Consider the following 576,716-nt stretch of genomic DNA (forward strand, 5'->3'; position numbering starts at 1 on the left):
AGAATTTAGAATTCCATCCATTTATCTATTATAAACTTTATGGCTACCATGATAAGATGACACAAATCTTCTAATTTCTAGTACATTGAAGTGCAAGTCCAAGAAGTCAAGAGATGACACTGCATCGCTGTTCTGAAAAACAGTGGAGCTTCTCAAAGGCTTCCATGCTTCTGCTAGTGCACATGAAGTGTTGTCAGATTTACTGGAGAGTCATGGGAGAACAGGAATTTCCACTGGAAAAAGAAATCCTGTAAGGACAGTCAGGACAAGAAGGAATTATATGTATAGCCTTAGCCAAGTGCAAACAAGAAATTGCTTCTGAATTCTATAGCATTTATAAACACATTGATAACATTATGGAGGAATGCCCCGTTCCTGAGAGCATAAACAGTGAGTTTACCAGTCAAGACAGTATGTAAAATGCATGAACAGTTGAAGGAAAACAGATAGGATACATTCTGTCAATTGAAGAAGGTATGGGTTGTGGAAGAGGAAATATATAACTGCTCAGATTTGTTCAGTATACCAGTATCCATTGTGGCTGGACAAAAGACTATTTAAATTCTGAAAAATTATGTCTACCTGAAATTGACTGGATGACCAAGAAGACATTCTTCTGTCTCTAGTTTGTATGGTACTGGAAATACAGTTTATTGTCTGTAAATCTTGAATTAGAAACTTGCCAGTTTGGAAGATTTGAGTACATCATGCTTCTGTTCAGATATACAAGAAAGTAGTGTCTATGCTGACATTGTAAAAGGCACTGACAGATTAGAAATTTTGTATATTTCCATATATATTTATGCATTTTTCAGTTATTTTTCATTCAAGTCATGGAAATAATGCTTTGAACACGGAAGTTAGCTAATACTAAAAAAATATTGACTGGGATGAAATTTGAAAGTATAGAAAGTAATTTTGGAAATATCATTTCTATTCTTTCAGGCATTGCCTGTTTGTCCTGAAAAAAATCATGGAAGCAGTTTGCCTTGAAGCAATAGGTCAAACATACTTATTTACACTGAATGAAAATTGTCTATAATATATCACAGTTGGAATGCAATGGAGGGACAAGACGGGAAATGTAGCTTTAGACCATATTATGAGAATCTCTACTTTGTTATAATTGAGCTGAAATAAATTACCTGTGGAATACTTTAAAATTATTAGATACTTCTTCATAGAGGCTGACTGTACAGAAATGTTAGTTTCAATTAATATTTTTTTCAAGTGATTACTTCTCAATTTATGTGTATCCTTATAATAAAATTAAATGAACTCTTAACTCACAACTTCAAAATAGGAGATTTATTTTCGGTTTTTCTTCCCCCCAAGGATCAGATTGTAATTTAAAATGTGGTTTATTTATAGAAATATAATCACTAAAAAAACCTAGTTATTTATTAATTGTCCAGTATAATCTCTTGGATATTCACAGGATTTTCTAAGAAGCTATGGACCATTCATTTATCAGAGACTCTCACTCTGTATTTCAGCAAAACAAATTTCATTGGATAAGACAGGTGCAACTTCATGTTAAGTGTAGAAGATATTTGCTCTTGATAATGACACAGACCTCCTGTGTTGTCTTAAATTGATAACTTATTGCTATTCCAATGAGTAGAGAATGGCTTTTGACAATGGCTGACAAAGAAATACCAGTCTGGTTAAACTGAAAGACATAATGTTACAAACACACTGATACTAAATATGTAAGATCTTTTTTTTTTTTTCTCTTTGGAGGTGGGACGAAGTGGGCAGTTCTCATTAGTTACAAAAAAAATCCACCAAAAATCAAAACTACCACCACTACCAAAATAAATAAATAGGTAAAAAAAAAATAGCTTTTAAGATCTAAGTTAAGGAAGGACAAGATAGGTGAATTTATCCTTGAAAAGATACACTTGAACTTCTCTGAATCCTCAGACTGAATACTGTAGTTGCACTTAACCACAACTGACCACTACAATTATATATTGCTTTTATTTTCTTGTTTTGAATTAAAAAATTATTTCACTGTGTAACATACTCAATATTTTTGAAGATTCTGTTCCTTCCATTACAACAGCTTTAAAGGAATCTTTTTGAAACATTCTCAGCTCATGAAAATAAACAAAAGAATAACCCAAATTTTAGTTGGTGATTGCTGTTTAATACAATATTTAGATTTATGGTATGGTCTTTAATAAAATAGCATAGCTGGCTGATGAAAGGTGTGCAGGTCAAGATCTTTGCAGTGACTCAGATACGCTGAATTTGGGGTGTTTGGGGATTTTTTTAATTCTTCATCTTCTATGTGGTGACCTTAAATGGGTTGAACTTTTTTGATAAGAAAATCGGAGCTGCTACCATTTGAAAATAAGCTTATTTAAGTGTTCCAAGTTTTTAATTTAAACCTTTATTTGTATTTTTTTCCATCTACATTCTATCATTTTATTCTATTTTGTTTTACTAGGCTCTCTGTCTTGCTATTCTTTCCACCTATTCCCTTCCTGATCATTCATCCTTTAACCTCATTGATCTTGTGTTGTTCAAATTCTTTGATGGGCTTTCATGATCACCTCTTATACTGGATCATGCTAACCTCAAACACTTCTTTCATTATTAATCTGTTTTAGTTTCTTTTCATGTTAAGCTTCAGTATTGCTTCAGGATAATTTTGCATTCTGATGAAGAAATGGAATCAAAAGTATCTGACAATACCTGAGATATTAAACTACTCAGAAAGTTGGTCTTTGTATCCATTGTGAGTGACTTATGTATTTAAAAATGTAATTTCCTTTCTAAGTTTTACATGCCTGGCTGCCAGACAAAGATGAGGCAGAACTGAAAGTCTACCAGTGGGATACTTAAGAAAAAGTAAGTGCTACCTGATCATTTAAAGTTTTATGAGCACTTTAAACTGTGAAATGTGGAACTCCTTTTTCATATCATTATTAAAAATATAAAACATTGTCTCATTAAGAGTGAGAAATATGATTATGGAAAGTTCTCCTGGAGGTTGATGCCAAGGAACCATGAACTGGGCTTTCATGGCACTTAAACATCTCAGTCCAACAAATGCTCATTTTTCTATTTCAAGCTTAGCAGGCATTCTCATGCAGCTTCATAATTTCTGTAAATGATTGCCATGACATAGGACAAAAAAATAAAGAAAGCAAGCACATGAAAACAACAAATCCAATATACTTTTCAGAATGCCTTTTTATTTTTGAGAAGCAGATTGGTTGTCCTCATGTCTTTAGGAGGCAGTCTCATTTGGAATCTTGTGCTTCAGTAGCAAACAGCAATATGTTGCAGGGATGGGAACTTATGCTCCAAACTGACCTGCATGCAGTAAAACCTAATGTATGATAAAGTCTTTCTGTTCAGTAAAGTTCTATACAGTATTTTTATTGTAGCTCAACAGGCTAGTGACATGTCTTCCTTAAACTTCCAGCTTTCAAAGGAACAGAAAGAATGACTTGCCTAGAAAAATTTCCTCAGGGCCTCCGGTTACTGGCTGAACTGGTGTTGCTGGCAGTTACATTTCATGATCTGCTTCTCAACGTGCAACTTCCCTCTTGAAATACTTACTTTCCCCTTAGAAGTGTTATGTTCATATGCACTGCTTCTGGCTTCGCGTCATCCTCATCTTTTCTCCTGTATCCCTGTATTCACCTGACTGAACCTTCGAGATTCAGTTGCGGACTTTTTTGTGATTTTGTTCAGCATTTAGGACAATCATGAGCTAAACTGTTATTGCAGTGCTCAGAGCACAAATTCCTTCTGACTGAAGACACTTGGATAAGTAGGAAGGAGTGCAAAAGTTTCCATAAATAGGATACACTTTTCCATCTCACACTCGTTGCCACCTTTCATTAGTATCTATGATTGAGTAGATTTCATGATTTATAAATAGCTACAGAGAAAATTTAAAAGGAGCACATTCATGGCAGAATAACAGATCACCATAAAGTGATATCTTAGAATTTCACATAAAAAAATTTACTGCACCCAGTTGGAATGGAGTTAACTTTCTTCATACCAGCCTTTATGGTGTTGTTCTTCATATTTGTGACTAAAGCAGTATCAATAATGCATCTATGTTTTCATTATTTCTGAACAGTGTTTGCAAAACATCAAGTCATTTTCTCTTTTCTCTCTGCACTACCCCCTTGTATGGTTTTTGTATGACATCATGGTCAGAAATAAAAGCTGGGGGAAGGAATAAGGGGAGGACATTTGAAGCTATAGTGTTTGTCTTCCCAAGTAACTATTACTAAAAACAATGCCCACTTCCCTAGACAGGCAGAACACCTGTTTGCCCATAGGAAGTGGCAAACGAATTCCCTACTTTGCTTTGCTTGCATGCATAGCTTTTACTGTACCTATCAAACTACCTTTATCTCAACACATGAATTTTCTTGCTTTTACCCTTCTTATTTCCTTCTCCATCCCACTTGAGGGGGATCAGCTGTGTGGGTCTGAGCTGTCTACTGGGGCTAACCTACCCCACCACCCTTCCCCACAGCAAAAAGTCTGGGGGTGGGTAAGAGGCTGGGATGGAACACAGTCAGGACAACAGATCCAAAATGAACAAAGGAAAATTCCATACCACAAAAAATTAAAATCTCAGGGAAAGGAGGAGGAAGAGGAAACTCTTTTGGTTATGGAATTTAGCTTCCCAAGCAACCACTACCTTTGCTGAGGCTCTGCCTTCTAGGAAGAGTTAAACATCTACCTGCTAATGAGAAGTGGTGAACAAATTCCTCTTTCTCCTTTGCTTCCATTAGCATAATTTTCTTTCCCTGTTAAACTGTCATTGTCTTGATTCACAGGTCTTTTTGCCTTCCCTCACTTTTTCCCTGTCCCATGGCTGAGAAGTGAATAAACAGCTGTATAGGTGTTGGCTATTGGCTGTTGGCCAGGTAGGACCACCACAAATATAGAACACAAATAGGAGTGAATAAGCTTTCTCTTCTGTAAATTCTTTCCTTCCAACTCTCACAGAATAAACCACAATTAAACTTTGTGCTGTATTCTTGAATTGTATTGTTTGTTGCAAATTTACAGCTATGGGTACACTATATTCCTTTGCGGTTTTTTCCATATGTCACATATAGAGGCTGCTTCATTAAGTCCTTCTTTTTCTTTTTCTCAGGAGATTTACAGCAGATCAGAGTATACAGAGAATATTGTGAAACAGTCCAGGAACATTTTATTTGTTCATAATTAAACAGGAGGAAGGCCTGCCTCCTAAAGGGAAAAAATATTGATTTCTAGAACATTTTTTCTCCATAAAACAAAAGGTATACATAGAAATATGGGATAGAATTATTCATGTTTAAAATTCTCATACAGCATTACCCATGTTTACCACTGTAAGTGACCTTAAATGTAGTGGTCTAATCTATAAATTTACTTATAAAGTTTGAGAGAAATACTCTGAAGTTAGCTTAAAATCCTTATTTTGATTTAGATAAACCATAGGCATAAATATGCCGACAGCCACTTTTCAGAAGTAAGACTGATGAGAAACTGAGCTTTTATCTGAAATCACCACTCACTTTTTCCTGTCTGCCTGCTCTTTTCTTTCTGATGATGAGTTGATTGGAAATATTTATTTCCTTGTACTGACTTTATTACACTTCTAAAGTATAGATATACCTGGTTTGAGTCAACTAAGTTCATTTTAATAGGAGAAAAATAGTTCTATTTTCTTTGGGGGGAAATGTAATAAAGTAAAAGCAGAATTTTTTTCAGTTACTTTTAATTTTTACTCAATCTAATTTATAATATTTTCTCTTTTTGTGCTTTTTCTTTTCGTTCTTATTTTGTTCTGTTACTTAATGTCTGTATTATGACTAATAAAGAAATATCTACTTGAATTTTATTACAGTTTGTGATTGAGTGGGCAATTGAAATTCTTAGACATTGCTGTTCAATTCAAAATTTCAAAAATTATTCATGACTTTGAAGAGAACTTGGTTTAAGAAGTTGGATTAGCAGTGTTAACTTGTCTGATGTATCTCAAAAGGGATGTAAAATAACCCCATTTATTCACATTCCTCCAGATGGTGGGCCTCCCATATTATCTATATATGTCTTCTATCTGTTTCTCACTCTTTCTCTCACATGGTAACTGTGTAAAAGGTTTAATATTTCTCTGCTTTTAGAGGGCTTCATATTTAAGATAGTTACCCCTTTATCCATTTACTCTACCAGAAAAATTGCCACTTTTTTCAGGTGGTCTGTCGCTCTAGTGCAAACTAGATTTGTACCAGCTACACAATTGTGAGAGACTGAATTATGTGAAAATGGATTCTTTATTTTTCTCAACAGTTTATTGATCTTCAAGGACAACCAATTTGTGCCAGCTGTCATCTTTTCCTGTTAAAATTATTAGTTTTCACCCTACCTTCAGAACTTCTTTTTGGGTTGTCAAAATTTGTCTGTCACCTCCTGTGACCATCTCAAATCTAATTTAGGTGAGAAGAAAGTCTAGAGTCCCATAATTCACTCTGCTTTAACATACAAAGAATGTAGAAGAAGCTTTGTTTCCATTACGAAAAGAAATTATCTCCTGTGGAGTACAGAGAGGTTAGAGACATGTGACAGTGTCCCTGCTAGGATAAATACAACAGGAGGTTGTTGGTATAGTGACTCACTATCTTATGTAAGTTAAATTGTTTTAAAAAGGCAATGGGAAGATGGCAAATGGGATTGCTTACAGCCTAATTCACCAGCACAGTACTTTCACCTACCAAATTTTTTAATGTTAACTCTAATGGTACAGTCAATACAGAGAGAAATACCTCATGCAATACTGAACAATTTTCTTTGCCAAAACAGAAATCTCAGCCTAATATTGGCTGGGCAGAAATAGAGGGCAGAGCACAATAATCACAAAAATATTTAAAAGGACTGCCAGCATCTCCATTGTGCCTGAAATTAGACACCTCCAGATATCCGTTTCAAAACAAGATTTAAGAATTAAAATCCTTGTTACAACAAATTCTTACCACGTTTAACTGCTTGAAGAGGTAAGCATTTTTTGAACTGTTGTTCGAAAAACAAGTGTTTATCCCAAACACTGTGAAAAGCAATTTGTTCTGGAAAGGAACCCTGCATCAAGAGAGTTAACATTGTTTTTCCTCAAGGGTTTTTACAATGGTAATGAGACCAGTAATTCATTTGTCTAAGAATAAAAAAGATTCATTTAATCAGAGTGTCCGGACTACAGTACTCCTAGGACTAGAAATTTGCTTTGCTAAATACTCTTCAGCATAGAAAAATCTATTTCATCCCTCTCTTCTTGTCAGGATTTTCTGAGGTTCGAAGAATTTGGATGGGACTATATTCTTATCTTTACTCTTCCCTGGAGCCTAATATTTCATGGGAATAATTGTTTAATCATGTATTTTTAAGGTTAGATCAACTGTCTGGACAACTACTCAATGGACCAGCATTCATTCCTAGGTTGTTTTTCTTCCTTTTTTATACACAGAGATCAGAGGCAACAATTACATTATGCAACACATCCCATCTTGTAAATACATTTTTCTTTTAGAATCCTTCTGTAGTTAAGTTACTTCTGTTGCCTTTCCTCCCTCCCTCCACTCTTCAATTTTTTTGTGTGACTTTCCTGTCTTTGTACCTGATACATTGTTCTCGAATCTGCCTCATTTTAGAGTATGACATTTCTTCCTATGCTGTCAGACAACCTGTAGATTTTTCCATTAAAGTATTACTTTTTCCCTTTTCAGACTCTTGAAACTGACAGTACTTTTTGTTCTCAAAATGGCAACTGTATTAAGCAATAAATACAAAATTTATATCTGTAAGAAAACCCTCAAACCTCAAAACAACAAAAAAACAAGTGTCCCAAAAGTGCATTATACTTTAGTAGCACAAAAGATGGCAAATGTGGAGGGAAACCATTTACAGGTGAGATAAAGATATTTCCAACAACTCAAGTCCTCAGAAGGTGCTTCATGTTGTTTGCATACTGCAATTTTACACTGGAGACACATGTAATTTCTCTTCCTCCCTTCCTTCCTCCCTTCCTCCCTCCCTCCCTCCCTTCCTCCCTTCCTTCCCTTTCTTCCCTCTGGAAATGATGGCAATCAACTTAGGATACTAGCTATTTAGTTTTCCTTCCTCAGCACGCCCTGGTGAGTTCTTTAGTTCTATTCTCCTTCTCCTTTTTACAGTTGTCCAGCCTGTCTACACAAAGATAGTAAGCAAGTCCAGATGAAACCTCTGTATATGTTGCTTCTCCTCAGCCAAGGTGACACAACTAATTATGTACTTAACTCTATGACATGTTCTAGGTGATGAGGATAACACAGGGTAATACGAATGAGTAGGGCCTCCCTCACGCCCCCTTAACTTTTTTTAATTAACGATTCTTTCGTCTTCTTGCCTGCCTGGTTTGTCCTATGGAAATCTTCTGAAAACATAAGACTAGAAATTTTTAAATTACGTGTTACAGTGAACACTTTTTTTATAATGACCTAATTAAATTTTAAAAATTCACTAACTGGGAACTTCCTATAAACCAAATGGTCCACAAAAGGTAATAAAGCTTGGGATGAAAAGGTACTGAGCAGTGCTTGAACTAAACACATACTGATACATTTTAAGGGATTTTTTCAAATGTGAGGTTATAGAATTTAGCACATTATCTTCAGTACAACACTTTGTATTTGGAGATGAATGCAATCAGAAGATTTGGAATAAGCATAGATATCTGTGCAAAAGAGGAAGGTTACAAAGAAACAAATGTGTATGTGCATAGAGATCTTATATATGTATTTTAAACTTCTATGCTTGAATCTCAGATCCAGGTTGTGAACTCAGGGTAGAAAGTGACATTTATTTAAACAAATCCATTTTATTATCTCATATTTTCAAAAGACAGGAGAAAGTCTTTCTAATATTATACTGATTTTTATTTGTGCCAACTTCTTATCACTTTGTGTTATTTTTGCTTTTTCCTAGTATATAGTTATCCTTTTTACTGCCAGTTCCAAAAATCACCTTCCTGGATGTTTTTAGGCTTCATAGTTGCATTCTACACCTCATAAATTTGATACGTTTTAAAACTAAGAACAAAAGAAAAGAAATCTGTCAAAAATAAAACTGCTAATGAAGAAAAGCAGGACTGTTTTCTATAACATAGAAATAGTTGCCCTTTTCCTATCAGTGGTTTGCATGAAAATCATATAATTTATATTACCTGCTCCTTCAAGTATCCTTGCTTAAGTAAAATAGGTTATTAATAAAACAATATAAAACTAGAAAGAGCTCTTAGTTCATCATTAACACTTATGATAATTATAAGTACCATTTCTGACTTTAGACATCCAAACAAAGTGTAATTCAGTGACAGAAGATGTTTTAAAAATGGTTAAATGGCTAGCCTTTCTGAAATCTTGGTAAATATTAACTTACAAAGGTCTAGCAGCACTTGCTGTTCTGTTTAGTGCCAGAAAAGAATTTGACAGACTAAGGCAGGATTAGCTATTTAATGCACTAGATAAATTTGGATCCAGAAACAAATTTTGTAAATGGATTAAATGCTTACTCCCAGAAGCATGGCTTACTGGGCTAGGTATCAGGACTGAAATCCCCACAATCCTTAAACAACAGCTCTGAATCTTTCTCACCTTCCTTTTTCTTCCTTCAAAAGGATGGGTAATTCACAGTTATTTCAGGCTAGATTTTGGTAATCGCTCTCCAGCTGAGACCTTTGTCTGCACAGAATTCAAGGTTACTGACAATATGTGATCACTGTGATTCTCTCAATTCCCTTCCTCTCCTCCCCTCCCCTCCCCTCCCCTCTCCTCTCTCCTCTCCTCTTTCTTTCCTCTTCCTATCCCTCCTGCCTCTTCCTGCTCCAAATTTTCACAATGACTTCTGCCACTCTTTTGCTAGTATGCAGTCTTCATTAGCCAAAGCTGTGGCATTTTAAATTGTTATTTAGATAATGTTAGAAGGTACCTCTGGAGATCAAGTATCTAAAATGCCATTCCGATTTAATTTTTTGTGAAAGCCATCTGTTGGACAATAGAACACACTCCCTCATCTTTACTGTAATTAACACTTTCTCGTTATTGTGATTTTTGAGTATTGGCTCGCATATCTGACAAAAAAAAAAAAAAATCATGTGATTTATTTTCCTTCATTTAAATGAGAACTCCAGAAGCTTAATACAAGTTAAATAGCAATATTAAGGATACTAGTATGCTTAACTCTAAACACTATTGAACTGTCAGGGAATATTGAAATTGTAATACATTACTGCTGCTCGGTTTTTATAGCTGAGAAGTTCTAAACTGAAAGGATTTGGGGTAGTTTTGGATCTTTGTGCAATGAAATTTTTAGTAGGATCTTTGGATTTTTTTAATCTACTTAAATCTTAATAAATGCTGTGTAGACATTTCTTCAAAAGTAGAGAAGAAGGAACTTCTAGAAAGTCAGAAATTACTTTTAAATTAAAGATAAAGAGAAAAGTCTTTATCTGTTGCCCAAGAGATTAAAATAATATTATGATTGTTCAGTATTTCAGAAAAGAAAAAAGATGTTTCCACCAAAGGAATGGTTGGTGTATTTAATCTTTCAATTTTATTTAAAAATGAAGTCATATTGAAAAAGGACTGAAAGACAGAAAAGAAGGGAGATTGCAAAGGAAAAGTGGTTAGCATAAGCTGATTTTCAAAGTTATTCAGGTTGGCAATGCAAAAGTGATAGTTTGATAATTTTTCTGTACTAATTACAAAATGCAGCCCTTGCAAAGTGAGGAATTTTTACCTATATTTTTCTTCAAATCTTTAGTTGATGGCTCCACAGATAACAGGACAGAAGAATATCATTCATGAAAAATGATGTGGCAGAAAAATCCCTGTAGACACTTGTAGTTGGTTTTGCCTACTCTGACAGACTAGAAAAAGGAGCAGTCAAGCAAATCTTGTAGCTCTAAAATAATATCATAATCTAACTAGAATATTTTTACCATCCGGCTCAGGTTATTTTGTATCTCATAACTTCTGTTACAAACAATTTTCAATTCTTTTATAAGCAACCTTAAATCAAAGGCAGAGCAGCACTACACATATTTCAGTTGTCAGTAGTAGAGTTTTGAAAGAAGTGATAGCACATGATACATATTAACAACCGAGACATGGTTTGTGGATAATTTTTTGTCTATTAATACCACAGACTATTCAGAAAGAATATAAGGTTCCTGAGTATGTCAGTGAAATTTGGGAATCACAAGATGAAATTACTCAAAAGTGGTAAAAACAAACCCTGCAATATTTGAATGACTAAATCTAACTTTTGCAATCAACAAATTATGGATTATGGCTGGATGCAAGTATGAGAATAACATTAAAAAAAATCACGATTAAATGAAGATTGGATGACAAATGACACATAATTAGTCATCTTGGTGGTTCTGAAAAATTATTATGTTCACTTATAAGTTATTCTTTTTGACATCAAATTAATTTTTCTCCTGACAAATGCTTCATTCACTTACACATCAGGGAATTACAGAAGCCAAGAAACAACACTAGCAAGGAGTTATCTTTTTGAATTTAATCTGAAGTTAAAATGAATTTATGACATGTTACTGTCTTTCCATGTCTCAACAAAATTTTCTGGTAGCATGTATCACCATCATATTATAGGTCATCCTTATCATCCCAAGACCACCATTCTGTGTTTTGTGAGGCCATGTATTGGTACAAGGCCTATTATTTTTTAAGCATTTTCAAAGAATCAGCTGGAAGTCCTGATAAAAGAATTACAACAGCAGCTGGTAGTTGCCAAGTTCACACATTCCTTCTTTTATATATATCACTTTTAATGGTACAAGATGTTTGAAAATTGTCTTAATCAAAAATAAGAGAGTGCTTACTCTCTCAGTGCCTAATATTTTTCTCTGATCTGAACTCTGAAATTGTTCCTGAGGGTTCTCTCTGATCAGCAGAGGAGCACCTTTAATGAGCATTGGAAGCAATTATCCACTGAGAATCAACACAAACATCAGTTTAAATTTCTGTTTCTTGAATGAGACTGACAGAGTCAAATAAACTTACCTCTTTGAAAAATACTAAAAATACTCTTTATTTTGATTAGCGTATACTGCAGATGCTAGTCCTTCATGTGCTTTTAAGCCAAAAAATATTAAGCTCTCTGTGACCTTTAAAAGCACACAATTAAAAAAAAAAAGAAACAGAATTGCAAACAAGAAAGAAGGATATCTGACTCATTTGCTATTCTTGAAATAGAGCGAGGTTTAGTAGTGGCAATGTTTTCCTCCTATAGCGGAGGAAAAACCCAGACTTAGTAAAAATTAGGCTAAGGGCTGTTCATGGGATATAGTTTTATCATTGAAATAAGTTATAGTAATGAAAACTAGATGGGCACCACTATCCTTACATGTTCCTTTCTACCATTCATTCTAATTTCAGTTTACCCTGCAACACTGAATCTGTTAAGCACTGTTCTCCTATCATTATAAGCCTTTCAGCAGTTACATTGCTTTCATTTCATTCTTGCACTCATCACATGCAATTTCTAAGAGCCAATGAAAAAAGTTTGATGAAATAATTATCAAAATTAGTTGTCACTTTTATATCCACAGCAAAAGTAATTTTGATGGTATGATGGTAGTAGTTGATTAACTGTGTTTCTCACTGTTATTACTATAGTGGCCAATCCATTTTTGCTCAATAATTTTTGAGATTAATCCATCTTTCTACAGAACAATTTATGTTTCTCTGAAAAAGAGATCTCGAGTTGAATGTTGTCTTCTACGAGCTAGCTGTAAAACAGTGCCTGTGTCACAAAACTCAAACCACAGCTTTCCTCACTTTTGAACCAACAGGAATATCTTTTCCAGGGAGGATCAGTTTCCCTCCAAACCAGGTATGTATCATCACTCCAGACCACTTCCTTCTTGGGCAGACAGGAATCTTGCACTGCCAAAGCCCTGAGCCTGCAAGGTGGTGGATCCTACCACTTCCTCAACCCCTTCCTAGGCTTCTTGCAGACATTGTTTTTAGAGTAATTGGCTTTTGCCAGCCCTGCCCATTCTGATGAGATCTTGATCCTGTGATTGCAACCCTCTATATTTTGGCTTTGAGTCCAGTGCTCTGCAACCCCATTACAATGCAGGTTTGTGTGATTCTTTGAAGAATCAAGACAGATTTTTAGACCTGAGGTAATGATCTTACTAAGCAGTTCAGATCTTCTTTGGGTTGATAGAATAATAGGCATATCCACAGATGATGCTCAAGAAATTTTACCCTACTACAAAGAGGCACTAGTTATTATCAGGAACTTTATTTCTCAGGTTAAAGACAAAAAGTTTCAGGTTAGCTGAACTCATCTGCTTAATCCTTAATTGCATAGAAAGTAAGAATGAACACAAAATAATGTTCTGTTTTGAAGAAGACATTTAAAGGTGTAGAAAAACATTAGAAAACTATTTTGTTATTGCTGTGATATAAGACCAACAGAGTGAAACATTCTACTGTAAAGCTTTCAGATGAAGCTTTTGGACTGTTTTGCCTATGTTGTTTGTTTGATTTTTCTTATACAACTATTCAAGTGCTTTTGGTAGTATGCAACTTTTTTCTTATGTTACATGGTAGTAACATAACCGTATAACACAACCATGTTCAGGATATAATCTATTAAAATCATAGTCTCACAGAATAATTCATATTGGCAGAAATCTCTGAAGGTTCCCTGGTGCAATCCCCTCGTCAAACCAAGATCAACTTCAAAGTTAGATTTAACTTTAAAATTAGATCAGATTTCTCAAGGCCCTTTTAAATCCTATTTTGAGTACTTCCAAGGATAGTGGTTCCACAATGCCTTTCAGTATCCTCATGCTTAGAAAAGAATTGTAATACTCAATGAAAATTTCACTTATTTCCTCCTTCTTTATTACTGATTATGCTAATTTTTAATGCCTGATTCAATGAATTACATTTATTTTGTCTCTACAGTTCCAGATACCTCTGGAATCTGGGAAAGTCCAGTGTATACACTCTATGGAGCACAATGACCACAATTCTTAATTGCTCTTTTGTGAATAGTCTTCTTGCTTTCTGCTCTCTTTACTATATAGGAGAAGAATCAGAAAGAATCAGAAAGGAAGACAACATAAACCCTACAAAACCTACTATGATAAGAAACTATGATTATATATTATATTGTCAACTTCTTATTGATCCACTTAAAGGGACATTGACCTTCAATATTAATTTGCTTAGCTACAAATGTCATTGGAAAAGACTGTAATACTTAATCTTCAGTGACATAAAATGTGCATGTCTACTATGAACAAAACCACAAACAGTAGTAAAGAAATGTAACCTTAATTGCATCATCTACTTGTCAGTAGGCTCTCAACATTTGCTATTATGAAAAATGGAGATTAAGGGTATTATCAGGCCAAAAAGATACTATTCTTCATGGAAAGACATTATTGTGAAATAAAAAATAATTAGATTTTTGCTGCAGATAGGAAAGGTGGTTAAATTATACATGTTTATTTCAAAAGATTAATATCAGTATGTTCTTGATATAAAATGAAAAGTACAGCATGATACTTTACAACAGTAAACAGAAAAGGGTTTATTGATTATTTTATCTCTGTCATTTATTTTCTTATAGGATATAAAATATAGCTTATAAGGAATAAAATATAGCTTATAAGGCATAAAATATAGCTTATAAAGCATAACCTCTATTCAGAGGAGATGTGGAACAGAAACACTGTTATCTGCGCACAATCCCACTCCAAAACCAGTTTTTTCAAGAGCTAGGGGCTTTTAAGAAGTGGGGATTTTCTGACTGTGCCGGGTGCAGGTCTCCAGATGCTGGCACCAGGGTGTTGCAGGGGTGCTTCACCGTGAGGAGAAGCCACACCTGCCCCATATCTGGTGGTTCCAACACAGCTGGTTCCAATAGACCCACCACAGGGCACAGCTGAGCCCAGCAGCCACTATGGCAGCACCTCTGGGGAAAATACTATTCAAGAAAGGGAAGAAAATGCTGGAGGGGGTACAGGGGGGTGTGCTGGTACATGCCCTCCTCCCCCTCAGGCTGCACTGTGATCTCAGAAATAGTTGTTAGGCCTTAGCCTTGATGAACAGCACCCAGGCTAAGCTCCTCTTGAGCTTATCAGAAACATGGTCTTCTCCCAGGAAATTATGCTTTATATGCTTTTATTATGCATATATATATATTTTGTATGTTTTTTAATGAACAGCCTTGGTAACTTATTTTTCTTGCCTGAATAACAACCCAAGTGGAACAACATTTTTGTAATTGAACTTTCAAAGAACGTTACCACCCCAATTGTGCCGAGGTTGGAAAATTACTAGAACCAACTCTCTTGCAACTCTATAAACGGCAGTCCTAAGTGGGAGCCTTGGAGCCCTCCTGGGTCACAGCAGGCTGTGACCAGCAATGTCCCTCTGAGTGGGGCCTCTCAGAGGCAGAGAACATGCAAGTTTGTTGTACTTGGAGGACTGCCACCAAACAATGATGATGGAGCTGGGATGATACCTCCACTCCTTGAGGCTCAGCCCTTCACTCATTGAGAAGATGCAAAGGCATCCAGCATTCCCCAAACTCAAAGGGAATTTATCACACGTTGTACATAGTCCTTTAGGTCTGTGTACATGCACGTGTGAGTATGGTACAGCAAATATACTATGAACGTTGTTCTCTTAGATTCTTAAGTATGTTAGATTTGCAAGTTAGGCCTACGAGTGAGTTACTGTTGTGCTTATGGTAAATTCTATAGAATCTTTTGTTTAACTGTCTAAATTAGGCAATTGATTAAGAGCTGTTAAGTTTAAGTGCTGCTAAAACCTTTAGGCCTAAACTATTGGTGAAGTTTGGCAAGGGGGTCTACTCTAAACTTTGTGACTCAGCGGAGGTTCTCCCTTATTTCCTTTTATCTTTACCCTTTCCTATCCTTACTCTTTTTTCATCCCATCCTCCATGTAGATCCTTTTAGGTTGACTTTAGTTTTAGATTGATTGATTTTAGGTATCAGTTTGATTTTTCTCTGTGCTTTAAACATGTAGTAAGTAGTAGAGTGAACCTTGCTAATGAACTTTGTTGAGTTTTAAATGTGCTTTTCCCAGTACATTTGCTGGTCATTCTTTGAGTGACCTAAAACACTCATTTGCAACAAGGAGAAAAAAATAAATCACAAGAGTGACAAAAACCTTGTGAGAGAAGGTGAGAAAAGAAGGAGAAAGAGAGGCATCCACTGGAGTAGGTGAAAAGTGTCAGATGGAAGGAGCAGGAGAGAGAAACTTCTGTGTACTGACTACAACCCACCTGACCCCACGCCACTCATTTGGAGGAGAGGTATAAGAGTCTGGAGTAAAACTAAGCTTTGGAGGATGGAGAGGTCTGATATTGCTTTAATGTTCTTTTCATTTGTGTCTACCTCAATCTATTTTAATTGGGAAAAAATTAATTTTTCCCAAACCAAGTATATTTTGTCCATGATAGTAACTAGTAAGCAATCTCTCTTTCTTATTCTGTTCTCTTGTCCCACAGAGGAGTGGGAGTGAGCAAGCAGCTGGTTTGGCACTTATTCAAGGCTAACTCGCCACACTGGCCAAGATGAGGTAATAAGATTTCCTTTAACTAAAATTTCTTCTATATTTTACATCAAGAAGCAATTTTTTTTAGGACTACACATGAAATACTGTGCCAGCTGATTGCTGCTTCTAACCAAGAGAGGTGAGAGGTTGTTCAAGAAGGGTATTCAAAAGACAAATGAACTTAGTGAAACAGTTCAGACTAAAAAACTGTTTGGTTTGGTTTTGATTTTTTAGGATTTTTTAACTTGCATGTAACTTTATTTTTTTCATTTTGTCCTCTTCATATCAATGGATGTGTATATGTTTTAATTGAATCTGAGGAGTCAGTAGGAAGTTAAGAATATTGCCAATGACCAACATCTTGTTTCTTATTACTGAAAGACTTAGGAAGTACTCAACTAATAGTACAGGGCAGTCATTCTGATCAAATAAAATAAAATAAAATAAAATAAAATAAAATAAGAAAGCTAAAACTGTTGAACACTGCTAGGTCAAGGTAATGAAGCAATAATGTTAAATGATAATGTGAGTTGAAATGAGGCACAGGTTATTATCAGGTGAAACCTTAGGATATTGACAGTTACTTTCTCTACTGGGCATTTTGAAAGCTGGCGTGTAAGAGTTTTTGCAGGGTATCAAGAAGAGTTGGCTGCATGTTGGGTTCCATTCAGAGCATGTTGAATAATGCAATCTGCTCAAGTTCGGTGCTGTGTAAATGTGGTATTCACAGTCTGCATATATTTCAAATTACAACATTGATCATGTGTTTCATTTTTTGAAAAGTATATTCAATGTATCTTATACTGAGAAGCCAGCAGCAGAAACATTTATGCACTTATTCTTCAGCCACTGTTCTGAACTAATATGTTGTTATGACAGATAGATCTTAGAATGTATTACAGGGAGACATCAAGTTTAAAGTAGCAAATATAATTTTCTCAAAGTAGTGTCATAAGTCATAGTCCATTATATGATACAGTGCAGAATGGAGCTGAATCTAGTGAGGGAAAGCTACACAACGTTATTAACATTATTCTAAATGTTGCTGTCATTCTTAATAAAGAAAACCATAGAAATCTACAAAAATCATTTCATGATTTAATGATACCAGAAAATCACAGCATGAGTTAATACAAATTGCTGTGGTGGTTTCATTCAGCATTTTTAAAATCTTGAATCTCTGATAAAAAGATTGTCAAATAATGCAGCCAGAATGAAAATTATGTTCATAAATATGTACAAGAACACAGTTATATTTGCTATACTGCTAATGTTAGCTATGCAAAAATTAGAATTACTTTCAGGCTGTAACAGATAAATGAGGTTGTTAGGAAGACCTATTAGACTATAAGAGAATTGTTAGAGACTATTATCCACTTGTTCAAGATGCTGTGGAAGTTTGAAGTATTCTCAAGGATAATTTCTTGTTTTCCCTAAAAGGAGGTTTTCTTCCCTGTTTTTGTAGTCACTAAACCTAGTAATTTCCACTCTAGGAATGGAAATGAGTTACACCCTAGAGCCAGCACTATACTTAAGCCATGCAATCAGTGACATTATCATTAGAGGAGCAGATGCTCAGTTTTCCCACTGAGTTCAGTGATTCCGAAAATCCATTCTGTTTCTGAAAAGCCATTCTCTTTGTTGCAGTAGATACAGTAGGCACTGAGATTCAAAACAGCTTTGAAAATTTTGGGCTAAAGTGTAACTCTTTCCTTGACAGAGGCAATAACCTTTCATATTGTATCAATGATTCCTTCCCTTTCTGTGTATCATAAGATTTTTAGGGATCAAACCATATCTGAGCTGACTGAACAACTAGAAGTGGAAAACTGTGTTTCAGTCTTGGCATCTAACCTGGAATTCAGCTGTAAGGGGAAATATCTGTGAAGTATGGGAGTAGGGGTAGGAGATTCACTTATGTTCGCTCCATTGCTTCTCAGACAGTCAGGGCTAAGACATCCCCTAGATACAAAAACAGGGCCAAAAAAAAAGTAGACATAGGTTTAAATCCATATTATTTGTACTCTACACATTTTATGCCTTCATTGAATCCACTCAGATTTCTGAACCTGGTATGGAAAGTAAATTGGTGTACTATGATTACCACTTCTCTACGACCAGATAAAGAATACTGGGAATGAGACATAGTATTACTTTTCCTCAATTTCTCTAATATCATAGTCTGTGATGTGCCCTTTTTCAGTAGGAAAATTCTGTAATGATTTGTCCACGTGAGAAGGAGCATATTCCTACTTCCTTTTCACAGCAAGGAGAAAATAGGAAAAGGACTAAAATTCTCTGAAGTTTAGTGCCTCGAATTCTTCTTGATTTAAAGACTTTCCTATCTTTCATTTTATTGATCCCTTTTCACTCCATACAACTTTTTGCATAACTGATTCCAGCTGTCATTTTTCACAGTGGCTAGCGGGGAAGAGAAACACAGTCTTAGAAAGCACACTGTGATGACACGTAAGACCCTTCTGGCAGCAGCCTGGAGAAGGTTAATGAAAAATCTAATTGTCAATCCTTGGTATGACAAAGACAATTAGAAGCAACTGTGGTAACAGACTATATCAAGAGCAGTCTCAGGAGGAACTGTTGAGATTTTAAGCTGTGGTAAAAGGGCTCAATGGCATGAAAATAGTCTTCTGAGTAATGAAGGCAGGAAGAAAATCCAGAGAATTCATGAAAGATAATAGGTAGAAATATTCTTCTGCCACTTACCTTGACCTCTATGACAAGACACTTGAAAAAGAGTATAGGCTTTGTTTTTAGCTCCAAGGGACGTAGAAAGGGTCTGGGGATAAAGGTCCTGAAACTGACAGATAGATGTCTTGCATTTGAGAAAATCCTAACTAATTCTGTTATCTGAAAGAGAAAGGTCTCTTCCTTACAAGAATGGAGAGATCACATATATATTTTGGAAAGACTATTATACCATACAGGAGATGGCTATAACTAACTGTCATATAAAAGATGAGAACAGATCAAACATTAAAACTCCTATTGGAATTGTTGTGTTATGTGAATTTAAGTTCAAAAAGACTTAAGTGCTGGCAAATATTTGCTAGCTTGCAATTAGATATATTGTCCAAAAGTGTTGTTCAGCCAAACAAGATTGAACATTTAATGTTGACTGATGGGATACCATTTTACCTGCTGTCATTAAAAAAATTGAGGTGGGTAAACATAATAATTGCTGCCTTTAAATACTGTTTAGTGGGCATATGTAAGAATTTAAAACCTTTCCTTTAAAGACAAGACTAAAACTTAGTGTCTTACACTGACACTTATTTAACTTGAAAGTGCCACTTTGGCGTCTGGTCTCCATTTGTAATGTACAGCAGCTTTTGTGTTAACAGGAAAAAATATTTTACAGAACTCTGATTTGAAACATTTTGCAAATATTTAATAAGAATGTGTAGAGAATGTGTTCCTGGATGTAGGAATCTTAAAAAGAATAGATGCAACCTTTTGTAACTATAAGTGACTGCAAATTTTCTAGGTAAATTTTCTGAATCACCTGATGCTTCTGTGAAGTGTTTTAAATTAAGCTAAATCAAGATCCAAAGAAAATGTTTTAAGATACACAGTCCTGGAATGGCAGTGTTTTTCAGCATGAAACATTGAAGTGTTCTAAATTAATCTTTATCAGCAGGATGCATAAAAATATACTTCTCCTCATACAGTCTTATGCCCAGACACAATTGTCCATATATTAGATATTCACTACGTATTATGTTTCTCTAGAAGCATGATAATAGAAAAATTTGTTTACATTCTTATTCTGACCCTCACTGTGCTTACAACTTGTCCTTTCCTATTTTTATGCTGAAATTAATCATAAATGCCAGAACCAGGCAATCCAAAATACAGTGAGGACCTGTGTCTTGTTTTTTAACCTGGCAACTTTTCTGAATCATAAAGGGAAAGGGAGGTTTTAGGTTTTATTTCCCCTGCAGAAGGCTACAGTGAATAAGATACATGTTTCCACTTTGAGCATTGCTAATTATTTCCTGAATTTGGCCTTTTCTCTCACCTGGACAAATCACTTGGTAATGAAGTCACACAATTGTAACAGAAAAAAATGTCATCATATGTAGTTCAAATATACTTGGATGTATAGTATACAAAACATCTTTCTTTTCTAAATGTAATGGGACTTATGAATACATTTTGGTTGATCTTTCATGGCAGAAAGTTAACATTAGTTCTGCTATTATTTTAGGAACAGAAGTTAATCTAACTAGTCTATGATCCAAGAAATCTTTCTCATGAATGGTACTAGGCTTGCTCAGGCTTCAGTCTTATTGCACCTCCCTGTCACACAGGGACTCCAAGGGAACTCTTAAAGATTCCACAGCTTAAGCCAATTCTCTGAGCAACCTGAGGAAAATTTCCTTAAGCTGGACTACTTTTAAAACTTTTAATATAACCTTAAGTTCATATACTCCTATTGATAGTGTTATTGTCTGATACTCCAAAACAGAATAATGACTTGCATCTAAAAATCTTAAAGACATTGGCCCTCTTGCTGTCAGTTCTGTCCCTGCCAAAAATCAGAGGACTTACCTTTTACTGGCTTTTCTTTTAAGCTATTTATAAATAATATTTTCACTATAATATTATATAATAATAATGTAAAATAATATTTTCATCTTATACTTCATTCTGAGTCTCAGATTTTCATATCATTGAACCTAAATACTTTTGTAAGCTTGTATACTTTCCTGATTGTTTTGATCTTCCTTTGTTTTCTCTACAATTACTTTTGCTTGGCATGGTAGAATTTGTGGCTTATATAATTTAGTCTTGGTGCCTTTCTCCTTAGTATGCCACTAGGGCAGTCTACATTTCAATCTTTCTTTCCCCCGCAACCCCATCCCAGCTTATTTATCTCTTGCCATATCTTAAACTCAGAATTGTGGACCGTATTTATTTCAATATTCTTCTTTCTGGTGTTCCAGAGACTGAAAAAAAAAATCACTGATTGCCTTTCACAGAAGGACAAGAAATGGCAAGGACATGAATTCCTCCTTTTTCACACTGCTACTGGCAAGAACCTCCAGTAGAGGAATGAACACATAGTGTAGAGCACCGTCTCAAGTTGCTGCATCTAGAATATCAACAGCTTCTGTGTACATACTCTCTTCTATGAAGCTCCTCAGCATTTCAGGACTGGCATTTCATTGCAGCCTTGCAGCCATTTCTAGAACCATGCTCTAAAGATCAACATATTTATTATACTTATTCTTACTTTTGCTAGCTTTTTTGATCTATTTGTTCAATATTTTACAACCCAAGGAAATTATGCACAAACATACTAGTTTTAGAAGCTGTTTGTTGATGTTATTGGAAATGGAGTTTCATTTGAAAAACATAAAAGAGTAACACTTTTGTATATTTTCAATATTTTTAATTCAGATTGAAATAATTGCAACTAACAGTCTAGAAAACACCTTCATATTTTGCAAAACCATAGCCATAGAATTAATAAAAATTAAAATCAAATAAGACCCAGTGAACAAATTTTTATTTGGCTTTAGTCAGGCTACTTGAAACATTTACAAGTTTGTCTTTGAAGCAATTACCTGATAATTCACGTAACGCATTTCTTTTCTTTGTTCCCGATTTTTCTATCTTTGGAAACATCTTTAATTAAAGCAAGCTAGCCACTGGGATCTTTATCTAAAATCACTTCTACTTATTTCATTCAGAGATGTCACACAATTCAAGATTGGATTCAATAAATACAGCCTTGAGGCAGTAACAGCTGTGTTTCTTTTACTTGTACCTACTTTTTAAAAAATATCTGATTGTGCCTAAAAGATTAGTGAATGTAGGTTAAGTCCCAAGAGTCTGACAAGTATCAAGCTGCTTGCTGAATTTTACAATTGGTTGACTCAATAAGAATACAGAGTGATCAAAATGGAGAGAAGTGCATTTATGAGCATATGTTGCTTCGTGTGATCCTAACAGGAATGCTAAAATTATTTCTCACACTCCTCCTCTTCTTCTCCTCTTGGAAAACCTGCTCCAAAATGTAATTATTAATGTCATCAACCACATAATATGTACTTACTTTAAATTAGTATTCTAAAAGATTCAAAAGAGTCAAATCTTGAAGTCTCTGAGGATATTTCGTCAAACATTATGAATGTGTCTTTTTCTGATGTTGGCATTTCCACATACCAACTGGTAAAAATAGCTAATCCCATTAGCTCTGGTTCATCGAAAATCTCTTGACAAGGCTAAGGCATATATCCTAAACTTCTGTTGTTACCAGAGCTAGTGGGATTAACTGCTAACAGTCATGCAAAGGAAGACTTCGATGTGTTTCACTTATATGGGCCCAATCAACAATGTCACTGTGCAAAACAAATAAGGATTTCTGAAATTTTACAGCTCACAAGAATTGTCCACTTATAAGGCATTTTATGGCCAAACACATTTCACTCAGAAAGTCATTGTCCTTGGAAAGTCAAGTATTCACTTTTTTCTTTCTCCTTCACAATAAGTAAAGAAATTTTAAAATAACGTAGGGTGATTCTCAAGGACAAGGAATTTAATTTGAGATGGAGCATTCTAAAATTATTTTAAATCAAACTTTCCTTCTCCAAAAGAAAAATTAATTCTGTCATAAAATCTATTTTTAGCAGAAAGTGAAGTGCTAAAGTAGAAGCAAATCTTGACTCTCTGCCAAGGACAGGTAAAACAATCTTTCTAAATACCTACTTCAAAAAGTTTTACATGTTTCAAGACTCTTCAGTAAGGTGAAAATAATGTGAAATTTCATGATGTAATAATTCAAAGGATATTTCAATTTTATTTCCTATTCCATCTTTCTCATCACTAATGATCTTGAGTTTAAGAAACAATACCTGTTAAATTTTAATATTCTGGAATCACCTGGAAACATCCCTTCTTTGATTTTTTTTTTCAAAATATGGTAGGTTTTTTCCCCAGGTGTTCACAGCAACAAAGGAGAACAAAACAAAATAAGTTACAGCAAAAAAAACATATGGGAGAACTATAAATAAATGCATACAGCACTGCTGATAATATTTCCCAATGTAAAAATTATTCATTATTTATAAAGCAATTGAGAATTAAAGCTAAAGAAGAATCAGGCACAATTCTATTTTTTGCCATTATACACCAAGGACTTACACATAAAAATATGTCGGAACACACACCCCCCCCATTTAAAATATCAATAAAATTGCATTTTTATAGATATAAATATATTATTTTTAATATCTTCAAATAAGTTCTAATGAAATATATTTTTGAGAAATTTTAATAGGAAGCTGAAGCTGTTTGTCAAGCAGAGAAAAATCTTGAAAGTCTATTGTTCCTACCTCCTTTGTCTCCAGTTACTTCACTGGGAGCTGTTATACATACTCAACATGGTGTTTGTGCCCCAAGAATACGGCTTAAGAACAAGCAGTACATACAAATTTTTGCATGAATACTCTAATTTTGAATTCTGAAATAGGATTCTCAGCTGTATGGTGGGTATGTTAGTGATTTTAATGTGATAGTAATAACATCTAATGACACTACTTGCACAACCATAATAAACTGGGACTAAAAAGGTGAAATCCGACAGGTGGAAAGTCACAAGTAGCAATTAGATATGTTCAGGTGCCAGGACTGATAAAAAAATTTTGCCCTCTTCCTTAGAAGAACTGATATGATGGTAAGAACCCTAGTAAAATAATAGTCCTTTTTACCCTACCTTATACTCTCACAGTCAGTACCACTCTTTGTAACCTCTCTGAATGCAAATCCATTCTCAATGACAGGTAGTACCCTTTTTTTTTACCTTTTTTTTTACCTTTTTTTTATTTTCCTTCTTCTGTTATTACACTTGTGAAATGTTCTTAAAGTACAGGAGGGCCAGTATGCACACAGTTCAAACAAAGCCAATGGATTTGGCATTGGCTGTAAGATTATCAGAGTGGACTGGTAAGGATAATGAAGGTTGAATTTATGTAGAGTAATGAAATTGAGGTCAGTGGAAATTGTTCTGTGATTAACATTCATGAAACATGCACTTGGGACCTTATGCTCAAATTATCCAAGCCATTATAGCTGGCTGCAATACTGACAGACTTTTTGGTGTTTCCTTCCCCCCTCCCTATTTTTGTTTGTTTGATTTTGTTTGTTTGACTGATCCCCACCTTACCATAACCTCATTACAGGTAGTTCTAGAGACTGATAAGGTCTCACCTCAGACTTCTTTTCTCCAGGCTAAACAACTCTGGTTCCCTCAGCCACTCTTCATAAGACTTGTGCTCCAGACCCTTCACGAGCTTTGTTGTCCTTCTCTGGACACACTGCAGAACCTCAATGTCTTTCTTGGAGTGAGAGGCCCAGAACTGAACACGGGATTTGAAGTGTGGCCTTGCCAGTACCTAGTACAGGGTGATGATCACTGCCCTGATCCTGTTGGCCACACTATTTCTTACACAGACCTTCTTGACCACCTGGGCACACTTCTGGCTCATGTTCAGCTGCTTGTTGAACCTTATACCATTGGCCTTGGCCCATTGATCCAGCCTGTCCCTCTGCAGAGCCTTACAGCCCTCCAGCAGATTGTCACTCCCACCCAACTTGGTGTCATCTGCAAACTGACTGAAACTTCACTCTATCCTATCATGCAGATCATTGATAACGATATTAAACAGGGCTGGACCCAATAGTGAGCCTTAAGGAACCAAATTAGTCACCAGTCACCACCTGGATGTACCTCCATTTACCACCACTCTCTGGGCTCAGCCATCCAGCCAGTTCTTTACCCAGCAAAGGGTACAGCTGCCTAAGGAATTGGTTACCAACTTCTCCAAAAGAAGTGTCAAACACTTTATTAAAGTAGGTAGACAACATCCACAGCCTTTCCCTCATCCACTGGGCAGGTCACCCTGTGGTAAAGGAGACCAAGTTTCTCAAGTAGGACCTGACTTTCATGAACCCATGGTGGCTGGGCCTGATCCCTTGGTTAACAGGGAACATGAAACAACAAGCCAGCCAAAAGTGTTGGCCTCTTCCAATCCGTGTTTCATTTCTATACTGGGTGTCATGGTTTGAGATAGTCCCAAAATCCAATTCCCTGGCTCCATCCCCCCTCCCACATCTCAACCTAATGTGAGATGGGTTTTTCCAGACAAAACACACCAGACTCAAAGTGGGGGAAAGGGAATATATTACAATGACTGTACAAATAAATACCATATCACATTATACACATGATCACAAACTATCTCTACCATGACATATAGTATTTACAGTGGATCAGGTCTCCTCTCCCCTCCAAATAAAAGTCCAGGAGGGAAAGAAGGACAGATCCCTTCCAGTCTTTATGCAGCAGCATCTTCTAAGGCAGCGGGTTCTGTCTGTCTTCTCCACATGCAGCAGCTGATAGCTGGCTTTCTGCCAGCACTCAACGAGGGAGGTATCAAACTCCCCCGGCCCCATCGCTTCAACCGAGGGGTCTTCCGTGGGCTTCGTAACCCCAGACAAGGTCGTATCACCACGTCATATCACGAAGACACAGGGGGGTCTTCATGAAGGTCTGGTATGTCTTGCAGGAGACTCAGCTCCTTGCTTGCAGGGCCTCTGTGCCCTGTCTCTCCGGCTGCCACCGCGGCAGCAGTGCAAGGGGGGGGAGCCAAGGTCAACTCCCCCTGCATTCCATCTGGCTGTCCTGGTCCAGCTCCAGGACGTCTCTGAGCTTCTCAGCTCCTCTCTCTCTCCGGTGCTGCTGTACTCCAAGGCTCCTCTAAAAATAGGAGTCCATGTCCCTCTTCTCCAAGAGGGGTCTCAAGGGAGTTTTGGGGGATCTGGTACAGTCTCTTACCCCAAACTCTGTCTCTCTGCTGCTCTCTTCTTCTCCTCCCTTCCCAGGAGTCTTCTCTCCGGTGCTGCATGTTGTTTCTGCTGCTTCTTCAGTTCAGGTCTTATCTCTGGCTCTCTGCCACCGTTTCTCTGGTCAGTCCCGGCTGCTGTTCTGTGCCCATGGAGAAAACATTCTCCCAGCATAACTACAGGCACCTAGCCCAGCTTTATGCTGTTCCAGGTCCCTGCAGCCCCCCAGCCAGGGGCTGGGAGGGGGCCAGAGGCCCCAAGGGGCACAGAGCCCCTACCTCGTGGCTCACAACATGGCCACCACTTCAACAACAACCATCAACCAAAGGCATTAAGAGATTAGATGGAAAAAAACTGCCTTTCTATGTACTTCTTTTTCCCCCAGTTACATAGGACTGTAAATTTACTTCACTGAGACACATTGCCTAGTTCTTTGTTATACAGGATAGCTAATAACTACCATTTTCACATAGAATAGATGATGAGAAGAATCATATCACATACAGAAACTGAAAGATCTCAAATATGGTCATTAAATTTCTTGTGAGAAATCCATACTACCTGCTGTGGTAGTGAACTTTCTATAAAGTTATATTGATAAACTGAATAGATCAATCCTAAGGACTGGATTCTATTCCCTTGTTATTTAACAGACTTTCACCAGTTGCTGCACAGTCACGCTGAATTCTGAAAAAAAAGTAAAATAAACAAGAACTTTTTGGTCAGATACTACCCAGACTGAGAAGACAAAAAAAATATAAGTGAACTTATCTGGTTTTCATCTGTAACACTGCTGATATGGAAAGAACTTCCACTAAGGCCAGCCTTTAGGGACAAGTTTTGAGTATATGATCTGCACACAGAACACTCAGGATCATACATATTTATCGCTGCTAATGAGAGAGTAAGTGTTCTATTAAATGACATTCATTTAAAATGTCTGAGTCTCATAGATTGCATATTTTAAAGTCATAATTAGGATCTGTGATTAGCTGACACATTTCAGAAGAGGTACTTGAGGAATCAGTAAAATACAAAAGATATATATCAAGACTTATTGAATAAAACACCTTGTTTGTATCACAACCCTTCCATAGCAGTAAGGATGGAACAGAAATGGCAATAATGAGATGAATTTGTAGCATGATTCCAAAAGTCTCAAACATTGGAGCTTTAAAAAAGTAGCTCTCTTGTCTCTTTTTATAGTAATCTCATATTTCAAATATAAAAGGAGAATCTATCATCTTCCAAGAAAGGGAGAATGGCCTGTGAGCCTTTACATTCTTTTGATATTTTAATGTAGCAAATATCTTGGCATGAAGGTCCATGCTTTAAAGTGTAGTTACTGAAATAGGAAGTGTTAAAAGCAAAACAATAAAACCAATGTTTATTTTTGCTCATCGCAAGGTATATCAGGATAAATACATTCTGTCCTCAATTAAAAGAAGTCAAACTGGACTGGGTTGAACAAGAACCAGGAATTGAACATGGTAGGAGTTTTTTTAGGAACAGCGAGAACTGATATTATCTACATTCTTAGCAACAAATTATGTTTTAGAAAATAAACACTTGAATTACAATACCAAGTTCCCAGTTTTGTTTTGTTATTATTATGGTAATCATAATTATCATTACTCCCAGGACCAAAACATAGAATTTTGTATGGACGATATTACTAACATATGAAAGAATTATTTCCTGCATGTCACTATCGAGCTAACTGGATTTGCATCCTTGATTTTGAAATTAGTTATAAAATGATTAAAATACAGATAAATATTAAGAGCAGAAAAAATTAACACAAATGTTGATGTGCTTTGATTTTTTCTTTCTCATGTGAGGAGATTTACATTTCAAAAAAATTTAGGAATCTACTTGTCCCCTTAATTATTTTTTTATTTAGTTAAAGTCAGTTTGATAAAATTTAATCAGGATTTTTAGCAGATAATTGAGAGGAAAAAATGTAAACAAATTTATTTTCAAGGCAAGTACTAATTTGTGATCATTTCTGCGTTGTTTTGTTTGAATAAATGTGAAAAAACACAGAAGAATTTGGAAAACAGGAAAAAAGTTACTGAAGACATCAAAACTGAAGATACTTATAACCATTCATCTTTATTAGTTTACATTGATTACATTGATGTACATTAATGTAGAGCTATTTAATCAGGGTTGATAGAAATAGATATAGTAGGGATATTGCTCAGTGCCCACAAAGCAGTCTATTTAACTACTGGTTGTGTATTAACTGGAAAGTGTTACGTTTTTGCTTACTGAATTTGAGAGATTCTTTAATATGCTTACAGGGTGGGGGGGTTAATATCTAAAAAAAGTCACCTTCTTTGAAACTGGCAATATGCATAGAAAAAAATCTATTAAAGTTTCTAGGAAAGAAAATGTTTAGCAAAATTTGAACAATACAACTTACTAGAGAGCATACTCATAAATCACTGAGAGTGATAAATGAGTATTTCTAGAAAGACAACCTTGCATCAGAAATGTAGTAAATGACTAGGAGAATTAGGATGAGCCTCAGCTCAGAAGGCAACAGATCGTCTTAATCCACTCATGCTAAAAATTACTACATTAGAAATCATGCCATGAACCGTATAGAAACCAATATAGAGACCACAGATAATTGCTGGTCTCCTTGACCTAAAATAAGCTTCCAACTAAGACAAATAAAGAGGACACAGACTCTGCAGATGTTATCTTTACATATCCAAATAAGTTTCAATATCTTAGTAAGTTTCACAACACACAAGGTAACCTAGCGTGCCATTAGCTCCTCTCTGAAGCCCACAGAAATCTTACTGGTTCATCTGGAACTAAACACAAAGGGAACTGTCTTTTGTTGTTTAAAAGCTTTGCCATAATGAGGGAGGATTATTCCTGACTTTGGAGGAGGACTCTTGGACATGTGAGTGTTTCAGCTCTGAATTACACTGAACTTTTTGTGCTATTTATTTTTATTTCCATGATAAATGTCCTCTGTGAGTATGCATTAAAAAAAAATATTAAAAATCGCTTTCCAAATTGTTCTGATGGGGAGAAATAATTATCCTAGCACTGTTCAAAGTTTACGTTGTAGCTCAGGAATGTCCTGCACCAGCCTTCTGTAGACAAAACTGCTTTTCTTCTGCCTCTCTTGGAAACTATGTTACCACTCTCTTAACAAATTTCCTTTGTTCTCAATGGAAGGAAAATAGATGGGACATGAAACTCGGGAAGGTGTAAGCATGTTTGGAGAAAGAAAGGACTGGAGTTTGGCTGATTTATTTGATTTAAAATAAATTTGAAGCAAAAAGACTAAAAGGTTTAATTTTAAATGATGACTGCAAACACTAAATACAAATCTGGAATAAACTCAGAGATCTTAAGTTAAGCAGGTTCTTCCATTTTTGCCTTCCTACAGAATCCCCTTTGTGGGATTTTCAGCTATGTGAATTACATCAGAGGTCAGAGAAGGAAAGGTCCAAAAATACCACATGCATGCCTTTGGGTTTGATTGTCATTCTTCCAGACTAAAATAGAAATCTCAATAGATTGCTCCAAATGTGTGGTTATGTAGTATAGCTTGGCAGAGTAGGCTAACAGCAGTAGATTGAATTAAGACCATAGAATTTACCTTGTCTCTTGAAATGAATAATGAAGTTAAGAAAAAATATTGTTCAAAACTAAGGAGCACAATGAACATCACAAAGGATATGAAAATTCAGATTCCAGCCTGTTAAACTGTGCTTCCTTTCTAGAAGTAAAAATGATAAAAAGGTGAATTATGCCAAAACATCATCTCCAAAAACTGGGATTGGCATATTCCACAAAATTAGGAATATGTTGCATAAGATTATATGTGAGCATTGCAAGAATGTGAGATGTAAATTCATTTCATATTGATATAATCTCTGAGTGACAATTAATACTGGCCACACAGGAGTTATCATAAAATTGAGTGAAGACATCTGTTGAAGCAAGCTTGTGGTACACAAATGTCCTGCTCTTTTCCAAAACAGGTGTGTGGAAGAGCTTTTCCTATTTCTCTTTTTATATTTACAACTAGAGGGTGTGTAGCTGAATTTCTTTGTTTCTGCAGAAGGTGGTTGATGTTTTGGACCATAGTAAAGTGAATTCATACAAGGTCTATGTATGTGTATATATAGTAATATATATAATAATTAATATGTATAATACAACGACCTTTGTATTCTACTATATTGTAATCTGAAAAAATGTGGATTTATTTTTCCAATTTAATGCATTCCTACACTACTGAACTTATCCCAGGTAATAAATGTCAGTGTTTTTTTGTGAACATGCTAAGATCCTCTTATTGGTTTTAACTCATAGTTCAGCAAAACAACTTTGATGTCTACACCAGATGCCTTAGTCAAAAAAAACCCCATACATACATAAAAAGAAATATTTTATGTAGTCAATGAGCTCTACTCTTTCTGTGGGATATAAGTCTGCAACAAATAGTATAGAGAATTTCTTAGTTCACTTTTTTTGCCTCTCACACTTAGGTGTCATAGTTGAGGTTGTCCTTTCCTATTTCTAGGAGGCAGGATTGATGAGACAGAGTTTGTGTAAGCAGAGATATATTTGATTTTAAGAACTTTTGCTAAACCTTTAACTGATCACATAAGTAAGTAAAGTGAAACATGCAAATAAAGAACAAAATAGTAGTGTGTGTGTTGGGGAAATAATTTGTGGAATCAAATCTAATAGAAAAAGAAGCAAAATACTAAATGCACCAAATACTCATACACTTCAATCTAAACTCTGCTTGGCTGAAATATCTTCATTGTAATTAAGTAAAAGGTAAAAAAAGATAACTGCTGACCACTTTTTTTTTAGCACACACTCCCCCAAAAACACACGCTCACACACATCTTCTATTAACAACCCCCATCTCTTGTTAAAAATACAGAAAATGATGGAATACATGAAGTGTGTTTAATTGAAGGGAAAAATGAATGAGAACTTCCTTTTTCATATTACTTGATTGTGGGTCTTAAAAAAACCCTTTATCTGCTTATTCTAATTTAATTTATATAATTCAATAAAAATTCTGAGTACAAAATTGCTAGCACTTCAGTTACAGGAAGAACACTTGAAGAACTCTTATTAATGTGTGCATCGCGTGGGCACTGTGACAATTTAACCTATTCCAAGATTTGTTCTAGATGAGTCTTCCCAGAGGAGCTATTAGAACTGAATCGTAAGCCAGAGGTCTTCTTTCAGTGGCAGGAATTTCTGCTTGTGAGAGACCTTTTTTTTTTAACGGTATTACTTGTGGGGTATCTGGAAATATTGGATATGAGTACTCATAATAATATGAGTACGCAGAATTACTCCTTGGTGCATACAGAGTAGATTTGAGCTAACAGCAAGTTATAACACAGCTCTGTTTTCTCAGTATGTAGCTTTCCTAACTAGAAAGACTGAGCATGACTTGTTTAAGATAAAAATGAGAAATTAACTAGCAATTGTTCAGCACAGATTTGGTGGGCTAACTTTTTATGTGTAAGGATGCTTTTTGGAGAGGTTCACTTGATTCATACGGAAATTATTATCTTCCCATACATGAATCACTTATTTAAGGAACATTCATAATTAGAAATATTTTGTATTTCTTGTCTTACAATATGTTATTATATTTTTGTAATGGTCGAAACCTTCTTGTCAAAAGATTAGTTCACTTTGTACACTTGCACTTAATCATCTGTGTTACTGAATCAGCATGTTATTTGATTTAGGGAAGAGAAATTATAAGCTGAATTTTAAAATTTCATTTTGTGTCTGGACAAAAAGATGAGAAGAAGCTTTATGAGAGTATTTATTTCAGGATGCTGTTTTCATCTCTAAATTATTTGACACTAAGTAATGGCATTTACTGTTTCTAAAAAGAGAAAAAATATACCTTCTGTTAGATCATACAGATAGACTTTAAAGGTCTGCAGTGAGGAGGCATTTTAGGGGTAAAAGTTGAGACTAAACTTTCCTTTTGAAAAGTGTTCAAACAATATAAGTTAAGTCAGTCATCATCCTTAGAAAAACAACAGTCAATGGCAGGATATTTTTCCATAATTAAGGCTAACTCTGCTCTTACATATATAGTAAATCGAATGAAATAAAAAGGTAGCATATGTTTATGCACATAAATCCTCAGATTGGAGTCTTTAGTTGGACTTGCATTTTGAACTGGCTTTTTTTTAAGGATGACCTAGTCAGTAGACCTCCCACATACAAGCTGTTGGCAAAGCCCTCATTAAAACTTGATGGAATTTTAAATTTTCCCCAACATTAATGCACAATAATTAACACCTTCTTGTCCACCTCAGTGAATGTTACCTTGAATTTCTCTTTTAACTGAAATGGAAATTTCTACGCCAGTGGGTAAAAAATGGCCATATGAACATGAGGCAATTTTGTGTAAGTTAGGCTGAAAAAGAGAGAAAATTAATTAAATGCATAAATATATCAAGCCATGCCTATCTTGCAGCATCCTATTTGTCTGCAAATTTCCTTTTTCCACTCTAGGTTGAAACTCCACAGGGATAAAGGCTGTATTTTTAAGAGTATAGACCCTAAAAACCTGTTAATGCTCACCAAGAAAAAAATAGCTGCTGATAGCCTGGTGGTGACTTTTTACTGAGACCAAATACTCTATACTGCAGAGCCAACATGAGCGTGACATTTGTGCCCTAATGTCTCAGTTCTAGCGCCATAACAGTGATAATTTAAATGCAATATGAAAATTTCCATACTGTTGTGATTAATTATTTCTGGAGTCATTTAATACAAGCAATGTGTGATAAAATATAATTAGGACTCAGAAGGTTAGCTTGATGGACTCTAATGGCTAGTGTTACACAGGCTTAACCTAACCTGATGATCCCTTTTCTCCCTAATGTTAGTTGATCCTGTGAATTTACTGAGCTTTCATAATTTCAACAGCCACTTAGAAAAATAGGTTCAATAACTGGATCATATCTCACTTCACCAAATACATACCTCAGGGTCCTTACTCCGATCTCATTGTGAAATAAGATAACAAAATTTAAAGCTGTTATAAAAATTAACAGAACTAACTATATTTCATCCTTTTACTTAAAATCTTAGAGCTGAGCTTTTCTGAGGAGGACAAACTGACGTAAAGCGGCACAAACTTTATTTGAGGTCAAAAAAAGATCAGGAACCTCCCATTAGGAATTAGTCATACACACACAAAAGTCATAGGGGAAAAATGTTTTAAGAATAATTAGTAGTGCAGATACAGGGCCTGTCTTCTTTCTTGCCATTTCCTCTTTCCATTAACTTATGCAACTAAAATTAACACCATTATTTTTACATGTATAAACTGTTCTTCACATGTTAATAATAGAACTTGCACAAGCAGATCATATGCAACCATAACGGTGTTAGTACTTGGTATTTCCTCCCACAACCAGAACAAACACAAGTAGAACACTGATGTCCATTATTTCTGGATCAGTGAATGAACTTTTCATTGTTTATCTTCCCTATAATAATAATCTTTTCAAACGGCCGCTGATATACCATAGGTCTTAAAATTGTTTACATGTTTTTTTCACCTGGTAAATAGCTAGTGGTAGAACAATCAGGGATACTAACTAAAGGAAACCTGAGGTATCATGTTTTCTGTTATTAAATCAATTTTGTTCCTTTTTCTCATGAAATTTTATGGTTATTTATAAATTAATTAACACATTTCATATTATATATGCATCATGATATATGCAATCTTTTTATTCAGCTTTTGTGTAATATTCTATAGTTATATATATTTCTTTTTTGTCATACTTTAAATGGGCTACCACTTTGCCATGCTGTGGTTAAAGTTGGTGCTTACACGGTGTTTCAATGGAAGAAGTACAAACACAAGTTCATGTAAAAGGCAATTTGAACAGACTGAGATCAGCAAGTAACAGCTGTTAGCACCTCCAGATATGTCTGCAGGATTAATTATTTTTCTAATGCAGTTTTAAGTCAATAGATGTAGGTTAGGTGATGGACCTTTGCAACCTTGCTGCTACACTGAACACCTTGAAATTAAGCATTTTATGATGTTTCTATCTTGTCAAAATTCTCAGTGCATTGTAAATAAGAGTTTTGTGACTGGTTTAATAAGACTTACAAATCTGTAAAACTCCGGGGTATATATATATACGTGTATATATATATATATATATACACATGTGTGTATATATATACAGTATATATAATGTGTAATATATATGTATATATGAGGCACTAAAAAGGACCTATCTGCCAAGCACATCTTCTGACCTGCATGACAGGGATCAAAAGATAGATGCAGCCCAAGTCTAAAGCTTAGAACACAGATCTTGAGGTTTGGCATTTGCAAAATGTAAGTATTATAATATCAGATGGGAAGTTTCTCAATTATTCTTTAAAGAAGCAAAATAACTTCATGATACACAAAAAGTGCAAAGTTCCCTATACTAGTACATCTTTTTAGTGCATTCTCTGATGACACTTGTCTGCTTGCCAATTAGAAAAAAAAAAGATTTTATTTTTATCTGAATAATTAATAATAAATACCGTATTATTTACAGTAATCTATACCTGTTATTATCTGCCAACGTCTTTCTACCTCTGTAGAAACATGAGCAGAGACTGCAGTAAACAACTGCCCTATCATTCTGTCAAGGTGTAAAGTAGAAATAATATTATTCAGTCCTACTTCTGATCTACTGAAAGTTCTCACTGTCCCACCAAATTTTAATCACTATCAAGGATATAGAATAGTAAAATTTGTAATGTTATGTGATCATTCTTGATTAACATAGGAACACACTGTTCTTGCAAAGGGAAACTAAAATATTGGGAAGGATGAGACGTTTTATTTCAAAACAAGGGCATGTTATGCCATGGCATCTAGTCCAGAAAAAAGTTACTATATGACAGATTGAACATATCAAACCTATGTATGTCAGGAAAGAATTTCACAAACAATTTTGAATGAAGGAAGGTCAGAACTGAGAAAGCTGCAAAATGTGAAGGACTACAACTCTGCAGTTATAAGTGAAGGGAAAGTGAAGAAATGTTTTTCGCTCTCGGAGTGGAGATTCTAATGTTTTAATTAAAAAGTAAAAATCAATTCTTCATTGACTGGAATTAGAGTCTAACTCCAGATCTAGAAACGATACAAAGAAAAGTAGACACATATTTAGATATTTTTCTGCTTTAGACAAACCATGCTTAGTGTTCAAACAAACAAAAAGAAAATAAAAGGCAATAGAAGACAAGGAAGGAAATATAGCATGATCTCCATGACAGCAGAGATCTCTACATGGTGAAATTAGTATTAACATGATCCATAGGAATTCAGGAGCTGAACGAGAAAAAAACAAAAGTGATATTGGATCATTGGACTGCTGTCACTCTGTGGAGTGTCAGGAGATATATGAAACTATAGGTTTGCTTTTTGTGGGAACAAAATAACATCAGTAATACAGATTAGCAGCAAATCTAACTCATTTTGTGTCATCAGTCTCCTCAACACAGTGTCATTACCCTAGGGGATGCTATTTTACGCTTTTCTCTGTAATTTTAAGTCATTCTTACACTGTGAAGTGCTGTGACTCCTCTCTGCCCTTTCCACTTTAGTAACCTACACTCTGCAAACCAGAACTACCTCAGTGCACAGTATGAAGGGACGAAAGGGATCTTGTGCCATTACATCCAGGCTAGCTAAAAAGAGGCTCTGAGACTATCAGTTGACAGTTCCCTGATGGACCCTTTTGACTTTATGCTTTGTTACCTTGTATGTGAAAATAGAAGACAACATTTTTGCAACAAGTCTTTTCTCAGGAACTTCGTACCATCTTTTGGGGATCTACTTTGCTTCAAAACCTGACTTTTACTGGAGATGAAGGAGAGATCAAAATGCTCTATTGTGTACAAATTTTATCTGAAAAGAACTTCACTTTCATCAGCAATCTCATTTTATATATGTTTTTGCATGTCCCCCAGATTTGCCTTTTGTTTCATTGAAACAATTTGGAAGATAATTGTGGCAAATAATAGTGTCACCCAATGACACTTTCATAAGAGTAATATATTTTTTTTCTGCTTGACTGGTAGCTAGATTCGTATTTTAAATTTTCTGTTGATTATTATTATGGTCTGAGTTTGAACCCCAAAAGCCAGATCACTTTCTTCTCTCGTATAGTTAAAAATTTGGGGGATTAGTTGCAAATTGCATAGTTAATCTTTTTAAAGTTGAATCTCATGTGAAAAACCTCCAGACTTCACTGGTGCTGATTTTCATCTTATTTGCCCTCACTGAAAACTGCTATATTCCCTCTCCTTTAGAAGCTCTGCTTCCTATTTCAAATTTCAAGTGAAAGCTTGGAGCCTAAATTTGCAGTGTACTGATGCCTCACCAGTAAATCTAGTCCCTTTGGTAGTGACTGAATGACTGATTTAAGCACTTTAAGACCTATTACAAGGCTTCGTTATATAATTATATGCTTATGTGATGTTCCAGGAACTTCTAGAGGTTTCAAAAATAATTTGTTCCTGTGCCTGATCACCTTTGCTAGGATTATTTATTATACCCTCAAGAAGAAAACATCCTAATTATTTTTTCTTATTGACTATTAAGCTGAAGGTAAATACTTCCAGACAAAGCAATACTTAAAGGTGAGCTGCTGCTTAGTTCCCCCTTTGCGTATATGATACACTTGCAGACACTTCACTGTAAAAGAAATTCATTATGATTGGAAATACCTGTTGTGAACTGTGAACTCAAAACAGCTATAAAACCATGGCTTTTTTTACTTCACGGTAGGTTTGATTTTTAATTTTTGTTGATATGCCATAAGCTTTGCCCACATTTTTTTCTTTACCAGCAGGTAATGATTTAAATCAGCCTTGTGAATAACTCGCTTGTGGTTCTTAATGCTTATTTTTGTCCACTCACATAATTACATTGTTATCTAGAGTTTAATAGAACATTGCAGCATTTAATTAAAACTGTGTAGAGTGATTATTATTTTGATTAAACCATTTTTGGAACCAGCCAGTTTGTTGACGTGAGCTCAGCGTGTCTTGCTTTCTACTGAAATCTTCATTAACGTCACATCTGCTTTCCTCAACTTTGACATCAAAAATGACCTTGTGTTCACTCTCTTTTGTGACCATAAAATTTCTCGGTGAAAGAGCCCTTCAAATCTCTTCACAATTACATCCTGTGTCTCATGAATATTTTCAAACTGGGGGCATATAAATCACTTTAAGTCAAGATACACCTCATCCCAGAGACAAAAGTCACTGTAGCTACTGGAGTTATATACCAGTCTTGTTTCTTTTGCCTGGCAAAAATAAATTTCAATTAATACTAAACTTTAAACTTTATCTTACTTTTTATGAGAACATTAGGATATAAACCACAAGGGGACTAAAACATCTTGCTGTTGTATCTCTTCTGTTACCCTTTAAAGGTTAGAAATTGCACAAAATGTAATATAAGCATCAGTGGTGTACTAATATATCCAAAAATGTGCATTAGCAGAAAACTTTGTACTCATTCAACTCAGACTTTTTTTTTTACATACTTGACTCTAGTTATTCAGAGAAATAGCTGGAAAAATCACACACATCAGCCTTAAAGCAGCTTAAAAAAACCCTGCATAATTCTGATTCTCATCATGTCCTTGTAGCAGGAAAATCATCAGGAAGTCATCTTATCTTATTCCTCCTCTAAACTATCTCCTCTGCCATCCCTGCTTTTACCAGTAACTTACAAATTATTACTTATACCAGAGAGCGTGGATGATCACTATTCTGCTATGATTTTGCACAGGTCCAAGCAGCAGTGAAATGATTCCCTTCCTAAGAGATTCATGTTATTTATTCTATCAAATTCAAAAGTTAAGAATGGGCGGACTTAGGACAATTCTCTTCTACTCCAGGTCTCACAATATAAATAGAGGTAGTAAATATCTCTGCTACCTTACTTATTACATCATTTTGTGGTTACAGGATTTTGTTAAACACCCCAGGATACTAAATTTCTGGTTTGGGTCCCACCTCATTGTTATTTTAAGTGTCCTGCCTGTCAATGCACATGCTATCAAACTTGTTGAAAAATAAAAAAGAAATACAACAAATCCAAAAACATTTGACGGAAAATTAGCCATGAGAATTCTGTATTCTCCTTGAACAGGACTGCAGACTTAGTCTGATGATCCAAAGACAATTGCCATCAATCCAAATTACACCAGAGGAAAATTTGTGTTGGTAGGTCCAGTGCTGAAAAACTATGGGTGATAAGCACCATATGCTCTTGCCCTGAGCCCAGCGTTGAGTAGTTTAAGTATTTATGTGGGTCATCAAGAATAGACAGAATTGTAAAGACGTCAGCGCTTGGTCTTACACTCAGACCATTGTTGCCTGACAGTGTGTCAATAATATCTGTGAAAGATGAAAAGTCACCTGGACTCACATATCATACCTGCTGAAAGCTGTACAGCATCTGTGTTTGTACCAGTTTTTCTCATATATAAGAGTAAGAGTAGTCTCACAATTGTAATATGAAATGATTATAATGATTATCAGGTTGCACATGGAGAAAACAGATATATCACCGTGTGGATCCCTTTTCTGGTTTTGAAAGATGAGATTGGCTGTGTTCCCCCCAAATAAATATCCAAGATTTTTGATTCCAAAGATTAAATATTATGTCCACTCAAAGCAAGAGAGATCTAGGAGCTGTTCAGTAGACTGGCTTGGTACTTTGCAACCAACTTTGGACTAACAAATAGGACAGTTATGAATTAGTACCTTGAGGACAGCGTATTACCTTTTCCAAATCCATTCATAGAACTTGAGTTCTGTTTTGAATAATTCTATCAGCGAACTTGGTGACATAGGTTCTAGAAGACTAGAATTCCCCTTGTTCAATTTATGAAAGAAATATAAAGTTGAGATGTTATCAAACTTTCCATTACATTAAAAAAAATTAAACCTTTTTATGCTTTTTTGCTATTGTACAAATGTGAAAACTGTGAAAGTTGTATTCATCAGCTGGAAGTATTCCAGCAAAGATCACAACTGAATCTATTCTGAGTTAGATGGATGCCAGATAACCAGTAACAAGTCCTGTAGTATCTGGAATGCACATCCATGAAGCCTCAGTCAGAAGAACGCGGGATTTTGTTTGGGCAGTACACTGATGACAAATATTATATCAAAGAGGACCAGGAAAGAATAAATGCAGTTGTTTAAGAAAGTATTTCAAGTACACCTTAGAGGTGTACTCGTTTTTAACACAACTTCACAGCTTCTGGGGGAGTATATTCAAAAGCTAGTCTTCTGTAGCATCAAAGCCTAGGGTGTAATAAAGAATAAATTTCCTCAGAGAGTATGAAGTTACACAGTGAAAGTATGCCAGAAGAGCACATACTGAAAAAAACCTCTTTGCTCCTATCCTGAGGAGTGCTGTGAATTCCACAATAAAAATATATACTTGTTTGTTCACCTGTGAGTAGGTCTCAGTCATCTCTTCCTTATGATACTGTGATCCTCCTCTCAAAAGTAAATTAAGGTATTTTTGTCAAGTAATACTCTGCAATCTGACAAGCCAGCACTGCTGGACTCTGACAGATCAGCCCTGTATATTCAACTAGGGCAGCATAAACATTTCACAGGTGAAAGTAACAGATATAGTTGCTAAGCTCATGGGGAATCTTGTAAATCACTGTAGTAGGCACCAATCATATGCAATTTGCTACAGATATTGTAGACCAGCAATTTCAATTGCTACTATAATTTTAAAAATAGACTCGGGGAAAATAGTAAGTACAAGACATTTCTCCTATTTCGGGGTAGCTTTCTTTGGGGTAACACTGTCTTTATTCTTGAACAGAATACATTAGAATTTGCAGGGAGACATGATTTGAAATTATGTTGGTGAGGTAATTTCCAGAACACTCTCAGAAAACAAGGATTTGTTAAACAAAAATATTGTCATGAAAATATTTTGTACTAGCAGCAGTTAGCAGAATATCAGCAAAAGGTATTTTTCAGCCTTCTTTGAAAAGTTTGGTGGAAGAAAAGGCACTTATTCAATCTTTTCTCATCAATTCACCAGGTACATCTGGATCAAAACTAATCCGGATGAGTATCTTAACTTTCACACTATAAAGAGTATACATCCACTTAAAAAGATTGGGGGTAAACAGTTTTGAAAGCTACCTTTTCTCAGAAAATCTCAGATAAAAGAAAAAAGAAAAAGCATAAAGAAACACCAAATAACAACAGCAACCACTGACAACAAAAATCCCAAACAAGCAAACAAACAAAAAAATCCCTAACAAAACCACAAAAAAACCCAAAACATAGCCTCTACTAAGATTTAGTGAGGATCACATTTTCAAGGGCAACATTTAAAATGTGCTTAATTTAGTGAAGGTATTTGATCATGGTCTTTGGGATTTTATGCTTTCTGTAAATTCTCCACAAATTTCTCTGTGCATAGCATTTTTATCTGATATTTATGCAACTTGTGTATTTAATTTGAGAATTTTTTATGAATTAACTTGAAGGAAAGTTTATTAATGGTAGAAAGGCTTACTGAGTCATATAAGAGGACTTATACTCTTTCATGAAAGAATTATTATTCTGGCTACATTAAATGAGGCACTTTCAAAGTCTTCAACTGATTCTTCGAACAAAATTCAATTAGAAAAAAACCTTAAAAATTATATTTTAAATCGCAAAATTAAATAATAATAGACTCTTAAATTGCCTGATTAACATGTTCACTTACGACCTGGACATTTCTACATGTGACTTCATAATGCATTGTGCTTTGATTAATGTTTTACTAGATCTGGAAAACCGTTGTTTATCCCTGAAAGGATACTTATCTTGCAAAGACTAATCAAGAAGAAATAAGTATTATCGGGAGTTCGTGTTGAAAAATAGTGAAACGGATCTTTTTAAGCTCTTATTTCTACTGACTAGAAATCTCTTATATGAAAATCTATTTTATTAAGGGCATTATTAACTATGTCTGGCTTAACGACCCAAATCTCATCACTGTTGCTATTTCTTTTTCTTAGGTGGTATCCAACAGAGTGAGAAAGCAGTAAGCAAGCGACAATGGCTTTATCAAGGGTAGAGGAGAGGAGATGTTGCCAGGGAGACAGAGTAGGCGGTATTGAGGATATTTGCTTGGAAGTGTTGGAGAGAGCTATACAGATACGGACGAGGTACCTTAAGCACTGTACCCAAAACTATTTGGTGAAAGTGAACGTGTAGTTTTGTCTATTTTGACAATTGCATGATTCCATAAAAGTCATATGAAGCCAAATGTGAGTAGGGCTGAAAAGCAATATGGAAATCTGCTTTTTCATAAAACAAAATTCAGTAGGACAGAAAATTTTGCATATTATTATGTATTGTTCATGTAACTACAGACTTTCATTAGCATAGTTCCATGCTGCATGTTAAAGGGTTATTCAGTTATAAAATAGAAAAGCATTGGAAATACATAAGATCAATTATTGTAAAACAATTATACAGTATAGAAATGTAAATGATTGAGGAGTTTACCAAGTTTTTATTGATTTGCTTCATGAAGCAAATTTTGGAGATAAATAACAGAAGTTATCCTTCATATAATGAAACTTGCCTCTGACCTTCAACCAAAGAGATGTTTACACATACTTAGATATATATTAAAAGAACGCACCCCTCTATTTTCTGAAGTGCCACAAGAAAAAGAATGATGAAACATCTCTATTGCTATGTGACACATAAATCTAATCTCATTTTTAAAACCATGTTAACTGTACAGAGACATCATTGTAATGATTTTCAACTGGATAATAAAGTTTGAAAACCAGATTTATTTCTTTTTGTACTGAAATAAATTTTGTAAGCTGCATTTCCACCGAGCAGATGGTGTGCACAAAAAAATTATGTTGTACAAAATGGCAGGGTTGTTTAGCCTTGACAATTTAAAGTGAATACGCACACGTTTTGATTTTGATATGCTGACCAAGATCATGCATTTGAAAATTGGCAACACTGAGATGAAATGCATAGAAAATAGTAAGTCTGTTCCTGTTCTCAGTTGTGGAGCATTTTAAACATGAATAGCTTTTTACTTTTTTTAATTTGTATTTAAATTTAGTTGGTTTTGGCACTTGCTGTTATGAAGGTAGCCTAATTTTCTTCTGTCAGATTAGACACAAATGTCATACCTATTTCCCCAACCAAATCTCCTGCACACCTTATTATGTATCACTGTCTCTCTTCTTTTGGAGGAAAACTCTGCTGGGTTTGATGGGGTCATCCATTTTGGCAGATACCTTTTTTTTTATATCCTATTTCCATCTTTTGCCCAGCATCCTAAATTAAACTAAAAGATATAGATATCTTTTGAGAACATTAAACAAAATGTTTAAATGTTGATAACTCAGGGTTATCAAATTTAGCACGGGGGACTCAAGGTTGAACACAATATTTGGGAGGTTTTTATTTCCACCCTCCTGCTCAAAGCAAGGTCTATACTGAATTCACAGTAGGTTACTTACAGTATTGTGCCTCTGTTTTCTGAAAATGCTCAAGGATGGAGATTTCCTAGCCTCTCTGTGCAACCTCCTCTAGTACTTAGCTATTTTTCTGGTGACAATTTTTTTCCTTATATCCAATCAGAACTTTAGTTCATGACAACTGTTTCTCATTTTTCTTCCCTGCATATCAGTAAAGAGTCTGGTGCTATCATCTCATAGTGCCTGGATTTCAATGGAACATAAGAGCAATGTTTTGGGATGAGAACAAAGATCTACTCAAAATCTTATAAATCTTCTTCTAGGATTTTACCTTTAAGATATGCCTAGGGAAGGACTCAGGAGCAGCTTATAGTGATATTTCCTCACGATAGTCCCCACCCCTCCAACAATTTATGGCTCAGGAATTTCTTAAAACACCAGTGATACTTCTGCATCAAATAAGCCTTCACGAACTTGATTTATTTACATTCTCCTGCTGCAAGGACCTCTACAGCTCAGCTCTAGTGCGTGTGAAGAATTTAATCTATTTGTCTTCAATTTGCCTTCTAATATTTCTTTTGATGACTTGTTTAAGAACTTGGAACTCTGAGAAGTACTGGATGACTGTTTCCCATTTCCACCCTTTACAATGTTATTAGATTGTACTCTCTATACCTTCAGTTTTCCTTCTTTCAGATGAGACTTCTTAGTCATTGCCCATTCTGAGGTAGTTTCCTTACTTTTCCTGAGTCCTTTCCTAGCCATAATAGAAATCCAAAAAGTATCTTGAGATAAGAGGATCAAAACTGCACAAACTACTTACATATTTGTGCACCAGCATAACACTGTCTTTTTTTGTTTACCTTTCCTGTCTGTAAAAAATAATCTTTCTGTTCTTTTCCCTCCCTTAAAATTTTTTTAAAAATTGACATTACAATTTTAGTCAGATCTTCTTTCTTTACGAATAAAATGATAAGGATATGAGTGTGTTTGCCCTCCTAAAAGAATTAATGTCCCTATATCTTCAGTCATTTATATTAACTGAGATTAACTGAGATCAACACATAAACAAAGATGAAAGAATAATACACTAAGCAAAGCAGATTTTTTTTCCTCATTAACAAGTGTGTTTTTAATCACTAATGATCATACTGTACAGTAGATCAATATTTTGATGAAGGACTGAAAAAAATATGGTTAATTTGTAAAAGTAAAGAGGTTTGAGTAATCTGAGATGTCACTTCATCTCTCTGTATTAAATACTTGAACAACTGAAAAGGTTCTTTTTCCTTTAGCTGCCATATTAAACAATAAAATTGTAATGTATGTTCATATTCCTATTTCCAAGTAACATCCTGAGATTTTTAGTTAAGTGTCCTAATTTTAAAAAGCTGCTAAGCAGGCCATATTTAGTGAAAAGTCAGAGTGAAATTCTGGAGATAACTAAGAGAGGATTTACATAATTTCCCAAACTGGTAACTGCATTTCTTCCTAAAACAAATTCTTGGGTTCAGATTTTTGCTGACTAGTGCTGGGAGCTTTTCCTCTGCTACAGGCCCACACAAGTTACACACGTAAAGAGGTGCATGGTTTGAGAGGCAAGAGCATCTCCTTTGAGGCTGAGGTTTTGCAGGACTGTAAAGTACCATGTCATTATCTGTGAATCCAATAAGCATACTGAGTAAGGAATGTAATTCCTTAATTCCTTTGTAATACAGAAATACAACTTTTCAGAGTTCATCTATTTTCATTATTTTGATGTCATAAAAGTCATTCTTTCTTCCATCGGAGATTCCCACAAGATGTGGATGAGGAAAAAGAGTCATCTTTCAGGTCTGTCATCACCCTAGTTCTCTGAGCAGATGCCAGTAAATTGGACTCTGAACACCTTAAACTAGAGTTCTTTGACAGCAGTTTCTTGCTTTGTGATATCTGGATGGAGAATACAATACTGCTGAGTGAAAGCAAAAATGAAATGTCTTTCTTCAGTGAAATGGAATTTTTTTTTTAAGAAATTCCCATGAGTAAGATTTTGATTATCAAGTTAGAAAAGAGTTTTCAACTCTTATGATTTTATTGAGTATTTGATTTTGCCAAGATTTATACTTCTCTATGCGCCTTAGCTGCTAAAATAGGATTATTATCTGAGAAGGTAAGTTTTCTTTCTTGAAAAATAATTGCTGGATGACTGGTTTGATTTGAGAAATAGCTTGACTAAAGCTAAGTATTCAGGCCTTATAGGAAAAAAAAGGTAACCTAAATTACTTATTCCTTATATCTCAAATCCATAAATAAATACACACTTTGTGAAAATTAATTTATTAATATTTTATAAATTTTTATCAGAGGGAGAATAAGGAGAGAAAAAATGTTCCAAATTTAAAGTTGACAACTGAATACATTTTCTCTAAAATAGCTCTAATTTAACTTGACTAACATGGAAAAGGCACAATAAATTAAAGAGGTAAATTATTTCTGTACACAGGTTTGAAACACCAGTAAATTTAACAGTGATTCCTTACCTGGAGACACACTTTCTTGTACCTTGTGCCAGACTGCATGGTTAGAAAATGCAAGCAATTTTATAAAGTGTACTTACATTTTTTAAATCTTAGTGAATTTTAGGCTGTGGTTTAAAACATGGTGAGATTATATGCTGCCCTGATGGAAGCTTTAAAAAGAAGGTTGGGGTGTCAGAAGGTGGAGGAACCCAAGCAAATACCCTGACCCAGCTCCTCCCAACCTATCCCTGGAGAACCATTGTCTCTCTCCACGTCCCCACCACAACTAGGCCTCTTCAGGGTACTTCTCAGACTGAGGTGTGACTCTTACAGGGCTTCCAGATCTATTGCGGGATGCAGGCACTCAAGGATTGTACAAGTCCTGTGAGTGGATGTTTAGGGGAGGAACCAAAGGTGGAAAGGGAGGAATCAGTGTCTTTGGGAGAAACAAGCGTGGGAAAACCAGGACTGTGTTGACAAGAGGCACAGGTCACCTGTGAGCAGGCTGCAGGTCTCTATGGATATCCAGATGTGCTCTGCCCTGTATCACTGCTGTCTGTCCTGTCTACCCATTAGTCTTATTTTGTAACTACTGGAGTTCTGTTCAGGGCACATGTGTATCCACACCACACGTGGAGTCAGACGACAGGTCACAGGAGCCTGTGGGTCTGTGGTGACAGCAAAGCAGGGGGTGAGCTTCTGCAGGTTAGGGTGTGATCACAGGGATCAACCAAATTGGACTAGCCAGCAAATAGGTGGTCTGGGAGCCATGGGGGTTTACAGATGGGTCTCTGGGAATGAGGCAACCGAAGGACCTGGCTGCCGGAGAGACCAGCTTGTCCAGGACGTGTGCCATGGGACTTGGGTATTCACTGAGAGCCCTCCGTGCCTGTGCATTTGAGAAATGGCTCTGTAACAGCATCTGGAAGTGAGTGTGGCCTCAGGGGCTCATATGATCATATGCCAGCAGTTGGGAAGACTGGAATCCAGGGGCAACTTCTGCACAGCCTGCTACAGTGTCGGAGGCCAGTGCTGGAGGCACCTACAGTGAACATATGGACTTGATCAGACAGAGAGGAAAGCAGGATGAAGCTTTTGGTGATGTGTTCATATGACTGCTATGTTTTCTGACTGTCTTGATCTGTGCTGCTGGCCATGTGTATGTATATATGCATTGTGAATACATATGCTTGTGTCTGCCTGTTTTGCATACTGGGTATACATGCTCAGCCTCACTACTGGTTGGACCTGGGGACATGAATCTGCACCAGACTCACCTCCATTAGACCACAACACTGACAACCCCTATAAGTATCCAGCTCGCTTTTTGCCCTTGAAAAATCACCCCACTATGCTGTTTGATTTGGTCAGATTTTAATCACAGAAATAAGCAGAATTGAAAAGACAGAAACAATTCCAACTTTCCAAAGATTTTGGTCACTGGTAGCATATGTATTGTGCAAGGACTCCTGAAATGTTTGAACTGGTTGTCTCTGACGTGTTGACTTGTAACTGGCTTCAGACAAACCACCACTATTTAGTCAAGAAAGGCTTTTTCTATATGAAAGCAAAAGTAGTATTTGATAATATTTCTGACTTTAGGAAAACTGCAAGCAAGGAGATAGAGAATGGTAGTAGGAGGTACTCAATTTTTCATTTGCTTTGCAAGCTGAGTAGTGTAATCATCTAATCAGGTGTGTGACCATTGTACTTTTTTAATATTTTGGTCTGTGTGACTGCCTTGAAATTAATTCAAAATATTCTAGTAAAGAGGCTCAAGTAGGGCACTTTACATTAAACTCATTTTCATAATAGACTCAAAATCTGCCTCAGTCATACAGTGAGACATCCATTAAGCTGATTAATCTAGACTGATCTGCTCCTACACAGCACTGAATTTTCCTGAGGTTATCTGTTCTTCTGGAAGTGTTGGATCATTCAAACTCAGAAAATGCAAGTAATGCACATCTTTCAAAGCAGTTTTTCTAGTACAAACCACCTGTTAAAATGGATTTTTTTACTACTAGTGAAACAGATTGATACCAGGTTGGTAATTAAGGATAGAAGTAACTAATACTTTATAGAACTTGGGAGCTGGAACAAATTCTGGGTTCTCAAATAACAGAGATGCTGAAAAACAAAATAATCCCTACTTGAAGTCCTGTTAACAACATGGTTTCAATTTGTGTACAGTAATATTGTCTGAAGCTCATGACAAATTCCATGGGTGCCTACAAAATAATTTAGAAGTCAAACAAATGGTGTCTCCTCTTGATTGGGTAAGATAATGTTGCTTAGAAATAGATTCTTTTATGACGTTTTTATTCTTAAGTGGAATTCATCAGACATGCATTTAAATAGTAATTACCTGAATGGAAAGTGAAAACAGCTGTAATCTATTTAAACTACTGCGTGACTACTACACTGGCCTGCACCAGGAGGAATTATAGGGGTAAAAGTTTGTACTGTCACATAAAAACTAGCAATCTAGGAATATATTATCGTAAAATTATCCGACTGAAAGTAAATCCCTTTATACATTACAATACAAAGTGTAGTTGCATTAATTTAGAAGTCTATACCATTGAAGATAATCTTTATCTCCCTGCCTTCCCCATTCAATCAGTGTTGCACTTGATATCGAAATAGCAACAGTGTTTTGCCTCTCTGTTTTCTGTCAGTGGTCCAAACACAGATGCTGCTAACAGATTACACAGCCTTTACACTTCCTCCTCTTCAGGCTAGTGTTTCTTCTATATTATTTAAAACTCAGAAAACAAACCTTGCATTGAATTGCACAATTAAGTCATATATCAAGGTAGGAAAAATTATGGTACTGTTTTTCAGCTCATTACATGTTAAATTACTGATGTTCATGGTTGTGGACTTCGTGCTGGCATTTGACAAGAGACTCTGGTCACAGTCCAGGTTAGATAAGAGCTAGACAGTTGGTCCATTAATCAAGTGAACAATTTCAGCTTCAGAGAATGCTAGCCTCAGATGGTCTCAATTGGCTTAGTCAGTGGACTCTGCTGCCTTACTCCAAGGCCATGACCCCCATTTTTTATCTGATTTGTTACTGAGACAGCCAATGGGTTAAGCTACATAGGGAGAATATTTTATTTTAGTGCCAGACACCTGCAGTTGACTTCAAGTGATGACACAATTTTTTACTTTGTTCACAAATGCCAGTATTCCTATGCCGAGAAAGCCAAATTTGACTTGGAATATTACATCATTTATCATATGTTTCTGGGACAGGCACAAAATGCTTTTGATTAGTGAGTGTCCTGATGATAGAGACCTGAAGGAATGGTGGTGTGACCTCATTCTTTTCACCTCTATGACATCTTCATTCAGTTATTTACAGGTTTGCAAAAATCTAGGCTCTCTGTAGTCCAAGCCTCTATACGCATAAATAAGTAGATTCTCACTCCTTTTCCTAACAATAATTCTGTCTGAAGCCAGTACCTTTAAATTAGTAGAGACATCAATAGGCAATGGAGAGATGTGTGAGAATGAAGAGACAACCAGATCTGTTCTGCACAAGCCACTGCATGTCCACATCCAGGAGCCTGCCTGCTCTCTGCCAGGTGGGTGATGAGCTCTGGCACCTGCCCCAGCACATTGCTGCACTTCTGCCTGGGCAAAGCTGCCATGCGTGGAAGGGTTCAGGCCACAGGAGGAGGTGGTAGCATATATAGAGAGGGATTTGGAAGGCTGTAAATCTCCTACAAAGGAGGAAGAATGGCCAATTGACATGTGCCAAGCAGCTGCAAGGTTTGTACATTCATTTCCTGCTGACCGTGAAGGTCAGCTGCCAAACTAGATTCTGGAACTTGAATTTACTGTATGAGAACCGTACCCACAAGGTGTCCTCACACTTTCCAAAAGTCTGGAAACATTGTTAAATCTCTTTGCCACTGTTAATTCTATAAAGAAATATAAATATTAATTTCTTCTTTGTCTAACAAAATGAAACCATAATGATGAATACTACATTTCCTATTTTCTAACACTTGGAGTGAAGAAAATAAATGTAATTCTTCCAGTGATGGACATGTCCAGTAGTCATGTTAGACTAAGTTTTTACATCAAGTATGAGAGGCCTTTTTTTTCCTTTTAAGATGAAAGGATATTGTGCTAGGATATTGTGGAAGCAGTCTGTGGCTTTTCCTCCCACAGTCACAACATGATATCTGACAAAGTAAAACAAGTATCTCCATCAGTTCATTTAATAAACATTTTTAATTGATGTTTCATTTCACATGGATAAATTGCTGACTTTAATGGAAATTAGAAAGGCTGATGTCAGTTCTATCACTATAATGGAGATCCAAAGAAATTAATGCAAGCCAATAGTCTTACCTGGGAGGTTTTCATTTCCAAAGTATGTTTCTCATAGTCACTATGATTGGGGATGTGATCATCAGAGATGGAGAAGCTGTGGTAAAATTGGATAGAAATCAGCTTTGATTTCATGGAATAAGAAATCATGCTTAGTAAATCACAAAAACAGTCTTCAGCAGTATAGCTTAGCCTAAAGGAAACATGGATAAATTTTTATATATGCTGATAGATTTTTGAATCAGTCTGTTTTCCAGTAATCTCTTACTTCCCAAAGATGATGTGCAGAATGTACAGGTTGTAAAAATGTTTTAAAAAAAATATTTGTTTGCAATTCTTCAGTGTCCTAGATGCCATTAAAATGCAGATGTCCTGTACTGATAGATTGTATTAATGGCCCATCATGGGAAATAAACAAAGTAGAAAACTGGAATAGGGAGAAAACTTGCCTGGCATTATTAGCATCCTGGTAATAAGGAAATAAACTGTGTCTCCTGGTTTCTACTCTGGTTTATAACAGAGAACACAATTATTTTCCCAACGGACTCCTGCAATTGCGATGTGTACTAGGTCAGTAAAGTACTTTAGAGAAGCCTCTCTGAAATCTGAATGAGTCACATACTGCAGCTAAGCTACAAGAGATAAGGACTCTGCTTTTACATCAGTCATAATAGCAGAAGTGATTGGACTATTATCTCACAAATCAAAAATTTTAAAATGCAGTTTTTAGTATGACGATTCTGAAACCTGAGTGCACTAATAAAGTTATTGCTTTGATCAACTTCAAGCCATGTCAACTTTTGAATGAAAAAACAAGAACATGTTTTAGCTATGCTACAGAAAAATTTTAAAAATTTCATTTATGCACCTAATTTTGTGAAATGGAGGCATACTGTTCTTCCGTGTCCAATGCCAATCCACTACAATCCTTTACATTCCAAATATATGGCTAAGAAGCCTTTACACAAAGCTCTAAACCATATTCCACTTTCCATCAATTAATGTAGATTGGTAGACTGCCATTTCCAGCAATTTGAATTGCAAATATCCATCGACTTCCATTGTTTCAGAATTTATTTATAAGTTATTACTTTTTTTCCTTGTTAGAGGTAACAGATCAAGAAAGTCTGTATTTTGTTACTTTTAATACAGAGGAATGGTGCATTTTTCTTGTATGATATGAACACTAATGTAATTACATTTTTCATACAGCATTCAGTCATATAAATGGTGGAATGAAAAATAAATTTTACATATTAAACATTGCTCATCATCAGATCTTATTAAGGATTAAATATGTGATATGGGGTGTATAATCAGAGCACAGAGCAGTTAGATTACAATAAACAATTGTAAATACTTTTTGAGATGTGAAAGGCTGTTTGATTTTAGAAGAACTAGATTCTTTACTCATTATCTAACTCTTTTTATTAGGAGTTTTCAGTTTATCCAGTAGTGATGATCTGATCATAGAACAGAGGTGTCACATGTATAGTTATGTGATTTATCTCTTTTTTTTAAAATTTTCATCAGTATGTGCCAAATTCTGAAGATTCCTTGATTAATTTATGAATTGATTAAATTTCTGTGTTTTTCTATAAAATGAGGTATTCTGAGATGTGAAAAATAATCACTTCAAATGAAACTTAAATTGTACCTGAAGAGTTAGCAGATGGCTTATGCACGTTCATCTCCAACTGAGGTTTGATATACCTATGTATTCATTAGCACAAAATGTTGGTCCAGTCACCAAAATTCCCTAAATATTGAGGTGTCTTACATATATCAATGATTTGACATATTACTGCTGACAAATCAATTAACTTAAATGTCATAGATGAGTATTTTTACTGACAAGTGCACTGAATTAGGAAGATACTCACTTAATGCTCTTCAGTAATTAAATCCATTGAAATATGAGGTTCCTGTCTACCTGTAATACTGGTCCTATTCATAAGGTACTCAGAATTAAAATTAATGATTATCACTGCTTAAATATGCATGTGTTTAAGTTCAACCATCATTGCGTTTTTCTTGATTATTTGTGTCACAAAATACACATCTGGTGATGTAAAATTTTGATCAGACACTATCTCAAGTATATTTGGAAAAAAAAATGCTTATTTTTTCTGAGTTAGTTCCATAGTCTTAAATAATAATAATTTGAATTGACCTTTTCTGATCAGAATGCCTTAACATTTTTCCTCATAAAAACAGCATGCTCAAAATTGCAGTCACCTTTTAAGACCAAAACTCTAAAAAAACCTTGACTTTGATTAGAATCAGTAGGAGTCTCATATAGAAGGTTTTGGTCTACCAGTTTTAAAGATATGGGGAAGGTTAATATCTATTTGCAGTGGTTATTACATACCAGTGTCACAGAGTGCCTTGAGAAGTGGTAAGAGAAATATCACCATAGCCAGAGGGAGTTTTTCAGGGGGACCAGGTCATAAGCCAGTTGCGCAGCTTGTGTTTGAGAGAGAAAAAAAACTTCACTATCTCAGTTTTTTATGTCCTTGCTATGTCAAGCTTCTTGATAACTGAGGAATTTTCTGTACCTTCAGGTAAGCCCTTGTATCTGTTTGGAATAGCAGAGAGCAGAAGTTACTGCTGTGAATATACTTGGAAATGTTGGTTGCCAAATGTCGTATTCTGAGACTGATGCGCTGCATCAGCTCACAGGGATGCACAGCTGTCACTTTATTTAAGTGCATGGATGACAGTGTTCCTGCCACTCATAGTAGATGGACATGGAAAGAGTGTTATCAGAAGTACTTTTATTAAGTATCCTAGGGCCTGAGTGGAAAGAAATAATTTTTTTACAAATGAAAGAAACAGAAATGCTGGGAAGAATTTCTTAGCCTTTATTTTTGCTTTTTTACTTCTTTTCAAAATAGACAATCTGCTATTAAAATATAAATAAACAAACAAAAAAAAGATGACACAGAGAAAGCAACAGAACTGAATCAATAAGACTTAAGGATTACAATGGCCTCAATTTTATAAATACATTTCCCAAAAATACCCACTTTTGCTTGAGCCTCCTCAAACCCTTGCAGATAACCCTTTCTTTCTTTCAGGATCATTTCACAGCTAAGATTTGATTTTGAAGCCATTTTACAGCCAATATCTGAAAACACAATTCTTTCTAGAGTTTGTTTTAATTTCAGTGAGAACACAATGGTATATGACACATAACCATCTGAGGTAAACTGTAAGATGGAGGGAAAGTGAAACTTCTCACAGTCTTATCTCAGCCAGGCTCCCCATATATTAGAACTAGAAAGATTCCACATTCAGAAAATTTCATAGAACGTAAAACTTCCATAAAAGTATATTTTGTTCCCTTTCTTGGATAATTTTCCCTTCTATGGAATTTGAGTTTGTGCTTGGTTCAGCTTCAGTTAGTATTCATATGCAGCAAACAGATTCCTTAGGTCATGTGGACACTCTGTAGTCTTGCTTTGACTGTCAATATATGTATGTATGTGCAAGTAGCAGCTTGAATAATTGTATTGTACATGTAGTGATAATTGCCCAAGAGTTTAGAGAGCCTTTGACAATAAGAAATATGAGAACAGGTTATACTCAGGCCAAAAATTACTTTTTCACGTACCTACTACCAGGACAGTCTTGGACCTATCCCTAAGGGAGACAGTACAGACTAGCTAAGGGCTGGCATGTTAAACTTGGGGAAGACAACTTACACAAACCATAATTGTTTATTCATTCCTCTGAGAAACCCCAGATCTACTATTTCAGGTTTTCTAAGGATTCAAGTCAGCATCAGTGTGTAAGATGACTCTGCTTCACAATTACAAATTTTTTTACACCTGATTTTAACCCAGAGTTCTATACATCAAGTTTCCACTTATCAGAGATTAAGATTTTCAATTTGGAATGTTCTCAGGAGCTCAGTATCTGGTGATCTTCTTCCAAAGAGAAAGCTGTCATTTTGGTGGAGATCTACTCTCCCTTCAGTAACAGTATTTTCTTCTTTGAAAAGTAGACCAAAATGGTTCTATTTTTGAAATTTATATCTATTTATTTAACTACAGTTATTTTATTAAAAAGATCTGTTGAAAGAGTAACTAGGTTCCTTGCAAACAGAACAAACACAGGCTATGTGAACTACATATGTATATACACATAACTCCATTTTGTACATATAAGCTATTTCTCTGTAGTATTTACCATAATAGAGTGTGTTTACAGAGCCTATATATGGTGTGCATTTTATGAAAGGGAAAGTATGAGAGAACAAATGCTCATATTCTTTTCAAATTTTTAAAACAAAGGCAAACACCCCTTAAGCAGTCTTTAGATAAGTTTTAAGGTTTCTGTGCATAGTCTTTACTTTCAAATTAAAATAGAAGTTTGTAGATTTCGGTATTCATATTTTCACTAGCAGATGCTAATGCTAGTTAAGTAAAGCAGGTATAAGTCCCTACAAAACTGTTTCTAACATGTAAAAGGTAAAATGAATGAGGTATTTTAAAATGGATGCAAACTAAGACATGTTAATAGCTAGATGCAATTCAATATTTGATATCAAATCTCAAACCATAGTCTTGAATTGAATTAGTACCATTCAATACTAATTCAATACATTAAAATGTAAACATAATGGATGGAGAAACTAAACAAACACTGCAATATAACTAGAATGTACATTGTAGTGTTTGAAATTTTCACTTCTAGAGCTAAATCCTAACAGCAGTGGGTGACAAGAACATAGTACTTTGTATCTTTCCCTTGACACTCTTCCAACACCTTAGTTTGAAATTTGTATAATAATTTTCCCTTCCCTTTCCTTCTCTTCATGCTGAGAGACTCTATCAGAACAGCTTACCTGGTGTGACCCAAAAAAGAGCTCGCTATAATGCTGTAAGATTCAAGCCTTCCCATCACAGAAGCTCTTATTCAACTTGCTGAATAACTGCCTGGGTAAATTTTTAGGATATGACTGTTGATGAAAATAAGAGCACCCAGTAGGAAAACTGTAATGTTGGGTATCCTAATCTGGCAATTGTTAAACTGTTAAAGAATATCTATTGTATAAATGAAGAATTAATCTGACTTCTGCTAAAGTAACAGTGCTATTAGCTCAGAATATTAACCACTTATCTGTGTACAGAAAATGGTATTGTCCAACACTTTATATTGCTAAAATCATTCTATTCTTGGACAATAAATTGTGTTCCTTATCTTTCACATTCTTTCTATTCACTTAAATGTTATTTTCCCCTCTTAATCCAGAAAACCTTAGTTCAGAATATGCAGAGAAGAAAAACAGAAAGTGAATTAATTTTGGTCCAAATAGAGTAACAGCAATGCCACTGGGAATAAGGTCTTACCCAAGGCAAATTCTTAGGATGACAAAACCCACAAAGATGACAAAAGAAGATAAAATCAGTATTTGAGTGAAAAAAACCCCAAAACCCAGGTAGTTAACAAAGACTCATGAATACATATTTATTATATAAAATTGTTCATTAAGTAGTTTCTCCACTGCTCCATTATTACCCTCTTCTTGCAGAAATTTTATATTTCTAAAATAAGGAGACGTTCAGATTTATGCCTCTTGCCGAAGGCAGCCTATACAACCAGGTGTTTGAAAAGGCAGAAGACAGTCATTTAGTCATTAGACCCTTCTTTCCAGTCCCAATGTAAAAGAGTAGCAATTATGAGGCATAGTAGCAAAATTCAGAAAGTAAATGCTCTTAAAATAAGACGTATTACACATTTATTCAATCCTTGTAGTCCAAACCAAATTAACTAAATTTGCCAGCTGATTCCTTGCTGACAATTTACTTATAATAATAATAATACTATCATGATATTTGCTCTTCATAGGTTGAGAACCTCTTCTCACATAGTGCTCACGTATAGACTTGCTCTGTATGATGCTGCGGTCCGAAAGGGGAGGATGGGATCATGGCACAGCACGGGTCCGGGACACGAGGGTGGGATGCAGGTAGAATGATTTATTCAGGAGTGCGCACAATTCTTATCTGTTCTGGCAGGGAAAGGACCAGAACATAGGGTGAGGTATCAGACAGACAAAAGGGGGAGCAAATCAGGATAGGGGCACAGGCGAAAGAGGGAGGAACGTGGGAGGAACCGGGGAGAGAAGGGGCGAATGGAGGCTGTTTCCTCCCTGCAGCTCCTCCAGCCAATCGGCAGAGAAACAGGGGAGCAGGGAGGTGAACAGGCTGGGATATGCCCGGAAGATACAAATTCTGGGGGAACATACAATGTGTGTGTGCATAATAACTATAAAGTCTGCATCATAAAGTCCATTCAATCACTGTACATCCTTTTCCACTTCTGAGATTTTCCCCATTCTGATTCCTGGTCCTTCACAGTATGACTGCAATAGCAAGAACATACTGCTGCTGAGGAAGTGTGCATGTAAAGTTTATTGGTTGTTACAGTTTTGTTAGGCTTCATCAAGTATGAAAGCAAAGCTAACATCTTCAGCCTGGTGCTACAGTCCTTCATAAAACCTGTATAAAGTTAATTTTTCAAAAAGTCACTAAAAGTGGTTAGATAGAAATCTTTATACTGGCACCAAAATGCTTTCAAATAACTCTGCTGACATACAATTAAATTCCTTAGATAAAAGAAAGCCCACTGGATACTCCAGTACAGTTTTTCTAAAGAAAACTTTCAAAAGCTTGCTCAAGGACATTTGTGCAATCATGAAACAGATAAGGAGCTTATTTGGTTCTGTCTCCTCTCCTCTTTGAGTCATAATCTTTTGTTTATGTTACAGCTTTTCTATAACAGCTTAAATTATGTCAGGATCACTACTGCAGGTAAAGAAAAATCAAACACTTGAAGAGATTCTAAGTAATGCTAGGAAAAGAAAAATATGAAAGAAACTTGCCACTTAAAAGTTGTTGAGTTTTCCTGGTATTGTGTGTGAGATACCTTGGAGTTTAAATACTTCTTGTTACAGTACATACATTTTCAAACATGAAAAACAGATTTGCATTATTATTTGCACAGATTTGCATATGCTTTAGTTTATATTTTTGTATGTTTTTGATATTTACTCTGGGTGACATTTATCTACACTACATTAACTTCCTTTTTAAGGTTATTAAATACTGATAGCTTCTCTGGCAACCAGCAGACATCAAAATTTGAAGCTAGAAAGAACGAGAAAGCTAGAAAGCCAGAGAAAGTAAGAAATTCTTGTTTGATACGTTTGAATCTATCAAATAGACCTGAATTCAAAAAGGGGAAATGACTGGTCTGTAGGTGAAGAAAGGTTTATAGAACTAAGCTATCATAATGTTGCAATATTTTTTTATTATTCCAGGCATACTATTTCTAAATGCGTTCATTTATCTGAAGATCTTTTTCTGGAATTGTACACGTCTTGCTGCCACAGTTTTTCTAATTTTTGTTTGGTTTTGGCCAGAAGATGGACTTTGGAATTCTTCAGTAATGTTTGTATCTTAAAAATACTGAAGTTATTTTTATTTGCTTAAAGAACACTAACCTTAGTCATATAAAACATATAAAACATAACTAGTTTGCATTTTAAGAAGAAAAATAGATGACCAGATTAATTATGATCTTTCCCATAAGCTGCAATGACACCTGGAGCATTTCCTCCGCTTCCTCCTTCACTGCTCTTGGTGTCTGCCGAGTTGTCTCACATTTTTCTCACCCCTCTCTCCCACAGCTGCTGCACAGTGCTTTTCAATAATGTTAGTAACTTAACAATACAAAATTTGTTTTTATTTGATTAAAGGACACTAACCTCAGTCACATAAAAATCGTTAAATATGCTATCATTTTTAAATATGTTATCACATATCGTTTCTTAAACATGTTATCGCAGAGGCACAACCCGTGTCAGTGATGGGCTCATCTTTAGACAGTAGTGGATCTGTTTTGGAACCAGCTGACACTGACTTTGTCTGGTATGTGGCAGCCCTGGTCTCTTCTCACAGAGGCCATCCTTGCAGCACCCTCCCTACAGAAAACTCACCATGTTAACTCAATACACCCTCCAGAGTGGTACATACAACTATGAACCTACTGAAGCAAAGGAGGGATCTGAAATACGGTGCTTCATTCTCTGGCTTCAATCTCCAGAATGTCATGTGAAAAATTGTCACTGAAAAGCAACTGCTTTGCACACATGACCCTGCCAACATGCCGTAGGTTATATAGAACAATCACCATACCTAGGACATAGTGGACTTACAAGTAGGATCCTAATTAGAGGTGTTGACTGAGCTTCATTGTGACTCTGCTTAGACTCGCCAAAGTGAGCTGGTTTTGCTCATAATCAGACCCTTTCCATGTCTGGAAAACAAGCATTATAAACTGCTAGCATGTGCAGTTTTCATTCTTGCCAAGATTATGTGACAGCGAAGAAGTGATCTTTAGGATCAGAGATTTTTACTGTGATGTTGAATTTTTCCTTCTCCTTCCTGCCCTTTTGGAACTGTTTCTTAGTCAGTAGGATTAGTTTCTTTTTGTCTGGCTTAGATCACATTGATCCCGTCCTTTAGGGAGTATATCCTATATTTAATAATTTCCTGCAGCTTTGCCTAGGATTTAGAGATGGAAGCAGCTTCTAACACTTATTCTGTGTTACGCTTGGACACAAGCAAATAAGATAATCTCATGTTTTAAATGTGAAAAGAACAGTTTATAAAATAGAAAAATGTAAAAGCAAAGGCTACACATCCTACCAGCTTGGAGGATGCTTTTGCACTTAAAAAGAAAAAAAAAAAAAAAAAAGAAAAAGAGGAAAAAGGGAGAACTATTTTTAAAACTTTTGAACTATCACTTTTTCATTATATTGGAGAAAAGAATGAACACAAATGAACAACATTTTTTGGTTTTGTTCGGTAAAGCTCACTTACTGAAGGGGCAGTACAAATGGAAATTAAATATTCAACCTGAAAATCTTTCTCTTGTGTAATGATACTCATGAACCATTACCCTTTCCTTTCCTCTCCTCTCCTTGCCTTGCCTCACTTTGCCTTGCCTCACCTCACCTTACCTTCCTGGAACATCTGCTAGTCCAAAAAAATTAAGATATAAATGGTACATTCTGTGATAATTAATGATGCAAACAAACATCTAATTGAATGTTACTGGTTAATTTTGTTCTTGTTCAAATAATTAGTGGATATCATAAATAATAGAAATTTCTTATATCCTGTGGGATAACTTGGAATTCTGACAGTATCCTGTACTCAACACAAAATCCCCTTTAGAAATATCAAATGAATCTAACCAGTCGCTCTGAAATGAGTTTAACTTATGCAAGCTTGCAGAGGGGATTAAAGAATAATGGGAAAAGAGATTATACTTGGGGGAAGTAAAAATGCAAAGGGATGGTTTTGGACCCAATTCTGATCAATGCTGGTTTATACTTCTGACATAGAACTCATACCCAGCAGCACAAACATAGGGACAGATGAGCTACTCTGAACTTCATCTATGTTCACAGAAACCACTTCACAGTTTTCCTATGAAAGAATCCTATCAGAAACACAGACTAAAGCACAGGATGATTCCTTTCTTTTTTAGAAGGTTATAAGAGAGTATAAGCCTTTAATCTGACCTCCTATAAAACACAGATCAGTGAAGTTTAAGCAGGATTCTCACACAGGATGACTGAGACACTGTTTAGTCCCAAAAGGCTAGATGTTATGACTTATAGATCTGGAGGAAAAAATGAGTCATTTTTCTGTTAGCTATACTGTTGGCTTAAAAATGAAACTTAATGGAAGCTTTAAAACAAACAGCAGTTTATTTGCAGATATATATATATACACACATATGTATATAATTTAACAGAATTAAGACTCTTAAAGAAAATGTGTTCCTTTGAGGAAGATAGTAATTATTAATTTTTAGGGGGTTTTTTGAGAGTGTGGTGGAGTTTCTGGAGAGAGTGAGACATAGAACTCAATGACTTGGACCACTGGAAATTGAGAGTAAATGGGAGAAGGATGACATGGGACACAACTGGAAAAAAAAAAGCACCTCTCCTCTAGACTAAAAATCTTCCACAAGTTCTAACCCCCATCTGACCAAAAAAGATAAATGCAGCAGTTCAGCCATTGCTTCGAAACACTCAAATTAATGAGTTAATACAATCCTTTTTCTTATATGTTGTCTGTGAACTTCAGAGGACTAAGTTTACTATTAAATCTATACTATCAGAGCATAGGTTGGGAACTTTTGGACTATGGGTAAAGATGAATGAGTCACAAATGTATGAATTCTCAAATACAGAGTTCTAAAGATACAAAATATTTTTTTTTCCCCCTAATGAAATGAATCTGTCATATGTGACTCAGGTAAGCTTACCACAAAGGACAACTTGTAAAGAATACTCTGTTATTAGTTTTACTCTTGGTGTAGAAAGAATAGGATTCCAAATTATGGCTTAGCTTGATTGTGTTTACCACAAAAGAAACAATATTTTCAAAAGTTGCTCTGCAAACTAAACTATTTCATACACCCTTTAAAGTTGGCGATTAAATCCCAAGAAGCTTTCTCTGTAGAATAGAGACTGAGAAATATTAAAATCTGTAGAATAAGCAATAGAGAACAGAGCTGGCAGACAACTTTTTTATAGCAATTATTATCAACTCCCTAGGGTTCAGTCTGACGTGTTATGTCAATTTGTACTGATGGTTGTTAGATTGCTATAATATTGCAGGAAACAAACTGGGTAAATACCAAAAAATCCACAACATTATACTGCTCGTATTACAAAATGCAGTGAAGCTCTCTTATCCTGCATAAGGAAATGGGTTATTGAAGATAAAGAATGCTAGCCAGCAGAATCACTGAAGTATGTCTTGGTATGTCTTTTCACCTAAATTCAGTTTAGTTGTGGCACATTGTCAATGCTCCTGTAGCACACCTTGCCAGACCAATGTTTTCTCTCTGCACAAAGCCAGCTTAGTGCTATATTTTCAATAATAAACCCTTGTGGAGATAAACACCCTTGAACAAAGAACAGCACTGATGTTTCAGAGTTTGCATTGCCATTAATCTGCAACACTTTAAACTTACTTCTAGGTAAACAGATGACCAGGAAAAATGTGTTCTTGAAATGAGTACGGAATAAGGGAAATATTATTTTCTGTAAGAAATTATGGGAAAAACAAAAGCATGCAATGCGGCTCATGATCATAAAAACCTCAATAGCACCCCTTATCTGGGTTCATCTCCAAATTTTAAAATAACTAAACTGGTATTTTCCTTTTCATGTCACAATTTACAGACAGTATCAGATTTGGGTGTTGAGGTATCATTCCCATAAAATTTACTTTATCCATAAATTTTGATTTAACTCACTAAAGAAGCAAAATTTGGTGAAATATCCTTTTTGTTTAGTTTGAACAAAAGATAGGTTTACATCAATCTAATTTTTATTTAAAGGACATCCATGTTTTTAAAACCAGCATTTAGGTTCTCCCAGAAAAATTACATAAGACAATAGGGAATAATGCCTATATGTATTGAAAGACCATAAATATTTCCTTATGCTTATTTAGAGGGTTTTCTGAAGCTGTTGACTTCAACTGGTAGTGGTTTATAATTGACAAAAAAATAATAGTTTGCACACAGCTGAGAACTTTCTCCTTGACTGATGCTTGAATTGCCCCATTTTGTCATTAAACTTTACTGTAGACATTAGAATTTAAAACCTGTGACCTTTCTTTCAACACATGGTGTCTATGTAAAAAGCCATTTGTATGAATGCTTTTCTTTTTCCAGATCTCTCTGGGAAAAAAATAGTATTTAAACACAGAATGAAAGAAATCCAAAGGAAGAAGTGAGAATATTTAAGATGATTAATGTTATATATAAGATTAAATATCACTCTTTTCTTGCTTGTGAGAAGTTCAGTGTTAGACAGGAAGGGGCATTTGTCCTTATAAAGTTGGGGTCCCAGAATCTATCTGACAGTTTGCTTCTTTAATCGATTTTTAGATGAAAAAACGAGGTTAGAGTACCCAGAACATTGCTTAGCTAGTACAACTTTATGAATTGTTCCTAAATATTATTTTTGTAATGTTATTGCTTACATATTGTTCACAAGCAGATCTTCAATCTCTGTCTTATACAGTAATATAATCTCTTGAAATTAAATTATTTAATTTACTATGAAACATAGTATGAAATATAACTAAACATTGGAGATGAACATTGGAGGTTTTTAAAAGATCATTTAATTTGTTACCATTCAGCAGTAAAGAGGAGAAATAAAAAAAAAGTGGAAAAATAAGTCAAACTAATTTATTTCTGTATAAGGCTCTCTACACCTCAGGCAATTAGTGACTCCACAGGAGAATCTGAAAATTCTGCAGGGAACTGAGTAATGGAGTGAGACAAAACAGAATGTCTCCAAGAAACTATTAGTTCAGCATATTGGCTTTGCAGTAGATAGTTACTACGTAAGTTTTAAAATATGATCTGAAGATATTTAATTCCCTCTCAAAGTCTGTAGTTTCTCTCTTGATTTTTAATCCTATAGATTACTACCTTTATTAGTCGTGACTCAGAAAAAGAAGCCCCTCATCAACGTGGCCATCACTATCCACTGTTTACTGTGTAGAGACACAGTCCTTGTTCAAAATGTCTGCTATAAGATTCCCTTAAGAATCTTTTCTTAATTTGCCTCATTTTCTTCTAATCAAACAAACTTTAAATCTCTCTGTTTCAAGATTCTGTCACATTTAATAATATGATCAATGTGAAGAATGGTTCAAAAATAAGAATTAAAAATCTTTTCAATAATGCATAAAAAGTGAGATTTGAAGAGAAAGAATTCTAAGCCTCAACCAAAAATTCTAATATATTGAAAGGAATTGCAGTAAAGGAGCAATGCCTGCAGTTAAAAAAATCATGACACCCTGATTCCTTCATTGCTTTTTTTTCTATAAATGGGAAATGTGCAAACCATCTTTCTCTATTAACTTTTTCTAAGAAAAAAATGCGAAACCCCCCCAAATAATTCCTCATCTTCATTGGAAACTAGTAGGGGAATTTTTTTTTTAAGGGGAATTTCAGGATGAATGAAGATACATTTATTGATGACCATATCAAACAAAAAAAAACACCCCAAAACCACAGCATATCATATCATATCATATCATATCATATTATCATATCATATCAACATATCCTCTCATATCATATATCATATTGTATCATATATGTAATACTTAGTAACATAACATTAGACTTTATGAGGATTTTCTAAGTTTTATAAAGTTTTGTAAGGGCTCAGGATTACCTAAGGAGATCTTGATGCAGTCTAACACATTTGAAGATCTGAGGGTCTGAAACTCCTAAGGCATTACAATTATTTGATTTCATCTTTTGCAGTACGAATCACACAGAACATTATCCTGTAATTTCTACATGAAAAGTTCCTGAGAAACAATGAAAATAGTTGTCTAACTGAGAATATAACACCATGACAATAGCATTTATATTCCTAAATAAAGGTATAATTTACTATCAGTCTTCATTTCATGAAGGAATTGAAATATCTCTTTGACGTTGAAAACGATGAGCAAGTTTCCACCTCACAATGCTTTTTTGTAGACAATTTTGAAATTAAATAAAAGGTTTAAATCCATGCAGCTGAGCGTCAAGGAGGATTTCAGGAGTCAAACAGAACACTATTCTGCCATAAGTTGCACATGTAATGTCAAAAGAGGTTATGTGTTCCTGATGAATGAGACAATGGACAGATTCATTCAGAGTTAACAATGCCATTACTGCCTTGAGCAAATCGCGTTTTCAGGAAGAAGAATGATGTAATTTTAACTTTTTACCAAACATTTACAGATTCCATCAATGTATTTTGTTTTTTGATTGATAGGATAAAGGGAAAAGTAGCACCACATAGGAAAGGAGATGTCTAATTCATATTATTAATGCGGTTAAATATTTTCTGGATAGTAGGTCACTTTTTTTTGCTTGCTTTTTTGTTTTTTTGGGATTTTTTTAACCACTAAAATGCTAGTCTCTTGTCATCTACCCTGCAGACTGTAGCTGGTAGTCTTGTGTGGAATAATTTTCAATTCATATTTCCTGCTGGGAAAGTGTTTATCTCAACAAATTGGTGTACTGAAGTACAACAGAATGTTAATTTAAAACCATTTGAATGATACCTGTTCAAAAAGTCTGGACTCAAACCTAAAAGGAATTTGATATGACCTTCACAGATCTTGAATTTACAACTAAGTGAAAATTAACCACAAAGTGAAATATGCATTAATAGCATACTTCAGCTAACTGTGATGTACTGCCTCTGCAAATGAGGTGCCTTCAGTGTTTCATACAGCAGAAGCTATACCACTATAATAGTATATAGTATCATTATATAGACATATAAAATAGTATTTAATAAAGTATTTAATAGCAGAAGCTATTCCAAAAAATTATGTGTTGTAGCAGTACAGCCACATGCAATGGTTAATGTGAAATATAAGTAAACCTGAAGATTTTAGATGTAGATTATGTTTCATGGTTAAAATTACTTAACACACAACATTACTAATTTAAAATTTACACCAGTATAATTATAAACAGAAAACCTCAAAGATTTAAAAGTAGTCAGACTTAAGTAATTTTCAATATCCATATATAAGTCATTAAAAGTCATTATTGTAACTATTTCTGCTATTATAGTCACATATTATTTATGAAATTTCCACTAGACACAAAAAAAATATTAGCCAGATAGTTAGACATATATTTTCTTAATTTTTTGCTCAAGTTTAGATCATACTTTGGTAAATATTGGAGGATTTTTTTTTTTTTTTTTAGGGCAGTAAATCAAATAAAGTACCTTTAAAAAAATCCCTCAGATATAATAACAATGAAAAGCAACATTATTTCATTATTCCAATTGAGCTTTTTCCATATCTCAAGATACAAATTATACAGCCCATTCTTTCCGTATTCTTTATTTAACTTTCCCTTAAACATCAAGTCTTATCAACTTGGACTAGAACAATGAACATTTCATTTCCTGTCATTGTTTGTGTAGTAGTTCAATTAACTGATAGCAGTGTGAGGTCTATTTAGATGGTAAAGAATCCATGTTTGCGTCCTGGATTGCAAGATGAAATGCTGTGCTCCTGCAATATTTAGACACCTATTTATTAAGTTCATAGCTGTACTCTAGATATGCTTAGCATCTTAGGTTTTTTACCCGAACTAGCTCAACGGTGCCTTCTCAAATCTCTTCCTTCCTAAAATGTTTCCTGTCTCTCCAGGGATTCTACTCCATTAAAAATTGACCTTTTTAATGCTTTAGACTTCTTTTCAACTACCTTGTGACATTTCAGCTTTGTCTGAGACAAATAAGTCCATAACTAAATTTCTTTTATAACAAACCCTTCCTTAGGACAATAAAAAAATATAACCTGAGTGTACTATACTAGTTTCTGCAGTTTCATCCTGGTTTTTTCAGTCAACAAACTGTGGGGGAAGGATTGGAGGGAACTTGTAATAGTAATTCCATATGACCATTTAAGAAAAATTTATTTTAAAAATAGATAACATTTTCCTGATCTCCAGAAAATCTCTATCTGTGGCCAGATTATAACCACTAGTTTCCATGTCACTTAAGTTCTTCATAAGTTATTCTTCCCACTTAAGGAAAACTGGATCCTTTCCCTCCAGCTATATGTATTGGTAGAAGTGTGTGCTGTGTTCTGCCTAAAAGTTTCTAAAAATTTGAACTGTATTTACTTCTTGATACTTCACCATCACTAGTTTTTGCATAATCCATGTACAGTTTTTTACTCTATTTATATATATGCTGTATTTACAATATTAATTTCTTTTCTGTGTTCTGATACTTGTTTTGACTAAAAGGAAATTATCTGCACAACAAAGGTATTACATTTCATGGAATCATAGAATGATTTGGATGGGAAGAGACCTTAAAAATCACTTAGTTCCAACCCCCATACCATGTGCAGGAACATTTTTCACTAGACTTAGTTGCTCAGAGCTCAATTCAACCTGTCCTTGAACACCTCAAGGGGCCTTTCAAGGGAGCAGAAAGCTAGGGAGACACTGTATGGAAATGGGCTGTCAATTTAAAGTTCTATCACACACCCCCAGAAACATTAACAGTATCTCAGTTATGACAGTGTAAAAAGAGTGAAAAAGAGTGATTTTTCTGGACAAAGCAATAAAACCAGCCCATGAGACAGAGCCCTATGGCTCTATTTTGAGGAGCACCTTCCATTACAGGAATTGACTATGTGAAATGGATCATCATCTTTTCATCTGTTCTTTCGTTCTTTCCTGTCTGTTTTCCTTAATTTCAATATTTGGTATTATCAAAGGTTAAAGATCTTAAATTGATAATTTGATACCATGTTAATTTTTATTTTCTTTGTAAAGACACTACAATTACAAAATCCAGTTACAATTTTACATTTTTCACATTTAAATTTTGCTTTACTTTTTTTTTCCTGCTTTACATTTTGCTTTTAAACAAGCAGTGAAAAATTACAGGTTACCTGTAATTCCCAGTGATTCCCAGACCCAGAGAATTTTGAATTATGCAAATGCTTCACTGCAATGCATAATCTGAGAAAGTGCAAGGGAGTGATTTTTGGTTTTATTGCTGTTAGATATTAATATGAGTGGGATAAATTTATTGAAGGTCTGGATTTTTTTTTTTTTTCTTTGAAGACCTGATTCCATAGGAGGCCCTGCAGCTTAATGCACAATGTTACTGTCTTCCTTCAATTATTTATAAGAGACTTTTCTTAGAAGTAATCTCCGTATAATCCCCAGTACATTCATTATCGAAAACCTGGAGCATAAGAAAAGATTGCTTCCATTTTTGTCATTCTGAAGCTGTCCAATGCATTCCAGTGTATACAATGCAATCAGAAGAAGAGCAACCCCTACAAAATAATTGTAAATGTAAAACTACAATCACAAGCTACTAACAAGGAAACCGCACACAGCATGCTGGAGCTGTTACTCAGTGGTCAAGCTCCACTTGCTGCACACAGACAAAAGGTCTAATTTCCATTCATCAGGCATTGAAACTTCTCCTGAATTTATCAGGATCTTTGCATGTGTAAAGACTGCAAGATGAGCAGCAGGAATCCCGAATTAAACTACACTGCAATCTCTTTACTAATGTTCTATCACTGAGAAATATCACCATATTGCCATAACAGCAGATGGAAATAATGTAAAATGGACGAATGTAGGCAAGGAGCTGAGATTAAAAGTCATCCTGATTATCATTTTTAAAAAAGAACAATTGACTCCTGTGACATTATGAAATGTCATATAAGCAGCTGTGCTGAGAGCTGTGTAGGAAAAAGATTACACATGAGATACTGCTTAGTTCATATAAACTTCTTCCCCAGCAGCACGGAAATCAATTAAAAATTCTTATGTATTTTTAGTGAAAAAACATAGACAAGTTCACATAAATACATATATTTATATAAATTCCTAATAAAATCCCTGTGACTAATGTAGATTCATGGAAATCCTGTTGTATTCCTCTGCATCTAATTTCACGGCCTTGTTTGTAAATGTCTTTTAGCATAATAAGCAGTTGCCTGTTTTTACTAGATTTTACTTCAGGCTTTCTAGTTATAACATATGATTGCAAACTCAGAGAATAATTTAAAAAAGCTTTTAACTGAAGTCATAATCTGGAATCAACAAAGCCTATTGTACGGCAGTCTTGTAATAATAAATTATTAAAAGAAATTTAGTCAGAGATGCGGATGAGGACATTAATGGGAAAGATCACTGTTGCAGCATCTTCTATACTACTAGGTCACATCTAGTCAAATGAACAGATTTTCATAGTCAGGAAAAATAAACACACTAACTCTAACATGATTTCTTTCCTATTTTAAAAAAAAAAACAACTTAATTGTATGTATGTATTTTACTTATTGTGATTAAACAGAACATATGAATTAATTTCACTTATTTCTTCATAAAATCCCTTGGTAAATAGGATAAAAACAATTTTTAAAGAATCTTAATTTCTCGTTTAGATAAAGACAGATTTTTTTTTTAATTATCAAATAAAAATATCCTTTTGATCAGCCCTAAAGCGGTTAGGCAGCTGGACTAGCTGATCATTTTATGTCCCTTCCAATTGATATATCCTCTCCTCTCCTCTTCTCCAAACTCTCCAAATCTATAGCACAGACCACATTTCTTTTGGGGCTTACACTGTGTAAATGCCTATCTTTAAATGTGAAAATTGATTAAAAAGACTCTAAAATTTAAGCTTTTGTGTAGCCAAATAATGCAAAATATTTGATAGAAATTAGTTGTAATTACATAGAACTGAACATCATACATACACATACATAAATATATAGTATAATAAGTATATATTTTATATAATATATTTGTAATTATTAACCCACCTCATTTAAATATTTGTTTCTTTTTTTCTGAGAACTGATTTGCTTTTAATATTGGGCAGAAAATTCCAATTTAACTTTAATCATTGCATATGTAACTAGTACATATGAACTAGTACTACTTACCACTTTCAGCTTTGTAGGTTAAATTAATCAGTTATTTGGATAAAGTGTCTCTAGAATTGAGGGAGCTAGGCTATTACACGCAGGGAATACTTTCCTTTGAATCTTTTTAATTTTCATGGAAAACATTAAATTTTAAGTAAAAAAGAAGTAGAGGAACACTGATGTGGTTCTCCCTCCCCACTAGCGTATAGAACAGATGCAATACGGTTCTGAAGCAATTTGTCTGGGACATGCAAACCCTATTATGGAGGGCAAAAACAGAGAAACCTGCATTCAATTTCTAGTGTCATTTTGTTTCTGTGTGTTCTGCACTTTAAGTTCTGAAATGATGCAAAAGAAATATGAAATGTAATCTTCCAGGTATGAATGCAATCATTAAATATATTCAGCCATGTGGAATATTTAATTTTTGCCTTCTTATGAATGCATTTCTTATATTCTAGAAGCACTGTCAGTGTAGGAAACACTGAAACTTGTGGCGTTGTTGTTTATCTTTTATTACTCTAGTCATAATCTCGTTTGATTTTTATCAATATTAATTGTTACCCAGATTTTCTTTTTGTGTTTATTTGCTACCCAATTTGAATGCTAGGTGAAGTGCAAAATTATGTCAGCTTTAGTCTGAATTATCAATACAGCTCCCTTAAAAGGTCATCTACCGCCACCACCTGCGTCTCTTAGAATGCTTCCGTCAACGCTGTCTCCGTACAGTCCTAAACATCCACTGGTCAGATTATGTGACCAATACATCTGTTCTAGAACAAACAGCAATCACAGGTATTGAGGCCATGTTACTGAGAGCACAGCTGCGTTGGGCAGGGCACGTCTCAAGGAGGAAGGACCACTGCCTCCCTAAGATCATGTTATGGTGAACTTACCACTGGCTGCCGCATGAGAGAAGCCCCAAAGAGAAGATACAAGGACTCCCTGAAACAACATCTCAGTCTTGGCCATATTGATCAACATAACTGGTCTACTCTGGTCCCTAATAGGGAGGCCTGGAGACACACCATCTATAACGCTGCTGCTTCCTTTGAGAACACACGCAGGATCACTCTCGAGGAGAAAAGGCAATGCAGAAAGAACCGTGTCTTGCAGAATACACCATCTAAGGAGTCTTTCTGCTGTGCCTTTTGCAACTGGACATGTCTGTCTCGTATTGGTCTTATTAGCCACCAGCGTGCTTGTAACAAATGTGGATAGAACCTTCCTAAATCTTCATTTGCGAAGCCCAGCCATGATGATGATTCCCTTAAAACACTTGTTACCACTTACCTACCCAAATATTTCTTACATATCCACAGTTGAAAAAGCATGACTTCAAAAACATTTCCCAACATTCCAATTCATTCACCCTTGAATATTGGTAAGAACTTTTTTGTGTACAATTGCATACTTTTTTATTGAGCTTTTATAATACACGATGAACAAATGTTCCCTGAGGTGTCAGAAAGAGTGGTGGATGCACAGACTGTTTGTGTTTTCAAATTATAACATGTAAGAAATGATATTATCAGATCCTTAAAAGTATTTGCTTGACTAAACAAACAAATCTCTGTTCCTTCATGTGTAACAGGAGAATGTTTTAGTACTTTTCTGTCAGCTTAATGTCAAAGATTCGCATCTGACATGCCATATCAGGATCTTCCACCTGTCTTTTCTACTGCATTTGGACCAATGAGGCTTCATTTCTAATTCTCAATAGAATTTGAATATTTTATAAAAAAACCACAGACAATTTTGCAGTGAAATTCACAGAATCAGCCTCTAAGTTGCAGGGGACTATGATCAGATGTACTGCCTTGGAAAGATTTTGAACTGCTTCTTGTCAGTAATTGAGTTAGAATTAACAGATAGGAATCTTGTGCTCCTCCACTGTACACAAACAATTAACTGGGAAGACTTTTTTGAACTTTTTCCTGTGCGCATACCATTTTGTATATTCAGACCTACTTAAGCAGTTAGAAGATATTATGTAAGCTAAATGAAACCTAAATATTGTAGAAAAGGTAACTTTTTTCTTTTTTCTTCATAGGATACAGAGATAACCTCTTAATGATAGTATTCAGATGAATTCTAATAAAAGAATACTAGGGATTCAAAAAGTCATCCACCAAATGACTTAAAGAAAACAATTTTCTCTATAAAATGAAGATTTAATAGCTTAAAAAATACCTACACATTTTACATTGTAGTTTTTACATAATAATAAAACCTAAATTCATTGCAAATAGAGGTAAAAAGTAAAGGCCTTTTGCCATATCATCTATCATTAGGTTCAAGATTCAAGGATTTACAGACAGATGGCAGTTTAATTTTAACCTTTTTTTTTAATTTTATTTTTTTTCATGGAAAATTTTTATTTTCTTCAATGTTGGGATGGAGAATCAATGTTTTCCCCATTTTACCTACACACAGACATGTTGTTTCTCTGTAGAACTGACTTTGGCTCTGAAGAAATTGAAAGAACCCCAAAGGCTAGTTCAGTAATACCACTCTTCCCCAAGGTTACATTATTCCTGAATGAGTACTTTGGATTAGACCCCTCTCACAACACAACTGGTTCAGTGTAATACTTGCTCAGCATAATACTTTCTAAAGCTTAGTATATTGAGTTATCAAACTATAGGTAACTGCAAAGTAATATTAAGTATATTCTATTTAAGTTAATCTTTATAGAGTAAAACAGATTTTCCCCTGCAATAATTATGACATTAATTCAACCAAAATGTAAGTTAAGAAGCTATTATTTAAGAACAGTATATTAATAATATATTCAGAGTATCCACTAGAATTCCTAAATTCCTATTCAGTCTTGCATTTTCTTCTTGAAGAAAGTTAAGCATATTCTTCATCTCTCCTACCCTTTTTGTTCTTGTTGTTGGGAAGAAAAAGGTAAGTTGCTATTTGGAATAAAAAAGCATGAGTATTGAATATAAAAGGTCTCAGTTTCCTGAAATTCGAAGCACAACCATAAATAATATTCTGCCTGTGGTATTGTTGCCTTTTCAGATGATTGACTGGAGTCAGTGGTAAATTATTTTCTTTGGCCTTTGATTTTGATTCCTATTTAGATTAGTTATTCAAAATGAAAAGATTTTTGTACAGAGGTTATTTACTAAGAGCTATATTCATCCAAGATTAATGAAATTTCCACTTTTGAGTAAATGAATAAGAATATCATTTTGGTCTTCATTTTTCTGTGCTTTTTAATATTGGTGTTACCAACATAATTTACATGCATTTACACTGTGTGAATAGCGAAAAAGCTGCCCTAGTATAATAGTTTATTTACCTTTTGGCAGAGTCAAATTTAGTTTTGAATGTGAAAATAACATCAAATTCAAAAGAAATATCACTTATTCACTGAAATAATGTTTTCCCATCATTTACAAGCTACTCCAGAAGTACAGAGTGAAAGATAAGGACTTTGTGCCATTTTGGAAATAAGTACATTTAACTTTGGTTGTGTGCATATGCATAGATACATATGTATGCCTCTGTGTCTGTATATCTCTATAGATGTAGAGGGAAGTCAATATCTATGCATATTGCCTTTATCTATCCATAAAGCCATATGCATACATTTTCCCTAGAGTAGATATATTGTTCTCAGTTCAACTGACCTAATTTTCTTCTTTCAGCAGAGATGAACCTCTTTGCAATTAACACTGAGGAAAAGGTTTTTCAGAGTATGAACAGACAAAACAGCCATCTAATTTGTTCTCTAAGTTCATTAAAAAAATGGTAGGGTAAATTATTTCTGTACTAAACTCTATTTGGGTTGATTTTCAGCATTGCTTTCAATAATTTTTTTTATTAACCAAGAACATGTGTCCTACTTTCTGCTGTTTACATAGGGTAATAGCATTTCCAGAAAAAATGGGATAGTACTTGTACACGGGACAAATTTTACTCTGAAATAAATTGGTAGAAATCTGTCAGTCTTTAATATTTGTGATTCCCATCCGTGTGCAGTAAAGTGTTGGCAAATAGCAGAAGGGGAAAATTAATTATTAAACTGAGCAATAAATAAAAACTGTAATTTTTTATTAGTAATCAAATTAACAGGAAGGATTAATCTTGCCATATGAACATTTGGATACCTGAGGGGAAAGAAGAATTTTCAATTAATATCACATTCCCTTGACATAACAACTTGGGACAAGAAGGGCAGGAGGGTTCTTCTAATTAATCAAATATAGCAAAACAGAATTATAAAGAAGGAGATTACTTTTCTGCTAATTTTTGCCTTGTTCTCCACAGTGGAGAGTCTCCTTTCACACACACTTCTGTTTCTATTCCATTCTGAAGAGTTCTAGTCAAAAAAATACCTTTTGTTTCTTGCAAGAGGAAAAAAAAATCTGTTATTGGCTATGACAGAGGAGGCTAATATTATTCTAAAACAGAAAAGATTTTTTGTGTTCAGTCACAGAATACACCTTAATTTTTTCAACACATATCTTTGGCTCTGACATAGAAGAAACTCAGTGGAAGAGGAAAGTTAAAAGTTCGAAACCAAAACTACACACTTGAACTCAGGCATATACTTCAAACCCAGGTGTGAACACTTACTGTAGTGTTAGGAATGCTGTCCTGTCACGTTCATTGTCTTTTATCTGTCTGCAACCATATTCAATTCAATTATTTAAATATTGACATATGTGATAACATCAGCTAACAAATATACAAGGCTATACATTTTCTTTCAGGTTTTAAGTCACAATACAGAAGGTACCAGTAATAGCGCCATATGAGACATCTGCTTTTTCCAATTAAACAACACACAATTTTTGAAAGTAAACATGAGTTCTGTAAGTCATGATATTATCAGTGGAGCAGAACAGACTCCCCTCCTCCTCAGTTAAGGTGACAAAAGAGGAAACTTAAGAATGAACTAATTTCTCTGAAAAGCAAAACACCAACTCTGTTTCATGCTTGACTGGAAGAATATAAAATATGATTAAAAACACTAAAATAGTGACAGTTATAATGATATTTATTAATGACCTTTCACCCTTATTTTTATATCTATATATTTTACGTTTACACGTGTATGTATACAAAATGTAACTTTAAAGGTGAAAAAGTGATGTTTCTATAAAACAAAATCAAGGACCTTCCATCCATTTGTCCAACCTGCTATGATATGATGTGATTATCCATTTAGTGAAAATAGTCTTAAAAAAACAGAGAGTGGGGTAAAGGATCGTTAAAAAAAAGGTAAATACTTTGTCCTTCCTGACTAGATTTTAGACATGTTTGTTTGGTTTGTTTGGTGTTTATTTTTTTTTCTTTTTCTCTGAGATTACATACAGATTTTCTCCATTTAAGCACCTTTTTACTTTATAAAATGAAATATTTTCCACACAGCATGGAACAGAGGAAAAGATCAAATGCTAAATTCTTCCTGCTGTGAGGCATTCTTGAAGGCTGAATTTCAACCTTCTGATCAGCTTCATGCAGGCATATGACAGAAGGATTGAAAAGAAGTAGCTTTGAGAGGTAAGTTTGAAGGGCAGTCTCTGAAAAAAAACACTTGAAAAAATGTGGGCTGGAGAAGTTAATGATTTTCCTTTTTGTGCTCTAAGTATGCTTGCCTTTTTTTATTGACTTTTATTGTAAACAAAAACAATAACTGTCTTCCAAGCTCCTGGAAGCTTAACCAGCTATAGGTAAGGTTTAATTTTACTATATTTGAAGAGCAGAAAGATTAAAATAGTTTTCAAAGCAACATCTCCCAGGAAAATATCTTTTTATTAGAGCAGTTGACAGTACAAGTAGAATTTAGCAAGAAGCATTATCTAAATTACTTTCAGCAGTTATTTGCACTGCACTGTTTACTACAGTGCTTAGTGACTGCAATTGATTAAGACTTAATTATGTTGCTAAACTAATTATAGTGATGACCCCAATCACAAGTATCTTGCCAATAATACGCTCATTTTCAGCATAGGCTGAAAATCAACTCCGTTGTATTTTGGCACTTCTTTATAAAGGCCAGTAAAAAGAGTTAAGAAGAAGATCAAACTGAGAAAATGCTCAAAGATTACTAGTGATAAAAAATATTAAGGTAATATCTTTTAATAATGAGTAACTGATCTCAAACAAATTAAATGTATGTTTGCGAAATAAATGATGCACACGAATCTTTCATAAGCATAAAAAATGTTAGACAGAAATAAGAATCTGAGGAGACTCACTGAAAGGCACTTTTCTTCCATTTTCTATTTGCTTTGAAATTTTCTAGAAATAAGACTAGAAAGAATCACAAGAGCAGTAACTTAATTTTGCCTTCAGAAATTTGACAAGAAACATTAATTGAGTGCATCAGGGTTTTTTATTTTCTGGGGTTTTTTGGCCTTCCTCAGTCTGAATAGGGTGTGAAAAAACAGACTTTGTATCACATTTCAGTCCTGAGAAGCAAATAGAGTCCTCAGTCATAACTGTAAATTTTTGCTTTATTTAATGAAAACAACAAAAAAAAAGGATGTTGCTGAAAATTCTTGTCTTTCTTGCCTTGCTTTTTATTGCTGGATATAGAAAATGCCATGTTCTATACAAAATGATCAGCAGCTGAATACCAGAGGCTGACTGGCTGAATTACTCATAGATCTTCTGTTTTTTCAATAGTGATACAATAAATAAAAACTATATAGTGTGTCTGCATATAACTGGAAGTCACACAGACTACCACAAAAAAAGAGAACCATTTGATTTCTTACCTCTTTTAGAGAAATATCACCACTGCAATGTGCTTTTAATGGATCTGAGATTATGGCATCAGTGTTACACAGTCTTTTTGAAGCTGCATTGCCATCAAGCAGCCTGTAATCAACTGCCATTGAAGACAGTGGGAGCTGTAGGGCTCATGAGAGGATGGAGGAAGAACAGATGGACCCAGACTGGAGGCAGTCAACAGCCAGTCACATAATGAACAGCTCTCTTGCCAGGCCATGTCCCAGTTTTTCAGCCGTTGGGCTGTAATATTCATTTCTTCTACCCTCATGAGCTACACAACTGCTTTGCCCAGTATTTACTGTATGCCTCCTGGGCAAGCTGCCTCAGTACCTTCAAAAATAAAGCATTCATGAGAAAAAGCTTCTGTTAATGCTTTTTTCCCAGCCTAAAACTGGACTTGTGATACTAACTCTTAACCCTTTTATTATGATTACACTCATTCCTTCTATGCCAGAGAATACGGGACATGGACTATGGTGACTGGTTCAGTGTCCTAGCCCCTGACAATTTTTTACAATGTCTGCAGCTAACACTGGATACCACATTGCACAAGCACTGACAAGCCACTGGCAATGGAGATGTTTGGTGCTGAGACGTGGAGTTTTCCCTGAGGTTCAATGTATTGGAAAATCAAGGTGGCACCCTACTGAAATTACATCATGGGAAGTCCTGCTCAAAGAGAATTAGAGCAAGAACTATATATGCTAAGCTGAGAAAGTCAGCCAGGAGCGCAGAAGCCCAGAAGAGAAGGTGCATACTGATAGTTGGATAGCCATGAAGCCAACCAAGGACTCTTGGTAAGAGTGTTCTTTCTAAGAACACACTGTGAGAAAGAACAGGATGTGGCTGGACAAGGAGGCCATATGGAGATAGGACAGAACTTTTCTGGGGCAAATGTCTTTGTTCTGGATCCTGGAGATAGGCACAACACCGTACAGCGCAAGTGTAGGCATGAACTGTGGACAAAAGGATAACCCAGTAGGAGGGGATCGAGACCACCAAAGGCACCCAAAGACCAACCCATTTTCAGAAGCGTCTAGAATAACAAGCTGTGCATGATAACTAACTTGCATAGAGAGCAAGAAACTTATCTCCGTGGCAGAAGAAACTTGTTTACATAAAGGTACCCCTACGAAGCCCAAGCATTGTCCCCAGGACCCTGGACACCCTATCAGCTAGATCGACATGGGATGGTGATCTTTCTTTCCTTCTTTCCTTCTTTCTTTCTTTCTTTCTTTCTTTCTTCTTTCTTTCTTTCTTTCTTTCTTTCTTTCTTTTCTTTCTTTCTTTTCTTTCTTTCTTTTCTTTCTTTCTTTTCTTTCTTTCTTTCTTTCTTTCTTTCTTTTTCTTTCTTTCTTTCTTTCTTTCTTTCTTCTTTCTTTCTTTCTTTCTTTCTTTCTTTCTTTCTTTCTTTCTTTCTTTCTTTCTTTCTCTTTCTTTCTTTCTTTTTCTTTTCTTTCTTTCTTTCTTCTTTCTTTCTTTCTTTCTTTCTTTCTTTCTTCTTTCTTTCTTTCTTTCTTTCTTTCTCTTCTTTCTTTCTTTCTTTCTTTCTTTCTTTCTTTCTTTCTTTCTTTCTTTCTTTCTTTCTTTCTTTCTTTCTTTCTTTCTCTTTCTTTCTTTCTTTCTTTCTTCCTTTCTTTCTTTCTTTCTTTTTCTTTCTTTCTTTCTCTTTCTTTCTTTCTTTCTTTCTTTCTTTCTTCTTTCTTTCTTTCTTTCTTCTTTCTTTCTTTCTTTCTTTCTTTCTTTCTTTCTTTTTCTTTCTTTCTTTCTTTCTTTCTCTTCTTCTTTCTTTCTTCCTTTCTTCTTTCTTTCTTCTTTCTTTCTTTCTTTCTTTCTTTCTTTCTTTCTTTCTTTCTTTCTTTCTTTCTTTCTTTCTTTCTTTCTTTCTCTTTCTTTCTTTCTTTCTTTCTTTCTTTCTTTCTTCTTTCTTCTTTCTTTCTTTCTTTCTTTCTTTCTTTCTTTCTTTCTTTCTTTCTTTCTTTCTTTCTTTCTTTCTTTCTTTCTTTTTCTTTCTTCTTTCTTTCTTCTCTTTCTTTCTTTCTTTCTTCTTTCTTCTTTCTTTCTTCTTTCTTTCTTTCTTTCTTTCTTTCTTTCTTTCTTTCTTTCTTTCTTTCTTTCTTTCTTTCTTCTTTCTTTCTTTCTTTTCTTTCTTTCTTCTTTCTTTCTTTCTTTCTTTCTTTCTTTCTTTCTTTCTTTTCTTTCTTTCTTTCCTTCTTCTTTCTTTCTTTCTTTCTTTTCTTTCTTTCTTTCTTTCTTTCTTTCTTTCTTTCTTTCTTTCTTTCTTTCTTTCTTTCTTTCTTTCTTCTTTCTTTCTTCTTTCTTTCTTTTCTTCTTTCTTTCTTTCTTTCTTTCTTTCTTCTTTCTTTCTTTCTTTCTTTCTTTCTTTCTTTTCTTTCTTTCTTTCTTTCTTTCTTCTTTCTTTCTTTCTTTCTTTCTCTTTCTTTCTTTCTTTCTTCCTTCCTTTCTTTCTTTCTTTCTTTTTCTTTCTTTCTTCTTTCTTTCTTTCTTTTCTTTCTTCTTTCTTTCTTTCTTTCTTTCACTTTCTTTCTTTCTTTCTTTCACTTTCTTTCTTTCTTTCTTTCTTTCTTTCCTTCTTTCTTTCTTTCTTTCTTTCTTTCTTTCTTCTTTCTTTCTTTCTTTCTTTCTTTCTTTCTTTCTTTCTTTTTCTCTCTTTCTTTCTTTCTTTCTTTCTTTCTTTTTCTCTTTCTTTCTTTCTTTCTTTCTTTTTCTCTTTCTTTCTTTCTTCCTCTCTTTGCCTCTTTCTCTCTCTCTTCTCTTTCACCCTACCCCTTATTCAAAACCCACCATCATATGCTTACACTAGGAGACAAGGAACTAACAATTTCCATACCAAGTAAAAAATTAACTAATAAAACTTTGTAAGCTTTTGCAGATCCCCTGACTTTTGTCATTTCTTTTTGACCATGAGCATCTGTGCACCTGTGTGTTCCCTTCCCTTTCAAGGTGGGATGTCATGGGGGGGGCAATATTTTCTTCTGCAATATCAAAGAAAATGTTATTTGATCCCAGTGGCACATAAAGGTATCAGGCAGTTGGCTAATCAACTACTTTAGTGCAATGCATCACAACCTCTAATAAGAAATGTTGGTCAGCATGTTTCAAAGACAGTCACTGACCTCCTCCAGGTTAATTCATTTTATTGTTTCATACTAGGACTCTTAACTATGAAAAATAGCAAAATAACCCCTACTTGACAGGATGTCTCACTGTATACTTAATCCACTTTACCTCCTGAAGAAATGTGGTCACTTCTTCTGTCTTTATTTACAATTATTTCACTGAATTTAGGAGAATAAGAGGTACAGGGAAGGGAAGGAGAAAGGTTTTGAGCCTCATGGAAGCAGAATACAAATAAAAGTCTTAAAAGCAAGTAAAAATCAATGACAAAGTTTCATGATAAGTGATGACAGGTCAGATTAGGTCCTCATTTAGAATATAGGACGAAATTCATAGTAAATTAAAAATACAAATACAAATTTAATATGTGATATTATCTACTTCCAGTGAAATAAAGGAAACTGTTCAAACCCTTTAATTTATGCTCTTCCATTTATAGTTATCTCCATAAATTTTTTATCAGGTTCTTAGGTAACTGTACACAAATTGCTGATGACAGTTACTTATTCATTAGTGTTTTGTTCAGTTTCCTACCTGAACAGCATTTTTCCTCTAAGTGAAAAAGGAATGTCTCCTGCTTAAAAAGGATTTTATTATCATTTTATGATCATTGGGGAAAAAAACAAAAAACCCGTACAAAAGATCTCTAATCCTTCACAACTTGTTTGTATATGTTCATAGATAAAAATGTTTAAGTCTTTAAAAAACAGGGAAAATATGGGTTTTTGCATGCTGTTGGATCTGTACAATCCCAGTAGTTAGATTTACTTTATTGACGATCATTTTGCAAGCAGTCAACTGAAACTGCAATTTGTACAGGCTGCCATTCGATGTCAACATGAATTATATTAGAAAGACATTTGAGGTTATTAATGTAAACAAAAGATGTATAGTAGTCAAGGTAAAATGAAAACATTGCACTTTAAATTGCCCCAGTTTAGCACAGAAATTGTCTTCTGCATTCACTCAGTGAATATGGTTGGTAGAGAGATGCATGCTGATGTTCATGGCTTTATAAGGAAATAGAAAATGAAGTAGCAAAGTAACACTTTTTTTAAATATTGGGCTGATAACACATGGTAATTATAGACTACCTTGTTAAATTTTGTTTTCATAACTGATGCAGCAGTGGTGGTAGACTATTTCAATTTAAATTGTTCCAATAAACTTGAAGAGTGCTGTTTCTCAACTGTTTCTCCAGCAAAACAAGTAATTGATTTAGATTTCATGGTAACATTCAAAGTATTAGAGCTTTGACTTGTGCGAGCAAGCTTCTTGGGGAGTATGCACTTGTAAAATGTAAATGTAAAATTAATTGTCACCTGTTTTCTAACTAAGGTTTCACATTTAACTAGCAGGTTTTTTTGCACCTTTGACTGTTCAGAATAAATTGAATATAATCTTATTTATAGAATATACTTTTTGAGAAGAGGTCTTACGAAAATTAGACCAACATAATACAAAAGCTAATAATTTTCTATTTCAATTGCAAAGACAGAGCTAAATATTTTTAATCCATATATTTTTTTCGCTACCAAAACTGTTTAGACAACTTTGTGAGAATATCACTGGAGCAATAAATATTAAATATTCAACCTGAGTGGAATATTCTTTTTTTTCATCACACTGTTCATGTTTAGCTGTCCATGTACTGCAGAATAGTTACAAGACCATTTTATAGAAGACTAATTGCAGACCAGGGGTTGCAATTGGGGGGTTGATATACCCCCACAGTATAAACTGTACTCTGTGACCTTACAGACTCAGGCTATACTTGATTACAGTAGACATTGATGACATACTCTTTTTTTTGCAGTTTGTGTCCCTATTATATTTTATGCTTTTAAATGGTAATTTATACATTGTTTTATTCACTATTTGCTTAATCCTTGCTATCTTCACTTTCCTCATTAGTCTAGTATAGATTAGTAGTGTTACTAACACAGCTATCTCAATAAAGTGTTAAATTTCTTCTTCAGCATTTTCCTTGAGCCTTTGCCTTCAACTACGAATTCAAAAAATTAGAGAAATGTTATCACCATGCCCTCTATATAGATGCCAAAATTAACTGTCAAGAAATCAGTGAACTGTTACTTGCAAAAGTATCCATTTGTAGCAACTTATGCTTGAATACCTTGTTTGAATCAGTTTGCAAACAGGTGCCCTGTGTTATGCTACCTTTTGAATAGTTTAAACCAAGGCAGCTGTGTTAAACACCATCCACCAGATGGCAGCACGATTGGCATCTCCCCCTTAGGAATATACTTCAGAGAGAAGTACCTGGTTAAGCACAATGCTCTTCTTCATCTTTATGCACCAGTAAAACATACGGGTTGCTTGTAGCTCTCTGCTTGGGATTGTTGCTGAATGACATAACTCCTGTTCACAGTAGAAGGAAGTCTTAATGCTTTTCCTTTTTTTTTTAAACATGCAATGTGAGATTGCTCTCTCAAAAAGTACCAACCCCTTGAGATCGTTTTTTAACTGTATTTTTTCTTCTTCTCTGGGGCAGAAGGATCCATAATATCTTATGCTGGATTTGGAGATTATTTTTTTCATTATTTAAAAAGAAATTAAAAAAATATCCAGAATTAATTCCATGTTATTTTCCCCCAGAATTTAATCATGTAAGAGTCCACAGAGTTCTTTTGTTGAATTTTTGCCATAAATAAGTCAGCTGTTGTGTCAGAGCTCAAAGAACCATCACAGCCTCAACTGGGTTGTCAACAGTTTAAAAGACATAAGGAATTATGAAGTGCTAAAGGAAGGTCTCCACACTTCTTATCAGCCCTAGTTCTCACCAACAGTTTTAATAAACTTGTTCACCTGGTGTTGCCAAATTTCTTTATAGAAATCAAGGATCATTGTTAATCTCTTTAGTTTTATACACTAGCTCTGTAAACTGCCTTCAGATATTATCTGGATTGTGTTTCTTCACAGCCTGTGGACAGACAATGACCCGATATTGAGTACTTCTTTAATTATTTGCTTGTTGAGTGGCTTCACTAACCTGTTGTCCTTGCAAAATGCAAATGTTAGTTAAAACTGCAACACATATTTTCTATAGTATAGAGGAGTAAATTTACTTCCCTGGAAGTAAAGGTAATCTTGAAAGATACTCATGTTTTAGTATTCTCATTTCAATTATTTGCATTGCACTGATGAAAACCACTTTTTTTTTTCCCTGTTAGACATACTTAAATACTTCCATTTTCTCTTTTATTTGTTTACCTAGGTTTTGGTAGAAGTATTATCTAGTGTTTAAAAAATGACCGTCATTGACCCTGAACAGAAGGTGGAAAGAGAGATTTTTTTCCTCTTTTCTCTTTGACAATGTGATCCTTTGGTATTGTGACTGCTCAAATAATTCCTACACTGGACAAACTGAAAAGTACCCACATCTCCGAAGAGACAGGTTGCCATTTCAGAAGTGACAGACTTACCAGGGACTTGTATTCCAGTTCTCAGAACTCAATTCCCTTTGCCTCTTCAATTATTTATTTTTGCTTGCATGACACAGCCTGTGGTGATTGACTTGAGCACAACCAATTGTCCTGAGACCCTGTGAGCAATATAAGCTTTTGAGGGATCAGAAAAGGACAGAGAGATGGAACAAAATGAACCCTCTCACACAAAAATGGACAATACCTGGCTAATGGCACATTCTGACTCACTTCAGCTGAAGTATATTGAACACTGTAAAAGCAAGAGCTTACTGCATTCACTACCACTATGCAACAGGTATGGTAAAAATACTTTCTTTCTGGCTCTGTGAGCTTTTGACCCTCTACAGAACAATTTCTATTGTACCACTTGGCCTGGCATTTAAAAGCATTACTTGGACTACAAGTAGGAAAAAATGGTGACCTTGGTTTGTTGGAAATAAGGGTAGAGATTGGGGAAAAAGAAAAAAAAAAAAGAAGGGGAAAACACTGAAGCTGCATGCTGACACTCAGCTTGGGACAGGGAGATCTAACTGATGAGCACAGGTAATCAGGACCTGAAGTCAGATCAGGCCAGACCTGGGGCAGATCAGGCCAGATCTCTTCATCCATTGACTAAAAAGACCCAGCTGAATTTTGTGACATCTGTTTCACCATCTTGTCCTAGGAGTTGGTGGAATACTGTCTCCCAAGTGAGAACATTTAATTTGTAACTCAAATAGTCTCCTTCTGCAAAATATGAAATGTTCTTTTTATATATATATGAAAAGACACTTACTGACAGCTTCCTGCTCCCCCCCTCCCCATTCAACTGTGTGCTACTCACTTTATTAAATTCTGCAGTGGAAAAACTGTCCACTTATTTTTGGTGTCTTTTTTTCCATTTAATGAGGATGGCTGCTAGATGTCATTCTTTCTTATTTGATATCATGACACTTACTGATAGGTTTCAACTGAAATGTGTATCCTACTGAGTAGAAGCATCCAGTTACAACACCCCATCCTCCTGTCATGGTTCAATGGTGCCATTTAAATAAAACTGACCTATGTGTTAACGGAGCTGTAACCTCTGCTTTAGTGAAAACTGTGGCTCAGTCAAAAAGAGAGATGGAAGAAGGGAATATACTATGCAACACAAAAGGTGAAATATTGCTGTAGAAGGTAATACTTTAGCAAAATGTTTAGAGCTTGGCGGGACATCAAAGTAGTTGCTGGAATTATAGTTTCAAATTGAGCTGGAGTTTTTCAGGGCAGCGTAAGTACGTATGTATAGGTGCCTTAGGTCAGATTAAAGATACATCTTTCCCAGCATCCTGTCTTTGAATGGGGTCAACACTGCTTAAGGAAAACTTCCTTTTAGCAGCAGAGCAATGAAAAACTCTGGCAATTTGTAGCTTAGGGACTGCCTCAGCCAAAGGATCTGTGTTTAATAGCACTTTCTAGGGTATTTTTTCCATGTATTTATCTAATCTTTTATGAACCTATTTATGCTTTTGGACTGTAAACATCTTGGCAAGAACTTCAGCTGTTGACTGCTTGCCACTTGAAAAACTGCCTTTTATGTGTTTCCAACATGCTGTCTGATCATTTTATTTGCTGTGTTCTTGTACAGTAAAAAAAAAAATATATAAAAAAATACCATTCTGTTTTCATCTTACCACTTAAAACCTTCATAATGCCTTCTTCTGGTAATTTCTGAGATGTAGTGTCAAAGTCTATTCAATGTCTCCTACTAGAGGTGTCACCTGACTCCCTTAATCAGCATTTATATCACTCTATATACCTTTTCACATTTTGAGGTAGAGTGACAGCATATAAATATTTAAGACCAGATATAATCTAAGCATATACAACAGTATAATGATGTTTTCTTTTATATTCAAGTATGAAGTAATTCCTACCATTCACACTCTTTTTACTGAAGCTGATTATTCATATCCAATGCTTTTCATCAAACTAGTCACAAGACTTGCAAGATGTTCTTTAAGTAATACTAGCTTACTTATAGTTCATTGTTTTCAGGATATGTATCTACTCTGTCCAATTTTTTTCCTACTCTATGTAGATTTGTTTAAAAATTTGCCTTTTACCACTCTGTCTCTCAGGCAGGCCACTGAACTGCAGGACCATACTAGCATTTTAGTTGGAAATATTTAAGTAAACTGGATACTTGGATAAGGTAAGACTTGTATTAAGAAACAGATTCTTTAGTTGAGTGATTGATATATTTGGAAAAATGGACAAATTCTCATAATGAGCCACACACTGGTTCTGACAGGCAGATAAATAATCATGCTGATCCAAGACCAGGTTGGGAACAATAACCTGTGAATTATGTTAATCAGTTATACACTTTGAGGTAGAAAATTAGTTAGTGATAACATGGCTTAATAGGATACAAACAAGCAAAAAGATGGCAGATTCAGCAAGGGTTTGTATAAGAGTTTTGCATTTGTGAGAGAATGAACTTCTAGCAGTGGGTGAGAAGTGGGAGTTTTGATGTCTCCAGTCTCAGCATCTTCTACATTATGTCCACGGTTTTAACATTTATTAGAATTTTACCCTCCATCTTATGTATTGGAGCTACTCTGCAGATCTCCCTTAAAGATTCAGATTTTGAAGGCTGAGGCAGAAAGAATAGTTGTTGCATGAAAACCAGTCTTTGATTGTTCCTTGTGTGCTCCTATCCTTAATAAGTTGATTTGATGAGTTTTTCTATGGCAGTGGCTGACAGGATACCCCTACTAATTTTCATGGATTCTACACAAACATATTATTTTCTTTCAGAAAGCTGAATTAACACACAGACACTGAACCAGTGAAATTGCTGTGTACCACGATAAATTCTTACAGACAATCTGTAGAAGTTAAACTACACAGTAATGAATGAAAATTTTTCACAAAAAATGCCTTTCCATCTCTGATATCTCACTCCTGGTTGTCAAGGAGATGTCAACCCCTGTCTCTGTCTTTGTTGTGCAGAGGCTGGATATTTTCCTTTCCCAAAGTTAAGGTTATTGTTCTCAACTTATACATAGCTGCTTATTTGATCTGTCTGTGCCAGACCTGTTGAAAGTTAGTGTGCCTGAAAATTTTTCCCTTTTATAGCTCTTATCAGTCTTTTCAATAGAAAGATGCTTCTTCTCCAGCTTGGTCTTTCTTACTGCAATAACACTATTAAACATTTTATTTGTCATTTGTTTGCTTATTTTGCAATCACACCATAAAAAGCACCAAATCCTATCAATTTAAAAGGAAAACCTTAAAAAAAAATTCAGACAGGTAGTCCTTGTAGAAAAAGTCTATACCTTAATTATGTTATATGTTTAAATGGAGCCCAAATACAAAAGAAAAAAATAAATCACATACTCCTTGTCTGAGGAGAAAAAAAAAGTGAGAGAGAAATTGGTAAGGCACAATTTGTTGTTCACAAAGTGATATTTATGAATATATATATTAAAAAAGCAGAACAAGGCAGAAAGCATATCCATGTAATTACTGTTTAGGGAAGAGCTTGATGAAACAGACATTATTTTGAGAACGTAGAAACTGATTTTTGGGTGGACACTAGTCTAAATGCTTCATCTCACTATATAATTTTGAAGATTTCTAAACAATTAAGAACCCTGTGGAACTGAGTTTGTTATCATGAACTCAGCCAAGGCAACTCAGCTTCACAATTCCATAAGAATAACTGTTTAACATACTAGTGATGAAATCAGTCTAACTCAAAAGAATAGAATTAAAACAAAACTATAAAAATGTTACAGACTCAATCTTTTAATCTTATTTTTATTCTCAGCAATTTAAATGGCAGATTAGAGAGCTCAGAACTGCACAGGAACAAATCTCGTAAAAGGTGGCTGCTTGTAGAGGATTTGAAATGAGGAAAAAATATGAGCTACATTAGAAGGAACATTATTCCTACAGTTTGAAATAAATTTACACTAGGGCATTAAATTAGATTAAATCTGCACTGTCTTAAAGTAATACTTGATGTACATATAGTTGCTTTCTCACTAGTTCCTACACACACTGAATCTTTGTACTTTAGTTTCTGAATTAGAAAAGGGCCTAAAATAGAGAGATTTTGCCCAGAGGTGGCAATATAAAATGTAGGCAAATAGATTACATTGATTTAAATGGTTCCATTAAAGCATTATTCATGCCCTGTCTAGATTTATGAAAGAACTTCTGTAGAAACCACTCCCCTGGATTAAGAGCTGTGTTATATGTCAGGTTGAGGACAGATGGAAGGACACAGAGACTTTTGCACTGGCTGACCAGAGCATGGTATCAGGCCCATATGAATAAACAGTCATTCACTGATTACTTTGTTTCCACTTGTCCACTGCATTGCTGATATCTGGATAGGTAGCATGATGTTACAGATTCCCAAGAGTTTCCTCTTGGTGAGAGGAAAGATACAAGGAAGATGCGATTCAAAGATGTGCCCACCAACCATAGTCTCCTAGAGCTACATTTTAGATAAAGTGTGTCATACATCATTTCTTGCTCAAGATTCTGCCTCAGGAATAGATTTTCCCTTTAAAATTAAGATGCACAGCAGAAGGTTATTTCATACAAGTCAGAGAAACTTTCCTAATAAATACAACCTCCCTGAAAATAAAGTTCTCTTGAAAATATATAACTTTATGTCACTTCCATACACACTGTTGCAAATTCATAGTGCTAGGTTTGAGCTATACTATATTGTAAAGAAGGAACTTAAAACATATGATTCTTTCCCATAAAGACAACTTCAATAATTGAAGGATGAATGCAAAATAAAAAAAAAAAAAAAAAGTTAATGTAGCAATACAAGTTTAAGAAGATGGGGGATATATATATAGATAGATAGATATATATATATATATATATATATATATATGACTATTGGGAAAGCACTCTGTATGTAATTCTTTGCAGAACAGGGCCAATAGTTGTATTGTTTTCTGTTTGACCTACAGTTTATATCTCATTTCTATCACTTAGGAACTAGAAATTATTTTTAAAAAATCAGACTAAAAGGGGTGAAAACAGTTATTCTGCTAAACAACATGTTCCTATATTTCTTGCTCATTCTAATTTAATTCTTTTGCATTGTCTTAATGTTTCCAAAGACCTTTTCTGCTTCTCAACGCTCTGTTACTCTTAGTATGATATATAGTTATCCTAGAAAATAATGGCGAAATAGAGGTCCAAAAGGTTTGAATAATTTCCATAGTTTAATGCCATGACTTAAAAAGATACCATTGTTTTCGGGTGGCAAAACTCAATGCTTAAATATATCCACTAAATATAGAGTTTCAAACTGAATTACTAATTCAGTAATAAGTAATAAGCACAGTAAAAACAAGCCAAATGTGCTGTGGGTTTGTTTTTTGTTTTGTTTTTTTTCCTTTTTTACAACAGTTTTGATGAAACAAGCAGGAAAAAACAACACACCAAGTGATACAGTATGTTTTTTGATTCTTTTCATTACATTTTTTCCAAATTTGTGTCATCTCTGTACAGAAAATTCAGAGTTACCACCCAGTTTTCAGTTTGTCTGCCCAACCTTGAGGAACATTAAATAACTTTTCTGGAGGGGAAGCAAAATATCTTTATTCCAAATAATGGGCAATAAAATTTTATGAAAGAAAGTTGGTAAAAAAAATCATCCAAATGACTCCAGCTTTCATCTGTTGTTGACAAAAATAGCTTTGCATTTGTGTCATGGTTTGAGAGCCCCAAAATCCAACTCCCTAGTCCAAACCCCCTCCCATATCTCAACCCAGTGTGAGATGGTTTTTCCAGACACCACACGAGACTCAAAATGGGGGAAAGAGATTATATATTACAATGACTGTACAAAATAAATACTACAATACATTATATACAATCTTATCTATCTCTACCATGACATAAAAGTATTACAATGGATCAAATCTCTTCTCCCCTCCAAAGAAAAGTCCAGGAGGGAAGAAGGAAAAGATCTTTTCTACTTTCAGAGCAGCAGTCTCTAAGGCAGCAGGGTCTCTTCTTCTCATGCAGCAGCTGTAGCTGGATCTCTGCCAGTACACACGAGGGGGTATCCAAGACCCTTGGCCCATCGTCTTACCCCCAAAACTCTGTCTCTGTAGAGCTTAGTCCTGCTCTCTGCTGCTGACTCTCTCTCTCTCTCTCAGACAACTCTGTGTCTCTCTTGCTCGGCTGCATGTTTGTTTCTGCTGTTTCTTCAGTTCTTATCTGTTGGCTCTCTGCCACTTTCCTCCGGCCAGTGTTGTTCTGCCGCTGCTTCTGCTGCTGCTCTGTCTGCTCACTCACGGTGGAGAAAACTTCTTTAGCTTCCTAGCTACAGATACTTAGCCTAGTTTTACACTGTTCCAAGTCCCTGCAGCAACCCAGCTGGGGGCTGGGGGGGCCCAACCCCCAGTGGGGCTGCTGCTGTTCTCCTCGTGCCTCTACAACATGGCTACTTCTTCAACAACAACTACAACTACCTTCTCTTCCGTTCTGCTTGTGATATGTTCATATTTTGCAAAAGCACTCATTGGCTAAAACCTTCAAGGGTCACCACCATTTTATAACTTTAGGGGGAAAACTGTTTCCCCCCCCACAAATTGTTTCTGATGAATTCAAAGCTGCATATGGTCTGTAGTCAGAAAATTAAATTTCTGCTGCAGTGTCAATAAGTGGCTTCTACTAAGTGTCACACAATGCTTCTGGAAAAAATGGGTTAGTCATTAACATAATAAACATAATGGTTATTTGGTATACAATGAGTGTAAGATAATTACAAACTGTTTCCAATAATTGATCAGTTTTCGAGTTCACTGAGTATCTCTGCAGCTGTGAAAGCCAACAAATAAATAGCAAATGTCAAATTATATGATTTGCACAAGCTGGTAAGAAAACTTGGTATTCTATATTTGAGGGGCCTACGAAAAAGTTTTCAAAGATGTTATCAGTTTCCATCTGTGAGCAAGGAAATGAAATCAGTCTTCATACGATAATCATCAGGGCATTCTTTTACTGACAACTGCTTGGAAAGGTACAAGACAAAGTTGTTCTGGTCTGTTTGACTGATGAAGTTGCAGAGATCTGAACAGAAAATCAATCAGCCTTCTCTTCTGGGTAAGGTACAAGTGATACAAATTTTGTTGAATAGAAAATCTAGGAAAAATGTCATGAGCAGAATCAAAACTTTATTAGAAACTTTGTGACTCACGAGAGCTTCAAGTCTACAGGTGGAGATGGTCTGCATATGATGATAATCTTATGTAAATTTGATGATCTTATGTAAATTTTTATGATCTTATGTAAATTTAGCTGCCTGAAAAGTCGTCATCTTCAAATCCAAAACACATATGTCCTCAGTCAAGAATGCTGATAAAATAAACTTGCAACACCAAGCACTTGCAACAGCACATGCACTTAAATAGGGCAATCTATTAACTGGACACTCTTTTAACATTATGTTTGCTTCACTGCTGATCTATGTCTTCAAAAACATAAATTGTGACAGCTACTTGCAATATGATTTGGTGAATCTGCATTAATCATATTGAACAAAAAATATAATTAGAACAACTGTGATGACCGAAACTGCACAGCGATGATGTGGCAGTGTAATTCAGATGATAAAAGAAATCCTGAGGATTACTGTATGGAGGAGTCTCCTGATAGATTGAGATGAAATATCATAAAAGCTATCATGGTGCTAATCATGGATCATATAACATAGCACAGCCATTTACCGAGGATCCAGGACCCATTTCGAAGGCCACAGTTCAGTTCTACAATGCTGATAAATTCTGAGGGTGCACTTGAATTCTGCACAGAGAGAGAGAAAAATAGGAAATCAGAACATTAAAAAGCAAATGTTCAGTAATAAATAGTTTTACCCATAGGTTTTTCAGCATATTTTGAAATAGATGAATTCTCTAAGTAAAACAGTCAAGGGAAACAGGTGACAGGCGCTGATTACTTCCAATGGAATTTTCTTCCACAGAGTGAACTACTGTATACACCAAGTTGCTTCTAACAAACATCAGTTGAATGCAGTTTGAGCTTTAAATCTCAATGCCAGTTATAGAATGGATTAAAATCAACGTTAGGACTAAGTTACTTCTCTACTCAAAGAGTTTGATTAACATTTTCCATTCAACTTCCAAGTATGTCAACTTTTGTATTCAAAATGCAGCATAATCTCTCTTCCTTTTTTTAGCTCCATTATTCATCCCAAAAATCTCATTACTGATGGCTGTTCTCTCAGTATAATGCATTTTGTTTTCTAGGACATCCTCATCTTTAAAATTTTCACATAGTCTTATCTTGGTTTATATCTCTGCTTTCGTTTCCTTTTGTGACTGTTACAGTCCCAATGTTCTCTAGAATCTTCCCACCTTATTGCTTTGCTCTTATTCATGTTTCCTTCTGACTTTTGAGAAGGATATGCTATCTGCCAACCATCCCTCCTTCAAATTTAGATTTAAACACTTTTTTTTCTTTTTGTGGAAGTTATTTTCATCTCTGGTAATTTTACTAAGAGCCTCATTGTATAGTAAATTGGGATGCCCAGATTCTTTGTTTAGATGTCATGTCATTATTATTTAAACCTAATGAAAGAAATAAAATAACTTTTGACTACCTGACGTCAGTTATTAGTCTTCTTTCTGTTTAATTTTTAATTTCTTTGCCGTGGAAGACCGAGTTGATTAATGGTAGAGGATTGTTTTCACTTATAACATGCTAATTTTTCTTGCTGTTAGAAATTGATGATGAATTTGAGACTGATGAATTAGTCTGATGAATACCTAATCATATTGTTCAGCACTTACACACTACTTTATAGCAATATAAGTCTTATCTTTAGAACCTGCAGGGCAAAACTAGACCAGCTGCCAGATTTTAGTTTCTAGTAGTAAGGCTGTGAATATCAGTATTTTTTAACATAACTCCTCTAATTAGCAGTGGGTTACTAAAACAAAATGCCAGTGCTAAGAAATAAATGTTTAATGACCTTGCCATGTGTACTAACGTAAAAACCAAAATTGTTACCTGTTCAATGCTAATGCAACAATTTCCTTTTTTTTTTTTTTCCCCTTGAGGTCATCAGGCGGATAAGAAACGGACTTGATAGTGGACATAACATGTCATAAGCATCAGTAACTCACAGTGTACATGAAGAAATTTCTAGTCATTTTGATGCTGTCTAGATCTAAACTGATAAAGATGAAAAGTTATGTACTCCAGAATCATCCTCAGGAACAATTCCTGCTTACACAAATAGCTTTGTAATCGTGAATTTCAGGAATATTAAATAATTCATCTTTGTGTTCATGCTGTTATTCTATTACACAACTGCAAAACCAGAGAGGTACTTTTTTGTCTTTTTTTTTTAAGTGTTTAAAAATGATTATAAAAAGCTTTTTATACACAGAATAGTCCATGTTTAAATGTGTTTTGCTTCATAGCCTGCTATCACCCAGGTGGTCAGCCACCAAGAGAATGCCAATGCCTATCCTGTTGAGTTATATGAACTTAGAGTGCTCTGTGTTAAAGATCTGCTTGATTGTTAGCCAAAAAAACTAAATAAGCAAAAGGAAGATTTTCTTTTATGATGTCTATAGGTTTATATTTTTATTTAATTTTAGTGTTTGAACTCTTTTAGTGTTTTAGTGTTTATCTCTCTTTTAGATTAGTTACTGAAGAGCACGTATTTGTTCCTTACTGTCAACACTACAGGATTTTTGTCTTTGTTTTGTTCTCTTGGAGAACACTGTCTTTTCAGATAAATAAAAGAGTATTATCTGTTCAGCTGACACTGTCAGTCTTACAGTAATATAAAGCTATGAACAGGTTTTCTAACAATAGTACTAAGATATCAAAAACTATTTCACCTGGTATTAGTAATACAATAATTGAAAAAAATGGAAAATATAGCCTTTTACATGAGATATGCAATTAAAAAAGAGTCATGTATGTACTTCCAAAATTTTGGATCAAATTGAAGCATCCTTTTAGATATATCACTTCTGAAGGAGTATTTCAAGGGATTTTTTCTTTGAAGGATAATTATCCACATTCCCTTTGTTTCCTTATTTTCCCCTCTCTAAGTCAAGCTGATAAGAAGCAGAGCAAGGATATCATTCATAAAAAGCAGGGGAATGTTATAATTAAAGAAAAAAGAAAAAGACATAGCAATTTCTCTGTTAAAAAATAAATCTCGTTTGTTTTCACTGCTAATACTCACACAATGGACACTCTGCCCTAGTACACTTGGAGGCATTTTCCTTACAAATTTATTTTTTCTTTCTTTGTTGTTTCATTTTATCTAAAATAACAGTAATCTGGCCTGTAAGTACATGTTTCCCCATTGTGAATGGAAAATACAACAGCAGCCGTTACTGCTTATTTTAGAGAAAAACTAACATTTTATAGCCATTTCCAGCAGATTGATCTTCTTTCTCCTTTAATTCAGCAGGAAAATTGGCTTCTGTTCTGTATGAAAAAGCAAATACTACTTGGGTTACCCTAGTCATATATGCAAAAGACTACTTGTAGGGTTTTTTTAATGTGTCTCTTATTTAAGAAATCTTAATTTTGAGAACCATATATTAAGGGGCAATGTTAATCAGTAAAGTATAATAGAAGGGGAGGATATAAAGATAATTTTAATAATATATATGGGAGGGAGAAATTAGACCCTAGAAAAATAACTAGTACAAAAATAATAGTGTCAATCATCAAAAACTGAACTAATTACTAAAAAGAGGTTTTTTCATATTCACACATTTTCCTTACAACTTGTTACATCCACAGTTTAATATATATGCCACATGAGCTCTGAAAGCTGAAAATACCCTATATTTAACAAAATAAGAATCAAATCCTACAAAATCCTGCTGAGTTAGGCTCTTCGCAAAACAAGATCCAAAATCTCTATAAACTTAATCAATCTGTCTGACCACTACAGACATTCAGTTAGTCAATAGCAATTTGTTTGGTGAACACATGGAAATGTCTAATAGGTCAGTAAAGTTTAATTGCAGCTATGCGTTTAGTTACAACTATTACAGAGTTTACAGTCTAACTCAGTTCACAGATCTGCCCATTTTATAATCAGAATCCATTCATGTTACTACTTACTTACTGTCTTCCTTGTTTGAAAAAACAATTTTCTAACAATAATTAGCGTATTGTAGAAGGCTTTCCATTGTGTCAGTATTGCTAACTGAATTCAGCTGTAATGGTAGCAATATACTATCGAACAGAACATGTGTTGAAAATTAAGGCAACACCTACATGGCATTATTCTTGCCAGTATTCTGTCAAAAGTCAAAGACTTTGAAATACAGATACATAAGTAAAAAAAGCTAGATTTTGAAAATTTATCACCACTGCAGAATAGGAGAATAGTTGGCGTTGGAAGGGACCTCTGGAGATCATCTAGTCTAACCCCATTGCTAAAGCAAGCTGTATAGGATCATGTCCAGAAGGCTTTTGAATATCTCCAGTGAAGGAGACTCCACAGCCTCCACCACCTCACCTCGCTGGCCTATCTTTTCTAAAATGTATGTAGCCATCCATGACAGCATTACAGACATATAAGCTGTCTCAGCAGTGTAATTACAATGGTATCATGGGCCTGTTTATTCTCTGTGTTGCATGCATTGGTGGACAGGCATTTCAGAGAGGTAATTGAGGTTTTCCAGTAGGGGTGTAAAAGGTTCCACTGGAACCATGAACACCCTTGAAGTGGTTTCTTTCTTGTTCTCCTCTTGGAAGCAGCTAAGGAACATTTTTCACTGTTACAGTTGGCCTGACTTATTCACCAGCACTTACTCTTGTCTCCTTGTAGAGAACTGCCTTAGCTGAGTTCTAAATTAATGCACCAAACTGGTTCCTGAAGTCAGGTAACTATTTTTTAAACCTGTTTCTGATATTTCTGTCAGCAGTCACTGAACTGTGTAGTTTATTATCAGTGCAACTGTTGAATATTCTTCTCTGCACTCTTTTCTTTGCACTTTTTGCAACAAACACTTCTTTTAGTGCCAGATGGAAACAACTAGGCTGCTTTTAGATGCACAGAGTTACTTAACACACACTTTTCCTCGAATGGTACATGGAAACAAATAAAATCTTGAATGTTTGTCTCTCAAAGGTAGAAATAAATTTAAATGGTGTGTGCATATGTTTGGGAACATTTGGCCATTTATGAAATTGATAGGCATTTTTGTGGCATGCTTCCAAAAGACATCTTTCAAAAACCATGCATCTTCACATACAACATGATTTAGAAACAAGGTATTCAACAAACCTGGATTGTGTCATTTGCCCTATCTCTGTTCTGAGTGAACTTAGCTAATTGGGATTTTATTATGTCTGGAATTTAATGTGAATACTTTATTCAGTTGTGACTTCACCAATGCATGTACACATCTCCTAAAGATGATAGATTTTCATGAAGCATTTTTGTTACTTGGTAGAATTTGCAGATTTCTGTTCGAAATGATTCAGCATTTGAGAAAATAAAACAAAAGTATAAGTGTACATAAACTTTTTCCCATATCTAGTCTTCTACTAGTACAGTTATAATGTTAATCTTGAAACTGAATGTTTTTCAATTCCAATCTAAGGGTTGAATCAATATTCATCCTAATGAAGCATCATTTGATGATATCAAAAGAAAGTGTCTCTTATGGGAAAAGGTAATCTATAAACACAGGGAATAATAAGAAGAGTAAAACACAACATTTATTAAAAATAATAGCAACGTTTAGAAATCAGACAGTTGATATTGTGTTGTGATCTGATGCTAACTAGGATTAAAATACCGAGTACACTACAGTACCTAAGCAGAGAAGGAAAATTATTAACGGCGGAGGGGGACAGACAGAAATGTTCACAAATTAATATGATTGGCAAAAATGTTCGCTTTATTAGAGGAAAGGCAGTTTATATGCTACTTGTGACACAGAGACATGTGACTCTTTCCCAGGTTACATTGGATACATAAGGAAAACACACTGAGCTGTACAGTATTAATTGGACCACAGCAGGTGTCCATAAAACTTGTTTTCCTGCCAAAAGAATTCCTCCTTCACCTTGGCACAAGGCCTGCAGCCATATTAGTGGCACAGTATTTTTTACTGTCTGCACCCAGCCATGCCAAGGCAAAGGTCGCAGAAATGCAATAGAAATTGTTCACACAATTTCTGTCCTCTGACAAATTATTCTTTTTTTAACATTTACTTCAAAATGTAACTTGTCCTGTGCTTATCTTTCATAATCAAGAAGAATCTCTATAATCTCTAAAATATATTTTTAAATGACTATCTCAGTCTGAGGAGACTGGAATGTTTGATAAAGAGGATGAGTTGTAAGATAGACCGAACTCCTCTCTCTCAGCAATTGTGAATTCAAAATTGAGGGGATTTAATTGAGGAAGTGTGGAAAAAAAATAGAAGAGATAACAACCCTTTATTAAAAGATATATGTATGTTGGCAAAAACAGTAACAGAACACAAAAAAAAGACTAGACAGTAGTCCTAGAAAAAAAGTCTGAATGAATACTTCTCTGTCCTTTAGCGCAGTCCTAACCGTGGCCTGCAGGGGGCGCTGTTGGACTGCTGAAAGTGTAGGGCCTGCAGTTCTCTGTCGTGGTCAGCAGGGGCGCTGTTGGGTTCTGGCAGTCACCATGCAGGGAGAGGGGTCTGGGGAGGGGGGGGTGGTCTCAGATCGCGGGAGAAGCCAAGAAGAAAATGGGGGACCCTTCCCCCAGTGGGAGGAAAAAAGGGAAAAAGGGAAGGGAAGCAGTTCACTCCCACTGGACTCACTGTTGTCTCAGGTGACGGTGTCTCAAGACTCCTCCCTTCTCTCCTGTGGGCACGCAACTCTCCAACAAAACACAGCAGATCCTGGCTGGAGACAAGAGACGGCTCCCAGGCAAGTTGAAGCCAGTAGTCCGAGCTGACGAGGATGAGAAGCCAAAACGCCAGATCCCCAGTCCTTCTCCCCAAATGCCTGCATGCAGACCCCCGTCTCCATCCGAGAATGAACTTTGCAGTCTGACCTGTCCTCTGTCCAGGCGGCCAGCTCCCCCCAGCCTCTGATGGGCCATCAGCCAGGAATTCGGCCAGATCTTTTGTAAAGCTATTTGATTCCCTTCTCCCTTCCCTATTCGAACTCTGTTTCTCCTACAGGGAAGCAGGGAAAGAAAAAATTCCTCTCTCAAATTAATAACCTATAACAATGACAGATAAAGAAGCAAGATGAAACATCTGAAAGTGATCTAAGAGCTATTTTCCATTTGTTATCCTTTGTCTCATTTTTCATTAATTTTCAAAGACATACATATAACCAAGTGCTCAAGTAATGACTGAAAATAGTTCTAAGAAATATTTTGCCAAAAAAGGGTTTAGAAACTTGACCTGTGTTTCTTAATTCTAAATTCTCTTAATCTATAAACAAATGCATTCAAATTCTTTATAATAAAATTACATCTTCTAATGGAGAAAATGAATTTGACCCCAAGAAATTATGCTGCACTTATTCCAAATATACTTCTAATAACCTTATATATGAGTTGTAGTAGATTTAGAGCTGCCTCTGGACTGGGTGGGACACATGTGACAAAGGTCATGGAATAAAAAATTACTTTTCAGGACATTTTTTTGTCTTAAAAACAAATAAGAATAATTTAAATCCCTGTATCTCAATGTTGTTTTGTATGCATAGTCCAAATAAATTGGTTTTTTTTAGTTCTGTATGAGTAAAAGCTATTTGTTTTGGATAGTCTAAACAAATACTATTTTTATAGTATAAAAGGGAGATGGGAGAAAGCATCTGTAAATATATGATAGGATTGTGCACAGTGGAATGGGAAAACTCACAAACTACTTTTGAATACATGTTGGGTAAGGGGAGAGTTAACAGGTGATCTCTCTGCTTTGCATCATTAATGCCAAATCTGGAATCCTGTGTCTCCTTCTGGTCTCTGAAGTACATGAAATTCATGGACCTACTGAACTAGTCCTGCAAAGGATCACTAAGGTGGTGAAGGGACTGCAGCCTCTTTCACATTCTGTTTATAGCCTGGATAAGAGAAAACTCAGGAGGAGCTTATCAATATGTTTATAGATCTGATGGGAGAGAGTGAAAAAGAAAACCAGACTCTACAGCACTCATTGACAGGTTAGGAGACAATGAGTACAAACTAAAAGACATGAAACTCCATCTGAACAAAGAAGAAACTTCTTTACTGTGAGAGAAATCAGATATTGGAAAAGGTTTCCCAGGGCGGTTGTACAGTCTCCGACTCTGGAGCTATTTAAAATTTAACTACACATGGTCCTGGGCAACCTGGTATAGCTGATTCTGCTCAAACATAACATGGAGACTAGCATGGAAGAGTCATGGGAAGGAAGCTAAATGTTCTCAAGATGTCTATTCCAACCTCAATGTGATTTTGTAGTTCTCTAAGAACAGTTTTCTAATATTTTTCTCTAGAGACCAAATGCCCTAATTATGATGATGTCATGAAACAGTGTCAAGATCTCTACTAAATTTGAGATAGATGACATCTACTGGTTATTCCCTGTCCATGAGGTCTGCTGACCTGTCACAGAAAGAAATTAAATTGGTTTGACATTATGTTGGTTTTGACAAATCCATTTTGTCTGCTACTCTTTCCTTGCTCCTTTCCAGGGACATGCAATTAGGTCTTTTGTCATTCATAGTAGTATTGAGTATTGGCAGGCCTATATTTCCTTCTTTTCATCTCTTCAAATTAAGAAATGTTCTTCCAGTCTCCTGGTGCCTGATCTATATGAGATCTCAAAGATAATCCATAAGGTTTATGAGAACTCAGAAGCTCTTCCTTACGTATCTTAGGAGGGAATTCTTGACTTCTTGATTTAAAAGCATCTTATCCAAGCACCCAGTATGCTTATAGTGCTCTTTACAGAAGGCTGAGCTCTTAAACTTTTACTAGGGCAATTCATTTTATAAATCATTGATTGATCATTTTATTAAGGGTTAATGTAGAAAAGATCATTAAACTTCCTTTTTATCACCTGTAGATAGTATACCATTCCCACTAACTAATAAACATGAACATCCAAGCATTTAATTTTTTCTCTATATTTCTATGATGTGGATTCACATTTGACCTTGACTGCTTGAATATGTTCTTTTGCTGAAGTCAAAGAAGTAGTCATGGTTTAGACCAGTTCATCTCCAATCCATTTTCTATTTTTCTTCTACATTGGGATGGTGTCCACTTGTGATCTCAGTATTATTCCTCTAAGAACCTGCCAGTTCTCTTTTCCCCTTCGAATAAATTTTCAACTGAGAGGCTGCCAGTTTTCAAAGTTTATGAAGTTTGTCTTCCTGAAATCTGTTGGGTTTCATTTTTCTGTTATTACTTCTTTCTTTCTTTAAAGATTACAGTCTCTATTATTTCATAATCACTTTTACTCAAGTTCCCTTTTCTGGCTCTTTGTTGTTAGTTAGAGCACACTGAGTATTTTACTTATCATTAATTATGTGCTGAACACATATATACTTATGTGTGTATCTGTGTGCACAAAGAGATAATCCCCATTTTAAAATAAGCATATTGTTATACATGTGATCAAGATACAATGTTGTCATAACACGGCTAATTATGAGGGAGGGACATTTACCTTAAAATCATTTGCCAAATTTTTGCAAATGCAATTTTTTATGCAATTAATTCCTGACCTACCTCTTTCTAGATAATTGTCACATCTGAGCCATGTGGGTTGTCAGCGTCTCACTAAAGTTTCAGTTGCACTTCTACTTTTGACTTCACCATAGTGTTGTGCAAGATCCTGCAGCAGAGCCTTAGCTAGACGCTAAAATACCTAAAATTACCAACAGTTGTAAACATGCACCAACACTCGTTATCTGTAGAGGATCATTCATATATTTTCTCCGAAGCAGCAATGCTATGCCATTATCCAGAAGACTTAATGGGAAGCTTTATCATATTCTATTTAGTTGTTGCATTGAAAACTGGCAATGTATGGTCACTGACTCATTAATAGATAGTAAGAACAGCCAAACTCTTGGCAGCTTCCCCCAGAAGAATGTAAACTTCCAGAAAAACAAGGCAAATTCCACTTCTTTAGCTGATGCCCCCCCAGGACATGTTTGGCCCTCCTGGCTGCCAGGGCACTGCTGACTCATATTCAACTTACCATTGACCAGGACTCCCAGGTCCCTTTCCATGGCACTGCTTTCCAGCATCTCCTTCCCCAGTCTGTACATACATCCAGGGTTGCTCCATGCCAGGTGAAGAATCCAGCACTTTCCCTTGTTGAATCAATCATACGGTTGGTGATTGCCTAGCCCTCTAATTTGTTGAGGCCTCTCTGCAGGGCCTTCCTGCCTTTGAGGGAGTCAACAGCTCGTTTGAGTTTTATGTCATCTGCAAACTTGCTCAGTATCCCTTCCAGTCCTGCATCCAAGTCACTTATGAAGACGTTGAAGAGCACTGGGCCTAAGATGGAGCCCTTTGGAACCCCATTAGTGACAGGTGGCCAGTCTAATGTTATCCCATTCACTATTACCCTCTGTATGACTTCACCTCTTAGACCACTGATAGATCTGATCTATAATTCTGAACAGGTTAAGCTGAAAATAGAACTGAAAAAACCAATACATTATTTGGATAATTTCCTGCTAGCCTAGAACATTTACTTGTCCAGTAAATTGTATGACCTGAATTAAGCTCCTGTGTCTGCCCAAAGAGATTGGAACTTATATCTCTAATTTCTTTAGGCAATGCCTTTTAATTTACTCTTAGATGAAAAAAGGAACATTTTCTGTTAGGCTGACATTGTGCTAAGCAAGGAAGAGTGATGTAGACACAGAGAAATAAAAAAAAAAAATCCAAGGAAGAACATGGTTACAGATTCTCTGTTAGAGTTCTTACTCAAAATGAGATACTTTCAGAACTTCTTCTGGGATTTGTTGATTGATTGTTTGCTGCCTATTGTAACTTTGTGAGACTCACTTAGGATCCAGTGAAAGGAACCTGGCTTTTCTTTCTTCCATCATGCAGTCACTTCTGCTTTTCTTCCTCTAGCCCCATGACTATTTCTACATTGGACTAGTCTTCAGCAACCGGGGAACTCAAAAGTGCATGTATGTCCAGAACAGCTACAAGCCCAGTGTAAGATAGGCACCTTGACAGTTATCACATGTAACTGTTAAATGCATATATTTCCGATTCTATTATTCCTTTGTTTCAGCTGGGAAGTGGAGCAGGGTAGGTAATTTTTCACAGGGTAGGCAATTTTTCACCAGTCTTCTCAACTCTGCTGTACAACTAAAGGTTTTTTGCCAATTAGATATATGGGATGCCATGTTCATCAGATAATTAAATTAAAATGTTGAGTTAGAAGGGATAATGATGAAAATCATTGTTTACTTTTTTTAGTATATTTGACAATGAAAAATTCTTTGAGAATAAGTAATGTAATTACTGCTAAATGCATTTCAAGGATGTGGAAAGTACTTGTCAAGGAGAACAAATTGTATTGATATAAGACATTTCTCTGATAACTTCACTTTTGTTGTTGAAGAACACAACAATGAAATAAACTGTTGTAAAATATAAATTTCCAGGGATTTTACTCTTCTGTCTCAGCTTCACTGACTGAGAATTGCATCTCATTTTCAAAGAATAGGCAATTTCTTACATGTTATACAATTTTTGCTCTTGAAAACTGTCAGTTGCAATATCAAGGATGAAAATCTATTTTTAATACTCAGAAACCATGCAAGAACATGTTTTTATATATGAAGTAAAATGAGGATGCCACCTGGAAAACAGTAAATATATAAAATATATCAATTCTATACCAAGGTATAATTTATTATGGCTGAGAAAATAGTATTTCTTCTACCAGAAAAGTCTCTAATTTCTACAAAAATTGTAGAAAGAGCTTTATGACATGTCCTCAATTAAATGTGCCCTTCTAGTCATTAACAAAATAAGCAAATTAAAGATTAGATGATCTCTTACTTGTTATTGCTCTCAAGAAGCATCCGAGGGGTTCTTATCCTTGTTTAATACTACAACAACTTGCCTGTAAATTTTTGTTGATTTTCTGCTAGAAAAAAGATTAACTGATTTCAAAAACCTAACCCACGTATACCACGTGCATGGAATTTTCCATGTGTCACACTGGAAATTATCAGACCAAGGGATAAGAGGGAAGTTAAGCGCTACTTATTCAAGTGTGAAAGTCATTTAACACACAGTAGTACTGCATAGCAGTCTCTGTTAGGAAAGCAACTTGATAGAGCAGCTAGGCTTTACCAAGAGCATAATTTTACACTAATTCTAGGAATAAAAAATCTGCCTTTGGGGAAAATTTTCAAGGTCCTTTTAAGGAATAAGTGTGGTAGAATCCAACTTTGGTCCTCATGGTGCTTATTGACATAAACTTATTTACCATGTAATTCAGGGGGATCTATCAAATTAACACTGCTCTTGCTGATCATGTGCTGCAGAAAGATATCAGATAAATGTGACACTGCTGAATCAGACACTTGACCCCTTGGATATTTTATTACGTGTTACTCTTTCCATATATTCGCTTTGCTAGCTTTCACCTGCCTGGTTGTACTGTACATTCCGAGAATTTTGGTTTCATCCACTTCAGCTCCTCTGATGATAGTGGGAGACCATGGACATCTGTGAGACCTGATGGCTGCTTGAAGGACAGCAAAGTAATGTGTAGAGGTGGAGTTGTGCATAGAGTAGTTCATGGGGAGGAGAAACTCAATAAAACTTTAGCTCTGAGACAAAACAAAATAAAAACTGGTAGGAATGAGACCTGTTCAACAAGTCACTGGTCAAAAAACAGAGTCCTGAGCTCCTGTACGAACATATTTGCCTCCTGGATTAGGAATGCAATGGAAGCAATTACATGGCATGGTACAATAATATCTCTGAATAAGTAATTCAGCCATCGACTTGTGCGCTGTAAACTTCAGCCTTAAGTTCAAAACTAAAAGGGGTGGTATTCCAAGGAGGAGACTCCAAGTTAATGATCTTCAATCAACTACAGTGAGACAGCTTTCAGGCAAACCTTCAAACTACGCTCAAAAATAATTTCATAGATCCCTCTCCTGAAACACTTTGGCAACATATTAAAAATAGCATCCTGCAGTCCTCTGAAGAGTCATTAGGGTTCTCCTTCAAGAAGAACAAGGACTGGTTTGATGAAACAATCAAGAGATTCAGGAATTGTTGAGGAAGAAGAGAATTGATCACCAAGCACACCTTGCACTGCCATCTTGTCATGTAAGAAAAGCAGCCTTTCATCTTGCATGCAAGAAGCTCCAACAGAAACTCGATGACATCCAGAACAAGTGGTGGATCAATCTATCAGAAAAAACTCAATTATGTGCAGATACAGGTGATTACAGAGGCCTTGAAAACAGCATACGGGTCTACATATCACGTCCAAAGCCCTCTACTCAGCGCAGATGGTCAGGTGCTTCACACAGATAAAACCTCCATTCTGAATCGATGGTCTGAACACTTTCAGACTCTCTTCAGTACCAGCTGTGTAGTTCAAGACTCAGTAATTAAGTACATTACACAACAACCGGTGAAGTACGAATTGGATACTGCCCCTACTATGGAAGAAACTCTTAAGGCCATATAGAAGGTGAAAACTGGCAAGGCAGCTGGGGTTGATGGAATTCCACCTGAAGTCTAGAAACATGGGGGCCTTGCACTCCATGCCAAATTCCACAAGTTTGTGGTACGCTGTTGGGAACGAGGTGAACTACCATCAGATCTTCGTGATGCAGTCATCATCACTTTGTATAAGAAGAAAGAAGATAAATCAGACTGTTCAAATTACCGAGGTATTACTTTGCTCTCCACTGCTGGCAAAATCCTGATAAGAATACTTTTGAGCAGACTAATACCTGCTATAGCAGAAGGAATTCTACCTGAAAGCCAATGTGGTTTCAGAGCCAACAGGAGTACCACAGACGTGGTATTTGTTCTCAGACAACTGCAAGAGAAGTGTAGGGAACAGAACAAAGGTCTCTATGTAACCTTTGACCTCACCAAGGCTTTCAATACTGTGAGTAGAAAAGGCCTGTGGTAGATTTTGGAATGTTTAGGATGTCCCCTCAAGTTCCTTAAAATGATCATCTCACTTCATGAGGATGAGCGCAGCCAAGTCAGATATGAAAATGCACTTTCTGATCCCTTTCTAATAACCAGTGGTGTGAAACAAGGTTGCATTCTTGCACCAACCCTATTCACAATCTTTTTCAGTATGATGCTCCAAAGGGCCACAGCAGACCTCAGTGAAGAAGATGGCATCTACATTCAATATCATACTGATGGAAGTCTATTCAATCTAAGGTGACTGAAAGCCCACACTAAGACCTTAAATCATCTTGTCCGGGAGCTACTTTATGCTGATGACGCCGCCCTCATCGCCCACACAGAAGTAGCTCTGAAGCGTCTACTTTGCAGATGCTGCTGAGCTCTTTGGGCTGGAAGTCAGCTTAAAGAAGACAGAAGTCTTCTATCAACCTGCACCTCAGGAAGTCTTTCTTCATCCCCATATCACCATTGGTGAATCAGAGCTCAAATCAGTCCAGCAGTTTAATTACCTAGATAGCGTAATCTCCTCGGACGGTAAGATTGACAGAGAGATAGACAACAGGTTAGCAAAGGCATACAGTGCTTTTGGAAAACTCCATAAAAGAGTTTGACAAAATAAGCACCTGAAGAAAAGTACAAAGATCAGTGTTTACAGAGCCATTGTGCTGTCCACTCTTTTATACGGGTCCGATTCATGGGTCATCTACCGCCACCACCTGCGTCTCTAGAAGGCTTCCATCAACACTGTCTCCATTCAACCCTAAACATCCACTGGTCAGATTATCTGACTAATACGTCTGTTCTAGAACAAGCAGCAGTTATGAGTATTGAGGCCACGTTGCTGAGAACTCAGCTGCACTGGGCAGGGTACGTCTCAAGGATGAAGGACTACCGCTTCCCTAAGATCGTGCTTTTTGGTGAACTTACCACTGGCTGCCGCAAGAAGAAAAGATACAAGAACTCCCTGAAACAACATCTCAACCTCAGCCATATTGATCACCATAACTGGTCTACTCTGGCCTCCAATCGGGAGGTCTGGAGACACACCATCTATAACGCTGCTGCTTCCTTTGAGAACACACGCAGGATCACTCTCGAGGAGAAAAGATGACGCAGAAAGAATCGTGTCCTGACAATACCACCTGAGTCTTTCTGCTGTGCCTTATGCAACCGGACTTGTCTATCTTGCATTGGCTTCTTTAGCCACCAGTGCATTTGTAGCAAATGTGGATAGAACCCTTCCCAAATCTTTGTTCGCGAAGCCCAGCCATGAAAAATAATATCTCTAAGTGAAAGTAATTCAGCTCCTGAGCTGTGACTGCGCAAGTAGGTTACATGGCAGTAAACACAACTGCAGAATAAGAGGTGATACTTTAGTCTGCACAGCTATGCAATTAAGAGTATTTTGTCTAGGTCTGGGCCGAAGTGAATGCTCACAATCACATTTGGTTTGTAGTCCTATTGTCACAATGACTTTTTCTTGCTCTCTCTAGTCAGGATTATCTTCTAAATATGAATCTGAGGTCACAATTTTCATTGCCGAACATTATAAAATTGATTCTGTACTTGCTTGAGTTTTTTCTTCTACTGGATTTACATAAATACTACATAAAAAACTTTATTCCCATCTATCAAATTTACCTGATCTTTCTACTTTCTTTTTGTTTCCATGGAAACAGAGATGATTTTTAAGGAGACAGAAAGAAATGCAGGTCATAACAAAGCCATTCTTCAAGAAAAAACATCCTGAGATATTCTAGTTTAGTTTAAGAATTCCCGGCTTGCTCTCTCCTAAAGGGTATATTTTCCAAAAAAAATTCTGGGAGGTCTTCTTTTTGTGTCCTTTTATTCATACAGAAATTAACCTGGTAGCTAAGGGAGTCACAATGTAATTAGGCAATGGTATACTATATTTACATCTGAATAAAGAAAAAAACGAAAATCTTTACTTCAGCCTTATTTATATGCTCCTACATATAAAAGAAGAGCCTGAGGAAATTCAAGCGGGTGCCAGGGCAACAGAGAATTTAGGACCTGATGACTTTTTGCTGCAAATCTCCAGGCTCAGTTTGGTCAAGGTACTCTGATGCCAAGTGGAAGGCTAAATGTGAGGTTACCAACGTGATTTCTCCACCCTAATTGTACTTAATGCTATTGTGTAAGTGTCATGTTCAATTCCTGTTCTCTTATTACTTTGAGCATGAACCTGCTAGACCATCTTTCTTTCCATGACATATCTTGATTTGCTTCCAGTGGAAACTAGGATATCAGGTAAGGAGAAGGTGGGAACAAATGGGATAAAGGTGATATGCACCTTGACCAGCCCCACTATGCAGTCTGGTTGTAATTAAGCTACACTTGAAGCCTGGGGTGCTTTCCTGGAAGTTGTGAAGCCCTGGAGAGTTTTACAGCTTAAATATATACTAAAATATACAGGATCCTGTGGCTTTCCTGAGCAGTAGGGATGCATTTGCACTCCAAATGCCCAAACCAAAATGTGTCCTAGAAGATCTGAAATAGACAATTTTGTGATGCTGAGATTCACACACTAGAAATAAGGGTACCCAACCATTTTCGTTATTCCAAGGTGTAAGAATATCAGGATTCAAGATTTGCATTCCATTCAAATCTCTATGTTCGTATTGTATACTTTGATGGTAATAATGAATGGTAGTAATTGCAGCTGCTGCTTCAGTTATTCTCCTCAATGCCCTCTCACAGTGTTCCATTTCCACACCAGCTGCTCATGAAGTGGCTGCTGACAGTTTAGAAGCTATAATAATAATGTTAGGTTCTCTTTATATAACAGCACATAATTTTCAGAGGTTCTAGAAATTCTACAAAAAAGAAAATAAAAAAAAAATAAATTAGACCTCATTAATATAACTAACATATTGCTAAGGATGGTAATTATTTTAGTTATCTTCAGGTAATTGATCCTATTTCAAAATTTAATCAGTCATTAAGAAATTAAAACTTTGGGACAAGGCAAGAGAACGATCAAGACATGGGAATGGATGTTCTAATGATATGCAGCTATAAGGGAGACCAAGGGGATCTGGGGTTTTGTGGTCAAAACCTTTGTATATATTAGCAAAGAAGAAAAAAACACCTTCTGGGTAGTAAAATTACTTGCAGGGGATTTTAAAATAGAGAATATTCTGTTTGGAAGAGTGTTTCCAAAATAATTCTTAAGGACTAGTCTTGAATATTACAGCAGACAGGCGGAAAATGCAGAATGCAGTTAAAATAATAATAATTAGAGGGAAAAAAAAGAGAAAATTTAGGAAAATGAATAGGTCAGAGAATAATACAGACAAAGCTTTAATAGAGCTAATGAACCTATGGTAAGATCTCATAACTACTTGTAACTTTTCATACAGTACTGCTACGTGAAATGAAATTCAGAGGAGGACATATTTTTCAGAAATGTAGTCAGAATAATTAATGTCAGAAAAAACAGTGCTTCTTATTAAAATATTTGTTACTCTTGTCACCCCAGGCCAGTCTCTTTGATTTTCTGTGTACCTAAAGCCAATGAACTGCTGTTACCTGGCTCACTATCACCTTCTGGTATCCTGCCCTAAGCATGTTAGATAAATGTAAAGTCACTGAGAGTTCATCTTCACTTCTCTGTTTCTTTTCTCTGAAAACCTAAATCATTAAAGCAGAGAAGATATGATCCAGCTTTTTTGGGGGAAGCCTCTCCTGTGGCAATTATCTCTGCTAACTTTTTTTTCCCAGCACTTACCAGAATCATCTAATAAGTTATAGCTGGGTAGACACAGTCAAGATGTCACTTACTGAGCAGTGCTTTCTGCTAGGCTTCACCCCATGGCAATAAAACAGTGCTGTTTAGGAAATGAAACAGTCTAGAGAGGTGATGCCTCTTTTACTGTAGCCATGGAATGAAATGCCAAAAATGAGATAACCTTGCTGTTAAAGAAAGGATGGTCTTATCTTTAAAGCAAATGAATTCTGACTGAAGAACTGGTTTCTTTCTGTCTTTGATACCATTCCTTTGAGCCCACTGAAACCTATGCAACACTTTTTTGTATTAAGAGCAACTTGTTTCCTGGGTTTCTGACATTATGTCAAAGTGGTTTGCTTTCAAATTTCCAAGTGTGCATACTTGTGACTGATGAGAGAGAGTTCTGCCTTGAGCACCTGCAGATATGAAGGCTATTAAACTGTCCTGAAAGACTGACACCAAATGAGAGTGGACAATTTTCGCTTCTAATCATTCTGCCTTTAATCTGCTCTCCTAAAATATGCAAAATTTCTAGTGGTTTTTCTTTATATTATGAAAACAGATCTGTTAGTATTTAAGCAGTATTCAGATATTATAGTGATAAGTGTCATCAGAAAACCCAGTAGATTTAATAATTCTCCCTTCAGAGTGGATTTTAAGAGCATGCAGTAAATAAGGCATTGACCAGACTTTGAATGATGAATAAAAAGAAAATATTGAATAGTTGTTCATTAAGCATTGTTCATTTCGTGTTCTGAATAAGACAGGAGACCTCTGTAAAAAAGTAGTATGTGATAATGTAATTAAATTTATCAATATCATTTATCAATATCAATACTGGTCTTTTAATTAGAGGTTTTTGTTGGGTTTTGGTGATTTTTTTTTCTTAATTTTAAGGTATGGAATCTTGTGATTACCACCTATGACCATAATGAAGAAAAAAAAAAGCTGAAAATACATAAAGTAATACCACAGAATCACAGAATCAGCTAGGTTGGAAAAGGCATCTGACATCATCAAATCCAACCTATGACCTAACATCACCTTGTCAACTAGACCACAGCACTAAATGTCACATCCAGTCTCTTCTTAAACACCTCCAGGGATGGTGACTCCACCACCTTCCTGGGCAGCCCATTCCAAAGCTTGGGAGAAGACACTGACACTTGCCTGGCTACAACTTTCTTTCAGATAGTTGTAGAGCAATGAGGTCTCCCTGATCCTCCTCCCCTTCAGGCTAAAAAACCTCAGCTCCCTTGGCCACTCCTCATAGGACTTGTGTTAGAGATGCTTCACCAGCCTTATTGCCCTAATATGCATTAGAGAAGATAAATTGGGAGAAGATAAATTGGGATTTTTTACTCTGTCTTACACTCTAAACAGATAGGAGTAATCAATAAGATTTAAATGCACCAAGTCATGTCTTCCTTTAAAAGTCCAAACAGTGAATAATTGCACAACAGGATGAACACAGTGACATTGAAACCAATGATGTACTAAGTTTCAAAGGTAAATTAGACATGGATATAGCTTCAGGAACATATAAAGTTCAATGTTTTAGTGTTAGATCCTATCTCAAAAATGGAATAAAAGTCTACTTGCCTGGTAGTTGGTTCATAAATCAGCACTAACAAAGATGTCAAAATTTTTGTGCCTCCCTTTGAAACCCATGGCCATTGACAGACACTGTCTGAACTTTTTGTGACAATTCCAGTGTGAACTGATTTTAATTTTTAATTTCTTTTGCAATTAATTAACTGTATCTTCAAATATTTGTGAAGTACATTTTCTATCTTTCTTTCCTACTCTATTATCTCCTTAAAGAGATACGATAAAGGAAAGTTCTGTGATGATTTTTTACAGGTTGTTAGGTTATTTAACTCAGTTAAAACCTTAGAACTCAAAATCCTTTAATAAGAAGAAATATTTTATTGGGAACCTCATTTGGAGCATCAAATTTATCTTTAGTCTTGACTCTCTGAACTATGCTGCTATTTTTCAGATTTATGTGAAGTATGTTCCTTTATGTGCTAAAAAGCACATAATTTATAAAAGGTGATATTTACGTGAGCATTCAAATTGACATGAATAACGTTCATTTGTTGTAAATGAATAAAGTAGGCACATTACAAAAGCTGAGCTCTTACAAGAGACATATCTTTGAACCTAGCAAGAATTTTTTATTTTCCATTAATAGTACCACCATGAATACCATTAAACAGCTTAAAAATATCAGCTAAAATCCTCACTATTGGAACTGTCATAGTACTTTTCACATATAGGCTTCAGCTCAGATATTCAGGACAAAAACAGATAAATGTTATTGTATCCTTAAGGAAGATATAAGTTTGACAATGGGAAAATACATCTATTGTTTGATTTAGAGCGTAAATCATAGTACATTGCAGAAAGTATAGAATCAAATAAATTTACTCATTTGTGTCCACCCTTGTTTTTTTCACAGATCAAGCATTTAGGATTTGCTTCCTTAACTGCTCCAAATGCAGGTACCATAAATGGAAAAGACGTGGCTTTAATTCCCAAGCAAAGGGGCTTAGAAAAAGATAGGAGAAAGAAGCAATATAAGTTAATAATGAAGAATATTAATGAATAAATGCTCCCCTGCAATAATAGCAGACAGAATCTGACTTTCCAGCTGTCAGTCATTCCAAGTGAGCTTAGACTCTATACTAACCATTATTTACTGCTTCTCAATCTTCCTTGGAAAGGTGGGGGAAGTGGATAGTGACTGGACATGTTGTGTTCCCATTACTTGGTATCTATCTACTAGTTGCAGGTAACATCAAAAGAGGATTTGAACTGCGGAGTGGCAGAAGATTATTTTGTCTGCTTCCACTTGTTGGCATTTGTGGCACAAAATGGCTCTGCCATGGAAAAGTAAAGTCTCAGTGGGCTGCCAAAAGCCATTCTCTTTTAATGCTTTCACTCTTGCTGCCACTGGGGACTGGTTACAGCCATGCCCTGTGAGAGGTGATGAAAGCTCGAGCTTGTTGTGAACACCATAAACATTTAAAAACCATCTACTGTGTAAAAGCCTAATTTCCCTAGACCATTGGTTTTATTTTTATTTTTTATGTTTATGCCTTTCCACTCCTTCAGAAAACAAGTAGAAATTAAAAGACAAAATACTGCTTTAGAGTAGCTGAGTTCATAGACTCTGAACCAAACATTTAAAGTTATGTCAGAATTACCAGTACACTCTCCACTCATAGCACACATGTGTTTATTTCTTGGTTGTACTCATTTAAAATTTCAATTATGAGGACTTTGATATTCACTTGAATAGCCGTTTCCACTCTCATTTGCTTCCAAAACAGAAAAAATAGTCAAGTTAGGATAAAAGGATAGCTTGAAGCTTCTAACTTGCTGCTCAGATTTCAAGAAACTTGACATTCTCAAATGAAAGTGGTCTGTAGCACATCATAAGACAGTGGCATTACTAGGAGCTCTAGGTACTAGCTCTCTTTCCACATTAAGCTTCTGAAAGGCTTAATGGCCTCCTTCAGGTACTGGAAGGCTACTCTAAGGTTTAGACCCTTCTCTTCTCCAGGCTTCAACTCAGTCTTTCTTCATAAGAGAGCTTCTCCATCCCTCTAATCATCTTGGTGGCCCACCTCCAGACTCACTCCAAGAGGTACTCAGTTGTCTTGCAGAAAGATGTTAAATGATTGCATGTTTTTAACAACTTAAACTAGAGAAGATTTACAGCATAGTTGGTCATAAGGACATTTTGTATTCTGAAGAAAACTATTGTGATTGAATTTTGCTTTATATGTCCAGGGAATGTACTTATCTCCCTTAGATGAGCAATTAAAATATTTAGATAATAATCCAATAGGACCAGGAAAAAAAATTTGTATATGAAGTCTACCCTGACTGAATTATTATTATATCATATTCTAAATCTGGCAAGGTAACAATTATCAGAGCCATCTGTAGTGTTATTTAGCTTCTGTTCCAGTGGGATAGCAGACTTTCTGTGAAATGCTCCTCCCAAATAGACAATGTAGGCTGCTCCATCTTCCAGAAGAGTGCAACAGGCCCTTCTAATTTGATATATCCAAATGGATATAATGTTTCATGCCCATTGATCAGCAGGAGAGACAAAACTCAAATTTATATGATTCCTTATAAAAAAGGTCTGACCTAATATTTTCATAATAAAAGACATATTGTAATCCTTGACAGTAACAGTCACATTTTAAATGCTTAACAATGTGTAAACACATTCAAATGTAAGTGGACAGGGATAAATTAAACTAATGCCTTGGTTCTAATTAAGCCCCTGATTTCTGAAGTGATTTTCAGTTAATATACAGAAAAAGGCCTCTAAGGCTACATCCATCCTACTAAATTAAACATGCCCAATATTGTTAGCTGGCATTGAGACAAGCTGGTATTGAGTAACCCTCACACTTACGAATGCGTTGTCTCACCTTCCAGAACAGGTTGAAGGCATTCTACTTTCTTGTGCAAATGGCACTGCCTGGAACTGCTTTGGAGACAGCCTGGGCCAACTATGTGCCAGGGATCATTTTAATCAATCATTGAACAACATAAGTATGAGTGTAAGACCATAACAATTGAACAGGGAAAGCAGTTCCATCCCAGTGCCCAGAAATGTTCCTCAGCATCATTTTCCTTGCATCACCAGCATCACTTTTTGCTGAGAAACCTTCTATTTGTTGGCCAAATACCCTGTCTCTATATATTTTCTATCACTTCATAATAAATGTCTAAAAAAACAGAGGCATGTATTCAAAGTACTGAAAACTTGAAGATCACTGAATTCCCTTGAAGTCATAAAAATTGACACATTCTCCTTTTACAAGAGAACATGACAGCATATGAAGTCACATCAAATGTCTAGTTTGCTTGCTTTGATATAACATGCATATATCAGATGTATTGCCATGAAATTCTATTGTATAGATATGCTGATATTTACCTTAAAAAATAAAAGAAAGAAAGAAGGAAAGAAAGAAAAAGAAAGCAAGAAAGAGAAAGAAAGAAGAAAGGAAGAAAGAAAGAAAAAAGAAGGAAAGAAAGAAAAAAAGAAAGAGAGAAAGAGACAAAGAAAGAAAAAGAAATAAGAACTTTTGCAGCACTGTCTTACCAGATTGGCAAACTCATTTTTACTATTAAAAATACAGTCCCCCAGCATTTTCTGGTAATTAATCCACTTACATATAAATGCATAATTTTTGTTCCTATGCTACCACTATGTGGTCCCATGACATACTTAGCTAATTAAATTGATTTTCTCCCAAAATAAAAACCTATTGCTTTGTGATTTATAATCCCATATACTTTTTTCAAGTTGGAGATGGCAACCTGTCTTTTGGGGTCAACTTTTGTACCCTTGGTGAAGCAGACTACAGAAATTTTATTGCTCACTTACATTGTTTGTCACTGATATGCAAAGACAAGAGTAAAAATTTACATTTGTTTTCATTCCACGTTTTTAGTATATATGCTGTTCCATATGTCCTGAAAATTGTGGAAAGATAAGATGTTATGCTAAAATACCATTTATTAGTATAATACAGTGAGTGCTCGCTTATAACATTACAGAGATTTACTTGGCAATATGCATACCATAAAGAACTCTAGGTAGCAGTAAATAACTGATTTTTACATAATAGAAGCCTTTTCTCCACAACTCTGGGAGCCTTTCTTTCTCTTTGACAAAGAAGCATCAAATTTAATATATTACTGAAATTTTAGTGGTTTCAAAATCTGTAATTGAACTTCAGGAGGAAAAAAAAGGATGTAAACCCTTCTTTCAACCAGTCCTTAATGTGGTTCCTTATATTAGAGGGTAACCCATCCTGTTTTTTTAGGGGGGTACTGCTGTGTGCTAAACAATCTTTTAGAACCTTGTCCTATAGCTACTATCCTTGTTTAACTCTCTCTGACCTCTAAAAGATTGATGAACTACTACATTTTCAAGATCAAATGTAAGACTAAAGTAACTCTTTACACATAATTTTGAATTTTGGCTCCAGTTCTAGGGTTTACAATGACAATTTATACAGATTGCTGAGCAGATGCAGAAAGCTATTGATTTCTGCAGGACTCATCAATGCATTTTTGCTGCTGTGACTCACCTAGAGCTACTCTAAAATAATTTGATAATTCTGTAGACTGACCTAGTGGTTTCTATACAAATATTTTGTCTTAAGTGCCTCTTACTTGGAATTGTCTGAAATGGGTCAAGCAGAAAATAGGAGATGACTCATGACAGCCAACAAAAGGGTCATTAAGAGATAATGCCAGAACTATTAAGTCTGATGCTTCTGCCCTCTGTAGAGGAATTGGTTTGGCCTGAGGGAATATAAAATCTTGCCAACAACAACAAAAAGAAAAAAACAACGAAGACACCTTTGTGTCTGGGGAGACATTGTCTGGGGGTATGGCTTGATATTCAGACTGGAAAGAATCTGCCCAGATACATACAGAAACATAGTAGTTTGAGTGGATTAGTTTCAGCCTCCTCATGACCTACAATACCATGCAATGAACAGGGTCATCTTCAACTACATCAGGCTGCTCCAAGTCCCATCCAACCTGACTTTGAATATTTCTGATTCCTCCTCTGAACCCACTCTAACAGGTCCATGGATTTTTTGCACAGTGGCTTAGCAACTACATCAGCCAATGCTCTCAGAATTCTGGGATGCATCACATCAGGTCCAATAGATTTATGTATGTTCAAGTTCCTTGGGTGGTGATGAACCTCATCTTCTCTTACAGTGCTCCCCCAGTCCCTGCCTTGTGGTCCATACACTCAAGAGGTGTGGAAGAGAGGTTGCCAATGAAGAATCAAGCTGTTGAGTACCTCAGCCTTCTCATCCGTTGTTACGAGTTTGATGGAGTGTTAACGGGGGCATGGCTATATTAAGATCTTCTTAATATTCTTTGCATCCCTTGCCAGGTTCAGCCTTGGTCTTCCTGACCGTATCCCTACACAACTGAACAGAGTCCCTGCAGTCTTCCCAGGATACCTTTTCCTGTTTCCACTGTCGGTGCATTTCTTTCTTGCCTTTTAGTTTGACTAGAAACCTTGAGAGTCTCTTGCCTTTCTTTTCTTGATTTCTTACACCTGGAGGTCAAGACGTCTTGTGGTGTATGAAAAGAGTTCTTAAATATCTGTCAGCTCTGTTTTGCTCCCTTGTCCCTGAGAGCAGTTTCCCTGTTAGTCCTACTGATAATTCCTTGTACATCTGGAAATTTGTCTCCCTAGATTTCAAGATCCTGACTTTACTCTTCACCTGATCCATATCTCTCCAGACTGGGTGTGATCACTGCAGCCCAGGCTGTCTCCAATCTCGATGTCCCTGATCAGTCCCATATCGTGTCCCCTCTGGTAGGGTTGTCTATTACCTCGCTCAGGAAATTATCCTTCCTGCATTCCAGTTTCCTGGATTGTCTACAGGCACCATACTGCTTTCCCAGCAGGTGATGAGGCAGTCGAAGTCCCCCAGTAGAATAAGAGCCTGTGAGTGTAATGTCTCCAGTAGCTGGAGCAAGAAGGCTTCATCAACAGGCTCCAGTTGACCAGGTAGCCTGTAGTAGACACCAACCATATGGTTCCCTTTTCTTGACTCAGTCTCTAATTCTCACCCACAAGCTTTCAACCTGCTTGTAGCTGTTCTTCAGAGACAGCATCTTCTTTCTTGATTTAAAGAGCAACCTCTCCATCTTCTCCTTCCTCACCTCTCCCTTCTGAACAGCATGTAGCCACTGATGGCCACACTCTGGTCATGGGATCTGTCACACCAAGTTTTAATGATAGCAAGGCCATAGCTTTCTAGCAGCATGGTGGCTTCCAACTCTTCCTGTTTGCTGCCCATGATGTGTGCTTTGGTGTAGAGGCATTTCATCTTCTCTTTCAACTCTGTCATCATCTCGGGGGGAACTTACCTCTTGAGCTATAAGAGTGACTAAGCCCTACCTGGGTGAACTGCCCTGCAAACTGCTGTGCCGTGCTCTGTCTTTTGTGCCATGTCCTGTTTGCTTGCTCTGGGCATCGCATTCCTGGTCACCCACAGTCCGTAGGGGCTGTTTCTGATAGGTGTGGGGTTGTCCCCAGTTTCACTGGCAATGCCCAGGCCTCATCAGCATCTCCCACAAAAGCTACCAGTTTCTAGTGGGTGTTTCCACCCTCCTGGCATTGCCCTGCCTCAGGAAAACCCCTGTGCACCACGATTTACTGCTCCAGCAGATTGGGCCAGCATTGGAGCAGATTCCTTCTGCAACTGATGACTGTAAATTGGAAAGGTATGAAATTAAAAAACTGGCATATAAATTATTTGTTAACTTACAGACCATACTTTTTATAAAGCATTTCTTTAATATCTTGGTTTAAGAGTGATGTTGGATTACCTCAGCACACACAGGATCATAACGGAAGAAATGTAAATGTTGCACAGAGCAGTAGGCTTACTCAAAATAAGAAAAGATGGTTCCAGTCCAAGAAAGTGGTCCTAATTCTGAGATTAGTGCATTTCACAACACGAGGAAAAAAACTCCACATAGTCACAAAATTATGACATAGCTATTTTGTTTTAGGCTATGCACAGAAAGAAGATGATCTATATTTGTAATGTATCTCCTGTTTGTCTCTGTAATATACTCATTGAAGCATGAGAGATATTATTCATTATTAATGTTTTCTCTGCCAACTTCAAAGACTCAGACTTCTTATAAAATTAAAAGATATGATTCCCCAATCTCTTTTCCACATTCTTCTTTACTTTAATTGCCAGTTACCTCCAACTTCTACACAAGTAAACAGAATATTTAACTGACCTTGTTCACTGTTTTTGGTGAGTAGGCTACTTGTCTGTAGATTTGCTAGTAAGCTCCCATTTTCCCCCAAACATATTAAACATTTCCCCAGCTAACACTATCTGTTTATATTCTCTCATATTTTCTATTTCCTATTTGCCTTCTAAGCATTTTTCTGCTTAATTTATCTCCTACTCCAATATAAGTTATGATACCAAGGAGTCAGCTGAGCTACCTGACAATAAAAGAATGACCATGAGGGAAAAGGTATGATAATATTTATTGCATAATATGCACCAAGCCTTTTATTGTCATTATCTGGCTATACTTCCAGCATCACATTGACAGAAACACTTTGAACATCAGCTTGGGGTACTCTTGAAAAGGATGACCTGAAAAGACCTAAATTTTGGCTCTGTGAAGTCATATATTTACAATGTGAGGAAACATTTCAGGAAATGGTCAAAAGTAAAGTAGTGATAGATGTAAAAAATAAGTCTAGAATTAGTTTGCACTTTAAAAAATTATTGTCATCAAACAAGCAGGGACAAGGACATAAAAATTCCTTTCAGGAGCATGAGAGAAACTCAATAAATTCTTTGAGTCTGGGAATTTGAGGGAGACTCCCACACCTAACATGGCACAGTAGCAGATAGGTTGCAGGAACAAAAGCAGTTTTAGAGAAACATGCAGGTGTGAAACCAAGGAGATATTACCAGCATAAGATTGCAATCACCCAAGCAACTCAGCTGTAAAACTGAAGGACTATGGCAAAGGTGGATATCATTGCTAACTGCTATCGAGACAAATATCAGCACTTATCTCTAGTTTGCCATGTTTGCATGTCTACAAAAGAGGGCACTGGAGGAGATCCTGGGAACTACAGGCCACTGAGTCTCTTTCACTGCTGAGATGGATGAATCTATAATAAAGAATGACATTACTGAGTATACACATATAATAGTATGCCAAGGAAGAGTCAAAATCTCCTGAGAAAGGAAATGCTGTCTCACAAACCTCCTGTATTTCTATGAGAGTGACACTTAGCCCATATATAAAGGAGAGACCATGGAAACTACATAAATGGGTTTTAAAACAACTTTGATTGTTGTCTTTCTAGGAAAGAAACTGATCCGTCAGCAGGATGAAGGAAAGGATGTGTTAAAGACAGGAGAGCAAACGCTAGAAGTGATTAATTATTTTCTCAACTTGAGAAGAGTCAGCACTGAATTGCTGCAATGACCAGTCTTATTCAACTTTTCAAGACATGAGAAAGGAAGTATGCAATGCATCTACGAGTTTGTAGACCATATTAACCTCATCCAAGTAGTCAAATGTCATACTAGATACAAGGTGCTGAAAAAAGACTCACCAAATAAATGTTTGGACTAAAACGCTGAGCTTTAGTGGATATAAATATATGAAGTAATTTATCTAAGTGAAAAATGGTCTAAATTTTGTCTCTATGAGGGTGAATTTGGAATTGAAATTTAAAGAAAGAGTCAAGGTAGAAAGTTCGCTAGATAATTGACTCTACCTGCAATAGCAGAAACAAAAGGTACCAGAATGGAGTATGCTTAGGATGGATACTGAGTGGGAGACAGAAGGTGTCATCTTGCTATGAAATTAAATCCTGTCACCCAGACCATAACATTGAATATAATTCTGGCCTCTACATTTCAGGAATTACATAATTATGTTAGATAAGATACAGAGATCATTTATAACACTGGGGCAGATAGAGCAGCTTCTGTCTGAGAAAAGACTGAAGAAGCTGTGACTCTTCAATTTGAAAAGGAAGAGGCTGAGTAGAGAGTATGACTAAGGTTTACAAAATCATAGAGGTGATGGAAAAGGTAATTTCAGCACGCAATCCAACTGGGTTGAAACACAGTCTTTTGATCAAACTACCATTTGATAATTCTTCATATAATGAGCTTCTGGAATTCAATATCACAAGAGTTTTGGGGACCAGACAATATTGGAAAAATTGAAAAGGGATTATGTAATAAGTCTAAAAACAGTATTAAAAAGACATGGATATGTCTTCAATTATCACCAATACAGTATTTCTGGATGGTGCAGAAATACGAAATATCTGTAAATATAATTTCCTATTTCCTATGTTTACTTTTCCTTGGGACTGGGTGTCTTACTGATAAAAATTTCAAAGCTCTCCTTGAGAAGGAGTAAAGAAACCAGCAAGAAGGGAAAAGAAATCAGGAAAAAGCCAACAATCACAGAGTACAACAAATAAAGAAAAGAAAGAGGATGAAATTAAAAAATACAGAAATTAGGAACTTCAGAGAGTCTTTTCACAAAGCACCATACCAGATCTCACCAGTTCCTGATGGCATCAAAGGAGCCAGTGGATTGAATTCATATAAATGTTATTTAACAAAATGTCAACAGTTATCAGTAGATACCGTATACTTAATGTCTCAAAATAATGTGATTGATATCTAGAGAAATCTGTGAACAAAAGGTTTATTTTTAATTGTGATGATCACAAAATTGCTTTCTTTAAAAAATGGAAAATAGTTATTTTTAATGTTTTAAAGTGAACCATGCTTTATACACAATGGCTTTTGCCACTAGGTATAAAAGAAGCCAGAAGAAAAGGTATACTTTAGTATCTTCCTTCTTGAGTGATTTTATTAATGAAAAAATGAAGGCCTTTATCTGAAATAGATCTGGAAAATCTTTTTTTCTGTTATCTCAAAGCTACTTGACAGATCAATTCTAAACATATGAGTAGGATTACGTAGAGGATTTTAGACTATAAGCTTTGACACATCACCAGCATATTAGTTATAGATACTTGTTTGTTTGTAAAGCAGGCTCTTTCCAGTGGAAATGGTTACCTGCTCTGATATCCTTGGGTATGAAAGTATTGAAAAGAGCAAGACATTAGGAAAAAAAAACAAAAACAAAAACAAAACCAAGAAACAAACAACTCAGAATTAAAAGAAGTTCATGCTCCAGATAAAGATACAGCCGAAAAAACCTTAGCAAATGATGCCATCAGTACAAACAGCTGTAGGAAAATGCTTTCATGAAAATAACGTAACTTAATTTCTGGGGCCTAGGGACCGTTTGAGAGAGCGCACACAAACCAGAGAGATTGCCTGAAGAGATTCTGAAAGTGTGAGATTTGTAGCATTTTTTTGTACTGAACTTGAGAGGTTTTCCTGGCCATTCCAGTACTGGAATTCAACAAAACACAACAAGGCACACAGTTTTTGGAATAGAGCATCTTGAATTTTCTTTTACATCCAGGATATTTTTTTTGATTTCTTGTTCACACAAAATTTAATAACTGAAACAAAGTAAGCAGTAGAAATAAAGTGAACAACAATAATTTTATGGCTTCATTTGGTCCCAAGTTGTCACACAGTCTCAGAATAATACTTCAGCATGAGTAAATTTCACATACAGGTAACTACTTCACAGGGTTGATTAAACATAAATAAATAGATAAATACATCTGTAGCCTGCAGGGAAAAAACCCCCCTATCTTAACATGTACATAAAGGATCAGAACTCATAAAAGAAAATACAGTCCCATTGACAATACTTTTAAATTTTATATAAGGTAAAAAAACCAAACAACAAACAAGAAATCTGGTTTATAATTTTACAGTCAGTAACAGTAAAGTAACAGTCAGTTTATCTGTTCTTAATAAAATGCACTGTCTTCCCAGCCCCTTTTTCAAGCATTATTCAAAATAAAACAATGTGTAACTAAAGCAATCTAAGCTGAACGTTGCATCTTTTCAAAAAAGTAGATGGAAATACTGGAACTCCAGAAGCCATCCCATAAAACCTATGGAAAAACAGAATTGGGAGCTGAAAGATATACGAGGGAAAAAGAAGAACCATGATAGCAATATAATAAATAAAATTATTATAATTAAAACATTGACACATAATAAAACAACATACTTTATTCAAGTCACAGAGACAGAAATCACATTATTAAAGCTTAGCATTTAATAGCAAAGAATTTATAAAAAGACCCTGTTATGCCTATCTCATGCATGAGTGGAATGAAGACTGACAACGTTCCTAAACACAAGGGTAAGTACTACCTATTATAAAGCAGGAGAATTCAAAAACAACTTTAAAATTAGAAAAAAATTTGATGTGATGCTTTAAATGCTCTCATTTGGGGGCATGGGAGTCCGGGAAAAATGTCCTCCTGAACTAGCCTATGACACTAAGATTGTCTCTCATCTTTACTTGTTTTTGTGAGGCCATCGGTTTTTTCACATGAAAAGGGAAGCCTTCCTCATTGAGGTTAGAAAGGATTAGATTAACACAGGCCTTTTTGTGAAAAGCAAACTAACAGGACAGCCCTCCTCTGAGCAGCTTGAACCAATGGACTGTAGACTTCTCACGAACCTGCTCGTGGGCTCAGCTGCAATACGCCTCAGCAGCCAAATGACAAGGGGTATAACAACACTTTAAACAGACATCTATCTTCTTGCAATAGAGCTGCCACACTGTATTTCATTTAAGTTTAGCCGAATTTACGTATTTACTATGATGCAGTCTGATATTTCATGTACTGGGAGTTATTTTTTTTCTATGGAAACAGCTCATAACTCGTAGTTAAAAGCTAATGCTGAATATATATATATAAAATTTAATGTTCCTGTTCATTAAAACAAATGCTGTTTTGCACAAGCTATTCATAACTTTAGATAACTCCACAGACCCCTAGTTGAGGTTAATCCTTGCAAATAATTTTTTTGTTGATTTTGTATTAATTTGCACTTCTGATTTTAAAGGTCCTTGAAACCGGTCTCACAGAAGTCAAAATAAATAGATTCATAGTAGTTCATTTATGCACAGGAAAAAAAACAAACAAAAGGAAATGGCACTGATTCATTGAGCTTCGCCCATTCATATTTAAAAAGGAAAAAGAATAGGAAAAAAAAAAAGTAATTATAACCCAGCCACTGAGGTTTTTAAAACTCTTTATAGTGTTATTTTTGTTCCAAAAACTCTGCTCAACAAAAGTGAGAACGGGCTTTGAAAAATGTGATTTCTCTAGCTCAAACAGAAAAAAAGGATACAGAATATAGTGCTGATTTTGTCATTGGAGTTCTATCCCAACCAAGGTTGCTGGAATATAATTCAACTGCAGGGGTTAAAAAAAAAAAAAAAAGAGAAAGATTAATCACTCAGAAATAAACCATCTGATTGCAAAGATGGAACAAGACTTGATAAATGCTGGAGATATTTTACCTCTGGAAGACGATAAAGAAAAGGTTTCCTATGAGCCTTTCATTCTTTCTCCTTTGCTCTTTACAGGGCTTTTTATTTTCTTCTATTCAGTCATGGCTGGAAGTCAAAAGATGTGGAAAGGGTAGAACTGGCATATAAATCCTCTAACCTGCCTTCCAGAAAAAGAATTTGCATCCAGATCTGCATTTTTATCCTGATTTCGCTTGGAGCTGTCTCATAGAAAGCCAGCTCTTAAAAGGATGGCTCATTTCTCTCTGTCTATCCTTCCCCATAATGAAGGCGGGGGGGGAGAAAAAGTCCTAGTTTATCTTCTGGGTGATAAACTGACCTGTTCCTATACCCTATCCTCACTACTGATGAGCTGAGAGCTGATCACATGATTGGAAGAGCAAGTAGCTCCATGATATACTAGCTTTGCACAGGATGCCTGTGAGTCACCAGTATGATGCAGTCACAGAAATAACTCATGCTACCAGTCACAGTCTTTGCAGACAGAGACAAATATTATGGCCATAGGGCAGGACATAAGGGAGATCATATCTGGACCATGGTATAAGGTGCAGAAGTAGTCACCATCTAGGAAAAAAGTAAAATCAGAACGGATTTAGAGTAATACTGCATCCCATTAGGATGGTATGGAAACAAGCCAGGGAGCCCGATTAGCGAATGTCTGCACTGAGCACTGAAGAGCAGTGCTGAAACCCCTGAGCTGCTGTGGTCTTTATTGCTCTAGAAGCAGTATATCACAGTGTGGTGCTGATGGGCTGCATTTATTATCTTAAAGTGCATTTAAAGTGAATGAACTGCTTCTGGCCCTGAGCTGGTCTTGCTGCAGCACAACAGGTAGACATATCAGCTGGAGTCAGCAATAGCTCAAGATTTTCTGCACCAAATTTCACTGCACTGCATAGACATCTTCTGTATGAGCTTGGTTTGTGCATTCAGGCACAATGAAAGCTGTCAGGGCATATGATTGCTTGCTATAAATACATCAAGAAGAGGAGGGGAAAGGGGGGACTGAGACTAGGGCTGGAAAAAAACCTGTTTAAATTAGATGATAATGCTGGAACAAGATCAAATAGATATAAACTAGTTACAAATAGGTTTAGGCTGGAAATTGGAAGACAGTTTAAAACCGTCAGAGCAGTCAGATTCCAGAAGGATTTCTAACAAGAGGAAAAGGGACAAAAAGCCTAATTATTTTTAAGAAGTTTAAACATTTGTGAAAGGTGTTATATGACACGACTGGCTGAGGAAACTGGGTAAGATTCAGTAGCTCAGGTTGTTCTTCCTAAATTCATATTCCTCTGAACATTTTTCTTCCATCTCACCAGCCCCTTGGTCCTTCACAGTAGATCACTACATTCCCCTAATCCCCTCAGATAGCTCAGATCTCTCTTGAACTTCACTAGCACTGGGGCCCTCAGCCTCCCTGTGTGGGAAGAGTGCTGTGCATGCCCCTGTGGACCTGCTTGCAGTCACATGAACCACCCAGACATGAGTTCCCTTTGCCTTTAGTTTCCATGTTAATCACAGTCTGAGCTCCTGATTCTTGTGAAATGATTCAAGGTATTCATGCTTCTTTCAAATATTTGTCTTCCAGTGTGAAGAAAACATAAGTTGTTTATGATGTTGCTATGATCGAAGCCTTTGCTGCTCTCCATGGTATTGCAGTGCAAAGACCACGGCCAACCACCCCACTATCCTGCTTCCTTGCTTCAGTGAAGGGGTTTGACCTTTCTGAGATCTTTTGTCTTCCCCCACTAGACTCTTGAAGCAAAATAAGAAAAGGAAAAAAGAAAAAAGAAAAAAGAAAAAAAGAAAAGACATCTAGCTAAAAGGAGAGAAAGGTTAGAATTTTGATCTGGCTGCATAAGAACTTTCACTCTTGCCTCTTCACTGAAGCTCATGGTACATGATGGAGCTTTTTTTTTTATTGTAACTTTTCTTGAAGCCTCAATTTCTAGAGAAATCTTCACATGACAATCTCAGCATCTACTAAGAAATTTTTCTACTCCTCCGGTCTGTAGCAAAAAAAAAAAAAAAGAGTCTGTAAAAGTTTCAGATTGCACCTTAGGTAATCCAGAAAAACAAAAAGCAAGTAAAACACTATTGTCTTCTATGCTCACAATTCTGCAAAGTCAAAACAGGGAGTATGGAGTGGCAGTGCTTCCACACAGCCTCTCCCAGCTGCTACTGTTTTATGCTGTGTATTTTAGGAAAAAGAATAAAATCCCTGTTTATGGTCTTGAGTTTTACATCATCTCCAGACTGGTGAAACACACTGGAGGAAGCATTTTTTGACTACTAAAATTTTGTTCACAGTGTTGAGTCCTGAGTCAGGTCTGGTTACAACCTGTACCATATATGAGATAGAAGGAAAGGATTCTGAAGATACTCTGCTCAGAGCTGTGAGAAGAGTGTGCATGCAAAGTACATAAAGCACATAGCCAACAAATGCCAACAGTGACCGTATGGTGAAACCCTCTCTTCACTTTTCTGAACAATTGCATAGTAATATTAACCATACCACTAAGGGGAATAAATTGTTTTTCTTCTGATTAGGAATTTAAAGGATGTAATTTTTCATTTGTAATGGGCATTGTGTTTGAAGAGTACTTAAAAAAATCCCAAACACTACTACTTCTGTAACAGACAGATAACATACATATGCCAAAAAATTATGTTTTGCCATTGTTTCTGTCTGTCAAAAACTTCCTACCAAAAAATTCTGTGTCAGTTTTCCACCAGAAGTTCTCACCAGAATTTCCCACTGGAGTTTTCCTGCCAAAGGATCCTGCTATTTTTTATGGTTATCATATCTCTTCGAACATATGTGCCAAGAAATCATGTACAATCTCCTTTGAACACTATAAAAGTTGAAGAGAAATTTGGAAAAAGTAGGGAAAGAAGAGTGGGAAAGAGAATTGGCTACTATAGTCGAGAGTCTCTCCCCCACCTCGCTCTCACCTTTTTCTCCTGCCACCATGTGCTGCCTGCCTGCCATCGGAGGACTGGAACTCTGCTGACCCGGAGAGGACTGAGAACCTCCATGTGACATATGTGAGTCAAATCTTATTTCTCCACCCTGACCATATTTCTGAGGGCCGAAAGGAGTGGCTGAATGGGACTCTGCATGGCCTGGGACACAGCCCAGCGTGAGTGGCGGAACCCACATCCTGGCTGCATTCCAGAGAGCTAAAGCTGTAAAGACTCTCTGCAGCTAAAGAGATAACATCGAAAAGCTGCAGAGACAGAAAAAAAAAAGGCAGAAAACTACTTCTCCTCTCCCCCCCCACCCCAGACCATCTCGGCAGAAAGGTAGCTTTCGTGGTATCTTTTCTCTGCTTTTAGAAGTAATCTTAGCATTTTCCAACCTTTTCTTATTTTTTCCTCTTTCTCTTTGCATCTCTTAGCAATTAATAAAATCAGTTTTGGTATCAACAGATAACTTGTATGAGTTTTACTTTTGCTCAAGGGAATATTCGAATCTGAAGTTCTTTCTGCAACATTTAAGCAGATTGTAACAACTTCATAGACAGAATAACTACTGTCAAAACTGAAAAAGAAGCACTAGAAAACTGTACAAATTAATCATTGGTAAGACGCAAATATTATACTGAGCTAACTTTTATTGGTCAAATGCACAGGTAAATTGATCACAATTAACTTCAAAAGTTGCAAGAATAAACTGCTGTAGGGCTTGGAGAAAAAGCATATAAGCTGTGCAACATAAGAACCATGACTTTAAGGAAAGTTATTCAAGGGCTGTATCTTAAGAAATTTTGAGTACAAGACCTTTCATTTGAGGTCAAAATCTGTGGACAAGATGTAAAAGATGCTAGATTAAAAACGATAATTCAAAATAAGACAGGTAATTCCAGAATAAATAAACCTTTCCATTCTATGAGTCCATATTCTCAATATAATACATAGTTCCTATTTAACGGCAAATGAAAATGGTAGCTACAACAGGATCTCTGTGCATTTGGATTATACTTACTTAGAAGGTATGCCTAGCCTTGTAATATTCTATGTTTCTCTTCACTTTTTTTTTTTTTTTAAAGACCTCTCTCCTCTTTTTTTTTTCCTCTTTCTGGCCTTTCACTTAAATGTGGTATAAAAACAAACTTGAAATGCAGGTAACTAACTGATGTTACAGAGTTATGTGTGTTTGCTAACCCACAAGAGCCAAATCATATCTGGGAATGAGGACTGAGGATTTTTCCGACACAAAGTGTTCATCACACTTATGATTCCAATAAACTTCATATTCTCTTCAAGATGCTGAAAGGGCTGGGATCACAAAGGAAGCTTTCCTTGGGTGCAGAACTGAGGAAGACAATACCAGCCTGAGGTCCAAAAAAGCCTCAGTGACTGCTTGTGGAGGGGCTGAGAGAGAAAGGTGACAGCAGCACTGCCATAAGGGAGCTTACCTTGCTTCTCTAAACTGGGAGCACAAGAAAGGCACTAAAAATGTGCTTGTAAGGTGTGCAGTTGACTCACCACAAATTGTTAAAAACGGTCAAAGGTGCCTAAATAAAAGAAGGGACTCCCCCTCTTTTAACATCTCCTCTCTCAGTCAGGGAAAAAAACAAAGAAAATCAAACTCATCAAAGTTGGTTTTGTTCTAGTACATGCGGCATCATTTTAAAGCTGTTTGGTTTCAAAGATATACCAAAAATGCCTTCATGCACTGCACTATTGGGCCTAAGTTAATTCCAAACAAAACTAAGAACTAAATGTCAATGGTCAAATAATCCGGCAGTGGTGTGGTAAAATAATCTGGCTGCAGGTGAGCCTCATAGCTAGCAGAGAGGCAGATATTTCCAAAATCCTAGTCAAGCTTTAAGTGGGTTATATGCCTTGATCATACAGGTAAGGAATGGTCATTATTTCTATCAAATAACCAGTTGTGCATAGTGTTGGGAAATAACTTTACTACCCCAGGGTCTCCAACTACTTCCTTGATTTCCCAGACTTGGCTTTCAATGATATAAAACTCATACACTGTATGACTGAATGCAAAAGGTTAGTTAAAAAAAGTATTTATTTTCTATTTTTTCTGTTATGTTCCATTACAAAAAGAAGCATAACAAAAACAAAACAGAAGATAGCATTTTATTAGTGATACATTAATGAGCTTAAACAACTAGGTGATTTATGCTTGTCACAAATACATATTACAAACAGTCACAAAACCTTAACTAAAAATGAAATAAATAATTTGAATAGCTTTTCTTAAATTTCTAATATTTATAAAATATATAGCACTTTCTATTACATTTTTTCAGTCATTTTTTATTCATAACAAATTAAAACTTATGATATATATTGCAAATATGCTAAAGGGATAAGAATAATTAAAAAAAAAAGTTCCTGGAGGTATGAAATAGTAAATTAGTTAGTGTTTATCAATTTATTATCATATACCCAGACTGTGCATATCCTGCAAAAATAGCCATTTCTTCAACTAATATACATATGTTTCTTTATAGTATTATAAGTTTTTAAATGTAAAGCTTCATGGATTTATGCTTCTGTTTCATAGTTGTGCCTAATATGTAACTCTCATTAATATATACTGAATATCTTCCGTTAGTATATACTAATATACACACACACACACACACGCACACATACACACACGCTGCATTATATATTAGTATATACTGAATAATAAAATAATTTCTATAATATATAACTGGGATTCCTGTGGAGAAAGTTGTTGAAAGTGGAAGCCACGTATACCGTAGTAAAACTAGGTAATGTAAATGAAAGCATTTAGTTTTAAATTGTTCAATATATTTTAATAGATTACGTAATGTACTGTAATAATATACAGAATCAGAACAGAAATTTATTTTTATTCCAGTATTCCTATGGTTTTTTTTATTATTCCAACAAGATATGAACCACTGTCTCTACCAAACTTCCTGAAAATTGAGTCAAGCAAGTAGAAATATGTTGACATTATGGAACTTATTCCAGGAAAATAGAAAAATTCCACTTAAGAACCCTCCAAGTCAGGAAAGCACTTAAGCACAGATATGACTTTGCTATAACCCGAATGTTAGTTACACTCAAGCACTCTTACTGCAACACAGATGCTCTTGCCATAATCCTTAACACTGTCCTCTGACTGTGTATAAGAGTTAGCGGCTCCGTTATGTAGGTGAGAGTACAGTTTTCCATCTGTCTGAATAACGGGGGTGAGGAAACAGGGAAGTACACTTGGGGACCTCATAGCAAATATTCAGGTATGTATTTGCATGTGATAGACCGGGAAAAAGATGCATCAGGGAGAAGGCTGACCTGCATGGGGTAGCCTGCTTGCAGCCAATACTATCCCAGGGTGGCGAGGGAAAATGATGCAGAATAACTGGCCCTTGGCAACCTCAGCCTTTTTCAGCTTCATTCTGCCCCCTGCCGCAGCACAACATCCCCCTTCAGGCACTAAGCTCTGGTGGGCTATACTGGGAAGCTCAGCTTTTTAGGGTCCTTCAAGCACCCACAGCGCACAAACAGCAGCCCCACAGACACAGAAATGCCTGGCACCAGAACCTGGCAGTCTCATTGTTAGCGTGTCAGAGGGTTTTTTTACTCTGAACTCATTTGAGTTGGGCTGCATGGTCTGAAAGCCCATTAGGAGCTGGAACTTATATAGATGTGATGCTTGTTTAGTTTCATCCTGATAAAAACGGTTCATATGCTTAAAGACCGCTCTGTGATATGAAGAATAGCACAATGAGTGGGTGCAGGCAGAGCCCATATTAAAAAAACACATTTCTGATAAAATTAAAGCACTAGGATAGGAGCACCTCTAGCTCCTGAGAGAGAGACAGAGACATACACATGCACCTTCAGATATCTGAAGCTACAGTCCTGCTTTGTGTTTCCCTTTTGAGAGCCTTGAGTGGCATCTAAGACAAGTAGTTAAATTTTGGGAGCTTGAGTGAGTCTCTCATGTTTCCCATCATACTGAACTGGTCAGAGGTGCGAGTCCAAAGCACAGACTCATAATTCCCTGATACAGAAATTTTAAAATCAGCTTAAACGTTTGTTCAGACACTATACTTTTTCAGAGACCAGATCCCATAAAGAAATGGAAACTCAATTGCAAGGATTAGTGTTTAATATTAATAAAATTTCCAAAAGCTTCCTTGGAATAGTCAAAGTGGAATGAAAACTGGTCTGACTTTCTAAGGAACACTGTTATACATTCATGAGATCTTCAACTTTTTTAACATTTTTTTCTGATTCAAAAAACATCTTAAGGCATTGAATAAACCAAATCACAATTAAAGTAGCAGGTTGCAGTGCTGAAAACTACCTACACGTTTGATTGTGCACTTTGCGGTGTTCTGAAAAGTCTACATGTCTAAAATAAATAAATATATTTTTGTAGAATCAAGGACTAATCCAGAAAATAAGATGATTTTGAGATGATTTTCATCTCAAAGTAAATTGATACTATGTATTATTGATTTGCATTCTTAAAAATTCTAGTTTGAATTGCAAAAAAACCCTTCCAGTTACTGGTTTTAAAAAATAACGCACTTACAATTAGCTTGTCTCCACAAACTTACTGCACTTAATTAAGATAATAAAATGGTGAACAGCTAAAAAATATGTTGATCTTTGTTTCAAAGATGCCTTCATGCTACTAGAACGCAAAGCTCTTTGGAAAATCTCTAACTGTATTTTTAAACAGATTTAGGAAAAGAAATGTATTCATTTACTGATGAAATCAAGAATAATATGTATTCAAACCAGTAACACTTCCCTAATAAAATTATGCTAACACTATAACTTATCATATGATTAGTTCTTTGAAGATCAGATTATCTAAAATTCCCATCACAAAGCAAAGCAAATCAAACCAAGTGTATTTTTGGTATACTGTATAACATCACTTCAGTAGGCACAGTACTATAAAGAATTTTCTTTATTAAACTAACTTGACAGTATCATGACATAAAGAAAATAAATTACATATTATGGATTGGTTGGTTTGCCCATTCTTATTAAAATATTTGCCTCCACTTGCATACTCATATTTTAGCAAAAGCTGATGGCTCATAATTGTGTTTTTTTCATTGTCTCTGGGCTGTGTGTACTTATGAAATACTTTTATTCATTTTATATTAAATATGAAATGACAGGCTGCAACATAAAGTCTGAGTTTTGACATATACATATGAAGTTCCCTATGCTTTGAATGGGAACCTCTTGTAGGTATTTAAATGAAAAATGTAGCCTTTTAATATGTTTGTAAATTTTGTTTTGGTATTTAAGGATTACTTATAACACAGAGTTTAAACTTTCCCTCTTTGGTTCAAGACTGAGTTTCCGACCAACTTGCTTTACAAGGGTCAGGTTGGATGCAGAGGCACCTCTGAATATTCTGTGACGTCACTGCACAAACCCCTGCTGCATTAAAAAATAAATGCTGACCTACAGTCAAGGCTATGACATCTTATATTCTCTCAGTATCAATTTTACCTTTCTGAAAATAAAGTATTGATTAAGTCCTGCCAGTTGACCTCTTTAGAAAAACAAAAAGAAAATCAATTTACAGGCTAACGTGTTTCTTAAATGTTATGTATTTAATGCCCACTTGCAAAAGTCTCAGTGATGAATACAGGGGTTCTACAAAAAGAACACTTGTCAGAGATCTTCAGGATACCCTAGTGTCCCAAAAGTTCCTGTCATCAGTTCCATTCTGCACAATGATAATTTTTACTATTTTGATTTTTCTTTTTAGTAGGGGGGCTGTCATACGATGGAATCCCTTCATCTACAGAAATTTCCAGTGATATACTTTGTGCTGGTTTGGGTAAATGTTATGCTCATTCAAGCACATCTCTTAAATACCTCTCAGTTTCAGTGGTACAAAAGTGCACATAACATGGATGGTTGAAGGAAAAACATTCAACTGGCAGCGACTAGTTTTAGATTCTGCCAGTGCCAGCAGAGCATGCACTGAGGTGTTAGTGTATGCCGACACTGTGATAGCTGAATGCCACAGCAATGCACTGAAAGAAGGAGATGATTTGGGAGCACTGAGGAGGAGAACTGTCATTAACAGATATCAGACTTCTGTTTTCAGCACTGTCAGCACTCTGCCAAGATCTGTGTTTCCAGTATATGCTTTCTTGACGAGGACACAACTGCTAAACCTCTTAGACTGTTGCAGCTTTGGATTCAAAGTATTTGGGGATTGTACTCTCCCAGGAGCAAACTCAAGATCCTATGGACAGCCATGGTAGTTCTATCTGTCACTCAGAGACCAGTACGTGATGCCCTTATTTAAGGACAATTCATATGAACAAATACATGATGATGCCTATGAAAATGTTGGGTTTTGATGACACTTACAGTATTTAATAGCTGGATTATGACATCATTCTACTATATTTAAAATTAAAAATAAATGTGTAGCCCTTGGAGGTGTACCAAAAGGAAGTAAATGTGTACTGAAAAACATTTGAAAGTGATAAAAGAGTCCTCAGAAAAATATATTTTTTGATTATTTGGAGCTAGTATCAAGTTAGATCAGTTATACTTCAAAGCAATGTAACTCCCACATATGTAAATCTAAATACTTCTAATGCAAAGCAAAATAAAATGGAGACATGATTTGCGCCTATATTTTGTTAATCTTTTGCCCCTGCCTTGCAGTTTGAATTGTTCCCATTTTGATAAGCTTTTCTCTGGCCTCACTTTTGAAGTTTTTAATTATCTTAATACGTAGAAAGGAATGCGAAAGAATTTGCCTGTCTGCTAAAAAAGGCAGATGGTGTCCCTAGCCCATACCTGTTATTAACAAGTCGAGGGGGGAAGAAACGAAGTTTTGATTACAATATAATAAGCAGAAAACCCACAAATACTACTGAAAATGTTTTGCCCAAACTGTAGCTCACTAACTGTTCTTCCTGTATTTTTTGGTTCTCTTTCCTGTTTATCAAAAGAAAAAATCCCTCACCTTTTCTGTTGTTTCAACTATATCACACACATCCTCACACCTTTTTCCCATGTTCACTGATGTGTGTCATAGCACAGCATTAAATTATTTTGCAAAACTGTAATTAAATAAAGTTATTAATTTTAAATTTACAAGTCCCTCATATTTCAACTTTAAATGATACTCTCGAATTAGTACGTGGTCCAGACTGATGTAATGGTCTTAACAGACAAAGAAATTATCCATTTTGTAATCTATTCATTACAGCTTATTTAAATTATTCCTGTTTTTTACTAACAATGTAGTTCTATAAAATATAAATTATTAAGAATTCAAAGAGTGAACTAATTTTCCAAGCATAATGTAAAATGTCTATTTCTTGAGAGTTTGAGTGGAGTAGACATCCTACTTATGACGTGAAATCAAAGTTAAACCGTGGAAGAAACATATTAAGTGGGTTGTCTCTGAAACAAATTCAAAATCTTGTGAACAAAGACTGACAGATTTACAGTATTCTTGACAAAAAAAAGGAGGAAGTAAATAGCTGATGATATTTTTTGTACTTGTACTTAATTTGTTATAAAATTAAATTCATATGCCATTATTTTTACTTGAAGAAGAGGGTCTTACCAATGAAAAGGTGTTTTGCTTTTTGTGGCTTGTTTTTTTTGGTTTGGTTTTAATTTATCAGTCCAGTATGGCTATATCTTTGTTGTTGTTACTGTTAGACTAAGAAAACAAAATGGAAAAAGTAGCATGATTCCATGTATGGACACAAGTATGGATTTACAGCAGTGCTTAAAGTGCTTTCTTATTTGAGGAGATACTTACACAAGTGACTTTTCATGCTTATCTCCTTTTCACCATGTATTATATGCTTGCTGCTTGCTCTCATTAATAATATAATGATAGGGCATTATATTCATACTCAAAGTTTAGTATATTGTCATTAAAAAATCTGAAAACAGGAAAATGACAATTCTTTTTGTGTATTATTACAGCAATTTGAAATTTTTATTAAATACTCAAGTGCTTCATTTCATCATTTATTCCTTTGCTTCCAGTGTTGTTTAAAGCACTATGTAAGTACAAATAGATAATACTAAAAGCATATCCATCCTATTCTGGGGTTTCGACTAGTATTATTTACTGACGTCTTGCAGAACTGAGATGAAATTATGATCCCATGTGACCATTTATCTGCTGATGCTGCAAGATGTCTTGCCTCCAGGATTGGTTTCCACGTACATGGTTCACCAAAGGTCTAAATCTTATGAATATTTATACATTGTTATGTGTCCTTGTTAAGTGGCAGTGCTGTCATATGAGATGTCAAGTAGTATACTTTAATTTGCCAGTACCAGAAGTTGTGGGAAGAGCAGAAGCTGTGGCTTGGCTGCCTACATACAAAGGGTCCAAACAAGCCACTTTGGCTGCAAAGAATGAGTGGATACAGTGAAGGACTGCAAACAGGTTGGAAAACTCCAGCTCCTGGAAGTGAAAACAAAAAAGATTAAACATGAAACAGAAGAACACCTCACAAACACATAGCCAGGAATGAACTGCTACTCAAATAGCAATCATTTTAATAACTTATTGCCATCTCGCTAGTGTGCCCTACAATTCTCCATTATAGGGACTTAAATATTGAACATGTAACAATCAGTAAATAATTGTTTGGAGGCTAAGATGGACAAATTTATGAGTTAAGTGCCTCCATACAAATACAAGATCCTGCTGGCTGAAGGAAAAGGAAAGTGATACTATGTAATCTTGCTCCAGGTTAACGCAAATCTGATACTTTTGCACGTTAATTTAGATAGAAATTTAATGGCTGCACCACAACAGTCTACACATCTTTGGACTACTACTGGATAACCAATGTACACACAAAAAAATCAATAACATTGAGTTCCACATATGTTACATTTGTTCATCATGTCACCTCACAGTGTTAGGTATTATCTTACCTGATTCTATAATTAAAAAAAAAAAAAAAAAAGAAAAGACATTTCAAAGAGTGCTACTATCATACAGTGATTTTTTGGATCAATTTTGGATGTGTTATTGGACCAAAAAAGGAACATACTCTATGTTTTAACTTCATTAGTAATATTATACAAAGTCCTTATTTTTCTACCTTAATTTACATTTCTTTACAGCCCATCAGCATACAATTAGACTAGCTGGGACTGTTTTAGACACCACTACAGAGGAAAAAAAACTACATTTTTTTACATACATAAATTTGCTCCTTTGTGTCTAATTAACTTTGTCTGATCAATTAAGGTTATCTTCAGTATGTGTTCTTGGAGTTGGTATTTAATCAATAAATACCTGTTGCATTTGAAAGCAAACACAGGTACTTCAATACATGTAGGTATAGGGATAGTGGTGCACAGTTGCTATCTTTCTGCTTTGATTCACTGCCTATACAGATTTCCTCACTGCAATAAGAAGCCAATAATAGATATCTGTGGCATATTCTATTTCTGTTTCTGTCTAGCACTAGTATTTCCAGGTTATGTAGTGCCAAGGGTATTTCTCTTTTGCTTAGAAGAATATTGATGATGTAAATTCAACAAAAATTGCTAAATCCCTCGAAATTACATCAACCTGCAATTTTCTTCCCCTTGATATTTCCTGAAAGATATTTCTTCACAGAATACATGGAGACATTCACAAATCCCCCATATGTGTGAGGGGCAACAGTGTGAAAGCAGAAAGCTGCATGTGCAGAGTGTCTAGTTATGTGCTGAATAGGTGAAGCTTTGTTCAGCTCTCTTACAACTCTGGCAGATGTCCTTCAGACATGCTCAGAAATAAATTTGTAACATCCCATGAGCTTCTTTAAACTCCCCTGACAATCATTTATCAATAAAGAAGATAACGTTTATGCTGAATTTCATAAACCTGCCATCTGTGTCCATACAAAAAAAAAATCTGTTTAAAGACATTTTCAATTTTAAACCTTGGGAGAAAGACAATTTTATCACTATGTCAAAGTGGTGCCTTTTCTGCTTCAAATTTCAAAACAAGAAAATTTATCATAGATAAGAAAACAACGGACATTGAAAGATGAGGAAACAAGGAATTATGGAAGCTAATTCAGAATAACAACTATCCTTCATTAAGTTACTTTTCAGTTAACTCAGTTTTATTAATATATTAATTTATCTAATCAGTATTATAAAAATAAAACTGAAGCTTAAAACGAGACAATAAATATTTAGTGGAAGTGCGAAATATTTGTAATATCAATTGCACGTGTTATATGTAGAAAAACTACATTTACTCCCATGTCTCAACAGAATAAGCCTATTAAAATAAATATTATAGTTTGAGAATTGTTTGAGTTAACTAGGTAACCCTACTAGCTGAAAGTTCTTACTATCATAATTATAGCTACTGGACACTGAATTTTCACAGTGCATGACTATAATAACTGCCAATAGTTATCACAGGGGTTTCTGCAACAGCAACACATCAGGAATATTCATTGCTCAATGGACCATCAAGGCGAATGGGTGAAGCAACAGAACAGCCTCTGAAGGTCCCACTGGATTACTGTTATTGATAGAAATGACACAACATGGAAATTACCTTGATTGCAAAGAATAGTGCTAAGAATTCAGCAAATGCTTGATTATTATTTGCCATGAAACATTATTCCTATTTCAATAAAGACATGCATATTTGACTGGAAATTAAAGCAATGTGAAGCAGAGTAGACTGGCTGGTATGCACTGACTACATATAGGTCTGATTAATGGCTGCAGCTCAGTTCCCAGGAGCCTGATTGATGGGAACAGGGTCTATCAGGAACAACACTTTTTTGGCAGATTAGCCTAATCACAAGAAACCTTAATGAACAGATAAGATTTCATGTAGAGCTGCTGACAGACAAAACATGCCCTCACTTCCACTGAGAACTTGCACTTTATGCTGGCCACGGGTCGGCATTACTGCCTGCAGATGGAGGGGAACTCAGAGGCTTTTGTGCATATCCAGCCACCCCTGGTTGTTTTTGAATATATTTCATCCTCAGTCATCCTCTCATTTGAATACACTTTCATTCAGGCAGGGTATTGCATATTACACACCTACTTTAGATGAAGTTTCAAGTAAACAAATAGGCAAACCCTAAGAAACCTGAAAAAATATGCAGTGAAGCCATTAAAATTGATATCAGTAGGGAAAAGAAAATTCTCTGAACCCCCAAAAAGCAAGAAATCTTAACTTGAGCCGCATCTACTTGTCCACACAAAAGTACACAATTTAGTATTATTCCAATTTCCAGAATGTCGTCTGTATGCCTTACCTAAGACCCTACTCTCCTAGGAATATCAGTGTACACTTTGGTCTTGAAACTATCTTTATAAGCTATCTGTTGATTAAACTAATCTCACCCTATATTACTGTCATTATGGCAGACACTCCCAGACTATTAACCTGAACATTCACAGCTCCTGCTGGGGACAATGTAAGTGGGCTGAAAGGTGTATGAGAAAGATGCAGTCATTGAGAAAGGATTCATTCATTCATTCCATTCAGAATTCTATGGAAATTCTAGTAGCCTTTCACAAAGAAAGTCTGGATTGAAAGAAAGAGATGGAAAGAGGAAACAAGAAAAGAGTTTACCCAAACGAAAGAAAAACCAACAAAACACAACAATCTCTTATTTCATTATATTAATGATGCAACTACATAAATGATATATCTACAAAATCAAGCAATTTTGTTTCTAAGTATCCATGATACGGTTAGGAAAAAATCTTCTCTTTCATCCATATTTAAACTGCTTATATGAGAAAATATTTGTTCTTTCATCAAATTTGGTGTTACATAGTCTCTCTATATTAGCATAGAATCTGATCTAAAAAGAGATATTAAACAAATAATTAATGTGCAAGACATGGGGAAAATAAAAATTGAAACACACAAACGAACAAAGGTCAGAAATCTGAGCTCAGAAATGCAGTCACTGCAAATGAGCAATCATTCTGTAAAAATCTTAAGGATGTACATTTAAAAGATGTACCTTTTAAGATGATATTCTAAATGTGAAGAGCACTGTGATGCTCACAGAAAAACCCTCAAGGCTAAGAGCAAAGATTAATTTAAAATTGCAATTTGGAGAATACACTTAAACAGAAATGTCAGTCTGGAAAATCGTGCAAGCACCCATCAAGTCACCTTGCAACAGTTCAAAGTGAGTATTTTGTTCTCAGTAATGTGAGCAGCAATGTCTCAGGTTATTTGTCCTATTTTACGTTAGAGTTCTATACTAGACAAATTAAAATACAAATTAATTAACATTAATTACTATTAAGGTAGTATTAATTAATTGTAAGATTAATGCTTAATCCTCGAAGTTACACTTCTTCTTTTGCTGATACCATATTTCTGCCCTCTTCAGTTCTCCATGTTAAAATAGACAAAGACAATTGACTGGACCTTCATCTTTATAAGCTTATTTTTATATTCAGTTCAATTTTGTACTGCTCAGCTTAGGAGTTCAGGTAGTCTGTGAACAAAATCTCACCTGATGCAGCACAGTTGTGTGACCTTGACTGAGTTCTTCTGACAGAACTGTTGTGCTGTGATTTGAGAGAGGTGAAAGCACAGACTGAAGTGCAGTTTTTGAGTTATACATATGTTTTGCAAGGCAGAGAGACTCTCAATTCACAGTTTGGCGTGCTTACTTAGAAATTTCAAAGGAGAAATTACATAAGGAAAAGCACTAATTTTTCTACACATTACATACTTCTATGTTTGGAAGCATTTTATCTTGAAATAGTATCTCTCATTGATTTAAGGCACTCTTCCTTTTTGTCAAAGAAATATAAAGCAGTTTCTACTGCGGTGGTCTAATATTTAGTCAGGTAAAATTGAAGATTACAACACTCTTGAGTTTATTACAGCCCTGAGATTGTGTTAGTCTCTGGAGGCTTCTGTGATACTATGGAGAAAAAATGGATCATTAAACTACACCTAAAACCCTAGATAAACAGATAGATAACTAGATAGGAAGGTACCTAAGTGAAATCCTTATAGATGCAGAGAAAGCTTTGCCCTTCTGCGCTTGGGTTTTTTTAACCCATCGCAACAATTCAGTAAGAACAAATACAGGGACACATTGGCTCCATGTTCTGCCAAGCCGACAGCTCTATTTTGTAGTTCTCACTCAGAAAAATTCTGTCTGACTGTGCAAACTCATGCAATATCTCCTGCTGAGTGACAGCTGGGAAATAACCTACAGATTGGAATGTCTAAGGGGTACTGGTGATTAATGTTGCCCTTAAGTGGTTTTCTTGTCAGAAACCACTTAGACTTTGCCTTAGAGACCATCAAACTCAGGTGTTTGTTTCCAGGCACCCTGCCACGGATCCACTGGTGTGACCTATGGTAATTATTGTTCAGATTTTTCAGTCTGGAACTGCTTAAATCTATGAGGAAACACTTCTTTTATTCTACATTATATATCTTTGTAGTAACATGATTTAACTTAGAGAGAAGCCAAACAAAAGCATCAGTACAAAGTCTCTACAGAAAATAAAAGGCAGTATTTGTAATGTTTAAATACCTAAAATTATTTTAAAACTGACGAAAAGTATACCGGGTAATAAGTTAAATTGTAACTAAATCCGTAGCACATGTATGTCTCAAAGCAAGCCATTTTGAATTTCTTTAAGTCGGTATGAAGCACACGGCAAAAAATGTTGACGGTATTATAAAAGTATTAGTAATTCAGTGTCAGTGAAGTCACTTTCACTTAGGAATATAAACTCTGGTGGCAAGTGTGTTTCTCAACAAAATAAAAAAGCTACCTGATGAATGGATGTGGTGCTGAACTTTTTCCCAAAATGTATTTTTCCTAGATTCTTCTAACATTGGCAGTGATATCTCTGTATATTCCACCAGATATCCAACCTGAAACTCCCCTGGTGTAAATTGAGGCCATTCTTGACCTATTGCTTCTTACTCATGTAAACAGACTGACCCTCACCTGGCTACAACCTCATTTCAGGTTGTAGAGTACCATATGATCCCTCCTGAGCCTCCCTTCCTCCAGGCTAAACAATCCCAGCTCCCTTTGGTGGTCCTGATAACACTTGTGTTCCAGCCCCTTTACCTGCTTTATTGCTCTTCTCTGAACTTGCTCCAGCACCTCAGTACCTTTCTTGCAGTGGGGGGCCCAAAACTGTACACAGGATTTGAGGTGCCTTGAAAGGTACCTTGCTTCCAGATTCCTGCTTGGGAATGCAGAAGTGAAGAGCCCTAATAAACTGGTGCAATAGCCCCTTAAATTTTTGGTTTTGTTCTCCACTGTGAGGTCTCATTTCACTACATTCTGATTATTCCCAATATAACATAACTGGAAAAAAACCAAAATCATAAGGAAAATGTTGCACTGTATTTCCCCTTATAACAGTGAGTCTCCAGGCCCTCTGAAAAACAGAGCTGCATTTAACAGGTGATGAAAGCTGCTGCCATGAATATTCATCACAACCTTTAACAGATGTTTTAAAAAATTCCATCATCTTATTCCAAATGAAGCCTGCATACAGTATGCATGAAATCTGGCATTATAAGCATTTCTGAAAATCTGATTAACATTTTCTAATGGCTCAACAGTTCCACAAATAGCTATACCTCTAACTTAGTAACGTAAAGTCAAAAAAATTGAGGCTAGACTGTTCCACCTCTCCTCATGCTGCATAGGGCTTTAAATCCATGAAAGGTATAAATGCTACTGAAGAATTTTAAGCTAACCAGTGAATGTTCAAAATATATGACCCAAAACCTTTGCATTCATTTTACAGCCACATTTATTTACATTTCTTAGACCAAGCAACACACTTAACAAGCAAACAAATTGGAATTGATACATGTGCTCATTATAAATGCCACAGTACCTTCCAAAGAGAATATAATCTGACATCTTTGATCATAATATAGATGATATTCTTTCATCACCAAGAAAATTAAATGAAAGTAACAAATTTTATTTCCAAATTGATTAAGGTGAAAGTTTATATTTATAGTAAAGAGAAACAACCAGGGAACATGATAATATTAATAAGCATGCTAGTAAGTCTGTGTAATATTCTGCCTTTGTAAGGTTGAAGGTAGAATTTCAACCTTAATAAAACGTAGGCAAAATTTTGCTAGAAATAAAGCTCTATTCAACTTGAGTGGGAACAACAATAGGTACAATAAAGGTACCAGACTAGGATATCTCTAAGGCTTATAAAGTGATTTACATGACAGATATAATTTAAAACAGGAAAATATTTTCATGAAAACTGTTTTCCTCTTCAAAATCTAGATTTTATACTTTTTAGAAATCTTTTAAAAAATTTAATTCAGCATTAAAAATATATTCTAGTTTTACCAATGATAAAACCAAACCAAACAAAGAAAACCAAACAAAAAACCTACCACTGTCCCACTCTTAGACTCCTATGAAGTTTCTTCAATCCTAAAATCCTGTGTTAATATGACAGCAATAGCAGACAGATATTAGAAGAAGAATAACTTGACTTTCATCCTTCAGCAGGATAATAGTGTAAAATTGTTTCCTTAAGAGAAAATCATCCTCATGACATTAAATTAGTTTGCATTTTCTTCTTATAGGTGAAAAAAAGTTCTATATTATTAAAACAATTTCTGAAGGAATCAGAAGAAAGTATTTATCTTTGAGATGCAGCAGAATGTGGATGTATTGGAAGACATGGTCACCACATTTCATTGCTGTTGATTTAATGAGAGGTTTTATATACCTTCATTGTATTGAGTAAAACATTCAAAATGAAGTAAATAGCTGCTGGGTAGAAAATAATTTACACCAAACATAAAGAGACACACAGGAAGGAAAAATAGCTGCCTAATGTAGCTATTGGCATTTAAAGTTAGAGGTGTCTATTGTCATAAAGCAATGTATTTTTTCTTTACACACTTTATTATACTGTACATATTTAGCACCTTTGTTCAATTTATTTAACTATTTCCTATTTGCTCATGGAACTGTATTATTATCACATTCAGTCAGCAATTTTCTGTCTGATGTGGTCATGAAAAATGATGTAGAAAATGCTTCATAAGCAAGGCTAAAGATGGACAAGAAAATAGTCTTTAGGTTTACACTAAAATTAGGGTTCTAGTCAAAGAGAACATTGATCCAGACTGCAAGGCAATTTCAATTATCAGAGACCCAGGGAGATCACTTCTCACACACTGGGACAGTAAATGCCCTATTCTCAAAAGACATAAACTGAAGTAAGGCTAAATCTCTCACAGCTACTGTTTCCATGAACTAACTCTTGAATCAAAAGCACAACTGAAAACACAACTTTTCTGATTTTGCATTAGAAACAGACAAAGCTTCAGCCTTGTAAGGGAATAAGGCACTCAATCTCTCAGCTAGCTTTATCAAAATGACAAAGAGGAGATTTTGCAATCATGCCTAAAACCATAAATAATGAGTCCTGTATTTTATTAATTTTTAATCTAATTACACCTTTCAAAAGACGTTAAACTAGAAAAATGTTGTTCTTTAATTTCTTTGGTTTTGTTTGCATCCTTTGTGCATTAATGTAATATTTTGGAGTAACTTAGTTTATTATACTCCTTTTCTCCCCTGGTTGCTTTGAAAATTGTACATTGCCTTTATATAAACAAGGTATTGTTTTTACCTTTGTTTCAATTTGTTTAGTATCTTGGTTTTGGAACAAAAACTTGATTTTGCTCTTCCCATCATCTGAAGAACCTTTGAGCTGGGAAAACTTGTACCTCCAAAGCACAGCCTAAAGGCAAAAAAACCCAAAACATAAAAATCATACACAAGCAAGTCAATGTAGTTATCATTGCAAATTGTATTAGAAATAGCTGATCTCATTCCAAGAGAATTTTAACCTCTCTATGATACATAATTAAATGATTGTAGTATTCTGTGATCGGATATCCCTTTGATCATATCGATGTATCATACTTTGACAGCATTTGATTCACATCTGTCAAACTAAATTTGTGAAATTTACTCTGAAATTCCTTTATCTATTATGATTAATCAAAATGGAGAAGGCTTATAAATTCATTGTCATGCCAAAAACCAAAGATTTTTTTTCCACTGACAATTCATGGGTTCCCTATCTCCATCTGAAGTGATGACCTTACATACAAATCCCCTCTTTTTCTTTCCACATTGAAAAATCTAGTATTAACATAAAGGGCAAATCAAATTAGAAACAAACTCTGTAATGAGAACATATTTAGAGTTTACTTATGAAAGTTTAATGAGGAATTTGAGCAGATCATTAATTCTAACCATATCAGTGGTCTTTCAAGTAATTATATTATGAATTACATTGTGTCTTGTTGAAAAAAAGACAGATTACTCTACAAAATAAACAATCAGTTAATAAAATTTACAGCTGTCTAGAAAAACATATTTTTAAAATATATTTAATGTGGATTTATGTAGGAAAAAAGCCATTACTTTTCTTAAAATTGGACAAGTGCTACTTTTCGTTATAAGTCTTCTCAGACTCATTTAAAGATATCCCCTCACCCTTCAGGTATTTTGGGCATTAAAATTTTTCTTTGTGATTCCAGTAGTATTTCACATAATTAGAATAAAAATTATTTCAAATAATTAGAATAAAATATCACATTGTGCAGTTACTTTGAGGAAACATTAATTTCATGGGCACCGGACAGCACAGAAACTTAAGGCAACCCTTTTGTCTAAGGGTTCATAAATTATTTCCTCTCAGGGGCATAGGATGACACTTCCATCTGTGCCCTTTGTCTATACATATGAAAGATTTAGTATCTACTGAGAATTAAAAAGAATTTGAGGGAGGTCAGATTTTTAACTGTCCTAAATCTATGCAGGCCTCTTTGCTTCAGTGTGTGTTCATCTTTTCATGTTAATGACTGGTAAAAATCTCTCACCTGCACCAAGCTAAATAAAGTTTGCTATGTTTGTCTTAGTAACCTGAAAAGGACTAAAAGGACTAAAAGGACAGCATCTTAACTGTGCACAATACACAAAGCAAATGCTAGAATTTTTCGCCAAAATTCTCTCTATGTAGTTGCCCCTTCCACATAAAAATAAACACCTAGTCTCAGCACCACTTTCATTCTCTGTGTGTATGTGACAGGTGAGCTCCCATCTGCCATAAACGGAGTTAAGGACATTGCATTTCAGACAAACTAAAGGGATTTGACAATTTAGGAGAAAATATATTTATTTCAAATGCTGTTCTCCTGAGTCCACCAATCTGTGCTACAGAAAGTAGAATAGCTTCCCTCATCTCTAGGCGTGTGCAATTCCTTTGACCTTGTTTGATAAATGATGTTTACTTATACTGTGAGTTCAAGATAAAACAAAGCAATCCAATAAATCATTCAGGTGGCTATATTCCTACCTACTTTGTAAACTTCCTTTTTTTACAGATCTATGTAAATCAACAAATCTTGTCAGAAGATCAAGACCATTGCCTTTCTTCAGGAACAGCAAATCTATTTAAGCTATGAGAAATGTAAAGGGCATTGATTGTCTCTTTATCTCAGGAGAAAACAATTGAAGAAATGAGCTATCATCTTTCTCTTCTCCGATGATATATGGAGAAGCCAGGAGAGAGATGGAGCATTAACAAGGACCCTTAGACGGGCAGGCAAAATCCCAGGGTACCTGGCCTTATTCCAAGTTAGATTAAGTTTGAATGAAGATGAAGGATCTATAGAACTGCGGTACTTTGACATTTCCATACAGTTTTACCATGCACGTCATTCCCACTCAGAGGAAAGAGAATGACAGTCACACCAAACCACAGGCATGACTCAGGAACACACTTCGATTTATGCATAACATTGGTTTTGGAGACTCCTACGTCTCCAAACGTCTCTTACTTAGCAACGTCTCTTACTTAACTACTCTGCAAAATCAGGTCTATAGTGTGGAGAGGACTAATCCCAACAAAACTTCACTTCAACCATCAAGATAGAAAAACAAGCTCCTAGAACTGACAGTTTCTTTGCAGAGATGATTAAACACTCTTCATCTAAAGTGTAAGGAGTAAAAATGCTATTGACAAGGCATGAAATTATTCCCACATGAAAGAATTATCTGTTCCTTTTGAGTGATCTTCAACAAATTTCCCCCAAAGATGTCCACATGATGGAGGGTTCTTTTTGCCAAAATTAGAGCAGGGAAATGTTGTGAGTTTTAAGTTATCAAGTCAGGAATGCAAAGTATTTCAAGCTAGTCACCCTGGCTATTTCTTTGTTTTAGACAATCTCTGAATAATGGTTCCTACATCCTTGTTTAAACTGGGAAAAACTGGTTCTCTCTAATAGACTCTGAATGTGTCCCTAATAGACTATGGATGTGTCTCTACTCCAATATATCATACTATATTGAAAGTGTAGCAACTATCTTAAACTACTTAAACTAGATGTTCAAATTCTAGATGGCAAAAACTGGGTAAATTAGTTAAGCATATGCCCATGAAGACCCATTTAATTCATGTATCCTATCAAAGAAGCTGAAGTGCTGCTCTGTGTAGCCAGAGCTGCACATTTTGCAGATAAAGTAGATGTACAAGGTGATGCAGAATGCTGGGACTGCAGTCACACTGCCCTCAAAGTACAGAGATGCTGGATTACTTCCACTTGTGGTTTCATATGTTCTAAGCATGGTTCTTTTCTTCTTTTCATTTTCATTACTGCAAAATGCATAAGCAGTGAACGGGGACCAAACCTATACTTTTTCAATGGTTGCTTCATAGTGCCAAGGCAAGAAAGGAAAGACCAGACACACTCACCTAAGCACACAGTTTCACACAGATGTACAACTGCAGCAGTGACAAAAACACACGAGACAGAGTTTCACATGTTGTTATCTTTCATATACCTGTGGGCTGACTTCAGTGTCACAGTGCTCACTATGGTGATTGTTCTGAATCCTAATTTTAAATAGGAATAGGTACCCTTGGGAACACTGATCTACTCCACTGTCACTGTAGTGTTGTCTTCATGTTTTTGAATATCACAGCTCCTTAGAACCATTTGTTGAATGCTTGCCTCAGTGAGATAGCATAAGTTGTTATAATTTTGTACAAATATATTTATGTATATATATTGACTTCTAAGCATTAAGTACATTTATAAAACATGCTGGCCTTTTCATAAATTGCCAAACACCTAAATATGTGTCATATAAATTATTCCTAAATCAGTTTTCATGAATTATAAAATATAAGCAGAAGTACTTACTTACTGATTTGAAGGTACAGTGTTACTGAGCTCAACACTCTATAATACATTCTGATAGGGCTTCTTTTAGCTGGTAAAAGCAGCCTATTTTCTTCAAGTACTTTCCTTGTATAATCCTCAGTAACTGTGCATAACGCATCACTGAGAAAATTTTATAGGACTATATATAGCATTTTTAGGAAGCAATAAATTTTGGTATACCCTAATATAGAATTGACAGGGGGACCAGGTGCCAAATCCTTTTAAAGCACAAAATGCAACCAAATTAAAAAAGTTTCTTTTGTAGCTAGTGGCATCAGCTATTCATGAGGACTCTGAGACACCTTTCAAGTTGAGGCACACAACCTTATGATGCCTTAATGTAAGACCAAGATGAGAACTCAATATGCACTATTTATTGCCTTGAAAAGTGAATTCTCATTCAATGAGTAAAAGTAGGACTTGTGAAAACAGAAAACAGTCCAATCCAGAAAGTGGGGACCAAGGCAGTAGCATATACTGAAAATACCATCTTCACAATTTCCATACTCCCAGTGTGGTTGCAGAAAATCTGACATAATTAATCCATGTTTTGGGAAATGCACTGTAAGAAGTCAATCTCTAAACAAATAAGGTATGTAACATGCATAAAATTGAAAACCACCAATAAGATATAAATCCTTTACCCAATTATTATTCATAGATTGCTTTGGCTGTTTTTTGCATTTTATATCATTTAATAAAATTAACTTCAAAGAATACCAGAATGCAGTGCAAACAAATAAACAGTGCAGACAAGATGACAAATTAGGTTTAAGACTTGACATCTCTTGAGATGCTATTAAATTATTGTAATAGGAAATCATCAAAAAAAAATCCTGTATTCACTGAAATTAATAGGATTTTTTTCCTGTGACATATCTGAGACCAAGATTCTCCACCAATACCTTTTAATGAGAAATATTTTATTTATAAGTAATCATCTAGGACTCATTTGTTCTAGTCTTTGCAACAAAATTACTACCTATTATCTTCTGCTAGTGTTATTTTGCTATAATTATCCAAGGATGCTCTCTGCTTGCATATTTTTATTTTAAAGTTGGGACATAAATGCAATACATAAATGACACATGGAAGAAAAGCTCTTGACTTCTATACCTGTAATACGTTGATGATGCTTCCTACAGTCATAGAATCATCGAATCATCTGGGTTGGAAGGGACCTCAGACATCATTAAGTCCAACCCTTCATCCACTACTGCCGTGGTTACTAGACCAAGGCACTAAGTGCCACATCCAGTCTCATCTTAAAAACCTCCAGGGATGGGGAAGCCACCCCTTCCCTGGGCAGCCCATTCCAATGCCTGATTACCCTTTCTGTAAAGAATTTCTTCCTAACATCCAACCTAAACCTCCCCTGGTGCAGTTTAAGACCATGCCCTCTTGTCTTACTGATAGTTGCCTGGGAGAAGAGACCAACCCCCACCTGGCTACAACCTCCTTTCAAGTGGTTGTAGAGAGCGATGAGGTCTTCCCTGAGCCTCCTCTTCTCCAGGCTAAACAACCCCATCTCCCTCAGCCTCTCCTCATAGGACTTGTGCTTGAGTCTGTTCACCAGCCTTGTTGTTCTTCTCTGGAACTCCTCCAGCACCTCAATATCCTTCCTGAACTGAGGGGCCCAAAACTGGACACAGTACTCCAGGTGTGGTCTCACCAGCACCGAGTCCAGGGGAAGAATCACTTCCCTGGACCTGCTGGCCACACTGTTCCTGATCCAGGCCAGGATGCCATTGGCCTTCTTGGCCACCTGGGCACACTGCTGGCTCATGTTCAGCTTCCTATCAATCCAAAGTCCCACGTCCCTTTCTGCCTGACTGGTCTCCAGCCACTCTGTACCCAGCCTGTAGCGCTGCAGGGGGTTGTTGTGGCCAAAGTGCAGGACCCGGCACTTGGCCTGGTTGAACCTCATCCTGTCGGAATTAGCCCAACTCTCCAGCCTGTTCAGGTCCCTCTGCAGAGCCCTCCTGCCTTCCAGCTGATCGACACTCCCCCCCAACTTAGTGTCATCTGGAAATTTGCTAATGGTACACTCAATGCCCTCATCCCGATCATCAATAAAGATATTAAACAGAACCACGCCCAACACTGATCCCTGGGGGACACCACCAGTGACCGGCTGCCAACTGGATGCAGCACCATTCACCAGCACTCTCTGGACCTGGCCCTCCAGCCAGTTCCTAACCCAACACAGAGTGCTCCTGTCCAAGCCGTGGGCTGCCAGCTATTCCAGAAGTGTGCTGTGGGAGATGTTGTCAAAGACTTTGCTGAAGTCCAGACAGACCATATCCACAGCCTTCCCCTCATCCACCAGGTGGGTCACCTGATGATAAAAGGAGATCAGGTTGGTCAGACAGGACCTGCCCTTCCTAAACCCATGCTAGTTGGGTCTGATCCTTTGTCCATCCTGTAGGGGCTGTGTGATTCCACTTAGGATGATCTGCTCCACAACCCTGGCAGGCACTGTGGTCCGGCTGACAGGCTTGTAATTTTCTGAGTCCTCCTTCCAGCCCTTTTTGTGGTTTGGCATGACATTCACCAACTTTCAATCATTTGGGACCTCCCCAGTGAGCCAGGACTGTTGGTAGATGATGGAGAGAGGGTTGGTGATCTCTTCCGCCAGCTCCCTCATCACCTTTGGGTGGATCCCATCTGGTCCCATAGACTTCTAGGGATCCAAGTGGCTCAGCAGGTCACTAACTGTTTCCTCCTGGATTACAGTGGGGCTATTCAGATTCTTATCTCTTTCTACCAGCTCCAGAAGCCAGCTGTCCTCAGGGCAACCTGTCTTACTGTTGAAAACTGAGGTAAAGAAGGTGTTAAATACCTCAGCCTTTTCCTCATCTTTGATAACCACATTCCTGTCCATGTCCATTAAAGAATGGAGGTTTTCCTTGCCCCTCCTTTTGCTATTGATGTATCTGTAGAAGAACTTTTAGTTATCCTTCACAGAAGTGGTGAGATTAAGTTCAAGTTGTGCCTTTGTCTCTCTAATTTTCTTTCTACATGACCTAACTATATTCCTAATCTCTTCCTGAGTAGCTAGTCCTTTTTTCCATAATCAGTAGGTTCTCTTCTTTACCCTAATTTCCTTCAAAATCTCCCTGTTTAGCCAGATCCATTGTCTTTCCCACCACCTTGCCTTTTGACACACTGGGACAGCCAGTTCCTCTTCTTTCAAGACTTCCTTCTTGAAGCATGTCCGTCCCTCCTGGACCTCTTTGTTTTCAAGGGTTGTTTCCCAGGATACACTCTGAACTAGTCTTCTGAATAGGCTGAAATCTGCCCTATGGAAGTCCAGCATAGAGGTTTAATTAATGGCCCTCCTTGCATCCCTGAGTATTGAAAACTCTATTATTTCATGGTCAGTGTGCCCCAGATGGCCTCCAATCACCACATCTCCCACCAGCCCCTTTCTGTTTGTGAACAAAATGTCTAGTGGGGCCCCATCCCTGGTAGGCTCATTTACCAGCTGGAGCAGGAAATTATCCTCTATACACTCTAGGAATCTCCTAGACTGCCTCTTCTCTATGGAGTGTGGAGTTCCCAGCAGACATCTGGCAGTTAAAGTCACTCACAAGAACAAGGGCTGGAGATTTTGAGACATCTGCCATCTGCTTGTAGAATAATTCATCACCCTCATCATCCTGGTTGGGTGGTCTGTAACAGACTCCCACCAGGATGTCAGCCTTGTTGGCCTTCTCCTTGATTCTGATCCACAGGCACTCAATTGTATTGTTACTGACTTCAAGTTCTACAGAGTCAAGAGACTCTAACATATAGAGCCACCCCTCCACCTCTCCTACCTTGTCTGTCCCTTCTGAAGAGCTTGTAGCCACCCATGGCAGCACTCCAGTCATGCAAGTCATCGCACCAAGTTTCTGTGATGGCGACTATATCATAGCTTTCCTGCTGCACGATGGCTTCCAGCTCCTCTTGTTACCCGTGCTGCCTGCATTGGTGTACATGCACTTCAGCCGGGCTGCTGATTTCACTCTTAACTCGGGCTTTCCACCCTTATGGTCCTCTCTGGAGAGCCTGATTTCAATCCCTTTCCCCTTCAAATCTAGTTTAAAGCCCTCCTGATCAGCCCTGCCAACTTATGGGCTACAGTCCTTTTGCCCTTCCTAGATAGATGAATCCCATCTGATTTGAAGAGATTAGGTACCATGGAATTTGTCCCATGGTCAAAAAAACCAAAATTCTGTTGGTAGCATGAATCCTTTAGCCACCTATTGATGAGTTTTCCGACTCTTCTCCTCATTCATCCCTGCTACTGCAGGAACTGAGGCAAACACCACCTGTGTTCCTGTCCCATTAACTAATTGACCCAGTGCCTTGAAGTCCTTTTTAATCGCCCTGGTACTTCTATTAATATCATTAATGTCATTAATGTCATCACTGCCAGCCTGGACTACCAACAGTGTATAATAATCTGAGGGCCGAATTAGCTCAGGGAGTCTCCTACTCCTCACACGGGCCCCGGGAAGGCAGCAGAACTCTGTGTGGGTTGGGTCTGGTCAACATATAGGGCACTCAGTCCCCCTCAGAAGGGAGTCACCAACTACAACTACGTGTCTTTTCTTCTTTATAGCTGTAGTTATGATCCTTCTGGCAGACAGAAGGAGACCAGGAGACCCTCCAGACAGATCTTCCTCTTGACTGTCCTCTACCTGATTCTCTGGGTCCAGGGCCTCGTACCTGTTCTTCAAGGGCACCAAGGGAGGTGATGGGGGTCGGGAGGGGATTCTTTTGCCTCTCTGGTCAGGGATCTGTTTCCACTCCCCCCCATCTACTTGGTTTGCTCCATCTGCCTTATGGCAGGAAGGGCAGGGCGTCACTGTCTCCTGCTACAAATGAAGAAAATTATATTGCTTCTATTCTTAGCACTAGTGCTAAATCCAGAACACATATTCTGCAAGGGACCTTAGAAAACACTTTCCCATTCATATTATGTCAGTTTGCTACTCATTCCCAGAATTCTGGACTAAACCACATACGATTTTGATGAGATGACATCAGGCAAAATCACTTGCCATCTAGATAATGGCATCAGAAATGTGGGAATACACATAATCAGTTTAGGCTATGACTGGGAATGTTAGTTAGGGTTTTTGTTTTGGGTCAAGGAGTTGTTTTACTCTAAACAGAATAAAAAGGCGACTATATTTTTACCTACCAAGGAATATGCATAGAAATGTGAGTGTCTGAATAGTCCATGGCTCTGCGATAGCTATATGATCTAGGAAGGATATAGTGGACATTTTGCATTGGCAATAGGAAAGAAAAGCTGTATTATGTCAACATAGGAATCTCCAACAAGAATAGATTTAACTTCTGTCCTATGGTTTCAGTGATGAACTACCTTCAATATATTATTTAACAGTCTGGCCTCTTCTGTGTTGGGTTATGCACTGTGGACCATACTTGTTCTTGCAGAAAGACTATTTACACCTAACAAACTTGTGCAATAGTGTTTGCACCACATACTGCAATGGCATCATTTCACCTGCCAGTGAAGCTGCATGAGGTCACTTGGCTGAGGTCACTTGGCTTGTTCAGGTGGAGATGAGGAGACTGAGGGGAAACCTCACAGAAGTTTACAGTTCCTTCACGAGGGGAAGAGGAGGGGAAGGCACCAATCTCTGTAGTGCCCAGTGACAGGACCCAAAGGAACAGCATGAAGCTGTATCAGGGAGGTTTAGCTTGGATATTAGGAAAAAGTTCTTCACCCAGAGGCTGAGCCAGAGGTTGGCTCATTACTGGAACAGGCTCCCCAAGCAAGGTCACAGCACCAAGTCTGACAGAGTTCAAGAAGCGTTTAGACAATGCTCTCAGGCACATGATGTGACTCTTGGGACTGTCCTGTGCAGGGCCAGCAGTCAGACTTTGATGATTTTTGTGGATCCTTTCCAATTCAGGATACTCGATGACTCTATGAAATACAGGTTTTATTTATATATTCCATTGACACGAATCATACAGATTTTATTATGTAATAGCAAAAGAAATTTGGCTTTTGGTAGGATGCTTGGAAAAAAAATATGAAAGAATCTGTCAGTGTTTTATAATGATTAGACAGCTACATCTCAGACCACATGTAAATGATGGAGTAAACAATGAAAAGGATGTCAGAGGTCTCTTTCCAAATTCTAGTTTCAGCAAATCCCTTTGCTGTCTTTTCCTTTGCATCTTCAAAAAGCTGTAGTTGTATTTTTCCAACACTGCTTCCTTTTTCTTGATACTCTGACTGATTGAATTAATCTTCCTTTTAGGTTTTTAAGGCAATTTTTATCTGATATATTACAGATTTATGCTAAGCTTCAATGGGCACCTTTCAAGCTAATGCTGTTTGTCTTCCGACTAAAATAAGCAAAACTCCTACAAGTCAAACTACATCAAGAGCAGATGCCTTGCAGGTCCTTGTTTTCAAGAATAAAAGTAATTGGGTCTTCAGGCACCTGGGATACACCTTAATTTGTCTGTCTCATAGCTAATTGAGAAGGATTGCATTCTTGCAAAGTAGCACTTTGGCCAGACTTATAGCAGCAGAAGGGAACTGAGTAGGATTAAGATCTTGTTCTTGCTCAATTCTACCGTGTTACCAATCCCTAGAGAGTGCCTTACTACAAAAGAATTATGGTCCAAGGCAATTTCCTTTGTCAACTGCTGCAGCTTTATAACTGTAAAGGGAAAGACAGGGGAGGACACAGAGAATAAAGAACAAAAATGAGACAAAGAAAAAAAGCAAGAAATTCAGCCCTTATAAAATAAGAGTTCTTGTCCATTACTGAAATTACATAAAATGTTAAAAGACTACGGTTTATTTGCTTGGTACTGACAGATGACCTACCAACTTTTGTTTCTAGCCACGGAACATAAAACTGTATGAATCATGCTTGATGGCTTATATTAAAGTTATAGTAGCTATTTGTTCAGCGTTTCAAATTCTGAGCACAGAAAAAGTATTTTTTCGCAAGAGTTACATCATTAAATCTCCATCTTGAAGTAAGTCCAGTTTCCTCTTGCCTTCTCTATTACTAAACTTTGGGTATCAAGGGGGTTTTGCATGCTGTTTTATTTCAATATGCTGTATATGTATTAGTTGAATGAAGGAACAGACCTTAAGGTATGTATCCCAAGAAAACATGGAGTTTTTTCCTAAAGAAAGCCAGAGAACTACTGCTCTGTGTGACTTAATAGTCTTTCAGCATGAAAAACAAATTAAATATATTTGCAATGCTGCTTATTGTTTACAGTGTATTCTCTTTTTTGATGAAGTGCACAAGGTTTCTGCAAGAGAACAGAGGACAGGTACACTGAGCTTTGTTGATATGAGCCCTGTGGGCCATAATAGAGCTTTTTGTTACTTTGTTCTAGCACCACCATATAATTCAGCAGCACCTTAATCTATTTTCAGTCCTACAAGGAATGATTTTTTTCTGTTCTGACAAATATATATTTTTGACTGCTGGTTTAATGAGCAGTAAATGTGATGGAGTACAGTCATAGCACTTTGCACAGGTAGGTATATTGCAATGTATATTTACACAAACATATATATTATTCGTAGAAGTTATGATGCAAATATGCACATTTTAGAAAAAAAATCTAATGAATATGCCAGTATAAACAGAAACATGCATAACATACATGTCTACGTATATTCACCCATACACTTCAAGTATAGTCAATTTTTTTTTGTTAGGAGCATGTTAAAAGTAAGTTATTGAATGCCACTCAAGTAAGTAGTTTTACATATTGGATCACTTTTGGAATAGTATTTAGATAAATTTTTGTACACATCTTGTTAATCTGTATAATCTAGCAGTTTCCATATTAATTCTTAAGGTTGGCTGCAAAACCTTATTTATAAATGCTTATCATAATATATGGGCATGTCCATACCTAATATAAATTATCCACAAGAGTTATATTTGTTCATTAAAACATTGATGTCTATTTGCTAGCTAATGTTAGACAAATTTAGGACCTGAATTGCTGTGCTGTAATTGTGCAGGACTTGGGAAAAATATTTTCTCCAGTAGAGATTGATACACAATGCTGCAAAAATTACCTAGGGTAAAATTCGGTTTATAACTTTGAAGATCAAGTTAAATCAAACTAATGTTTTGCTTATTTTTAGAATTTTCATAGTTTAAAAACAAATAAACAAGATAAGTTTCCTGTATTACAAATAAAGCAAATGACATTGCATTAAAACTGGTGGACATTTTTATGATGAAATCCCTAGTGGAAGAGATGCTGTGGGGAAATTCCCTATTGATCGGATTTAAACTTCCATGTATACCAACAAAGGAAGCAGGAGGCCTTTTGACTCCAGGTATATACCTACTGCAAATGAAGGACTACATACACAAATAAATATAATCAGACATTTGCCAATGTCTGCTTGGCCTCTATGTCACAGTTTGCTTTCATACCATACCTTGTTAGTAATAAAAAGAGATGACATCTTGCACAGAAGCCTTAGCTCTGGAAAGTGCTACAGAAGAACAAGGACACAAATATACTTGTTGCTACTTGTTAAGGTTCAGGGAGAAGAACTATTTTGTGTCCAAAATTATATTTGGTATTTTATAAACTGCTTAACTGAATTAAGAAATTATTTTCTGAAATGTTGGAAGAATCTGATTTAACTAAGCAGTTTTAAAAACTGTTTGTTCTCCTTTCAGGAAATTACAGTGGTTTGTTATAAGCAACAATAGCAATAGAGCAACATACCAAATGATGAAGTACTGTTGACTTTAAGAGCTATCAGTCAGAAAATAAATAAGAGGAAGAAAGGAATATGCAGCAGAAACAGCCATGATTTATGTTGGTGCTGTTATAATCAGATCACAGTACAGATTTGTTCTGAATAACTCAGTTTAATACTTTGTGTACTCATATTTATCATCCATCTGTACAGACAGAAACAATGTTTTTATCAAATTATGATGTGTTTAACTTGAAATACATTTAGCACAGATGACAGTTTCTAACCACTTATTTTAACTTACATAGTTAAGTATTATATAAAGATTAAATGATAATAAGCAAGGAAACAAGCCACACAGGGTTGCACGGCTTTTTTCTGGAAACCATAAGAATAATGAGAGCCATTACCCTCCATAAACTTGTTCATGAAAATTGGAAGTGAGTTTGGGGTTTAGAATGTTTGTGAAATTTTGACTGCAGTTTTTCAGTCATGTTGGACAAAGCTTATTAATCTACTTAAAACATAAGAGAAAGAAACAATTTAAATATTGTTGCATTGCTTATGTAACTGGAATACTTGAATAGCTGAATAACGGTTAATCATGAGTTAAAGAATTTGGCTTCCTTCACTTAGCTTGTTAGTGATTATGAACTTTTAAAGACAGTTCACAGTCAACTCATTAGTGATTAAGAAAGAAAACTTAAAATACCATATGCACAACGCTAAGGATAAAATTTAAATTGCCTCAAGATTTACTGAAGGCACCACTGCAACAAAATATAAGACAGGGCTTCTCAGGTGTCCCCAGAAACTACTTTGTTTCAGAAACTAGTTTGTTTTATGAAGATCTTTGTGTTCTGGAAAATCTGTAAGTGCCATAAATAAATAATAATAATAAAGCATTTAATGATATCCATTAGATCTGTTCTCCAAGTACTTGTTCAAGACCTTTGAATTCATTAAAACATTTTGAATTTGCCATGTTGTTCTGTGAGAAGTGAGAAACATACCGAATGAACAGTTCAGTTTGACACTGAACTCTGAAGTCAATAGAATATGGCTTTGAGTTAAGCTCTACCCAAAAAAGAGTGGTTGAAATTGGTATGAGCAGCGCCAAAATAACAGAAGTGAACATGTACAAGAGGAGGAGTACTAAGATGATCAAACAGCTGAAGCACCTCTCCTATGAAGACAGGCTGGGAGACCTGAGGCTATCCAGGATGGAGAAGAGAAGGCTGTAGGGAGATCTTGTTGCTGCCTTTCAACAGTTAAAGGGGGCTTATATGAAAGATGGAGAAAGAGCTTTTACCAAGGCCTACAGTGACAGGACAAGGGACAATGCTTTTAAACAAGAAGAAGGTAGAGTTTAGATTAGATATAAGACATTTTTTATTATGAGAGTGGTGAGTCAGTGGGAGAGGTTGCTCCAAAAAGCTGTGGATACCCCAATGCTGAAAGTGAAAAGATGATAGTTTGAACTGATTTCTCAAATACAAATTGTAAAAAATCATAGAACTTATAACGAATTATATGTAAGTATCTTTTTCATGAAAAGTATGAAATTTTAAATAATGAATTTGTCTTTAATACTGAGTATCTTAATTCATGGGACATTTCTTAGGATTTGTGTACAGTCTTAATCTATAAATGTAGATGTAAATATTAATAAGATATAGATAATTTAATTTAAATTTTATTCATGTTTTCCTTGTCCTGCAAACTGCTTTCCATTCTTCATTGTTTTCTCTGAATTTTCTTGGAAAATAGATTTTGATTTCCTGCTTCATATGAACTCCTTCATTATGTGAAGAAATAATACTTTTAGCCCTTGTAACTATACATGTCTAGTTTATGTCTCAGTTTATGTCAGGTTAGCAATATTGTTGAAGAGCATTTCAGCACAGACACAACTTACACCTGTTGTCATCATAATGAAGATACCTGAATAAATTTTTGGCTAAGAGAATTTCAGCTTTCATCTTTCCATAAAATGATGGAGACTAGGTAATATTTTTCCTGTTTAGGCACTCATTAAAATGTGGTTGACACACTTAGAACAGGTTTTAGACAAGTTTTCTTCCTATGGCTTGTTTGGCAATTTTAACTCTAGCAGTCACTTGGCAAAAGATTATATTTCTTTCTACTATATTGTTTCTCTTCTCTTCTAATGCAATTGCCATCCTTACCTCACACTGCCTAATGCATAATGCCTAACAAAAAAAATCTTTTTTTTTTAATTCATGATGCTATTTATACTTTATTCTAACATACAATGCAATACATACAATACAAGGAGTGATGAGTTCAAACTGAAAGAGTGGAAATTTAGGTTAGATATGCAGAAGAAATTTATTGTAAAGGTGATGAGGCACTGGAACAGATTGACCAGAGAAGTTGTGGATGTCTCATCCCTGGCAGTGTCCAAGGCCAGGTTGGATGGAGTTTTGAGCAACTTGGTCTAGTGGAAGGTGTCCTTGCCTATGGCAGGGCGGTTGAAACTAGATAATCTTTAAGATCCCTTCCAACACAAACCATTGTATATGTATAATATTGTACATTGTATATGTATAATATTATTGTATTGTATACATTTGTATACATATACATTGTATATGTATAATATTATACATATATATATACACAAACACACATTATATATTATATTATAGACATATTATATTGTATACATTGTATACATATACATTGTATATGTATAATATTATACATATATATATACACACAAACACACATTATATATTATATTATATACATATTTTATATAGGTATTATATATAAAAATATTATTGAAGGGTGAGGAAAAGTTCACTTTTTTTTACTGAGCCACTGCATTTTAATTCTGTTGCACTGATTTTTTGTGTAATACCCTCTAAACTGATAGTCCCATTTCACTGATGAATCATTCAAGGTATTTTGCATAACAAAAAGAAACATACATACATAAGTATTTGAATTCCAAATTTACCACTCTTTGTGCAAACAAACAGCAGAATGGAGTGGTAAGAATAAAAGAGTTTGGATGAGCAGAGTAATGTGGTGGGAAGGATTGACTTAAGATAGAATATAAGAGCAGATTCTGTAGTCAAAAGGGCATTTCCAGCAATTGCTGGTGGCAATATTGCAGCATCTCAAAATAAAACAGGTACTGAAGAGAAGCGGAACTTAGAAGAAAGATTTCACATTCTCACATAACAGCAGTGTCAAGTAGTAACACTAAAGCCTGCTTACATTTTAGCACTTGCCAACAATTAGTACAATTGTCAACATACTCAGGCTCTCAATGATTTTACTGAGATTTGGACTTGTAATAATGTAATCTGGAAATTGATGCCATATTTTATTTATTTACTGAATAAAGTAAACTCTTTCATCACTTGTACTGAGCTTTTTTTGAGGCTGATGGGAAAAGCTGATGGGTGAGACGTACAGACTATGGTTGATTTATACTTTTACAGACACCTGAACAAAATACATCTAAAACAGAAACTGGGAATTGCTATAATAGCACACACTCTCACTCATGAAACAAGAGAGAAGAATGGAAGGTTATTTTCAAAACTCATAGATCAGCTTGAAACCAAGAAGATTATTTCTTCTCAAAACCAAAGACACATCAGTAAAAGAAACATCAAACTCAATCAGTGTGGGCTTTCATGTGAAATTAAAGAATCAAGATCTGATGGTTGTTTCAGATTGATATTGGTATTGATTTTTCAATAACAAGCACATAAAGAAGACAACTTCTCACATAATCAGAAATCAGTCCTGAATTTAAACTAAAGCATGAGATTTGACAAGAGATGATCTATTTCTATAACAAAGAGAAGGACACTTTAAGGATACTACTTATCTCAAAATGTTAGAAAAAACAAGGAATAATAACAGTGTTATAGAAACAAGTCTTAGAACTTTACCTTTGTGGCAGCATCAAAGCAAACAAAGCCCGTGTTAAAGTCAATGGTAAGTCCCATAAGATGACTCTCCAAAACACACGCATACGTCTTGCACTATAAAAGAAAAACCAGAGAAGGTAGTCACCACAGAACACATTTCTTAAAAAACTTTCTAGAATCATTATCTTTATTCTAATGTTTATATTTCTCAATATTATTATCAGAAAAGAGTAATTTGTCTGTAAATACAACCATTTATTGTCAGTGTATTTCAAATCAAAGAATTTTGATGAGTGATGAAGTTATCTGAGTAATGTGAAAAGAGGATTTCCTGCTGTTAGGGAAAAAATTAAACTGAATCAGAATCGCCTCAGTGACTTATCAGTGCAAATTACTAAAAGCAAAGTTTTATTATTCTCAAACCCTCTTATTTATTTTTCATACCCAGAAAATTTTAACATTAACATATTCCTTTTAGCTTTTTAAGAAAAAAATAAATCATATGTAAAATATCTCTTTGGTATGCTGTTTCCTGTGGTTCTGTGCTGTCCTAAATCTCAGTGAAAAGGTAGCATTTCATACAATTTAGCAACTCATATAATCATATGAAATACCTTTTTTGCTTCAGCTAGTGGACCAATACATCTCAAATATTTCTATGATAAACCTTGAAATCCTGAAAGACTTTCTCATTCCACAATTTTTATATATATGCATCTATTTATTTACATAATATCACACTTCAACACATGCCGTGAGACATCTATTAAAATAATATTCAGGATCAAAACTATAGCTGTGCTTGGAGGCTGACTTCAGGTACAAAATGACAGACTTGTATTTTTCATCACAAAATATGTAAGAAAAAATTAAAACATTTCCAAATCTGTTGCAAGTTCTTTAAAGAAGCCATTCTTATTTTATAGACATTTTACCATCAGATTAAATTAAATACAGGTATATTCTTCAAAAATTGATGTAGCCACTAAAAATATGAAATGATAACAAAGACTTCGATGATCTATAATGTGTCAGAGTATCAAAATATAAATTGTAAATATAGTAACAATGTGAGTTACTAAACTGCTAGTATTACAAAAGTACCTATGACTATTTTTGGCATTTTGATTATCAAGGATAAATCAAATGCCTTTACTTATATATTCTTTGAGTGGGCTCTTTGGATTCTAAATGGTCTTCCCAGAACGTAAGAAGCTGAAAGGTGCATTAACAGCTTCTAACAGTTGAAATATACATTGCAATGAAGGAAAATTGAAAACTTCACAGCTAGTTTTCATATTAGCAAATAAAAGTGGATTTTTTTTTCTTAGATCAGCTACACCATAAAACTGCTATGAATATGTAAACTTTGATTGTAAATCAATGTTATTGAAAAAGAGGATATTGTCTTTGGCACCATCTCATTAGTACAAAAAAGAATACTCTATAAAGTATCATGGCTAGGCTTCGTGAATGAAGATTTGGGAAGGGCCCTACCCATATTTAATACAAGCACGCTGGTGGCTAAAAAGGCCAATACGAGATAGACAAGACTGGTTGCAAAAGGGACAGTAGAAAGACTCCTTTGGTGATATTGGCAAGACATGATTCTTTCTGCGTTGTCTATCCTCCTTCAGAATGATCTTGCGTGCGTTCTCAAAGGAAGCAGCAGAAGGTTATTAGAAAGGGCTCAGAAAGTGCGTTGCCATATCTGACTTGGCCATGCTGATCCTCATGAAGTTAGATGATCATTTTAAGGAACTTGGGGGGACATCATAAACGTTCCAAAATCTGCCATAGACCTTTTCTGCTCACAGTATCGAAAGCCTTAGTGAGATCAACAAAGGTTACACAGAGATCTTTGTTCTGTTCCCTGCACTTCTCTTGCAGTTGTCTGAGAACAAACACCATGTCTGTGGTACTCCTGTTGGCTCTAAAACCACACTGGCTTTCAGGTAGAATTCCTTCTGCTATAGCAGGTATTAGTCTGCTCAAAAGTATTCTTGCCAGGATTTTGCCAGCAATGGAGAGCAAAGTAATACCTCGGTAATTTGAACAGTCTGATTTATCTTCTTTCTTCTTATACAAAGTGATGATGACTGCGTCACAAAGGTCTGATGGTAGTTCGCTGAGCTCCCAACAGCGCACCACGAACCCGTGAAATTTGGCATGGAGTGCTTGGCCCCCATATTTCCAGACTTCAGGTGGAATTCCATCAACCCCAGCTGCCTTGCCAGTTTTCACCTGCTGTATGGTCTTAAGAGTTTCTCCCATAGTAGGGGCAGTATCCAATTCATTCTTCACCAGTTGTTGTGCAATGTACTTAATTGCTGAGTCTTGAACTACACAGCTGGTACTGAAAAGAGTCTGAAAGTGTTCAGACCAACAATTCAGAATGGAGGTTTTATCTGTCAGAAGCATTTGACCATCAGCACTGAGTAGAGGGCTTTGGACGTGATATGTAGACCCGTATGCTGTTTTCAAGGCCTCATAGAATCCTCTGTAATCACCCGTATCTGCGCATAATTGAGTTTTTTCTGATAGATTGATCCACCACTTGTTCTGAATGTCATGAAGTTTCTGTTGGAGCTTGCTGCATGCGAGACGAAAGGCTGCTTTTCTTACGTGACAGGAAGGCAGTGCAAGGTGTGCTTGGTGAGCAGTTCTCTTCCTCAACAATTCCTGGATCTCTTGACTGTTTTCATCAAACCAGTCCTTGTTCTTCTTGAAGGAGAACCCTAAGGATTCTTCAGAGGACTGCAGGATGCTATTTTTAATATGTTGCCAGTGTTTCAGGAGACGGATCTATAGAATGATTTTCGAGCCTAGTTTGAAGATTTGCTTGGAATCTGTCTCTCACTGTGACTGTTTGAAGATTGTTAATTTGGAGTCTCCTCCTTGGGATACCGCCCCTTTTAGGTTTGAACTTAAGGTTGGAGTTAAGTTTACAGCACATATATGAAGTATATATGTAAAATACACATATCAACTATATATGTAAAGTAATATATTTCAGCTATAGTTAATGAATTCACATATGCAAGAATGTTCAGGTTTTACATGTAAAAAGTAAAAAATTTACAGTTTTGGAGAATTATATTGCAAACTTCTAACGACATACAAACTACATTTTAATTTGTAAACCCCCAAGATCTGGAACAGTCTTAGAGCCTCTACCAGAAATTAAATTTTGGCAAGGAGACAGTATATCAGATTTAAAATATATATAGTCATCTAAAGTCATCTAACTGCACACCTCAACACCAGAGGTGAACCTACAGTGTGCACTGCAGCACCGTGCTGAGCTGGCACAGCTACCTTTGCTTAAGCATGGCACTGTGCCTGGTCTAATTAGCCTCATTGGGAAGTTAAGATTTATGAGAAACAGGACATAGTCTTGGTTCAAGGCTGCACTGAAAAACCAACCTGCTTCCTAGATTGAAGGTTCTTTATAGAAAAGGCAGTGTGCAGTTGTGAAGTATCATGTAGTTCAGCTCAGTGTAGTTATTTGTAGGAAGAAACTGCAGACCACCAGTAGCAGCTGATGCTTTACTTAGCATAAAGTGGCATAAGACCACTTTATGCTCTTGGATCATGTACTCCATGATGTTCAAAATAATTCAGAGAAGCAAAAATGTGAGAATAACAAAAATATCTTGGGACAGTGAGATTTCAGTTTCTTTGGGGAAAAATGTCCCTTGGTTTATGCATGTGTTTTATGCACTTGCACATATTTCTGGGTCACAGCTCAGAGCAGGAGTGTGAACTTTTAGACACTAATTACCTTTGTTAAGATTTTTCTCATCTTTATTTTCTTTAAATTGTCATTTAATTCAATCACTTGAGAAAGCAAAAAATGCAGAAGTTGTTCCCCAGATACAGGACAATTTAATATTTCTTTTATTTTAACAAATATTTTAAAACCTTAAAAGTGACTTTTATTTATATATACTGTGAATGTTTGGCTCTGGTTGCTGATTTCTCACATAGAGCTCATGAAAACTTTATCAGAACTGAAGCATCCCCCTCCCAAAAGAAGTAAAATATACCAGCATTCATTTTTTTGTTCTCTCACAGAATACAGAATCTTAAATTGGGCTTATGAATAATTCAGTGGATCAGGCAGGGGCTGAAGGAGACAAAGCAAAGTTCCTTAGATTTTATTTCCTCAATACATACAGTTTAAATTATGGAAAAAAACCAATACATTGAGAGCTTAGTTTAAGCTATCTGTGAAGCTGAAGGAAACCATACTATACATCTAAGACTTAATTCAGACTTTCAAACTCAGATTCAACTTCAATGAAGGCAAATGTTAAAGTACTGGAACACAAAACTGCTTACATAATAAACCTTATATTAGAGAACAAACAGCTACAATAAAAACAAGGAGAGCAATAAAAAAAGTCACAATGGAAGAGGTGAAAATTTTAGCTTAAAGTAGTAGGAACACAAAGGGAACGTGACAGTCATATATAATTGCATATTGTTGCGCAAGCCAGAGCATTCTTAGATTCTTCATACAACGATGCTGTGAGATAGTAAGGAAAAAGGATCTTCAATTCAACTATTTTTTTTTCTTTTAATAGTTAATAAGGAAAATGGATTAACATCACTTTTAGTTGCTACTCTGAACTTCAAGAGAGAGAAAAGAAAGCTGCAATGGTTAAGACTAATCTAAGGTTAAGATTATTAGGGAAATTATTTGGGGGAAGCATGAGAGCAATTTTGAAAAAAAGAAAAACTAGGAATGCTATAGTATAAATCAATATTAGAATAGAACAAACAAGAAGTGGCTTCTGGGCTAAAAATTATTCAAGAAAAATGCCATATATTCTTCTATTGATGGCACAGTAATGCTTCTATAAACTGTGTTGCAGTCATTTATATAAGGTAAGAAAAGTTTCTGTAAAAGGTAACACAGTGTATGAAACAAAGAGGAAAGTCGAATCTTCTCCAGCTCCTCCAACAACGGTAATACACATTAAAACTGACAGCACTGTAGTCTTTCCAAAATGAATCATTATTAGCATATACTAATTCGGTCTGTCTGCATGTGGTGCTTCATAGGTCAGAACAGGTCTAATATATAACTAACTATTTGTCTGAATGAAACTGTGTCAGTGCTTGCATTCCCAGGATGACGCAGAAAATGCATGAGCCCATACTTGCACAGGCTAATATGCTAATGTAACTCATGTAGGTGTGTATAACTCATGGTAACATCGACTAAAGCTGTTCTAACCACTTGTATATTTTATGACTAGAACATCAATATAACAACTAGGATTAGGTAAATTATAATTGTGGTGTGTGTTTTTTTTCTCCTATTTAAAGTAAATAAGTCATGACTTTTTGGTCATATGAGGGAAACAAAGTTATCTTTAAACACTCTCATAGGTTATTTTGCTATAAAAATTCACTAGTAATTGGCACTTGAATGTCATCCATCTCTGCTGTCATCTGACAATTGAGTAAATACATAAGAAACAAGAAATGTTAGAAGAAAGAATAGTGTATCTGAGGTACAATTTTGTTCTTGCTTGTATCCAGTGAGTACTTCATTCTGTGTACTCTCATTCCCAGTATTAGAAGGACAACTTAATCCTGCAAAGTTCTCTTGTGAAATCCAGTAGCAAATAGAGTAGCATGCAAGACAGTAAGGATATCTAAACAGCTGCTTTTTGTCCCTGATCTATAGATTGCTTTTCTGCATTTGTCCATGAACTTCAGTTAACAAATACGTATCACCAAGTCATAATACTCAAAGATTGTATCTGAGGTGATCTCTTCTGAACATTAGATCACAAGCTGTTTGGGAACACCAACAGGCTTCTTATGCAATTACTTACATAAACAATAATAATTTGACAACTGCAGAAGGTCAGAAAATTTCTTAAATTGCATCATTATTTCATATGCACCTAATTTGTTAATGTACCGAAAGGTGATCAGGCAGTTGTTCTCACCTGTATCCGTTCAACTTCTAAAAAAGTCGCTGTTTGGAAGGCTTTTTCCCATAGTGTTAAGTCAGACTCTAGCTCCACAGAAAAGTAAAGATCTTCTCCAGATTCAGACTGGACACTGAAGCAATGTTTCCGCCGGTCCAGTAGATCACTGTCCTGATGAAAACCTGAAGTTATATAATCTGGCATACATCAATTAATATTTTTAATTGCAAACATCTATGCCTCAAACCCAGCATTTTTAAATGGTATTTTTAATGCTAGTAGTAACTACTGAGAGCTGAGGAACTGAAAACTAGGGTTTTGGTCTAAACATTGACATTTCAATGAATTTAAAACAGGACACCTATATGCAGAATGGTACAGAAGCACACAGTATATCCCTGGCATAACTTTGAATATTTTAACAAATCACTTCTAATAATGTTATCAGCTATACACTTTTAGATTAGATAAATTCTATAAAAGGTGTCCACTTTCTATTCATATGAAGAACACAAATATCAGCTTCTCTGACCTATTTGACTTACACACTCTGCTCTGGAACTTTGGTCAAAGGAAGAAAGAGACTTAGTTTAAGTAGTGTGAAAAGTCCATCTGCCCTATTTTCCCTATAGATAAGTTCATATTTCTGATAGCTTACAAAATTCAACTTATAATTTGTCTTTAAATGGATACTGCCAGTAGAGACTACAGTGGCTGCCAGCGGTTAGGTTGCTGGTTTTGAACCTGGAGGAGAAAGTTACTTTTGGCTTTACTTTCAACATAACACCACACAATCAATATCAGGTTATAAATATTTAAGAATTATTGCTAGCATTTGTAATTGGTACTAAATAAAGGAATAAGTAAATTAATCAGGAAACCAATTCACTAAAATGTTTTCAAATATTTATTTATTCATTTATTTCGTATGGGATCCTTTATGTTAAAATTCTGCCACACAATTTGTCCTTGTGAATAATACACTTGCAGAAACAAGTTTAATTAATTTTTGTCCCTGCCATGCCAAAGAAGTTGCCACAAGTCACAGTTTCATCAGCTGTCCTTGCCAATACATCTGGAAATTTGGTTATAAGTAGCCTGTGTGCAACTTCTACAATGCTACCTCACAGCAAAAGACACAGTTAAGATCAGTAAAGGAGACTTACAGGACAGTATTGCTTTCTACTTATACACAACTTGAATAGACCAAGGGGAGCATAATCAGATGATACAAACTGGAAGAGCATCTTACATTTTTCAAGTCATCTCTCCCTGGGGCAGAGAACTAGGAGCCTAAAGCTGACTGAGAAAGGAAATACAAAAACCAGGAACCTGTCTGAAACTATTACTCTGAGGCATACAAGTAGGCAATGGTAGATCATACACTACTTTCCCCTTTCTATTCATTCAGTAGACGTGTGACAGACCTCTTCAAGAAAGCCAGTACAGCATGCATTCATGAATGGTTCTGGTTCAAGACTGCTTTACAATTTCTAGAAGAATCAGCTATGGAGGCAACATACCCTCTCTTTGCAATCACCATGACAAAAACAAGTTGCTAGGGTTTTAAAATGACCAGTCGCTGTGGAATAATCTCCTTACTTACTTCCATCAAGTCCTAAGCTTAGTAGCTCAATAGCATTAAGTCATGTGTGGAAAAATCAGCATGAACACAGGCTGTTCAATCTTACAAACAGCATTCAAAAAAAAAAATTACTATTCTCACAGATTTTTCTTCCAATGTTCAGAGGGCTGTGTAATTGAACCACTTAGATGTAGCTGATTAATAGCCTATGTTGCATGACAAATACTTATGTCTCTTTTTTCCTATCTTTTTTCTCCATTTTTTTCCCCTTCCACTCAGGCCCTTCTGCTAAAATTAAAGTGTTAATTCTGCTCACAGTATGTTCTGACCAGCACTCAAAAAGAGGTTATAATGTCTAGATTATTGTTAATGACATCTATGCTCCATTGCACACGTAGCACCAAAGTGCACAGAGCAGCAGCAGGGTGACAAATGTTTAACCTTGCAGATATGTGTAGCAACATAAAACTTAGAATCACAGAAGGGAACGTAAAACCATCTAGTTCCAACCCTCTGCTATAGGCAGTGACACCTTTCACTAGACCAGGTTGATCAAAGCCTCATCCAACCTGACTTTGAACACTTCCAGAGATGGGGAATCCACAACTTCTCTGGGAAACCTGTTGCCTTACCACCCTCACAGTAAAGGATTTTCCAATCTAAACCTACTGTCTTTGAGTTTGAAGACATTCCCCCTTGTCCTGTCACTACATGCTCTTGCAAATTCTACCTCTTCATCTTTCTTACAGGCTCCCTTCAGGTACTGAAAGGCTGCAATTAGGTCACCCTGAAGCCTTCTCTTTTCCAGGCTGAACAATCCCAATTCTGGATGACTGTTGGACTCTCACTCCTCCAGGGAAGAAAACTACTTCTTATACCATAAGAAGTATAAGAACTCTGGAAGCACTTCTTGTCTAACAGGTCTTAAGCAGGCTCTTTAATTCACTGTGTTTCCAGAGCTACACCTGATTGAATGGGCCTGTTGGTCCATAACCAAAGGGACCTATTCAGCACGGAGTCTGACAAGACTCATGTGTAAGATACATGTATTTCCTGGAGAAGGCTTTAGTTCTTCATAGCTGTAACCTCAGAAGAAACTAAAAATATTTTGAACTCTACTTATTCTTGACAATAATCTGTAAAGAACAAGTAATTATTGCTACTGCGAACTCTTAAACCTTTTTTTAAACATGACTATGGCACTAGGTGGGATCACAGGAATCACTGTCATTAAAACAACTGAAGTAACAACCCCTGCTTTTAAATGGGAGAGAGCTTAGTGCAGTGCTCTGTTCCAGAATGCATATCTCTATTTATGTGGGCACAGTTAAGGTTTTGTGCTTTTGAATTACATTGTTAGACTCTTCAATTCTTACAGGCATTTTTTTACCTATTGAGAAGAATATTCTGTCTACAAAAAAGGAAAGAGTCATTGTGTAGACTGAGAAAAACAAAATGTTAAAAGTTTTACTGAGATGGAACTCAAAAAGTGTTTGAAAAATTCAAAAATCTCAGAAGAGTCTTCAAAGTGATTAAAAAAAGCCCGTGTATTTTATTATCAACATTGATAGCAATATTGATAGTAGATTTACTAAGCATTACATCAAACCTAGATGATGAAATGAGAAAGAAGAGCTAAATGGGGTCTACAATATTTATGCAGGTTTTTGCTATTTGTATATGAAAATGAGAGCATGCTTTGATTTAGAAAAGATCTAATCAGTCCTAGGTAGCATTTCCCCTCAGTGTTTTGCATATAAATATTTCAGTATGTCAAATATTACATCGTATTGTGACAAACAACACACATAATGTACTAATTTATTTTTGGCATTTATATTCTATTTCATTCTTATTTGGAATGAAAACAGAATTCAGCATTTCCACAGGAAAAACATTTTTACAGAATAATAATTTCAATTTGTGATTAGCTCTAATGTATGTACTTGTGATTTTGATATCAATAGCTATGGTTAAGTCCACGGTAATACAAGTTTAGATCAAATACATTTAAATAATTTGCTTCAATTTTTCTAAAATTGCTGATATACATATGAGGTACTTCTTTACTTGTTAGTGGTATTCCATCCTACTTGTAAAAATATTTTTTGGGCAAGGTTCCCTTTAGTACTGCTTCTGCTTCTTTTTCTGCAAGATCTTCCTTCAGTTTTGCATTGGTTTTCAAGCATTTAAAATCTGTATTTTAAATTTATAGATCTAATCATGTTTCCATCTTTACAATTGATAACTTCAGGAAACAATATGTAGCAAGAGCTAAAAGACAGGTGTCCAAATGTCCTTATAAAGAGAGGAATTTAAAGCAAAAATATTTTTTTTTAGATATCCAAGTGAGAATTGTCCAAAAGCATCTGCAAATTTAAGATAAACTTGTCAGGAGTCTCAAAACCAGGTCTGGATTAAGCAGGAATCTTCATTAATTAACTTTTACCAAACTCTTATTTCAGCTAAAATATAAAATGTCATTCTACCCATTTAAGAATCTGCTATGACCCTGCATTTTTATATGCACTTACTAGTCAGTGACATAAACCAGTTTCGTGTTGGTTTTTTGAGGACTCTTTCATATAGTTAATGATTAGCTGTACCATTTGCCCCAATATTCTCAATGTGAATTAATAAAACTCTCCGAAGAGGAACAGGCACAAAACTTCTAGGAGTATGCTCATTCCCTACTGGAGGGAATGTAGTCCTGCTGAAGGATGGGCTGTGAGGAAAGTCACTGGCTTACACCCAGCTTCAGGGTAATCCAGCATCTCTGCTGACAGGACAGTATGACTCCTGCTTGTCTAATTAATAATGCTATCCATGTTAAGTGAGAGTAATAAATTTGTCTAAGGGAACCAAGCATGGCTCATTAGGCAGGTCCTTTCAAATTAAGGCAGAATGCTTCTTTATGACTAAGTAGTGACATTGCCCTCTCTTCTGCAGCTTTTTCTCTTTTGAAAGGCTGCTCTCTCCAGAAGCAGCACTGCTCCTCTTTTTATTACTTGTATATTTTCTTTTTAAGTATGATGATTGCATTAAATACTCATATTTTGGCTACTATTTAAATCTGCTAAGATGCATGAGACCCTCTTATGACAATAAGTAAGAGCTGAGTTGTTCTATTCTACAAAGCTCTGTGCAATAGAAAACAAAGCTAGGTCTACCACTTTCATGCTCATGGCATGACTTTTACCCATGAGGTGCTCACGTATGTATTCTGGTTTACCTGTGAAGTTATATATAGCATAATTTGGCAGTGCAACTGCAAGCAGTTTTTGACATGAACAACAATTCATGTAAAATGTTCAAGACCACCCTAATCAGAGTTGTATACCTAAACAGACAAAATAGACCTTGCCTTTCAAGATAATTTTATTTCAGCTGTTAAAATGGAGTAAATATTCATGATTTTTATATTAATTATAGTAATTCTTAATAACACACAGATAAGAAAACAAGTAAATTCTGTTTTGTTTTTTGACTAATTTAGACAGTTCTGCAGAGAGAAATCTGTCCTATCATAACCAAGATTCAAACCTAAATTCTCAGAAAATAAAAAGAATTTTGTCATCAATTCAAAAGTGCAATAACTCCAAGGCTGTAAAACCTAATCATTTTGCACTTGCTGCCATCAGTGCCCTGATTATTTTACTGTTTCTGTCTCCTTTCACTTATCAGTTCTGTCTACATAAACATACATCCTTTTTTCTAAGGGCTTCTAATGATCTATGTCTTTATCTGGAATTTTGGGAACACTTTGCTTGAGCATCACCATTAGTTGCTATAGTGATGGTTCTAATAGCATTTACAGGCATCAGGGAATAGATTCGCTCCAGAGTGAAAAAAAGACACTGTTTCCCCAACATATCCTCATTAATCAAGTGACAAAATAAGAATTACCCATGCAGGCATGCATGTGTTTGTACATAGCTCATTTTATTTGGACTCTCTGAGTTTTAGTGTTAAAAAGTGAAAAGAAAATGTTGAAATTGCATATATATATATATGCATTTAAATAAACTCAGAATTGCAGCTAAACTGAAACTGAACAGAATATTTTTGATGTCCAGATTTTATAAAAAATATTTTTTCTCAAGGGGAAAATATTTATAATTGCAGAATAAATTTTAGTTTCAATTAAATTTCCATTAGAAGGATGTGCCTGATTGCTTAAGAGAAATACAAAGGTTCATTCCCTGTAAGTTATTAGGTACAGCAGTAAGCTTGAATCACTTCCCTACTCTGCCTGAGTAGGAAAATTAATTTCCTATTCTGCCTGATTAATAGATGATGCAGTCTCAAAGACTCGCATCTGAATCAGAACAAGACTCTGAACACACGTTTCCTCTGAAACAGTGCCAAAATTGTGCCTGTTTCTTAATGAACTCTACTGAGAAACTTGTTTATTTTTATGCTATATGAGGAAAACTATCAAAATGTTCATAGACTAATCTTCTGAGGAAATAAATTATTCTAATACTTTTCAGAGAAGCATTAGCAGTTATTTTATGCTACAGAGAAATCAGAGACTAATATAACTACAAACACATATTAAAAAATGTGCTTATCATCACTTTGGAAAGTTATTGAGGTTTTGTACCTCTTCAAAGTTTGAGGCATTATTTGCTGGAAATTAAGTTTAAGAACAGATCCCATAAGAGTATATGTAATGATAATAAATTGCAATGCTAAAGAGTGATCCTATCTTTTCATTCTGCCCCCTTGATTATTACTTCCTCAAATTTTAATAAATTTTTTTCCCTGTGCTAGTTGCCTGCCTAAGGATATTTTAGTATTTTTACATTATAGTTAAAACAGTGAATCAGTTCTGTAAAATGGAATAGGAAAAGGAATGAAATTGCTTTGTCCCTGTTAAAACCAAAGAAACAAACAGACAAGCATTACCCCCCGAAACTGCTTTTTAGGCTGCTCTGGAACCTCCATTCTTTGAAATAGAAACAGCTATTAAGGGAGAGGTGAACACTTTTGCTGCCCTTGGAAAAAAAATGACTTAACATCTACCAAAAAAGGTAGTTGTTCTTGGCAAAATTTGTCTGTTACCATCTGAAGATTTTATTCTGAACGTGCTTCATCACCATGTTGTACAGGAAGAGAAAATCCCTATTTTCCTGAATATTAGGGGTTGTTATGCTACTAGCCATGGTGAGAACATGATACACTATTTCTCCTTAAAGAGGCAATACGCCTCTTCTAGAAAAGAAAAAAACATGACTCAAAACCAGAAGTGGACAATTATGTGGAAGAAAAGTCCACATAAGTCTCATTTTTATAGGTTTTTGTGAGTTTTTTTCAACTTTAGATGTATTTGTTTTAAAGGTAGGAAAAGATCTTTTAAAGGTCTTCCTCATGAAGGACACAAATATTGGAAGGATAAGAATTAAACCTCATCAAACAAAAAGTTGGAAAATTATTCACCAAACTGATTTTACATTATATTAATAGCATTGCCTACATGACTGCACATTCTTTTTTATTTATCTTCCTTTTTTTGGACAAAATTCCTTATTTACTCAAATAGCCTGTCAATACATTATGTCAGGATGAGAATACATTAAAGTAGCATAGGGAAAGCATTTGTGTTAATATCAATACGTCAGCAAATTTGTATGAGTAAAAAGATAAAAAATTATATTTTACATTACTTGTTAATAGTGCTCAGAAAAAAAAATCAGAAGGAGCTATGGAGAAGAAGATCCTATCAAACCAAACATCAACCCAAACAAGACAAAAAATTTGTTAGGAAGTTAATATTTCTGTTTTCACTGCTGGCTCTGGCTGTTGAGAGTGATTAATATGTAGACCTCCACCGTGAAGAGAATGCACCAATAGAAGTTTTGAATAGTTGTCCCTGAGACAGGAACAATTTATTTCATATAAGGAATGGGACACAGTCTCAGTGAAAAGAAATACAGAATTATCACTCTTGCATGAATGCCTGTAGTCCCAAATTCTTTGTGCAATAAAACTGCAACATCTCAAGCTAAATTTAAGTATTGCAATAGCCAGAAAAAAAGACAGTTAAAAAGCCTCAAAGGATTAAAATCTGTGACCATAAAATAAGAGCAAATTGATAAATAAGAGAAAAATGCTACACAAAAACCTACTAAAATTGATGTATCAGAATATACTAGTGAATAAAATACTGAAATACTGAATCACTCCAAGTTTTAGAAATTCCCCGATTAGACTAATTCAATTAAAGGAAACTTCTCAAGCTTCAGTTAGATCTCAAATATCTAGGATATAAGACATATGCTAGTCTTTCCCAAGTATCCTTACACAGTATTTATATTTCACACCTTATTTCTCTTCTTTTTCAACATTCATTTTGCCTTATGTTAAAAGTTAAATTAGTTTTGCCTTTCAAGGATGTTGCAACAGCACTGTTGGTCTCATAACTAGACAGGCAGCAAAAGAAATTTCTGCAACAAAGAGGTTGCAGAAGTCATTTAAACATTTATATTCTGTATCTAATATTATTTTCTTTTTCCTCTCTGTGTGTTTGTCTTGTTATTTCTTCTTTCAGGAAGAAGGATCAGACCGTGAGATTGGCAGCCCCAGCCCAACAAAACTGACTCATTTTTCACTCAAAATAAACCTATCTAAAGTTATTGGGAAATATGAAAAGCCTTCCTTGGTAACTTTATGTTTCAAATATTGTTTGTTCTTCCTTGCTGAACAAAACGAAAAGTTAATGAGCCTTTATACAATGGTAGTTGTCATTCATGTAATAACACTGCCTCTTTGCTTTCAAGAAGGTTTTTTACATGGTGCTATAGAGTTAGAGCAACATCAGCTCCTTTAACACAGAGGCCCCATTAAATTTGTCCAAATTAACACACCACGGATTAGGTCTTCTATAACTATGTATATGTTGAGGAGAAATGAACTGAAATTACATACAGAATCACAGGAAATATGTGCAATCTGACCAGAGATGTGATCATCTAGTGGCTATCTCCATGCATTGTAGTAGCAGCTACACACTGGCTTACACTTACATGGAAATCCAATGGCCTTGTCAGGAGCTCGATCTCAGTACAGGGGAAGGTTTTCTTTATCGTATAACTGAAGCCAGCTTAATGACTGTCTTAATGCAAGCGGACATGGAGATATTTAAGACTTTCACTATTTTTCTTATCACAGAAAACAATCATAATTCTAGTTAGAGGGGAAAACAAACCTCTTTTCTTTGGCAACATTAAATACTCTTAAATGTAGAACAGAAGACAGACCAAAGACTGAAAATTACTCAAACTGTTTACAACTGAAACACTCATCAGTTTAGCATTTTTTCCAGGAATTGACACCTGGCTAAACCATGGCTGAAAATCTGATATTCCATGGATGTAGCATTAACCTATCCATTACTTCTGCAGTTTAGAGTATGTGTGAAGTACTTTAGAGGAATCAATTTAGGATGCAAGCCTCAGCCATTGAGCTAACTATATTAATGATAGACCTCAAAATATGTTCTGGATTTTCATTTTATATGTTTATGTGTTATTTGCATTATTTTTAAAATTTATCTGAATATATAAACATTTCCAGTAGCTTCCCATGCTTTTTATATCACCTTTTTACTTTACTTGACTTACTGGAAATGGACAGCATAATTACAGGCAACTTAAGTGGGAAAAATTAACATAACTACATTTGAGGTTTTACACATACTAACAGCTAAATAAAGAATGAAATCACAAGTCTTCTGAGACACCAAGTTGGTCCTGATTAATATAGCAAGAAAATTATAGCTGCACTGATATGAATTATACTAGCTATAAACATCAATGATTCACTACCCTGACATATTGCCAGCATAGACTGTCTTCCACAATTATCCTCACATTTCATTTCAGAGCTGGTCTAACACTTGAATATGTTTTCTGTTTCCTGCTGAATAAAGCATGTTTTTATGGTGAATTTCCAAATATTTTTGCATGACACACTGAAGATAGAAGACAGGTGACTGAACTATAGAAAGCATTTTCTCACAACCAAAGGCAGATGCTTGAATGAGCTCAAGAAGTAAGTAACTCAAGCAAAAGGGGCAGAGAACTGCAACCTTTTATGTTATTGTCCAAAATTTACCTGAAAAATGTAATAAACCTTTTTCTAAACCCCATATAGAAAAATTGTTTAAATATTTAAACTGTTTACCAATTTATCTAAGATACTTAAATGTTTTTAAATTATACACATTTGTGCATGCATGCACATGCACACACACTCAAAATACACATGCTAAAACTGCATATCAAAAATATAAGAGGTAACAAAAAAACAGATACAAAAAACCAGTTAAACCAGCTTTGAAGTACCAAAGAGGACAAGGCCATCTGTCCATTTCTGAAGCTAGAACGGAGAGAAGTACCTGCTCTTCTGGAGTATTGAATATTTGTTCAATTGTAACACTAAAATTAGTTGACTATTAACAGGGCTTTACTCCTCAAAATAAAGGATTGGGTGAAAAAAGCTTCTTGCACAAAAAATTAGAAATATTTATTCATAGTAAATTCTAACAGCGATTCTGTTGAAAATTACTCATAAATTTTAATCACAGATTTACAGAATATGTTGAGTTGGAAGGGACCCATAAGGCTCATCAAGTCCAACTCTTAGCCCTACACAGGACCATTCCCAAGAGTCACACCATGTGCCTGAGAGCATTGTCCAAATGCTTCTTGAACTCTGTCAGGCTTGGTGCTGTGACCACTTCCCTGGGGAGTCTGTTCCAGTGCCCAACCACTCTATGGGTGAAGAACTTTTTTCTAATATCCAACCTAAACCTCCCCTGACACAACTTCAGGCCCTTCAAGTCCTGGTGACAGAAATGGTATCATTAGATTATCCTGCCTAACAAATTGCTTAATATGGATTACAGATTTTCTTCCACATGCTAGTGTCACTGTTCCCCTAGCATCAGTCTGACAAAAAATCGTGGTAAAAAAAAAAGTGGTTTGAACATCATGAACTTCTCTTAATGGCACCTTTCACTTACTAATCATCAGAACTTTTACAGTTCCTAACTTCTTCCCCATTTTAAATTGCCTGAGTTTGATTTCTACTCTCTTTTTACCTGTTCAGCACCTTATATTCTCTCTCTGCTTCCACCCCTTAATCAACAGACCTACTGAATTTTTAATAAATTACTTCATATGTTTATCAATTTATGCATTTACCCCCCCCAGGTTCTTAAGTTATTTGCATGTCCATAATGTTCCTTTTACATCAAATATATCCCACTTCTGTTTGCCATTATTTCACAATGAATAACTTAAGTTAATTTAATTAAAATGTGATTTTTGTATTTAGCCTGTTTTACCTATGCTTCATGTCAAAAATTATTATTTCAACCCCAAAATCTTGAGAATGAAGAGGCTTATATTTATGAGATATGTATTTTTATATGGTATTTTGAAAACTTTATACAGAACCTTTTCTTATAATCCACTATTGTTATGGTAGTGTATGAAAGTGATTATCAGGGTTTGGGATTTTGTTTTTTATACTTTTTTACTATATAAAACTCTAATTAATTAGGGGATCAATGATCCTTTGCTGAATTTGGCTCAATAAAACTGTTTTTCATACAGTCAAAAGACATCTTTTTAAAATCTACTTTTCTGTTTCAAATTTTAATGGTCTTTGTGATTACTTAAAAGGTCCTAATCACATTAAGAATAGTGACTTATTTCCTTGCTCCCTCTTTCTTTTTCTTGAAATCTGATGGGGAAAAAAGAAAAAAAAATATAATAACAACAAAACAGTGATTTATTAAATTGCTGTTATAAATATGAATCCACTAACTAAAAATCACACAATAATCTCTGACATCTCTGATTAAGGTGCAGAACATCCTGCCTTTTAGCTGCTTGAGGCTGAGAGAACTGTAAAAATTGAAAGTGGCATACCAATGTCCTACATTGTTCATGAGAAGAGTAGAGCCTTTGGAATGGATGCTTGCTAACACATGCAAGCAACTGTGAAGAAAACATTGGCCATAGTGATAGATGCGTTCTGAGTTTTATTTAACAACTTTGGACTATATACCCTTCCTGACAATTAAATCAGTAAAGTCCTTTGCTGGGTGTAATATTTATTTACTGCTACCAGAAGTGGAATTATTCTTGCACACTAAAACATTGAAATATTAATGTGTATTCAGTAGGATCTAGCTTTTCATATTCTCCACCATAGTGCTTCTGTCATGAGTAGAAACTTAGACAAATCTCTTAAACTGAGAAAAATTACAATTCTATTTAAAAAGACAAACAGTAATAAGTCTCTCTAATCAAAACTGTTCTTGTGAAGCTCATCAGAACCTAAGTCAAAGTTAAGGAGTGGAAAAAGGGGAACAAATGCTTTCAGATAGACTTACTAAAGTCCTGTCCTTGTGCCGTGAGGAATAGTTATTGAAATTGCCAGTATATAGGAGGAGATAATACCAACTAGCTTGGGTGACAGTGCATCCTCACATCTAATGAATATGTCTAAATATGGACAAATTTCTTGAAATATCTCAGTCCATTGTAAGCAACCCATGTAAAGCTTACATTTTGATTACCACATTTTTTTACTAAATGTTGTGATAACATTTAATAATTCACTTCTACAAAGAAGACATGAGCCAAGATGCATGCTCTTTCTAGCTCTACAGAGGTTTGGCAGCATTCCCAACCAACACACTCAGTCCTGCATTCTCAGGATGCCCAATAGCCTGATCGACATGGAAGGAAACACGTTTTGGAATTTTTTAGTCCTCTAAGCACTACTTCTCACTCCTGTGCTAATTTGTACAAAGGTTAGCACAGACCACCTGAAAGTCTTTCTACTTAAAGCAAATATTAGCCACAAAAGCTGTGTTTATACTAACAAATTAAGCATGTATGGAACTGCTTGTTGACACTATAGCTAGCTGGTAAGGAACAGATTACATCCACAGCAGGAAACTTTTTATTCCTCTAAAACATATGCAACAGCTCATTACAAATGCTCCTTCACCCATGATAGCTCTCAAGCCATGACAGGAATGTTTTGGAGGGTGCTAGATGGTCCATTTGGCCCAAAATCTATGGTAGTGATCATTCTAAAATAAATAAAGAATATAGACGATTGTGTTTCACCATCTGGGAATGATCTATGATAGTGTTTTTTAAATAAAAGAGGGTAGATATAGATTAGATATAAGGAAGAATTTTTTTATAATAAGGGTGGTAAAACACTGGAACAGGTTGCCTATACAGGTGGTATAAGCCCCATCCCTGGAAACATTCAAGGTCGGGTTGGACAGGGCTCTGAGCAATCTGATCTAGTTGCAGTCATGCCTGCTCATTGCAGGGGGAGTTGGACTAGATGGCCTTTAAAGGTCTCTTCCAACCCAAACTACTCTATAATTCTATGATTCACTATTACTCCTAGTGATTATGTACACAGAAAAATTTGAGTTTAGCCAAGAATATGGAACTAAACCCTCTTCAGAGACACTGATGGATGATATTTTCCTGCAAATGGCATTACTGTCTTCTGGGGTTTATTTCTGCCCAATGACAGCTATTGTCTCTTCTGAAGTAGAAACACAGAATAATTCTATTGTCTCAATTTTCCTGAAAAGAATTACATGAATTCAGTCTTTACCATGGAAGAACAGGAAGTGCAGGAGTGGGAACATTCTGTAGTGGAATAAACCTGGTTTCTTTTCATTTTCTCATTAGGTTTCCTGAGCTATCACACTATCTATCAATCCCTGAGAATATAATTACTTCAAACCCCGTTACTTTGTCCTTTTGCCATTCAATTCATTCTCCAAGGTAAACTGATTTATAACAAAAGTAGCAAGTGAGGCAGTATAGAGAGGAAGAAGTTTGAAGGTGATCACAAAACACGAGAGTAACTTTTTTTACGATGCCTCTGCTGCAGTAATACCCATGGGGCTTGCACAAATGTGTCCTGAAACACTTATTGCTAAAATGGAGACTTTTATGGTTCTGGCATAAAAGTTGAACAAAACCTTGAGTCTCTACAGATGTTCAATGTAGTAGCAGTAATGGGAAGCTGTTTTTCTTGGTTTTATTTGCTTTTATATTTAGTGAAACCATAGTTAAGTCCTACAGTACTTGCTGTAGAAAACTAGAAAACAGTGAAGATTAATACTCCAATGTCATAAGCTGCCATTTTATTGCAATGATTTTTCTACTTCCATTTTTTATTATTTACAGGTTTTAGTCAGCCAAAGAACCTGTTTGAAACATTTCAAGACTTTAAAAGCTTGACCATATTTACAGAAAATAAAGGAATATCTGAGTATGAATAAAGTGATAAAGAAACACATAAATGATATTCTTATATCACTTAAACTGGAATTTCCTCTCTGCCTATCTGTTAATACAGACTGAGACTGGAAGATCTACACCTCTTCCCAGACAATTTGGAGAGTTGATGATAAGAAAAAACATCATCTTTGTACTCTTTTGTGTGATTCCACACAAAAGTGGCAGGAAGGGATTGGTTCAGGTTTTACTGCTTTGTGGACTGACTTTGGCTGTAATAACTTCTGCTAAATTGCTGAGAAGAGAAAAAAAAATCCATGTATTGATATGCAAGAACAGGGGACACAGGAGAAGGGGGAAAAAAGAAAAATGGCTAAAATTGAGAGTGAATGAGAAGAGCATCAACAAAGGCAAAAGGCTAGAAAAAAAGGAAAAGAAAGATCTTTAAGTTACAGAATACTATATGGCATACATTCTGTAAATTTCTATACAGGGACTATAATAAAATCCTTGGATAAGTCATAAGGAGTCATCTTCCTGGCTCCAACACACTTCTCTGACAAAGAAGAGCTGCCTTGATGCTTACCACAATAAGCCCAAGGCCTGAAGCAATTACAGACTACTGGGGGTGGCGGAGGGGTGGCAGGGGCAGGGGAAAAGTGTTTGAGATTTTTCAACTCTCTTAAAGCCTGACTGTGCTCTAAGAGCATTGTTTGTATACACCCTTAGTGCAATGTCTTCAAAGAGTGAAAAACTTTTCCTGCAAGTTCTCTCCCTACATGACCACTTCTAAGGAGTCAATATTTGCACAGACTTGGTGGTTAAAGGACATGCCACAGTGATGTGACGTTTTGCATTTGGGATGTTTTACTCCCTCATGAAGTCTCCAGGCCTCACAGCTACCATAGCAGTAAAAGAAAATCTTTCACTTTTCTGTTCAGATTGCTAGCAAAGGAGGTTTTTTTTCAGACTATAAATTTGGTTTCTTTTCTTTTTTTTGAAGTCTCAGATGTAAGAAGTTTCTGAATTTTATTAAGCCATTACATCTGTAATTTGCCTCCGTAAGGAAAACATAGTGCACCTATGAGGTCTACAATAGCTAGGAAATGTACTATTTATGTCAGTAAAAGGTCTTCCCAGTGGGAAACACTTTTAAAAAAAATATCATTTTTTCTTACTTCCTTTTGATACTAGTCTGCATCGAACTAGATAAAAGTCCAGAAAAGTCCAAATTACATTTTACACAATTTTGACCTAAAAAACCCAAAACCAACATACACCAGAAGGCACTTCAGTTTAATGGAAAGAGACAATTTCTTTTCATCCCTTTTTTTCTCATAGAAAATTTTGGGCACTTGTTTTTCACTGTTTTTAAAATAGAGAGAAGATAAGATAAATTAATTCTGATTGAATTGAGAACTAAAAATTAAAATCAATGTACAATAATGGTCTTATTCAATTTTGTACTCATAATTTTAACTTTCTAAACAATTTTCATTATCTCTTCCCATTTGTTACAGTTAGGGTAAACTGAAGAAATTAGAAAAAATAAGACAAAAGTTTTCAGAATGGTATTGTATATTTTAAAGACTGCTCTCAGGCCTAGTGAAATCTTACATTGCAGCCACTACTAGTTTCATCAACATATTTGAAAACAATCAAATTGATCACTGTTTTTTTAGGTCCTCAGTCAGAAAATGAAATGTCATGCTTATTAAATGTGACATTAAAGTAAAGTTGTAAACCCCATACAGCATTACGGAGATACAAAGCAGTTTCCTAGTCAAAATCAATTTATTTTCAATTTTGCCATGCCTTCTAGTTTGGTTCTGTATCTACTGACACCAGGACTTCTGATATTTGAATTCAAAGGGAAAAAATGAGATCTCTTTCTGCAAGGTGGGCAGCGTTACTCTCTGGATTGACAACTGGTCTGTCAAAGTGGTAATTTATTTTATACTTTCTCATCATACCTTGAGAATTTTGCACATTATCTCATAAACTGAAAATGTTTTCTCAGCTCGTGTCCAATCCCAGGTTGTGACCTTTGGGGAAAAAAACAAAACAAAAGACAAAACAAACAAACAAAAAAATAAACAGAAAAAGAAATTAAGCTATTTTCATTTATTTCAGGAAGTAAGTTTATTAACAAAAATAAAGCTATATCCCTAAGCTCTTTACATCCAGTATAATGTATACAGAAAGACCATGCACTGCCTCAGAGCAATAACTACCAGGGATCACACTGTTCCATCCAGGCAACGATTGGAAGAAGTTCTCCCTGTATTTACAGTGCAGTGTCCTTGCATGTTGGCTGCTCTGTGCTGAATGATGATGCTTCCCCAGGGAACTGGTAGGGGTTGCATTGAGATCCTGAGAGGATACAGCCCTTGAATTCATCTCACAGAGCCAGTGCCCTGACTACAAGAAGGTATGTTTCTCTTTACTTTCCTCCTTGTAACTGCATGCCACTATTTGCTCCCAGTCACCTACAGTATTTGCAAATCCATAAAATGAGTCTCCAACCTTGCAATGTCCCAGACACTTACCTCACATGCCTTGAAATCCAGAGGGAAAAAAACCAACCATGAAACAAGAGGCAAATATACATTTTCTTTTTTTTCTTATCAAGATCTACTTCTAAATTCTAACAACGAACATTTGAAGAATAGTTTATTTTTCCTCTTTGTCTAGGGATTTGACAATTGTGTTTAACTGTATTAATTTTAAGCAACTATTTTACACAAAAATGCATAGATAAAAGAATTAAATAAAATTAAATAAAAGGGTAAGTGGTAAGACTTAAATAGGACAGAAAAAGATAGATGAATATATTCAGTAAGGTAAGAGTCAAGGCAATATCACAACAATCTATAAATAACTTTTCAAAGAAACTGCAAAATGGAAACAGGAGAATATTCACAGTCTCAAAATACAGAAGGCGGCACAAAAGAGAATGAAACTGAGGTTATATATGAAAGAAAAATAATCTTAATAGTAAGATATTGGCACAGCTCCAAAGGAAGATGGTTTTATCATTAAATTTATTAGGCATGATGAAGAGGTTGATGAAACCACAAATTATTAGTTCTACAAGATTCAAGATAAAATTCTTTGAAAAATTTGTGATAAAATACTGTTCACAGGCCAGGAAGAAAAATATTGTATGAGAACAATTTCTCTCTTATCTAAAGAGAAAATAATCAATAATAGATACAACACGTCTGAGAAGCATCTGTGGGTTCGGATGCTAGGGGATAAAATTTTCTTGATCAAAATTTGTTTGCAGTTGTATGAGAAAATTCTATTCCTAACTTAATTTTTAGTTATAAACATTATTGTAATACAAACTCCTTTCAGGAAATCATAGGCAGGAGTGAAAAGTTAAAAAATACAGTGTTATAGTTCCTCTATTAGAATTTTATTTATTTGCAGTCATCCCCAAATGCAGTTTTCACCATCTTATTGAAGTATGAAGACTAAACCATAAAGCTACTCTTTATGCTATGGACAAAAGGATGAATTTCTCACCAAGAACAAAGAAATGGGGAGAGGAATCTTGCTACAGCCCCGCTGAGACCAAAACTCCAGCCACACCAGCTGAAGTCATATTCCTTCATCAGGAAAAGTAGTTACTATGGCTGCTGAAGCACAGACTCATTTGGAACTATGTTTAAAAACTTTGGTGGAAAATATAAGACCTCCCTGTTCTCCTTGCTTTTATTTGTACCTATAAAGGGACTTATTTTCAGGTCAAGCCAAAACTCTTTCTATATAATGCTGTGTGCAAAGCAAGAGCAATTGTCAAATTAAGACAGTCACAGAAATTGCTTCACCTGTTCACTTTTAATATTTTAATTTAAAAGCTTGAATAGCAAAAGAAGGTGTTAGCGGCTCTTTCTCACATCCATCCTCTCTGAGATTTCCAATTATAAATAGTAAAAAACCAATACACACCAGACTTGACACAATTAATAATTCTAAAGGAGGAAATGTACCAGAATATAACAGAAAGAAAAAAAAAAGAGTAATTTTGTGTAAAGCTTTTAAAGTGTAAATAAGTAACATTAGGAGTGCTCCTTTATCTGAGCATGCAAAGCAGAAGTACTATTGATCAAACAGCCAAAAAAAGAGGCAGGGGGAGGTTCCTGATAGACACTGTTTAACACATACTTCCCTAATGTGTTAGACTTTGGCAAAGACTGGGGAAATACTTTCATTTGATTTTCTGGTTAAAAATTTGGCAAGACATCTCTGTTCAGAAAAAAACTTCATATATTTGCAGTTTACACTGCAAATATAATTAAAACTGTTTTTCTTTTGACTACACTTTATGCATCTCATAAATAGAAGCTCTGAAACTGTGTTGTTGAAACTTTCCTTGTAATCTTTTGTGATGCCTGGAAGAAACAAACATATATACCTGCAGAAGAGCAAACATAACAGTATGCCTTTGCATGCAAAAAATAGGGTGTTAGAAGTCCTTTAGAAGGCTTTCTGCAGTCTTTGATAAGAAGAAAATTTTTCTGGGCATATAAGCGTGCAATTAATACATTATATGTTGGGGTTGGAACTAGATGATCTTTAAGGTCCCTTCCAACCCAAGCCATACGATAATATGTCTTTAAGGCAGCTCTACAGGAACTCTTCCTCTGTTTGTCCTATAAAAAGCATGTTTATCATTCTCTTTCCCTCCTACTCCATGGAGAGAAAATATCTTTCTCTATGTTTGAACTGTTTTTCTCTTTTAGAAAAGGAGCCAGAATCTGGCAAAACAAAATCATGTTGTGCTTGCAGCTCAGCTGAAACAAGACCTATAAAAACTCAAGGATGAGTTGCTTGTCTCATACAACAGCAGCTTGCCAAAATTTCCCTTATTAACATCACCATGGTTCAGAGTCTTCCTATGAACATGTTTCTTCCACAACCATTAATCACCCCCCACTACCCATTTACCTCCTAGAAACATATTACTCCTGAAAACTTATGATTCTTCAGTAAAGAGGCTTGTAGTCCCTTCGATAGTACTTACAAAAGAATAACCTTCCTATTTTATATTGAACAGGAGCTCTCAGCATTAATTCTGCTTCTATCTAGTGCCTAGAATGTAGGTGGCTTTATTTGACAGGCAGCAATTGCTCAAGTAGGTCTAGCAAAGACAGAACGGTTTTTGAATTAAGGTGCTTAGTAGCTTAATCTGATATTTTAATCTGATCCTGAAAAATATCCACCAACAAAAGCCAAATTCCCATTACCAACCATGGGAGAGTCAAACCCATACCAGTGAACTAGCATACAAACACTGAACACGTGGAGTTTTCAGTTCATACTTACTCCTCATGTCTTTCATATGTTTTTAAGCCTTTTGCTAAACAAATGGGAATAGATACTGATGAACAATGTAAATATTTGCAAGCTGGTTTTGAACCACATGAGGAACAGATTGCTCAGAGAGGTGGTATATGCTCCATCCCTGGAAACATCAGGCAGGACTAGGCTCTGAGCAACCTGTTCCAGTTGAAGGTGTCCCTGCTTACTGTAGGGGGTTTGCAGTAGATGACCTTTAAAGCTCTCTTCCAACCTGAACTATTCTGTAATTCTGTGATTCAGGCAGGAAGGAGCTACAGCCTGGATCTGGCAACACAGGGTTTAGCAGCAGTCAGCAAGGTCACTCAATAAACAGGAAAAATGAATGAACATGACTGTCCCTGCTGTAGGCATAGGATTGCTACTGGATCCTTAGCAAATAGCTTAAAAGTTAGCTAGGGGATCTTTACTGCAGCTTAGAGGTACCATCAAACTGCGAAAGTAAACTGCTGAGTATAAGACGAGAGCTAAAATTTTACCCAGTGTTCCCAGTCAGATTCCAATTAATATATTTAACTTAAACAATTTAATTTGCTTCCCTACCTTCTTTTGGAGCTCTCTAGCAGCAAAAACTTACATTCGAGATGAAATCTAAATACAGACATATTACAATTTCCACAGCATGCGAAAAGCTTTGCTATTTCCCCAAATCCCAGCAGTTTCACTAGAATAATTGTTCAGTTCAAATTTAACCATCTTACTTCAGGCCTTTTCTGTCTGCCAAAGGAAAATCAAAAGCTGCCTTTTAACATAAGTAGATTTTTCTTTTATTTTTCTAAGTGCTCAGTTTAGTGTCAGGAAAGAAATTCTTGTAAAATGCTCAGTCATCTGACGAACAGATGCTTTCTGTCACTTCTATACCACATATCCTGGAACTTTTCAGTGCTGCTATTTGCAATCCTGTTAGTGAGTGATATCTCATTGCAAAAGCCTTGTACACATCACATGAAATTATTTTCCTTAATAACATTTATTCCCACTAAGTATGAGAAAAATACTTACTGGAGGTGCTATAAATTTATAGAGGGAAGATCCTCTCAGTGCTAGAAACTTTGGTGTGTACATTCGATCCTGAAGAGAGTCCTGTTCCCGTTCTTCTGTCCAGCCCATGTAGACTATCTGACAGAAAAATCAATAGTGTTGACAAATTCCTCAGACATTTTCTTGTCTTGCAAATATTTCATATGAGTAAGCTGATATCTGTCAAATTTTACATAGCTGCATACCTTGAACTCCTGACACAATAGGGTGCATTGGCAGTTTGTACAAAGAACACCTGTTAGGACAATCCAAAAACATGAGAACCAACCCTTGCTGTGCTGGTAACAAGAAAAAAACCTAAACCACATACTCCATGGATGTTAAAGGTCTATTCTACATATTTGCTGACAGATCACATCAGTAAAATTTAATGTAAGTGAAGTGTAAGGAACCACTAGTCAGGAATATCAAATCAAGCAACTCCTATTACACAGCAATATAGATACTGTCTCCACATACAGTTTCACAGTTAGGCATTAAACAATATGATCTTACAAATTTTATTTCCAACTAATGACAATCTGCCTTTTTTTTTTTTACTGTCTGAAAATACCTGTGAGAAGTTTTGAACCTTCTTGCTTAGAAACAGCAAATTTACTGACTGTTTTCAGCCACTATCTTGAACAGACTTCATCTACAGCTAAGAATTAAGCAGAATGCTGCAGACACTTACCACTACTTGTAGATATTCTGACACAGATGTTTGAACTGGAACTTATTTCAGCTCATTTTAGGATGCAATTCTCTACCTATATCCACCTATTAAGTTTGAGTAATTTAATATCAAATCCTTAAAGAGCAGCAGAGCATGAGTCACCACTATGTTACCTTCTGGAGAACCACTGAACAGTGAGCAGACCCATCATGAAACCTTTGATTTATAACCATGCCATTAGTAATAAAATACAATTTCCAGTGTGCACTGGTATGCTACTGCTATGGAAAATAGATCAACCCATATTTCATAGAATGCTGCTAATGGGATAGATTTATTTTTAAGTATCTTTGTGAAACTGATTTCTACATTAATTAAGAAAGTATGGGGCAATCTCTGTCTTACATGTCAGTAATGATCATGTAAGGAAAACAGTTTAGGTAAAATAAAGACAATTATATAAATAGTCAACAAGTTAGTAAGTTTACCAATGGTAAAAAAAGGTCTCCAAAATGAAGGTTTGTACTGCGTGTTTTATCCATTCAGATTTTGTATGTCACGTCCTTTTAAAAAATAATATACACCATTTTATTTCATTACTTTTGGGAAGAGGATTTTCATTGATAGTTTTCCATGGAGCACACATTAAAGTAAATGGTGGGTCTGTTGTTTTTCTTTTTTCTCTCTTTTTTTTTTTTTTTTTTTTTCTGGTGGATTTTTTTGTAACACACTGGAAATTAATGACTTTTTCAAATCCCATTGTGTGAAATCAACACTACTACTCTCTCTCACAGTTTATTGGATATTTCATGGACTATAAATAGAGATAGGGAGAAGGTCCATTCCTCTAACACTACAATGAACCTCAACGTTTAATTATTTTGCCAATAGCAAACACTAAAACTGCCACGTAGTCTCAGGTTCAATGAAGAACATGTGTTGAAGTATCTGCTGGTTTGGTAACTAAACAAGCTTATAAAAGTCAAAAAGAAGACAGATATGCACCATAATATTCAAGTATCAAGAAGAGTGCTAAACACTGTACTGTCAGGCAATACCTAAAAAGACATGTTCTCTGAAATCTCATTTATTCCTGAATGAAGAAATATTCAGAAGGAAAAAAACTCTAACAAACAACTGAGAGGTACAGTAGGAGAAGTTTTAAATTATTCCAATTTGATGTTTGTTCAAATTTCTCTCATTTCTGCTGTTTCATATGTTATTCATAAGTATGGATCCCCATCCCTGGAATCTCTAGACTTCAGTGACTGAGAGGGGTTACACAGAAGAGTTAAATTAGTATAACAAAATTGTACTACTATATGCAGTACTTTGGCATATTTTCCTATCAGTAACTGAAAGAGAATGAATGATCTCTAGTTTCTGGGAACTGAGACATCTATGCTTTTAAATTAATTAAACAGGATTCATTTGGTTTCATCTTGATTTTTTTCATTAAAATTGGACACACAGTAAGATATCATCTTGCCTGATGACATTTAATAACATTGTAACACTGTATGTAATCTCTACTTAGTGAGTGTTTTTCTCTTTCATATTCCTCATTTCTACTTCTACTATTCATCAAAATAACAGGATACAGTCACTCATGCTGTGCAAATGTATTGATATTTCACATTTGATTGACCCAGCACTAAAGCAGCCATGAAATTTAAGGCCTCTGTAGATCATGAGAAAAATTTAGATTGATTTTCCAGAAAATCTGCTGTACCAAAGTTTTATCAACATAAAAGCATTTCTCTTTCAGACTCAATACCTACTATTCAACATAAAGAAGAACTGTGAAGCAAAGGCTGTATGATTATAATTAGGAATACTTACAAAATTGTTTGAATGCATGTGCATGCATATCCACCTGTGTGGATTAAAATAGCCTGGGCTAGATTCTGGAAAACAAGGCAAAACTGAACAAATAGTTGCTACCTGTTTTAATAGATAACTATGATAACTGATATGTTCCTACAGTGATCTCAGTTTTATCTAAACATACCAAACATGTGAAGTTAAATAAAATATTGTAATTTTTACACAATAAAGGTCAGAAACTGTTGAAAATTTTCACTTCTAAGATAAAATAGATGACCTCTTTGAGACATTTATGTTACTGGTAAACATTCTTACTTCTAAAAAAAAAAATCTTTATGAAAAAATTAAAGACAATTATTTATTGGAAAGGGATCTTAACTTTCCAAATTAGTAGCTCATGTGTATACATGAACTGAAATAGTGATGAATATGATATTTGAATATGATAGTGATGAATATGATATGAGGTTTGGACCCTCTCTCAGTTTTGCTGCACATGTGGATTTGGTACATATGGAATTTCATGAGATTATGAAATTTCAGAAATTTCATTTCTGAAAATAAATGCTTAGAACCACAGACACATGATGAATGGAAATAAATGTTAATCACAAATAGATGGTGCATAGCGTGCTCCTTTATAAATTCAAAAATTTGGTTAGCTTTTTAACCTTAGTAAGTTTTTTTGAGTCCCTATAAACTGTTATCACCAAAGGTGGCAGTGGTAGTGAAAAAAGATTTTATTTATGATAACATTCCACTTGAAAGATAATTTTTGCAGTCCTGGTTTCTGACTTACCTGAAGCAGCTCATTCTTCAAAATCAAATGGTGGTACAAATTAGTTAACTTAGTGGCTACTGGTTCAGTAACAAAGATTCAATAAGTCATAATGGTTTATGACTTAAATCACGTGCAGTTTAAAAAAAATCTATATTGAAATGATAAATGAAACAGGGCAATTTCTTCAGTCAAAAATCCATAATCTTGTAATTTAATATGTACTTAAATCACATAGACATCCTAATCAAGCAAGATAAATTGCCATATTTTATATCAGTCCAATATCTAGCTAAAAATGACTTAAATAGCCTTGAGTTTCAGAGAGACTTTTTCAGAGTTCTTACATAGTTTTTATTATTTTTTAGGAAGAATAGTAAGATAAAAATACGAGAAAATTTCCCCAAAATGAAATGTAAAATGTATGTGACATTATAGAAGTGAGGTGATTCAAAGATCAGAACAGATGCACTGACAGCTTTTTATCTTGGAAGTCTGATACTCATATACACACTATGTGAAAACATGCTGTAGGGCAACAGGATGGAGTCAGAAGACAAATGACTACATCAGACAACACAGGGGGAAAATTATGAGGAATGAGAAACTCAGATAACTCTCTCCACCCTGCTTTTAATATAATTTTCTCTGTACATTTTAAAATCCTTTTCCATATAGTCTAAAAATTCAGTATAGTCAATTGTTAGCAGAAAAACAACAAAAACCACACTGCAAATGTGTGAAAAAAAATTGAACAAAAAGTGTGATCGTGATGTAATCATTTGTAAAACCAGTTGTGCATATAAAAGGCTAGGGATTTTTATGCTGAGATACTTTTTTTATAAGTCAACAGAAAAACTAATCACATAAAATATTGAATGAATACTAGAAAAATTTTGCTTAATTGTAAAGGCAGTCAAAATGTCTCCTCTCCTATTTTTCAGGTTTGTGAAAAGCCTTGTTATCTTTCCATAAATATTTTAATTCCTGTGAATTATTTTCTATCTTCTTCACCAAAAAAGTCCATTAAAACAAGATAGTCTACATATGAAAAACAATCTGAAAGAAACAGAAGATAGTTGGCAGTGAAAGGCTATTTTACATAGGTTTCAGGTTAGATTTAAAGTAATTTAAAATGACATTTCTCTCAGTATAATTTGTGAGAAATAAATATCAGTGATGGTCAATATTTTCTAGAAAATTATGCCATATAATTAATAGTGAAGGAATGGCTTTGACAAACATTCTCTATGACTTCTATTTCTAAACTTCAAAAATCAGAAATGAACTATTTTTGATTTGAATTGTAGATGGATGTGGCCCTGGTAACCTGCTCTAGGTGATTGTGCCTGAACAGAGGGAATTAGGCAAGATGACCTTGAGAGGTTTCTTATGACCTGAAACATTCTGTGGTTCTGGGAAAGAAAACAAATTATGGATGTATAAAAACAGAAAACTTTTTATGTCAAGTAGCTTCCCCTTTCAGTTGTCCTCTATTATATCACCTCCTTTCTATTCTAAATGCTTTAGAGCTATCACCTACAAGGATCCCCTTCATATTTTTGAACTACCTATCTACTAACAGATTATTCAATCTAAGATCGTACATGTATTTTTTGTCACATAGATTAATTTCCTTCTGGGTAAGAACTCACATTATCATCTTGCTACCAGAACAAGGCTGAGTATAGGTTTTCCATTTGACTTTGTCCTGTTTTATTTTTTTAAATGATGACACAAAAATTACGGAAATATTCTGAGTAAATAGTACCAGAGAAAGCAGAAAATACTTTTAATTTATGGAAAACGATTTTTCCCTTACACTCTGGATAACTGAAAACTGGTATCAAAGACTGCAAACAGTATATTTGCTTTCTTAGCAAACAACATCATAATCAGAGCAAATACAGATGTGTAGGGTAACAAAACTTGCCTGGATCTCTGCAAAGATCTGTCCAGCATTAACAGTGCTGTTTGAAAAACCTTCATGACAGTTTACATTACATACAGCATGATCCCATGAGAAAACTTAGCATGTTCCCAATGAGATCTACCAGATATTGCTAGAAATAAGGACTATATTGACACGCCTTCACTCCCTTCACAGATTACACGTGGATACAGGATAGCTTTCTGAACAGGTAAAGATCTGTACCTTGTTTTTCCAGGTTTCTAACAATCTTCTTCTTGCTATAATCCACTAATCCAGAGCAACATTTTTTCTCATCCATTTAGTTTCATCCAGTGTTACATGTTAATAGCCATATTTCAAAGCACTCATTTTGCTTATTTAAGACTTCTAAGTATCTGCTTATTGAAATAAATTCCTTTAATGACAAAGTCAATTTGAACATTAATTGGGCAACTATGTGCCTTTGTCAAAATGTCAACTTTAGAAGTTAGGGGTTTCTTTCCTCCTTAAATTATTCAAGTCAATGAATGATTACATGTATTTAAAATTCATTATAATTTGAATTTGTTCATTTTAATAGAGGTGATTAGCATTCAGAAGGTACAGACTTTTTTCAAAAAAGACTTTATGCAGCTGTTATTACAAAGATGGATTTGGATGCAAATTGCAGTGTTAGGTACGAATCTATATTAATTTGGGGGGGAGGGTGAAATTATGAGTAGGAATCAGTCCAAAAATAGCTCACACTAGTCCTGTCTTTCAGGATATTGACTGGGTAATTAAAAAAAAAAAAAAAAAAAGAACTAGAATAGCTAGCCAGCATGTGGTAAACTCCCTGAAATGCATAAGGGATGTGTGCATTTTACACAGCATTGAGTTAAGCATTTTTCTGCTAAATAGGTATGGTAGCTAATGATGAAAAAAAATACCTTGTGTTATCTAGAGCAATCTCTGTGGTTGACTGAGCCTTCCTCCTTCTTGTAGCCTTGTCTTGTTTGCCCGCCACATAACTCACCTTCAGAGCAATCTAGCATATCCCTGAGCAGGTTCATTTGGTGGCTAGGTTTATCAATGAGGAGGCTCAGTCCTACTGACATCAGAGTCATTTTACAGCAGACCTGAGAGGCTCCAGATTTTCTCTCAACAGAGTAGCTCTCAGCAACTCTTTGAAAATGAGCAGTTCTCACACAGTAGAGATTAGTAGGATTCTGCTCTTTTTCCTGGAAAAAAAATCTTTGATACATGGTCATATTGGAATTCCTGCCTGTTAATTTTTCATCTCCTGAGTTTAGGAATAGGCACAAGGAAGGCTGTAAATTTTAATCCAGGATGAAATTTCTGGGGGGTTTTGAGGGTTTAAAATAGATAACAGTGCAATACAGAAAGCTCAGCACTCAGGTGACAAGAAAGTAAACATCATTTATTCTAAAGCCTAGTAACTTGACTGGGTTTAGGACTTATCTTTTGATTAATGACTTTTTTTCCCCCCTTCTAAATGTACATAGTATACATTTTTCAGTCTCTAAAATATAAATGGGTCAAACAAAAAATATTCCAGATAATCAAACTGGAGGGCATGACCTCTTCTTTTTGATGAACAACATGTCACATTCGCATTTGTCACCACAGGTTAGCCTACTAAAACATGTTGAATGAAGAAAAAGATCAGAATATTACAAGTCACTAGACAGTCTTTCAGACTTTTGAGTGACATATTTATATTTCTTAAGTACCAGGGCAAGTGAAATATTTACAGACACATTTATTACCATTCTTCTCATCCTGGGAGAACTTTTCAATTAGTTTTCAATTACTGGTTCCAGATATTTTTTTGATTTTCATTTTCCATTTCTCTGAAAAGGATTAGTATGCAGAACTTGGACAGGACTAGTGCAATTTAGACTATCTGGCTGTCTCTCTGAGATCATACTGCTCATGTAGCTGCTTTACTCACATCCTGAGCTTACAGAACTCAGTTCAAAGGAGATGGCAACAATAAGCATGAAAGAACCCCAAATGACTGAGTATATGGAAAACATAGATGATGGGTAATAGGTTAGACTTGTTTGACTTGTTTGAATAATAAAATGAATTTCATTAATAAATATTTTGAGATTTCATAACATTATTACATTTTTATAGAATTAGATGTTTACAGTTCAAAGTGCTCACAAAGCCAGGATAACACTGCAAATATTCAGTGTATACTTAAAGTTGTCTTTAAAGCCTCTGGTGTTGCTGCTTGCACAGCAAAATAAACATACCTGAGAGAAATCCCTTTTTTGGAACCAACGACTTCACAAGATCTGACTTTGAAATATTTTTATACCTTTGTGAGTTTGAAGCTTGAAATTTTCACAGAATTAAGAGTTTGGACACACATATGTATGTATACAAAAGCCCGTTTAGACTTAAAATATTATCTTTAAATACTGTATGAAAACATCATCAAAATTCAACGTAATAATGCTATTCATGGCTACTTGTTTTACTTTACATTCCCATTCATTTAAAGGACAATACTTAAAAACTGATAAAAATAGCTATTAATGCTTGAAAAATTTCTTTTACTATTTCTACTGAGGAACAATTATTTTCAGTCCTATCTGACTATCAAAAGAAAAAGACTTCTGCAAGCCTCAAATGTTCTTAAGATTTTCCCAGGGCTCTCAGAGAACACAATACTACGTATATGCTCATGGAATAATAAACATAAACAAAATCTTCAAAATATTTAAATAAATTTAGACTAGCATTGCATTGCCTTTCATGAATTCAATAATTTTTTTAAGCACTCAATGCGTGGAACTGAAAGAAGAAAAAGTCATCAAGAGGTGAAATTTTATTTTCCAGAGTATAATCATTTTTCTGCATAAATCCACCAGTTTTCTGGTTTCATAATCCATGTTCAGTTAATTAATTATTTTGAACAAAGAGAGTGAGACCAAAAAAGCCAGAGTAATGAAATGGGTTTTATTTTCTTCTTTACCAGCAACATGATTTTGCTGTGAGAAAGAAGGTCCAGGAAAGGTCTCCTGGTGGTTAGGTAACCTTTTTTTATAAAAATAAATTATATTTATAATTAATAATTTTTATAAAAAAATTATACAGGTTCAAGGAAAGTCGCTAATTTCTCAGAATTCATAGCACCAAGGGAAGAATTGCCTTTTTACAACAAGCTAACCCACCATTTGAACCCCAAGTTCACATTAACAGAAATGCACCTAATGAAGCAGTGATTAGAGTCAATTCAAAACTAATAATATCATAGAATCCTTCAATGATTAATGACTGCTGCAATCAGAAACATGATGGCAAGTGATATATGACACTGTTGAGTATGGTGCAGTCAGTATTTACAATTGTTAATGGGGACAGATGTCTCTTCTATGCAAAGTTAGTTATTTAATTTTCTTATTTAAATTTCTGGTCATCAGTATCTCCAGCAACTAACAATCAGTGTATAAAAACAAAATTTACTAAGAGAAAAGAAATAACAAAGGAGTCTATCTACAGATGAACTAGTCAGAAATAACTGAAGTCCAGAGAGCTCTCCAACAGAACATGGAAACCCTGAGAAATTTTGCTGCATCCGCATAATGTCTTTGGAGAATCAACATTACCATTGCCAGTTACTAACAGGGAAAAAAATCAATAGGTGGTATAAAATTTTAATCAAATCAATAAAGATTATCCCCTAAGGTAATTTTACAATTTATTAGCTATAGCAAATAATCATTTGGCTAATGATTTAACAGTTTTTGAGATCATTAAGCAATAAATATAATTGAGCTTAATTTCTAAAAAACCCCAATAAATATTCTTCTTGATCTATAAAAATGAACAGTGAAGTAAAACTTCAGTTTATATTTCAATTCAAATCATATCATGTAATAAGAAATTGTAAATTAATCCATAAATTTAATATATATGGATAGCTTTTTTTATTAGAATAATCAGAAAACACATTATTCTTTCTGTAAGTCAAAATGTATTTCAAATCTATGTATAAAGAAACGAAGATCACTTTTGAAAAAATAACAGTTGAATGGATATTGTTTAAATACTTAATGCCGTATTGAAACAGACTGGTCTCAGAGATCTTCCACTGTAGCTAAATAGAGATAACATTATGGGTCACTGCTTTTCTCATTCACTTGCCTTCTGAATTTGAACTTTCAATCAAAACAGTCTAAAAAATAAGTTAACTATTTTTATAAAAACAAATAAATATTCTGCAATTGAAATCCAGAAGATATGCTTTGCTAGATCTAGAGATGTCTGTCTCGTAGCATTATGGTAAAGAAATCATGTAGCAAAGACCACCGATATCTTCTAGTATTTTTAAAACAATTATTCAATTATTTCTCTTGGTGAGAGATGTTATGAAATCTCCATTCTTAAAGATAGTCAGAAGTTGACATGGTAAAGTCCTGAGCAACCTGATTTATGTAGGCCATTCTCTGAGCAGGATTTTGACCAGATGACCTACAAAAGCTCATCCAATATAAATTATTCTGCAAGTTTTTGATCTCAAAGTCTTGGAATCTGTTTTAAAGTAGTCCTGAGTTACTGATCTTAGCAAAACAGCTTCAGCATTGGTTTTATTACATTTCCACATTATTTTTGGTGGCACACACAGTATTACATACCAAATGTAGTAGTTCACATTTCATAATCCATTTGTAGCTGTCCAGGATTTTCTAAATGCATCCATTTTTTATCTACCCTAATTTTCAGAGGGGCAGTATATCAAGTTTCTCCCTGCAGATTTCATCCTTAAAATACACTCTGGAAAAGAATTTTTAGTACAGATTGCTTGCAGGTAAGGTACCCTTGAGACTGAAGACATTGCTCATAAGCAGCTATTAAGAAATGACAGATGTATCCTCTCACCCCTTCTCAGTTGTTAATGGGGGGGGGGGGAAATTTGAAGGACCCTGATATTCTATAGAGATTGAAAAGGAAAGAGAAGGTGAGAATTCAGATGAGACTAGAATAAAGTTGCTAGTAAAGGCCTAAAGTAATGATATTTAACTTGGAATCTTATACATTCTTAAAGTATATAAAAATCTTCATAATTACTAAGAAAGAAGAAGTGGGTTTACTTTGGAACCACTTTAAACATCAGTTTTCAAAACGGGGTATCCAAACACAACTGTTTTGAGAAAAAGAGCAAGAATGCAGTCCCATTTTGAAAGACAACAAGATAGAGGAAAACAAAGTCCAAAATACCTCCTTCGGAAGCTAAGAAAAACTTTAGGGGATGATTAGATGAAGATCATGATATTCAGTATGTTCTACATAATATTATTTTCATGCTTCTCTTCATAACTTACTTTTTAACAAGATGATTTCTTTTTGCTCTGTTGGAATAAAGCCTGTTGTAATTTCCCTGGTGTTTAGATTGAACCTAGGCTATCCTGGAGGTCCTATTGGTAGTCGTATGCCAATAGCCTGTAGCTGGGAGTTAGTAGTAGAGTTCACAACATTTATCGAACGCATGTTGCATTTAGTTATTTTTTGACAGTGGAGTGATGCATGTCAATAGTTGACTTGTCTCGGGCATCTTGGTATTTCCATGGATTTTGCAGTTTCATTGGAGAAGTTCAGTTTCTAAAAAGTACCAAATAATACCTATTTTTCAGATTCAGAGCTTTCTTCCACTCAGGCACTTTTTTTTAATGCAAAGTGTCCTACCATTAAGAACAATGGAGGGATGCAACCCATAAAATTAATATTGGGTCCCGAATTGAAGCTCAAATTTCAGTGTAAAATGTTGAGTCTCTATATCCACAGGGTTCTACAGAAGGACAGGCAGGCTCCTTCAACCACAGAGAAGATAACATAAAAAATCCTCTGTGGGTGACATCTGTCTGACTGAAGAAGAGATCCTGATGCAACAATTCAAGGCCCTGTGAAGAGCAGACCATAACCTATAGTACCAACTATTAAACAATTGATGGATGTAAACTCAGAATTAATATTTAGCCAGAAGTAACTCCTCTCAAAGAGAGCATTTTTTTTTAAAGCCTTTTTTGCCTAGTCTCAAAGGTCTGCATGCTATTTGCATAATAGATCTTCTTTCCCACTGTCTGGGTTTGGTTTTGAGCAGCAGCCTACTTCAGCAGGAGGGGAAGGAGAGGCTGCCGTATTATCCCACCTACTGCCATCAGGGCGGACTTGTGGGAGCAATAGGTCTGAGTGATGAATGACTATTGCTTTTACTAAGCAAGCACTGTAAACAGTAGACTGTTAAACAAATAATGGGAATCAGCAGGACTTCTGGATGTATATTTGAAGAAAGCAGCTAGAAACTGCATGCTATTATATCTTGATCCTGTTGGTCTTTGGGGGTATTCTGAGTGTGCCAGTTGGTTCAAGTAACTCTGGTCTCTGAGCACTCTCATGCTACCAGAGCCATCAGATAGAGACCTTTTTTAGAGAAAGAAGCCACATGTCTGTCTGGACCCTGGTCAGAAGTTCCCAGACACAGCACTGCCACAGCACTGCTTCAGGCACTTTCACCTCTTCAGACCCGCACCATTATCCAGAATCATTCTTCATAAGTAAAGGTAAACTTTTTATTTTGTTTTAAACCCAGCATCACTGAGAGATATTTCAAAATGGAAAATGTTTTTTATTAAATAAATAAATATTTTTTTTTTTTTTAAGTTGTCAGCTCCTGAGAACAGTTTCTCTACTTGACGCTGCTAAATCTCTATTTGCTGTGTCATATCATGGACTAAATAAGTTTTGCTTTCCAAAATAGTAAGATTGAAAACAAATATTCTCTAATATACTTAACATATAAGAGATATTTCTTACTAAACAATGTCTTCTTCCCAGGAAATACAACTCTTTGAAAAGACAAAAATGTGTCGTAATAATATGTATTTCTTGGGGATGTTTCTCCATTTGCAATTACGTACATTTTTTAACATTTTTCATCAATTTTATTGTCAGTTTTATATCACACATTTTCATTGATTAATACTTCTTCGTGGTTTTATCCTTCTTCATTTGTAGGTAACCATAATTTGTCAATTACTTTGTACTATTTTGCACATCAACTATACTATGAAATTCAGGTAGCTACTCTATCACTGGTACCATGTACTGCTACTGTGATGAAAGAGAAGAGATCAAAGACTGTCTCTGGTCCACAGAATTCTGTTTAATCACTTTTCTTAGAAATTCAAGAGACTAAATATTTTCCCTTTTCACAGAGTGTGATATGAAGCACCAATATCTGCACAGATGTAAAATAATTGAATGAGAAAAATTGAATGCTTATTGACCTCTCCTCTTGAAGTAAACTGTAATTAAAAATATTTTACTTAAGCCTTTGAGTCCCATGTGCTCTTTCAGTAGAAAATCTACAGTTAAAGTATATGCTTCATTGATTCCAATTAATTTATTTAGATGACATAATTCCCAAAGGAATAACATGTGTACAGACTTACCGAATACTTTCATCATAATATACTAAAATTAATGTTATTCTTGGGAAGTTTTACAGTTATTTGATATAATAAAAAAGACATTACAATAAAGCATTGCAACATTTTTATTTCTAGCCTCAGCCTCCAATGAAAATCCCAAAGGGGCCAGACAGAACAAATTCATATTTCGTAAGCTGCGGATATTAACAAGTCCTTATTTAAGGCAAAGTTAGAGAAAAAGAAAAGTTTCCTCCATACTTAATCTTTCTAATTATAACTGTAAAAAAAATAAAAAGATGACCTATATATTTTGTGGATATGGTGACTCTGTTTCTTACCTTTTCTTATTTTCTCTGTTACTGCTTTTCAGGAACTTGCCAGAGAACAAAGAAGTACAGGACATATGCATCATTCAAGGCATCTATTTCTAAACAAGAATGCAGAAATTTGCCTTCTGTCCTCATGCTTTGTTGGCCTGTTTGGATAGCAGCTAAAAATTCTATCCAAAAATAAAATACATGAAAAAGAGGAAAGCATTCTATAAGAATTTTAAAAAATGGCCCTTTCTTGGTTTAATGTTTGCTACTTGTGTTTCCAGTCTCAGAAATCAGAAATATCCAACTCCTGCAGAAAATCTGTTTTTTATATTGCTGGCATTCCTTTCACTGTCCTATTTATGTTACATATCCCATTTCTTGGGTAAATGGCAAAATATTAGATCCAAATAAGTTTAGAGACTTAAAATGGGATTTAATCATGTCATGCATATAAATATAACACAGGGATAAAGAGATATGATAAAAGCAATGCCTCGGATTGCTATTCAAATTCAATGGTTTCTCACTTTCTGACTTCATCATAGATACATAATTATGCTTCTGGGAAGAACTGCATACATATCATACTGTTATGACAAATCAGGAAGCAATTATTCCTCTGATTAAATCTACTGTGAGGTTCTGATTCAGAACAACTCCAGATGTACACAGGCAGGATCAGGTTTATTAAGGTTAAGATCATATTATTGCAAAAAGTAGCAGCTGAAGGGAAAGCCCTTATTATGGCAACATAGCAATTACAGCACCCACAAAGTCAGTGTGTCAAGCCTATATCTTTCATCTAACCTAACCACCAAGCTAAAAGCTGAGGTATACCACTCTTGTTGCTGCTTTGATACTACACAGAAAGACACACAAGACCTGGGGAATGAAAAAGAGCCTGATTTCACACCCAAGAGGAATGCACAAATAAGATGAAGGATCTAGTAAGAGCACTTTTATCTCAAAAGCAGTAGATCAATCTATCACTTACCAGTTGAATATATGTAAGCCATGACTGTCACCCAATATTTATAGACATAAAATATTAATTTTTAACATACATTTATTATTTATTTTCTGTGAAGGAGCAAGATTCAGGATGGGAACAGTTCCAGGCATGGAGAAAAACATACAGCAATTGGCAGGACTTTATTATATGGACCTTACAGTTATTATAGGGAGTTTACTGTTATTATGTGGTTTCATTGTATTCACACCACACAGTGCACAGCCTGGACATGCCCGGGCTTCCCACGACTTTGCCTGCTCCCTGCTTCCCCGCTCCACTCTCTGATAGGCTGAAGAAGGTGCGGAGAGGAGACAGTTACTATTTGCCCTTTCCTTCCCCGGTTCCTCCCCCTTTTCGCCTGTGCCCCTATCCTGATTTGCTCCCCCGTTTGTCTGTCTCACGCCTCATCCTATGTTCTGGCCCTTTCCCCGCCTGAGCTGATAAAGAACCCCGTGCAGGCTTCAATAAAGCATTCCATCTGCACCCTACCTGGACTCCCGAAGCCGTGCTGTGCCACAGCCCCATCCCCCCCTTTTCGGACCGCGGCATTTATCTGTTGGTTTATTCCTTTAGAACATTAACATACAATATTAGAAACTCTTCTGGCAGAATCCAAAAATAAGTAATATTTGTTTATCTATTTATCAATTTAGCATCATACTGTCTACTTGTGGGACATATATGCTTATTTCACTCACTTTCCAAGGTCTACAATAGAACAAGGCAGTTAGAATCCCCTCATTCATCTGTCCTATTTAAACCTTGAGTGCAGAATACGGTACATTCACCCTTGTATTGATTAAAATCTGAACACAGAGCTAACACAGATGTGGTCACTAAATTTGTCCAGGCAAAACTACCCTTACTGAAAGTAATTTTCAGGGAGAGATATTAATATTGGGGGGGGGAAGCTAATACTTCTTATACTAATGAGTTAGTACTAGGAAAAAAAAAAAGAGAAAATAAATGAGAAAAGTATGTAAATGAAGATGAAATCTGTACTTGAGGCAAAATTGAATTATCTGGACATGCAGAAATTATTTGATACACAGCTTGAGACTTATAGTTCGAGATTTAAATAAGAACTTGATCTAATTATTCTTTTGTATCATCTAAATTTCCAGCAGGTGTCCAAATTACTTCCATCCTTTCATGAGCTATAGGGTATGCTGCCCTAGGACATAAGCATTGCTATCCAATAACTGCATCAAGTGACTCACAACATGAATGTTATCTAGCTCATCAGGTAATAAACTAGCTTTAGGAAGTTCTCTGACCTTCCTCAGAAGTCAATGTGGTTTCCTTAGCCTAAAATCTTTAACAATCTGTGGTGTCTGTTGCCCTTCTAAAACTTTTTTATGTCCTGAAGTTCAAAAGCTACTCTGGACTAAAACGTAAAGGGAAGAAAAATCTTTTATTGGCCACAGGAAGCATCTAAAACAATGAAAGAAACTGCTCAGGGAAAAGCATTTCATGTTAACTATACAAACATATATATATATATATTCAGTTTATTTTACAGAAAGCTCAATAAAGTATCAACAAGCAACATAAGCCTTTCAAGGGTATATGTTTTGCAGCAATAATCCATGATGAGTGCCATAGATGGCTGACAATACAAAGCAGGGAATTAGCCCAACACAATTTACACCCTATTGTGCACTTCTGCTTAATTTAACAGCAAGCACTCAGCTTCCCCTGTGTGTTTCTATAAGCATTTAACAATAGAAGCTTCATTCTAGAGATTTTCCTTCAAAATAGACCTGATAAAATCCTTACTGTGACAGCAGATGGTGATAGAGCAGATGTATAACTGGACCTGAAAGTTCAGTAACTGTCAGTCAAAAGCTGCTGAATGGCTACTCCGAGGAACAACAGTAACAGCATATTGAGAAATAATTAATTCAAGTCATGCAAAATCAGGAAAAAAAAAAAAGAGAAAACAAAATATTGCTAAGGAGAGGGAATGAAAACAGTTCTTAATGTACTTCTGGAGCAGACTTGATTTTTTTTGAGGACATGTCATCTTTCAGTAGAACACTCTGTTTAATCACTGCACTTTAAAAAAAACAATACAATAGCAATGGAGGCTACTACTTAGCAATTAATAATAAAAAAAGGAAGTCATGTTGTGTTTCATACAGATGTTATACTGATCAGTCCACCTGAGCAATGGAATTCAACTTTTTAAATGCAATAGAGATGCAACACATCTGCAGCAAAGGACTCTGGTTTGATTGACAGGCGAGCCAGTCACTATGACATTTGTGTGTGCTCACCTTTATACAGCACATATAAGTTAGGTTTTATTAAATAACTCACTAAGCCAAATTTTTGGAATTGATTTTAAATGAGATTGTTCTAACTGCAGAACTTTAGTCAAGCTGAAGGACAGCCTATCAAACCAGAATATGAGGTGATATTACATAGCTGATCTAGTACAGCTGCATGTAGGTTTTTTATTAAATTATATAAAAAGCAAGAATAAATGGGCATAAACATGTATATTTGTAAACATCATCAAGAATGTAAAATTTCTGCAAAACAATGGGATTCATGGCAACTGAGTGCTGTGGAATCTGACATGCACAATTATACCCCAGTTTCTGGCCTTAGTGTGACAGTTCATTATGTCATGATGTTTTTAAATTGAGTCAAACACAGTTGTGGAGGTGAAAAACTCTTTCTCATTCTCACATAATTCTTGTTATAGACTGTTAACTTCGAATAGGACAGCTACCAATTATTTTCCATAAAAGCAGAAAAATTTTAGAGGGAAAGATTATTCTTAAAAATTAAAATGATTTAATGAAAAGTTCTTATCTTCTGCAAAGACAAGACAAATCTTTCAAAAATGCTCATGCTGCCTGTAGATAGAAGAGAAATAATGTTCAACTTAAAGTATTATAGTATTCTTGTCCACTATATTTTTTTGTGAATTTAACATTGATGAAGGGTGGAGGCTTGTAGCCTTTGAATTCATCTTAATAGAGATGAGACATACAGCATGAGGAATAAAAGTTTTAGATGCACTGCTCTGTCATAACGTTCTAATATTCATGTGAAACTTTGAGATTTGACTTTTGTCCATGTAGTAGAGAAGCAAGTCTATTTATTACATTTGTGAACATGTATGTGAACATAGCCATAATCCAATAAAATGAAAAATCAACTCTCTGAGTTTGTCAGGTAATGAATCTGCTTTGTACCACTAGCTTCTTGTGAAATAAGCTAAAACTGAAATCAGAGGGTTATGACTTCCTTGACTGCAACTTATGAACATTGTACTTGTACATGTAGGGACAGTGGGAGATTAACTGAAAGCCATACTAAGATTTAGATCTAAACCATGAATTCCACTGTGTACCTAATCCAATAGGTAACCAATTCATCCTCCTGGCATGACAACCAGTAAAAGCCAAATCCCAATGAATCCCAAACAGCAAATGAGAGTTACATGTAGTACAATCTCTGGTAGTTGGAGGCAATACATTTGGTTTCCCACCCTGAGAAGGATCAGATTTTACAAGGACTATCTAATGATGATTTCTCTACATGGTATCAAGTCAACTTTCAGCCAAGACCAGCACATTTGCAAACTTATAGTGGCTAATATAAAGACTGGAAATTGAAAAGGAATGGGCAGCACTTGTCCTTATTACACCACTACAGTTTACTGAGGTAGGGTGCGTTTTCCTATCATTTGGAAAGCGTTAGCAGGGAGTCGATGATACCTTTCTGAATCACCTGCCTAATGATGGCTCTCGCAGGAGCTGACATTTGCAGTAATCAGTGTAAGAGCTGAACAGAACTGATGAGTTCCAAGAAAAGGGAACATGCCTGTGTTTACACTCCCATCTTGGATGATCAAATAGAGAAGCCTCTGGCTGAAGCCTTAAAATATTCCATTCTTTGTGCCTCTCTGCTCTGAGGTCTGTATAATTTTTTCTCTGAAGTTATAGAAATTTTGTCTAGGACACTATATTATTTTTAGTGAATATTTAAAGTGTTCATTATATTTTGAGTAGCAAATTATTTAATTATTTTTTCTCAACTACTTGCTGGTATCCTCTTAGGTGTTATATATATAGCCCATGTGTATAGTACCAATATAGAAAACACAACCAATACTCTAATTTTACCATGTTCAAGTGTTCTTTTCATTACTGTCAGCTCAGAGAGGGGAAACTTTATTTCCATCTTCTCCCACAGTCTTCTTCAACAATACTTTGTCTGTATAGTCCTCTTCCAGCGTTTTTTGAATCATCTTTCAACCACTATCAAATTTATTAACATCTTTCTCAGAACTTCTTATTGCTTCATGCTGTCCAAATAATTGCCACTTTCTTATCAATACCCATCATCTCTGATCTTTTAATTTCAATGAATGTATCTTATCTTTTTAATAATTTTCCAGACAAACCTGCTTTCACAATTACTGCCTTAAAGGAAAGCCACCATACTATGTGCAGTCAACAAGTCATTTCTATTTACTTTTTCTTTTATCTTTTTCACTTATTGCAACATTGAGACATTTGAATAACACTATTAGTTATAGTATCTTCCACACCTATGCAGGCATTTTTTTCCCTCATTGTAATTCTAACGGCTCTGTCTGTGCCCCTATTCTCTTCTCCATATCAAGAATATTTTCATGAAGGAGTTTTAACTGGGTTGGTTGCTTGACTCTAGTTTGATAACTGCCTTCCCCTCTACCTAATAATTAAAATGCACATAGGTATATTCTAGGAGCAGAAGACCTTTGGAAAAAATAGTGAGGAATGGGAGCTTAGCAACTGTTCAAGGAAACTTTTGCCAGGGAAAAGGTTTTACATGGGAAGGAATTTATTCTCATGCAGATTGCTGTGTATGTTCTCTTTATATGTCTGTAGAGGTAACTCCCTTACTACAAGTGATAAAATTCTCACAGACACACCTGGAGGCCCCCTCAGGGCAGCCAGGCAGGCCATAAAGCACAAGGGGAGAACTCAGCCTGGGGTTTTATTGTGCATGTGAAAGGTGTTGTTATAAAAGCAGAAAACCAGATTTCTGCCTTTACATTCTCTGCCAGCTACATTGCAGCGTTCTCAACTTTAGCCACAGCCTGGTGTCTGGTGTTACCTGTGTGCATATCAAGCCTTACATACAAAAAAATTATAAGTGAAAATAATCTTGAATTACCCTGCTAGTGCTCATCAAAAAAAAAATAGGGTATTTGTTAAGTGAAATTGAATATGCACACTTTTTTTTAAAGAAAAGAATGAAAACAGCTCCTGATATGTTTGAAGAAAGAAGTTAAAACTAGTTCAACCTCTTAGACAAAAATGTGTTTTATTAAAAAAAATCAAGATGACAAATGTATTCAAGCTGATAATTTAACTTTTAGATAAATAATGATGTCTTGATGTAAGTAAAAATTCTTGTTCCTTCCCTGCATACCATATTAACCTTACATTTGTGTAGCCTTTTCTAACTCTACTCAGAAACACTATTTAACTTAAATTAGGTGATATTTCCTAGCTCCTTCTATGATAAAAACTGCAACCCTCTTTACATAAGATATGCCCAAAAGGGAGTCTAGTTTTGAATTTAATGGTCCCTAAAGATCAATAAACTTTTTTCTTCTCCAGTATTTGATGGGTATCAAGACCTTACCAGTCTCACTGTCCATCAAAATCAGCATCTCTCTTTTCAGTTTGCTCTTTTGGCTGAGCTTCTTGAAATGCTCTATGGTAATTCTTTCGGAATATAATCATTGGTGCTGATTAGAAAAGAATGAACTATATTGCAGGCTGCCCTAACAGATAATATGATCAACATGCTATTCAAGCTACTTTTGCTTTCCACTGGAATTCTAATGAAGAGGAAAATGCCTTACTGACCCCACATGCCAAGGGTTCCAAAACAGCAGAGATCCCTGAATTATATGTTAGACTGCTGGGACATTATAACTGTTGTTCATATTTCTGTTGTCTTTTTTTTTTTTTTTTTACAGTAATAAAAGCAGAGAGGTAAGTTCAGGGTAAGAGTGAAAATGGAGCTAGTTAACGGCTTTTTGTTAACTAGCCATTGTTTTCTTCCTTTTTTTGAGATAGGAGCATTTCTTTGCCACTGTCAGCAACTGATGTTATAGGAACTATTGCTGAAAATGCCCAAATGCAAGTGTTATCTTCAATTATTGTAGCTTTGTTTATATTCACCCATATTGTTATTATTAATAGTATTTGTATTATTGTTATTGTGACTAACTGTTATGATTTGTGGACCTTCTCATTAAGAAAACAGAAAACGAAATAGTAGTATCTACCTCCCTTGTGAGTTACACTCAGAACAATTCCATAGTAATAAGGTTGGACCAGAGACAGGATACTGAGAAATATGTTGACTAACTGAAGATGTGGTGTAAGGGAGGTGAAAGCACTTTTCTTCCTCTGTCTTCTTGAAGTCAGGTTTACAGCTCAGTCCTATGTAAATTTCTCTCCTTCTGCAAGGAAGTAATTTTTTCCTTCCTATGAATCAGATTTCTCTGTTTCTCCTTATTACCTTAAAATGAAATCACCATTATATAATAGCTGTGATACACAACACATGCATACTCAATTAACTTTACAGTGTACTGAACTTTACCTTGAATATTTTTACTCATATTTTATTTACATAGTTTTCTAAATGATATGTTGATCCTTTAAAGGAGGTGTGGTTGTTGTCCATTCTTACTATGGTCTCTAGCAACTAGAACCTCACAATTTCAGCCTTGAACTTCAAGCTGCCTGTAGGTTTGCTTCCTTAAAAGAAACTGTGGGAAGAACAGATTTCTCAAAACAAAAAGATCTATCCCTCCATGCCATAGATCCAATCCCCAGATACACAGCTGTAGAGAATAGCAGCAATTGTGTTCATGAGCCAATGTACAAAAAACGATCCCTATTCAAGGCAAAAAAACAACCCACTGAAAACCCATACATTTTTAGAATTTTAGAACCTTGATGGATTCTATCTAATTCTGTAAAGCATAACAATCCCACTCCTCCTTTTATAGTAAAATTGGTAAGATGAAGAAAATTGTATATATATATATATATATTCATTAAATAGATTTTGAAAAGATTAGGTGTGTTCTTACTTTGACAAAACACTCCAGTTCCCTTTTAGTTTAGAATATAAAAACAATAAAGAACTCTTTAAAGAAAATCTACTGAGAATTCTTCTCTTAGAATAATGCACAGATACCACACAATTAAATACAGTTATATAGAATTATAACTCAAACAACCCCAACCTTTCTTTTTCTTACCTGCTGGTTTACGGGAAAATTCCTGTTGATTTTTTTAATCTATAAAAATGAATAAAGAAATACATTAATACTCAGTCACTAGCAGAAAAAACAAAACCAAAACATTGGATATATCAGACACTCCCCTCCAAATTATGCATGTAAAAAAGAAAATAAAATTTCCTGCAGTGAAGGGACTGAAATTTTTTACAAGCTCATGTGAATAATGGGACATTTCTGGGGTTATTTTGTGGTTCAGTCTGATGCTCAGAACACAGGAGAGGAGACTACGTGCAAAAAAATTGCTGGATTCTACAGGAGAGGCAAATACATGCAAAATTATTTGAATTCTATAACAATGTCTTTTTCTTTTTTCTCAGATTAGAAGCTATAAAATAAACTGGAATATTTAACTGTAAATAAAAGTAATTCACAGCAACTTACTGCCAACCACTGAAGTCACCAAGCTTTAAGCAATTTTTTTTCCTTAAAGAATGATGAAAATTTGGGCTGGAACAGCCTTGCAAACATCCCTTACTCTACCATTTTATCCTATGTGCAAAATCAAGTATGCAGAAACAGTTGCAATAATTGTTCAAGTAATTTTTCTTAAACATTCAACATTCAACAACAGCCCCAAGTAAAAAGTAAAGAGAAAACCACTCTGAGATACCTGATTCATGAGAAGTTTGTATTTAGCTCTGCAGTTCATGGACTCCCTCTAAATAAACATTGCCAGCTTTCTGACAGAAAAGTGTCCAATACAAAGAAAATTATGTGTGGAACATACCCACTTCCACCATTACTAAAACAAATGTGTTCTTCTTTAATTTATGCATAAACCCTGAAAGCTTTTGACCAAACCTAGTAAATCTACAGTGTGCATTCGCGACAGATGCTTAATATCTAGAATTCATTTTTTGCTCTCTTATGGTAATTTTTAACAAATTTTTTTTTTTTTTTAGTTATGGGTAAATGACTAGAACACATATTTAAAGACATTGCCAAATAGGAATCTATATAGAATATACCTGAATCATCCAAAAAGCCCTGAAATCACAGTAAAACATTTACACTGCTTCAACCAAGGTGCAACATCTTTTTAGAAGAAAAGAAAAATCATCACTGAATTTCCTCCAGTGTTTACAATATCATCCCCAAACAACTATATGCAGAGATGTGAGTGGCACTGTGTTTTGCAGACTTCAAAACCACTCTATGTTTGCTGCAGTGGTAAGTTCTTTGCATTTCTCATGCAAATACTGAGCGAGTCTGCCACTGACATCCCACAGTTTTGCTATCAAAGGATAATTCTCACTGTCAAGAACATCCTGGCAAGCAATTGCAGTTGTTTTTCAAATGTATCCTGAATCTAAAGTGTCAGAAGTACATTTCCATCCTTCGTTCTTGCGTTTACATCAGCGTCAGCTTCCTCCTTTCTTCAGTGTTAGTTAAGGGGAAGCACTAGAGGAGATAAGACATTCAGTGGCCAAAGAAATAGCATAAAATTATAGGATACTTATAAGATACCAACTATCTTACGTGAATTTTTAAAAGAAAAGGCAAATGAAACCCCCTTTTTAATAGAAAAAACTTATTTGAAGGCTTTTGGGATTTATTCCTAAATCAAACATTAACTACTCCAGCGTGATAAATCCCTGTTTGTGTTAGTAGAAACTATTAAAATTCTTGTCAAAACTGTTTATTTTCATCTAGTTTAAGCAAATACCCTGAAAATTTTAAGTTATGAAAGAACACTGTCAAGAGATTTTACTATTCTAAACAAAATACTGAAAATATCTATTAAGTAGCAAATTACAGTTACATATTAAATAATTCAGGAGTATTTTTGTTTACCTCACACATAGAGACTAATTCTTTTAAACAGATATAAAGTACATTAGGAGCCTTGTGTACTTTGAATGTTCCCGTGAAATGCAAATGCGTAATTGGAACATCATTTTCTCATTCAAAAATTTCCAGCTAATTTTCTAAAGTACGATCTAGGCACCAACGTTATATAGTTGTCTAAACTGTTGTTACTTTGATTAATTCAAATAACTATCTTTATCTTTCAGGTAATATGGTGACGATTTCCTGAAACACATTATTGTTCATTCTGTTATAGTTTGCAAACTCCAGTATAGTTTGTTCAAGTCTACCCAGAGCTGAGTATTGTTAAGTGCAATTAGTTTTAGTACCATTTAAATGTTTGTCATTCACATGCATAAATATTGGACATTACAGGAAAAAAAGTTTTACAGTTAGGCAACACACAGAAAGAAAAACATTAGTCAACAGTGTTCTTCCCAGAATGTTACAATGAACGTTGAGTAAAATTTAATCTACAAGTGATCCAGATCTATAATCCTTAAGAATTAAAACCTAAATGTAAACATTTTTCATAAATTAAAAGAGAAAAAAAAATCTTCTATTACTCGATGGATTATCTAAAAGAGAAATGCTTCTTCAGTTAACTCATGTGCATGAAAAATATGCTTTTCATCAGAGGACATGAGTAGAATACACTTCAAACATATATGCAGGCAATATTTTAAAATAAAATACACTGACAGATACCATACTAAGAAAAAATAATTTAAAAAATAACAGGCACTCTGAGAATATTCTTAATATTCTTTAGAAATATATGTTTAGATGTGTTTCTCCAGAGTAATTAAAAATCAGGAATGGCACAAAAGGAGACAAAAGAAGAAGCTAGAAAAGAAATTCTGTTCTGAAGTAAAGATAGAGGAAGCATTATGTAAGCAGCAAGAACTATCTGCTTCTACTTCCTGCTAAAAAAACAGGTGCTGAGGGGTGATATTCTATTCTGGTTCAATTTCCATGAATGCAAATTAGGGAAAAAAATCTAAAAATACCATACAGAAAGTAATTTGGGATCTGGTGATCACCTCGACATGGAAAAAGGAAGAAGGTGTCAAAAATAAGGTCTCTGCAGTATCTTGAATCTGACTACCAAATAGGCAAGTGGTGTTGATACAATACCAATAATGAAATCATAGAATCATAGAATTGTTCAGGTTGGAAGAGACAGTAAAGATCATCTAGGCCTAAGTCTCCTACCATGGGCAGGGACACCTTTCACTAGACCAGGTTGTTCAGAGCTCCATCCAACACTTCCAGGGATGGGAAACATATATTTTAGTGAAAGATATCACAGAGGATTGGTTTGAAGCATAACTGATTGTTGGCAGTACAAAGAGATTTGACTATATATGTTTCAAAAATTCAGCTGGACAATACGTTTGGAGATCACTGACATGAAAAATTAGAATACTGGTGAGGGAGATGACAAGAAGTGGAACATAGAGAGGACCATGGCCAAATTCAGTAATTTTTGTGCACTAGACGTTGCAATCACAGATGGACAGTTTTCACAGTGATGGCTGTACTTGTTCTTCAGAAGAAATAAACGAAAACATCCCTTCTCAGCAGGTATTCAAATGAGCAGACTTTGGCTTCCTGTGAGCACAGCAATTGCAAATGTTTAGGTTTTTTAATTTTTATTATTTAAAAGCCTTTATGACAGAGAAGCGGGAATGCAGAAGAATAGTGTTCCACACTATTATCTTTCTGTGTGAATTGTAGCCTATTACTGTTGCCCTCTGCTGAAATGAAGCTGATTAAGCTCATAAAAGCTGGATTTTAAACTTCCACATTTGGTTAAAGCAGAATTGAATTGTTCATTCCTCTGAGAGATACTATATCAGACCCTCTTTGAGCAAATAGCACTGCAATAACTATTTTCAGTTTCCATAGGAGGATTTTAAAGTGTAATTTGAAAACTACTATTTATTGGGGGTTTGTTTGACCTTTTTTACCTATTTGTATTAATGAAATTTGCTATTCCAACGTAATCACAGGATTCTCATGAGATGATGAGGAAATGTGCCTTTCAATGAGCACTACGGACACTTAAGAGTAGTAAGATCAAGGGGTAAGAGCACTTATTCCAGGGTTTTCCAATCTTAAAAAACTTAAATAGAAGCAATCAGATATTTGAAAACTCTATGTATACCATGCTTACTTCAATCCTATTTCCTGATAAAGTGTATTGTTAAATGAGACTCACAGTTCTAATATGATAATGGGAAAGATGATTAATGACCATGTGAGTCTCAGGTATCACAGCTGGTCGTCTGCAAGAAACAATATAGTAGGTGTTAGTTGTTAGGACAGAGTTCCTGACAGAGACCATTCCCTTTGAGTACCTACAGGAACAGCCAAGACTGAAGGGAAAAATATGGAATGAGTGGGCACCAGCTCCTGTTCATTATTTTGCTGACTTAGGCAGTAAACAAGATTCTTCCATGTTTTCACATATGATTTGATCTATCATTTTCTTGCAGTCTGTATATATCATGTAACTTTGCAGGTCTCAGAAATTTTTCACTTAACAAAGAACCCTTTATTAATTTTTGCTAGCCAAATATAGACAGATTTCCCGAAACAATTTAGACTCCGCAGCCTTCTTCATGAATTGTTTGCATTACACAATTGCTGATTTACATTCATTAGCAGCTAATTAAAATGTAATAGCTTGACAAGAATGTAAATTCATTAGCTAGTTCTTCATCTCATGCATTAAAACAAGAATAGAGTTTGTGCCATTGGGATGTTAAGTGATCACAAACAGGAAGCAGGATCATTACAATTTGGAGCAATTTGGAAGAAAGCATAAGTCCATGTTGTGATAATCTTATGTTAATGACTAAGAAAGAGTACAAAACTAACACTGGAAATTACTCATTAGCTAGTCTTATTTTCTCTCCTTGCTAGGCTTGTTTGCTCAGTGCAATAGGTAAGTCATGATAAAGTCTTGAAATGTTATTACCCAACAGTATATGTGCATTGAAAGAAACAGGGAATCAGAGAAGAAACATGCAACAGTTCACACAAAAAGCATCATATATTGGTGAATGCATTCCAATATATGTATAATGTCCTATAGACTAAACACAGGAGTTCTTAATGCAGATTTTACAAGCTGTAGTAGGTTTTACAGTTTAGGCTAAAAACGCATGTAAGCTAGCATATGCAAAGTGATCAGTCAATGTGTTCTGGAAAATATGGGAGCATAGGAAGTATTTAATGTAATATTCATGTCTGCTTCCTGACCCATCAGATATGATGCCATTGTGTGATGTGTGTTGATCATATTTTACCAAATAAATCATTCAAAGGATAGAAAGTTTGGTTTACTTTCATAATTTCTAGTATTTTCACATCTAACTTGGAGTTTTCTCAAGACTAGACACACTGCATTGCAAATAAAGTCAGGCCGAAGGAACTCAGCAATAAGTTCCTTGACAAAAGAAAGGGGAAAAAACCAGAATATGTGAACATTTATATAGAGGAGAGGCTTGATTCAACACTGAATAATGCATAAGCACAAGCATGACCTCTGCTTTAGAGTCTGTTCCTGTAGATACCTCCAGGCTGACTCATTCTCACCATGGTTTCTAGATGGGAACAAAAGTGAGATCCAAGATGATATGTTTCAGCTTATATAATTAACATTATAAAATCTCTCTTAGGAGTCAAAAAATTACAGAAAGAGATCAAATATTTTTGAAGTTTATAGACAATTAAGACACAGTAGACATAATTCAGGAAGTCCCTAATCTGCTGAAGAAGTCCCAAAGTAGCAGATGGCTGGAAAGACAAAGGGAAATATAACTATTCTTTTGCTATCACCAGACAGATAACTAGATAGATCTTTATTCTGGTTCAGTATTAGCACTTAACATTCTCATGGATCATCTCAATCTACATGTTTCCTTTGAATCCTACATATAAGTAGAGGAAAAGAGGCCTAGGATAGTCTTGGGGTCTCATCTGGAAAGCAGTGCTATAATTCTACCAGCTTCCTTTTAAATTCTACTGACTTTTTATTAGCCAGTTGTACAAAGTACACAGAGACCTTCCATTTTTTGTTGAATTTCAATACAAGTATTTGATAAATACTTTTGGAGACAACAAAATATGTCTAGTAAAATTCAGGAATGTTCCCCCAAAAATGGAAGCAGATGAGTACAAATCATTCCTAACAGAGGTTTTGAACTGATGTACGGAAAGAAAATATTTGGATATTGAGAGTTATTATCAATTTATGGCACCTACAAGCACTATCAAAGCATAAATCTGAACTGTGATCACAAACCTGCAGACTATCAAAACTTTCCTTTCTTATTAAAAAGGATTCAGTGATGCATTGAACACTATGAGCAGAGCAGTGATGGATGGATATCAGAAAGAAATACCAGATTTGTGACTATTACATGAAAGTATAGTGGGAGTCCTCAGGACAAAAGCACAAAACTTAGTTTTCACACAACTGTGATGTTCCCATAATAGAACTGCAACTAATTTTACTCAAATTAAAAAAAAAAAAAGTGTTGTGTTTTTTCTGTTTAACAGATGAATGACTTCATTTAATCCTGCAATATTTAACATCCATTCCTAAATTTGGCTGCTACCTTGATGACAATATTGCTATTGTGCCTCTTTAAAAAAGATACATGTGCTACAAACAACACAGTTTTAAAACAGTGAATCTCGATAAATAAAATACCAACAGCAACATGCATATTATTAGAGACAATGAAAATGAATTAAAGCCAATACCTGAAAAAGCTATTATGGTCCCATCTGAAAGTAAGAAACATATGTCTCTCTACTGAAGATGTGTTAGAAGGACTGTGAACAATAAGAATTTAAAAGATGTGAAAAAAACCCAAAAGCAAAACCAAAACAAACAAACAAACACAAAAAAACCCCAAAACAACAACAAAAACCTGACCCAGAAGGAGATACTGGAATTATTGCTTCAGATAATGAAATGCAACTGGATAATTGTGGTTTATATCATAATAGTGGTCGTTCACTGAAGTATGATTACTGAAGTATCAGTCACACTAAGAGTAAAAAAGCTGGTGTAGGTAATAATAAGTAAAACATCTACTCACAAAATAGTGATATATATTCCTCTTGAGTATCTTTTCATTTGCAATTTAAAACAACTTTACCACCCACCAAAGATAAACAGTTTACAATGGAAATCCATCTGAATACTACAACATAGGTATTCAAATCCATTTTGCTTCTTGTTAAAAAACATATCCATAGATTCCTTCCTACTGTAAGTAGCAACTAACTATCCAGTCTTTCTTTCAAGATAGCAAGGACTTCCATCTGAAATATAACTTCCAGATTTTCCTAGATAATATTTTTTAAATTATAATTAGATGTTTGATTAGCAGGTCTGCAGCCCCTAGGCCCTCTGTTACCAAGTTATTACTGCAGAATAAGGAACCCCATGTTATTCTTCCAGTAGAAACAAAACCATTAAATTGTTAAAAATTGATCTAAATGTCTCTCCTGGTTTAAAACTTCAGATTTCATACTGTCTGATTTCTCAAGGAAATTAAATAATGTAGATAAGTCCAATTTCAATTTTACTTTTCACTTACAATTTCATTACAACATAAAATTTAGACAATATAATAACTAGTATATAGTATTTACTTTCAGAAGTTTTCACAGAATGCCAAAGGAACAGGGTAAAAACTTTACTCTAATGTTAGCCATGGTTTGTCTTATCATAGTATTTCTGAATTGAGTTGCAAACAGTGATATGAATTTGTTCATTTTGTGATAATACAAAAGAACAGAAACATATGGCTGAAAAGTAACTCAATAGAACAAAGCTTGTTGTCCAACCCATTTGTACAATCCTGACATGATGACATTCTTAATGCCTTATGAGTCAATCTATTAGCAAATACGGCTCTTAGCATTGGAAGTTCTCCTTTCATCAAACCAGACTCTTTCCAGTTGTAGTTTAATCCCATTATTTCTCATGTAATCCATCACAGAAACAAAGAAGAAACTGCCTGCCCTTCATGTAGCTTTGCTAAAGTTGAAACACTATTCTTTGCTTCAGGCTAAGCCAGTTCCATTTCACCATGTATTTACTTGCAAGTTCATGCTATTGTCAAAGAAGGCAAAGCCCTCTTTAGTGACACTACTTCTGCATATGAGCACTGTAGGACACATTTTTCCTGAATGACCAGAAGGACTTACTAGCACATTACAACAGCTCTGACCCCTTTAGCCTTCCTCTAAGAGTCTCATAGTCACTTTTTATCTGCTTAGAGTGACACTGAAATCAGTCATGCCTGCATGAATGAGCAGTCCCAGCTAACTGTCATTTGACTAGATGGCTTTGGCAATATCCCTCAGATTTAAGCTCCTGGGAGACAGAAGACTTCCCACAGTATTAGGTCAATACTAGACTGATGTTTTCATCACACACAAGAATGAGTCACTCATGACCAATACATCTCTTCCTTAAGGGAAGGATCATCATTAATCTCACAGCTTTTCCCGCCTGCCAGGCCTTCATTTTATATTTAATCCACTCTGTCATTAGGCTTGAAACCTCAGCTTCTGCAGGCAGCATTGTAATGCATCACTGCCTGAGAAGGGATCATTTCCCTATTTCTGTAAGTAGAAATGTCCTGTTAGCTAGGTTTTCCTCATTCACAGTAGGGGCTACTGTGGATCTTTCTGGCTTGTTGCCAAATATCTTCTCCACACCCCATGATTCCAGATTTCACTGTGTCTGAAAGCTTTCTCACGTAATATCTCTACCAGCTTCTTAAGAGATTTAACTAGCAGGTATGCTCCAGCTGAGATATCTTCCTCCCTCCTCAGCCTTCTTTGGAAGTGAACTGCAAACCGTGACTCCCACAAATTCAGTTTAAGATTTGGATTGAGACACTTCTAGCTGTGGTTCCCATCTAAAGTTTCTACTTGAACCATTAGCAGGTGGTAGAAGAAAAATACCTCATAACAGAACTTATATTTTCATCATCGGTTTGCTCTGTATATGATCTATTTGTTGAAGCTCATTACTCTCCTTGTATTCCTTCCTCCTAAAAGTACTATTCACATCTTTTGACCTGCTTCTTTACTCAGTCACATGGCGCCTTGCCTTTTAGGTCCCTGTTTCCAACCTGGTCTTTTCACTCTGGGCTGAAACAGAGTGAGGCAGGTTGTTGAAGAGTGCAGCTAAACCTACTTTGTTCCTATGCTTTCAGTCTATCAGCAGGCTTCTGACCTTGCCCATGAAGAGTTCACAGTTTGCCAAGTTTGCATTATTTCAGCACTCCTCACTTTGGTACAGATGATAACATTTGCAGTTCACACTCTGGCATTTAATATGACAAAAGGGGTAGCTAAATGGCAGAAGACATGAGGAATTTCGTACAATTATATTATATACAATTATATATGACATATGAGACAATTACCCCTCTTGATAGAACCTAATGCCCCATAGCAATGTAGAGAGTGATTTTTAAAATACATTTAATACTTACACTATAGCATACCAGTCTAAATGAATTCCTGCCGGCAAAGTTCAATAAAGTGTCCAACACCTTTACCTGAAGCAATGAATCTAAAGAGGCTTTTTGTAGTCTTTACAGGTATTATATCTTCTTCCACCCCACCATCAACCCATTTGTTTACTTTAGTCTGAGTGGATTAAAAATAAAATTATAGAAACACCTAGTCTTTATTATATTGTGTCACATTTCACTTATTCTGTCTAAAAGAATTACACACTTTTATTCTTTTGGAACTCTCAGGAAGAACAGCAATATTTATGAGACAATTTGGCTGACAGCACCAGGTAACAAACTGCTTGTAAGCTAAAAAAATCAACTGATATTACATTACTTTAATAATTTGGTTGACATAATATAAAAAGCTGTTGAGACACTAGGTTCACATGATAATGAACTAGGTATTAACACAATTGCTAAATCTGACACACTCACAAAAAGAGAAATATATTATGTCACTGTGAGATAGGATAAAAAAGATACTGAGTTTTTCAGTACCTGTTTCTGCTGAAAGCTTCCCATTCATCTATATAACTGATTATTTTAAATTTCACTTGAAACACTACAAAATTACTTTGTAATGCTTGTATATTTAAAGGTCATGTCCTCATATTTTGTAAAATACATCTGGTCCCTCCTCCTTATGCAGAATGTGTCTCAGTGTACTCTGCATTCAGATTAATCACAGACTCACTCTAGCACTGTATTCATTTATACTCTGAGCTGGTTTTCAATGAGAAATTCTTTTGCAATAAAGCTTCTACACTGCCATGAATAGGAAAGATTGGAGTCTCCTTAACCTTCTTTCTCTTAACATGCTGCTGAAAAGTCTTGAATTTCGTTCCCTTCTAAAGAATACAGTTATTTATCTCCAGTTTTACCTCATAACTAAGAATTCATTATAAAATAGTATGTAAAAGTTCTGGTAAATATGGGTTTTCTGAATATCTTCTGGCATTTCTGAAAAAAAAATCATCAAATACTGATCAATATGCAAGTGCAAAGAGCTGTGTAGCTGTGAGACCTACATTTGAGGACTATTTAAATTTTTACAATATTGTTAAAGGGACACAGTAGCAATAGATGGTATTTTTTTCTTGCTTTGGATATGACCTCATAATCCCTAAATAGGAGGAGGTTATAAGAGTTAAAAATCAACAGAATTTTCTCCAACCTCCCATAAATTGCCAATTTATTTGCATTAAGAATGGTTAAGATGGTATTGATGATATTACTAGTAAATTTAAAGATGACTCTTTCTTTTAGTATGCATTTAAGATTTACCTGTGAGACAACTATGGATTTCACTGCATTTTACCAGCCTAAACATAACATTGAAAATAATTTGAAATAATAATAATAATTTGAAAATAATTTGAAAATAATTTTTCAACAAAAAAAAGTTAAAAACAAATTTCAAATCCATTTAAAATTACATATTTTTGTATGAGAGATGTCACATAGTATATAAAGTTCAAGAAACATTTTTAAGATCTTTCATTGAAAGTGCAAAAACTCCCTGCCTAATTTAATTTCAGCAGTAAAGGAGATTGTTTAGTCAAAAGTAGAGATTTTTGCTGTAGTTCAAACGATTCAAAGAGGGTCCATAGAAGGGCCACAAAGATGATCAAGAGACTAGGAAGCCTGCCATATGAGGAAAGGCTAAAAGAACTGGGTTTGTTCAGTCTTGAAAAAAGAAGGCTTAGGGGAGGCCTTATCACCATGATACAGTGTTTAAAGGGTGACTAAAAAGAAGATGGGAGATTCCCTTTTTACAAGGAGTCACAGGAGAAAGACAGGGGTAATGGGTACAAGATACTCCTGGGGAGATTCCAATTAAAAACACGAGGAAAATTTTTCACAATGAGAACAAACAGTCACTGGAATAACCTCTCCAGGGAAGTGGTGAATTCCCTGAATTCGGACACTTTTAAGATTCAGCTGAACAAGGTTCTGGGCCATGTTGTCCAGACTATTCCTTTGCCAAGAAAGGCTGAGGTACTTTTACAACCTGGCATTCTAAGATTCTATGATGTTATGAGCTAATAAATGCAAATCATGGTATTCCATATTTTCAAGATACCATTGTTTTCTCTTATTACTCTAGTGAAGTTCTAGTTATTATTCAGGGACATTATCTTTCCTGAAAGAAAAAGGCATGCACATGCATGCTCAGAAAATTACTCCAGCACTACAGTTAAAAGAAAAATCAAGAAAGAACTTATTCAACAGAGGTATAATGATAAAGACAATGGCATGAGTAGAATAGAAAAGCCGTAATTTACAACAAGTGAAATGCATATGTCAAGTTGTAACAAAACCAGATGCTCCATAATAAGTAAAATTGTATGTGGTTTCGTTATTATATATTGCCATAATGTGGGAATTAATGGTATAAACTTGACACCATTGTGATATCACTTAAAATAGCAATATATATCAAAATGGTGTGTTAAGAAATTAAACTGAACAAAGCAACTAAGTATCTGAATAATATGCCTATTCATAGAGATGAAGGCTGCTGTGAGAGCATAAGCTCAAAGCCCTAGAAGAAGAAAATCCTGAAGATGAATGAAGGCAGTAATTCCTACATCAAATATATAATTACTCCTTCACTATGAGTACTGACTGTTCTTAGCAGTAATTAGGTGGGTATTAACACACTATTTGCAAAAGATTTAGTTTGGAGCTGGTCATGATTGAAAAAAAATAGTAATGAAATAAAGCTATATAAAGACAGTTTGTAACTTCTGCTTTACTACTATTTATGTCATTTAGAAACTTCCTGTACTCAGCAAATGGATTTACAACAGAAGCTCAATCATTTTTAGGTTATAAGTAATGTAATTAGGACGTAGTTAGAATTATAGAGAATGTGTAAATCTAAAATGCTTTGCATTGCTGTATACCTAGTACCCTCTCTGGTCTCTAACATGTTCTGACTTTATTAAAAATTGTGTCACATTTATGAATGGTGACAATCATCTGTTTTACAAATGACCTTCTGAGTAAATACTGATCTAAAAGAGTATTCAATACCTTGACTGTCGCAGTTCGAGGGGTTTCTGGGGGGTCACTGCTGGCCGTGACTTTCTTGCCATTATCTGCCAATAATTTCCTTTTCAGTATACAGTGAACCAATCCTTTTCCTGGTCTCTCTGTTATCACTGGTGTATGTCAAAACTATTTATTTTCACTCTTATAGCTTCCCAACCGAGGAAATCTCATCTAGTCCTACCACATTCTGGTTCTGCGTTGTCAAGGGATACTTCCAAAGCCCACTCTTAGTTACAAATTCTACTCTGCTATTTTTTTCCTCTGGTTTTGGATAATAAAGAGTTCATCATTTAGCCATTTCCCTTTTTGCACTTTATTTTCTTTCCAGTGGACTACTAGAGTATGCATCTTACGGAAAATATGGCTATCTATTGCTTTTTGATTATAAAAGTATTCATATATGAAAATGTAAAAGAAGCTATCCAGTAATGGTGATGCTATATTGGTAGACTCCCTTGTGCTCTCCAGGAAACACTACTGAAATAACAGTAGTAAACAAAGTAAGAGAGACAATATAAAAAACTACTAAGAAGCTGATAGCACTGATAAAAAGATTGCACTCTTGAAAGTAATCCCATTATTAATATTAACTTTCTTATCTTCTAATGCTTGGGATAGAAGACACCAACATGCAAAAAAAGTAAGATCTTTTTTAGCTGACAGGGTAATGTTTCTGGAGCTGAAGTTTTTCATCTATTCAAGTCTAAGGCAAAAAAAAGCATTCTTTAGAGTTGTAGCTTGCCAACATAAAACCAACATGGCCAGTGGAGCTACAGAGACAAGCAATGCGGCCAGCTGAATTTTTTATTATTTGCTGATCACCTAGTCAAGATGCAAACTGCCTTCTATGTCATTGTAAAGAATGTATGGTATTATAACCAGGAGCAAGTGGGAAGTTTCTGTGAGGCTGTCTATAGGGTTTAAAAATATATAAGCATAAAATGCATAAGATGTGATTTGTTGGGATTTTTTCTATGAATTTAAAAAGTGGGGTTTGAATCAGAAGATTAAATAGAAGTCAGACAGCTATAATTGTTCTAAGCCAGGCTTGGCCTGCAACCTATCCAGTTACGTAAATGGAAAATTAATTTACTGATAGAACCATCTGCAAGCCTAGATGTTCTAGAGAGTTCTAGTCACTATTTGAACAACAGGGACTATTCTTTTTTTATTCAGATTGCCTACAATATTTTCCTGAATTCTGTTTATTACATTTTTGAGAAGCATACGCTGTTTATGGTAACTGTTTGGTAAATGAATATGCTAATATTCATAGTGCTGCAGCAAGAGCAGCTAGCTTAATTAAGGTGCAGGCATACATTGCTAAATAGTCTGGAGAGGTATACTGACTATCTAATTAAGAAAATAACTTTAAAAATAATCTGTTTAAAACAGCTTGTCAACAACAGCCTCTTAGGATTTTTCTTGCGATAATATTTTAAAACTTATAGTTTATACAGCAATATAAAGGGCCGTTTATGTTAATCTGGTCAAGGAAATATTCCTGGTATCAAACATGCATAAACACTATGATTTATCAATTATTTAAGGAGGAACTGAAAAAGAATGTTAGCTCCACGACTCCATAGGGGTTATGTCAGCCTAAGGACTTATATCCTCTTGGAAACCACTCTATTTATGGTGTAAAAAAAGGAAATCCTTTAAAATTAAAATTGCTACTGTTACAAAATGAGATAAACATTTAAATAGAATGCACACACTATTAAGATATAAGTTTATGAGTAGATGCCTGTGTTTTTCTGTCTGGCAAAGAAGAAAACAAGTGGCAAAAATAATATATTCACTCTATCTAACAAATGCATCTTATAAAAATATGTAGAGGTGAAAGCACAGGCGCGTGTGTAGTCATTGGTCACTTGTACATAATTTAATAAAGCAAATGCCCTTTGAGATTTACTTCATATTTGCATTTGCATTTCCATGGCTCCTCTTACAATAATAAACTTCATTACTTTCTTGGAAGACATCTGGAGTATCTCATGAAAAGACAAAAATCTTTGCAACCCCTCAGAATAATTCATGCAAGTGACTAATAACATTAGCACAGGAAAAAGGGTATCTGAGACAGTAAAACAGGTGTCTGCATTCAATGCAATGGACACTAGGAGTTCTTCTAAATCTAAACAGCAGCCATGGGCTGGTATTCCAGTGAAGAAATATTAAGCAAATATATATAGAAATGTCCAGTAAAACTTGTATTTTCCCCATACAATAATAATGCTGTACTAAGGCTATAATTTTCCCCAGGTATATCTGCACCTGGGAAGTGAAAACAGCAGCCACAATGAATGGGAAAGCAAACACGAAGAGAAAAGCAAAAAATATTTTTATTTACACTCTTTATTCAGCAATGATTAAGTCCATCGCTAATAAAGAAAAATAAAAATTAAAAAAAACAAAAACAAACAAACAAACAAACAAACCCCCCAAAAAAACAAAACCAAAACAAAACAAAAGAAAAAAACAAAACAAAACAAAAAAAACCCACTCAAATATTTTGCATCAATCTGGCTTCCCCAAAGCAATGTGAGCTATTTTTTCACACAAATTATGTCATAAATTAAGAAGTTTCAGCACTCCAAAATGGTGCAGAACACTTCCTACGAAGTGAGAGCAGCTCAGGAAGTATGGATTTAAATTTGATCTCAAAACCTGAAAGACATTCTCATTAGTTTTTAAAACTTTTCGGAATTGCAAAGGAAGATAGAAGAAAGGAAAAGTGTAAAGAAGGCTTATCTGACTACAACATTCGCAAACATGGAAAATCCCCAGCTGCTAAGTTGAAGACATCTACATGAGGCCTGTTTTTGCTGATCTTCCTCTTTCGTGGAAAACTTGGCTGAAGAAATTTATGTTGACTTTTCTCTTCCTGCTTGTATACCCACCCTATGTTCCCTGCCTTTCAGTCATGCTAAAACAACTGTTTGTGGGATTTCACTGTTTACTAAATTAGTGAAATAAATTAGGTTAAATATCTGTAAAAAAAATAAAAGCTACACTGTAGTATGGGGAGTAGAGTGTCTGTGTCCAATTTGGTCACGGTAGGTAATACCAGAGTACCCCACCATGGTGTGGGGGATACAGTACTCAGGCTGCAGGAGATAAGCATTTATCTACTGCACTTAAGCAATACTCCAGCTGGATGAATCCTACCAGACAGTGTGACTGAGACCCCTGTCTCCTGTCAACAGCATTGGCATGAATATTACATGTAGCTGTATGGATAGCACAGAGAACAGTCTCTGGAAGGGGGAGCAGAGCCTCAGCCCTGCTCTGTCTCTGGACATCCTCTGGCCAGCGGTGAGACAGATGGTACCGGGCTGCAGGCTGACTAGCACGGAGAGATCCTGTCCCTCATGTCAGGGTGACTCTTCCAACCTGTAGGCTATTATGCTAAAGTACCCTCTTGCCATTTCCTATTAGAAGTGAGAGAGGTAGGTACTTAATTCCAGGAGATGGAATTACCCTCTGGAGATATCTGCATTCTTTATATAGTTAATGGGGTAGAAGTAACTGCCGATATTAGGAGGACTGGTTCACTTCCTTCAAGTTTTAAAGACATTTTTTTAATATCCCTTTACTACATAGGGAGTTTGGGTGGAGAGGATCTTGCTTTTTAGGGACAAACAGTTAACATTTAGTTGTTAGTTAGCTAATTTAGTTTAGCTAAATTAGATTGAATTCCTATGTTTTTGCAAGCAAGTAGGTATAAAAAGAGAAGTCAAGTTCCTTGGCAATCAGACACCAGAAAAAAAGAACTGCTGAAACTCCTCTGACAATGTTAAAGCAACTGAATTATGTGAGAAGCCTCAGCATGTTGACACACCGTAGGAAGTTTTTCATCCTTTTTATTACCTTAAAAATGGCCTTAGGAAATAAACACAGTGAAAACAATATTTTCTGAGAAGCAAGTAACAGATTTTTCCCCAGAGTAAACCACAAGTTTGCGTGATCATTCACCAACAGACTTATAAATATTTTTGGAATTTGGACATATACTATTTTATTCTGCTTTTTTATTAAGATTCCTCATCTTTACAAACAGAAAACCTATGAAACTTGCAAACTACGTAGGTTAGTTGCACACATTTAAATCTACCTCTGAAGAATTCGATCTAGAGAAAAAAATTACTTTATCTTGTTATTTGAATTGTCAGTGTATAATGGACACAATGGGCTACAAAACCACTTTTTACTGATCTTTGTGGGTTTAATGCATCGCATTGGAAGAGCAGTAGAACACCAGTAATTGGAAATATAAATAAGGTTTGCTTCATGACATTTAAAAAGTAGCCTTAAGAATAAAATTGGAATGTATTTTGTTAAAGAGCTAAATTCTGTATTTGCATTATTACATCATCTTTCTGCTACTACAGGTAAAAGTAAGCGTAAGAATTAACACACTTTAAATTTTTCCCTGGTTGCATTTTATGTTGTATTTTATGACACTGAACCATTAAGTAGTCACAGGTGAGATGAACAGGCATTCTTTAACTACCTGGTTGCCTCCTTTCCAGTGGTATTTTATGATTTCTTCATTCTCTGCATCTAAAAATTAGCAACGACCTTTACTATCACAAGAGGTCTCGTATCAAAATAGAATTCAGGATCCCGTTATGTACTGTTTAGCACATAGAGTGCTCTCTTGACAAACTACCCAAGTGTAACTGACAACTGGCTCATAAAAAAAGCAAAATTGGGGAATAAAAAATTGATTACACGCATCAAATATAAAAATGTATAGTCATTTTAATATCAATCAAATATATGTGATTAATACCTTCTGAGACATCATTTCATATAGTAAAGGATTGCAGGTTTGATTTCAGAAAGAGATGGAGCAACAAAGAATTGTTTTACAGATTTAGGCCAAAATTTTTTACAGATACAGGCCGAAAGTTCTATCAAGTGATTCCATAAATTCACCAAAGAAAGTTTTCATTTGATTTACTGTTCTAAAGTTCCTGACTGGTACAATTAGGAAAATACCTTTTTGTAGCCTGTAAAGTTGTTAAAAAGTGTTTTAAAATTAAAAAAAAAAAAAAAAAAAAAAGAAATAAAAAATAGAGAAAAGCAGAAACAGCCATTATAACCAGTTCAAAAAAGTAAGATTTCCATAGGAAATTTATAATTTCTCAGTGCAGTAAGTGAATAAGGAGTACCATGCATTGGGAAATGAGAATGAAACAGGGTGCTTCATTCTCAGTTCTTCAAGCTTGACTTCATGACCTCAATGAAATTACCTCTTTTAATCAAGTTTTGAATGTAATTATCTCATTCTCTGAAATAAACAAACTGGTGAAAAAAACCTCAACAAAACAACCCCGCAATTCTGTTGGTGCCCACACAGGTGATCAGCACAGCTATGATTTCAGACACTTCAGACTTTTCCCCCAGATGTCTGCCACTTTACCCCAGCTATTTTCAGGAGGTAAGAAAATTGTCACAGTGTTTCATACCTTTTGTTAGCAGAGAAGTGGCATGTCCAGAGTATATGGGGCTCATTTCCTCTGCAGCTTAGTGGTCATTTGTTGTTTTGCCTGTTGGGGCTTGTTTGTTCTAACCTCTTAAACCTGTCCTGGAATGACTGAAATTCCTCTCTTCTCCCCCACAACTGTGCCTCTTTCTCTGATTCCATTCTCTTCCTCAGGCAAATATAATCTGTGCACTACTTGAGTGCACTTGCTGTCTACGGCACTTTATGAAGCAAGACAACCAAATGGAAAAGTGCTTTCAACACATTAGGCTACTAATAATGTATACCCTGAGGTGTTTTATGGCTTTTTGAGTGCATTTCCATTTCTCTTAATTCTTTTCTTCTTTTAATTCTCTGGTTGTGGAAGAAAAGCAAAACTTTTGACATAGCCACCTTTTAAAAATATATTTTAAAAGTGAGTAAGAGTAAAGGGATGTCAAAACAAGACAATGCTGCTTTGAATATGAATAATTATATTTGTGTTTGTTGTGGTTTTTTTAAGAAAGCAAAGAGAAAGGATACAAAAAGAAAGGTTATTCTTGCCTGGCTTCCCACTTCCCAGTTGCTATCTTATCAACAACAGTTTGTGATTCAACAGCTACTTTTAACACACTCTCACTGAAAATAAACCAATTGTGGAATATTGAACTGCGCAACAAAAACTAGGTTACAGTAGCTGGAAGTCTCTAACCACAACAAAAAGATAGCTAAGCATTTTGGCACAAAAGGGTGACTTATGTTGATTCCTTTCTTCTTCCACGTGTTGCCTCTCTGCAAAATCCCAAATTGCTGACCTGCATTCCCAGTTAGACTGCTCTTACTTCCTTTATTCCTGTCATCATTCCTTTGCCACTTAAAATCAACCAAGAAGCTTTTTTTTAACTATTCTAAATGGCAGGCTCCTTGCTACCTTTCCCCAGGGTGGAATGTTTAGAGCAAGTATCTCATTAGTCCAAAGTGTCTTGTAACTAAACAGATTATAGTCTTTACTATAATGTCTTAATTAAGCCTTCAATAATAATAGAATGAGAGAAAGAGTCTCAGAGCTTAATATAAATCCTGCATAGATTAAAGAACATATTTAATATTGATGTTTTCTTTTATTTAAATACTACTGCAAGGCTACAAATTATTTTGACTCCATACAGAATCGGGTGAATTGAAGTGCAGGGATTCTTTACTGTGCGAGAGCATCATATATAAAATGGTGGAAATATTCTCTCTACAAGAACATTGATTTTTTTTAAAGGCTTACATTAAAAAGGTAAATTTAAAGAGAAGGGCTTTTGATTTTATTGTTTCTAAGGACATTGTTTCTCTTAAATTGTATTTTAGAGTTATATATAATGCTAATACAGATGTTAATATTTTATGAGATATTATTGACAGCTGCAAGAGTTTTGTACTTATATATAGCAAAGCAATAAAGATATTTTTAAAGATAGCACGAATAGATGTAAAATTTGGGAGAAACAGAGAAAGAAAATTTAATTTCACTTGAAAACCTATCATGGCTACTTTAAGTTTATACAGTGCATTCCAAAGCAAAACTGCAAGACTGCATGTCTTTATGATGAATGTTGTCACTATAATCAGAATGTGTCATAGCAAATAGTCCAACCATGAAGACAGAAGTTTCTTGCTACAAATTTCCCAGATAAGGTGACTATTCTGGAATAAATATTCTTGAATAAATATTTCTCAAAGAAATCTTTTCTCGCACTATTTTTCTTGCCTGCTCTATTGTCATTTAAACTCAGGTACATTATAAAAGTGCAGATGAAACACACCAGAGCAATAGCAATACAATTTGGCAATACTTAACTTTCTTTGCAGCTAAATCAGCACACTCAAGAGGATACAAAATTATCCACAATTCTTTAAACAAGGTACAAGCAAAAAGTTTGTAAAATAAGAAGTCTCAAATTTCCAAAAGTGTAAGTAAATATGAGACAAGGCCATATATAACACTTGATAAAAGTGACATAGAAACACATATATTTTTAAATATGCAGCTGTTAACAGCCTACATTTAAAAAAATAAAAGTGAGGAAAAATCTGAGATATTAAAGTTATGTAATTCTGATGTTACACTGACTTCATTTATGCATTTACATCTACATGCCCTAAGAGAATCATATATGAAAAACAAAATGCAGCAGTATATTACAAGTGTATCCACGTCTGCATTTTAAATGTTCCTAGAGAGATCTAAATATCAGTACTGGAATAACTACTTGTATAAGCTTCCCTTTATGAGGTAGAGAATGGAATGCAGAACAAAAAATTAAAGTGCCAGAGCTCTGTGAACACCTGAATGGCTAATATTGCTTAAAAAAAGTGTTGAATGTACATTTATATAATAATGTCCAATTTATCTGAGTATTTGTGTCTTGGGGAAATTAAATAATGTATATAAAATATTCCATTAGGAATACTTTGTAGACTTCTTATAAATCTCTGCTTAGTCTTCATTTTATAATTCTTTCAACTTCTAAATTACAGACAGTACTTGACTTTTCCACTACTACAAAATATACTACTATAAGAGGTTCAATAGTAATAATGCCATTTTTGCATTTGCTCCAAATATTCATAGCTGAGTAACAAGCAAGAGTTAAATACTATTGTAATACACAGATCATAGGGCATCTAAAAGTATATATATAATCTCTGAGAACTCCAAAATTACTAACATTAGAGCATTCTGATGTTTTGCCATTGTATTTTAACTACAAAAATAAAATGTGAAATCTGTGAACTTCATATGAGTGACACTCATGTAATCCAATATTCCCTAGTATGTTCTTACTGGTGGTAGCATCCACCAGAAAAATGAGACATAGACTACTATTTATTTCAATAACTTTACTAACACTGAATGTAGTCCTGTGATATTTTATTCTTTCTACAAGTGGAACAGATCATATTATTCTAATTGGGGTTTTTTTTGTACTCTTTGTTTCTCCTTCTACCTAGTGACAATTCCCGTACCCAAACTTCAGCATTGTAAAGAGAAGGTATTATTGTTTTCTTTTCTCTAGTGAAAATAAAGACAAATATATTTGTCCTCTTAGTAGCAGTATCTTTCATTAGGGGTTACATTTTAGGCATATGATTAAAGCCATGATTTCAACTGAACTTTTAAACTTTGTTCAAAACAAAGGCTTATGTTCTGAAAAACACCTACACTGTGCCAATACTCCATTGAAGACCTCCTAATCCTACTGCTTTCATGCTATTGCTATGCTTCTACCATCAATATATGCCTCATTAATTTGACAGATACACGTTATTTTACCCAGAAAAATGTACCATGATGGGATAAAGTGAAGTTACTGCGAACTGTATCTTGCAAGATCCTATGAGCATTCTTCAGATAATCTTAAAACTTTTTGCCACCTCCTGCTTAGCAATTTTACCTCAGCTGTCTGTCATTCCTGTTTGATGAAGTTCATGTTATTTCTCTGCTGTCAAGTGCTAGCTTCAAAGTAGGAAGCATAAATGTAAAACTGTTGCAGTGTTTTCCACAGAAATGATGGAAGGGGAGAGGGGAAAGAAGTATCATTGCTCTCACTGTAGAAAAACCTGCCACAGACAAAGCAATGGGCAAGAGTGACAAAGGGAGGACAAATCCTCAAAGAGTGTATAAAGCTATGAGCTAGAATATGCTAGCTCAAATGTGATTTGGGTTTTTTTTATTAATCTTTTGTTACAAAGACCTAAAATTTCTGACTTCTGCTGTACTAAAAATTTTGCATTAAGTGCCTTTAAAAATTGCAGCACATAAATTAAGGATGTATTGGCAGCTGGTGGTTCTTTACAGAACACATGATTTTGGAATATTTTCTTAAACTCTTCCAGAGCGTAATTTCTTTAAAAGCTACATGACCTTTTGGATACTGTCATCCTACAACTCTTTAACAAAATAGATGATAAAAAATAGAACTCAGTATCAATTACCACAGAAACTAATAGAGTTTAAAAGTTCATGGAAAGGCAAATAATTCATCGCTGAATTGAACAGCTGACTGAAAATTTTTGCTTGGAGCATTAGCAAGAAAAGGTAGAAGCAGCAGCTTGTTCCCTTTTCAGTTGCCTTTGGACTGCAACAAAAAGATGTAGAGCCTCATCAGTTCATAGAGGAATCAAAGTTCCCAAGCACAGGTTCAATTTAACGTATTCAGATTTCAGAACATCAACTCCAGTATAAGAGTTGCTTACCCAAAACTTAGGGGTTTAATATAACTGTTCTGGGTTTTGAGGTTATTGATAAAACTGGTAAAATTTTAACGCAGATGCAACTCAAGTAACTTGAGTTGGAGAGGCACCCATCTTTGGAAATGAATAGTCCCTATGGATTCATCACATCATCAATTACAGTGCAATATTAAGTCACTTCCATCAGTGCATGTATATAGCATGCATTTTGGTCAATGTACAAGTCAAGTCATCTTTTGTAATTTTAAAGGGATGTGTTTTATCTCATATGAGAGAGTGTTTCTTGGGAGCTAAAGAAATTAAAATTAGCAGTATTATTTTCAGTATTTTTAAAACACTGGAGGACACTAGTTCTAATCTCCTGAATACAAAGAAAGAGTTCATAACTGAAGTCTGTCTTTTGATGGAAATTTGAAATGAACTACATCAGCTGGCATACTGATTTTTCTAATCTATTCTGAATAGCCAGAATATAATTTTCTATATGTTTGCATTAAATTTGTAATATTTTGTTGCATAATGATATGAGTTTTATGTCATATTGTACAATGTAGTCTAACCACTGCAGTATAAAAGGGGTTTGCTTGCAGACACCATCTTCCAGCCTCCATTCAGTTAGCAACACTGCCTTTCAAAGACAATGATAATGTCAAGGCATTTTGATTTTGCATCTACTCCAGCATTTTTGTTATCTTCTTGCTCTCTGGTAGATACTGGCTATGCTGACAATACTGCACCTGAGTTGCATCACCTTGGTGTCAGGTGTGGACATATTAGATCATAAGACAAGAGTTTTTGACATTATTCTTACAATTGGACTAGGCTCAGACATGGTATTGGGGAGCTAGGGACCCACATTTCACAGCTGTAAGATACATATGGGAGCATAGGGCATGTCATTCACACACACACTTTCAGGGTTGGAACCATCAGATAATTTTTTTCAGCCATCTTGTGTGTGAAAAAGTAAAATAATTCAGATTTTCTGATTAAGGCTAGTATGCTTTTTTTTTTTTTTTTTTTGGGTCAAAAATATCCAGGCATTTCTTTATCAGATTTATTCAGAGAAACTTGTTTTGGCCCCTCAAAGAAAACAGTGACAGAATATACATATCTCCCTAGGTATCAAGTATGAACTCACCACCCTAGAGTCCCTTACCAGTCAAAGGAAAGACAGTCCTGTCCTGAGGGAATTAATTTCATTATAAAATAGATGTCAAAAATAAATCATAAGAATCACTCAAGATGTTCTGCTTTAAGACATGTAAAGTTAGCAAGTGAAATCCCACTAAAATCTACAGAGCCCAAACTTGACACACTAGTAAAGGAAATGCTTTCAGAAACGATGTAGTTTTTATAGACTTTTTCCTGCTTTCTTTCTGCTTCCTTCTTTTTCAAAAAGTAGATGTGAGAAAGAGAATGCTAGTTAACACTTTTATGAGCTACACAGTATTTAAATGAAACAAATTATTTTCTGTAATCCCTGTAAAACTCAGTCAACTTGTCCAAAAATTCAAATAAATTCCTTTACCTTCTTTGTTTCTTTGGCGCCGGATGCCACAATAAGGAAGAATGTGAGTAAATGCCTCTCTCAGAGGAAAAAATCAACAGTACGTATATGTCAATAACCATTTGTAAAGAAAGAAAATATAGGGACCTCTAATCTCATCTAATCATCATTCTGAGCAACAGTTTAATTTTTTCTCCTCTGTGTTCATAACGTTTCTTATATTCACTTATCACTTATGTTCTCAAATAACTATTTTTTTTCTGGCAACTGACAATTTAAAAGTATATTACAGGAAAGAGAGTCTCATTGGTTTCTATAAATTCATAAGGGCTATGAACAAGTAGGACAGTTTTAAAAGTAGATTCATGGATAATTATCATAAGCTCTAACACTCACAGTTACTTTACAGGATATTTTCGTGACAAAGTAAGTACAAAGATTGGTATAATAGTTGCATAATTTACTATTTCCCTCTTAAAAACATTAGATAAATTCTTTCTGTATTTTATGGAAACTAGTGTATAATTATAAGTGTTACTCAGAAAACAAACCATGTAATAACATTGCAATACCAAAATTCAAGTTTGCAAACATAAATGTTGAAAGCAACCATAATTATAGTCTTATCAAAGTGTTATCAGATAAAATTTAGGTGCCTCTCTCTATTGTTATAAGCAAAAAAGTATACTGATTTAGGCAGCAAGAACTGTTAATAGACTAGACTGAACCAAAGATGGCAAGAGAAAAAAACCCAGCCGCCTCAATTTTCAGGATACCGAGTAAGACAAGAAAGGCTCTATATAGCAACAGCATTTTAAGGATGAATAAATAGCCACAAAGTTCGCTGTTTCTGCATGGAAGCTTGCAGATGGTGGATGAATTCATGTCTGTCACGTTTTCATAATACAATGACTTTTACATATTGCTGCCAGATGGAACATAGTTTTGCATCTTGATTATAAATCTCCAAGAAATACAACTTCCTTCAATATGTTCCCTGTATTTGAAACAAAAGCAAATTCAGAGACAGATTTGGGAAGCCAAAGCAGATTTAAGAAAATCTGAGAGAATATAAATTAAATCCTCAAGGGCTTCCTTGTTATAACTCAATTCAAAATAATGGAGTTAACCATGTGTTCTGTACTTTCCAAGGAAAACCTCTAAAGGTATCATACAGACTTCTACAGGGAAAACTGCATGTTCACTATCAAATGCAAAATACCTCCCAGGAAGATCCAGACAATCTTTCAACCAGTCTTAATAGTAGTTTGGCAAAACTTTTGCATAACATTCTTCCTGCTTCAATAAAAAAAGATATCTATCCCACAAGGTCAGATCATAAAGCACAGTGCATAAAGCTTAAATGCATTTAATTGTTGCTGATAATGAATATCTGTATCTATATCACAGAAGCACCTTGTGTTAAATGATACCTAAACACACATAAAATCTAATTCAGATCTGTTATACCAGTCTTTATATAGATTTGATTTCTCAAACTATGAAAAAAGTACAGAATTTTTTCCTTTATATGTGTTCACCCATCACACCTGGCTTCCTCCTGTATGTCTCGTCTTTGTTTCTAATCCTAGATGGTAGTGCTAAGAAGTGAATAACTCTGATAGCAATGGAGTGAACTATGTGACCGTAGGGAAGAATATTTTCCCATTCAATGATTTCTCACAATGATTTCTCTCTGATTTGATGACAAACTTGAGTTGACTTCTCTCAGACAGCCTCAAGCATTTTTTATATGCAGATAATTCTGTGTGTGAACCCATTAGGCTTTTATGACAGTAATAATCAAATATGATTGGAAACCTTGTGGCTTACTTGGATCCATACTTACATTGTGCTTTGTGAGGTTGGAAATGTTACTTGCTATTGCTTGTAGCCAGTCAACAGAGTCTTCAGCGGAGAGACACTGAATTATTCCACTGCAAACCCCATCCACAGCAATTACTTGGAATGCATTTTGCCTATAGACATATCATAACAGATCAGGTCAGAAGAAAATTTCATCTGTTCTAGCATATCATCTTAACAATACTTGTAGAAATGCTTTTCTTTCAACTACAACGAAGGTCAGCCACTGAACACTGATATAATGCTGTTTTTCCTGTTTTAAAAATACCTGACATATTAAAAAGATCATGCTAAAAGGTCAATTCAGACTATATTAAGCTTCCATAAGGCTATAAAAAAATTCCAGAGACTAGCTCCACAGAACTTTGACCAATAGACTGTATGACTTCAGAAGCTAAACAAGCGAAAAATCTGATGCATACCAAAGACTTAATACTTTAATACAGCAGATCAAAAAGAAGAAAAGTGTGCATTGGAAACTGTAGACACCATTTGTGAATATCAGTGAATGCCAGTACATTTGTCTCAACATCTTTGTTTCATTTTTCTAATACATGCTTTAAAGACAGTAAGATTCCTGTCTGGACATCCCTTGTTGGCTGCTCTCGTTTATAGAATTTTGATCCTCTTCTAAACTACTGATTGAGAGGTTGGAGAACTCAAAATTGATCAGGTAGCATTAATGATTTTTCCAGTTGCATTTCTGAATCAAGAATCATTACCAAAACACACTGGAATGTCAAGAGACATCTAATGACAAAAGCAGTGTACACCTGGGTGCCTCTAACCCAGCACCAATCTGGGCACTTATACAATACCTGTCATGTTTTATGCACTGACTTTCCACTGCCAGGCACGGAGCAATTACAGAACAAGAGAAATTTTTCAGATGCTAAAGCAGTAGCAGACCCAATTTCTTCAGTAAATAGCCTTCTTGGCTAAAAGCCCTTGGAAGGTTCACAGGCCTCTGGCTTCAGAACCAAAAAAACCCTCAATATTAATCCACATCCCACGAAAAGAGATTACTAAACATACAGAGAATACCAAATTCCACTGCTGACATTCTATAACAAACCCAAGTGTTGATGGTTTAAGATTAAGTACATCATTCAGATTCTTTGAGAATGGCTCAAGCAAAGGATGTGTTATCTTCAAGGTAAAACTGAGTGTCACTGATGAAAGTTTCTGACATCTGAAGACATATCAAAGTTGTTTGTTTGGAGTTTTTTACCTCTTGAAATTTTATTCTAGTAGTATAGAATGTGAGGCTAATATCTGTCTCTACCATAATGTCTTTGCTGCATCCGTGTCAAGTACAGGCTTTTTCTTCAGTCAGGAGAAGCAGTAAAAATGAACTAGAGCATGCCTTTGCTTTGAGAGTCCCACCATGAGAACCAGCTTTTATAGGGGTATAAGGCTGATAAATCCTAACACAATCATGCAGGAATCAGCTAACTTATCAGTTTAGTTGTCTTTTCACACAAGTAGTGATTTTTGTTTAAATTCCCAAATATACTGGTAAAGTTTTGAGGAAGATTTATTTAAAGAACCTTCAAGTAATGTTGCTATCATTTATTTATTCTATGCTTTATTTTAATTAGCTAGAAATATAGATATTTATTTTTTCCATTTTTCCATTTTTATTATTTCTAAATCCTTACATGAAGAGCATAGCATGATGCACAAAATTGTTGATCATCTCATTCATGAAAAGTAGCGTTACTTTCAGGACTCACCTTGTTCTCAGTGTATCGTAAATCAAAGCAGAAATCCAAGAAGTCTATTAATGTGTGACACGAACACAAGCACAGAAAACCCAGTATGTTCCAGATTCAGTCCTGATGTACAAATTTCCTTTACACTACAGACACTGAATCTGATGCATTCAAGGCATCAGTCTGTTCCTACTGTTGCTAGGAATTTGATCTGTGCAGATATAAAACCACTAATCCATAATATTCTTACCCAAGAATCAATAAGCACAGACAGTAGGATATATGGTTACCTAATAAATTACTTCTGAATGGGTCTTGGGAGTAGATATCCTTAGCCTTAAATTATTGCAATAGTATATTTTGAATGACTCTACCAGCCCAAGTCCATAATACCATGCATGCAAACCTGAAAATATACTGTATTAAATGCATTTTGTACTAAATGGAACAAACAGTAGATTAATCACTTTATAATATGCACACACACAAAAAAAAGTGGAGATCGGATGAAGACTTTTTCAACTTTCCCAAATTTTTACACATTTCAGGTTCTGTGCCTTCTGGAACTCAAAAGTTATACTTGAAATGAATAAGCTTTCCAATTTTTAACCTGAATGTCTTTTAGAATTCTGTATGAATACCCTCCAGAATTCACGTGTCTCAAGCATCCCACTGGAAAAGCTAGAATATGATTATGAGGTTCAATATTATATGTGATAATGGTACATTTCCATGCCAGCCTTTTCAAACTCTGAAATATAAAAAGCCTTACATAGTGAAAACAGCTTTGTAAATACTAACTACGAAATATGTAATGAATTAGCTTCCAGTTCATGTTGCTTCCTTATATTATTGTCAATATCCTTACTTTAATGTCACTGTTTACAGCAGCATCTTTTAAAAAGTATTACCTTTCTCTTATAACCAATTCTGAGAGGTAGTCACATTTAAAAATGTTTACAGTAATTTAAAACAGTCTTGTTAACTGTCTTGCTAGCAAAATACAATGTTGGTTCTATGCTTTAAGAAAAATGTACTACTTCTCTCATATTTATCCTGCATTTTTGTTTAAGTACTCTTACTTCCTAACGTTCATTAGACAGCATAGAAAGACAGAAGGAGAAAATTATCAGAGTAGTTATTCAAGGTTTGAGTATGAGTTCAGGTATAATGTTTTGTATTAATACACTTTTAAATTTATTTTATAGAAATTTAAATTTCAGGAATATCATTACTACTTAAGAAACTTTCTCTGCAATGTACAAGTTCTATTACGTGCACTTTAAGCTTGTGTTTTATTGATGCAGAAGACTGAATTTTAAAACCTTTCATCTATGAACAGCTGAATATGTGCTAATTTTCCACGTGAGTAATTCTATTCAATTCAATATCTTATCTGAAGTATACAGTAGAATGGATCTCAGATTTGACTATTATGATTTTGGGCCCTTTATGCTTCATTGTTAAACACCGAGCTGAAGGCTTTCACAGAATTTAATAAAAACCATGCTTCCTCTGTGATGACTATATTCTGTTCCATTTCAGTTCAGCCAATAAGCCATTGTAGCTTTTGGTTTACACCTTGACTCCCTGGGCCAGCCATTGTTCCTCAATAGAACAAGGATCATGCAGACAAGTAAATATGATTCTGCTTTTACCAGTCAAAAGCTGCAGGCTGTTTTTAGCTTCACAAGGATCTACTGGTGAAACATATACTGCCTAACCTGCTTTAATTTCAGCTCCGTGAATAGGAAAAATGGCAGTCAGACCTAAGCAGTGTAATTCTAAGAAACAAAGCCCTTAGAAATGACGTGGTGAGAGGCTTTTGTGCAACTTTCAAGTGTTTATTGAGTATCCATGAGAAGGAAGCAGGCTGTGATAAGAAACACTAAAATTAACCCCACACAAACCCCAAACAGATGTTGAAGGCTTCTCTTCACACAGTTTCTAGGGGGGCTCATAAATCCACTCCTGTTGGTAGATGGTGACAGTTGACTGTAGGATCCATAGAAACACTGGAAGGGTGAGCATAACAACAGAGAAAAGATACTGGGAAGGTTTTTCACAAAACAGCCTTTGCAGAAAAATTAACATAACTTTTCTGCATTAATTTTGTAATTTTACACGTTTGAATGGAGGAACAGGAAAATTGAAACTGCTAATGCCTGATGTGCCATCAGGATACAGCATAACACACTATTCTTCCCAGACTCACATATCCAAGATGGTAGACATGAAGACTATACAGAAAAGACAGTTTATTTCAATTAGTAAGACCTCAGAGCCACAAATGATAAATCCTTCGTGCTAATCTTAAGAGTTGTTATTTCTGATTGATTAGAAAAAGAAGTTACAGAGACACATGCCCTGTACCTGTACACAGCTGTCCTCCAGTTAATGACTTAGCACTGAAGCTCACAGCATATTTCAGTATGAGAACCTCATTCTTATAAATACAGATGACAAATGAATTCATAAAATATCAAGGTATTTAAAACTTTTAACAAACATGATCTTATTTATACGTTTGCCTTATTGGATTTTGTAGCTACTTTGGTTTCTATTTCATTGCATTATACTTGTAAAACAGTAATCATTCCAGAATATTGGTTGTCTTCCTTCCTAATTTCTCCTGATTTACTAGGATAATACTAAATTAAACAATGAAAAATTGTAAGTCTATAGGACTGTATTGCGTCTGACGGAGATAAATTTAATCTTCCTCACAGCAGCACTCATAGTACTGTGCTTTGTATTGGCAGCTAGAAAGGTATTGATTACACATCAGTGTGTTGGCTACTGTTGAGCAGTGTTCTCATGGTATCAGCACTGTCTCTCCAACATTCCCTCCTCATCAGTAGGCTGGGGATACAAGGTTGTGGGAGGGAAAATAGCCAGGACAGCTGACCCAGACTGACCAAAGGGATATACCATAACATATGACATCTGCTCAGCAATGAAAGCTACAAGAAAGGAAGAGGAGTAAGGGTATTCTTTAATTACGACACTTGTCTTCCAGAGCAACCGCTACAAGTACCAAAGCCCTACTTCCCAGGAACTGGCTGAACATCACCTGCTAATGGGAAGCAGAGAATAAATGTTTTGCTTTCTTTGCTTCCAAATGTGACCTTTGCTTTATTAAATGGCAAATGACTCATGAGGGTTTTTTCCATCTTGTCTTCTCCCCCCCTCATTCTGCTGAGGAGGGCAGTGATAGAGAAGCTTGATTGACACTTGGTATCCAGCCACGGTCAACCCACCACGATGATGCCATTAATTTAAACCTAACTATGAGCTTTGGACAGCTTTCCCAGTGATTGCAAGAGAGAACGGCAATGAAATTAAATGTTAACACATGCAAAATACAACATACAGGAAAAAATAACTTTAGCTATATGGAAAGAAAAAAAAACCCTACTGTAGCTATAAAAATGAAGGAGAGAATACAAGAGCTACTACAAACATTTATCTAAATACCATCACCTTAGTGCTCAGTGACAGTTACAAAGTAATAGGTTATTACAAAGTGTGAGATAAGAACTGACAAAAAAAATATAGAACATCATTATGCCTTAACATAAATCAGGGGGTATCCTCCTTGCAGTCCTGATCACCTTGCCATTTAGGTGATATATTAGAATGATGAAAGAAACAGAGAATAACAGAGATAGTTAGAGCTACAGAAGAGTTTCCCAAAAGGAGATAACAGCTGTGATCCTTTAGGTTGGAAAACAGAAGACAGTCAGATGAAGTTATAAAAACATAAATCAAGATATTTCATATTTCCCTCAATACAAGGGTCAGGGCCCACAGTCCACCCTCTTGCCCCCCACAGCAGACTGATGGCCTGTGCATGAGACCAGCGGTGCCATGGTGAGACTGTGGGATGTGGGATCAAGCTGCTGTGGAAGAGCTTGAGTGGGAGGCCTGTCCACCCCTATACTTGAGAGCTGCTTATCTTCTCAGGCTCTTGTTTGTGGTCCTTGTCTGAGTATGGCTCCAGCTATTCCTGTGCCTGGACATGTATCCCACTGATTTGGACCTGATCTGTAGTCTGACTTCCCAGACTGACCTGAGCCCCACCTGACCGTGATGGACTCCTCTGAAGACCATCCCTAAGCCTTCTTTGTTCCTCCAGTGGGGGCAGTGGGTTGGGGTCCTTGTCTGCATGGACAATGCCACATCCAGCCTCACTGCCGTACCCTCTCTTGGCTCATCTTCCCTATGGGGCAGCCAGCCCTCGCTGCCCCCAAACAAGATTATTTCACCCAATATAGTAATCAGATGAGATATGTAACACAAACAGAAGGAAGTAGATTTTAGAAACATAATTACATTGTAGAGCTCAATGACATAATGCATTGCAAAAATCAAAGACACAAAGAAAAGCAGATTAGAAAGAAGCTTTTGAGGACAGGCACATTAGCAGTTGTTAAATACGATGACCTATGTGCAATCTCAAACTCTGAAAGGTGCTGACCATTAGGTGCAAGTAGGAAGACCATACATCTCCCCATATACTTGGTCTCGGCTGACATCAGAGCAGAAGATTAGCCAAGGTGGACCTTGACAGACCTTTATGAAAGTTCCTATGTTTCATGTCTCTAGCACCTGCAGTGGAACTAATAATGGCATTTCTCTAACAAGACAACTCCCTGATGCATGTATCTGTCAACCAAGAAGTCGAGTTCCAACCTTCTGAACTTATTTACCTGCACAAATCTGATCCCGGAAGGTACTGGGAAAATCGTGAATGTAGAAGTGGAATTAATCGAAGATCACACCACCTTTTTTCCCACCTAAGTCCTGGGGATGCTGGCCATGAGGAACATGATAATGTATCCTGAAAAACATTGAAAAGTCCTTCTCAGTTTTGGACTTCATTATAAATACTCAGCAGATTTGGAAAAAAAGAGATAGACTTCAAAGACATTATATTTCATTTGGCATTGTTCCACTTTTTCCAAATCACTTGGTGGCAGAACTTTTTCTCCTAAATAAAAAGAAATCTATATAAATCTCAACAATAACATGCTTACAGGAAGTGTGAGGAAAAGTATTCTAAAAACCTGAGGAAAACAGACTGTATCCTTTTTTTGAAATGACTGGTTATTTACCAAGTAACCCATCATTAGATAGTAGTTTTATATCTGCACCCTAAATAAAGGGGATCTCTAAATTATTCACCATAGTTGTTCCCCATGGCCCTGTACACATATGACATCACCTCAAAACCTGGTAATTGTAAATGGAATTTAACATGAGATGAAAATTGTCAAAATTGTCAGAGCTACAAGCTTGCGATTAATATTTTAATTTTATCTACTTACACAAGACATTGCTTATATAAAAACTGAACTTTATCACATCTATGAACATATCTACAAAGAATGAGTGTTTAAATACCTACAGTCTAATTTCACAAGTATTTTTAGAGTAGGGATTTGCATGAGAAATGCCTATAAAAAGCGAAATTATCAACATTTTTAAAAATACAAACCCTCTTTCTTTATAAAATGCTTCATAAAATAACACTATTGATGTTATTGTTTTGGAAAAGTACGATTCTTCAAAGTGTCTTCTCATAGTTACAAAGGATTAAGAAAAGGCTGAGGTATTTGATGCCTTCTTTACCACAGTCTTTAATAGTAAGACCAGTCATTCGCCTGCTACCAAATCACTGAGCTGGAAGGCAGGGATGGGGATCAGAGTGGAGCTGGTATAGGTGTTCATTGAGTCACTTTCCATCATTTACCAGCAGTCCTGGCTAACCAGAGAGGTCCCGGCTGACTGGGGGTTGGCAAATGTGATGCTGATCTACAAGAAGGGCCAGGAGGCGAATCTGGGGAACTACAGGCCTGTCAGTCTGACTTTGGTTCCAGGAAAGGTCATGGAGCAGATCATCTCGTGAGCCATCGCATGACAGATGCAAGACAATCAGGGGATCAGGTCCAAACATCATGAGTTTATAAAAGGCAGGTCCTGCTTGATCGACCTGATCTCCTTTTACGACCAAGTGACCTGCCAAGTGGATGGCCGTCAAACTGGATTTTAGTAAAGCTTTTGGCACTGTCTCCCACAGCCTTCTGCTGAAGAAACTGGTTGCTCATGGCTTGGATGGGTGCAGAGTTTGCTGGGTAAAAAACTGGATAGATGGCTGGGCCCAGAGAGTAGTGATGATAAATCCAGTTGGTGGCCAGTCACGAGTGGTGTTCCCCAGTGCTTAGTATTTGGGCTAGTTCTGTTTAACATTTTTATCAGTGATCTGGAAGAGGGGATTGAGTGCACTTTCAGTCAGTTTGCAGAAAATTGGACAGGATTGTCGATCTTCTGGAGAACAGGAATGTTCTGCAAAGGGATCTGGACCAAGGCCAATGGCATGAGGTTCAACGAGGTGAAGTGCCAGGTCTGCAGTTGGGTCACAACCACCGCAGGCAGCGCTGCAGGCTGGGGGAAGAGTGGTTGGAAAGCTGCCCAGCAGAAAAGGACCTGGGGGTGTTGGTCGACAGCCATCTGAACATGAGCCAGCAGTGTGCCCAGGTGGCTAAGAAAGTCAATGCCATCCTGGCTTGGATCTGGAATAGTGTGTCCAGCAGGACTACAGCAGTGATCATTCCCCTGTACTCAGCAATAGTGAGGCCACACCTCAAATACTGTGTTCAGTTTTTGGTCTTTCACTACAAAAAAGACACTGAGGTGCTGGAGCATGTTCAGAGAAGGGCAACGGAGTTGGTGAAGGGTCTGGAGCACAAGTCTGATGAAGATTGGCTGAAGGAGCTGTGGTTGTTTAACCTGGAGAGAAGGAGGTTCTGGGGGGACCTTATTTCTCTCTACAACTACCTTAAAGAAGGTTGTAGCAAGGTGGAGGTCAGTCTCTTCTCCTAGGTAACAAGTGACAGCATATCAATAAAATTGTACCTGCCAATCCTGCATAATTTACAATTTTTTTAATCTCAGACTTTATATATTTTATTACTGGTGTTGTCTATAAAATAAATATTACAAAAATGAAGTACACCTATTTTTCTAGAGTGTGACTTTTGTGTAAGATCTATGGAATTATAAAGCTTTGCGAATTTGAACTTTACTTTTGCATATATGTTCATATATATTTTATGTATATGAAACCAAATATCACTATGAATATCATGTTAGCTGAATGGCAGACTTTTCATAAGCAGTTCACTTATTTAAAACATAGACTCAATAAAAATAAATAAATGATTGGCTAGAAAGACTAAGCTAGGATGTTGTTTTGAACAATATCATGAATTTTTAATGTTTTCTGTCTGCGTTTGGGAACCTTTTTTCACCTGTGATTAAGCTTGGGGAAAAAGCTGAAATGCAGTAAAAGTTCAGATACAAACTGTAGGCCTAGATATGACTGCACCAGAAATGTTAACCCTATCTTTAGCCTGCATAACTAATAAGGAAACAGACTATGGTTGTAAGTCATAGAATCACAGAATTTCTGAGTTGGAAGGGATCCACTAGGATCATCAAAGTCCAGCTCCTGGCCCTGCACAGGACAGCCTCAACAAACCCACCACGTGCTTAAGAACATTGTCCAAATGTTTCTCGAACTCTGTCAGGCTTGGTGCTGTGATCACTTCCCTGGGGAGCCTGCTCCAGTGACCAAACAATGTCTGGGTGAAGAACCTTTTTCTAATATCTAACCTAAATCTGACACAATTTCAGGCCATTCCCTTCGTTCCTGGGACTGGTCACCAGAAAATTAAAAGTTCAGTGCCTGCCCTTTTCTACCCCTCACGAGGAAGTTGTAGATTGCAATGAGGTCTCCCCTCAGTCTCCTCTTCTCCAGGTTGAACAGATCAAGTGACATGAGCTGCTCCTCATACGTCTTCCCCTCAAGGCTCTTCACCATCTTCGCAGCTCTCCTTTGGATGCTCTCTAATAGCTTTAGATCTTTGTTATACTGAGATGCCTCAAAATTGCACCCATATTCAAGATGAGGTTTCACCAGTGCAGAGCTGAGTGGGACAATCACTTCCCTCGACCAGCTGGCAACACTTTGCCTGATGCCCCCCAGGACATGGTTGGCCCTCCTGGCTGCCAGGGCATTGCTGACTCATATTTAACTTGCCATCGACCAGGACACCCAGGTCCATTTCCATGGCACTGCTCTCCAGCCTCTCGTTTCCCAGTCTATCTATATTCAGGGTTTCCTCCCCCTAGGTGCAGAATCCAGGTCTTGCCCTTTTTAAACTTCGTATGATTGGTGATTGCCCAGTCTTCTAATTTGTCCAAGTCTCTCTGCAGGGCCTCTCTGCCTTCAAGGGAGTCAACAGCTCCTCCCAGTTTTGTATCAACTGTAAACCTGGTTAGTATCCCTTCCAATACTGCATCCAAGTCATTTATGATGATGTTGAAGTGCACTGGGCCTAAGGTGGAGCCCTGCAGAACCTCATTAATGACAGGTCACCAGCCTGATGTTACCACATTCACTATAACTCATGAGCCAGTTGCTCACCCATCACATTAGATGTGTATTCAATGGTTCTAATGCCTTTTATAGAATATCTTCAGGAAAAAGAGGAACTATGGCATAGGAGTTGTACAGAATTTAGTTCTCCTTTGGTTTTACAAGGCATTCTGTTCCCATGACAAGAAGACATCTGAGATAAGAACCACATCCTGGTCTTCAGTACAAAAATTTAATTTAGGGTGAATTACAGATTATAGATTCACAATATTTGATTGAATTATTTAAACTGAAAGAGAAAGATTTGGTTTCAATAAATTATTATCAGTTCGAATAGAAACTGCAGCTAATCTAGATCAGTTTTGACACCTGTAGAAACAGAATTCACAAATGAAATTATGTTTTTTATGAGAAAAGCAAAGTTAGAATTGAAGTGAATAATTCAGTTTAGGATCTGCTGTCATAGCCTTTTTATATATATACATACCTATATAGATTGTTGAGACAAATCTACTTTTGTTGTTGCTGCTTTAGTTACATATATTTTTACTGTTATTTGACATCAATTTTATTGGTGTTATCTTATTTTTATAAATTCCAGCTCCTGAAACTTGTATAATTCCTAGGGGCTTCCCAGATTACAGTCAGGTTCAAACCTGTCGTATTAATGTTTAAACGTCTGAGCTGCTATTTAAAACCCTTAACAGTAAAATATGAAAGTACAGTGAAACAAGCCGGAAATCAAAAACAACAAAGTCTACTCAACAAGGCTTACAGTTTTTTTAATAATTATGATGCATACTGGTCTATTTATACTGTGCTTTTTATATTTTTATCTACTACACAGACAAATACTCAGCAAAAAACCCTTAAGAACTACATAGAATAACGGAAATTTTTAATTTCTTGGCTAAGAAAATTGTTAAAAGTCCCTTGTTGCACTTCATAGGCATCTTTTAGTAAAAATCTGATTGAGCATTTGTAGCATTTTATCCTAGACACACTTTGCTCCATAACCCTATCGCTCTTCAGTAAGATTTTAAGTGTATACTACTAGAAGTAAAACACTCTCACCTTAAAAATAGGTAAAAACATGTACCTAAATCATCTTTTGCCAAAAGCTTTAAATAATGTGTGCAGTATAAGTAATGGAAAAATATTCTGAAAAAGTTTTCTTCCTTTTTTATAAATAGATATATTGTCATTTTAAGAATTTTAATTCCTATGTGGAGAAAATCATCTAGAAGAAAAAACTTTTGCAAAATCCCTACTGCCCCAGTAAAAATAGTAATCACATCTATCAAGGCACAATCTCAGCCTGTAATAATTTGTCTTAGTTTAATTCCCAGCCATAATATCTGGCAGCTCTTTTTTCCCTCTATGGAACTGTCTATCTCCAATGCTAATTAGAGCTCCTCCCATGTTGCTATCCTTTATTAGTACTTCCACTTAGCTGTTATAGTATAATTATTCTTCCATGTAATTCCATCAAGGAGATATAAGCACTTACCGTGTTGTTGGGGTGGTAGTTGAGATGCAAGCCACTGTCACATAGCGGAGAGGATGTGCCACTGCTTTGGTCACTGGGGGCACCTAATAGAAATATGAATTCACAAAAAAATCTTCATTAATCTATGATGCTGTAATTCAAATTTGTGTATGCATGTATGCATTCTCCCCATCCCATCCTCCCCCTCTTCCCCCCCCACCAAATGACTTTTATCATATATAACATTCATTTACTTTCTCCATCAGTCAGTATCTGCCTTCTGGCTTAAGTTAAATTCCTTTGAAAGCTGAATGGAGGCACAAGAAAGCCTCCTGGTGTGCTTTGCTTAAAAAAAGTGAATAGCCTGTTTAGTAAGGAAAAAAAAAAAAAAAGCAAAGGTTTTTGCAAATTTGACAATAAAAGGGAAGTGCATATTTTCTCTCTCTTTGCTTTTACTTGAAGAAACTTGAGTAACTTTGTTACTCTCAGTGGAGTTTGCAGTTCTAAATGTTCTTGTAACAGTTCAGGAGATTGCAGGGCTACACCTCAAAAGTAAGGTGATAGGATCCCTGCAATTGCACATTCCTGTGCATCACTCAGGATGCTCTGTGGTACCCTTTCATACAATGGAATACATTTTTAGTTAAGAATACAGTTTTGATATGTTTCTTGTCTCACTAGAATTTAATACATAGGAAAAAGAAAAAGACAATATTTCCTTTGTATAAAATGCTATTTCATAATTTAGTTTATTTAATTTCTATTAACTTAAAATCAAAGACTAAAAGTATTGAAATCAAAAATTTAGTGTTTTGTTGCTTAAAAATTAAGCAATCCTTTTACCCTCTTGGGAGAAAGAAGCAGAAGGAAAGCAATGGTGACAAAAGACGCAGGTTGACATATAAATATGCTTAGTATGCTGCGACTGTCTATAATTATGCATCTACACTTACAATTTAATATAATTACAGGAAGACAGCTGTCTCCATATCTCTCTCATGGGGCTAGTTGACTAAAACTCGGTTGGACTTAAACAAAATACTTATCATCCCAGAGCAATTTATTCTTAGGTAGACAGACACCTCCACCAAAGCCTCTGAATTTTAAACAGCAAAGTTAAGCCCTCTAAATATACACACACATTGCATGTTCACATTTGCAAGAAAAAAGTCTTTGAGATTAAAATGCTATCTGATGCTTTCTGAAAACCTGATTTTAAATACTCTGCATCAGGATGTGAGCTACTGCGAACTAAAATAACTCTACTGTTTTGCCTTCAACTTTGTTGATTCACACCATGCAAATGCCTGGTTATCTGTTTTTCAATCAAAGATAGCAATTTTTTGCTTGAAGTGAGTGTTAACAAAAACCCTAGCAATAGAAGCATCTTATATTCAGGCAGTAATGCTGATTGTAAAAGATGGTGTCAATCAGCCTCAATGCACAATAGTTTCAGAAGGTGCAAGCGTTCACGAGCATTGAACTGAGTTCTTTTTGGCCAAGTAATAAAGGCTTACATGCACAGTCTTCATTCAGTGGCAGTTTGAGAAAGGCAGGTGCTCTTTTCAGAAAGGACACAGTTAGGGTCACTTCTTCCCCCGCATTGCGAAGGACCTGAACCTGGAAGAGAAATACAGACAGATACCTTGAAATAAATGTATGACCAAAATGCATCAGCAAATGTAAGCACTGCCATGCAGCTTTCACATACCAGAATTTAACTTCTTAGTAAAGAAAGCAAGACGTAAACCTTTCCAAATGTTTTTCTGTTGTTTTTCTAGCCACACAGGTAGTTAATAGGGCAAAAGGGGCATTGGCCTCCTATATTAGCACTTTGACCTGTCCCATTATACAGTTTGCTCTCTGGCACTGTTCAGCCATGTACCTCCTTTTTTCAGGTCATCCAGCCTAGTATGTATGCATTAAAAAAAAAAATATTTTCTCCCTCAACCAAAAGAACAGCAGTAGTTTCCACAGCTATTACTGTAAGTCTTACTTACTATTATGAGTAAGTCTTTCTAACAGCCAGAGTTAAATTTAGCTGAAGAGGTCCAGCATGGATGAGACCTAATCTTCCTCACAGACACAGAGGAAAAGTATCTATTTTAAGCCTTGAAGCTCAGATAAGCACAAGTTTGGGTTTTGCCAAAGGGTAGCTTGCATCTTGGACATAGGAATGAGCAAATCACCTATCCAGCTGTGAATACTTTTAGCTTTCCTGTACTTTCCCACAGTTACCCCTTTGGCTCTTGTTCATGCCTTTAGGTTCTGTGTGGTACAGCTGATAGACACCCCAAACATACAGCAGAGCAAGGGAACTCCAGGCACATCCCCAGAGTGGCACAAAGGAGGCACAAAAGCAACAAAGCAAAATCCTGTATGTAACAGTGGAGGAGGAACATTTGAATCAGCTTATAATATGAGACCAAGAATCATCAAGTCGCACAGTTCTGTTTCAGAGAACAACTATTTCCTGTTCTGGCTCTAAAACTTCAAAACTCTTCAAGGGTTGATTTAATGTGGGCTTACAATGACAGAAGGTTGCACCATGCCTCTCTGTGCAGAGAGCTAGATCATTGCAGTCGTGTTCAGAGGGCTGCTACACAGCCAGATATTAGACAAACATTTTAAACTAGCACATATCTACTCCCTTTCTGCTGTGTAGCTGGATAATACACAGGTAACCCTTCTGTCAAGCTGCTGCTTGTGCGAAAGCCTTGTAAATAATTTATGAAGGATTGCTATTCTTTAATTATGTCTATCAACAACCTACCCTACAGATTTAGTTACATGCATGCATATAACTATACATAGGAATGTTTTCACCTAGAATCACTGCATTATTTTGTAACTTAAAACAATTCTTAAAAAGAAAAATGTTGATTTTGCCTTGAAATACAATACTTCCTACTCCATGCTGGTTGCCACAGAGAAGTAACAATACAATGACAGAATATTTGATTCAGTATCTGAAATTTTAGTATCTTTATTGTTTAAAATAACACAGTGGTTGTCAAGGCACATTTTGCAGTGTAGTATGTGTTTATATGTATGTGTGCAAATAAACACACATATATCACAACAAATTTAATTAACTTATACTTCACGCCCAAAACAAAATCTGTAACAAAGAATCATAGAATCATTTAGTCTGAAACATGAGCCTCTTTGATGAGCACTTCCCAATTTTGATACATTTTATATCTTAACATTCACAAGTAGCACTTATTTCATAGAAAGATGATTTGCAATATGAAGAACAGCAGATCAAGACTATGAAGTCCTGAATTCTGTCGGAGAAACCGTACTGTATCCTTAGCCTCCACAGAACATCCTTCTCCTCTCTTATGTATCAGTCACACAGCTCAGAAAGTCAAGGCAAAAGCAGGAACTTACAGATATTTATTGAAATGACAGATGTGGATAAACAAAGTGCAGGAAAATACAGCTACCCTCTGCCTTTTTAAAAAAATATTTCCTTTTACTCAGGAACAGATTAAAAATAAGTAGAGAACTTACAGCATTACCAACTTTAGTTTGTAAAGTCACCTTTTAAGATATCTAAGAATAAGTGGATATCATCTGTGAAAGAGGCTGAGACAGTAACTGCCCTGAATCTTTCTTCTTCCAGGAGTAAAACGATCCATGAGTCTACATGATTTCACTTGATAATGTATTGCTCTGTAAAGCCTGTAAGATGCCATAAGTAGTTTACTGTGACCTTTTTCTCTAACCTCTCTCTCTCAAACCTCTTTATCTCATAGGATGAAAACTGTAAGCTGGAACACATTTCACTTTAAATCAGCAATACTGTGAAGTGCATCTGGGAATGTATGAAGCACATAATCTAGAAAGATTTTGACATGAAGAATAAAGACTAAAGAGGGATAAAAGATTAAAAGAGAAAACTACTAGGTAATGATTACAACAAAGAGCAGATGAATTATCGATCCCATTTCACTTACTTTCTAGTCATTATCAAAGCATAAGGTTAGTTGAAGAAAATGGAAATTTTAATTACTTTACTTTCTTTTTCTAGCTTTCAGTTGAAAGCTTTATTGTTATTTTATATTCTTTGTCCCTACTTTACATAAGAAATGAACAATTGTAGAACCATTTAAAATCAAATATGCCTTACAGAATTCATTTATTTGTGTCCTCATTCATTATGTACAGCATGTCACACTGCCATTCTTCTGTGCAGAAAGAGAATCAGGTAAAATGGGAAACCTGCTCTTACAGAGGACTTTTTTTAGTGGTACACCAGAACAGTTTATGTTCATGAGTGGAAAACTGATAAATTATGAAAAAAAAAAGGTAACCGTCCAAAGTATTGTGACTAGTTGTTATGAGAAATATCTATGAAAAAAAACTCACTTGAAACACAGACAGTCAGTTTGTCTGGAAGAGACAATACAGTTAGGATTTCTAGAGCTTTATAAATATAAGTGGAATTCTACCAACAGTCAGACACACTGGCATACTAATTATTTTTTCTTTGTTTCTCATTACCAAACATCAGTTTAGCTCAAAAATTTACAGAGGACAATTATCAGGACAATTTTGAAAATTACAAGGAGAGTGCAAAAGGAAATGTGTTCCTTGTTTCATGTACATTCACAAAGAATGATTTTATCTGCACAGGTATATCCATGTGACCCTGAAGAACTGGCAGTATATTCCATGAACTAAGTGGTAATGAGCTTTTACCACTGAAGTCATTTCATGAACTCATTGAAGAAACCAGTTGTCAATCATGATGTAATTTTTAGATAAAGAAATGGATAGATATGTGAACAGCCATCCTGCTCTCTTACTTGGAAGAAACCTCCCTCACATTTATTTTGTATAGATTGCCAATACCTTGTCAATCAAGCACTATCACTGACAACAAAAGTGTTAGTTATTTCTGGAAGTGATAATTCTAGAAATATTTCAAGGTTACTTTCAATCATAAGAGAGATATATACTATCTAAATCCTTTATACATTCTTTCAGAGTCATAGCAGAATTTCTGATTTATAAGGAAACCTTGGAGCTAGGTTGATCAGAGGAACTAATTTCAGATTTTTTTCCTCAGCACCAACATGTATTGTTAGAATGAAAAAACTGACTCAAGACTAAAAAGCTAGGGACTACTTACCAGTTTCTGCAAATAATGAAGCTCTCTTAGGAATTTGCAGTAATTTAGAAAACTTCCAGAATTCTTCTCATTTTGCAAAGGGTACTTCCATATTTTGATACCGTTAAATTAAATTCCTTAAATTATTGATACGTTAGTCCACAAATGAGAAAAAAGTTGGGGGTTGCTTTTTGTTTTTTCCCACACAGGGGTAAGGTGTATTTAAAACAGCAAAAATAGAAAACCATGTTCTGAGAGGCATCAGGCAAAGCATCGCCAACTGGTCGAGGGAGATGATTGTCCCACTGAGCTCTGCAATGGTGCAGCCTCACCTGGAATATTGTGTGCAGTTTTGGGCACCACAATATAAGATATTAAGCTGTTAGAGAGTGTCCAAAAGAGGGGCCAAAAGGACAGTGAAGGGTCTTGAAGAGGAAGCCATATGAGGAGCGGCTGAGGTCACTTGGTCTGTTCAGCCTGGAGAAGATCAGACTGAGGGGAGTCCTCATTGCAGTTTAAAACTTCCTTGTGAGGGGAAGAGGAGGGGCAGGCACTGATCTCTTCATTCTCATGGCTAGTGACAGGACTCGAGGAATGGCATGAAACTGAGCCAGGAGAGGTTTACGTATAAGGAAAAGGTTTTCCACCCAGAGAGTGGTTGGGCACTGGAACAGGCTCCCCAGGGAAATGGTCACAGCACCAAGCCTGGCAGAGTTCAAGAAGCATTTGGACAATGCTCTCAGGTACATAGTGTAATTCTTGGGGTGTCCTGCATAGGGCCAGGAGTTGGACTTGATACTTGTGGGCCCCTTCCAACTCAGTATATTCTGTGATTCTGTGATTTTCCCTAGTATATTAAAATACGTAAATGTTCTCAACTTCTAAAAAATGAAAAAGAAACATTTTTTTTAAGGAATACTAATTTTGAATAAATATAAAAACATTATTTCAAAAATAAAAAAAAATGCAGCAACTTCTAAGATGATTTTTATCATATAAGAAGAGTTTGGAGAAGGTAAGATAAACTTACAGTGATAAATCCATGGAATATTTGTAGGACAAAAATTTAACTCAGTAGTTGACCTAACATTTTCAAAGTCTAACCATATTATATATGCTCACCATAAGCCATGGAAAATCTCCTTTCAGAAGAATTCTGTTTGCCTTTGCATTTGACCTGACAATTTCTAAAGCACTGCATATCCCAGATTGCAGAAAAGGCATGACCAGGCACCATTAAAAAGATTTGCTTATTCTCTTTATCACTCTTTATGATGTGTTTTATTTCCAGAGGCTATACTGACTATTCAAGATGCATGTGCTTTTTTATCCCTAAAGCCCTAGATTTTTAATATTTTTGAAATCTTTCACAAAGCTCTAGATTTCAGGCATAGGAATTCACAAAATTTTATCAAGTTAATTTTACTAGTTAAAAATGAATAGTAGTAACACAATGTGTTGATACAGATGTTGAGTGGATTAAATAATAAAAAGTTATTTAGTATTGCTATTACTACTTGATTGAGCTTTAATTTTTTATTTCATCTAGTGAGTAATACTAACTATTGATGTGTTGGTGTGCAGTGTCTAATGAAGTCATCTGTAACATCTCCTCATTAACATTATGGCAACATACTAAATTCCTACCGCTATTTTTAAAATCATATATATATTTAATGCAAAATGAGTTCATGTGGAAAGAGCTACGCAAACAGAAACATTGTCAATAAACTTTCTTATGCAATTTATAACCTTACTACCAGTGGGGTCAAGAATTAATTTACTTCTACCACACATAGCCCTATATAAAGTTAGGATATTCATGAATGGAGACAGGCAAAAAACCCAGTTGTGCATACATCAGTAGCTGTGTGAAATAGCAAAAATAAAAGAGTCAGTGATTCTGGAGTAACAGTGTCTATATTTCTGTGTAATTACTGTAATGACAGCGAGGGGGCCGTTTGAAGAAGCAAATTTTATGATGATATGTGATACTGCTGAATAAAATCTCTACATAATAACAACACTATTCTGAGTTCTTAATAATGTCTACAATGATATTGCCTTTTAATTTTATAAAACCTTTTAAATTCCCAGTTCACGAAAACATTTGAGCATATGCTGAAGTCTCTTTCAATATACTCAAGAAAGCACTGAAGCGTGAAGTCCCTCTGACATCAGTAAGTATTCTTTCCTCAATAAGACCATAAAACCCCTCTTAAATTACTGATGAAATTTACCCACCAATGAAGTGGTAAGGATTTAAAACAGAAGACATATAGATGTCAAGATCTGTGTTCTCCTGAACTGGAGCAAATTTCACTCTTCAGCCATTAAATAAAAATCAGTTCATTAGTGAATATTTTGAATTATAAACATCAGGAAAGAAAAAAAAAAAGGTAGAAGACACCTTTCTACTCACTCCACGGTTGTATAATGCACTACTATCAAGTCCATCAGCAGATACCACAACATGCATTTTGATACAATCATATATAGGTCAAAAGCTACAAAGCTTCATATCCACAATTGTCTTACGTTTATTTAAAAAATCAACTCCTTTATTTAGTAAAAGCCATATAGTTAATACAGAACATTAGCATTAAGAACACATCACTGCATGGTGAGTTTTTAGTTTCTATGATCTATATTTAACACAGTATTTACCAACAATGGAAGTGACTCAACCAATATAATATCAAAAAGTATCAACACTTTTTTCCTTCAGAAAAATTATTTTCCCAATATAGAGAGAAAACTAGAACACCATTTTATGACAGAAGCTCCTACTCAGGCTACATACCTCAAAGTATACTTCAGACTATAGTTTGACACTACTACAGTGGTATGTTTTAAATTTTTGCTGTCTGTTTTCAGAACCTGTGTTAGATATTTAGCGACAAACCCAAAGTGCTGCATGCCAGAACTGGGGACTATCTCAAACAAGTAAAAAGAACTGCAGGGCAGAATGGTGCGCTTGCCAAGGACACAGGAAGACGTCCTTCTATTCTGAACTCTCTTCTGCATGTATCCTGCTACTAGCACAGCTTTAAACAAGTGCAGGGGGATGCAGGAAGACAAGTACTTACAGCAAAGATACCCTACAGAGCCCATCACTCAGCAATTATTCTAAAAATTGCAGACAGAGGTTTATGGATTCACAAGATGACACAGCAGTGGAACTGAGGGAGCACTTAGTGAATGCTCTGGCTACTAAGGCACTATACCAGAGATCATTTCAGATCTCTGAAACGTACACAGAGATTCAGAGCTTGATGCTTTTCGACAAGTCCCATCAGACTGGCCAGAAAGTTATTCCTGATTCCAAGTGACAGCACATGTTTAAGCTAGACCATTAGGTGGATTCTCAAATGTACAATAGCATACTAGTCATAGCTATAATATGCAGGTTTCCTTCATGGATCCTGGCTCTACCTGTTTTCACCGGCTCATGAGCTTTAGTCACAGAGGTACCAGAACATGCAACATGCAACTGCTGTATAAAGCATTAGTAGAAAACTAAGTGATCCCCCTTTAAAAATAGATTTCATCATGTTCCAAGCCTACAAACAAAGTAGGCCCCTTATATCAGCTAACACTGAGAGACACATGCAGAGTTTCCTTTATATGAATGACTAAAATAATCAGATGTAAGCAACATGAATAGTGTAATGAGAAGGTAGGAAAAATATTAATTTAACAAACAATTTATGGGAAGCAAAATTAACTACAAAAAAAATCCATCAGGCAATAGAAGACCAAATATAGATCACAGAGAGGACACAGACTCCTGCCAGTTCTTTCTTTAATGCACTTTCAAGACAAAAAGATAACACTATTTCTTCAGTGATCTATTCACAATCAAGTTAGAAAGAAGAATTTGTTTTTAAACTTTTAAGTCTAACACTTGTGGAATGGAGTACTTACATTTTTGTCTAAAAGATCTGACAATACCTTTCTGGAAATCTTTAACCTTTCTATGCTCTATGATTAACACTAAAATGTCTATGCACATTTATCTTTTGAAAAGTAATATAGGAGTCCCTCAGCAAAAGGTATCAATGAAAACACCTGAGGAAAAAAATATTAAAGGAAAAGTCTGAGGCATTTTCCTGTTCTTCTTTCATTAATCTTAGCATTATTAATAAACATCACCCATAAAAATATTGCTGTAAGTGCTTAATTTGCATTCTTAGGTCATGTAGCCTCATTCTTAATTCTGTTCCACTAAAGACGGCACTTACTGGTCATCACAGTTCATATTAAATAATTAGAAGGCCATTACTCCAATACAGAAACCATGAAAAGCAAGGAATTAGAACTTGTTAAAACCTTATGTCTATGAAAATTGAGAACAACAAACCCTGGAGTCCCTGACTCACAGGTCACAGGGGACACCATAGGTCCTTGAACTGAAACATTTCATACCACGGTCTGAAAAATGAAAAATATGAATTCCTTAAATAGATTCCACCAATAATACATTATTTACCATGATCAACCTGTATACTTTTTGACACATCCCAGCTGAGTTTCAGACTGTTGATTCTAATGCAAATGTTCATTTTAATTCCAAACAATGGGTGTTGTTAATGATTCCCAACATATAGTCCATGGGCTACTGTATAGTCCAATGGTCTGGGACTGTGGTCCGTAGAAGAAATAGATACATGAATATGCATTTAATACCCATTCAGCTTCATGATAGGCAGCTATACATGACAAGAAAATACCTATGGAAACACACACAAAAAAAAAAACCAAAGAACTAGAAAACTCCAACCCAAACCCTTTCCAATTCTTATGAGCTTTCTCAGTGTATCTATTTGTAGTAAGTACAAGCCACTCAGAGATCAGAACTGCCTATCTTTGTTTTTACATTATCTGCTCCACATATGTCTCCACTTCTCCAGGATTATTCAGCTACACTAAACAATCTGTGTAGTTCTACAGTTTTAAGAAGTCCTCTACTTTAAACACTCACAGCTGTTCCACTTTTAGAATATTATTATGTATTCAGCTGATGGGTATCTACTCTCTTTCCAAGCTAATTCATGAAGACATATTTTTAAATTACATATTTAATGACTTCCAAAACAACTGGCTAAGAGAAGCAAGGCAAATCCCTTACCAATACTTAAAATGACAGACATACCAGTAGAACTTTTCCTAGTGTGGTTGAAATCAAACAGTATGTAATTTACAATTTTTTTAAATTAAATAGGAAACTTTAATTCTTTTGGACAACACAAAACTTTAAGATAGTTTTCTAAATGTAAATTACAACTCTATGAGACTCATAAAATCCCCTCATGTACTTAGGTAACCTACTCAACTCCACCATCAGTCAAATATTATAAATCCATAAGCCTAATTCTGGTTTCAACTCATTAGATTAACACACATGTTTCATCTTCTACCCATACTACACATTTTAATCACAACTGTACAGATTTCAGTAAATTTCTCATTGGTATAGCTCAGAAATTTACAAAGGAGACAGATTTTGTTTGGGATCAATTTAAAAGACATTGTCCAAATCAAATATTGACCAAAGCTGCTTTGGGAGAAATATGTGAACCCCTTAATAAAAAAACTCCTATAAAAATGGAAGAAGCATTTACACCACTTTTATGATAGCATCTACTGATTTCTCCACAGTTTTTCCAAAAGTTTGCAGAGCATCCTGTGTGCACTGGAGATGAATGATCTACAACTGTTCAATCTACAGAGGATTTCTTATTGAGGACACAAGGTTTTTCTGTTTCATAATAATCAGAAAGCAACTGTGATGGTAGTCTATGCTGAGATTGTATGTGTGTATGGGTTTTTCCTTTCAACTACATGTTATGGAGAATATTCAGAAAAAGCTGTCAACACCTGCAACACCTGGAACATCTGGTAAGCAACCTCCAGAGGCTTTGAATATTTACCTTCAAGGGTCCATAAAAATTAAAATAGTTTTTATTCTACGCAGGTCATATTTTAATACACAGAAAATATGTAGAAATTCCTCCTACTCATCATATCTACACGATACCCTTGTGGAATCTATCTTTATGCAAGTATTATAATTTTAGTGGGTTCTAGTCCACTATAATAGGATTTGGTAAGAATAATCTAGAACCATAATTTACTAATTCTCTGTAGGCTACCAACCAATCCTTCATATTTCTATTCCCTAATAAGAAGTTCCAAGAGCAAATGATTGACAAAACCACCTTTAAATGAAAGCAGAGAAATTTAATAAAACACATTCTCTTAGATTAAAAAAATTAAGATTAATTCCAATTATGTAATTAAATTTAATTACATTTATATAATGTACGAACTAAATATTCCATCACAGATTTCTCCAACACAACTTTGAGCAAGTTTTTGATTATCATCCAGCAATCTCCAAAAAAAGACAGACTATACTGGAATGACACTTTCTGGTGATAAGAGCTGCCACAACCAATCTCTGTGCAGTATACAAGTCAGAGCTTCAGTCATGAAATTATTAACAAATTAAATGGGAAAACCAACACAACAGGCAATAATATCAATACCTCTTACTCAGAGTATTAAGATTCTGTTTTTAGCCTGCAGGTGTTATGGAATACAGTGCATGATAAGGCAGTCACTATTCTAGAAAAAAATTATAGTGTATAGTGTATGACCCATCCAACAGTGTAAGAGAACACAACAGATTCCAGTAGATAATCATGAGCTGAATTGAAAAAAAATGCTGTAAAAAGTCTCTCAAAACCAATACCCATATATCAGCAATTAAGCAGGAAAACCTTGGAAGACAACCTAGTCACTTAGGACTCACCATCCCCTATACAAAAGTCATATAAAATACTCAGTATAGAAAAAGGCTGAAGATATTATCCATGTTACATAAAGAAAAATAATCAGCTATATTTACAAAATAAAGCAAAATGTTACATATTTTTCTGCATGATTCCTAGAGTACCTAAGTACAATCGGAATAAAAACCACTAGGAATAAAGGTCACTAAAAACCTTTTTATTAATGGATATGCATTTTTTTGTTAGAAGACTTCATGCTAAAGCAAAAAAGCCTCAGAAAGAAGCTTTTCAATAACATTTTTTTGGGGGGTGGGTTTTAAGTAAGGGTAAAAATCAAAGCAAAGTAGAAAGTGGAAATGTTTTTTCTAGTAAGCTGTAACAGAAACTGGACAATAACTTGACATTAATTTCTCCAAATTTTGCAGGTAACATGTGCTCCTCAATAGGAGGAAATAATTTTAATCAAATTATTAAATCATTCATCAAATTGTTCATAAGGATTTGGAGTTCTTTCTTTTCATAGTTGATCATACTGCACTTTTTTTTTTTTATTATTATAGCAGTGAACTTGAATGGTCCAACTTTTCTAGCCATGATTATTAACAAAACAATGAAGCTGCTTGTTAATTATTAAATATATAAGAATCTCCTGCTCCTTCAGCTGAACTGTTCCCACAATTCCAATTTACCAGAAAAAAAGTCCTCTCATGACTGAATTCTATGGGAAATTTCTAAGACTAAACACTAAACAAGTACTTTTTTATGTATGTAATTTGTGAAAGGATCATTAGTAATATGCAAAATGCACACACATTACTTAACTACATAATATGCCAGTTATTGATCCCATTCCTAATACTTGAAGGTGAAAGTCATCCCATTGACACAGCATTTTGAAGTACAGTCTTAAATTTTAAAATCTTTTATGAACAAAGATATGTCTAAGATTTTTGAAAACGTGGCTTGAATATTATTTTTGACTTCACAGAGCTTCAGTCCTGAGGGAAAAAAAAAAGAACATTCCCAGAACAAAGGTTTGTTCCCACTAATCCCATTGCAAGGCTAGGGTCATACACACAGCTATTGGCAAATTTCACATTTACATATTCAATACAAAATTTGCTGTTGGCAAATATGACCTTAGCAGTTAGTTTCCATAAATGGTCACACTAATCAAGCACAAGCCTATAAATGCTCATGAAAAATGAATAAAAAAAGGTCTTAAAGAGTTTGAAATCAAATTTTAATTGTAAATTTGAATAAATATTACTATACAAGCCTATTCCTATTAGTTCAGTTATAAATGTTATCAATGTCAATATGACATAAAAATAATTCTTGGGCAAATTTGTATTTGAAGTGATGTTTTAGATCAATATATGTGGTTAATTCTGCTAAGCTTCTTGGCAGCTCAGGATCTAATGTCTGAGAGAGTTAATTTAGTATTTCAGGAATTGTGCTCAGTGGTGAAAGTTCTCAGCTGAGAAAATGCATAAGAACATACTTTCATGCCATTTAATGCAATGGAAGCCTTTCGGCTGCAGAATAATTGTACTGTATCTAGCTGAAGTTGTGAAAACTAGAGGAAATTACTTTGTTCTTCAAAAATATTTGTAAAAAATAAAGATCCCAATTTAGTAAAATATGTAAATTCATAATTTAAGTCAAATACATACACATTTTGGTGAACAGGGACCCAGCATAACTATCTTGTAATTTGAAAATTTCACAAATAATACTGCCTCAACATTTTTAGGATAACTTTCATCTGCATCTAAATTTCAAAAGTCTTGGCAAAAGTGAGTTTGGAGGTGCTCACACTGGATTTTAATCAACAAGAGGACATTTATAGGTACTCTGGAAACAAAAGAGATTAGCACCTAATTCCAAGGAAGTAAAAAAGCTAATTTATATTTCAGCGCATAAAAATCTGCTGAATTACAGGTTTAATCAGTTTATGGCATGAGTTCTTCATGACTTTCAAAATTAAGCATAGATCTGATATATTAATCAAAACTGATTAGGCTGCTTATCCCATTGCAACCCTTTTTTAATCTTTTCTTATTTTCCTAATTAAGCAATAACACCACAGAAGTGCATTCTTGCCAGAAGTTAATTACCATTTGAGACTATAAAATCTTACAACAATAATAATTGATAGACTATTATATAAGAAGAATGTGTTTTCTGAAACAGAAAACTGCAACATCAAAGTAAAAACAGAATGCTTTGTAAAATTCTGTTACATTGCTGCTAAGTGATTATGTCAGAATACCATAAATTAAAGGACAAACTACTAAAGGCCTCACTTTTAGAAAGTCCAGGGCCCTCAAATCTTAAAAGTTATAGTTTTACAATTTTCTCAGGGCTCTCATTTGCTATAAAAATTCAGAAAAATAAGAAAAACACTGTTTTTCTTATTTTCTCAATATCTAAGGAACATTATACAGAGAGATGATTCAGCAAAGCATGCTCCCATTTAGTTAACACTTTCCTGTTGAGATTATTCCAGTAAAGGTTCCTATAAAGAAAAGCAAAAATTAAAAGGTCTTGGTATTGCCAAATTCCAACACTCAAAGTGTTTAAATTGGAAAAAAATAATACTTTGTTTCACAGACTTGTTGTTGCCATTGTTGTGCAGGTGATTCATTTTACTCTAAAACCTCACACTGATTGATGTAAAGAGGCTGTATACAGTCTGTAAAACCTTGTAAACTTTCAGGGTGATAGATATTTAAACAAAATATTTATCTGTTAGCATTCATTATGGTAAACACTAGCTCTCACCAATATTTCTCTCTGCAATCAGGGATTCACAAATAATACATTATAACCTGAAGTGCCCAGGGGATTTTGAATATGTTTTGTATTTGATTTTCCATGTAAATATGACTAAACAAAAGATGTCAAAATACCCTTAAGATGACTGAGAAGTGGTTAAGGTTTTGTGAAGCATGCCTCTCTATCCATTCAATATGTAAATACATCATACTCAAAATAGTACAAGAAGGGAAGGCATTTCAGTATTATAGAAAATCTAGAAACATCCTTGAAATATGGGAGATTTTGATGTAGAACATTGCCTTGAACTTTCCTTTTAATAGCATAATTAGAACCTTTTAAATGCTCCGAATCACTACTGGCTTAATAAGGACATGTGAAATGGAATAGAGCTATGTACATTCACTAGACCTCATCTAAAGATATATGTCATTATCCTGGTAATGCCAATTCAGCCTGAGCAGTGACTAGTTCCCATTTTCATCAGAAAAGTGGTAACAGCACAGGGAAGCAATAACTGCTGCAGGTCTCTGCACAAAAATCTAGGGAACAGGCAACTACTGTAATTTTTAATGAACCGTTTCTTCCCTCTGTAACCACACCTGCACCAACGTTCTTCTTGTGACCTGTGAGCCTTTAACCACTGCAAGCTTTCTTACTGGCCACAGCCTTGAAAAACAGCTAACAGGAAACAAGTAGTACCAAACTGAACTTGTATAAAGACACTGGTACTATCAGGGCAAAAGAAAAAATTATACATCTACAAATAGGCCCAGTGCTGACAAACAGATATCAAAACACCAGTACCATACTGTACCATACTAGTGGTTGAGAAGTATGGGATGGGCCATCTGGAAACCTCCATGTATCTGGCTGGAACAGGCCAACACTGGATACTATTGAAAAATTATATAGAGTCCATTCTCCTTTCCTCTTCCATCTCCACCGAACAAACTGTCAAAAGACAAAGACCCATTGTAGAGAAAAAAAGAAGACCTAAAAATATGTACAGGTGTTAGATTATCCTTGGATTAAAAGTTTTTTCCTGGTACTCATTTGATTTTATTATAGCCAGAGCAATGACATTTGTGAAGAGTCAAATCAGGTATTGGAACTGCTGGAAAATTGTCAGAAGATGATGTGTGTGCACATTTGCACTTCTCTGAGCACACCTCTTATTTATGACTCCTTCTGGCTAGCTAAATGAGTACACCTGCTCTATTTTATCCAGTGTGCTCTATTAGGTCCACATCAATCCATAAGAGATACACAAGTTGCCTTTTAGAGGTAAACATTTCCTATCAGTCTAAACTACATTGTTGTTACCTGTTTAAAGAAAATATAACTGCTGGGAGTTGGACAGTATTTTCTAGTACTTATGGGTAAATGAAAAATTTTTAATAGTAACCAGAGAAGATAATTTTCATACCCAGTTTTGATTTTTCCTACTTGAAGTTGGAGTGTTTTGTGTATGTTTATTTCCTCTGCCCTTTGGAGGCTTTTGGTGCTCTCTGAGACATTCTTGTCTAGTTTCAATAGATTATTATAGAGCAGTTAGTCCAAGTAAAAATAAAAACTCAAGCATCTAGCCAAAGTGGACTATGCTTTTTCAAATATAAAGCACACAGAAACATATTAAAAATAATTGGGACTCTGGTGCTCTGCCAGAGACCCAGACTCAATCTCTTATCTTTTTAATTATTGTACACCATTACATCTATGCATAGCAAGGAAAAGGGGTTGAGTCCCTTTACCAAAGACAAATTGAGATATAGCTCCACAACTGGGAGACGCTGTGCAGAATGAAATATTTCAAAAAGCCTTCTGGAGCGTAAAGCACAAACACGTACGAATAAACATGAAAACATTTCTATTTACTTCATTAGGAAGCAGAGAAACCCAAAGCTTTACAACAAAATACCAATGTAAACAAGGTCACAAACAAAGCATATCTGATAGTACACACTTTCAATCCACTGCTCAACTGTTTCTTTTCTTTGCAGCTCAGACTTCCAGCATTAATAAAGCTGCATGACAAAGGAGGAACCAAAGGCAGTTATTTGAGGGATGTTGCACCACAACTGGTGATTCAATCTTTCACTCTATCCCACTAAGCCCTAATGGATTTTTGCTTTGAGGACTGTAGCTATGTAATAAGGAAGTAACAATATTAATCATGTAAACTTGGTATTAGTCATGACAGCATAATCTACTCCTTTCTATAAAAACTCAGCAGTATAGATGAGTAGTTTTAAAAGATGAAATCTTAATAAGATGACTAATATATCTACAGGTATCATGAGAAAAAAAGAATGAAAATATTAATTAGGAAGACTAGCAATACTTTAATGTATTTTAAAAGTCTAACATTGTAGTGGTTGAATAAATTCAAGTTTTTACAGAGTTTGGCAAATAAAAAAATTATTTAAACACTAAAAAACTATAGCTAAAACCAGATCAGAAAAGCAGCCTAATACATGTTAAGAGTACTGTTCTAGGATATATCCAAATTCAAGGAATTTCCACTACACAGGAAAAAAAACAGTAGACTATTTGCAGGTTCTTTTCCACTTGATTGGCACTTATTTCAAATTGATGCTGAAATATTAAACAGATTATTATTAGCTCAAATTTCATGAACAGTAAAGATGTTCAGTAACAGATATTTTCATTAATTACACCAGGGCACCAGGGTGTAATGTCACTAAGGTGACATAATTTTTTTTTTTTTTTTAATCACTCAAGTCTCAAATAGAAAACAGCAGCTGTATGGAAAGAGTAAAAATATTGGATTACATTTCACTTTTAAATTCAGAAGTTAAAAACTTCAGATTGATTATGGTTGTCTCTCAGAAGCACCGACTATGCAGCTTCAATATTTAAAGTCGCCATTCAGTCTAGAGGGGAAAGGATTAAATGGCTGTGCTGTGAGTTATACAGTACAGGATCTCTGCAGCATGAGAAGGTGGTAATCTGTGTTCGCAGGTTGCTGTTACCACTGTCATCAAACTGCAAAATACTAATGCAGAGATCCTTTTCTACAACAGATTCAGAACTTCATATAATTCAGAGACCTAAACCTGATAACAGTCTAGGCCTCTGCTTCACAGTTAAGGAAACAAAGATAACAAAAACATAATTTACCAAAAGACACTTCTGTGATGTGAATATGAAGTGAGATTTCAGATCATTTGGTTTCCAGTCCTGTCTTAAAAAATACAATATCCTTGTTCTGCTTAAAAACACTTAGAAAAACATTGCCAAAACTATTCATAATGTGTTTTAAAAATTGGTTTGAATGAAACTACAGTTTTAAAACAGAAAAGTCAGAGTAGGAGTTTCATTAGCTGCAGACAATTTCTGTTAAGCAACTACAATCCCTATACTGTCAGATTCATATAGTATATATGACTCATGGAGGGCCAGTACAGTTATATTCCCACTGTGAATGTAGAGAAAAAGGGGAAGCAAAAGATACAATGCAGTGCACATGACATCTCATGTAAGGTCATTCTGCTGGAAAAAAAGGTGTCTTGTGCAAAATGCAACCAATGGCTGAATTGAAACATGGTGCTACATATTGTAGGTAGCTCGACATAAAATACACCAAAGCCTGAATATACCTACCTACCACTACATGACCTTTTCCTGTTACAATTAAAGGAATGCCTGACTGTCACAGTAACTGACAGGCTATCATTTTTCATTAGAAACATTTCCTGAATTTTCCCAAATACAAGAAATAAGAAATTATATCATTTCCATAGCCATTTAATTCCTTTCATTTCCTAAGAGAAAAAAACAGATGCTAAGATCGAAAGAGATATGTAATGATAGATGTTGGTACTACCTGAGATGTAGTAGATTCATTAAGAACGGAGACATAATCTCAAACATATCAGCCTTCCTTTGACTGAAATTCTTCCTTCTCCATGGACTTTAGATGATTTGGTGCACTATAACCCTGGAAACAGTTCATTCACTTCACTTCATGGCCAGTCTTCGCGAACGAAGATTTGGGAAAGGTCTTTACCCTTTGAGCCTGCGCAGTGGATTTTTTAGGTGAGACACAGTGTGCGCTGAACTGAGCCCACCCTTTAATCCTAAGATTCATCTGCCGGGGCCGAGCGAGCTTGGACAGTGGCAGCGAGGTCCTCAGGACGTAGGTTTGTTTAGAGTGACCTTCTCTTAGATGGATGGCCTTACAGGGCTGACGAGCTCCATCTGCCCAGAGGGGTTCCCTGACCGGGAATGGAACCCCAGGCTGTGGCGGTGAGAGCACTGCATCCTAACCACTAGACCACCAGGGGGCCCCACCCTGGAAACAGTAAGAGTAGTAGATCCAACACAAGGTTTTTGGTAGTATGTAAATGAGTTGACTCATACTCTCCTACTCTGAACCACTCAGTATTATCACAAGGGAAGTAGTTCACTGCACGGCCTCTCTTTCTTTCCCAAAATCTTGTCTACTGTTAGTGATGTAGTGGCTAGATCTAGAACGACCAAAAATGTCCACATAACAGCATTATGTTGGTGCTTGCCTTTATGTCTGGACAGTATATGGAGGGAAAATCTAGAGATACATTAGTTTCCAGACTACAAATAAATTAGTTTCCAGCCTTAAGAATAATTATATCCATTATAAGCCCTTAAAAGACTAGGTGTATGGATTAACATGCTATGCATTGTTGGACCTTATTCCTTAGATAGAAGCCTAAACTTTAAGATGTGTTTTTGAATAAACCTAATTTCAGCCTTTAAAGACTCTTGTTTTAAAATGTAAAGGAGAGTTTACTGGAAAAAGAATAATTAATAAATCCAGAGCAGAAAGAGCACAAAGTCATGTATTTTAACAGATATAATGGACTTTCCTAACCTCCACATTCAAGTTCATACTGCATTTTTTGGACTAAAACTGCCAGTGTGATGCTGGGAGATATTTTTTAGGAGAATTTCAAGTTTATTTTTTCCCTACAACCTCCTCCCATGCTGATACTTCACCACAGAAAGCATGTATTTACCTTACCATAGGAGAGCACTAAGACTTAAGCAACACGATGCTGCACTCAGATTGGAGTCTTTACAACCCAAGACAAAGAACAAGCTGACAGTCAGTCTTTGATAGAAACTAATCATGTGCTTTCATGGTATGAAAGTAGAAAACTAGGCTCAAGATTAAGTGATCCATCTAAAGCTAAAAAAAAAAATCAAAAAGGAACTGTGTAAAGGCTTCCAGTAAAGTACACTAAGAACTGACTAAACCCACCTATCTAGTCTTATGAGAGTAGTCTATCAGTCTGTCTATCTATCATTTGTATCAAAAGTAATCAAAGACAATAAAGACAACAGAATGTCCACAAGCATTAACTAATCACAGAATATGATGAGTTGGAAGGGGCTCACAAGGATCATTGAGAATTTTATCGGTTAAGAGATTGTCTCAGCAAACAAAAAATAAAATCATGGTGTTCTTACCAGTTTTCAATATGCATTTGAGTGTTCAAGGCTACACTTCCAGTAGTATCTTTTTCTCATGTCTTGTAATTTCAACAGCCTATTTAAATCCCATTGAGAGATTTGCCATATTAATGCATATTAAACAAACAAGCTCCAGTAAACTTATAAAATATTTAAAATCTGATCACTATTGCACAGGAAAAACCTAATATGAATATAAATATGACTATTAGTCAGTACATACAGAAGGGGGTGTGATGAAGGCTCCGAAGAAGGAAGCACGATTTGTAGTATAGATTTCCAAAAGGAAATAAGTGTGCAAAAGCATTCTGAAGAATAGTGCAGTGATCTAATCTTTCAGCCTGCACTAACTTGTTTATGAGAACTTCATCTTTATTAACTCTTGCTTTCTAAATGCAAACGACGTCTGTTCAATGAAGTGGCACGTAGTAGACTGCTGTATGAAACACAGAGTGTCCTTGAATTGGCAAAGTAAGCTTTAGAAAGGTAACCTTTCAAATATAACATTATCTTAAAAATTAAGATACAAATTCTGTGGAGCTACACAGGATTTCAAGGTAATTTCTTTGGTAATCTTCTACTTTCTGGCATTATTTTCTGAAATATAGGGTTTCCTCATTCTGAAAGTACTTAAGAAGAGTCAAAAAGTCAAGTATAACAGAAGTACATGATACATTTAGCAAAGGTGACATACCAATGGAACCAGCCTACTACAGACCTCCCAAATACACATGGCTTCTCTAGAAGAAATCTTCTTAATACACTGTTATTTTAAACCCTTATTAATAACAGCTTAACTGAATGAGGACAGCATCCCTCGTAACTAAAAGCCAGAGAACTAAAGGCAGATGAATAGTTTTGTTTAATTTTTAAAATAGGATTAAAACCAACCAAAAAACAAATCTCCAACACAGTACAAATTACAGCTTTTGAAATTAAAATGACCTCACACAGCCAGAAAGGTGTAGCACTGCTGAAATTTAACAGCTATAAGCCAGAAGAAGAAATGCTGGAATATATACAACTCAAATCTTCATAATAAAGCAATGACCTTTAATTTAGAAAAGCCTATCTGAGAAGAGCAAGTACACAAAATTAGGAAGGAGAGATTGCACTACAAACTTTGTTGTTTGTCATGTTAGAAGGTACAGTCATATTTGTTTACGAGTCACATTAACTCAAGTGACACCACCACACTGCTATCAGGGTACACTATCATCTCAGTAACTATGAATGACAAAAAGTAGACTAAAAAACAGAAACGCTCACCACTTCTTCATGCCTGCATTTTCTCACATTAATTCCATTAATCTGTTATTAAAAAGATAAAGAGAAGACTTACTCTACATTTCATAAGTATAGAATTCATATCACATTTCTAGAAAAATACAAACAAAATAATTTGCAATTTTACTCACCTGTAGAATTGCATCTCCTATAAAGAGTAAACCTGAAAGTTCAGCTGAAAACAGAAAGCATATTTTTCACTCATTTTGTACAAAACATCCTACATTTTGTGTACATGAATTCTAATTTAATTTAATGTTTTTACATAATCTTTAAAAAGTTAAAACAAAAACCTAATATAGAACCAAACAAAAAAATAAATTATTTGCATTTTCTTTTTTAAACTCAAAATACTGGCATTTCAGTATTATAATAAAAGAGACTATCCAGCCTAAGCGCAAGACTATGAAACATAGTCCATCAGTCACTAGTACCCTCAGGCCATTGTAGTGAGGTATAGTATACTATTCTGAATAGAAAATTACTACAGGACTAGGTCTTATTTGCCTGTGAGAAATAATTTCTAACAGACTGAAAAAAAGCAACATGGAGACTCCAGAGCTACCTATGAATGACTAATTTAAATTGTAGGCTTTTAGCAAAGATAAAAGATCCTTTAGATCCTGCATCTTTGATAAACTCTATAAATAACATGGAGTATTAGTTTTGAATAATATTTTATATGCTGAAGAGCTAGAAAATCAGTATATTGTGCAAAATGAACAGCCAAACTGAATTTGATTTTTAAAACAAAACTGTATCACAAAGACATTTACAAAATCTACAGTTGCAATTTTTAAATATTGTGTTGTGTTTCAGAGCTACCTGATACAACTATACTTTGTAAGCATACCGGAAGTATAACAAAGATGATTTAGGTGTCTATAAAGAAATTAATAATCCCTAACATGGGAACTAAGGAATGTTAACAGATTACATGCAATTATTTACCTATAGTATTGCATGTCATTCCAGAAGATACTGTCTGGGAAAGACTAGAATTGGGCTTGATCCAAAAACTTTACTTATTTCCATGAGGGCAGAAGAGGTGGAGGGATGGTGCTGTATGTAATAGAACGGTTAGAATGTGTAGAGTTCACAGTTGGCAATGGCACAGTTGAGAGCCTCTGGGTAAGAACCAAGGGGCAAACAAATAACAAGGATGTCACTGTGGGAGTCTGCTATAGACCTCCCAGCCAGGACAATGACACCAATGATCGTTCTTTGAGGAACTAAGGGACACTCCAAAGTCAACTGCCCTTGTTCTTATGGAGGACTTCAACTTGCTAGAAATTAACTGGGAGCATCACACAGTTGGTTCAACCTGGACCAGAAGATTCCTAAAAAACCTGGATGACAACTTTATGGAACAGATCCTAAAGGAGCTGACTTGGAAAGATGCCCTCCTTGATCTGCTGCTTGTCAGCAGAGTGGATCTCATGAGCAAAGTGGAGATTGGTGGCCATTTGGGCACAGTGACAGGAGGAAAAGTGCCAGCAAAACCTCAGCTCTGGGCATGAGGACAGCAGACTTCTGGCTGCTCAGAGAATTAGTAAGTAAGGTCCCCTGAGGAAAGGTTTTGCAGCTGCTGGGGTCCACCAGTGCTGGTCACATTTTAAACATCACATCCTAAGGATGGTGAACAGGCAACTCTGAAATGTCAGAAGTCAAGCAGGCAAGGCAGAAGGCCGGCTTTGCTGAACAGGGATTTTTTCCTGGAAAAGGGCCAAAAAGGGAAAGTTGTATGCCCAGTGGAAGCAAGGTCAAGTGACATGGGAAGAATTCAAGGATGCTCCTTGCTGCCATAGGGAGAAAATTCGTGTGGCCAAAGCTCAGCTGGAGTCGAAGCTGCCAGAAATGTGGGGGACTATAAAGTTTTTTCAAATATATTAATGGCAATAGGCAGGACAGAAATATCATTGGGCCATTACAGGATGAGAACAGTCACCTCACAAACAGGGAGAGAGACAAGGCAGAGGTGTTTAACACTTTCTTTTCCTCTGTCTTCAGATGACAGATGACAGACCAAGGGGGTCCCAGCCCAGTGTCCTGAGCTGGAGGACCATGACTGCGAGAATGATCTACTCCCAGTCGACCCTGAAATTGTGCAGGATCCACTGCTTCAGTTGGATCCCTACAAATCTATGGGGCCTGATGGAATTCATCCAAAAATCCTCAAGGAGCTGCTGATGTCATTGCACAACCTCTCTCAATGATTTTTGAGCAATCTTGGGATTCTGGAAGCTGGTCAATGTTGTCCTGATCTTCAAGAAGAGGAAGAAGGATGACCCTGGAAATTATAGGCCTGTCAGTCTCTCTTCAGTGTCTGGTAAAATTATGGAGAAGATTATTCTGGGAGATGTAGAAAAACACTTGAAAGACAACGCAGTCATTGGTCACAGCCAGCACAGTTTCATGAGAGGGAAGTTCTGTTTAATCAAATCTGACTTCCTTTTTTGACAAGGTAACCCACCCAGCTGATCAAGGAAAGTCAGTTGATGTAATACTTTTGTATTTCAGTAAAGTTTTTGATACTGTCTCTCACAAAATATCCAAATAAACCCATCATGGAGTAGGTGAGGAATTGGCTCATGGGACAGGCACAGAGGGTAAGAGTGAATGGGGTAACATCAGACTGATGACCTGTCACTAGTGGGATTCCACAGGACTCCATATTAGGCCTTGTGCTCTTCAACATCTTCATAAATGACTTGGATGAAGGAGTGGAAGGGATACTCAGCAAGTTTGCAGATGACACAAAACTGGGAGGAGCTGTTGATTCTCTTGAAGGCAGGGAGGTCCTGCAGAGAGACCTCAACAAATTAGAAGAGGCCTCACCTTGAATATTACGTGCAGTTTTGGGCACCACAATATAAAAGGAATATAAAGCTATTAGAGAGTGTCCAAAGGAGGGCAATGAAGATCATGAAGGGCCTTGAGGGAAAGACATATGAGGAGCAGCTGAGGTCACTTGGTCTGTTCAGCCTGGAGAAGATCAGGCTGAGGGGAGACCTCATGGCAGTCTACAACTTCCTCTTGAGGGTTAGAGAAGGAGCATACACTGATCTCTTCATTCTCTGATGACCAGTGACAAAACCTGAGGGAATGGCCTGAAGTTGTGTCAGGGGAGTTTAGGCTGGTTATCAGAAAGATGTTCTTCACCCAGAAGGTGGTTGGGCACTGGAACAGGCTTCCCAGGGAAGTGGTCACAGCACCAAGCCTGACAGAGTTCAAGAAGCATTTGGACAAGATTCTCAGGTACATGGTGGGACTGTGGAGGATGGTTCTGTGCAGGGCTAAGAGTTGGAGTTAATGATCCTTTTGGGTCCCTTCCAACTTGGCATATTCTGTGATTCTGTGTTGTAAAACTGGAACCAATACTGACATGAATTATGATACTCAAGTCTGTGTTTGAAGGATGCTCAAATTATTGTAGAATAGACATTCTGATTTATTCTTTTTTTTTTTCCAATAAATACATATCTCAATATTCTTCTTCAGACACTGGGCTTGCATTTGCTAACATTTCATATATGAGACCTAATGTGCTAGCCTAAGCACCTTATGTACATCACTAGTTTTAAGAATTGCACCAAATGTCAGATTCTTGTTTAGAGGTCCAAAGAAAGACCTGAAAGCAACTGGGAGGAAGGAAGAGCCAAGCCTGCAAAATTTTGAGGTATAGGCTTTGGGTCAAACAGCATTTTCTGTATCAAAGTTCCCTAGTACACTTTCCACATCACAAGACAGTCTCCTACACAAGAGATGTCCCTCAAAACTAGCTCTCTGAAAATCAGCAGTATTTTTATTGAAAGGAGTAAGGAAGATTATATCTCAGCTACGTATTGAGGCTAGAAATAATGCATCAGCAACTGCAGCAAAAAAACCACAAAAATAAACCTGTGCATTTCTGTGTGCTCAATTAAACTTAAGTCTATCTTGCTTATATTTTCGCGAAGTGCTTAACATTATTTTAATAGCCACCATAGGCAATATATGCTACATTTTTATATATTATCTACTTATATGCATACTGAAAAGAATGTAGTCACAAGTATAACTTAAAGTAAACCTTATTGCCTTCCTTAGAGGCTCATTCCATGCTATCCCATAGCCTTCCTACATGCAACTTTCACACCTGCCTTTCAGAGTTCCCTTTCAGTTCTCAATATACTGATTCTTCCATGCCTCCCTTTAGCTGTGTGGATAAATATGAGATTTTCCTAATGCTGGCACATTTTAATTGTGGGGAAGCAACATCCTAGAATTATTGCATTACAGATGGAGGGAAACACTTCTGAGTTTACATTTCTGCCTAATACAAATATACACAAATACACACAAACACGACAGAGATATTAAATACACCATATTAGTACTGATTCACAACCTTCCTCTCTCATAACTGTGCACATCTTGAGCTGTTTAACTATTACCCATGTTCCTAGTCCACATATCATCCCAATAATTTCAAAACATTGCCAGTTAAAAATACTACAGAGATTCAGCACCAGCTCTGTTTGTATTAAAAGTAATTATGGTTAAGACTTTATGCAGTACCAGTTTTGCTACATATGAGTGGCTGCAAAGTTTTACACAATTCAGTATTATTTCTATTGCTGAAATAACAAAAGGGTATTATCAAGGTTCTGCCATTAGCCACCCTTGTCCCAATATTACCCTGCTAACCAGTTTAAAAAGTCATGCATTCTCCTCCCATGTTACCGTGATTTAATAGCCAAACATTCGATCTTCTTCAGCTTCCTGAAAATAACTACCGGAAGCGAATGCCACAAAATCATTACTTTTTGTTAAATTTTTTAAACATCTTCATTCTATAAATACCTTCCTGTTTCTCTCCTTAAAAATAATGCTTTATAAGAACCTGTTTAAAAAAAATAAAGTGGAATACTTTACCGAATATTCCAAATATTAATTCTATACTTTTTCAGAGAAAAGTTCGGAGGAAGAGAGAGATCATAAAGACATGGAAGAGAAAGGGTACAACAATAGCGTACATTTAACACTGACTGAAGAATCTCAAAACTTAATACACCTTGCTTTAACAGGCACATCAAAACACAGCGTACTAAGCTGATACCCACCTCTTTGTTCTTTGGAAATCTTAGAAATGACAACTGGAATATTATGTTCAGCTCCACCCTGAAAACAGAATAAATCACAATCTTGTCAGTCACTAAAAACATTTCTTTGCTTAAAATTATATTTTGCTCTTTCATTAAATGCTGTTTTTAGAGAGATTGAGATTCTGCATTTCCTTTTTTTTTAATGAATATTTGATTGTGAATAATTCCTTATTGCCTCTCATAAAGACATTTTTGGTTGCCATCATTAACTCAGGAAATTAATTCAAACCCTACAAGACTTGAAGAAAAAGGACATCAGTTTATCTGAATTCTTGAGAGCTTAGTGTATGAAACCGTGCCCTGCAAAAGCAGAATGGCCATCCCCCTACAATGGCAACCATGCTGCGACCACTTAGTTTTCATGCTGGCAAGAAACAGGTAAACAAAAGTGCAAGAAAGAAGGTTTAGACTTTTCATCTCAAAAGCAGCCTTTATTTGTTTCCATTTCTATCCACAAGCACAAAGAATGAAGGAAGCACTGGCATAAGTAACAAGGAACAGAAAAAGAAACATTAAGAGAAGGAACAGTAGGTGTTCAATAAATGAGGAGAAATAAAGAAAAAATGGATGATAACAGTTTGACAAAAATTCAATGCTGTTGCTTCATTCAATTTATCCTGTTGGGACTGGAAACATTTATGGTTCTTAAGAATAAAGTAATAAAAATAAATTTCAAATGAAGAGGAAATTCAAAGGAAGGTAAAGGCAAATATACACAGAGAAAGAAATAGTTTTTCCTCTGCAGAGAGCATCGAAGTGTGAGCTTGAATGCAACTTCTACAAATTCTGATCATCAGAAGCTACACTCTGCCACAGTATTAATTTGTTTAGGAATCCTCGTTAAGGGTTTGCTTACTCTTCTCTTCAGCAGCCAGATTTTACTTTGGAAATAACGGCTTTTTCAGGTCCAGGTCGAGATGTAGAAAGGACTGACATGGGTGTTTTGATGGTCTAAGGAACAGCACACATCCCTTCTTTGTACAATAGCCAATTGTTTGAAAGTGAACAGTCTTGTACTCAATACCTATTTCTGTCATGGAATAAAGATTAATTTCCTGTGAAACTATAGAATCTTAAATAGGATTATTGCTCTTTCTGCTAGTGGCTATCAATGCAAATAGTCCTAAAAACATTGAGTCAAGAGGGATCTCAGTAATATTACAATAATTATACGTCTACAGGAAAAGTTCTACTGGCATTGCTTGGGATGAGTGTTGACAAGCACAGAACGTATCCATATTTGTAGCACAGACTGAGTATTCACAAAGACCAGAGGCTACCTTCTTTTCAGTCAGGCTGAGAGATGTATTCAGATTGATTAGATTGTAGCATTATGGCTTGTTGAATATCATTCAGTAGTTTTCACCAACTTTCAGCAACACTGAAAGTTTGCTTTGCTGAAGATAATCAGTTCAAACTCACCAAATTTATACGACTTTAACCTATACACTCCAGATTTTTCAGTCACATGTACAATTAAGTTCTTCCAAATTTTTCAAACAAACATTTCATTCCTAAGCTTTCATTGTTACACAGATGTTGCACTATCCAGGATATTTAAAGCCCAGTAAAGAAGTGTAGAGTTTAAAGCTCTGCATAGCTAACACAGGTCTTTTTTTTCTCAGTAAAATGGCCTCCCTCCTTAGATTCAGCTCTCCAGTAAAGAGGGAAATTACTGTTATTACTAAGCCAGCCTGCAATGCACACAACGATTACTCCTGTCTCATTTTATTATATCTACCTAAATTTGTTTACATTGCAGATTTGAAGAAGCTTTCACCAGTATCCTAACTGAAGAAAATTCTCTCTTCTCACTGCATCCCAGTCTGATCAGTATGAAGGCGTGTTTTTAAATTAGCCATAGGAGGTATTGCCCACTATTCTAAGAAATAAAAAATCAAAATGGAAAATAGAAAATAGCTAACCACCTATCTACACCCAGTCACTGTCAGCAGTTCATAGCAAGAGTTCAAGCATGTTTTGCCATCTTGTTGAATACTACTTCAGATTGACACTGCAGTCTTGCATCCTGCATTCTCCATTCTTCTCTGTCCTGAGGAGGAAAAAGTGTATGCGTGTCTAAATTCTGGTTTTATAGACTCAGGAGATACTCCTCTGAAGAAACCTCTGGGAACAGAAGAGATTTCTCAATTGCTTTAAATTTTCCCTCCCTCTAGTATGGACACGTAGTTATAACCTCAGACCAGAGGAGGGACAAAAATACATCAAGTAATGGTGTTGAAGACTTAATGGCTCAGACTTCTGTGAGAATCTAATATCAATCTTTCTCACACAGATTTTCTTGGTCATTTTTCTTTAAGCAGGAAAAGATACACCTGGAATAATGCTAACTGCCCACCTGTGGAGGTGGTCCTACTAGAAGAGGAAGAGGAAGCTCTAATCACTGGCAGCTGTTTGAAGCTTACTGTTCTGGATGTTGGCCACTACTGGTAAGAGGTCACCCACATCTCTCTTCAAAGTGTCATATAATATACTCCTAAAGATTTTTTCTTATCCCAGTTTTTATGTGTGACAGTTATTTTTCAGAAGTTTTTATCATATTAAAAATAGAACAACTGAAACTAGTAACTTTTATTGACAAAGGCTGTTTTTTTTCTGGCTCTAAGCATAAAAAGAAAATAACCTTTTTTTTTTTTTTTCCCCCTAAGCAGAGACAGAAAATCAGAGTCTAAGCAGAGCCTAAAAAAATTAGACCAGTTGTTGGACTTTATTATCATTAGAGTTAAACAATGTAGGGGATGTTTGATACTAAAAGGCAGTATTTCCACTAACAAAAATAGCTTTAAGGTCCACGGCCACTAGATTTTTTGATCAAGTCATATTGAAAAGTCAAACTAAATCTCAGCAGATCTGTGATTCTGTTCATCATTTAAAGAGAATGATCAAAACAGAGGCAGGAAAATTGCACTGTACTGAGTCCTGGTAGCCACATTGTAACAACAAACCTTCATTTTTTTAATGAACTATCAATTTTTTTGCCTATTTCTGCAAGAACACTATACTCCAGTTATTGGAAAACATGGTTTTCTTTCAAAAGTCATACACTTAGCAGCATCTTTTGTCAAAGCTTTGCATCTCAAACTAGTCAGAGATGAGATAAATTACTGAAATACCACGCTATGCTTACCAAATTCTACATCTATCTCCACGGCTATTCTTTCACATACAAATGTTTATCAAGAGGCTTCAGAAATAAGAAAATTGTTCCTTCAAAAGAGTGTAAAACAGATCTGTTCTGCTTCAAATACAAGCACAGTTTTACCATTCACTTCAGTAGAAGGAAGTAGAGCAAAACATATCTTAAAAGATTGGATTAGAAGTAATTTTTAAAGGACTGAAGTTTCCATCTTGTGCAAAAGTCAAGCTTACAAGCAGGTTTTTTTTAGCAGTTAGCTGAATCTGTGATTTTTATAAATACAGTTGGAATGCCCAGTTGTAAGAGAAGAGAGTTTCTCTCATAGACAAGCAAAAAAAAATTAGATAGTTTCATCTTGGAATTATTAAAAATTTATCCTTCTGCTCTTCAGAAAAAAAAAAAATAAAATTCCAAGGCTCCAAAAAACTTAAGGGGGAATAAGACACTTCCAAAATTTACACAAGAAAAAAGTTAAAAGGTGTCTTCATCATGTGAGATATCAGACAGAAAATGGGTGTTTAAGTTAGCAGAAAAACAGCATCATAGTGCCCTAGAACTGAATGCCAAATATAGACAAAATCGTAACAAACAAGCAAGTATTCTAAAGTGAGGGTCATTAATCGTGGTACTGCTGTAATTAACACCTCAGATAAACTGCATCCTCTAATATACACCACAGCCAGAAATTAAGTCCTCAGATAACCCCCATCTTTAATGAGCCTGAGGGTAGTAAGACAACAGAAACTACTGTAGTTCATGAGGCTGGGGGAATTACTGACACAAGGAGGAGAGGCCTCAATCCCTCTCACTCCTACAGGATGACTTGTAGACCTCTACTTTCAGGCACTATTTCAAAATAATAACATTTCTATTTAAAACTAATAACAAATACGAGTTCTTCATTGAAGTTCAGGAATCTTTCAAAACAAACCAAAACAAAGTAGCTAACTTTTATTCATATGCATTAGGAAGCATACCATTTTTGAATGACACATTTTACACAGAAAACTAGCATTTTTCAGAGTATTTGAAACTGACCCTGACACTTCATGGTATACCTAAAAAGCCCACTTCAGTGAGCCTTCATAAAGTTTGCCTACTAAACTAAAAAAAATTACTTTAAGTTCCAGTTCTATATTATTTCTTATAGCTAACTTAAAATTATATATAAATATCATCACCATCATATTATTATTATTATTATATATAATAGGTATATTAATATAATCTGTTATTACAGATTAATCTGTAATAACAGATTATATTAATTGATTGTGTTGGCTTCCAATTTTTTGTTAATCTTTCTTTGTGAGACTGTAGAATCACTAATAAAGGGATCTGGCAAAGAAGGTCCCACATTAACTGATTTTTAAAAATAATTTAACGTAATAAATCATACTGGCTAACACACATTGACAGAACATCCTGGACCATAGAATTCAACTCACCATTTTCATTATCTAATCTATGACATGCAAGTAAGTTTGAGTTTCCTTTGTTAAAAAGACATCTCTTTTCTATTTAATGACATTTTTGAAGGGATTCATCACTTGATTGTTAATTATTCAAAAAATTAAAAATTGTCTACTTGCACCTGAATTTACATATCTTCACCTTTCTACTACTTAGATTAATTTTGATCAAAATATCTATGAATCCTAGAAAATTGATATCTTGCGCTAAAAATTTAAGAGTATCTCGCTCCACTAATTTAAGAAAGACCATTGCACATTCACTATTTAATTTATATTTCTCAATTATATTTTATTTCATACAATATACATAACACTTAAAAATGTGATCTTGAAATTGTCAGCAATTTTAGTTCTAAATGGTAACAATTCAGTTCTAAATTGTAGCAATTTTAGTTCTCAATTGTCATCATCATGGTTAGGCTTCATGAACAAAGATTTAGGAAGGCTCTATCCACGTTTGCTACAGGCACGCTGGTGGCTAATGAGGCCAATACAAGATAGCCATGTCCAATTGCAAAAGGCACAGCAGAAAGACTCTTTACGTGGTATATTCAGCAAGACACGGTTCTTTCTGCGTTGTCTTTTCACCTCGAGAGTGATCCTGCGTGCGTTCTCAAAGGAGACAGCTGCGTTATAGATGGTGTGTCTCCAGGCCTCCCGATTGGAGGCCAGAGTGGACCAGTTATGATGATCAACATGGCCAAGGCTGAGATGTTGTTTCAGGGAGTCCTTTTATCTTTTCTTTGGGGTTCCTCTCTTGTGGCAGCCAGTGGCAAGTTCACCATAAAGCAAGATCTTAGGGAGGCAGTGATCTTTCATCCTGGAGACGTGCCCTGCCCAAAGCAGCTGTGTTCTCAGCAACATGGCCTCAACACTTGTGACTGTTGCTTGTTCTAGAACAGATGTATTGGTCACATAATCTGACCAGTGGATGTTTAGGATTCTTTGGAGGCAGTGTTGATGGAAGCGTTCTAGGAGACGCAGGTGGTGGCGGTAGATGACCCATGATTCGGAACCATATAAGAGAGTAGACAACACTATAGCTTTGTAAACACTGATCTTTGTACTTTTCTTCAGGTGTTTATTACGCCAAACTCTTTTATGGAGTTTTCCAAAAGCACTGTGTGCCTTTGCTAACCTGTTGTCTATCTCCCCGTCAATCTTACCATCCGAGGATATGAGGCTACCTAGGTAATTAAACTGCTGGACTGATTTAAGCTCTGATTGGCCAATGGTGACATGGGGATGATGGAAGACTTTCTGAGGTACAGGTTGATAGAGAACTTCTGTCTTCTTTAAGCTGACTTCCAGCCCAAAGAGCTCAGCAGCGTCTGCAAAGCAGGATGTTAAATGCTGCAGAGCTACTTCTGTGTGGGCGATGAGGGCGTCGTCATCAGCATAAAGCAGCTCCCAGACAATGTAGATACCGTCCTGATCATCGAGGTCTGCTGTGGCCCTTTGGAGCATCATGCTGAAAAAGACTGTGAAAAGGGTTGGAGCAAGAACGCAGCCTTGTTTCACACCATTCTTTATTAGAAAGGGCTCAGAAAGTGTGTTGCCATATCTGACTTGGCCTCACGTGCTGATCCTCGTGAAGTAAGATGATCATTTTAAGGAATTTAGGGGGACAACCTAATCGTTCCAAAATCTGCCATAGACCTTTTCTGCTCACAGTATCAAAAGCCTTGGTGAGGTCGGCAAAGGTTACATAGAGACATTTGTTCTGTTCCCTACACTTCTCTTGCAGTTGTCTGAGGACAAATACCATGTCTGTGGTACTCCTGTTGGCTCTGAAACCACATTGGCTTTCAGGTAGAATTCCTTCTGCAATAGCAGGTATCAGTCTGTTCAAGAGTATTTTTGCCAGGATTTTGCCAGCAATGGAGAGCAGAGTAATACCATGGTGCAAAAATCAGGTTTAGTGACTCTGGAGATTTGCCCTCCAAACATAAAAACTTCTTAATGTAACCCATTTTTTCTTAATACCAGCTAAGTAAAACCTCATTTACCCATGCAATTGATTTTACACTGACATGCATTACTTCATCATTATTCAGTGAACTATAACCTATAATGATAAGGGAGGTGCTGTTGACCAAACTGATGAGAAACTTTGGTGAAAAAATAGCAAGAAGGTTTCCTTGAATCGAGGTCTTCATGGGTCAACAAACTAATAGGAAGCATACCAAGACACATTTAAAAATTAATATTTCTATTCAGCAATATTCTTATCAATGACAACACAAATGCACATTAATCCTTTTTATGAGTCCCTTATAAGGCAAGTACTAGCAGATGTTCAGAAGAAAATCTATACTTTCCCTTTATATGCATAATTTAAGCCTCTGCATTCATGTGAAGTACATTTCATTTTTTCCATTGCTATCTTGAGACTGAGGACTGCTGTGCTTAGAAGATAAAATTAATCTTGTGTTGTCTACATTCAGATTCAAAGGTAAGGTATGGTTTTCAAAATCATAGATTATTACGACAAAAATTATTAACCCTTTCTCCCTCCCATCCCTCCCTATCTCAAAAAAGGGTTACCTATGCTTATATACATTCTTGAATCTTACTGAAGAAAGCAAAAAACATGGTAACATGATAAATTGCCATCTTTGCTTGATCTGCAGCAAAATAAACCATATGAGCAAGCAATAACACTTTCTGTCCTACTAATGAATTGCAGTGAATTAACGTGATATTCTTTGTAGGAGAATTGATGAAGAACTTATTGGCTGTTCCATGTGCCTGCTGCTGTAATTAAGCATTCATTAATAAGCATTCAAATTAGAGTGCTGCTGAAAAAAGTACAGTCTGTGCAGTTGAAAACACCTCTCAACTCTTATACCAAATCTTATTACAGAGTTGGTCAGCTTGCATCTTAAGGGAATGAACTTTCCATTGTCTTCCATTACATAGGGCAGCGTAGTTGCTGGTTGCCTACTGTGGCAGTATATAACATACTAGAATACGTTTGGTCTCTTGTTTCTAGTCCTTTAAAATACAGTTTGTCCTCATTAAAAGTAACATTGACTATATGAAGACAACTTTTGCGTAACATGGAATAACAGACCAAAAAAATCATCCTACCTTTATACTTAATCCAAATCCTCCTACAGTTTGTCTTCTGATCGTTACTGTTCTTTCCTGAGGAAAAAAAAAAATCAAGTTTTGTTAGATTAAATATTTTCTGCCAGAACAACTATATTCACAAATCAATAATCTGTTTCTGTGCTTCCATCAGACATTGACTTTTCTTGCTCTAATAAATTTCTGAATTTCTAAATGTGGAAATCCCATGAAACCTATGCTGCAGAGGAAAAAGACAAAATCTGGAAGAAAAGCAGAGGTCCTGTCTCAAACAAAAAATCCTTGTTTCAATTCACACCATACTAGCAAGTATTGCAATGCATTAAGAACAGAACTGTGGAGTTTGACAGTTAGGGCATAATATACGGATTTCAGAGGTCTTCACCTTGATGAGAACCAAACTGGTCCCAAATGCAGATTGAACACTACATGCTGAATTATATGCACTGCACTCCTTTAGTGCATTTTCCAATCTAGTTTCATCCAAGAGCTGCATTACTTTTTTTAAGTGAAAGAAACACATGCTTCAGAAATACTTTGCTACCATAGCTGATTACTAAATAGGCAATACTGTGGAGAAGCAAGAAAAGAAAACAGAAAAATTTCAAGAAACTGTAATTTCCCCACATAACATAATTTATCAGAGGGTTTGGTCTAGTATTTTTTCTAGTTTCTTTTCTATCGCCATTGAAATTTGATATTAAATAGTTCAGCACTAGACATTTACTGAAATGAATTTCATTTCAAAAACATACTGCAAACTAGATCCACTTGAGTGATGTGCTATGTGTAATGAAAGCATTGTATTGCATTTAACTTGGGCTAATTAAAAGCAGTTCTCAGTCTTACAATAAAGAAATAATACTTTGATGTATCATAAGTGTAAAGACTTACATATTCTTTGCAGCGTTATAGCTAACAATAACAAATATGCAACGATCTTCAAAAATACAAATCAGAATTACATACAAGTTATGTATTTCACTAGTAAAACATCAATAATCCCCTAGTCTGCAATTTCAAACCTCACACAAACCTTACAGTGAAACAGCTTTTCCAGAACTTTCAGAAGCATCAGACATTTCATGCACTAGAATTTTGGATTAGGATTAAACCCCATCTTTGATCATCTCCTCCATTAATTTTTTTTTTACCCCAGAAGTTTAGAAACAAAAATGATAGGACTCATTAAACCACAGTTATCCATCATCCAATCTAAAACTGAGCCATTGGTCAGGTCTTCTTTTGTAATCGGTAAAGAAAAATAAACACATTCAATCCAGGTGATTCAAAGCAGGTGCCCAAGTTAGGTATTAATCACCTTCATCGAGTATAGAGGTAGGATGTCAAATCTAACTTGGGAATGATGATTCCCTCCTTTTAGAGTTGCCAAGTAACTTGAAAAAGTATTTTGATGGTAGATACTGGCTTTGAAATATTTTGCCAGAAAACTCCTTTATCCAAGTAAGTTTTACTTTGTCATTTGCATATGACTTTTTTTATGTGACTCTTGAAAACCCCAAACCAAGCTTAATTTTCAGTGCCATTTTCAACCCAGGTGAACTGAATAAACCTTGTCTGCAAAGTACTATATTGTAACGTAAAATAATACTTTTATTATAATGATTAATGCGATAAAGAGGTTTGACCAGCAAACTGAAGCAAATTATTTTGTTCTGATGCCTCTAATTAGCATTTCAATTAGCAATAACAATAATAAAATGCTTTTCTCTAGTCCAATAGCTTTAAATTCTTAAAATGATCTACAATTATTCATTAATAAAATGTGGTGACAGCTTTGGAAGGTAACATATTTTGTACCAGTAAAGAAGTACTCTAAGTATCCTGATTGACCATTTATGTTGTTTCATGTTAAAGATAATAATTCTAACCAATGTTCCATTGATTAGAATTATCTGCTTATAAAAAAGTCTTACTAAAAATCCCTGTCGGCTATAGATTTCTCTATTAGTATTTCACTTAGTTTCTCTTTCCCCTCTTTTTGCATAGCATGGGTTTCTGTGATTGAATTTTCAGTGGTTTTGCAAATTCAAAAAGCAGCTTCATGTCCAAGTTTACAAAATAAAACTTCAGTCATATGAAAACCTACTTAGTTTACTATCAAGACTACACAAAACGTTTTGTGACCTTGTAATTCTATTATGACATTTTTTATCTACATTAGAGCAAACAGAGAGAAAGCTAGAGCTCCTAGGATCCTTAAAAGCAAGATTCAGAGCAGTGTTTTAGCTGTTTCCTGGAACAGAACAAAATTAGTTATCATTTTATTGAAAAACACAAAGCTGCTGCCATCCTGTCAGCATTTTCCATGCCTTTAACTCAGAAAATTCCTCATCCACACAGATGTTCATTGACTGGAAAGGACAGCTAAGAGTTTTGCCAAGAAAATAAAAATCTTCCTCTGAGCTATGCAGTGAAATAAAACCCATATCTTTTAGGTTTTCATTAAAGAGCTATTAAAATTTCTCCTTAAAATCCATATGGTCTTCTTGAGAACACAAACATCATCTTAAGAGAGATCAGAAGTGAAGAATGACCATGTAAACACACAGTTCACATGAGAAACTGTGAATAAGGAGGAAAGGAAAGCATAGAATCCTATGTAATCATTAACTATTTACATTAATCAAGAGTTAATGTTATTTTTAAGAATTAAATCTTAGAGTACAGTAAAGATTCAAATATTTGATACTGAGTGGTATGTGACGTAAAAGAAAGTTTCTAATTGCTTAACTGATTCTTAGAAATAATGATTAGTAAGTAATCCTTTGAAATTATTGTAATATAAAGCAGTCATCTAATGTGATATAATAATCTAATAATGTGTCCTTATGAAAGAAGTCAAGGAAAAGTTGAAAAGGATGAAGAAACTTTAAAAGTCTTTATAAAACTGAACTAACTGCATGTGAAACTTAAATATGCCATTACTCAACTTTTTTCCTAGAATATAAATTTTATATTTTCAGTTAGGGACACTGGTTTCCCAGTGTGCGGTTACTCATCTGGTATGTCTGGTATTGTTCTTATAAGAGTAAAGGTTTGAAGAATAAATTTGTCTAGGTCCAGACAGAAAACAAGACCTCTCTTTTCACTGTGGATAGAACAGACGACAAGGTATTACTTGTATGGAAAAAAACTGATAAAAAGCTGAATGTGTGCACAAAACAGTAGGTGAGAAAAAAGAAACAGGAGAGGAATCTACAATAGCAGAATGACACAGAAAAATGTAGGGAAAAAAAAAGGAAGAAAATGTTAGAACATAAATTTTAAAATACAGTATTATAAAGATAAAATTAACACATTGACAGCAACTTCATAGATCAACCTGTTAACATTTGATGCCATAATATCTTTAAGGCCATGCCCTTATATAGTTTATCAGTAGTAATCCCACTACATTTTGAAATCATTAGAATTTTTTTCCTTTCATTTAATTATTGCGTACATTTTCAGGATCTTATATCCTCTTTTTGGTAATGCTTTGCTCTTTCTTACTGACATTTCTTTGGATTAATTTACACGAGCAGTCAAACTTTATACTCATTCTGATTGTAAAGGACAGAGGACAGGTCAGTCACATTTCCAAGTTGAAGTGTTAACAAGGTTTGCCAGCCGACTTGCTCATCTGCTAACTTCCATCATGTGACATTTGAAGCTTGTCTCATTATTTCAGTTCCTCATGCAACTGGAGAAGGTTGGCAGTAAGGGATGACAGCAGAATGACTGGTCAACTGGAAGTCCCCCTTCCTCTGCAGCTGTGCTGAAGACTGAGGATGGTAAACACAGCGGTGTACTGGCTGGAATAACCAAAAGCACTCATCCTTTTGCTTGTTCTCACTTCAAAATATTCCCATTCCTGCAGCATATGCTTAAAAACTGAAACATTCTCCTAAATATTTACTATAAAATTTCTAGTCCTAGGACTGATTTATTTCAGAAGTGCTGCATTTCTCAAGATAGAAATAAAAGAGAAAAAAAACCCCAAAACTCAAACTATAAACCCGAAGTCAGTGTGGATCTGAACTCACACTAGGAAAAGTTATTATTCTCTTTCAAATTTGGCATTATAAAATGCAATTTGAACCTCAGTTGATTGCTATGCTTTTTACTTTTAAATAGCTGCAGAAAAATAAGCCACCTTAGGCTTTCCCTAAATAATCATATTTACATCTGTCAGGTTGTCACTTTAAAGCTGCCCAGACTGGCAGGAAAAAAAAAAAGTTACCCCCATCTGATAGATGTTTGACGACTTCTGTGAAAAAATGGATTCACTCCACTGAATAGCTGACAGATACCAACATGATAAAAAAACCCCCAAAGATTCTTACTGCTAGCTTTTTGAGGGTAACAAGAATGGAAAGTGCTTGAAAGGTGACCTATCTGTCCACATATTTGCAATTCTCTCCAAGACAGGGCGTTTCGTTTTGACATCGTTTATAATATTCAACCATACATCAGAATCAAAACTGTAAATAAAGACAATACAGTAAATAAATCAAACCCATTATTTATTATTTTAAGCTTTTCACTTTTTTCTTCTATTTCTATTCATTAAAATTGCTAATGTTAATTGAATTTGTTTTACCAACAACAAAACATATAAAAATAAAATTTATAATTCTCAAAAGATAATGATCCAATGTAACAGATAAAAAAAATTAACTCTCAAGAAGTCTCAAAAATTTAAATATGTGTCCAGTTTTTTAGGGGAGAAAAAGGTATACGAGACCTGACAGACACTAGTGTTATCTTCCATTTTTTCCACAGGTAGACTCAAGCTACTCCAATTCAGGCATACACTTCCCGTACTATAAAGCCTTTCTACAGGCAAGGATTTAATCTGGTTTTGTAATGACACTGCCTTCTAGGCTTTGAGTTTCACTAAATGTTCTCATCTCACTTTTGGTTGTTTGCACTGGAGTTTAAAACTACATCAGATGTCCACTAACAGCATAATGCTGACCTCACTATGCTTCTTTCTCTTGGAAAGTAAGTCTTTCTTGTTGCATACATAAAGAAATCTATTTAACGCTTATTGATGCAACTGATGTCCAAATTTTGATCTAATCCATGATCGTTTGAATTACCGTTGTTGCTCTACGGAATTGTTATAGGTACAATTGCTGCAGGACCCTCACTAACACCGTAATTTCATTCAGCCTACTAAAGAAAGAGATGCTTTATTTTTTTAGTGTTTAACACTGTTGCTTATAATCTTTTATGCATTTTATTTTCTTACTCCAAACTCCACACAATGAAAGAATAAACAAGGTTTTGGAAACTAGAACTGTCTTCCATCAAAAGGGAAGCGTTCTAAATTAAGAACTAGGTCCTTATCCCATGCACTCACATTAAACAGCACTTCATTCCTAAGGAGCCATTGACTTCATTTAGATTATTCCACAGGATACAAATCAGGATGCTGCTGGAACGCTAAGTGCCTGTTTAAAGTCTGTCCTACACAAAGAAGCATGCAAATTGATTCAGGCTCAACGAACAGAAGAGATACTGTTCTGAACTAGAAACACAGTAACAGCCTTTCCTTCCATACCAGTGCAGAAGTGATAAAGAAAAACCTTATAATCAAATTATTTGAAGGTTATTTATTAAAACAGATTTAAAAGAACTCTTATTGTAGCTACTTGTCTGTAAAACATAAGAATACTATAATTTCTCAGTTACAATTTTTTTTTTATGTTTTAGAGTTTATTCTCTGAGGCATTTAGTGCCAGTTGCTAATGAAAATACTTGCTTTGTAGAATTCAGGTAAAAAAAATAAATGTGGTCACTTATCTAGAATGACAGAAAGAATAAAACAAAATTAACCAAATAAAGTAAAATATAAGAAAAACAAATAAACCTAATAAATCAGGAATAAAAATGAGGAAAATCGGCAAAAAAAAAAAAAAAAAGAAGCCTGTGGGGCTTGTTTGATTATAGCATACAATCAAAGCACATGATACCAGATTATTTAAACTATCTGTGACAAAAGGAGGGCTAACTGTTTGTGACATGCCAATCATCCTTAGTTGGAATGGATTTACTGCTACAAAACCTAGTCTTAAGCCCAGAGGAAATCAGGGTGAAGGACTGAAAAGTCAGTAGTCTAACAGTGACACTTCCAGGAAAAAGAAATTTCTCATCATCACAGTAATATCAATAAGATTATGAGTTATGAATTCAATATGAAAATAATATGAGGGAATTTAATTGGTGAAGCAAATAATCCACTCTTTTCCACAGAGCCTTTGCAAAGTTAAAGAGGGCAAAACTGTAAGAGAAAGCCTTACTGTGAAAAGGAAAAAAATTAATATTCATTTCATGAAGACATCTAAATAACAAGTTCAGCAGAGTAACAGATATTACAGCAGAATAATGAAAGTTGTATTTCTGAGTGATAAAATCTTTTATTAAATAATGCCAGAATGGTGTTGGTGGAATAATGGTGCCGCAGTGTATGTTGCTAATTGAACTACTACAGCTTGAGCTTCAACTCATAACTTCTTTCTATACTGGCTGTTAGATGTCCCCTCTATTTAGGAACAGCACATTCTGATTGATAAAAGAAGCGTATATACTCCACATAAAGGACACAGACCTGTGTTAGTAAACAGTATTTGTACAGCGTGAAATGGTCAAAAGCTAATGTCAGATTTGTCATGCAAATAAACCCAGATTGTATGGAGACAGTGTAGGCAGTGTCTTCCTCTTTTTTCAGACAAAAGCTCTGAAACTTTCACCTTGAGATATTCATAATCCTGAGAGAGATTATTTGATATATTTTCCACTAATCTTCCACACTGTTAGAACTGCTAACATTCTACCAATTTATTTCTTATTTCTGCTTTGTATCTTTTTATTTTACTTGTATTTAGAGATATAGGTATGTGATAACAGCAGCAATTAAATAATAAAACAGACAGACATAATAGCATTCACATAACATTTGCATAAACAGATATTACACTACTACACCTCACAACACTGAACATAAAATCCTATGATAATCTTATTTAGCTCAAAGGAATAGCAGAATGTTTATAATAGTTTCCCATAAATCTTAAAAATATCTCTACAAAACATAATTACAGTATCTATAAAAGTCTATAGAAATGAATGCTAAATGGTTTCTATTATTTTTGTAGCTATCTCCTAATATTAAATTAAAACTTACCATTACAATAGTACTAAAACATACAATATATAAAAATTATATAAAAATTTACACATCTTCCAAATAATTGTCTACAAAGCTCAGCTTCTTATGCACAAGATTCAATATGGTGCTTAAATCAGAAATCTGACACATCATGTAAAAACAGTAATACATAAAACACACTATTACTGTTCCATCCATGATGTGCTGGTAAAACTAGTGACCCTCACAGCATGCATGAAATCTAGTGCTGTGCTACCATAGGAAGCAATCAAAGCAACAGAGGATAGAAGATAATTCCTCTACCAGCAAAGCCCTGCCACAACTATTTTATCAACCCCACAGGCAATACTCAGATATCTAAGTACATGGAGGTATCTGTACTCCCTGCAAAAACCACTGCTCGTGTCATTTCTCCTGCATTCAATTGCTCCAGTACCCAAGGGTGAGTTAAGAGAAACGATACCGTACTCACACATATAATTTATCATCTTATTGCTGCTTTAGATGAGTACTGCTAATATTTACTTGCAAAAGATGATATATTAAAACACACTTAGTGTTAACAGTATAAAGTGAAATAGCAAACCATGGGAGTAAATGCATACATATGTGTATATGCACTTGCACACATGTACACACACTATTTTTTTGTTTTGTAAAGAACATCTTAAAGAAGAAATAAAAACTACTTACACCAGAATAGAAAGGCTCACCAGACACACAGATCACATCCTGCTCCTGGATCATCAAAATATCTTTGGCTAAGTGCAGTCGCACTTTGAAAGGCTCCTGGTTACCATCCTGCAGCAAACAAACCCCTGTCTTTGTCTTCAAAGGAAGGAATAAAGAAAAAAAGTTTTTTTCAGTTAGCACTTTGCATTGCTAGAGGTGATATAGTTGAGAGATAGGTACAGTTACCATAAATACATTAACAATTATCTAAAACTATTTCCAGCAATCACTGTATTTATTATGTTTAGACTACAAGAGAACAATGGTTACAGTAGCATATAGTGAAGGCAGACTTTGCAATAATAAGGTGCTATTTCACTGATGATGAAATTATGTTGAATTGATGAAATCTGAAATTTCAAATTTCTTCAGATCAGCTGTGCTCTTACTTTCCATCTTTGTATTAAATGTTGCCACCTCACTTGAACGTGAAGTAAAAGCTAATGCTCCACATATTACACCAATTTTGACACAGAAACACATACGATGACATCTCCAAACTAGCCAGATGTGAGTACCAACAGCTACATGAACCAATTGCATAGATACAGATATATATGTATCCACATATGTTATCTCAGAAGAAAATTCACATATAAATAGTGTTTAAAATCTTGGACTCATCAGTGCCAATAAGAAAACTTTCACTGTCCTTATAGAGGTCAGATTTCAATCCACCACCTGTAAGAAACTGGCTTAAGAGGAGATCAAGGAAACAAAAGCATTTCTGTGAACTTTAAGTGCCAAGGTTGACCTGGTTGAATCTGAGGTCTCTTTCTCAGACAAGAGCTTAAAAGAGGATTTGGAAGATCTCCCCATAATGTGCTCTGATACTTTACATCCATAGCATGGAGAGAACAAACACAAATATGGAACTGACAGTAGGCAACTGGCAGAAGAGAAGTTTAAATCTGTCTCATGAGGCTTTAAAAGAGGTGGAAAGGTCGAGGACAACCTTTAAATAGGTTTATACAATGTTCTCCACTGACAAACTGTTCTGTCACTTCTACTCCATACTAAACACTCAAACTTTGGAATCGTTTTTCCTTGGATGCTGGGAGCAAATGTGTATAACTCAGCTATGACTTTGAAAGTGGCTCTGACGTTGTTTTTATTCTTTTTAAACTAAATAAGAAGAAACAAAAATTAAGAATTCTATGCATTGAAATCACACTGGGGTCAGTGAAAGCTCTGGTCAAAAGTCATCATACACCCTTTTTTTAATATTAAGGTGTCTTTTTTTTTTAGAAAAAACAGAATGAGAGAGAAACTGTTTGGCATGCACAGAAAAATAAATGGATCACAAAAGGAGTTCGGTTTTCAATACCACTGAAAAATGCCCTCTCATACATAAAAATGTTACAATATTAAAATAAAGACAGAATAGTTCTATCCTTGTAACTTCTGCTTTACAAACTAAGATGCCTCCTTGCTACACAGAGTTGTGAAGTAAGCAGTAAGTGACAATGGTAGTTGAACAATGTGGGCTGTAAATAACTATGGTCAAATAAAAGGGGCTAGTTACCACTTATATAATGTCTTCTGCAGAAGTTTGTAAACGTGTCTTTCCTTGTCTTTGGATAACTGGCAATAGAATAAATTCTGCATCTCATACACTGAGTATAGCAACTCTGACTTACTTGACTTCACATTTCTGATTTGGTCAATAACCTTATAAAATTTCCAGAGTGTTTCTACAAAAGCGAAGTGGCTTCTTTGGGAGAATTAGAGTCAGATAACCATAGCAGACAGAGTTAGCCATTAGAATAAAATTAAAATTCAAGTCAGTTTCTAAATGCATGTGGGCTGAGCTTTTTCAGTCTGAACAAGGAAATCAAGCTTGGGAACAGCAAAATATTTTGGCCCTTGGAAAGACTGATCACACACACTCAGGGACCTTATTTACATCAGACACTCTAAAATGTAATGAACCACTTCACTGTTGTTGGGCTTTATGAAAGCTGGTTTACGATACAATTCAAAATTAAATCTTACATTATACTACCTCCTTCCCTCTCCTATCTGAAAGCAGCATTAACAACCACGTAAAGGAGAAGAATGTAGTGGAGTTTCATTAGGTAGCTTCAAAAAAAGACCTTGTTAACAAAGACTGGAATTTAATTATTTGGTTTAATTTTTGTCTGCTGAAATTTACTTTTTTTTCTGCTCTCGCCCAACCCCTTCAAAGCATCCCATAAACTGAATCAAATAAAGATATCAGCTCCTGAATCCTTATCCAAAGCTGAAACTTAGGGAAGACAAACTGTATATATAATTTCATGTAAATTGCTCTGCACATCACAATTTTCATTCATGTGACCCCAGCAAAACTATTCTCATTGAAGGGACACCAACTGTCTAGCCTATACCCCTGCCCTCTCTTACTCTTGAAGAGCTTAGATGAGTGTGTGTGTGTGTGCGTGGGTGTGCGTGTGTGCGTGGTGTGGGGGTGCAGGGCTATGGCTGGTGTTAGCTTTTGTTCCTGGTACTAATTTTTAAGACACTCCCTGTGGGGGTGTGCTAAAATTCTTCCCTTCAAGCCTTCTCCATTTCACTAATAGAGGGCCCTACCCCTGGCTTGCAGCAATAAAACAGCATAGGGCACATCAGCTGAGCTACTGTCACCGTCAGTGTGAGGTCATGCAAGGCATCCCCTTGTGTTCAAGTGTGTGATACACTGCATTACCTTACAGCAGACATGGATAGAGAAGCACAGTTCAGCTGATAACAGTTTGTTAAGCTAATACAACCTGACTATCTTTAAGCCTAAATCACCAAGAACATTGCCTTATATATAGAGTTTGGCACCTGACGGGAAGAAAACAGAGTGTTTGAAGTCGCAAATTTTTATGAAATGGATGAGGTGTGTTAAGGAAGGCATAGGGAAGCAATATAAAGCAGAGGAAAAAAAAGAGTTTTCATATGGGAGAAGAGCCTGTGACTTCAAGCAAAAGCAGTGATGAAGAAAGGTAGAGGCACCTAAGTAACAGATGCAGTGAATTTTGCACCTGCACAATGCTGCCTCTGCCATCTCATTCTATATCCTTTTAAACTGAGTTAGACAAGAACACTGATGTGGCAAGAGCTGATGTTCTTGGAACTGCTTACAGTTCCTGAACTAATATAAGTACAAAAGGGGCTGAAAACTGATCCCCCTTTGCTTTGCCACACCAGTCTGTGGTGAACTTTCTGCTTAAGGTTACTATCAGAGAACAGTACAGGCTGGCAGAACCCTTAGGGTAGACTGCTTCTCTAAATAATATGGTTACACTCTGATCATTATTAGCAACAAGGCAGTGAAAAAAGGACATTTAAAAATCTTTTCCAATTATACCTTGACTTACAGCACATTGTCCACATGTGCTGTGTATAAGATCTGGCCCTAATAACTTTTCTAAAAGGAATTTAGAAATTCTTACATACTAAAGACAGCTTAGTGCAATATATATGACCTTAACAAATATTTAAGAATTAATTTCAGAGGAAACACAAATGAAAACTGCAGTTTATACATTTATGCTAGCAGCAGTCTCTACCAAACACATATCAAAATAAATACTGTAGAAAAAACATCTTTAAAGTTATCTGTTGATTTAGAAGTCAACTTCCTATATAAAAATTTTTTAAAAAATCTTTTGGCCTAAATAAGTCTGCTGGCAGATTTTCTGTTGAAGAAATTTTTTTTATTTGTTTTATTTGGTTTTTTTCTTGTACTTTATGACAAAAAAAATTCTAAAACATTTTCTGTGTGGTTCTAGAGGAGACAGTATTTCAGGCAATTTTAAATAGTCATAATTAGTTTTCAAGACATAGATGTCTTTTCATCTATACTATTTTATATGTCTTTTGCCTTACATTAATAAAACAATTTATTTAGCTTTGCTCCTTTATTTTCACAGCAGTAGGAAGACTTAAACAGATATTCCAGAATAGTTTAGTCCACGAACTAGTTGAAGAAAGGAAGATAGGAAAAAAAATCTCAGCACATTTTCTATGCAAGGTGACCTGGATTTTTAGTTTCTTTTTACTGATATGTCCTAAAATAAACTAAACCTCTTCAACTCAGTTTTAAGTCCTGAAATTTATTTCTACTATCAAAAACCTGATACCAGTAAGGAGAATGGGTTTCAGAGACTGTCTTAAAAGTGTATGTAGTTCCTTCAGATTAATATCTACCCTTTTGGATGCTTATTTGAACTGAGGCTGACCCCTGAGTATTTGGAGATATGCCTGTCACTGCTTTATAATCACAAGTATAAGAATAAAAAAAAGCAATTGAATCAGAGGCCTAAGAAAGTAATGGCAATGGATTTAAGAGGTAGGAATATGTGTCAGAACAACATAAAGGATGTTTTTTAAATGGTCCAGCTACACATTTTGTGGAGGTGTTGCTAGATTAAGTGAAAAGCACTTATATTGTCAAAAATTGGAATGTAGCCCAGACAAACTGGGATGTGTTCAGCTTGTCATTCAGAGCCTCTTCTATCAGATATCAACATTTTCCAATCCAAAGGACAGCAAGTCCATTCCTGCATATGGATTGTACACTCCAATCTGAAAGAACCACAGGAAAATTCTGAATTTGGACTTGAACTTATTTTTATTTAATTTGTGAAGTATTTGCCAGGTAAGTGTTTGGCTGTGGTATTCTTCACAAGTGATTTTCTTGAATGAATAAAGTCTCCTAGAGAAAGTCCTTGTTTCACACAGTCTGTAATTCAATGTGTAAATTAGGCATTTGGAAAAATATATATATATTTATGTAAGTATACATATATGAGTTTCTTACTGAACTAAGGTACTTTTTATTAGAGCAAAAACTTTCATTTTCTGACCCTATAAGGATGCCACTTTGATTTCTGAATTACCAATGAGCTTACTGGGACTAGAGAGTTGAGGCTAAGAGGTAAGATTACATAAAATTAAAGGCTATTATGAGAATATGCACATTTCCTCAAATTTACTTTACCCACTATATGACACTCTAACAGGCATTGTAATTACCAGTCATTTTCCATCTTGTTATTTTGGGATTAAATTATGAGTTGAAATTTCATTTTTAGAAAAATCCCAGAAACCCGAGGTTTTAAAAATCCCAGTATTGCTATCTAATAGGATTTATAAACAAAGGAAAACAGCAGCTCAGGTTGAAATGTGTAAATCATAAAATAGCATAAAGGTGACTAGACATGGACCAAAAATGTGTGTAACAGGCTTTAGGGAGGAAAGCCATGAGAAAGTCAAAATATGGCTTAAAAGTTAAAACACATTCTGTGGAAAGAAAGAAAAAACACCAAAAAACCAAGCAACTAGATGGATGTTGAAACAGAAGTCACTAAACCTCTGATTAGCAGAATGTATCAAATTATAAGGTTTGTGAAGTCCCCAAGAATATTCATAGAATTCATAAAGCAGAGGAAACACAAAAAGTTTACCAATTCAAACTAATCCTTCAAACAAACAATGGACAGTACTGTGAAAACAGATTAGTAGATTATAAGCATGAAAATTAATGGGGCATTTATTAACTTAAATAAGTTTGATGTTATATTCAGGGGGAAAAAAAAAAGCCAAGCTATTAGAAGTAAAGAATGAGATATCAAAAGTTAGAAAATTAGAAAAGTTAGAAAGCTGTTCATGCAGCTTCTTCTTAAAGTACATGGAAAATATGAACTTAAAAAAAACATTAAAAAGTATCTTGGGGAAAATGTCCTTATGCATTATAATCATCCCAAGTCTGCAATTGCATCAGAACGGTACTTTCACCGCAGAGGACAGTATTATGTCAGAGACTGAGGTTATCTTCCAAGAGATAGTTTTCAGAATATAGAATAAGGTCAAGCAAGTACAGGAGAGCATTTAAAGAACCCCGTGACTTCATGATTTATGCCCTTGTAAAGTTCAGAAAGCTCAGGATAAAGGGTAAAAGAGGAAGTGGTTGGTCTTATGGTTTAGAAATTGTTAAGTACAAGAAAAAGTAAAATTGGTACATTTGCTGATCAGTGAGGGAAAGAGCATGGAATATAGAATAATCAAATATGAAACAGTGAAAAACTTCCCACAACTAACAAGCAGAGAAACCACCAAAAAAAATATAATTTTCCCCTCCTTAGATACCAGATAGTTTTCCTTAAAAGAAAATGTGTATGTATGTAAGGCCTCCTCTTTCTGTAGTGCCTTTTAAATTGTCTAGCATAGAAGGTATGTTTTTGCAGAATAAAACTACTTTACAATGCCTTGAGAGGCAGCACAGCCTAAAGATAAGGTGCTAAGGGGAGAAAGTAATTATTAGGACCATAGGAATCATCTTTAGATTTACAAGAAACTCTATCTGTCTACATATATGTGTTTAAGCTCTGTAATAGCACTGACTGTACCATTCAGACCTGCAGAAGGAACTTGGGCACAAAGCGCACATGCAGGTACCTACAAGCACACAAGACCATTTCAGTGTCCAGATCCCACTAGTAGACACCACAAAAAATAAGGGATGCATGAAAGCATCAGTACTGTGGAAGAACTAAGATTCCCTCAGGGACACCCAATGCACTAGAGCAGCAGATATTTAGAATGAATGAAAAAAAATTGACTATGTCATGAACACTAAAAGCCGTGCTTCCGCCTCAGTGTATCTATGTGGAATATTTTGGTTTTATGCTAATCGGAACACAGCTCAAATCATTTACTGCCACTAGTAAGGATGGAAGTATCAACAAGAATCTGAGCTCCAGTTGTCATTTTGGGAGAGCGATCTCAGTTCTACAGTGGTGGAAGGGTGGGAAGGGTGATAAGATACTCAGACAAAAGGAAGCAAAAAGGGGAAGAAGAGGAATATCAAATAGTCCAGATGCTTCATGACAGCTTTTATTGCCATTATCCAAAACTGTTCAGTAACTATTTTGGCATAGAAGACCAGAGATATTTTTCCAAGATATGTAGCACGATTGAGAATTTGATACAGTAGGGGATGGATGGGATAGAAGCCTGAAAGTTTTGAATGTACCGACTAGTTAACAAATTAAACAAAATTACCTTAAGCAAAGTGTACAGCTACCTTATGTTTCATGTCAATAGTTGAAATAAATAAAACAATATCAAAATCTTTGTGGCTTGGAGTGACTAAACTATTGCCAAAGATGTGCCAAGATGGAATAGAATCACAAGTTAATTAAGGATACAGTGCCACAATGGTATTTTCCTTTGTCACTATCATCACTTTCCTAAGCTCAAGCACCAGATGAAGTTTTGGTGACAAATCTGGCAAATTTTAAGGTATTAAGGAAATTTTATTAAAAGTAATAGCTGAAAGGTACATATTGGGAATTGAAATACCTAATAGAATGGATGATTACACCTCATATTGACCTTGTGAAAAATCTCATTAAGTAATTAATTAATACTTGAATGGTGCAATTTAAAGTCCAAATAACACCCTGTCCAGTTCCATCAGCCTATTGAGAGCCCATTACCACAAGCTCAGAGGACTCCAGGAGCAGAATGGCAGGTGGGAAGCCAAATTATTGACTCAGAAAGGGACACTCAGTCTCTGTCCCCTGCCAGGGCTGTCCCAGGACAGCTTCAGCTCCAGTGTCAGAGTGTGAAACCCATTATGTTAAGAAAATGCCATAGTGCCTCTTGCAGTGAGTCGAGGTCACCGCAAGGGAGCATGGGACGCTATGGGATGTAGTTTTGGATTGCACCAGAGCTATCATGCATGTTTAAGGAAGGACGCAAAGGTAGGGAAAGGGATTCAGTGTTTTGGGGAGGAATAAGTACAGTAAAACAAAGAGTTAATGGGAAAAAAGTGGTTGGTCATATGTAGTTTTCTAGTCAGTGTCCTTGTCCGACCATGCCCTGAGACCAATCTATGCAGTCTGTCCTATTGTCTTTAAATTACTTTCCAATTTTTTTCCTGGGTGAGAGATTCTATAGTGGGTGATTCTGTGTGTGTGTGTGTGTGTGTGTGTGCGTGTGTGTATGCGAGAGAGAGAGACAGTCTGTACCAGCAGCTGCAGAGAGGGTGAGGCCTCAAGGGGCTATGAAAACTGGGATTCAGGGTTAGCTGCTGGGCACACTGTCTGGAAGGACATTTGGAGGCATCCACAATGTACGTAGACATATATTTTCAGTCCTGCTCAGCCAGAGAGAGTAACAGGATGAAGTCGTCGCTGTCTGTGCAAGTGCTCTGTGTGTTGGTACATGATCTGTGTGGCTGGTCATGTACATAAGTATATACATATATATGGATACATGTAGTGTATATGTGTGCCCTGTCTGCATATGCCTATTGGGGATACATCTTCACCCTCACTACTGTCTGAACCTGGGCATACAGAGCTGCAGCATCCTCTGCTCTCGTGGGCTTTTAGATCCAGCTCACTGTATCCTGCCCCAAGCAAAAATCAAAGTAGACCGTGCATTACAGTGATAGTGCTAAGGTTTCAGTTAAAAATTACACTGTGCAAGTATAAGGCTGCTGATAACTTATTTAGACATAGGCATTTGATGAAAGTGGGCTGAAAGTCTGTATTTTATAAACTTCAGTTTGGGAGGAAAGAGGTAGACTGTAGTCTCAGAAGTGACACCACTGACCCTGTAGCACAAAGCCCATTTTACACAAAGCATATAAACGGGTTGAATCCACCTAATTTAATTTTATCAATCTAAAAGCTACAGGAGCCTTCTTAGGACCTCCAGATTATGAAGCTTTTTTAGGATGTGTGGAATCATCCTCTCCTTCCCTTGTCTGTCATGGAAGCTCCAACAAAGTACTTGATTTTTTAAAGAGATACATTTGAAATCAATGCCTCCTTAGAAGCTAGATACAGAATGAAATAGATCTGTCAATGTACTTGCACTGTAAAAACTAAGACAGGACGCACATGCCAAGTCATCTTCCTGTGGCAGCCCGTGTCATTACTGCTGCTGGGCACAGGCTGAAGTTAATTGCCACTAAATAATCTCTACTAGCGTACAGTTTAAAGAATAACAACATAAAAAAATTCTATGAAAATTATATCTGCCTCTCTTCCTGAATAAGTGCATTCAAAAAGAAATCATAAAACCTAAACCAAAATGCCCTTAATTACATGCTTTAACTTTTAATCAGCCACAAAGTGGTCACAAAGTTGATGATCATTGCAGGTACCTTTCAACCAAAAATATTCTATTCAAAAAATCAAACCTAAAAACTAATAAGAATGCTTTCTTCCATGCAAATAATCTGGGATACATTGCTATATAATTTAGACTGTGCATGGATTTTCTGAGGTATTAAAGCCTAACATGTACCACCCTGGACAAGCATCACAGTATTCTTTCCCTAAGACAAGTTTCACTTTAATATTAGTTTTTGACCCTACTACTCCTTTCAGAATGTCATCATGATTTAATGTTCTTTAGCCTGCTTATTTTCTCTTCTCCCCTGATTTACTCCAACGGATTCTCAAATCACAGTTGGTTTTACCTGCGGTTAGTTCTTGGTTCTACTGCTGTTCCCATCCCTTCACACTTGAAGTTCTAGCCAGTTTTCTTGTTCCGAGTCCTAACTTCCTAAACACTTTGTGGTTTTCTGTGTATAGGTAATTGTCTTGATTTTTTAATTATAATAATGTATTGACATCATTACACAATTTGGTGTAAATGGTTCTCGATGTGTCTGGATTGCTGAAGTTGTTAAAACCATGTTAAAAGAACTTGTTCACAAAAAATCACTGCGTAATAAGATGCCCTTTTTAACATCTACACATACATTTCATTTGCTTTCTTTAAGGCAAAGTTAGTACGAACACAGAAAGCAAAGCTCTTCCCTCAACTCTAGTGGAGGGAGACTGACGTACTTTGCATTGACATTATGAAACTATACCTATTTTAGGCAAAAATTACTCTCTTACCTCATTAAATCTAAATGGAACTGCTTTTCATTTTGATCATCTTCACAGCTTCTTTTCTCTCCCAACCCACCTTTTTCCCATACTTTTACATTTCCCCCTTGGTTCTGCTGAGCAGCAACAGACAGATTTCTGACTTCATTGATGTTTTTCTTTGTGTACAGGCTTTCAGCTGTAAACACTTCATGAAGAGCAAAGCTCACACAAAACATAGCTACCTGCACCTATATTGTGCCTAAAGAGGTACATTGTAACAGAAAGAGGTGAGGTCTAGTAATGAATATACCTGGAAAAACTCTTTCATCTTCTACTACAAAGTCTATCTGCCACCATGAAGTGACCAGATGAATAACTTATTGTTGATTATATAATTCCTAAAATTTCAGGAAAAAAAGATTAAAAAAAAAGAATATTGCATCTAAAAAGGATTAAAAGTTCATTGAGTTTTCATTCTACTATTGTGTCAAAAGAAAAATATCTGATCCTACCTCTTCACAGGCAGTCCTGAAATCCATGTGCTATGACACAGGAAGTGATATTTGTCTAAAATGGAGAGAAAGATTTCATTAGAATGAAAAAGCAAAGCAGAAAAGTTATCTGTCTGAGCTGAGCAGTTGCAGTTCTCATTGTTAGGTCCAGTTATAGACATATCTTAAAAGGAGAAATTATCAAAGTTGCATCGGGATTAGGAAGCATAGGATGTTAGAAGTTGTTCCTGGTTCTTATATAGTACACAACCTGGTTTCCTTGAATATCAACAGCTTGCAATCAACACCTCTTCCCTTTCACAGGGTATTCAAATCTACTTTTCTTACTGCAAGTTGTAAATTTCTTTTTGTTTGTTTGTTTGTTTGTTTGTTTTCAAAAGTAAGAGTGTACTTGGAAGTAACAAAAATAGAGACAACTAAGTTTTGTTCTTCAGAACACTCTTTTTTTTAAAATGTTGTTTTTTTTTTCTTTTCTGGCCTAGTTGAAAACCACCTAGCACCAATACCTTTTGTCTCATATTTTATTAATATACCTAATCTCTCCACAGAAGCCAGTGTCATTTAACAGTGTACTTACTTTGCAGAAATATTTATGAGTTGAAAAACAAATGTTAGAAAAGTCAGGAATATGTGTGAGTGCTGGCAAAATGTCACACCAAATCCTGTGATTATTACTTTGCCTGGCCTTTACCCAAAGTATTCATCCCAATGCACACTTATGCATTCATTTATTTATGTGATAAAGCCACTGGAACAGGATGTTAGCAGAGGCTAATAACAGTGTCCTGCTACTTATTCTACAATAGAAACACTCATGCATCAGTAAATAACATTTTCAGGAAACACAAAACAGTCCTGGGCAAAACAGTAATTTCATTCAATGGCTGGAAAAAACAATCATGTTACAAAATTCTCTCCATCGAGTACTTTATTGCTGTTCTGTATTAATTATGTGCTTGCAATTATTTGTATTAGTACTCAAAGTTCCAAAACAAAATTTGTCCCATTAACCTAGGTTTAAAATAAAATTTAAAAACTATACCTGACATATTACAAAAATGTAAGTCCTAATAATTAAAACAAAGTCTCTTAATAAAATCCCGTCATCAAGTCTCTTGATTTATTTTGCTGCTCTGGATGCAGTTTTAATAAACTGAAGCATACGCACACATATGAGGTTAATGTTCTCTATTTATTGAGCTCTGCCTGGTTCACAGCCCATGCTCTAGACTAATTTCTAAGAGAGCTAGCCTAGATTGGTTAGGTTACAATTTAGAAATTTAAAAAGGACCCATTGTCATTCCTTCCTTATCAGCTTTACGAGAGCACCAAGATCCAATAAAGAACTATATCTGTAATTCTGCTCTCAAAATGCTCATAAAAAACAAGGTCACTATTACTGTCAAAGAATTTCTCTCTGGTGGGACAGTCATTGTGCAACAAAGTGTTTTCCTTGTAATCTTTATGACTCTTTTTTCAGCTGAGTAAGCTGAAGTGGGAAAGAGGCTTTACTCACCTTAGCAAAGTATTCTGAGGACTTCTTAGCCTTCTGGAACTATAAGAGCTATATATGACTATCTTTATAAACTGAAGTATTGCACAGTGCTCTCCTTTCTCAGGCCCTGATTATGTCAGGTCACTAATTCCTACTGCAGTCTAAAGTATATATTATGTTATGTTCTGCCTTATTAATAAAAGTTGTGAAAAGTTTGGGTTTGGGCAACTGGTTTCACAGTCAATGACAATTCCACTTTGGTTCTTTTTTTAGCTACTCTGATCTAAATCTTATCTAATCCAGGTCATTTCCAAAACTCAGTATTACTCCATTTTCTTCTTCTTTGTTGTTTTTACATATTATGCATTTATTTGCTTATATCAGAAATATTTGTATTATCACATAGAAGAACATTCAAGAACAGCTAGGCCTTGCAACTGATTATATATACAGTTCATAATCTAAAATAACTTCTAATTCTGCTCAGATAATAACGTAGCAATGTTACAAGTATGAAGCTTCGCAGGAATACCAAATTCTTTATTGAAAACCTATTTAAACCCTTTTTAAATCCTTTTAAAACCCTTTTAAAACACCTCAACATTTTAAACACCATTGCTATTAACTTTAGCATGCTTAAAATTATTTCTGAAAGGCAGGACCGATAGTTCTCTGTCCTATGGCACACAGAGCCCTTGGCCTTTAGAAAGACAGGTCACAAATAACAAATGTCTCTCACTACCTGTTCCTACTTGAAGAATCTACATGGTGAATCTTGGTGATACTTCTCTCTACATGCTACATTACAAATAGGTAAAATAAAATATACTACAAATACCCTCTTGACATACAATAACTTCTCTGGTACCCACAGAAAGGTCACACACAGTTTTCTCTGGGAAAGTTGGTTTAAGGCATATTTTTATGATCTGTGACAAGAACTTTTACTAATAAAATATTGTCTAAAATGTAAAGCTGGAACTAGACAATTCTCAACACAAAATCACGTTCATTGCAAAGACTGTACATGTTTCTCAGACATACCATATCTCAGTTACTAATCTTTGCTGTATAGCTGACACTGCTTCTGCTTCCCTCTGTTTCCTACCAATTCTCATCTGCAGCTGCACACAGAGAATTTAAGCCCATTATCAATGTTGTTTTTCTGACTATCAGCAATTTTATAACACTTCATATTTTACAAACACCACACAGAAGGTTTGATTACAAAGTGCAGTACCTCATAAATCACCTCAGAAATGTCATTGTTTCCAGCATTTACACTTCGAATAAACACTCAAGATAATTAAATTACAGGAATACAAATCATGCATCATGCAGAAATGTTACATCTTATGCTGGTAAAATTTCTCAATGATTAGTCATTGTCTCCTCCTACAATACATGAATAAAGGCAGAAAATACAAACCTAAGTAATTTAAAAAATAAAACAACTTTAAAATTATAAACCATGAAACCCACTGCTTACAGATATTCTTGATAAGTTTTTGGCTAATCTCTGCAACCCCATCTCCAAATCACAGCCACTTTCACCTGAGCGCCTTTCCAGCTCTCCTAGGAGCTCCCTTCAGCCTCACCTAGACAGCCCACTAGTTACCAGCCCACAGCTCCATTAAGCCTCAATGTGTGATTCTCTTTTGCCCCTCCCCACCCTCAGGTTGCTTTAGGACAAACTGCTCTGGAAGGTGAGAAAGGAGATGCCTGTGGCTTTGAAAGGAGGAGGTGCAGAGGAAACAGCTTCAGGACTAAGCAGAGTGTGCAGGCACAGAGGGAGGCATGAACAGTGCGTATTACTAAAAGAGAGAGAATGGATCCAAAAGCAGTGAGGCTCTCTGAAAGGGCTGGGAACCACTGCAATAAAAGATATGTAAACAAGCAAGCTCTGAAAAGTTTCTTGCCTTCCTTTCAACTTGATTTGCAGTCTGCATTTCTTCCACAACTGAGTTACCAAACTTACATAGCTCACCTCTTTTGATGCACAAAGGAAGCAATATGTGACAGACAGATTGGGAAGAGAATTTGACACTCCCTTTGGCAGAACAAGAGGTTACTTAATATTGAAGAAACATTTACCAAGCAGTATTATTATGGCATTTATGTTCTAAAGGGAAATCAATGGCTAAAACATAATGGTAAAAATGAAGGCTATGGCAGCCCTCAGAGACAAAGCTTAATTTAGGATAATGCACTGAGCACTTGAGCTTTGCTCTGATCTTATAATAAATCAGGTCATATTCCAGTGGTATAATAGATGTAATTTCACAAAGTACTTCCATGACTGAATACACCAGTATACTTAATGTAATAAGATAGCAAACAAAAAGAAAATTCTGTGTGCACACAACAGTAAGAAGAGACACTTTGTGAAGTGTTGGAAATAACACAAGCCAAATAAAATACTATTGAAGGAAAAGCAGGAAATGCTTAGTTCTCAAGGTTACTGGTGCAAAGTAAGAATACAATACTATATGCACAAATAACAAGTTTATGGAGAAATTATGCATTATGAAATGCATTTTAATTCAGCATATGGTATCACTGCAGCTTGTATAAGTCTTACTTGATGGAGATAAGTCACAAGAAATTCTTATTGTCTGAGAAATGTCTGAACTGCTAACTGAGAAACAGAACATGTTTCAAAGGCAGAAATACTAGATCAGCAACTACTTATGAAGTAGTTTACTACTAAATTTCATTTTTGCCTTTTCAAGTCCTTGATCTATCTCCATTCTTACTAACATCTTTTGTGCTCTACATTGCGGAGATATCTGAAGGAAATCATGTCTGTCATTTTTGTGTGTGTTAGGAAATTTAACACACATACATTTTTAACTCTGCAGAGCCTTTAGCAATAACTAAAACTAAGCCCCAAACCATCTCTATTAAAAATAGGGGAAGTAGACTTAGAAATAATCCTTAAATATAGCATAGTCCTTTGTGTATAGGAATACATATATACAAATACAAAGTATATAAAAATACAAAGTATTTTTACAAAATACAAAGTATATAAAAATATACTTTGGATAAAAAGAAACATTACTTTAAATGCAAATTCCATGAAGGCAGTCTTTCTATTCAGCTTGCCACAAAGTGCTTGGTACCGGACGAGTGGTCAGAGGCACGCAGACAGAACAGTAAATCAAAGGAGCAGTTGAGTAGCTGCAGGTTAATAAACCCCTATTCAGTTATGGTTTTCCAGCACACTTGAATTATATTTTGTTTGAACACTGATTTACTTATGTTCAGTTAACATAATGATTTTTAATAATTTACATATTGGACTAATTTGCTGAAAAATGTCCCAGCAAGTTGGGAAAAGTTTCTAGATCTGAACATATCCTCATGTTTCCCTCACAGAGTTCAATACATGAAGGGGGATCTATACATCCCATGCACAGAATTACAGCTTTACTAAATTAAGTAGAAGGATGCACATAAAGGTGGAGGACCCAAAGCTGCATGTACCCCAATCTACCTGATATGCAATGACTGAGAGGAACTTTGGAATCAGCAAACCTCTGCATTTCTTTGGCAATGAGGAAAATAATCATCTGACAAAGCTTTTTAACAAAATGTCCAGCTCTTAGCAAAGCTCATGCTTCAAAAGAATTGAAGTTGGCAATTAGTAGCTTACAAGGCTTTTAATGTTTAATTCATTTTACCTTGGTTAAAACAAGTACGGTATTTACTTGCCAGTCACAATTTATTATTTTAGTGGCAAGTATATTAAATATGCAAGCCAAATTAATGACTCACTTTATAAATATCAATTTTTCAAGAATCAGTGAGCCATTAGGAAGTATTAACTGAATGAATGTATCTTGGGCTCCTGTTTGTTTATCCAGTGCTTTTTGCATTAACAATTATCTAGTGTCCCCCAGAACAACCAACCACAAAATGGCTTAACATGTAGCCCAGACTGTTCTGGCTTGGCAAAAGAAAACTATTGGAAATGGTAAACTAAAAAAAAAAAAACAACCAAACCAAAACAACAACAACAACAACAAAAAACAACCAACCAAACAAAACCAAACAAAAACCCGCAAACAAACAAAAACAAAAAGAACCAAACCAAACCAAACCAAACCAAACCAAAACCAAAAAAAACCCTAACCAACCAAACACAAAACAAAAACTCCAGTGAAACACACAATCATTCAGAAGGAAAAAGCAGTATTACAGGAGAATAATCTGAAAACAGTGATGTTAAATGCCAGTGGGCAGCCACTGCACGTCTTTATGTGAAATGTTCTGTTGCAAACTGGAACATGAAAGTTTGACATTGGGTCAAAGCCTACAACATTGTTAGAAAAAAAAATCTTGTGTCTGGTCTCTCACTTTTCCAATGCTACCCTGGTGATTCAGTAGATGTGTTTAAAAGTAATTACATACCTGATTTCAAAGAGAGGTAGTGCACATGTCAGAGCCCAAGCTTGTACTAAATGTCTCCTTAACTGCTCTGGAGGCTGCATGAACTGTGACATGATTTAGATTATTTCTCAGTTTTGCCTAAATAACTGTGCCTTGTGTCAAAGATAAACAAAAGTTCTTCTCAGACTATCCAGCACTGCAGTCTGCATTTTCTCTCCATTATCTCTCAACACAAAATTTCCTTAAAAAAGACATACTGGCAGTCCTCTGCAAAGGCAATTTTTTCTTACTCAAATATAAATTTCATGCCACTAGCATTATGCCTAATGCTAATAATTTGCAGTGAGACTTTCAACATTATACTGCATCTTTTGCTTTCACTTAAGTTAAAAAACAAAACAAAACCATTGTACGAGGTTCGAAAATAAATTAATGGTTGTAAACCCTAAGGAAATATTTTTTTTAGATTTTCATATCCTTTATAAACAACTGATAAAGATATTTATACCAGTACATATAAACATGTGTCAGGTGCAGAATTAATTGCAGAAGCTCTTAATGAAAAAATGATCATTAACAGTGAAATTTTAAAAATATGATGACATATTGTAAAAATACTGCTTAAGAAAAATCGAAACAATAATATGCAATGAATAGTGAAAATCAAAACCAGATTAAATGAAGAAGGGACATAATATCAGACTTAGTACAGATGCCATTCACTGAATCAAAGAAATAGGAATGTTTTACGTCCAGTTTACAAGAGTATAAAGTAACACATACTTCTATTTTCTCAACTGACTAAAATTTTTCCCATGTACCAATGAAAATACAAACAAGGACTTCCCAATAGATATGAAATTATTTCTGCTCATATGATACAGTTTGAATTCCAAACTCTAGCACATGTTGATAGAACTTGAAGTAACAAGTTAAGCACAAAATCTAACCTCAGAGAAATTCAGAAATGTCATTAAATTCAATGAAAACAATATGATAAGACATTTTAAATTGCCCCAAGACAAAAAAAACCCCCAAATTTCATTTGAAATTTCATAACTAAACCAATATTTGATTATGACGTTTCCTCATTTTGATGGGATTGAAATTAGTTGAGTATGGTCAAAACATTTTTGTTCTGTTTTATCATTAGTTTTAAGAAATTATTCATATAATTAAAAGGAATATTCCTATTTTATACTCACAACAATAAAAAGCTGTTTATTTTATATTATCAAGTCATGTATCACAATGTAATACATTGGTAATGGATTTGAAATAGAGCAAGCAATGCAGTGCTTTAAGTTGGTTTCCTGTTATGTCCATAGGTGTGACTACAAGTTCTGTTCTGGATTTGTAGCAGAAGCTCCTGACTAATTCAGATAGAATTAGACACCTTGTTGGGATGAGGTGTCAAATAAAGCAGGGAAGGACACTAGACCTTATCATTCCTTCCCACTGAGACGGTAACAGAAATCAGAGCAGCCCACTGAAAAAAACTGGCATCATTTATCTTTCAGTGTGTATCTTTATACACACTATATTGATATTTGGAGCTTGCTTTCTACTTAGCAATTGCCATCATCACCAGTTTTGCAACTGCTAGTCAGTTTCTTGGCTGATAACTTGGAAATAGAATTGAGCTATCAGAGGTAAAAAGGTTTGGGGAACATCCCTGGAAGGTACCAAAGAAGACGGGCAGAGAGGCATCTTTAGAAGCTGTAAGAGAAAACTGAGTCAGTGCAAGCTGGCAAAATGGAAGAAACCAGGTACTTGTGGTAAACAAAACTCTTTGCTGAGACATTGAACTCAAATGACTACACTATGGTATTGTAAGCACCTAAGTAGAACACCGGAGAACAAAACAAATTGGCCATTATAAGACCAAGACCCCAGATTTCTTATTTAAGGTAGACTAAGGCATCTCTGTTGCACTGTTGCTGAGCAAAACTGTTGTTTACTGTGACACTGATTTTCTTCATTACTTTTTTTGTTCTTCATCCTACAAAGTATGAACTTACAGATTTCCCATAAATAAGCAAGTCAATAAGAAAAAAACATATTCATAGAAATATTTAAATCAATGTGATTAACTGACCATATGACAGCTTCAGAATAAAGTCTGAACTGCAACTTGGTTTCTACTCCCAGTTCCTGTAATCAACAGTGACCTTCCTGTCTAAGAATTCCTACGACAACAAGCGTGCACACAATTCCAGTGGTCACCTTTAAAAACTATGCAATTGTTTTCATCATCTCTGGGACAGCATAGCTGCAACACAGGAAGAGACTAATGTTTACTGCACTTGCTGTTACAGTCTTGCCTTATCTGAAAAGTCACTTATAAAGGCTACCAGTAAGCATGAGGTTTCCTTAGGTTAAAGTAAAAAAAAAAAAAAACAAACAAAAAACCCCCAAAATAAATGAAGAAACCAGTAACCTATTTCAAACAGTTGCCAGCAAAGTAAGGTGGAATAATACTGTGCATGATCTAGGAAATACTAGCCAATAGAGATATCATAATCATGGTTTGCATAGTCTTCACCACATTTCCCTTTTTTTTTTTTTTTAGAGCAGATGCTTCTATACAGAAGAATTCAGTACTTATAGAAAACAAACACCAACAAGTTGGCTCAAAATTAATCAACATAATTAGATCTTCCACTTGAATTTTTATATGATTGCAGCAAAAGCCTCTTTAACTCCTCTGGAATTCAGAAAGCAGGAATTTGTAGCAGTGCTGTTGTAATATTATCAAGTCAAGTTTATTTATTGTCAAACTGTTCCTGCAGTAGTACATTGTCAAAATGTATAAAAAGAGAACTTGAGATATGCAAAATATGCCACATAGCAAAACACAGCACTTAAAGTACTGTCAAATTAAAACAAACAAAGTTAAGTAGCCAGTGAGAAACAGTTAATTGCAAAATATCTCTGTAAGAGCAGCACCCCTCACTGAAAATCCTTTTCTATGGGGCTGGATTGGAATGGGACTGTGAAATGGTCATCCCAGATGACCACACATCCCTACCCTGCAGGTTGTTAATCCTGCCACAAGTCTATCACAGGAAGTTGCAAAAATCACCAACTACAATATGCTTCACTTTTAGAAACTGAGGTTGATTCAGATAAACACTAGCTAGTGCTAAAACGTGCTGATCCAGGAGAACTGAGTTGCCATGCAATGATACCTGTGCAGGGCAGGCATGAGTGCAAAAGTGCCATCCCTATTTAATCAGTCACCTTGTGGTAATTACTCATTTTGGTTATCACATTTTCTATATAATTAGCTACTGTTCAGTTTAGATTTTAACTAATGCATTCTTGAGCTCATTAAAAGCCAAGATGGCAAACACTGAAAGTCATAAGAATTTTTCTTTGTCTGTAAAGTTATGGACATATTCATGATGCAATGTAATTATAGCAAAGGTGGGACTAATATTACTAATTCCTTCTATGATTGTCTTTCACACTCCACTAAATATAGATGAGAGAAGATGATGAGAATGTGAACTATACAGTCAAGCAGACTGGAAGATGCTGAAGTCATGATGAAAAGGTGTTACTAGGAGTAGAGTGAATAAAATGTGAAAGGGAATCTAAAAATTGGTAGGTCACCAGAAAGGAGTTAGGGTACATCAAACTGAGGGAGCTTTTGGGCCATGGGCAAGTTGAGGGATGAGGAAGAAGAAGACAACCTTCAAGACAGTGAATATGAAGGTTTGCAACTACCACAGAGAACTTGTCTCCAGGGAAAGGTACCCAAAAATCAGATCAAAATTCCACAGGCATGGTAGTATTACACCTGTTTTTCTGTATAGAATATGAAAATTAAACAATGTCAGTAAATGTATCGACTCTATCATTAAGCTGTTAGGATGAACCATCATATGGATTCAGTCCATGACAAGTAGTACTCTCCAAAACAACAGGTTACATGACCCAGGAATTAGTAAAGGATCATTTTCAATAGCCAATTTTCTCACAGCCACCCCACCTCAGAGGAAGAGAGTTCAAAAACATGGATGTAGGTTGTTTTATGCATTTACCTAAATGGCAGGAGTCAGTTTCATTGATAATGAGAAGCATGACCCAGGAACTTCATATTTTCAAAACTGATGAAAAGTGGCAGAACATTACAGCCAGTACAGTAGCTCAAATGACAGCTCTAAAGTATTCAAGCCTAACTCTGAGAGTACCAGAAGATACCTCACTATGGGTTACTTCTTATGTGAACTTTTTTTTTTAAAGTGGGTTCCAGTGGAAAATTTAGATTGTCATTGTGTAACTGAAACTGAGTCATAGTGTCTAAACAAAGATTACTTAAGTTTGCATAGCTTTGTTTAATTCAAGTATTTTCTAGAGTTTAACTTATCTGAAAGACTTTAAACGTAAGTCTTGAAATCAAATGGGACTCAAGTTTAAAAAATTCCACTGATCTCTCCAAAACTCACAGGTATAGTAGATGAACATCTATATTGGTACACTAAAGAGTACCAAAGGACTTCTGCACTTCAGACACTGTCACTGAAGCAAAGCAGGAGCCTTGCTCTTCCTTTTTATTTTCAAAATCTTTCAGGCAAGAGAGTAGGGGAGAGGACAGTCTTCAGGTCACCATTCCTTTATTCACTTAAAATCTATTTCAGGGAATAGAGAGGTTATAGTTTAACGATTCCATCCCCTCATCCTGTGGGAATATGGAACTAGAGGAAGGTATAGGGTTCTTTTTCAGGATACTTTTTCCTCCGAGGCAATCAAAGTAGGAAGAACATTTCAGAGAGAGAAAGAGAGAGAGAGAGAGAGGAAGAGTTAATAAGAGCAACACAGTGTCAGCCCAAGAAGACTGATGAAAAATGCATTTAAAGGGGAGACAAAAACATGACAAAAGAAGGAAGAAATTGCTAATAAGAAGAGCAAGTTAAGAAAAATGTGTAGGGAAAATGGAAACATTTCTTAAAAATTATTTTCTTTTCCCCATTACACATTATTTCTTTAAACTTATATAAATAAGCTAGCTTAGTCAAATCCATTTGCACTAAGATAAATTTTGTTACTTTTATTTTTTGTCATGAATAGCATTCCTTATGCTAATTATGACTGGTAAGTTGAAGGAGAATATTTTAGGATATGGAAGAACCTAACTTTTTTTCATTTGGGGTGTTTTTATGCCCCTTCTCCTCCTTCCTCCCAACAGACCTGGAAAACAAAAGATTGAACTTGGAAAAAGTGATGTAAATCTTAGGGGTAAGTTGACTATAAGCAATAATATTGAGGAAAGAGGGTCAAAGATGCATTAAGAAATACTTTCCCTACATTTTCAGTCACACGGTTATGTTAAGTGGGCTGTATTTTAAAAATCTTTTCAGGAGATTACCAGAACTATTAAAGTTCATTGCTTGTAACATGCCTACTGAAAACAAATTACTTCAGTGTAGCTTTGTGTACCACCTAAATCACAATTGCTTAAAGGCATTCTTTATAATTTTTGAAATATTAAAGTGAGAGATATGTAAAGAGAACAAGCTCTGTACAGAAGTCCAGTGACAGGCTGAATTAAGGCAAATTAAGTCAATGTTAGCACAAGACACTGATGCAAGAAATGAATATGGGTGTTGTGGGGCTGTATAGCATGTTTGAGAATATGAGATTTGGCAAACCTGTCACAAAGGAATGATTAAGGCAAGAACCTCAGCTAAATTAAGATCATGCAGTAGAACAAAATACACTACTATTTTTAGAAACTGTTGATGACCACGTAGCCCAGGGAAAAGACTGGCCTCTTGCTTTCAGTGTAAGTGACAGCAATGCCATCAGGGTAAGCTACAAGGACATACTGAGAGTAAATGGCAGACAAGTTAAATTTGAGACATATACAGGACAATGTGAAATGATGGATTAGCAGAAGTTCTGTAAACTTAATTTCAAGGGCTCTGCTGCCCAGACTCCCCAAAATACAAGTTCTTTTGCCACATAATAAACATGCCCAAGTATAAATTAGTCTAAAAAAACCTGGTATCAAGCAGCTTTATCTGAGTTTGAAACTACATAAGAAAAAACCCAATTTGTAAGGTATAAATGCTGACTGAACCTGATTTAAAAGTAAGCAAAAAGTAGAATGCTAAAGAAGTTATTAGAGAGAGTTTCACTCTGAGAAATGTTTCTTCTTTGAAAATTAAGATTTCTTTTGTGAGCTGTTGATATTACCTCTCCTAGCAACAGCACAGCTTCCAGGTTCTTGCATTTCTTCATGGTTTTAACAATCATCATCATCAGTTTAAAGCAATGTTTCACTTCATGAGAAATCTTTAAGCTTCCTGATGTTTAAAACTAGTCAAGTTTCCTTTTTTTTCTTCATCTGAGTACTGCATGACCCTGAGATTAGCTCAGTTTGTCAGAGCATAGTGCTAACAACACCAAGGTCACAGGTTCGATCCCCATACATGCCATTCACTTAAGAGTTGGACTTGATGATCCTTGTGGGTCCCTTCCAACTCAGAATATTCTGTTATTTCTATTTCTGTAAAAATAGTAGCAGTTTTCAAGCAGCACTTTTAACAATCATTAACAGTCGAGCTATAAAATATCATGAGAATCTGGAAGTACTGCTGTGAGAATTTGTAACCCACCTCTTGAACATGAGCACGATTTGGGAAAGATCATAAGGACTGACAAGCAGTAAATATCCATCAGGGTTTTCATGCACAGTTATTTTGGATTCTTAAAATCATCTACTGTAAAAAAACTGAAGAAAAAGGGCACATCCATTAAAAACATGGGAGAAAAAACTTTCATGACTAGATTTCGATAGTTTAAAAAAAAATGTCCTTAACGTATGCAGTTGCATGGTCTCCTACTTGCTTCTCTGACTTTCAAGAGATTGTCTTGGGGAACAACCAATTGATAAACAATCTGCTGCCATAATTGCAGCATAATGTTTGGGAAAATATTACGTACTACCTTCTTGACCTTAGTGTACGCAAAGTTACTGAAAAAGAGTGTTTTTCCACTTTCAGAAACAAACCCTCATAATGGGATGGGGTCATGAAATTGATCATTCCAGTTCTTGCAGGAATTGGGATAACTGTCTTCACAAAGACTTAAACAGCCAAGAATCCAAGCTTTCCCTTTATAGACCATTATTTTAAATTCAGTTTAAAAAAAAAGTAAATCAGGAAGGAAAGTCTCTATTGTCTCTAGTTTTGAGTAAATTTCAGTTCTGTTCAGTATTCTCTATCAAAGACACCAGGAAAGCCTTAAATAACTGACTATCTGGCTTTCTTTTTAAAGAGCAAACCTTGTAATCCCACTTTATATAATCTGGGATCGGAAGTCTATGCTTCATCTAACTTTCCCTTTCTTTAGGCTGGGCATCTCCCTTTCCTGATGCACCTGGCTGATTATGTGAAGTGAGGTCATACGAACACAGAATATCTTCATATTTGAAGGAGGGTTTATCAAAGGATTTACACTACTGTTTGACAATTATTACATTCTACTACTAAGCCCTTTTATTAATAAACAAACACAACATTTAGCAACTGTTCTTCAATGAATTATTTATTATATATAGAATTGGGAGTTCTTCTTAACCACTTGTGAACAGACTAGTCCTGCTCCAGGCTTGAACGTAGTGTTATGCATAAGATTTTTAAGAGGACCCTAGAGCAGCAGTGAACCCTTCAAATATGGTTTAAGATTTGCCAATCCAATGAACTTTTGGTTTTCCTTCATAAGAACAGGGCAGAAAGACAAAGCTTGTATTTTCAGATCTTCCTCAACAGGACAGTGGAGGGTATGTGCTTTATCAGGTTCCCAAATTACGTTTAGCTAAACTATACTCCTTGTGTTCAAAAGGGACGAAGACAATGTCTGTGCCCTGGTTTTGTGGGATCTTTCTATATGGGCATGAATAATAATGCAAAAATATTACTCTAATAATAAAAAAATAATAGCGTCTGTGTATGCAGAGTCGTGCCATGTTTAGTCAAAGAGCTACTCCATCATTACAAAGTGTAAATAACAGGCTAAAAAAACCCCTGTTTTTCCAGAGTTCCAGCATAATGGGATTTTTTCAGTCTCTTCCAGTATATTTGATAACACTCAGATGCCTTTTGAGAAAGCACGTAGGATCATTCTTGAGGAGAAAAGATAATGCAGAAAGAATCGTGCCTTGCAGAATATACCATCTAAGGAGTCTTTCTGCTGTGCCTTTTGCAACGAGACATGCCTTTCTCGTATTGGCCTTTTTAGCCACCAGCGTGCCTGCAACAAATGTGGGTAGAGCCCTTCCCAAATCTTCGTTCGCGAAGCCCAGCCATGATGATGATGATGATGAGGTTTCAGGTTGTAGAGAATAAATTCATGGAGTAGTTATTCACAGAGGACTTGGACTTTGAAAAGGTTTAGATGGCAAAAGTCTTCTACTTTTTCTTCAAAACTTGTAACCAACCATTTATTTGCCCCACAAATTTGAAGTCTCTTGTTCAGAAACGTAGAGGTTGACACAACCAATAAAAGTATAATGTATCTGTTCCTTTAGGTACTTTCACAGAAGCTCTATGGTGTAGGCTCATTTCTAATTCTGCACTCTGGATTTAAAAACATCTCAGACTTCAAAGACTTACCAGACCATACCTGCAGCTTTTGCTCCCATTTTCTTTTTAACTAAATAACTCTGCCATGAGGAAAAATTTGGGTAACAGTTTGTGCAATGCCTTTTGTAAAACAGGCAGAGGTGAGAGAGACATATAGATTTTCCACATAGGTCTTCCCAGAGCTGTTATCTTCCACTTCAAAATCCTCTTTTCCACTGTAATTGACAACACTATCCCTTCAGCTGTTTAGCATAGGGGTTCATATTCTAAAACTGTCTAATAAACCATCATGACTTTAAAAAGAGTGATCTATACTTTCAGAGTAAGGGATAATTCTATATAATTGATAGAATCACAGTAGGATAAAATTGTGATGAGATCAAAATAAGGTCTCAAAATCTATACTTACAAGTCTGAAGATACAGTAATGTAAATGACTACATCTTTATGTAACCATAACTTAATATCTGGCGTAATATTTCAAGGTTTCACAATGTTATCTAAGTAAGTAGGTGAAAGGACATTTTATGATATTCTGTTCAATTTAAGACAAGAATTAGCAATGGTCCTTTCCCTTCCCTCCTTCCTTGCTTCCTTCCTTCCTTCTTTGCCAAGAAAGAGCTTTTTGAAACTAGGTCTTAGAAATTCTCATATTCAAAGTTAGAAACACATTTAAATATCTTGTTGAACTAAGGCTTCACATCTACTAAGACTGAAGATGAATTTTCTTCTCCCTATGTGTAAAAAAATTATGATGCTAAAATTATTTTGGGATTAGCTGACTTCCAGAAGTAATAGATTCAATAAGGCTTCTTAACTTGATGATAACAGTTGAATTGCAATTTTGATCATATAATAAAAAATAAATGTTGCCAATGCATAATATAAAAATATAACATCTCTGTAGAATAACAACAAATCCTTGAAATTTAAATAATCTAAAATCGTACACATGAGCAACATCAAGTAAAACCCCTGACATACAATATTATAACAATTACCGAAAAGTCTTAGGGAGGAAACTTTCATATTTACACATCTGCACAGTACAACTCAACTGGTCCTGAACCGCACTGATACAAGAGCAATAATATTTCAAAATCTAACATTTAACAGCTTTAAAATTTGTTATCTATGAACTACATCTTATACTTTCCTTTCTTCTGTTGCTGTTTTGTAGTCTTCTTTTATCCTTTGTTTTAAGGAATACAGATGAAAGAAAAATATAAAAAGGTGAATTCCAGGTCAGAGATACTTCACTAGCCCTTACTGCTGTGGTGAGATAATTTGCAGTGACTGCAGTAATTTTCATGTGTTTGTAAATGACCACATGCTTCAAAACTGTAATTCCTTTGGGCTTCAATGAAGTGAATCATGTTGCATCTCTTTTATGATCTCCTTTGCTTGGCTTCCATTTTCAGCAGAGATCACTTAAAAAAAATACACAATAAGAACAAAAAAATCAAACATACTACTTGATTATTTTTCACCTGAAATATTTGGACGATGATGAAGCTGCAAGTCTAATGTGTATAATATGTGAAAATGAACTATACTTTCCATACTAAGTCTGTCTTTAAGTTCCTTGGGTGAAGCACTCATTAATTGCATTGAATTGCATAGAGCTAAGAATACCAATTAGTTACAGAGTCACAGAATATTCTCAGTTGGAAGGGACCCATAAGTTGATAATTAATAACAAATACATAAATCCTTCACTAATTTAGTCTTTTCATTTCTAATCTTTTTTTCTTTGTGCCACCTTATCATGTCCACAACCCTAATATTTTTCTTCTTGTTGTTTTTCAATTTTTATGTCTCATTTTTTATCTTTTTATAAATTATATTTTGTCTTGGTTTTGATTTCTGTTGGAGTTCCTCCTAAACTCAGTTTCGTACTACTTATAACTGAAAGTTATGCAAAAAAGCTCAATGCGGTATACTTGATAAGGTTTAAGAGCATCCATTCTTAGATTACATAATTAGAAATATCCTAGATCACACAAATATTCAAGAACTTGGACTGAAAGAATTTTCTGTAATGCTTTAGCTTCAAGTCCTATAGCTTTCTCCTTTTTAAATTCTAACAATGAGGTATCTCATTTATCAACTTTTGGAAAATTAACAGTCATTTAATTTAGTATACCCTAAGAGCTACCTGAATATTTTTTTTCTTCTTCCCTTTAATATTCCAGATATTAAAATCATTTCCCAAATCAGAAAGTAGTTCAAAACAAGAAAAAAAAAAAGACACTGGAATAATATAGCAGAGTCTTCCAAATCATAAAGAAAAAAAAATTAATTATATTTAATTTATATACTTACAGAGCAATGTGACCTAAGTTAGACAAATTCTAGTGGGAAGAATTCTGAAAAATTCCCTGTAGCATGATGAAAAGTTCTGCTTCAGAAAAGGGAGGAAACCCCACAAAATGTAATACATTGTAGTCTGCCCTGTGTAGGCATTAAAAGAACATGTTTTTCAATACGCAGCTCACTTGGCAGATGAGCTGTGTCCAGGATGAAGCATATTGCTCATAGATTTATTTATTTTTAATATGACATCATTGCTTAAATAAATGCGCAGTTGACTTAAAATAGCTCTATTTGAATTCAGGCAATTATCCAAATTCTTTACTTTCTACAACCTTTCTTCGAAAAGGGTGCATAATAAACCTGGTAATGCTTAGCAGCTGTAAGTGTCCTTCACCTCTTATGCTGACAAATGATGCAGTAAGCTGATTGTGGTTTAAACAATGCAACAGGTTTCAGAAATCGCTGTCATGATTTTTAAGTCAGAAATAAAGGGAGTTTTTAACCCCACTATACTCTGTGCTCTGCAAACCCCCAGGTAGTTCTGTTCAGAGACACTGTTCTAAAATATGGAACAAAGCATCTTAGAAACATGTCCTACTTTGAGATTAAAATTCAGAGCACCATTAAATTAAAGCACTAATACTCCTTCCTCTTCTCTCCACCACTTCTTTCACATTTCATGAAACCATGTCAGGACTAGCCTACTGAAGCAGAATTAGAATTCCTGAGAGAAGATCTGAACTGTTGAATTGTTAAACATGTCAGCGTGTGAGAGATCCACACTTCTGCTCCACAGCAATAAGTAGTACAAGGTCTGTCTGCCTCTCCCCAATCTCCAGGTGAAAAGAACAATTGATGTCAGTCACATTCAGTGGGTACCTACTACTGTGCCTTACCCTGGCAATCCAGATGGAAATTAAGTGCTGCAATACCATACTTAGGCTCTGAAACTGCAGAGGTAGGTATGGTACACAAATTGATTAAAATATATATAGCTCTTGTATATTGAAAGCATTTTGAAAAAGTTTTTAAGAAACATCACAGAGTTTTCTTAAGAATTCTCTTGATAATACAGCCAATTATGGAAAAAAATAGAGAAAAGGTCGATATATACAGTTTTACACAGAAATAATTGTTTATTTAAAACATTTTGGCAGTTGCTGCTGTGGGGTTCAGTCAGTGATGAGCTCTAATCTCAGTTAATATGCTGCAGAACAACATCTTCCTTTTTCTGTTGCCTATTCCTTCACTAAATGAATTTTGAATCATTAAATAGAAATGCCTATTTGCATGTAACATTTAGCTTCAAAATCCCAGTGCCCAAAGGCATAAAAAGCAGGTGTAAAAGTATCTCAGGACATAGTTGCACTGAACAACCTTAGAATGAGCAACGCATTTTGATTCATAACAGAAACAGATAATTTACTGCTGCTTTCAGTGTCCTAATGTTAACTCACAGTCACCTAACCAAAAGTAAAAGGCTTTGGCACTATCAGACAAAAAGCTCATTTAAGATTAGCAATAATCTATTCACTTTCATCTGTTGTAGATAAAAGGGAATCAATAAAGAAAATTAAACACAGCAGGATTTTGTTCTGGTTCAGCCCACCTTTTCAGTTAATGAAAAGCCATTAATTCAGCTGGGTTTTAATAAAATTTTGGGGTGAAAACATAGGCACAAGACACAGATGTAGTGGCCTTCCTGTGGTTCTCACTATCCGCTAACTCCTCAGCACACAGACAACGCTGGATGTCGTGCAATCCAGAGCTTAAAAGAAAGCTGTGCACCAGCTCAACAATCACCACCTTTCCACATTCTCAAATTCATACAGAGGACGTTCAAAGTCATGAGGGTGGAAGAAGGTATTTAGACAGGGATGGCAGAGGGCCACACCAAGGAACAGGATAGGAAGACCACACATATGTGCCACCAAGGCTGTCCCTTTCCTCTTGGCTGTGAAGGACACATTAACGCTACCTAAGTTGGTGCACAACGAGCAAGCATGAGTGGGAAAGACTCAACAGATTGATCCAGTTAATTTCCGGTAGTAGGACCCAACCAGAACACATAATAATGTACGTTTGTTAAGATTTCTTGTGGAACGGATTTTTCTTTTGTAAGAAACTGTAAACAGCTAGCTACTCCTTTCTTACTCAATAAAAAAAAATAAACAGTATTTAAATTGTACTTAGTAATTACAAACTTAATTTACTTTTTTCTCCACTACGGTATACATCATACAGCTTGCTCCAAAACCATAATTTTAATAGTTCTTCTTTCCATTAAAAGTATAATGTATGCCATAACATTTAAAATATTGCTGCAGCTGGAATTATGGCTACACTTATGGAGGAAGGCTCAGTGCCTTTAGCAATAACATAATATAAATACCACATAATAATTCCATTTCCCTTCCAAATGTTCACTCAGATTAATTTACACAAGCATATTGCCCTTTTCCTCACGTGTCACAGACTCACAGTCACCCAGGAGTGATAGATAATCGCTCCTTAGACTCAGAGTTGTGCTACTGACCGGAGTGAGACTTTCTCATTGAAATGCAATGATTGTACTGACAACTGTTGCACAGGTGACTGGAAAAAAAGTTGTTTCAATGAAAAACTTGACTTCTATGACCACTGTTACAAAAACTTTGCATCAGCAACAGGAAGAAAAATGGTTTCACAAATGAAAACTTACATGTGAGGCAACTACAATACACTGACCAATTTCACTGGGTAAGGGAAAATAACGACTAAGCATAGTAGAATCAAACCTCAGTGGAATATTGTTTTGTACATATTTATACATGCTGTATATTAAGGTTTTATATCAAATACAGCATTCAGTATGAAAAAGCAACGTCTTCATAACAACGGCCTGCTTTAAAGTTTTATATCGCAGCGCAATGTCTAACACTAATTTTCAAAGGACTGGGCAGGTATTTATTATTATGTATTCAAATCTTCATAACCAATAAGATTTACTCTGAATACGGACCTGATTAGATACATCTTAAACATTATAGTCAGTTCAATGCTTTAAAAGAATATTATTTGATACTGACCACATTTCATAATTTTCTGTCCATTTTATGAAATCAGGTGAAGTTAAACAATGAAGACAAAATCTATAAACAAGCATCAGATACCCAAGATAAAACCCACATAATTTACAAGTGGAAACTGTTAACTAACTTGTATTATATATTTCATTTCATCCCAATTTTGTCATTTTATGAATTCTGCACAAATCTACCAAACTCCAAGAATCTTTTCCTATCAGTAGTTTTGCCTTAATTGTTCAGAGTTTTGTAGATGAAATTTTGTCTATGATGACTTCAGTAGAAATTTTGCCATTATCTTCAAGGACACTAAGGACTTTCAGTTTTTCACAAGATTATTCTTGATTAACAAGAAGGTGTGGAGTCTCACTATAATTTCACACATTGAAATCTTTAAAGCCATAGTCACTGACAGAACTAAGAAATCACCCACAAAGTTCTGGTTCTGTAACAGACAGATCAGCTTTTTATATAATGGTACAGTCCTAATACTGAAGCCCAAAAATTTCACTTTACAGCAACAGTTGTGAGAACATGTTACAGGGACTATTGCTGTGAGAAGAATCTTCTGCATTTGTTCTTCATTGGGAGACCAATATTCCACTAGCACCATAATCTACCTTCATAGTAAGCATATCACAGTGAATATAATTAATGTTTTCGCTCATATAATTGACAATAATGACACTACTTTTCATAGTAACTGAATGGGCACATGTTACAACCCATCTAAAGAGCCTTGCTCACCAAAATGCTTAAGCAGAAATAACAACTTCAGATTTTCAAAAGAAAATGTCATTCATTATGACTCACGTAATGATGAAATGTAACAATATTAAAAGAAAATGCTTAAAATTATCAATATTTTTAGATTAAATATCCACAAATTAAGAATATGAAATTAAGAAATAGCAGAAAAAACAATATTTTGCATTTTTATGACCACTACACTAATGAAGATTCAGCTTCACTACAATGTAGTTTATAGAGGTTTATTTTAATTTCTAGTCTCACATATGCTTCTCTTTGGAGACTGAATGATTTCCAGTTGTTTTTGAAATTCTAAAAGTCTATTCCAGTCCAAATTTAATACAAAACTGAACTCACCCCCTGTTTTGTAGAATAAATGTGAATTGAAAAAATGCTCAAGTGACCTTTGCACACTATGTTTTATCATCTGTACTACAAAGTTCATTCCAGAACCAAAACAAAGGAAATAGACATGTACGAACAATATTTATATGTTAACATTAATGAAAAGAAGGAATTCTTTCTACCTGCCTTTACATTTCAGTTTTGGAGACCAAATAGTCATTTTAATTCAAGCAAGTTTTGGATCAGTAAACAATGCTTTAAAAGTAACTCTCTTAATCCTTGTGATATTTTTGTCTTTGTCACTCTCTTTACTTTAGTAATGATTAAGCAATAAAATCATTAGTAGAGAAGTGGCATAAAAGATCAGTCTGCCTCAATCATAGCAGACCAAAAAAAATGCTGTGGAGATTGATAGGAAAAATGCTAAAAGTCTTAAAGCGAAAAGAGTAATTTTCTCAAATTCCATCAGTCATATCATCATTATCCCAAATTACATTTAGCTTATGATTATCACAATCCAAAGGCACCAAAGCAGTACTTTTTTTCACTTTTGGGCTATGATCTGCTTTATCTGGTTGCATGAGGGCCTCTCCTGTTCACCATGTTTTCAAAGACAGCCACTTTTATGACACCAGCTGCTTAATGATTTGATGGATAAAGAGTATATGTTCTGGCCCTACCTCCCTAAACAATTTCATGTTTACAGAAAAGTTCTTGTTATCTGAGGCCACGTTCTTTCCAAATTTACAAGAAAGTTTCGCCATTTTTTTCTGAGAATTATCTTTTTGAAAGCTCCCTGAGTTTTGTCTCTTATTTTGTTTTTCAGTAAGGAACAGAGTGCACTTCAGGTGTGGGTTTTTTTTTTCTTTTTCAATAAATTGTTAGGGAAGGCACAATCAACCACAGTTCCCACTTACACATAAGATGGTTATTAACTTCCTTCTGATCTCTCCAGTGGGCGTTACTTTCTCCAAGATAAGGACAAGTTCATGGTTGAACCTCTAAAGTATTTTCTAAAATTCCTAGTATGGAAGCAACACCTGACACCTCTTCACATTGCAGTTCTGGAACTTTTGATGGAGAAAGGTTTTGCCAGGACAAAGCGATCCCAAAATATGTAACCATTCACTGCATTCAAATGTTAGCAATATCATAAGATTTTATTGAGGTTTTCCTCAATGAATAAAGAAACCAACATAATAGCTGCAATATTTATTTTTTAGTCAAAATTTAATTTCCTGACAGCCTTTTGTTTTTGCAAAGTGCTTCAAACCTGATTCACACTACAAATTCGGCAGCAGCTTTTGATAAGACTTATGAAATAATAGCACTAAGCTAGTATTAATTTGTACTTTCATACAATTCCCTTCAACTTTTAAAGCTCTGAACTAAAAGTTAATGTAATTTTTTTGTTTTGTTTTATCTTTCTTATGTGTTTCAGTTCTTGAACACCTGTCACTTAATATATATTGTGTACAGTCTGCCACTGTACACAATATATATTAATGTTGTCACTACCAGGTAGAAGATGATAATTCTGTAGTATTTTGTAATACTGGCTTTAGAACAGAACATACCATATACCAGGTTATCCACTGTAACAAAAAAAAAATTCATGGCAAAAGTGTGAGAATAAGCAGGCAAATTTTAAAAGGCTGGATTAATCTTTAAGTAAGTATAGAAAAGATTCTAAAATACAACTTGTTGAACTTAAGTAATATCTCTACATCTTCTCTAATGTATTATCAAGGTAGACCTTGCCATGGGGATTGAAAACACCCTCAGCACTGATCACATACATGCTAGGCTGCTGTGTCTGCATGGTGTCACACCAAAATTAGTGCAGTATCAAACAGGAACAGCAATCTGGCAAAGTATGTAAGAAACTGCTAAATGAGTGCCTAAAAGACAGGTATGGAAGATATGGAGATTGTACAAAAAGTGAAGGAGAATGTAACTATCATTTTTTTCCAGGAGTAAGTTTTGTAAGTTTTGAGAGACACGCTGAAAAAAAATCCACAACTGAAAAAAACCACTGTGTGCATTACCTTGATTATTTGTGCCTATTTTGGAATATATTTATATAGATAAATATATATAAAAACAATCTATACTTTTCAATAAGCAGAAAATGTCCAGCAGAGTGGGGTTTGGCAGCTTAGCTTAGTGGTCTGGGTTTCTAAATTCAAAAAAATCAGAGCAACACAGAGTCAAAATTTTAATGCTGAACTTGAATTTAACTTTACTGACATTCTCATTGAGTTTTTATATTAGTTATATAATTTGTCTTTGAGAAATATTAAGAGAATATGTGAAAAAGAAGTTTGCCCTTACAGCAGAGTATATTTATCCATATGGGAAAGCCTACCCAAAAAATTAAATGTAAGGTAAAGCCAAAGGGAGATGTATTTTATCTGTTGGTTGTATCCCCAGTCACACAGTCATGTCTATGATTAAGCCATACATTCACTGAAAGGAGAATAAATATTCCTCATTGTTGTATCTATCAATATCTCAATAAATGGACAGTATCAAGCACAATGGTGAACTGATCCTAAGATATAGTAGGAAAGGTCAAGAGCTGATGACACAACTCCATTGTGTCATCATTGATCCTTCAAAAGCATCTCACTGTATTTTTCACTTATTAATTTGTAAGAACGTATGAAGAGTAGGCTTGGCCAGATTATTACAGTGGTTTTGTGAACATGCACACAATGTATTGTACAAAACCACAGCTGTCCCCGCACTGTTGTATGTTGGGGTTTTGTGGTGGGCTTTTTTTTTTGACATTGTAACCTTCAGAATGCTGTAATATCTGAAATATCATTGACAATAATATTAGTCACTATGTACAGATTATTTCAGAGAATGAAGTGTGATTCTGTTCCTCAACACAAGTTACTAGTAAAGTTTTCACTTTAATTTCAGAAACAAGGCTCTGTCAGCAGCTGAAATAATGTTTATCTAACTTACATTGGCAATGGAGGATGGCTTGAGATTACAATAACGAAGCAATTGTTCCATCTAATCTGTTCAAGCACTACAAAAGCCTCCTGTGGTCTACTGCTTATAGTTTTGGGTACAATACATCAAAGAAACAAACATGGAAAATGTGGAGACAGTTCAGGGGACAGCAATAAGAATGACCTCATATTATAAAATATGGCCTATAGACTGTGAGAATTTAAGTCCTTCTAGCCCAGAATAGAGAGAAGGCAACACATGCAGACGAATACTTTTAAATATAAACACATATATACACATATGCACACAAATATATGGAATTAGTTCAAAGGGAGGAAGATTTAAGTTACACACTAGAAAGAATTTTCTGGGAATAGGAACCATTGAGTAGTTCACAGAAATCAACTGCCTAAGGAAACTATGAATTTTTGTCACTAGAGGTGTTCTGTTCTTTTTTTTCTAAGAAACCAATTAAATAAAAATGTTCCAGGATTTGGCTCAAGTACAGCTGATCTCATGCTTTAGGGAAGGATTGTACAGGATGATCTCTCAAAGTTCATTCTGACCCTTTTTTCTAAAATATTACCATTTTTAAAAGCTAAATTTCAGGTAAATTAAACTTCAACTTATATATTTCATATCTGCAGCAACAAAAACCAAATCCAGCATTATATTATATATATAAATAATATCAGGGATACATTAATTATATGTCAAATATTAAGGCACTTTTTATACAGATTGTACATGCAGATTTAACATTTAAACCAGAATTGTATGAGAAAAACAAATCAGTTGTGTTCCCAAGTGTTCCTTTTATATAGAAAATTCAAAATAAAAACGAACAAGGGAGGTACAGAACATTTTGAAAAGCAACTTAAAAATATTAACACTGTTCATTAAAGCTACTGAAAATGGTTGCAGCACAGATACCAGCTTCGAAACAGTTTTGTTTACTATAAGCAAACACAGGGATGTGTGAAAAGGAAAAAATCAGGCTTTAATTTCTAGTCAGGTCATTTGGTCTCATTTGTTTAGGTTATTTATTGCTATTGATGTTATGGACAATATTTAAAGCTGCCACTGACCATCTTTTAAAAGAAAACACAAAATTGCTTGTATTGAATATTTGAAAGCTTCAGTATGTGCTTTTTATTTCTTTTTGACAGAGATATGATGGCTTCATTGATTTTTGGTTCCATTTGTGTCCATTTTGTGTCCATTATTCTGACAAAGAACAGGAAAGCATGGAGCAGCAATGAATGACTGTTTTGTATAATTTCTAGATGGTGATGGCTGCATCTTTGCTGTGTCATTCATATAAATAAGTTGAGATAACTACAAAACGCAAGGTTTTAAATGCATTTGTAAGGTACTGTTCACTTTGTAGGATTTTTATTTAAATTATTTTTGCACTGATAAACTATTTAACTAAACCTCTGCCTCTTGTATTTTGCTTAAGTGGTATTATAAACTGTACATTTAGCAAAAACCTTACTCTTCATAAAATTGGCAGGCTTCCATCAGTGCCATGATTCAGATGTGCAAGGGTACTCAAGTACAAGTAGTTTGCTAGCTGCAAGATGTAAATGTTATCCAAGAGACCAAAATTCACCCTTGAAACAGGACTTTCACGGGGCATAGATATTGTGCTGACAGAATTTATCAGGGCTGAACTCCAGCAGAGATAATTCTTGCTGTGATTCAGAAAAAATTCCATTACTGCAGCTGCAGAAGTTTTGCTGGTGAGTTGGCAATCATGCACTGGTTAAAAAAAAAAGCACTGAAGGGAAAATGTGCATTATGTCAGAAAAGAACCTGCTTCATGAGACATTCCAAATGTACAACTTATTTGTTTTATCATCAGTGTTCCATTAGTGATGATGATATAGCAGATTTTTTGTTTAGATATATAGGAATCTCAATTCACATTCACTGTCATAAATTTCTCTAATTTACTGATTTAGACAGAAAGTTCCCATAGCCTATAAAAGACTGAAGTGCTCAAAGGGAAAATAAATCATAACCATAAAATTACGAAACTGGTATCTCCAACTATGATCTCCTCTGAAAACATTTAACCTTCAAAGCCAGCATGCATGGATTATTTCCAGTCACAATCTTTTCTTGGAAAATTGCATCTATAGAAAAAGATAATGAAAAATAACACATTTACTCCATTAAAAAGTAAACCTTTTTTTCTAAATGAATGGCAGAAGTGCAGTCAGATAAAGTCTATAATCATTGGCCAAATGAATAAAAGTACATTAAATCTTGTACTCTGAAGAAAATGTTTTAACTGAGAAAACTGGAGTGTAGAAATGCATCGATGCTCTAAGCACCATAACATTTTTTTTAGATGTGTCAAGACAAGCATTATAATATCTTTGGCCTGTATGATGGATGGAGTGCTTCAAAGATAGAGAAGTCTAGAAGTCCCTGGAATCTGATCTTATAATGAAACAACTCTGAAGATAAGAAAGAAAAACTTATGGCTGGCAATAAAAAAGACTGAAAAGACAGGACCTATGGTGCAGAATTTTAAAGGACAACGCAGCATGATGTGTGGTTCCATCTGTACCTTTATTTATAAATTAGTCCCAGTCCTCATATGCCATGTTCAAAGTTGACTTCTTTCATTGAAAACAATGTAAATCTTTTGTAACCAGGACCAAAATTTCATGTCATTTTTTTGCACAATCCAGATCAAAATAATTTCTACTTATTCTTCTACTCCCATAAGAAAGTAATACAGTAAACACCCAGGTAAAAAGCTAAATATATCTATAATCCTGATAATGACCTAGTTTGTTATAAGTTTCCACCTCCTGGAGAAAATAATAAAAAAAAAGTTACCATTTCCTGTTTGTGTTCTATAGCAAAACAGACCATAAAACAGAAATAATTTTTTTATTGAGGAAACAATAACTGGAGATGGTATATAGTTATCTAAAAAGTTTTAGTTGATTTGAATGCAAAAAATTGCCATCTTTCCTCATGCAGAACTATATGCAAACAGACTGACTAACAACTGGATTATATACATTCTGCATTTTCTGCATTTTGTTCATGTATATGATAAATTCAATGTTTCTGTGGTATATTAAACACATCCAGCAGGTGGATGATCTGGAAGCTTCGAGCTGAGCAGCACTTATGCATACACTACTGATACCTGTTTGTTCTGCAAGTCTGTATCTCTTTGAGATGTCCAACTTGCTGCCTTGGATACTGTAACTGGGCAGTGAAAGCTTAGGAAACACAGCGCAGGAATCACTGAAATTTTCTGATACTCAGCAGTCCTTCGAATAGTACTACACAGCAGGCCTCAGGAGTTGTGACAGATCTGTAAAACTCACTCAGAGAAACTCCTTAGTTGTTGCAAGAAGGCTGAGAAATATCCCAAGAACGGCACATGTATGAACATACAAAGTATTCAGCAGATTGTATCAGATGCAAATCTTTAGGAGAGAGATGTAAGATGAAAAATAAGAATATCCTCTTCTACTCTCTCAAGTACATTGAACTGTTTATATACAGTGAGAAGCTGGTTCACTCTTAGTATCTTTGATTATCTACCTTTTTACTGAGAACATCAAAAACTGTGGTACCTATACCATATCAGTGACAGTTGGTATGCTATACTTATGTCTGTGGAATATGTTTTAAAATTATCTATCAAGTGTCTCTCAGATACCATCTGGCTTGGAGCAATGAATTCCTTGTTTATGCTTGTCAAAGGCTAACACTGGCCAGTAACATGAGCCAGTAAAGGCATATAGAAAAGTGAAAGTCTCTAAGTAACAATCCATTTTGAGAAGTCCAGATATAAAACTAAAATTCTTCTTAAAAGTCACGCTCAAACTTTTTAATAAGGTACTTTTCCAAAGTTAGCCAGACATGTATTTGTTTTCAAAGTTACAAAACACTTATTTTCTCTTTCTGTGGGAAGGCAAAATAAAACATTAGTAAACATGTTTCTCTAATGCTGTTATGTTTTTATTTTTCTGTTTAAGAAAACTTGGATGTTCTATTGGGGCATGAAACAATAAAAGAATGTTTATCCCTCCCTTGAGCATGGAAATTCTTTAAAAGCAGTTGCCCATCTCCTACTGTGAAGGATGAAAACTGCTAGAGCACATAGAGTAATAATGAGTTCTCTGAAGTTAAGCATGTCATGGTCACAGATGCAGGCTCTGCAAGTTAATAAAAAAAATTAAAAATTAATCTAGACAGTAGATTCCTGTTGAATTCCTCCACTGTCATCAGCTGTTTATTGTCATGCTACATTATGAATAATGAAAGATTTAAAAGGCTTCGGCGTTTATTAAATTCGTAATTGGAATCACAGATATTGAGATCTGAGGTTACGTCAAATCCTTTTCACTGATAAGTAAGCTCATCATAACATTCTCAAAGATGCTATTCCATAAATATGCATAGGCATTTTCTGAAGCAGAAAGATGTTTCTCTCCACTCCATAAGCGTAAAAAGTTTTGGGTAGTTTCTTTAGTCCTAATTGTAGCTAAATCAATAGAGTGAAGTAAGCTGTCTGATCTGAGGCTGTACTGGTGGGCAGAGACAGATGTAAAACAAGATAGAAATATGAAGTAGGAAAGTGCTTTGAAGTGGGCGTGTTTCACAAGCTCAAGGAAATTGAAAAGTTAGGCTATTTTCAATACAGTGTGTATAAAAATCCCTAGTATGTCCCTATCCAGCATATGCAATAATTCATACACAATAAACTGCACTGAAATTTTCTTGACAGAGAAGTATATATTCCTGACTGAGAGCTTACAAAATACAGCAGACAAAGTGATCCAGATATGCAGTCTCCACTGGATTTGTATGTATCTAGGACTCTGACCAACAGTCCTCACTACATCTTTCAAGCAAACAAGGACATATGTGCCCTACATATAATCTATATTAATATCCAGTATTATCATACCATCTGGGACAAGATTTGGGAATTCACATATATGAATATCCTTACAGCACAAAAATAATCAGTAACATTTAAAGCTATATTTTGCTTATCATTAGTGAGTCACTACCTTTTTTGTCAAGTAACACTCTAAGACTATGGAAGCAGTACCCGCTAAGTGTCATCCCACTGATGACTGCCAACTTATTTTGCTATTCTACCACTCATACACACATTTCACTTATTGAACTCAACCAACACTCCCTAATATCTCTCTTTTTAAGTACCACTCACAGAATCAAAAGCAGGCTTCAGAAAAGAAAATGGAAAAGAAAAAGAATCTGGCAGTGATTCAGAATCACCCTTTTGAGCAGCTGCTTAGATCTGAGATTCCATGTTCCGAAGGTGAAGGGTGAAGAGGATTTTTGCAGGCAAAGCAGACCAAATGGTGAGCACACTGTGAGGAGATGAGGTGAATTCATACCAATGAGGTAAAAACCAAAATGATGCAGGAAAAAGAACTGGCAAATTTGGAGTTTCTAGATCTAGACAGAAACCTAGAGGCAAGCTGGTGTGATCTGTTAGTTGAAAAAAAGAGAATATTCTACAAGGAATCTTCTTATCTTCTGTGTAATTTTCAAGCTGTCAAATTTAAGCTTATGATTTTATTGCCTTTAGAGTTGAAAATATCCGCGGGGAAAACATTAGTCTGAAAGCAAATTGAATTGCAAGCACTTTAATATTAATCTGCTTTACTCAGTATAGCTCCCCTATTCCAATGATTCTTGATTGATACAGAGCAATTCTGGCCTTAACTCTCAACAAGAATGACAGGGTACTTACTATAGATAGGTCTGAATCCCACTACCTGTCTGACCATAAAAATCTTGGGGACAGAACACAATATACCTAAATCCTACCAGTCCTCACTTCATATATACCTACTAGGGCTTTATTCTGGAATAGTAAATCCAACTACACAGTTGGATTACCTAGTTTTACTATTTACTATGTAGACTAGGTAATTTTCTGTTCTATTTCAAGGATACCCGCTTTTTTTTTTCCCTACTGCTTCCATGCAATGGGAAGCTTTAGCTCATGCTTTATAACGAGGAATTTCCATATATTTAAAAAGAGAAAAAGAAAATGTCATGTATAAGAAAATACCAGTGAATCCTCTCTCTCTCTGTTGGGTAGAATAGTACAGATATTTTAGGTAGGTGAATTTATTTATTTATTTATTTATTTATTTATTTATTTATTTATTATTACATGTGCAGAAGTCAATTCTGACTTAGAAGCCAGATCTTTTCTTTTTTTCAAACTCCTTCTTTTTTTTAATCCCTTTCTTTTTTTCAGTAAAAGAGAAGGAACTTATACAGATTTGCTTAAGAATCTTGTAGGTCCGCATTCAAAGGTAAAAAAAAAAAAATCTACATGTATGTCTATCCAGAAACATGCAAGTGTGCCAGAGGTAAAGTCTACTTTTGCCAAGCAAGTATTATTGCTTCTTTCTGTGATCCTGTTTGCATATAAAAGCAAGAGAGGAGAATCTATGAGCAGTTCCAAATTTTACATAACAGGAGGTCCCAAATGAATTAAATCACCATTAAGAGCAGACTAATGAAGTGCAACCTACAAGGCCAGACAATTGTGACTGCTGTTTTCATATACCAGGAAAAATGCACCTTTCAGGCATTTGGGCTTGCTGCTCATGAGCACTGCACGATGTCGTCACTAGATGGGACAAAGACCACCTTCTTATACTTTTGTTATCTGAAACCCTCAAAGTTCAGCCACAGAAATAAAATCAAGCAAATTCTTTGACAAATGAAAAGGAAAAAAAGTACAGAGAATTGCTCACAAAGAGAATGGCTGCACTATACTCTTTCCTCCCAATGTAAAGGAATGAAGGGAGAGGAGTGGAATAGCAGCATTTCTAAGGGATGTAGAAAAAAAAGCTATTTACTGTCTTCTTGTAAGTGAAATCTGGATAAAACAAACAGCCCATCTATATCTTCTGAAGTGGAGATGGAGAGTGAAATAGTTTTAAGAGGGACAGAGGTGCTGACAGTGAAGCTTCATTAATTTCTAAAGAACCAAGTATGCCTAAGTATATTGTGGATAAACATTGTTTCATAGCCGAATTGTGAATTGTTTACCTGGTCCAACAGATGCAGAGTGTTGCTTTTCCCTCTGATTGCTCTCTCTTTGCAGCCCTCGGTATTGTTTAGATGTTGGTGAGGCAGCTCTAACATTTACAGTCGCATCACTTTCAGTGTAGATGTATGGACCACAGCTATTCAGAAACTTTCAGTTTCTTGTTCAATACAAACTTATACTGTGCTTTAAATGAAAACATCTAGATTTAACTTTATAATGAGAGATCCAAAATCCATCTTCAGCTAATTCCAAACTCTGCCAGCAGAAGCAGGTAGAAGATGCCCAACCTTCTGTCTGGGCAGTTCTTTCAGTGACTAAATCTTTGCAAAAGTTCTCCGTTGAGGCAGCCTTATTTGAACCAGGATAAGCAAACAGACTCTGAGCTGATGTCCACAACTCTTTCAGATACAGCAAGCAGAGTTGCTTGCAAGACGCAGTCAGACAGTATTTCTCAGAAGACAGTGACCTCTGCAGACTCTGTAAATGAGGGTAATACTACCTGCACAGACAGGTTTTTATGATTCTCTACACTCTACCTTGTATTGTGCAAAGCTCTTTGTCTTTTACTCACAAAAAGCAGACTTTATTATAGAAATCAGATGTCATTTCCAAACTGTAACATATTTCTGTGGTGTAAAAAAATTATTGTTTTTCCAAATTTGGAGTTTTCATGCAAAGATTGTGAGGGGCTTTAAAACCTGGCTTATACGGAAAGAATGAGGTTTGAGAACAGATACAATTATTGCAGCTAAGCATTAATAGTCTTAGTTTTTCCTGTACTACAGAGAGCTTGTAGGAAGATCTTAAAATGACTGTTGACATTTAGAAATTGTAAAAGAAAAACATATTAGGTGTCGGTAAAAAGAGTTGATATGGAATTAAAAAAACCAGCTAGGCTAGGAAAATATTTTCAGGTGTAACCAACCGAAGGACAATGGACATTCATAAGAACAAGAATAATTTTTAAGATAAAAAAATCAGTATATAAAAATAAAGGCAGTTTTTAAGTGTAACAATAGTTGCATGGTAACGAGAGATTAAATGAGATCTGAATACTCTGGGGAACAGGTAATTTAGAAAAATCAAAAAGAACAAGACATGAAAAAATGCCTTACTGAAAAACAGAGAAAGTAATATTGATAGCAAATGTGATAGAAATACAAATATAATGGAGAATTATAATAGTTTGATAATCAAGAAAAAACATAACAGGAAACTATTATGGAAGATCCAAATAGTTAGTAAATAATTAACATAACACAGATTATGAAAGAATTCATTTCAAATTGGAATATATTTATATGTATCAAATACAAACCAGAAAATAATATCAGCTTAAGTAATAAAAATATGCAATACAAGACATTCTAAGTAATGCAACACATTAAGAAAAAGACAAAAAAAATAAAAAAAATTCTCCACGAAAAACTCCTTGAGTAACTTTGTAATGAAAAAGTCTGTAACTGGGAGCTGCGATACAGAGCTGTAAAACTAGCCATCAGGTTACATCATTACTAGGTTGTAAGAGGACATTTAAAGAAAATAAAACAATGTTATAGTACAAGTGCTAAACCAAAGCCCAAAAATTTAGGAAGTATGCACTAAATACCAATTATTACGTATGCATATGATTCTGAAGGAAAACAGAAATGTATGAATTAATTTGTGACTGTAGTTTCAATGTAAATTTTTGGCAAAAATGATTGGCTTAACTATTTCTAACTTTATATCAGATACATAATCATGGTAGGCTGAACTCCCTCTATGGTCAATAAAAAAACAGTAGTAGTATGCAGTTCCCTCAGACCCTCTGAGAAACCTTCCAGAGATGTTTCTTTCTGACATCAGAAATGCCATTCTTTATCAATGGAGGGGTATACTGAGTGAATAAAACACGTCAAATAAAATGGCTGAATAGTCAAAACAAGATAGATCAAACTACATATACTTGGTTGCATTTAGAAAAACAGAGGACAGGCAAGACTTGAAGTATCATACTGTTAAAACCATTTTCAGTTTCAAAACAGTATGTGTGAGACACTATGTATGGAGGATCTGTGCATCTCTGAAGATGTGTGGGGAATCTATGAAGGCATAAGTATGTCTGAGTGAAAGTTTCTCTTGCTTTGAAAATTATTCTGCTCCCTTTGAAGTCAGTAGCAATTTAATAGAAATTAAATAATACCTCTCTAAATAAATAACAGGAACATCAAGTAAATAATAAAATTACTTAATAGTAAACATCAATAGATATGAATTTCCAAGAGAGGTACATGTATAATGCGCGGATATGTATCCCATGAAAATACTGTAAGTATAATAATCTTTAAAACATTATAAATAGTCAGCATTTATATATTGAAAAAGTAGTAAGTACAGATAGTAAAAAATTTGGAACTGGTTATGAATAAATACATTACAAAGTGGAACTGTAGTAAAAAAAACACTATTCTGTTGAAATTCTGATTATATTCTGTCTCAGAGATAATAACAATCATACTTTAAAGAGGATTATTCAGGTTGCTTTGAAACACCACACATGATCTCCACATTTCATAGTGCAAAAGACTAATACAGGTAGGAAGTAGCAGAGATGAAGGTCATTAGCATAATGAAGAAAATTACAGGTCTTAGCTCCTAATAAAGGTTACAGAAAATATTCAAATTTCTAGCTAGGGAGATCTCTACTAACATGAAAACAATTAAGAAAGACCGAAGCTACAGAAATCTCTGATTTGTAACAAACACAAGCTTAGGTGTTTAGAAGTCAAGACTGAAACAGGAAAACATAAAAAGGGGAAGCAGGATTCTATTAGTCTGTAGCATGGGAGAAGGGATAGAGGAGAGACAATCTTAGAAAATTAACTTAATTAAACACACACCTTAAACATGTCATTCTTTCGATATATTCCAAATACATATGTCCAAAGTAATAAATACTTAAAAATATTCATGTCTCAAACTACAAGGATAGCCTAAATTATTCACAAATACCTTTTAGGAAATTGTTATCACAGTACTCTAGCAACAGCAGAATCAAAACTGAACACTTAAGAACTTAAAACTTTTAAGCAGAATAAATCTTTAGCATCAATTATCTGGTGTGAAATTTTCCATGCTTTTATTCAGGGAAGATGAATGTTTGCTTAAGTTAATTAGACCAAGAAAGACTTTTGTTTTCAGCCATCAAAAATTTCTAGTAATGGAATATTAATATGGGCTAATGTTGCAGACATGCATTTTAAAATGCTTGACACTAGAGATACATAATGTACCTACCAACCTCTTTAATATCAATGATCATCAACTTAATATTGTACCCTAATCCTAAAAAATTTTCACCTCACCTCCCCGGAGGGGAATATGGATTCTGATCACTCAGACTGTTCTTCTCCTTCTTTATAAGGCTGGTAACAAGTTTTCCTGCTTGAGATTTCATAGCTAGTGAGTGCTGTTTGAGGTGATGGGCAATCCCAGACATGCATCCTGATCAGCTTTCAGTTCCTCTATGAAGGTAGATGCTCCTCTTCCTCCCTCTTTCCCCTTTCACCCTGAACCTATTTTTCCATGCAAAGAACATTTGACTGTACGGTACTCTAGAAAGTATGCAGGGACTAGAGCAGCAAAGTACACATCAACAGAACACACATCAGAAGGCAATTTGAAAAGGAGTTTTAGATACTGACAGAACTGACAGTGGAATGTAGCTGGTTCCCTGTGCTCCAAATCCTATCCTTATATTTTAAATGGGATGGTTAACCACTGCATTCTTAAGGAATACTGAAAGAGTAAAAAAAAAAAAAGAAAAAACAAACCACCAAAAAAACCCCCAAAAGCCAGTAGGAGCTCATCACTAGGACATACTCAAACCTATGATTCACAAAGCCAAGTCCTTAGCCTTTAGATATTGAATGTGGCAGATCATGGCCAGTCTGCTAAAAAATTTCTGAATGACAAAGTCCTCAGCTAGCAGTGCTGCATATAGATAATATCCGTAACAGCAGTGATGCAACCAAATTTTCAGGAAAAAAACCCCAACAAACAAATTCTTATTCATCTGGAAAATATAGAGACAATTCCCACAATACTGAGCTGTGGGTTTAATCATCTGGAAAGAGTCCGAAGCACCCCACAAAGAATGCAATTAGTCTGCAAATGGGGTAGGTCTAACCGTTTTCGCCTGGCTGGTCCTCTCTATTTCATAAGTACCCACCTCTACAGGGTGCCCACATCACGTAGGCAGCTATGAGGTGGAATCTATGTCTACTCTTCAGTATTGGTCCAGTGACTATTTTGAATAAATGAGATTCATCAAAAATGAAACTATTTCCACAGTGGCCTATTCTTTCTTTATTTTTACCTGTTAATTCAGTTGAGGATGCCAAACCATTCTGGATGGGAGGTCTCAAATACAGCACAGTCATTATGCCCTCTGATAATATGTTAATAAAAATATCAGATTATTAAACACAGATGCAATCCAGAATTACAGAATAAGAAAAATAAAATGCTTTATTTCATCAACATAACATTTTTTCCCCCATTATAATAGAAAAAGTCCTCAGTCCCATGTTATGGAATTATTCCAATGTTGTGCAACATAGAAAAACTTCTCTGGAAGGGTATTCTCTAGCTGTTTTTTTAGTAACCACGGAAAGCTCTGCTGTCAGTTTGCTCATAGACATATGCTGCCAACAAAATTACACTCCTACACTTCGCTCATTCACAATCCACATGAATCTCTAGAAGGCAAATATATACATATAGCCAAGCAGAAGAAAAGCATCAGTTTTATTCCAGATTTATCTTCAGGTATTTTATTAGCACATTTTCATTAAATTTTTCAACTAACAAGCATAGGTAAAATTAGATGACTCTTTAGTACACTGTTTTTCTCCTGCACAAAAAAAGAAAATAATCAGGATCCATGGAAACCAGACAATGTAGCAGGAAAATGAGATGTTAAAATTAATCAGAATAAAATAACTCAAATGAGTAATAATGAACATTACAAATAAGTACTGACAGTTGTCACCCTTCTTTTAAGAACTTTTCAATGTCCAAACAAAATGTAAATAAATTTCATTGTCCTACAGGTATGATTTAAATTTTAAATTTACACCTATAGATGGTGAAAGAGATACTCCATTTACAGATCTTTTTGACAGCCATGTCATTAAGTAAATATTGATTGTCATTTTCCACATAGATGGTATTGTTGGCTTTTAAATATAGTATTTGTGCAAACAGATGTCTTAACTTCCGTCTTGCACTTGTGATGATAACTGACAAAACAATGACTCAAGCTGTATGTCTACCCTAAGTTTTACATATGCACACAGACACACACACAAATATCTGTGTCTGTATCTACAACCACACATGCACACATACACACACAGAAGCCCTGCTCACATGTCCAAAGCATGCCGTATACCAAGCTATGCAGTCACCTCAAGAGCACGGCCAACGTTTAACAAGCTGGGCACATCCCTATCTTGAATTCAGTTTAAAAAAACTTTTTAACACAGCCACATTCTCACCACAAAGCCAGATAAGCACACAGATGTACATATTAAGAAAATATACAAGCTGGAAAAACCCCATCCAAGTATAGTCTTGATACAACTTGAAGTCTGGTTTCTCTCAGAAAAACCATATTTGGTCTAATGGATCATTTTCTTTATGACTACCAATCTTGCTAAAAACTATAAAATAAGGAAACAAAAAATGAGTGTCTCTTTCAGGTCTCAGAATAGTAAGTGATATGCATTTATTTCACAATCACTTTAGCTTTAATCTAGATAAACCACAAAACAGTTTCTGGTCCTTTCAGAATTCATTTTGAAAAATACAAAATATTTTAGGGCACAAGACAGGCAAAATCATTGCAAACTTCTCAACACTGGCTTAACAGCAGGTTACAGAAATCCCCTTCATCATCTCATCCTTAGGATTTTTCTTTTACATGTGATATACTCCACTCATTATAGAGCTACACAAGGTTACCTCTAAGCTGAACAGTCCTGGACAGTCTCTGTTCTCTAAGGTATCTTTGCTATCACGGGACAGAAACAAGCTCTTTTGGACAGTTCAGATGATAAAGTTAATATAGGTGAATTATTCTCTGTAAGAGATAAAATGTGTTATTTAACCTTCATAAATTATTTTTCTTAAAACATAATTTAGTTTACAAAGGATAAACTAGTCAGAAAATAAAATCCAGATGATCATACCGGATTCAAGAAGACATTAATTCTAGAAAATCTGTAGTGGTACTGACTGATCTTATTACTAAGGCTGTTAATTAACTGCAAATATTCTGCTTGATTTAAAACTTTTAAAGTGAAGGATGTGTAAATATTTTCAGGGCTTCCTAAGTGCCTCTCTACTAGTTTATTCTAATGTAAATTACAAATGATTACAACAGAAACACTGGGTATGCACAAGGATTCATTATCTTCCCATCCAAGCAATTAAATAGCAACATAAACATATACAGCAGCATATAAAATAAAATAGGCGACTATTTCTTCTGGAATATTATGGCTACTCATACACACATTCTTTTATCAGTGTGATAAAATATGGTTTCTCAAAATTATGTTTTACATTTTTTTTATATTTACAATTTATGCAATGTCAAAGAATGATCAAACTAAAACTAAAATAATGATGAGTATAGAATCAAACCTTTGAAATACTTGGTAAAAGTAATCAAAAAAATACTCCTGTTTGCAATTGGATATTTTTTTCCTCATTACCTTATACGTTTCTTAAAATAAAGAAGACAGGCCAATTAAATCTATGCATGAGAACCTCTCAGCAACATCAGGCCTTCATAACGAACATGCCTGTTTTAATGTCCCATTTTTCACCTTACAGTTACAATCTTTAAAATGTAAACTTGCTAGAAACCCATTTCTGGGCAGGTTTTAAACCACTCAAAAATCCTTCTCATCACCTTTTATCAAACAGCTCCAGGTTTATTTTTGTCTTTCCTAGTTACCTACAATTGTCCTTAGACCTACCTTGTACACAAGGTTACCTCCCTGCTGCTCTCCCTCACTCCACAGCTGTGCAGTGGATATGTGGTAGGACAGACCACAGCCATGGGTGTGCACACAGGTCACAGGTACAGCCCATCCAGCTGAAGATCCCTTCAAGGACAAACTGCTCTGCCCTGGGTACCCCAATAGCATAGCTGCAGCTCTGCCCTCTTTCTTCTGTGATGAATTGCCGACCCCAGCAAGCAGATCTGGGGTCTCAGCAGACATATGCAACAGTCCAGAGAAGGAGGGATGTTGTGGCCTGAAAGCACCATGACTGGCATTTTAGTAACTAACTAGATCAAGATTTTCTTTCACACAGCAAGGCTGCCTTTTTCTGTAAGGTTTCTCACCCAGTGATGCATTTCTCAGTCTCTTCTACTGCTATGGGGACATGTGGTCTTCAGCTTCCTGAAGATGAAGTATTAGCAGGATCAATGGGATTAACGAGAATGAGGAGACAGGAGCAAGGGGGCAGAATATTCAAAGAAAGGCAAATCCTACAAAGAGGACAAGTGGCAGAGGCTGATTTTTTTTTTCTTTAAGCCACTTTACTACCAACTGTATTACAAAATAAATTGGCTCCATCTTAAAGATGTATCATATGTCTATACATGCATGTATCTGGGAACTGATATCCCACATTGGTTTTGTCTTACCTCAAGGTAAAACCTTGACCCTCTATGATTGGAGAGTATTTATTTAAAACAAAAACAACCAACCAAACAAAACCACAATGCCCCCCACCAACCTCTCCCACCCCAAAACCCAAAACCATAAAATTCCTTTTTATTTCACTCAAAATTCAAACATTTCAGAGGAAGATTATTACTCACTCTATGCAAATATAGTGAAGATGTCAGATTGCTAACCCAACTGCACATTTTTTAAACATGGCAGAGCAAAGCACTTCAAGCAGTCAAGAAACAACATTTGAGTTTTTGAACAGTGTGACCATTGTCTCCTGATTTACAGCCTTTCCTGCAGCTTGTGGAAGACAATGGGCATCTTTCCTATGGGATGATGTGCACAAGAACTGCAGAAATGGATCCTGTTGCAACATGCCATTGAGTACTTTTGGCTCACGTTATTTGAGTAGCCTGCACTTGAGGAAGGGGGAGAAGTTCTTGGTACACACGTTAACAGAACAGTTTCAAGAAACTCTGGTAAAGGTGAAGATAACATAAACACACTATGAAGCTCTGTAACCCAACAAAGCTTTTATATAATTATAAACTAAGTTAATTTAAGCACAGATTCTGATAAACCTCCAGCAAATATAAATCCTCTCTTACCTCTCCAGATCATTCCATTCAATAAAAAGTCCAATTTGTAGTACAGAGATGGTGCACATAGCCAGACCCACTCTTTCCCCTTACTGCAGAGAATTATTTTCTACTGTGTAATTGATTTCATTTTCACTAAATCATCATTCTTTTTAGTGAGGAAGAATTGAAGACTGGAAAAAAACCTGTGTTGTGGAAACAGAACAAAACTGGGACTCTGCAAAATGTGCAAACACATCTCTCAGTGGGATTTTGTCACCATGATCACAGCAGTTTGCAGTAAATAGCTTCTCTTTAGCTGAGTTGCACAGGCTTCAGAATGACATTATTAGTATTAAATGGAACCCTTGGAAACTAGCAATTTATGTTATAAATTCTCTGTTGTTTTGTTGAGATTTTAAATGGGAAAGTGCAGCTATGTTTAGGGTTTCTGTAAATAGGAAAAGTTTTACTGAGATTTTCAAATTACAGTCCTCAGAAGTCAAACAGAAGTGCTTGTGTCAGGCACAGTTTGAAATCTTAACAACTAAGGCAAGATATATTTTTACATTCACTTGGAATGTAAGATTTCAAAAGTTTTTAGAAAGGCTGCGAGGGTAAAAGTTCAGCGTGTATGCACAGCTGATGAAGAATCATTTGGAGACATACACATACCTGGGGCTGGCAGAAAATTTTATGTGATAAAGATGGTACATTAGGTCAGAGGTAGCTAAAAGTGAATTTCAGATTCTTCAGGGACATTCTCCTTCTAGTGAATAAAGGGCAAATGGCCATCCTCTTGCTCCATTCCTCTCTGCAGGCTTCAGTGAAGTTGACCATAAGGAAAGGTTGTACTTCATGACAGGTTCAGCCAGGTTCCTGGGAAATTGCTTAAAAGGCCTCTTATTTGTGATCTCCCTGATATGCAACTATTTTTTCATCCTTTCCAAAACTTCAAGGTTGCCTGTAGGCAGTACTGTCATAGTACAGTCTTAAGTAGTAATAACAAGCAAATAACACTCTCCTATCCATTTAATAGAACAACTATGGTGTGACCAAATTGGTCCAAGTGCTTTTAAGAAAATCAAGTCACTGGTGAAGAATAAGCATCCAGAACTTGAAAAGAAATTAATACTCCTCTTCCCTCACAAAAAACCCCAACCCATCCCATAGTAAAATCTTGAATTAAAAGATCAGCATTCAAGTGGTATTAAGGCCTTAGTTCAAATGTACCTTAGAGATTTTTGCTAGAGCTTAGCTTTTACATATTATTTTTAAAGTGATTTGTACTTCCTCTCAACTAAGAGATTTTACCCATTTATACGAATCTTAACTGTTATTCACCTCTTTATCCTCCCATAGTTCAGTTACAGAATTGTAGTAAACCTGGAGATACAGGGAGTATTTGAGTACCTATGAAAATCCCTAATAAATACGTAAAGCTACAAAATTAAATATGAAGCTTGACTAAGCTACCTTATTAAACCTAAATTCTACAGTGTATAGTTTCAAACTCAAGTTCTTTGCCGCGATCTTTATGTTGAAATCTCCACACTGGGATTCAGAACAAATGAAGTTTCCCAAAGCACCACATAAGGATGGAAATCAATTACTTCACCTTCTAAGGCAAAATAATTCTCTTTGGAGAACTGCAGTCTTTGTGTATGATGCCAAAAGAAAGTTTTTGAGAGTATCAGCATGCCTCAGAATATCGGGGAATTAAGGACAATGGGGTTTAGTCTCTTTCTGACATAAAGAAACGTAATATGTAGGTATTATAAAGAAAAGCTTCAAGCAGAAAACTCCTATTCCACTGCATGCATTTCTCCTCCTAGAGAGAAGACAGGAGAACAAACAATATATGATTTGACATACAACATAAAGGCATGTGATGCTACCATGATTCAATTAAAAAAAAAATAAAAATTAGAAAGTTTGAAAATAACCAGATTCTCTTGGTTGATTGGTTTTTTGATTGGTTGGTTTGGTTCTCCCCTTTCCCCACACCACCCCTGCTTTCAGCTATATTTCTATTTTTTCAGCTTAAAATTAAAAGGGTATTTGTATACCCAGGAATTGACCTAGTTACTTTAACTGCGGATATTACTTACCACCCTTGTCCTGGCTATGTCCTTAGTTACTGAACAAAAATATGCTTTTGCCCAAGATGCATTCATGTTGCTCTTATTACAACATAAAAGATGAAAAGGCAAGAAAGTGACTAAAAAAAATGTTCATGATCTCACTAGAAGTCAAAGAAGAAACAAGCAGTGAACTGAGAAGGTTATGTGTCTTCAGTAATTAGAAGGCAGTCTAAGAAGCTACATATAATTTCCGTAACTTGTAGTCTTACTTCAAAAGGAAATGTATTGTAATTCAGGGTTGGGTTTTGGTTTTTTTACTAAAAGATGTTCATAAAAATTTTATGAAATTCAACCAGAAATTTGGAGATACAGATACTTCAGTGCCCTCCCATGCAATGACAAATTTCACTGTTTCCAACAGGTCTGCTTTATTTGAGTATTGCTTAGAAAAACTACCATTATTAGTCTGTGACAATGTATCAACAAAAAAAAGAGCACTTCTTCCTATGTTGAAAAACAGTCTCTGAGCTGAAACAAAGATCAAGGGACCTGCAGATGCAAAAAAGTTATTACCAGGCTAATAACATGGTAGGCGGCTATGGATTAAAACAAAAGTAAAAAACCAAAAGTAATAAAGAGGAATGTTTTTTTCTGCTCAAATAACTTCTGTGGACAGAAGGTCTATCTAGTTTGGGGAGATTAGTGAGGCTAGGCTGCAGTAAGAACACCACAGCTGTCAGTAACTGTACAGATGAAGCACAAGACAGTTGATGAACAACGAAGTGTGATTTTCTGCATTCTGCATTTGGGTATCTTGCTGACACGTAAAATCTCCACTGGCTGTCATGTACACCAACCCATCACACAAGAGCTACAGTCATAGGAAAAGATATATACATTCAGGCATTATATAGGGCTATTTGCACATGACTCTACATTAGCATTTCAGATCCTAAGGTCTCTATAATTAAAATATTCCAGACATCAAAGTAAAGGACAAGAAAATAAAGTTTTAAGGACTAAGAGTTCACACAGTCTCTTGTCTACCTCTCTTCAGGCATAGAAATAGAAAGACCTTGAAGACAATCTGGTCAAAGGAGTTATAAAGAAGTAAACAGGAATTTCAAAGTCAGATGGTAAGGAATTACATCCTAGGCATCAAGGAGAAAAGAATTAAAAGTTTAGGCCACACTGTCCTAATCTATGTATGATTTAGATTGTTTATCTGAATTCAATGCAGAAGGTCCTGATCTATGAGAGCTGGATTTAGTTTGAAGGGCTGAATGCAGAATGAACTTGTTGTTTAATAAGTATCTTTGACACAATAATTCAAACCTATATGATATGAAAAGGACAATCACAGATGAATCAATGCCATTTAACCCATCCTTATTTTCACTTCCACCTCTTCTGACTGCATTTTGAAAGGAATGACAAAAATAGACACCAACATAAAGCCTGCCTTTTCTTTGGATTTTTTTTAGAAAGTTAGTTTCCTCAACAGAATGTTCTTTTGCGGATTCTGATTTTTTCTAAAGCCAGTTAGAGTCACCAGTCCTATTCTTCTTATATTTCTCCCCAGACCAAAACACTGTCTAGATGACATGCCCTACCTCCAGAGTCATCACAAAATTGATACATTTTTTCAGGGAAACATATAGGATGAAAAACAGCTCAAACATCACTCCCACAAGGAGACATTATATCATAGAATCATAGTATCATTTAAGTTAGAAAAGACCTCTAGCATCATCAAGTCCAACCACAAACCTAACAATGCAAAATCCACAACTAAACCATGTCCCTGGGTGCCACATCCATATGTCTTTTAAATACCTCCAGGGATTGTGACTCAACTGCCCTGGGTTGAGTCACTGTTTCCCTGAACAGCCTGTTTCAGTGCTTGACAACCCTTTCAGTGACGAAATTTTTCCTAATATCTATTCTTAATCTCCCCTGGAGCAACTTGAGAACATTTTCTCCTGTCCAGTCACTTGTTACCCAGGAGAAGAGATCAACCTCCACCTCGCTACAACCTCTTTTCAGGTAGTTGTGGAGAATAATAAGATCCTCCCTCCAGCTTCCTTTTCTCCAGGCTAAACATTCTCATCTCTGTCAGCCACCCCTCATCAGACTTGTGGTCCAGACCCTTCAACAGCTACCTTGCCCTTCTCTGGACACGCCCCAGCACCTCAATGTCTCTCTTGGAGTGAGGGGCCCAGAACTTAGCAAAGGATTTGAGGTGTGGCCTCACCAGTGCTGAGTACAGGGGGACAGTCACTGCCCTGGCACTGCTAGCCGTGCTGTTTCTGCTACAGGCCAGGATGCCATTGGTCTTCTTAGCCACCCGGGCACACTGCTGGCTCATGTTCAGCCAGCTGTTGACCCGTACCTCCTGGTCCTTTTCAGACAGGAAGCTTTCCAGCCACTCTTCCCCAAACCTGTAGCGCTGCATGGGGTTGTTGTGAACCAAGTGCAGGACCTGGCACTTCACAGTTAATCACATATAATTAGCCTAAGCCCACTGATCCAGCTTGTCCAGATCCTTTTCCAAAGCCTTCCTACCCTCCAGCAGATCCATTCTCCTGCCCAATTTGGTGTTGTCTGTAAAATGACTGAGGGTACACTTGATCCCCATATCCAGATCATTGATAAAGATATTAAACAGGGCTAACCCCACTACTGAGCCACGGGGAATACCACTAGTGACTGGCCACCAACTGGATGCAACTCCATTCACCACCACGATCTGGGTCTGGCCATTCAGCCAGTTTTTTACCCAGCAAAGAGTGCACCTGTCCAAGCCACAGGCAGCCAGTTTCTCCAGGGCAATGCTATGGGAAACGATGCCGAAGACTTAGTCCAATTAGAGTCCAATTAGAAAACATCCACAACCTTTCCCTCATCCACTAAGAGGGTCAGTTTGTCATAGTAGGAGATCAGGTTGGTCAAGCAGGATCTGCCTTTCCTAAACCCATGATGGCTGGGCCTGATCCCCTGGTTGTCCTCCATGTGCCACGTGATGGCACTCAAGATGATCTGCTCTATAACCTTCCTGGGCAGAGCAGGGCACAGTCCTCAGCTGGCACTGAGATGGCAGCATTTTCCCACCAGGAGCTTGGTTTGGGCAGTTGTGTCAGTTGTGGTAGGTGCAGAGCTTAAAAGAGCTTTCTTCAAGGTGGGTACTATTGCTTCCTGGTTGAGCTGGCAGAGCTTCATCACCTTTTCTGTGCCATTGTGTGCAAACTGCCATCCCACGGCCACGTCCTATTTGCCACCCTGGTTGCTGGCACATCTTAAGGGCTTCTTTTATATGTGTAAAGGGCTTGACTGCCACTGTTTCTGTCCCTACCCAGGTCCCATCAACGGCTTTGGCATTAGCTGTGAACTCCTAGTGGCCCTCTCCCTGAGGCTCTGTTGCCCAGCAAGCACGGATAGCTAGCTAGCTCACTGGGCACTGACAGACAAACATGTTTCGCTTATTTGAACAGTCAGGGTGAATGAGATTGTCCTGTAAGTCCTCTCTTTACCTAATTGCTGATGCTACTGATTTTTTTTTTGACACTAACACCTCTGTTGCTGGCACCACATTGTTTTATACACCTGTTTCAGAAGCTGAACTAACACACCTCCCACGTTGCTTGTAAGCTCTTATCATCTCCTGTAAAGTTTTTCATTCCATCTGAGGCTAATTCTCCTGAACTAGTACACCTGTTTGCCCGTGCTGTGCACAAGCTCAGGGGAAGTCACATAAACCACTAGGGTTACTGCTGCTTCTTACAAATGCCTTCACTCTCAAACACATTACTTGGCTTGCACTTGCCATAGCATGTACAGCTCCATTTAGTGACTCTTTTATTTAATTTTTATTTTGTTAGGCTCTGATTTTGAGCTCAATATTTGTTTCCAAATCAGGACTTCCCTCTTCATATTGCTTTGTGCCCTGAGTTTTGCCAGAGAGACTGGCATCAGAGATAGCTGCTGGAACCCACCTGAACACAAAGTCCCCTGGCCCAGGGGGTGGGACAACTTTAACTGCAGTCATGAGAAACTACTAAAAAAAGAATTGAAGAGAAAAATTACTTATGGATTCAAAGCAGTAAGAAGAAAACCAGAAGAATGTTGCACATGCAAGAAGAAATGGTGAATACCGCTTGTAAGGTATTTACCCAGAGACACAAAAGAATATGGTTGGCAGAGGATACAAATAACCTTGGGAATCTGTAGAGAATTCAAAGCTAAACACTCAAAGGAAAGGCCATCCATTTAAGAAAGTCTTTGATTGCTTCTTTACACCTAAGCAATGTCCTCTGTTGTCCACCATGAGTATTACAAAATTACATATCATTTTATTACATTCACTATTTTAATATAAAAGCAACTTTGTGTTTTTCTAGTATTTAGCAATTACATGTTATAGTTTCCTTGTAACACATTAATTAACAGCAACCAATTAAATTTGCTGTTAAAGTACACCTTATAGTGTTTGCTTTTTAGTGATATTTGGCCTGGTACTGGTGCAAGCACAGCAGAGAACTAAGCAGACTACAGAAGGTCTGTCAAAAGCCATATTTACTTGTAGGATTGCTCTCCAGACATAGAAATCACAATAGGTAAATGTAGATTTAACTTCTGAAATATTAAAGGTAAACAGTTTAAGGAACTAGAGACAGCCAAAACAGCATCCAGCATTAACTCAACAGCCTGTGGCCGCTCAGCTTTTACAATGCAAATGTAACACAACTTTTTTCCACCTACAGTGTACTTGGGACTACTTCGATCCACAGTAAAACTGCAATATCTGGAACAGTAATTTTACATGTGTATTTCTTAGATAGATTTTTGAACAAAATGTCCAGATTTTCCTCACCAAGCTTTCCTTGTAACACATAAAGTGAGCTTTCAAGGATCTTTCTGTCTCCTGCTGAAACACTCATGTATCAAAACTTCTCACAATGTATCTTTACCTATATCAACTTCCAAAAAAGTTGAGCATTAGTTGGCATTCATTCACAGTGAAATTCCAACATTTGCAAGATGCGTCCACACTTCTGAGACATCTCACACCATTTATCAGGTAATAATCACAGAATCAGAGAATAGTTAGGATTAGAAGGGACCTCTGGAAATCGTCTAATTCAAGACTCTGCCAAGCAGGATCACCTGGAGCAGGTTACACAGGAACACATCCAGGTGGTGTTTGAATATCTCCAGAAAGGGACACCACTTGACCTTCCTGGGCAGCCTGTTCCAGTGCTCTGCCACCCTCACTGTAAAGAATTTCTTCCTCATATTGAAGTGGAATGTCTTGTGTTTTAGTTTATGGCCATTAATTACTCCTTGTACTATCACTGGGCACCACTGAAAAGAGTCTGGCACCATCCTCTTGGCACCCTCCTTTGAGATATTTATATGCATTGATGAGATCCCCTCTTAGTATTCTCTACACTACACAGGCTTGGCTCCCACAGTCTCTCCTCATAAGGGAGATGCTCCAGACTCCTCATTATCTTTATGGCCTCTGCTGGACCCTCTCCAGTAGCTCCTTGTCTTTCTTGTACTGAGTAGCCCAGAACTGGGCAGTATAGGGCTGAGCAGAGGGAGAGGATCACCTCCCTTAACCTATTGGCCACATTCTTCCCAAGGCACCCCAGGATACCATTGGCCCTCCTGGCCACAGCTTTTCATAAAGGGGACTTATGCATTAGAGTAGCTTTCTCAAGCATGACTGTTTCAGGATAGCTACCCTTTGCTTGCCTTAAGCATCTTGAAGCTCACTCTTATAGATGGCCACATAAACATTATGCTTCAAAAGTCTTATACAACTTTTGCATTAGGTCTGTAAAGTGTAGATGGGAAAGCTACAGCTGAGAAAGAAAAAAATCTGATTTTTTGGTTCATAACATAAAGTTACAAAATGTCTGAAATACTGCAGAGAGACCAGAACATTGTATGTATCGCTGGGGCATAATTGCAAAGAATGACTGGCAGCCATAGCCAGTCTTGAGTAAAGAGCAAAATAGTTCATTAGGTATTTTCCTATGAACAGCAAGACATAAATCCTTTGGGACTGAAATACTGTCTGGGCTATGTTTGAAATGTAGTTGAGATAACCAAGACCACTGATTTTTCACGAGAATGATAACTTAATTTCGTAGAAGTGATTAAATGGAAGGAATCCTTGGAATTTTGTATTGACCCAAAATATGGATTTTTTTTTCTTCAAATAAATCACAGTGTAATTGTAGAGTTTTTAAAATCTCATCAAAACTGTTCTTAAATAAACAACCATTCTCTTTCAGCACTGAAAATTCAAACATTCACATGTAGTATTGGACTTATTAAAATTTTCTTAGCAGACATTAGAAGCTTAGGTCCTGTACTCTCATTCCACTGCACAATGTCATTTAATAATCTCAGTCTAATTGTGAAACCAACTACAGAGCCTTTCATTTATTAAAACAAATGTAAAAAATCAAACTACAAAGCAATCAGAAGAAAACTGGATTTTTGGAATCTTTTTGGTGTAAATAATCAAAAGCTATACTAGTAAAGGCAGTGCAATCATTTTCCTCACAACACTTTATATAATAACATTAAAACATGCAGATCTAATTTGTGAATGTTATAGTTTTACACATACACATTGAAGCTGCCTGAATCTGCTTAGATGCTTTGTTTTGAATGCAATCTGCTTCCATTCGGCATATTTCTACTGTCTTTCCTAAGGCAAATCATCCAGTACAAGAGATATTTCCTCATTCACTAATACCTTTCTGGATGAATAGTTCCACTGATGAAGGGTACAAATTCTATTCCTAGACAAGAACTTTAAGGTACTTTGTTTAAATAAGAGAAACAAAAGGAATAGTGCATTTGTTTCTTACTGAAAAACAGAATATGAAACAACTGAATCCCAAGTCATTACAGGCATGACCTAGACTATTTTTAAGTAGGCTTACGAAGACTTTTTCAGGCACCAAATTTCTTCCTATCTGCTTAAGCATTCAAGTTTTCATAAAGGGGACTTACATACTAAATTAGCTTTCTCATGCACGACTGTCTCAGGCTAACCACCATTCAGATGCCTGAAGCATCTTGAAGCTCACTCTGCTAGATGGTCACACAACAATTAAGTGTTAAAACTCTTACACAACCTTTTCATTAGATATGTGAAATGCAGGTGGGAAAGATATATCTGAGAGATAAATAAAAATAATCTGGTTTTTTTGCTTCATTTACATGAAAGTGTGAGATACAATTGCAGAGAGGGCAGACCATTGTATACTGTTCTACTTTTTTTTCAGTAACAGCATAATTCTCATCAACACAGTTTTATTAGATAAAAGATAAAGAACTGAAGTAAAACCCAATGAGAATTTCTACCATTCCCAATTTCCTTTTGATGTACAAGACATGTCTAAAATCTAAGCACAGTAATAAAATCAAAGCATGGATGCTTATACACAATCGGTATCTTTTGTGCATTTATCTACTACGCTTTAAAAACATCCAGACAGATAACAATGAGAGTTCTAACAACAATAATTGTAGTTCAGTGAATGAATAGAGACTCAGGAATACAGTGTATTTCCATGATGTTTTCCATGAATTTTTATCCATAATGTTTTTTAAGGAATTTACAAATACTATTGAATGCAGAAAACATTGTCTTGGGTAATAGCAATAAATAAGACATATGGATAAAAATTAAACCAGAACTTTGTCAAGACCCTTTCCCTAATGTATATAATTTTTCTCAAATTTATAATGCATTTAATCCACAGAAGACATACTGTAAATGTAGCCAACATAAAATGACTATAAGGTTTAAGAACAGCATTACCAAATGCTATGACTAAATTTGTGATTTTTGGAAGAGTAAATCTCAAATACAAAGATGAAACAACGAACTATAGCTCCAGCAGCACACTCTTAGTCCCTTTCTTTGGATACAGCTTCATTCAATGCATTTTATTATAAAATAATAAATGTGATTTTCATTTGTCCATTCAAAATGTTTATACTTTTTAAAGAACATGATAGCTTAGAGAAAAAAAAAAAAAAAAAAAACAAAAAAAACCAAAACAAACATCTTTTTTTTTTTTTTTAAGACCATCAAGACTTTATTTGCCATGAGGGTCTTTCAGATGATGGTGGAAGAGAAGATGCCTTGACATTCATCTACAATCAGTTCCAGACTCTGTGCAAAATTTCTGCTACTTGAAATGGAAAGCTTTGCACCATTTTATGACTGATGTACTCAGAGGTCCTCTTCAGTGGTACAATCACTGAAAGTCATAACAACAAAATACAGAAATTACTTTGGGGATGAGGGCGCTCTATCTCTTTATTTTACCACAGCATACGGAAGCTGTGATCTTTTTAGGTGTGTATATCACCTAGACAATGTACCTAAGAACATTGTGTAACCATTGGTTGCCACAAGAATGCCAGCACTAGAGAAACTTGAGCCAAATATTCTAGCATCCAGAAGTTTAATCACTAAGAAACTTGATGGCAAACACTGTGCTAATAACACAAATTGTATAAAGTAGGTGCGAGGCTAATTAAGCTGTACTGATTGCTACTTCAGTTCCTAAATATATATTTTTACTGGATTCCATTCTACCTGATAGGAGGCTGTTGAAGTCAATCACACAGAATAAGTTTGGCCATCTGCAAGGAAGCACCAAACAAGTATCAGGAATTCTTTGGTTCAGTTTTCATTAAGTTATGGCAGAGAATTTGGCCTGAAGTCAGTCTTTCATTTCAGCTTTAGATTTGGCCCACTGTCAACATCTTCAAACCAAACTTGCATGGCTTTTACAATACAACATTTAATAATTTAGTATTAAATTAAGGTACTTAATACTTGACAGATTGGGGCACATAAAATGAAAACTGAGGTTTTCAGAATTGTCAAAAAGACAATAGATTAAACCATGTACTACTATGGATATGACATAGTTCATCGTCTTTTTCACATGTACAGCTACTAATAATGAAAATAATTAAGAGGGAAGAGACATTCTAATCAAAACTATTCTACAGACAATGTTTATACAGACTATGTCTGGTTGTGGAATACAAGATATTTTTGAGAAAGAGTAGAAGACAGCAAAATAAACGCTATGGAAAGAAAGATCTGGGAAACACAAAACAGGATAGAGCACTGCTCTTTCTGCTATTTTATTAGGAGTAGGACATACTGATATCTGATATCTGAAATCCCCAGGAAGAATTCAATTTTTTTTAAATATAGACCTGACAAATGTGTCCAACCTAGCCCCATTACCCTTAAGATGCAGTCATCCCTTTCATTATGTTTGTCTCCACACCACTACAATCAAAAATGAAAATGAATTAGTCTGTTTTTAATAACTAAGACCTCCATTATATACCAAAAAATAAACATTATATAAACACCATACACAGAGACAGGTAAAGGAATGGTTAAAATTACCCCATCTTGTAACTTCTTTTCCTCCTTTTTTCCTAGTCAAAGAATTTATTTCTATGTCCAGCAATGTACTAATTTTAACATTATCCTTGTGAACAATACTTTACTTTCTTTTTTCTATGTGATACCAAAAACTGAGTATATTGTTGCACGGGGAACTGGAGAGGTAATATATTTACTATTTCTTGTACAAATTAGCTAGCACACAAAGTTGTGCTATACCTTTAAGTATAATAGCTCGTTACCACACTAACAGTTGATGTTCTCACATATAAGACAGACTTTTATGATCTAATATAAGATTTGGATTTGTGATTTTTTAATGAATGTGACAGAAGTTTCCTTTAAATGGTATATATAGAATGAATCTGCTCATGGGAAAAGAATGTTGTGTATCCCTGGTATTGCTTCAGTGTAGAACTGTTACAGCAACTGCCTTTGTGGATGGCTTACAGCTGCATTAGAGCTGAAAATTGTGTAATTAAAAGCCCAGCATTTAAATTTTCACAAAAAGCTGAGAATGTAAGAATTTGGGCAAAATAGCTTTAAAAAATAGAAAACAAATAGTTAGTGTACTGTTCTGATAAACATTTTTACATCTGAGCATTTTAATTGAATAAACAGATATACAAACAATGTATTGGTACGGGAATTGTTTGAGTTTAGTGATCTGAGTTGGGTGATTTTTAAGTCTGTTTCTGCTTATTTTAGCTGCATTCCTTTTCCCATTCTTTTGCTCTGAAAAAGAGTATGATACTGCTTAATTTTTAACAGAAAGTTTAACAATGGTGAGTTAGAAATATCTGAGACTAACTACTGATTGATTTTTTTTCTTTAATTGCATTCAGTTAAACTGTAATAAGTATGAAAATCAATCTTATAGGAGAAAGAAAAGTGAGCAATAAAAATAAGCAGAAAATACATCTTCTACTTATCTAATTTGTTATTATGCATTCATAAATCACTGAAAGTGTATTTTTCATCTATGTGTCTTAAAGAAATGCTCATCTTAGAGTTTTATCCATGTAGGGTTTTTTTTCCTTAACTTTACAACACCTGTTGTAAATATATCAAAATTAATTAAAATTTGAATTCATCACTTAACTACTTCTTAACATGCCTTCATTTCACAGATAGTAGTGTATCTTGGCTTTCTCTACTGCCTTACATTGAGATATTGTCTGGCTTTTAATTACAGACTATACAATAAAAAAAAATGTAGTGTGTCCTCAAGGCTAAACTGTCATTTTGGATTGAATTATCCATCTGGCATTTAATTTTCACTTCTGACACAAGTCAAAGCTTTTGTCAAAAGAATTTTTGTTTGGATTTTAGCTTTTTATACATTGCGAGAGAAAGCTGTCTGATGCATTCCCTTAACCCAACAATATAGTCAGAAGCATCCTCATTGTGAGATGACTCAAAAAATCAGCTATTTAGAGTACAGAAACATCAGAGGTTTCAGGAGTCTTTTTAAGCTCCTTTCTCCCTAACTAATCTTCTCTTCCATAGATCTCTATCACTGGATACCTAGGAAGTTGCCATGTTAGATCACTATAATGTTCCTAACAATAATTGTTAAAAGACATTTCAGAATAGACAAAAACAAAACAAATTTACAGCCTTACAGTAGGTGAGTACAAGAAGGCTCATTCTTGCTGCATATGTACATTACATTCTGATGTTCCCCAACATCAGTAAAGGTAATTATTTTGCAATTTGCAGTGCATTTCAAAAAATGTGAGTATCGAAAAAACTGTTGAAGAGCAACAAAGAAGAACATTAACCGCTCTCTGCTACTGTTTAGTGAAGATTCAGCCTTAAACACGTTTAAAAAAGAACACTGAATCCACAGAATGACTGGATATCCTACAGCATGCCTCAAGCCTGGCCATATTTAATTTTCGATAGTGTATGTGGTGTTAGGTACTCAAGAAGTAGCCCAATAAATTGTCCTCTTGTCAACCATAGGATGTGTCTCCAAGAGAGTATGGGATAAAAGGTCTTAGGCTAAGCTCCTCTACCATGGAGTCAGTGCTAAAGAGACAGGGAGAGATTTTATCAGGGCTTGTAGTGATTGGACAAGAGGTAATGGTTTTAAAATTAGTGTAGATTTGTATTACATATAGGGAAGAAATTCTTTACTATGAAGGTGGTGAGACACTGGAAAAGGTAACTCAGAGAAGCTGCGGATGCCCCATCCCTGGAAGTGTTCAAGGCTAGGCTGTATGGGGCTTTGAGCAAACAGATCTAGTGACAGATATTGCTGTCCATGGCTGGGGGTTGGAACTAGATGATCTTTAAAAGTCCCTTTCAACCCAAACCATTCTATGGCTCTATGATTCTATACTTCAGGCTGCACTAAGGAACAATGTGGACTTCACCTTTAAACTTGAACTTCTTGTTTCTACCCAGGGTTTCCACAACATCTACTGAATAGCTGAATGTAGAATGGGATTTAGTATGGAGTGATACTTGAATTTAAAATACAAAATATAAATGCACTATAAAATATAAAAATACAGAAAAATAAAGAACAAATAGATAGGCACTGTGACTTGTCTTTTCCCATACAGGAAACCTGTAGAATAAATGCCAAATTTGGATCCTAACCACTGAGCCTACTTTGCTTTTAATGAGGAGACCTAAAGCACTTCATTTTCCCATTCTGCCTTTTTAAGTTACTAACATTATATTACCAAAGTTTCTGGCATATTCAAAGGATAGAACTTCCTAATGCAAATGGACAGTCAAAAATTTGATCACAATCTCCAAAACTGAGAGCTGCTGAGAAGCCATTTCATCAGAGCTGGTTTGAGCTGGCTGCAGCCCAGGGCAGCTGGTCCTGATATGGTGCCACAAAAGAATCTTCAGGCTTTTCAGATGATAAATGAGCACATTTGACCTCACCAATAGGCTTGTGAAAGTTTTCAAGACAGAAAACTCTGATTCTTACTATAACTTTTTTGAGCGTTAATTTATATTGCTTATGCAGAGCTGAGCTATTCTATTTCAAACACTGAATAAATAGATCTTTGTCAATTGCTTTGACTTCAGTTGGCTTCAGGGGCTTTATATGAATGAGCAATAACTATTTAGTATTTATTATGATAATAATTATCATCCTCATCATGATTAGAAATCTACAGGGGATAGATGTGTTTTACTTCAGGCCTATATACCTTAAAGGAATGTTTAGATCCTAAACCAAAACCCAGTAAGTCAATGAAAATAATGTAGTTCCCACTGATCAATACACCTTAAATGGAAATAGGAAATTCTTCCTACAGTAGAGGCTAACATGAGGGAACTGAATGACAATTATTTCACAGTATGTAATCAGGATTCTAAGTGAAAATGGTAACAGATATATGACTGAGATTCTGAGTGAAAATTAAAATTATAATAGATATAATAATGCATTTTTAGTGGTACTCAATAGCAGCTCATTAATAGTGCTGATACATTAATTAAAAAAAAAAAAACAATTATGACCCTCCTAAAAAAAAAAGGAACATGACTTAACATGACTACAAGGAAAATGCATTCAAAGATACATATAGTCTTCATCATATCTGGAGAATAAGTTGAAATGGTTAGAATACGCTGATGGGAGTCAAAATGAAGAACACGAAACTTTTTTTCACAGTCATCTAACATATCTGCACAGATATTGATCATTAAAATCATAAATGTTACATTAGAGACTATATGGTACAAATGGCCCACTGACTTTGTTAAAAACAATGAAAATTGGGTAAGAAAACAGAAGCATTATTAACCTTTAAGAGAGAAAAAAAATGGTGAATGTATGCAGACAGGCAAATGAATCCCTACACATTATTTTATTTTATGAATCAATGAGTATGTGTGAGATCAAGTGTAGGTATAGGAAAGAACAGTGGCTCTTCTCTCAGCAAGTGATCCATTGTTTCTTCTTCATAAATAAAGGGTAGGATACCAAGCTGAAGCATTTATGCTAAATTAATCTTGATGGCCAACATATATTTTATAGTTAAGCAGCTTAACAAAACTAGAAAAATGCTGTTAAGATTTCAGAACCATTCCTCAAAAATGCAGAAGTATTGAAGCTGAAACTGCTTGCTTTAGCACAATGCAATCTTTTTCCAATGCTTTGTGATACAGCTTTTAATTATATAGCTACATACTTAGTTTTGCAAGAAGAGTTTCTGAGCAATAGAATCAAAGTCTAATGCAGGAAATGTCAGTCTTCCATAGCACCAATGATGTTGGTAGCCTTACTTATAAATAAAAGAGTATTCGATTCAGCAGAATGCCTAACTAGTAATGAGCAGCAAACTGGTGAAATGCAATGTATGATTTTTTTCCACTTATCTGCAAGGACTCAAAAAGACTGAATGGGCAAACAGAAAAGATCAAATTATAGTGAATGAAATACATGTAAAAAACTCCATCCAAACCTTCAACTACTGGTTGTGTCTTTTCTTCAATCAACTTCCCCCACAAAAAGTCAAGCAAACCAGTAAATTCAAGAATACATTCTGATTCTCACACGTACATATGTATTGACAGTTAAACAACTACAAATCAACTCATCTGGGAGGCAAAATAAAAAGCAGTTAAATTGCAGGAATTAACTCTCAGCAAACCCCAACTTTTCACCTGTGTTTTAATACAAGAAACGAAAGATGTTCTGGCAAGAACCCATGCTGAACAATAATTAATACACTTCTAGCAGCAGACTATCTGATGATACATAATTAATCTTTGATTAATTACTTTAATTTAGACATTGCAATTATTTTTGTAAAGGCTGTAACAAGCAGAAAGAGTTGCACAAGGAGTTTTTTTCAGTATAAATTGCAATAATTCTACTTAAATCAACCTTGGTATATACTCTATCCAACCCCAACTAATTTTTAAGTGCAGATTGAGTTTGGCTTTACTTTTATCTTTCTTATGTTGGAATTTTTATTCATGCTTCAAGTTAATTTCTGACTTCATTATTACAATTTGCTTTGTTATGGCAGTCTTGAATCTTGCTTGATTTTGCAGAATTTAAGAATCTGATGCTCCAAGCAGATTTTTAAATTGAGTCTCAGATACTATCTGAACTCTTCTGCATCATTAAAGATTTCCACAGCCCACTATACAAATTGTACAAATAACTGTATAGATGACTGCTACATAATGCAATTTATATGTCCACCTACATAGCAATGAATAAGTACAACATTTGCAGTAAAAACTTCCCTGATATTCATTTTATAAATCAGAAACCACTGAATTTACAGTAAGTCTTTTTATAGATGGCTTTGGTACTCCAAAATGTACTTTGGTACATTTTGGCTGTGGTACTTCAACAAATACATCCATTTCATTAGCAAGTATGCATCAGTACCTGAATCTTCTTCAAAATGCTTACCCTAACAGTATATGCTGCCAGAGACATTTACTATGTCTTGCCTCACAGATGACACTCCCTCACTCTCATCACTATTTCTGTCTTTTCTCTGCCACTTGCAAAGTTTTATGAAGCTTTTGAGAAGAACAGATTGCTGTTTTTCCTCTTGGAGCCACTAATTCTTTGCATCACTTTCTTGTTATTTTGCATATCCTTTTTTCTTCCTGGAAGCTGGAAAATTCAGGTCAGCTTTCTAGGACCTTAGCTGCTAGTTCAAATAGCAGCAAAATCTGCTCATTCTCTAAGCCTTGCGTGCAGGGTCCTTACAACTGTGCACTTTATTTCACTGAATTCAGACTCAAGGTTTTCTGTACAGTATGTGTGAAGGGAAAACAAAATATTCAAAATTAAAGAGTTATAGTGAATGGGGTAACATCAGGCTGGCATCCAGTCACTAATGGGGTTCCACGGGGCTCCACCTTGGGACCATTTCTCTTCAACATCTCCATAAATTACTCGGACGCACGACTTGAAGGAATACTAAGTCTGCTGATGACACTAAATTGGGAGGAGCTGTCAACTCCCTCGAGGGCAGAGAGGTCCTGCAGGGAGACCTCAACAAGTCAGAGAGATGGGCAACCGGATGAATTTTAACAAGGGCAAGTGCCAGATTCTCCATCTGGGATGCGGCAATCCTGGTTGCATGTATAGACTAGGGAACGAGAGGCTGGAGAGCAGCATTGTGGAAAGGGACCTGGGAATCCTGGTCAATGGCAAGTTGAATAGGAGTCAGCAGTGCTCTGGCAGCCAGGAGGGCCAACTGTGTCCTGGGAGGCATCAGGCAAAGCATTGCCAGCCAGTCAAGGGAGGGGATTGTCCTGCTCTGCTCTGCACTGGGGCAGCCTCACCTTAAATATTGTGTGCAGTTTCGAGCACCACAATATATAAAAACATGAAGCTCTTACAGAACGTCCAAAGGAGGGCCACAAGGATTGTGAAGGGTCTGTAGGGGAAGCCTTATGAGGAGCAGCTGAGGTCACTTTATTTGTTCAGCTTTGAGGAGAAAAGACTGAAGGGAGACCTCATCACAGTCTACAACTTTCTCACAAGGGGAAGAGGAGGGGCAGGTATTGATCTCTTCACTCTCAATACCGCTTCCAAACTTCCACTGGTTTTTCAGCATTAAAATTAACTTATGTAGAAAGTGATAACTACTGCACTGTTCTAACAACTTTCAAATTTGTAAGGGCAATGTGATAGAAGAAGGAAAGAAGACTCAAATGAAGATATTTAGTGAGTTCAAAATGCTTTCATCAATATAGCATACTCATATTACATTTTCTTAGAAGGCATACCTCCTTTCGCTAATTAAACTACTTGAATACAAGAAATAGAACCAAAATACAAAGTATTCACCTAAATGTTCAAAAAACTTGCTCCAACTATTAATGTGTGGCAAGAGAGCATCACAGATTGCATATTTATAATTGCTTGGCTTTTGAGAGTTACACAAGTATGAAAGCACTCCTGGACGAGATCTGTAAAGCCCACCAGTGTACCCAGTAGGTCAGCATTTGCTAATGCAGCTCATTTTCACTTTACATCTTGAAAAGGATTTTACTTTCTTTAACTTCTTTTTAACTGCAAATGAATTTGGGTTGGACTATAAAGTAACTGCACCTTTTCAAACATAAGCGCTCCTTCCCTTGCCAAACTTGGTGTCCTGGTCTAGACATATAGATCATCATGAAGCTAGTCATCTAGGTAACATTTTCAGTGTCTTATTTCTACCATTTTGGCAATGAATATGTCAAATTTTCAAATTAGCCACAAGAATCTTTAATTGAGTTTTCAGAAGACGTCAGATTCTCACAGGTTTCCCTGATTGCTTTACTTCAATTTTCAAATTAGTCTGTCTAATTAAAAACTGAAAAAGAACGTTTCCAACCTTTTCTACTCCAAAATGTAATTCTTCAAGCCATCTTATTTGCCTGCACCTCTCATTTTCTTATGCTTCTCATACTTTGCAGCTGTTGATAGCTCTCATTTTCCTCCTTCACTGGTTTTTAACAGTTCAGTAAGCATAATTTCTGCAGCTTGTTAATCCTGGGATTCATTTTCCTCCAACTCACTGTCTTGTTACAGTGTTATATCTTTACTTGGCTCCTGTCTTGCAATCTGAATTTCTTCCAAGGCTGCTGCCTTATGAAAATTTTTAGGTTTGTGTATTCTTTTCAGTTGGGTAGCTGCTGGAGAGTGGCAGCCATTGTCCTCCAAGCATTTTCTAGCTTATGCACTCGAGGTTCTTTTGCTCAGTCCAGTCACCTCAGGAGCTTAGCAAAAGCCCAAAAGCTGTGAGTTTTCAAGGAGATTTTAGGTGAAAATTTTAGTACATAAAAAGAGACTTCTGCTAAAGACATAAGAGGCACATCAAAAGGAATGAACTAAGTGGGAAATGCAGACAAAGACAGCAGCATTAAGGATATAAAGCAGAACAAAGCATGAGAACCCAGAGGAACAGGGAAGGACCAAGATGTCAATAGAATGATTTTCTGCTTAAATAGCTCAGAAAGGATTCTATAATCTTTGCTTCAGAACACTTTAACCTCAATGGTCTCAATTATTTCATTGATTCAAAGGAAACCATATTATCTTGTAATATGATATTTAGTTTGCAGTTTTCTGTATCAGAGTATGTGGAAAGAATCAGTTATTAGGCATTGGTAATAGTCTTTTCTAAGAGTAAAAATTAATTTTTACCTCAGGATAACTGTCATTTACTTGATTGGCATCATCAGTTGATTAAAAAAAGAAAAAGCAACAACTTTTTACTTTTTTCTCTATTCTTGTACCCCAAAAGGTCACCTTTTATTTTCATTCTTCTCTACATCCCACATGCCTACACACATCAACTACTTCAATGTATACAATTCTTTCATAGACAGAAAAGAAGTGCAAAGTCCAAGTACTTAAACAAGTCCTTTCTAATCTGAGTTAAAAAAAAACCACCCAACCACAAGAAACAAAAATCAAAGCAAACAAGACCAAATCACTCAACCAAACAAACAAGAAACCCACAAAGCAAAACTCAACAAAGAAAAAAAAACCAACAAAAAACCAACCCATAAGTAAAACACTGTATAAGCACAACATTGAGATTCCATGTCTGACAAGCAGTCACTTACTAGACTAGCCCTTTTGTCCATCTGAGCTCTATTATCACACAGCTTTCTAGTTTATTGTTTTGATTTATTTTGTTCATCCTTCCTAAGACTGAAGATAAATGGCATGGAAATAAGCATAACCATCAGGTCTTCCCACACTGACCAGTGCAGGAATGGCCTTTTTAGCTGATCACACACATCTTCCAGAACAACACAGCAAACGCTCACGTTGGCATAAAGACAAGATCTAACAGCACTGAACACTTTAGTTTCTTATAGTCTGCTCTTGGGATGTTGAAAAAATCATTATGACTAAACTTGCAACAAAACTTATGAATTTGTCACAAAATGTGTGGTTGTGATTTTCTTAGTATAGACAAATCTCTGAACGATTTGTGCAACCCAAATTATAGGTATGATATTTATTCCTCTGCCTTGGCCACTATGTCCTAACAGTTTTATATATAACCACTTCTCACACATTTTTTTCCTGCCTTGAGAAGGGAGACAGACACAGATTTTAAGCCTTTAGTTTATGAGATCCATTACAGCAGGGCAGAAACATAATGGACATGGAGTGGTTTATGTTTTCACTTTCTACAAAGCACCTTACTAACGTTCTTCCTCCTTATACTCTACCAACATAAGGCTTCCTGAAATGAGATCTATAAAACCTCCCAATAGTGTAAAAGAAATATGTCATCTTTCTTTGTTATCAATAATAATAATAGTATGCTTATTTTGACCTTTATCTGTACACTTTTACCCTTAATAATATTGTTCATTATCTGAATGCTCCCATGTCAGCCTTTGGCTTTTGCAGTATTCTCCATCAGATATTTCTGTTCACTTCCAACAGCTTTTCCTTTCACTCAAATTGTAATGCTTTAATTTGACCCATTTGCCTCACAACTAATCTTCCTGAACTTTGCGTCTCTGCTGTGATTATGGTTCCCATTCTCCTTCTATCTCCTAACAATTAACTTTAATTAAATTAATCAGAATCTGAAACTGAAAAATACAGTAGTCAGTGTTGTAGGATACTTGAGAGGAAAATGTGAATTCTTGATTTGCTTCATAGTCATCTGCTGGTCTTTTAGTCTGTTTTTTTTAAATAAAACCATGGCTTATAGTATTTCTCCTTAAAAACTTGTCTCTATCAGAACCGTAGATAATCACAACTAAAATAAACCTACTACTATATACAAAATAAAACCAATAGAAATTAGAAGACTAGTCCTGCAGTCATTTACGGCCGAAAATTTTCAAAGCTAGAGAGGAGTTAACAAACCTTTGCCTTTGCTGGAAACAACAGCAATTTGCTGGTGGAGGTGACTGGGAACTACTAAGGAAATATATTGAGTATTGAGCATAGCAAAACTTTACCATGTTTAATATTTAACAAGTAGAATGATGGTGGAATAGTCAAGTATTTTACATTTTAGTGATTAAAGTGTCTCACAGTTATTTTAAAAGACATGCTTTCAAACTTAAACTCTCCACTTTCTGTGTCAAATGCACTTAAGAAGGCACATTGGCAGTATTCTATGTTTTCTCATATGACTATTTTATAGTACTCCTTTTGTGATTTTTCTACATCTGGATTTATGATTTTTATTTTCTCCTATAATTAATATTCCTTTGCATAAAATTTAATTAATATGGTTAGAAAATGTCTTAATATTCTACTAAATATTGCACAGTATTAACCCATTTATATAATAATCCTTGGACAAAAAGAAAATAAATCAATGTCAATTTAATACCGTAATTGAATAATATATGATTGGGGCATGACTTATCAAACTACGACTCTCATGAAGACTGAAAGAAGCTCAAAAACTGAGAGGAACAGCTAAGAACACCCCATGGTTTGACTTGGAAAGCAACACTGCGTGCCTAAATGTGAGAAGTCTGACAGGAAAGACAGCTCCTACGGTGGGTGCTGCTGTAAAAATTATCCTTAAGGACTGATAACAGAACAGAAAAGAAGCCAGAAGATGTATAGCATGTATTTTCTATTAATTTTTACAACTACCTCAGGTCATAAACATGAAAACCTTTAAAATTAAAAGTTACAGGAAACAATTATAAACAAGGAAAAAGCACAAATGAACAGCAAAAAAACTGTAGCTTACAGCAAGTTGACAGTCTTAGGACCAGTCTTATATGGAAAAGATACCAAGGGGCCTTTCTATAATGATGAGAAATAGAAGAAAAACACTTTCCTAGAAAAAAGACAGTATACAATGCTATGCTGGAGTGAAAGACTCAACAGACCTCCATTTTTCTAATTAATCCTTCAACTCATGGATATAATTTCAGGCTTTCTGGATAGAAACTCAGCCAACAGACTTCCATTAATAGCCAAACCTCTTTCAGATCCTGGAGAAGCAGCACTACAGACACGACTGACATTCAAAATTTAGAACACTGTCTACAGCCATAATTAACTGCAAAAGTTGGATGATGTCCAGAGCTGCAGCCCTTAGTTTAAAAGTCTGCCTATAACAGAAGGATCTGTATTAAATCCAAGTTAACCCAGAATACAATTTTAATGCAGAGCATTCTGCACTCATTTTAAAACAGAGAATACTGCAGACAGAAAATGCAGTGGGGTTTTTTGGATATCCCTTGGGTTTTTTATCATTGAAAATTTCATCCACAAAAAATGTCATTCTAAATGAAATTAAGAAAATTATTTCCCTGATGCTAAAAACACTTTCTTAGAAATTGAGATCATGTATCATAACATCCAGGAACATGGGAAATCAAGTAGCAAATTGGCTTTTACATCAGAACTACCTCTTTAGGCATTTCCATAGAAAATGGACCAAATTAGGTATGGTCCATGCCTTCAATTTATTTTAGGAGAAATACATAGCACAGAGACTCGTAAGAATTCAACTTAGAATCACGGATTCATAGGTTGGAAAAGACCCCTAAATTCATCAAGTCCAACCATAAACCTAACACTGCCAAGTCCACCACTAAACCACATCCCCAAGTGCCACATTTACACGTATTTTAAACACCTCCACAGGTGGTGACTCACTCACTTCCCTGGGCAGCCTGTTCCAATGCTTGGCAACCCTTTCAGTGAAGAGTTTTTCCCAAAATCTAATCTTAACTTCCTCTGGTGCAACTTGAGAACATTTCCTCTTGTCTTGTCACTTGTTACCTGGGAGAAGAGACTGACCTCCTTGGATACAACCTCCTTTCAGGTAGTTGTAGAGAGTGATAATGTCCCCTCTGAGCTTCCTTTTCTTCAGGCTAAACAATCCCATCTCCCTCAGCTGCTCCTTGTAACAGTTGTGCTTCAGACTTTTCACCAGCTTCATTGCTCTTCTAATCTTTGAAGCTTTCAGCTTTATGTTGAATGGTAACTTCATTACAGGTTTTCCATGTTGATATGCTTTTTAGTACCTGAGAAGGGCATCCTATGCCTATGGAATTCGTTAGATTTGTCTCTAGAATTATTTCTTAAGACTTCTTGATCCATTATAGGATCAGTGCTACAGGGAGGGAGGGAGGGAGTGGGAGAGAGAGAGAAAGAGAAGACAGAGATTTAAATGCTCTTCCTTCTTATATTTATTCTGATGTTGCCCAAAGTGCTTGGATGAAAAGATATGATCCAGACAGGTGATGACAGGAAAAGATGGAACAAAACAGCAGCAAAGAATAGACAAAAAAAATCTGTGACCAATTGAGGATGTGCCTTGACAGGCTTAAAATCAACCAGTGTTCGGTCTTCATGGTTCTGTGCTATCTAGAAAAAAGTTGAAATAACAACTGAAAAATTATTCCTCTGTTCCTGACCAGAGCCAAGCCTCTATCAAATAAAAAACGCTTCTACCTCTTCCGCTCATACTACTTACTTCGGCCAGTGCGTTGTTCTGTGAAATATCTGACATATCTAAATGAAAATATTTAAATTAAACTGGGGATAGAAACATTTGATTCAATTTCTAATTATTTTAGCTCTTAGAAGAAAAAAAAAACCCACACTTAAACCAAAACATGCTAGAAATAAAGCACATTAAATGCACACTAAACAAACAATCAAACACGTAAAAAGCACATAAATTACTACTGCAGTTAAGTACTTCTAAGTTTTCCTGTTCAAAATAACTATGACACACTGACGCTATATGAAAAGGATATGTTGCATTACTACACTTTGTGTCAGATTTAATGAGACACTTTGGTTGTCAATAGATCATCCTGCAAGAAATTTTATCCACACAAATATGGATTAGAAACTGTATTAAGTTTGCACAGAGAATCTTACTGTTACCATTTCTTAACTTTTCAGGCCCTGGCTTTCTTATTAATATTTTAAACATATTTCTATTTCACATTATCTACATATCTAATTATTCAACCAAAAAAAGACATATTATAGAACATATTATTTAACTTATTAAACTACAGTTATTAAACTGTAATTCAGAAAAAGAAATAATATGTTCAAAAGAATACTCCTCAACAAAAGAAACCTGTCAGAAGAGAGATTTGTAATCAGAATTGAAATCCTTGAGGTCATAAAACACTATCCAAAAAGTTAGGAATTAAATGCTTCAAAATGCAAGCTAGGTGCATAAGTATTTACAAAAAAGGGGAAAATGCACCTTTAGAGAAAATTGTGGGTGTATCAAACATAAGGATTCCTTGTTCTTGTGGATTTTCTGCTCCTTTGGAAAGCATTTCTGCATACAAGATGCATCCAGAACTACCACTGTCATTCAATTACTTTTTCTATAAAGATCTTTAATTGTGCATTCATAAGATTACTGGTTTCTTTCTCAGCCCATTAGTGTATCTCTGATATTTTTTTTGTAATTAGAATAATTCAAAGGACAGTATATTAGCCAGGTAAGCAACTCATGCAGAGCCCAGACTTCTGCTGCACATCAGTATACTAGTTTTCTGTAACTTCAGGAGTGCTTGATTATGATTCTCAACAGATTCAATCAGAAGGGTTCTGAAGAGATTTTCATTTCAATTATGTATGCCTCATTATCATACCTTTAGTGGAGCAGAAAGTACATTACAAGGTGAGAGCCAAAACCGATGAGATGAAAAGCGCGAAGCATAAGTATCTTAGAAGGATTTCTAAATTTGTCTGAAATAATATTAATTTGTAATAATATTAATCATCCTTTCTACAACACTGCATTTTTAATGGCACTTTACAATCAGCTCTTCAGAGCACCTTTCACAGGATCACATATGGCATATAGCTTCAGTAAAGAAAACACAGTTATCACTGGGAAGACAAACAAATTACAAGGTATTCTGTGATTCAGTGGGGTTTAAAGAGACATGTTTTTCTGAGGTTGAAAATAGGTACTCAAAAAACAGTAAAGCCCTTGGCCAAGGGGAAATGGGGCACTATTATGAAATGCAGAATGGATGGAGACCAAACTTTAGACTAACGGAGCTAAAACAAGAGTGAGGCAACATATAATTAGAAGATATTTGGAGCGTGACACTGAGGTCCACAGATCAGAAAGTATGGTTTGAAAGGAACAGAGAAGAAAATTGCTTCTGAAGGTAAAAGACAGAACACAAAAGGATTTAAAGAGAGAAAAGGTATGGTTAGGACATGACTTTCAATAACAGTATTTTTGTTAGACTGGCACACTGAAATTCTCAGAATGGGTAGATCAGCAGAGAAGAAAGGGGGGATGGATAGGTATGAAGAGACTAACTGAAAAAGTATTTGGGGAAAAAAAAGGAGGACTACAACCAAGAGAGAAGCATAAAGTTGATAAGCTCAGGAAAGGAGAAACTGGATGAGGAATGTGAGTGATGCCCTATGACAAACATGCTTGAGACAGAAGGAAATGTATAAAGAAATAACAGACAAAACTATATTTAACACTAAAACTGCTTTTTACAGAGCAAAATACAGGGAGGCCCGATTGCAGTATCTAAGAACAGGGATGATGGAGGAGCAGTATGGACACCACTTATTTACACCAAAAAAAAAAAAAAAAGGCAAAGATTAAAGGACTGTGAAGATAAAAAGTATGGGTAACAAGAAAGAGATTAAATTAAAGGCTAGTGGAGGTAATAAAGGCAGAGGATGAGGAAAGAATCTTTCTGAGTATCAAATTTAAACTGCAACATTTTAAAAGATTATTCACCGCATTTATGTGAAGAAACCACTGGGTGGATGGGGCTTTGACAAATCTAAGTGTTCCTATCCATGGAAGACGGATTGGAACTAGATAATCTTTAAAGGTTCATTCCAACCCACACCATTCTATGGCTCTATCATTCTACCCCTAAGCTCTAAGACACTGCTAACAAACCTGATCTATCATCAGTAAATTGGTGCGCTGTTGAATAAGAGCCAAACATTAATTTAATGGGAGAGTAAAGATAGCAGAATATACATTAAAAAAGCAGTAAAAGGAAGTGCTGCAGAGAGCTTTCCTCTGCTGCACAAAGGAGAATAATTGAGAACTCTAATGCAGTATAATGCATTTGGAAAAAGGGAACTGTACAAGCTAAGCACAATGGCACACATCCACCTGTAACCTCTGTTACACGCATTAGAATATCTTCAACAGACTTAAGCATTTCTGAATTCTTCTCCTGAACAAATGATTGACCTTAAAGTATCTAGACATAGCAGATATTTTAAAATTGATCATATTAATGAATCTTTTTAAGCCTATGGGCTATCAAAGACACTCGGATGTCACAGTTTTATAGGAGTCATGATGAATCAGAACGTGCACTTAGCTCCCTCATTAAAATTAATATAGTATTATGATAACACAACTATAGAATAAGTAAGTTACTTCCACTAATAGGAAAGGGCATAAAGACTGCAGGGAAAATGGAAGGTGTTTGAAGAGCTTGTTTGCATGACAGGAAACTGTTCTTCCCTCTGTCAAAGCATGAGCAACAAAGGAAAGGCTTGTGTACCTAATTATTTGCTACATTTCTATCAAAACAAAACCTTCTATTTACCTCACTCTGTGTACTCACAGTAAAAGCATACTGAAAAAACACTAACAAAACAATAGAATAAAAAAACCCGCAATAAAATAAATCAAACCTTTAGGAATAGATGCACACGGAACAAATAACATTACTTGTGCCTATTTAGAAGAAATTACGTCAGTTCTCAAACATAACATTCGGCTTAAAAATTATAGGGAAAAAAGTAACGAATTTTCAAAAATCAGTGAAATTTGTACGTATTTAGGTGGGAATTTCAGCAATTTACAATAGCAAGCAAATTTGACACAAAATTGTCAAAATTCGCTTTTGACTCGGCAGTGAACATAATTCAGTTAATAGTTGTTAAATCTTTTTCATGGGATTCTTTATTCCAAATACTCCATTGTGTACATTGCCACTATATTTGTGTTAGAAAAAAAGAAGTGTCTAAATAAGTCCTCAGCAGCAGCCAAAATGGATTTTGTTATAAAGAAGTGAAAAGTTAGTGACTCTCTTAATTACCATTGACAGTTTAGCAAGAACAAATATAGAATCCAATTTGCTTATGTGTTCATCCATCTTTTTAAAACAGTTCTGTTCAGTCTCAATGGTGTAATGGTGGATATATTTACTATGTAAAATTATTTAGAGCAGTGGAATTTAAAAAGGGCAAAATGCTCTTCACATGGCCAGAAAGCAATTACAAGACATTAAAAAACAAAGTGAATTTTTTCTTATTCCTCTATCATAACAACATACTCTGGATTCAGCAATTACCCTCAGTTAAAACTATGACAGCATTTCAGGATCCATGGTCTTTATAACTGCTATAACTGCAAGACATGGAACTAATTTCATATGTGTCAATCTCAATATAGTTGCCCCAGTCTTGAAAATAAGCATTCTCAAAATTTTACTGATATGTAGTCAGCATTTTATCTACATTTACAAAATATTTAAAAAAAAAAATAAGGAAAAAAGCACTTGGTAGAAAGTCTAGGTAATAAATTATATTTAGACCAAGAAAATATGTCCTTATAATACTTCAGAAGTTTTATGTTTCTCATGAAAATAAGTTCCCCCAAATCTTCCTAAAATACTAAAAAGTCTCTCCAATGAGGTGTTTAACAAATCAGGGGTTTAATGTCATGGTTTAATATGGTTTATTATTATAAATAAAAAAATTATGAATGTAAGCTACACTGAGGTTCAGACTTTTCATTTTTAATAAATGAAAGTAATGAAACCTTGACAGAACTCTCTATGTGGTGAAATTTGAGATCTAGTATATTATTTTTTTCTCAACAAATCACTTGGGTTTTATACCATTTGTATCATTTCAGTACAAGCCCAGAATCCATCTTTTTGGTTAAGCTTCTGGACTATTAAGCTCCACTGCATGTCTTGTGTTATTCATATTTACACAAAATCCAATTTTACTTATCATAAGTACCCTGCTTCCTTCTATGGACCTTTAAGATGTCTAAACATTTCTCCTTATGTACAAATAGCAAACTAGCAGAGAACAAACGGTGTACATCCCACATCGGTCACACACCAAAAAGTTTTTCATATTTCATCTTCAAAGCTCTTTTTTTCTCCTGTGCCATTTATGTCTATATCTTTCTGCAGTTTGGACTGGGTCATTCTTTCAATTCTGAAAGAATACATACCTATTTCACAGGAAGGATAAATAAGCAATGAAATGCACCACAAATCAAGGCAGAACACAAGGCACATGATGCTCATGTCCTACTAGCCAGAAAACCTCTCCATGATGTAAAGTTCAAGATCTTAATCGTATAAAGAAAGAAAAAGCATGATCATTTTGAAGACCTCAGGGGAATCTTAATGCTAACTCACAACCTGTTTTCAGCCAGAGTAGTCTTAGATGTGATTTACAATACCATTAAGCAAATAATTAGCAAATGCTTTGACCTGTAAAATTTTTTCAAAGACAGCATCCTCAGATGCTGAAACTACTCATGCTAAAGAGGAGTTCTGAGAGACAGAGATGTCCAGAATCTGAACTACCTTCAGGTTCTTGGGATCCAAAGATGCTTGAATAAAAGAAAATTCTGACTCTTCATAACATAAAATTATGCTACTCCCATTGTATTTCACTTCTGGCCCAGAAGATAAGAACTTGCCCAATAAGATTTTTACATACACATATGAACCAATCACTTTTTTATGCATTTAGCACTTGTGTAAGGAAAGGGCTGGGAGGAGAAAAACAGGTATCTAGTTTTCATATCCTTTCCATGCACAATCTACCTTTGATTTTCTTATTCTGTTTCTTAATCTTAATTTCTTAATGCTGTGAGCACCAGCACACCCAAATGTGAAAAGCAAGAAAATCCAAAGAAAAACAAGGGCAATTTCAGTGGGTTTTTTGTTTGATTGTTGTTGTTTTGGGTTTTTTGGTTTGGTTTGGGTTTTTTTGGTGTTTTTTTTACTTTAGAGATGCCTGGATGATCAAGGCCGTTAAGTAATCAAAGAAACACAGCATTGTGAAATCACAAAGTGTGTTTGTTGGGTTATGAAAGGAAGTATAGAAATATAGAAGAGGAAAGAGACATTTAGGAAATGAACACATAGCAGTATATAAACTAAGGTTATATTCAGGGATTTACCTATGTCTGCCTTCATTAATACAACTACTATTAACAAAACTGCTCTATAAAGTTACGAGGAAGTCCACTAAAATGAAAATTCTGCTGATGAAATGCATTAAAAATGAACTGTCCCTTCCTTACTTTTAAAGGAGTACTTGTGTTGAGGTGTCACAAATTGTAATGAAGTACAGGTGATAAAACTTAACATCACATTCAGAAAATTTCTGAGGATAATGAGAATTCTTAGTAAACAACTTCAGGTAGTTACAGATACAGAAAATGTTGGGGTTTTATATAATTTAAAATTAAAATTTATAAAATGTGCTACTGTTTTCATATTTCTGAAACAGCACTGAGGAAATTGATTATGTGTACATGCAAGCCTCTCTTTGTATCCATTGCATATTTTATAAATAAACAAAATAATGACATGCTTGAAAGTCACTACTGAGAGAAGGTAAGGTAAGGAGAGTGATATTTAGACTTTTTGGACAATATGGAACTCCACATCATAATATGCACAGTAAATTCAACCAAAGATTTTAGCCAAAGCTTCGAATCAAACAATATAGAGATTGCAGAATCAGCCACATACCCATTTATTGATTTGTTGGCAGGTGGACCCAAGAAGGGCCAAATACCTGCGCACCAGCACTACTCTACGCAACAAAGAGAATCATTAAATAATGATCCATCTACAGAGCTTCTATATAGGTCCATTCCCCACTCACAAACTATGAAGTGCACAGAAGAGAGGTAAGTTTGCAAATATTTATGTGAAATTTGTGAACGTGTTAGTGATGAAAAACAGTTGTTTTCAAAATACAAAGGTATGAGTATTTATTTTTTATTTATTTTTTTATTTTATTAGAAGATATTAAATGACACAGCATACTGTACACTCAAAAAATAGCATATTTTTCTGCTAAACACTGTAATACTTATTATTCTGTGGGTATTCCCTTAAAGTAGGAGTAAAAAATCAGTTCTCGATTTTAAATACAAATGTCAGTTCCCATGAGAAAATGGCTCAAATCTTTTTGTTATCCACATCTATTACTTGAAATGTTAATAAAAAGACAAATGTTGCAAGCTCTCATCAGCTTACCTGACTTCCTCATGAACAGGAGCTAATAGTTGTTCTACATATAATGTATACATCAATAGCCATACTCAAGTAGTGTCTTGCAAGTCCCTCTTCTGACTTCCCCAGACCTTTCCCAATCCTTTGCCTATTTTTTTTTTTCCAACAGATCCTGAACTTAATCCAGCCTTCTAGGTTTTACTCCAAGGACTATTAATTGATCTAAGTAACTTGGCCTCTGTCAGGTCTTGCAGTAGGTAACTGCTGAAGGTAAATGCATGGAAACAGAGTCTTGAACACATGCACCATTTACTGCTGAACACAGTGCACACAGTCTGTGCTAAGAGAAATCAACAAGCAGAACATTTATCTATGTACTGACAATCCCCAGCTGTCTCCCACAAGAGACAGCCTTGTTCATTGTTGTAGGAAACATACAGAGACATCTACCATTTTTGGACCTTCATCCCCCATTTTGCCAGTAACCTGTTTTCCATGCTCTGAATATCTCAAGCTCCAGCCACTGCAAACAAAACCTGCCAATTCTAATAGTGTCTATGCATAAAATCTTCTAATAATGACCTCTTTTCCATTGTTACCTTGAGAAGAAAAACTTAATGCTTTCTTAAATCTTAGACTTCTTTTGGCTAAACAGTAAAATTGAGTGATACCTAATGCATAATCTGAGCAAGAAATAAGATATACATTCTCCCAACTTGTAATAAATGTTATACACAGCACTTTTGAACTTTACAGTTCCTAGGTCTTAACAGCTTGTGGGATAGGGAGAGGCAAACAAATTATTAGACTAGCAAGCTGTTGTGGGTTAACCCTGGTGAGCAGCTAACCACCACACAGCCATTTGCTCACTCCCACCCACAGTGGGATGAAGGAAGAGGAAAGGAAGAGTAAAAGCAAGAAAATCTGGGGATTGAGATAAAAATTGTTTAATAAGTGAAGCCGAAGTTTAAGAAGAGAGAAAGAAAACAAAGCAAATGATGCAAAGCCAATCACCACTTCTCATGGGCAGACTGATAGCCTGTCAATTCCTAGGCAAGGATGAACTAAACTCCTTTTTTTCTCTTGCTGAGCATGACTCTATATAGCATAGAATTCACTGGTTATTTTGGGTTATCTGACTGATGGTGTGCTCTCCCAATGTCTTGCCCAGCCTGTCTATTCACTGTGGGGACAGAGTGAAAAAGAGAGAAGGTGCTGATGCTGTTCTGCAATAGCCAAAACATCAGTGTCTTATCAGTAACATTTTGGTCACAAATCTAAAACACAACTCCATACCAACTGCTGCAAAGAAAATTAACTCTATCCCAGCCAGGCATGGTACACAAGAGATTACTGAGAAAATATACCCAGAGATGGAAGGAGAAAATGATATCTTGTGTCTCTGCACTCATCCCACTGCGTTCAACTTCACAGCAGAACAAATTCCCAATATATGAACATTTTTGTTTATGAGTAACACTTTTTATTTCCCAGTTTGATTTGTGATATTCTGTTATGAATTATATTGGTTTCATAAAAAAGACATGACTTTCCTTAATACATTTATTGGTCCTTTAATGTTAGGTCTGAAATCTGAGTTTGATTTAACCAGAATACTTTTATCTAAATGTTCTAGGGCAAAGGGTCTTCATGTACATTCCTCATAGAATGTAGTCTTCCTCACAGTGAAGATACCGCACTTTAAAAAGTCTTCTTATGTTCATTAACTTTCACAAACAAAATTTAAGTATCCATTTTGGTCAGTAACTGTAATCTCAAAAGAGTATTAGTTTCCTGCCATCCTGTACCCAGGGCCATGTGAACACAAGGCAACTCTACCTACACATGTCCAGTCCACTTATCAGCAGTCTATTACCAAATCAGGAGAAACAAGATTTTACCTTTGGTATTTCAGAAGAGGTTGCTAGATAATTGTTACAGAATTTTAAGTCCTACTACTAATTTAAATCTACTTTAAACAAAAATTAACAGTTAGGTAGCTATAGAATATGTGGGATATCAGAAAATTCCAAGATGTACAAATAAAGGAAGACAGCGTATAAGAGGTGTCATTTTTAAAGTTTAAGCAGGAAAGGAAGCTTGCACTGACTTTCCACTTGGATCCATATGGCAATCTAGAAGAATTTAAACTAGATACAAGACCTGTAGAGCCCAATTTAATTTCATAAAGCAATTTTTCAAACAACTATATGCCAATTACAATATACAATATGGAAATAGGGTGCTGAATCCTTCATTGTAGCAGCTACATATTAATTTGTCTGTCAAATCAGTTGCTAGTTGAAGTGTGTCAACTGTGTTTGGATCAAGTCCAATTTTCTAATCCTCTGGGCAGTTTTCACAGAGATTCCATATTTCAAAAAGAACCTCACACAACATATATTTTCTTCTGTCTTCCCATATGTGCAAGATAACTCTGGTCTAGTGCCCAAGGTTAACATGCTTCTGTCATGAACTGGTAGCACAAATAATGAATTCTTCTCGATCTACAGAGACAAAACCCACCTGATATACTCTTGTGAGCATGAATTCCCTTGTTCAGCAAGACACTCATTAAGGGAAAGAGAAAAAAAAAGTATTATTTTAAAGGTTTGTTTTACACTATTTTTAATGATTTTACAAGGCTAGCATCAATGCCTTTGTATCAATTAAAGCAGAAACTAATAAAATCAGGTTAATACATATCTACAGTAAGCATAGCATAAAGATACATTACCAATGATAAGGACTCTGTGCATGGCTAACTAGTTGAGTGCAAATCACTATTTCTGGAAGTATTTCAGATTTCATTGCCGAAATGGGATGACCATAGCTGACTCATAAGGCTAAACATGTAGTATGGTTATTCTAGCTGTCACTTTTTTCCTTTGGGCTTTTTGAATGGAACACTGTATTTTAAAGTATACTTTGTTGTTAGGAATGCAGACTATTCCACTAGACTATTGAGCCCCAGGAACACAGTACTGCTGGTCTTCATGATTAGTCTGACTGCCACAAGACAGATGTGCATTATATTATATCTGTCACCACTAACTTAATGGCACTAATACCTCTTCTGATAATGCAATAGATGATTAATGCTTGATAAAGCAATAGACTACTGATGCTATCTTGACCTAAGAACCCAGAGTCATGGATATATTAGTTATGGAAAAGGATTAGCAGCTATGTTTTGAAAACAGACTGGATTGAAGGCCACTAAAATTATGTTTTGCTGTGAATTCTGATTGCAAGAGTTATATAAGAAAAACCTACTGGGCACACAGCCTAACAGGGTAATAGGAATGATGCCTTCTCCTCCCTTTACAGTTGGTGGAGTTTCTGCACTACAGTCAAGCCCATCCAAATCCTCATCACCCCAGAGAGTGCTCTCTCCTTCCAGTGAGGGGAAGACAGGAATAATTGGCAGACACACCATGTTCAAACATCTAGCATTAGAAAGGAGTACCTTTAGCATTAGAGAGGAGTAATTCAGACCTCGGTGTTTTTCTTTCCTCGTTCATTCACTCTGGATTAGAATTCTTGTTTTATTGTGTCACAGTTAATGAGTTTACCATAATGGATGGATCTGCCCAAGAAAAGGTTCTGTAATTTTCTACACAGTGCTTAAAGGTGAAAGAAAAAGGACGCTGAATTGTTTACTTTCTGAATGGGCACATCCTAGTAAGAAAGAGATGGGGAAAACCTCTCTTTATAAAAGCAATACACTGAAATGTCATTAAACGTCACATTGTCAGCAAATAAGTCAGAAAAGCCTAGGCTCTCTCTTTATATATGAGTACAAGCATCATCAACTCAGTGCACTGAGTTTTTTCTTGTTGTGGCAGGGGCTCAAAGTAATTATCTTGACCATGGCTGTAAAGCATAGATAACTAGACCATTAAAGCTGAAAGGAAAAACAAGTAGTTAGGAGTGAATTAATAACTCAGATGAAAATACAACCGTATGCATTACTTGATAGGTAGTACAATATGGGTGGCTCCCAAAAGGAATTAATACAAACAGAATATAATCAACAGTGGTTTTGTTACTGCATTTACAGCACAGAGAGTAGATTTTCATCATAATCTATGTCAGACTCAGAAGGACACTTGATTTATCACAGAATGAAAAGACTAGTGCGCTAAGCATTTTCAGAGTATTAGAATAACCATAGTAAATGGAAATGTTGAACGATATGCTCTGGTGAGACTTAAAGAAGCTGGTTTTCTTCCCAAAAAAAGGTTAAGCAAACTCTGCTAAATTATGAAACTTTGAGATACTTTTCAAAGAACAACTGTTATCTGCATCACTGAATGATTCTATTGTATTAAATGCACCTTTTATTCATATCAAATAATTAAAATAACTAGCAAATCATTTCTAAAAGAAATAATGTCTTTACTCATCAAAAAATATTTAAATATATCAAAGATTTTGTCCAATTCTCCTCATCATTCATAGCTAAAGGGAAAGGTTCTCCAGTGACAGTTTGAAGGAGAAAAATGATCTTTTTCTACCACAAAACTTGTCTATCACAGAATATTTTATCTAACTAAAACACTAACAGAGAAGTGTTCAAAGTTTTAAAGATTTTCTTTCATGACATATTCTTTTTAGTCAAGAAAATCACGACAAATAAGTTAGAAAATGTCTCTTCTCCTCTTTAAGAGTAATTTACTACTGACAGCGGTCTGTCATTCCCATGATCTTCCACTCCTTTCTTTCAGTCAGATGAACAAAATACCCAACTGCCATCTCAGCTGTTTTACTCCTCACCAGCAGGTTCCCTTCTGAAGATTTCAGTCATTTCTGTGACACTGCTGTCTCTCCTGTTTAACAAACAAGTTAATGCTTCCTCCATGGAAGATGAAGTGATATTTTTATATTTCAGTGATCAAAACAGGCAAATGTACAATTAGTCTCTGATCAGAAAATAGTCAGCAGAATGAAGGCAAGAAAAACGATGGAGGGCATTTATGGTGGAATTGTTCATGTGTGATTCAACACCTAAAAGGTAGACATCTAGCCTTAGCTTCCCCTTTCAGAGAAAGTTCCCCTAGTCCAGAGAAAAGCATCAGCATCTTTAAGAGTGATTCATTTTACCCAGCTCAGATACCTCCTCTATAAGGAAATGAACCCCCTTTGACGTCTTCTGGGTATGAATGAGACCAATGCCATTTAAGATGCATTAGAAAGTGAGCACTGTTATACAGCACACAGCTGAACTAACCGCAAATTCTTCATATACAAATGGGTGTTAATTACTAAATAGCTGTACAGCAATTATTCTGTGTATATATATAGATAGATGTATGCATATATGCATATGCAGCTATTCACATGTACAGTCAATATATACATAAGAAAATATTTAGGTAAGTGAAATATATTTGGAGCCGGACAGAAATCCACTCTATTGTTTCAGTTTGGTTTGTGGGCTACTATTATTATGTTAATTAATAAAGTATTCTGGAAAAACATAATAATCTCAACCTAACAGCATAATATAGTCATAGTATAGTCATGGCAGTCATTTCCCATAACTCTGAAATACTTGAACATCTTGCTTTTATAGTTGGAGTTTTTTTGTTTTATTTTGCTTCTCTGTTTTTTTTCCTTTTTTTGGTTTCTTTTTCTTTCCTTTTCTATTACCCTATGACAGTAGATTCCTGGAAGGGTTTGCACAATGTTTCAGAAATATTTTATATTCAGCAGTGGAAGTTATGTCATAACATTTCCTATCTTGACAACATAAATTTTGGCTCTATCATTTTCAAGTGATCCCAAGGGCCCCAGGAATCTGACATGTTCAGTACCCTAATGAAAGCTAGACCTTCTATCTGATCCAAATAGCCACAAGTAAGGATTACATCCTTTAATACCACCTTATCGGCCACATGTATATTCAAGCCCCTGCAAGGAACTGTTGCCAGAACATGAACATAAGAGACATAAAAGATTAAGATACTGAAACAGTGTAAAAGAAGAAAAGTCTGCACATAGAAGTTGTGAATTATTTCCTGCTGCATATAACCTGTAACACTGGTACACAGTCTAGGGTTGATCAGAAATATGAGAACATGGGACTCTTCTCTGTTCAGTTCTTAATAAGCAAATAAATAAATGACAATATAATTTCATGTTTCTCAGTAATTCAAGACAAATGCTCAGAGCATTCATTTTTCTCCAGTTGGTTTTTCATATCCTGTGCTGTTTGCTTTATTGAGAAAAATGAAAAGCAAACACAGAACAAAAAGAATAAAGTATCAAGGCAAATGAGATGAGCACACCATACAAACAAAGGAGCAAAGCAAAATCAAATTAAGAATATGAAACTAACATATTGCAAAAAGAAGCATTTGGAGAACAAATTTAGTTCTCTCAACCTTTCATTAACAATGTTATGGTTTAAGAAAATAATTTTTTTTACTGTGTGCTGACATAGGCTGAAATTCATAACATTTCTTAAAATTGACAGCATTCATTCCACAATTTGAGTTTTGATTCACCAAACACAAAAATATTTTCCAGATTATTAAACCAATTTACTTAAAAATTGAGTAGAGGTTCTAACTTTACTTGTAAATTCTAAACTGAATTTAAAGAGACACAAATAAGATGTATCATCTAGATTATGACAGCACCTAACAAATAACATGTTTTAAACCTATCAAAAGGTGATTCTTAGCACAAAATATAAAGTTCTAAACATAGAGATGTGGTATAAAGAAGCACACAGAAGAATGAAAAAAAAGTTTAGAACTGTAGAAGGCCTTCTAATAGCACAGACTGATTAAATATTTGTTCATATGTTGCTTTCTCTTATTTGTTTATTTTGGCTGTGAATTATATATATCATTTTCACTTCCATCTGTCACAAAGCAACACTTGTTCCAGTTTTCATTTGTATCATTCTCTGTTTCCTTCATGCCATTAGCATTTCTTTCTCCACTAAGAACGAATGATCTCTTGCAAGAATAGTATATCCAGTAGTGATTTTGAAGTTGACACATCTTTCAGAAATGCAGTTCACATTCTCATTACAACAGTCCATGAACATTTTAAGGGAGAAAATTATTTTGTAAAAACCTTAGGGTGCCTATTGTTATAAACTGGCCTTTTCACAAGGAAGAGGAGGAAAAAAAATGCCAGCTGACATCACTGGTGAAGGGAATAAGGTTAACCAAGGCAAGAAGCAAAGGGATATTGGTCAGATGAACAAAACATATGTGTCGGAGGTTCTTTTAGATATGTATCTTATACTTCATACAAGTCAGTCAGAAATTAAAAAGTATTGGTAACACTTGAACTCCATATGAAGTAAAGAAAGCATAATTTGATTAAGGAATTTATGTACATTTATTTAATTCTAACTGTATCATGGTTTGACCCTGGCCAGGTGCCAGGGGCCTATTAAAACCACTCCACTACCCTCCCTCCTCCATTCTGCAGCTGGAGAGAGGAGAGAGGAAATAAAAAAACAGCAAAAGAATTTCCTGAGTAGAGATAAGGATTGAGAGAAGGCAGTGTTAGCAGGCAAAACAAACTCAGAGTGAGGATAAAACTTAAATTTATTACTAACAGAATAAGAGCTAAAGAGTGAAAAATAAAACAGTCTTAAAACACCTTCCCTTCCTCTCACCCCTCCTTCTTTTCAGGTCTTTCCTCTTTCCCTCAAAGATGCAGGGGGACAGGAAAGGGGGGTTTGTTGTTGTTTGAGTCCATCCCTTGGGCAGCAGCTTTTTACAATTGGCTCTTTGCAGTCCGAAGGTTCTCCATAGTTTACAGGGGGACACCGGCATTACTGTGGTCTTCACCACGGGCAACTCCAAGTCCTTCCCCTGCTTCCGTGGGGTCCCTCGCACGGGAGACAGTCCTTGATGAACCTCTCCAATGTGAGTGCATCCACCCCTTGAGCAACAGTTCTTTTCAATCTGTTGGCCCACGGATGACTGCACCCAAGGGGGTGCAGTCCTTCATGGGTTGAGCTGTACCAATGTGGGTCTCTCACGGGGGCCACAAGTCCTGTCTGGAAAAAACTGCCCTGGTGTGGGCTTCCCTCTCCATTGGCCACAGATCTCCAGCAGGACTTCGCTCTATTTTGGGCCTCCCACAGGGGTCACAGCCTCCTTCATGTATTTTCCTGCTCCAGCATGGACTCCTCCATAGGCTGCAGGAGGGTTTCTGCACCCCAATGGTTCTTTATGGGCTGCAGGGCCTTCAGCTCAAAGTCTGTGCCCTGCTTCTAGGGGAGAGGGGGGAAGCCCTCCCCCTTCGCCCCCCCCTCCGGCTGCACTGACCTTGATGACTGCTTGTTCTCCCAGACTGGAATTTCTTCTGCGCCACAACCTTCTCTTCCCCTGTTCTTAAATATGTTATCACAGAAGCGCATCTCATTGGCTCAGCCTTGGCCAAAGGCAGGAAATCCCTCCTGGAACTGGCTACCATTGGCTTTTCATAGGACAGTGAAAGCTTCTAGTAACTTCTAAGAGAACCAACCCTATACCCCACCCTCCGCTACTAAAACCCAGATACAGGTTAAACCATGACAAACTGTAAAATGAAACTCTGAATTCTTGCTAGATCGATTTAAGTAATGCCATTGAATACTATCAATTCAGAAAAATTTCCCGATATAGTCCAGATACTCTCATCAACTTCATTGTTAAATCTGGCAACATTTGTAAAGTGAAAACACTGTCTTAAACTTCATTTAACAAAGTCAGCAGTGCCAATCCTGTCATTACTTGACATATTTATCTTATAAAATTTCTAAAAGTAGCATAGTCAAGATCACATAGATGCTGGTATTTCAGAAAACAGTATTTTTTTTATAATTCCACAATCAGAAATTTCATTTCACAAGCATAAAAACTGTGGAGTATTAAAATGCTTTGAACTTAAAAAGTTCAAAATTTTCTATAGTATTTCACAAGCAACCTTCATATTTTTGAGGTCACTGATTGTTATCGTCTGGACTAGAAATATATGATTTTCCTTAAGTTCTAAGGCTTAGGCTCAAAATTCCCACAAGATGCTATTTCATTGTAAAACTAAGATTACTTTTGAAATCATCATAGGCATTAAAAAGCCACTCTAAGTGGCTAAAGTTCCACATTCCAGACTTCCATAATGCAGACATTTATGACATTTTTTTTCCTTCTGAAAGACACATGACCTCAAGCCAAATGAATCTCAAACTAAGATTAAGATGAGCCAATGTGACATGTGTATTTTCACTCAACTTCAAAAATGTAGCTGTCCACTACAAATTGTAAAATCAAGAGACAACCCTCCAGCAGATGAATTAGACTTATGCTTCATAAGATGTCCAGAGGGATTACTATTTCAAAATAGCAAAAAGCTTAGCAAGGAACTTGGACTTCAGTACGAACAGGAAGTTGCATACGCTGATTGTGATGACAGTTGATGAGTGACCAAGAAGAGCATTGTCAAGTATGTGATCAAAGTCCAAGTGCTGAAGGCACAGTGCTTCCCACAATGCCAAGTAAAAAACACAGCTGACAGAAGTTAAACATGGAAATCAGTGTGCTAGAGTCCAAATGCTCTGTTTTACACGGGAGTAAGATACACCATATATTCTCACTTGCAGAAGCTGGGCAGGCACCACCAGATAATAAAGAGCAACTGGAAGACAAAAATACCAGGAGATTCTGGACCCGCTTTTTACACAATTTGTTATTTGCGCCTTCTTTTCCTGAAGAGTTTCTGATGACTTTTTAGAATCTATAAGGGCACCTCTAGCCCCAAACTGCTACTTTCAAGTAATCCCCTTCCTATATGAAATATCAGCAGTCATAAAACCTCATTCTTCCACTTTTTCTCTGTTCTACAGAAATACAGTTTCCATGATTCATTTAGATATCTGTATTGGCCTTTATCATAGTAACCAAGACCTAATACTGGACTTTGTAAACTCAGATTATGCTCAGAGAAATAAATTCTGAAAATCCACAAAATCCAGAGGGACCCCGGCTATCGCACTGAACAACCAAATCCCAGTGGTCCATAAAGGACAACTGTATAGTTTACATCACACATTAGTTGTACTTGTCTAAGTACAACAATTGTCTTTCTCAGTAGAAAGACAATTATATGTAAATTCTAATTTATTGTGTTTTTAAAAATAATGCAGCTTCCTTTCATTGTGAAAATTTCACAGATTCATAGAATCAAAGAATATGTCGAGTTGGAAGAGACTCACAAGGATCATTGAGCCCAAGTCCTAGCCTGGCACAGGACACTCCCAAGAGTGTCTGAGAGTATCAACCAAATGCTTCGGGAATTCTGTCAGGCTTGGTACTGTGACCACTTCCCTGGGGATTCTGTTCCAGTGCCCAAACACCCTCTGGGTAAAAAAGCTTTTTCTAATATCCAACCTAAACTTCCCCTGACACAACTTCATACCATTCCCTTGGGTTCTGTCACTGGTCACCACAAAGAGATCAGTGTCTGCCCCTCCTCTTCCCCTCACGAGGAAATTTTAGACTGCCATGAGGTCTCCCCTCAGTCTCTTCTTCTCCAGCGTGAATAAGTGACCTCAGCTGCTCCTCTCTATGGCTTCCCCTCAAGGTCCTTCACCATCTTCATTGCCCTCCTTCGGTTGCTCTCTAATAGCTTAATATCTTTCTTCTTGTGGCAACCAAAACTGCATACAGTATTCAAGGTGAGGCCAGAGGGGGCATGGCTGATCATTTAAATGAAACCTTCCCTACATTAATGTTCTGCTTAAAATTCCATCTGCTCATTAACAGTGACATTTTTAGGGCAAGACTCTTTCCACCTGCTGAGGAAAATCATGCAGCATCCAGCGGTAAGCAGAACTGATGCAAGGAACACGGTAGCAAGATTCCACAACACAAGCAACTTTTAATTCCATTAATTCCTTTTGTGCCCTGGGTTATAATCTGTGATTCTCATAGCAAATACAAAGCAGACATTTATAAATGGCAAACAGAAAGGCCAAATCATGTATTGCAACTTGATTTGTGGTATCCCACTATCTTGCTTACAGAATTTCAGCATAACCAGAAAACTTTCAGAAAACAGCAGCAATCACACTTATGGCACAATTACATTATTCCAATCTAATAACTAGTTTATCATATTTATTAATTCTTTCAGATTCTCAGAGTCTGTTTTCCTCTTCCAGTGTTTTCATATTTGGTTTTAAGAACATGGTAGTTTGCTGAAGCTCGGCAGAATTACTTAAATGATTGATTTCAAGTACACACGTTTGTGAGATCAGTCTTTTAGCCTTGTCTTCTCACCATGTAACGCATGGCATATGATGAAACATTTTAATGATGGTGAAGCCCTGAAGCAGTGGGCCTTTGCATCTAAATCTTCATACTGTGAATTGTTCATCAGGAAATTCATTTTAAGTGTACCAGAAATGCTTCTTCTGTGGTAGTAGATGGCTTTAGTGGTTAAACTCTTTTTTTTTGCTATCTCAGATCCCGAGATTCCTACTGTGTACAAGCACTAATCATGTTAAAATTCTGGCAACAGAAGAGTAAGACATTTAAGTTATATACCTTAAGAGGTACACAATTAAAAATGCTTAGGCATCTAAATCATAATAATAAATAATGTTTCCTCTGTTTACAGTGCTGACTTATTTCTTTATGCTTGTATTTCTTCCATGTAGTGGTTTGATATAGGCCTTCCTTGGCAACCAGCTCAAAATCAAGGAAGCACCTATGTCCCAGTATTCCATCCTATTTTTTATCAACCAAGAGGCAATTTGCTGTAGTGGATGTGTTTGATACCTCAAGACATGATGGAAGTAACAAGTGCAGTAGATGATTGACAATTAAAGACCAAGAAGGTCTAACAAGCTGTTCAACACCTAGATTGATCTTGCACACAATAAAAAACTATTGCTCTTTAACTGACCAAAATCACACTTTGCTTAATACCGGAACATTACTATTTAGATTTGAGTAGCAGAAGCTAGTTTACCCTTTTCCTATATGGAGCTTTCTTCCTTTTGTGAAATTAGAATTAATCATTTTTTCCTTCTTTTTTTTTCCTGAATGAAACTGTATAGAACTCAGATCTTACACGTCTAAAGATACAGAAAGCTGAAATGTGTCTTCTGTGATATCGACACTCACATCTATGCATTGGTTTGTGCTTGGTTTGTGTGAACAGAGAAGGCCAAACAAAAGATTTTCTGCTGTGTATGAAGAAGAAGAAAAGGAGAAATATAACTCTCAAGTTTTTATTGCAGTTTCTATCTCTGACTTTTAGCATATTTACTTATGATATTTTTCAAATTGATCAGGCTTCATTAACAGAAAATCAGTACTTTAGCTCTGTATACGTTAGTTTATATTTATATATATCCACACAGTAAATATATTGTGTGGATCTTGACATTCAAGTTTCCTGTCTTTATGCTGTAATTAGTTTCCAATTTTTATTAAAGATACATTTTTTTTTAATAGAGTTCAAAGGAGTTCACAGAAGTGAGAAATTTAAAGCAATTCATGGATAGTTTCTACACATTTCACTGCAAAAGCATTCTTCTAGTAATTGTTACAAAAGATTTTTTTTTCCCTTCATTTTGGCACTCTGTAATAGAATAAAGCTCAAATCTTAAATTATTAACTTACTCCCCTTCACAAGAAATCATTAATTCACTAAACAACTTTAATTAATGTTTGGAGCTTACGTTCAGTCCAATTCAACACAAACAAATATTTATCAGTTCAAGATGTTCATTATTTTAAGTACCTCTGTCTCTATACATAAGTAATTAGTTTGTGATAAACATAGATTAAAGAATCAAACTTTCAAGGAGGGGGAGGTTACACAAAAAACCAAAATCAAAACCATTCCTTTAAATTCTTTACCGAAGGAGTTCAATTATTGACATCAAATTAAATCCTATATTATGTTGAAGAGTATAAATGTATTAAGCTAAATTAATATCAGAAGTCATGAGTTTTCTGTTTATATTGCTAGTTGGTGTGGCTGAGATAACTATTTTCTAGGATCACTGGATGTGGACTGTGAGTGAACATACACAAACCCACTTATGTCCTGACAAATGAGACCCTGCAAAAACATAAACATGAGCTTGGTGAATGTTACAAAGAAGAGGAAATCTCATGATGCTTAGAGTAGCTTAGAGTAGGTTACAGTAGCTCATCTCTCCTCTTAGTTGATGATGTTAGCTATCCTATGCATAAGGTCAATGGGAATTTTGTCACTGAGTTAAATCCTGACTCCACTGAATCCTACATTATGAATGGGGAACTGTAATTGATGATGATTTTAACTCTGCAATCCTGCCAGGGAACAGGAAGACGTGCAAAAATAATTGGGGTTTTTTATTTATTTATATTCACATGTTTACTACTTTACTACTTATTTTTATTTGAATATTAGTTTATTCCAGAAGAATTAATGGAATCATGAAATATTGTCAACATTCTCCAAATCTCACGTCCCTGAAAACATTGTTGAAAAAATTACTAAAAGTTGCAGAGTTTAGGTAATATTCCTTTATTGAAACAATCTACTGTGATGTAAAAGACGTTTCAGTCAGTCAAATATTATCGGGTAGAAAAAGCTAACCAATGGTCCAAAGCCAAAGCTGGGATGAAAAGAGGCAACCTGGCTAAGGCACATAAAATGCTAAGAAATCTTACCTTCAAAGCATCAACTCAAATAGCACTTTTTTCCCCACTAATGATAAAGACAAAAAAACCCAAACCAGACATAATTTATAATGATTAAAAGTTTTCTGGGCACAGAAAAAGAAAAGCAACAAAGCAAGGTCCTCAGGCAATCCTGTTGCATTTAATCTTTTTTATTCTCCCTTCCATAGCTTTAATTTACTGTTCCTTTTCCTTTATTCCTATCAACTTTCAGATTCATTTGACCTGGAATATACTGCTCTACATAAAAGTCGTGGCCAGCAGTCTTTACAGTGTTTGGTCCTGCTAAAACAATGAAAATACTTAAAAACAGAAAATAAACTCCCAAAATGGTTTACCTGCTGCAGAATTCCACCAATTAAACTTAGGTTTCTGAAACCAGGTACAGTTATGTCTTTGAAATTCTGTGCTTTATGATGATGACAGAAAAAAAATAGTTCAAGTAATTATAATTTCAATTTTTCTTTAACATGATATGGTGAAATTCTATACTCATTACAATTTTCAACCTCTTATACACAAGATATTCTGGAAGAATTTCAGTTGAAGATTCTGCAATTACATTAACCCTGGTAACTAAATGTGCCAAAGCCTGTTCTGTGCCACTGACAGCAAGTGCTGTGTCTTAAAAAATGTTAAAATCTCTTTTAGTTCAGAACAGAGAGGCCTTACCTATACCAGTTATCCACTGACCTGTACTAGTCCCTAAGTTGTCCCTAAATACTGTTTGAGACATTGTTAATCATATAAGCCAAAGCATCTTAGGAAACATGACAGCAACTTAACTCTAGCCCTGTTTGCTACTATATATAGCTTGTAAGTGCAGCATCTTCCAAAGTACAAAGCAACAGTCCCTTAAACACCCTGGGATATAATATATTGCTCCCATCATAAAAATCACTAGCTATAAATCCTAAAATATAAGCTAGAAATTTAATTCTTCTGTGCTCGAGAACTGCAAATAGTGCAATGACCTTTCAGTAAAGACCTGTTTGCATTTAAAGATTTTGTAATTATTCTAAATTATTCTAAAGTGATTAGTATATGGTAATATATAGCAATTAATATAACTATTGTGAATTAAAATAACTAAGGCAACATAAAGCACTTAAAACCCTGAAAGTTGCATTTCATACCAGTACTTCTGTGAACTTAATTTCAACTTGGATTGAGTTTTTTTCTTACTTTTGCTCACACTGTTTTACACTCAGTGTAATTTGCTGAAATTGAAGGAACAAAATAATGTTAAATATGCTAATAAATAAAGAAAGAGGCATAATTTTGAAAACAAACAGTAGCCTAGGGAAAATAATGATATTCTGAAGGCATATGTTGTTTGTATTTGACATCACTTACTATTGTAACATAGATGAACATACTAGCAGTTGGCTAAGGATCTATCTTTTTAACCACACATACAGGAGAATAGTAACTCTGGCACCATAAATTCATATGTAATGGATGATCAAATAATTTCTAGTTGCTACCAAATTCTGTAAGAATACTGGGAAATTGGATTGCTCCCTGTAGATACTTTATTATGCAATACCACTTATTCTAGAACTATACGCATGTAATATAATACAAAGAAGAATGAACAGAGATAAGGAAGGATTCTTTATCCTTATTACAAGCAGTTCATCATCAATCAGTTCAGTAGTCTATATTAATCTAAATCTTCCTAATGTTTTCCATGGAGCAAATTACAGCTAAATAAAATAGCTTTTAAAAATAATTCATAATTAGTAAGTCCCACTTTTGTGAAGAAAAGCATTGAACAACCTAATTTTATATGAAATACACAGTAGATGGAACCAGGAAATTTTTTTTGAAGGTGTGCTTATCTTTCCCATAACCTGTAATTGTTTGATGATTTCTCAACCTGTATTCTACCATAGGACGGAAGGCTATGGTGGCCTTGTTTTAGTTCCTGCCAGAGTTTGCAAGGCACTATTTCTGCTGTGGACAAAAGTCTTGACAGTGATTCTATAGCCAAATGGAGTTTCATGTCACATATCCCAGCTGACCCTACTGAGTACTATTTCTATTTCTGTCCCAGTGAGTCAAAGGCCCGGTTACCTCCGTATCCAGCTAACGCATCCCTAGATCACAGCAACTACTTCCCCTAGGCTATCCAACTACTAAGACAGACTAAAATAACAACCATTGTTTTTAACTTGTTTTTGCTAGAAATTTGTTGTATATTAACAAGTAAGGCCATATGCCTCAAGGCATGCTATTTCTTCCAACAGTACTTACTGGTCTAATAAAAATATTCATTTGCATTAATATATGAAGTAAACTGAATTCTTCAGGCTGTTTAAATGTGAAATAGACAATATTTCACAGAACATTTACTTCACAAATTTTCTCATCATTATTAGTTTGGTCAAGCTAAAGCACTTACTTATTTCTATATGTTGTACTCAGCATGTGTAGTCTCCTCACACTGAAAAACCAGTGCTTTGTTTCAGCTTCCTATCACAAGCTCACATTTGAAGCCTCATTTGACCATGCTAAATGGCATACTGACCCTAACTCCAGGCGCATAAAGCCATTGCAAACTGAATGTACACATGTCAAATCTCACGTATTGATTTCTGTCAAACACAGAACAAAGGTCATAAATCTTTTGCCCATTCACTTAGAGAATAAAGCCATTTTATCCTACCTTTGTATAACTGCTGGATTCCAAATGACAATATCTTTCCAGCAGTAAGTAAACATATAGTAACTCAAAAATCTGGAAAAGGAGATACTGCCTGAAGTGACACAAAATCTGTAACAACTTCTTGTAAATAACAAATAATTTTGCAAAATTGATAAGAGCAGGTAAATATAAAGGTTCTGGAGATTGCAACCACATTGTTTTTAAGGTCCATGCTTGAAACATAGGTTTAACTTTACCTCTTCATTTAGATTTATGAAGCAGAATTTCAACAGCAGACTTACCTGCAGCAGGTATATGATTATAAAAGTCACATTACATACAGAATTGGAAAATCTATTCCTTTATGATACTCCATTTTGCTAAATTAACATACATTTTAATTCAAGAAAATTCTAGATTAAGCCTTATCACATAAATTAATCTCTGCATTGTCTACCCTTTTATCACAATAAAATGCTTTTAAATGCAGTACAGTTGGGTTCTGAAGTCATGAGTCATGTTAAAATATATAATAAAGAAAAGGAGAGTCTTCCTGGCAGCCTATGTGTGAAGGAGAAAGACTGTTCAAACTAGAAAAAACAATGGAGGTCTCGGAAGAGACTACAGGGGTCGGTAGGGTCAGATTGTGACAAAAGGACAACAGCTGATGGAGCTGGAGGAGTCCACTGAACAGCTATTCTGTACACCTCTGAGGACTATGGCACTGCTAACAACCCTGCAGCAAGGACTTACTTGGTTCCTTGAGTAGGTGACCAACACACACAGTGTAGTGTTATAGGAAGAGAACACATGAGACCAAGGACAAGCAATTGGGAAATGTAAGGTAGACTTCACAATTTAGAGGCTGGTAGTGAAGAAAGCAAGCTATTAGTTTATTTTCTCTCACTTTTGCTATCTAACATCTCAAAAGCAGGCCACAGCCTCTTAAAAAGAGGAAAAGATGCTTGTATTTTACATGTTATTAATAGTAATGTATAACACAAAAGTTTTAAGTACTTATACTTCCTTGGTTAGAATCGTATGTAAGATTTCTTCACACAGGATGGCTTAACTTGGATGTAAACATGTACATTGTAGCTGCATTTTTTTTCTTTTTTCTTTTTTTCCTTTTTAATGGGAAATCAAGTTCAAGCTTTCACTTAGCCAAATGTGGTGGAGGGCACTAAAGTGCAAAGAATAAAGAGTTCCCTTTTCCTATCAGCTACCAGTGTACACCACTACAGCCATAAGATAGGAACATGGCAAACCTTGATAATGGCATACAGAAAAGCAAGGAACAACTGAGGCAGTTTGTCAACTCTTGAATACTGTGTGCGGTTTTGGTCTCTGCAATATAATAAAGATATTAAGCCATTAGAGGGTGTCCAAAAGAGGGTAATGAAGGTGGTGAAGGGCCTTAAGGGGAAGCCGTACGAGGAGCAGCTGAGGTCATTTAGTCTGTTCAGCCTGGAGAAGAGGAGACCTCTTCTCTATGGTGACCAGTGACAGAACCCAGGGAACAATATAAAGTTGTGTCAGGGATGGTTTAGGTTGGATATTACAAAAAGCTTCTTTACCCAGAGGGTGTTTGGGCACTGGAACAGAATCCCCAGGGAAGTGGTCACAGTACCAAGCCTGACAGAATTCAAGAAGCTTGAATCTCAGGCACATGTTTGACTCTTGGGGATGGTCCTGTGCAGGACCAGGAGTTGGACTCGATGATCCTTGTGGGTCTCTTTCAACTCAGCATATTCTGTGATTCTGTAACTCTTGCTCTTATGTTAGGAAAACCCTTCTCGTTTGATTGTAACAAGTGAAATATAGCACTTGAAAGTTATCTAGAAGCTACTTGAACCCAAGGTTATGGAGGTCCCACCTCTAGGTCACTGAAAAAAAACAAGCTGAGATTGCACATGAATGTCAAAAATATAACGAATGTAAATCTAACAACCATCAAAGTCTTGAGTGTTAGCTGGATTTTTTTTTCATAGTTCTTTTATAGAAAGCAATTTTTTAATAAGCCTAATGATTTGTATATATTGTGAACCTGCTTGCCGGTTGATTTACTATTGCTGAGTGAAAAAACATCATTTTTTAATTTTTTCAGATACTTGATGGAGTGATGGAGTGATTAGGAGGATTATAAATCATTAAATAGTAGTATTATTATTTTAAGAATGTGCAGAAATTATGATTTAAAACCAGCCTTGCAAAAATGTCACAGAACTTTAGTTCAGCTTAGCTCACGCCTTAATATTTTAAGTGTCTGATAAAGTCTAATGGATGGTATTTTCTCCTTTCTTCCAAAAACAATAATTTCTAGCTGCAGAGGTTCTTTTCTAAAACACAGCACCTTACACTACAGTGACAACCTTAAATTAAGCACTTCTTAGGTTCCCATATGATGGATCCAAGAGTCCTTGCATCCAGTACCCATAAATCTAAGAAACTTTTTGATTCATGTTCCTGATTTCTTATTTAAGTGACAAGACTGCAACATGTAGGCTGGTTAAAACAGTTCCTGAGGGCAATATATTGAAAACACACCCTGTTCCATATGGACGCTAGACACTACACCAAAGTTGAAGTTTTTCAAATATTAAATTTAGAAACAGAGGATTGACATTGGCAGTCTTGATCATCTCACTCAGGCATCTCTCAATCTCAAACAGTTTTGCAAAAGCTGTTCAGTCCCAGAGGGTCAAGCATACATATATGTTATGTATCCTCACACAACATATGACACACAGTATTTTTCCAAACCCCACAGTCCACTATGATCCAAAGTCCCCAAATCACAGCTACTTCCCTTCAGTATCAATATATACCTCAGGGATTTTGTGGTGGGTTTTTTTTGTTGTTTTGTTGCTGGGTTTGTTTTATTGCTTGTTTGTTTTTAATAGGATTCCTGACAAAAGACCATGGCCCAAACCACAGGGAAAATTAACAAGAAATTACAACAATGGCTAACAATGTGGAGGAACCCTTCTGAACCACAGAATGGCACTTAGCAATGGAGGAGACACAGAAGCCAGGTACTTTACCGAATTTATCATCACTACAATTTTACTGCAGCCTATTATGTATCTGAGAGACCTCTGCAGCTAAACTTTTCAGGAAGGTTTAAAAAAGCAAAGAATTCTCCCCCCAAACCAATGTTATGATTATCACATAAACAAGCAGTCTGGCTTTCAAGCAGTCTGGTGTCCAGAACTGTCTGCTGGCCAGACCTGATTATAGTATAAGGCTGAAAGATATCGCCTCAGCTACTGAGTATAAATTCCAGCAACTGCAAACAGCCACAGCACATAATCTTCTCTGTAAATATATCAAGCTTCATTGTATGAGTAATCAAACTCCTTGTCTTCATTGCTTCTATTGCCATGACTTTTTATGAAATATCACAATCTGCAATTTGCAAAAACAATGAGAAAAACAGTGACAATGGCAAGAAATTAATTCCTATCATGAATTTCTCTAATATTAAAATTCATGGAAAATAAGCTATGAAACAAGTGAATCATGAATATTCATAGTTTGGAATGGGTAACAATACTTTTGAAAGTAGTGAATACAGCTAATCACCTCAATAGCTTTTAAAAAAGGATGCTTCCAATATATTTTTTAATTATTCGAACCCTTTAAGTATTTTTTATTTTCACAGGTTATACAGTGAGAATATCTGCAATAATGTCATTCTATTTTAAAGTGTTTCACTCTTACAAATAAAGACTGAATAAACAATCAAAGTTAACCAGCATAAGCATCTAAGCAAGGTTAATGTGAACACATGAACAATAAATCCATATATTAGTAAAATCACCAGGCAAAATCAAACTATATAAGACAGTATGGAAATTTCTAAATTAATTACCCCTAAGTCAAAGGTGAAGCTTTACACGTTCCTTGACTTCCAATGTCAGACTTTGCTCTCCCTGTTTGTAGACATCCTCAATTAGAGCAGTTTAACACACTTTGTCCCCTTGTCCCCCAACAATGGGGAACTACCTAAAAAACAGCACAGAGTCACAGATGGGTCCAGCCATGGCTCCTGAATGCATTTGCTATGAGAAACCTGTGAGGACAGCCTGGGAGAAGACATTCCACTTAATTTAAAAAGAAATACAAATAAGAGTAGATGCTCATGTAAAGTTATTAACAATTTTATTTTCATTTTACTAAATAAAACTGTTTGGTTTCCCCACAGATAAAACCATGTTAATGGCATAGATTTGAAAGATTTCAGTACATGCACGCAGAGGGGCACCACAAAGCCTTAAATTTATTACTCCATCTCCACTGGCACACTTCCTAGATATATACTTCCCTGTAGCCCACAGAGACCTAAAATAGAATCCCAATAACATAACTGATCTTCTTCATTACTAAGCAAATATTCTGGCACAGAAGTTAGGATGAACCCTGAAGGTAGACCATGACAGGTCTAAGGCAGTGCAGATTACCATTGGGTGTGGGATCCCTAGCTCCTCTCCAACAGCATTGAGCAATCTATTGATCTATCTTTAAAAATGTCTTACCTCTTGTTCACTCATAAAACCCTAAAGAATCATACACATTTCTTGACTTTCACATTCACTAGAATAATGTGTTAAACTCATGCAAGCCTAAACATAGAATTTTATTCAGGAAAAATAAGGTTATAACTTCAAATTTTTGCCTTTCAAGCTATAATTCTTGACTCTTTCAGAAATAATTACTCTCATTGTGTGAGCAAAGAACATAAGTATTCAGTCAAGAAAAAGGGAGATGGAGGTAAGAGTAAGACTTGATTTAACAGGTGGATTAACCAGGTTATACTGACATCAGCACAGTTATTTATACCACCCTGCAGGTAAAATAAGGACTATATTTTGCTTTTGCAGTAAGAGAATTATTTTCAGATAAAGCAAACAGGCTAGAGATGTTCCAAATATGACAGGGTTCAAGAGTATGAAAATCAGAATTGTGTCCTTCCTCCCACAAATGCACAACATCATAACCCAGAAATGATGCAATACCATACACCAGATCCACAGCAGATCTATCGTTAGACATAAGTCATTTACAGAGCTGACAGATCAACCACATCTTAGAAGGAAAAGGATATATAAGAATCTGAACTTTAAAACATTGTGATGGCATTGTAACATCTAACTTGAGATCTATCACACAAACTACAACACCCCCACCCCAAATTAGAGGTTTTGGTTACATTCTTCACTTTGCAAGACTAGCATTTGGTCATAATTTTTTACATTGTCAAACATATAGTCCTACTACATAAAAGATGTCTAATTAGCTTATGTGAGGCTTAATTTCATTAGGAGCTTAATTACAAATCTATGTTGCATCAGAGCGGTTCATATTTCAAACACAATCTGGATTTAAGGCTAAAAGCTGTTTATTTATCAATAACTCTTTTAAATCTTACCCCTGCCAACTAATATTTCTTACATCAAAGTGAATTGCTAAAACTGAAAATGAAGAGGCTGCAAGGAAATAAGTATATTTTCTATGCAGTCTATAACAGAGTCTGGGCAGTTAGTACAAATGAACCTAGGAAAGCACCACTGAAAATTATGGGATACACTGGTTACACCATTTCAGGAAAGGGTTTTTCAAAAGATAGCTATGGGTTAATATTGTAGACCAAATTCTGACAAACATCAGATTGTGCCCTATCACTAGGCTGTGAAGAAAAACACAACAAACTATAAATGTGTACTTTTGTTTTTAAAGCTTACCACACTCATCATAATAGATGCTTTCAGTGATTTATAAAGCAGAGTAGGGCTTTTTTCAGAATTTTCTTCTTCATGATGGAAAACAGCAAAAGGAAATGTTTTTTTTTAAAACCTTGACAAGCACCAATCCTTTTTTCAGCCTTCCAACAGCATTGTGAAAAATAACAATTCATGAAAAAAAAATAATCAGGATACGTTTTCTTCCCTACAGCTTCTAAAGACTTCACTAACCTGGCTGCAAGCATCTGGCACCAAGCAAGTGGCATATGTAAGTTGTTTACAGACTTTGTGTATCTCAGAAATAGAAAGCCTAGGGCTCTTGTCAAGAAGTTTCAATCTGCTCTAAAACACTGTTCTTTTAGGACATCAGCCTCTGAGACCTCTTGTCTTTTTGGTCAGCAATGTTCTTTGAACAATTACAGCATCTCTGGTGAGGCTTGCAGAAGGAAATCACAGTGGTTATGGGTATGTGCCACGCTGAAATCCAGAGACAGTGCTCAAGAGGCATCAGAAAGCATTAGCCCATGGTCTAGTCTCGACTCATTGTACTAATCTTTTTTCTAAGCTCAGCCATTTATCAGGTTGGGGTTTTGTGTGTGTGTCTTATGTTAAGAGTTAATATTGTATTATAGAAGTTCCATTACAAGAAGCCTTTACAACAAAAAAAACACAGTATAACTTCAGTCTCCGAGACAGTTGCTTAATTATACACTTCACTCTCATAACCTACAAATGTATTGAGAAATTACTCTAAACTGTAATACTAAGGCATTTGATACAGCATGATTTTAATTCATGGTTCTATGTAAGGCTGAATGCAGTATGAGAGACTGACACATCTCTATCTCTCAGGGATTCTTGTGATATATTAAACAAATAGATGGGAAAAAATTACCTTTTTGTTACATAAAACAAGATGTTGCAATGAACTTCTTCAGCAATTCCAACACCCACTGTACTGTATAGAGCTCTCAAACTAGAAATAGAGACCATTTGTCCAGGATAGTTCTTTTCCACACAGATTCATTACCTACCCTTTTGCTTTGTGATACAGCAATTCATTATTACTGCCTCTATGGCTGACATAACTATAGGCAAATGTATTCAATAAGTGGTGCCTTCTTCCCTGCCTAGATTTTTCCTCCCACACTGTCTGTGACAAGTCCTTTTTTTTCATTCTCTGTTTCATCAATTGTACAATTTTCTCATTCCAATACATATACTTGTGTGTGAAATACATATTAATTTGATTTAGGTAAGGTCAGGGAAGCTCAACAATAAATTAACAATATTTAAAACCAACCCCAAACAACAAAGGAAATCTAGTACCTTGAGTCTTTTGATATTCAACGATCATGAAACTGGAGAGACTGATATTTCCTTAATTATTATTATACCTGAAGAACTTATTTTTAGTGCTGTGCATTGTAGTCTACTTGCTGTTACCTATGACAATGATCATGAAATAATTATCTTATTTCCTTTAGCAGTGTGATCACTGGACAGTTACTTTAGTTATTCCCATGGTGGCATATGAAGAAAAACATATTCACTTTCCTTCACATATAAATGAAGTAGCAACATAAGATGTTCGCTTCAATATGTACTGCAGTACTATCTCTAATGACTTATGTCTTTCATGTATTTTCCAGTAGCTTGTTAATTTTTAAAAATCTGTCTTTAAATAGGTATCTTGAGATTAATTTCAGGAGATTTTTTTTAACTACGGCTCAGGACTTACTGTTAATTTGAGCAACAGACAGTAAGGTAAGTCTCTGATATTCTGTCATCATCTTTCATCATCTTGATGTTTGTCAACATGATACACACATATGTGTATATGTATCCAGATGAATATGTAAAATGATATGGAATTGACCGTAAAACCAGAAAACAAGGATTCTTCACATTCTGATATCAGTTTTGGAAGGCATTCAAATCTCTGTCTAATATAAGCCTACATTACATTGTTTTATTCAGTGTAAGTCAAACTTTTTTAACATATATGTTACTTTAAAAGTGACAGAGAACAATAAGTTAAGTATGGTTTAATATGCTGGATAGCTAGGACACCTAAAGCATTTCTGTTACTATTTAGCTTCCAGTTATATATTTTCTCAAGCTTCAAGTTTCCAATGGAACATCAGTCTCTCTCTCTCTCTACTAATAAATAATTATAATGGAAATAAATACTGATAGATAACACTTTTCTGTGTCTGTTTCATGGCAGCCACATATAAATACTTCAGAAACAATGTTGTGATTTGTTATTCTAATTACAAGAGACTGTCACTTTTCCTTCTCAGATCAGTAGGAGGAGAAATGTCTTATTCAAATAACGTACGTTGTAAAAGATAAAACAGGTTCAGAAGAAAAATTCTATCAGGAGGGCACACAAATTGAAGTAGCCAAATAAAAGTTCTGATATTGCCACTGAAGATCTATGCTAAAATTCTCTTTGAAAACAACACAAGAACAGAATAGGAAGCCCAGAGAACAATGCTAGCCCTAACTGACTCTTATCATGAAACCAATTCCCTTCATTACAGCTTTTGGAAACTTTAAAAGATTTTGAGGTAACACAGAAAATATAATATTGTGACATGGCTTGATGAGCAGAGCAGTCTGCCTTGAAAACACAGCAGCTACTCTGGAAACATGGTCTCTTCATCTCAGTTTGGCTGTTACAGGCTAAAGAGGAGACATGAAAAAGGACTATAATTTTACCAGATTTGAAATGCATCAATCCTCCTATCATTGTGCAAGCTCCTCATCCTTTTTTATTAACGTCTCCCTTCACCATCCTTTTGCACTTTTGTTGAGTTTCTTTTTTAGCTTTTGGGTTTGGGAGCTTTTCTTTTTTTGTTTTTTTTGGGGTTTTTTTTGAGGTGTTGTTTTCATTTGTTTGTTTGTTTGCTTAAAAGGAACAGAGCTTACTTAACTATGTGTCTTCTACATGACTACTAGGAGTTCAGCACCATAGGGAAAACTGACCAGAACTGAACATCCCATTGTTCATAAAAGCTCGTCCAGTGTCCGAGTAGTTTACAAAACAGTGTGCCACTCCTGAATTCTAGACTAAAGTTGCCAGTGAAAGTTAGAAGGAATAACAGGAACTCCATATTCTCTTTGATGTACTTATCTCTTCCATTACTTTTTTTATTTCAGACATGGGTACTTAACCAGAAACAGCAACTGCACGATATCTCAACCAACTTCTTCAAATGTGTGGCCAAAATCTTCAACACCACTTGGTAGATATGGAGTTTCCCTTATTAAATTAACTGCAGTTAGAGTTAGGTATATGGAGTTTTTCTCCTGTAAAAAGTAATACATTGAAAAATACAGTTCTCAAAAACTAAAAAAGAGAAGTCACGAAGAATACAAAACTCACCTACATAGCCAGGTGAACCTTGATGAAGCTGTTACTTTTTCATTTTGCAAAACCAAATAATAAGAATCCCTTTCCCATAAATAAACACACAAGTAAGTAAATTCCCAAAAATCCCACTTCTTCCACAGGTTTATTAGAACTGAAAGCAATTAAGCCTGACTGAGCATTTCAGACTCAAACCAGCTGAACTGCTTCTCATTCTTCTTTATTTTTAATAAAAAACTCTCAGTGATTTTGGATGGTAAGCAGCCAACGTATCTGTAGGCTACCCCTATGTCGACAAGAGTTAGTTTGTCTTTGCTTGGGGTCAAGCATGACAAATTTCCAGCCAGATAACACTTGTCACATCTTAAGACTATCCAGACAGTAATCATGCCTGCTGATGCAACAGAAGCAACATCTGCCACTGCGACAAACAAGAGCTCTTGATTCACACCATCTCTTGCTGAGCTCCCAGCTCATTAGGATCTCCTAACTGCTGCCTGTTACACAGGAAAAACACACCTATCATTGAACAAGCAAAATGCCTCACACCCTGCTAAGAGCCTTGAACGGAGCGGCTCCCGCCGAGCCTGAGCTTCCCAAGATCAAGAGCCCCTTCACTCACAGAAGCAAGATCTTGTCAGACTGTGTATCAGCATTAAGTGGTAAGTGATAAGTCCTTTAGTTATGAAGCTTTCACACACGCCCTGCTAAAACCCCAAGTGCAGTGGTGCCTGCTTCAGGCAGGAACCCAGAGCCCGCATCGAGGTGAGCACAGGGCTCCCTCTGTAAACCCCTCTGGCACTCCACAGCTTTCTCATCTTTGGGCACCTCACCTAGGAAGATATTTTGGAGCTACAGTGTCAGCTTAACACTTATCATAAACTAATGTTTCCTCACAACCCCCAGACTTAGATCTAACTGCATAAGGTTATACACTTCTCAGGATCATACAGGAACATTTAAGTCCCCATTACTACTCACGCATTCAAAGGTATCTGTCCCCACCTTTCCTTAAGGTTAGAAAAAGGATCTAGACAAATTTAGCAGTTAAAAAGAACAAAGAATTTCCATTTAGCATGCTGGATATGAATTTACTTCTCTCTTAAAAGAAACAGTGTATTAGGAAGAGGTGAGATTTCTCAAGAAAAACTTGAAAAGCAGTAACTTTTATAGGATTAACATCTAGGAGACTGTAGCAATCTAATTATCCTTTTAAAAAACCCTATTCATACAATATCAGCTTAGAATTACAACATAAGAAAATGGTTTTTGAAGGAAAAAAATAATTTGTGTCTTCCTACATTTTGACAACATTATTTGAAAAAATACTTGGAATAAAATTTACCAGTTTTACACAGCTCAAAAAAATTAACAAGCCCAGTATATTCAGGGATTTGAGTTGGTTAATCTTTAAAACATGAGACAAGTACTTCTGAGATTTTGGGATAAAATCTTCAGTAGATATTAGAGTATTATTATATAAACAAAAAATATTTGTTTATATTAATATAAAATATTTCTTAGGTAGTAAAAGTCAAAATAATTCTTTGCAGATTTACATGCACTGTTAAATGAGCCCAGATCTCTCTAAATTTGACATTTGCTCAACAAATGGGAAGGATTTTATTTACTCATTTATGGAATAACAGCTGGATGAACTTCCAGCAATTTTCTCTACAAAAGCAAACCTAAGCAAGGGAAAAAAGAGAAGTCCATAATTTAAAATATAAACTATGTTAAAATGATGCTATGACTTCAGTTTAGAGATGTTTGTTTATATTTAATTTCCAAGTTTTGTTTTTCTTTTTTTAGAGCATTAAATACAAATGCTAAAAAAAATATTTTTATCCAAATAATAGTATCATAGCTCAAGATACAGCCTTATTTTCATATTCTGTTTATTTTACTATCCTGCTTATTATTTTTTAATGCACATCAGAAGCTTGGCTTTTAAACAACAAAAACAATATTTCAAAAAGTACTGCTCCACCACTAAGCTTGACTGGGTTGAAGGAACCATGAAAGTCTCAGAAATTAATGAGCACAGTGGACCAAAATCCAAGCTCCTGGAGGCAAGATAAAGTAACTGAGTATTGTAATGAGTTTCTTGTAGCATATCATAGAGTACTCAGTATAGATGGAAACACAGAAATGTCACATTTTTCAGGTACTGTATGCATAGTATAGATACACAATCTTCACCTTGTAGGGTTTAACACATTTCATCTCATCCTAGGAACCTTGTTTTAATGGAACGAAAAAATGCACTCTGACATATACAAAGATTAAAGACTCAGCCAACACAGGGCAACATTAGAGTTTCAGATTACAGACTCATAAGAAACTTCCTTCTTATTGTATTTTTACAATAAAAGAGATAAATAAATTATTTGAAAATCATCATGATAAAATATCCTAAACACAATTATTTCCCTCTAGAAATTTCTCATTATATATGAGGTTGAGCACCAGTAAATGTAAAAGTGCAAAATACCTAGTGTGCTTCATTAGAAAAGAAACTATTATTTTCAGTCACTTGTTTTTTCCACACGGATTAATATTTTTTATTTTTCTTCTTATAAACAAATGAGAATAACATACAGTTGTGATTAAGATTTGATTGATAAATGTGGAAATGAACATATTTTTAAAAAGTTTTTTTTCTTTGTAAAACACTACGCTTCAGTAGTTGGAAAAGGGGCAGAAACACCTTTGGGAATGAGTTGTTATTAATAATAATGTCATATTATTGCTGACTTTAGGAGTTACATTCTTTTAGCTGGATCTTATTATAAACTTCCAACTGTTCAATACAGCTAGCAGAGAAAAGCACTAATTTGAGTAGCAGCAGGAAGCCAATGCCAGCAGCAGCAGCTGCCACATGCTGTGAGGAGTGTGAGGCTTGCAAGGTCCCTGGGGGAGCCTGAGAGGGTTTCTGGCCCCCAGCAAAATTAGGCAGGGGTGAGGGGTAGAGCAGGTCTCACAAGAAGGGCTCTGCAAGTGGAAGGAAAGCCTGCATTCAACCTCCAGCTGACTGACATCAGTAACACACAATGAAGAGTGGTAGGGGTAGACTAGACATAAGGGGGGGTGAAGAGTAGTAGGTTTAAACTGAACACAAGGAAGAAATTTGTTATGATGGGGCTGATGAGACACTGAAACAGGTTTGCCAGAGAAGTTGTGGATGTCCCTTTCCTGAGAGAGTTCAAGGATAGTTTGGATGAGGCTCTGAGCAACCTGATCTAGTGGCACGTGTCCCTGCCCATGGCAGAGAGCAGTTGGACTAGATGGTGTTTTATGGTCTCTTTCAACTCAAACCATTCTATGATTCAATGACAATGAAAATCAACAGAAAAAATGGTTCTCATTAATAATCCAGTAATCTACCATTAAAAGATCATCAGATATTCATTAGCAGCACAAGATAGGAATTTGTTCAAAAAGTTACTTAGCCAATACTATATTTTTTTTACAGTAAATTTTTATATTCTTTTCATAGGATCAATAGGTAAATTCAGTATCTCGAAACTCTCATTCAGTATTTAGTTATTAGTTTGGTGTAACTACTCAGCAGTAGCAGCAGGCATTAAATGCTATTGATATTGTAATTGGAAACTACGGAATTAGCCTGGCAAGAATCAGGTTTATAATTGTAAAGCCATTATAGAATTCTGTACTATGCTCCAATAACATCACAGTTCCTCACAAGTAACTATGGAAAATGTGGTAAATTGTAAATAGTATAGTCTAAGAAGGCACATTTGGAAAACACTGGCTACTTTCTAATTGTATTTAAGAAGGCAAACTAGTTAGAAATCAGGCGTGGAACGTAAGAAAGTTTCTTGAGACCTCTCATCTCTCCTTGTCCAAATCAGTCCACCCAAAGCTCTCCGCACTGCTCTGTTATTTTAACTTCTTGGTATTCTGAAAGATTTCATAAAACCTTAAAGAATTAAGGCATGAACACCCTCCTGTGAAATCTTGCAGTGAATCCAGTAAGATACACCATGTTCAATTCCTTTGTAACTGAACTCTATTCAGTTTATTGTCTAGCTTCACCAAATAATTTCTAGAAACAAGGAAATATTCAGCTAAATATAAGTATCTGTGGCCTTATACAGATATGAAATGAGTATGATGGCTTTTTTCTAATCTCACAGTGTGGGAGATCACAGTGTGTCAAAAAGCCTCTAATACTTGGAGGACAATGGAGATTAAAGGTAGAAATCAAGCCTGGATATAATCTTAATAATACCAACTATATCATATCCAGAATCTAAAATGGATTTGGAGAGAAGATTGCTTTGTGTGCCTGTTTTACAAATAACCATATTACTGTCATGTCCGTGAATCCCAATTATGTAGCTAATTAATTGTAATGAATTCATTTGTTGTAATTACCTGTAATTGTAAAAGCAACTCAATCCCCTGAAGTTTCTCACTCATTAGTTGCCACATAACATGGTTCTGTAAGATTCTTTTCCCTTGGCAGTCTGATGATGAGACTGCCATAACAGCGTTATGGAAACAGGTTGGGGAGAGCTCCTGACTTTGTCTATAAGGAACATCATAACATCCTCCAAATTCACTTTTCTTCTCTTGAAAACTATAATGTTCAATATGCATTTATGACTACGTGTATCTAGAAGTATAGTAGAACTGTAAGCAGAAAGTCCAAATAATTACTTTACAAAGTTACTGTATGCATCTTCCATCTAGCATGGATAAAAACAAAAGAGAAAAAAAACTTCAAAAACTGAAGTAGAAACTTATATTAAAATAATGAAGAGATAAATGCATAAAACATTTACCTATCCACACTCAAAGAGAAAAGTTTGTAAATATAAAATTACTCATATGTAATTTGCACTTTTTACATGAAATGTATTTTCAAGCTTTTCTTTCTTTTAAACAAAACTGGCAGGAGTTTTAGTGCTCACTAAAGTGAAAAATGGGTATTGTTGTCCAGGACAATAGGCACAGAAAAACTTGAGAAGCTAAAGCATAGCTCTGTTAATAGAAAACAAACTAGGCATGCCCTACAATCTTCTTCTCTAAGGCAGCAAAATATCCTAGAAAAGGATCTTTACTTTTTATGTACTCAGCTTTAGCACTGCTCCCACAAACTCTTCAAATAATAGTTTCAACGGCTCCAACATCTACCTCCCTATCATCACCTTTTGGAGGAGAAGAAACAATGAAATCATAGAGCATCTTGTCTGGCAGCTAGGTTGCAAAAACAGCAAACAGCTAAAATAATTAGCATTTAGGCAAACAAAATATTATTGTTTACAAAGTCATAATCTATTATTTCAATCAGAAGGTTTTTTTAAATTAGGATGGTTTTTAAAAGGCCTCTCACTTTTGAGATCAGAGTTATGCACAGAAAAATTCCTAAGTAAAAACACACCACTTTTGGGTGCCTTCAGGTCCACAACTGGGCAGAAGAACAGATGCATTCCTGCAGCTGGGCTCTCCTCTGGAACAAACTCCAGTCACCACTGAGGCAGTGAAATACTAATGACTTATTTTATCAGATTGATCACTCCTGTGTTCATTGTGCATAGCATGTCATCAAAAACAGTTTGCAAAGGTCGCAGGGCTGGAAGGGAGCCACTGTAAGATCAAGTGAAGCTTCTTATTACCTCAAGTACCACCTCAAAAGCTGGAGCTTTTGTTCCTTCCTCCATTAAAGTACTGTTTCAGAACTGCACTCTTCCACATTTCTTTCATCCTAAGTTTGCAATAATATTTTCTTATGCTTCTTATTTTTCTTTTGCTTGTTCAAATTCTGCTTCTCTTGAGTTATCTGATATATTTTTAAAGAGAGATTCTACCCAAGTGCTAACAATAAGCAGCTCCTGACCCACCTACACACAGAGACCTGAGCAGGCACCCTCAGAGCTGCACTTGACACAGATATCCCCCAAAAGCTCAGTGCCTGTCCCTCAGAGCTGACCCAAGCACAGTCGGTGGGGCTGGCCAGGAGCAGGTACAGTGGCCTGACCCTGAGTGGCTCCATACAGACACCTTGAGCGGGGGCCCCCATAGAGCACTCTGACTGATGGCAGGAATCATAGAATCATAGAATCAGCCAGGTTGGAAAGGACCTCCAAGATCATCAAGTCCAACCCTTGATCCAACACCACCGTGGTTACTAGACCATGGCACTGATGCCACATCCGGTCTCATATTAAAACCTCCAGGGACGGAGAATCCACCACTTCCCTGGGCAGCTCATTCCAGTGCCTGATTACCCTTTCTGTAAAGAATTTCTTCCTAATATCTAATCTAAACCTTCCCTTGCATAGCTTAAGACCACGCCCTCATCTTACTGATAGTTGCCTGGGAGAACAGACTGACCCTGATCTCACTCCAGCCTTTCAGGTAGTTATAGAGAGCAATAAGGTCTCCCCTGAGCCTCCTCTTCTCCAGGCTAAACAGCCCCAGCTCCCGCAGCCTCTCCTCATAGGACTTGTGTTCAGGTCCTTCACCAGATTTGTTGTTCTTCTCTGGACCTGCTCCAGCACCTCAATATCCTTCCTGAACAGAGAGGCCCAGAACTGGACACAGTACTCCAGGTGTGGCCTCACCAGTGCTGAGTCCAGGGGAGAAATCACTTCCCTGGTCCTGTTGGCCACACCTTTCCTGATATGGGCCAGGATGCCATTGGCCTTCTTGGCCACCTGGGCACACTGCTGGCTCATGTTCAGCTTCCTGTCAATCCAAACTCACACGTCCCTTTCTGCCTGGCTGCTCTCCAGCCACTCTGTGCCCAGCCTGTAGCACTACAGGGGGTTGTTGTGGCCAAAGTGCAGGACCTGGCACTTGGCCTTGTTGAACCTCATCCTGTTGGAATCAGCCCAACTCTTCCAACCTGTCCAGGTCCCTCTGCAGAGCCCTCCTGCCTTCCAGCAGATCGACACTCTCCCCCGGCTTGCTGTCATCTGCAAATGTGCTGATGGTGGACTCAATCCCCTCATCTAAATCATCAATAAAGATATTAAACAGAACTGGACCCAACACTGATCCCTGGGGGATACCACTAGTGACCGGCCAGCCTCTTGGATCTCCTTTAATGAAACACCTCCTTTCATTATTCTGGGAGTCTTTTCTCTTGCCTAACTTTTATCTGCCTGTATTTGGTTTCCTAAATATCTGTAAATAGGAGAATGAGGAATATGAGACCTATGTGCTGGACAAATGTGTAACTGTGCTCTGGCACCAAATGTGACAGAATAGAAAGCAGCTGGTTTTGTTGTTTCTTCAATTCCACTCCAAATTACCTCCACTGCTTAAATACCCTCAAGTTACATCTCCCATTCCAGCATTCAGTTTCAACAGGGGAGATTTTAGTTGAGCCAGGGGAGGTTTAGATTGGATATTAGGAAAAATTTCTTCACCGAAAGGGTTGTTAAGCATTGGAACAGGCTGCCCAGGAAAGTGGTTCAGTCATCATCCCTGGAGGCATTTATGAGACGTGTAGATGTAGCACTTAGGGACACCCTTTAGTGTTGGACTTGGCAGTGTAAGGTTTACAATGGAACCCAATGATCTTAAAGGTCTTTTCCAACCTACATGATTCTGAATCTACTGTTTAGTTCACTATGATTAACAACTTCTAAAGTTAGTAAAAAACACCATTAAAATTTCAGTTGTCTCAAGATAGCAGTTTTTTGTTGTTTTATTTTTTTATTCATGCCCTTCATAGTTTCCATGGACCTCTAAGTTATTTCAGAAATCTTGTTCTCCAAGATATCTTTGCATCTCTTAATTCTTTGTTGTCAGCTAGTCAGAAATGAGGAGCTGAAGTTGAAATTAGGCTGCAAATATCAGAATCTGAAGCTAAGTACTAAGGTTCTTTTTAATTCAGCTCTATTGTCCATTTTTAAGCTTCATTAGGCTCCACTGACCCAGTTTCACAATGACTTTTTTCTGTAATTTTGCCTCCTGCTCAATGAAGTGGGTACAACCCTCTCTATACATTTACCAAATTAATGGAGTTTTGTATTAAAGACAACATCTCCTGAATATACTTTTGGCAATTCCATTATATATATGCACTGTATCCCTGTTGCATCCTTGCTTTTCTTAATTTCAGAAATTCACCTTGTAAAAGTAAGAAGTTGAGCATATATCTCTTCATCAAGAAGTATATATACAGTAACAAATGGTCTCTCTAGTTCTTTATTTCTGTGTTCACACAGACATTTCCACTAATTATTCCTTTCCATCATTAATACATTATCATAACTGAATTTCTAAGGGGAAAATGAAATGCTGAATCAGAATGTTTCAAGTTTTTATTGACTGAGATCTTTTTCAAGAATTGTACCACAGATACAATGTGCACAGGCAGGTACCTTATATCATAGCCTTAAACAAGGGCAATGGTAAAAAGTGGCTTAATCTTACCAGCCTTTGTGCCAACTATTCATTTTGCCTAAATACAGCATGCAACTTCTTTCATCATATGAAATATGATGGTCTGAGATTTCTCTTCACAATTTCCAGTGACCAAATGTCACATGTCAGCACTCTAGATTTGCTTTGAGATATGTGTCTTCCCACATGGGAAGACTTAATTGGGACTTGTCAATATCATTATTTTGTCCTTTTTACTCAAATTTCATTTCTTTCTATCTTATACTATCTGGGTAGTACTGGTATGTAGGATTCAAACTATTTCCTATTTCCTATGGCACTGAGATATATACCATATAAGAGCACTCCTACCTCTTCAGTCTACCTCCTCCTATCAGCTGGAATCAGTTTTACAGAAGCACTACTAACAGCGTCGCAGTTGTTATGTATGTTGACCTTTGCTGACAGTTCAAGTGAGCTTGGAATTTTTGACATTATATATAAGTTCATGTTTCCAACTCAAGCTGCAGAAAAATGAGTTTCTGCATCTACTAACTAAGTTTTCCACTTCAACAGAATACCTTCAATATATCGTCTGTCTTCCTTTGTCATCACAGCGTCTTCCAGCAGGGTCACCTGAAGATCACCCTCTGCAGGATTCCTGCCTCTATGTCTCCCATCTCTCAGGGGCACTTCCTCACATCAGACACTCTTTTATGTACTTCAAATGACACAGAAGAGAAACTTAGACCTTTTTAATTCTCGAGGGCCCAGATTCAAAATATACACAGGTTGATGCCTCCAATAAGCACTTAGATGGCATTTTCCCACATACCGTTCTTTCTTCACTGTTTGTTTCAACCAAGGAGTTTTGTCTTTGTTACCCTGCTCTTTCTGTTAAGCTGTCCCTATCATGGTACTTTCCTGCTCCCCCACAGCTTTTAAACAGTAAAATCCTGTTGTATGTCACCCACCACCTGTCCACAGCCACCTGCGGCCACATCTTTTGAAGCTGTTGCACTGCTGAGCTTCAAAAATGTCTTACACAGTCTCAGTTAAATGGTGAGACTGTATTACATGACTGTTCTAACCACAAGTATATCAGAAAATATTGTCAATACATTCTGTGTTTCTGTGTAGCATGCTTGGTAACTAATTCATCACAAAGAGATGACTTAGTTTCATTTTAAAGAGATAAAATTTACAGTTGTTTTTCAGAACCTTCTTATATTATCTGGACAAATCTTATTCTTTCAGAGTTTTAGTTCCACTATCTTATCAAGAAATAAGAGATTCCTACAAGGTATCCTGGATGGCTGTATAGATGGAAATCAGAAGTGATTTAATTTCAAGAATAATATTTCCTACAAAGAGATTATGCTCACCCAGTGCCAAGGGTAAGACTTATTTTCTTAGAAAACTATCACAAAATAACTAACTTAGAAATGTAATACTCACTTCCCTCTGCAGTACATTTTAAACCTAAGGATTTGTTTATTTTTCAACTAAGGGCATGAAAGAAGCTAAAATCTCTTGTATTTAAACACAGGACAGCCTTTCAAGCTTTTTATAAGTCTTTTGCTTCCTTTTTTTTCCCCATTTCTTTTAACAGAATCATATAAAGATGTAGGTTTGAATGGACTTATGAGGTTTTGTAAAGCCTGGAATGGAGACTCTGGAGGTTTAGTAAAGCCTTACTCAAAGCTGGGAAAAGTATGATGCTAGATCCTACTTCAACATAAACTAATTTGCTATTATAAACTAATATCTCTAAGCATGGAGATTCCACACCATCATTCAAGCAAGTAAAAGCAAACTCACTTCTACTTATGTTATTAAAACATACACAGCTGTTGGAAAATACTTGCATAATGAGTTTACCAATATAGAAAAATATATGTCTCTATAAATTATTTTTCTAAAAAAAGAGAATTTGCTTTCCTGATAGCATCTTGAGGAAGTAGAAAATATTCATTACATTTACATGCATCAGTCTTCGGTGAAAAAATTAACTACTGCAAAGTGAAATTCAACGTGCATGGATTAATTGCAGACCTTGTATGAATATAGGAAATGCACTATCTGTTCATGCAATATGAAATTTCAAAATTGTCTCTTTCATAGGGTTGAGAAAAAATAACAAAAATCCATCTGCATTACTTTTCCCTTATTAAAGAATACACTGATAAGCATGCTACATGGGACCTTTCATGTAGGTAAATGAAGCTCACTTAAAATTATATCCACTCATATGTCCACATGTATATATTAATTTATTCATTTTTCTTTAGGATAACCTTGCAAATACAGAATTTACTGGAATTTTGCACTTGGTACCCAAAGGAAAAATAGTATCTAAAGGGACTGAGGTCCATACAAACTGGCAGCTATGTTAAAATGGAACTTTCAAATTCAGCTACTTTTGCACTTTGAGTTATAGAAACTGACAAATGATCACTTCTGCATTGTCAAGACAGAGGAATCAATCATTTGTAGCAACATGTAATGTTTTTCATCTCAATTTTCACTTGTCTGCAAAGAATGAAATATCATAAAAGAATACAGGAGGTATAAAGAGCGCACTGCTACCAACATGTTCAAGTAAATTCTGCTCAAGTGGCATAAAAACAAAAATACATTACTATCTGACAGATCTTTCTTGATTTAGGTGAAATAAGTTGTGAATTTTACTCACTGACTAAAACATTAATAGCCATTTCGAAATCACCACTATCCTCCTGCTCTCTTGAGCCCACATTCGAGACAATAATCTTGACTCATCACCACAGGCACACTCATCTGACTCATTTATTTTTCCAGGATTAGCCAGAAACACAAGCTAACTGCAATGAAAAAATTCAAGGAAGAATTCCAGGCATGCCAGAAATTGATTCCATAAAAATTAAAATAATTACGCAAAACCAAACGAAATTATATTTTAAATTTTCAGCATTTTGATAGAATTTAAATATTCAATATACTGACTTTTGACCTATTCTACCTATTCTACCTTTCCTATAACACTGAAAAGAACAGAGCAGAGCTGGTTTCCTGACAGACTAGAAAATGAAACTTCCACAAACCCTCAATTTGCTACCAAATCTGAATATATCATAATGGAAAAGCTGTTCCAAGAAGGAACCCATAAAGCGTAGGAGAAATGCAAAAGTTGTACTTACGATGACCTTGATACCTCTTACCCATACTGCTGGTTTCCAAAGAAAAGAAGATTTGAAAAATGGAAAGAACCTTGATCAATAGTGAAACAGACTTCAGTCTCTTTGTTTCAAAGGGAATTGAGGATTGGCGAGACAGAAAAAACACAACTAAAGATAAAATCTGTGAATAAAACACAGATTTTGCAGATGATATCCCTTTAAAGAAAAAGGCAACGGACTCACCTAATTGCAAAATGTCAGCAAAATTACACAGAGGAGAAAAAAAACCCAAATATTTTTAATCTAGACTGTGAGGCTCAAGTAGAGCACTGTGAAAAAAATTAGACTGTAAGTGTGGACAGGTATATTTATGTACAAAGCTGCTCATATGAAAAATGTGAAGCGTTAACTTAAGGGCCTAAGAATAGATATTAAAAACAACAGTTGACATAGCTGACAATTTTAACTACATTTGTATCTATGAATCAGCAAATCCCAAAACTGAAAAAAATCTCCTGGGAAGTCTCAATCTCTTCCTTTTTTCTTAATTTATATTTTCCTTTGCACTTAGGGACCACAAATTAAAAGCTTAATTACAAAATAACAGCTGTTCTTCATTCAATTTTCAGCTTTAGTGGGACCAAGAGAGAGCAAAAAGCTTGTGAAGCAGCTTGCTATAGACAGATCTTCAGCTGAGGTTCACTAACTTAGAATATTTGTTGTTTTGGATTAGTACAGAAGATTTCAAAATATATTTGAGACTAAATTGAGAATTATTTCCATTTTGCAACTGTACTTATTAAGAGCTGGAAGGATGTAAAGTACTGAGGTGAGTTTATCCATTGTACCACTTCTACATCCATTGTAGTCTTCTTTCTCCATCCTAATATAGTCCTTCTTTTCCACATTTTTCATGCAGTTATGTGCACATTCATATGAGAATCGATGTCAAGCTAGAGTTTCAAGGATATGTGATTTAGCTCATAGCTATGTTATCTACATAAATATGGGTAATTCACAAAAGTTTCCCATTAGCAATGTTAGACTCCCACTTGCATTCACAGCGTCAAACATTCTTCTACTGAGAGCAGAGATTTCCATTTCCCCAAAAGACTGAAGACAGCCCACTGATGTTCACTAAAGAGCAAAAGTTCTTTATCATCTGTATATTTCCCTTGAAATACAGCAGTGACAACAGTGAAAGAAGAACATCTGCATCACAAAATCTCTTCATCTATCTACAGATGGTCATTCAATTTTCATAATTAAATTCTTTAAGCTAGCACTCTCAGATTATTTCACCAGGCTTGGAAATCTAACAAAGTATTTGTAACCAGCACATTCAACCAGTTTTAAGTGACAAACGAGAAGCAAAATTTTAAAAGGCGAACATTATCCCAAGACACATTGAGATTTTTCTTTAAATTTATTCTTGCTTCCAGTATTCCATCTTGCCAATATCTCATCTTAAAGTGGTTTATCTCAGCCCAACCTTTTACTATAGCTGCTCAGGACCCACATGAAGAGACGTTTCAAAAGTTGTCAGTTACAAAGCTGACAAACAAAAACATCCATACAGTGTGTTCAGAAGTAGTGTGACACAATGCCTGAAAAGCACTCTTCATTTATTTAACCTGACAAATCCCTCAAAGCCAGAAAGCCTTCAAGACCACACGAGAACGAAACAAAGAAAGTCTAACTATAGTAAATACTTGGATTCTTTGGGGGTAAGATTTTAAAACAGCCCAGCAAAAAGCAGGACATGAATGCCTTGTCAAACAAGTGCCTCAAGATGAAAATATTTAGATTTGCTCTTGAAACAAAGGTTAAGTATTTTTTAAAAAATCAAATCAAAAACCAACAGAAAATGGGAATAAAGAAATACACCCCTCGACACAGAAACATTGAAAACAGATGAGAGACACAATGAGGGATATTAAAGAATAGAATCTGATTTTTGTTTAATTTGAATGCTTATCAGTTTCCATGCAGACGGATACGATGCTGTGAGAACAACTGAAGCTGAGATACACCAAGTATTTCAGAACAGAAGTGGCATTTCTGCTTCTCTTGTAATACTCTTACCCCTAAATCCCAACCCTTCACATTAGAAAAGCAACAGACAGAACTGATTTTGAAAACTGTGGAAAAAAAGGGGTGTCTTATCCTAGTCCAATAGTTAGAGTATTGGACAATTACAATAGTTTTATTACAGAATATTACAAGACTATTACAAGAGTTTTCAGAAATATTTTTATGTAAAACACATCAATAGTCATTTTGATGCAAGGACAATGAAAAGGTTAAAAGCAGGATGTGCAGGTACTAATCACTAGTCAAGGTATTTTTCTTACTTTTGTTTATGAAGCTTTCAGAGAACCTTGACAGCAATACATGTCAGGCTACCTACAATTCAAAGGTGAAACATGTTTACAGCAGACCTGAAAAAAACCTGTAGCTATAGGTCCCTTGTACAGTGAAATGGAGAGAGAGAGATTGTTCCAAAGGTCAAATCAAACCAGGAAGCCTATCCAGAAATTTAAATCTGAATGTGAAAAACAAAGTTAAAATTTTCATCCCTTGGAGTTTCTATGACAACTCCTTTGTCAGCCAGCTCCCTGTTACTAGCACAATAAATGGTAGCACTTTTAACCTCATGTGGGTCACGAATAACAGGCACAAGCTCAGCAGTTTTGTTCTAGTCTTGCCAGGAACCAGGGAGTGCAGATCCAGCTATATGCTGACAGCTGTCCCATGTTCTCTTCTATCATGGCTAACAATCTGCATCATTGACTGCGCTGGAAATCACACAGCTAAAAAAAATATACCAATAATGCATCCTGGTACACAAGAATGGTCAAAACCCACAGAATATAGTCTTTAAAATCACTTTAAATAAAAAGACAAAGAAAACCATGTTGCAATTGTTTATATAAAGACATCTAAATGTCTTCCATAGTGAGAAAAAACATTAAAGCATCTTAGTTGGGGATAAACACCAGTTCAACATTTACATTCACTATGGCAACTCACTGCCTCCCTCTTGGACATATGCTGCTTCTGTATCTACATGGCTTGTGCTATGGTTCCAGCGATGTGTCTTGGGGAAACAGAAGAGACTTCTCTGAAATCACTGCCATATCTCATGAGTCATAGCACAGATCTTCGTGACTTGGCAACGTTATTACCTACAGAATAACTGACATTCACCAGCTCCTTGCTTATCTTCTGTGTGTTTGAACAGCAGCTGTCAACATCTACTATCAAGGAACTGCCAGTATGGTGTATTATGATGATGAAGGAATTTATACTCTGATCATTATTATGGTTACTAAATTCTACAGTAGAAAGATTTTAATAGAATTTACTTTTGTGTTCATATTGTTAAATAAACTGTAGTGGTTCAGAGACTGCTGAGTGATAATTACTAGAAGTCATCTAAAGTCAAGTATTTTTACTTGAACCTAATCTCCATTAATTTATAAAAAGTAGACCTAAAACATGGAATCGAAACAAGTTTTCCATCTGTACTACACCTGAGAGTTCAACTATCCTTTATTCCTTGCCCTGTATCCTAAGCATTATTCCTAAACAAGGAATAAGTAATTACGTGGCTTGTGCTGTGGTTCCAGACACATCTTGAGAAGGCTTCTCTGAAATCACTGCCATACATAATGCCAAACCCAGTGACCTAGAACCACTTATGCCTTGCTTAGTATCCCATCATCTGAAATTTTCAGCATAAACTACCCTAACTTAAATCAGACAGTCTAAACTAAAACTCTTCTTGACAATCCTGTTCTGTCAAACTTTAGTCTTCAAGAGAAAGGGAACAGTTTTGTTAAAAGGTTCTGTTTAAACAGTTAAACCAAAAATGTATATTTTAATTTGAAAATAGTTGGATTTACGTTTTGAAGTTTACACAACTGTTAAAAATTAAAGGATGAAAATAAAATTAAATGGTTTTTAATCTAATCTGATCTGTTTTCAACCACTTGTTTTAAAAAAAATTACGTCTGACATTCCATCTAAGTGAGGTGAGAAAAACCTTCAAAACCTGCAGAGTATTAAAACAGGAAAACCCTTTCAACTCCAGGAACATCTAATGAGAGTTCTGCCAAAAAATGAATAGCATCACATCTTGATTAACATGTTCATTTGTAAGAAGAGAGAACCTCTCAACAAAAGGCATTCACAACTTTTTTCAGTGAGGTTTGTCAAAGGCAACAGGTCATTGCAAGAGTAGTTCTGAGGAACCCCTCTTTTAACATAAGAATAATATTTCAGGTTTGAAAGAACACGATCAAATTATGCATAAAGAGCAAAATGGCTCACTTGAGAATTAACTACTTTCTATCTTGTCAGTATTTGCAGAAGAAGAGAATTTGTGTTTTGCCTGGTGGAGGAAAGAATTCTGTCTAAAAGGACAGTAATACATAAAATGTCTATTTCCAAAACAGCCAACACAAATTAAAGAGACTGTAAACTTGAAGTCTGTAACTGGGTGAACCCAACAAGAGGGGACTATTCACATTTCTAAGTCAGGTACAGTGCCAACTAATGCTTGTGTTTTCATTCATGTGTTTTTCTTTTGAGGAGATGATATGATTCCCATTTTTAAACTGAGTCTTCCCTGTGTCACAAAAGACTACCAAATATTCAAAAAGGGCTTACCTTCAGATCCCTGCATCTATGTTCCCTGCAGAAATAGGCTGCATTTAACTGCAGTGAAATAATCTCTTTTTAAAAGATATCTACGTATAAGACAAAATGAAAATTTTTGTTGTAAGATTTTTTTGCCTAAAATGTTTCTTAGGTTTGTATCTGAGCTTTGGTTTATTCAGGAACACAAAACCAGACAGGAGATGCTGCTCACAGACAAGCCATCACCACTGAGGTCACTGCCAGGGTCAGCAGGCTGTTCAGTACACACAGCACATTAGCAGGAGCTGAGTACCTGCCTGGAGAGAAAATGAGGCTACAGCAGGTCAGGATTTGAAACAGGATTACAGAGGTGCATGAATGGGTGAGATGGGTAAATAGTGGATGACATATGACTGTAAATCACTGGGGGCATGAAGGAGGTTCACATAAAGCCTTGTTATATTTAACATATATTCAAAGTCTTGATACAAATATTGTCACTTACCTATTTATTCCCAGAGTAATTTCTGTAAATATCCGTAAATATCATACACTTATTAGCTTAAAGAAAAATCAGCAAGGAGAAATCTCAGTGCAATAAATGCAGTAATAATGAAGCAATGATCATCTATCTAATAAATCAGATGGATATGCCATCTCCTCTGAGGATCCTGATAGTTCTAATTTTCTTACAGTCTACAGAATGCTTCTTCATGCTATCACGTAGTATATAGTATATAGTACCAAAGAAAAGACACACAACAAACCTATGGAGCCCTTGAACTCAGGAGGGCAAGCCATGCTCAGGCTAACTTTTTCTGTGTTGTAAGACACAGATATATCACTTAGGAGCTGCATTAACACTAAGGTTTCCCCATATGAACCCACCACACAGCAGAGATGTGCTACACTTCAGCTTACCCATGCTGGTGCTAATAACAAGCCTTTGAACACCTCATGGCAAAAGATGTGCCTGTACCCTTCTGCCTCTAAGACTTTTTACTGCTCACTCCACATTTGATGTTCAGACTCCAAGTCCCACAAAAACCCAAAGGACTGAATATATATAAAGAAAATAGTTATCCAAGAAGGACACAAAATGTGTCTTTCACAGTCCTCCTACAGTCATTCAAGTGTGCTCTGGTGATGACTGCCATATGTTATGTGGCTTCTTGCACAGGAGCACTTCAAATATTTTCCACAGTTTACTTCAATAATTATTAAACATGACTATCCTTGGATAATTACAGAACATATCTACAGTTTTCACCATACTGTCTTAGGCATCTACTTCATTTAAGCCTAATTGGAGCAAAACTGTTCTCTATCTTCAGAAATAGCAGCAGAATTTTAAGAACAACTCTACCATCGTGTCCCCATGTAATTTGTTGTGACTCGTGGAACATGCATTTATATCCCATGTGCTTTGACTCCATCAATAAATACTGTCTCTATTCTTTTTGACTTCATTTTCTGAAATTTTGTCTGTTCTATCATTTGACTTGGTGTCACAGCTATTTAAGCTGTTGCTTTATCTACTTTGCTTACACCATCTTCAGAAGTTTGATGCTGTGGGAAGGAAATACCTGCGCAGCCAGACAAGAACAGCTAGACTAGGTGGATACAAGTCTTCTGTCCACCATCAGTGCTCATGGCTCTGTTCAGAGGAAGGTACTGTCTTCTCACTGCTGCCTGCATATTCATCTTTGTACATGAAAACATCACCAGCTTAACAAAGGCGGCTTGATAACCCAGGTGCAGCCAGAGTCGTATGAGGGACCCCTTTGAGAAGGGCCTTGGTTTTTTAGCATGGCAAGGGAAAATAGTTCCAGGTAGTAAAATATCTTTCATTACCTGTCATTTTACTTTCATCAGATGAAGAATTACAGTTGAACAAGCTAAATATTGATTACATATTTCTGCCACGATTCAGAGCTACAAACAAACACTCTCTAATCTAAACAGACAAGTGAAACCTCTGCTTAAGTGTGCCTGGTAACACAGCCACAATGACAAAGGCTGACATTTTACATCTGAAAAATCATGATGGCTATTCAGAATGCCTTTGCCATCTCTTTTACAGGCAAGAATAATTTTTTTATCTCTGTTACTTTTTTCCCCCTCCAGACTAGCTAATAAAACCCCTTCATCAGAATACAGAACAACAGGAAATCATGACATTGTAGCACATTTCAGCATCATTTGTGAGTGAGGGCTTTAGAAGCAGCCTCTCCTATCAGCCTAGAGAAGCATCAGCTTTCACCTCTATGAATGACTTATCTCCCTCTTACTGTTCCAGAAAGCACTAAGAATGGCCAGAAGACCCAAGGGCCCAGTTAGCCTGTTACAAATAGGCTCAAGCCCTGGCTTGCCTTAGGGGCTGGCCTTGGAGCAAGATCCTCATGTGCTTTTGATGGAAGTGCAGGGTGCAGCAGGCAGGCTGGCGGGGAGCAGCCAGTGCACGAGAGCCAGGGCTTGGGAAGGTTCCCAGCCCATCTGGTCGCACTCCCAAGGTCCTGAGGGTGACTTGTAGCTCACTGGCTGGCCATGCCACTTTGCTCTCCAGGGAACAATCAAATAATTTATTCGCTATCTGGAACTAGAGTGAAAACAATCTTCCTGCACCTTCTCCCTCCAAAACACACTACAGACTGTCTTGGGCTGTACCAAAAATAAAACAAGAGGTAGTGCTGAAGACAAAGCTCCTAAGGGAAATGAAAATTGCCTGGTTCTGTAAATAAAACTAACTCTATCCATACTGAGAGGTACACATCTAATATTTTCAGTTAAACACAGCTGTCCCAAAGAATACCTAGGATGCAAGATACATGATCTCTTAAAGGTTATTTTGGGTGGATGACTCAATTCCCATGAGACGCACAAAAGGATGGTGGCTGCACGATTATGTAAGCTTAAAGTTCCTTGTGACTGTTAGTTGAAGTACCTGAGATCTGACATCAATTAAAATTAATGTGATGATGAATATAACACTGACAACCTTATGATATAATCCAAATTCTGTACAGCATTCCATTCATTTTAGTGGGAGTAGAATGGAGTCAAAGCTTCCTGAACTGCAGTTCCCAGTGGCTCTACACCTGCCCAGAGCATAGACTTTTAAAGGTGCTTCCAGAGCAGCAAGCCTCCTCAGTGGAATGGGAAATAAAAAAGGAAAAAAGTATTTCAAGTAATGACTCTATTATAAAAGCTATACTGGAGTCACATATTTTTTCTTTTACTATTTAAAAAAGTCAGTCATTTCTGGATATAGAGTCACTGTGAACAAGACTAATCTCCATAACTCCAGCAGCATTTCTGCAACCAGAAAGAAATAACATAATTATTTTAATTGCAGTGTGTTTAAGACTTAATCTCTAATAATGTGATAGCCAGCTGTTTCTGTAATCTATCTCACTTAAAGAAATTGAATTGGTTGCAAACAGCTGTTCCAAACCAGCACCCAGACAACATGATTGCACATTTTAAGGTCACAACATGAAAACTATAGAATTGTGATTTGTGGATAACAATCTTTATCTCCCTTTCTTAATGCAGTACTGAGCCATCTGAAGGCAGATAAAGTGCATCCACTAACTATGCAATTGAGATTAATTTCCTTTCTAAATGTAAAATAATCATTATCTGATAAAAAATAAAGTTATAACATCCAATGTCTGTACACTGAAGTGACAGATTCAAATAAAAAATGAGGTTATATATGTTAAACTCTGAAGCTAACTACTACCTTATGAAGAGTGCAATACAGTTTTCATTCTAAGTCTTGGAAGCAAAATTTTATGTCCTTCCAAAAGGAGCAGTCTTTACTGATCTGCAATTACTTGTTTGTTGCATGAATTATTGGCGAAAAATGTCATCAACAGTCAGGCTGAAGTAAAATAAATCCCCAGTGGTGATCCCTACAGTTCTTAAAATGTCTAAAAAAGCATCACTAGCTATATCTTATGGATATGCTAAAATTAAAAAAAAAAAAGTCTCTATTTAATGGGGAAATTCCTAATATAAATATTTATTCTTCACACACAGACCCTTCTTTACACTGACCTATGGAGACTTAAGTACCTACAGACATTCCTTCTTTAAGCACAAATTACATAACATAAATCAATCCTTCAAAGACTGAACAGATGTTTCTGTTTCACGCCCGACTTATCTCTTCCAGTTTCAGACTAGCAAAAAAGGTGTAACTTGCCCAAAATTTTCACTAAAGCCAACAAAAATGAAGGATGGTTCAGTGAAATCTACTTTGTAACAGATCCTGGATCACATTCTGATCATTGAGTTAGCTTATCCAGGATGTTGCAGTTCTTGAGACTTCCAATCTGTAATGGTTTAGGCTAGGGTAGGGTTAACCTTCTACACAGTAGCTGGTTTGGGAATACGCTTTGGGTTTGTGCTGAAAACAGTGTTGATAACATAGAGATGTTTCTCTTACTGCTGAGCAGCCCTTGCACAGCATCAAGGTCATTTCTGCTTCTCTCACTGCCCCACCAGCAAGGTGGCTGCAGGTGCAAAAAGATAGTCTTATATTATTTAAAAAAAAAAAAAAAAAAAAGAAAGAAAGAAAGAAACAAAGAAAGAAAGAGAAAAAAGAAAGAAAGAAAGAAAGAAAGAAAGAAAGAAAGAAACAAACAAACAAACAAACAAACAAACAAAAAGAAAGAGAGAAAAACAGAAACGGGATAAATTCAATAAAATTAAACTTTTCTTATATAAATAGATTTCTATGGCTATTGTTTATAGACTGGCAAATGCTGCCAAAACATTTTATAGACAGGAACAATTCTGATGCAAAAGCACTATTAATCTGGCTAAGAAAACTGGCTCAACGATAACATTACATGTATATTAGGAACTTTAAAAAAAATAAGGAAAAAACACTAAGATAAGAGGTTTGCATATATTTTATCATGGAAAGTCTCTAACCAAACAACAAATTAATCGACCTGGATGATATAAAGCCCTGTCAGACTGTGCATGGGATCTTAGCACAGGCATTTAGTATCTGCATTTCTGCCCTCTCTTCCTTGTTCTTCCCACAACCCATAATTTCTGTGACAGATTTTATACACAGTCAACATCATGTAAGTTCGTCTATTACCACAAGAGATGCCTTAAATAAACCGATTAAGTAGAACTACTGTTTAACCAAATGCATAAAAATATATTTTCTCTTCATCCATAATTTATCATGCTGGTTACCAGAAACTACACAACTGAGAAAATACTTGTTAAAAAAACTACACAAATATTTAGCCAGACCTGTTTCACCCTCGAAATTCAATTAAAAAAATCCTATTATTACCTGGAGCAGGATTTCTATATTCATTACCTACTCCAAAAATATTCTTATAAATTATTCTCTTGTATAAACATATATTTAAGAAACAGAATCATTTTTCACTGATGTAGTAAGACCTGTATATCTGTGTTACCTCCAAAAGGACGGTTTCAGTACACTGTTTTCCCTTCTTATGAAAATAATGCACATCATCACATCTACGAGTGCTGAATAATGAAAGGATAAATTCCACTTTAACATACTGATACAAATTGAAATATTAAACAGCTATGGAACTGGCAGCACAAGTGCACTAGAGAAAGCCTGCAAAGGCTGAAAATGAAGCCAAGAGAAAACTGAACTGAGGTACTGAAAAGTATCTCTCATTTTGTGATGAGAAATGAGAGCCTTCCAAGTACATCTTCATGGTCCTATATTTTGAGAGGCTCACCAGTACTTAGAGGTAAGGATAACCCAATAGGCAGCAAACAGCAGGCATTTTACTAGCTCTGTCACTTTATTTAAAGCCAGAGACAGAGGCAAAATCCCAGAAATAGGATTAATATCTCTAAAGCAAAAATAAGTTTTGACAATTTTTATACTAATTGATGACTTGGAACACAAACTTTACTACTATAAACCAGATTTACCACATCACCTGCAAAAGACAGACACGGTATAACCTTTTCTTCAGTGTTTGTTAAGCACTTATCAATAATGACCTTTGACATAAAACAGTAAGTGAAACAGAAGAAGAATAAAAAGGAGAGCTGAAAATTATGACATGCAAGTGGTAAAGCATTTTATAATTAAAAAGAATTTGTACAGTATCCACAAAAAACTTCTGGCACATACGGAAGATGAAACAAAAGTGAGGTAGATGAAGCAAGAATCATAAAACTGTAGAATGGTTTGGGTTGAAAGGGGCCTCTACTTCCAATCCCCTACCACAGGCAGGGACACTTTCCAGTAGACCACACTGCTCAAAGCCCCATCCAACCTGGCCTGGAACACTTCCAGGGATGGGGCATCCACAATTTCTTTGGACAGCCTGTTCCAGTGCTTCACCACTCTCAAACTAAAAATCTAAACCTACCCATTTGAAGTCATTCCCCTTTGTCCTGTCACCACGTGCCCTTGTAAATAGTCTTTACCTTTCTTGTAGACTCCTTTTAGGTACTGGAAGGCTGCAATTAGGTCACCCTGAAGCCTTCTCTTTTCCAGGATGAGCAATCGCAGCTCTCTCAGCCTCTCTTCACAGGAGAGGTTCTCTGTCCATCTAATCATCTTGGTGGTCCTCCTCTGGACTCGATCCAACAGGTTGGTGTCCTTCCCATGCTGAGGACCCAGAGCTGGATGCAGCACTCTAGGTGGGGTCTCACAAGAATGAAGTAGAGGGGCAGAATCACCTCCCTTGACCTGCTGGCCACACTGATTGTGATGCAGCCCAAGATACAATTTCCTTTCTGGGCTGCAAGTGGACACTGCCTGCTCATGTCCAGCTTTTCATCCATCAGTATCCCTAAGTCCTTCTCATTAAGGCTGCTTTCAATCTGTTCATCCCCCAGCCTGTATTGATATCAAGGTTGCCCCAACCCAGGTGCAGCACTTGCACTTGGCCTTGCTAAACCACACAAGATTCCCATGTGCCCACTTCTCAAGAGTAAGTCCCTCTGGATGACATCTCACCCTTCAATGTGTCAACCACACCACTCAGCTTGGTGATGTAGTCACTCTATCATAGAAGGCCACTAGTTTGGTTAGACAGGACTTGCTCTTGGTGAAGCCATACTGGCTTTCTGGACTCGCTTCCCTGTCCTCCATCTAAGAGGATGTGTTCTGTGATATTCAGAAGGTCCTCCTTTCTACCTTTCTTAAAGATGGGTACAATGTTGCCCTTTTTCCAGTCACCTGGTACTTCACCTGATTGCCATGACTTTTCACATACAATGGAGAGTGGCTTGGCAATTACGTCAGGCAATTCCCTCAGGACTCTGGGAGGCATCTCATTGGGTCCCATAGATTTATGTACATTCAAGTTTCTCAGGAGGTCATGAACCTGATCTTTACTTACAGTAGGAGGGACTTGGCTTATCCAGTCCCCATCCTGCTATCCATCCACTCAAGAAGCATGGAAAGAGAGGTTGCCATTGAAGATTGAGGAAAAAAGTTGTTGAGTACCTCAGCCTTCTCCTCATTCACAGGTTTCCAGCATTGTTTATTCTTTGACCTTCTTTTTCTGATTAACATACCTGTAGAAGCCGTTTCTGTTATTCTCTGCATCCCTTGCCAGTTTCAGTTCGAGCTTCTCGCCTTCCTCATCCTATCCCTATAAAACCAAACTTCACCTCTATACTCTTCCCAGGTTACCTGTCCTAGTTTACAATGCTTCTGCATTTGCTTCTTTTCCTTTAGTCTGACAAGCAGTTCCCTACTCAGCCATGCTGGTGTCTTGCCTTCCTCGCCCGATTTTTCTCTTTATTTGTGCAGACCAACTAAAGGATAGATCCTTCTGCCGAGACATTAATCTTGGGGCATTTTTGTCTTTGGTGTGGATTTTGATGCCTATTTTTATCTTGCATTGCTATCGCTGATGCTAGAGAATGTGAAAGAGGATGAATATAACACAGTAACTTGATCTTATTTGGTGTAGGGCTCTGAATAGTGCCAGGCACATAGGAAAACTGGAGCAGCCATCAACACTTCCCTGTGTTAATCAAGCAGGAACAGTTCTTTTATAAAGCTTGTTTATTCAGAAAATGGAGACTAACAGGTACTTTCTGTACCTCCTAGACAGCTAGATTTCCCTTATCAATATATATAAAATTCCCTTTAACAATCTCCCTGTAGCCCTGAGTGACACACCATATGTGGGCCCACTCTAAAGATGAACCAAAATACCTTAGAATTTCAAGATGCTTACAAAGGTAGGCAAGAAACTTGACAAGGCAGAACAAAAAAATTGTTTGAAGTCAGATCATAACAAATAAAAGTAAACAGGTTGATAAATAACTTTAAAAAGTTTTATTAAAAGCCTGTATAGTTTTAGGATATTTTTTCAAAACAACTCTGTATTGAAAAAGATCAGCTTAATTCTTTTTCGGTTCACAGAATGAGAAATGGAAGCACAGATGATGTAAGTCTAGTTAAACTACATTATGCACATTTCAGTTTACAAATATTCCTTTCTAGAGCAGACTGCTAGTTTCTTTTACCTGCAGCGTTATGACCCTCACAAAAACAAATCACGATATTCAATTACTTATGTCAGGTCCAAGGATAATGAGGTTTTAGCTCAATTTTGTTCCATAAAATTTCATTAGTGACTGGGGTCATATTGATCTGTAATTAGATAATGTTTTGCCACATCTTATGGAGATTCTGCAGCCTCATTCAGGCCCTGTCAATAAAGTGAACAACCTTTCTTTTCTACAGGCAGATATATTCAAGAAAACACACATGCTTCAGCATAAAAGAAACAAAAAAACCCCACAAACAGAAAAAAACCAAACCAAACCAAAACCAAAACCTTTTCCAAGCTACTAGAAGAGAGAAAAGAGACTGTGGAAACTTGATAAAATGCCTTCTCCTCCCATCACCAAGCCTCTTATTGGTCTGGCAGGATAATCTGGGGACCTGCCTCCTCTGTGACATCAAGGACAAGTGCTGCTAAGTCTGTTTTCATGCCTAAGCTACACTGTCCTGGCCATCCTGAAGATGGAAGCTCTATCCTTTATTCAGCCCCAGTTTCTTGCCTAGAATGACATAGATTGTTCCAGCGGGTACTGTCCAGTACAAGCTCTTGTTTTTAAGAAGAAATGCTTGAGTAGGTTAAAATCAGATGATTACAGGAAAGGGCAGGTGGTAGACACAAGAAGCACTGCCACTACCAGAAAAAATGTCAGGGCAAGGTCACTTCAGGAACTCTGGTCATTGCTAAAAATGAGCCTGTGGTGGGGTTCTTTCTGTATGTCCCTGATATGAATGAATACTGGACAGCACAGAACAACAGATATTTTAGCCTAAATTTTTCGTAGAAAAGAACAGAAATCAACTACACACAAAGAAGTTACTTGTTAAGAAAAAAGTGAAAGAAAAGTACCTGTCAAAACAGAGGGCTGTACCTGACCACTAAGAAATTTCAACAAAGGATCAAGTCCTTTTCCCATGAAATGCCTGTCTGTGAATAACAATAGCAAACTTGTAGAGTACATATCTCAGATGAAACTCCAGAAAAAACAGATACCTGTCTCAAATTCCAGCAGGAGAATATGATTTGCTTATGGAGAAGTTGTGCAAAGGCCTCTGAAAACATTCATGCTCAGTGATAAGCAGCATGTCTGTTCATATAACTTGAAGCTGGTTACCAAATTAATTGGGTTAGAAAACTCGAGAGCAGATAGATTCAGTAACAAGTTGCCTAAAGGAATAACAAGGTAGCCAAAGCACAGATCTAAATGTCTTGTACTCCTCACATATTTGTTTCTGCTGTGTAATTTCTGTGCCACAATGTGCTTAACTCGCTTTGTTTGAGTACATCATAATAGCAAACCACTGAGTTTGTCCCCTCCTTTCCCATGAGATGCTCAGTGGGCAGAACAATTGATACACCTTACAGTTTAGAACAACACACTACCAAAACAAAGTAACTAATGAAATATTAAAGGACCAAAGCAAGCACGACCATAAGCAGAGACAATAAGACACAAGGGTGTTTTTATCTGTTCTTTCTCGGAGAAGGTAATGGACCAATTTTAACCAATATTGTTCTAATGTCTATCCTATTCCATTGTATACACAGACTAATTATTTTTTCTCACTTGTGTAGATTGCCCTTCTGCTAGGACAAATCCCCCATATCTTTTAATACTGGTCACTCGTAAACGACAATATCCTTAAAAATCAAAAGGAAAGTAAAGAAGAAAAATTACATACCTTCATGCTTAAAAAAATGTAAACAAAAATATCATCAGACTACTCATGTTCAGCCCTACTGCATGGAAAGGAAAACAGTTTACTAAATTAGTCAGGCCTTTTAAGTGCAATATGGTATCAATTAGGGATCCATGATTATAGCTACTGTATAACAGAATCAGTGATGATAAAAACAAATTATAGCAGTAAAGAACACCTATTCCAGCACCAAGAGAGTATTGTTACATTGGAAGAACTATAAAGAAAAGCAACAAAATGGAATCTTGTTAACTCCCAAGATTAAATTTAATTAACAATTAAACTCCCAAATCATTAATTACAGCCACATTAGATATAATGAAAACATAATTGCAGAGATCTCTGAATCCTCATAGCCCTCTAAAAATCCTTTAAGCCTTAGGGCTTAAGGCAACAACTTACAAGGTTAAGGTTTCTGTTTGATATTTTTACCTTTGAATTCCTCATGCCATAAAAGTCTATTAGGAGATTTTGCTTTATTTTCCATTTTAATAACTATGATTAGCTGCAGCCAGGGATAAGACATTGCTCTACATGGAACCTTAGCAGTAACATTCTTGCAATAAAAATTTATCAAATAAGAGATTATATTCAGTGGGCAATTAATTAGGAATGTGATCATGTAAAGGCATGTAGCACATAGGCCTAAGATCTAAATAGCTACTAAGAATTGTAGTTGTTTATTCCTTCAGGTTTTAAGCATGTAAATTACGTTTAAATATTTCATTTAATAAGTTATAAAATCATATGTAAATTTTCCTGGTTTTGTTGGTGGTTGTGTTGGGTTTTTTTTCAAAAAACTGTAATTGAGAAAGTGTCAATTCAACAGAATGAAGATAGTGAGTACAAAAGTTACTCTGCATCTCTTTCAAATATGGACAAAATATACTTTTTTTAAAAAATATTGCAGTACTTCCCAGTTCAAATATATAGAACCACATAAATTCAGCTGTCTGTCACATGCACACTGACACCTTCGTTCATGAACAATGTGTTTCCTGCATACAGACTGGAGAGATGTGTTTCTTGAAGCACAATACAGACTGATAGTTCAGTATAGCACAGATATGTCCAAGTCTGCCCTATTCAGTGGTTCTTCCCTTGTCTGCTATCAATCTGATCCCAGCTCCTTCAGAATTCCTACTACTATCAGTTCATCTTCATATTTACAATATAAATATGAAGCGAATCACTCTTACTTTGTTTGAGTTCAGGTAAAGAGCATGGTCTAAGAAATAAAGAGATGTGTAGCTTCATTAGCTTACTCAAGGACTTTGAGATAGAGTCCATGACCTTGAATTATTGAGCCTGTCTAAGAGTGAATTATTACATATTATTTCCAGAAAGTTTGATTTAGAAACATTATTTCTGGAAAAGTAGCACTGGGGTTTTTTTCCCTACATACACAGAAAAAGCTGAATGTAGCTATACCAACCACAGTGAGATAGCAGGTCTCTCAAAAATTATAAATCTTTATTCAAGATACCACCTGTAGATCATTTTAAAATATACTGACATTATAAAGCAGTCTCTATTTGGTTTGGGGGTTGTTTTAGTTTGTTTTTTTTAAAAATATATATAGTTGATCTCCATCCCCCTTTCATTTCTCTTACATACCTACAAAGCTCAGGTAAAAAGAAAAAGCCCCTCCACATTATACTCAGCAAGACCCTGCCACACACCACAGACAGCATTACTTATGACTGTCAAAAAGCAAAACAGATAAATTCCGAAAATGTTGCAGGTCGATTTCCCAAACTTCATAAAATAAATAGACTCACTGTGCAACTCAAGTATCACAGAAAAATAATTGGAAAAGCAACATGGGGTGAAGTTATCATCACTGACTATGAAAGCAGTGCAATAATGGCCTTCCTTGTGTTTAAATCACAAATCTCAGTAAGTACATGGTAAATACATCTGTCACTGAAATCTTTATGGATCATACAGACTTAAAGAGCTACAGAAACAGAGCTCAGAAGTAATCAGAGACAGTTCCAGGTAAGGCAATTGTACTATTTTGACTGCAATTTTTTTCAGTTCTCAAGAATTAACATCCTACTTAGTATTTATAGTATGGAAATCTAGATATTCCAGTCAGTGTCTGGTACTTTTGCTTGCTACACAATAAGCAAGATCCTGCTTTAACTTCCTGCACAATGGTGACCTCAGAGATTGCAGGTTTGTAACACCTGTAGTAATAATAAATAATAGAGGCAAAGTATCAAAAGGATTTAACAGAAGAGAAAGAACTTTATTTTCAACTATCCATCTCTCAAAGATGGAGCTTTTGGTAAGGGTACAATTCTACCACTGGGCAACTGAAGTGCCAGTGCTTGTTTTTGAGGCATAGGACACTGAACTGTGGGACCTAGCCTTTGGTCAAAGTGAAAACCAAAAGAAAGCACAGATCCAAATGCCCATCAAAAGGTACTGCTGCACCCCACTAAGACTGCAGAAAATTTACTACATATGTATGCAGAACAGCAGGACCAACAAAGGTAGAGTGGTCACTACATGAAAACCTCATTCATCTTAGCTCCACTGACTTGCCTGACAATAGGAGATGAAAATGCTCCAGAATTTTATCTTAATCATAGTCTAGTTTTTCACAGTGGGACTGTTTCTAGTCCTAAACATTGTCAGTTTATGTCTCTCCTGTCCATCACAAACACCTCTTTCCTTTCTAAATCCATCTACTTCACCTACTGTCATGATTTTGCCAAAAGCACAAGTGAATTTTAAATGTCCCTAGTTCCTTAGGATCCCACAGATTTGCTGTGTGTTCCACGACAATCTTATTATACCATAAAAGGCGGATTACAAATACCATGTACACATAATACTGTGGTGCAGTACTCCACTAAGTAGTAAGTAACCCTGATACCTGCATTACACCTGTTAGCTTCTTCCCTGCTTTAAGCACACAAGTCTTCAAAAGGAGTTATAACACATGAGAAAAACATGCAATGCATACCTGGAACTTATCCCAACACGGCTAGATGATGACACACAGAAGTGTATCCCAGGGTATGAGAGATGGCAGTTCTAGGTACAACAATTTAAACAGGGAAGCAATGAAATGCTGGTGGGTTTACGTGCACATCTCACTTTTATTTTCTAGGACAGTGTTTTTTTTTAAACTAGGAGGCATAGCAAAAACATATTACTTACTGCATGTCCCCTAGCCTAAAGGACCAGAGATTATTTCTACCCTTTACTTTAATGTCTGATCCCTTCCAAGAACTAAGCTGCTGTTCAGCATATCTCTTAGTGTTTCGGGAATTTTCGACAATATTAAGGTGACACAATATTTGTTTGCGGGGTTTTTTTCCCCATATGGTATTGTGTCTTGATGACAGGCAGACTTACCTAAACAAACAAACAAGCATTTTGGAAAGGGAATATAATTAATGATTGAATGTTCTCCTACATTATGATGGATTCAGAGGTATCCCCGAAAATACTCTCTGCATTTTTCTTATTCATATGAAAATAGTTACTGCTGAATTAGCTAAGTGTAAGAGGTGTGTTTCTGGAAGCCAAGCTTTGCAAAGTTCCCAACACTGAAGAGGGAACACAGACCTTCTGTTCCAGAAAGGCTGGTCACCTGGATCTAAAGTCTCATAGTGCTGATGCATCCCAGCCTTTTTCACCTATTACTATAAACAAAGAAAACAAAGCAATTTAGAAAGCAAGTACTTTCTATATATTGGGGAGAGGGGAACGAAAAAGAGCTAGTGGGTTATTTCCATAGTGGGTTTCATTTAGAACAAAACACTACACTAATGTAGAGCAGTCTGAAAAATTGGAACTCTGATAGTTCATTTATTATTTCAGTTCTTCTCTTCTGTTGGTTTCCACAGTTGTATTAGGAGATTGCACTTTTTATTTTGGTTTTTAACATTAGATGTTCACCTATTATCAGTCATGTCCCATGAACAATGAATATTACACAAAGACCAAAGACAGTGTTTGACAGACAAAGTGTTGGGTTTTTTCTTAAGAACTACCCACAAATAACAAAGGGGCAGTGGAGCTGACAAAGACCATTTCAAGCAAAAAAGAGATAAGACAACAGCATACAGAGATTATGATTTCTACAGGAAATATGCCACCACAATTACTTTTATTAGCAGGTTGCTAATAAAAATATTTTGACTATTTTGTTATAATTCTTTCCCTCTTACAAGTAACCCATTACTAAAGACTATGAGATGGAAGCACCTTGTTTTACTTCATATTAGGTAAACTTAGTTGTAGATACTACCTTCTGTCCTGTTGAAAAGATATTGCATTTAGTTTCTCTGAAGGAGTATGAATTCACATGTTACGAAGAATTCCAAGAGCAGAGTTCTCCAAGAACAACAAAAAGGACTAGATTTCCAATGCACTGTCCTTCAAGGTAGCTCAGGCAATATCAGTAGGATGAATCACAGCTTCTGGTGACACGGGGCTGTGCTCATTTGAATTATGTATGATTGCTAGTTTAATAAAACACCATGACTCATACAGTTTTAAGAACAGAAAGATCACCATCCTCTGTAGGAATGATCTGCTAACCCTGGTTTCATGAAATGCTGAGAAAAACCCTTTCCAACAAGAATCCTTAAAAAGCATAAAAAAAAGACACAATAATTTAAACATCAGCTAGGAGGGGACAGGGGGCACTGTGTCCAAAATACGAAGACACAACAGAGAAAAAGTAAATATTTTGCAGTATGATTAATACCACATTGTAACATTGTAAGTTAAATCTCCTTTCCCTCATTCTATCCCATTTGATTCCCCAGCTTTTTTCAGTATTTAGTAGTCCACATTTTCAATATGTTCTACTGGCATTAGTTTGGCAATACCAGTTCAAGAGAAACAATAGAGGGGTCACCAATTGTTCTCCACAAAAGTAGGTCTCCAAGATGAGTAAAGCATTGAAGAACATGATACAATAAACATGGTTAAAGCAGTTTGGCTTATTCAGCCTACAGAAAAGATGGCTTCTAATGCATAAAAAAGGCAAGTGATAGAAAAGGCGGAGGTACACTCTACATAAGGATCAACAATGACACAACCAGAAACAACAGGCAGAAACAGGAACAGTGGAAATACCAACCTCATATAATTAAGCAGGGGGAGAGGAGAATCAACAAAAAAAAAATCAGAAAACAAAAACAAAACAAAACCAAAACAAAAAAAACCAAAACCAAAACCAAAACCAAAAAAAAAAAAACAAAACACTGGGAGGATCAGTGTGTTAAGGAAACTTTCCTGTCCAGGAAACCACCCAGGAGCCACTCTGGCAGTCACACTCGCACCACCCAGGCTGGGACCAATGCCCTTCACAGTGGTTGGCTCCAGTGAGCCCACAGGTGCCCTACTTGACTCCCTACATACCCCACACTCACACAGTCAGACAAGTTCCCTGATCAGCTAGACTCCAGGTTTTCCACAGAAGAGTTTTTGTCGTCTGGATGCTTAAAATAATTTAATCATGGTGCAATAACAAAAATAGTTGATAGACTAATCTAATCTTAAACTCTGCTTTTAAAAGAAAGTTGGACCACATGATCTTCAGAGTTGTCTTCCAACCCAGACTTTCTTCATTATCCCAGGCAACTAAAACACTGATTTTTATAATGCATGATTCATTCTTTAAGAAATGACTCCAGGAAAGCTATTGTACTCCTTAGCCCATATTAATTCTCCCTACATTTCACAAAAGTCTGTTGGCCACTCCTGAAGAGTTAGAAGTCACAAATTAGTTAGACTGTATGAAATAGTAATGCATATAAACTATACACATACATACTCACAGACACTCTAAATTTGCCACTAAAGGAAAACACATTTTCTCTAAGGGACTTCCCACTGTGTCCAAGTTTCCTTAACAACTCATCACACCTCTCTTACTTGGCACCAGCATCTTTCACCACATTGCTTTGATCAGTTGTAGCAGCTGTCCCCTGCACGCTCTGTTTCATTTGTGCTGGGGACAGACCTGCAAGGAGAAGCCCCACCAAGCACAGGACCAGCAACGGAAGTTTCTGTATCTCCTCTCAGACCTTGAATAGTGAATAGCTTCCAGAGTGCACAAGAGGAGATTGAGGGATGGGCAACATAGGAGAAAAGAAGGGGGAGATGTAGCCTAGGGGCTGTGATGGAGTTCAGAGCCAGCCATCCCCATCTGCCAGTGCTCATCAAGGACAATATGAGGACTCAAGGCAAAGTTGTGGAACCACGACTAGATCCTCATCCAGCTCCTGCCCTCTTACTTCACAGACAGACATCACAGAATCTGAAATCATTCCCAGCATAACAGACATGAAATTGCATCTCAAATGTACTACCTGGTATGGTCACTTTATATTAAACCTTTCAATGCTGTGATCCATAATAAAAGTTATTACAGGATTTGTATAATTCTCAAAAGAGAGTAAAATTTGTCCACTTGGAAATAAGCAAGAAAGAAGTAGAAAAAAGCAATTATTCTCAGAAACGCCATATGATATTACAAAGTACTCACAAAACCAACCTTTTTTAAGGCATTCACCAGTTTAAAACTCACTCATAATAATATCAGTACAAACTATTTTTTTTAGTGTAAATATGGTGATGTATTTCTGTGATTCTAAATAAAAGTGTCATTAGCTAAATTTTAAAAAAAAAAAGTTTAAAAAACAACCATGATAAGAACAACACTTGGATTATGGAAGTTGAACCATATTTATGTGATTTTAATGGTTTGCAACTGTACTTCAAGCCTGTGGCACTGAAGACTTTCATAAACACAATACTGGATCTGACAAAGCACGGACTTGCTGTAATCTGTCAATTTTCTAGAAAAAAAATCCTAAACCAATCCTTCTTGCTTGATACAGGAACATGCATGAGTTTGTATGAGTGCAAGGGGAAAAGCAAGCCCTTCTTTTTCCCACACGTATACACAGACATAAACCACACATTTTTGGCTGCAAGCAGTATTACAGTTATAATAATTCAGAATAGGCAGTTCTTCTCAATGTACTTCAGCTTGGTAAACATATTTACAGAAACTGAATCTGTTTGCAAAGTAATTGGAAAGGCTTTTATGTGCTGTTTACACTTTCAACTCAGAATACTTTTTTCGAATGCATGTATTAGTGAGATGTGCAAGACAGACCTGGTTGAAAACAAGTCATGAGAGAAATTCACAGCTAATCAAATGGATTAGCTGATAATTAACACAAGGGAAAACACACAGGAAAATAAGAACTATTTTAAAAGACCAAAAAGAATTGAATATAAATTGTGTCACCCAGAAATAAGTACCATCTACATTTTTAAAAGACAAATTTATTAAATATTTTCAAGCTTTGTTGGGACAAATTACATATCCTTCCAAAATATGCCAGTGTATCTGATGTAGACTTCATAGCCTCTCAAACTTTGGGTGGGTACTGTGTTGCATGTATGTCTCAAAAGTGATTTTTCATTTATAGCAGATGATCAGTTAAATTTACAGACAGGAAGAACTATAGATTTTTAATGAATATTGCTGCAATATCTTGGTTTTACATATCCTTGTAAATTCAACACAAGCATCAACACTTCAAATATATTCGTCTTTTTTTTTAAAGACAACTTCTCAGTATTGGATAAATAAGAAAAAAATCTCCATCAAGGAGAAATCACAACACTTAGCTCTGAGAAACCCAGCAACATTTAGAATCATAGAACTGTTAAGGTTGGAAAAGACCTTTAAGATCATTGAGTCCAACCATTAATCTAACACAACCATGCTCACCACTAAACCATATCTCCAAGTGCCCCATCCACATCCTTCTGAACATATCCAGGGATGGTGATTCCACCATTTCCCTGGACAGCCTGTTCCAACGCTTGATAACCCTTTTGGTGAAGAAAGTTTTCCTAATATCTAAACTTCCCTTGGAGCAACTTGAGGCCACTTCATCTCACCCCTGCACTTGTCACTTGGAAGAGCAACCACCACCTCACTACAACCTCCTGTCAGGTAGTTGTACAGCAATAAGGTCACCCCAATCCTTCTTTTCTCAGGCTAAACAACCCTCAGCCACTCCTAATCACATTTGTGCTCCATACCCTTCACCAGCTCCATTGCCCTTTTCTGGACATGCTCCAGCACCTCAATGTCTTTCTTGGAGTGTGGGGCCCAAAACTGAATATGGGATTCAAGGTGTGACCTCACCAGTGCTGAGTACAGTGGGATGATCACTGCCCTGGTCTTGCTGACCACATTATTTGTGATACAAGCAAGGATGCCATTGGCCCTCTTGGCCACCTGGACATATGTCTGGCTCATGTTCAGCCAGCTGTCAAACAGAACCCCCAGGTCCTTTTCTGCTGGGCAGCTTTCCAGCCACTCTTTCCCAAGCCTATAGCATTGCCTGTGGTTGTTGTACCCCAAGTGCAGGACCCAGTACTTCACAGTTGACAGACGAAATTCTAGCAGTGAAAAGTCACCTTCTAAATTTTCTAATTATCAGTTATTCTTATCAACATTAACTGATTAGAACATTAACATCTGTCTGTCAGGCTGGTTTTCTCTGGTGTACATCTACATTGGCTGTACACAGTCCATTAATTAATCACTTACTGGCGATTATGGTTGAATAATCCTTTCCACATTTATCAAATAATCTTTAAAAGTTTTTATTGTGTTTTCAAGATCTGTGTGCTTTTGTTCTTTAATATTGTTTCTCTCTAAGAAGCATGAATCAGTATTTGTTTTTACTCAGTTTCAGAACCTAACTCGAAAAAAATTTTTCCGCATAACAAAGACATGGGTTTTTTCCCCTCAAACAAGTCCACAGTGATAAAAGGCTGTATGTAAAGACTTCCTACATGACCTATGAAAAAGGAGACAGTTGGTAAAAGGCTAGCTTCAAACAGATGACTTTTGATGATGTCTGTCTTTATCACAGACTACTCCTCTCTACCCTGTAGTGTTGCTCTTAAAGCTTTTTGGTCAGATCCTCCACTAACACTTAATGAAGACGATTTACACAGCAGATCTAAATCATGCAATACAGGAGGTATATTTCCATACAGACCTTCTTGTTAGCAGTTCATAGAACAGTGTGCTATGTGCATTCCTAATTCATGAATTTGCAAATTACGTAGGGTATTTATGTCTGGAAAGATATATTGCCTATTGTAGGTTTAATTCACTGAAGCTTCAGAAATCTTTGGAATTATTTCTTAATGAAAATATTATATTAGAGTAATTATATAAAATGTTAGGGATTCCCTCAGTATTCTTTTCAATTGTAGTTGTTTTTAATAATTTTCATATTTTTTTTTAATAGATTAAATTTCTCATATAGCTTTGTACCTTGTTTTCAGATCAATTAATCTGTACAAGATCTCCCTTGCTTATTTTAAACTAAATGGACTTTACAGTTATGTATTATTTTCTACTATTGAAAAGACTACTACCCAGTCTGCTGCTGGGTTGGAAGGAGCAAAAGTTTCCTCTGAAATGCTGCGGAACACAACAGGATTAAAATCTGCTCAAAGTGAGATCTTGTGTTTTGCAAAAAAAAAATAAAACAAAAAACAAACCAACAGAATTATTTCTGAGGATAAAAATGGAGATTTAAACAGTCAGTTCAACCAAAAGAACATGGTAACATTTCAATCCACTGGGTCATCACAAATGAAGACTCTTTTTACTACAGAGTATTGTCGCACAATATCTGTAAGAGGCTAATGAGTAATACCTAAAAGTACTCCTTCTGTGATAATGCTGTTCCATCCCATTAGCAGGATCATTAGTCATGAAACCAACTCATCCTCAGAAAACCTTATACAGCAACTCCACAGTATTTGTATGCTTTTGCCCTCAGTGGATGACTGTAATTGATCGCTGATGTGCTGATACTACCTAAACAGCAACATGCTGTTCATCAGCTTTTGTGTTGCTGAGTTTCATGAAGCTTCAACAGAAACTCAAATATTAGTATCAGCTCTGTTACACTAGTTACATCATTTTTTCTATGACAGTTTAAAATTTCTGCTATTTCTGAAATCCTGATGTACCCTGAAAAATTGGGTTTCTGAGGTCCCTTCTTCCTTTCTAAGACCCTAATCCATGATTTGCTTTATATCAAGAAAAAATATATTTTTGGTCTTCATTTGTAAATTTGATATTCTTTCTGAGATTACTTGCAGAAAACGCATCTCCAAAATTCCAAAGGACTGACTATTTGGGATTTACCCATGTGACTTATAATAAAGAACAAAACAATCAGATTGAGAACAAAATCATAATTCTTATTCATTTTTATTTACGTTACAGTAGAATGTATGAACACTAGAGCCATGTTACTGGGACTTTACCAAAACCCGTATAAGACACGTACAACTTGTCTCCAAACAATTTAATGAAGTGCACCTATAGCTCCCACTGATGTGACTGATTACTGAGCACGTTGTGAATACACACAACGGTGAGGTTAGATCAAGGGCTAAAGACTTGTTAAGCAGAGCTAATACTAAAAGCAAACAAAAAATTTCAAAGACAAAGAAGAAAAAAACCAGGAAAATAATTTTGAAGCTGTTTCCACTTACAGACCATCTAACTTCTATTAAAAAAATCTACAATTCTTTATATAACGTATCTCATACACATTATTATACTCAAATTATACTGGAAATCTTTAGTGATTTTTTTCTCTTACAGAATACAATCTTCTTGCAGATTCTAGGGATTGCAAAATTTTGCTGTAATTTTGAAATAATATTTCAATCTTTACACTTCTGAAAATGATATTTTCAGTCAAAGTATTTGTATCTGAAAATATTTAATCAGTTTGGTCATCAAAGCATAGCTGTCTGTGATATAAAGTCAGTTCAGACACCATATACACCACAAGAACTGAAACTACTGTATCAATAAAAATACTAATATACTTAAATTAAGGCATTATTTTAACACAAATATTTAAATTATTACATGATTATAATAGCGTCTTTAAAATATAATTAATTTTCTTAATCATTCTTAAATTATTATTCACTTACGTATTATTTATTTATGAATGAGTTGTCTGTTAGTAATAAATCAAATACTTAAATTATTCAATTCTGTAAATTTAATAGATAACTTTATAAATTAAGTCTTTACCCTGTCTACCTGCTAGGCAATCACTGTACACAGTGTGGTGCTTCTTCAAGTCCAGATATCTCGAAGAAAACAGGAACATATAAATTTAGAAACACTGTCAACACTTAAAATTGCTGGATATCATAACACAATGTTAATACATGTCAGTAGAATAAAATTGGAAATCCTAAACACAGTGATGAATAGCTGCTGTAATGCTGCCAAAAGACCAGAAGGGAGCTCATACAAGAAGTTTACCAACGTAGGAGTGACTTTGCAAATATTTATTTAATATTAGTAGGGGAGAGAACATATACTGATGTCTCTGTTACAGCTCCAAGCATGCCTAATGTAAACTAACTGAGCAGACTTAAATCTGAAACAGAAGGTTAACAAAATGTGTGGATCTATTGATTTAACTCTAGAAGCTCCATCATGGTCTCTTATGATATCCATCATGAACGAGAACCTTGCAAATATTCTAAGTAGGTAATAATAATGCTTCACCAAATGATTGCAAATAGGTACTCAAAGTGATTTCAAAGAGTGCAACAGGTGCACGAAAAAAATTAATGGTAACCTGTGCTTCATCTGGCAGTAACGGTATTATTTTTAATTGGATGTTAGTACCTGTGTTCCCAGATTAAATCTGTTTAAAAGACACTCTCTTTTACTGTGTACCTTTATCCTATAACCCATTTCCTTTAAAGACTCTCTCATATCCAAGATCAATGAGACTACCTGGAAGCAACGGAAGTGCTAACAAGTCAGACCCAGTAAGTAAGACCTTCTGATCTACCATTTTAATTTCAGTTACAGCCACCAACCTATGTTTGACTAGAGGTTTCCTCTACACTTCACTACAAACATGGAATAAACTACTCCACCTGAATGGGTCACTTGAAATCAGTCCAAAGACTGATTCCTTAATATGGTTTCTCTGTTACAAATGTAGAAGTGAATTCCAGGGAATAAAAACACTTTTCTCCAATAGATGGCAAACTAAAGTTCTCTCAGGCTTTTGTCATCCTCCAGGGGCAGGGAACTTCAAACCTGATGTGACAACGCTACTACAAGTTAGCTGCGAAGGGGTTCAGTGAAAAGCCTCTAAGCCCACAAGCTACAGGCTGCAGCTGTGTGCCAAAAATCTAAAAGGTGCCAGGATAAAAAAAAAGAAAAAAACCAAACCAACTACCAAAAAAACCCAACCAACCAAACAAGTAAAATTCATTCAGATAAGAGCCAATTAAAAAAGAAATATGGAAGGCCCTTATAGCCTATTCTGCTGAATATAATCTTGAATTACAATAAGGTACAAACCAATGGATTTCAAAAAAGTACAAAGCAATACTGTGTGTACCTAAAATACCTTCAGTCCTTCAGAGAGTTAAGTGTAGCATACAAAAGAAGTAAAAAAGAGTTTGAACCTTTATTTTGAACACTGATGGGAAAGCAAGCCGTTCCTCAGTAATAATACTTAATAAAGACTAAGACTCAGTGAACCAAAACTGACACAGTTGCTTTCTTATACAAAAATGAGCACCAAGAACAAAGAAAGCAAAATATAACATAGCTATAAGAACTGATCTACAATTCTAAAACATGAAAGAACCTAAAAAGAACTCAAAAATTGTTTCTTAAAGTACGAAGAGCATAGTAATTTGAAAATTATTGCTACTTGGTATTTACTGTATAATTTATTACATTTTCAGTGACTGGAACACAGGTTAATTATGTTTAAATACTTTTATTGCTATAGAATTTTATTTGTAAATACATATTTAAATTGCATTTATATATGCATCTATATATATAAGGAAGTACATGCACTAACATATGTTAATTAAGCAAATACAGGGTTGAACAAAAATTCTTGACACATTGTCAACACTGCAGAAATATCTCTACGGCTTCTGCTGCAAATTCTGCTCTTCTGAGACAAGCAAGCAAAGACATTAAGTATAGATGCCTAACACATAAAACTAAGTATTATGTCAATGTCCATTACTCCAACTGCATTACATGAAGTATTTTACAATTCAGAAATAGAGGAAATATCAAAATATTCTCATATTTTCTTGTGGAGCATAGCTATAATAAGGTATCCGTCTGACCACTATAACCACAAGGTTTGAATCTTTCACATTCTTTAAAATACTTAACCCTGAATGGCTTGTAAAATAAGGAAATAATAATTTTTCTAACTTGAAATCAGTCAAGAAAGTAAGGTACATGTATATCAATTCACTTGTAAAGAATTACACTGAAGACTAGTCCACACAGTAGGAAATAAATTTAGATAAATGAAAAAAAAAAGAAACTATAAATGCAACAATCTCTATAACATAACTGATTGATCTGAATTTCTAGAGTATACTCCTCTCTATTCATCAAACTCCAAAAAATCAGTATACAAGTATAAATAAATCTACATGGGCTTGTAAGGTATACCTTCCCTGATGGAAATGTAGGAGATAGTATGACATTTTTTGTTTCTTGGTTGGTTGGTGTTTAGGAAAATTGCTCTTTGTGCCGTAATTGAAAGCAAAAAAAATGCTTCTTTCTTCCAGTCTCATTTCCTTGAGTCCTCCCACTTCACATCAGTTTTGTCATTCAGAATTGATCTCACAAGTCTTTGCAAAACAACCTTTTTTTTTCCATGTCCTCCTACCAAATTGATGAACATAAAAATGTAGCTTAAACCACCACCACAGGGAAGCCACAAACTTAAGTGAGCATCTTTAAAAGGTACCATTTCAGGTCACTGCAATCACAGTTAGCTACATACACAATCCTCGTGTATTAAATGAAAACGAAAGTAACTATGTAATATATATTATTTATGTATACATTATTTAATATTTTATTTTTATTATTTTAACTATTATTTAATATTAATATTTTACTATTAAAATATTTTACAAGTACAGGCTTCTTCTCAGCCTGAGCACAGCCTTTTCACAAACCTATTTTCTGTTAAGATCTCAATAACAGAAGTTATCAATCAATAATTCAGTAAAAGGCTTTTCATATTTAAGGCTAAGTACATACCTCAATGTCCAACTGAGAATGAAAGGACTTTCAAAGAATTCTTTCTTTGGAAATCCATTATGGAAATAGCCTCACTGAAAATCAAATAATTAATTAATCTGAACATTTTCTTAAAAGAAAAGTGCCCTGTAGGCACACTTCATAAGAAAGATCTTACTCCAAAACCAGGTCTAGCTCCAACAGCAATTTCAGCGAGGTAACAAAAATGCTGGTCAGCTGGCAACTCAATCCAATAGAGGCTACTCCTGTCAGATATTGTGGTGGAAACAGAGCAGGTTGAGTGACCCTGCATAAATCTCTCGGTCTGATGACAGTACCTCACCAACTTGGGTGCTCTAGTCTTGGCCTCGAACTGCCTTAAAGACAAGTACTTTCTCTTCTTACTCATTAACAATCTCTGGACAGGCATGAACACATCCTCCCTGCTTTCCTTTTTTCATCTGTATATGTATATAACATTCAAATAAATTACACTGCTGGGAAATGGTCAGAGGTTTTCTTGCATAGTGAGTCAGGACCATGTGATCTATAAATTTCTTCATGCTTCACAGATAGGTAAGTAAGATTATGCTGCTCTGTTTTTCTCTTCCTTATTTCCAGCTGCTGACCTTCACTAAAAACTCCATAAACTAGAGTAAAGACATCCCTCAGGAGTCAGTTGCTCTAATTCCCCTGGAATGTTTTTGCAAAGAAGGGGCAGGTGGCCCACACAGAAGTCTGGATGGAAATGTGATCAACCGTATAAACATTTGAGAACCCTTGTGCTCACAAAATTGAATGGGAGTTGGCAGGTATGAGAGGGTACGTTATATATCTTATTCTCATAGATCAGGAGCACATAAAACTGATAAGCTATCCTCTGCAAATTCATGAAAGGCCTTGGAACACACAGACTGTGCCAGAGTAACAATATCCGGGGGAAGGAGACTGAATTTGCTTAGATAGCCCAGTCTGATTCTGCCAAGCCAATCATACATTCAAAGAGCTCAGAAATATCAGTGTGAACAGTTTTCTGTTATGCATTATCAGGAAGCAATCCATATTTGATTTTAAATTGTCATGTGTTTCTAACAATGCTTTACCATGCACACTAGAGGTAAAACACCAAAGGGGAAGCATGGCAAGTTCCTCAGCATTGCGTTTATATCCTTTCAGCAATCAACATGAACATGCAAACAGCAAGGGTTTCTCCTGCCCTTGAAGTACTGTGTGCAAAACACAGGAAGCAGCTTTTCAGAGTTAATGAAGTTCCAAGAAGTCAGAGCTTCTGTCACCAAAATATTTCAGTAAATTTAATATATCGCTATAGTAGCACCAGAAATGTCACTGCCAATTTGCAAGAGGGGTAAGCAGACTAGAGTTCCACTCTTTCTCAATAGTTGTAGCAGTGCTTATTCAGCACAACTAAATTGCATCTGTCATGCATATATATTCATGCAATTGTTCATACAAACATAAAAAAAGGTATTTTTTAGGGGGGGATGTTGTGGTTTTTTAATTGGACTTATGGATCAGCACTGCTGTTTCGAAAAAATGCATGTGTTCATAAATGAGAGTTAAGCACCCTCTCAAATTGGAATTATCACTATTTAAGGAGACACAAATTGAAACATCTTCCCCAAATTTTAATTATTCCATATGATTTCTACAGAGATCTTATTCACAGGCTGTGATTTTGGAACGTTGCCTGGTGTGTTTTGATTGACACGATGACACCCAGCTTTGGTTACTCAACCAAACCCATCAGTGTGTCCTCCACATTCACAAGTTTCCATTCTTTCTTTTATTCTTGCTCAAATGTCCAGCTGTTCCTAGTGCCATTCTTTTTGAGTTGTATTAAAAACTGGGTTTTTTTAAACATTTTAAGCTTGTCGTAAGTATGAATACACTGCTTTTCAATCAGTCAAAAAATATGGTTGAGGTTTGCCCCTTTTCATTCTGCATTTTTCACCTTTCTTGTTCCCCCATGATGCTATTATGCCCTTTCTAATACAGCATTTGTTAATTTATTTTACAGACAATTTCTTGCAAATTACACTTGTAATGACATTTACTTTATCCTGAATTGTTGTGATACATGAAATTACAGTGTGCTTTAAAAAAGAAGTGTTTATTGTGGAACAACCTTTACAAATGAGGTGAACAGATAGGTTTCTTGACTACTCATCTTCCAAATTTATCTCCAGGTATCAAACCATAATCTGCTATGTTGGATCAGCTAAGCAGTATACTTGCAAGAAAACATACGAGAGTATTCACATCACCAGACACTAAGTGTACTGCATGCTTAAGCAAGATCATTCCAGTCTGTAAGCTTCTTTTTAAAAGTAACAAATACAGAGACACTTTTTCTGAGCTTATTAAGGAGTAGTTTTATTTAGGTGCTCTGAATTGCTGCAGAAGCCTACACTTATCATACACTGAGTCTCAGAAAAGGTCTTGATCCGGACATCTAAATACCTTCCGAAGTCACAAAATGTAATGTTATAAAAAACATGTTATATAGTTTATACATTTAATACTATATATAAAAGTACCTGTGGTAGTAAATTGTATCATTTCTGAAGTAGGAACAAATTTACCTAAGGAATAATCAATAAATTATGTTGCTTCTAAAACATAAGTAAAGGCCTCTTTCCTGCCTTATCTTAAATTGTAAATAAGATTTCCATCATTCTGAAGTCGTAAAATCCCAAGTACTGTATTGATGCAATCCTAAAATCACATACAGTCTAGATGGCGCCTAACACAAAATTCCTACAAATATATTTTGGTTTTTTTGACACAGTTAGCTGCTTGTATTGTGCATTGTTTCTTGACAAGCCAACAAAAAGGTCACTGATAATACTGATCATTGATTTAGCCTTTCAGCAGAGTGAGTGGTTGAGTGGTGTTTGCAATTGTATTCTCAGCTGGTCTCCAGTAAGACTTATGGGATGCAGAGCTTACCAGGATTGGTACAACATATACAACATAGAGTGCTACAATCAAAAAAACAATTGGACTTTGTCAACTTAGACTTCCCTGATATATTCCTGTTAGAAACAACTGCTGCAATATAAGGCACACTTTGCTACACTCTGCAAGCCACTACAACCAACATCAATGCTACATTTATTAGGCAGTTACCACATCTGCAAATTTTCAAGTTCTTATTACATTGACCTCTCATAGACATTTTATTTATTTCTACGTGACTCCATTCTAGCAATAAAATTGTCATTCCCAAAATGACACTCCATTGTTTCCAAATATCCTCAAATGACAAAAGGACTCTGAGAAACTGGAAGGCAAAATCTTCCCTGTTCTCTTCATGGCAGAACTGGATACTTTCTTAAAAACACCACCATGAGATGAAGTGTTCACCATGCCCCTTATACAGTTTGAATGGGCAAATTAACTATTCATCAGTACTGGAAGGAACTACACAAGACTTTTGGTAATTAAAGACTGAGTGGAATTTGTTTGTGAATGGAAAAAAACCCAAAAAACAAAAAACAAACACAAACAAACAAACAAACAAACAAAACTTTCAAATCCAGGAAAATCTAATATCAAAACACCAAAATATATATTAAATGGATTCAGTAAAATCAGTAAGCCCATTTTATTCTCAAAAATTGCAGGCCACTGATGCAGTTGAATGCAGCTGAAGCTAACTGCAAGAGAAGAGTACGGAAAAAGGCCAAGAAAGACTACTTTTGTATTTAAATGGAAAAAAAAAAAAGAAAAAAAAAAAAGAAAAATAAAGAAGTATCTTTACAGTAAGCATCTATATACAAACTACACTAATGTGTAATATAGCATTTAGCCTACACCACTGACAGTTCAAGAGGTATGGACAGTCCCTTTAATTAGACATATTACACAAAGTAAAACCTTGTTTACATGGTTAAACTTTTTTTAATGGACTAGTTGTGCTACTTAGCATTTAATTGCATCATTAAAATCAAAACCTACCTAATACAGCAGAGGTAAGATTTTCCCTTGAAGAAGGGTATGATCAGTAAGTATTTACCTCTTTATTGACTATTTCTTCCTCAGTGTTTTCTACATCATTAGGCTGTCAAAGCAGTAAATTTATATTCTCTACTGATTAAATTGCAGCTACAACCACCGAGCAAGTTTCTTGCTCTGAACATAATAAAAATCTATCAAAGGAAATCACAGATTGATTGTTATTTGTCAGTCCTACTGAATAATAACTATCAGTTACCATCTTACTCTCAGCAAACATGACAAGAAAAATACTATTCCACCAGGATAATTTTAAAATCAGCTTTAATGCTTTTTAAGACAGTCTGTAAGCCATTTTTATGTATGATTTCCTTCAAAATATTTGGCTGTGAAATAAAATATTTAATTAAACATTTGAGGCATAAGCCAACAGGTTTTGGCATAGAGTGGATGAGTCAGTAAATAATTTCAGAAGGGTTTTCAGATCTGATCAAAACCCCAAATACTCTTTCATCTGCAGAAACAGAGAATTTTAAAACTTTACTGAAGGATAAATAACACTCAATAACCAATAATAATACAACTCCTCTTCAGCATATATATAAATGAATCTCACTAAATTCATTCACTAGTCAGAGTACTGTTTGCAGAGACACGTGTTCTCACTGTGTGAGATCTCACACTTCAAACATTCTCACAATACACTGGGGGTAAAGCTGTCACACATGACTTAAAAATCTTATTTTTCTGTTGCATCATTGCATAGATGACAGTAAATAAAACAAAACCCACATTTACCCTTCTCTAATGGTATTTTATAATCATCATCTCTGTCCTTTTGGAGAAGATATGAATGTTACAGCTTTCCTACAAGATCTTATTTATGTACCATTGAATAGCACAACATAATCCATTTATAAACTGAAAGCATTGTAAAAATCTCCTTTCATAGCATAATCTCATCAATGGTCTCATGGGCATTTCAACACCCTTGAATTGCTGTGTTGTTTCCTTTCAACTATACACTGATTAATGTAAATGCTTCTCTATAATCTTGTCCTTGATGGATACTCCTTACATTCCATAACATTGAAAAGATTCTCATACTTTCTGCATTACAATGCAGCCCTAACATTTTTTGGTAGTTAGAAGCACTGTATTCCCTAAATACATAGGAAGCATTAGGTTTTGCTTCATCTCTATTTTTCATCACACATTTCAAATAATATTATGCTCCTTCGAAGTATAATGCACTTTAAAAACAGCTGTGTGCCAAACCAGTAAAGCTACACTTGAAAATAATGCTCGTCTTTCAGTAGTTCTACTGTTGTGGAGGAGAGAATGGGATAGGAAGCAGTTACTATGTACAAGCTGCAGTCAGTCTCTACAGCTTTAGAAGCTTATTTGCAAAGTCAAAAAAAAAAAAAAAAGAAATGGTTTGATGATGTAAGCTTTTCAAATAAGCATAGTGATGTACAAAATTACTGCAAATTATGTGAAAAAAATTAAGATAGTGAAAAGCCAGATTGAGCTTGGTCTTGGTAGGCAAAGCAGTATGTCAAACATAGTCCAATCTGTAAGTGACACCTACTGTCACGCAGCACAGGTCCCATTTCCTTTCCTAACCAGAGAAGTTCTGCAGAATGAAGGTCATGGCTCCACCTTACCCCTTTTAAATGTTCTCAAGACATAAAAAAACACAAGTGAAATTTCAGTGGTGAAGCAACAAAAGCACTTTCTCATAACAGAGAAGATGACCTCCTCTAGTGTGCTGGAGCAAAACTGAGATCTGGAAGGAGAGGCAGGAACAGCCTTCCATATTACAGAGATCCTCAAAGCACTCCAGTGATGAGAAAGAATTGGCAGTCTGAAATAAATTGCCTTTCCCCTGCTAATTCCCACATAGAAATCTTAGATATTCAATTTATGCCATTTATTCATGAGCATGAGGATGTTTATGCAGTCACACAATGCTGAAATCAAATGTTTGCTACTTCTCTGGAAATTTATTCAGGATTAACTAAATGTGGGCAGCAGACAACACAAAGTCATTTAGATGGGAACTGAGTCTGTTCTTCCTTCCTTCCTTCCTGAAATAAAGCATCTATTACATCTCATGGAAGCAGTAAAAGGATAATTTATTGTATTTCCATTCTGTGGAATATCACTGCAATAAAAAAATCAGTGGCTTAAAGAGAAGTAGGGTCTTTGAAAACCAGGGTTGACCAACAAAGCCTTAATGACAACATATGCCATCATGATTAATTTGTTTTAGCAGCAAATCATAGCCATCCTTTAGTGAGTTGGACTGATCAAATTTATGATCTAATTATCTAATATAATAAAATAATTTTTATTACCTGAGATACAGCCACTGAATTGGTGTGGGACTCGTGAAAAAATATTTCAGATATCATTTCTAAGGGTGTTTACTTGGTTGGTTGCTGTGATTCATTATTTGATTATGAAAAACAAATTACTTAATTGAATCTCTATAAACTGATGGTTCCCAACAATTTTTTAATGAAGGAGATGAAAGAAAATAATACTGAGATGCAAAAGCTAAGGGCTACATATCAAATTGTAAAAGCAAAGAGCTACATATTCAATTTTAAACAGGAAAGGCTGTTATATTTTTTTAAAAAATCAATTAAAATAACCTATAAAGGTAAAGAAATTAAAGTATTTATTATAGCTTCTGAATATTAATTAATCAAATATTAAAAATACATCATGAAGTATACTTATTTCTGTGCAGGTTAAGTGTTTACTGGAAGCAAAAAGAATAAGTATGACTCTACAAAGAAATTTCTGCAGATTTAGTAAAATCAGCTGTAAAACCTGCAAGTACAAGAAAATATTTCATGAAGAGAAAGCTTCCTCTGGTCAGTAAGAGCCCTCATGCAGACCTCTGTGCCACAGGTTTGCAAGACTTCAGAAAGTCTATCCTAAACTCCTCTCTCCTCACTTTTTTCCCAGAGAAAATCACCACTCAACTGAGCAACATTTCCAGCCAAAGCAAAAGACAGGACATGCTTCAAAGCAGCAGGAAACAAATCTCAAGAGCAGTGAATAAGTTTTACCCAAGAAAAACTAAGCACTTCAGTTCACAACAAAAAATAAATCACTGAGGCCCCGTCTGTTGGGAAACGCCTCAAAAATCTCACAACAAATTGGAGCTGACATTAAGATCAATTCATGACTATGGAGAACTTTATTGCTGAGCAGATGTATTCGATTTCTATTTTCTGAATTGGCACACTACTTTCCAGGGAATCTCTGAACATGCTTGCTACTGACCTGAAATGAGTGAAGCTCCAGCTTTAGTCATTTATTGTAACTCAAAGCTCTTCTAAATGGACATTAAACTGTTGTTTCCTACAAAGCTCAATTCTGGAATAAATCTAGTTTCTGCAAGAATTTGATTTCAGAGTGATACAGGGAAAAACTACTGTAATGGTGCAGTTCCATTAACTTTCAAAAAATCCCCAGTTTTCAGCTTTTATTATGAGAATTTAAGTACAGAAACACATTTAAATTCACTCATGGCTGGGCTTCGCGAACGAAGATTTGGGAAGGCTCTATCCACATTTGTTGCAGGCACGCTGGTGGCTTATGAGGCCAATACGAGACAGACATATCTGGTTGCAAAAGGCACAGCAGAAAGATTCCTTAGATGGTGTATTCTGCAAGACACGGTTCTTTCTGCGTTGCCTTTTCTCTTTGAGGGTGATCCTGCGTGTGTTCTCAAAGGAGACAGCTGCGTTATAGATGACGTGTCTCCAGGCCTCCCGATTTGAGGCCAGAGTAGACCAGTTATGTTGATCAATATGGCCAAGGCTAAGATGTTGTTTCAGGGAGTCCTTGTATCTTTTCTTCGGGGCTCCTCTCATGCGGTAGCCAGTGGCAAGTTCACCATAAAGCTTTCAGCTTTTATTATGAGAATTTAAGTACAGAAACACATTTAAATTAGAAAGCAAAGAAAGAACAAAATATAGATACAAACCCATCTATACCAGAGCATAATGGAGCATCCATATTTTTTAATTCACTTGACTACAATATAGCAACCTGCAGTAAATACCTCAGGAACAACCACTGAAACTGAGAATAATTACTACTTGTGTGAGGTAATTAAAAGTATGTGTCAATATCTTAGAGGGAGCTAAGACAGATTAACTATTAAATCAGTCAGTTAAAACCCTGCAAAAACCTGGTTCTCTCCCTCATTACTGGGGACACACTTGTAGATGTTAGCTCTCAGTTTAGTCCAAGTCTGCTTACTGAGCTCTGCCAGATGTCCCCTGGCTCTCCCCAGCTCAGCCCCTCTGGAAGACCCTTCCTCATTGTGTCTATCTCTTAGCATTTTATTCTCCTGATATTGATTCGTCCTGTCCAGATTTTTCACTTTTGTTTCCAGCTGTAGCCTGCTTTAATATCTGTTCTAGGTTCCAGCAACTAAACCTGGGCTTTACTTCTCACTTTCAGGGGGCTTTCTGTGTAAATGGAAGACAGAGAAGCTGAGGGAGGAAGAGAATGTCTGAAGTTAATCTAGCATTGACAAACAGAACTGTTTAGCTCCAATATTCAGAAGAAAATAGCAAAGCTAGAAAAGAGGTCTCCTGAACCAAGTTGATTCATCCACAAAAAAATAGTAATTAAAAAAGAAAAAAAAAAAACAAAAACAACCCCCCAAAACAAACAAACAAAGAAACAAACAAAAAACACCAAAAAAAACCAACTTGCTCATGCAGCAATAAAGGATTACCCAGAAATGTTTCAGGTCCCCTGTTTGTCTTTGTCAGACAATCTGACATAGTTTCATCCTGTTCAGAAAAGGAAAGATCCCAGTATACTTGAGTTACACTTCAGAGTTGTAGCATATTAAACCACAGAAATATAGAATCTTAGGATCAATTCTGTTGGAAAAGACCTCAAAGATCATCAAGAACAACCATAAATCTAACATGGCCAAGTCCACAACTAAATCATGTCCCTAAGCACCACATCCACAAGTCTTTTAAATACCTCCAGGGAGGGTGACTCACCAACTTGCCCGGACAGCCTGTTCCAATACTTGACAAAACTTTCAGTGAAGAAGTTTTCCTAATATCCAACCTAAACCTTCCCTGGTGCAGTTTGCGATAATTTCTTCTTGTCCGGTCGCTTATTATCTGAGAGAAGAGATGAAAATCCACCTGGCTACAACCTCCTTTCAGGTTACAGTTCACAAGTTTGTTTCTTCATTGCCTTAGATTCCATTAGGTGTTCTGATGGTTTTTTTCCCCCCTAGTATTTTCAGCTTGCTCTAATACTTTAAAGGTAACAATATTTATTACAGTAGGCATCTTTACATACCAGAAATCCTACAGCATATTTCCTATCATTTGATTTTAAGGCAATAGGGCATATACAGGGTTCATGATTATCTTTCGGTTCTTTAATCCTAAATTGTCTGCCTCCCAGTACCAGATAATATCAGGTATATTCTAAAAATACCTGAAAAAGCAAAAAAAAGGCATTTTGCTCTCACACTGAAAACTTGTCCATAACCTAGTAAAAATGAGGACAGACCAGCAAAACTGTCTACCTGTCCAATAAAGGATTAAAACAACAGTTCAAGATGCTTAGCTCACTTCAGAAATCCTAAGTTATATTTTTAGTTTCTAGACAGTAAAACTACCAAAATAAGGGGCTTTTTGCATGTAAGAGGTCACTCGTTTACTTTAATACAAAAATATTTATCTGAATTGCTCCATTCCCCATAAAAACTGTGCAAGAAGCATACAAATGTCAACCCCCTATAAAGAAGTAAATTATATATCCCACATCAAACCAAATGAAAGCAGGTGTTTATAAAACAGGTCTCTAAAATGCATCCACATTTTGTATGCAAATATCAGACAAGAAAAGGTAATTCCCATGTGCATTAGAATTCAAAAATCAAATGTTACTTTTTCACCAAAAGACATTCAGATCAGTATTTGTGCAGGTTCACTATTTTTTTTCACTGTTCCATTAACCCTGTGGCTCCAGTCCTTATTTCACTAGCCACAAGAAATGCTGCAACTCATCATGTAAATATATGAGAATCCCAACTCCTTCGTTAGTACTCTTTATCTTATTCAGTGAATGTTGCAACACCCAGTGGAACATAGGTATGCTGCCATGTTATTGGACTGTCTAATTACATTTAAGGACAAAGCTGAAGAACACATATACTCACTGGTTTTAATACATGAAGCTGCAATCTTAATAATGCTATCTTTTTGTTAAAAAAAAAATAATTAAAAAAAACCACCAACCAAAACTAAAGCAAATAAACCATTTCTTGCCCTACTCAAGTCCTTCAACCCCAACTAAAGTATGGGGTTCACACATGAACCCAGGTGTGCTGTAGAAGTCCATCTATAGAGGAAAAGAAAATCACGCATATCCTTAATTCTGGCAAACGGTAATATAAGAAAGTAAACCAAAACTTTTGCTTCAGCACGTTTCTTTCCTGGTGCATAGACAAAAGAAATTTTAATGGGCACTGCACTTTCTGGGAGAGGTTTGTGAAAAGGATCATAATTTTTATCTGCTTTTCCTACCAGTCAAAAAATATAATCTAACTTCCCAGGCGTCAGAAGCAGTGTTAATATACATTTTCATGGTTGGAGAAACATAAAACTGCCTACATAAACAGGAAGAAATATGAGTTGAAAAAAGCTGTTGTCATCAGTAGAGCTAAGTATCACCCAAAAGACAGATACAAGGTTTTTAAAACTCATAATCTTTCAAAAAATAAAGAAAAGTAAAGTAAATTCTTAAGTAACTTTTGACTAAACAATACATTTGAAGAAATTTACAACAAAATCAAAAAAGATCTTGAGGTTTTGGAATTAGTATGAAAGGTTATTTTTATTTCTTTTAAGTGCTACTGTGAAACAAGTTAAAAGATTTACTTTTTTTTAATATTTGCTTCCTTTCTGGTGCTGGATTCAGATGAATACTGATTATTTACAAGCAAAGGATCAAAAATCAAAGCACTGAATGCCCAAACAGGACACACTCTACCCTTTTCCTATGGAAACATTATTGAAAACAAAAAGGTATGTATATAATATCTACATTTATTCTTAATGCCAAGCTTCAAAGCTTAAAAAAACCCAAACCCACAACACTGTGCAAAATATAAATATGCAACAAAATTATTAGGAGACACTTATTTGGAAACTGAAATGTAATGGTAATTTTCTTTTTGAACACACATGATTTATGTGCACAGAGAAGCTGTCTCTTGTGATCACTGGAATGTGGTCCCACAAGATGAAACACTATGCTTTGCTCCATGTGCTTCTTACCTGGAGACAAATTGAAGTTCAACCCACACCACAAACCATGCTGAGCTATGCTGTGCAAGCACGGATATCTGACAACAAAAACCTGGGAACTTATTCTTGGCTATGGATAGAAACAGCATAAGGAACTTCAACAATCCTACCTGTAAACTGGACTAATAAACTAATTCTCCCAGAAGGAAAATCCTGGGATCTGAAGATAGACAAATTAAGCCAGTTGGAATAGAAACAGAGGAAAATTACAGACCTATAAAGGGCTTGGGTGGGGGGTTGTATTTTTTTTTAAATTACTAATTTTTTTCCTTAAGATGAATCTTCTGGCATTATTTGGCATATGTTGTTAAAAAATGTGGACATTTATTAAGGGCTTTGTTTATTAATGTTGGATTTCCTGCACTGACAGATGTGGTACCTCCTTCAGTGTTACTCTTAGCATTTCTTTCTTTGCAACATCATTGAATGTTGAAGGAAAAATCTTGTAAGTGGACAGGTATGAGGATCAGCTTTAATGAGCAATCAGGGAGAGACTGCTCATGGAAGAATGAGGTTTCGCTGAAATACAAAACTCATAATGTGGTTTCTCCTCAGAGATAGGGATGGCATCCTGTGACAAGACACACACAGGAGAACTACAGATGGCTAAGCTGGACAAAATTTTTGGGAAAATGACAATAAAATACATTTTGTTTACAAATGGAGTCTGACAAGATATAGGTATAAATTTAAAAGGAGGAAAAATAGAAATACAAAAAGCATAAGAGCGTGTCCAGTAACAGGTTTTACATTCAGAAAAAAAATCTCTTGATATGCCAAAACATACATGCAGGAAAAATAATTTCAACATTTCATTTCATTCCTGAAGTTATCTGAGTTTCTACAAGCTGCAAACATTTTCTTACATTCTGCTCAGACATTGTTCAAGCTAACATAGTCTCCATATTTCAAAAGTTTCTGTTTTTCAAAGGTGCTTTACCTTAATTTCTATGTGTGATGCCCAGCACAGAATGCCAAACAGACCATTGACTTGTGCGCTGTAAACTTAACTTCAACCTTAAGTTCAAACCTAAAAGGGGCAGTATCCCAAGGAGGAGACTCCAAGTTAACAATCTTCAAACAGTCACAGTGAGAGACAGATTCCAGGCAAATCTTCAAACTAGGCTCGAAAATCATTCTATGGATCCCTCTCCTGAAACACTTTGGCAACATATTAAAAACAGCATCCTGCAGTCCTCTGAAGAATCCTTAGGGTTCTCCTTCAAGAAGAACAAGGACTGGTTTGATGAAAACAATCGAGATCCAGGAATTGTTGAGGAAAAAGAGAACTGCTCACCAAGCACACCTTGTGCAGTCATCTTGTCATGTAAGAAAAGCAGCCTTTCATCTTGCATGCAACAAGCTCCAACAGAAACTTCTTGTCATCCAGAACAAGTGGTGGATCAATCTAGCACAAAAAACTCAATTATGTGCAGATATGGGCGATCACAGAGGCCTTGAAAACAGCATACGGGCCTATATACCAGGTCCAAAGCCCTCTACTCAGTGCAGATGTTGATGGTCAAATGCTTCTGAAAGATAAAACCTCCATTCTGTATCGATGGTCTGAACACTTTCAGACTCTTTTCAGTACTAGCCGTGTAGTTCAAGACTCTGCAATTCAGCACATTACACAACAGCCAGTGAAGAATGAGTTGGATATAGCCCCTACTATGGGAGAAACCCTCAAGGCCATACAGCAGGTGAAAATCGGCAAGGCAGCTGGGGTTGATGGAATTCCACCTGAAGTCTGGGAACATGGGGGCCAAGCACTCCATGTTAAATTTCACAAGTTTGTGGTGGGCTGTTGGAAACTAGGCAAACTCCCATCAGACCTTCGTGATGCAGTCATCATCACTTTGTATAAGAAGAAAGGAGATAAATCAGACTGTTCAAATTACCGTGGTATTACTCTGCTCTCCATTGCTGGCAAAATCCTGGCAAGAATACTTTTGAACAGACTAATACCTGCTATAGCAGAAGGAATTCTACCTGAAAACCAGTGTGGTTTCAGAGCCAACAGGAGTACCACAGACATGGTGTTTGTTCTCAGACAACTGCAAGAGAAGTGCAGGGAACAGAACAAAGGACTGTATGTAACCTTTGTTGACCTCACCAAGGCTTTCAATTCTGTGAGCAGAAAAGGTCTGTGGCAGATTTTGGAATGTTTAGGATGTCCCCCACAAGTTCCTTAAAATGATCATCTTACTTCATGAGGATGAGCGCAGCCGAGTCAGAAATGAAAATGCACTTTCTGAGCCCTTTCTAATAACCAATGGTGTGAAACAAGGTTGCATTCTTGCACCAATCCTATTCACAGTCTTCCTCAGTATGATGCTCCAAAGGGCCATGGCAGACTTCGATAATGAAGATGGCATCTACATTCGATATGGTACTGATGGAAGCCTATTCAATCTAAGGTGACTGGAGGCCCATATTAAGACCTTAAACCATCTTGTCCGGGAGCTGCTTTTTGCTGATGACGACACCCTCATCGTCCACACAGAAGCAGTGTTTAACATCCTGCTTTGCAAAGGCTGCTGAGCTCTTTGGGCTGGAAGTCAGCTTAAAGAAGACAGAAGTTTTCTATCAACCTGCACCTCAGGAAGTCTTCCATCATCCCCATATCACCATTGGCTAATCAGAGCTCAAATCAGTCCAGCAGTTTAATTACCTAGGTAGCCTCATCTCCTCGGAGGGTAAGATTGATGGAGAGATAGACAGCAGGTCAGCAAAGGCATATAGTGCCTTCGGAAAGCTTCATAAAAGAGTTTGGCGAAATAAACACTTGAAGAAAAGCACAAAGATCAGGGTTTACAGAGCCATAGTGCTGTCTACTCTTTTATATGGATCTGAATCGTTGGTCATCTACCGCCACCACCTGTGACTCCTAGAACGCTTCCATCAACGCTGCCTCCATACAATCCTAAACATCCACTGGTCAGATTATGTGACCAATACATCTGTTCTAGAACAAGCAGCAGTCACAAGTATCGAGGACATGTTGCTGAGAACACAGCTGTGTTGGGCAGGGCAAATCTCAAGGATGAAGGCCCACCGCCTCCCTAAGATTTTGCTTTATGGTGAACTTGCCACTGGCTGCCGCAAGAGAGAAGCCTCGAAGAGAAGATACAAGGACTCCCTGAAACAACATCTTAGCCTTGGCCATACTGATCAACATAACTGGTCTACTCTGGCCTCCAATCGGGAAGCGTGGGGACACACCATCTATAACGCTGCTGCTTCCTTTGAGAACACACGCAGGGTCACTCTTGAGGTGAAAAGGTAACACAGAAAGAATCATGTCTTGCCGATACCACCTAAGGAGTCTTTCTGCTGTGCCTTTTGCAACCAGACTTGTCTATCTCGTATTGGTCTTTTTAGCCACCAGTGCACTTGTAGCAAATGTGGGTAGAGCCCTTCCCAAATCCTTGTTCACAAAGCCTAGCCATGATGATGATTATGATCTTCTGCTACATCCAGGCAAGGTTCTAATTCCACTCAATGCTGGAATTTCAGATTTTCCAGGATAAAGCTATGAGCGTTACTTAACTTACACATTCACTCACTAGCTAACACAGGGAAGAGAATCTATTTTAACTTCTATTGACCAGTGGAAGTGATCTGTCATGGCCACCAGTACAGCATGACAGCACTCTGGGAGGCAGCAAATGATGCTCTTCTTAGCTAAGGCATAAACTAGCACTCCAAAACCAAAGCAGTTGTGAATAAGGGCCAACTTGACACCAAGGTTGCACTAGTTTAAAACTCTCTTAAGACTAATGTCAATTGTTGCACAGACAGTCTTGTGTAGACAAAAAGCAGCTTAGGAGTCATTCAGCATACTCCTCAACAGTATACTGCTATATAACACAAGAGAACTTTGCATCAGCTTAATGAATGCAATGTTAAACCACATATTTCAGCACGTGTGAATTACATGTTTTTTTCCTTTTAACTCTAAAACCAAGGAATGCAGTGATTCCAAAAGCAAGTTCCTGATTTTGATGAAGTCAAACTATAGACTTAAAATTCAGTTTTAAAATCTGATTTAAAAAAGAAGAAAGATAACAATTGTTATTGATGTGTATTATATGTAAAGACAGAGTAATGTAAAGGTAGTTGGGAGGATAACTTGCCTCTGTCACTCAGCAGAATGTGAATATCTATTTGCAACAGGGAAATAAATTATCTCAAAATATCTCTCAAAGAAATCACAACTTACACTTCTTATGTTACTTTGTGGAAACCAAAATAACTGTGAAAATGTTCAAAGCAACTGATAAAAGACTCACAATATCTTTAAAATGGGCTCTAGGGAGTTCTGATTGAGACACTGAAGTATCAGGGACAAACATGAAACAGGTTACACTGCCTGGTCTTTGTAACAAACTGAGTTTCCTGACAGCTTCAATGGTAACCTCTTTCACCTACTCTGCACTCCAGCTCTTTTATGCTGCTTTCACAACTGAAGGCATCCTAACATTTTATCTGAGCCAATTCAACTTTTATTAACTGGAATTCAAATCTCTTTTACAGAGGAAACATGTAAAAAGGGAGGTAACCCACTGATACAATATCAAATCTGTCTCTTGGTTCATTTTTGTTCTTGGACACAAGATAAATATTTTGTGAAAGATCGTAAATTGTCAAGATCAATGTTTGGAAGAAGCCAGTCACCCTTTCATTGCAATTTCTCTACTAATAAATTATTTAAAAGAACAGAATGTCAAATAGTACATAAAAAGACATTAGACAATTTATCATCTCTGTTTTGCTTAGGTTGACAGGTGGTTTTGAAAGGACGCCTTACAGTATAACCAGAAAATACAGAGAATAAGATAAGAGCACAAGAAAGGACTGTTAATTGTGAGTTAAGGCCAATATTATCTTACTGTACAAAGGAAGCACTTGACTGCCACTGATTTATACTCAAATGCTATCATTTAAGCAGGCAATGGTGCATATGAATGTATATTCAGGATTAAGTCCTTACATTCAGCCACCATGGTGAGGAAGGAAGCCAGGCAGACAGCAGTGAAGTTGAGACCAGCTACATGTGACAATTCCATGCTGTACTCAAGCTGGCTGGATGAGAAGAGTGGCACAGCCGGCGGAGCCACTGCCGGCATGAACAGCCCTGATGCCTACGGTGTCCTCAACATAGCTCCCACCAGATGGCTTTCCTCTCATTCATACGGTGTGGTCGGGAAGGCAGCAGGACAGTGACAGCACATGTTGCTCTCCTGGTATCGCTGCTTCTGCCGCCTGCAAACTCAGAGTAACACAGCCACCACCTCCACCACACACCAGCCTCTACCTAAAATACTGCCTTTCTGGTGTCAGCTTTGCACCCCACTTCCCTTATGACAGTTAACACCTGCTTTGACCCTTTGTGACTACATACATCATCAACATCAAATCCGTAAAAAAAAGTATTGCAATTAAGGGAACTGAATAAGTAGGGCTCTTCTTGGGGACATATTGTAAGAGAATGTAAAATAAATAAAAAAAAATCAGCTTTTAGAGCTCATAAGCACCTTATAAGCAGAGATTTAAAGTTTATCAGAGCAGAAGATCTGTAGGAGAAGACCATCTGGTCACTAGCTGTGGCAAGGAAGATTTCTTCCACAACGCGGTCCAACGTGTATTAAGGCCCATCCCTTCAAGTCTCACTTTTCATTAAGCAAAATGAAGTCCATCTCTGTGATTAAAAAAAAAAAAAAGTGGAGAAAAACTTACTAAGGCTGCAGGAAATAAAAGAAGAATTTCCTGGATGTCAGTATTCTCTCAATATGCCAGAAAAACCCTTGCCAGCTTCCAAAAGATCACTAGAGGTTCACAACACAGGAGCATAAACAGGAACTATAATCAAGGGGCTCTGTGAAGGGTGGAAGCCCATCACATGAGCTCCTAGTGTGCACTTTTTTTTTCACCCATACTCATAGTGCCCACTACACATAATTTTTTACTAGCTGACCAGTTCTCTTTTTCAGTCTGATAAGGCTGAAAAATGTTGTTTAACATTTTTTGATGAGATGAAGTTCTTTAATGAGCTTGGTTGCTCACTATTTCACAGTTACATCTGTGAAAACACATCTGAAATACTGCCATTCCAAGATGTACCAAAGAATCTTTTTCAGCCATGATGAATTCCATGACTACAAACACCCAAGAAGAAAAAAAATATTGAATGAAGGCAGAGAGACAATGTTAAGTTACAAGAAATGAGTAAAGGAAAAAAAAGAAGTAAGTAAAAACCGTTACACCAGTAACACCAAAGAAAATTCAGAAGAAAAAATAGTAGGATACCTATGAGTGGGAAGATGGCAGGAGGCGAGAAAAGCATAAACTGTTGACAGCATAAAAAATAAAGAGAAGTAAGAAGGTAATGAAAGTCTCCAAATTGTATATAAACAATCTGCTTGTAAAGATAGATAAGTATAGATAACTAGGTATTGTTGATAAACATACCACCTCAAGAGGAAAACTGCATGACTCAGAAAATGATGAAGCTTTAAGCATTACCTGAAGTAAATGTTTTCTTAGTCCCTACATGGAAACTGACAGCAGGGATAAAACAGATTGTGATTTCTTGAAAGGTTGGACCAGATGATCTTTTGAGGTTGCTCCTAACCTGGGCTATCCCATGATTCTATAATGCTTTGCTCTTGGATACAATTCTGCTTGTTCTCAGTTTCTAGTGGTCCATAGTGCAGAGCAGTGCATCTGGCATTATAGGCACAAAACACTGTGTGCAGCTGAGTGCAAGGTACTACTATAATAATGTGATATCCTAATGTCACTTAATAAAGGCACAGTTTTCTATATTAATTAACGGTCAGGAAGTCATAAGAGGAATCCTAGTAAATTCCTGCAGTTGAGAACGAAAATCAAACAGATGGTTTTGATCAACCTTAACTTGTTTTAGTACAGAGTTTTTAAATATGACCAATGCCATCATCATTCAGCTTCATATTTGCATTTCAGTTTTTTACACTGTAAGCCAAATTTCACAGAATAAATCTGTGTTTTCTAAAAAGATAATTACCCACACCAACCAATGAATATTCATTATAGTTAAAGACGGAACAATATACTTGATTTGTAATAATGTGTTTTGTTTTCTTTCCAAAGAAAATAATTTTCTAATAATTGCAAGGAAAAGGGAAAGGGTAAAATTGTTATTCCAGTTAATGCAGTGATAATTCAATTTAGTCTTAGCCATCGGCATAAATGTTAATATGTTCTATCCTCTTATTCATAAAGCTACCACTGAAAATTATATCACAGTACATTATACATTCCTTGTAGCAATGCTCTTGGCTTCAGACCCAATGAACTCAGTTTATCTTTTTTCATTGAGTTCCAATTTTATTAGACATACCTCACTATTTTCATTTGTGATATAAACTTGTCTGACTTGTTTTCCAGCTCTAGAGTAGTTATTTCTCAACCTTTGATAAACAGAAGTTGCTTTAACATAGAATAACAATTCCCTTTTGTTTGGTTGATGTCCCCAGAAAAAGTAATTTTTATTTTTCTGGTTTTTTTCTAGTTGAATATAAAGGACACTGAGTCACTAGAAGAGGATGAAAAACGTAAGAAAGATAAATTATATAATCAATAAAACAGGTTACTTATGTGAAGACATAAAAGGGATGTAAATCCACCACTGTGTTTTAGTACTGCACATGAAAAAAAGTCTTCCTGTTAAAAAGATATTTTTTAAATTATGTGGATGTGCTCACAAGATTTTCTTCATACTGATCCTACTATTTGTTCAGAATTAGCCTTTCAGATCATCAGTCTTAGAATGTATGAAAACAGCACACATGACCACATTCCTCACTTTTTTTGTTACAGATTTGCATTTAGTTCTTAGGCAGCAATCAAACAGCCAAGGTAAACTATGTATCTTTCAGCTTTCGTTTTGGCTCTTTACCCCAACCTGTAAGATATATTTGGGTAATTCTCTTCTTTTTGGAGTTTATGAAAAATCTCTGAAGCACATACCATACTGACATACAAGGGTTTACACTTCCAAAAATGCCTGTGAACAAATGTTTTTCAGTATTTCCAGGTCCAATTCACATAAAGCTCGCAGTTTCCTGGGGATCTGTAGCATGCATGCACTAATATTTTGCCAGGAGAAAAATTTTACTAGAATTTATCACTGAAAATTTAGACTTTTTATAGAAAATACACTCAGCTAGACAAAAATATTTTACACTTTTCATTTGAACAGAAACCAAGAGAAAGCATAAAGCCAGTTTACAAATTGTGCCAATTTTGCTAGCAATGAGATGTTTTTCCCTCAGTTTTAAGGGTAATTTGTTTAACAGAGTTTAAAAATGAAGGTGTGAATGCTACATTTAATTTTCAAGAGCAGTGTATGGTTGTCAGAGGATCTGAATAAGTCTAGGAACAACTGCTTCCCAAAAATGTAGGAGCCATAAATAAACTTTACAATTTGTCTAAAGTTCCTTGGAGTGTTAGGTATCACAACACAAACAAACAAAAAACCACAAACAAAAGAAAAAAAAACAGTAAAAATTCAATAGTGGAAAAAAATTTCAATTCTAATCAGTAAGTAAAAATATTACACTGTACAATCCTTTGTCACTGCCACAGGAAAGAAAGAGCACAAAATTACTTTTATGAGAGAAATGTTTACTATTCCTTCAAAGACTGGAAATCTGGCATGGGAGAGAGACATATGTCAGAGGAAAATAAAAAGTTAAAATGGTAATAAATATTTAAATGCAAATAGGGGTTCTGGAAGTTTATCCCTGTGCATTTGAATCAGTTTCCAGGGCTCCCCTGTGCTTTTGGACATTTTGTTGGGCAGCTCTTGGTTCATAGCTTCTAAGCTCTAAATTGCTTTAATCTTTATGACTGAATAATGATGAACTGCAGAGCCCAAAATTATGTGGCAGAAGCCTTTCATCCATCCATCCATCCAGTTTCTTTGCAAAACGTCTACTGCCACTGATCACAGTTTCTCTTAGCCCATTTTTTGAACACTAAAGTAAATTTCACAGTCCCCCAGCCATAATTTAAAAAGTACTCAGACAAATTAATGGAAGCCTATGTCTCATATCCCCGTCTCTGTTAATGAACTGCCTTTCCCAGTTGTAACATAATTACCAATTTGGCCACAATAAGCTTTAAGTAGGAATCACAATACATTTTTTATAAACACAAAATTGTACTCCATGAAATACAACACAGTAGGCAAAACATCCAGAGAGTAACAGAAAACCAAAGAACATGTTGGCATAGTGATCATTATTTTTTTATTTTGACTGCTTAAGAAAATTAAGTTTGCGTTATCGTGTTGCATGTATATGCCCACACGAGGGTGAATGGGTGAGAAATACTCGCATGTCTGACATCTCCAAAAGCCTTTAGGAGTCTGTAGTCTCTTGCCCATACTCAGTTGCAGCAAAATGGGTCATACAGGGAGCAGCACTGACAATAAAATTTTCTAAAAGTTTTATGCAAGCACATAGCTGGATAACAGTCTCCATTATTAATCCAACTGGCAACTCACACATCCGCCAGGGATGTGAGCTTTTATTCTTGATAGATAATCTACCACCTCAAAGTAAAACAAAGACAAATGAAAACACTGCTTGCAGAATTACCAACTGCTGTGGAGGGACTGAGGTCCTACAGTGGTAGGCCCACAGAGCTATTTACATAAATGCAATACATGCAATACCACAGTGGATTTTCACTTTAAAAGAGAAAATATTTCACAGTCCCCAATGCTATGCAACAATAACTTCTTATTAAGCAAAGCACAGCCCTAACGGTGAGGCAGTCTGCATATCAACTACAGTTGTTGCCTTTAAGATAGCAAGGCAGATGTGGAAGAGAAAGGCAATGGCACTAGAAGTCTTTTCTAATGGACATCTATTGTATGCAAGGATAGCAAAATATAAGTTGTAAGTGGTTTAATGTCTCATATCACCAATTAATACACCTGCTTGCATATTCATCTTACAGAATGAGTCACTGAAAAGGTGCTGTGGGACAGACGGGACTACGATGGGCAGTTCTCTCTCTTTTTTAAAGGGATAACTCTCTTAGACTCTTACTACTATGCTGTTTACACAGTCATTTTTATTGATTCTACATGCACAAGCCTCATACATTAGAGGCCTTGCCAGAACATGAGTATTTTTTTCATGATGGTAAAGTCATTCTAGCCCACTTCTGGCTTCTTATCAAAGCATCTGATTTTCATTAACAACCATTCCATTTCTGTAATCTGGTATCATTCCCTTTATACTAGGGTATCTTCCCTCTTTCACTTTAATTACTTCTATATTTCAGTTTTATTTTAATTCTTTCTCTTAACAGGAAAAATGTGACATCATATCAAATCCATATCCAAATTTGACCATGGAATTATGGCAGTTTTGAAATTAAATACTAGTGTAGGAAAAGGAATTTTTCTTAAGTCAAAATTTGAGCAGCATGGGTTACTTCCCATATGTTCAGCTGGGTTTTTTAAATACAAACAAAATGCAATTTATTTTAGGAATTTATAGCTCTCTAATAATATCCCTCTTTTTCCTTTTACAGTGCTACAGTAGAAAAATAATACATTTATGTAGCAGTTGTGGCTCTATTCACAGACAGAATGCTTGCAGAGAGATTCTTTCAAGTGCTTATTACACTGTGTGAATTCTAAGACTGTCAAATGTTCTTCCTTACAATGTATCAGTTAAGACAGAGACTGGAAAATGAGCAAATATGACTTCATAACAAATTTAATTGATGTCAAGAATAGATGTAGGTAAATCCATTTTCAGTATTCCTACAACAAATCAAATTCTTTTCCCAGTTTGTGTAATGTTCTTCCAAAACCTAATAGATCAGAGAAAGCAGTGACCAGGTACACAGAAATTTTCTATGAGATCATGCAAAATATTCTGAGAAACCAAAAATGCATTTAAATCAATAGCTAGCAAACTATATGCCTCCACTGCTTCTAACTACTGGAAATAAACCTTTATGTAAACATTCATTAATGAAATCTCAAGGTACTCATCCATGTGACCACAAAGTATGAATTTAAGCCAAATGAGATAAATGAACCAAAAGAAGTTTGTGTGACTTGCTCAGGTCTATGTGGTGATCACAGAGTAAATCCAGTTCAGAGCTCCAGTTCACAGTTGAGACCCTCTACGCTGTACACTTGGCATTGACAAGCTGAAATAAGCAGCTTTAAAGTAACAGTTTTGAAATTTTCTTAAATTTCAGAAACAAAAAATATTACACAGAGAAAAGTTTGGGGTAAAATTCCACTACATTATAGATAAGACAATTTGAAAAAATTCATAACAGACCAGTTTAATTATCAGTTATTCACACAGCTTCTGAACAGCCTACAAACCGCACCCACTCACCTCTCTTTAGTTAAGACAGGTTGATCACTCCTTTCTTCCAGCAGTATGCTCGTTTGCTATGCTATGTTATTTTTGGACTGCAAACTCTGAGGAAGAGAGTATGTAGTATAAGAAATGACCGAGGTCTGTTTTCCAAGGGAGGAGGCAGGTCAGCTTTTCAGCCATCCAGCACTGGATCCACTCATCATCCATCCACTCATCGGACTGCTTGTTGCCAACACCAACATTTCATGAGCATGATAGTGACTCAGGCAAGAACCAGTGCACAACAGGATTCACATCTTTTTTTGGCTCTCCCTGCACTTTCCATCTTCACCATCGGGGTTCAAGAGTAAGACTTCTCTTCACTAATTCACTGCATTTTCTAATTCACTGTACCTTCAAACTGATATGTGTCATTTCTTTTGATCAAGTTGTTTGTTCTGAAGTCCTTTTCCTGTACTTTGAAACTAAACTCTTGACACTTCAAATTTTCTGTTGCTGAACAAATGAAAACTGGTCTAAGTCCAAAGAACCTAACCTATCACTGCTACAACTGCTGTCCAACGATGAAGACTCCTCCATAAACAAAACATGGACATTTCATCAAGCTGAAAGTAAATTTCCATGTATTTTGCCCTTGTCTGCTATGTACTGCCTGAAGGCAGTTATCTAAAAACATTCACATCAAGCACCTGCAATTTCATTGAAGAAATGTATAGTAAATAGCCTAAAATTAAATAGTCAACTGTAGTTACTGAAACAAGAAATACTGTTTTCATGCCCTGTGCCAGGATACCTTCATACACAACAGTAGATTCTATTATTGGTTAACAGCACGCAAATGGGAAAAAGAGGCAAAATTTCAGTTACTCAAAAAATTAGGCATTAAGATCTCTCTGAATTATATAAAGCTATTCATACGAAACTATTCAAAATGAACCACTGAAAAAACCCTCTCATTTATCAGTTCCAGATGGAAACCATCTGCAAGTATCCTAGTAGAAGATGACAACTGAATGTTATAAAGGCAGATTTTCAAGTAGAGCATTTTTACTTTTGTATGGGACAGAAAAACATGTATTATGGAAATTTCAGGCAATTCAGACAGTGGTGGGCCGGAGGAAAGAACAAAAGCCTCAGTAAGCTGCTAAATACAGCACCTAATACTAGGCTTTACTGAACAAAACGCTTGAAAACAAAAGAGAGCTTCAGCTTGATGTGAGGAAGGAGGAAGCAGCAGAGGCACGTAAAGAGAAGATTTAATGGGCCAGGTAGATGATCCTCACCTGTAATTCTGAATAGATTTGGGAAGGGTACTCAGACTGAGAAAGATTAACTGAAAGAGGGTCAATCCCTGTACAAGTACTGGCCACTGTGTACTTTACGCAGATGTAATAGAAGCCACAAGAACATCCACCCATGTAATGTGGCTGTTCTCATGATCAAAGATGGTTTTATTACAAATTTCAAAAATTCTAGGGCTATCCAGGCTGACAAGCACTTAGTATATCATATTTGACACACATCTATTACAAACACACGTATACACACATATATGTATGAAGCACACTGTTAAGTCATAAGCCTGTAAAGGATAAAGCGGAAATACTGTGGGGGGAAATCATAAGTGTGAAGTTCTAACGAGGGATGATCCTCAAAAATGTCAAAATGAGCTGCTCTCAAATTACCAATTTTGTTATCCCTTCAGGGAAAAACTGGATGAAAAGCAAAAATCAAGCCTCATGGAAATTTAAGAGAAATATATTCTCTGTATATATGTATCAGTAACCAGAAACAGAAACAACTGTTGTGCCTGAAGTTTTACAGTTGAGTTGATAACAGTCTTTCTAACTCAAGTCACTTTTATCATGATGACACCTTTACCTCAAAAAGGTGCCATCTACGGTCACTGCTGTACATATGAACAACAAAGAAATGCTCTCCACTTACCACTTCTTCTTCGAATCATATACTTTTATATCATTTTATCATGACATTATAGGATTATTATGATGAAGATCTCACAGACTTCTAGGAAGTAAGTCTCAGAACTATGAATCTTATAAATAACCATGACTAAACACATACTCTCCTGTAAGCTACAACCCAAGAAGATGGCCAGAAAGAACCTAGTTCATAGCCTTCCTGGTGCTGACCGATTGCAAACATAGGAGCTACTGGCATGATGAGCCAGAACATGCAAAATGGGAGACAGGAAGAGACATCATGTCAGTAACGGCTGTGAGAAGAAATGAGAAGAAATGCGCAAGATTTTTGGGACAAAACACTCAGCCCAACAGTCAGTTTTGCCACAAGCAACAAGCTGCAGCATGTTCACTGACTTGTAGCAGAAATATTATGTCCAAGCTTTTAATAGGAGCACTCCAGCAAGGCCCCAGATACCAGGTAGCTATTCAGACAGAAGGGACAATCATATAAGTAATTTCACACTTCAGGAGCTGCCTTGCATATTTCAGTAAATCAAAAGCTTCCTAGCCTGATGAAAACTGATAGTGAGGTAGAAGAACATCCTCTCCATGGCTGAGGAAGGAGCTGAGTCAGTCACACATCACGCCTGCCATGCTATTACAAAACACCTGCACTCTTGTTCCAAGCAACTGCATACAGGCTGCTATGGAAATCAGCAGTACAACTGCCATGAGGATTATCCCAAGAACCATTTCTCTATACAGAGAACAACACAGAGTGTCTCCTTTCCAGCAGCTACAGGACTGAAAAGCCTTCTAATTATGAGCAGCAGCATCCTTCACTTTAGATACCTGCTGCATGCAAAATACCACGTTATTTTTATAAATTACTTCATAGATTTTTATTTCCCATTATTTTAGAGTTTTAAACATCATTCCAAAGATTTGATTCACAGACTCTAGAGGAACCCTCATCCTAAATTGAAGGCTGCACAGATAGATGTTATTGGTACATACTATTATTCCCAATCTAGAGCATGTTGTATGTGCACTCACTATGCTGAATTCGTCGGCATAGTCAAAACCAAAAAAAGTCAAACACTGCTTCTAATCTTCATCCAAAATGGGCCCCAGTACTGTGATACAACCCAATTGGGTTGTATAAGAGACCATAATTTCGATGACTAGCATTACACTGTAGTACTTAAAAGAGTGCTTTCAGGTTGTTTATCATAACTTCTAAATACAAGAGTCTGGATCCCTTTCCCCACCCACAACGTGGGGGAGCCCAGTTCTAGTTCCATCTCCATCTGAAGAACCATTCCGACGTCTTGAAGGACGGGGAAAGGGGACTCCAGCGACAGGGTTTTTCAGGCCCCGAGCCTGGAGGGGAGAGGTGCCCTCCCCTTCCCCCACGCACGTGGTCCCATGGCTGGTACAGAGACAGCACACCGGGCGTGGAGAGGAGGCAAGAGAGAGTTTATTGTTGGGAAGGGGTTTATAAAGCTTTTAGGAGGGTCAAAGGGGAACCAATCACAAGTTCAGGGTCACACAGAAAAAACCATCAGGTAAAGGGTCAACAGCCAATAGGAAGGGGTTAACAAAGGACCAATGAGAAACACCTCAGGACACCTTCCCAGGACACTCTGTATGGAAGACAATAGCCCTTCACAGGGGGGTGTTGGGAAGAGGGAGGCAGTGACACTGCAGAAAATACAAAAAGCCATTTTGAAACATGTTTAAACCAATTTCTCATCAGATTCACTGCTACACAAGAGTGTATTTCAGATGGATGGTGTTAAGAAAATCTTTCAAATAAAAGATGGTATTTATGTAATCAGATCTTTTCAAGCTAACAAAAAGCTTTGACAAACAGACAGATAGGTATTGACCACAGGTTTTGAACACATAGAACAGTCTATACACTCATAAGTACACATTACTATTACAGATGTGTATTTTTTAAAGATAAAGGACTAGCTTTCCCTGCAGTAGCATCTCCAGCTATTTACATGCCACAAACCTGCAGAAAGTGACATTTAGTTGCAATTGCAAAACTTCAAAGTACTTCATCATTTTTGTGAGCTTTTGTGCAGAGGTTTTTCCAGCATTTTAAATGCCTGCAGAGAGAGATCTTATATGTAGGAAGATCTAAGATACTTCTTGCCATCCAAAAAAGACAAATCTGCTGCCATAAAATGAGGAATATAAGTTAAACTTCTGTATCGCTTTGTAATTGAGGCAATATTGACACTTGATCCACGAAAGCAGCCTCCTTCTCATCCACTTTTGCTGAAGCAGAATTGGTATTTAGAAAGCTCACAATCTTAATTTTACACTTTTACAATTGCCTCTAAAGCTGGTTTCAGCTGTTTGTTATAGACAATTTTCCTATGGAAATTAGAATTGTGAAATAAGGGTCGTAACTCCACTTAGTTGTCAGAGACTTTTGAACAATATAGAGTCTATTATAAAAACAGGCATGTGTAGGAAGCCAAATTTATCACAGAATTAATCTTGAGACAGAGATACATGTATGTACATGTATTGGAGGGCAAAAAGAAAGAGAAGTCCTGATGACACCACTTTTTTGTCTCTCCTAACATGAGACAACATGAGGACTTCACTAATTTTCATGTTGCTTCTTACGCACTTAGAGACCAATCTCAGAAAGTCCAAAGAACCAAAGCATCTCAACTACGTCCACAAATGGACCTGCAGAAGGGAGTGGTCCATCTAAGGATGCACCTGAATTCTTGCACATGAGTTCCTGCTTTAAATATTGGGAATTCATGTGACTTTTGGAGAACAATGACACAGGTACAGCCTTACCCAGACATTTCTCATATGGAAACGGAACATGTTTCTGGCAGAATATGAGCAGCAGATCTGTATTTCAAGGATGTAGTTCTGAAGATTACTGAACAATTGCAGTCTTGGAAACACCACTTTCCCCTCAAGAACATGGACAGCAGCTCTCTCATCAAACATCTTGCTTCTGTCCTTCTTACAGTTCTCTCTCCGCTTTGTCTAGAAATGCAGCTATTCACCTTTTCTTCTTTTCAAGGGTCATACATATCCTCTCTCTATCACAGCATAAAGAATGAAAAAGCAAGCCCACTATATTTTACTGCCTTCTTTCATACAGTCTGTCTAGATGTTTATGACCCCAGCTCCTGGTGATCTCAGGTTCAGAGTTCTGCAGCCGTCAAAGAACTGTATAGAAGGCATATGGCTGTATACACATAGTGGTTGGTACTACCATGCAGTAGCTAGCAAAAAAAGTGTTATGTCATTTTATGCTCTTGAGAGTAAAAGAAGATGCTGGATAATCCTTTTGTAATTTTCCAAAAGGAAACTTATTCCAAAAATACTTTACTTTTCATTCCCCAAATTTTTTTCCCCAGAAAAAAATGTCTTTCCTGTAGTTAGACAACTACTATAGAGTTAACTATAAAAGCAAAAATCAAGTCTCATTTCAAAGAGAAAAAATCATGAACTCAATCCCATAAATACAGACTATATAATTAATTATATATTAGTCTCAATAAAGAGTTGTATATAGACACACAGAAACACAGCACAAAAAACTACAGAATCTCACACTTGAGAAAGCGATCAATTGGATGCAAGATGTATTACATGAGGAGAATAATTAATGCTTGAGATTAACCTTGAGATTTTCATTTCAGAAAGAAGTACTGTAACATCATGAAGAGGTTAAAAAAGGCAGTAAGTCGTACATGTGTAGGAGCATAGTGACAAATGGCAATATCAAATCACTGTTAACAACAGAATTTGTCCATTAATCAGAGCATACAATGAATACTTTCTAGTCCATCTACCAAAAAACAGAAGGTTTAGGGTTTTTCTAAACTAACAAGAAAACTTCACAAACGTATATAGCATTGAGAACACAGAGAATAATACAACAAAGAGAATATAATTCCTGATCAGTAAGATCAGCCCTCTCTTTGGAGGTTAAATAGGTTATTTAATGTAGTGAAAAGGAAAGCTGATGCATAAAACAGATTAATAAACTGAAACTTAAGCAATTTTAATTAAGACATCCCAAGAAAACAGCCCAAGCAACCTCACAGCTACATAAGACAAGAAGTGGTGAAAAGAAGCATATGATGAACTATTACTACAGTTGCTTAAGAATTAACTAGCTGAAAGACTAATGACATGGTGTAGAAAGAAATTATCTACTTGTGCATTCAATTATCCAGGAAGGTCCTTCCTTAACTCAGTGAGCTAAAATATGGCAAGAGGTGATGATCATCAGATGCTATCATGATTTCTATACACTTTGCCTGGAAATGTCTTCCCTCAATAAAATTCCTTCATGAATGTCGCTGTATTTGACAGAGAAGTTGCTTCAGCTGAAAAAGCAACAGAGTAGCTATTTTTGCACTTGCATTAATGGAGTTGCTTAGTTTGGAGACAGGGAGCCCTGCCACTAACTTCACCCCCGGCAAGGCCCAATCATGTCCTGTTCATAACATGTTAACCCCTCTGACTCTTGTAACACCAGTTTGCTTTTATATCCATTCCTCTGGCTGATTTTCAAAAGACTACTTTTGCATTTTACCACTTATACCTTTTATATTTTATATTTTACATTTTACCTCTGCATTCCATATTCACGCAGTTGTTTCATAAAAAAAGTAAACCACATAACTCACAGAATGAAAATGAAGGCACTCCAAATGTTAAAATCCACAGAGACACAGGTCTGACGCTGATTTTTACTCAAGATCTGTCTTCAATTAGGAACTCTACCCATGCATCAGCGTGTGTTTTGTTACACAACAACAACTACTCTGCATGGACCAAACCCTTATACTGCTACATAAATGTTTGCCACTTAATAACCAATTAAAACAGTTGTGAGAAGAACTGTTTGTGAATTCTGCTGCATTCAGCAACATACAGCTGCGATACCAACTGGTAATGGATACAGGCAGACAGCTGTGTGTGATGAAACCTAGAACTGCAAGACAACTGTAGAGCTGATGATTTTCTCCTCGGTTTTCACTTGAAAAAAATCTGATTAGCATAGATTAGTTCTGAAAGGCTGTTTATAATATATATAAAATGAAGGAGAGAGAGCAAAGAGTTCCTTTGCAAGTGAAATTCTAATGACTTTACTTCTTTAGGGGTCAAAAGCAAGCCAAAGAAAATCAATGTCCATTTGTGTTGCTGAAGCTGAAACATACAGTTCATTATTCATAACTCTTAAAAGAGTCAATCAAAACATCTTGCCATACAGAGAAACTAGAAAAAGACACCTTACATAATTTTGAATGAAGATATATTTAGAAACAGCAAAGCATCTCAGAAACAATTCTGTAATTAAGAATCAGTGCTTTATAGTAAGGCAAATATTAACAGCTATATTATGTATTTGAAAAGATTTTAAAATATTTCCAAGATCTTAGTATTATACTTGTTTAATTCAGAGCCATTTTTAAACTACATTCAATAAAAATGGCCAGAAAGAACACCTAGAAAGAATCAGAGGGTATGATAACTATCACTCATGAGATGAAATTCTCTTTAATTTTTGACAGAAAGGGGAAGAAAAATGAATGTCAGAAACAGTGCTCCCATTCTTACTTCTTTACACATATATTTATAGAATACATATATATATTCTTAGCTGTATATTTTAAAATAAATTTAATACAAGTGGAGGGGGAAAAGGCATGTGTTTTGTTTTATTCAAACAGCATTTGCTCACACTTAAATCTAATTCTATTTGAATAATTTGATCAAAGGCAATATAAAATTTACTTAAGGAGTCATTTCTAACGTCTTCAACACAAAACCCAATACTCTGCCTACTATTTGAAAAAAACACATTGAGAATGAACAAAAAGTAAAATAAAGCCAGACTTCAGAAGGATATGATGAATAAACTTCTCCTCCTCTGATAATGTTATCTCAGAAGCTCCAAGCAATGAACATTTCAGAAGTGCTTGATGTCATAAGCTTTAAAAGCATATCTTTGAACCAAAATCTCACCTGACCAAGGAAGAAACACTGAAATCTGACAGCAAGTGACAAATACTTCATAGGCAAAAACAGAGAATTCAACACTCTTGAGATGAGCTCCAGAGGATAATGACCTGCAGAATAATCAACTGAGCCAACAATCAACTGCACTCATGGCATCTCTGAAGTTATAAGTTTTTTCACAGACTTAATATCCATGCCAGTACTAAAGCAGTAAAACATCAGTGCCTTTACCTCAACCACATCTCACACAGGAGTTTCAGTGGCTGTTGAAAAGTACCCTGTGAGCACCAGTGTGGGACTTTTGCTCTGCTCCAGGTCTTACTCCACATCTGGAACATCCACTTCCATCCTCAGGGAAAGACTCTGTTCAGCTGCACTTGGTTTTTGGTATGGGGGACCTCCTGCATTTCACAATGGAATGTACAGCAGAGACTTCCATTAATCATCCATGCCTTATCTCTGAAGTACCTGAGTGGCACAGCAGACTGTGTCCGGCAGTATCATTTATCCATGTTTTGGCCTCACATGCAAAACCCCAATCCCATCTTTTAGAACATTTATACATATGTAAGTCAAAACTACTGCAACACTCGCATTAGTATCACAGTGAAGAACTTCCATGGTTTTGTCCAACATTACCCAAAGTAAACTGGAGAATTAATAAAATTAATCTTATCCCAAACACTCTTCTTGATTAGTTTCCCTCTATTCATTACTTTAATAAATTGAAGAGAGCAAGTCCCCAGGAAACAACGCAGCCCTTGGCTACTGCAAACCAGACTCATCACACAACAGACCATTTCACCTCTTTTGGCCAATTCAAGTTTATTATTGAAGATAAATCTCATAGTTTCAAATGGCAATGACAGCCACATCTTAAGTGTGCAGTGGAAAAAAGCCTTGTTTGCATATCATGTAGCTCCTCTTCTTCATAAGGAGTAGACATATCACCTACTAAATCAATCTCTCAAGATGGATAATAATTTCTCCCTCGGATAATTAAATATATGTGTGAATTTCACTGGCTGTGTCTCCACTGCATTCCCTGATGTTGATTATAGCTGGATCTTGAAGCATGATCTGTTTTGGTTTTGTTTTTTAATGTATGCTTTCTCAGAAAATCTGCAACAGGAATGCAGAAAATATAGGTAGGCCACAACGACAGTAAGGCTTCGTGACTCTTCCAGTGATGGTAAGCAAACTCAGGGAAAATACAGAAGTTCATCTGTGTAATTATGCTGAGCCAGTGTCACAGCATACTGCCAAAGGTACAAGTTGATGTAGCAGACTCTCATTGGGATTAAACCCAACCACATTCAATCCTCTCCCTGGGAAACCTAAACTGAAAGCACAGCCACGAGAAGGGCCAAGAAACATGACACATTAAATCCATTTGATGTTTCTTATCATTCACTACAACTCCTTATCTTTTTAACAATTCATGCAAGCAGACCTGGCAATGACTACTGGTAAGAGCTCAGGCACAAGGACCAGTGCTAAAATACAAGCATTATCTGAGCTCTTCAGAGGGAAGAACTGAGAGCAGATTACAGCTCTTGTTTGTCTCAATATTCAATCTAAAATGACTAAATAGAAATGACACACTCAACTGGGTTGGGCTGACTAGAAAAATCCTGTTTAACTGTTGGTGTGTTTAATTTTGCCTAGAAGTATTTCAGTCAGTTCATGCCCAAAAAGCCAAAAAACATGTCTGAGTAAACACAAAAAAAAAATTAGGAATTAAACACAATTTCTGAGCTTGCCCTGACAATTCTAAATCAAGTCAACATCTTCTCTAATTACAGAGATTTCCACAGTATTAAACCAAAAATGCATACTATAAAGTTGAATATACTGTACTTTGGAAATCTCAGATTCAAAAGATACAAGCTAAGTGGGATACAGAACATTAAAGACGATACTAAAATAGCCTTACAGCAAACCCTATGACAGCCACTCCTGAATTTTTAAAATTAAGAACTACACACATTGTAAAATAAAATATAACTATGCAGGAAGGCTTTCTGATAAGTATCAAGTAAAAGATAAAGAAAACATGTGAAGATAAAGGGTTCTGATTAAAAACCTAGAAGTGAATGTTCTAAACTATATCTTTAAAGACCACAAGTCTTACCTTCCTCTTTCTTTTCAAGTTTCTAACAGAAAAAGAAGCATTCATTTTTTTCTATCAGACCTTGCTAAAACTCAGTTCTTCAGCCACGTAAGAGTGAAAACCTGACTGTAAGTGAAAGTCTAGAGCACCATGTTCTTTAATTCAGTGATGGGGACCTTCACTAGATTATCTCATAGCTATAGGACAAGATACTGCAAAAGCCAAATGATACATCATTAAATTATGTTTTCTTCCTCTCCAGGCAAAGAGTGAGAACAGCATTAGATTAGTTTGAAGGACTAAAAAGAAAACGAGGAAGAGGGCTCTGCAGCATGAATCAAAAGTGACAAAGCTAATACAATTTTTAAACTCCTTTTATTTATATAATCAGGCATAAGCATTTACTTATGTTAATTGTGGAAACCTCTAATGTAATACAGAGCCCAAATGAATTCCACATCACTGCATGCTTCAGTGTTTCATGATCTCCCTTGCACATGCCTAGTGAAAGTCTGCCACTCTGCAACAGACGAAGGAATTACTACAATAAAACCATAGGCAGACTTCGCTACAAACTATATTTTTTGATACGAGACAGAATAAGCTGAGTGTTTTAAGTAACAGATAGGTTTGCATCCCACTGTCTACCAACAGTTATTCTATTTGTGTTTCACAGCATCTTCAGAGAGTCAGAAATATGAACCACAGGAACACTATCTGTAAACTGCACTGAGACAAATGACATTCCCCTCAGCCAATTTACCCTCAATAATCTCCATCAACCATTACAGGAAATGTTTACTTTATCATTCAGCTATAAACTTGAGTTAGTTACATGTTCACTGTATGGACATTCCAACATTTTTTAATCATATCATGTCAATATTGTATCTATTAAAAAAAGTGTATTTCAGTGCATAAAAAGATCTCTTGCTGCTGACAAATCAAAGTGCATTAACCTGGGAAGCCTTAAGACTGCCACACACACCCACACACTCCTTTCACTTCAGATGTCACTGATTAGGAAATGAAATATCCCAAACTCAACAGATGTTTCATACACACTGGCATTTTCTGCAGGACATGTTTCCAACACTGCAACTTATACTTTCATCACCATTAGCAAGTTATTTCCTACACACATACCATGCCCTGCTGAAACTACCATAGTCAGTGGAACTGAGCTCCTAGTGAAACATCAGACCTTAGCTATAAATCTGTGTAAATGCTTTTATTCTGTGCTGCTTTCATGTTAGAACGCAACATGCATCAAGGTCACTGTAATAGATTGCAGTTTTCAGGCTCACAGAGATGACATGGAGGAAATCAATATGAGCAAACTTAATTAAACACTGTCTAAAGTTCTGCCTTCTCCCAGACCTTCCCAGAATTCACATATCTATCCCCTGCGTTTCAGAGACAGGTGTTTCATAGATATGGGAAGGCAGGCAGCTTAGCTTATATGTTATCACTGCTGAAAAGTGAACAGAACTCATTCTTTACAGTGTGACAGGTCTGCTCTGAGCTCTCTGAGTTTTTAGCTGGAGATTACAGCCCCATGGGCCTCCTCCTTTGAAGTGGAGTTCCTCTGAGAGCAGAATTAGTCCCCTGCCTGCAACCTGTCCTCCATATATTGAAATAAATTACAGTCAACTTTTTTTCGTGGCTATGTCAAGTATAGCAATAAATATCCACAGGCTAAAAGTAAGCAAACAAACAAGGCTGGACAAACCATAACCTCACAGCAAGAGCATCTCAATGGAAATCCCTAGGCAGGGCACAAAAAAGTTATAGGCAAACAAATCAAAACTCTGGGTTCACTGTCTGAATTCATAAGCGAGTATGAAAGGCTGACATGCATTCTACCTCTTTCCCACAAGAAGCACTGATAGAAAGCAATTAAGGGACTCCTACAATTTAGTTACAGCTCAGCACAAAGGCATTATATTAACGCCTGTAAGAAGGCATCACCTCTTAGAGTTGCAGAAGTGGGAAGCGCTGGGACATGGAGCTTCCTGCCCGGCTGTGCGCCGGAGCACCGCACCCGCGGGATGCCCGCGGCGGACTCCGGCGGAGTTGGAGGGGGCTCCCCTGCAATCCCGGCCACCAGCCTCCCGCACCTTAGCCCCTGAGAACTGCCGCTGGCGCCGCCGACCATCCTGCCTCCAAACCAGGAGCGTGCGACCAGCGGCTGCAAAAAAAAAGTCGCTCGAGACGAAGAGAAGGCAGCGAAAAGGCAACAGAAAAGGAGCGCTTACTTGCCTATACAGCACAGCCGGACGACCTCCTCGCAGCTGGTGAAACGCTGTGCCACTCGCCCTCCTCCCAACGCTCCGCGCTAGTTCCAAAATAATTCCACCGGGCGCCGGCACATCCCCGGGCTCAGCCGAGGAGCGCAGGGAGCCCGGCCGCCTCGCCCCCCCGCCCGGTGCCCATGGTGCCAGCCACAGCCCCGGCAACTCGCGATCCTTCCCGCCGGCGCTACCTCGGGGCGGGCCGCCGGCTAACACGGCATCGCACCCCAGCCCCAGCCGCCGCCGCGGGCTCGAACTCCGCCGCCGTGCCGAGGGGGGAGCGTGGGGGTCCCCGCGCCCTTCCCGGAGACGAAGCGGGGGCGCCGGGCGGGGGAGTGCGGGGAGGCAGCGCCGCCCCTCCGCGGCGGCGAGCGGCCAGGCGAGGCGCGGCGAGGCGAGGGGAGGCGAGGGGAGGCGAGGCGGCGCCGCCGCCAGCGCGGCCGCAGCCAGGCGCGGCGATGCGGCCCCGCCCGGGACCCCCGCCCGCCCCCTCCGCTCCCGGGGCGCTCCGTAACGCCGCCCCGCTGCCGGCGCCACCAGATCCGGTGACGCGCAGCCCTCCCCCGGGCGGGCCCCCGAGCCGGAGAGGGGCGAGCGGGCGGTGAGGCGGGCCCCGCTTCCGACCGGCCCCGAGAGGGTGAGCTGAGACCACCGGTGAGAGCAGCCCGTCCCGCCGCGGCGGCCGGCGGCCCCCGGCGGGCAGGGGCAGAGAGCTCCCGGGCTCGGCCCTGGAGCTGCCGGCCCGCCGGGGGGCGGCGGTGTTCCCCTTGGTCGCGGGAGTGCCCGGAGCCCGCGGAGCTCTCCTCGGTCCTGGGGGGCTGAGGCTGTCCTCTCGCCCCATGCCACGGCGGGAAAGTTATCCACCCCCCTCCCGCCTCAGCGAGCCTCCGCTTTTGCTCGGCTGCTCTGGCTGCCTTTTCTCCCAGCCGTGTGACTGGGTATAGGCTGGTCGCTCGCCAGAGGGAACGTACATCGACCCCCATATTGGGAAGAAATTTGGTGCCGGTTCTACCACTTTGCCAAGCTGGCTTGGCGCGGCAGCGGTGCTGCCGCCTTCTCCCCACCTCGTCTCCCAGCCACTAACGCGGGGCACGGCTCTGCGGCCCCGACCCCGCACCGGCGAACATCCAGCCCCGCTCTGCCGGGCTGTCTTGGATAAGGAGGGGGCCCAGGGGAGCAAAGGGGTGAGGGACAACCTCCCCTGTGCCGCCCTAAAGCCCTGCGTGGTTCTCGCCCTCCTGCTCCACACGTCCGTGCTTCCAACAGCGCACACGGCGCCTCGCTGAAGATCCCCTGCAGGCATCGCCGTCCCCGTCGGACAGCGCTGCGATGACACAGAATAACTCAGCTATGAGTCATTCACACGCACACACCCATATATATAATACATATATATGTATGTATATGTATGAACACACCTCCCGCGGCCGCCGCGGGGGAGCCGGGTGTCGCCGCGGGACGGGGCCGCCAAGCATCGACCTGCTCCCGCGAAGGCAGAATTAACGCAGGAGGAAAAAGGAGCAAAAGGGAGCGCGGGGGAACCCGCCGCCGGAGCCGCCTCTCAGCAGCCCGCTTCCCTGGACGGTGCCGGCAGCCAGGCTCGCCGCAGCGAGCGCTGCGGGATGCTGCGGGCAAGGAATCCCGCGGATCTGAGGCCGCTCAGCGTAGCGTCCACACCTGCTTGTTCTGCGGGAGACCCAGCCCGTCGGGGGGCTTTTGCTAAACTAGGAGTGGGGGGATCAGCCGTGGTCTCATCCGCATCCTCTGGGCCCCCTTCCAGCTCTTGGAAATGTTTCTCGTCAGTTAAGCTGAGAACGTCAGGGAGGGTGGTCACGATTTAAGTCCGGTAAAAGGCGTTTGAGCTTTGCTTTTCTGCAGCTCCTCCGATCCCCCTTTTCCTGTTAACTGTTCTAAGCTCCTTGTAATGAAAAGTGATTTTCACAGGCATCTTACAGTTAAGGGATCTTCTTCAACCAAGCTGGTGCAAACAAAATGTTTCTGTTCATTATGAGTTCCTTTTATAAATATTTCCTTCAATAATGTGCAGTGAGCCATTTGAGGGGGGAAAGGATTTAAAAAGATGGCTTCGTGCAGGTTAAATGCAAAGATAATAAAGTTGCTTTGAAGAAGAAAGTTAACTGTCGAGTTGATAAATGCATGAGAATATGCACTGATAGGTTTCATGCCTAATTAAACAGATTTCTACTATAGTTCTCATCTCGAGATACAGATATTTATTTTTTTCCCTGTTTCTTGATACTGTATTGATGTTAACAAGTTCTTGATAGCTACAAGCTAGCCAAGATATCCACTCTATTGTGGTTCTGCTGAAAGACTGACTGCTTTGAACTGACAGTTCTCCTGACAAGAGTGAAAAAATAGATGAACACAACTATACATATGTTAGGACTGAGATGATTGAAATATATGTCTGAAAACTGAAAAAATTTAAATGTAATGAACCAAAAACTAATCAAAGACAGAAGTGAAATGGAACTGTAACCCTCTTCAATCATGCTTTGCTGAGAAAGTCAACACTCAACACTAGAGAGCAGTTTTAAAACAAGTGGAAACTAATAATATTTTATGATCTTTTAACTACTCTGTTTAGAGCCAGTCCCACATTCAAATTCCAACAGGGACAACCTCCTCAGTTTTCAGTATTGAACCTGCCTTTACATACCTCAAACCAGGGTATAGATTAATTGGTACATATATTCCCCTGTCTGTAGGAAGATCTGACATCTTTCGTGGAGACTTCTAGCTTCTTTCTTTGTGTGATGATGAAGGGTAGGATAGCTTAAACAAGAAAGTAAGTTTCATTTCACAAGAGGAAGCTGTTATATTTTTAGAGCAGGATCTTTCAAACTATTGCTACATTTCTTAGAATATGTAAATGTTACAAGTTTCATTGTCAGTAAGACTATGCTAGAGATGAACTCTGCTAAACCAGGTGAAAAAAGTGTGCAGTGCTTTTAATAATTATCAAATACATGATTGTATGAAATAAGTGTGACAATTTTACACATAATTAGAAGGTGACATTTATGTTGTATTTTTGCTTCAGGCAGCACAAACACAACAGAAGATTCTTACATATATAGAAACCAGATATTAGATAAACTTATGATATAGTCAAAAACATGAAGTAATCTTCAAAGTCAGAGTGGGTGAGCCAGGACTGGTTTTGTGTAGTTTGGGAAATGTTAATTAAGAAATTTCACATAACAAGCTGATGGTAGATTGGCTCCTGTTCTAGATTTTGCAGCTTCAGCAGCCTGGCACCACTTAAGTCACCAACAAGGGTGGAGTGACAAAGGAGGAACAGCATTAAAAATGGAAGAAACAGAGGCTAAACAAAAAGATAAAATTGCATTGTTTAAGAAATATGAGAATGAAAGGAATAATGTCACCCAACAAGCAAGCAACATCCTTTGTAAAACTTCATTGACTATCTATCTGCAATAGGTCATTTGTCTCCTTTTCCCATAGCAAAATTACTATAGCACCCAATCTCTTTTTTTTTTTCTACTGAAAGTATAGCTCACTTTGATTTTGGGCGGAGATTCTGACATTTGGAAGCCAAACACTGATGTGTATGTCTGTCACACATGAGCCAATTGGTGAAAGTGCTAGGAAATAAAGAGCAGAGAACTAAGGCTTTGAAAAACTGCATGGGAAAAGAAACTACTAGTAGCAGGGGGGAAAATAAGATGAATATATAAGAAAGATGTTAAGATGCTTTGGGAGATAGAGTGGAGAGTGGTTTTATCCATCACTGACACATTGGATTTTCTGTTCATGTAGCAGGTCCTATCACCTCTGGTAACACATCATGGCTGGTGGGTTATTAATTGACTCTGTGAGAATAGAATTAATCTATTTTCAATATCCACTTTTGGAAAAGATAACAATCAGAGTAGCAAATGTAACACCCTCTAGGACAGGTGTCACACACTTTATAGTAAGTAGGTCACAAGATCATCTAAAGCTGTCATCACTGGTACTTCTATACTGAGGTACAAATGAGGAGCACATTCCCAATTTCTGCTGGCATTGTTTAGTTTTTAATTTCCATTCCCAGACTGATAACAATCCACACAACCATGTCCAGAAAAGTCTATTAATATATTCCTTCATTTCCCCACAATTAGTCTAAACTAAGCTTCACAAAAATACTCCATTTACCAGTATCTGGCATCCTTATGTAAAATAATGTGTCGTTTTTCACCATGGCTTGTAATCTGAAAATCTGACTGGGGAAATGATGGAGACCAAAATAACTTCTTACAGTCTGTAGGTGGTCAAAAAATCTGCAGCTATATTCCATAATATTCTTTGCTGCTGTGATTTGTTTCTCAAGAGCTCTTCTCAATCCGTTTAAAATTCTCACTCTCATAGGCCCAAAGAGAGACATAGGGGTTTGTTCAGACTGGAACCAAATATGCTTATATATTAAAATCCTTCTTTTCACATGTAAACAGGATATTAGCAATTCCATAAATTCTACATGAATTTTTACTTTGAAATTTGGGGGGTTTCAAATCATCTCAAAGCTTGGAGTATTTAAATCCATCTATATTGAAACCAAACAGCAGAGAATCTCAAAGAAGTGAAACTGTGAAATTCATAGTTTTAATTTTCTCATTAATCCCAAATTTTACACCGAGCCTGTGCATCATATTTAGTACTGTTATTATTTATGCTAGTCTATAATTGGTTTGCATCTCATTAATGGGTAGTTTCAACTTAGAAGAGAATTTGGATAAAACTGTAACAAAGGATTTTAACTACTTTCAAGGAAATTATCTGCAGAGTTATCTGCCTTAGTAATTACTTTATTAAAATCAATTATCACAAATTAAAAGGGACATGTAGCAAACTGTAGGATCTAAGAAAATTATCAATTAGCTTTTTCTGTATTATTCTCAGTAAAAAAAAAATCTTTGCATTATCACAATTATCCTATTTCATCACCAAAAGAAGATAAAATTCTCTTATATGCATCTAAAAATCAATTTTACACATAGCAAAGTTTGAAACTAGTTTCTTTTTTCCACTTGGAAGAAAAATAACTGATAAAAGTATCTTTTGAAAATAAACTAATATTCTGTAGGATTTAAAAGTCTCCATAAGAAAATTAAAACATAAAAGATTACTAAGGATGGGAAAGAATTTATTTGTTACTTTCACAATTTTTGAAGTTCTAGCTAAGAGACGAGACAGTGTAATTCAAATGTAGGATATAATCTTCAGATAATTGTTTGAAACATTTTGAAATATATGTGGATACAGCTATAGTTTAATGATTACTACGTCCCTGGCATTAAAGATCATTAGTATACTTGAGACAATTTCTGTGGATGGAATGAAAGTCACAGTTTTGCCCCAGAGCTGAAGCCCCTCTGCGAAGTGTGGCTTAGGTACACAACTACATCCATTACAGATAATCCCTTGCAGATGGGTATTAGGACTCAGTCTGCCCAGCATCTTCGACCTGGCCCAAGGGTGTGCCTGTGGGAGGATGAAGAAAGCAAGGACTATTTCATCAGTAAATGCTTTCAGATGGTTCAGTATTTTTTTCACACTTGTAGCTCCCAAACCTTCAATAGAAAGGACATCTGCTTTAGCTCAGATTTTCCTCCTCAGTTCCACAACAGCAATGTTGTGTTCTGTGAATGAATTCAGTGCTTGCTGTAAATGCAAAGAATGGCAGCTGTACTGCAGAGAAGGGGATGTAGGTGTCTTTTGTTGTGAGGAACATGCTAGGTGTATGTATGCTGAACTCTACATATGAAAAAGTAAGAACCTGACCTACTTTGACTATCCTGTAAAAACTACGCAGTTTTCTGTCACAAGGCATGAGGTTTGCATGCATGACCTACACCTAACCCTTGAGAAAACCATCTGGGCTGTAGTAGCTGCACCACTGGCTGATGTTTCTTGAAGAAGCTGACTCCAGCTCAGAACTGTGTGACTCTCTCCATAAATGAGTCAAATACTCCAGATCCTTAGCTGTTGAATAATCAACATTGCTTTTTAATCAGTCTTGAAGTTTTGGGGGTTTCCCCACCCCTCCTAGCCATGGAGTAGCAGCTCAACAGCTGTGAAATAGTTCCCAACATCACTGCGTGCTTCTTCCACCACACTTTGGTGCCATCTACTGAACACGAACATGGTTCCTACACAGCTCCCAATAGTCCAGTTTCCTAGAGCTCTCTGACTCTGGTCTTTGCTCAGCCCCCATCTCTAGTTGCACAGCCTCTTCCTCTCAGCACAGCCTGTCCCTGCCTTTAGGCTGTCTTGGTTAGCTGTCTGCCAGAAAATACATTGTTTCTCACCTGGGTGTTTTTCCATGGTTTCCAGGAACCAAAACGGAGATGAAGGACAACAATAGAAGCATGATTAAAGCATGCTTTTTGTTTGGTTGTTGTTTTTTATTAAGCAGACTATTTATAGTCATAATAAACATGGTGTTATCTACTAAGCTAGCCTTCTGGTGATGTCCAACAAAACCTAATGTTGCCTGCAAGTTCTCTGCTTCAGTCTGATACCAACAACATAACTAGCAGAGCTTTGTATGTTTCCCTTATCCATTCCTTGGAAGGAGCACACTTGGGCTCCTCTACCTTGATGTGCTGCTCCAGAACAGCTCTTCTGAGCGGGTTGCAGCTGGGGGCTTTGTCGGATGTACACCATTCTGCAGGGTCTCAGGGTGCTATGAGGCTCGATGGCTCCCTGGGGACCACGCTGGTGTAGTGACAAAGTCAGTGACAAAGTCAGGTCCCCAAAGTCAAGCGGGGGAAACAACCCACAGATCAGGATCCAGTTCAGCAAGGTCTGTGGCCAGGCATGGTCATGGTTATGAAAGAACTGCCAGCAGGCAAGCCTACAACATGTGCCTGTGTCCTACACCAGAGACTGATGGCTCTGAGTGGATCTGAAGTGAGGTCCTGATCCCATGGGCAGGGGTGAGGAGAGTAAGGACTGGTTGATTCAAATAGAAAATATGGTTCACCTGTACTTTACCTCTTTACTTATGAAGTAAACCTACTCATGGACATTCCTATCACAAAGGTTTACTGCTTTCTGTATGCATGTGCCAGATTATCACTCATTACAAAAACATGAAGGTACCAAGCTGAAGCTTCATCTCTGATAACAGCATTTCCCAAGAGCTGTTGATTCCAGGGCAAAGCAAGCCCTCATGCAATTCCAGAACCGTTTTGCTCACAGATATAAAAAGCCACCCACAGCATCTCATTCAGAAGTCATGAACAGGGTTTTCTTTTAATTAGTATAAGAAACACTCACATAAAATGTTTCTCATTTTTACATAAAGAAAAACATTTTGACATGATACCTTTGAAGTGTTCCTTGTGAGAGGCAATCAGCAGCAATGAAAGCTAAGAATGAATTTGGATTCTCCACCTCTACTTGTCTTTCACAGTAATAATCTGTCTTCCAAGTATTGCCCCTCTATAAATATTATATATTGTTAATATTTTTTTTCACAGAAGTAAAATGAGGGATGGAATAAACATGGTGATTTTTTTAAATTATAGGTGAGATCTGCTAAAACTAAGAACATCTGCATCCTCTTAGTGCCATATCAGTGTTCTAGTCTTGCTGTCTGCATTATTCTCCACTTTCCTGGAGGAAACTCCCCTGACCCAGTTGTCTGTGGGAAAGCTTTAGTCACACAGACAGGAAAGAAAAAAAATTAATGGATAATATATAAATTTAACCAAATATTTCAGCAATTTTGTAATAAAAGGAGGAATTATAACATTGAGAAAAGTGTTGTAGAATTATAGCCTTAAAAACTTGATTCTGCATTTAATAGCCAATTTTCTCTATAAACAACATGTATCCTATTTTCTGCCATTGGTGACATGGAAGTTGACTTCAGATGATCAACTTCTCTCTCATTTTCAATTGCTGACTTTTGTAATTTTCCCTGGTTTTTGCCCACTAGCTATTTATTAGTTTATAAAGGCATTTTTCTTTCTTTTGCTACAAATATTTGTGTAAAAAATAATTAATTTATTCTCTTCTATACATATTTAATTACTTTAGTAGACTGTGTTATCATTATAAAAGGTTGACTGAGAAAAAAACCTAAGTATTATTTAAATAAACCAAATTATTTATTGTTTTCAGAAGAGTAAATTGACTCTTAAGTGTGTTCTGAATCTGTTTCTCCCTTAGTAATACCTCTCAAAAATGATCTGGTGTTATCTGCAGATGTGATGAAAATAGCAATAATTTAATATGTACTCAAATATTAATTGCAGCTTGTTCATGATGAAAACAAACCACTTGTCAGTATGTAATGGTTGAACATTGTAGTTTTTATAGGTTAATTAGCCTTCAACACGGGTCTCATCTTCAAAAAAAAAAAAGAGGAAGACTAGACAAGCATCTCAAAGCTGTATTACTTTTCACTGCAGATTTTGCTTGAAGACTAAGTATAAATGGGTCACTGATCTATCACAAAGTTATTAAATCCGTAGCAAAACCCATCATGGGTAGGGTTGCATGGCTATGAAATAAATATGAATTTCTGGCTTTTTTTTTGAAGTGGCACTAATCAGTGACTTAGCTTTTATGAGAACACTATTATGATGCTCTAAATAAATCTTAACTCTGTCTTTCACTTAATTTTAAAAGAAAATACTGACTTAACATTTCTGGTTAAGTTAGCATTTGTTTTCCATTGTTGATAATGGCTTTCAAAAGACATAAACAAAAGATTTTGCATAAACCCTGATAAAAAGGTAGCAGAGTTTTATATATAAGTAGTACATGTATTTTACAAATTAAATAATTGTGAAATCTATCAGTTATATTGGCCACAAAATGGGGAGAAAGTTCATTTTTGTTTGGTAGGAAATGCGCTGTTGTTGTTAACACGTCTCAAAATTTTCCAGAGAAATAAAAAATTCAGAAAAAGGTCCCTTAACATCAGTGAAAAACTTTATAATATTTTATTCTTTAATTCAGTATAGTGAAATTAGAAGTAATTTCTAACTGGAGAAAAAAAAAATGTATTTTCTCTTCTGATAAAATCCCTTTGTTTTGATACTTACATCAAAACATAGTTTTTTCAATCTGACTTGGTGCCACTGTGGCTCACCACCAAAATGGTAAATGATAAATTTGATAAATTGACTTCTCTGCAACAGAAGCATTTGGTCAAAAAAAAAAAAACAAAACCCAAAAAAAACCCAGACTAATTCTGTTTATAAAATCTATGTACCAATCTATGTGCTGCTCATGCAAGGTGTTTTGACTGATTGACATCTGATTCCAAGATAGTATTGATGGGTTTTGATCTATATTGAAGCTTCTTTGTGCCCTTGTATCAAACTGAAGGCTGGAACAACTTCATGCAGCAGCTCTGGTACAGAAGTTGAGGTACACTTGCCAATAGCCGTCATTTACTTTCAACACCTGTGCTGACTACTTCCTAGAGGTTTTACATTAGCATGCTGGCTCCCTCTCTGCTGACAGAAAAAACTGTTAACCTGAAGCTGTTTTATGGACAAAGATACACATTCTGACAAACTGAAATGCTGAGAAAATACCCAAAGAAAACTAGTCAAAGCTGAAATATGGCAATTCTCATTATAAAGCTTGCTTCTGATAAAAAGCGAGAGGTTCAAGGAACTGACACATAGGTAACATATTCTTTGTGTTCTTCCTGGTGTGTCAGGCAAAAGACTCTGTCTGGCTTTTGTGGTTGTCTTGTCTAAATTATGGTTTTTGCTTTTGGCTTCCTCGAGTCACAAAATGGTTTAAAACTCCCAAATCACAGAGGAGGATCACTTAGGAGATACTCCATAGTCTCTTGTGATTAAGTACTCTATTAAATCTACAACCCACACATTAAGATCCTGTGAAAAGACTCCGAAGACTGACATTTGAAGTTAAAAAGGATCTTAGGAAACCTCTTAGATCTGTCTGGAAAACTCAGGTTTATTCCCATTGACCCTCCTGTACTTGATATTCTGGTCTGGGCAATAATCCAAGCTCTTTCATGAAACTGCATTCCCCCAAGCCTCCTTAATATCACTAGCTCTTAGATAGCAGGGCTTAAAGTTTCAAGACACCCTGAGATCTTCTAACCCTGAGCTATTCCTGTGTTACAGGATTCACTAAACTGCATGCTGCTCAAATAGTAACAGCTCAGATGGTGTCTTCAGTCTGATTTCTTTTGATATCAAAGTCAGTGAATCTCTCCTGTCCACTGTTGCTCATTCAACGCATGAAAACATGAACATTTGTTTACACATTCTACCCAGCTATGTCTGAGACTCCAAGAAGGAAAGAGAGAACTCTTCACAAAGCTGGGAATAATGATGGTAATTTTTTTTAATGGTAGATGGTGAGGATCATGGAGAGCCATGTGCATGTATGCACATACACAGTAGCAGTCCCTGAAAATCAGCAATCAGGGCCCTACTATACTAAGTACAGCAAAAGAACTCTAAAGTACTGATTGTTAAATTGCTAGTGTTGTTCTCACTAAGTGTCTTTAATTCACATATAAATATTAAATAAAACCATTACTTAAATGAATTTACACAACATGAAGCATTAATATCTAATTACATTTGAAGAAAACATTTTGTGTCTCAATGATTACAGCACCACCATCAATTTATGCCATCTACATATTGTAAATATATGCAAAGATATATTCAAAATATCAAAATGCCACATAGGACAAATGAAGTTGGAAATGTTGAGAATATGTGTAGTTGCGATAAAAAAAGTTGCCTAAAAAAAACTAAAATAAAAAAAAGATACTAGACTGATGGCTGTTATGGGCACATTCTTTACCACCAATGGCAAGCATGCTTGCAGGCTCTGGTGGGCAGCCCCCAGCAACTCTGAAGAATACACTTTATTGCATAATCTCAGAATTGAGACTTGTCTAAGTATTAGCAAAATCTAAAAGAAAAAAAAACCAAACTAACCTACTTATTCTTTTAAAACTTCAATTATAACTTTCTTAAATGTTTCTATCAACTGATTTATAAAGTGGCTTTTAAAAGCTATGTCTGCTCATGATGTGGGACACAGATGTAGTTCTGTATAGGTGTGTCTTAGATGAGAATTAATTCTTTCAGATTACAAACTGGACATTCATTTGGTATTATCACTCAACATTATTACTGTGAGTTCATACATTAATCCTACCAAGTCCAAAAAAAAAAAAAAACCTGAAAAATTAAAATTGAAACTATTTCTCTAAATCAGTGATGTGAAAGACTTTTTATCAATTAGAATTTTTACAGAAAAGTCAATGAGTGTTATTAGAGAGTTTCCTATAGTAAAATCAGTGCTAAAAGAAATAATGCTTAGTGTGGTTTTAGTGTAAAAGCACTTAAGGCTAAGTAAAGAAATTCTGCTCCATGACTATTGAGAAATTGCTGCATTAGTATTCTTTTTCGCATGCTAAAAATTAAGAGGGAAGTTCATATTTTCTCTATTATTTTGTCAAAGACTACTGGAGTCAATGGAAATTATTCTCCACTTACACATAATTTTCTGATTGTCTGGATGAAGGAAGTATTAGTTTACTTATCTATTTATTTTGGGGATGAAAAACCTGGTCCCCTGTTATCAGGAAGAGGGGCTTAACATGAAACCCTCACTTCTCATACCATTTCTCTGATTACCAAGCAACAGGCTTCCTCCTGTTTCAAGATCACATTTTATAGTCAAAATGAGCATTTCAAAAGAATTTCAATTAGCAGAAATATCCACTTGTTCCAAAGTGGATGAAAACAAATCCCCAAACCTCAGAAGTTGCTGTGAAATAGAATTGTTGTCAGCTCTGCTATTACCCACAGAGGGCTTTGAATCAGACCCATTATCCCTTTAATCTCTTTATGTGTCTCCCATGAGCAGAGGACAAAAATGAAAATGGAAAGCCTTGTGCATCAGTGACCTAGATGAAACTACTGAGTTAGTAGCTGAACAGTAAATTATCAGTGCCCAAATTCTCCTTCTACTAACAAATGCTGAGATAACAGGAAAAGAGAATAAAAAAAAGGAAAATAAGTGTGGGCTAGGAAGTGAATATCTATTTTTTGATAGAAAAATATAGTAAAATATATATAACATTTTGTCTCTATTTAGTGGCAAACCATGAAGAGCTGGAAGCACAACTACTACCTCCTAGTTTGCAATATTATTTCCTAAAAATCTGCTAAAAACAATGTAAAGCAAAGCAAAATATTATCAAACTGTGCTTTGGAACTGCTTGTTAAAGGCATAAATCCCTTCTTCTTTCAGAATGGGATGACACTGGTTATCTTCCAGCCAGGTTGACAGCCACTGTAACCATTTCTGTAATTTAAAGGCCTAGCTCATTGACTTCTGTGTGGGGAACACTGATAAGGATCTGTGGGGTATAATGGACAAATGTCTAGCATTTTGTAGCACTTTTCACTATTAAGAATCTGAAAACTATTTGTATGTCTTAGCTATAAACAGATACATAAACTAAGTCACCTGTGATGGTGAATGTAACTCTTGGACTACCCTTTAATTTTTGGCACAGAGCGTAATCACTGTAGCAATTCCTTATACTTAAAAGATGTGGTACTCACCTCATGAGCACTGGAAAGCAGAGCAAGTACTGATTTCTTGTTAATGATGATCACTGTGCATTTATTAATTTGGTATTTGACAGGCACAGAGAAAGGAATGCAAATGGCTATAGTAGGAAACAGAAAAATGGCTACTACTATTGTGATAATAACAGTCACAGCTGCCTTGTTATTCCATTTCAAAACCTGTAAGATAGTAATAGTGTCTGTGTTCATCCCTTAGATAAAGGAATTGTGTGTACAGAATACTCTAGAATTATATTTTCATGTTCTCTTTAATATGCACTGTAAATGTTCTCGCCTTTTTATCCACTTGCTTCAAAATATTAACAAAAGTAAAATTGCCCTGCTGTTTTGCCTAAAAGAGTAATTTTAATTCAGATGTCAGCAGTGATATCTGTTGTCCAACAAATGAGAAAAAAGCCAGTATGTTCCAAGTCTTTTTAGGAAGAATTTGGATACGATTGAAGCCTCTCTGTAGATAAGGATTCTGTGTTTTGGAAAGTACAAAGAGATAATGAAACAAATGATTCAGTATCTGTAGAAGATGCAATAGGAGCAATAAATAAATAATATCACCAGGAGAAAAATGTGCTTTTTTTTGATTATGCATTTTGCCCACAGCTTTAAGCAATATGTGTGCTATCAGGACATGTTCTTTTTCTAATGACTAATATTGATCTCTATCATTACAGAAGCCAGTCAAGTCTCACACAGAGACATACAAATAGCCATACACGAGTGCAGCTCTGTGGATAGTGTTCATGCATATACATGCAAAAAAATCTGTGAATTACATATTAACCCTACATATGCATAAAACCTTTTCGGTCCTTGAAAAAAAATATTCAGCATACCATAATTCTTAGAGGATGTCTGAATTATCCTGAAGTTAAACTGAGAGAAAATTAGATGAACTAAACCCCTAGACTCTTGCTTTTATTACCTTTTGTTTTAATCTCGTAAAATGGATGTTGTATTTACAAGGTTTTATTGGTTCTATTTAAAAAAAAATAAAATGTCTCTGCAGTACTGCTGTCAGAGTGCTGTAGCAAGTGCACTTAGACTATGTCTAAACAGCACAGCAGATGAGCATCCTTGCATACCTGGGGTCCCAATCCTCTGACACCCTGATCAGAGATAGTGATGCTGCTCCCCCTGGCCTGATCACCCACCCACTTTTTTTTACCCACGGAGATGAGTATATAGGGGAGTGAGAGAAGAAGAATAAGGTGATGGTGCACTTCTGGGTCTGGCCTCGATATTATCTGGAGTCCTCCTGCAGTGCAAATACAGTCTTGGAGACTCTCTTAATGCCCACTGGAGTTGATGAGAATTTTTCAAGTAAATACCTAGTTTGAATTCTCCATATGATAGTGGATGTTATAGAAAGAAAATTTTTAACTGAGAAAAAGTATGCTTATGCTAAGCCACAAGTACTCAGATTGCCTTAGGCTCCAAGAATCATCAGGCTGGTTTAAGACCAAGAGCTCTATTTGTTACATCACATATATTAAATTTTATAATATTTCAGTAGGTCTTTTGATTTTGACCATTTACAACAAGCTAAAGCTTGAACTTGGAAAAAAAAACAGGCAGAAACTTGAAATATATGTCACAATAACACAATATATTTCAGTTTCATCAGATTACAAACTTCCAAAACAATAAAATGTTTTTCTTACTAACACTGTGTTAATTTTTGTACAGGAAACAGAGTAGATGATAGACTCATTGCTGAATGACAATTAGTAATTGATCTACTTTCATATTCCAGTGGTGTTCAGAATAATCTGTAGTGTTACTTAATGTGTTAAAAATTGCTAAAAATAGTTTCTTTTCATGGTTTCCAGATCCCAGTAACATATATGTTATTTTGGTCAGAATTTATACAGTTTTTTCTGTATAGATAGATAATTAAAACTTGAAAGTCAAGATAACTCCCAACTGATGCAATACTTTTTCTAGATTTAGGCCACATCGTTATAAACAGTATTTACTATATTTAATATCTTTTTTTGACCTGATTTTATAACTGACATACTGGCTCTCAAGCTATCACACTATTATCTTATTCCATCTTGGTTAAGGAATCAAACAATCAAATAGAAATAAATATTGAAGCCAGATGAGATCTTTTTATTACTTTATTAGTTAAGCAAAATCTGCAACTGCTGTGATCATTCATGCTCAATAATTTAAAAAAGTAAATTATGATCTTCTGTTTCAGGACAGGTCTCTGAACCATTTCAAATGGAACACTGTCAGAAAGAGAACACAATCTCATTGATTAAAACTTCTCCAGTGACATAGAGCAGCTTGACTGAGCATGGCTTATGACTTTATTAATGCAACATATGCACTACTTTAATTTCAAGTGCACTATTTTAATTTCAGGGAAGCCTATTGTAGTAAGTAGCAGTCCCCAAATACTTACCCATAAGGCTGCTAACGGCAGGCTGCCTAAATTACATGAGGATAGTCTGCATCTCAGTGCACAGAAATACTCCTTTTGTTAGTACAACCAATTAAAACTGAGATACTGCATGACAGCTGTGAAAATTGTTAATAATTAGAATCCAGCAAATGACTGCTTTATGTTGATTCTGATCCCTGTACAGTCATACACAGCTTGAGTGTATTTCAGACTAAAGGTAAAGGAAGAAGAAGGAAGATTTGATTTGAACCCATTGCCTCTGGGAAAATGATGGTGGAAGTAAAAACATGAGAAGTAGGTTTTTTTCCCTGGGGACTTGTCAATAGTTGTATTGCAGCCAAAACTAGAACTGTCAGGTAAATTAATCATTAAGAATTCAACTTCAAGACAGGAAGTTAAGTTTTTCTGCAGGTGCTGAATACCCAACACAAAGAGAAGTAGGTGGCATTAGTAATAACTCTCTATAAGCTTCTTTTCAACAAGGATGGAAGAAATAATAGAATACCAGCTGCCAAGTGGAGTAAAGTGGATTGAAATTATAATTGTCTTTGGTACGAAAAGATATGCTTTCTCATAGCTTTTTCCTCCTTTGGATTTTTATTAAGACCTATGAAAAACTTAAAGAAAGTCCTTTGAATCCTACAAGTCTATGTCAACAGATAATTTTAAATACATATGACATCATTTCTGAGCCATGTTTGTTTACATCGTTAAAGTAATAACAAAAAATAAAATTTGTAGGGTTTGGAACTACAATGTCTGCTTTGCTTCTAGTAAAAAAGGCAAACTGTCATTAGATTGAGTCTTGTTTAAGGTACCAAATGTTTCACTTTCAAAGCAGAATATAATTATCTCAGTTACTCACTGGAATTTCTGGCATGAATTAAACCCAAAAATACATATACAAATTTAGATTAAATACATATAAGTGCCTACAATGTGAAAATCCATTCCTTACAGCAATCCATCTTGCCAAACCTCTTTTTAACGTTTTGCACAATATACATAACTAGCAGATCATATCAGATGTTGATAGCAAGACCAGTAAGAACTTTAATATCTAGGGAGAAAAAAAAAAAAACAAAACAAAAGAATATCTTTAAAATCGTAGCAGATAATATTATTTCTCAAAAATGGTGAGGAGGTTAGGTGAGCAGTACTTACTTGATGGTAAAACCCAGATTAGTTTCAACTAGAGTTGCATTTCATATATCTAACTTTGAAAACAAAATAGACTCTGTTAACAATGTAATTAACTATTATCTACGCAAGATCTGTTTTCACAACTAGAAATGGCATCACTATTCCCTAGAATATAGAAGTCAACCTCCCAGTTCTTTGCTCTGGGGTCATATTAAGAAGGGAACAAAAATAAACATACTATTAAACATAACCATTAATTATACAGTGATTTTTAAACAAAGTCCTTGAACATCCTCTTTGAAAGGACAGGCAAATATAATTAAAGCATAGCAGAAAAGACTTTTTCAGTGTTTCCAAAATCAAAAGCATGAAAAAAACTATATTTCTAATTGTGTTAAGATGTGAAAAACCTTAGTAAAAGACAAAGTATTTGATGTCCCACATTGCAGAGGATAACCCTCACTGACAAATGTCTGATTATACTGAGGGACTTTCTCAGAAGTGAAGTACCAGCTCAAATCTGGAAAACTTTGGACTATAATGGAAATGTGATATGAGGTGATCTGATAAACTGACACTTTGTAAAAATAAAGCATTTTGTGAATTCAAAACCAAGTCTTCTTCATTTTTGCCTTGACAACTATGAAAATAGAGGGTTATGAATGCACAGTTAGATTTATTCAAGTATAAGAAAAGAGTTCATCGAGATGTTAGAAAGAACAAACTCAGTTCCATGACAGTTATGCTGAAAAACAAAAGTCTAGCTCGTATCTATGGATATTACTTATCCGTGGAAAAGAATTTTATTCAGTTTCTCATCCAAAGCTGTAAAGGGATTTCCATACATATTTATTTAACTGTAAGAATCTCGTTTGTTCTTTCCAGAAACCAGCTACTAGAACTACAAAAGGCATAACAGAGTGTCAGGCTACACCTGTCTGACTCTAGAAAACCAGCTACTCTGGTGATAATGGGTACTCAGTGTGGAGTGTGTGCCTGCCAGGGTGGAAGGCAGTCTGCAGGATGCAGGTGCTCTTGTCTCACTTCTGCCTACGATCCCCTCTGTACCCAGGAGTTCACAAAGTCACCAAGGAGGCTAGAATGAATATATCTCAAGCTAGTATTGGCTTTCACAAAGACAGACAAAATGATCCTGACAACAGTGAGGTGTAGAACGCAGCATCTGAACACAGTGTATGTTATGGCCCATTCTTTGCATCACTCAGTAATTTTACTAGCAGTTTTATACTGTCAGGGTAATGAGTCCCTGTCCAAGATGTGCTATCCTGGTGCGGGATATTGTATTTAGCTAAAGCATCTGTGTTGCACCTGAAACGTCAGTGTTTTGCAGAATGAAGGCATTGTATGAAGTGGTGTCAAATACCACGTGGTATGTTTGTAACATAAAGAGATTGTGAGAAAAAAACTCCAGGCCAATTTAGTGTACAAGATAAAAAGAGCAGGTCCGTTAATCAGGCCCACGGGTCCAGGGAAATACACACAGCGCACGCGCTCCCAGACAATGGTTCTACAATTTTATAATAAGGTCTGTCCAATCCCAGATTTATCACCTCCCTCGATTCTGCCCAGTTCTGCCCCCCAACATGCCCCTTTGGGAATGGGATCTGGGGTCTTTTGGTACCCCTTCTTCCTCGTCTTCATCTTCTTCACAACATATGCAGTCCTTGGAGCTCCTCCAAAGTTCTGGGCTTGAAAGTTGCTTTGTCTGTGTAGTATCTTGCTGTCCAGGCCTAGGGTGCAATGTTATTAAACAGAGGTGTTTTTCTACAATTCTAACTTGAAAAGAAGTTTAAACACACTAAAGGAATTTAGAAAGTTTGGTATAAAATGGGGTAATAGGGTTGGTTACTTGTAAACTACTATGCTAAAGGGTAAGGGATTATACAGTTACATGAAAATCTACGTTTACTACACAAATGGTATGAAATACTGCGTGGTCTTTCACAGACAACTTATATATGTGCAAAAGGAAATAATTGTGGTAACTTATATATCTCTTTCTGGTAATATTATAGTAATTGTCCTTGTATCAAAGGCATTAGAACATGAACGCTTGCCAGTTACTGTAATAGGGATACCATAAAAATATCTCTTCAGTGGATTTTTTCTTCCTTTTTTTGTAGCATTCTCAGTTACATTTTATGTGCTAACTGTTAGAAAATTCAATTTCATTGTGTTCATCTGTGTAATATCTGTTACTGTCTGCTAACAATGCAAATAGCTCACGTTTTCTGTGGTCTTCCACTCAAATTAGCAAAAATGATCAAATTGTGGAAATCAATGCTTTTTTTCCAGAAATATTTATAAATGTTTGTCACATATCTATTTTGCATTTCTCTCATATGAAGATTTTGAAATTCTATTGATAAGAATGAATCTGTTCTATTGCTGTGTATAGATGCTCAGATAGAAGAGTTCTGATGTGAAGATAATAGGTGTCCTGAAAATAGTCCTAATCAAACAGATTGATTAGAAAATTTGACTTCTATAAGCAAGCAACAGTAAAGAGTTTGACTTATAGGTCTTAATTTTAGCACAAAGTCATTTTACCCAGGAAAGGCAAGAAGAGCTTTTGTTTGTAGAAAGAATGGGGGAAAAAGTAGAATTAAAGCACTCTCTGAAGAACTGAAATATGAACATGCTGGTGTACATGACATGAATATCAGGAATGAGAGTGAATCTGGATGAGAAGATGAAGTAAGGTAATGTGCAGTTGAAAATACTGCACGTAGAATGAAAATCACGAATAATGGTCAGTACTTAGCATTAGTCCAGAGAAGCAAAAAGGAGCCACGAGCACTGAGAAGATGACACATATCTCATTTTATGCTTATGTTTCTCATCTTATTTATTTACATATCACCTATTTATATTTTTCTGTTTATTTTTCTCCTTGGAGAAAATAATAACCTTAATAATTATAATAACAATAAAAATAATTGTAATGAAAAGAAGATAGAGAAGTCAGAATAAAACCAAGATAGACAAATAATGCAGAATAAAATCACCCGCCAACCACTGACCCATGCCGAGCCTGTCCCTGAACAGCAATTGCCCCTCACCAACTGACTCCCCCTAGTTTATATACTGAGATGACATTCTATGGTATGGAATATCCCTTTGGCCAGTTCAAATCAGCTGTCCTGGCCATCTTCCATCCTGGCTTATTGTGCACCTAATCAATGGTGGTGAAAGAGACATTGAAAAGACTTTGACTCAGGGTAAGCACTGCTCACCAACAACTAAAACTTCATTGTGTTATCAACATTATTCTCATCCTAAATCCAAACCACAGCACTGTACCAGCTACTACGAAGAAAATTAACTCTATCCCAGCTGAAACCAGGACATTAATTTGGTACAATATCAGAGCCTAAGAACTCTGGAGGGACTAATAACTGAGACATAGTCTTCTTCCAAGCTTCTTTGTATTGTTACTGAATAGAGTACTGCAATAGTTCCCTCTTTGTATTTCTAAGCAGTAACCTATGTCAGTGAAGAATGAGAAAAGGTACATTCTGTATCATCTCCACTGTTTCCAGCAGCCTAAGGTATATGTGTACTATAAATTGTTTAGCTGTCCAGCTCTTTTTTTAGGTCCTGGTCCTGATAAGTGAGCATTAGTTCATTCCCAATCTCTCCTTTGCTACAAAGCAACAGTTCCTACCAAAACAACCTGGCATTTAGAAAACAAGTGACCAAAGTCCAGTTGCCATGGCTCTACTCTGTCCTTCCACATGATGTCAGCAGGCTGTGTGTCCCTGCAGTCCTGCATGCTCCTGGTTCACAATATAAACAACCTGCTGTTTTGGAAGGCAGCACAGACCTTACGTTGTTTGGCACATTTCAGACTGGAAAAAAAAAGCCTACATAAATAAACTAAAACTGTGTCTTAGGATGACAGTGGCAGTCCTTGAAGCTCACAGATTACCCACTGCCAAGCTTTTTGTAGTTCACGTTAAGCTCCCAGTCCACGCAGCCTGACTGAGGATCTATTCCTGAGGAGATGTGGGTATGCATGCTCTTTAGGATGTGACTTCAAAAGATAGTCCACAATGTGCCGCAGTGGCTGCTGTAAAAATATAATCAACAGCTCTGTAACCCATTATTTAGAGCACAAACCAACATACAGTTATGAGTCTCTTAAAGATAGTATGTTAAATGATGATGGTAATAATAATAATAATAATAATTATAATAATAATTATAGCAGTAGTATTATTAATAATAATACTAGCACTGCTACTACTAATACACCTAAGATCTTGCTTTACGGTGAACTTGCCACCGGCTGCCGCAAGAGAGGAGCCCCGAAGAAAAGATACAAGGACTCCCTGAAACAAGATCTCAGCCTTGGCCATATTGATCATCTTAACTGGTCTACTCTGGCTTCAAATCGGGAGGCCTGGAGACACACCATCTACAACGCTGCCGTTTCCTTTGAGAACGCACGCAGGATCACTCTCGAGGTGAAAAAGACAATGCAGAAAGAATCGTATCCTGCTGAATACACCACCTAAGGAGTCTTTCTGCTGTGCCTTTTGCAATCGGACATGTCTGTCTCGTATTAGCCTCATAAGCCACCAGCGTGCCTGTAACAAACGTGGATAGAGCCTTCCCAAATCGTCGTTCGCGAAGCCTAGCCATGATTTCTGAGCAGTATATACATACTAGGATGAAGAATTCCAAGTGGATTTAAGCCCTGTTTTCAAAGAGTGTTTGACTCTCTTTGCAGGCTGTCCTCTTCCACAGATTTCACTATGGCTGGAATAATGTATCTTCAGGATCTAGGCCATTCAATCACTTCCCTCAAAAAGTATGATCTTATTTAAGTATCTCATTGAGGCAGTTGAATATATGCTTATTCCTGTTCAAACAATTCTGTACTAAAGAAAATAAGAATATTAGAAAACTTTAATAATATAAATTGTTCCTAGTCTTTGATCCCCCAGGTGACCATACACGTAGTATTCATAATATCATGATTTTAGACCCTTATTATATACTATTACCTAGCAGATGGTGTAGAGTCCATCATAAGTGCAGTTGGAGTTTCCTGAAGTCTACAGCTACTTTTTGCAGTCTACTACTCATGGAATCATAGGACAGTCGAGGTTGGAAGGGACCTCAAAAGGTCATCTGGTCCAACTTTTCACTGGAAATGGAGCTCAAATGAGATTCTCAAGCACCCTGTCCACTCATCTCAGTATCCATTATTCACCTTAATGCCCAACAATGCAGTATAAATCCTAAAACCCAGTGTATTCTAAGCAATATTTCCAAGTCTCTGTTGCATCCCATAAATTGAAACATATATTCCTGTTTTATTTTTACTATTGTTTTGTTTAATTGTTAGTCTCAGATTATGGGGATGCCTTCATATGGTTTATCGCAATTATCACATGAAAGGAATAGCTACAGCTCAGATGTCTGAATTCTTGACTAATCTATCTAGCCACTTTCATTTAATTTATACACCTAGAATCAGAGATAATTTTGAAAACTTGAGCCCTATCCTCAAAATGATTTTTTATCAAATTCATTAGCATCAAACTCAATAGCGTACATCAACAACCCTTTTAAAACACAAATTATTAAATCCTTCAGGTGAGTTAGAGTAATTAATGTTTTTAACTGCAGTGAAGCCAACTTTTCTTTTGAACATATTTTAATTGGACTCACTATGGCAATGCCTGAGGCTTTGATAAAAATTCACAACTACAAGACATAAGTGACAGTGATACATTCACTGAGTAACAGGCTGAAGGGAAGAACAGAGATGGAATTTAAAAATGTGAAAGGCTTCCAATTTTGTGTCTCTATATATTAATAAATCCATAGTTAAAATAAAAAATGGTATTTCTAGGAATGATGCAAAAAGAGATCATCTCTTCTCTCCAAGGGTAAAGCAGAATATTTAGAAAACCAGAGATAAAATTAATTACAATTATCAGCTCCATTGAATTAATTAAAGGGTCAAGAACCAGAAATTTCCACATAATCCCTGCCAGATTCTGTGTGTCTATTTTTTAATTCTTTTACAGGAATAAGTCAATGAAAGTAAATTGTTGAAATTGAATATCATTGTTAATCTTGCTCTCTTCAACTTCCCTTTGTCTTACACCTGTAATCCTTTGAGGATTAGGGACTTGAGGTCAGAAAGCCATGAGATATATGTCAGATGTCATAAACATATTTCACCACTGGAAAAAAAGTTGACTTTCATGAGAAAAAAGAAGAGCTGTGACATCCTGAAAAAATAAGAAAGCAGCCATTTGTGAACTGCAGTGAGATACCAAGAAGGAAAGCAAAGTATCTTCCTAGGGCTTCTTTGTTTTTAAGTTGGAATTGAGATAGAATTCTTTTGTTTAATTAAATATTGATGGTTATACAAATAAGCATTTTAACTGTCTGCTTAAATGATGAACAGGATGGCATTAAAAAATTGTAATACTCTGAACAAAGCTCCTGTGATAGTAATTACATCTAGTACATTACCTCATAAAAAACACTGCATTTGTGTAAGAGAATCTTATTTCAATTTGAGAACAGTGTGGGTGTATACAAAATAATAAATAAAGAGCTACACTTCTCCTACTCTATCAAAAAGCTTTAGTGGAAAAGTGCCTTCAGAGGATATTCATTTTAGACATTTAAATTTTGAAATATTCCCAGGTTTTCAGCCAACCATTAGAGTTCATTAGAGTGCTGAATTCTGCATGTCCTGCATCAAGTCACAAACTTACCACTTGTAAATGTTTATCTTCATTAAAATCTCCAAGATACAATTGGTATTCTCTTGAATCAGGGCTCAAAGCTTAAAATTACATGTTCTAGTCCAGCAGTGCCTAACTCCAGAGCCACAGCTGATATAAAAACTGTTCACTTTGGAGTAAGGTCTTCATGCCTTTAGGAACAGCCACAGCAGCTGCCAGATTTTCTAGACATTACTACTAATATTTCCCATGATGCTTTTGGGACAGACAGGAAACGCATTTTCCTAAGTTTGCCAAAAGAGTTAATTTCAAGAGTTATATCCATTTTTCAATACCTTTAAGTCATTGCCAAGCATAGCAGTTCAAAAACCCTCTCCCATCCTTTTCTCTCCTGATTTGAAGATGTTTTGATCATCACGAATTCTAGCAACTGTGATACATACTGCAGATGAGAGTAATGACTAATGAGTCTTAGTTCTGAAACTGCTTCAGGGTCATGCCAGATGAAGAGCAAACGTCCTATAGCAAGTATTCTTTTGCCCAGTCATTAGGAACAAGAATTGGAACAGTCTATCCAGGGAAGCAGTTGAGTCACCATCCCTGGAGGTATTTAAAAGACATGTAGACGTGGCACTTAGGGACATGGTCTCGTGGTGGACTTGGCAGTGCTGGGTTAGTGGTGGAACGTAATGTTCTTAAAGGTCTTTTCCGACCTACATGATTCCATGATTCTATTACAGCCTTTAGTCTTATAACAGCTTGTCTGTGTAGAAATCTTTTAAAAACTGCACTTACTATCCACCTATGTTCATCAAAAGTGTGCTGACAAAGGCAAAACACTAATCATAGTCTTTCTTCTTTCAAGGCTAACTTTTAAATTAATTCATTGGAATAGATGTTTCCCTAATGATGTTTGACATCAGAATGTATCAGGTTATTTAAAGTAACTTCAGGACTATCACAGAATAGAAGTTAAATTGTAAGATTACTTTAACAATCACATTATTGTCCAAATCACCCTTTGCATTTTTAAAAATGCACCTTAGGTTTTCTAGAAATATGAAAAAATGCAATAGTTTTATAAGAGAAAGAACAAACCACAAGATCCTAATGCAGAAAATGCATAATACTCTGAAAAGAAAAGATATAAAAGAGGGAAATATATCTTTAACTTACTGTGCAGAATAACATATCCACAGCTTTTTTATTGTATTGACTTTATGTGATGTATCCTATTTCTATATTAGTGTGACCTTCTTATTCTCTAAGATCAGTATCAACTTGAACAGCTTTCTTAAAAACTAATTTACTGCTGTGTTTTAAGAGAAAGGGATAACAGTGTTTAAAGGGAGCACAGTCCACTTGATTCAATGTGCACAGAGTAAACACCACCACTTATGGAGAAACAACATTGAATTTTTGGAGCAGGGAAAACAATTTTTAACACCATTTGCAACTGGGAAAAACTGGCATTTCACATTTATTTGAAGTGGATCCCTTTTATACTGTAATTTAAATTACCGTCTGTAAATTATTATTGCAAAAGGTAAGTAAGCATTGTTAATCAAATGAAAAATGACAGTTCATGTGTCACAGGAGTAGGATACAGTTCCAAAAATTAGAACCTATTTTTTCAAGAGTCGAGATAAAAGAACAGTAATAATAAGATGAGCTTCCCTAGATATTGCCAGTATTCTACATAACACTTTTATGTGATAACTTTTGCATAGAAGATCTTTTGATGGTATTAAACCTCCCAGGTGGTAGGCATTGCTCCCATTCTTTTATAACTGCTGTGACTTGCAGAGGCTATGGAGAGATTTTTGTTTCAGCGGCTGCTTAGCTCCTTCTCTGAAGCAAATCATTCTTCTTCTCAGGCTAAATTATTTTTCACAAATTTCTCTGCTTTTGTTCCCCAGGTACCTATCAGTGAGATAGTAAGATATGCCCTCATGGATTTGGGCTATCAAGTGAAGACAAGTCACTGCTATCAAATGCATAAGCATGAATTTTATCATATCCAATTTTACCCACCTAACATGTAGGTATCTGATATATAATAATCATGTAGATAAATTCACAGAGTGAGGCATCTCCAACAGACAATTCATCTTATGCATTGTGAATACCTACCTAGGGATGCGAGGAGTCACACCGAAGAGGTTCGTTTATCTCTGTTGAAGGAACCCACACCACTAGCACAGACTAGGTAGCTAATTTTTAGGTGATTCACCCCAGGTGAAAAAGTAGCATAGTAGATCCAAGCCCTCTGTGTTATCAGTAGCTGTAACTCTTGGTGATATTATGTAAGGGTCTAACAAAGCTACCACGATTTTGGGGGCAAAAACTGGAATGATTTATTGAATGCACAAGTGCTATTTAAGAGTCTTGGGGACTTCCATGCTAATGAGGAGGCAGGATTATTCCAAACAGGGGATTCCACAATCTATTAACATTTCCAGTAACAGGGTTGGATAAGTGGAAAAATGGATTTACATTTCTCGGATCCAGTATTTACCTTTGGGGAAAAAGGATTTGATATTTGCAGTAAGCACGATTATACTGAGGAAGCCTTTCCCTAAACAAGGATTTACACAGGGAGGGAGAAAACAATGAGATAACTGATAGCATCATGCGAAGTCTTTCTACATCCTGCTGGAGGAGATAAGGACAATACACACAAAATGAACATCAATGGATCTTTTAGATGATGGTTTTTTCCCCAGCCTCTGTGGCCCAAGGTTTCTGACTCAAGCCCACCAAGCCCCTTCCTGATGACAGCTGAGATTTGACTCTTACAGTATTACTGTTTCTAATCAGCAACAAAGAGTTATATTGAAACACCATCCCACTCTAATGTGTCTGAATAGGAAAGTTAGAATTGGCCATGTCAACTACAGCCTTTCTTTTTCTTAAGGATTTTCAGTTTGTCCTTGCTGAGAAGAAACAGATGTCTTTACATCATTCCTCTCCTCATACCCTGAGCAGATCTAGATTTTCTATCTCTCTATACTAGAGTGAGGCATTATTCCAAATGTAACAAAACATGTCAGAATAGTCTGAGCTTGTTGATGAAAGGCCATATAGTTTCTTTGGTGTAATATTTCTCCTAGTCTGCATGCCACAAAATTACAATGTGGACACTGTACTTACTGAATTTTGCTTTTATTCTGGTTGGCAATCGGATCTGCTGCAGGTTGCTACATGACAGTCTTTAAGTTTTGGCAAAATATTCTGGACAACAGTAAAGTGATAGAGACTGAGCTGGAAACAGCCTGATGACGATTATTTGATATAGTGTGCCAGAATGTCCTCTGTCAATCATCTCCTGTCTTTTTTTATGTAGTTTTGGTTTTTCGTTTTTTTATATTCAAATATTCTGTGTTCAAGCATCCTAAATTCAGTGGACGATCACTGTAAATTTACACATGTGTCTTTGGAACAGAGACTTACTCTTTCATGGTTATGACAGTAATGTACTTATCAGTAACTCAGGCTTCTGAATACTCTCCTGGTACAATTAAGACATGACAGTAGGAGCTGCCCAGATGATGCATAAGGAGTATCACCTTAGGTGGAACTGTGACAGATGGATTTTTCTGTGTGACACAGTTCCTGGCCTCTCTAATCTTGCCTTAGAAATTTGCCTTGAATCTGCAGGAAATGAACAGTCATGTTATCTTAGTTGTGCTGAGATGACAGAAGGTAAGTCTAAAAATTCCATACGTTGAATGACATTGAATAACAACCCAGACAGACCTTACCTGAGTGGGAAGGTTGTCCAGCCATTTAGCTGCTCTGCTGCTCTACCAGCTTTTTTTGTAAGCCTTTTTTATTTGCAGTGTCTTGAAGAGCAATTGAATGTGCCAAAGGCAGCTTTGAAAATGAAGTGGTAAGAAAATAATGCAATTCAGTGATTCAAAATTACTTTTTCATATGTAACCGAATCTTAAAAAAATCAGTGATATTTTCCCATGATACTTTACCATTAACTACCACATTCTCAGAAATATTGTGCTTCTTTTGTTGCACAATTAAAATTGACACCTTTTTTAATGTAACTGTGCTTTATTTTTATTTAAAAAGCAGGTTTTTATGAGTAATATATCTTATATTTGTGTTCAGATTGGTAAAGAAATAGTTCTACGATATTTTGCTTCAGGAGCATTTGTATGGCTTCCTTCTGAAGAACCACAGAAGCTAAAAGTCTCTTACTATTTTTAAGACAAACTTTGAAAAGAAAAAAAAGGTACAAGAACAAACCTTCTTTTCAAAGATTTGGAAATTCGGAGAAAAATTCAGAGAAATACATTATACCATTATACAAGAGCAAAATAGAGAAATAAATTAAGATAAAGATTTCTTTTTTATTCCCTTTTTCTCGTGGATCTAGACAAAAAGAGAAAGGGATAATCCTAAAATTCCTAGATTTTCCAGAAAGCTAAGATTTCTTGAAGGTATAAAATTGCCCCCATATCTAACTCCGAAAAGGATCACATTTTCGAAACCTTGAATGTAAGAAAAAAGTAAGAAGGATATTTATCTACCAGACAGGCCAAACTTACTTTGGGGGAGGAGATGACATTGGACAGTATCTGATGACAAGGACGGTATCTGATGATTGGCATGGGATCCCTTGCTATAATATCCTCCTTCTTCTCTTTTTTCCTATTTGCTTGTATCATGCTTACTCAAGAAAAACACATTTCCACGCTGTGTACTTGTGAATAAAAGTGGCATTGGTATTAAATCTGGGCTTGCTTCTTAAATTCTCTATCTAAATTTCAGCCATCACAAAAATTTTAGATGAACAAAGAATCAGGTGAAAGATTTTCCTTAATAGACCAGTTCTCTCTTTTTTATGAACTTTCTGAGAGTAATTCAAATGGGCTTCCCTATATGCTGCCTTGCAGTTGCTGGCCAGAGGGTGAACGAGATACCTACTCTTGTCTCCTCCCACTTTCTTCTTGCAGAAAATTATATCTCCTCTTCACTAGTGATTGCCCCTCCATCCTTAAGTTTCCAATGCTGAAGGAGAGAAGAATCAAAATTTTTCAGAGGCTCTAGATGCTCTAATTCAAGACAATCTTTATTCATTCCTATATCAAAGCAGGCAGCCAACAAGGGGTAGCATTTTCTAGAAATCTGTCTGTATTTCAGAGTAGTTCATAGAGGTCTGAAGGCCAAATTGAACCACTGAGTAAATTAAACAATAAAGGAAACTGAGTGGACACAGGAACAGCATTTGGCATTTGCATAGTTCTTTGTTTTTTGGCCTCGCCTATTAAACACAGATGTGAATGCTTGCTGGGAGTAAAACTGTCTAAATACAAGAAGAGATCCAAAAGTGATGGCTGGCCCAGCCTGAATTCCACAGAGAGAAATTGTTGCACCATTTTCAGTAGTAATTAAAGCTATTGAAATTTTTTTACAACTATTTGTAACAGAAAAATTGCACTCAGAATATATTATACAGCTGGCCAATGTTTCTTTAGTTGTGCTGCATCTTTAAGAGTGCTGAAGCACAGTTGAAAAATGGCAACAAAAATTAAAGTGAATAACATTTCAAGATCATATTGATTTCTAGACAAAACCAAAGGGATGATAATACTTTTTTTCAGATATCCCAGTAAGGAGAAAAGTACAATTAATATCTTAAGAAAAAAATATGGTTAAAAAATTGTCTGTGCAGAGAAGAAAAAATTGAAGAAAAGAAGAAAAAAGCTTTTACTACCAAACATATTGTACAAAAGTAATTACATCTGTAGTCTCCAAGGGCTAATTGTGCACTTCACTCACAAAAAGGACAACTATTTTATAAACAGAAGCAAAACGCTGAAGGATCTTATTCATATTCATAGGAGTTAAATTTAGCTTCTGATCTTGGGGGGGGGGGGAATATACAATACCCAGAATTGGGCACCTAAATTGAAAATATATTATCTCCAAGTTGTTCAGAAAAGAATTCAAAGGCTTCCAGTTGCCACAGACACATAACTTGTTGTTATCCAAGTGTTTTAAGAAAAATTATTGGTTCTCTTCCTATAGTGAAGATGAAGTCATTTCCATTTCAAGATTTTTATGTTGACATCAGTGTTTTATAGAGTCAGTGATAAACTAGGAACTTTAGCAGTGATGAATATACACAAAAGGAAGATTTTTGCCTTTGGGAATGAGAGAATGGCAATGTTACGTGACTTGTGACAAGCACCACTCAAGATTTTTCAGTTGCATATTAATAGATATTATTGGACTACGGTAGACATCTTATTCATTAGTTATTAACGGTATTCAAAACAATACAGCTTAAGAGCCAAAGAAGAAGGAAGTCTTAATGTGACAGCCAGTTTACAAAACAGGAGGAGTACACACACTTTGACTGAGAGGTAAAAAAACTAAACTACAGAGACCGTAGCACACATGCCAAGTGAACAGCAGGATGACAGAGTTTTCTTCTGTATGCATGTGCTTATTGTGAAAGGATAATGAAAGGAGATTGATGAGCTGGAAAGGCTGTGATAGATTTGAGAATCTAGATACATGATCATCTTGTTATATTAAGAGATGTTCCATGATTGGTACATGTGGAAAATATATTATTTAAGGATTTTTTATTATTATTAAGACTGTTTATGTTCTTGGTTCCACACTGGATGATGAAGGAATTAATCAAAATCCCCAGAAAGTTAAAGAAGCATGAGGAAAAAAAAAGTCGAATCAACCCTGTGCATTTCTCTTATACTTATTTAAGAGTCAAGTCAAAAAAGCCATTGAAAGCCTTGAGTTTAGATCAAGGTACATGAAACAGACTGGAACAATGAATTAAGGAATCTGTCTCTGTAAATGCCAGGATTCTATACAGCTGAAGGATAATACCTACTAGGTGGAATATGTAGACTTTTTTCATCTTCATGTTTTAGCTTCAAAACTTTCATCCTAATAAAACTCTATTATAAAAGAGGATTAATAATGGAATTATTATGTCACATTCTGTGAAATCTGTCACGTTTGCTTGGCTATTGAAAAGAGAGGGCATAAATAGCCTTATGCTTCTGGTTTTAAGAGGCAGGATTGGAGCTCTACCTTCCTCACTGTCTGTAGGACTATCCCATAGAAAAGTTAACAGTGTTGAGTGTTGATTAAAAGAGGAAAATGGAAGGGCAAGATATAGGAGGAAACTGAGCAGAGATAAGTTAAGCTAGCAAAAGAGATGTTATCTCCTTTGGTAGCACGCAACCAGACAAGGCACAGGAAGGCAGCAGCAAACACTAGTATTTATTTAGAATAACTTTTGTTTTCCTTTGGCAATAATTTAATTGTTGGAGGGCCTGAGAGGCTTTTTTTCCAGTCGCTTTTCTCAATATCCTGCAGGGAATATAGAGATGCATCTTTCAGCAGTAATGCTCTCACCATGTCAGGCACAAGTCCCTAAAACACTTGGTATTTCTATTAGATACAGGGCAGGTGAATGACTTTTGCTATTTATCACAAACTTTTCATGAAGTTGTCCATTAACAGAACTGATGGGATGCAATCCATAAGGATGTGGGCAAGCTCAGGAAAGTGGACCCACGGGAAGCTTGTGAGGTTCAACAAGGCCAAGTACAAGGTGCTGCTCCTGGGTTGGGGAAATCCCTTGTATAAATACAAGCTGGGGAATGAGCAGATTGGGAGTAGTTTTGTGAGAAGGTCTTGTGGGCTGCTGTTGGATGGGACATAAGTTGCCAATGTGCTCTTGCAGCCCAGAAAGCCAACTGTGTCCAGGGCTGCATCAGAAGTGTGGCCAGCAGGGTGAGGGAAGTGATTCTGCCCCTCAACCCTACTCTGGTGAGACCCCATTGGCAGAGCTTCATCCAGGTCTGGAGTCCTCAGAAAAGATGTGAACTTAGAGGAATGGGTCCAGAGGAGGGCCAGAAAAATGATCAGAGAACTGGAACACCTCTCCTGCAAGGACAGACTGAGACTTGGGGCTGTTCGGCCTGGAGAAGAGAAGGCTCTAGGGAAACCTTATTGTAGCCTTTCAGTACTTAAAAGAGCCTTATAAGAAAGATGGGGACAAAATCTGTGCAGGGCCTGTAGCCATAGAACAAGGAGCAATGGTTTTAGATTGAAAGAGATTTAGGCTAGGCGTAAGGAAGAAATTTTTTTAAGTGAGGGTGGTGATGCACTGGAACAGATTTGTCAGGCAAGTTGTGGCTGCTCCTTGATTGGAACTGTTCAAAATTAGGCTAGACAGAGCTTTGAGCAACCTGATCTAGTAGATGTCCCTGCCCATGGCAGAGGGGTTGGGCTAGATGTCCTTTAAAGGTCCTCTCCAACCTAAACTATTCTATGATTTTATGAACCAAATTATTTACTAGCTCTGCTCATAGCTATTTAAATCCTTTACCTGGTGGACTGTCGACCCCCAACTGATCAGACTTCATTTTTTCTGTATTTAAAGCAAAAATTAATAAGTTTCTATAGCTGGTTTTCATCATAAAAGTCTGAGGTGTGTATCTAACACAGAGGAAAACAGGAAGAAGACTAGAATTTTTGGAAGGGATTCTATTTCCAATAATATACGCCAATAAACAGTAATTTAAAAAGGGGAGAGGGAACAGTAGCTTCTGATATTTCAGTGCAAAAAAGTGAGTGTAAAATATTTGTCTTTCTACTGTTCTGTTTCTCACATTGATACTTTTCTCCAAATTGAAATGTACTATTTTCAGCTTTCTAAACCCACAAGGCTCTTACCCAAACCTCCTCGTTCATTCTAAGAGCTGGTGAAGACGGAGGAGGAAAGGCCAAGGAGTGAAACTGTCAATAGTTGTAAATTATTGCCACATAATTGCCAGAAAATGGCATTTAACAAAAATAAACATCAAATTAAATTGTTGAATTCCTGTTAAAATGCAAGTCAAATATTTCTGGGCTTACACTTATATAATTACTCTTAACTAGAAGATTTGCACTTTTTTTTCCCAATTCATTTGTAAAATAGCTGAAATCTTTGGACTTTGGTATGTACAAAGCTACTGTGTATTTCCAAAGCACACTACATACACTGCTAATAATAGAAGAACAAGTAGCAAACATACTGTTGTCTTTTATTTTACTTCACCTATATTCTTATGAATAAAACTCTTGGATACAACAACAGAAAACTTTGAGGGATGATCTAATGCAAAATGTTAAAATGAATTTTTTTTAATGGAAACCAGAAGCCAAATCTGCCAAATTTCATTAAAATTGTCTCTACTTATCTTGGCTTTTTCCTCCTTACTACCTTTCTTTCCTGGCTATGAACACCTCCTATTGATCTAAAGCTGGTGTTGAATTGTTATTTCTCAAATTACTTCTTTCTATCCTGATAAAAGTTTTCATATGTCATAATATTAAAACAGTGAATGCATTCTAAGACCATTGTAAGATTTAAGGGGATTTTTGGTGAAGCATAATTGGCATTATGCTAAAGGGAACTGTTTGATGGATAAATTGCTTCAGTTTACATCATGCTGACAGACCATAATGAAAGTCTTTAAGATTAAATTCTGCTATTTTTTTTAAGATTCTGTCAAAACTTGAAGGAGCCTGGCAGTTTTATTTTTCCATTATCTTCCATGGCAGCAAGCCATGTGCAAAGGAAATTAAACATATTCAGCCAGAGCAGAGCGCACTTCTACAGGATATCACTCCATGAAGACATAACACAGAACAAAAGCAGCAGATATTAAATAATTTATCAATGCTATCACGATAGGTGAACAGCAGCATCAGATGAAGTTGCAGTTTCAGTGGTCCCTGCCCTAGTTTCTGCCCTAATACATTCCTGCTCCTTTTTGAGAATGGTAATAATCAAGACTGTATTCTGGTTTCCAATTTTTAATTCTAAGAATGATATCATTCATAAAGCATAAAATGGTAGTGACTCTGCAGCACATGTACTTTTCATTCCAGGGTGTGCTTCCTTGAACTGACAGTTGAAATTAATGTACAAATTAATTTAGCTGTGGTTAAGTGAATGCAAATTGATATTTTGACAGACATTCTGAGAACAATAAATACATTTTTTTCTCTTAGCCATGAAGATCTACCACATGAGAGCATCCCCAAGGCAAAATGTGAGCCTAAGCTCCTGGCATTACTGACATATTCATTTGTGAGTAATATACACGTTGATCAGCTGAATTGTGTAGAGTAACTTATGAAGCTTACGGTTTGGGCTCCTGTAGCAATGTGCCATTAAAACTGGGCATTCATTTTATATTCTTCTCTTTTGTTTTTCCTTCCTTCAAGGTGGATAAAATACAATATTGTTGCCTTCAAGGCATAAATCTGACCCTGCACTTCTTCATATCAGTTGACGTGGCTGTAAATACAAACCTGATCTTACAGGCTTGGCAGTGGGAAAAAGATATATTATTACTGCTCAAACCACTTTGCTTTGTCATACTGGGTAGATGGCTGACCTGAAATATCCAGCTTCAACTGACCTTCTACTCAGGAATAAACCTTTGCTGATTCTCTATCTGAATTACTAAACTAGTCTCAAAACAATATGAAAAACCTGTTACACTCTTCTTACAAAAGTATGTTAAACCAATATTCATGAGTCCATCTGATTTCCAGAGAATATTGAAAAAAAAACCAAGAAGACTCTGTGGACATACACCCTTTGTTCTACTTACCTATCAATGTGATACAGTGTACTTGAAGCTTATGAGGTCATTATTTGTATTACACAAGTTAGAAATCACTGACTATAAACTAGCTATAAACTAATGAATATATCACTGGCAATAAACTCTTCAGCAGGGATAGGTGAGGAAGGAGAAGCGGAGGTGTAGCCCTGTATGTTCGTGATAGTTTTGATTGTCTAGAGCTTGATGATGGTGGTGATAGGGTTGACTGTTTATGGATATGAATCAAGGGGAAGGTCAACAAGACAGATATCACGGTGGCAGTCTGTTACCACTCCCGATGTAAAGTTTTGCAATGTCATTAAAAATTGTGTGAAACCACTTCTGCTGTAGCAATGTAACTGGTTAAAATATTCCTAATGTGTTTACATCAAGGGGTTTTATTGCTTAAGATCATTAATGCACTCATTAATGGAAAGTATCTATCAAATTTTTTAGAGGAATAACTATAAGTTGTTTGAGAATAGTTCACATTCACTACAAACCAAGTGCATAATGCTCATAACCATGATAACATAGAAATTAACAGTAGAACCCTGCAAAGCTGTGTAAATTCTGTAGCTATTCAAACTCTAAATCCATGCTGAAAGGGAACTTCATTAAAACAGTTACATCTTATTTCCAGCTGCAGCTCAATCTTTAAATAACTGTACTAGAAAAAGAATTTAAAGGCGCCCACTTATATAACTTATGAACATGAATAAAGGACAAGTGCTTTACAGTGTACTACCCCCGTAAGCCTGTCTCCAAGTTTTCTGATGATTCACAGTGTCTCCAGGCAACAAAGTAAATGACAGCTTTTGAATGTGTTTCCTGTTCTTTCTTTCTTTCTTCATCTGCATTTATAAACTCTTTTTTTTCCTCCCATAAGACTGGTTAGCCATTTTGGTAGCAGTTTTAAAACACTTCCATTTCATCAGTTAAAGAAAGAAAGATGTCCACTCAGCCAATCTGTGATGTTATCTAAAGAGATATTTCTTCTTGGATGTTTTCCAGCTTTTTTACTCATTGTCTCCTGTTGCAATTAAGAAATGCTGAAATTTGCCCATATCTCTAACCTCTGATTTAGACACCTATACATGTCTCTATCTCCTTCCTTGGTACCATCATATTTCCGTTGCCACATATCTTTCAGACCCATCTCTAGCTCCATTCCATGGGCTATGTGGATTCCCAGTCTATTACATACATAAAACTTCTATATTTACTTTCACTTTCTCTTGTATTTTTTCTTATTAACTGTCAATTTAATAATGATCCCATTTAAACAGGACTTACTGAATTTTTTGTCTCAGCAGAGTTTCATGCTGCTCATGCATTTTATGGAACATCATCTTGATAGACAAAGTGGGAAGAGTTTTACCTTTGATCAAGGAAAGTTGAGAACTAATGGGGAGGTCTTAATAAAATGAGGACAAGTCACCTGAAGGGAGAAAAAAAGTGGGAAAAAAAGTGGGAGAAAGAGGAGGAGAGAGAGTGAGAGAAATTTTGAATTTAATCACACTATAATAGATTCAAGCATTTGTTTTCTTTAAGGTATTTATTCTGGTACTTCATAATTACTTTTCAGGATATTGCCAATTGTGACATAAATAAATACTCTCATTTGCATTTTACTTTACCTGACTTAAATTAATAGTGATTTCAAGGTAACTGGATAATATCAAGGCTCTTTTCATCCAATGGCATAGTTAACAAAAACACTGGATTACTGGGGAATCTTTGTCTCACCTCATCACATTCTTCAAAACAGACAAACAGTATGTAGATTGTTTGGCAACTGCCTACCTTAGAAAATGTTACACACTATAGAGAACTGTTATCACAAAATCAAAAGAAAGAAACCATATGTTTTAGGAACTGAGGTAAGTGGAGAAACTCTGGGAATGTGTGGATGTCTCCAAGCCACTTGAATTTAGAGATACAGAAATATAGGGGAGGTACATGCCAAGCTCTTTTGCTATGGCTATAGATGGATAACCAGAAGATTACACACAGCAGAAGGACACAGTGACAGAACTGTTGAACAAGGAGTTGGAAAACTGGAGAGGTGCCTGGCTACTCACTGCAACAACCCACATCTTTTCAGTGAACATCAGAAGTGGAACAAATTCTGGACCCAGAAAGACCTCTGCATGTAGGGTACTGCCATATGCTCAGTCATACATTTCTTCTGAGACAAAGATCTTGGCTAGCACTTTTAAACTTCAGAGAAGAGGAGGTGTTATTGTTTACTTTGGCTGAACACCCGGTATCTACTGGGCCTGCGCCCAGTCCCTCTGGAGGGAAGGGGAAGGGGGCAAAAGAAGGGAAAAAACGCCTAGGGAATCGAAGCTGCTAAGAAAGGGTGTTTATATTTACACAAGGAGGGAAGATGTTATAAACACTGTCCAGGCAGAGAAGAACTAAAAATAAAGATACTTCCCCACAACCGATGCTCTTCTTCCCCAGAGGAACTGCCCGACTGCTCCACTCAGCTACCTGGAAGAGAAGGGGCCACTTGCTTCCTTCCCATCTATTTTATATCTGAGCTGACGTAACACAGTATGGAATACCTTATTGGTAAAATACGCATCAAATAACCTATCCTATTTCTGTTTCCTTCTCAGGGACAGTAACAAATCCATTACATTGATGGAGTAGACACCCACTTTTATGGATTTGGAGCAGATGAACAAAAGAGCACTGGCCTTTAGTGTGATCTTCTCTTCTACAGATGCTGTTGTTTGCATTGGTTATAACACCCTCTAGAACAGCCTCCCAAAGGCCAGCGAGAACGACCAGAACCAGTTGGACATGGTCCTGGTCATGTTCTCAGAAGTTCTTTGTTCCTTTTCTCCATGCACAGAGAGGCTGTCTACAGAGTGTTCTGGGACAAGTTTGGCCTGTATGTGTTCTGGGACAATTTTGACCTGGATCATGATGACATCTGGCATGAATTCTCAATGTGTAGGATGCTCCCCTTATTGTGTAGGAGGACCACAGTAGTCCTACTGTGTTTCAAGGCTGCCTATTGACCTGTCACCTTTTTCTTCTCTACTGGGAGAAAGTTGGTTCTTACAGAGCTGGACGAAAACCTGGATGAATCGATGGATGCAAAAGCCTGTGAAGTCACCAACTTGATGGCCTCTTTCAATGGACAAGCAGTCAAGAAATATGGTCTGGTGTCTCAGGACAAGTGAGCTCCTTCCCCCATGGTCAATGTCTAGCAGGGCACAAACATGTTGCTCTACTTGGGCATCTACACTTCTGCAACAATCCCCTCCCCAGCTCCTAACAGGGACAAAAGGGAGGCAAGAGTGTCAGAGCAGGTGTGAAAGTGGGCATGTCTGTTGCAATTCCCTGGCCTCAGGCAAGATAAACTCATTGTGATCTTGCCAGTCCTGCCCATTTTCTGCTACTGCTCCAACAGCCTCTGCCTTTTCCCTATGACCTGTAACTGGATTTTTTTCAGGTCAGGGCAGCACTGGCTCCCTTTCTGACAGCTGTATCCATGCACCATGTACTCAGAACAAGCTAGTGAGGCACGATTTCCCTTCCCAGAAGCCATGCTGATTCTTTCTTTACAAACTGTGTTTATCCATGTGCTCAACAATCTCATACTTTAATATTGGCTCTTCCATTTTCCCGTAGATGAAAGACACAGTGAACCTCCCTGGAGCCTTTCTTGCGGATGGGGCTTACAGTGGTGATATTTCAGACACCTGACTCAGTGATGGCTTGTGATGATAGGTTAAACATTTTGGCCAGAAGCTCTGCAATTTCACATTTGAGTTCCTTCACAGATCTTGGGTGAATGGCTGCTAATCCTGGTGACTTATCGACATCTAAGTTATTCTATGAGGTCAAATACTTCATGTATTCTTAGCTCGAATTTATATAGCTCCCCTGACCAGTCTGCTACAAAGCAATGCAATGGATGTTGGAAAATTCCCAACATCTTTTACTGTTAAAAAAGAGTTATACAGAAAACAAATCTCATAATCTCTGCTGTGACCTTATCCTCAAATGCCACTTTAACACATTTTGTCATTAGATTGTCCAGCTGTTTCATAACTGACTTTCAGCTTTTGAGGTATTTAAAGACCTTTTTACTATAAATCTGAGTATCCTTTGCAAATTCACTTATGTTTTCTATAAGTTCCTGTGTACATATGATATGCTCTGATTTTACTGCTCTTCTCCTTTGGACAAGCCTTCTGTTTTCTAAAGTCAATCCTTTCTGTACAGTAGCCACTTTAGGTTTTATATTTAGTTATAAAAGTCTTTTACTGGGTCATTATGTTTCCTTTTTCTGAGCAGTTTACCTAGGCTTCCAATACAATATTTTCAAACAGCCACAAGGTTGTTTGCAGGCTTTTCTGAGTATTCATTTTAGGGGTATTTTTGCTAATAGCCTCATAGTTATCTAATTGGATCTCTGTATGCAGGATTTATTTAGCTTGTTCTTTCCCACTGCAGTATTAAGCTTAATTTCATTCTGACTACTGTTACAGAGGGCTCTTCAACTAATGCCATTTGAATTAGCTCCTGTGCATTACTCAAGACCAAAGCCCAAATGGCAGCTTTTCATGAGGGTGCTAAGATTAGTTGCTCTAGGAAGCAGCCATTTACTGCATACAACAGTCTTATCTCTCTCTCTTGTTCTGAGGTAGCAATGATATAGTCTGTATATGTAAAGTGAAAATCTCATCCAGTTGCAACCTGTCTTAAATTTGTAATGTTACCTAAGTGCTATTATTTTCCAGATCAAAAGCTCAGAGTATGATCCTAGTATTATTTGTTTGTATTATTATTATTATTATTGTCATTGTTATTATGGATTTCCACACAGAATTCCATAGTGTTTCTCTTTTCCCAGGAATTTGTTTTTTCCTCACATACATTGCCCTTACGTGTACATCTCATTCTGTCATCCTTCAAAGCCGGTAGCCTGGCAACGCTGTATCTTCTTAATTATCCTCTCACCGGGTTTCTGAGATGTCCATTGTATCAGGGTTGCTGTTTATAGCCAAAAATTCTGTTTTCCTTATCTTATTTTAAAGGCTTCTAGCATTGGTGTACAGGCCAGCTTTTGTTAGTTTTGCCCTTGGTTTAGCTTTGCCAGGCTAGTTACCTGGCATTTCCGCAAACTGACTTCCCTTCTCTGCTTCTGTTTATTTTCCTTCTGGCCTCTTCAGAGGTATGCTGCATATCAGTCAGGTTACACTGCCAAGTTGAATCAGTCTGAACGAGGTATTTCTTCATGCTTGTCAACATTTTTCCAGTTCCTAGTTTAAATAATCCTGTACGACCTTCTTAATTTTCAGAGGCAGCAGTCTGTCTCCACGTTGATTAAATCCGTCCTTACTTTATGGGTTCCTTCTGTCTCAAAAGGTTTCCCACTTCCTAATGTACTGAAATACATGTCACTGCTACACTGTGGTCTTATCCATGATCTGGATCATTGCCTGCCTGTCATGTCTCATGCCCTAGAACTAGAAGCATTTTAGAGAATGCCATCAAGAAAATTCTGACTTCAGTCTTCTATTGGGCAGTCCAAACAGCCATCCAGAGAATCACTCAAATACTTCCCCAAGTCATCAGTACCAACCCAAGTCTCCTGAATTCTCTCATGCACCCTCACATGTCCGACTACCATCTGCTTCTTTTGCTACCCAGCTGCCAAGCACCCTTGGTAACTGGCAGGATGGTCTCATCTCAGACATCATATCTCTCATTTTCATCTTGGCCCCCTCTCTCCACAACACTTCTCTTTAGGAGCACAAAGCTTTCCCAGTGGATGTACACCAATTCTGATACATCCTAATAAGTAAATATTATCTCTCCTTTTCTTTTAGCTGTCATTTTTCAGTGGCTCTCAAAAGAACAGACCTAATCTCCCAAAACTGAGATCTTCTTGAACAGTGTGCATATGTATACAGCCAGACCCACAGGTAGTTAAATCACCTCTTATTCTAGTCTGTCATTACTAAGCTAACTATCAACAAGTGAGATGTACCCAAGAATGTGGGGGGTGGAGAAGGGTATATCAGGAGTATTTTCGTAAGTACAAAATGAGCACCAGCAATCTGTGCTAGTGACGTGGTAGAGAGTAATTTCAGTTGTCACTGAATCACAGAACAACTGGACCTCTAGATAAATTGGGAAATGAATTATAGAACAATACAAGTAAGAAAAATATGTAAGCAAGAGAGAAAATAATTTTACAAACTTTGAATTGCAATACATGACCACACAATTAGATAGAGGTATTTATACTAAAAATTACTTGGTTCCAAGCAGACTGAGTTTATGCAGAATACAAAATGTCAGTTCTCAATATTAAAAACTGTTCTGAGATCATATTGTGGTCAAAGGACTCAATAAGTGGACAGCTATGGACAGTGAAATCTATTTTATCTGTGCGCCAAAGGTGAACTTGGCTTTTTTTTGTAATATGGGATTTATTAATGAAATGAACATACAAAATCAATTAAAACATTCTTTTATGGTACTTATGTACAATACCTAATGTGCTATACCTACTGGATGACACAAGGATGACACTTTAACGGATAAAAGAACCTTAATTGTCAATATAAAGATATTAGTAGATTTAGATGAGTTATACAGTAAAGAAAAAAATATTTAAAACTCCCCTGAGTTAAAATCTAAAACTTAAAATCTAAAAGTTCCCGGATGGCAGCTAACAGGAGCGGGCAAATAGAGGTGTGGCATGTCAGTGAGGGTGTGGCACGGAAGTTTGCCTGGCAGTTCACATAGCAGTTCGCATGGGCAGGGCAAGCAGGAAGGGCAGAGCCACTCTCCTGGCTCTTGCTGGTGGGTTGCGTGGGAGGTGTGCATGGTTTTGTTAGGTGGTTGTTTTTTGTTTGTTTGTTTATTTTCTCTCTCCAACTCAACTAGATCCAGCAACGTTTTCCAAATGATCAAAAGCCATTGCTGCTGCTGCCAGCAGAAGTGTTCTAACCCAGACAGACATCTCCCTGAAGAGCGCAACTGTCCAGGTCATTGGCTGTAGGGAGTGTCTAAGCCTGGCATTAGTACCAGAGGACAGCATGAAAAACACCTGCATACGGTGTGAGCAGGTGAATGATTTGCTCTGTTTAGTGGCAGAGCTTAAGGAAGAAGTAGAGAGGCTAAGGAGTATTAGGGAAAGTGAAAGGGAAATAGACTAGTGGATTTGCACCCTTTCAACCCCAAAAGAAGTTCAGCAGGAGTCAGAGAAGGCCTGCCCCTCCTGCCATCCTGCAGATGGCACAGACCAAGTAGATGAGGGGGAATGGAAATGGGTCCCTGGTCAGAGAGGTAAAAGAATCCCCTCCCGACCCCCATCACCTCACCAGGTGCCCCTAAAAATAGGTATGAGGCCCTGGACCCAGAGAATCAGGCAGGTGACACTCAAGAAAAAGATCTGCCTGGATGGTCTCCCAGTTGCACCCCATCTATTAGGTGGATCACAACAGCTATCAAGAAAAAAAGAAGGGTAGCTGTAGTTGGTGATTCCCTTTTGAGGGGAACTGAGGACCCTGTATACCAACCAGACCCATCCCACAGGGAAGTCTGCTGCCTGCTTCAGACTCGGGTGAGGGATATTAGCAGGAGACTCCCTGACCTAATTCAGCCCTCTGATTATTACCCACTGTTGGTAGTACAGGTTGGCAGTGATGAGATCGATAAAAGAGGTACCAAGGCAATTAAAAAGGACTTTAAGGTTTTGATTCTATTAGTTAATGGGACAGGAGCACAGCCTCAATTCCTGCAGTAGCAGGGATGAAGGAGGAGAAGAGTATGAAAACCCATTTTATCGATAGGTGGCTAAAGGATTAGTGCCACCATCTGAATTTTGATTTTCTGGATCATGGGGCAAAATTTACAGCACCATGCCTGCTAAAGTCAGATGGGCTTCATCTATCTAGCAAGGACAAAAGAACCCTAGCATTTAAGTTGGCAGGGCTGATCAAGAGGGCTTTAAACTAGGTTTAAAGAGGGGTTGAAACTAGGCTCTCCAGAGAAGAGCCTAAGGGTGAAAAGCCAGGGTTAGGAGTGATAGCAGCAGCCCAGCTGAAGTGCATGTGCACCAATGCAGGCAGTTTAGGACACAAACTTCTTTCTCCTGGATAAGAGGGCGACTATTCGGCTCCCTGTTGCCATCTACCAGCCCAGGAAGCCAGTTGTTCTGAGGACAACCTGTCTTCTTGTTGAAAACTGAGGCAAAAGAAGGTTTTAATTACCTCAGCCTTATCCTCGTCTTTGGTAACTAGGGTCCACTCTGTGTCCAACAAAGAATGGAGGTTTTCCTTGCCCCTCCTTTTCCTATTGATATATTTATAAAAGCACTTTTTGTTGTCCTTAACAGAAGTAGCCAGATTAGGTTCAAATTGTGCTTTTGCCTCTCTAATTTTCTTTCTACGTGAACTAACTACATTCCTAAACACTTCATGAGTTGCCTGCTCTTTTTCCGAAGGAGATAGACCTTTTTTTCCCCTAATTTCCTGAAAAATGTCCCTGTTCAGCCAGGCCAGTTGTCTTCCCCACCAGCTCGCCTTTTGGCACATAGGGACAGCCTACTCCTATGCCTTCTAGATTTCTTTCTTGATGTATGTCCATCCTTCCTGGACCCCTTTGTTTTTAAGGGCTGTTTCCCAACGTACTGTTTCCTGAATAGGCCAAAGTCTGCCCTCCAGAAGTCCAGGGTAGAGGTTTTGTTGACAGCTTTCCTTACTTCACCAAGTATTGAAAACTCTATCATTTTGTGGTCACTGTGCCCCAGACATCCTCTGACCACCACATCTCCCACTAGCCCTTCCCAGTAAACAACAGGTCTGATGGGGCCCCCACTCTGACCTCCTAGACTTGTGAGAATCCAAGTGGCTGGGGACAGAGTGGCTGAAGAGAGACCAGGCAGAGAGGGACTTGGGGGCTCTAATCAACAGGAAGCTGAACATTAGCCAGCAGTGTGCCCAGGTGGCCAAGAAGGCCAATGGCATCCTGGCCTGTATCAGGAACAGTGTGGCCAGCAGGACCAGGGCAGTGATTCTGCCCCTGTACTCGACACAAGTTAGGCCACACCTTGAATACTGTGTCCAGCTCTGGGCACCTCAGTTCAGGAAGGGTATTGAGGTGCTGGAGAGTGTCCAAAGAAGGGCAATAAGACTGGTGAAGGGACTCAAGCACAAGTCCTATGAGGAGAGGCTGAGGGAGCTGGGGTTGTTCAGCCTGGAGAAGAGCAGGCTCAGGGGAGACCTCATCACTCTCTACAACTTCCTGACAGGAGGTTGGAGCCAGGTGGGGGTCAGTCTCTTCTCCCAGGCAACCAGCAGTAGGACAAGAGGGCATGGTCTTAAGCTGTGCCAGGGGAGGTTTAGGTTAGACATTAGAAAGAAATTCTTTACAGAGGGAGTGATCAGACGTGGGAATGGGCTGCCCAGGGAAGTAGTGGATTCTCCGTCTCTGAAGGTATTTAAGAAGAGACTGGACGTGGCACTTAGTGGCATGGTCTAGTTGACAGGGTGGTGTTGGGTCATGGGTTGAACTCAGTGATCTCAGAGGTCTTTTCCAACCTGGTTAATTTTGTGATCCCATTTTTAATTATGGAAGCTTTCAAATATCATTATATAGAAATACTTAATTTTTATAATTATAATAAATAATATTTGGCTTTTAACCATTTTCACTATGACTTAAATATTGAAAGGAAGACAAGTAAGGAGAAAGGGTTTTGTAGATCTTAATTCAGATAATTTTGAAAAGCATTTCCACCCCTTTTGAGACACAACTTTATTTAAGCCATCTTTTACCAAAACAGAGATTCCAGCAGAAATTTAATGTAGAACTTTTCATACATATCTAGACAGGAGATTTTGTTTGATTCAATAGTTAAATTCCTAGCATGCCAAATTTAATTATTCAATTTATTTTAAATTACTATCTTATTTTATCTCATCTAGACAAGGCACATTTTTTGTATGTTGACTGCTAAAATAAAAACAATAAAGGCCAAATTCTCTTACCAACTCAGTACTCAAAACCTTAAAGAATTATTCCCTGGTGAACAGTGTTTTAAAAATAGAAACTCCCAAATTTCTTACTCAAGGTATAGCTGTGAATACATTGTAATTCTTTGTTGAATAAATCACCTCACACTGGACCCTTCAGAATCTTATGATGAAAGAAGTTTGCATAAAAAAAAAAATCCTTAATGCACTTGATTTTACTGGAGAAACCTGTAAGTCTAAAGGGTGATCTTAATTATCATGCAAACCTATGGTGAAAATGAAGCTGACTGCACCAGCCCAAACCACGGGGATACCTAGGTGAAAAAAAAACTCTAGAAGGGACTTCGTTTGTTGTGGGTATATGAGAGAAAAGAGGAACAAGTTCAAATAAGCTGGTTTAGGACACAGAAGGCTGAGAGAAAATGCAGAATTAGTTAATAACAACTAGATGTATGGTGAGGAGAAAGGCACAGTAAGAATCCCAGTCTACTACTAGCTACTAGAGTGCTCTGCTTTATGGATGCCCACATTACACAGAAGTCTGAATGACTTTTCATCCCAATGTTTTCACCATCCTGACATCTATTTCTCTCTCTTCTCTCTGTTATTTAATGAGGCAATATAAAACCTTTCTAGTAGTCGTGTTTTGCAATAAACTTCAAGTACTTTAGTCATCTAGTGCTGTGATAAAGACTACACAGTTCATTTTACCCTAGTACAATGCTAAAACTTTTGCTAAGAGCTCTTCAGCATTGGTCACAAAGTAAAGTTGGATTAATATTGTTATTTTAGTGCATCAGAATTCATGCTCACTGCACCCAGAACAATAAGAACAAAGGTTCACAACAGGCTTTATCTTTTCTAAGAGAAAGTGTTTCAGGTGATAAAATTAATGCTGAAGACTCTCAGTGGGATTTTCTTAACATTAGAGCGAACAGGTGAGAGAGAGGATACACAAAGAAGCATCTTTTCCTTCTGAGTGTAGTATCATGGTAGTTCACTGCTCTCTTAAATTGCCCTCAAAGAGTTTGTTCCATTCCTGGCAATGGTGTGCAATTTCCCAGTACACCGAAACCTGACGTTGGAGCAATCAATCTCACCAGTTAAGACCTCAGCCAGTTTAAATAATACCCATGACTACCCTGCAGTGACTATTTTTTTGATAGCATAGTATGATTTACAGTATCAAATGTTTTTTAAAAAAAATCTAAAGCTATTGTGTTACATTACTCATATTTATCAAATCCAGCAAAAGTTTTGTTAGTCAGGTTGATGCTGCCTTAAGAAGTCAGCCCAAGACTTAAGGAAAACTAATTTGTAAGCAAATATTACTTGTAAAAATGTAGTGTTCGAGTTGTGTGCTCAAATGCTGTTGAAAATAAGATAAGTGGGAGTGATGTGTTTCTTTGGGTTCAGTTACAGCTTCACAATTCAAAGCAGAATTTTATGTTCACATGACCATAATCAAAAGTACATTGAGAAAGCAACAACTATTTGTCTCTCGGAGAAATTTCAGCTATTGTAGGAATTCTTCTTCCATACTGTTTGGACTATGGGTCATGTTTTTTCTCTTTAACTGCTGTATTGTTTGCGTTGTTTTTTTCCCAATAGCTTTTTGCAGGAGTTTTCATATGGAGTAAGAGTCTGAATTCAGCATGGGAGGAAGGGACTGAAGAACCTATATTTTGTGCCTGCAGCATTCTGAACAAATATGTACATGGAGTTTCCACCTGAAATTGTATGTGACATTCATAACAGCATGAAAAAGGATTCAATAGAAAACTTTCATGCACGTGAATACTCTTCTGGGTAGCTAGAAAAGTCTGATTACAAGTATTCCTGTGCCTTGTACCACACCTATATATGTACAAGGCAACCAGTTTACTTGACCACAGGCATCCTTTTTTATAAGGTCTAAAAACCAAACCCAAAACTTTCTATGTAAGAAAGCTGCAAAAGCAGTTAAGCCAATCAGGTATGAAGAACTCAGCTTTGTGATACTCTTTATTTATGAAGCATTACATGTGCAAAAAAGTGCCTTTTACTATGCATCTGCAAAAGATGTTTTTGTTTATAATAAAAAGAAAAAAACAATAAAAGAATCGTCACTCTTTAGGATCATTACAATCAGTAGTTTGATAGTTTTGATTTTCAAAACCTGGAAATATAAATTGTTGTATAGCAAGACAGACTCCTGCAGCACAGGTTAGGATGCCTCCATACTAATCTATGCACCTCACCCTCCACACACTTTGTGGAGCTAAAGCCTCAGGCCCCCATCCTCCCTCTCCTGTTGTCATCGTAGAAATAAGAGTAGAATACACTTTGTTGACCTTTAGATATACAAACAGTTGGCATCAAGTCTAAATCATTCATCTAGTCAAACAAACTCAGTTCCTCAAACAAATCAGAGGAACTGCCCTCTGGAATAGGATTCATATATCATTTGACTAAATAAGTAACTAAGGAAATTAATTAGCTCAGTCTAGATATATACAGTTTAGGCAGTTAAATTTGAGAGAGGTTGAGCCCAGAGAGTTGTCACATATATTTTTAATGCAGTGTTCTTTAGCTGAACAACACTCATACCACAGTAGAAAAAATAAAAAATGCAGCTGAGTGCCATGTCTCAAAACACTTAACCCTTCTCGCTTTTTGCACTTCCATGGCCCTAGGCCACATCTTAATGCTTTTCAGAAAACTTGCTTTATTCTGAAGAGAACATTTCACCTAATCAAATCTTCTGTTTTCAAAACCTTTTTGATTTTAGTATGAAAGTTTCCAGGCCTACAAGAAAATTCTCAGAAGACTACAGAAATTTGAAAAAAAAAAAAAAAAGAAGGGCTAAAGAGAAAAAAAATTTCCAAAGTTGCAAGAATTCTGGTAATTTTAGTCAGAATAACAAGCAGAAAGTATTGAGCCAAGCTACATGTTCTTCCATCACACTGGAATGCGTGGACTTAAATTGTCATGGACACGTAAGAGACATGCTATGAAGTCTAATACTTGCAGGGTCAAAGTTCTTCAGAAAATCAATTCCCATCTCATAGAATAATTCTGGAGAAGTCAAGTCTTAAAATTTACTTTAAAAATTGAAAATTAGAAAACCACTGAAAAACTTCCCTTCTTCACCTCCATGAAAGTCAAAAGATTTTCTGTCTTGCTGTTTATTTATCAACACATGGTACCAGAGAATAAATGAATTAGAGGGTTATGGAGTCTTCAGATTGTCTGTCAATGAATCCAAGGAAACAATCTTCCAGTTTACTTTTTGGCTACTTTTTTTCAGCCAACTTCTGATTTCATTGACCTTCTGCAATAGCTTCTAGAGAATTTGATCATTATAAGAGTTTCCTTTCACTGAGGATTTGACTGAGTTACAACTGGGCTAGAGTAGCCAGTAAAAATCCTCACTGCTTCCTCTTCTCAGTAGAAGCTGTTTGTTTATTTACATATGCCATGTTATGTGTATAGTAGAATTTTCACAAAGTCCTTTACATCCAAATAAAAAGATTTTGCCAGAGATACAAAACTGTTAAACACAAAACCAAATTCAACAATAAAAGGCATACTCAATTAAAGCCTTTTGTGACCTACCAGAGACTTTTCTTCCCTAACCTTTCCTGCCTAACATCAGGGAAATTTTAAAAGTAGAGTTCTTTCACTAAGGGCACAGAAATTGTCATCAGAAAGTGTTGGGAGGGTTAAAATAAATTTTGAATAATAAGTAAATGATCACAAGATCAAATAACTGGGAAACCAAACAACTCCTATTGTGCAGCTGCACTTCTGCAGTATAGCAGCATCACAGACATTACAAAAATGTGGAGCAGGTTTCTCTGAGTAGTTCACCTAGAAACTGTCACATTGCAGGTTCTGGGACATAATTAAGTTAATAGTCTTGCTGTGAAATTTGTTCTACAACAAAAGAAGGATCATCAAAAGTGCAGGCTCATGGTTACAGCAGATGTGTCAGGAAGACAAACCTCACTTGTTTTATGTCTGCAGGACATTTTGAATACTTAAAAAAGACATCTGTAAGGCCTGCATGTCCACTTGGTTGAGAAAGAGACTGGAATCCAGTCTAATACTCAGGTCAGGCTCAGAATGCAGCTTAAATTTCACTGATAAGCTTGTAGCAGCAAGCTATACCCCCGAGGATGTTTCTTTTTCTTTTTTCTTTTTTTTTCTTTTTTTTTTTCTTTCAGCTGTATGACTCATCTTCTTGCTTGATCCATACCCTTTCTGAAAAGGTTTGCAGCTGCAGGGCAGTGACTAAAACTGTGTAGCACTAAGTCTGATGAGAAACTTGTTTGAACATGTCTTAGGATGGCTCTTTGTGGTTTCTTTGTAAACACGTGTTTCTTCTTCCCAACACCCCCCCCCACAGCAACTGTTATCTCCCATGCAGGAATGTCCTGAGAAAGGTGTCCTGAGGTGTCCCATTGGTCCTTGTTAACCCCTTCCTGTGATTGGGTGTTCCTGTAAGCCCCTTGAGACTTCTAATTGGTTAACCTGTGATTCTCCCTAACCCTATAAATGTGACATCCCCAACAATAAACACTCTCTTGCCTCCTCTCCACGCCCGGTGTGCTGTCTCTGTGCCTGCCATGGGACCACGTGGGTGCTGGGGGGAGGGGGGAGCACCTCTCCTCTCCAGGCTCGGGGCCTGAAAAACCCTGTCGCTGGAGTCCCCTTTCCCCGTCCTTTCAAGACGTCGGAATGGTTCTTCAGATGGAGAAGGAACCACAACTGGGCTCTCCCACGTCGAGGGTGGGGAAAGGGATCCAGAACTGGTGCCACCGTGTGAAGAAACGAATTTACTGAACTCTTCTATGAAGATAGGTGATTCCTAAGGCGCAGATGCGACATCTGTGTTCCCCGACGCCCCGAAGTCTTCCCCAATCCCCCTCAATCCGCCGTAATTGGTGCCACGTGGTGAAGGCCAAGATTGTTTGAACTCTTCTGTGAAGATTAGAGCAGTCCTAACGCACAGACTGGGGCGAAGTCGTGCTCAACGGTGGACCGGAGTCTAAGCGTCAAGGTATTAGCAGACGGCATCACCACAAGAGAGCAGCCTGTTTTGAATACCTCAACCTTCCTGAGGACATTCAGGTAAGGAGCAGACCCGGCATATTCCCTTATAAGCAGACTTCGGCATACTCCCTAAACCTCTCCCCCTGTAAACCTGTAACTACAAGAAGCGTGCATGCCTCTTTAAGAGAGAAAAAGAAAGCTTAAAGAACATATCTAATTCCATCCGCAAGTCATCTAATAAGACTGTTTTGCTAACCTGAAAGATAGTCCCGTTTCTAACAAGGGACTTAGACCACGCCAGCATGGCGAAAAAAGGGTTAAAGCTGCTAGAAACAGCTCCGCAGCAATCCCCCTGCGCGGCTCCCGGCCCCGGGCCGGCCCCGCCGTGCCGCGGCTCTGGGGAAGCCCCGACATCAGCCGGCCCCGCTCCCGCCGCTCCAGCTCCCACCGGCCGAGCCGCCCGGGGCGCACCCCGCCCCGCGACAGACTGGACCGGACACCCGCGGTACCGCCGCCCCGCCGAGACCCCGGCGCTGCTGGCGGCCCCCGCCGATCCCGCCGATCCCTCCTCTGCCCTGCTCCTGCCGCACACAGCACCCCCCACGTCCCACCATGTGGCCGAGGCAGCAGCCGCCGCCGCAGCCCCTCTGGACACCAGGACTGCCTCCGAGAAACAGAAGAAAACAACCATTTGGACTCTAATGAAACTAAAATTAACAGCAATAAGTAGTTTGTTTGGTTCAGCAGTAAATTGGAAGTTTGTGTAAGTGAAAAACTTGTTTACGAATACATCAATAAAAACATTTTTAAATTCTGTTTTATAGGGACACCCTCAGACACTAAGAGAATGGGGTAAATTTAAAATCCATATATCAATAAAGACATATTCATCTTTAAGGAATAAAAAAGGGTGGGATGTAGCACTAAGTCTGATGAGAAACTTGTTTGAACATGTCTTAGGATGGCTCTTTGTGGTTTCTTTGTAAACACGTGTTTCTTCTTCCCAACACCCCCCCCCACAGCAACTGTTATCTCCCATGCAGGAATGTCCTGAGAAAGGTGTCCTGAGGTGTCCCATTGGTCCTTGTTAACCCCTTCCTGTGATTGGGTGTTCCTGTAAGCCCCTTGAGACTTCTAATTGGTTAACCTGTGATTCTCCCTAACCCTATAAATGTGACATCCCCAACAATAAACACTCTCTTGCCTCCTCTCCACGCCCGGTGTGCTGTCTCTGTGCCTGCCATGGGACCACGTGGGTGCTGGGGGGAGGGGGGAGCACCTCTCCTCTCCAGGCTCGGGGCCTGAAAAACCCTGTCGCTGGAGTCCCCTTTCCCCGTCCTTTCAAGACGTCGGAATGGTTCTTCAGATGGAGAAGGAACCACAACTGGGCTCTCCCACGTCGAGGGTGGGGAAAGGGATCCAGAAAACTGACCTTGGCTTACCCTTTCTCTGGACCACCGCGTTCCTGCTGCTATCACTATTTGTATTTCATTTCATAGTGCAATTCAAAACTGCATTATATGTATCTATATTTACAAAAATAAAACATTAGCGTCAGTGTATCAGAGATAATTTAAGATAAAATGGAGAGTTACACAACTTTGCATCAACCAGTCCATTCATAACACAGTTCCCATGGCAAATGATTTAACAGTTGCTCCATTCAAAGCTTTGATCTCTCTAGTTGCACGTTACATACTGTCAGGCAATAGGTGTCTAACCCAAATTTTGTGTGTTTCTCTTTGAAGTACTTGACAGTTGTATTTTTTTAACTGTAAACCAAGTCAGTACCACTGACAGGTTTAATGAATCATCTACAGAGAAATACCTTGTTTGCCCATTTTCTGTTTACAGTGTATTAACATGTTTTATATAATATACTAGCCAGAAGTTTGTTTACAAGTATAATTCTTTTTTCACTATTCCAACCCGCAGCTCGTGTTTACTAAATCAAGAGGACAAAAAACTACTGCTATTCCATGGAAATATGCACCTTCCTGAAGCACCTTCCCGAAGTACCTTCCCACTCAAAGGAAGGTTTGTGTTTAATAGGATATTAAGTTTTTACAGTCAGTCACACAAAAACAAAATATTACAAGCCTGATAGTCATTCATACAAAGGTCCTTTCTATGTGTAGGTCGTCCTCTAAGAACCTAGCTCTGCGTTCATTAGTAATGGCAAATATGCTATAAGCTTACGTGTACTGCCTGCAAGATTCAGTTGTTAAAGCATGCCTTTGCTGAAGGGTTAACTTATAGCCAGATGCATAAAAAGACATCTGACCTCAACTCAGAGATCTTCTAGTCTGTATTAACTAAGGCAGTAAGAGGCATGAGTTGTGATCCAGCCTCAATTTTAATGAGGTCTTAACCTTCCTACAATGAGGATGCCACCTAGTTAATTTGTAACTTGATAATCCTTTAGGCCTATGTTTATGTGGCTGTCTGCATATTCCCTTTGCTGCCCTGGATGCCAGAAATTATCATATACACTATATTATTTTATGGACGAGCTACACAGCGAGAAATCGCTGGATTTCTGGTGTGTTCATAGCACTGACTGGAATGCTGAAGTCACACAGATTTGAATGTAACATGTGCTAAAGATGATTACAGCCTACCTAGGATACTTCCCTTTATGACTAAAGGATTTTCTATTGATTATTCACAGTCAGATTAAGAGCTGTAATGCAAGTTTGACATTACCTCCTTTTTTTTCCTTTTTTTTTTTTTTTTTAAATTTAATTACATTGTCATTGGGAATCTATAAAATACTCATGGTGTTCATAGGTATTGTTCTGGGATAAAGAGTCTCCTAAGAATAAAAAGAGCCCTATGAATAAAAATATATGGTGGGAAGTCAATAATCATACAAATACTTTAAAATCCTTCTTAGGAAAATAAAAAACCTTTTAATCTCTTCTTCAAACAATCTAATCCACTTCAAGTTTTCAGGAGTGAAACTTAAAAAAAAAAAAAAAAAAAAAAAAAACAAACAGAAACAAAAAGGAAGAAAAAAAAGTATCCAACATTCAGCTGGGAATTTTACCTCCCAAGAAGTAGACATGATTACTAACACTATTTGCAGTTGTTTTTAAGTACATATTGTGCTTTTAATCTGCTCAGTCATATTAATGTAGCATTCTGTTAGTCATGCCCACTTATACTGGCCTAGAATTATGATACTACTTCAAGTTTAGATTCTGTATGCAGTATCCTGCAAAGAACAAACACGCTGGTCTTCATCTTGAACAATTTTGTCCAGATAATCCATAGCTTTCTGGACAAATATATCTGAAAGGAGCTATGTTGTAGCATGGACGTCTGATCAAACATATCTGCCTTCACTACAAGAAGACGTAAGAATGATGGAAAAAAGTTTTACATGAGTATTCTCTCTTTCTGTAAACAAGTTTTTTTGGTCTCCCACCTGTCATAATTCTCCTCATTTCATGATGTAGCTTAAGCCAAATTCCCTGCATCCAGAGGGGGTACTAAGAAATCAATAGGCCTCACTAACAGTGCTGAAGAGCATGCACAAGATCTGTTGTACTTTTTTACTGCTTAATTCAAATTCATAGTTAATAATTTTTTTTTTCAATTTTCCTACAGCGGTTTAATACAACATTTAAATGAATAAAGAGAAAATTTGAAAATATTGGTTATGCAAACAGTGTTCTAGGAACAGAAATGAAATTTCTTTTCCCTTTTTCCTCTTCCATTTGCCAGAATGCTTCCAGTTACTGCTGTTTAATTTCAGACGGAAACTACTAAAAGTTCATAAGACATAAGATCATAACTTGTATAAAGACAGATATTTAAAAGGGTCTAGATAGAATGTTGCTAAGTTTGTGCTGAAAAAGCTTTCAAGATTGTAATGTGATCACATTTGGACTGCAAAGTAGTACTGCTCTCTGCTGGTTGTTATAAAATTAAATTACTGTTTGGCAGTTGCATAAAAGTTCTTCAATGTATTTGCTGGATTCATCTTTAAAATATGCTTTTATTTGAATTAAGAGATATAAAGAAATGTTTGTTCAGCTATGAAGCTAAAACTTATCTGCTTACCCTTCCAATAAATGAGCAATTCTCAGATAAGGCATTCTCAGCAAAGCATCACAATTGCGGAATTTTACATGTGAAGATCCCTCAGCTTCCGACCTTTCTGGCATAACCTGGATCTGTATTCTCATCTCTAATAAGGTGTTTGATTGTTTCTTTAACTTGGTTTTCACTTTTGTTAATTCTCTGCTTATAACACAAGCTTCTTTTAATTAGGGAAAATGAGGTGGCATGAGTCCAGTTGAACACTGCATTGACACAGCAGCATCTTCACACAAAGAAATTTCCTGATACCTCTGTTAAGACACCTTAGGAAAGGAAAAGCAGGTCTTTGCTCACCTTTCTGTGAGCAGTATACACCACGGTCCAACTTTTCTAATTATAGAACCCCCTGACAAATGAGGAGACTTTCTCACTGTTCGTGCAATAACAGGAGATGATACTTTTTGTCAGTCATCTGTCTCTTCTTTTCTTACCACATCCAGAGGGCATTGAGAGGGCCCTGAAGTCAATAACCAATTCATTAATATCAGCTCTGGGCATTTAAGTGTCATGAGTTAGGCTCCTGAGACCTGTAATTTTAAGAAGGAACAGCTTTGAGAGGCAAACATTTCTTGTTTTTTAGACTTTTTTTTAGGTTTTATAACTACAAAGACCAGAAACGTATTTGTACATTGATTTGCTTGTCTGTGATTGATTTTTTTCTTTCTGGAAATATATCAGATCTTATTTTATTACAATATGAGCAATATTATGAATCATCAAAGATGGTCAAGTTTGGACAATTTCCCAATCTAAATTAAGAGGCTGTAAAAAGAGCAGGAGAATTCTACCCTAGCAAGTGACAATGAGAGAAATCCATTTGTTACTAGCTCTAAGTACAGTCTGGGAGTGGATTCCCCACTTCACTGTGAGATGCACTGAAGTTGTGTTAACTTTCCAGGTCCAAGCTTTGCAAAGAACATTTAGATTCACCTTGAGGAGGAGAATGCAGTGCTGTTATACTAACACAGTAATATTTACCACAGAACTGAAATAAAAATCTTTATCTATTCTCTTTTAGAAATGAAAAATATTATTTTAATCTCTGACAAAAAGTGAAGAGAGTCAGAAAGCCAACAGCCCTTTCCTCCTAGAGCAATTTTATTTCAATATCTCTAGACCAAACTGAGAAAATTAATTGCACTAAATTATGTATGGAAGGTGAGATTTTCAACGTCGCAAAGGAAAGTCAGATGTCTAATTCCATTTATGCCTTTATAAATAATTATCAACAACACTGAAAGAAAAGCTGTGATAAGTGATGAACATAATCCCAAGTCTTTCCTTTTAAGCATGTAAAAATTGTCATGTTTCATATAGAAGAATTCCCTGAGAATGAAAAGCAAACAAGCAAGCACAGAACCAACACCTTCTCTCCCCCAGAGTCCTCGGGAAAGACAAGCAGTGACTTTTTAAAAATTCTTTCTCAAATCTTGTTTTTCCCAAAAGTGCAAACACAGCAACTGACAATGACTTTGAAACTGGCATATTGTGACTCATGCTGCTCCTTATACTAAACCTTATAGTTCATCAACCCTGCCAGTTTATCACTCAGGGTTTTTTGTTTGACATTACCTTCTGGTCCTTGGCTAAATTTTGGTAGTAGGCTCCCTAGGGTAGAAATCTTAGTACATGTGTGCACAATCTCTAGAATGATTTGTTCTATTCTTAGATTTAGATTGCCATGTGGCATTAGACTACCTAAACAACTTAAAGATTTTAACTAGTCTCTGACAAATCAGGAAATTTTCTGGGCATGTATCCAATGCATTGGATTGTATCCAATGTAGATTTCTTTCCATTATTTTAATTTTTAATTAATATATAATAACAAGAATAACCCAATTAAAGGAACATTTTTATATATCAAAGAGAAGAAAAAGCTTTGGCATGCCAAATTGTTATTCCAGTGCTTGAGAAACAGGTTCTTTTCTTCAATGAAGAACAATGAGGTCCTGAATTCTTTATATGTTTTATATAGTATGTAAGAAAAAGCTGGTAATGCAAGCTAAAAGGAAGCAGATCTAATTTTCTTTAAAAGTTCCACATTTTCTTCCTCTTCATTTTCTCACCCACCTGTTGTTCTTTTTTCTTTTCCCTCCAGATCAATTCAACTCTTATCATGCCTCAGAGGAAAAAGTCTTGCACAAAAATATGCTTTCACCTTAAGAGATCAAAGCTGTTTTACAGCTGTTTTTTTTAAAACCTCTTTTAATCTTAGTGGCATCAAGCTCATTAGAAACAGCAACAAAAACAAGAAAAAGAGAGATTTAAGCTAGGATCAGTAAATTTAAAAGAAGCTTTGATATCTAGTAAAAATGAGTGATAGAAAAAATATTTGTGCTATAAAATGGGACCCGGAGAACTGATTATACAAGATTACTAAGAGAACTGATAATGCAACTGATTATGCAAAAACAGTTACAGGGCAGATTCTATCTCTTAGAGGGGAAACGGTGGGGAAACTTTAGGTGTAAGGAAAAATCCAACTGGGCAGGAGTATAACCCTAATAAAGCCATTTTATTGAACTATTTATGGACACGGAAAAACATTAACTACAGATTTGACGAATTGTTACAATTATTAAAAATAACACACCATTAACTGGTGCAAAATAGCATACCATAAATGTTATGTTGGTCTCAAAAAAAGTGTGTGAACTGTATAAATGAATGCATGATCATCTTACTTCCCTTTCCAGTTCAATTTTGAAGTTAATACACTTACTCAATCGTCACTTTATGAGAAGAGTGGGTTAATTTCCTTTTCCTTTTCCATTAAACTGTTGTCATGAGAACAAGTCTGTCCTGGACCGTTTTAAGTTTGCCTCATTATTTCTCAAAAGACTGAGACTTTTGAATTTTAAAGCTCTGGAATATCTCTGAAAAACAAGACTTTGCTGGACACTTCAGCCTTCTAAATAATGTCTATTTTTGCTATTTGTCCCTTCCAATCTTTGTCACCAGCTGTGGGAGCTAGGCAACTGACACTCAGCTCTACAATTCTATTTTGTTGGAAAATACAGTGAGGACTGTCAGCTCATTCTTACCCAGTGAAGACTGCAGATGGAATGAACCTTGTTCCCTGAGACTCATCCCACCCAGGGCCAGGCACTGTTGCAAAAGAGACACCGGAAGACACTATCAGTGGTATTAGTTGCCTCGAAGAATGGATGGATAAATACAGAACTCAGTGTTCATACTCCACAGTTTTGGTCCTTTATGTGTTTTGAAGAGGATTTCTTGTAAAACTGTTGAGTGAAATATTGTTTCTTAATCAATTCAAAACTTCAAGGGGCAAAACATTTACTTGCAACACAATTTCTTGAATTATGATTCATCTCAGTATCCCATGGTAAGGTGTATTTCCTTTTAGCAAAGAAACCACACTTGTTCATTTTTCATCTGTAATTACTGCTATATAAAGTATGTTTTCCTCCTTCTAACATGAATTTGTAAAAACTGCTTCTGGAGCCTGTAGACCTTTGCCATCTGTTTCACAAGGTGTAAAAGATGGCTGTTCTTTTGCATAGCAAAGAGAATGTTCTACTCTACTGCCAATAGTTTCATTTCCAGTTCATTTCTGGATGCCTTTAAAGGTGTTGCTTTTAGCCTGCAATGTGCTAAACATTTTAGAACATTATTACTGTTTCCCTTACTTGTAACTTTCAGCAGCTAAAGTTATCTGAAGCAGCTGATGCGAAGCAAAGACATTTCATTTCACATCCCTGCCCTCCCTGCTGACACACATCATGTACTAAGTTTCTCCATGAAAGGAAGGCAGTCTACAATTAACTTTTCTACTCTGATCATTACAGTGTGGATGTGTTGAACATGAGAGCACAATTCAAAACCTGACAATTTACTAGGCTGAGATAAGAGTAATGTGAAAAAGTGGATCAGGGAGTGGAGTTAAATTTTTGCTACAGTAGCACCACCAAAACCAACTTGTACTACTCAAAAAGGAAGAGAAATTTGTTAGATACAAACATAATGTAAGTCCAAGTGCAGAAATCCTAAATACAGTTGTTACAACTAACTGATATTATTCTGACAAAGGCCAATTTTTGTTTGTGTTACAGAAGCATAATATATATCTTAACAAAATTTTAAGATCAGATCTGACAATTCTGGTTATTTAATATGCCCTCCTACACAGTATAAACCAGAGAAATTTGTTTATTTGGACTATATTATTAATTTTCAATCATTTAATATTATAAAATAAGCATTAATGCCTGAGCAGCTCAAATCTGTGTTTTTCTTTTTCTAAGCTTAGAATTGCTGAATTTAGAATTGCTGAATTTGCATTTAATGTATTCTGTGGCTATACACCCTACAGCAATCACTAATGCAAAGCCACTGCAAAGTGGCAATTCAGCCACTGAATCTCCAAAATAACCCTGAATAAAAATACTTTAATAATAATTTTGCTTGGATACTGATTGCCTAAAGTTACAGCGTGAAAGCTACAGTGTGACTTTCAGTGAAGGTTTTTACTGAGTTTTTGTCCCCCACAGAGGACCAATAATTAGAAAACAACTCACAAATTGTCATGCATAGGGAATTGTCCATCAGTAAACCAAAAGGAAAGGTTTCTGACATTTTCTCTGGTTGCATATTTATTTATCCTGTCTTTTGATTTAAATACAGGAAAGTCCTTACTGAAAACAAGTATCAAAATGATACCACTTTTTAGATGGTTTTGGGGTGACATTATATGCAAAGATAGTACTTCATCACTACAACTTTGATCTGTTTTAGTCCAGGCTTTGGGAGCTTGTGTCTTAATTAGATATGCTTTAGCCTTGAAACAATGTACAAGTTATTTTTGTATTATAGTAAATGGCCTTCTGTTGCTATGGAAACCAGATGTCTGATAATTAAACTTTTGCTGTAAATAGTTGTGTGCTGTCATGTGAAAGACATGTTCACAAGCTGCTATCCACGCAAACAATTGGGTTTCTTGTCAATTGAAAAATTGGAAGTAAATGGGGTGAAATAGTTGCCTTTGAAATTGATTTCAAAAAGCAATCACTTTGCTAGAGCATTTTAAATAACATTAAGAAAACTTTGCTGAGTTTCGTGGCTATTCTGCAGGTCAGAACCTATCATTGTCTTCCTTTTCTCAGTTCTATTTACCTGTTATCTTCTATTCACAGATAAACGAACATGAACAACAAAAGAGGAAACAAACATTTTATGTAGCTAAAAAGATATCAGTTTCAGCCAAACCAATCAACACCTGCCTGACCCAGAGATCAAAAAACATTTTTTACCTTTTTATTATATGTAATAATAAAGGTTATGTGAAGAAAAAAATTTGTATTCACCCTGGTGAATTTTCCTTCCTGCATCCCATGAGCAATCTTTCCACATATTTGAGGGCATGTGATAATAAGTGGCTCAGAATTCAGTAGCTAAATATAGTAGAGGTAGCTGAGAGACTGGTAAAAGAATGAGCTTTGGTACGAGATGTGGAAGACTGGAGGGAAAAACCATTATGCTGAATGAGCGGAACCGGCAGGTATCTGTGGAGGGAGGACAACCTGTATGTTCCTCCTGAGGGTCATGTGAGAAAAGGAGTTTATCTGGCTGTGCATTTCCATATCTAAAAAACCATAACTCATATAATTACAAGTACTAGTATAAGGACTTGGAATTTATGCTTTCAATATCAGCAAGGAAAAAAGCTCCATCCTGAGAAACAAGGAGATCATTGAACGTAAAAAGACCAATATAGTTCTACAGCTCAACACAGAATCATATACTGGCCCAGGTTGGAAGGGACCTTAAAGATCAACTACTTCCAACCCCTGTGCCATGTGAAGGGACACCTTTCACTAGACCAGCCCCATCCAGCCTGACCTTGAACACTTCCACGAATGGGACATCCACAACCTCTCTAGGCAACCTACTCCAGTATCTCACCACCCATCATAAATATGATTTGTATTGTAACTCAACCAATGTAGTAAGATATTAAATAACTTTTGATAATATTACTTCTACATTGAAAACAAGTAAAATCAAATGTGGTACCTAGGAGCAATTCTGCTGTTCCCACACATGAAATGAAACTTGTACAGCAAGAAAACTTACTACTTGCTGAGGTGTGCAATGTCAACTAACATAAAAATATGAAAATAGATTTACTCTATTTACACAGTCACCTATTTTTCCTCCAAAAAGCAGAAGGGACATTGTTTGAAGGAAAAAAATCTTCAAAACTCAGCTTAAGATTTATATCTATAACGTGCTATAGCCTTTCTCCTCTCTCACACCTACTGCCTTACTTCTCAGTTTCCTTCAGAAGTATTGATTGGTTTTAGATTTTTAAACACTTTAAAGGTAAATTATAAAGATTATGCAAGAACATGGAAGAACCAAAGAATATGTTTAACATAAAATATGAACTTTTGGAAGGTATAGTATGGTCACTATCACTAACCACTTATTTTATATTTCTTCTTTTCATACACCTTGCCTCCACTCCAGAAGTCATGGAGCACAGCTCCAACTCTCTAGCTTCATTATGAACTGCTCAAGAATTCCACCTTGAGGTGTTATTTACTTGAAAAGCACTAAGACTACATAGAGAATGATACCTCTTAATACATGCATGTTCCATTTCACATCAGGCACCGTACAGAGTATCAGAAAATATGAATCGAAGCATGGGCACTTAAACAGAAAAAGACTGCTTGAATTTCTCAGTGGTAATCCCACATATATTATTTCCCAAACCTCTGAAGTCTACAGTTCCTTTATTTGTAGCCACAGGTCCATTAGTAGCAATCAATTTTTGAGACATTTTCTACTTGAGATCATTTTTTTCACAGCAGAAATACATATTTTCTAACCCTATAACTTGTTCTCTCCAGACTTGTCTCTAGGTTTAGTAAACAGCTGTTTCATTTAGAATACCCCTCTTTTCAAAATTACTTTCTTTTTGACAATATTTGGTTTTACTTTGTTTGGGCACTGCACTGTCACATTGTACAAGACAACAGTGGTCCAAGTACAAGGCCATTTTTACCTGTAAACCCGTGAAAGCCTTCCCTATCACCAGACATGTTTGAAATAAATAAAAGCCATTCTCAATACAGAGTACAACCTGACAGTAAATACAAAGAGAAAACTGAGAAATATGCTTTTCTAGGGAATAAAATAGCAGACAGAACCTGACTAGTGACCTCACTAAACTTTAAAAGTCATGAAAAAGCAATCTCTGAGCATAAAGTAGCATTGAACTCTTCACAAAGAAAGCAAATAGAAAGGAAGGGGGTGTCATATGAGTAAATGGCAAATCAAGAGTGAAAGCAGATCAATGTATCTCATCTACTCAACAAAGTATAAAGAAAGGAAAGCACTTGCTGCTGTTTAATGCTACAGCCAGTAAAGAACAGCAATTGTAGTGGCCTGCTTTTCCCCACTCAATCACATGAATCTTAGTACAACAAGGTAATTTATTCCCCTCCTTACTACCATCATACAGCCTATGTGGGAAAAAAAAGAGGCTTGTCATTTTCAACTGAAATTGTAAAACAAAACGTGATAGAATTTAACCAATTGAACAGTCACTCTTACTCCAAGAAGAAAATGAAAAATTAAATCTCCAGATACAAAATTTCACATACACTTGTAGGATAACAATACATTAGTAACTCTGTGATATTATGTTTTCCATATGCAGCAAAGTATTAGTATTTTATGCAAGGACTGCCTATATGTATGAAATTGTTTGCAGTTTGTTCAAGCCTAGCTGTGTGTGACGGGTGCCTAGCTGGAAAACCAAGTGAGAAAACTGCAGGTCTCTCACAGGGTGCAGCACCTTTCAGTGCTGGAAGATTTCTGAGGAATGCTCTAGTTCTGTCTCTGGCTCTTTGGCAGATTTGGCTTCCTGGATGGTTCTGGTCTCAACACTTGGCTGGCAGCGTCAGAGAAGGAAACCAAAACCTTCCTGTTCCTGTGACATCCCCATTAATTCTCTGTCCTAATACTTCTCTAATTCTCACCCTCTCTGCTTGCACACTACCATGTTTTCCTCTACAGTCATCTGTCTGTGCCTTGTTTGCCTGGGTATGACAGATGAATGACTCCAAAGAATGATTAGGTCTTGAGAGGCCTTTAGTAATGTTTGGAAGCTGCACTCCTTGTGCTTCTAGTTTGTGTGGGGGATCAACTAAAGCAATTGCTTATTAGATACAGCATGGGCACATTTCTGAGGTAATGAACATCCTCAGGTCATCTTCAGAGATAGCTCCAATAATGGCATGACATGTAAAAGTCCAGAATTTCAGGAACTGGGAACTGCTTCTGATAAGATGGATAAAGATTCTCCAAAGCCATTTGCAGCACACTGCAAGCTGCAGCACACTGCAAGCTGCAGCACATTTCACAGGATCAGTGGAAGGCATTGCTGTTCAGCCAGTACTGCAGGTCCCAAAACAAGACAGATTGGAAGTTTCCAGGAAATGCAAAGAAGGAAAACCTTATCTTTCTAATAAAAACCAAATTACTTGCATTTAACACAGCTCAATCATAATAAAATACACGCTGAAGCAGTCTGAAGGTTCCAACAAACTCCAAGGAGCTTTCAGGCAGCAGAGGCCCAAGCAGCACTGCAGGGGAAGGGTGTTAAAGCCAAGGGTGACAGTGTCCTCACTGATATGGGTGCAGTCCTACAGTGCCCAAACAAGAGCCAAACAGATCTAGAGACAGTCATCAGGAGGTCCAGGACTAGGCATGAATGCAGCTCATGACAGAAGTGGGGATGTCCTACCAGATTGCTCCCTGCTCCCTCTCACCCAGTCCCAGATCCTGTGGCTGAATCAGCTTGGAGCTGGTTTTCATTCAAAGCAACCAGGCCCCTGGAGGCAAAATAATTAGTGCCATCAGGCCCCTGACAGCAGGAACCACTGAGAAATGTGCTTTTCTAGAGAATACAATAGCAGAGAGAACCTGACTAGTGACCTCACTAAACTTTAAAAGTCATGAAAAAATAATCTCTGAGTGTAAAGTAGAATGGCTCCAAAAGCAGATCCTATCCTAATCACATTAAGGAGCAGCACCAGAAAGAAAGAGAAGAACCCAGCCTCCCCTGTGGTAGTAAAAGGGCTGATTGAATGTTGTTTGACTGCAGTCTTGCTTTTTTTTGTAATATGTGTAGGGTTGACTTAAGCTGTTCAGGAGTTTTTGAAGATAAAGTCACACATTACGTGACTGTCACAACAGTGTGCCACTCTGTGCACACTGTGCACACTGTAGTGCCACGGTAAGCCAGGCTTGATCTGTATCCATGCTTTGGGGACTCCCTGCCGTCTGCCTTCAGAGCAAGCCGTGGCATGGACCAACAGCTTTCCCTCAGACAGTGTGCCAAAGCGGAGGGCAGCTATTCTCTGCAGTTTTACAGGGCTGCAGGGCTTCTTCAAGAAGGTCTGAGCCTTCAGGACTCCTATTTATTCCCTTCCTGGTAAGAACCAAATCTGTCCTAACAGCGGTGGATTATCTGCTGAGCAGCCCAAGGCTATGAACTTTTGAGTATTATAAGGGAGACTTAGGTTTTGCCTCTAATTTTACCTCTGACAGCTATTTTAGGGTTTCAGGACCATGTTTTTTAAAGTAAGAAAAGAAAAACCATATTTCTTTTCCAAGACACTTGATGATGTATGTGTCTCTGCATCAAGAGAGAGCACTAACTCCAAGCTTTTACCTTTCTCCCAACATACAGAGATTCTCCTTCTTAGTATCTCTATAATAAGAGCCCCAGAGCTCAGACACTCTCCCAGGCCTGCAGACTCATTCTATCTTTCTGTCCCTTTTGTTGCAAATCATACCTCATCTCTGGTAAACTAGGACTGGATGGTCCAAAAAACAGAAAGGAAGAATTTATGTGGGAATAAGTTTGTTTCAGGGTCCTAGTTGAGTTATGCTCTTCTGGGGCAGCCAGGGTACTGGAAGAAGGCACGTCTATATCAGTCAGAATTCTGCCTCTCTAAAATTTGTATTTAGATGCTAAAGTTTTCAAAGAAGAGATTAGGTCTTTACTATTGATCTTCAGTTATGGCCTTGGGGTGTACCACCACCTTTACAAAATAACATCTTATTTGTTACAATAAGTAACAATGAAGTATTAGGCTTTTAATTCCAGAGGATTTTATTATATGTACTCTTAGCTAATAAATTAAAACCAGGGTATAAACAGTTGATAATATCTCACTTTTCATTCATCTGTTTCGTGTACAAGGCAAAAATATTTAAAGCTTGCTTTTCATCACAATAGAATCAGAGTGTTTCGTGATATGAATGGATTTTCCTTGAGATATGCACAGGAAAAAAATAATAATCTGAACCCTGAAAACAGGAGGAAATATACAAAGCAGATCAGCAGCCAGCTTCTTTTCAAGGCCACCCTAGTCAAATTTATGCAACCTGTTTTGCTCAATTCCATTGCCAAAAATTAGTCAACCATGTTAAAAAAATCAATAAGAACCCAAATTTTACTATTACTACTACCAAGTGAGAAATATGCACAATCAAAACAGCAGTTCACTGTAACACCAAGTGCTGTGAATTGACAAGTGTCTTCTGGAGTAAGCTGAATGTTGTCATGTAGCCCCACTAACTGTAAAGCAATATTGCAAAATGCTAACAAGGAGCCTTCTGTTTAACTGCTGCATTTTTTGTAAAATAGATTGGTTAACTTCAGTACCAAAATTTCAGAAAACACTAAATTCAGAAAACACACAATTTCACATAGTCTGAGATTAATCACTTAGATTATTTTTCAGTTTAGTTGTAACAGTTTGAAAAAGAATGCAAGATTACTTTAAACATGAGACTAAGGGTATTGTTCAATTCATGTCTCTGTCACCCCCATTGCTCAATATAACAAGTAGCTGGAGAGAGAATTGAAGTAACATCAGGTAGTTTGTTTCCATTTTTTCGTATAAAAGTGCTCATTTAATGACGAAAAATGTGTTCAGGGATTCACACAAACAGCATTATGTATATACAGTTCTTGATGTCTGGCTACGTTCCCTTAGATTACTTAGCTCTAATAGTTTAGTTCTCCTTATGGTTATATTTTTCTTTCCATCTTAGACATGAAAATCAATGTAACATGCAACCAAATAGACTGCCACAGGAAAATATTTCTAAAAAAATGCTATTTATACTGGTTCTTTAGGAATATTTTATAAATAGATGTAATATTTATTGAAAGATTCACAGAGACTTTTTTACAGCTAACAAACCAAAAATTAATTCACAATGTTTAGCACACTCCTAGTTTTATAACCTCATCTATTATTTTATTATTGTTATGCTAGGTAGTGACTTTTTACGATTATGCCACTTTGAGAACATAAATTTTCATTTATAATTGCAGACGAGCATCAGAACAGCATGGTGTAGAATTGCAATTATTGTTGACCTTCTGGAAGGAGAACCAAATTCCTGTATTTTGTTCAACAAGAGTGATAATACACCAGGATAAACATATGCTTGACAGTTTTTATTCTTTTTATCTATGGAGAACTAAATTAAGACCTGGATTTCATAAACAAGTTGAGCTTATGTGGCTAGCCTTTAACATTTTGATAATGCTGTAAATGCTTTATGTTCTGACAGGACTGTTCATATTTGTGGAAAAGCATAACAGACTCAGAGGAAGCCTATTCTTATCAATATGATCACATTTCCTAAAGTGAGTACCTTCCCAGTCATAAAATAACCTCTATTAAAAAAAAAAAAAAAAAAGTAGTAAATGTAGTGAAAAACACAGAGCACGAGACTGGTTATATGCAAGTCAGGAGATACTAGCTGTCAAAGAGCAGTAGAAAAGGAGTCACAACAAAGACTCACCTGTCCCTGTGTCCTATGTGCAGCATTGGTAAGGGGTGGATACATAGGGAAAAGCACAAGAACAGCTTCACAACTCAGAGACTTTTAAACCCTATTACAGATACCTTTTTGATCCATTATTTCTGGAGTTAAAGCAATTTTCTCTCTTAATTTAGAGAGAAAAATAAATGAATGAAAGATATAAGATTCTTTTATAAAGTAATGAGGTTTATAAACTTGTATAACTAAAAGGTTTATATAGTATGCATATAGTATAAACTTACATTGTTTGTGCCAACATCTACAGCTCAATGATTTAATTTTAAATATCTGATTACTGGTCAGTTACTGAAATATCAGAAGGAATACCATGATTGTGTGGGCGCAGTCACATTGATTTTATACAAAACCATTTTCCATATAAATCAGACTTAATTGGTTAATTGTGTATTAAGAGCTTTGAACTGTCTGTTTTCAATCAACATCAGAATTTTATTTTCTTCCGAACTATACTTAACTAAAACTTTACATAAAAGATTTGTTGACTATATTAATAAATTTATTGTTTAAAATGTTTCATTCCTATCTCTTTTATATTTTGTTCAAAACAAACTTCATTAACTACGATCATTAAGAGATTGCTGCTTGCTTATTTACAGAGAAAACTACAGACCATTGAATCTAAGCTGCATTTTCCTAGATACTTGAAAAGTTATTTTTTTTTTATTTACTACAGCTTTGAGGACTCTAACATTATAAAATGGCCTGCCATTACATTAACTGTTAGAAAAAAAGTTTTACACTACAGAGAACATTATATGACCAGTAGTAATATAGTTAAAGTATTTCTGTAAATTAGACAACATATAAGAATGGTAGAAGAAGCTGTTTCCCAAGAAGACCTCTAATAGCTCATGTTTTTCTTGTTTTTAAAACAAAAGGTACAAACCCAAAAGCAATATAGCCATTAGAAAGCTATGTGTGTGCCAAAAAGCTTATTTAAGTTGTACATGCTTACTTTGACTCCACAATAATATTATTTTCTATATTTAATAAATATTTACTTTTTGTCTGTTTGGAAGGATGAACCTAACCAAAGAACAAACCAAACTGGAGAAAAAAAGCCTTTTTTACCATGTTAAAAAATTGGTTTTTTGGTAGAGTTCTTTTGGTTTTGCTTTGAGATTTTCCAATCCAACATCTTATTCAGACAAAGTGAATCCACAAGTTATATTTAAATCATATTGTTTATTTATAACATTTTTGTTGGTGTACAAAGATTTGTATCACATCAGTATTGTTTTGATCTATTAGAGATTGGAGGCATACTGCCTTGGAAAATGCACCATTCCCAGTTTTGCACCATTTGCAGTTTTACGCAAGCAGACCTATACACACTTTGTATGCATTACCAGTTAACCAATAGTTACATCATTAGCAGAATTTTAAGCTAAGATATCCTGTTTCTTAGCAAGGTTTACTAACATGATTCATAATTGCAGTTGTCTTCAACTTATTGCAACTGATTATACATATATATGTATATATATGGAAATATATACATGTCTTTTAAGAGAATTAGAGATCACTGTGATAGCAATGTTTAAAAGATTGAAAACTTTGGCCTGTTTCAAATTTGGAAACAATAGTTTACTAGATTGACATTCATCAGCAATCCACACTGCTAAAAGTTAGTTCTTATTCACTATTAATTATCTCTCTGTATTTTCAAACAAATAGGTTTAAACAAGCTTATCCTAAATTAGTTGTGAGTATACAGTATGATGGAGTTGATGTTCTTCATGACTATGGTCCCTCGATGGTCTCAGTGCCCAAGTTCAAGGTGGCCAATGCTTAAAGGCCTGTGAAAAGGGATTACGGAACAAAGGCAGGCAATTTCTTTCTTTTCCGTCTTTTCCTTGCTTATGATTGCTATTTTATGTTCTCTGTTCGAAAGAAAAAGGGAAATTCAAATACCCTTGATGTCACTAAACCTTTTTCATCTTTTTTTTTGGCTTCATCTCACGTATTCTTCAGGATTATTTTGATTCCACCAAGCTCTGCAAGATTATTTTGGTTTCTTTCATGCCTGATCTACATCATTAGCTTACTACTTGCATAGGTGTTCCAGCACCTTATCGTGCAATTTTGCTACAAATCTCAATTTGCCTCTCCACAGTTATGACTATTATCTATGGGTTAGTGCTTAACAGTTACAAAATGCTACTAATAGTGTTATGAAGTTACAAAATATTTACACACCTACCTTGTTTAGGCTATTTAGTATGCATAGGTCTGGTCTGAAGGCAAACATTTATAAATTGCATCGTGGGCTGCTTCTCTTTGATGGGTGTATCCACCATGTCTTTGACCATGAACTATTATAGCAACTTTCTGGTGGGCTCGGCTTGGAGAGTTTAAAGAGACTAAGAAATTGTGACAGAAAAAAACTGCTGAGAGTTTGTTTGGAGGACTATAGTTAGAAAGATTTCTGTCCCCTTCACTCTTTTCTTGTTCCCTCTCCTTAGAGATAGCTCCCTTTCCTAGATGACCACCCTTAGCCCAAGACTAGGTATAATTCACTGCTTTAGTCTTCCTAGAAGGGAAAGTATTAATTCATCTAGGTAAATAAAGTTCAACTGGTTTTAAATCAAATGGATTTTCTCGTCTATGTAAGAAAGAAATCTCTTTTACAGCATCTATCCATGAACAGGAGATAGAGACATGAGCAAATTAATAAAAAATAATTTGCCAGATCTATAATCACATCTCCAAAATAATTAAATTATGTGTTCACAATTTATAGTAATCCATGTCTATGTGATCTAAGTGTTTGTCGCTTAACACAAAGGCTAAGACTGAAATCTCTGGAGGGAATTTAACAGTTCCCATACATATATGTATCTCACTTCAAGGTTGGAACTAATGCTTTGGAAACTGCTTGAAAAAATGGATTTTTGAGAAATTGTAAAAACTGAGATAAGCAATTTATTGCATACAAGCCAAAATAATACGGTGGGAAGCTTTAACTTACCTATAAAACCCCGCAAACCAAACAAGCAAATAAACTAACCCTCCAAATCCCCAAACAAACAAACAAACCTCACAAAAACAAAACCAAACCAAACAAACAAAAAACAAAACCAAAAATCCCCAGAACACTCAGAAAAAGCCAAAACTCCCAAATTTATAGTATTAAAACCAAATCTTACCAAAACCATTTTAAAGTCAATAAATTATGTAAAACTCCTTTTTTTCCAGAGAAATAAGTTAACTAAAAATTATTCTGAATTTTTACTTACTTTATGATTCCTAAAATTTTCAGACAATTTTTTTGTTAGAAGAAACTGCAACTGAAATCAACAAGAAAGAGTCTGAAAGAAAAATGGAAGCTAAATTAAAATGATTGTGATTACCACACAGGTATGTGATATATATATTTATCACAGTATAGTGAATGTGCATCGCATTATGTGACTGAATTATGAGTAGTGCATATGAATTAGATGCACATATTCAAATGCAGAATTAACTATATATAACTTATATACACACGTGTGGATACAACATCAAAGAAGCTTCATGAAATTTCTAGCTAAGAATTAGCCATGTGCGTTTTATTCCTATTTATAACACATCTGTTATATCAGTTTGCCTTTTGTGATTTTCCTCAAACGTGAAAGGAAATGGCTTTCAAATTCATGCATTCTTGCTACAAAAATGCCAGATGCCAATAGCTGCCTTGTCAAAAGCTTCTTAGTTTGCATCAGAAATAAAAGTTCCAGTTCAGGACCACTCGAAAACCACTCTCACAGGGCCTGCGATTTCATCCTCATCCCCCAGCAGCTGGAAAGCAGGGAGTAGATGGGCAGACCAGCAGTGCAGACAGTGTATTAATCTCTGCCTTTTTCTTGTTTCAGCTACTTTTATTACAGCAGGAGCAAGTGGGGTTTGAAGATTGCTTATGGTGTAAAAAAGCACTAGCCTTAATTATGAGAGTTTTTTGGTTTAACTTGGCAGATTTCAACATCCTCAGTGGAAGGCAGAGTACTGAACTTGTTTTCTGCATATTTTTTTTCTTTTTTTAAATGTCAGATATTGAGCAGGCTTTTTGAAAAAATTCAACAGCTAGAGACTGGATGACTTCAGTAATAAGAATACAGCCTGGAGAAGGTACATAAATCTGTAGCCTTGCTGTGCATAAAATTGCTTTGGTAGCCCTGCATCTGGAAAGACATGAGGTTTGATCAGTATGGTTCGAAGGAATGCCATCAGCTACACAAACTAATCCTGCACCTTAATTACCAAGTCATGCTGTTTTTCTTCAAGCAATCTTATCGTGAACTTTTTAAACAGATATAAAAGCAGTGGTGAGTTTGCAAATATGACATTAAACGGAATAGAGTTTCCTCTCACCCTCAAGAAAATGTAGGGGTGACTCTGAATCATCCCTATAGGCCTACACAGGCCACCTTCTGCTTCAGTAAGACTCTTAATGCCATAAATGTTTAATCCATATGTTTCTTTCATGATTCATCCCTGAGCAGCTCCATATGTCAGGACTGGTCAGACAAGGCTTTTGAAACTCACATGAGCAGAGCTGGTGACTAGCAGACATATGCACATTAGTTTCACGAGTTGTTATTTGCTGTTTACAGGCCCATTCAGTCGGACTGAAGAATAACTGGGGAGAGAACTGCTGAAGAGATCATCAGCAACATTAAACTGGATAAGTAAAAATTTATCTGGAACTATATGTGTGCCTTTCTTGTATCTGCGCTTCTGTTGCAGGGCTGAGTACAAGCTAGTCCTCTTCCTTCTAGGACTCTTTGGCTATGCCCAATCTGCAGAAATTGGGCTGGTGAGCTGACTTCAGCCCAGTTTGCCCACCTTGGTGTCTCACTAAGAATAAATCAGGCTGAGTGGGATCATTAGCATGCATATTTCGAGTGGGTGGTTAACAGACTGGGATTTACTGCAGCAGGTAAGCCTCCAAACAAAGTAAACAGGGTCTACAATTCTGGTATTGGTAGTCTTGAGTTGAGAGAAGGGTCCAGTACATGGACCTTATCACCACAGTGCCTGGAATAGAACAAGCATTCAGCTCCGCGGGACTCTTAGGAAAAGCAAGGTAGGAAATCATTATTCTCACTTTTTAAGAAAAGCAATGAAGAGAGAGGATGAAGCAGTTCACAGTTCCTCCTGGTTTTATTAGTCAGAAGTATCTATATTCATAGAAACATGAATAATTTCTATCCTGCATTCTCTAAAAACCCATTTTTAAGGCTGTATAGTGCACAAGTGATATTTCTTGAGCTCAGGAAAAGTAGTACATGTATATACATCTACAGTACTTCCCAAAGGAAATGGAGGCTTAATGCTGGGACCAAATAAAGTGCCCTTGTCTTTATATATACTTAAGCAGACACAGGCATTGGGCTCTCAAAAATATATATTAACTTAAGAAATGCAGGAACCTATTACTGGCATGGTTAACTAAGTGGATCAAGTGCCAATTACAGGCAATTGACTAAAGAAAACCTGGGTCTTGATTCAGATCTTGCTGTAGCGAAGGTAAGATTTTTTTTTTTAACCTAATAGAATAAAAGCATATAGGGCGTGAAGATTCAGCTATCATAAATATTCATTACTATTAATATAAAAAAGAAATATGACCCATGTGCATGCAGGACTTTTCACAGATTTCTCCAATTTGTGCCAAACTTCTATAAAGAGAAAATCTCATGTGCTGAGTCCATGTGCGAGGAAAAAAACCAAACTCCAAATCACATTTTTATTATTATCTATAAAACCATCATATAATTTCTATATTTTACAACTGGTATTTTTCGGTCCTTATCCTAAACCACATTTATAACAGTTTTCAACTTACAATGAACTCTAATTGAACTACTGCTCAAAAATTTGGATGAAGGTTTACAGCATAGTTTATGCCAAGTAAATGCATTTCAGCAGGTTAGCAAGTTTTACTTAGAGTTCTACTTCAATAGAATAAATTATTTCCATTCAAATTGATTGCACTAGAACAGAGAAGTATTAGTACCCTGAGCAATTTTAAGATTAAAAGGAACTGTTCAATAGTCAAGCACATACATTCTTTTCTTTAAAAATTTACATCGAAGGCTCCTTTCATCTGCATAACATCTTTCAAAATGGAAGAAAATTTTTTGCATATTACTTAAGATTAGAATAAAAATATCGTATGGTTGAATAGACTGACAAATATTTTGCTGATTAACTAATTTTGTAGATAGTGGAATATATTGATTGAATTATTCAAGAGATAATACAAACTTTTGTTCAATTATTGGAGAATTTATTTTAAGGCAGTGTTCAATCAAGACTTAAAAATAAGCAGGGAAGAAGAGAGGAATTTCATAAATATGGTCTTGCCTATTACAAAATCATGTTGCCATTCTTCTGCTACAAAAATCTTGAAAACCTTTCTGCATTGTCTTTTATCCTCGAGAGTGATCCTGCGTCATTCTCCAAGGAAACAGCAGCGTTATAGATGGTGTGTCTCCAGGCCGTCCAGTTGGAGGCCAGAGTAGACGAGTTATGTTGATCAGTATGGTCAAGGCTGAGATGTTGTTTCAGGGAGTCCTTGTATCTTCTCTTCGGGGCTTCTCTCTTGTGGCAAGTTCACCATAAAGCAAGATCTTAGGGAGGCAGTGATCTTTCATCCTGGAGACATGCCCTGCCTAACGCAGCTGTGTTCTCAGCAACATGGCCTCAATACTTGTGATTGCTGCTTGTTCTAGAACAGATGTATTGGTCACATAATCTGACCAGTGGATGTTTAGGACTGTACAGAGGCAGCATTGATGGAAGCATTCTAGGAGACGCAGGTGGTGGCGGTAGATGACCCATGATTTGGAACCGTATAAAAGAGTAGGCAGCACTATGACTTTGTAAACACTGATCTTTGTACTTTTCTTCAAGTATTTATTACACCAAACTCTTTTATGGAGTCTTCTGAAGACACTATATGCCTTTGCTAACCTGTTGTCTATCTCTCTGTCAATCTTACCATCCGAGGAGATGAGGCTACCTAGGTAATTAAACTGCTGGACTGATTTAAGCTCTGATTGGCCAATGGTGATGTGGGGATGATGGAAGACTTCGTGAGGTGCAGGTTGATGGAGAACTTCTGTCTTCTTTAAGCTGACTTCCAGCCCAAAGAGCTCAGCAGCATCTGCAAAGTAGGATGTTAAACGCTGCAGAGCTGCTTCTGTGTGGGCGACAAGGGCGGCGTCATCAGCATAGAGCAGCTCCCGGACAAGATGGTTTAAGGTCTCAGTGTGGGCCTTCAGTCGCCTTAGGTTGAAAAGGCTTCCATCAGTATGATATCGAATGTACCAGAGTCTTATTTATCATTTTGATTGCATGTCTCTAAGCAAGCATTAAACAAACATTTATACCATAAAATCAACCAAAGAAAAAGCAACTGAAATAGCAGTAAATAGGGAACAGGGTTGAACTGAATTAAACAAAATGAATTTATCTTTGCAAATGAAAACTTATATACTGAGAAAAAGAGTTCATAATTGGCAGAATTAAGACTGTATCATAAAAATAACACATGTACAGCATATAGACAATTTGACACAAACTGTCAATGCAATTTTGTTGCAAAAAGTGACAACATAATCTGCAGCTGTATAAAGAAGGGAATAGTGGTTATATGTATGTGATAGTAGTGAGATGTATCAGAATAACATAAAAAGTTCTCTAGTCCACATTATGGAAAAAGGGGTGGAAAAAACAGAGAGAAGATGGAAGACAGTGACAAGTATTACTTGTGGAGTAGAAAATGCATTTCTGCAGATGACGCTTACAGCTCAACCCACTTAGCTTAACAAAAAAACATTAAGAGTGGCATTGAATGCAATATATATATACTTCAGATATCAGGGACTAAAAATATGGGGTACTAAAAGGCCATTCAGTCTAGTAGAAGAAGGTATGACAAGAATGAGTGTTTAGCAGCTGATGGCTATTTCAAATGGCAAATGATGCACACATTTCTAACAGGATACATGGCCAGCTATTAAAACAAACTGTCACTGATAACAGAGTTCTAGATTTTTCTAATCTTTATACCTTCAAACCAACACAGGATGCCTTCATGGAATAAATGTCTCAGCCAAACAAAGGTTCTTTTGGAAAAAACAACAGATATGTAAACACAGAGAAAACCCTTTGGTTTTAAATGCTTAAAAATCTTCAGGACACCCACTTAAAGTCATGGGGACTTCATTGTTAGAGTTTCTCTATAACAAGTAGCAATTTTAGAGTGTTATTTTGATCTGGGACTGTAATTGTGATCTGGGACATTCTACTAATTTTAAGTATACTTTGAAGTTTTTAGGAGTTTAGACAATACTTTGAATATTCAGTTTTGTTGACATAGAACTGTGTGGAAAACAGCTTGTGTTCCACTGAACATATGGAACACACTCTAGCAGCTTAAAAAACATAAGCCTAAAAAGTAGACTAAAAACCACTGCAAATCATCTGTATGTCAGTTCAGTGATTTTGAAATTGTCATTGCATAATGGTTCTTCTAAATTAATTCTGTTCAGAAACTATTCACTTTCACTATTCACTTACATAATGAAAAACTACTTTGTTTTGCTGGCATAAAAATAAAGCCTGGACGAGATGGAACACACATCACCATTGGTAACATGCATACAGTTAGACTTAATCTAGTCTTTTCTAGTCTAGAAGCAAAAAAGATAATGACCTTTCCTGTCTGAAATTTGGATGAGTTCAACATGTTCCTGTATGATGTTTCAGTCTTAATGAAAATATTATTGTTGAAATAAAATTTTTCTCTTTTGCTGTTTCACTGTTTTTGCAAAAGTGTTAACAACAGACATCAATGTCCTTGATTGATTTTAAGGGAATTGTTTGATCAAATCCCAGTGACCTTAAAATTAATTTTATTAAAGTACAATAAAAACAAAAAAATACTTGATTCTTCAGATGTTATATTTTTCCCCCATTAAATGCACACCGACCTACCTCTGGTGTGAAAGCACATTTCAAAAAAGTATTAAAGTGATTGAATCTGTAATCCCTAGAGCATTAGCCTGATGTGATTATTTCTATTGTTCAAATAAGATTATGACTACCTTAAATCTTCATTTCCAGATATTATCTGACATGTTCTACTTTCAAACAGAAAAGCATTACAAGAGAGAGCTACTGTGAAGGTTTGGGAACCTGCCCAGTTCAATGAATTTAATATATGTATTTTAAAATAGCATTTTGAATTGAACTATAATGTAACAGTCTAATCTAGTGCAACCAAAAGTGCCAAATACTGCATTGAAACCCAGATGTATAAATGTTAAAAAATAGAATGTGAATCATCTGTCACCCAAAAACACAGCCCTGGTATTGAGCTTTGATCAAAACTGGCTGAAAGTCACCGTATGCCCTATTTCATACTCTTACTTATAGGAAATACTTTCAGACTAGGCACTTCTAAAAAAAACTTTTCAGATAAACTTTTGTCATAGATCTGTTGAAGATCTACATATTTAGACACTTGCCAGATTTCCAAAATCCCATATATTTTAGGACTCTCCACATCTCACCATCCTGCAGCACTTCCTCCCTTGGCCCTTAGGTTATATTTTATATTCACAGTCACTGACCCCTTCATGGGAATCAAACATTCCAGTCTGTCTGCCACGCTGCTCATCCTCAATGACAGGCTACATTTGCTTTTTTTCAGGAGAGATTTGCATAGCTCATGCATACACACGTCCTTCTGCACATTCGTGTAAGCACATTTATTAACCAGAGTTTCACAAGATCACTCCAGTGCACTTAATAGCTCTATTGAAGTGATCTTAGGGTTGAGTTCAGATCCTCTGGTGTGACAGAAGGGTTTTTCCTCATTCCCTCTTTGCCCGCTTTCTCAGCTATTGTCTTTCCAACTTACATTTGTGACCTTGGACACGCCTTCACTTAAGCGTTACCCTTCTACTGCCCCAGTATATTTTTGCATTTCTTTCCCAAAGTTTCCTGGGCTTTTCACTGACTTCCTTATAGGTGTCCTTCTAAGGAGCTCTCTAAGTGTTCTTCATCATTTGTCTTAGCTACGGACTTTTCAAAAGTGTCCATTTATCAACAAGTAAGTAAACTCTATTTGTATTATTATAGTTACCATATACTACAAGACCTATCAGCAAAAAATGTATACATAAATGCATCCCTTGATGCAACAATTTTTACAGAAACAATTTTGCAATTGAATCTAAAATTTTAAATGCTATCTTGATGGATTTCCTAAGACCATCTAATTTATTAATACCTGTAGATCAGGAGATATTTTCTTCCTTAATTTATAATTATGCTTCTGAAATGAAGATAATTCAAGTTTTTCTAATGGTTTCATTGAACTTTAGGATCAACCTCCCTGCACAAACGTTGTCCGCAACCACATAATATGGAAACTGAACACATAAAGAATGCTAGTGCTGTTTACATACATTATTTATATTGTTGATAACTGCTTCCACTCGTATCACATCATATCATATCTATAAAATCTCTGGAAAACCATGAGGCTTCTGTAAATTTTCTCTGTAAAAAATACTAAGAGTCTAGCTAAGCAGAAAAAAAAAACTTACATGGTTCAAGGAAGTCTGTCAAATTGTATCCTTGACTAATCATATCTGCTCAAGGTTGTTAAAAATTTGGTAGTTAAGAAATACATGAGCACCTAAATAAAATTCAGCACCTATATTGTTAAAGAAGGGGGGAAAGAAATTCAATAAGGAAACATATAAATAACCTAATATAGTTTTAGTGGCTGAACTTCAAGTTCATTTAGCTAATAAATAAAGTGGCGTCATACAGGATCTTTGCTGTTTCAGGACTTTTCAACACTTTCATAAATCATCTAAAAAAAGGGAAGAGGAGGCCACAAGAAGACAAAATTTGCTGATGATAGTTAGTCAAGGCAATAGAAACAAGGGCAAGAAGAAATAAACTGATAATGATGAAATCAGTGTAGACAAACTCACACTGGTGCACATTTGGAAAAAAAAATCCCAATTTTACATACAAGGTGATGAGCTCTGAGATTACTTTTTCCACACAGGGATGAGATCTTTAGAATGGGCCTGTAATAAACTGTTCAATGAAAATGTCAGCTCAATACTCAGGAGCAGTAAAAAAGAAAATAAAATTTAAAATAGAATAAAAATACTGCAAATAATATGATATTATATTATATTGTATAAAATTATCCTGGGTGTTCTTTGCAGTTCCTACTACCCCCAGAACTATCTCAAAAAAGGAATTAGGAAAAGATTAGATAATCAAGGACAGTCGTGAGGGTTGTTCAAATTGTGAAAAGAGACAGCTAATAAAGGGAAAAACCCACCCTTATAAAGTCATAAGTTACACTGAAAAGATAAAAAAGGAAGGACTAGTCCAAATAAGACTAAAGACGTTGAACTAGTGTAGCTAAAAGCAACCCAACTAACAAAATATAAATTCTTGATAGCTCATAGCAATTCTGTGGAATCCTGACACACGGGGATGTGGATGATAAACCTTTACATGAGTTTAAAAAGCAATGGGAGAAGTTTGTAGAAGAGAAATCTATTAAGGGCTAGTAATCAAAGGAGTAATCTCAGGTGCAGGAAGTCCTTTAGATACCATTTTACTGTGGATTAGGAGTCTAATAGAACCCATAAGAGCATTTTATCTGCTTCTAATGTCACAGAAAGCAATGATAGAGTTAAAAAACTGAAAAAAAAAAGGGGGGGGGAAATTTCAGACACAAATATATGTAGTGAAAAAGAAGGTACCATCTTTTTCTGTCTGTTATGGGTTTGAAGCATCCTGTTTTGTACCTATCACCTACCCAACCTACATCATCACGTGGATGATAGTCTATCCCTCTCATGAAAGTTGTTACCTTCGTATTCTGATATGCATGCATGTTTCCTCTGTTCTTTAGGGTTCAAACTCATTGGGATAAGCAGTGTGTTCCTGTGGTTATATTGTCCCTGAATTTAACTAGAAGCATGGTAGAATAATATGGCAAATACAGCCTTAAGTTTTCTAGTACTAGGTCACAAATGCTGCATCCTGACTTGAAGCACTGGGTTTGTATCAGTTCCCTCCCCCCAGATGCTTCAGACATTAAACATGATTGAAAGTTTAAGTTTTTTCTGTCATGCTTGATGCTGTATTAGATTGCCTTTGCCACTTTAACTTCATGTCAGATCAGATACCAATTGCTCTCTCATCCCTGACATTAAGCCTTCATGAACTCCTATCCAATGCTCTGGTTGATTTGACAGACATTTGACTGTGGATTCCTTTGGGAGCTTTAGCTGGGTTTGCACACACAGATCTGTATTAATGATGCAGTGGCCTTATGGAGATGTGCCTGCTGCATCCCATTTTCTGAGAAGTTTAAAGGGAATTATGTACCCAGCTCAAATTTTGTTTCTGCTTGTTTTGTTTCTTTTGCCACTGATAAAAATAATCATCGTTTTCTCCTCTTTTAAATGTTTAAATCATCAGCACAAGTATAGAAATAATACCTGCCAAATAAGACATAAATATCCAAAGCAAAACTTTTAAGTACTCCATTAGTTGAAAATTATTGGTAAAGACAAGTGAGCAGATATTCCCATAATAAATATATACAAGCTATAGCCATTTTGCTAACAGGAACAAACATTTAATATTTATTAAATGCATACAACAGAAGATAATTTGATTTTTTTTCTAGTCAGACCCATAAATCTACAATGCACAAAATCAGTCTTGAATACTGCTGAAGATGACACTGTTACTTTGTCAAAAATTTGTCAAATGCAATACCACTAAAACAAAGTTAGCATCCCAGCCCAAAAGTGCCTTTGCTGAATGTCTATTTGTAGTATTTGCATTGCTCAATTTCCATGCCAGAGTACAAAGTTGATATGTCATGTTCAGTATCAATCAATCATATTTATTCATCTTTATTTGCTATGCTGTCTGACAGAATCTTGAAGGTAGCACGAAAATCAAAACTATCTGGGATAAGTATAGGATTTAATATGGTAGAAGAAATATCTGAAGTCCATCAATATTGATGAGGAGAAAAGTAAACTCTCTGTTGGTGGCACTGAAGCCCAAATAAAGCTTCATGGGTAAATGAAAGCATAAAACCAGAATTTTAGTTAGACTGTATATTAAGAATGGGATTCAGAAAGCTTTACCTGGAGCTAATATATCTGGTTTTCTGATGTAAAAATTCTAAAGAAGGCATCTTTTTCCTGAAGGAAGATACATAAACCTGACCAGCAACTCCTAACTATTGCAGGCAGACCTAAGTGCATCTATCTATTAATCTTGACCCCTTTTCCTGGCAGCTCTTTTCTCACCCTTGTTATTACTTCCCCAAGTGTCAGCTCTACCTAACCATTCTGCAGCCTACAAGGGCTCTGGCTAAGTCCTCCTCCAGACTGCCGATGGAAGGAGCTGTCAAGCTACAGCAGCTTCCCAAGGACACCAGAAGCTGCTGATGCCATCTCTCAGCATAACTCCTGCTCTCTCCACAGAGCTCTGCCTCTCAGATGTTTATGGTTGTCTCTTTGCAGCAACACGAGCTCTCCACAGTGTTGGAGACTAAATGAATGAATCTCTAAGAAACTGCTGAAACCTGAACAGTTTCTGCTCCACCTCTCATCACTCATACATCATGTGAGTAGAATATCAGGTTATACCTAGATGGAATACAAGGCTTGAATAACTAAGGAATTAGTTAAGACTCAAAAGAGTGTTTCTCCAGTTGTTGTTTTCAATTCTTCAGCTGTACTATTCAGGCTTTAAAAAAACTTAGCTGGATGGAAAAAAAATTGTACACTAGTCCAAGCATTTCTCAGTGAAGTCAAATGTGATTAAATTAAGGCAGTTTCATCAACTTGATGATGGAAGAAAACTCTACAGCTAGGGGAGCCAGCCCAGGGCCCTGGGAGGGCTTCCATGTGAGAAGTCGAGCCACTTTGTCATCATTCTTACATTGTCCTAGCTCATATTGCAACACAGAAGAAAACTCAGCCTTTAGCAAGATCAGGAATGAGGCAACCCCACATACTGAGTTTGTCATCTGAGGTTGTTGGCAAATACAAGCCAATGTTGACTCATACCCATGTGCTAACAGATACAAGGAGCCCAGGAAGCCCACAGTGACCTTTTCGATCATACTTGTCAGTGGTGCTGTGCACATACTGGAAGAGACTGAGGACTAGGGCTATATTCCTAATGTGGACACAAGTAAAAACATGACTATTCTGAAAAATATCCCAAGGTTAAATATAGTTTAGCAAAATAAAAGCTAAAGATGCTTCAATTGCTTTATTCCAAATGCCATTAGTAGCTATAGAAGTTTCATTTTCATAAACCCACATCTATAATCTTTTAATTCTTGTAAATAATATCAAACAAACTTTATGGGAGGGGAAAAAATAAGGAGGGGGAAAAAGAAAAGGCACAGAGTGGAGTTTTTCTGAGGAGTGAGGCATGAAACACCCAAATAAAAGTGAGGGAGGATTAAATGAAGCTGTCTCTGGGCAAGTTGCCTGAAAATGCAACTGTAAATGGATGGTTGGATAGCTAACAAAAGAGTGAAAATTAAAAGTCCCTCAAATAATCAAGGTTCCCTAGTGACAAAACCAGATTCAGATACAGACTTTCAAAAAACGTTAAAAGGAACCAGGTGCTGAACCTTTAGAAGTATTGAGGCTTCTTTGAAAATCTAAATCATGTTGTGCACTGAGAGACTTGAGGGGACAGTTAATGATGAAATCTCTAGAGATTAAAACAAAAAGTAACTTTCAAAACTTTGAATGCTCCCTTGACACCAAAAGCGAACTGTAGGTAGACTGGAATCACTCATTACCATAATCAAGTCTCGCTGGTATTGTCAAAACCTAAAAGAAAGTAACACACACACATGTACAGACATAACCCTTGCCAAGGAATGGCAATGCGTGACTGAAGATGATTTTTTTAGTGATTTGAGATAATGACTGAGAATTCTATTGGGCAAAGAAAAGCCTAAATGAAAAAAAACCCGGGTTACAACAGGAAAAAGAGCCTTCCTGTTCTGACGATTTTCAGTGGCTAAACAAGATTAAAGAGTGAAATAACAGTAGCAAAAATCTCTAATATATTTTTGTAAAATGGCAATAGTTTCATTAAACAGATAGATAATCATGAAACTTTTGTCAGACATGGAAAAAAAAAGAAATAAAAAGATTTCTTATATTTATAGATGAGAAAAAAAAATCATTGAGTTGGGCACAACATATGATATGGAAGTGTAAAGATTATTGAATCCACTTCCATAAAAATTAAAATTTGTCTTTACTATAATTCTTTTGAAAGTAACTGAGACATTGTTTCTAACGTGGGGATGGTTGCATTATACAAAAAATAATTAGGTTCCATACTACAAGGGCGCTCTATACATCTAAATCTTACCATTTGTTTTTGTCTCAAAGAGTGGCATTATTTTTTTGCTACTAAATTTCGTGGATTTCAGGCCCCAGAGAGTGCCATTGTTTTCTACTGTGTTGGATAGAATTCATCAGAATTTGCTATGTTCTTTCCATCTGAAAAGCTCAACAAAAATACTAGAATTTTAACTTAAAAAAACTAACAAAAAAACTTGAACAAACCAACAAGAAACAGTTAATGGAATAAGGAAGGCCACTTAAAAAAAAAAAATCAAACCAAACCAAATTTAAACCCAACCTAATTTTCAATTTTCCACTAATATTTCATAGTATTGTTATAATCAATGCAAATGCCATCTTTACACTTAGTTAAAGTGTCAAGAACTACTAGTTATCCAGTAGTTATCTAGCAGAAATTTTCAGAATTAACTTCAGGCATCAAGTCTTGAAATATGTTACACTGTTAAATATAAACTCAGAGAATTGTATTGACTACAATACAAGGGTAACAAAAATATACAAAATTTGTTACCTTCTTACTCTTTTCTTTATACCCATATTTCACCATTGTCTTCAAACAACTTAATTAAAGACAGACATCTTACACTACAAATTTATTAACTTAGTCAACCACAAACAAACAAAACCCTCTCATGGGTTCATATATGTACTCCAGGACACAGAAAACATGTCCATACAGTCAAAATTAAAATACAGCTTGGCACTACAATGTGAAGTCTGTCAATTCCAAATCTTCAAAATGGACACTTCCCTCTTCTCAGTGATCTTTGATAACACAGTGAAAAATAAGACCTTGAAACTTTTAGTTGTGGCAGGATGTAGAAGACACAGAAAAGCATTCCCTTAAAATGCTGACAGTTTTGACCAATTTAAATGCCACATTAGTGTATTTTATGTATGTTGCCTTGAATATACTGTCAGATTTCATAGTTATCTAGTATCTGTTTTCAAGGCATGCAAACACTAAGTTAATCATTTAGCCATCTTACACTATCAGTCACAAGTTAGTGACAACCAGAGTTCTCATGCATGTCTGCAGAAGTTCATTCTATCTGCAGTGTCAGGCAAGTCATACAGTAATGGCTGCTCTTCTGACTACTTTCTAGTGGAGTGTAAGTGCTAAATCAACTGTGGCCTTGCTGTAAGAACTCTATTGTTGTCATACATATGTATTTGAAGAACACTGTGTCCTATTTCTAGCACTGAGGATTTGGAACATTTATATCTTTTTAAAATTAAATGTATGAAGCCTCTGAAGATTAAAACCATATAAGCATCTAAACAATGCTGCCTATTGCATTTCAGAGGTACAAATTAATACAATGAGACAAATTAATTGCAGAATTTCAGACACAAATACTTGAAATTACCGTGAATGAATGTCATGGTTTAACCTCAGGCAAAAGCTTAGCACCACACAGCCACTTGCTCACTCTCCCTCTGGTGGGATGGTGGAGAGAATCAGAAGTGTAAAAGCCAGAAAACCCCATGAGCAGACAGGTGTTCAGACACCTCCAGGAAAAGAGTGCTGCATCACGTGTAATAGTGAGTTGGCATGTGAATCAACACGCGCAGGCAGCCAGAATAACCACAAAACTACAGCTGAAATGGAAAGAGTAAATTTATTTCATTACCTTGCTAACAGGAGGATCCTGAAGCAACACCCAGGTGGAGACACAAGTGGGAACGCGGGCACCATCAGGCTCAGTCCAATCCTAGTTGACACCCATTTACCGAGGGCCCACATGTGTAGTTTGCCACAATGCTGTGATCTACCCTGTGCCTTTTATCATCTCTGAGCTTTGATCTCCTCTCTCCTGAAACAAGGAGCTCAAACACGTTTGTGATAGTGCCTCCAAGTCTCTCCAAACACCTATGTTATCTCTACACAGAAAGTCTACTTCTCAAAACAGAGTATAAACAGCATCAGACATAATACATGGGATTCCCCACACTGTTATTCTCCAGACCTTGGTATTTCCAGCTTCAAGGTCACTTGAGCAAATCTACACCCTCCTTGCCATTCTTCCATTTTAACTCTTTCCTCCCAACACTTGGGAAGACAAATGCCTTCACTCTTAACGTTGAGCCATTTCCTTCTTCTTCCCCCAGCTCTGTATGCCGAGAATGACACCATATGGTCTGGGATCCCTTTGGTCAGTTGGAGGTCAGCGGTCCCAGCTGTATCCCCTCGTTGTGCACCCCAAGCCTGCTGACTGCTGCTGAGGTGTGGAGAGCAGGAAAGGTATTGACTCTGTGTGAGCCCCGCTCGACAATAACAAGAACGTACCTGTTTTACCAACACTGTTTCCAACACAAACCCAAACTGTAGCCAAGTATCAGGTTCTATGAAGAAAATTTACTCTATCCTGACCAAACCCAGCAAAACACATCACCTTATGCTCTGTTTGACTAATTGCTAACAGAGTCTCAAATTATGTTATTCAATTGCTGCTAGCACCGATTTACATCCTGTAGTTCCACCTACAAATTTTTAAATTCAGAATCTGATTTTGTGTTAATGGGCTGATCCATTTCATGTTAACACTTTCAATTTCTAGCTTTTTCAGTGACATCCAGTTCTCTAACATTATTTTAAGTGGTGTGAGTTAGAGAGTTAGTGTTATCTACAGAAACTTTAAAGAACTTGAAGTCAACACCTAGTCGAAGTCCTGAATGGAGTCATACAAATAAAAAGACTTTAATTTAGTTTTTTAAAGGGTCACAAGACAAAATTTGAAAACTTTGGAAGAAATTTTTTTTGTTTGAATTTTGAAGCAATTGAAATACCACAAAAATTTGTATAGAAACAGAAGAGACAAAGTCAAATTTAAAATTAAGAAGAAGGAAATAAAGGGAAAATGTGAAAATTCCATGAATTTCCGACATGAAAAAGAGGACACAGGACTGCTTGTTTTATTGATTTTCTTTCAATGAGTAGTATTAACAATGCTATCCCTTAAGGGCATATCCCCAACATGCCCAGAACTTCAAGTTCATCTGTGCTGATGGTCCATAGGCACCTGGCAGGACAGTCCTTCGAAAATATTAGTGAATCAGCTTTGACATTCATTCATCAGCTTTATTTTACAAAGGAATATGTTGACATATCTCCAGTTTCTTCCTTCTAGGTGTCTCTTAACTATTGCATAAGTCTTCCACCGGAAGACTTTGTTAGTCAAAATATCCGTGTAACCCTTCTGTTCTCTTCTGAGAGAAAATTTTGTTAGTTTGTTTCTTTGTATGGAAAAAAAGCATTAATATGTGCTAAAGTTTTGAAAAGATACAACAGACATTGGATATCGCAACCAAACATACAAATTTTACAAGTTTTTGAGAGTTACAAATCTTCAGAGTTTACTTATTAATTTACTTATTATTTACTTATTAATTTACTTATTACTAGTTCTGAAAATTGCACCTTATTTTGCTACTGTTAGAAGATGAGTTACATTGCACTGAAACAAGTATTCAGATTCAGATTTAAAATGCACTGGGTTATTTCAGTTTTTTATCCTTTTGGTAAACGTCCATTCTGAACATAGACAACTCCATAAATCTCCTCAGATCTGTGGGATATTTAAATCTAGGCATTTGCCTCATTGATTGGATTCAACTAATCCCTGAAGTAAAACACATACAGATGTAGCAACTTCTTTGCTAATTTGTTCAAATGCTCTGTATACTCACCATAAGTGTCAATGTCTCTCATTTAAATCAAATAAAATAACAGCATGTTTCTTAGGAGAGAAATTTATAGTGCTTAAGCAACGAAATAAGTCACTGAAAAGCTATTCTGCTTGCTGTTCACCCACCATTAACTTGGAATAATTCCTGAATTCAAAGAGCTTTCAAGAATCACTACTGTCTTAGCGATCCTAGCTGAAACCTGTACCCCTTGTTGCTTTGGACAATCATAAATAATATAGTCAATCTTTGAGAAATAATGCTTTCTTAGGAGATTTTTTTCTCAAAAAACACTATACTCTTTCATTCCTCCTTTTCTCTTCCAGTATTCCCTATTTCTTTATCATGAGTTTTTCTGACACATCACTCATCTATAGCAGGAAAAGAAAGTGAAAAATATGGTACAAAGAGCAAAAATAGCTTCCTTTGTCACGTTCTTTCCTCAAAACATTTCAACTTTTACTGTATTCTTTTAATACACCACAGCTAGTCCTTCCAAAGCAACTTTCCACACTATTGGCAAAACTAATAACATATAGGGTCCAAAAATTATAACATCATTGAGGGATAAGAGGAAGAATTTAAATTGTAAACAAACTGCATATAAGAACAATTAGTTTTATGATACATATATGGAATATCAACATGACTTCAACCATTTTCCATTGATCATTTAATATTTTTATTTCTTTGGCTAGTGCAAAATTTCTTCTGTATTATATAAAGATGTGATTCTATTCATACATTGAAAGACTTCATAGCTCACAGAGCTAAAATAATCCATTCTGGAATTTCAATAACAAATACGAAATACTTCCACAATTCACTTCCTTTCGTTTTTTTTTTTTTTCTTTAAAGATCTGATTTATCCCTTATCACTACAGCAACAAAAAGCCTAAAGGTACCTGTATATATATAACTATGCAAAGAAATAACATTAGCTATTTAGCTAATAATTAGCAGTTAGTTGATATATACTAACATGGTTCAGTTTGAGGCAACAACTCTCTTTGATCTTCAGGCTGAGAAAAATAAAAACCTCAACGGTACCAGTGGTGCGCATGTTGGTAAGTGAGAATATCAATCATGTGTCAAGACTGGGCAAATAAGAAAGGTACACAGAGTCCCACAGTAGGGCTAAGCAGGTGCTTCCATATGTAACACTACAACACCTAAAAGTAGGTCTCAAAAATACCAAGAGAGATTTGTCAAAGCAGAAGTAAATTCTACAGTTTGACTCTAAAAAGTGCTTGGAGCATTATGAGGGCACCAACAAAGGTATTCTCTGAGATTCAGATATGTATTTGCTTCTTACAAAATCATGGAAAAAACCCCCTTCACTGGTATGGCAAAATGAAAGTGGGTCAGTGTATATTTTTTCTATAGGAAAGCCACTTTTTACCCTCTCTAATTTTTACCGCTGCAGTTAATTGCAAGATAGAAACAATGAGTTATCAGGCATGTTACAAACAAAAAAGACACTTTACATTTCATGTGTCAACATAAAGATCTATGGAAACAATAAAATTCCTGTTTAGCTACCCAGATTTTCATTCCAAGGGGTTCTTCCCTAGATGCAAATTTATATTTTAGATTTCTTAAAAAAGGAAGGCACTCAGTAAATACTAAATTTCAATGATGACACATGCTCACTGGTGAGTACATGATTAAGCAGCTTGCAGTATGGAAAAACTGAGTTTAAGCTTCCTGAAATGGCCTACTTTATCATTTGCTCTGAGAGCACCTGGGTAAACTTTGGCAGTTGACATTAAAAAAACCCTAACATTTTGTAAGCCTGTAAAACACTTCAGATGAGAGCATGTGTTAATTGGCTCTTGCACTTTTATCCTCATCTAACAATAGCACTGGTTATCCAGAACAAGCTGTGCTTTTTATTATAACACTGCCACAAGCCTTGTGAAGTTGAAGCAGTCCCTATTAAAAGACCCTAGCTTGCTTTGACCTTGCATGAAACTGTTTAGGAACATAACACTTCTGTGATGTAGGATAGCCATCTCATCATGTGTTAATTGGCCCAGGTTAAGTGACTAGTCAGGGTAGTGTCACGCTTAAGCAGCTATATATATTTTGGATTGGAATGGTTTTACCTCTGGCCAGATTGGGATGATGGCCAAAGCCAGCCTGGGTCTGTTTATAAATGGCTGCATAGATAAATTTCCTGTGTCCTTCATTTTATCATAAAAGAGATTGTTAGAGTCACCTATAATGAAGTCTGGGCAACAGTCATCTTTCTAATATCCTGCTTTTCAGTTACCTCTGTCCATCTTCTGTGAGTGAAAGTAGGAGATGATAGCCCATATAAAACAAATCTTAACAAATTTATTTTAAAATAAGCAAGAAGTTTTGTGTTTTGAGTTAGGGACTGTGAATCAGTCTGTTTATAATGGCCAGTCTTCGCGAGCGAAGATTTTGGGAAAGGTCATTAACCCTTCCAGCCTGCGCAGTGGATTTTTTTTTTTTTTTTTTTTTTTTTTTTAGGTGAGACACAGCGTGCGCTGAACTGAGCCCACCCTTTAGTCCTGAGGTTCATCTGCCGGGGCCGAGCAAAGCTTGGACAGTGGCAGTGAGGTCCCCAGGATGTAGGTTTGTTTAGAGTGACCTTCTCTTAGGTGGATTGCCTACCAAGGCTGATGAGCTCCACCTGCCCAGGGGGCCGGGAATCGAACCCGGGTCGCAGTGCTGAAAGTCAGGCACTCTAACCACTAGACCACCAGAGGCCCCATCAGTCTGTTTAACAATGTTCCATTTAACAATCTGGTGAAACGTAGCTGCCTAGGGTCTGGGGGAATCGAGTTTCACACATAATTAGTGCAAACTTGCTATAATTTGACGGGAAAAAAGGTCACCAAACACTGTATTATCACTAAGTATTTTCAAATGTCTTGTATTGACTAAATTACACATTTATAAATCCCTAGGTTTCAATTGCATATTAGAGTGGCAAACCTTGAGTTACCTTGAAAAGTTTTTTAATTCTGTCTCTAAAAACCTCCCAAATCAGACCAAAATTCAACTTCCACTTGTGCTCATAAAGATCCCTATTTTTAAGAATTAAGGCAAAAAACACAATTAAATTTCAAAGAGGACTAACACTGTGTCACAGGTGGGTCTATTTGCATTAATACCTTAAGAATGAGATTGAGAAGGAAGAAATAATAAATCTGATTGATAATTGGGGTGGGAGATGAGGAAACAAAGAGCATGGAAGTCAGGATAAGGAAGGATAACTGTATGGGAAGAACTGGGGTTACCTACATAATAATGGCCAGTCTTCGCAAGCGAAGATTTGGGAAAGGTCATAAACCCTTCGAGCCTGCGCAGTGGATTTTTTAGGTGAGACACAGCGTGCGCTGAACTGAGCCCACCCTTTAATCCTGAGGTTCATCTGCCGGGGCCAAGCAAAGCTTGGACAGTGGCAGTGAGGTCCCCAGGACGTAGCTGGATTGCCATACAAGGCTGACGAGCTCCAGCTGCCCGGGGGGCCGGGAATTGAACCCGGGTCGCAGCGGTGCGAGTCCTGCACTCTAACCACTAGACCACCAGAGGCCCCATGGTTACCTACATAATTAAAAGAGATTGACACCAGAAATGCAGTAACTGAATGGGAAGGTAGAGAAAATGAACATAGTCAATGAACAATAAAGTAGGTAATCAATATCAAGATATTGAAACATAAATGTTACTAGTATGACTAGTATGTTGGCCTGGTTTTGCTGCAAACTGTTCAGTAAAAGAGTTTCATTCTATTGGTTCACTTCTCTCAGCAATTCAGATGGTTCATGTGGCTCACTTTAATGACTTTTTTTTCAACTGACATTTGCATAAGTAATTTGAGTTTTACCTTGTTTTGCTACTTAGTCAACAATTATTTTCAGAAACAATATTTTCATATATGGGTGTCAAGGTTTGAGATAGTCCCGAAATCCAATTCCCTAGTTCCATCCCCCCCCCTCCCACATCTCAACCTAATGTGAGATGGGCTTTTCCAGACAAAACACACCAGACTCAAAGTGGGGGAAAGGGAATATATTACAATGACTGTACAAATAAATACCATATCACATTATACACATGATCACAACTATCTCTACCATGACATATAGTATTTACAGTGGATCAGGTCTCCTCTCCCCTCCAAATAAAAGTCCAGGAGGGAAAGAAGGACAGATCCCTTCCAGTCCTTAAGCAGCAGCTCCTCTTCTGTCCTCCATGCAGCAGTAACTGGGTTGTTGTAGCTGGATCTCTGTTCAACATACACAAGGGGGTCTCCAAGCCCCTCGGCTCTCCTTCGGTCCAAGCGAAGGCCTCACCTGTGGACTGCCAGCAGGGACAAGACTCGCATCACCACAGGCATATCACGAAATGCCGGGGCATCTTCGTGAAAGTCCCTTCCTCAGGGGATTCAAGTTCCCGTTTGCAGAGCTCCGTGCTCTGTCTCTCAGGCTGCCACCGCGGCAGCAGTGCAAGGGGGGGGGGAACCAAGGTCAACTCCCCCCGCATTCCATCTGGCCATCCCGGTCCAGCTCCGGGACGCCCTGAGCTTCTCAGCTCCTCTCTCTCTCGTGCTGCATACTCCAAGGCTCCTCTAAAATAGGAGTCCATGTCCCTCTTCTCCAAGAGGGTCTCCAAGGGAGTTTTGGGGAATCTGGTACAGTCTTACCCCAAACTCTGTCTCTCTGCTGCTGGCTCTCTTTCTCCTGGCTCTGTCTTCCAGGAGTCTTCTCTGTGGTGCTGCATGTTTCTGTTGCTTCTTGGTCTTATCTCCTGGCTCTCTGCCACCTTCTCCGGCCAGTGTCGGCTGCTGCTCTGCGCCCATAGAGAGAACATCTCCCAGCATAACTACAGACACCTAGCCCAGCTTTATGCTGTTCCAGGTCCCTGCAGCCCCCAGCCAGGGGCTGGGAGGGGGCCAGAGGCCCCAAGGGGCACAGAGCCCCTACCTCGTGGCTCACAACATGGCCACCTCTTCTACCACAACCCCACTACAACTCTTCTCTTCCGGCGAGGTTGGAGAACGGTGGTCCCTGTCTGGGCCTGGCTTATCTGGAGCCGAGGCCTACAGTAACTGCTGTTATCAGCCACGCGTGAGGGGGGAGTGCTGGGCCGTGTCCAGACGTACTGCTTTCTTTCAAGGGAAGTGGTGAGCTCTTGCCAATTCTTCAGCTTTGCTGGGTTTTTAGATTGTGTAGATCTGTTTTATTATTTGTCCCTTTTCACCCTATTTTATCCTTTTCCCTTCTCCCTTTCCCCCTCTTCCCTTCGACTTCGGGAAGCTATTTGGGATCATAGATTCATATATATAATTCTCATTGTATATCTCTGTTTTATACATAATATATACATATATTTTTTGCTAGAACTTTGGCTGCCTGGTTTTTTCGTTTTTTTTTCCTTCCCTCTCTGGGAAGGAGACCCTGTTGTCGAGTTTCGGAGATTTGGCAGGAAGCCAACTCCAAACTTGCACAATGGGAAAACATGTAAACAGCAGATAATTCTCTCTCTGCATTTTTTTTCTTTTGCATCGTTCCCACCAAAAATAATAGCAAAAGAATCAGTCTTTTTAATATTAAGCCTGTTAGCTAATGAAACATTCTTGCAAGTGTTACGAGACCTATAAATACCTATACTGTTCAATATCTATACAGTATGTTCTGTGCTCCTTCTTTGTGTGTAGAGATACTGAAGAATAAAAAAGCCTCTGGCTCAATATACTCAAAGCAATGGAAAACAAAATATACAATAATAAATATAAAAATTGATTATTGCTCCTTTTTGTCTTTTTATACACATCTCTGAGAAACCAGTATTTCCCTGCTACTACTTACTGTAAGTCATGCAAACCTTATTTTCTGTGGGTCAACCCCTCTTCTCTGCTTCTGTGTTCTACACTCCCGCTGCTCATGCTAGAATCTACTTAGATATTTGGCTGAGTTTGAGATAAGGAATACAGTCAGTATCAACCACTTTACAATCACTCTCATGCAAGCACGTGAATGAGAGGCAATAGTTAAAAACTGAATCAAAGAATGAAAAGGAGTGAAAGAAAATTAGAGCTTAAATAGAAGAATAAAATGATCAGGTTTTGGCTTTTTTAGGACAACCAAGAGCTTTCCACTCTTTGGAAAGCAGGGTCGTTATTAGTTGTTTTTCTATGGTCTGTTTATTTTTAAGCCTTACAAGAGTGATACACTGTAGTGAAGCCCAGTCTCCCCAACACATACATTTTTCTTTCTGAAAAGTATGCTTTTTAATAGTGAAAGGGCATTCAAACGTAACTGAGCCATGGATATAGCTATGAATTTAAAAACACTTTCTTTTCCTACAGGATTTGCAATTCTAAGCTCTCAGAACTGTGCTTGTAAGTACTGCTTAGAGGAACCTCCAGAATCCAGGATTACCTGGACACTTCCCTTTTGAGTAAACACTGCACTCACTCACTGTGTAGGTGTACTCCATACCTGTATAAGCCTACTGATTACATATAATTAGCTCAATTTCAATGCACCTGCAGTCTGCACTGACCCCACTCTGCGTTTGCATCCATCCCACAGCTAGCTGTGGATTTTCAAATTGAAAACACTGTAGAGTTTGGATATCACTGGCTGTTGCTTCAATACACCACTGCACACTAGAAACTGTACAGTCAGAATCAGAAATTGCAGGCAGAGACACAAGACATTAATGCATCAGAATCTCTGCCTTTATATCCTGTATGTGCATCAACTCAAAATCTAGTTTACATTGTTTATCACTGTATTAAGTTCCTTATTCTATTCCTCCTAAATTTTCTAAGGCTTACTGTAAAAGAAAATCTCTCCTGTATTATATATATAGCTTTCTACTTAAGCTATTCCTCTCTTCTGGGATGATTACATGACAGTAATGTACATAGAGCTTAAATAAAATTCACATGTGATTTCTAGATGAAGGACTGAATTGTCCTTCAAGAAAGAGGCTGCCCCTATTTGAGGAGCTTACTATCAGCCTATGACATTTTAAATAATACAGTATGGCCTTCTTAACAGAACTGATCAGAGCCTCTCCTAGGGATGCTGGGAATTTGCTGGGAGCTGCAACCCATAACTGAATTCACATAAGAAATCACATTGCTAATAAATCTCTTCTTACCAGGGGGCTAGCTAAAATCCTATTCTGTAAGAGGTGGTATCCACAGAGATACTTGGGACAGAAATTACAGAAAAAATGAGGCTCTGGAAAGATAATGTTGGTAGTGAGAAAACAGAAGCATCTAAAGTCCTTTGACAGGCAAAATTCACTGGACACACTGCACAATTCAATCATGGATGTAGTGGAATGTGAGAAAGAGGAAGCAAAAAGATGAGTTATTGTACATAAAGGAACTGAAACAGTGTGAAGCTAAGCCTAGCTAAGACAGCACAGTAAGTATATTTTTTCCAAGGCCATGACACTTCTGAAAGACAAATATCTCCTAACACTGCAACGGAGGTGCTTCTTTGCAGAAGTTTACATTTACCTAAAATTCATAAGTTTTATCTATAATTATGAAACTCATTGTGAGACATAGATTTGAATACAAGATGGAATGAATTCTGAGAGGTGAAGATTTATATTGAGAAGAAACTCCAAAACAACAATGTCAGACCGTGAAGTGCTGCAGCAATACTGGAAAAGGACGAAATGAACAATTGTAAAACAAAGATGGAACCCCTGTAGTGAGGAGAATGAAGAGGAAGTAGTAGAATAGAAAATTGAAATTTAAAAGAAAAAACAAACAACAATAAAAGATGCAGACTGTAGAACAAGCATCTCAAATTTCTAAGTCAAAGTAACTGCCCATGATTGCACTCTTGTTCAGTAGTTCCCAGTCAATGAACAAATGAAATGCCAAATCAGGCACTCAGTCATATAAACAAAGTTTTTCTTATGTTTCATATAAATGATTTTTCAAGTCAAATAAATACTGCTACATATTGAGGGGAGGTGGACAGCAAGCTAGACTCCTGACATTGTCAACATTGCTGGAACTAAAAGAACAGGAGGAGCTGGCTAACAGATGGCTCATGGACATAAACAGACCACAAGCAGAAGTCCCTGAAATGGGAAGTGTTCTTCTAAAGGTCTTTTTCAAACTATTGTACTGAGATAATTATGCTTTCTTTTTTTTTTTATTTTCTCCTTTTTTTTTTTTTTAATAGCTTTTATTTTGTTCTCTCTTTTTGAGAGAAGGGAAATTAAACTGGAAGTCTGAATAGAATCTTTCCTTCACATATAAAATGTCTGCATATTTTCCTTAAGATCATTGTCAATGCTAGGATGGAGCCGTGTCCTTTCTTTTCTTCTCCCAAATCTTTTGGAAAGAAGGATGAAAACTGAAATTCAATGTTTGTGAAATCCAAATGCTATGAAATATGGACAACAAAGAGGAATTCTTAGACATGAGGAGGTGCTTCATGACTACTGTGAATCAAAGTGACATAAAACACTTTTTAGAATGAATAGCATAATGGTGTAGGAACAAAAGAATTCCCATAGCTGCTAAATTTGCTTCCAAAAGTCATTGTTTCAGCCTCTCAAGAAAATGTTAATTGTTATGAGGACAATTCAAAGATACATTCAGACTCCTATTCTGCACTAAAAAAAGAGCAGATGAAAGGACAAGTTTCACATAGCTCCAAGTAAATGGTTACTTGCTCTACTGTATAAGCATAAGGTAGCTTAATTTTGAACAACTAAGCCAATTTAAGAGGAATTAGGGAAAAAATAAACAGAAACAAAGCACACAGAACTGGCCAGTTTGAGAAAATCTCATTCTGAAGGACAAAGTCAAACTCTCAATTCAGAGTAGAAACCTTGAAACAAATTCCTCAGCTAAATACTCAAACCTGCAAGTAATTTTTAAACCCAGATTTTCTCACTGAAGGTATATACTCCACAAACTTTGTAGATAGTATTGTTTTACATTTACATACATATACACACACGCACTCGTATACCAGTCTCTGTGTGTCCATGAATGTGTTATATATGTGTTTAGGGATACATACACACACACACGCACACACACACATATCACATATGCTGCTGTGCTGAGCCAAGATTTCACAAAATATAAACTGAAACTAAGACTTGTTTTAATAATTCATATGCTTTTCTGCCAAAGTTATCCCATATATACTTTGTAGGTTTTATTTGTAACTTATGGCCCATAAGTGTATGTTATTTAAACATAAAAGTAAATAATTATCGACAACGGTGTTTTTGCCTAACTGCTCAGTGCATGAATGTTCTGAAAACAAAAGAATAATGTTTGATTTGGGGAATCTTGTCTATTTATTTTTATGTTTAGTAGAGAACAGTAATATAAAAATGAGGAAAAAAAGGTATTATGTATAAAGTCTTTTCAAGATTCAAAATTTTTAGAGAAAATGTTATTGTAAGCATGATACAAAAGGCCCCCTGAGAACTCTTTTTTGAAATGGCACATTTCAAAACCTGCTCAAGAGGTTTTTAGTGCCAAGGGCTATTTGATTACTGCAATACATGAAAAAGTGAGGGCTGAGGGAGAAGAGGGGAATGTGAGAAATCAAGACAAAAAAAATACATGTAGTAATATAATAATATATGTAAAAGAATACCCAATCATTTAATTTTGATGAGAATGAATGAAAAATTGCCCAAAATTTCTACTTTTGTTTTTCTTAGGCACCGTAGTCCCTACTCAACTAAATGGCATTTTAAAATGAGATTTCATACATAACTGAGATCACAAGGTAGTCCCACATCTCCAGGAGGAATAGAGCACCTTTTCTCAATTCTTTTTTTCCCCTACTTTACAGGGGCCTGGAGTTGCATTTCATATACAAAATCTGACTTATTTATGCAAATTTAAAGGTTGTCTGTCCTTTATATATTTCGGCTGTGAGTCCTGTTCTCCACTGGGATATCCAGAAGTTCCCAGTAACCTGCTAGCAACTACTCATTATTTAGATTTTTTTTTTCCAAATAAAGGTCTAGAAAAAATGTAGAGAATATTTGCAATTTTGATAACATTGGAACACATAAAAATTTTCAGTATATTTGTAGTTAGAAACATACAATTTATTTCACGTAGTGCCAATTTTTTAAGCAAACCGAGTATTTCAGTGAGCAAGAGAAATAATGACTGGTGTCCCATATTAGGAATAATGTTTTAGATTTACATGACTGTTAAGTATGTACCAAGCAAGGATTTTTATTCTTGGTGTCCCGCCCATGTAGAGCGTTGGTGTTTATTGAAGTGAAGGTTTAAGTACGAGCTCAGACTCATTAATCTCTTTTCTACTGGGCTGATTACAGCTATAAAGCCTGTAATACTCAGGGACCTCTTGCCATTCCTGCTAATTTCAACCAACATAGTGAATAGACTGAAAATTGTAAGGAAGAAGATACCCAGAGACAGAAACAGAAAGAGAAAGCACAGTTGCATAAGCCTTAACTGCCTCTGCTTAGGGAGACACATTAAAAAACATCTCTTGACTATGGGAATTTTAGGAGGAGGGATTTCTTTATGGCAAATAGCTAGTTGGGTTTGTTATCTTTTTACTGCCATGAGGTTTGTTGATTACCATAGGAATATTCCAGTGAGAAAATTTTACTCACATGAATAAAAACGTGTTGGACCAGAGTCTAAGAAAGCATGCTAATTCCTTTGGGCACACCAATATTATCAACATCAACACCACTATCCTGAGGCAGAGCTTACTTGCTGCTTAGCATTTCTGAATCTGTTGTGCAACAGACTAGCACAAAGCGACTCTGCCCAGATGTTCAATATTACTCAGCTGGAGCAAGCAGCATGCACCGTGCCCGAGTAATTTATGTCTGCACAGATCTGACCTCCTTGAACATTATATAATAAACAAGCTAGAATCAACGACGTGATTGGTCAAAGGCACTAACAGCATGGCCATGAGATCACCTGACTAATATGTTTTTTCTCCACCTTCACAAGAAAACTTTTCTGAAGGTCTGATTCAAATGGGACTCTGATCAGCTTTCCATTACAAACATGTTGCTTTTGTTGATTATATGGCAAAGAGCACTGGATCAGAATACTGTGGAATACCTATCACAATTTTGTTTAAAAGATATTATAAACACCTTAGCAGAATTTGTTGGATGATACCAATAAATTTAAGAAGTATAGTTTTATATGCATTACTTCAGAGATGCAAATTCCAATGAACTGCTAAAGCACTATATAGAAAAAAAAATCAAACAATATTAAGCCCATAAGCAAGCATTTTTATACCCTATATAAACAGGACAATATTTTTATATTTCAGGACACTATTCCATTTTGAGTAATTTAAAAGAGTCATCCAGCTTAGATTATGAAGTCTGAATCTGGAGTTAAGGTTTCCAAAGCTACATTTTTGTTCCTTTTAATTGTACCATGTTAAGATGCCTCACTGCTGATTAAGACATTAAAATATTAATAAATATACATTTTTGAAGAATTTTAGTATTTTGAGGGTCCCTGAAATTCTTTGTCAGTCAGTTGCTGTGCTTAAAATCCTTTACCACAGTTCCAGCCAGATGTTGACATGAATTCTTGAGATATTTTGAAGAGCAGGGCATGTAATTGATAAAAATTTTGTCAAGTACTGAAGCTTTAAAATGTGGTTCAATTTCAGGAGAAGATTAAAGCAGTAGGTGCTTCAAATTATAACAGTCAGTAGGATATAAAAACAAGTCAATTAAAGAATTGAACCATTACATTATTTTTTTCCAAAAATAATTAGCAAATACAAACATCTCTCATAGACATTTGTACAGATATGAGTAAGAAATTAACTAGACGTGCGTTTGAACATGACACAGTCTCACTTTTTTAACAAATATTTTTGACTGCACTAAGTAATGGAATAGATACAATTCTGTAATCAGGAAAAAAAAAGCACAAAGTAAAATGAAAATTAATGGAAGTTCAGAGGAGTGTTTCTGTTGGAGTACTTCTTTTAAAGTGAGATGGTTGTTCGTTCCCTTCTTATTCTAAAATACTGTTAATTCCAAAACAATCAAGGATGAAAAGACCAAATAAGAATAAAGCTAAGAAAAGAATATGTGTCTCTATAAATTACAAAAGAAAAAATTCTTACTTTCTTTGGTGATAGACATGATAGAAAACCAGCAGTTCAGGCCCTAAATTCTCCCTGTCCTGTTGCTCATACTGATATTTTTTATGCTCTCAAAATTTCATTTCCCTTTTTAGAACAGATACCCCTTTTTAAGTATAATGTACAGCAGAAAATAAATGCATATATTAAAAAAAGAAAGAGAACAAACCCTTCCCCTGTCCCAAGATTGTCCTCATTGTCCCCAGTGAAACTTAAAAAAGAAAGGAGTTCTTGAAAATTTCCATTTGAGATAAAGTACTCTAAGTTTGTTCCTATACATCTAGGACCTAATACATATGAATGAATAAGGATTGAAGGGAGGAGAGTATGACCAAGATTTTTCAAATATTTTACATTACCTCAGAGTTTTTCATTAGCAATCTGGGCTTAGGCATGGGATTGGAGTGTAAATAACAGAGGAACACAAATGAATTTAGTTGTTCAATTCTAGTCTAATTCAAATAAATATTTAGGGCTAGGAAAAAAAATGAAAGAAAATATAAAGTCAAAGAAGATGCAAGATATGAAGTGTCTTACTGCGCTAAAGAGGGAAAAATAAAATTAATACACTTTCAAAGATACAAATATTTCTGATTTTTTTACTCTTCCCACAACTTGTTCCTCTTAAAAGTACAATATTCCTGTGTTGCACTAGAACCAGGAATCAGATATTTCTGTTGTTATTATTCCTACTGATTATGAGAAAAAGTGGAATTAGCCACTTTAAGCTGTGTTTGACTTTTATGTCTACTTTCAAATGTCCAGAAAGCTAAACTAAGTAAGACACTAAATAAAGAAGCAGATATTCACTTTAAAGATAAACCTCCACCAGATAATGATAATTCAAAAACACTTCCACAAGTGTCTAAGTAATTTTTGTCAACAATCCAATGTACAAATCCTAATAGAAGAAAGAAAGTCCAGTCAGTAAACCTTCCTATATCTAGAGATCACAAATAGCAGATATATAGACAAGAATGTAAAATACAGATTAGTAATACTCCCCTTCTGCTCCAGTGATGAGTGTTTCAATCAGCACATAAACCATGTAATGACTTCATGTTAAATAAGTTTTGGTGATTTGTTTTCCTTCCATTTATTTGTCCAGTCCTTTCTGAAAGCATCTAAGACTTTACTATTCATTACAACTTGAGAAACAGTCCAGTCATTGTGAACATGATTCTTTTCTTCACACTATAGCGAAAATCAGATAATATTCAAGAACACCAATAAATGACCAATCAAAATATGGACAACTCAAACCAGAATTCACCAAGCTGAAGAACTCATTGCCTCAACTTACATTTAACACATGAGGAAAAATATATAAAAAAATAAGCACAGAGTTATGTTGATGTCATAGTTTGAAATTGGCCCCCCCTGAGAGTTCGGGGGGCTCAGAGGTGATTGGGTGCCAGGGCAGTGTTCCCTGGAGAGCCAATCCCCACTCAAGTTGTTCGCTTCTGCTGGAAAATCATATATCACAGCACGGGAAGCTGTTGGCAGTTTTGCTGTTGGTGTCTGCTGTGTGTAGGTGGAGAAGGCCAGGGGGTGGCTGGGCTCCTTCTTTCCCCCTTCGGGGGGGAAGGGGAGCCCTGCGGCCCCCAACTCTGCCTAGGCCGGAGTTAAGAGGCAGCATTTGGAGTGTGTGCTGTGAAGGAAGAGATTCACAGCACCTGAGGTAAGAGAAGAGAGGCAGGCTTTGCAGCCAAGCTCTCTCTTCCCCCTCCTTTCTGCAGTTAAGCTGGGGGGGGCGCTTTTTCTTTCCCTCTGCTGTAAAGTGGAGGGGAGGCTCAGCATTGAAGCTGAGCCAAGAGACGGGCTGGAGAAGGAGGTTCAGCGCTTGGGAGAAGAATCCCAGGCGAAATTGGAGACGGGCCAAGAGCTCGGGAGTTGCCCTGCCAAAGCTGACTGGGGGCAGCTGAGAACTGACTCGGACGACGCTTGATAAGCTGAACTACACTGCAGCAGCCTACGAACCGAGGTGTGAGACCGAGAGGGAGAGATCACACAGCAGAAATGACACAGGATGGAGGAAAAAAGACTCAAAGCTACCTTCTTGGACTTCGTGAGGAGGCAAAACTTCCACAAACAGATGGAGCTTGGTGAGGGGGGAGCGTTTGGGCCCCGAACACTCCCATGAGAGAGAGAGACTACGTTACCCAGCAGCCTTGAAAGGCTTGTCCTGGACTAAAGTTAAAGGGAGGAGCTTAAAGGACTGATAGAAATGTAAAATATATATATATATATATATATATATCTGCTTTTAGTTTGTACAGTGTATTTATTTGTGTAAATAAATGTATATACTTTCCCCTTCCCCTACAGAAGACTCTGGCCTGAAAGTTTCTCTTTGGTGTTAGGATAAATTGTGGGAAGGGATGGGGGGAAGCCTGGAAATTGGATTTTGGATTTCTAATGTGGCTAAAACTGCCACAGTTTAATAGAATATTAACTTCATGGCTGGTCTTCTGCATTAATTAAATTGCAGTTAATTCATTACCTTTGTGAAAAAAGATACATTAACCCTACAGTACTTCACAGCAAAACAGAATGATGCTCTTTCCACTATAGAAAACTCATCCACCAATTTTCTTTTCATATTTGTCCTTTCTACTTAGCAAATTATTAACCTTACATTCTGATTATTGAGCAATCTCTTTCTCTTTGGAAAGATAATTTTTTACGAAATGACAATGACTGAAATGGAAAGCAAACCAGGAAAGCAAGAAAGTAAGCTTTTTTTCCTAAAAGACCAATGTTTTGTTTCACACCTTTGGTAACAAAGGTTGGCTTTTTATAAATAATACATTATTTCTAAATTCTGTTTTATGAGAAAATATAATACATGCGAAAAAAACCAACTATATTTTAAAAAATAAAGTGATTTTATAGCTAAGCATGTCAGATGCAGTAAGAAAAGCAATTTGTAAAGATTTGAAGTATATTTCTAATATATTGATAAAAATTAATTTGTAGCTACAACAGAATTTTTATATATGACATATCGCAATGTAGAAATACTTGCAGAAGTGAGCCTTTGGCAAAACTATAATCTAAGAGGCAGTAGATAACAGAGGAAGAACCACTAAGTAGACTGTCAGTGTAGCATAGTAATTAATTTAGAGACCATTAATACCAGAATAGCAATTATAGAAGAGAGTTCATATTAGAATGTAGTCGAATACTATTCACTGGCTTTATTAATGGTGTTATTTGTACAGTTATTTAGCATTATTACATATCGAATAATGTTATGAAGTATCTGCTATAAATATTATTCAAGTAGTTTTTTCCCATTCTGATTAAATAGCATCTATTAAGTACCAGTAAAAATAAAATAAATTTTTTCTTTTTTTGTATATAGCTTTAAATCCATTATACTTTATTCAAGGTTTTAAGCTATTTCTTTGTAATAAACTATAACTGAAATAAATAAAAAAATAAATCCATCTCTTCAGCATCAGGAATTTTGAATATTTTTGTATTTTTTGAAAAATCAGCCAAAGAGTTGTTACTACTCTGAAGGTTTTCTGAGTAGTTGTTCAATGAATATCCCTTTTTACAGGATTTGACAAATATATATATAAAATAAATGCCCAGATATTCGAATCTCGGAGGTGATACATTGCACATCTCAGGAAACAATTTCACATTAAAAACTGTCAGTATCCCTAATGAGTAAGATAATGAAGCTTACTAGAAATTATGAAAGATTCTTGGGGGAAAATATTTTCATAGAATCATGGAACAGTTTGTGATGGAAGGGACCTGAAAGATCACCTAGTTCCAACCACCCTTCCGTGGACAGGAGCACCTTGCACTAGAAAAGGTTGCGCAGAGCCCCCTCCAAACTGGCCTTAAACACTTTCAGGGATGAAGCATCCACAGCTTCTAAATCTTTTTCCAAATGCACTGGAAGAAAAATGTGTACCAGGGAGTAGAGTGCCAATAGATTATGAAAATATAAAGAAAACCTTCAGAGGAGGTAAGCTACACCAGAGTACGAAGGGAAATATATCTTCCCTGTTTTCTCCACTGAAATTTGGAGAGATTCCCATTCCAGAGGCATTTATTTCCAGGGAAGATGCTGAACATATCTGTACTAGATTGAAATGTAAGTAGAAAAGTCTTTAAAGCAAACTCATAAAACGATCAGCAGCAAATCACTAGGTCTAGAAGGTATTTAAAGAGTTTTTGACCAGCCCAGAAAATGAACAAGCTCTTTGTGGTGTGTAAAATACACTAAAAATGCCTTAGAACAAAAAGACTGCAAAATGGTTAATGGGGCACATTTCATGCCTAATGTGTCAAAATCTAATACATATGCATGTTTAAGAATTCAACCAGGTTAAATTTTTATTAAAAAGCAAACACAAAGAATTCTCTGCTGATTAATCCCTTCAACCCAAATGACCAGTGAGTGCCAAAGTTCCGCTACATGCTCACAGGGTTTTTCAAAACACATTGGGAGGCAGAGGCAGGACTGTAGATTGAATGAGTCTTCCTCTGACTCAACACATGTGGACTTGGTTTCTCGTCTGTTTTTTTTTTTTTTACTATTTCAAGAACTTTTCCTAGCTTAAAAATATTAGTCACAGAGTATTACTGCATATGCAGTACATCTTCTGTTCCATTATGGTGTCCCAAGAGCTACGTTCTGGGTACAATGAAAAACTCTAACAGTCACCCTTGAAATGAACTAACTTGACAAGAAAATGAGACAGATAAGTATCATACCACAGTGTTCCTACTAAGTGTATATCAAGTGTAACACAGCACTACTCATTTAACCTACTCTGTTATAAGCCATGTGTCATACCTAATATTAAGAATCTCTAACAATTTGCAGCTAAACTCTTAATAAAATGTTGGATTTTTCACAGATGTTCAAAGAGGTTTTCAAGATTTATTTTTAAAATTCATATAATTACAATAGAGACAATTTAATTAGAGACTCAAAGATGTTCTGTAATTGATATGTGAAGCACAGTCTTTCTTCTGGGAGAAAAGAGGCTAACTTTGCTTGACAGAGTTGAACCAGTGTAAAAAGGTAAAGCCAACCTCAGAAGCAAATCCTTAGAGGCAGTTGTTTGTTGCCTAGAACAAATAATTGTATTTGAAACCAAATTTATTTTCACATTTGTGCAGGCTTGGAGGAGCTTACCAATGCAGCTTTCTCTGAGTGTTCACTACTAATTCAATATATGGTCTCATGTAACACATAAAATGAAGACTGGAGTGTCAATAACATATCTCTGGGTATTCATTTGTAAATATCTTTGCAGCCTCAGGTTAGAAATTACAGGTTGGGTCCAAATCCAGAAAAAAAAGGAAGAGGATAAAAAGCTTGAGTTCCTTTGGCATCCATCTCTAAACCCTGTATTTCACAAGAATGAAATACATATCAGCTACAGAATACTCAGTAGATATTTTTTCTACCTTATAAGCATGAACTTTATCTCTCTTTTACCTGTGAGGGGCCTAGGAAATTGTGAAAGAAGTAAAGAAAAATAAACATACACTATTTCAAATTGATATAAGTAAATATATATATGTAAGTATATTAAAAAATGTGGGCATGAAGCAATACAGGAGAGTAGATTCTGCTTCTCCAGTCCACACAGACCTCTATGATTTTGTACTACTCACAAGTCAACTTGTTATTTCCCATACACATTTTAGTTCTTTATTTTTAATTTTTTTTTTTTAATTAGGGGAATTATCTTGGAAACTTGAGCAGGAGATGTTGTTTGCTAGTCTTCAAGCAGTTTTACAAAACTGGTCAGGCTCTTGCTATGAACAATTTAAAAAATGGGGAAAAAACCCTATGAAATACATATTTGCCTAAATTCAGCTACTTTGTAATGTCCAATTATTTCATTAACTATGATCCCTCTTAAATATCACCTAGAGGTGGTTCACACTGCAGTGACATTGAAAACTAACATAACTAAGAAAAGAATAAAAACAAGACAGATACAGCACAAAGATTTTTAAGGTTTGGATCACAATATTTTCTTAGAAATGAAATCCAAGAGGAGACATTGAGAAAAATTAAATTCACAGTACTTGTAAGTTTGCTGATGGATGACAAAAGATTTTTATTTTCTTGGATATTTTTCTTATCTTCACAAAGGAAGAGTTTTGTAAATAAAGGGTGATACCACTGCCACCTCCTCCATTCAAATGTAGCATTAAAAATCTCAAAAAATTTCCAGTGAGATAATATGAAATTTTAGTTTGATTTTGATTAACAAAGAACTTTCAAGATAGGAGAGGCTACATAAGCAGAGGTAGATCTGGAAAGGAGAATAACAGAGGACAGGAAACAGAAGAAAGAAAAAACTAGGAGAAAGGGCTAGGTTCTTGAGTGTCCATAAAGCCAGGCTGATGGGAAGGTTCTGCATCTGACCTTGATCAGTAGGATGGTATGCAAAGATGAAAGTATGGTAGACAAAAATGAAAAAAAAAAACCAAAAAAAACCCCACAAAAACAACAACAACAACAACAACAACAACAACAACAACAACAAAACAACAACAAAAAAAAAAACCAAGCATCAAACCCTCACAAATATAAATGAGAAGTCTTCTAACCCCCTTAAAATAAAAAGTTATTGTCAGAGAAAGTGAATTTATGAAGGTAAAAAGAAAAATAAAGGAAAGAGATTTTTAAAATTTTTGTTTAGGGGGGCTGTTAAGCAATTTAGAAATAAGATTACCTTTTTTCAGGGGGAAGACAACACTGCAGTGATATTGTAACTGTATAATGCAGCAAAGTTCTGCATCCACTTAGATGACTGGTTCTATATATTTGAGATGCATATCTCTGTTGTCAGAGAGAAAGACACAAGAGTTTGATCTCTAATTGCTGGTGGATCTCTGGACATAAGCAGCATATCAGAACTTCTTAGCAGAATTTGACCTTCAACATCTATACTTCTTCATACTTGTCAGAAGAATTAAATTAACCACTGAAAATAGCTTCTCTGATCATTGTTATTTCAGCAAAGCAGGTCAGCAGCCTGTCAGCTCTCTCATGTAACTTTTCACTTGTTACAATTCTAATCCATCAAGGTAACTTCAAGGATAGTTTCAAAATATTTTTCCCCAAGGTAGCATTAGCTTGACACTTACAACAAAAGCTCAGCATTCTCAAGTCCTTTCTATCCCTTGTCATGAACAGATGGCACAATAAAGACAGAACCATTTCCTTGCTCTCAAAACTTGGAGGAAGTGGAATTTGTTAGGAAAAACAAAATTGATGCTATAAATATTTCTGAAGCTGTTTATAGTTTTGTACTTTATGAGTACAGTAGCAGCAATATGCTTCTCAGCTTCTGGCACTGTGTTTTGGGTTTGTGTGGCTGGGTTTTGGCAATGGAGGGGCTACAGGAGTTGGTTTTCTGAGAAGCTGCCAAAAGCTCTCCCCATGTCTGAGAGAGCCAGTGCCAGATGGCTACAAGACCTGCATCTGGCCAAGGCCAAGCCCATCAGCAATGGTAATAGCACCCCTGTGAATATACATTTAAGAACATATTAAAGTTATTGTCCAGATATAATTGCACCCAGAGAAGAGAGGAGTGAGAATATTTGAGAGGAACAACTCTGCAGACCCCCAGGTCAGTGCAGAAGGAGAGTCAAGAGGTGCTCCTGGTGCCAGAGCTGAGATTGCCTGTGGTGCAGACCATGGGAGGCAGGCTGCCCCCCTGCAGCCCATGGACATCAGCGAGGGTGTAGAGATCCACCTGCAGCCCACAGAGGAGACTTACACCAGAGCAAGTGGATGCCCAAAAGAAGGTTGTGGCTTCATGGGAAGCCCATGCTGTAAAAGGCTTCTGGCAGGGTCCTGCAGACCCATGGAGAGACGGACCTACAACGGAGCAAGTTTTCCTTGCGGTCATGTGGGGGAACCTGCATGGAGCAGTGGACTGCACCCCGTGGAAAGAGACTCAAGTTGGAGCAGTTTGTGAAGAACTGTTGCCCACGGGATAGACTCATGTTGGAGAAGTTCGTGAAGGACTGTCTCCCATGGGAGGGACCCCACAGGGAACAGGAGAAGGACTCTTCTCCAAGAACAGCAGCAGAAACAACCTGTGATGGACTGACCATAACCACCACTCCTGTAACCACTCTCCCTGCACCACTGAGGAAGAGGAGGTAGAGTCTGGGAAAGAGAGAGGGGTGGAGGGAAGGTGTTTTTAAGATTTGATTTACTTCATACTATCCTGCTCTGATTTTGACTGGTAATAAATTCAATTAATATCCCCAAGTCAAGTCTGGTTTGCCCGTGATGGTAATTGGTGAGTGATCTCTCTCTGTCCTTATCTCAACTATTAGCTTTGCATGATATTTTCTCTCCCAGGTCCACTTGTAGAGGGGAGGGATAGAGTGGTTTTGGTGGGTGCCTGTATACAGTCAACCCATCATACAATACAGCCATCAATATGTGATCAGAATTTAAAAGAACTCAAAAGATTAGAAACAAAACTGCAAATTCTTTTTCTTAACTGACATAGAGTTCTGAAAAGCCGAGATTGCCTTTGCAGCGCCTCGCAGTGGGCAAAACAACAGTTGAAAAGTGGGTGGATGATGTTCTCTGGAGTGTCAGGCACCCCAACCAATATCAATACACCTCTTATTGCTGCTGTAAGTTGGAGTTTTTCAAAAGTTAAAATGTTCCTGATTCCTTGTAGGGTGTGCTTTAAGTTGACTTTACTTCTACTCCCTCTGGAACCTCCATGATGCAGAGCGCGTATATCTCTGCTTTCTAATTCCTGCTCTTCCACTGAATAAAGCAAGAAGTAAGCACAACCACACGGGACATCCACAAGTTTGTGCTCTATGTAACTAAAAACACACATTAGGCCATCTCCACATTAGTAAGGAACCCTCCTCAGTCAGTGTAGCACTATGCTAGTATGGGGCTTGCTCCTCACCTACCCTTTTAAGATTTAGCCAGAGCAGGAACCACAACTTAGCAAAGCCTAAATCCAGACTACCTAGAAGACTCCTGGGTGTTCTAAAATAAACCTAATTTAACATCTGTATTTCCCAGCACTGTTGGAGTCTTCATAACAAGAATGACTTTTCAACAGTCAAAAGAAGAATTTCTTGGCTTTCTGAGTGCAAGACTAATTAACCAACCTACCTAGAAATTAAGGACCATAAACCTCATCACTTCTGGGGCAGAGCATCCCCCTCTTCTTCCTTCTCCCAGTTAAATAAATAATATACTTTTACACATCTTAAACTGTTATTGAAAAGAGACCAGAGAATAGGATGCTATGGTATCCAAAATAGTCATATTTTCCCTTGACCTAGTAACTGAGATACCTCAATATTCAATTGCAGTTTAGACATTGAGTTTAAAAAAGAACAAAAAAACCACAGAAAATGCTTCTTTTCTTGCTCTTTGACAGGAGAATGAATATGCAGCTGCTAACAGTGAATTATAGGATAAAAATAATAAAAAAAAGACTGAGCTCACTAAAGGAAATATCATGCCAATCAATCTGCATTCAAAAATTCTCTGAATTATGCAGTGCAAAATCCAGGCATACAAGAAGAATATGCTTACACTGTACCACCTGGTCATTATGCATTCAGTTTTCTTTTGTGATAAAATTTCATGTAGGGAGAGTGCTGAAGAGAAAAAAGAAAAGAAACAAAAAGGAAAACATTGCTACCATACAAGAAAAAATAGATGGGAGGAAATTTTTTTTGTCACTAGAAAATTACTCTACAAGAAAACAATTAAAATATGAAAATCATCATATTTCATATTCTTTGAAGCAAGATGAAAACAAAAACTAAATTTAAAAAAAAATCATAATTTTGATTATGGCAAAAAGTACTATAAACATTCTCAAAGTCATGGTGTAGTGGGTTGAACCCGGCTGGATGCCAGATACCCACTAAAGCCACTCTCTCACTCTTCCTCTGCAACTGGACAGAGGAGAAAGAAAAAATAGGGCTAAGGATTCATGAGTTAAGCTAACAGCTTGGAGAGGTCACTTACTGATTACCTTCACAGGCAAAACAGACTCAAAGTGGGGATATTACTTAAATTTATTACTAACAGGATCAGAGCAAAAGAGTGAGAAATAAAATAATCTTAAAAACACCTTCCCCCCACCCCTCCTCCCTTCCATGTTCTCCCTCCTCCCTCCCAGCGGTGCAGGGGGATGGGGAATGGGAGTTACAATCAGTTGTTGTTTCTGCTGCCGCTCAGGGAGAGGAGTCCTTCCCCTGCTCCTGTGGTGTCCCTCCCACGGGAGACAGTCCTTGATGGACCTCTCCACCATGAGTCCATCCCTCGGGCAGCAGTTCTTCACAAACTGCTGTCCCGTGGGTCACTCCTCCATGGGGTGCAGTCCTTCACCAATGTACTGTACCGATGTGGATCCCCCATAGGGGCCACAAGTCCTACCCTGGGAAAAACCTGCTCCAGCGTTGGCTCCTTTCTCCAGGCCTGCAGGTCGCTGGCAGGACTCTGCTCCATTCTGGGCCTCCCACAGGGTCACAGCCTCCTTCATGCACCCACCTGCTCCACCATAGTCTGCACCACAGGCTGCAGGGGCCTCAGCTCCAATACCTGGAGCATCTCTTCCCCCTCCTTTTGCACTGATCTTGGTGTCTACATTGTTGTTCCCGTGTTCTCACTCCACTCTTCCCTGGTTGGAATTCTTTCTGCACAATACCTTTCTGTTCTTAAATATGTTATCACAGAGGCGTTACTATCACTCCTGATTGGTTTGGCCTTGGCCCGCAGCAGGAAGCCCATCCTGGAGCCAGCTGGCATTGGCTCCACTGGACAGTGGAAGCTTCTAGCAGCTTCTAACAAAGCCACCCCTGCAGCATCCCCCACCCCCGCTACCAAAACCCAGCCACAGAAACCCACTACATATGGTCACTAGAAGAAAAATCATCCATGTTAATTGAGGACATTTGCTAACTTTGCATTTGGAAGAAAGATTACAACATATTTCTTATTGATGTTCTTACAGAGCATATCCTTCCACAGAGATTAGCTCCTGTATTAATATTTATGATATGCATATTGACATTTTGAGTTGGCTACAGTTTGCTGTCCTGCAAAATGCTTTAGAAGTGCTACATATCTGAAATTGCCCTGTAATTCCATCAATGATATTAAGACACCTTTAGGGGTTGCTTCAAAACTTGGTGGCTTGAGGACACTCTTTGATTTCAATAAAGAAACCTATGCAAAGAGCAAGCTGTCAATTTAACTACAAGTAGGTCATAGCTAAACTAGGACATTTTTTCTTTGGGCCAAATCACAAATCAGAGGAAAAAGGCTAAGCTAAAAGGGTTTTACTAAAAATGCCAATCAGTAGTTACACAACCAAAGAAATGAATCAGCCAGTGGCTTTTACAGAGCAAAGAAATGGCTGCCTATGAGTGTTTAGAATCACTTCTAGGAGCAGAGCCGTTCCAAATGTCCAGGCCCCACAAGGGAAAGTTATGCATGGGTGGAACTGGAGATATTTCATTTTCCTGTAGACTGCACTGTGTAAAGGAAGAGGAAAGGAACAAAATTTGGGAATTGCCATACTGTACCATCCTATTAGTTTATCTGGTGTTGTATTATTCTTTTCTGTCAATGACTATTGCATAAAAGAAAGGGTTGAATGTTTTAGGATAGATATATATACATATATATATATAACTACACATATCTTCCCATTTCTTGTTCATAGGTACCAGAGAACTTCCTGCCAACACCAACAGTCATACTGTAGTATAATTTGAATCAAGAGGCTGAATACTTCAGGGTCAGGCAAGTGCAATCACTGATAAAATAAGTATGATTCTGAACATCACTTGACATCTTGGGGTTTTTTGACAAATAAGCATTTTTCTGACACAAATCTCCATTCTTCGGGCCATCATCCATACTGCATTATTTAGCAAACACCTGAGTGTCTTAAAGTCTCCCTCAGAATCAGGATCTTAAAATGATAGACACTTCATGTGCAGATATCATGAAGGAATGTCCTCCAAGAGGCGTATTTTGCAACAAAACAAAATAAGGAATGAAGAAACATCATAGACATAAAGCAAAACAGAAAAGGGCCAAAAAAAAAAAAAAAAAGCCAGGTCAGTCTTTTGTTGTTGAAAGGGAGCTTTTCATTAAAATCAAATAAAGACATCAATAATATGTATTAGGATAGCAGTCATGTTTGATTTAAGTATCAGATCTTTCATAAAGCTAAATGCTTCATAGGAGATCCTTAATATCCTTATTGCCCTTTTTCCAGTAGAGCTGGAAGACCAGTATTATAAAAGAGACCCATGGTCTGCGCTTTAGTACAGTGCACTTCTCACACTCACTATAACTTGCTGACACAGTCCCTTCCCTTCTCATGTTCATTTAGCTAGATCCCTACAGCTAATATTGATAAATAAGTAGTCAGCCTCAAAATAGAGTGCATAAGAAGGGGAATCATCTTATGGAATTGTTCCCTTCAGTACACCTACTCTAAAGTCAAAGTACACCTCTAGAGTCAAATACTCTAAAGCTTTGCTTAGATCAGTAAATTAGAATTGCAGAGAACATTCTCAGGCGCTGGCACTTGATCATCAATACTGTTAAGTTTTTAGGATTGCCACAGACACAATTTTTATTCAGATGAACTAGCACTCTTCAAGCAATTCCTGTACACATTTGGTATTTAGTAGGAAAAAAGTTTAGAGTCAGTCACTGTGTTTTGGATGGTAAAACAGGATAACATCCTAGACCAGGAATCAGACCATTCTGACAGTTGGCTTCAGGGCCACTGAATACTATTTGTGTCTACATTAATAAACAGAACTGCAGAAGAATACATGAATAAGGTAGACTAGACTTGACTAGAATATTTCAGTTTGAAGGGACTTAAAACAATCATCTAATCCAACTGTCTGACCTTTCAGGGATGACCAAAAGTCAAAGAAAATTTGTTAAGGGCAGTATCCAAAGGCCTTTAACACACTGACAGGCCTGGGGTATTGTCCATGTCTCTAGGAAGCCTGTTCCAGTATATTACCACCTCTCAGTGATGGTAAAGAAATGCCGTCTAAACCTCCAGTCTGAAGCTCCTCTGATGAACCTTTGTACCATTCCCACGTGTTCTGTCACTGGATACCAGGGAGAAGAGATCAACACCTTCCTCTCCACTTAACCTCGTCGGGAAGCTATAGGGAACAATGAAGTTGTTACAAAGAGAAGTGAATCTACGAAGAGAAGCAGTTGGAGAGGATTGAATGATAAGACTAAACCTGCATACAAATACTAAAGATTATAAAAAGAGGAAAAACAAAAAAATTACTATTTCCTATATAGGGGGAAATGTCTTTGGAATTCTGACTTATATACTTGTAGATATGATGTTAAACAAGATATTATTGAGCATATCAGATGGTTCCTCAAGAATATATAATGTTGCTTGACTTTCTCTCAACAGGAAAATGCCTTTGCAGAAATCATATCAGAACAGCAAAGATGACAGTCTTTATACATAACTTCTTTGTGTTAGATGACCAAAATTCAAACAGCCATGATTTGTATAAAAATAATTTTAATAATAATCTAGCTTACAGTCATTTGATTAAAAAATAGTGTTCTTGAGAGGAAAATCAGCACTCAAACAAACCTACCAGTGGAAACTATGTATTATAAAATCAAAGCAAATTATAGAATCAAATAAACTGAATATTAACTTTGTAGTATAAGATTATCACAAATACCTGTTTTGCTAAGTTTACAAATGAAATACACAAAAGTAGATGCAAATAGGTGTTAAAAAAAAACAACCAGGAAATCAAGTCCAGTTAGACTGAACTAGGACAAGGTGTTTTGCCAAAATCATCAGGCCATATTGCTCTAAGAGTTTACATCAGGAACTTCTTCAGGTCCCAAATACTTTAGTTATTAAACTAGGTAGTAGACACTTGTTACCAAGTTTTGGTAGACCTAGTTATTTTCTAAATGCATAGCTAATACAGACAATGTTAAGAATTTGTAAATAATTTAAGAAAAAAAGATGTGATACACAAAAAACATTATTGCAGTCAAAAAATTGAAAATCTATATTTAATTTTTTTTTATACTAATTAAGTATTGAAGTTAGAAGTTTACACTTAAATGCTTGAAGGCTCTTGTTTTATGCCTTTTGAAATTCTTTTTGAGAATCTTTGTTCTATCACTTAGGATGAGGCATGGATAATGATCTGCATTATGATATATATATGTTTGCCTCTACTCTGTTTTTCCCTATTTCAGCTAGATTAATGGTACTTGTATGAATTGATTTCCAGAATTCTAATTCTAGCCCTCTCCCAAGCTCTACTAGAAAAAAGCATTAGGATACACCAGTTATTCCATCCCTTGTATGTGATGCCTTTCTATTGCACATACAAATTGCATAAAGATCAAATTCCTGGTGTTAAGTGGATATTTATTCCTCAGATTGCTTCTGCAGCAGGAAAGAACATTGTACTTGGGAGAACAGGGCCCTTTGCTTGTTCTTCCGTTTTATGTTGTTTACATCTTTGCTCACTCCAGCTACTGCACTAAATCCGTGTTAAAATATTTCCTCTAATGTTTGTATTCCTCTCCATCCAGAAAGTCTGGAAGCTCACAAACACAGATTATGTTATATGAATTAGATACCATATATAAAGAAAGTATGCCCTTTTCGTATCAAATTATCATATAGTTTAAGACACAAAATCCCCTAGGTGTTATTATTAAATATAGATGTGCTCTATCATCCCACTGTATCTGAACTCATTTCTCAGTTATAGATTTAGCATAATTTTTGCTGCATTGTCTTACAGACTTTTTGTTCTTACACATCGTTTGTTACTCAAGCAGTATATGTGCTTTTAGAAAGCACACAATAAGCAGCTAACAATAGAAACATACAAAATACAGTTTCATAAATATAAAACTGAAATAACTTTTTATTACTCAGGGTTTATTCTAGTGTAATTGACATCTGGTTCTTTCATGAAGTCTTTAGCATTCATAAAAATCATCACAAGAAAGTTCCTGATGAAGCTGAAGAAGTTTCCTCTGCACTTATGTTCTCTAAGAAGTCTCAGATGGACAGAACTATCATACTGAGTTGTATGCACCTACTGAGATACGTGTCAGTGAAATGTTCACAATACCTTCCTTTTCTTAACAGCTCTCTTCAAGTCTTTATTTTCTATTCACTTAACTGGTTTTGTAGTTTATGAGCTATTTACTTATACCCAGTGTAGCAGCAGAGATCTCACTTCCAAAACTATGTTGTTATATGCATGATTATAGCAGAAAAGATGAATTGAAGATGCTTAATTTTTATTTAAACTCATCCCTTCTGTCATCTGTTCCCCTCGGCTTATACTTGGGCAATGAAATATTAATTGCCTTATAATTTCTGTCAAAAATTCCCTTACAAAATACC

At 36.2% G+C, this 576,716-nt stretch overlaps 1 protein-coding gene and 1 long non-coding RNA gene across 8 annotated transcripts; both read right to left on the reverse strand.

The window, feature by feature from the left end:
• Positions 1 to 118,769: 118,769 nt before the first annotated feature.
• On the reverse strand, positions 118,770 to 465,334 carry SNTG1 (syntrophin gamma 1). 7 transcript variants are annotated; one of them, XM_064653459.1, is made up of 19 exons: positions 465,234 to 465,334; positions 294,025 to 294,079; positions 283,608 to 283,742; positions 275,735 to 275,791; positions 267,968 to 268,025; positions 262,994 to 263,037; positions 262,845 to 262,886; positions 256,905 to 257,051; positions 242,915 to 243,017; positions 241,419 to 241,501; positions 236,178 to 236,308; positions 229,734 to 229,863; positions 204,184 to 204,222; positions 182,905 to 183,021; positions 178,509 to 178,580; positions 162,673 to 162,825; positions 156,725 to 156,817; positions 140,449 to 140,559; positions 118,770 to 119,356 (listed from the first exon to the last, which is right to left on the reverse strand). In XM_064653459.1, the coding sequence occupies exons 2-19, from the start codon at positions 294,049 to 294,051 to the stop codon at positions 119,285 to 119,287; spliced, it is 1,614 nt and encodes a 537-aa protein (XP_064509529.1). In that variant the 5' UTR covers positions 294,052 to 294,079; positions 465,234 to 465,334; the 3' UTR covers positions 118,770 to 119,284. The 7 variants fall into 7 exon arrangements, with proteins under 7 accessions (XP_064509529.1, XP_064509516.1, XP_064509523.1 ...); XM_064653446.1 differs by lacking the exon at positions 118,770 to 119,356 and adding an exon at positions 125,816 to 132,241; XM_064653453.1 differs by lacking the exons at positions 118,770 to 119,356; positions 465,234 to 465,334 and adding exons at positions 125,816 to 132,241; positions 461,094 to 461,242.
• A 66,817-nt stretch (positions 465,335 to 532,151) lies between these two features.
• LOC135417202 (uncharacterized) lies at positions 532,152 to 563,509 on the reverse strand. Its single transcript, XR_010431964.1, has 3 exons — positions 563,311 to 563,509; positions 533,183 to 533,254; positions 532,152 to 532,306 (listed from the first exon to the last, which is right to left on the reverse strand). It is a non-coding gene; the product is annotated as an uncharacterized LOC135417202 (long non-coding RNA).
• Between the last annotated feature and the right edge of the window lie 13,207 nt (positions 563,510 to 576,716).

Source organism: Pseudopipra pipra, chromosome 1 (assembly GCF_036250125.1).
Source record: "Pseudopipra pipra isolate bDixPip1 chromosome 1, bDixPip1.hap1, whole genome shotgun sequence".
NCBI classification, from domain to species: domain Eukaryota; kingdom Metazoa; phylum Chordata; class Aves; order Passeriformes; family Pipridae; genus Pseudopipra; species Pseudopipra pipra.

What these genes read in the sequence shown, in the direction of transcription:
- SNTG1 (XM_064653446.1), bottom strand. Translation starts at nt 294,051, where the DNA reads ATGGATTTCAGGACTGCCTGTGAAGAG. An exon ending in ACTGAATGAAGACTGTGCAT is followed by an intron (nt 241,502 to 242,914) that starts GTAAGCCTTTAT and finishes TATTTCTATTAG; the next exon opens with GTGCCCCCAGTGACCAAAGC. An exon ending in GCTTTGATGCTGCCACAAAG is followed by an intron (nt 140,560 to 156,724) that starts GTAAAGTTCTAA and finishes TTTTGCCTTTAG; the next exon opens with GCTGTGCTTTGGAGGTACAA.